Source organism: Panulirus ornatus, chromosome 50 (assembly GCF_036320965.1).
Source record: "Panulirus ornatus isolate Po-2019 chromosome 50, ASM3632096v1, whole genome shotgun sequence".
In the NCBI taxonomy this organism is placed as follows: domain Eukaryota; kingdom Metazoa; phylum Arthropoda; class Malacostraca; order Decapoda; family Palinuridae; genus Panulirus; species Panulirus ornatus.
In genome coordinates, this window is record NC_092273.1 from 1,350,507 (window position 1) to 1,828,424 (window position 477,918).

At 43.3% G+C, this 477,918-nt stretch overlaps 1 protein-coding gene across 5 annotated transcripts; it reads right to left on the reverse strand.

The window, feature by feature from the left end:
• Nucleotides 1–101,227: 101,227 nt before the first annotated feature.
• On the reverse strand, nt 101,228–437,567 carry shep (alan shepard). Of its 5 annotated transcripts, XM_071691040.1 has the most exons (11): nt 437,400–437,567; nt 389,133–389,302; nt 253,722–254,267; nt 231,039–231,352; nt 195,661–195,719; nt 160,087–160,336; nt 135,518–135,677; nt 121,823–121,993; nt 113,177–113,275; nt 111,206–111,374; nt 101,228–103,451 (listed from the first exon to the last, which is right to left on the reverse strand). In XM_071691040.1, exons 2-10 carry the CDS (start codon nt 389,259–389,261, stop codon nt 111,210–111,212), a joined length of 1,893 nt encoding a protein of 630 aa, XP_071547141.1. In that variant the 5' UTR covers nt 389,262–389,302; nt 437,400–437,567; the 3' UTR covers nt 101,228–103,451; nt 111,206–111,209. The 5 variants fall into 5 exon arrangements, with proteins under 5 accessions (XP_071547141.1, XP_071547144.1, XP_071547145.1 ...); XM_071691043.1 differs by lacking the exon at nt 389,133–389,302; XM_071691044.1 differs by lacking the exon at nt 253,722–254,267 and having other exon boundaries at nt 437,400–437,565.
• Nucleotides 437,568–477,918: the final 40,351 nt, after the last annotated feature.

Here is a 477,918-nt window from a genome sequence, read left to right on the forward strand (position 1 = left end):
CATTACGCTTCACCAACATGATATATTAAGACATTACGCTTCACCAACATGATATATTAAGACATTACGCTTCACCAACATGATATATTAAGACATTACGCTTCACCAACATGATATATTAAGACATTACGCTTCACCAACATGATATATTAAGACATTACGCTTCACCAACATGATATATTAAGACATTACGCTTCACCAACATGATATATTAAGACATTACGCTTCACTAACATGATATATTAAGACATTACGCTTCACCAACATGATATATTAAGACATTACGCTTCACCAACATGATATATTAAGACATTACGCTTCACTAACATGATATATTAAGACATTACGCTTCACCAACATGATATATTAAGACATTACGCTTCACCAACATGATATATTAAGACATTACGCTTCACCAACATGATATATTAAGACATTACGCTTCACCAACATGATATATTAAAACATTACGCTTCACCAACATGATATATTAAGACATTACGCTTCACCAACATGATATATTAAGACATTACGCTTCACCAACATGATATATTAAGACATTACGCTTCACCAACATGATATATTAAGACATTACGCTTCACCAACATGATACATTAAGACATTACGCTTCACCAACATGATATATTAAGACATTACGCTTCACCAACATGATATATTAAGACTACGCTTCACCAACATGATATATTAAGACATTACGCTTCACCAACATGATATATTAATACATTACGCTTCACCAACATGATATATCAAGACATTACGCTTCACTAACATGATATATTAAGATATTACGCTTCACCAACATGATATATTAAGACATTACGCTTCACCAACATGATATATTAAGACATTACGGTTCACTAACATGATATATTAAGACTACAGTTTACCAACATGATATATTAAGACATTACGCTTCACCAACATGATATATTAAGACATTACGGTTCACCAACATGATATATTAAGACATTACGGTTCACTAACATGATATATTAAGACTACAGTTTACCAACATGATATATTAAGACATTACGCTTCACCAACATGATATATTAAGACATTACGCTTCACCAACATGATATATTGAGACATTGCAGTTCACTAACATATCAAGACATTACGGTTTACCAACATGATATATTAAGACATTACGGTTCACCAACATGATATATTAAGACATTACGGTTCACCAACATGATATATTAAGACATTATGGTTCACCAACATGATATATTAAGACATTACGGTTCACTAACATGATATATTAAGACATTACGCTTCACCAACATGATATATTAAGACATTACGCTTCACCAACATGATATATTAAGACTACAGTTTACCACCATGATATATTAAGACATTACGCTTCACCAACATGATATATTAAGACATTACGGTTCACCAACATGATATATTAAGACTACAGTTCACCAACATGATATATTAAGACATTACGGTTCACCAACATGATATATTAAGACATTACGCTTCACCAACATGATATATTGAGACATTACAGTTCACTAACATATCAAGACATTACGGTTTACCAACATGATATATTAAGACATTACGCTTCACAAACATGATATATTAAGACATTGCGGTTCACTAACATGATATATTAAGACATTACGGTTCACCAACTTGATATATTAAGACTACAGTTCACCAACATGATATATTAAGACATTACACTTCACCAACATGATATATTAAGACATTACGCTTCAACATGATATATTAAGACATTACGGTTCACCAACATGATATATTAAGACATTACGCTTCACCAACATGATATATTAAGACATTACGCTTCACCAACATGATATATTAAGACATTACGGTTTACCAACATGATATATTAAGACATTATGCTTCACCAACATGATATTTTAAGACATTACACTTCACCAACATGATATATTAAGACATTACGGTTCACCAACATGATATATTAACACATTACGGTTCACCAACATGATATATTAAGACTACAGTTCACCAACATGATATATTAAGACATTATGCTTCTCCAACATGATATATTAAGACATTACGCTTCACCAACATGATATATTAAGACATTACGGTTTACCAATATGATATATTAAGACATTACGCTTCACCAACATGATATATTAAGACATTATGCTTCACCAACATGATATATTAAGACATTATGGTTCACCAACATGATATATTAACACATTATGGTTCACCAACATGATATATTAAGACTACAGTTCACCAACATGATATATTAAGACATTACGCTTCACCAACATGATATATTAAGACATTACGCTTCACCAACATGATATATTAAGACATTACGGTTCACCAACATGATATATTAAGACTACAGTTCACCAACATGATATATTAAGAATTACGGTTCACCAGCATGATATATCAGAGTTGACCAACATGATATATTAAGATATTATGGTTGACCAACATGATATTTTAAGACATTATGGTTGACCAACATGATATATTGACAGTATGGTTGACCAACATATATTCATTGAGACATACTGTGGTTAACTAACATGATATATCCATTGAGACATTATGGATGACTAACATGATATATCTATTAAGACATTATGGATGACCAACATGTATTCATTGAGACATACTGTGGTTGACATGATATACCATTAAGACACCTTATGGTTGACCAACATGATAAATATGAAGACTATGGTTGACAAATAATGTATTGACATTATAGTTGACCAACATGATATATCAATATATGGTTGACCAACATACCCATTAAGACATTATGGTTGACTATGATATATTCATTAAGACTTTATGGTTGACCAACAAATATTCATTAAGACATTCTGGTTGACCAACATAATATATTCATTAAGACATAGCATGGTTAACCAACATGATATATAAAAACATTGACCAACAAGATATATTCATTAAGACATAAACATCAAGAAATATTATTGTTGAGCAACATGATATATCAACATATGGTTGACCAACATGATATATACATCAAAACATAGTATGGTTGACCAACATAATATATCCATCAAGATATATTATGAGTGACAAACATATATTCATTGATGTTATGGTTGACCAACATGATAAATTCAAGACATTATGGTTGACCAACATGATATATTAATTAAGACATTATGGTTGACCAACATGATATATACATCAAAACATAGTATGGTTGACCAACATAATATATCCATCAAGATATATTATGGGTGACAAACATATATTCATTGATGTTATGGTTGACCAACATGATAAATTCAAGACATTATGGTTGACCAACATGATATATTAATTAAGACATTATGGTTGACCAACATGATATATACATCAAAACATATTATGGTTGGCCTACATAATATATCCATCAAGATATATTATGGTTGCCCAACATATATTCATTGACATTATGGTTGACCAGCATGATAAATTCATTAAAACACTATGGTTGACCAACATCATATATTGACATTATGGTTGACCAATACATCCATTAAGACATTATAGTTGACCAACATAATACATTCGTTAGGACATTATGGTTGACCAACATGATACAGTAAGACATGGTTGACCAACATGATATATTCATGAAGACATCATGGTTGACCAACATGATATATAAAGACATTGTTTGACCAAGATATATTTATTGACATTGTGGTTGACGAACATGATATATCCATTTGACATATTATGGTTGACTAGTGATATATTCATTAAGATGTTACATTGGATCAACATGATATATTCATTGACATATTATGGTTGACCACCATGATATATTCATTGTCATTATGCTTGACCAACATGATATATTCATTAAGACAATATGGTTGGCCACCATGATATATTCATTAAGATATAGATGACCAACATGATATATCCATTGAGACATTATGGTTGACCAATATGATACATCCATTAAGACATAGCATGGTTGACCAACATAATACATCCATTAAGATATGTTTTGGTTGACCAACATGATACATCCATTAAGACATATGTGGTTGACCAACATAATATATTAAGAAATATGGTTGACCAACATATATTCATTAAGACATGTTATGGTTGACCAACATGATATATTAAGAAATATGGTTGACCAATATGATATATTCATTCAGACATGTTATGGTTGACCAACATGATATATCCATAACATATTATGGTTGACCAATATGATATATCTGTTAAGACATGGTTGACCAAGATGATGTATGCATTAAAAGACATATTGTGGTTGAACAACATGATATAGTAAGACACTATGATTGACCAGCATGATGTATTAAGACAGATGTTCTGGTTGACCAACATGATATATCCATTAAGAGATGTTATGGTTGACCAACATGATATATCCATTAAGAGATGTTATGGTTGACCAACATGATATATCCATTAAGAGATGTAATAGATGACCAACATGATATATCCATTGAGAGATGTTATTGTTGACTAACATGATATATCCATTAAGAGATGTTATGGTTGACCAACATGATATATTCATTAAGACATGTTATGGTTGACAAACATGACATATCCATTAAGACATTTTATGGTTGACCAACATAACATATCCATTAAAACATGTTATGGTTGACCAACATGATATATTTATCAACACATGTTATGGTTGAGCAACATGATATATCCATAAAAACATGTTATGGTCAAGCAAAGTGATCTGTTATTTAACACAAATGTTATGGTTGACCAATATGGTATATCCATTAAGACATGTTATGTTCGACCAACATGATATATCCATTAAAACAATGTGGTTGACCAACATGATATATTAAGACATGTGGTTGACCAACATGATATATTCATTAAGACATATTCTGGTTGACCAACATGATATATACATTATGGCAGATGTTATGGTTAACCGATATAATATATCCATTAAGACATGTTATGGTTGACCACCATGATATATCCATTCATATGGTTGTTATGATTGACCAACATGACATATCCCTTAAGAAATGTCATGGTTGACCAACATGATATATCCATAACGACAGATGTTAATGTTGACCAACATGATATATCCGTTAAGACATGTTATGGTTGACCAACATGATATATCCATTAAAACATGTTATGGTTGACCAACATGATATATCCATTAAGACAGATGTTATGGTTGACTAACATGATAATCCATTAAAACATGTTATGGTTGACCAACATGATATATCCATTAAGACATGTTATGGTTGATCAACATAACATCCATTAAGACAGATGTTATGGTTGACCAATATAACATATACATTAAAACATGTTATAGTTGACCAACATGATATATCTATCAACAAAGATGTTATGGTTGAGCAACATGATATATCCATAAAAACGTTATGGTTGAGCATCATGATCTGTTCATTAACACAGAGTTATGGTTGAACAATGTGGTATATCCATAAAAACATGTTATGGTTGATCAACAGATATCCATAGAAAAACATGATATGGTTGAGCAACATTATATATCCATGAAAACAGTTGTTATCGTTGAGCAACATATATCCATTAACACAGATTTCATGGTTGACCAATATGGTATATCCATGAAACGGATGTTATGGTTGAGCAACATATATCCATAAAAACATGTTATGGTTGAGCAACATGTTATATTCATTAACACAGATGTTTTGGTTGAGCAACTTGATATATCCATAAAAACAGATGTTGTTGAGCAACATGGTATAACCATTAACACAGATGTTATGGTCGACTAACATGGTATATCCATTCACTGCTATCAACATAACTCTTCAACTCGCATTAAATCAATTTATTTTCATTTAACAACTCATGATCAATCTTATGTCCATACTTGTTGTGTCATCAGTTAAGGCCAAACTCTTTTCATATAATTAAGTTGGTTGAGAAAGGAAGAACTTTCATCCTAATTAGCTGGTAATGCTCATAACATATTAACAATATCTTCTTCCCAGTAATGATCGATCCATTCATAAACAAAGTAATGATAACTCACACTAACTAAATTAATATTACAAACACCTGCATACTGTTGAGTGACAGAAAGGATACTGAAAGAAGTGAAATTGAGTGAAACAAATTGAATTGTTGAATGATGCAAGTGATATTGTTAACACAAGTGATATTACTGAGTGGCACAAGTAGTACTGTTGAATGATACAAGTGATACTGAGTGACATAAATAGTACTACTTAGTGGCACCAGTGATGTCACTGAGTGACATAAATAGTACTACTTAGTGGCACCAGTGATGTCACTGAGTGACATAAATAGTACTACTTAGTGGCACCAGTGATGTCACTGAGTGACATAAATAGTACTACTTAGTGGCACCAGTGATGTCACTGAGTGACATAAATAGTACTACTGAGTGGCACCAGTGATGTCACTGAGTGACATAAATGGTACTACTGAGTGACACCAGTGATGTCACTGAGTGACATAAATAGTACTACTTAGTGGCACCAGTGATGTCAATGAGTGACATAAATAGTACTACTGAGTGGCACCAGTGATGTCACTGAGTGACATAAATAGTACTACTGAGTGACACCAGTGATGTCACTGAGTGACATAAATAGTACTACTCAGTGACACCAGTAATATCATTGAGTGAAACAAGTGATATTACCAACACGTGTTACTGCTGAGTGACAAAAGTAATATAATTTACTGGGACAATCAATATCAGTGAGTGAGACAGGCAATATTTAGTGAGACATTTAATATTATCAAGTGAGACAAGCAATATTTAGTGAGACATTTAATATTATTGAGTGAGAGAAACAGTATTAAGTGAAACATTTAATATCATTGAGTCAGACAAGCAATATTTAGTGAAACATTAAATATTACTGAGTGAGACAAGCAATATCTAGTGAGACATTTAATATTATTGAGACAAGCTATATCTAGTGAGACATTTAATATTATTGAGAGACAAGCATTATCTAGTGAGACATTTAATATTATTGAGAGACAAGCAATATCTAGTGAGACATTTAATACTATTGAGAGACAAGCAATATCTAGTGAGACATTTAATATTATTGAGTGAGACAAGCCTTATCTAGTGAGACATTTGATATTATTGAGTGAGACAAGTAACATCTAGTGAGACATTTAATACTATTGAGTGAGACAAGTATTATCTAGTGAGGCATTTAATATTATTGAGTGAGACAAGTAACATCTAGTGAGACATTTAATACTATTGAGTGAGACAAGCATTATCTAGTGAGGCATTTAATATTATTGAGACAAGCAATATCTAGTGAGACATTTAATATTATTGAGTGAGACAAGCATTATCTAGAGAGACATTTAATATTATTGAGACAAGCAATATCTAGTGAGACATTTAATATTATTGAGTGACAAGCATTATCTAGTGAGACATTTAATATTATTGAGACAAGCAATATCTAGTGAGACATTTAATATTATTGAGTGAGACAAGCATTATCTAGTGAGACATTTAATATTATTGAGACAAGCAATATTTAGTATTATTGAGACAAGCAATATCTAGTGAGACATTTAATATTATTGAGTGAGACAAGCATTATCTAGTGAGACATTTAATATTATTGAGTGAGACAAGCATTATCTAGAGAGACATTTAATATTATTGAGACAAGCAATATCTAGTGAGACATTTAATATTATTGAGTGAGACAAGCATTATCTAGTGAGACATTTAATAGTATTGAGACAAGCAATATCTAGTATTATTGAGACAAGCAATATCTAGTGAGACATTTAATATTATTGAGTGAGACAAGCATTATCTAGTGAGACATTTACTATTATTGAGACAAGCAATATCTAGTATTATTGAGACAAGCAGTATCTAGTGAGACATTTAATATTATTGAGTGAGACAAGCATTATCTAGTGAGACATTTAATATTATTGAGTGTGACAAGCAACATCTAGTGAATCAATTGATATCATTGAGTGAGACATGGAACATCTAGTGAGACATTTAATATTACTGAGTGAGACAAGCAATATTTAGTGAGACATTTAATATTACTGGATGAGACAAGCAATATGCTAACCCCATAGCAGAGGTTATTCTTGCAAGAATAGAAGTATTTATCCCCTCACCTTCCAAGACTACTTCCAATCCATGGTTCAACCATTTCTGTTCTGAGGCCATTCAGACAATGGATCAGGCTTATTGGGCTTAGAAAAACTCTCCTTCCTCTGGCTCCCATTCAGCTTTTATCACTGCCTGTAATCTCTGCAAGCATGTTATCTATCAGGCAAAGTGTTTCTTTATTCAAAGGAAGTGTGATTACCTCTCCTCATCATCCACTAATTGGTCTTTCTGGTATTTAGCTAAGGGCATCTCTAACAACTTTTGTTACTCTACCTCTCCTTCACTTTTCTGTTTTAACAGTACCATATCTGTCTCTCCTGCTGACAACACTATTCTCTTTGACTCTCATTTCTCTACCTCCACCTTTGATGACTCTAATGTTCCTTCATCCCCTGATGTTCCTCTTACTAACCCCATGCCTCTTCCCATAATGTCTTTTTGGACTGTCCAAAAAGCACTTCTTTCTCTGGACACAAGCAAGGCGTATGGTTCTGATGGCATCAATCCCCATATACTGAGAGAGTGCCTCTGAACTTTCACCTGTGGTTGCTCATCTATTGGGTTTCTGTTTAAAAATCAAAATTTTTCTTCTCCTTGGAGGCATGCATTGATACATCCCATCCCTAAGAAGGGTGACCATTCTGACCCCTCTAACTATCGTCTTATTGGTTTGACATCTATCTTTTCCAAAGTCTTTGAATTCCTCCTCAGCTCCCATATTCTTAAGCACCTCAAAAATCACAGTCTTCTCTGATCACCAGTATGGCTTCCATAAGGCAAGATCTACTGGTAATATTCTTTGCTATCTTACTAATGTAGGTTATCATCGCTGAGAGATTTGGGGGAATCAAGTATAGTCGCCCTTGACATGTCTATGGCTTTTGATGGGGTGTAGCGTTGGGTCTCATCTCTAGGCTCTCCTCTTTTGGCTTCCCTCCCTCACTTTGGTCCTCCACATTTAGCTTCCTCTCTGGCTGATCTATCTCTGTGGTTGTTCATGGATCAGCCTCACCACTTTTCTCCATCAACAACATTGTCCCTCACAGTTTTGTCCCACACCCTATACCTTTCTTTTTTGCATTGATTTCCTCTCCTCCACAAATAATCCATTGTACTCATATGCTGACGACTCAACACTACATTCATCCACATCCTTCAATTCTGCTCCCTCTTCTCTCACTTGATCTGCATCTCGTCTTGACACAACTTTCTCAATAAACTCAGGCTTGGAGAGGATATCTCAGTTGGATACACAAATTTTGGTTAAATTTTATGCCTGCAAGACACAGTTTCTACCCCTCTCTCCATTGAAAACTCACAACTCTCATCTCTCCTTTAATGGTTCTGTAATTCCTCCTCTTGACTCAATGAACATACTTGGCATTACTGTAACATCCACTCTTTCTTGGAAACCCCACATTACAGGAATAGCTAAGTCTGTCTCTAAGAAACTGGGTGTCTGTTTAGATGTTGAAAGTTTTCTGAACAATTGTTCCATTTATACAAGGGAGTGATTTGTCCTTGTATGGAGTACTGCTCTCACATCTGGGGTGGTTCTAGCTCTGCATCCTTACTTGACAGAGTTGACTCAAAAATGGTCCCCCTTATAAACTCTCCCAGGATAACTTTAAAACTTGACCCACTTGACCTATGCTACAATGTTGGTTCACTTACTCTTTTCTATACATATTACTTTGGTTTTTCCTCCTGAGAGCTGGCTGCTTCTATGCCCCCACCACTAGCTAGACCACTCAATACTCAGCAACCTGCTGCATCACACGATTGTTGTTTGGCCATCAACAACTCCAGGTTCGGCTGTTTTGATATCTGCTTCTTTCCCTACACATCGAGGCTCTGGAACTCTACACTCTCATGTCTTTCCCAATAACTATGATCAGCCACAAAATTCAAAAGACAAGGTTTTCTCTTTCTCAATAATTCATATATTCTTTTCCTTGTCTTTTCTTTTCCTTGTAAATATTTTCCCTCATCTTTTCTTTTTCCATTTCATAATTCTCTATATTTCAATTAAGGCTTGGCCTTGATGTGGACATTTGTCCGTGACTGGAGCCTTCAACGTAAAAAAAAAATGTTTAATACTAATGAGTGATACATCTAATATTATTGAGTGAGACAAGCAATATCTAGTGAGACATTCAATAATATTGAGTGAGACAAGCAATATCTAGTGAGGCAATTAATATTCTTGAGTGAGACAAGCAATATCTAGTGAGACATTCAATATTATTGAGTGAGACAAGCAATATCTAGTGAGACATTCAATATCATTGAGTGAGAGAAGCAACATTCAGTGAGACATTCAATATTATTGAGTGAGACATTCAAAATCATTGGGTGAGACAAGCAATATCTAGTGAGACATTCAATATTATTGAAAGAGACGCAATATCTAGTGAGATTGAAAGAGACAAGCAATATCTAGTGAGACATTCAATATTACTGAGTGAGATAAGCAATATCTAGTGAGACATTCAATACTACTAAGTGAGATAAGCAATATTTAGTGAGACAAGTAATATCATCAAAACTTACCAAAACAAGAGATATTCTAATTCAGTAGTGAGCACAAGATTAAAGGGTGGCAGGTAAGGCATGCACCCTAAGCTAAGACAAACCATTTCATCCCAACCTTTGCTGCCATCTTTACTCTTTTTCAACTTTGTTATATAGGAAGCCAAGATCCTACAAAGGCAAGAATACCATATTAAGAGAGGAACCAGTTCATAAGAAAGCAAAATGAATGAAGAATTTTTTTTTATGAAAATGATGAAGGGAGGACGAGGCTTTTGGCTGTTGATGAAGTGAGGACGAGGCTTTTGGCTGTTGATGAAGTGAGGACGAGGATTTTGGCTGTTGATGAAGTGAGGACGAGGATTTTGGCTGTTGATGAAGTGAGGACGAGGATTTTGGCTGTTGATGAGGCAAGGATGAGGATTTTGGCTGTTGATGAAGTGAGGATGAGGATTTTGGCTGTTGATGAAGTGAAGACGAGGATTTTGGCTGTTGATGAAGCGAGGAAGAGGATTTTGGCTGTTGATGAAGTGAGGACAAGGATTTTGGCTGTTGATGAGTGAGGACGAGGCTTTTGGCTGTGCATTGGAATGAATAGTAATGCCCAGAAGCCACCACTCCTGTCCCAGACCTGCTGGTGGATGACAGGAACACCAAGGGGCCACAATACTGGACCACAGGAACACCACAACAATGGACCACAGGGTCACCACAAGGGTGTGGGACTGCACACTGGACCATAGGGTCATCACAAGGGCATGGGACTACAACACTGGACTACAGGGTCACCACAAGGGCGTGGGACCATAACACTGGACCACAGGATCACCACAAGGGCATGGGACCACGACACTGGACCACATGGTCACCACAAGAGCATGGGACCACAACACTGGACAACAGGATCACCACAAGGGAGTGGGTCTGCTACACTGGACCATAGGGTCACCACAAGGGTGTGGGACCATAACACTGGACCACAGGATCACCACAAGGGCGTGGGACCACAACACTGTACCACAGGATCACCACAAGGGCATGGGACCACAACACTGGACCACAGGATCACCACAAGGGCATGGGACCACAACACTGGACCACAGGGTCACCACAAGGGCATGGGACCACAACACTGGACTACAGGGTCACCACAAGGGCATGGGACCACAACACTGGACCACAGGGTCATCACAAGGGCATGGGACCACAACACTGGACCACAGGGTCACCACAAGGGCATGGGACCAGAACACTGGACCACAGGATCACCACAAGGGCATGGGACCACAACACTGGACCACAGGGTCACCACAAGGGCATGGGACCACAACACTGGACTATAGGATCACCACAAGGGCATGGGACCACAACACTGTACCACAGGGTCATCACAAGGGCATGGGACCACAACACTGTACCACAGGGTCACCACAAGGAGGTGGGACCACAACACTGGAACATAGGGTCACCACAAGGGCGTGGGACCACACCACTGGACCACAGGTTCACCACAAGGGCGTGGAACCACAACACTGGACCACAGGGTCACCCCAAAGGCATGGAATCACAACACTGGACCACAGGGTCACCACAAGGGCATGGGACCACAACACTGGACCATAGGGTCACCACAAGGGGGTGGGACTGCAACACTGGACCACAGGATCACCGCAAGGGCATGGGACTGCAACATTGAACCACAGGGTCACCACAAGGGCATGGGACCACAACACTGGACCACAGGGTCACCACAAGGGCATGGGACCACAACACTGTACCACAGGGTCACCACAAGGAGGTGGGACCACAACACTGGACCATAGGGTCATCACAAGGGCATGGGACTACAACACTGGACCACAGGGTCACCACAAGGGCGTGGAACCACAACACAGGGTCATCACAAGGGGTGGACACAACACAGTCACACAAGGGCTGGACCACAACAACATGGACCACAGGGTCATCACAAGGGCGTGGAACCACAACACAGGGTCATCACAAGGGCGTGGAACCACAACACACTGTACCACAGGGTCACCACAAGGGCGTGGAACCACAACACTGTACCACAGGGTCATCACAAGGGCGTGGAACCACAACACTGTACCACAGGGTCACCACAAGGGCGTGGAACCACAACACAGGATCACCACAAGGGCGTGGAACCACAACACGTGGTCATCACAAGGCGGGCCAAACACGTACACAGGGAGGCGTGGAAACCACACACAACGTGTACCACAGGGTCACCACAAGGGCGTGGAACCACAACACATGGTACACACACAGGACACAAACAACAAGGGCGTGAACCACAACACTGACCACAGGTACATACAAGGGTCGGACCACACGACACAGGGTCACACAACAGGGGTACGGACCACAACACTGGACCACAGGAACACCACAGGGTACCGGACCACAACACTGCAACCACAGCGGACAACACCACACAGGGCGTCGGAACCACAACACTGGACCACAGGAACACCAGTGGGGTACCGGACCACAACACTGGACCACAGGAACACCACAGGGAGCCGGACCACAACACTGGGACCACAGGAACACCAAGGGGGTACCGACCACAACACTGGACCACAGGAACACACAGGGGTGGACCGGACCACAACACTGGACCACAGACACAGGGGGGGACCACAACACAGGTCACACAAGGGGGACCACAACACTGGACCACAGGAACACCATGGGGTACGGAACCACAACACTGGACCACAGGACACCAGGGGGTACCGACCACACACACTGGACACAGACACCAGGGGTACCGGACCACAACACGGACCCCAGGAACACCACAGGGTACCGGACCACAACACTGACCACAGGCACCAAAGGGTACCGGACCACAACACTGGACCACAGAACACCAGGGTACCGGACCACAACACTGGACCACAGAACACCAGGGTACGGACCACAACACTGGACCACAGGAACACCGGGTACGGACCACAACACTGGACCACAGGAACACCAAGGGTACCGGACACAACACTGGACCACAGAACACAGTGGGGTACCGGACCACAACACTGGACCACAGGAACAACAGGGTACCGGACCACAACACTGGACCACAGGAACACCAACAGGGTACCGGACCACAACACTGGACCACAGGAACACCATGGGGTACCGGACCACAACACTGGACCACAGGAACACCACAGTGGGGACCGGACCACAACACTGGACCACAGGAACACCAGTGGGGTACCGGACCACAACACTGGACCACAGGAACACCATGGGGTACCGGACCACAACACTGGACCACAGGAACACCAGTGGGGTACCGGACCACAACACTGGACCACAGGAACACCAGTGGGGTACCGGACCACAACACTGGACCACAGGAACACCAGTGGGGTACCGGACCACAACACTGGACCACAGGAGCACCAGTGGGGTACCGGACCACAACACTGGACCACAGGAACACCAACAGGGTACCGGACCACAACACTGGACCACAGGAACACCACAGGGTACCGGACCACAACACTGGACCACAGGAGCACCAGTGGGGTACCGGACCACAACACTGGACCACAGGAACACCAGTGGGGTACCGGACCACAACACTGGACCACAGGAACACCAACAGGGTACCGGACCACAACACTGGACCACAGGAACACCAACAGGGTACCGGACCACAACACTGGACCACAGGAACACCAGTGGGGTACCGGACCACAACACTGGACCACAGGAACACCAACATGGGTACCGGACCACAACACTGGACCACAGGAACACCAGTGGGGTACCGGACCACAACACTGGACCACAGGAACACCAACAGGGTACCGGACCACAACACTGGACCACAGGAACACCAACAGGGTACCGGACCACAACACTGGACCACAGGAACACCAACAGGGTACCGGACCACAACACTGGACCACAGGAACACCAACAGGGTACCGGACCACAACACTGGACCACAGGACACCACAGCGGGTACCGGACCACAACACTGGACCACAGGAACACCAACAGGGTACCGGACCACAACACTGGACCACAGGAACACCAGTGGGGTACCGGACCACAACACTGGACCACAGGAACACCAGTGGGTACCGGACCACAACACTGGACCACAGGAACACCAACAGGGTACCGGACCACAACACTGGACCACAGGAACACCACAGGGGTACCGGACCACAACACTGGACCACAGGAACACCAGTGGGTACCGGACCACAACACTGGACCACAGGAACACCAGTGGGGTACCGGACCACAACACTGGACCACAGGAACACCAACAGGGTACCGGACCACAACACTGGACCACAGGAACACCAACAGGGTACCGGACCACAACACTGGACCACAGGAACACCAGTGGGGTACCGGACCACAACACTGGACCACAGGAACACCAACAGGGTACCGGACCACAACACTGGACCACAGGAACACCAGTGGGGTACCGGACCACAACACTGGACCACAGGAACACCAACAGGGTACCGGACCACAACACTGGACCACAGGAACACCAACAGGGTACCGGACCACAACACTGGACCACAGGAACACCAGTGGGGTACCGGACCACAACACTGGACCACAGGAACACCAGTGGGGTACCGGACCACAACACTGGACCACAGGAACACCAGTGGGGTACCGGACCACAACACTGGACCACAGGAACACCAGTGGGGTACCGGACCACAACACTGGACACAGGAACACCAGTGGGGTACCGGACCACAACACTGGACCACAGGAACACCAGTGGGGTACCGGACCACAACACTGGACCACAGGAACACCAGTAGGGTACCGGACCACAACACTGGACCACAGGAACACCAACAGGGTACCGGACCACAACACTGGACCACAGGAACACCAACAGGGGTACCGGACCACAACACTGGACCACAGGAACACCAGTGGGGTACCGGACCACAACACTGGACCACAGGAACACCAGTGGGGTACCGGACCACAACACTGGACCACAGGAACACCAACAGGGTACCGGACCACAACACTGGACCACAGGAACACCAGTGGGGTACCGGACCACAACACTGGACCACAGGAACACAACAGTGGTACCGGACCACAACACTGGACCACAGGAACACCACAGTGGGGTACCGGACCACAACACTGGACCACAGGAACACCACAGGGGTACCGGACCACAACACTGGACCACAGGAACACCAACAGGGTACCGGACCACAACACTGGACCACAGGAACACCAGCTGGGGTACCGGACCACAACACTGGACCACAGGAACACCAGTGGGGTACCGGACCACAACACTGGACCACAGGAAACACCAGTGGGGTACCGGACCACAACACTGGACCACAGGAACACCAGGGGGTACCGGACCACAACACTGGACCACAGGGAACACCAGTGGGTACCGGACCACAACACTGGACCACAGGAACACCACAGGGGTACCGGACCACAACACTGGACCACAGGAACACCAGTGGGGTACCGGACCACAACACTGGACCACAGGAACACCAGTGGGGTACCGGACCACAACACTGGACCACAGGAACACCAACAGGGTACCGGACCACAACACTGGACCACAGGACCACCAACAGGGTACCGGACCACAACACTGGACCACAGGAACACCAGTGGGGTACCGGACCACAACACTGGACCACAGGAACACCAACAGGGTACCGGACCACAACACTGGACCACAGGAACACCAACAGGGTACCGGACCACAACACTGGACCACAGGAACACCAACAGGGTACCGGACCACAACACTGGACCACAGGAACACCAGAGGGGTACCGGACCACAACACTGGACCACAGGAACACCAACAGGGTACCGGACCACAACACTGGACCACAGGAACACCAACAGGGGTACCGGACCACAACACTGGACCACAGGAACACCAGTGGGTACCGGACCACAACACTGGACCACAGGAACACCAACAGGGTACCGGACCACAACACTGGACCACAGGAACACACAGTGGGTACCGGACCACAACACTGGACCACAGGAAGCACCAACAGGGTACCGGGACCACAACACTGGACCACAGGAACACCAACAGGGTACCGGACCACAACACTGGACCACAGGAACACCAGTGGGTACCGGACCACAACACTGGACCACAGGAACACAACAGGGTACCGGAACCACAACACTGGACCACAGGAACACCAGTGGGGTACCGGACCACAACACTGGACCACAGGAACACCAACAGGGTACCGGACCACAACACTGGACCACAGGAACACCAACTAGGGTACCGGACCACAACACTGGACCACAGGAACACCAACAGGGTACCGGACCACAACACTGGACCACAGGAACACCAACAGGGTACCGGACCACAACACTGGACCACAGGAACACCAACAGGGTACCGGACCACAACACTGGACCACAGGAACACCAGTGGGGTACCGGACCACAACACTGGACCACAGGAACACCAGTGGGGTACCGGACCACAACACTGGACCACAGGAACACCAGTGGGGTACCGGACCACAACACTGGACCACAGGAACACCAACAGGGTACCGGACCACAACACTGGACCACAGGAACACCAGTGGGGTACCGGACCACAACACTGGACCACAGGAACACCAGTGGGGTACCGGACCACAACACTGGACCACAGGAACACCAACAGGGTACCGGACCACAACACTGGACCACAGGAACACCAACAGGGGTACCGGACCACAACACTGGACCACAGGAACACCAACAGGGTACCGGACCACAACACTGGACCACAGGAACACCAGTGGGTACCGGACCACAACACTGGACCACAGGAACACCAACAGGGGTACCGGACCACAACACTGGACACAGGAACACCAACAGGGTACCGGACCACAACACTGGACCACAGGAACACCAACAGGGTACCGGACCACAACACTGGACCACAGGAACACCAGTGGGGTACCGGACCACAACACTGGACCACAGGAACACCAACAGGGTACCGGACCACAACACTGGACCACAGGAACACCAACAGGGTACCGGACCACAACACTGGACCACAGGAACACCAACAGGGTACCGGACCACAACACTGGACCACAGGAACACCACAGGGGTACCGGACCACAACACTGGACCACAGGAACACCACAGGGGTACCGGACCACAACACTGGACCACAGGAACACCACAGGGTACCGGACCACAACACTGGACCACAGGAACACCAACAGGGTACCGGACCACAACACTGGACCACAGGAACACCAACAGGGTACCGGACCACAACACTGGACCACAGGAACACCAACAGGGTACCGGACCACAACACTGGACCACAGGAACACCAACAGGGTACCGGACCACAACACTGGACCACAGGACACCACAGGGGTACCGGACCACAACACTGGACCACAGGAACACCAAAGGGTACCGACCACAACACTGGACCACAGGACACCAGGTACCGGACCACAACATGGACCACAGGAACACCAGGGTACGGCCACAACATGGACACAGGAACACAGTGGGGTACCGGACCACAACACTGACACAGGAACACCAACAGGGTACGGACCACAACACTGGACCACAGGACACCAACAGGTACCGACCACAACACTGGACCACAGAACACCAACAGGTACGGACCACAACACTGGACCACAGGAACACCACAGGGTACCGGACCACAACATGGACACAGGAACACACAGGTACCGGACCACAACATGGACCACAGGACACCAGGGTACCGGACCACAACATGGACCACAGGAACACCAACAGGTACGGACCACAACACTGGACCACAGGAACACACAGGTACCGGACCACAACACTGGACACAGGACACCAAGGTACCGGACCACACACTGGACCACAGGACACCAGGGACCGACACAACACTGGACCACAGGAACCAACAGGGTACGACACAAACTTTTTTTTTTTTTTTTTTTTTTTTTTTTTTTTTTTTTTTTTTTTTTTTTTTTTTTTTTTTTTTTTTTTTTTTTTTTTCCCCCCCCCCCCCCCCCCCCCCCCCCCCCCCCCCCCCCCCCCCCCCCCCCCCCCCCCCCCCCCCCCCCCCCCCCCCCCCCCCCCCCCCCCCCCCCCCCCCCCCCCCCCCCCCCCCCCCCCCCCCCCCCCCCCCCCCCCCCCCCCCCCCCCCCCCCCCCCCCCCCCCCCCCCCCCCCCCCCCCCCCCCCCCCCCCCCCCCCCCCCCCCCCCCCCCCCCCCCCCCCCCCCCCCCCCCCCCCCCCCCCCCCCCCCCCCCCCCCCCCCCCCCCCCCCCCCCCCCCCCCCCCCCCCCCCCCCCCCCCCCCCCCCCCCCCCCCCCCCCCCCCCCCCCCCCCCCCCCCCCCGGGTACGGACCACAACACTGGACCACAGGAACACCAACAGGGTACCGGACCACAACACTGGAACCACAGGGAGCACCAGTGGGTACCTTGACCACAACACTGGCCACAGGAACACCAACAGGGTCACCGACCACAACTAGCAGGACCACAGGAGCACCAACAGGTACCGGACCACAACACCTGGACCACGGGAACACCAACAGGGTTACCGACCACAAACACTGTACCTGGACCACAGGAACTACCAACAGGTACCACGGACCACAACACTGACCACTGGAACACCAACAGGGTACCGGACCACAACACTGGACCCACAGAACATCAGTGGGGTACCGGACCAACAACACTGGACCACAGGAACACCAGTGGGGTAACCGGACCACAACACGAGCCACGAGCACCAGTGGGGTACCGACCACAAACACTGGACCACAGGAACACCAACAGGGTACCAGGACCACAAACACTGGACTACAGGAGCAACCAGACAGGGGTACCACGACCGGACCACAACACTGGACCACAGGAACACAACAGGGTACCGGACCACACCACTGACCCACAGGAACAACCCAACAGGGTACCGGACCAACAACACTGGACCAACAGAACACCCGTGGGGTACCGGACCACAACACTGGACCACAGGAACACCAGTGGGGTACCGGACCACAACACTGGACCACAGGAGCACCAACAGGGTACCGGACCACAACACTGGACCACGGGAACACCAGTGGGGTACCGGACCACAACACTGGACCACAGGAACACCAGTGGGGTACCGGACCACAACACTGGACCACAGGAACAGGACTATATGATACAGGGCCAGAACACTGGATGACATCTTCACCACTGAAACTTGCATCCTGAACCAAGGGCCAAAGTCACCATTTCGAAGTTGGGTCCATCAGATTGGACCGGCCACTGGAGCAGGAGCAGGAGCAGGAGGAACAGGAGCAGGAGGAGCAGGAGCAGGAGGAGCAGGTGCAGGAGGAGCAGGAGCAGGAGGAGCAGGAGCAGGAGCAGGAGGAGCAGGAGCAGGAGCAGGAGGAGTAGGAGGAGCAGGAGCAGGAGGAGCAGGAGCAGGAGCAGCAGGAGCAGGAGCAGGAGGAGTAGGAGGAGCAGGAGGAGCAGGAGCAGGAGCAGGTGGAGCAGGAGCAGGAGGAGTAGGAGGAGCAGGAGCAGGAGGAGCAGGAGCAGGAGCAGGAGGAGCAGGAGGAGTAGGAGGAGCAGGAGCAGGAGGAGCAGGTGCAGGAGGAGCAGGAGCAGGAGCAGGAGCAGGAGGAGCAGGAGCAGGAGGAGTAGGAGGAGCAGGAGGAACAGGAGCAGGAGCAGGAGGAGCAGGAGCAGGAGCAGGAGGAGCAGGAGCAGGAGGAGTAGGAGGAGCAGGAGGAGCAGGAGCAGGAGCAGGAGGAGCAGGAGCAGGAGGAGTAGGAGGAGCAGGAGGAGCAGGAGCAGGAGGAGCAGGTGCAGGAGGAGCAGGAGCAGGAGGAGCAGGAGCAGGAAGAGTAGGAGGAGCAGGAGGAGCAGGAGCAGGAGGAGCAGGAGCAGGAGCAGGAGGAGCAGGAGCAGGAGGAGCAGGAGCAGGAGGAGCAGGAGCAGGAGGAGTAGGAGGAGCAGGAGCAGGAGGAGCAGGTGCAGGAGGAGCAGGAGCAGGAGCAGGAGCAGGAGGAGCAGGAGGAGTAGGAGGAGCAGGAGGAGCAGGAGCAGGAGGAGCAGGAGCAGGAGCAGGAGGAGCAGGAGCAGGAGGAGTAGGAGGAGCAGGAGCAGGAGGAGCAGGTGCAGGAGGAGCAGGTGCAGGAGGAGCAGGAGCAGGAGGAGCAGGAGCAGGAGGAGTAGGAGGAGGAGCAGGAGCAGGAGCAGGAGCAGGAGGAGCAGGAGCAGGAGCAGGAGGAGCAGGAGCAGTAGGAGCAGGAGCAGGAGCAGCAGGAGCAGGAGGAGCAGGAGCAGGAGGAGCAGGAGAAGGAGCAGGAGCAGGAGGAGCAGGAGCAGGATGAGCAGGAGCAGGAGCAGGAGGAGCAGGAGCAGGAGGAGCAGGAGCAGGAGGAGCAGGAGCAGGAGGAGCAGGAGCAGGAGCGGGAGGAGCAGGAGCAGGAGGAGCAGGAGCAGGAGCAGGAGGAGGAGCAGGAGCAGGAGCAGGAGGAGCAGGAGCAGGAGGAGCAGCAGCAGGAGCAAGAGGAGCAGGAGCAGGAGGAGCAGGAGCAGGAGGAGAAGCAGGAGGAGCAGGAGCAGGAGGAGCAGGAGCAGGAGCAGGAGGAGCAGGAGGAGGAGTAGCAGGAGGAGGAGTAGCAGGAGCAGGAGGAGGAGCAGGAGCAGGAGGAGCAGGAGCAGGAGGAGCAGGAGGAGCAGGAGGAGGAGGAGCAGGAGCAGGAGGAGCAGGAGGAGGAGCAGGAGGAGCAGGAGCAGGAGGAGCAGGAGCAGGAGGAGCAGGAGGAGGAGGAGCAGGAGCAGGAGGAGGAGCAGGAGGAGCAGGAGCAGGAGGAGCAGGAGCAGGAGCAGGAGGAGCAGGAGCAGGAGGAGCAAGAGCAGGAGGAGCAGGAGCAGGAGGAGGAGCAGGAGCAGGAGCAGGAGGAGCAGGAGGAGGAGGAGGAGCAGGAGCAGGAGGAGCAGGAGCAGGAGGAGCAGGAGCAGGAGCAGAAGGAGCAGGAGCAGGAGGAGCAGAAGCAGGAGGAGCAGGAGCAGGAGGAGCAGGAGCAGGTGCAGGAGGAGCAGGAGCAGGAGGAGCAGGAGCAGGAGGAGCAGGAGCAGGAGGAGCAGGAGCAGGAGCAGGAGGAGCAGGAGCAGGAGGAGCAGGAGGAGGAGCAGGAGGAGCAGGAGCAGGAGGAGGAGGAGCAGGAGGAGCAGGAGCAGGAGGAGCAGGAGCAGGAACAGGAGGAGGAGCAGGAGGAGCAGGAGCAGGAGCAGGAGGAGCAGGAGCAGGAGGAGGAGCAGGAGCAGGAGGAGGAGCAGGAGCAGGAGGAGCAGGAGCAGGAGCAGGAGGAGCAAGAGCAGGAGGAGGAGGAGCAGGAGGAGCAGGAGCAGGAGGAGCAGGAGCAGGAGCAGGAGCAGGAGGAGCAGGAGGAGCAAGAGCAGGAGGAGGAGGAGCAGGAGGAACAGGAGGAGGAGCAGGAGGAGGAGCAGGAGGAGGAGCAGGAGGAGCAGGAGCAAGAGGAGCAGGAGCAGGAGGAGCAGGAGGAGCAGGAGCAGGAGCAGGAGGAGCAGGAGCAGGAGGAGCAGGAGCAGGAGGAGCAGGAGCAGGAGCAGGAGGAGCAGGAGGAGGAGCAGGAGCAGGAGGAGCAGGAGCAGGAGGAGCAGGAGCAGGAGGAGCAGGAGCAGGAGCAGGAGGAGCAGGAGCAGGAGGAGCAGGAGCAGGAGGAGCAAGAGCAGGAGGAGGAGGAGCAGGAGCAGGAGCAGGAGGAGCAGGAGCAGGAGGAGGAGCAGGAGCCGGAGGAGCAGGAGCAGGAGGAGCAGGAGGAGGAGCAGGAGCAGGAGGAGCAGGAGCAGGAGGAGCAGGAGCAGGAGGAGCAGGAGCAGGAGCAGGAGGAGCAGGAGCAGGAGGAGGAGGAGGTACAACACTGAAGATGGTTAAGTTGTTACAATACATTTCTCTGATGTTATGTTTGATCTTTGTTTTGTTAGATTTATGTCATATTTTATGTTGTCTGGTATCAAGTGAGAAACCTTCCTAGGAAATATTCCTATAATAATAATAATAATGTACTTATGACAAAATAATAATTTGAATTTGGTGAGTCAATTGATGGCTTCCTTAGTATTTTGTACCAGTCTTTATGCCATACAAATATCATTAAACTTGTGGCATTCTCTATATATATATTATGATAAATTCTGTATTTCATTTCAATATAGATCAATATTAGAAATTGAATAAAGTAACCCTTGGGAAAGTTTCATAAAGTTTTATGAAGGTGATCTTGTGTGAAATATGTTTGGTAAGTGAGAACAAGTTACATTACAAATTTGATATCAATATTTACAATAAATATGGATTTTGTAACTATGACTTATGGACTAGCATCACTAGCTAGTGCCATTATTACTCTGCAATTTATTATGCTTTCCTGATTTCTCTGAGATATATTTAATCTGTAGCTTAAATCATATGAAAAAACCGACAAGAAAAAATGAAAGATATGTCCACTTATAATGCAAGATATCAAACTAGAAATGAAAGATATGTCCACTTATAATGCAAGATATCAAACTAGAAATGAAAGATATGTCCACTTATAATGCAAGATATCAAACCAGAAATGAAAGATATGTCCACTTATAATGCAAGATATCAAACCAGAAATGAAAGATATGTCCACTTATAATGCAAGATATCAAACTAGAAATGAAAGATATGTCCACTTATAATGCAAGATATCAAACCAGAAATGAAAGATATGTCCACTTATAATGCAAGATATCAAACCAGAAATGAAAGATATGTCCACTTATAATGCAAGATATCAAACCAGAAATGAAAGATATGTCCACTTATAATGCAAGATATCAAACCAGAAATGAAAGATATGTCCACTTATAATGCAAGATATCAAACCAGAAATGAAAGATATGTCCACTTATAATGCAAGATATCAAACCAGAAATGAAAGATATGTCCACTTATAATGCAAGATATCAAACTAGAAATGAAAGATATGTCCACTTATAATGCAAGATATCAAACCAGAAATGAAAGATATGTCCACTTATAATGCAAGATATCAAACCAGAAATGAAAGATATGTCCACTTATAATGCAAGATATCAAACCAGAAATGAAAGATATGTCCACTTATAATGCAAGATATCAAACCAGAAATGAAAGATATGTCCACTTATAATGCAAGATATCAAACTAGAAATGAAAGATATGTCCACTTATAATGCAAGATATCAGACCAGAAATGAAAGATATGTCCACTTATAATGCAAGATATCAGACCAGAAATGAAAGATATGTCCACTTATAATGCAAGATATCAAACCAGAAATGAAAGATATGTCCACTTATAATGCAAGATATCAAACCAGAAATGAAAGATATGTCCACTTATAATGCAAGATATCAAACCAGAAATGAAAGATATGTCCACTTATAATGCAAGATATCAAACTAGAAATGAAAGATATGTCCACTTATAATGCAAGATATCAGACCAGAAATGAAAGATATGTCCACTTATAATGCAAGATATCAGACCAGAAATGAAAGATATGTCCACTTATAATGCAAGATATCAAACCAGAAATGAAAGATATGTCCACTTACAATGCAAGATATCAAACCAGAAATGAAAGATATGTCCACTTATAATGCAAGATATCAAACCAGAAATGAAAGATATGTCCACTTATAATGCAAGATATCAAACCAGAAATGAAAGATATGTCCACTTATAATGCAAGGATATCAAACCAGAAATGAAAAGATATGTCCACTTATAATGCAAGATATCAAACCAGAAATGAAAGATATGTCCACTTATAATGCAAGATATCAAACCAGAAATGAAAGATATGTCCACTTATAATGCAAGATATCAAACCAGAAATGAAAGATATGTCCACTTATAATGCAAGATATCAAACCAGAATGAAAGATATGTTCACTTATAATGCAAGATATCAAACCAGAAATGAAAGATATGTCCACTTATAATGCTATAATGCAAGATATCAAACCAGAAATGAAAGATATGTCCACTTATAATGCAAGATATCAAACCATTTATAATGCAAGATATCAAACCAGAAATGAAAGACATGTCCACTTATAAGCAAGATATCAAACCAGAAATGAAAGATATGTCCACTTATATGCAAGATATCAAACAGAAATGAAAGATATGTATCACTTATATGCAAGAAATCAAACAGAAATGAGTATGTCCACTTATGATGCAAGAGTATCAAACCAGAAAATGAAAGTATGTCCCCTTTATAATGCAAGATAGTCAAGTTATGGATGATAATGGTCATTTTGTGAATGAAGATATCAATATTTGAGAATGAAGATATGTATTGTGATGAAGGAGGTATTATCGTGAGATGAAGAGTCCAGTTTATGTGGAATGAAGATATGATTTATAATGGGATAAAATCAAAAAGTTTCAAAGGATGAGAGTATGTTTATATGGCAGATATCAAGTTGTGTGGATGACAGAACATGTATTTGGGATAAGAGGTCAACTTTTTGTGGAAAAGTCATCACTTTTTATGATAGGGTCCATGTTTTGTGGGATGAAGGAGGTCATGTTTTGTGGGATGAAGGAGGTCATGTTTTGTGGGATGAAGATCATGTTTTGTGGGATGAAGGAGGTCATGTTTTGTGGGATGAAGGAGGTCATGTTTTGTGGGATGAAGATCATGTTTTGTGGGATGAAGGAGGTCATGTTTTGTGGGATGAAGGAGGTCATGTTTTGTGGGATGAAGGAGGTCATGTTTTGTGGATGAAGATCATGTTTTGTGGGATGAAGGAGGTCATGTTTTGTGGGATGAAGGAGTCATGTTTTGTGGGATAAAGGAGGTCATGTTTTGTGGGTTGAAGGAGGTCATGTTTTGTGGGATGAAGGAGGTATGTTTTGTGGGATGAAGGAGGTCATGTTTTGTGGGATGAAGGAGGTCATGTTTTGTGGGATGAAGGAGGTCATGTTTTGTGGGATGAGGAGGTCATGTTTGTGGGATGAAGGAGGTCATGTTTTGTGGGAAGGAGGTCATGTTTTGTGGGATGAAGGAGGTCATGTTTTGTGGGATGAAGGAGGTCATGTTTTGTGGGATGAAGGAGGTCATGTTTTGTGGGATGAAGGAGGTCATGTTTTGTGGATGAAGGAGGTCATGTTTTGTGAGATGAAGGAGGTCATGTTTTGTGGGATGAAGGAGTCATGTTTTGTGGGATGAAGGAGGTCATGTTTTGTGGATGAAGGAGGTCATGTTTTGTGGGATGAAGGAGGTCATGTTTTGTGGGATGAAGGAGGTCATGTTTTGTGGGATGAAGGAGGTCATGTTTTGTGGGATGAAGGAGGTCATGTTTTGTGGGATGAAGGAGGTCATGTTTTGTGGGATGAAGGAGGTCATGTTTTGTGGGATGAAGGAGGTCATGTTTTGTGGGATGAAGGAGGTCATGTTTTGTGGGATGAAGGAGGTCATGTTTTGTGGGATGAAGGAGGTCATGTTTTTGTGGGATGAAGGAGGTCATGTTTTGTGAGATGAAGGAGGTCATGTTTTGTGGGATGAAGGAGGTCATGTTTTGTGGGATGAAGGAGGTCATGTTTTGTGGGATGAAGGAGGTCATGTTTTGTGGGATGAAGGAGGTCATGTTTTGTGGGATGAAGGAGGTCATGTTTTGTGGGATGAAGGAGGTCATGTTTTGTGGGATGAAGGAGGTCATGTTTTGTGAGATGAAGGAGGTCATGTTTTGTGGGATGAAGGAGGTCATGTTTTGTGGGATGAAGGAGGTCATGTTTTGTGGGATGAAGGAGGTCATGTTTTGTGGGATGAAGGAGGTCATGTTTTGTGGGATGAAGGAGGTCATGTTTTGTGGGATGAAGGAGGTCATGTTTTGTGGGATGAAGGAGGTCATGTTTTGTGGGATGAAGGAGGTCATGTTTTGTGGGATGAAGGAGGTCATGTTTTGTGGGATGAAGGAGGTCATGTTTTGTGGGATGAAGGAGGTCATGTTTTGTGGGATGAAGGAGGTCATGTTTTGTGGATGAAGGAGGTCATGTTTTGTGGGATGAAGGAGGTCATGTTTTGTGGGATGAAGGAGGTCATGTTTTGTGGGATGAAGGAGGTCATGTTTTGTGGGATGAAGGAGGTCATGTTTTGTGGATGAAGGAGGTCATGTTTTGTGGGATGAAGGAGTCATGTTTTGTGGGATGAAGGAGGTCATGTTTTGTGGGATGAAGGAGGTCATGTTTTGTGGGATGAAGGAGGTCATGTTTTGTGAGATGAAGGAGGTCATGTTTTGTGGGATGAAGGAGGTCATGTTTTGTGGGATGAAGGAGGTCATGTTTTGTGGGATGAAGGAGGTCATGTTTTGTGGGATGAAGGAGGTCATGTTTTGTGGGATGAAGGAGGTCATGTTTTGTGGGATGAAGGAGGTCATGTTTTGTGGGATGAAGGAGGTCATGTTTTGTGGGATGAAGGAGGTCATGTTTTGTGGGATGAAGGAGGTCATGTTTTGTGGGATGAAGGAGGTCATGTTTTGTGAGATGAAGGAGGTCATGTTTTGTGGGATGAAGGAGGTCATGTTTTGTGGGATGAAGGAGATCATGTTTTGTGGGATGAAGGAGGTCATGTTTTGTGAGATGAAGGAGGTCATGTTTTGTGGGATGAAGGAGGTCATGTTTTGTGGGATGAAGGAGGTCATGTTTTGTGGGATGAAGGAGGTCATGTTTTGTGGGATGAAGGAGGTCATGTTTTGTGGGATGAAGGAGTCATGTTTTGTGGGATGAAGGTCATGTTTTGTGGGATGAAGGAGGTCATGTTTTGTGGGATGAAGATCATGTTTTGTGGGATGAAGGAGGTCATGTTTTGTGGGATGAAGGAGGTCATGTTTTGTGGGATGAAGGAGGTCATGTTTTGTGAGATGAAGGAGGTCATGTTTTGTGGGATGAAGGAGGTCATGTTTTGTGGGATGAAGGAGGTCATGTTTTGTGGGATGAAGGAGGTCATGTTTTGTGGGATGAAGGAGGTCATGTTTTGTGGATGAAGGAGGTCATGTTTTGTGGGATGAAGGAGTCATGTTTTGTGGGATGAAGGAGGTCATGTTTTGTGGGATGAAGGAGGTCATGTTTTGTGGGATGAAGGAGGTCATGTTTTGTGGGATGAAGGAGGTCATGTTTTGTGGGATGAAGGAGGTCATGTTTTGTGGGATGAAGGAGGTCATGTTTTGTGGGATGAAGGAGGTCATGTTTTGTGGGATGAAGGAGGTCATGTTTTGTGGGATGAAGGAGGTCATGTTTTGTGGGATGAAGGAGGTCATGTTTTGTGGGATGAAGGAGGTCATGTTTTGTGGGATGAAGGAGGTCATGTTTTGTGGGATGAAGGAGGTCATGTTTTGTGGGATGAAGGAGGTCATGTTTTGTGGGATGAAGGAGGTCATGTTTTGTGGGATGAAGGAGGTCATGTTTTGTGGGATGAAGGAGGTCATGTTTTGTGGGATGAAGGAGGTCATGTTTTGTGGGATGAAGGAGGTCATGTTTTGTGGGATGAAGGAGGTCATGTTTTGTGGGATGAAGGAGGTCATGTTTTGTGGGATGAAGGAGGTCATGTTTTGTGGGATGAAGGAGGTCATGTTTTGTGGGATGAAGGAGGTCATGTTTTGTGGGATGAAGGAGGTCATGTTTTGTGGGATGAAGGAGGTCATGTTTTGTGGGATGAAGGAGGTCATGTTTTGTGGGATGAAGGAGGTCATGTTTTGTGGGATGAAGGAGGTCATGTTTTGTGGGATGAAGGAGGTCATGTTTTGTGGGATGAAGGAGGTCATGTTTTGTGGGATGAAGGAGGTCATGTTTTGTGGGATGAAGGAGGTCATGTTTTGTGGGATGAAGGAGGTCATGTTTTGTGGGATGAAGGAGGTCATGTTTTGTGGGATGAAGGAGGTCATGTTTTGTGGGATGAAGGAGGTCATGTTTTGTGGGATGAAGGAGGTCATGTTTTGTGGGATGAAGGAGGTCATGTTTTGTGGGATGAAGGAGGTCATGTTTTGTGGGATGAAGGAGGTCATGTTTTGTGGGATGAAGGAGGTCATGTTTTGTGGGATGAAGGAGGTCATGTTTTGTGGGATGAAGGAGGTCATGTTTTGTGGGATGAAGGAGGTCATGTTTTGTGGGATGAAGGAGGTCATGTTTTGTGGGATGAAGGAGGTCATGTTTTGTGGGATGAAGGAGGTCATGTTTTGTGGGATGAAGGAGGTCATGTTTTGTGGGATGAAGGAGGTCATGTTTTGTGGGATGAAGGAGGTCATGTTTTGTGGGATGAAGGAGGTCATGTTTTGTGGGATGAAGGAGGTCATGTTTTGTGGGATGAAGGAGGTCATGTTTTGTGGGATGAAGGAGGTCATGTTTTGTGGGATGAAGGAGGTCATGTTTTGTGGGATGAAGGAGGTCATGTTTTGTGGGATGAAGGAGGTCATGTTTTGTGGGATGAAGGAGGTCATGTTTTGTGGGATGAAGGAGGTCATGTTTTGTGGGATGAAGGAGGTCATGTTTTGTGGGATGAAGGAGGTCATGTTTTGTGGGATGAAGGAGGTCATGTTTTGTGGGATGAAGGAGGTCATGTTTTGTGGGATGAAGGAGGTCATGTTTTGTGGGATGAAGGAGGTCATGTTTTGTGGGATGAAGGAGGTCATGTTTTGTGGGATGAAGGAGGTCATGTTTTGTGGATGAAGGAGGTCATGTTTTGTGGGATGAAGGAGGTCATGTTTTGTGGGATGAAGGAGGTCATGTTTTGTGGGATGAAGGAGGTCATGTTTTGTGGGATGAAGGAGGTCATGTTTTGTGGGATGAAGGAGGTCATGTTTTGTGGGATGAAGGAGGTCATGTTTTGTGGGATGAAGGAGGTCATGTTTTGTGGGATGAAGGAGGTCATGTTTTGTGGGATGAAGGAGGTCATGTTTTGTGGATGAAGGAGGTCATGTTTTGTGGGATGAAGGAGGTCATGTTTTGTGGGATGAAGGAGGTCATGTTTTGTGGGATGAAGGAGGTCATGTTTTGTGGGATGAAGGAGGTCATGTTTTGTGGGATGAAGGAGGTCATGTTTTGTGGATGAAGGAGGTCATGTTTTGTGGGATGAAGGAGGTCATGTTTTGTGGGATGAAGGAGGTCATGTTTTGTGGGATGAAGGAGGTCATGTTTTGTGGGATGAAGGAGGTCATGTTTTGTGGGATGAAGGAGGTCATGTTTTGTGGGATGAAGGAGGTCATGTTTTGTGGGATGAAGGAGGTCATGTTTTGTGGGATGAAGGAGGTCATGTTTTGTGGGATGAAGGAGGTCATGTTTTGTGGGATGAAGGAGGTCATGTTTTGTGGGTATGAAGGAGGTCATGTTTTGTGGGATGAAGGAGGTCATGTTTTGTGGGATGAAGGAGGTCATGTTTTGTGGGATGAAGGAGGTCATGTTTTGTGGGATGAAGGAGGTCATGTTTTGTGGGATGAAGGAGGTCATGTTTTGTGAGATGAAGGAGGTCATGTTTTGTGGGATGAAGGAGGTCATGTTTTGTGGGATGAAGGAGGTCATGTTTTGTGGGATGAAGGAGGTCATGTTTTGTGGGATGAAGGAGGTCATGTTTTGTGGGATGAAGGAGGTCATGTTTTGTGGGATGAAGGAGGTCATGTTTTGTGGGATGAAGGAGGTCATGTTTTGTGGGATGAAGGAGGTCATGTTTTGTGGGATGAAGGAGGTCATGTTTTGTGGGATGAAGGAGGTCATGTTTTGTGGGATGAAGGAGGTCATGTTTTGTGGGATGAAGGAGGTCATGTTTTGTGGGATGAAGGAGGTCATGTTTTGTGGGATGAAGGAGGTCATGTTTTGTGGGATGAAGGAGGTCATGTTTTGTGGATGAAGGAGGTCATGTTTTGTGGGATGAAGGAGGTCATGTTTTGTGGGATGAAGGAGGTCATGTTTTGTGGGATGAAGGAGGTCATGTTTTGTGGGATGAAGGAGGTCATGTTTTGTGGGATGAAGGAGGTCATGTTTTGTGGGATGAAGGAGGTCATGTTTTGTGGGATGAAGGAGGTCATGTTTTGTGGGATGAAGGAGGTCATGTTTTGTGGGATGAAGGAGGTCATGTTTTGTGGGATGAAGGAGGTCATGTTTTGTGGATGAAGGAGTCATGTTTTGTGGGATGAAGGAGGTCATGTTTTGTGGGATGAAGGAGGTCATGTTTTGTGGGATGAAGGAGGTCATGTTTTGTGGGATGAAGGAGGTCATGTTTTGTGGGATGAAGGAGGTCATGTTTTGTGGGATGAAGGAGGTCATGTTTTGTGGGATGAAGGAGGTCATGTTTTGTGGGATGAAGGAGGTCATGTTTTGTGGGATGAAGGAGGTCATGTTTTGTGGGATGAAGGAGGTCATGTTTTGTGGGATGAAGGAGGTCATGTTTTGTGGGATGAAGGAGGTCATGTTTTGTGGATGAAGGAGGTCATGTTTTGTGGGATGAAGGAGGTCATGTTTTGTGGGATGAAGGAGGTCATGTTTTGTGGGATGAAGGAGGTCATGTTTTGTGGGATGAAGGAGGTCATGTTTTGTGGGATGAAGGAGGTCATGTTTTGTGGGATGAAGGAGGTCATGTTTTGTGGGATGAAGGAGGTCATGTTTTGTGGGATGAAGGAGGTCATGTTTTGTGGGATGAAGGAGGTCATGTTTTGTGGGATGAGGAGGTCATGTTTTGTGGGATGAAGGAGGTCATGTTTTGTGGGATGAAGGAGGTCATGTTTTGTGGGATGAAGGAGGTCATGTTTTGTGGGATGAAGGAGGTCATGTTTTGTGGGATGAAGGAGGTCATGTTTTGTGGGATGAAGGAGGTCATGTTTTGTGGGATGAAGGAGGTCATGTTTTGTGGGATGAAGGAGGTCATGTTTTGTGGGATGAAGGAGGTCATGTTTTGTGGGATGAAGGAGGTCATGTTTTGTGGATGAAGGAGGTCATGTTTTGTGGGATGAAGGAGGTCATGTTTTGTGGGATGAAGGAGGTCATGTTTTGTGGGATGAAGGAGGTCATGTTTTGTGGGATGAAGGAGGTCATGTTTTGTGGGATGAAGGAGGTCATGTTTTGTGGATGAAGGAGGTCATGTTTTGTGGGATGAAGGAGGTCATGTTTTGTGGGATGAAGGAGGTCATGTTTTGTGGGATGAAGGAGGTCATGTTTTGTGGGATGAAGGAGGTCATGTTTTGTGGGATGAAGGAGGTCATGTTTTGTGGGATGAAGGAGGTCATGTTTTGTGGGATGAAGGAGGTCATGTTTTGTGGGATGAAGGAGGTCATGTTTTGTGGGATGAAGGAGGTCATGTTTTGTGGGATGAAGGAGGTCATGTTTTGTGGGATGAAGGAGGTCATGTTTTGTGGGATGAAGGAGGTCATGTTTTGTGGGATGAAGGAGGTCATGTTTTGTGGGATGAAGGAGGTCATGTTTTGTGGGATGAGGAGGTCATGTTTTGTGGGATGAAGGAGGTCATGTTTTGTGGGATGAAGGAGGTCATGTTTTGTGGGTTGAAGGAGGTCATGTTTTGTGGGATGAAGGAGGTCATGTTTTGTGAGATGAAGGAGGTCATGTTTTGTGGGATGAAGGAGGTCATGTTTTGTGGGATGAAGGAGGTCATGTTTTGTGGGATGAAGGAGGTCATGTTTTGTGGGATGAAGGAGGTCATGTTTTGTGGGATGAAGGAGGTCATGTTTTGTGGGATGAAGGAGGTCATGTTTTGTGGGATGAAGGAGGTCATGTTTTGTGGATGAAGGAGTCATGTTTTGTGAGATGAAGGAGGTCATGTTTTGTGGGATGAAGGAGGTCATGTTTTGTGGGATGAAGGAGGTCATGTTTTGTGGGATGAAGGAGGTCATGTTTTGTGGGATGAAGGAGGTCATGTTTTGTGGGATGAAGGAGGTCATGTTTTGTGGGATGAAGGAGGTCATGTTTTGTGGGATGAAGGAGGTCATGTTTTGTGGGATGAAGGAGGTCATGTTTTGTGGGATGAAGGAGGTCATGTTTTGTGGGATGAAGGAGGTCATGTTTTGTGGGATGAAGGAGGTCATGTTTTGTGGGATGAAGGAGGTCATGTTTTGTGGGATGAAGGAGGTCATGTTTTGTGGGATGAAGGAGGTCATGTTTTGTGGGATGAAGGAGGTCATGTTTTGTGGATGAAGGAGGTCATGTTTTGTGGGATGAAGGAGGTCATGTTTTGTGGGATGAAGGAGGTCATGTTTTGTGGGATGAAGGAGGTCATGTTTTGTGGGATGAAGGAGGTCATGTTTTGTGGATGAAGGAGGTCATGTTTTGTGGGATGAAGGAGGTCATGTTTTGTGGGATGAAGGAGGTCATGTTTTGTGGGATGAAGGAGGTCATGTTTTGTGGGATGAAGGAGGTCATGTTTTGTGGGATGAAGGAGGTCATGTTTTGTGGGATGAAGGAGGTCATGTTTTGTGGGATGAAGGTCATGTTTTGTGGGTTGAAGGAGGTCATGTTTTGTGGGATGAAGGAGGTCATGTTTTGTGGGATGAAGGAGGTCATGTTTTGTGGGATGAAGGAGGTCATGTTTTGTGGGATGAAGGAGGTCATGTTTTGTGGGATGAAGGAGGTCATGTTTTGTGGGATGAAGGAGGTCATGTTTTGTGGATGAAGGAGGTCATGTTTTGTGGGATGAAGGAGGTCATGTTTTGTGGGATGAAGGAGGTCATGTTTTGTGGATGAAGGAGGTCATGTTTTGTGGGATGAAGGAGGTCATGTTTTGTGGGATGAAGGAGGTCATGTTTTGTGGGATGAAGGAGGTCATGTTTTGTGGGATGAAGGAGGTCATGTTTTGTGGGATGAAGGAGGTCATGTTTTGTGGGATGAAGGAGGTCATGTTTTGTGGGATGAAGGAGGTCATGTTTTGTGGGATGAAGGAGGTCATGTTTTGTGGGATGAAGGAGGTCATGTTTTGTGGGATGAAGGAGGTCATGTTTTGTGGGATGAAGGAGGTCATGTTTTGTGGGATGAAGGAGTCATGTTTGTGGTGAAGGATATGTTTTGTGGGATGAAGGAGGTCATGTTTTGTGGGATGAAGGAGTCATGTTTTGTGGGATGAAGGAGGTCATGTATTGTGAGATGAAGAGGTCATGTTTTGTGGGATGAGGAGGTCATGTTTTGTGGGATAAGGAGGGCAGTTTTGAGGGATGAGGAGGTCATGTTTTGTGGGATGAAGGAGGTCATGTTTTGTGGATGAAGGAGGTCATGTTTTGTGGATGAAGGAGGTCATGTTTTGTGAGATGAAGGAGGTCATGTTTTGTGAGATGAAGGAGGTCATGTTTTGTGGGATGAAGGTCATGTTTTGTGAGATGAAGGAGGTCATGTTTTGTGGGATGAAGGAGGTCATGTTTTGTGGATGAAGGAGGTCTTGTTTTGTGAGATGAAGGAGGTCATGTTTTGTGAGATGAAGGAGGTCATGTTTTGTGGATGAAGGAGGTCTTGTTTTGTTGAGAGGTCCTGTTGGGATGAAGGAGGTCATGTTTTGTGGATGAAGGAGGTCATGTTTTGTGGGATGAGGAGGTCATGTTTTGTGGGATGAAGGAGGTCATGTTTGTGGGATGAAGGAGGTCATGTTTTGTGGGATGAAGGAGGTCATGTTTTGTGGGATGAAGGAGGTCATGTTTTGTGGGATGAAGGAGGTCATGTTTTGTGGGATGAAGGAGGTCATGTTTTGTGGGATGAAGGAGGTCATGTTTTGTGGATGAAGGAGGTCATGTTTTGTGGGATGAAGGAGGTCATGTTTTGTGGGATGAAGGAGGTCATGTTTTGTGGGATGAAGGAGGTCATGTTTTGTGGGATGAAGGAGGTCATGTTTTGTGGGATGAAGGAGGTCATGTTTTGTGGGATGAAGGAGGTCATGTTTTGTGGGATGAAGGAGGTCATGTTTTGTGGGATGAAGGAGGTCATGTTTTGTGGGATGAAGGAGGTCATGTTTTGTGGGATGAAGGAGGTCATGTTTTGTGGGATGAAGGAGGTCATGTTTTGTGGGATGAAGGAGGTCATGTTTTGTGGGATGAAGGAGGTCATGTTTTGTGGGATGAAGGAGGTCATGTTTTGTGGGATGAAGGAGGTCATGTTTTGTGGGATGAAGGAGGTCATGTTTTGTGGGATGAAGGAGGTCATGTTTTGTGGGATGAAGGAGGTCATGTTTTGTGGGATGAAGGAGGTCATGTTTTGTGAGATGAAGGAGGTCATGTTTTGTGGGATGAAGGAGGTCATGTTTTGTGGGATGAAGGAGGTCATGTTTTGTGAGATGAAGGAGGTCATGTTTTGTGAGATGAAGGAGGTCATGTTTTGTGGGATGAAGGAGGTCATGTTTTGTGGGATGAAGGAGGTCATGTTTTGTGGGATGAAGGAGGTCATGTTTTGTGGGATGAAGGAGGTCATGTTTTGTGGGATGAAGGAGGTCATGTTTTGTGGGATGAAGGAGGTCATGTTTTGTGGATGAAGGAGGTCATGTTTTGTGGGATGAAGGAGGTCATGTTTTGTGGGATGAAGGAGTCATGTTTTGTGGGATGAAGGAGGTCATGTTTTGTGGGATGAAGGAGGTCATGTTTTGTGGGATGAAGGAGGTCATGTTTTGTGGGATGAAGGAGGTCATGTTTTGTGGGATGAAGGAGGTCATGTTTTGTGGGATGAAGGAGGTCATGTTTTGTGGGATGAAGGAGGTCATGTTTTGTGGGATGAAGGAGGTCATGTTTTGTGAGATGAAGGTCATGTTTTGTGGGATGAAGGAGGTCATGTTTTGTGGGATGAAGGAGGTCATGTTTTGTGGGATGAAGGAGGTCATGTTTTGTGGATGAAGGAGGTCATGTTTTGTGGGATGAAGGAGGTCATGTTTTGTGGGATGAAGGAGGTCATGTTTTGTGGGATGAAGGAGGTCATGTTTTGTGGGATGAAGGAGGTCATGTTTTGTGGGATGAAGGAGGTCATGTTTTGTGGGATGAAGGAGGTCATGTTTTGTGGGATGAAGGAGGTCATGTTTTGTGGATGAAGGAGGTCATGTTTTGTGGATGAAGGAGGTCATGTTTTGTGGGATGAAGGAGGTCATGTTTTGTGGGATGAAGGAGGTCATGTTTTGTGGGATGAAGGAGGTCATGTTTTGTGGGATGAAGGAGGTCATGTTTTGTGGGATGAAGGAGGTCATGTTTTGTGGGATGAAGGAGGTCATGTTTTGTGGGATGAAGGAGTCATGTTTTGTGGATGAAGGAGGTCATGTTTTGTGGATGAAGGAGGTCATGTTTTGTGGGATGAAGGAGGTCATGTTTTGTGGGATGAAGGAGGTCATGTTTTGTGGGATGAAGGAGGTCATGTTTTGTGGGATGAAGGAGGTCATGTTTTGTGGGATGAAGGAGGTCATGTTTTGTGGGATGAAGGAGGTCATGTTTTGTGGGATGAAGGAGGTCATGTTTTGTGGGATGAAGGAGGTCATGTTTTGTGGGATGAAGGAGGTCATGTTTTGTGGGATGAAGGAGGTCATGTTTTGTGGGATGAAGGAGGTCATGTTTTGTGGGATGAAGGAGGTCATGTTTTGTGGGATGAAGGAGGTCATGTTTTGTGGGATGAAGGAGGTCATGTTTTGTGGGATGAAGGAGGTCATGTTTTGTGGGATGAAGGAGGTCATGTTTTGTGGGATGAAGGAGGTCATGTTTTGTGGGATGAAGGAGGTCATGTTTTGTGGGATGAAGGAGGTCATGTTTTGTGGGATGAAGGAGGTCATGTTTTGTGGGATGAAGGAGGTCATGTTTTGTGGGATGAAGGAGGTCATGTTTTGTGGGATGAAGGAGGTCATGTTTTGTGGGATGAAGGAGGTCATGTTTTGTGGGATGAAGATCATGTTTGTGGATGAAGTCATGTTTGTGGATGAAGGAGGTCATGTTTTGTGGGATGAAGGAGGTCATTGTTTGTGAGATGAAGGTCATGTTTTGTGGGATGAAGGAGGTCATGTTTTGTGGGATGAAGGTCATGTTTTGTGGGATGAAGGAGGTCATGTTTTGTGGGATGAAGGATGTCATGTTTAGTGGGATGAAGGAGGTCATGTTTTGTGAGAAGAAGGAGGTCATGTTTTGTGGGATGAAGGAGGTCATGTTTTGTGGGATGATCATGTTTTGTGGGATGAAGGAGGTCATGTTTTGTGGGATGAAGGAGGTCATGTTTTGTGGGATGAAGGAGGTCATGTTTTGTGAGATGAAGGAGGTCATGTTTTGTAGGATGAAGGAGGTCATGTTTTGTGGGTTGAAGGAGGTCATGTTTTGTGGGATGAAGGAGGTCATGTTTTGTGAGATGCAGGAGGTCATGTTTTGTAGGATGAAGGAGGTCATGTTTTGTGGGTTGAAGGAGTTCATGTTTTGTGTAAAAGTGTTGAATATTATGGTGCATGGTGTAGAGGTGTTGAATACTATGGTACATGGCGTAGAGGTGTTGAATATTATGGTGCATGGTGTAGAGGTGATGAATATTATGGTGGATGGTGAAGAGGTGTTGAATATTATGGTACATGGTCTAGAGGTGTTGAATATTATGGTACATGGTGTACTGGTGTTGAATATTATGGTGCATGGTGTACAGGTGTTGAATATTAATGGTACATGGTGTAGAGGTGTTGAATATTATGGTGCATGGTGTAGAGGTGTTGAATATTATGGTGCATCATGTAGAGGTGATGAATATTATGGTGGATGGTGAAGAGGTGTTGAATATTATGGTACATGGTATAGAGGTGTTGAATATTATGGTGCATGGTGTAGAGGTGTTGAAATATTAATGGTACATGGTGTAGAGGTGTTGAATATTATGGTGCATGGTGTAGAGGTGTTGAATTTATGGTGCATGGTGTAGAGGTGTTGAATATTAATGGTACATGGTGTAGAGGTGTTGAACATTATGGTGCATGGTGTAAACGTGTTGAATATTAATGGTACATGGTGTAGAGGTGTTGAATATTATGGTGCATGGTGTAGAGGTGTTGAATATTATGGTGCATGGTGAAGAGATGTTGAATGTCTATGGTGCATGGTGTAGAGGCGTTGAATATTAATGGTACATGGTGTAAAGGAGTTGAATATTAATGATGCATGGTGTAGAGGTGTTGAATATTATGGTACATGGTGTAAAGGTGTTGAATATTATGGTGCATGGTGTAGAGGTGTTGAATATTATGGTGCATGGTGTAGAGGTGTTGAATATTATAGTGTATGGTGTAGAGGTGTTGAATATTAATGGTACATGGTGTAGAGGTGTTCAATATTATGGTGCATGGTGTAGAGGTGTTGAATATTATGGTACATGGTGTTCAATATTATGGTGCATGGTGGAGTGGTGTTGAATATATGGTACATGGTGTACAGAGGTTGATATTAATGGTACATGGTGTAGAGGTGTTGATATATGGTACATGGTGTTCAGGTGTTGTATATTAATGGTACATGGTGTAGAGGTGTTGAATATTATGGTACATGGTGTGAGGTGGTTCAAATGTTATGGTGCATGGTCTGTAGTGTAGTAGTGTGTTGAATATTATGGTACATGGCTGTACAGTGTTGAATATTAATGGTACATGGTGTAGAGGGTGAATATTATGGTACATGGTGTTGAGGTGTTCAATGTTATGGTGCATGGTGTGAGGTGTTTTGAATATTATGGTACATGGTTGTACAGGTGTGAATATTAAAGGTTTACATGGTTGTAGAGGTGTTAATATTTGGTACTTGGTGTAGAGTGTGTTCAATGTTATGGTGCATGGTGTAGAGGTGTTGAATTATTTTTATTGGTACATGGTTGTAGGGGTGTTGAATATTTATGGTGCATGGTGTAGAGGGGTTGAATATTTATAATGCATGGAGTAGAGGTGTTGAATATTCATGGTGCATGGTGTAGAGATTTTGAATATTCATGGTGCATGGTGTAGAGGTGTTTCATATTCATTTATCATGGTACAGAGCTGTTATTATTATAAATAATGTAATTCAAAGTATCTTTACTTTCAGGTTGTGTTCAATTGATGAGTTTGTATTGGCATGATTGATATTGGTGACCAAGATAAACTTCTATTCCCAGCCTAAAGAGCAGTGATGCTCCCATATGTAGAGGATTGTGCTCCAACTCCAAAGGCCTCCTTCGTACTCATATAGGATTTTGCTGAAGGAACAGTTATGCTCCAACTCCAAAGGCCTCCTTCCTACTTAGAGGATTGTACTGAAGGAACTGTCATGCTCCAACTCCAAAGGCCTCCTTCCCACTTGAAGAGGATTCCACTGAAGGAAAAGTTATGCTCCAAGTCAGATGGTATATTTCCTTCTTGAAGATGATTTTGCCAAAGGAACAGTTATGCTCCAACTCCATAGGCCTCCCTCCTACAAGAAGAGGATTCTGCTAAGGGAGCAGTCATGCTCCAACTCTAATGGCTTCCTTTCTACTTGTAGAGGATTCTGTTGAAGGAAAGGTTATGTTCCAGCTCCAAAGGAGCTGTGCTAAAGGAACAGTCATGCTCTACTTCTAATGGCCTCCTTCCCTCTTGTAGAGGATTCTGCTGAGGGAACAGTTGTGCTCCAACTCTAACAATTTCCTTCCTATATGTAATGGATTGTGGTGAAGGAACGGTCATACCCCAACTTTAACACCCCTTTCCTACTCGTAGGGGATTGTGCTGAAGGAATAGTCATGCTCCAACTACAACGGCCTCCTTCCTACTTATAAAGGTATGTACTGAAGGAACGGTCATGCTCCAACTCCATTGGTCTCCTTTTTACTCTTAGAGAATTATGCTGAAGGAACAGTCATGCTCCAACTCCAATGGCCTCCTTCCTACTTGTAGAGGATTATGCTGAAGAAAAATCAGCAGCAGCAACACTTTTGTTGAACATATTGCCAGACAGTGTCTGTTATTTCCCAAGTCCATTGAATATTCTTTTTTTGAAAAGTAACATTTTTGTTTTTATTTATCTTTATTCATAATTTCTTCCCACATGTTAATATGGTAGCATTTGGCCATCTTGCAGAATGTATTGAAATGTCCAGAATCCTACCATCCACAGCCAGACACTACTTTACTCTATAAGTCCTGGTTGTGACTGGGGGTCTCTGGCTTCAGTGTGTTATACATGAGAGGTAGAGGATGGATGTGAGTGAATAGGGCTATTTCTTAATCCATTCTGGTAGCATGAAGAATGGCGAACATGTATAATTCATAAGAATCTTAGTGGTTCTGCAGTTAGCATTGCTGATTGTAATGCACTCATGAGCTGCCTGGGGTCTTGTCCACATAGGTTAAATCCTGGCCATGACAGCCAGTCTAAGGTTACCCCATTGTTCATTCTTCCCTAATGAGGAATCGAGTCACACAAAGCTAAAGGGGTAGGGATAAGAATTGTTTACTAAAGTCAGGGGTTAGTGTGAAGGCAATTGTCAAGAAAGATATAGCATTTCTACTGAAGCAGGAGTTGTGGGAATGTGTGAAAGAGTGTAAGGAAATGAGACCCAGATTGATGTGGGTATAAATGAAAGTGGAGTACAAGAAGTGTAGTAATTAGTGCTTCTGGCCATGAAAAGAATGTCGACAAAAGGAAAGAGTTTTTGAAACAGTTGACTGTGTTAGCAGTTTTGATGTGAGAGACTGGATATTAGTGATGGTTAATTTGAATGTGAAGTGGGTAATATGACAGTTGAGGGTACAGTTGGGGGCCATGTGGTATTCAGTAAGGTAAGTGGAAGTGGTGAAAGCCTGTGGAGCTGTGCTAAGAAAGGACTGGTTTAAAAAGAGGAACATAAGAAATTAAATAGTTTGGATATGCTGGAGATTGGGGAAACCCATATCCTTGGCCAGGGTGTATGAACTGAAAATGGTATTGATGAATGTAAATTATGGGAGGGTATGGCAGGAGGAAAGGTATGGATGGATATGAATGAAAATTATTGGGAATAAGGAAGCTCTGACGTATAATACTGATATCACCAAAAGTACGGTAGGGTGTTACGGAGTATGAATGAAATGGGTCAAGAATAGTGTGGGAAAAAGACAAGATTGGAATTGTGAAGTATAAATGGGTATGTGTATGTGCCCCTTGAATATGAAGACTGTGCTAGGTAAGAATGAAATCAAGCATTTCTGGAAAAATTTGAATGACTGTATAAAACGGTTTTGAGAATGAGAGAAAGGTGGTTGTAATGGATGATATGAATGCAAAGGTGGGATGTGAAGAAACTGGTGAGATGGTAAATGGGGAGTGCCTTAAGTATGTGAGAATGGAAGTTATCTTTTGAATGTCTGTGCTGAAACGGGTTTATTCCTAGCAAATTGTAAGCACAAGATGATCCACAGGAATACATGGATGAGAAATGGAGGAAGAGGAAAGCAATAGATGAAAGATTGAGAAAGGCTGTGCTAGATGCCGGTGTTGTGACAAGATTCTTTGGAAGCTCTGACCACTTTGCATTTCTTCTGGGGTTGGTGATCTGGGAGAAGTGGGAGTATGGTGTAAGGAAGAATGGAGGGGGAAAACGTTTGGTAAGTGAGAATATAAATCAGAGAGAATACAGGGATGAGTATGAAAGGAGCATGATTATAAGTCCAGATGGAAGTGCAGTAAACAGAAATGCAGTTAAGTGCAAATGAGGTGTTTTAAATGTTTAGAGAAAGACTATTAAGGGTTGTAGGATTAGACGTTACATACAAGGTTGTGAGATATAGGAATAAAAAGAGAACTCCAAGGTGGAAGGAAGAGATTAGAAATGCTGTGGAAGAGAAGAAACTGACATATAGTATATTGCTCAAAATGAGTGCACCAGTAAAAGTTCGGCAAAGAAAGAATATAAAACGTGTAAGCGGAATGTTAAGAAGCTGACAGAGAAAAGCAAAGAAAGAGTAGATGAAGATTTTGGAAGAAAGATGAGTGAAAAGTTTAGGGAAAATAAGAAATTGTACTGGAAGGAGGTAGAAAAGGAAAGAGGTGGATGTAAGAGTGGAAACATTAGTGTGAGAATTAAGGAAATGGAGTTGCTAAATCAAAAGGAAGTGAAAGTAAGATGGAAAGAGCATTTAGAAGAATTGATTAATGAGAGTCAGCTGCTCTTTCATGCATGGGAATGGGCAATAGTAGGAAGGGTAAAAGTACAAGTCCCTACTGCAAAAAGGGCAGAAGAATGGTAACAGTGAAGTTCAAGGTAGGAATGGCATCGTCCTAATGCCACCTCTTCTTAGTATAGAAGCTGACCGTTCTAAGTCTTCTATCTCATTCTTGTATCTCTTCAGATGATGTAATCATTACACGACAGTGCACTTGGGATGTGTGGATCAGGTGTTTGCTTTGAAGAATGTGTGAGAAATATTTAGAAAATAGACAGACTTTTATGTAGCATTCATAGATCTGGAGAAGGCATATGATGAGGTTAATAGGGATGCTTTGTGGAATGTCTTAAGAGTATATGGTGTAGGAGGTAAGCTACTAAAAGCATTGAAAAGTTTTTATCAAGGGTGTAAGGCATGTGTACAAGAAGAAGAGAGAAGAATAATTGGTTCTCAGTGAAGGCTGGGCTGTGGAAGGGGTGTGTGATGTCCCCATGGTTATTTAATTTGTTCATGGATGGGGTGGTTAGGGAGCTAAATGCACGAGTTTTGGAGAGAGGGGTGAGTATGCAGTCTGTTGGGGATAAGAGGGTGTGAGAAATGAGGCAGTAATTGTTTACTGATGATACAGAACTGGTGGTTGATTTGAGTGAGAAACTGCAAAAGTTGGTAACTGAGTTCGGAAAAGTTTGTGAAAGGAGAAAGTTGAGAGTAAATGTGAATAAGAGCAAGGTTATCAGGTATAGCAGGGTTGAGGGACAAGTTGGTTGGGATATAAATTTGAATGGAGAAGAATTGGAGGAAGTGAAGTGTGTTAGATATCTAGGAGTGGACTTAGCAGTGAATGGAAACATGGAAGCGGAAGCGAGTCACATGGTGGAGGAGGGGCCGAAGGTTCTGGGAACGATGAAAAATGTGTGGAAAGAGAGAATGTTATCTCAGAGAGCAAAAATGGGTATGTTTGAAGAAATGATAGTTCCAACAATATCATATGGTTGTGAGGCATTGGCTATAGATAAGATTGTACGGAGGAGGGTGGATATGTTGAAAATGAAATGTTTGAGGACAATATGTGGTGTGAGGTGCTTTGATCAAGTAAGTAATGAAAGAGTAAGAGAGATGCGTAGTAATAAAAAGTGTGGTTGAGAGAACAGAAGAAGGTGGATTGAAATGGTTTGAACATATGGAGAAAATGAGTGAGGAAAGGTTGACAAAGAGGATATATGTGTCAGAGGTGGAGGGAACCAGTGGGAGACCAAACAGGAGGGGAAAGGAAGGGGTGAAAAAGATTTTGAGCAATCGGGGCCTGAACATACAGGAGAGTGAGAGGAATGCATGGAATAGAGTAAACTGGAATAATGTGGTATACTGCCTACAGTAGCATATCTAGGGTATTGCAGGTACCCTGGGCACCACATAACAGGTTTGTTTTTTGACATATGCTACCCAATTGACATTTTTTTAACGGTTTGGTTTAGTAAGTTAGAAAAGAAATTCACTTACTTTTTAACTATAGTAATATTTTGCTACTAGCAGTTACATTACCACTTCTGTGTTTAAATTTTATCAAATAAGTCTTTAACTTTAACTCTTTTAAGAGTTTATATAAATTTAAGTTTGGTCTAACTCTTCATCAGTTTATAATTACACTGTATATATTTTTATATACATCCACTGTATGTACATTTTTAATCAAGGCAGGAGTGCAATTTCTGTGCTTGCCAAAGGCGCTATTTCCCCTAGATACGCCCCTGAATGGTTAGAGGTATTTCTTAGCCCAAAAGAATTTTTGTTTCAAAATTGAAAGGTAAGATATTCAAACATTTCTATACTTGAAATAATCATGGAAAATATAATGCTCTCAGTAACCGAAGCATACCCAGTAAATACGATGCAAAGGAGCAGAAAATATTTTGAAATTGACTTCATTTAACAGCTGAACTGAATGTCATAAAGATGACTAAACAATAGTTTAGCACCAGATTTGTATTCAGCATGAAAAATACTTCTTATAATGAGTTTTTAAAGGAAATCTATTTTTCTGAGACAAATACCAAAAACCTAAGGTAATAGTTCAGAGGATTTTTTTAGCTCAAAAAACTTTTTCTTTCAAAATTGAAAGATAAGATATTCAAAAACTTCTATACTTGACATAAACATGGAAAATATCTCACAATGCTCTTAGTTACCGATACATACCCAGTAAATATGATGCAAAGGAGCTGAAAATATTTTGAAATTGACTTCATTTAATATTTTAACTGAATGGCATAAAGACAAATAAATATTTTAACACCATATTTGTATTCAGCATGCAAAATACTTCTTATAATGAGTTTTTAAAGGAAATCTATTTTCCTGGGAAGAATATAAAAAATTGAATGGATTTTTAGCTGAAAAAACTTTTTGTTTTAAAATAGAAAGATAAGATATTCAAACATTTCTATACTTGAAATAATCAGGGAAAATATATCATAATGCTCTTAGTCACCGATACATACCCAGTAAATACGATGCAAAGGATCATAAAAATTTAAAACTGAATTCATTTACCAGCTTAATTGAAAGTCATAAAGAAAACTAAATAATATTCTAACACCAGATTTGTATTCAGCAGGAAAAAACTTCTTATATAATGAGTCTTTCAAGGAAATCTATTTTTCTGAGAAAAATACTAAAAACCTAAGGTAATAGTTAAGGGGATTTTTTAGCTCAAAAAAATTTTTCTTTCAAAATAGAAAGATAAGATATTCAAACATTTCTATACTTGAAATAATCATGGAAAATATATCATAATGCTCTTAGTCACTGATATGTACCCAGTAAATACGATGCAAAGGATCAGAAAATACTTAAAACTGAATTCATTTAACAGCTTAATTGAATGTCATAAAGATGACTAAATGATATTTTAACACCAGATTTGTATTCAGCAGGAAAAATATTTCTTATAATGAGTTTTTAAAGAAAATCTATTTTTCTGAGAAAGATTGAAAGATAAGATATTCAAACACTTCTGTACTTGAAATAATGATGGAAAATATTCAAACAACTTCTATGCATCAAATAATCATGGAAAATATATAATAATGCTCTTAGTCACTAATACATACCCAATAAATACGATGCAAAAGGTTAGAAAGGATTTTGAAATTGAATTCATTTAACAGCTTTGATTTAATGTCATAAAGATGAATAAATGGTATTCTAACACCAGATTTGTATTCAGCAAGAAAAATATTTCTTATGATGAGTCTTTAAAGGAAATCTATTTTTCTGAGAAAAATGCCAAAAATTGAAGGTAATAGTTCAAGGGATTATTTTAGTTCAAAAAACTTTTTCTTTCAAAATTGAATGATAAGATATTCAAACATTTCTATACTTGAAATAATCATGGAAAGTATATCATAATGCTCTAAGTTACTGATACATACCCAGTAAATACGATGCAAAGGAGCAGAAAATGTTTTGAAACTGACGTCATTTAACAGTTTAATTGAATGGCATCAAGACAACTAAATAATATTTTAACACCAGATTTACATTCAGCATGAAAAATACTTCTTATAATGAGTTTTAAAAGGAAATCTATTTTTCTGAGACAAATACCAAAAATTGATGGGTATTCTTTTTAGCTCAAAAAAACTTTTTCTTTCAAAATTGAAAGATAAGATATTCAAACACTTCTATACTTGAAATAAACATGGGAAATATATCATAATGCTCTCAGTTACTGATATATATCCAGTAAATACGATGCAAATAAGCAGAAAATATTTTGAAATTGACTTCATTCAAAAGTTTAATTGAATGTCATAATGACAACTAAACAATATTTTAACACCAGATTTATATTCAGCATAAATAATACTTCCTATAATGAGTTTTTAAAGTAAATCTATTTTTCTGAGACAAATGCCAAAAATTGAAGGTAATAGCTAGAGGGATTTATTAGCTTAAAAAACTTTTGTTTGAAAATTGAAAGATAAGATATTCAAACACTTCTATACTTGAAATATTCATGGAAAATATATCATAATGCTCTTAGTCACTCATACATACCCAGTAATTACGATACAAATGATCAGAAAGGATTTTGAAACTGAATTCATTTAACACCTTAACTGAATGTCATAAAGATGACTAAATGATATTCTAACACCAGATTTGTATTCAACAGAAAAAAATGCTTCTTATAATGAGTCTTTAAAGGAAATCTATTTTTCTGAGACAAAGACTGAAAATTGAAGGTAATAGTTCAGGATTTTTTTAGCTCAAAATACATTTTCTTTCAAAATTGAAAGATAAAATATTCAAACACTTCTATACTTGAAAAAAACATGGTACATATATCATAATGCTCTCAGTTAATGATGCACACCCAGTAAATACAATGCAAAAGGCGCTATTTCCCCTAGATACGCCCCTGAATGGTTAGAGGTATTTCTTAGCCCAAAAGAATTTTTGTTTCAAAATTGAAAGATAAGATATTCAAACATTTCTATACTTGAAATAATCATGGAAAATATAATGCTCTCAGTAACCGAAGCATACCCAGTAAATACGATGCAAAGGAGCAGAAAATATTTTGAAATTGACTTCATTTAACAGCTTAATTGAATGTCCTAAAGACTACTAGATGATATTTTAGCACCAAATTTGTATTCAGCATGAAAAATGCTTCTTATGATGAGTTTTTAAAGAAAATTTCAGGTTATTTCATAACTCGATAAACTTTTTGTTTTAAAATTGAAAGATAAGATATTCAACCACTTCTATACTTCAAATATTCATGGAAAATATATCAAAATGATATTCACCGATACATACCCAGTAACTACAATGCAAAGGATTAGAAAATATTCAAAACTGAATTCATTTAACAGCTTAATTGAATGTTATAAAGATAACTAAATGATATTCTAACACCAGATTTGTATTCAGCAGGAAAAATACTTCTTATGATGAGTTTTTATAGGAAATAAATTTTTCTGAGAAAAGTGCCAAAAATTGAAGGTTCAGCAGATTTTTTAGCTCAAAAACTTTTTGTTCAAAATTGAAAGATAAGATATTCACACATTTCTATACTTGAAATAATCATGGAAAATATATCATAATGCTCTTAGTCACCAATACTTACCCAGTAAATACGATGCAAAGGATCAGATAATACTTAAAACTGAATTCATTTAACAGCTTAATTGAATGTCATAAAGATGACTAAACAATATTCTAACACCAGATTTGTATTCAGCAGGAAAAATACTTCTTATAATGAGTTTTTTAAAGGAAATCTATTTTTCTGAATCATATACCAAAAATTGAAGGTAGTAGTATAGGGGATTTTTTAGCTGAAAAAGCTTTTTCTTTCAAAATTGAAAGATAAGATTTTTAAACACTTCTGTACTTGAAATAATCTTGGAAAATATATCACAATGCTCTTAGTTACCGAAACATACCCAGTAAATATGATGCAAAGGATCAGAAAATATTCAAAATTGAATTCATTTAACAGCGTAATTGAATGTCATAAAGACAACTAAAAGATATTCTAACACCAGATTTGTACTCAGCAGGAAAAATACTTCTTATAATGAGTTTTTAAAGGAAATCTATTTTTCTGAGAAAAATACTAAAAATCAGGGGATTTTTTAGCTCAAAAAACTTTTTGTTTCAAAATTGAAAGATAAGATATTCAAACACTTCTATACTTGATATAAACATGGAAACTACATCATAATGCCCTCAGTTACTGATACATACACAGCAAATACAATACAAAAGATCAGAAAGGATTTAAATTAAATTAGTTTTAGTTCTTAATTGAATATCATAAAGACGACTAAACGATATTCTAACACCAGATTGAATTCAGCATGAAAAATACATCTTATAATCAGTCTTTCAAGGAAATCCATTTTTCTGAAACAAATACCAAGAATTGAAGGTAATAGTTATGGGAATTCCTTTGCTCAAAATACTTTTTCTTTCAAAATTGAAAGATGAAATATTAAAAACCTTCTATACTTGAAATAATCATGGAAAACATATCATACTGCTTTCAGTTACTGATATATACCCAGGAAATATGATGCAAATGATCAGAATATATTTTGAAATTGACTTCATTTAACAGCTTAACTGAATGACATAAAGACAACTAAATGATATTTTAAGATCATATCTGTATTCAGCATGAAAAATACTTATAATGACCTTTTAAAGGAAATCTATTTTTGCGAGAGAAATGCCAAAAAATTGAGGTTAATAGTTCAGGACATTCTTTTAGCTCAAAAATCTTTTGTTTTAAAATCGAAAGATATGATATTCAAACACTTCTACACTTGAAATAATCAGGGAAAATATATCCTACAGCTCTTAGTCACTGATACATATCCAGTAAATAGGATGCAAAGGAGCAGAAAATATCTAAAATTGAATTCACTTTGCAGCTTACTTGAATGTCACAAAGATGACTAAATGATATTCTAACACCAGATTTATATTCAGCATGAAAAATACTTCTCTTAATGAGTTTTTAAAGGAAATCTATTTTCTGAGACAAATACCAAAAATTGAAGGTAGCTAGGGGATTTTTCAGCTCAAAAACTTTTTCTTTCAAAATTGAAATATACGATTTTCAAACACTTCTATACTTGAAATAATCATGGAAAATATATCGTAATGCTCTTAGTCACCAATATATACCCAGTAAATACAATGCAAATGATCAAAAAATATTTATAATTATATTCATTTAACAGCATAAATGAATGTTGTAAAGACGAATATAAGATTTTCTACCAAGTTTTGTATTCAGCATGAAATACACTTATGTTGAATTTTTAAAGGAAATCTAATTTTCTGAGGAAAATGCCAAAAATTGAATGTAATAGTTCAGGGTATTTTTTTGCACAAAAACGTTTTGTTTTAAAATTGAAAGATAAGATATTCAAGCACTTCTATTACTTGAAATAAACATGGAAAATATATCATAATTCTATAAGTCACTGATGCATACTCAGTATACGATGCAAAGGATCAGAAAGGATACTTCCCATGCATCCCTCATGTGTTGTAGAATGCGACTAAAGGGGATGGGAGTGGGGGGCTGGAAACCCTCCCCTCCTTGTATTTTAACTTTCTAAAAGGGGAAACAGAAGAAGGAGTCATGCGGGGAGTGTTCATCCTCCTCGAAGTCTCAGATTGGGGTGTCTAAATGTGTGTGGATGTAACCAGGTTGAGAAAAAAGGAGAGATAGGTAGTATGTTTGAGGAAAGGAACCTGGATGTTTTGGCTCTGAGTGAAACGAAGCTCAAGGGTAAAGGGGAAGAGTGGTTTGGGAATGTCTTGGGAGTAAAGTCAGGGGTTAGTGAGAGGACAAAGAGAAAAGGAAGGTGGAGCACTACTCCTGAAACAGGAGTGGTGGGAGTACGTGATAGAGTGTAAGAAAGTAAACTCTAGATTGATATGGGTAAAACTGAAAGTGGATGGAGAGAGATGGGTGATTATTGGTGCATATGCACCTGGGCATGAGAAGAAAGATCATGAGAAGCAAGTGTTTTGGGAGCAGCTGAGTGAGTGTGTTAGCAGATTTGATGAACGAGACGGGTTATAGTGATGGGTGATTTGAATGCAAAGGTGAGTAATGTGGCAGCTGAGTGAATAATTGGTGTAAATGGGGTGTTCAATGTTGTAAATGGAAATGAAGAAGAGCTTGTAGATTTATATGGTGAAAAAGGAATGGTGATTGGGAATACCTGGTTTAAAAAGACACAAATACATAAGTATACGTATGTAAGTAAGAGAGATGGCCAGAGAGCGTTATTGGATGACGTGTTAATTGATAGGCACACGAAAGAGAGACTTTTGGATGTAAATGTGCTGAGAGGTGCAACTGGAGGGATGTCTGATCATTATCTTGTGGAGGTGAAGGTGAAGATTTGTAGAGGTTTTCAGAAAAGAAGAGAGAATGTTGGGGTGAAGAGAGTGGTGAGAGTAAGTGAGCTTGGAAAAGAGACTTGTGAGAGGAAGTACCAGGAGAGACTGAGTATAGAATGGAAAAAAGTGAGAACAAAGGAGGTAAGGGGAGTGGGGGAGGAATGGAATGTATTTAGGGAATCAGTGATGGATTGCGCAAAAGATGCTTGTGGCATGAGAAGCATGGGAGGTGGGCAGATTAGAAAGGGTAGCGAGTAGTGAGATGAAGAAGTTAGATTATTAGTGAAAGAGAAGAGAGAGGCATTTGGATGATTTTTGTAGGGAAATAATGCAAATGACTGGGAGATATATAAAAGAAAGAGGCAGGAGGTCAAGAGAAAGGTGCAAGAGGTGAAAAAGAGGGCAAATGAGAGTTGGGGTGAGAGAGTATCATTAAATTTTAGGGAGAACAAAAAGATGTTTAGGAAGGAGGTAAATAAAGTGCATAAGACAAGGGAACAAATGAGAACTTCAGTGAAGGGGGCTAATGGGGTGATAAGTAGAGGTGATGTGAGAAGGAGATGGAGCGAGTATTTTGAAGGTTTGTTGAATGTGTTTGATGATAAGAGTGGCAGATATAGGGTGTTTTGGTTGAGGTGGTGTGCAAAGTGAGAGCGTTAGGGAAAATGATTTGGTAAACAGAGAAGAGGTAGTAAAAGCTTTGCGGGACAGCGGGTTTGGATGGTATTGCGGTGGAATTTATTAAAAAAGGGATGACTGTATTGTTGACTGGTTGGTAAGATTATTTAATGTATTTATGACTCATCGTGAGGTGCCTGAGGATTGGCGGAATGCTTGCATAGTGCCATTGTACAAAGGCAAAGGGGACAAAAGTGAGTGCTCAAATTATAGAGGTATAAGTTTGTTGAGTATTCCTGGGAAATCATATGGGAGGGTATTAATTGAGAGGGTGAAGGCATGTACAGAGCATCAGATTGGGGAAGAGCAGTGTGGTTTCAGAAGTGGTAGAGGATGTGTGGATCAGGGGTTTGCTTTGAAGAATGTGTGTGAGAAATACTTAGAAAAGCAAATGGATTTGTATGTAGCATTTATGGATCTGGAGAAGGTATATGATAGAGTTGAGAGAGATGCTCTGTGGAAGGTATTAAGAATATATGGTGTGGGAGGCAAGTTGTTAGAAGCAGTGAAAAGTTTTTATCAAGGATGTAAGGCATGTGTACGTGTAGGAAAAGAGGAAAGTGACTGGTTCTCAGTGAAAGTAGGTTTGCAGCAGGGGTGTGTGATGTTTCCATGGTTGTTTAATTTGTTTATGGATGGGGTTGTTAGGGAGGTGAATGCAAGAGTTTTGGAAAGAGGGGCAAGTATGCAGACTGTTGTGGATGAGAGAGCTTGGGAAGTGAGTCAGTTGTTGTTCGCTGATGATACAGCGCTGGTGGCTGATTTGGGTGAGAAACTGCAGAAGTGGTGACTGAGTTTGGTAAAGTGTGTGAAAAAAGAAAGCTGAGAGTAAATGTGAATAAGAGCAAGGTTATTAGGTACAGTAGGGTTGAGGGTCAAGTCAATTGGGAGGTAAGTTTGAATGGAGAAAAACTGGAGGAAGTGAAGTGTTTTAGATATCTGGGAGTGGATTTGGCAGCAGATGGAACCATGGAAGCGGAAATGAATCATAGGGTGGGGGAGAGGGTGAAAGTTCTGGGAGCGTTGAAGAATGTGTGGAAGTCGAGAACATTATCTCGGAGAGCAAAAATGAGTATGTTTGAAGGAATAGTGGTTCCAACAATGTTATATGGTTGCGAGGCATGGGCTATGGATAGAGTTGTGCGAAGGAGGGTGGATGTGCTGGAAATGAGATGTTTGAGGACAGTATGTGGTGTGAGGTGGCTTGATTGAGTAAGTAAAAATAGGGTGAGAGAGATGTGTGGTAATAAAAAGAGTGTGGTTGACAGTGCAGAACAGGGTGTTTTGAAATGGTTTGTTCACATGGAGAGAATGAGTGAGGAAAGATTGACCAAGAGGATATATGTGTCAGAGGTGGAGGGAACAAGGAGAAGTGGGAGACCAAATTGGAGGTGGAAAGATGGAGTGAAAAAGATTTTGAGTGATTGGGGCCTAAAAATGCAGGAGGGTGAAAGGTGTGCAAGGAATAGAGTGAATTGGAACGATGTGGTATACCGGGGTCAATGTGCTGTCAATGGATTGAACCAGGGCATGTGAAGCGTCTGGGGTAAACCATGGAAATTTCTATGGGGCCTGGATGTGGAAAAGGAGCTGTGGTTTCAGTGCATCATTACATGACAGCTAGAGACTGAGTGTGAAAGAATGTGGCCTTTGTTGTCTTTTCCTAGCACTACCTTGCACACATGATGGGGGAGGGGGTTGTTATTTCATGTGTGGCAGGGTGGCGATGGAAATGAATAAAGGCAGACAGTGTGAATTATGTACATGCGTATATATGTATATGTCTGTGTGTGTATATATGTATACGTTGAGATGTATAGGTATGTATATTTGTGCGTGTGGACGTGTATGTATATATATATGTGTATGTGGGTTAGTTGGGCCATTCTTTCATCTGTTTCCTTGCACTACCTTGCTAATGCAGGAGAGAGCAACAAAACAAAATAAAATAAATAAATAAAAAGCTTATTGAATGTCATAAAGATGACTAAATGATATTTTACCACCAGATTTGTATTCAGGAAGAAAAATATTTCTCATAGTTTTCAATGGAAATCTATTTTTCTGAGAAAAATGCCAAAAATTAAAGGTAATAGGTGGGCAGATTAGAAAGGGTAGTGAGTGGTGGGATAAAGAAGTAAGATTGTTAGTGAAAGAGAAGAGAGAGGCATTTGGACGATTTTTGCAGGGAAATAATGCAAATGACTGGCAGATATATAAAAGAAAGAGGCAGGAGGTCAAGAGAAAGGTGCAAAAGGCAAAAAAGAGGGCAAATGAGAGTTGGGGTGAGAGAGTATCATTAGATTTTAGGGAGAATAAAAAGATGCTTTGGAAGGAGGTTAATAAAGTGCATAAGAAGAGGGAACAAATGGGAACATCAGTGAAGGGGGCTAATGGGGAGGTGATAACAAGTAGTGGTGATGTGAGAAGGAGCCTTGAAGAATGTGTGGAAGTCGAGAACATTATCTCGGAAAGCAGAAATGGGTATGTTTGAAGGAATAGTGGTTCCAACAATGTTGTATGGTTGCGAGGCGTGGGCTATGGCTAGAGTTGTGCGGAGGAGGGTGGATGTGCTGGAAATAAGATGTTTGAGGACTATATGTGATGTGAGGTGGTTTGATCGAGTAAGTAATAATAGGGTAAGAGAGATGTGTGGTAATAAAAAGAGTGTGGTTGAAAGAGCAGAAGAGGGTGTTTTGAAATGGTTTGTTCACATGGAGAGAATGAGTGAGGAAAGATTGACAAAGAGGATATATGTGTCAGAGGTTGAGGGAACGAGAAGTGGGAGACCTTGTGAGGTAGCAGAAGGAAACAGACGAAAGAATGGCCCAACCCACCCACATACACATGTATATACATACACGTCCACACACGCACATACACATACCTATACATCTCAACATATACATATATATACACACAGACATATACATATATACACATGTACATAATTCATACTATCTGCCTTTATTCATTCCCGTCGCCTCCCCACCACACATGAAATAACAATCCCCTCCCACTGCATGTGTGCGAGGTAGCGCTAGGAAAAGACAACAAAGGCCACATTTGTCCGCACTCAGTCTCTAGCTGTCATGTATAATGCGCCGAAACCACAGCTCCCTTTCCACATCCAGCCCCCACAGAACTTTCCATAGCTTACCCCAGGCACTTCACATGCCCTGGTTCAATTCATTGACAGCACGTCGACCCCGGTATACCACATCGTTCCAATTCACTCTATTCCTTGCACGCCTTTCACCCTCCTGCATGGTTCAGGTCCTGATCACTCAAAATCTTTTTCACTTCATCTTTCCACCTCTAGTTTGGTCTCCCACTTCTCCTCGTTCCCTCCACCTCTGGCACATATATCCTCTAGGTCAATCTTTCCTCACTCATTCTCTCCATGTGCCCAAACCATTTCAAAACATCCTCTTCTGCTCTCTCAACCACACTCTTTTTATTACCACACATCTCTCTTACCCTTTCATTACTTGCTCAATCAAACCACTTCACACCACACATTGTCCTCAAACACCTCATTTCCAGCACATCCACTCTCCGCACAACTCTATCTATAGCCCACGTCTCGCAACCATATAACATTGTTGGAACCGCTATTCCTTCAAACATATCCATTTTTGCTTTCCAAGATAACGCTCTTGACTTCCACAAATTTTTCAATGCTCCCAGAACTTTCGCCATCTCCCCCACCCTATGATTAACTTCTGCTTCCATGGTTCCATCCGCTGCCAAATCCTCTCCCAGATATTCAAAACACTTCACTTCCTCCAGTTTTCCTACATTCAAACTTATCTCCCAATTATCTTGTCCCTCAACCCTACTGTAGCTTATAACCTTGCTCTTATTCACATTTACTCTCAGCTTTCTTCTTTCACACACTTTACCAAACTCAGTCACCAAATTCTGCAGTTTCTCACCCAAATCAGTCACCAGCGCTGTATCATCAGCAAACAACTGACTCACTTCCCAAGCTCTCTCAACCACAACAGACTGCATACCTGCCCCTCTTTCCAAAACTCTTGCATTCACCTCCCTAACAACCCCAACAAATTAAATAACCATGGAGACATCACACACCTCTGCCGCAAACATACTTTCACTGAGAACCAATCACTTTCCTCTCTTCCTACACGTGCACATGCCTTACATCCTTGATAAAAACTTTTTGCTGCTTCTGACAACTTGCCTCCCACACCATATATTCTTAATACCTTCCACAGAGCATCTCTATCCCACACCATATATTCTTAATACCTTCCACAGAGTATCTCTATCAACTCTATCATATGCCTTCTCCAGATCCATAAATGCTACATATAAATCCATTTGCTTTTCTAAGTATTTCCCACATACATTTTTCAAAGCAAACACCTGATCCACACATCCTCAACCACTTCTGAAACCACACTGCTCTTCACCAATCTGATGCTCTGTACATCCCTTCACCCTCTCAATCAATACCATCCCATATAATTTGCCAGGAATACTCAACAAGCTTATACCTCTGTAATTTGAGCACTCACCTTTGTCCCCTTTGCCTTTGTACAATGGCACTATGCAAGCATTCCGCCAACCCTCAGTCAGGCACCTCACCATGAATCATCCATACATTAAATAACCTTACCAACCAGTCAACAATACAGTCACCCCCTTTTTAATAAATTCCACTGCAATACCATCCAAACCCGCCGCCTTGCCGGCTTTCATCTTCCGCAAAGCTTTTACTACCTCTTCTCTGTTTACCAAATCATTCTCCCTAACCCTCTCACTTTGCACACCACCTTGACCAAAACACCCTATATCTGCCACTTTATCATCAAACACATTCAACAAACCTTCAAAATACTCACTCCATCTCCTTTTCACATCACCACTACTTGTTATCACCTCCCCATTAGCCCCCTTCACTAAAGTTCCCATTTGTTCCCTTGTCTTACGCACTTTATTTACCTCCTTCCAAAACATCTTTTTATTCTCCCTAAAATTTAATGATACTCTCTCACCCCAACTCTCATTTTCCCTCTTTTTCACCTCTTGCACCTTTCTTTTGACCTCCTGTCTCTTTCTTTTATACATCTCCCACTCATTTGCATTATTTCCCTACAAAAATTGTCCAAATGCCTCTCTCTTCTCTTTCACTAATATTCTTACTTCTTCATCCCACCACTCACTACCCTTTCTAATCTGCCCACCTCCTATGCTTCTCATGCCACAAGCATCTTTTGTGCAAGCCATCATTGCTTCCCTAAATAACATCCCATTGCTCCCCCACTCCCCTTACCTCCTTTGTTCTCACCTCTTTCCATTCTGTACTCAGTCTCTCCTGGTACTTCCTCACACAAGTCTCCTTCCCAAGCTCACTTACTCTCACCATCCTCTTCACCCCAACATTCTCTCTTCTCCTTTGAAAACCTCTACAAATCTTCACCTTTGCCTCCACAAGATAATGATCAGACATCCCTCCAGTTGAAACTCTTAGCACGTTAACATCCAAAAGTCTCTCTTTCACGTGCCTATCAATTAACACGTAATCCAATAACACTCTCTGGCCATCTCTCCTACTTACATACGTATACTTATGTAAATCTCTCTTTTTAAACCAGGTATTTCCAATCACCAGCCCTTTTTCAGCACATAAATCTACAAGCTCTTCACCATTTCCATTTACAACAATGAACACCCCATGTATACCAATTATTCCCTCAACTGCCACATTACTCACCTTTGCATTCAAATCATCCATCACTATAACCCGGTCTCATGCATCAAAACCACTAACACACTCATTCAGTTGCTCCCAAAACACTTGCTTCTCATGATCTTTCTTCTCATGCCCAGGTGCATATGCACCAATAATCACCCATCTCTCTCCATCAACTTTCAGTTTTACCCATATCAATCTAGAGTTTACATATATATATATATATATATATATATATATATATATATATATATATATATATATATATATATATATATATATTTTTTATATATATATATTTTTTTTTTTGCTGTCGCTGTCTCCCGCGTTTGCGGGGTAGCGCAAGGAAACAGAAGAAAGAAATGTCCCAACCCACCCCCATACACAATGTACACACACACACACCCACACACGCAAATATACATACCTATACATCTCAATGTACACATATATATACACACAGAGACACATACATATATACCCATGCACACAATTCACACTGTCTGCCCCTATTCATTCCCATCGCCACCTTGCCACACATGGAATACCATCCCCCTCCCCCCTCAAGTGTGCGAGGTAGCACTAGGAAAAGACAACAAAGGCCCCATTCGTTCACACTCAGTCTCCAGCTGTCACGCAATAATGCCCGAAACCACAGCTCCCTTTCCACATCCAGGCCTCACACAACTTTCCATGGTTTACCTCAGACGCTTCACATGCCCTGATTCAATCCACTGACAGCACGTCAACCCCGGTATACCACATCGATCCAATTCACTCTATTCCTTGCCCGCCTTTCACCCTCCTGCATGTTCAGGCCCCGATCATACAAAATCTTTTTCACTCCATCTTTCCACCTCCAATTTGGTCTCCCACTTCTCCTCGTTCCCTCCACCTCCGACACATACATCCTCTTGGTCAATCTTTCCTCACTCATTCTCTCCATGTGCCCAAACCATTTCAAAACACCCTCTTCTGCTCTCTCAAACACGCTCTTTTTATTTCCACACATCTCTCTTACCCTTACGTTACTTACTCGATCAAACCACCTCACACCACACATTGTCCTCAAACATCTCATTTCCAGCACATCCACCCTCCTGCGCACAACTCTATCCATAGCCCACGCCTTGCAACCATACAACATTGTTGGAACCACTATTCCTTCAAACATACCCATTTTTGCTTTCCGAGATAATGTTCTCGACTTCCACACATTCTTCAAGGCTCCCAGGATTTTTGCCCCCTCCCCCACCCTATGATTCACTTCCGCTTCCATGGTTCCATCTGCTGCCAGATCCACTCCCAGATATCTAAAACACTTTACTTCCTCCAGTTTTTCTCCATTCAAACTTACCTCCCAATTGACTTGACCCTCAACCCTACTGTACCTAATAACCTTGCTCTTATTCACATTTACTCTTAACTTTCTTCTTTCACACACTTTACCAAACTCAGTCACCAGCTTCTGCAGTTTCTCATATGAATCAGCCACCAGTGCTGTATCATCAGCAAACAACAACTGACTCACTTCCCAAGCTCTCTCATCCCCAACAGACTTCATACTTGCCCCTCTTTCCAAAACTCGTGCATTCACCTCCCTAACAAACCCATCCATAAACATATTAAACAACCATGGAGACATCACACACCCCTGCCGCAAACCTACATTCACTGAGAACCAATCACTTTCCTCTCTTCCTACACGTACACATGCCTTACATCCTCGATAAAAACTTTTCACTGCTTCTAACAACTTGCCTCCCACACCATATATTCTTAATACCTTCCACAGAGCATCTCTATCAACTCTATCATATGCCTTCTCCAGATCCATAAGTGGTACATACAAATCCATTTGCTTTTCTAAGTATTTCTCACATACATTCTTCAAAGCAAACCCCTGATCCACACATCCTCTACCACTTCTGAAACCACACTGCTCTTCCCCAATCTGATGCTCTGTACATGCCTTCACCCTCTCAATCAATACCCTCCCATATAATTTACCAGGAATACTCAACAAACTTATACCTCTGTAATTTGAGCATCCACTCTTATCCTCTTTGCCTTTGTACAATGGCACTATGCACGCATTCCGCCAATCCTCAGGCACCTCACCATGAGTCATACATACATTAACTAACCTTACCAACCAGTCAACAATACAGTCACCCCCTTTTTTAATAAACTCCACTGCAATACCATCTAAACCTGCTGCCTTGCCGGCTTTCATCTTCCGCAAAGCTTTTACTACCTCTTCTCTGTTTACCAAATCATTTTCCCTAACCCTCTCACTTTGCACACCACCTTGACCAAAACACCCTATATCTGCCACTCTATCATCAAACACATTCAACAAACCTTCAAAATACTCACTCCATCTCCTTCTCACATCACCACTACTTGTTATCACCTCCCCATTTGCGCCCTTCACTGAAGTTCCCATTTGCTCCCTTGTCTTACGCACTTAATTTACCTCCTTCCAGAACATCTTTTTATTCTCCCTAAAATTTAATGAAACTCTCTTACCCCAACTCTCATTTGCCCTCTTTTTCACGTCTTGCACCTTTCTCTTGACCTCCTGTCTCTTTCTTTTATACATCTCCCACTCAATTGCACTTTTTCCCTACAAAAATCATCCAAATGCCTCTCTCTTCTCTTTCACTAATAATCTTACTTCTTCATCCCACCACTCACTACCCTTTCTAATCAACTCACCTCCCACTCTTCTCATGCCACAAGCATCTTTTGCGCAATCCATCACTGATTCCCTAAATACATCCCATTCCTCCCCCACTCCCCTTACTTCCATTGTTCTCACCTTTTTCCATTCTGTACTCAGTTTCTCCTGGTACTTCCTCACACAAGTCTCCTTCCCAAGCTCACTTACTCTCACCATCCTCTTCACCCCAACATTCACTCTTCTTTTCTGAAAACCCATACAAATCTTCACCTTAGCCTCCACAAGATAATGATCAGACATCCCTCCAGTTGCACCTCTCAGCACATTAACATCCAAAAGTCTCTCTTTCGCGCGCCTGTCAATTAACACGTAATCTAATAACGCTCTCTGGCCATCTCTCCTACTTGCATACGTATACTTATGTATATCTCGCTTTTTAAACCAGGTATTCCCAATCACCAGTCCTTTTTCAGCACATAAATCTACAAGCTCTTCACCATTTCCATTTACAACACTGAACACCCCATGTATACCAATTATTCCCTCAACTGCCACATTACTCACCTTTGCATTCTAATCACCCATCACTATAAGCCAGTCTCGTGCATCGAAACCACTAACACACTCATTCAGCTGCTCCCAAAACACTTGCCTCTCATGATATTTCTTCTCATGTCCAGGTGCACATGCGCCAATAATCACCCATCTCTCTCCATCAACTTTCAGTTTTACCCATATTAATCGAGAATTTACTTTCTTACATTCTATCACATACTCCCACAACTCCTGTTTCAGGAGTACTGCTACTCCTTCCCTTGCTCTTGTCCTCTCACTAACCCCTGACTTTACTCCCAAGACATTCCCAAACCACTCTTCCCCTTTACCCTTGAGCTTCGTTTCACTCAGAGCCAAAACATCCAGGTTCCTTTTGTCAAACACACTACCTAACTCTCCTTTTTTCACATCTTGGTTACATCCACACGCATTTAGACACCCCAGTCTGAGCCTTCGAGGAGGATGAGCACCCCCCGCGTGACTCCTTCTTCTGTTTCCCATTTTAGAAAGTTAAAAATACAAGGAGGGGAGGATTTCTGGCCCCCTGCTCCCGTCCCCTTTAGTCACCTTCTACGACACGCGAGGAATGTGTGGGAAGTATTCTTTCACCCCATCCCCAGGGATAATATACATATATATATATATATATATATATATATATATATATATATATATATATATGTATATGTATATGTATATTATATGGGAGGGTATTGATTGAGAGGGTGAAGGCATGTACAGAGCATCAGATTGGGAAAGAGCAGTGTAGTTTCAGAAGTGGTAGAGGATGTGTGGATCAGGTGTTTGCTTTGAAGAATGTATGTGAGAAATACTTAGAAAAGCAAATGGATTTGTATGTACCATTTATGGATCTGGAGAAGGCATATGATAGAGTTGATAGAGATGCTCTGTGGAAGGTATTAAGAATATATGGTGTGGGAGGCAAGTTGTTAGAAGCAGTGAAAAGTTTTCATCGAGGATGTAAGGCATGTGTACGTGTAGGAAGAGAGGAAAGTGATTGGTTCTCAGTGAATGTAGGTTTGCGGCAGGGGTGTGTGATGTCTCCATGGTTGTTTAATTTGTTTATGGATGGGGTTGTTAGGGAGGTGAATGCAAGAGTTTTGGAAAGAGGGGCAAGTATGAAGTCTGTTGGGGATGAGACAGCTTAGGAAGTGAGTCAGTTGTTGTTTGCTGATGATACAGCGCTGGTGGCTGATTCATGTGGGAAACTGCAGAAGCTGGTGACTGAGTTTGGTAAAGTGTGTGAAAGAAGAAAGTTAAGAGTAAATGTGAATAAGAGCAAGGTTATTAGGTACAGTAGGGTTGAAGGTCAAGTCAACTGGGAGGTAAGTTTGAATGGAGAAAAACTGGAGGAAGTAAAGTGTTTTAGATATCTGGGAGTGGATCTGGCAGCGGATGGAACCATGGAAGCGGAAGTGGATCATAGGGTGGGGGAGGGGGCGAAAATTCTGGGAGCCTTGAAGAATGTGTGGAAGTTGAGAACATTATCTCGGAAAGCAAAAATGGGTATGTTTGAAGGAATAGTGGTTCCAACAATGTTGTATGGTTGCGAGGCATGGGCTATAGATAGAGTTGTTGCAGGAGGATGGATGTGCTAGAAATGAGATGTTTGAGGACAATGTGTGGTGTGAGGTGGTTTGATCGAGTAAGTAACGTAAGGGTAAGAGAGATGTGTGGAAATAAAAAGAGCTTGGTTGAGAGAGCAAAAGAGGGTGTTTTGAAATGTTTTGGGCACATGGAGAGAATGAGTGAGGAAAGATTGACCAAGAGGATATATGTGTCGGAGGTGGAGGGAACGAGGTGAAGTGGGAGACCAAATTGGAGGTGGAAAGATGGAGTGAAAAAGATTTTGTGTGATCGGGGTCTGAACATGCAGGAGGGTGAAAGGAGAGCAAGGAATAGAGTGAATTGGATCGATGTGGTATACCGGGGTTGACGTGCTGTCAGTGGATTGAATCAGGGCATGTGAAGCGTCTGGGGTAAACCATGGAAAGCTTGTGTAGGTATGTATATTTGCGTGTGTGGACGTACGTATATACATGTGTATGGGGGTGGTTTGGGCCATATATATATATATTCTTATTTGATCCCTGGAGATAGGGGAGAAAGAATATTTCCCACGTATTCCCTGCGTGTCATAGAAGGCGACTAAAAGGGGAGGGAGCGGGTGGCTGGAAATCCTTCCCTCTCTTTTTTTTAATTTTCCAAAAGAGGGAACAGAGAAGAGGGTCAGGTGAAAATATTCCCTCAAAGGCCCAGTTCTCTGTTCTTAACGCTACCTCGCTAACGCAGGAAATAGCAAATAGTATGAAAAAAAAAAAAATTCTTATTCATTTATTTCGCTTTGTCGCTGTCTCCCGCGTTAGCGAGGTTGCGCCAGGAAACAGACGAAAGAATTGCCCAACCCACCCACATACACATGTATATACATAGACGTCCACAAACGCAAATATACATACCTATACATCTCAATGTACACATATATATACACACACAGACATATACATATATACACATGTACATAATTCATACTGTCTGCCTTTATTTATACCCATCACCACCTCGCCACACATGGAATAACAACCCCCTCCCCCCTCATGTGTGTGAGGTAGCGCTAGGAAAAGACAACAAAGGCCCCTTTTGTTCACACTCAGTCTCTAGCTGTCATGTAACAATGCACCGAAACCACAGCTCCCTTTCCACATCCAGGCCCCACAGAACTTTCCATGGTTTACCCCAGACGCTTCACATGCCTTGGTTCAATCCATTGACAGCATGTCGACCTCGGTATACCACATCGTTCCAATTCACTCTATTCCTTGCACGCCTTTCACCCTCCTGCCTGTTCAGGCCCCGATCACTCAAAATCTTCTTCACTCTATCTTTCCATCTCCAATTTGGTCTCCCACTTCTCCTCGTTCCCTCCACCTCTGACACATGTATCCTCTTGGTCAATCTTTCCTCACTCATTCTCTCCATGTGACCAAACCATTTCAAAACACCCTCTTCTGCTCTCTCAACCACACTCTTTTTATTTCCACACATCTCTCTTACCCTTACATTACTTGCTCGATCAAACCACCTCACACACACACACATATATATATAACGCGGGAGACAGCGACAAAGTATAAAAAAAAAAAAAAATATATATACATGTATCATATATATATATATATATATATATATATATATATATATATATATATATATATATATATATATATATATATGGAATTTATTAAGAAAGGGGGTGACTGTATTGTTGACTGGTTGGTAAGGTTATTTAATGTATGTATGACTCATGGTGAGGTGCCTGAGGATTGGCGGAATGCGTGCATAGTGCCATTGTACAAAGGCAAAGGGGATAAGAGTGAGTGCTCAAATTACAGAGGTATAAGTTTGTTGAGTATTCCTGGTAAATTATATGGGAGGGTATTGATTGAGAGGGTGAAGGCATGTACAGAGCATCAGATTGGGGAAGAGCAGTGCGGTTTCAGAAGTGGTAGAGGATGTGTGGATCAGGTGTTTGCTTTGAAGAATGTATGTGAGAAATACTTAGAAAAGCAAAGGGATTTGTATGTAGCATTTATGGATCTGGAGAAGGCATATGATAGAGTTGATAGAGATGCTCTGTGGAAGGTATTAAGAATATATGGTGTGGGAGGCAAGTTGTTAGAAGCAGTGAAAAGTTTTTATCGAGGATGTAAGGCATGTGTACGTGTAGGAAGAGAGGAAAGTGATTGGTTCTCAGTGAATGTAGGTTTGCGGCAGGGGTGTGTGATGTCTCCATGGTTGTTTAATTTGTTTATGGATGGGGTTGTAAAGGAGGTAAATGCAAGAGTCCTGGAAAGAGGGGCAAGTATGAAGTCTGTTGGGGATGAGAGAGCTTGGGAAGTGAGTCAATTGTTGTTCGCTGATGATACAGCGCTGGTGGCTGATTCATGTGAGAAACTGCAGAAGCTGGTGACTGAGTTTGGTAAAGTGTGTGAAAGAAGAAAGTTGAGAGTAAATGTGAATAAGAGCAAGGTTATTAGGTACAGTAGGGGTGAGGGTCAAGTCAATTGGGAGGTGAGTTTGAATGGAGAAAAACTGGAGGAAGTGAAGTGTTTTAGATATCTGGGAGTGGATCTGTCAGCGGATGGAACCATGGAAGCGGAAGTGGATCATAGGGTGGGGGAGGGGGCGAAAATTTTGGGAGCCTTGAAAAATGTGTGGAAGACGAGAACATTATCTCGGAAAGCAAAAATGGGTATGTTTGAGGGAATAGTGGTTCCAACAATGCTGTATGGTTGCGAGGCGTGGGCTATGGATAGAGATGTGCGCAGGAGGATGGATGTGCTGGAAATGAGATGTTTGAGGACAATGTGTGGTGTGAGGTGGTTTGAGCGAGTAAGTAACGTAAGGGTAAGAGAGATGTGTGGAAATAAAAAGAGCGTGGTTGAGAGAGCAGAAGAGGGTGTTTTGAAATGGTTTGGGCACATGGAGAGAATGAGTGAGGAGAGATTGACCAAGAGGATATATGTGTCGGAGGTGGAGGGAACGAGGAGAAGAGGGAGACCAAATTGGAGGTGGAAAGATGGAGTGAAAAAGATTTTGTGTGATCGGGGCCTGAACATGCAGGAGGGTGAAAGGAGGGCAAGAAATAGAGTGAATTGGAGTCATGTGGTATACAGGGGTTGACGTGCTGTCAGTGGATTGAAGCAAGGCATGTGAAGCGTCTGGGGTAAACCATGGAAAGCTGTGTAGGTATGTATATTTGCGTGTGTGGACGTGTGTATGTACATGTGTATGGGGGGGGGGTTGGGCCATTTCTTTCGTCTGTTTCCTTGCGCTACCTCGCAAACGCGGGAGACAGCGACAAAGTATAAAAAAAAAAAAAAAATATATATATATATATATATATATATATATATATATATATATATATATATATATGTGTGTGTATGGGGGTGGGTTGGGACATTTCTTTCGTCTGTTTCCTTGCGCTACCTCGCAAACGCGGGAGAAAAAAAAAATGTATCATCCCCGGGGATAGGGGAGAAAGAATACTTCCCACATATTTCCTGCGTGCTGTAGAAGGCGACTAAAAGGGGAGGGAGCGGGTGGCTGGAAATCCTCCCCTCTTGTTTCTTTCAATTTTCCAAAAGAAGGAACAGAGAAGGGGGCCAGGTGAGGATATTCCCTCAAAGGCCCAGTCCTCTGTTCTTAACGCTACCTCGCTATCGCGGGAAATGGCGAATAGTACGAAAAGAAAAAAAAAATATATATGTATTTATATATTTACCCATATCAATCTAGAGTGTACATATATATACACAGACATATCTATATATACACATGTACATATTTATACTTGCTGCCTTTATCCATTCCCGTCGCCATCCCGCCACAAATGAAATAGCATCCCTTCTCCAGCGAGGTAGCACTAGGAAAAGACAATAAAATGCCACATTTGTTTACATTCAGTCTCTAGCTGTCATGTGCAATGCACTGAAACCACAGCTCCCTTTCCACATCCAGGCCCGACAGACCTTTCCATGGTTTACCCCAGACACTTCACATGCCCTAGTTCAATCCACTGACAGCACGTTGACCCTCGTATACCATATCAGTCCAATTCACTATTCTTTGCATGTCTTTCACCCTCCTGTATCTTTATATCTATCTATTATATATAATCGCTGTTTCCTGCATCAGCAAGGTAGCACCAGGAAACAGACGAAGAATGGCCCATCCACTTATATACACATATATATATCTTTCTTTCATACTATTCGCCATCTCCCGCGTTAGCAAGGTAGCGTTAAGAATAGAGGACTGGGCCTCTGAGGGAATATCCTCACCTGGCCTCGTTCTCTGTTCCTTCTTTTGGAAAATTAAAAAAAAATGAGAGGGGAGGATTTCCAGCCCCCCGCTCCCTCCCCTTTTAGTCGCCTTCTACGACACGCAGGGAATACGTGGGAAATATTCTTTCTCCCCTATCCCCAGGGATAACATATATCTGGGAGTGGATCTGTCAGCGGATGGAACCATGGAAGCGGAAGTGGATCATAGGGTGGGGGAGGGGGCGAAAATTTTGGGAGCCTTGAAAAATGTGTGGAAGTCGAGAACATTATCTCGGAAAGCAAAAATGGGTATGTTTGAAGGAATAGTGGTTCCAACAATGTTGTATGGTTGCGAGGCGTGGGCTATGGATAGAGTTGTGCGCAGGAGGATGGATGTGCTGGAAATGAGATGTTTGAGGACAATGTGTGGTGTGAGGTGGTTTGATCGAGTAAGTAATGTAAGGGTAAGAGAGATGTGTGGAAATAAAAAGAGCGTGGTTGAGAGAGCAGAAGAGGGTGTTTTGAAATGGTTTGGGCACATGGAGAGAATGAGTGAGGAAAGATTGACCAAGAGGATATATGTGTCGGAGGTGGAGGGAACGAGGAGAAGAGGGAGACCAAATTGGAGGTGGAAAGATGGAGTGAAAAAGATTTTGTGTGATCGGGGCCTGAACATGCAGGAGGGTGAAAGGAGGGCAAGGAATAGAGTGAATTGGAGCGATGTGATATACAGGGGTTGACGTGCTGTCAGTGGATTGAATCAAGGCATGTGAAGCGTCTGGGGTAAACCATGGAAAGCTGTGTAGGTATGTATATTTGCGTGTGTGGACGTGTGTATGTACATGTGTATGGGGGGGGGTTGGGCCATTTCTTTCGTCTGTTTCCTTGCGCTACCTCGCAAACGCGGGAGACAGCGACAAAGTATAAAAAAAAAAAATAAAAAAAAATATATATATATATATATATATATATATATATATATATATATATGTATATATATATATGTATATATATATATATATATATATATATATATATATATATATATATATATATATATATATATATACTTAGAAAAGCAAATGGATTTGTATGTAGCATTTATGGATCTGGAGAAGGCATATGATAGAGTTGATAGAGATGCTCTGTGGAAGGTATTAAGAATATATGGTGTGGGAGGAAAGTTGTTAGAAGCACTGAAAAGTTTTTATCGAGGATGTAAGGCATGTGTACGTGTAGGAAGAGAGGAAAGTGATTGGTTCTCAGTGAATGTAGGTTTGCGGCAGGGGTGTGTGATGTCTCCATGGTTGTTTAATTTGTTTATGGATGGGGTTGTTAGGGAGGTAAATGCAAGAGTTTTGGAAAGAGGGGCAAGTATGAAGTCTGTTAGGGATGAGAGAGCTTGGGAAGTGAGTCAGTTGTTGTTCGCTGATGATACAGCGCTGGTGGCTGATTCATGTGAGAAACTGCAGAAGCTGGTGACTGAGTTTGGTAAAGTGTGTGGAAGAAGAAAGTTAAGAGTAAATGTGAATAAGAGCAAGGTTATTAGGTACAGTAGGGTTGAGGGTCAAGTCAATTGGGAGGTGAGTTTGAATGGAGAAAAACTGGAGGAAGTGAAGTGTTTTAGATATCTGGGAGTGGATCTGGCAGCGGATGGAACCATGGAAGCGGAAGTGGATCATAGGGTGGGGGAGGGGGCGAAAATTCTGGGGGCCTTGAAGAATGTGTGGAAGTCGAGAACATTATCTCGGAAAGCAAAAATGGGTATGTTTGAAGGAATAGTGGTTCCAACAATGTTGTATGGTTGCGAGGCGTGGGCTATGGATAGAGTTGTGCGCAGGAGGATGGATGTGCTGGAAATGAGATGTTTGAGGACAATGTGTGGTGTGAGGTGGTTTGATCGAGTGAGTAACGTAAGGGTAAGAGAGATGTGTGGAAATAAAAAGAGCGTGGTTGAGAGAGCAGAAGAGGGTGTTTTGAAGTGGTTTGGGCACATGGAGAGAATGAGTGAGGAAAGATTGACCAAGAGGATATATGTGTTGGAGGTGGAGGGAACGAGGAGAAGAGGGAGACCAAATTGGAGGTGGAAAGATGGAGTGAAAAAGATTTTGTGTGATCGGGGCCTGAACATGCAGGAAGGTGAAAGGAGGGCAAGGAATAGAGTGAATTGGATCGATGTGGTATACCGGGGTTGACGTGCTGTCAGTGGATTGAATCAAGGCATGTGAAGCGTCTGGGGTAAACCATGGAAAGCTGTGTAGGTATGTATATTTGCGTGTGTGGACGTATGTATATACATGTGTATGGGGGGGGGTTGGGCCATTTCTTTCGTCTGTTTCCTTGCGCTACCTCGCAAACGCACGAGACAGCGACAAAGTAAAAAAAAAAAAAAAAAAAAAAAATAATATATATATATATATATATATATATATATATATATATATATATATATATGTATATATATATATATATATACATAAATGCACACATATACATACATATACACATCAACATATACATACATACACACCTATGCAGACATTACATACATACAAAAGTGCATATTCATACTTGCTTGCCTTCATCCATTCTTATTGCCAACGCCCCATAGGAAAACAGCATCACTATCCCCTGCTTCAGCAAGGTAGTGCCAGGAATACAAACAGAAAGGCCACATCCATTCACCTCAGTCTCTAGCTGTCATGTGCAATGCACCAAAATCACAGCTCCCAATCCACATCCCGGCTCCATACCTTTCCATGGTTTACCCTGGATGCTTCACATGCCCTGGTTCAGTTCCTGGGGATAGGGGATAAAGAATACTTCCCATGTATTCCCTGCATGTCGTAGAAGGCGACTAAAAGGGGAGGGAGTAGGGGCTGGAAATCCTCCCTATTTTCTATTTTTCCAAAAGAAGGAACAGAGAAGGGGGCCAAGGGAGGATTTTCTGTCTTAGACTTAGTCCTTTGTTCTTGATGCTACCTCACTGATGCAGGAAGTCCTTGTCACTACCCTGCCCCACAGGAAAACAGCATTGCTATCCCCTGCTTCAGCAAGGTAGTGCCAGGAATATAGACAGAAAGGCCACATTTGTTCACACTCGTCTCTGGCTGTCATGTTTAATCCACCAAAACCACAGCTCCCTATCCACCTCTAGACCCACAGACCTTTCCATGGTTTACCCCGGATGTTTCACATGCCCTGGTTCAGTTTCTATATATCTATTTCACTTCAGGACTTCTTTCACAATATCACATTTTCTTGTCATTTCTCTTAATCATAAATTTACCCTTGCAAATCATCAGCCACTGTCTGTACAGTAATATGCTTTAACATCCAGTCTCAAGGGCCCATTTTACTATGTACATTACTTCAGTCTCCATCGTTCCTTTCAAGGAACCTTGCCAAACAGGGTAGAGGAGAGTTTGATTTCTGTTTTTGGAGCTCTCCTTCTCAAACCTCTTCCTGAAATTTCAACAAAAGTGCATCACTGCTGAACATACCCATCAGATTATCAAAAACTCACAACATATCCTTTCACGTGCAACTCACATTCCCAAAAAAATGCTTGAAATTAGTTTTTATATGCAGTATCTTGTGGACTTCAAAAAGTGTATAATAAGCATCTTGTGGGCTTCAATCATTGTAAAATTTGCATTTTGTCGGATCTAAACATTTCAAAATTAACATCTTGTGGACTCCATATCTAAACTTTCATAATCAATAAATTTCCAAGAAGTTGCTTCTTCCTTAAACAATACAAGGTGAAGTATACCAACTCCAAACATAAAATCTTTATTTAGTCCTTTCATCTGTCAACAATATTAACTTCACATAGAAGAATCACTATTTATATTCCATGCCATTCCACTCATCCGTGACAGAATATAAGAAGTGTGTCCTGTTTCACATGTTCTTGCATAAGTGACCGGCGATTTCATAAGCCATTCACAAACTTCGCCCCTTAACAACTACTCCAGTCATTCATAAGTCAGGAAAATTAAAATGTTCATAAATTAAAGGACAGAAAATAAGAGGGTCATGTCAATTCTATATACAGGGTCAGCAAGTGTTGATAAATACTTTTCTATTCTCTGATGAGGCTTTGGTGTCATATGCAAGCAAGTGAACAGATGAGACTATACATTGATACACAGGCAAAGTCTGTACTATAATGATTAGTGAATTACAAGTCCATATATACTACAGGTTTGTATGTACTACAGGTCTGTACATACTACAGGTCTGTACATACTACAGGTCTATACTTACTACAAGTCTGTACATACTACATGTTGTCTGTACTTACTACAGGCTTGTATGTATTACAGGTCTGTATGTACTTAAAGCTTGTATATACTACAGGTCTGTACCTACTTCAAGTCTGTACATACTACAGGCCTGTTCATGCTACAGGCTTGTACGGACTACAGGCCTGAATGTCCCGCAAGCTTGTATGTACTACAGGTCTGTACACACTACAGGTCTGTAAATACTACAGGCCTGTACATACAACAGATTTGTATGTACTACAGGTCTGAACATATTACAGGACTGTAAATACTACAGGTCTATACATATTAGAGATCTGTACATACTACAAGTCAGTACATATACTGTTTCCTGTACAAGAGATGAACATTAGAATAAAGGTGATCTATTTATCTTAAATAAAAAACTGCTAACTGAATTCCATTAGACCTACTGATAAGTAAACCATCAAAAGAAATGTAAGGCTTAACTTATATCTACTCCGTCAACATTACAGCCTGAGAAATGTTTCCCATAATTCACTCAGCAAAAAAGTACAGACTAAAAGACTGCTAAGCCTTTACAAGGGATGTTTCAAGGTCTTAATGCAGCTGACCTATGATCTGCAGTCATAATGTTGCTAACATATATGTTCTGAAGAAAAATGTTGCTGACATTTACATTCTGCAGTCATAATGTTGCTGACATATATGTTCTGTAGACATAATGTTGCTGACATAAATGTTCTGTAGTCTTAATATTGCTGAAATATATGTTCTGCAGTCATACTGTTGCTCACATATATGTTCTGCAGTCATCCTGCTACTGATGTATGAGTTCTGCAGTTAAAATGTTGCTGATATACATGTTCTGCAGCCATAATGATGTTGACACATATGTTCTGCATTCATAATGATGCTGACATACATGTTCTGCAGTCATAATGATGCTGACATACATGTTCTGCAGTCATAATGTTGCTGACACATATGTTCTACAGTCATAATGTTGCTGACATACATGTTCTGCAGTCATAATGATGCTGACTTACATGTTCTGCAGTCATAATGATGCTGACATACATGTTCTGCAGTCATAATGTTGCTGACACATATGTTCTGCAGTCATAATGTTGCTGACATACATGTTCTGCAGTCATAATGTTGCTGACACATATGTTCTACAGTCATAATGTTGCTGACATACATGTTCTGCAGTCATAATGATGCTGACATACATGTTCTGCAGTCATAATGATGCTGAAATACATGTTCTGCAGTCATAATGTTGCTGACATACATGTTCTGCAGTCATAATGTTGCTGACACATATGTTCTACAGTCATAATGTTGCTGACATACATGTTCTGCAGTCATAATGATGCTGACATACATGTTCTGCAGTCATAATGATGCTGACATACATGTTCTGCAGTCATAATGTTGCTGACATACATGTTCTGCAGTCATAATGATGCTGACATACATGTTCTGCAGTCATAATGTTGCTGACACATATGTTCTGCAGTCATAATGATGCTGACATACATGTTCTGCAGTCATAATGATGCTGACATACATGTTCTGCAGTCATAATGATGCTGAAATACATGTTCTGTAGTCATAATGTTGCTGACATATAAGTTCTGCAGTTATACTGTTGTTGACACATATGTTCTGTAGTCATAATGTTGCTGATACATATGATCTGCAGTCATACTGTTGTTGACATATATGTTCTGTAGTCATACTGTTGTTGACATATATGTTCTGCAGTTATAATGTTGTTGACATATATGTTCTGCAGTCATACTGTTGTTGACATATATGTTCTGTAGTCATACTGTTGTTGACATATATGTTCTGCAGTCATACTGTTGTTGACATATATGTTCTGCAGTCATAATGTTGCTGACATATATGTTCTGCAGTTATACTGTTGTTGACACATTTTCTGTAGTCATAATGGTGCTGACATATATGTTCTGCAGTTATACTGTTGTTGACACATTTTCTGTAATCATAATGTTGCTGACATATATGTTCTGCAGTTATACTGTTGTTGACATATATGTTCTGCAGTCATACTGTTGTTGACATATATGTTCTGCAGTTATACTGTTGTTGACATATATGTTCTGCAGTCATACTGTTGTTGACATATATGTTCTGCAGTTATACTGTTGTTGACATATATGTTCTGCAGTTATACTGTTGTTGACATATATGTTCTGCAGTCATACTGTTGTTGACATATATGTTCTGCAGTCATACTGTTGTTGACATATATGTTCTGCAGTTATACTGTTGTTGACATATATGTTCTGCAGTTATACTGTTGTTGACATATATGTTCTGCAGTCATACTGTTGTTGACATATATGTTCTGCAGTTATACTGTTGTTGACATATATGTTCTGCAGTCATACTGTTGTTGACATATATGTTCTGCAGTCATACTGTTGTTGACATATATGTTCTGCAGTTATACTGTTGTTGACATATATGTTCTGCAGTTATACTGTTGTTGACATATATGTTCTGCAGTCATACTGTTGTTGACATATATGTTCTGCAGTTATACTGTTGTTGACATATATGTTCTGCAGTCATACTGTTGTTGACATATATGTTCTGCAGTCATACTGTTGTTGACATATATGTTCTGCAGTTATACTGTTGTTGACACATTTTCTGTAGTCATAATGTTGCTGACATATATGTTCTGTTGTCATATTGCTATTGACATATGTTCTGCAGTCATACTGTTGCTGAAATATATGTCCTGCAGTCATACAGCTGTTGACACATATTTAGTCATACTATGAGAAAAGAAAGTTGGTAACCATCTTAAAATATCAAATTTAGAAGGATCAGTCAAGATGTCTCACTTCTACACAATACAAACCTTTCTGTAAAATGATGGATATTGATATCAAATAATTTTCTAGATGCTTATGATGAATATTTGTTGTTTCTGTCATCCATGCCATAAATGGTTTTAATACTATTAATCAAGACACAATTTTAAAGCAAGTAGATCAGCATCACTCTGGATAGTACATGCAAATTAAACACATACAGTGTGCTGACCCTGGACTGGTAAGCATACAATGTTGCTTCTTGTTGGGAAGTTAAGTGACATCTATTCACTTGCTGCTAGGCTGGCAGGGAAGCCTAGCCAACAGGTACCCAAGGGTGACTATGACATCTGGCCGGCAAGTCTGGAGTCTGTATGGAGGGATATGAGATCTAAGTAAGCTGGAAGAGAGACAGAGAGAGAAAAGCTTGTATGATTTTGAAGGCCTTTCAGAAGGTAAGAAGTATGTGCTCATCAAAGCATTGGTACAAGTAAGGGAAGACTGTTCTTTTGTGGGAAATATTTTCAAAGAAAACTGAGTAAAATTATGTTGTAAATTTAAGAGTTATTTCATGAGATTTAGGATGCTGGAACGGTCTGTTTTTTCTTTTTTTTTTTACTGTTGATAGGCAATAACAACACAGCACCAGTCAAGCATATAAAGTAGGCTGAAAGATCTACAATGATCCTGAGCACATGGCTGAAACATGTTAACATGGCTGATACATATTAGTTATTCAGTTGAAGACCAAAGTAAGTTGAACTTTCAGACACTCACTGGCAGGATCAAAAGAGAATGCCAGTCAGCTGTAAGTCAAATGTCTTAGCTCAGACCCAATGATAAGACAGAAAGATACACATATAACAAATTCTGCTTATTAGGATTAAGAGATGTGGTGTACTGAAGATACACATCCATATGCCAGATGAAATTTCTGTATAATATGCTGAAAGATAACAAGTGTATTATGGATGAATGTATGCAATGATGTATATGAAATAATGTTTACAGGCATTGAAACATGATCATCTGCCACGGCAAAAGCTGGGTCCAGGCAGTTATACCACAAGATTATCTGCCAAAGCAGAAGCATGGCTCAGCCACTTACACCCAATGACTATCTGCTGAGGAAAAAGAATGTTCCATCCTCTTATATCACATGACTATCTGCTGAGGAAGAAACATGCTCTACACTCTTATACCACATGACTATCTGCTGAAGAAGAAACATGCTCTACACTCTTATACCACATGACTATCAGCTGAGGAAAAAACATGCTCCATCCTCTTATACCACATGACTACCTGCTGAGGAAAAAGCATGCTTCATCCTCTTATACCACATGACTACCTGCAGAGGAAAAAGCATGCTTCATCCTCTTATTATACCACAAGACTATCTGCGGATGAAGCATGCTCCATCCTCTTATACCATGTGACTATCTGCCAAGATAGAAGCATGTTCTAGCCTGTTGTACCACAAAACTGTCTGCCACAGCAGAAGCATGGTCTAGCCTGTTATATCACATGACTATATTCTGAGGTAGAAGCATATTCCATCCTGCTATACCACAGAGCTATCTTATGAAGCAAAAGCATAGTCCAACCTATCATACCACATGACTATCTGCCGAGGTAGAAACAGTCCAGCCTGTTATATCACATGACTATATGCCAAGGTAGAAGCACAGTCCAGCCTATTATACCATATGACAATCTGCCGAGGTAGAAGCATGGTCCAGCCTGATATATATATATATATATATATATATATATATATATATATATATATATATTTTTTTTTTTCATACTATTCGCCATTTCCCGCGATAGCGAGGTAGCGTTAAGAACAGAGGACTGGGCCTTGGAAGGAATATCCTCACCTGGCCCCCTTCTCTGTTCCTTCTTTTGGAAATATATATATATATATATATATATATATATATATATATATATATATATATATATATATATATATATATATATACAAAGTTTATTAATGACAATGTTGAGCCTGTTTATATGTGTGATTGGTTTAATCAAGCTGAAGTAATAATAACAAAGAAGAGTTTTGCTAGAAAAACAAAGAAAAATGCTTAACATAAGAAAGACATGAATAGAAATGTAATTGGCAGTACAGAATGTGACAAATAACAATGAAGGAAGAATTAAAACAAATAGAAATGATAAATATAATTGCATAAAGAGAAATACTTCCTTTCTAATGAATTATATTCACATGACGAATGGTGGATTGTGTGAGGAGGTGAGCAAAGAATGGGGTAGGTACACGAGATAAAGGGAGAGAAGAATAAGAAGATATGTAAAATAAGAAAGGACAGTACAAACAATCATTCATTGGGAAGGTAGAATGATAAGGTGTGAGGGACAACTGTTACAGTATAGGAAGGAGCACACTTAATATGTTGGGTAAAGAATCTATTCAGAGAGACGGGCTGAGGCAATGACACAAGAAGAGGCTAAGTAAAGCAGCAGGTCCAGAGTAAGAAGATGAGGAGAGGGCAGTCATAGCCAGATTCAGGGAGTGGGAAGGTACAGTCAGGAGGGTGAACTGTCAAGGAGGGGATGCAGTCGAGTGGGGGGCAAGGGGGTGCAGGTAAAGCGCCACCACACAGCCGGGGCATAAGGCGATGAATCTTACACTAGTCACCTGAGTTAGACATGTGTGTCCCAGTGTGAGACATGTCAAGTCCTACTAGTCCCACTCAGTTGTGCAGCAATGTCATGCTGCGTATAACCTGTCCCTTGCCCGTCTATTATCTACGGGGCCCTGATTGGTGGTAGCGCCTTGCAAGCCCACCCGTCACCCCCTGCCACCACTTGCCACCCTTGGCCCACCATCTTAGCTCAGCCTTCCACCCATCCCATGCTCTGTGAGTTAATCATGCACACATCTAAGTTCCACTCATAAGGAAGGAGGACTAACCCAGGGTAGAGAGATCCATACTGTTCATGATGAGGAAATGACTCAATTGCTAGAGCACCTCATGACCCGTTATTCCATCCCTTATCTTGATTTATAATATTTCCTGGCCACTGATCCTCACATTCAGACTATTTGAGTTAAGAGAAATTTTCACATGGCTAAATATTGCTTGAAAAAACTTTCTCTACAGGTGGGGGTATACTGATACAAAAATAGCTCTTAGTGGACTTCGTTCCCAGGCTCAACCCTGCATATTCTGTTACATGGTTATTCTAGTACCTATAATATTAAGATATAATTTCTTATTTGGTGATCAAGTGATCAGGAATGGATGAAGTATCTTACTGAACTTTTACTAATAGCTAATGCATGCATCTTCAGCACTGCTTACAAGGAGTTCCAACTGGACAGTATCAAAATACCCAGCCATGTATCACCAGTCTTCACATGATCAGCACATGTCTGATTATCTATAACTTTCAAAGTGTATTTCATAGCCAAATCTAAATATTCATTCTACTAGCTATTCACCTTACAAACCTATAAAACAATACTAAAACCAGCTGCCAGCATTCCCTGTTCCAACTACCATACATCACCAAGACTGGGGTATGAGTGGTATTCTGATAAACACTATACACAGTGAAGCTATGTTAAATATGAAGGAGGATATTGACCTATGAATTAAACTTGTTAAAATAAATATTCACCTGGTAATGCTTGTGAATGAGCATATTCTACTGACCCAGTGAAGGGTTTGTACTGATGGTGTTTGGCGCTGGCTGTAGATGTGGGCATGGAAGGTTGACCTGTGGGCCGCTCTACCCCATTAACCTGACTTATAGCAACTAATGATTTATCATATTAGACATATGTGAGTTTTAAAATTGCAATAAAATACGATTTTTGTGATAACAGCGACACTTTTGGACAACAAACATGTCAGATTAACAGAACTTAAGAAATCTACCCATCAAACCCCAACACATCACCCCTGCCCTTCCCCAACACATGTACACACACATACAAACACATGCACCCACTCAGAATCTTAAAACCAACACCCTGAACCTAATTCAGTTAAACAACAAAAACCAATCATAACAAATACACTATGTAAATGTCCAATATAGTTACATTTATATCACATACTTAGTCAGTCGCTTGATTAACTTGAGCCACGGTAACAGAATAAAACTAAGGACATGTGTGTTAGCATTAAGTTTCAATTTTGAACCTTTACGACATTATGAGAGAGCCTGGGTGACATGGTGGCGGGTGTGGTGCAGGAGGACGGGGGGAGGGGGAAGGCTGCAGGGGCATCAAGGGAGGTGGGGACTCCAGGATGCTACACCACAACAGGGACGCATGTCTACTGAAGTCTCCCTACTCGTCCCCTCCGGAGCACAGGGAAGACGTTTGGAATGGGCACATTCACTGCTACAACTGTTTTTATTTCTTACATAATTTGCAAAAAATCACATTTTGAAAGATTAACCTTATTCAATAGCCCTGGGAGATGTGCCTGAGCAGCCATTTCAGGTCTAAGAGGTCACCATACAAGAGATGAGCCATTTGCTACCACCATCAACACTACCACCAACACTATGACTTCTCATGCGTTACCACCAGCACAAGACCACCTCCTGGTGGCAACTACAATCATCAGTTTCATATAGTGTGGGGTAAAAGAAGGGAAATAGCTTCAATGTTCTGTCTGTTGAACCTCCACTTGACGAAGCTGCTCAGTAATAGGTCTATTGTTTACACTTACAACTAAGGCTTGCCTTATAACTACATCTTTTCCCTACAATTTCTTAAATCTAGATTCGTTTGCACAAATTCACAGTGAAGAAAGTGTAATGAAAGAAAATAAAGGAAGAGAAATTTTCACAAAACACAACGCCACAGATTTGAATAACACATCTTTTTGTATTTTCTTAGCTTTGGAAGTGTCTTAACTCTAGATAAGAGTGTTGCAGCCACAGCAGACAATAATAACAAAAGTCACTGCTGGTACTGCTGTGGCTGCTACACCAACTTCAGGGCCTAAACTAAGCAAGTGAGTCAATTCCCTCACATTTTGAGACTTGGGTGGATGTGGTAGCATTATGAGCTTTGCCATCACACCACAGACTGGTCTTGGGGTGGTGCTACTGGCACAGCCACCAAGATACAGCATCCACACCATTCACTGTTTGCCTTTGGCAGTGCCACCACGCCATCAGCCACAACACACATGGAAATGGCCAGCAGGGGCTATGCTTCCAGGCTTGTTCTTTTGTCTCCTTGCCTTAACACATTTCACTTTGGAGTCCTGATGCATGTTGATGTTTATTCTCAACTCACACAGGAAGAAGTTGCTATTTACAACTGTGCCTTTCTATTTGCATTACTTGATGACACATAGAAAAATCTAGTACTCATTTTAAATGTACATATTTGTTTCAATACACACTGTTATGTACACACTGGTATGTCAGGTATACGTAGTCCTTATTAAAATAAGCCTTGTTATCAAAATAAACCTATATTCTTTCAACAGTCTCAATAGGTTATTTATAACATCATCTAGCTGTACAGTACACTATTCACTCACCCCATTACTTTATAACACTAGCAAGAATCCTCATGAAACTGATTAGACTAAAACACTAATCATTAGAACAGATCCTTTTCTGTCCCTTTCCTCCCACCACTTAAAGCTTTCACAGAACTCACTTCTTCCTTGTCACAGATGCCTTCGCCTGGAAAAAGAACTAAGCAGCCAGTAGGCACTAGTGCTGACTGCATGGGTTGCCAACACTGCCTGCTGTGAGCATGGCTGCATCATTGTAAGCACAGACATTAGGAACATCTCAACACTCCACCATTCCAGCTGCCTGGCACAGCCATCAGTGCACTGATCAGACCTTTTATGGGGTATCTATGTGACTGGCTGAGCCTCAGCTTCTGCTACAACTTAAAATGTTTACCCATAGATTTCTTCAACCTATCCCCATTCAGTGCCATTACATTCAACTTTATTACAAAATTAAGACCAGTTGTGGTTTTGTGTTATCACTGAGAAATTTATAATGAAGAGGAAGCAAACATTTTTTGTGAAACACTACTCAGGTCACTGTGACAGACAGAGATGGATAGTAGTCAGTCTCTAATTATCCTTTCACTGGAATTTAATAATAATTTACAAAGGTAATGAAATAGTGTTTCATGTGGCTACCTACATACAATGCATGACCTTATCAACAAATAGACTGGACCACAAACTTCACATGACATAAATCTGTCAAACAGTTACAAATCATTATATCTTCTTAATATGTAAGCAAAGATACATGTCGTAACCACTCACTTGTCTTAATTTTACAGCTTCCCACAAAAGCATCACAAGTAATAGATCAAGACCACTTGGATTCCTTTCATATGCAGCATGCATTTATCTTCATACATATTATCATGATATAAATATTCATGTAAATTACCTAGCCTCAATGACTGCTAAGAGAGCTTTAACAAAATGTTTTTCTGTACATCTGGTTGATTCAATAAATACAATTTTATCCAAAATCATAAACAAAACTGTCAGATGCACAGGTCCCCTTATGAATGTCAAGTGTACAGGTCCACCTGTGAATGTCAAGAGTACAGGTCCACCTGTGAATGTCAAGTGTACAGGTTCACCTGTGAATGTCAAGTGTACAGGTCCACCTGTGAATGTCAAGTGTACAGGTCCACCTATGAATGTCAAGTGTACTGGTCCACCTGTGAATGTCAAGTGTACAGGTCCACCTATGAATGTCAGGTGTACAGGTCCATCTGTGAGTGTCAAGTGTACAGGTCCACCTGTGAATGTCACGTGTACAGGTCCACCTGTGAATGTCAAGTGTACAGGTCCACCTGTGAATGTCAAGTGTACAGGTCTTCCTGTGAATGTCAAGCGTACAGGTCCACCTGTGAATGTCAAGCGTACAGGTCCACCCGTGAACGTCAAGTGTACAGGTCCACCTGTGAATGTCAAGTGCACAGGTCTTCCTGTGAATGTCATGTGTACTGGTCCAACTGAAAATATCAAGTGTACAGGTCCACCTGTGAATGTTAGTGTACAGATCCACCTGTGAATGTCAAGTGTACTGGTCCATCTGTGAATGCCTTATGAGCAGATTCACGTGTGAATGTCAAGTATGCAGGTCTTCACATGAATGTCATGTATTTTGGTTTACTTGTGAATGTCAAGATTACAGGTCCACTCGTGAATCTCACGTGTACTGTCTACTTGTCAATATCATATGTACAGGTCTACCTGTGAATGAATAATAAAAATACAATTTCTTAGTCCAACAACTGCACAAGCTATGATTATGCAACTAAATCTTTCTCTTATACATGATCATTATGCATTTTTTCACCATAAAAAGTAATTAATATTCCATCAAAATTAAGGAAAACAATCATGCTTATAAACCATTAAGAATTAAAGGCCTTCATTGTATATCAAGAGAACTTTAGTTATTTCACAAGGAATCTAATGCCTACAAGGAGATAATATTCACATGAAATTCATTTTGAAAAAATGCACCTGTATTCCTTTTTTTAATCAATGTCATTAAAAACAGAATTCACATAGTATTCACTTTGAATCACCAGCTTCTCCAGATGTGCAGAGAAGATGCAGTTAATCAACCAACAACTCCAATGTGCATAATGTGGGCATTCACCATCATATACTGATGTCCTTCAACTAGAGCAAGATACACCTAGCAAGCTGTGCCTAGGCCCTGGATGGGTTAGTTTACTATTTACAGTCAAATGTTCTATAAGTATCACAATTGCATTTTGTTTGATATTCATCTTCTCCCTACTTAAAATAAAAATAAATCTCTATTCATACATATCTTCCCTAAATTAAAATAAATCAGTTTAACAGGCACTCAACAACATTCTTCTGCAGAATTTCAAATCAATAGAGGTTTCTCAGCTTGACATCTACTTCCACACAATAAAACCACAGGGCTGCCAGCCAGAAGGGTGGTGCACTACTGTGTCAACCCACTCCATCTGTGGCAGAGGCAGTGCACCGATGTGCCATCCCACACCATTAATGGGGATAAGGGGAGGCCGATGTCACAGACTAACACCCATCCACTGGACATGGGATAACCACCCACGATCTGTCTTACCCATAATAAAATTCCTTTGGAATCCACTAGAAGATTTTGGCATGGATTTCAACTACTGGAGTCCCTGTATGAATTTATGTCTCTGAAGAAAGGCACATATCTAAAAATGGGAAAATGTTTTTCCTTCAAACACTTTAAAAATAAACTCTCATTCCATTCTATTGAATATTTCCTTTGGATATTGGGAACGAAAACTACATTTGTAAGATTCTGCACTAAATGACAGTTGAAAGTTTAAAAATAAATTGTGAAGCAAGACTGAATGAAGTAGGAAATATGCAGTGGAATGTAAGTAACATTAGGAACAGCCCTGTGACTGCATCAACAGACCTGCTCAAGACCCGTACTCAGGAGCCGTGCCAGTCCCATCTATCTATCAGCCATACCACCCAACGATAATATCACACTTACTCTAGTGTTGCTCATATGATATTTTCAGTGACTTACTGAACACACTTTGGAAAGTTAAGGTGTCAACATATTCACTGATAACTCTATTGTAATTAAAAAACTACAAGTGGCACCAGAATACAAGTGCAGTAGTGTGTGTAGGTTTATGTGATTACAATTTGTGTCACTGGGAGAGTTTTACACTTTTGTTACACCATCTCTTTCCCTTGTATAAATGTATTATGTTTTTATTCCAATGAGTGTACACTCACACATCCATCCAGCCTAAGCCAGGTACCCATTTACTGAACAGCCCCAAGGGTAGGGTGGACATCTGGGTTGTGGATGGGTCAAGTACTGCACCAAGGATTCAAACCCACGCAGGCCTATGTAGAATCACGGTTAGTAATGCTAACCACCTCAACACAAAGGCCCATTCGTGTGTGTGTATTTACATATTTGTACACTATGGGGTGCTGAAGTTCACCAGTTTTGGAGGCTCTTTCCATGGTCACCCTCTTGAAGTTGAAGGGAATCCCAAAGGGGACAGATTTCAGAGATATAGAAAGACTGACATTAAGGGGTGAGAGTTTTATACTCGTGGGGCCCCAACTCTTGTGCTTTCTGTATCATCAAGAATACTGTTAAATTTTTATAAGCTGCCAGTGTTCTCCATCTACTTGCTTAGATCATTCCAACCATCTACCTTCAATACACTACAACAGTATTACATTACATCCTTTCTAAATGGCTTCTGATTGTAACTTCTGGTAACTCTAGTACTGTGTCTCACAGAGAAGTCTTCACTGTCAATGTCATCCAGCTGAATGAGGAACTTAACCCTATGGCTGTGTATTCTTTTTTCACAGGCAGTTCCCAGTGATGCCATTTCTACATGAAAAAAGAAGGAAAATGAAATTTTGAATTTACTTTTCTAAATTGAAAAAACATGAAATTTCCACATATAACACTAAATCCCATGGATATAGCATCAAATGCTGAAAAATGTATCTTTTCCAAATATATTGTGAAATTATCACACCTGATTATCATCAAATGGTATGAAAATATAAAGCATCCCAAGAGCATAATCATATTATTACAGACAATGTATTTTCATGAAATAGCATAAGTACTGTAAATTTTAGTTTCCTATTAGATTAACAATCTGCCAGAAATGTGTATTTTGACAACGCTGATGAAAATTACACCAGATGTTGAGTGGAAAAAACACTGTCTCAACTGAGGTCAAGCCACACAGCAACAGGGTTACAAGCTATCATCAGGTCAACCCTCACTCTTCTCTTCCCTAAAGTGAACAGTTTTATAGACCTCAGCCCTTCATTGTAACTTAACTGGATTAATTCAGGTACCTTCTTGGATGCACTTCTTTAGAACCTCTCAATCATAACTTTAAGCTTCTTTAAGTATGGTAATCAGATTTGGGAGGTGTAATCCAGCTTTGGTCTAGGTTGAGGACAGTTTACTTAGTAAATACTTCCTTATCCACTGATCTGAACCTAATTCTAATATTTGCTAGCAGACAGTTTATCTCTTTCATTATTCTTTGGATACAGAGCTCTGGTAACAGATTAGGCATAATACTAATACCTAGAACTCTTCCACATATCATTCCCTGCAACTTATTTCCCTCTAGGTCCTATTTGCAACAAGGCCTTTTTTCACTAAGACCCATTCTCATTACCTTGTACTTGGACTAAATCTTATCATCCATTCATCATACCAACTTTGAAGTTTGCCCAGATCCCACTGTAACCTTATGCAATTGTTGATATATCTATAGCAAGAACAATGCATTTACACCACTACTTGGATTCAAACCCTAGGAGGGAATCCGATCCAGGGTGTATACATATTTGTCTTTCTATAGATAAGTGACACCAATAGTGCCATGGTAAATCAAAGTCCATGTTACCCCCCCCCCCCCCCCCCCCCCCCCCCCCCCCCCCCCCCCCCCCCCCCCCACTGAGCTGGGGTCAGGACATCGCACAATATCACTGGGTGACAGATGGCTTTAACCCTTTGACCTCTACATAGTTAATGTAGCTGATTGCCCCTCCCACAGTTTAATTGGAACAGTGGTGTACATACAATTGCTATCATCCCTTATTTCTTTCAGGACCTTTGCATAGTCCACAAACATGTTTAGGCATGAGTCTAGTTCATTAGGTAAATCATTCACATACACCAAGAATAATAGTGGGCCCAAGGCCAAGTCCTGTAGCACACCACTGGCAACCTCTGCCCATTTTGAGAATGCACCTCTTACCTGTGTCCTTTGTTCACTTCCTTAAAAGTTATCTTCTATCAAGTGAAGGCACCAATCCTTTATTCCCCTCTATAGCTCTAGCTACTTATTCCTTACATTGTTCTGGACCTCACATGGGGAGTTAACGGTTCCTGCCCTCATTTGAATAAGTAGCAGATGTTTGATTCCACCACTTACCCAGATGTCACTAGCAGCCTTATACCACTTATGGACAAAATATCACACTTCTGTCACCGACAGATTGTCAAAGACAGTGCACATACATCATCTTGGTGTAATACCAGACATACTTTTTTATTTGAGTACACATTTTGAACAAAAATAAGATTATCATTCCATCTATTTGATTTCATAAACTTCTGCCTATATATGTATATATGCCTAATATATGTATATATGTAAAATATATAAAAAATGTATATATAAAGATATGTAAATGATACATATGAAAAGTGAGACTTCACAACAGGAAAAAACCAAAAGGTAAGTAAGGTGATTGGGTTTATGTAAAATAAAATCACGCCTGAAGAAAAACCATAATCACTCTATGCTTATGCAGATACAAAGTATCCTTGCCAGCAGTTCAGGCCCTTTCCCATCCTCTCAACACCCTCTTGCACCAACAGAGAAGAGAGTATACTAGTTTTTTTATTTCTTCAATAATATATGGGATAGACATTCTGTAAGGGAAAACTTTGTAAACTGTATGTATGTGTCTCTGTGTGCATGTGTGTGTTTGTGTGTGTGTGTGTGTGTGTGTGTGTGTGTGTGTTTGTGTGTGTGTGTGTGTGTGTGTGTGTACAAGGACTGGGGTAAGGATAGCTGTACAGTTTAATCAACATCTGATATGGTGACAGTGGCCTTCTGGCAGTCTAATGCACAATCTACCTATCCAACTCTGTGATCTAAGATGGAGCTCACCCTGTTATACAAGTCTAAAAAGATTTATTACGCAAGACCCCTTTCCCTGAAACCCTGTTTTCTCCCAATCAATAGCTTTTCATTTGCAGGTGGTTGGTCATTTGTTCTCCCACTATCTTTTACAGTAATGTGTAAATCACACTTGTCAACAAGGATAGTCTGTAGTTAGTTTGACTTCCTGACCTTTCTTAAAACATATGTAAGACATTTGCCCTTTTCCACACCTTTGAAACTGCTCCTTCCTCCAGTGTCCAACTTCATTGGGATTGTGAGTTTTCTATAGGAAAGCTACTTCAATAGGTTTCATATAAAATTTCTAATAATCTCTATACTTTCTGTGATTTTCCTCCCCTTTCCACTTTTCTGATGCTGGTGTAGGATTATCCTCCACTATGAAAACACCTACATTTATCATTCAGCTCCCTCCATATTTCTTCGTCTCCTTCAAGAGTTCTTCCCTCGGAGTCCCTTACCCTGATCAACGACTCTTTAACCAACAATCTGCCCTTGAGGAACTTATGAAGGAGGTTGTCTTTTGCCTTGTCCACAATTCTCTTTTTAAGACTCTTCGCTCATCTCTCCTTACCTTGAGGTACTCAAATTTTCTTGCATCTTTCCAATGCCATCTGGATTCAGTGATATTTGTACTGCCTTAACAGTATATCCCTGAGCTCTCTTGCTTTTTGGCATTTTGAACTTAACCAAGTCTCTCACCATTTCATTCCTCCTCTTTCTTTCAGCGTCTCAAGTTATCCACATTCTAACTCCTTCAGAGTAAATTTCACAGAATCTTCTACAGCAGTGATCCATACTCTTGTTATGGAACTCCTTTTGCCAGTCTAATATCTTAAAGAACTTGATCAGCTTTATGTACCTGCCTCAACAGTGTCTCCACGTTAGGTTCTCTACCTCTACTGATCCCCCTCTTAAGTCCTCCTCCACCACAAGTACTACATGAATACATCTTCCTACAAGAGCTTCATATTTCACATTTTCCATTTCTATGTTACTTTGCAAAAAGACGAGGTCAAGCAGAGATGTTGTATCATATCCCTAAGGTCTTGTTTGTTCCAAGATGTACTGATGCAGGAAATTCTCCAGTATACATTCAAGGAACTTTATTTCCATGTGTGTGTGTGTTTATGTGTGCTTGCATGTGCACCTATTTATACTGAAAAGGGAGTGAGTTTTATACTCATGGGGCCCCATCTCTTAAATGTTTTCTATCATCATACAACTTTTAAAATCTACGTACGCTGTCTGAATTAACCACATACTCACTCATTCTATTCAATTCAGCAATCAATCTTATACTACTTAAGTCCTCTATATCTTTTGTAACAAATTTCTTGCTCCATTTCATGCTATGTCCTCTGGCTGCTTTAACCCTATATCTTCCAAAGAACTGTTCACTCTCCACATCTATTCTAAAGGCTTAAAGGTCTTAATCAGGTTGCCCCTCACTCTTCTCACCCCCAATGATGGCAAATCTAAAGCCTCTAGCATTTCCCTGTTACTCAGCTCTCTTAATTCTGGAACCATCCTTATTGTATACATCTTTAATGAATACACTAATTTCAAACATTTCCATCAGCAAAGCTGGCAGGTTCTTCCTTCCTCTTGCCTCATTTTGCACCTCCCATTTTTTGCCAGCTGACTGTATTCTATGCTTTTTTCTCTTCCCTTGTTTTCAAATTTTCTTGTCCACCTAAGTACCTTTCAGCTAGTCAATTCATAATTGGACATCCTCTTATGTCTTTATCATAACTAGCAATTCTCCATTTTTCCTTTATCACTGAAATTGCACTTGGTAATTTCAAAGTCTTCTGTAATCTTTTAATGAGCATTTCTCCTTTCTTTCCCATTTTCTCTCTAAATGGTTGAAACAATCTTCATCTACAGCAAAATCAATTAATATCTCTATTTGTCTTCTTTTTTGTGTGTGCACCTATTTGTACAGTATTGAGAAGGAGTTCTCCACCTGTTGGGCCCTGCCTTTTACCATCAATTTGTCATCTAAACCTCTGTAAACTGCCAGTATTCACTGCCTCACTGGTCACCTGGCTTTTTACTATGCCCTCTGGTTACCCCTGGTGCTACATATCCTGAAGAACTATTCCCTATCAATATCATCCACCTGGTTTAGAATCTTGAAGGCTGTTATCAGATTCCCCCATCTCTCTCTGCTCTTCCATGGTGAACAGCTTTGACATCCTCAACCTCCTATTGTAGCTCAATTCTCTGAATTCAGGTACCATCTTAATTGCTCTTCTCTACACCTTCTCAATCCAATCCTTATGCTTCTTTAGGTGTGGTGACCAGACTTGTGGGGTATGGACCTGCTTTAGTTTGATGTAAGTAGTGAAGAATCTGAAGAACGTCTCCTCTATATTCTAAATGTAATTTATATATTAATCCTTATATCTGCTTGCAGACAGATTGCCTCTTTCACACTTCTCCTAATGTGTAACTCTAGCAAAAAATCAAAAACATTGTTGACCCCTTGATCTCTTTCACATGCAGATTCCTGTGACTTATTTCCTTCTCCATAATAATCACAATGAATAATGTCTCATCTTCACAATGCACTTATTTGGACTGAATATCATCATCCACTTATCTGACCAACTTTGGAGTTTGTCTGGTCCTCCAGCAGGCTGATGCAATCATAATCATTGTTTCTTTCTTAACATATACCTAAGACAGAGCCCAGCAAAATGCCACTTTTAACCCTTGCCTACATCATCCCTATCTTTGATGTACGATGGAGCTCACCATCACAGAAGTCTAAAGATTGGTTATGCATGACCCCCCTTGTCATAAAATTAAGTTGTCTACCAGTTAGACAGTTTGTCCTTTGCAAGCAGCCATTCATTTGCTTTCTGATTACCTTTACTACTGTTTTACAAACCACAGTTGTCAGTAAAACTGGCCTACAGTTCAGTGGAGTGTCCTGATCTTTCTTAAACAGAGACACATTAACCTCTTCCACTAATGACTTATCAACATTTCTAGTGCTCTAGCAAGTCACTCCATGCATTCTCTCAGCATACTTGAGAAAACTTCATCAGAACCATGTGTTTTATGAGTCGTTTTAATACCCTGAATATGTCATTCTGTTAATCAAGATATGTACCAAGGGTGTGTGTGTGTGTAATTATCTATCTGTCTTGTATGAAAGAGATTTTACAATTGGGGGGCCCTATCTTGAACATGTTAAACTGTTTTACAACTTCAAAAATTTGTGTGATGTCTGCAGTAACCACATTCTCAGTCATTCTACTCCATTCATCTACCACTCTATACAATAAAAGTACCTTTTTACATGTTTTTTAACTAGTTTTTTATTTTCATGTTACGTCCTCACTTTCTCTATTCCTTCAATTCTAAAAGAACAGTTCACTGAACATGTCAGCAGTCTGTTTTAGAAAACTAGAAAGTTTGGATCAGGTCTCCCCTTACTCTTCTTTGCTCCAACATGGGGAAATCTTAAACATTCAGTCTTTCTCTGTAACTCCCTTCTCTTGATTCTGGTATAATCTTTATTGCTCTCCTCTGAACCTTCTATGTTAGCTCTTTCTTGTTGTTAGGTGTGGTGACCAGACATATGTAAAACATGAGCAGCTTACTAAATATTTCCTCAACCACATACATAAAAGTCATTCTATTACTTACCACCCGACATTTTCTCTCTTTAACTAATCTCTTAATATGGAACTCTGACAACAGGATAAGGATGAAAACTCCCAAGGCCTTTGCATGCACAAAATTCTGAAACTTATTTCCCACTAGATAATAATCATACTGAGGTCTTTTTTCACTCTGTTGCATCCTCATAACTATGTATATTTTTTCAGGCTGAACAACAATACACCAAACTACATTTGAAATCTATTTACATCCACTTGTAGGAAGAGGTAAATATCCTCGTTTTTCGCTTCATGAAATTTGTATCTTCTGTAAACATATTCAGGAAGGATTCCATACCTTCAGAAAAGTCATTTTACATTGGTCAACCCATTTGGAGAAGGCTCCTCTAATATTGTTCCCTTACAATGAAATAATCTGTCCACTGAAAGAGTTTCCTCCTTATTCATATCTGGCAATCCAACTTCTTAATTAGTCTCACATGCAGCATACTGTCAGATTCCTTCTGGTATTCCAAATACAAACAATCCACAGTCTTCCCAGAATGTAGTCTATGACAGTGCTCACTCTCGTAGAAATCTATGAGGTTTGTTACATGACCTCCTTTCTCGAAAACAGTGCTATCTCTCACATAGGTAGTCTCTCCTCTACAGAAAGCTGTCCATTTGCTTTATAATTATCTTCATAACCTTACAGATGACACACATCAGTGACACTGGTCTGTAGTTCAGCTCCTCTTCCATGTCTTGTTTCTTATAGAAAGGTATGACATATGCCCTTTTCCATTCCCTTGGCACTGTGCCTCTCTCCAGTGATATATTGTGTATCTGCACACATCTTCAGCACACAAAGTGAAATTTCAAGAGCTTTGTATGGGTTAAGACCTTGAAGTATTTTGTTCATGTCTGTTTTAGATATCTCACTGCTTTCGAAAACCTCCTCCCTCTTTCACCTCACTGGTGTTGGGGCTATAGTATCTTCCAATGTGAGAACACTTTTGAACTTGTTATTCAGATACTCATATATTCTTATATCATCCACTAAAATTCTTCCCTCTGCCTGGTTAATGGCTCATTAACTGACAACTGGCTCCTGAAGAATTTAAGGAAAACTTTCGGATTTTCAAACACTTTGTCCATTCTCCCTAAAATTTCTTTGTTCCTCCTTTCTTATCCTGGTATACTCATTCCTTGCTCTCTTATATGTGGCAAATGCTGACTGAATGGAGTACATATACATATTTGCTACTGCAAATCTCAAAGCTCCTTTAGTTTTTGGCATCTTTTATTAAACCATTCTTTCCACTTTCTCTTCTGTTTTTGAAGCTTGAGGTACCAATGTTCCTATTATTTCACTGTAAATTTCACAGAAACTCTCATCATAAAGCCCTGGTTCCTAACTTCCAATTCCCAATCTATGTAACGATAAAAACTGTTGACGTTTGTATGATTTCCACAAGTATATCTCTTTATATCTTTTCAACTAGGCTCTTTTAATTATCTCAGTTACCATATAATCAAACTTAAGCATTACATGATCACTTTCTCCAATTGGTGCATCATAAAAAAAATTCTCAATATCTATGCTAACGTGTGAAGATAAGAACTATCAATAATGGAGATCAGTTTCTTTCATCTAGTAATGATAGTGTTAGTCCCTTTCATCCTAGTATATTCAGTGACATGCTTGTATAGCAAAGTTTCCTGTATACTCTCTAAAAACTTGTACCCTCAATATATGTATGTGCATTTAATTACCTATTTGATTTGTACAGGGAGGGAGTTTTACTCTCATTGGGTTCCCATCTCTCAAAAATTCTCTAAGACCACACAGCTTCATAAATTTATAACCTATGTCTGCATTCACCATGTCCTCAGTCATCCTAATCCCTCCATACACAAATCTCATAATACAAAAAAGCTTCTTTATATCTTTTTGGACAAGTTTCATGCTTAATTTCATGTCATGTTGTCTGATCCCTCTATACTTACATCTCTTGAAAAAAACCGTTCACCGTATTCATCGTTGATGTGGACCACATGACAGGAATGAGGGAAAACTCCTATGATGGACAGTGGACTACATCAGTGGGAAGCAACAAAGAAAGCATGTTAGAGGACCAGCAGAGTGCCATAAGGTTCTAGGACCATCACTTTTCTTGATCTAGATCAACAACTTGCCTGAAGGTATGGAATCCTGTCTATGTTTGTAGATGATGCAAAGGTCAGGAGGAAAGCAAAAGGTGAGGAGGATTGGATCAGTTAAAAAGAAAACATAAAGAGACTAAAAATTGGTCTGAAAAAGATTGAAATAATTCAACCTAGGCAAATATGAAGTAATGAGGATGGAATGAAGCAAAAGATGGCCTCAATATGAATATTACCAAGCAAGAAATAAGCTCCAGATATCTTTGAATAAGAAGGATTTGTGAGTTGACATCATCCCTAACCTGTCACCTGAGTCCCATATTAGGGAAATTATTAAGAGACAAGCTGTTTATTGACAAATATCAGAACAGCTTTCAAGAAAATGGATAAGGAATTATTTAGCAAGCTATTCATATCCCACATTAAGCCAAAACTAGAATATGCTTCTCAGGTTTGGTCACTGCACCTAAAGAAGAACAAAGAGCTCAGAGAAGTTCCAGGGGAGGGTAACAAAGATGGTATCAAAATTAAGAGAGCTAAACTAAAGGAAAATGCTGGAGGCTTTAAGTCTACCAATCTTGGAAAAGAGAAGAGTGAGGGATGACCTGATCACAAACTCTAAATTTTTAAAAGAAATCAATTATGTGAGCATTTCTTCAAGTGATGTGGGGATAGAGCAACCAAATGACATAACATGAAATTACTAAATCTTTTTCAACAAGGATGTAAAGAAATACTATCACATTACAGGGACCTCTTAATTCAAATTTAAATGTGAATAATGGATATCAGGTATTTTCTAATAAATAAGACAGAACCAAATATCATACTAGTAAAAACCTACAGTATACACATACCAGGAAATGTAAATCACTACAACATACATACATACTGTACAATGAATTCCATTAACAAAAACAGAAAATAACAAACCTTAAATCCTGGTGTGGTCTTCTCTTCATGGAAAATGTACGTTCTCGAAGACATTCTCTCGCTATAAAATCTGGTCTTGTCCACATTAAAAATCTACTTAGGAGAATAGCTGCATTCCTTAATAATGGTTTTGAGGGTTCCTGGGAAAATTTTGGCAGCAACGACATCACCAGAGGTAATCTCACCAGTTATCTTGAGATAATTGCAGCATTTCCTAAAATTCATGAACCAACCAGGTCTTGCTTGAAATATCTTTGCTGTTCCTTCTTCTGCTGCCTAGTCATTATATATACTTTGGGCCTCTGCTTGTATCACATGCATGTTAACAGGAATATTTTCATGAGTTTGGTGTTCAATCCAACTGCTCAACATTTGTTTCACTCTCTCCATAATCTTAGTTCTGGAATACAAGATCTTAGATGCAATGATTTTGTTGCACTCTTGGCACTCTTGTTGATTTTCTCTGTACTAACATGAATAGTCTGTAAAGTTGATTCACAAAGTCCAAGGGCACGCTTAATACTATCTGTTCGTTCATCTCCCCCATAACTTTTGAGCACAACCATCTTAATGTCAGTGATGACGGCCTTACACTTTTTAGTATCCATGGTACCAGGATAACTTCAAAGATGCTTGTTGGTGTGATGTAATGGGCAAAACACATGCAATATATAGTATACTGCAGCACAAAATACTAGTAACACTCTGTGACTATAGACTGTATCTACACATGTACATGTGCTTCTTGCATGGTGCTGGTAACACCTCACCACCATTCTGGCAGCCCATTGATAATCATGTTAGACCAAACTTAAGTCCATGTAAAGTAAAATAAGGTGTAAATGATCAATGTACATTAATGTGAAAATGGTATAAATCAAATACATGTAAACTGAGAGTACCTGCATAAGAGAGGTGGATGAATGGAACAGAATGGTCAATGCAGACAGTACGCATAAATATACGAGTTTGTGTGATAGCAGAGAATGTTTGAGGGATGGTGTCCAGTGAGTGTAAATACAATATGTAATTACACACACCTCTTATATTTCTACAAGAGAGTGAAGCTGGGTGGACTGTTTACACCTGGACTGCCAAAAAGCACTCGACATTGTACCATTTAGAAGGCTGAGTAAGAAGCAAGATCATCAAAAAGGAATAAAGGGGAATCTCCTTTGATGGACAGATTATCTCAGTGGGAGGGAACAAAGGGCACTTGTCAGAGGAGCCTTCTCCACATAAGGGCCACATGGTTCTCTTCTAGAATCATTGCTCTTGATCTATGTTAATGCCTTGCCAGGAGGTATGGATGATATAAAAGTCATTAGGGTAGTGAAAAGCAAGGACTGCATCAACTTACAAGAGGACCTAAACAGACTTTAAAATTGGTCTGATGCATGGTTGATGAAATTCAGCCTAAGCAAATGTCAAGTAAAGCAGATGGGAAAGAGCAAAAGAAGGCCTCGGTATGATTATCATTAAGCAAAAAGTAACCAATCACTCTCATAAATGTATCTATTCTAATGGCACCTCCCCCTTCAGCAGCCCCTTCTAAGTGTATATACTGGCACCTGAACAAAGCTGACTGGAATAGCTTATGTAACTTCTTTTCTGACTTTCCTTAGGTGAATTACTGTCTCTAATATGCTGATGCCAAATGTTTATCAGAGGTTATTCTAGTGGGAATGGGAGCATTTATCCCCTCTTCCTACAAGGCCATTCAGACAAGGGATCAAGTATTTTGGGCTTGGAAAAACTCTCCTTCCTCTGGCTCTCATTCAGATTATATACTGCCTGTAATCACTGCAAGCACGTTATCCATGGAGGGAAGTGCTTCTTTATTCAAAGGAAGTGCAATAACCTCACCTTATCATCCACTGACAGGTCTTTCTGGTCTTTAGCTAAGGGCACCTCCAACAAATTCTGTCACTATTCCTTTCCCTCACTTTTCCATTCTGACGGTACTAGAGCTGTCTCTCTCATTGACAAAGCAACTCTCTTTGGTTCCCGTACCTCTTATAACTCAACTTTGGATGACTCTTAACATTCCTTCACCCCCGATGCTCCTCTTACTAATCCAATGCTTCTTCCCTAAATCTCTTTTCAGACTGTCCAAAAAGTGCTTCTTTCTCTGGACACAAGCAAGGCTTATGGTCTTGATCGCATCCATCCCTGTGTACTGAAAGAGAGTGCCTCTGAACTTGCACCTGTGCTTGTGCATCTGCTCTGTTTCTGTTTGAAAACCAAAACTTTTTCTTCTCCCAGGAAACATGCTTCGATACATCCCATCCCTAAGAAGGGTGACCATTCTAACCCCTCTAAATATTGTCCTGTTGCTTTCACATCTACCATTTCCTAAGTCTTTGGATCCATCCTCAACTCCCATATCCTTAAACACCTCAAAAATCACAGTATTCTCTCTCATCACCAGTATGGCTTCCATTAGGCAAGTTCCACTTTTGATATTCTTTCCTATCTAACTAATGTCTGGCCATCATCCCTGAAAGATTCTGAGGAGCCATATGTAGTTACCCTTGACATATCTGAGGCTTTTGACAGGGTGTGGCATCAGGGTCTCATATCTAAACTCCCCTCTTTTGACTTCCCACCCTCACTTTGGTCCTTCACATCTAGCTTCCTCTCTAACCGATCTATCTTTGTGGTTTTTATGGATCAACCTTCCCCCTTTTCTCTATCAACAGCAGTGTCCCTCAAGGTTCTGCCCTATCATATACTGACGACTCAACACTGGATTCATCCATATCCTTCAAATCTGCTCTCTCTTCTCTCACTCGATCTGCATCTCATCTTGACAGCTTCCTCACTAAAATCAGACTTGGACAAGATATCTCAGTGGGGTACACAAATTCTTGTTAAATTTAATGCCTCCATGACCCAATTCCTACCCATCTCTCTATTGAAAACTCCTTAATACTCTTGTCCCTCCTTTGACAGTTCTCTTATTCCACCTCTTGACTCAATGAACATACTGGTATTACTGCAACATCCACTCTCTCTTGGAAAATCTACATTATGCAAATAGCTAAGTCTGCTTCAAAGAAACTGGGTGTCCTGTTTAGATGTTGAAACTTCTTTTCTTCTGAAGAGCTGCTCCATCATATAAGAGACTGATTCATCCTTGTATGGAGTACTGCTCTTCCCTTTGGGTTGGTTCTACCTCTGTATCCTTAGTTGTGAGAGTACTGCTCTTACATTTGGGTTGGTTCACGGTCTGTATCCTTACTTATGAGGCAAATTGAAAGTGGTCCACCTTATAAACTGTTCCAGGGTAACTTCCAAACTTGAACCCCTTGCCCTATCCATCAATGTTGGTTCACTTTCCCCCTACTATAGGAATAATGTTGGTTTTTACTCCCAAGAGCTGGCTGCTTGTGTGCCCTCTCACCACTAGCTAGACTATGCAATTCTTGTCAAGCTGCTGCACCACATGATTATCAAGTGACAATTAGTGTCTCAAGGGTGGGCTGTTTTGATACCTGCTTCTTTCCCTACAAATTGATGCTTTGGAACTTTTTACCTTCTCATGTCTTTCCCAGTAACTATGACCTGGCACATCTCAAAAGACGTCTTTCACTTTCTCAAAATTTCGTACATACTTTCCCTTGTCTTTCCTTTTCCCATTTCATAAGTGTCTCCTTCTTTCAATTAAGGCCCGACCCTTTCTTTTTATGTTGAAGGCTCCAGTTATGAACATAAAAAAAAAAGTCCCACATCAGGAGAATGGTTAAGACAAATTGTTTGCTGGCAAATATCATAGTAGCTTTCAAGAGTAAGTTTAAGGAAATACTTAGCAAGCTGTTCATATCCTACAAGAGGCCAAAACTAGAAACTACTTCTCAAGTTTGGTCAATGCACCTGAAGCACATAGAGATAATAGAGAAGGGCCAGAGTAGGGCAACAAAAATGATACCACAATTGAGAAAGCGTGATTACACGGAAAGCTTAAAGGCTTTAAAGTTGTCCCCTTTGGAGATTCTGCTCAAAACCTTCATGTGGTTTATTTAGTGTATCTACACATATCTTTAGCACGCATGACAGAGTTATATCAGGATCATAAGCCTTGTATGGGTCAACTTCTTTTAGTATTCTGTTATATCTCTTCTAGATATCACAATGATTTTCAAAACCTCCTCCCCATTCCATCTCAATGGTTTTGGGTTTATAGCATCTTCCGATGTGAAAACACTTTTAAAATTGTTTTTCTGTTCCTCACAATCTTTACAACATCCTCAACAATTTTTCTCTCTTAACCCCTTTACCTGATAAGCTGCGCATTGACTAACAACTGACTCTTGTTGAACTTATAAAGAAGTTTTGGATCTTCTCTTGCACTGTCCACAATATTCTCTTCCAAGGTTTCTTTGTTCCTCTTTTCTTATCCTTCTATATGTGTCTTGGGCTCTCTTATACCTAACAGATGCTGGCTGGGTAGAGTGCTGTCTATATCTTTACCATTGCACATCTTGAAGTATCTTTGCTTTACGACATCTTTTATTAAACCATTCCCTCCTCTTTCTTACCATTCCCTCTCTACTTGTAGCTTGAGGTATCCATGCCTTTACTTCTTCATAAAGAATTTCACAGAACTTCTCATCACTGAACTCAATAACTCAGTTTGCATAACCATAAAAATTGTTATGCTTGTGTAATTTCTGCTATCATATCCCCTCTTTATGTCTGTCTCACCTCTGCTATTTTAACGTACTCTTTTACCACATACTCAAACTGAACATTACATAGTCACTTCTAACAATTTTTTTAGTATATACAATGCCTGTGGTTTCGGTGCGTTATTACACAACCGCTAGAGACTGAGTGTGTTGTCTTTTCCTAGCGCTACCTCGCACACATGAGGGGGGAGGGGGTTGTTATTCCATGTGTGGCAAGGTGGCGATGGGAATAAATAAAGGCAGACAGTATGAATTATGTACATTTGTATATATGTACATGTCTGTGTGTGTATATATATGTGTACATTGAGATGTATAGGTATGTATATTTGTGTGTGTGGACGTGTATGTATATACATGTGTATGTGGGTGGGTCGGACCTTCTTTCGTCTGTTTCCTTGCGCTACCTCGCTATCGCGGGAGACAGCGACAAAGCAAAATAAAAATAATAAAAACAATGTTCTAAAACTCCATGCAATTAAGTACTGAGATAAGATCTTGCAATGATGGGGTATCAGTCTCTGTCATCCTTCAGTCCCCTGTGACATGGTGCAGAAAATTTTCCAGTATGCACTCTAAATACTTATGTCTTCATGACTTCCTCTCACTATGATAAACTAAAGTCCCCCACTCAATTCCCTCTATAATTGAGATCCCCCATTACTGGTACCCTCCCATCTCTAAGATGTTAGTGTTTCACTGCTTCATGTAGCATCCTAATTGTTCCTTCATTGTTATGATTGTATATTTATTCCAGATCACTGCAATTCTATGGAGGATTATAAAATAATAACATCATCATATTCTTTTCCCTATGGTTATTGTTTATATTAGGTATTGTCTGAATGAGCCATCTTCAACTGTCTTTTGAAACTTCAAGGTATCTTTCGTTAAGAAGGCTAATCCTCCCCACTCCTTCGCCTGCCCTCTCCTTTCATGCTATCATGTACTCCTTTGGAAAGATCAGGTAAGCTTAGTTTGTAAGACTTCAATAATGTCAGGTACACTCTTCCCTATATGATCCTTGAATTCCAGCTCTTTACGACTAATTGTTAATCCATCAATATATGAATACATTATTTACAACTAATTGTTAATCCATCAATATATGAATACATTATTTTCAGTCTGATATTACTCCTACTCTCTTTCTGCAGTTCTAGCGGGGTTTCCCCATCCTCTTGCCATCTGTGGAGTTTCCAGTTATTTGCTTGCAGATTGTACTCTTTGCTTTTCTCCCTCTATTCTTCTGTCAAATTTGATGAATATTCCACTAAGTTCCACCATGCCCTTAAGATTCTCAGCTTTTCTGTGTAACTCTATGAGTGGTGACTCACAAGTTAAATGTTAGTGTAACTAGCCATCCCCTGATATGGTTATAACCACCAATTCTTCTCCTTTCCTCTATCACAGAAATCACATCTGGCAGTCCCATAGCCTCCAGCAATCTTTTAATGAGCATTTCCTCTGTTTTTCTTTCTTCCTCATCTGGCATATGACTTTCTTCACAAAAAAAGAAAAAATTTATCTATATCTTTAACGTCTGTTCCCTTCTGGAACTCCCTCAAAGGGGTGGTCACAACAACAGAATCTTCATAACTAGTGAACTCCAGTGCCACTTCTCAGCCTTTAATGTCTCATCCTTAACAGGTCACTGTAAGTTTCCTCTCCCAAATCATGCTGACACCCATTGGCTGAACCTGGCAAGTTTCCTCTCCCACGCCATACTGACATCCACCACTTGAACCCAGCAAGTTTTCTCTTCCAAACCATATTGACACCCATCCGCTGAACCTGAGAAGCTTCCTCTCTCAAATTCATAAAATATCAAAAAATTTGGCACACTGAAACTAAACATACAATGCATATACTACTCAAGAGACCCCTTCATATTCTGCTCTCCCTCCATCTCCACCATCACCACTTGTATATAACAGGCTACTTGAGCTGTAAGTGGACACCCTAAAATCTTGGGAGAAACAGGAATCACTGCCTGGACCTCTTCCCTACTGTGTGTGTGTGTGTGTGTGTGTGTGTGTGCAGTCATTACCTAATGTAATCATCTATCTGTACTGTACAGGGAAAGGGAGTCTTACACTTGTGGGGCCTCATCTCCTGAACACTCTCTACTATGATATGACCTCTTAAATCTATATATGCTGTTTGCATTAACTATGTCTTTAGTCAATCTGTTCCATCCATCACATTAACAGTATAAAGGTATGATAATATGTTCATTACTTAATTTCATGTTATGTCCTTCGGTTGCTCTATCTCTACATCTCTCAAAGAACTGTCTACTTTTCACATCATCAATCTCTTAAAAACTAAAAGGTTGTGATCAGGTCACCCCTCACTCTTCTATCTTCCAAGATGGGTAGATTCAAAGCCTCCAAGCTTTCCCTGTAACTCAGCTCTCCTAACTCTGGTACCATTTTTGTTGCTCTCTTCTGGACATTCTCTCAGAGTTCTTTGTTTTTCTTTAGGTGTGGAGACCAAATCTGAGAAACATTTTCTAGTTTAAGCCTTATGAAGGATATGAATAGCTTGCTAAATATTTCTGCATCCACATACTTGAAAGCTATTTTGATACTTGCCAGCAGACAGTTCGTCTCCTAACTATTCTCCTAAAGTTCACGTGACTCTGGTAACAGGTCATGGATGATATCTACAAAATCCTGAAGCCTATTTTCTATTACATAATAAGCATACTAAAGTGATCTATCACTTTGTTCCATCCTCGCTTCTTTACATTTGCTAGGGTTACGCTTCATCAACTATGCTTCAAACCAATTTGGAGTCCTTTTACGTCCCCTTGTAAGCTGATGCAATCCTCTTCACTTTCACTTCCCTTATTACCTCTGCATCACCTGCAAACATATTCAAGTATGATATTCAAGCAAGTCATTAGCACAGATCTAGGAGAGTAATGGTCCCAGAACTGAACCTCATGGCACTCCACTGGTCATCTTAATCCATGTGGAAAAGGCACCACTAACATGTGTCCTTTGTTCCCTCTAAATATGAGGTAATCTTTCTATCCATCGTACAGTTTTATCCCTTATTCCTGTCTGATGAAAAGTCTCTACAAACATGTGTCCTTTGTTCCCTCCCATTTAGGTAATCTTCTATCCATCATAGAGTTTTCTCCCATGCAGTATAGTGCTAAATGCCATCAGGCAGTCAAACAGAGATAATTTACTCACCCTTTTCTTTTTCCAAGATTGAACTCACTCTCTCGTAGAACTCTAAGAGGTTAGTTACACACGACCTTTCCCTAAACCCCTGCTGTCTTTCATTTAGGAAATTTCTCCTCTGTAGAAAGTCATCCATTTGCTTTCACTTAATCTTTTCCTGAACCTTACATGCCATGCTTGTTAGTGACACCTGCCTCTAGTTCAGTGCCTGTTCCTAGTCTCCTATAATACATAAAGGAAAGATGTTTGCCCTTTTCCGATACCTTGGCACTGAGCCTCTCTCTGGTGACATCTTGAACAGAAGTTCAAATGGTTTATCCAGCATAACTGTACACATCTTTAGCACACATGGTGAACTTTCATCAGGACCATGAACCTTCTACTTCTACTTTTAGTACTCTTTTAATATTTTTCAAGATCTTTCAATTTCCAAAACCTTCTCTCCATTCTATTTCAACTGTGCTGGGGCTATAGTGTATTCCAGTGTAATAACACTTTTAAACTTGTTATTCAGTTCCTCACATATCCTTACATTATCCACTTCAATTCAGACAAATTAAAGATAAAGTTTTGGATTTTCAGTTACTTTGTCTAAATCATTCTTAGTAAAGTTTCTTAGTTCCTCCTTTATCTTGCTATACTTGTTCTGTGCTCCCTTATACTTTGCAAATGCAGACTGGTACATGTCACATGAACATGTCCCTGTCCATACATCTGAATGTGATTCTTATATTTGCCAGAAGACAGATTGTGTCTCAATTCTCTTAATGTGTAGCTCAGGTAATCAGTTAAGCATAATGTTGACCCCTGTAACTCTCATTTGCAGATTCCTGGAACTGATTGCCTGCTCAGCAATAACCACACCACAGCCTTCCTTTTTTTTCCCCTATTCTCATCACCTTGCACTTAACTGGATTGAAACTCACCATCCATTTACCTGACCAACTTTGGATGTTGTTCAGGCTCCCCTGTAGGATGATGCATTTATCACCATTCTTTACTTCCTTTATGATCTTGGCATCATCCACAAACATGTTTAGATATGATTCCAGTCCACTAAGCAAGTCATTTACACACACTAACAATGGCAATGGGCCCAAGACCAAGCCCTGTGTCACTATCTATAATCTATATCTCTGATACCTGTTCCACTTGAAACTCCCTCAAAGGGGGGTCACACCACTTGTAATCCCATCCCATTTTGAGGAGAACCTTTTATCTGTGATCTTTGCTTCCTTCCAACAAAGGAGCCTAGCCCTTATTCATCCCATAGATCTAGCTTTCTTAGTCAATCTCCAATGAAGAATCACATCGCAGGCTTTCTGGTAGCTCAAGAGCACAGTTTAAGATAGAGCTCACTCTGTCATTGAAGACTAGAGGATTAATTATGCATGACCTCTTCCCCTAAAATCATGCTGTCTCCGAGCAGGAAAGTTTCTCTTTTGCAACTGTGTCATTCATTTACTTTCTGATTATCTTTCCCAATGTTTTGCAAACTACACTTGTTAATGAGACTGGCTTGTAGTGCAGTGCAGTTTCTAGATTTCTTTTCTTAAATACTAGCACAACATTTGCCTACTTCCGCATCTTTGGAAGTACACCATCCAAGAATGAATTACCGAACATTGTTGCTAGTAGTCTAATATGTGCCTCTCCACATTCTTTCTGCATGTATGGGCAGACTTCATTAGGAGCATGTGCTATATATGAGTCAAGTTGTTTTAATAGCCTGATTTATGTCACTTCTGTTCACTATTATATTTTCAAAGGCTTCATCCCCCTCCAAACTTGGTAATGCTAGTGTATTATTGTCCTCTACAGTGTTAACACTTTTAAACTTATCGTTCAATTCCTCACATATTTCCTCATCATCCTCGAGAATTCTTCCCTCAGAGTCCCTCAGCCTGATTAGTTACTCTTTCACCAAGTTTGTTCCTAATAACCCAAATGCAAAAATTTTGGTCAGTCCTTTGCTTTTTCCAAAAGGCTTTTTCTTAAAATCTCTTTACTCCTCCCTCCTTACTTTGCAATACTCTTTCCTTGCTCTCCTGTATCTTTCATATGCTGGCTGCATGAAGTGTGTGTGTGTGTGTGTGTGTGTGTGTGTGTGTGTGTGTGTTGTTCAACCAATAAGTACAAATAAACAGATACATGTATTTTTTGGTGTAATACATGTAAATAAATATTTCAGAGACACACATACACATACATAGTCTTTTTACTGAGCAGCACAACTTGTGAATACGACTCTTGGGCTCATGAAGGAAATTTGAGCCAATAAGCTGATTAACATTAAATACCACTTTACCAATATTTCTCTTAGCTATCTCACAGGAAAAAAGAGGGATATCAATTAAGTGGAATCTAAGGACTCAGGCAGCAAATCTTGTTAAAGGCATAATTAGAATGGAGTCTAATTTATATTTTGAAGCTCTTAAATCCTTTTTTAAATGGCAAGTACAAGAAAATGTTACTAATTATTATTGAGGTGTAATGCTTTCTATTTCAGTAATACAGTATATCAGAAAATAAGTTATTTGTTTCTCATTCACATAGTGGGAAATAATATTTACAAGTGCTTTCAGCGTAAAAAAACTGTGGAACAAGAGATTTATTCATCACTGTTTACCAACTGAATTAATAATCCTTATATCTTATGTATATCTTGCAAAATACTTGCAATGAACATGAGTGTATGGAAGTCAACTTTTCAGAGTCTACTTAACTATGCTGGGTGAATTGTGGTTGACAGTAGCCACGAGGATCAGTAGGGCTGTGTTCGACAATGAACTTCCTATATATTACCTACCCTCTGTCTGAAAGGTACAGGTTCATTAAGAGAGCTCATTGCTCTTTGCCAATCTGTAAGATTTCTATCAACTTTCTTCTACTACTGTAGATGTCGAACACAGCTAAAGACTGCAATGAGAGTGGCCACACTGACTCAATTGTGTGAAAATAGGTTTTGGGAAGGATAGGTAACTACAGAGAAAAGTAAAGAATTATGATAAATCAATAGAGGCAGATTTGTATACACTGCTGAGGAGCAAATGTTGGCAATTGTTGTCAAGATAAGAAACAAGAGCAAATGTATAATGTTAGCAGTTGTCAAGATAAGAAACAAAAGTAAATATATAATGTTGGCAGTGGTCAAGATCAGAAACAAGAGTAAATGTATAATGTTGGCAGCTGTTGTCAAAATCAGAAACAGCAGTAAATGTATAATGTTGGCAGCTGTTGTTAAAAAGCAAAAGTAAATGTATAAGGTTGGCAGTTGCTGTCAAGATAAGAAACAAGAGTAAATGTATAATGTCGGCAGTCAAGATAAAAAACAAAAGTGAATTTATAATGTTGACAGTTGTTGTCAAGAAACAAGAATAAATATATAATGTTGGCAGTTGCTGTCAAGATAAGAAACGAATAAATGTATAATGTTGGCAATTATCAAGATAAGACATGAGCTAATGCATAATGTTGGCAGTTGTCATGATAAAAACAAGAGTAATTGTATAAAGCTGGCAATTGCTGTCAAGAAACATGAATAAACGTATAATGTTGGCAGTTGTCAAGATTAGAAAGAAGAATAATTGCACAACTTTGGCAGATTTTGTCAACATAAGAAACAAGAATAAGTGTATAATGTTGGCAGTCATCTCAATAAAAAACAAGAGTAAATGTTTTATATTGGCAGTTGCTGTTTAGATAAGAAACAAGAGAAGAAACAGCCTGTCTTCATTCTCTATACCTTAGAACTCATTTCTACAAGCAGGCTCCTGTAAATAACACATAAAAAAGTAAATAAATAATGTAAATATTCACATTCAGACACTTCCCGAAATGAAAAATAATTTAGAGCACTAATCGTGATGATGCAGAAGTAGATCACAAGATTCAAAAATTTTTCTATCATGTGTCATTTACCTTATATTGAAAATTTTCATCATCATTTCTAAGGTTTCTCACAATGTAGTTCAAGTAACAAAACATGAAATACATTTCATTTCTAATAAGTATCCCAAGAAGTTGCACTTGCTTTACACGAAATAACTTTCTACACTAGTCATTCTAACTTCTTTCTAAGTGAATCACAGGTCTTACATCACGGCCCAAACTCCTAATCACACCACCTGGCCACTACACACTGATACCTGATTTGGGGTGGAAAATCAATTCCCATTTGCAGCTGGCTGGCAAAGGATAGTAACAATGCTCAAGCAGTGGCTTCAGGAACATGGGCCATAATGCTTACTATCCTGGCAGCGTGAACTCAAGTAATGCTGGAGGTGCACTGACTCAAGTATTGCTGGCACTCATTATGGAATTCATTGTTAGCTCTCTTTTCACGCTTTTCTGGGAATGAACCCATTTCCCACATGATTTTTCTAACCATGGAATTCCACAACAGAGACAGGTGAATGATGGATCACATGATTTGCCTAGTTCATACTAGTTAATCATGTCTGTACAGAGTTGTTTTGTTGGCAAACAACTACTTGAAATGTGTTTAACTGAAATAATGAGATGGGAGTTTGGCCCATAGAGTGTGGACAACGTGATTCTTCTTGAATTCCTCCCATTCTTCAGAAGGACAATGCAGTCATTAACAAGAATTCCTAACTCCAGGCCTGAAAAGGTAAAAATTATATAAATCTTACAAGACAAAGATAAAAGTGAAACAACAATAAACAAGCACATGTCATATGAAAATGAACATAAGTAGATTAAGATATATCTTAATTGATTATCACTGGGATCACAAACACTGCTGCATAACCAAAAATATAACCAATAAGTTTTAAAATATCTTCCGTTTTCTCTAGGATCACAAACACTGCTGCATAACCAATAATATAAGTTTTAATATATCTTCAATTTTCCCTAAGATCACAAACACTGCTGCATAATAAAAAATATAATCAATAACATATTTTCAGGAGGATCCAAACAGTGTAGCATAACCAAAAATATAAATAATACTATTTGCATAAAAAAATAAATATTCTTTTTTTTTTTTTGCTTTGTCGCTGTCTCCCGCGTTTGCGAGGTAGCGCAAGGAAACAGACGAAAGAAATGGCCCAACCCACCCCCATACACATGTATATACATACGTCCACACACGCAATATACATACCTACACAGCTTTCCATGGTTTACCCCAGACGCTTCACATGCCTTGATTCAATCCACTGACAGCACGTCAACCCCGGTATACCACATCGCTCCAATTCACTCTATTCCTTGCCCTTCTTTCACCCTCCTGCATGTTCAGGCCCCGATCACACAAAATCTTTTTCACTCCATCTTTCCACCTCCAATTTGGTCTCCCTCTTCTCCTCGTTCCCTCCACCTCCGACACATATATCCTCTTGGTCAATCTTTCCTCACTCATTCTCTCCATGTGACCAAACCATTTCAAAACACCCTCTTCTGCTCTCTCAACCACGCTCTTTTTATTTCCACACATCTCTCTTACCCTTACGTTACTTACTCAATCAAACCAACTCACACCACACATTGTCCTCAAACATCTCATTTCCAGCACATCCATCCTCCTGCGCACAACTCTATCCATAGTCCACGCCTCGCAACCATACAACATTGTTGGAACCACTATTCCTTCAAACATACCCATTTTTGCTTTCCGAGATAATGTTCTCGACTTCCACACATTCTTCAAGGCTCCCAGAATTTTCGCCCCCTCCCCCACCCTATGATCCACTTCCACTTCCATGTTTCCATCCGCTGACAGATCCACTCCCAGATATCTAAAACACTTCACTTCCTCCAGTTTTCCTCCATTCAAACTCACCTCCCAATTGACTTGACCCTCAACACTACTGTACCTAATAACCTTGCTCTTATTCACATTTACTCTTAACTTTCTTCTTTCACACACTTTACCAAACTCAGTCACCAGCTTCTGCAGTTTCTCACATGAATCAGCCACCAGCGCTGTATCATCAGCGAACAACAACTGACTCTCTTCCCAAGCTCTCTCATCCCCAACAGACTTCATACTTGCCCCTCTTTCCAAAACTCTTGCATTCACCTCCCTAACAACCCCATCCATAAACAAATTAAACAACCATGGAGACATCACACACCCCTGCCGCAAACCTACATTCACTGAGAACCAATCACTTTCCTCTCTTCCTACACGTACACATGCCTTACATCCTCGATAAAAACTTTTCACTGCTTCTAACAACTTTCCTCCCACACCATATATTCTTAATACCTTCCACAGAGCATCTCTATCAACTCTATCATATGCCTTCTCCAGATCCATAAATGCTACATACAAATCCATTTGCTTTTCTAAGTATTTCTCACATACATTCTTCAAAGCAAACACCTGATCCACACATCCTCTACCACTTCTGAAACCACACTGCTCTTCCCCAATCTGATGCTCTGTACATGCCTAAATAAATATATCCAAAAATAAATATATCCAATTATATAAGTTTGAAAGCATGAAAAACTCTTTCTTTTTGGGGTAGTGTCCCTTGAACTTTGATAGAATCTCTAAGTTCCCTTGAGGTTAGAAACCTATGAACCCCTGCCTTCTGGTGAATAAAATGCCTTTCTCCCCTTCCCAATCACACTCATTCAATGCTGATGGCCTACTGACTTGGCTTGGGTTCACTTATCAATCTTTATGGGACACTAACCTGGAGAGAAGTTTTTCATAATTCAAAAGTCAGATTTCTCTTCAGAGTCAAACTGTCACTCAAACTTTGAGGACATGGAAAATGAGGATTACAGAAGCACTTTTTTAAAAAGAGGATAAAGTAAGGTAGAAGACACATTGCCTTAAAAGTCATCTTATAGCACACCAAGGTTCATGTGACCCAAAGGTGGCAACCCCAGGGCTACCCAAACTTGATCATACCACCTAAAATAAATTACTATTAAGTGATATGTTGGAGGAATACCAGGGGTCAATGCAGTTGATCTCCATGAAAAGGTTTCTCAGTAAGGCCACAAACAAGGATACCTCCCAAAAATCATGATATATCCAGACCCACCTTGATCTTAAAGCCCTTTTACAAAATTAGTTACCTAATCACTATCATGACATCCCAGTTCTGTTATATTAGTGATATCTCAACTGTGTATTTTCATTCGAGAGGCTGCCTAAATTCAATAAAATTTTCTTTATTCTATCAATTTACAAGGTTCCCTAAGGCAGAACAGGTAGAACAGACTGAACCAGAAAAAGCTTGTTTCCATAAGCCCCAAGTCAATCAGTATGTGATAGGTATGTAGGCTGAGGGCAAACTGAAGAACAAAAATATCAAATTCAAGGGAAATTTAAACAATATGGGAGTAGATAGGAAGATGAAATGATTGACTTTGATTCTGAGGGTATCCCAAGGGAGAATGATAACACCATGGGTGCAATGGAGTACTCACACTTTTTTGATAATGTGGTAGTGAAGAAGTTTCTTTTATGAGTAAACCACTTGAAAGACAAAGAAAAAACATTAAGGGCACTGCCAGGGACCATGAAAAATGCAAAAAGGTATCATAAGGGGATCCACTGAGCAAAATGAGGAAGCTAGAGGTCTGTGCTAGGAACGGTAAGAAATGCCGGAAAGAAATAAAAGTATGCAACATGACAGTGTAGTAAATTTCAAAATCTGGAAGATGCACTCAGCAGAATACACAGGCAGAAAATGAAAAAACTAAAAAAGGTCTTCAGAATGAAAGATGACTGCTCAGCCAAAAAAGTTTAAATAACTGACAAACATAAACCTAGAAATCTTGGAGCATTGAGGCAAAATGATATATTATACAGGGTCATTGAGGAGGCAGCAGATGCAGTCAGAGACAGGTCATTTAAGAAAGCAAGTCGCATATTAGAAGATTTAAAAATGCAAGTTTTGTCAACAACAGCTGTGCAACGACAAAAGTACAGAATCTGATAAAGGAAAAGATAAGGAGGAGGGTATAGCAAGACTGTAAGAGATAGCAAAAAATAAGTTGGGTCACTAACCAGATAAGGGAGGTCATGCAGGGTGTGGCACACAAGTAAAAGTCAATAACAGTCTGGGGCTGGAGGATGATTGCCCACCAGACTATGAGGAAAGAGTAACCAAAGAAGGACAGAAGGTCCAGGAATTGCTCTAGACAATGGATTTAATAGAAGCAACCAAAAAAATTAAAAAAGGAGAATGGGGGAACAGAGATGAGACACTGGTGGAAGGCTATTTAGGGCAAGATCTGACATGGAAATGTGTCTATGAGGTACTTAAACAGGAAAGTAAACTTACCAGAAAGGGAGAGTTCAAAAGTGTCTCTAAGGAATGACAGGCCAAGGGATGCGAGAGAGACATCCAAGAACCGGCAAAAAGCAAAAAATAGGAGGCGTCAGATCTGGTCAGAGGGAGGAACTACACCCTAACCTCTAGTACACAGAGGCAAGAACTAGCTATGCTTTTTTCTTTTCTATCAAGGTGAAGATGCACTCGACAGGATGGTGATAATAGGCTGAACTCAACATGTCTGAATAACATTGTTGTACTTCAAATAATTACCAGATAATGTGAATCCAACCTTATTTACTAACTTAAATACTCCGAAGAACTATAACAATGTATACCAGATGTACATGGAAAAAAATGAAGAACAATACAGGTGGTGAAGGAAGCAACAAGACGCTCCCTTCTAGGACATAGTAAAATATTGATTATGGGGGATTTCAATTTCTGGGAGATGTAGAGTCATGGAGACAAAAAATTTCTTGAAAGTATAAAGGGGAACTTCCTGTGTCAACCTGTAAAAAAAGTATACAAGAACTAGGGAAGATAATATGCTACCTCTACTAGACCTTGTATTTGCTCACTGTAGCATGGAAAAAGAATACATGAAGTATGATGCTCCTATTGGAAAGAGTGATCATGTAGTGCCTGTTTTTTAATGTACAAAGATGAAGGATGCAAAAGAAGGATTAAAGAGGACACATGAACCACAGGTAATACAGTGAAGTAAGAGCAACATGGAACTGATCGAGTTCTATGAGAATACTGATTGTAGGAGAGGGCTCTATAATAAAAGTATGGGACAGTGTTGCAGATGATTTTGTAAAATATTCATTGGATGGGTCAGAACATGGGTACCTCTGATGACCAATAGGGGAGGAGGATCAAAATGAAGAAAGAGATATGGTTCAATGAGAAATGTCATAAAATGAGAGGGAGCTCAAGGATGTAATATGGAGAGGATATATAAAAGGCAATGAAGCCAGACAATATATGAAAGATACATGAGAGTAGGGTATAAGTATTGCAAAGTAAGGAGGGAGGAGCAAAGACTTTGAAAGCAGCATTGTGGGAAAAGCAAAAGACAATCCAAACCTTTTACATAAGTTCATCAGCAACAAACTCCTGTTGAAAGAGCAACTAATCAAGGCGACTAAAAGGGGAGGGGGCGGGGGGCTGGAAACCCTCCCCTCTCGTTTTTTTTAATTTTCCAAAAGAAGGAACAGAGAAGGGGGCCAGGTGAGGATGTTCCCTCAAAGGCCCCAGTCCTTTGTTCTTAACGCTACCTTGCTAACACGGGAAATGGCGAATAGTTTGAGAGAACAATGAAATAGGTGGGTTGAATGATCAGTTTAAGAATGTCTGCATGGTGCAGGACAACAATTCAACAGCATTACCATGGTGGATGGGGGATAAAGTTTTGGAACATAAAAGTAATCAACAGAAATGACATAACCAGGATATCAAAATAACATGACCCATATAAGCCCATGGTCCTGATAAAGTCTCCCCACACATGCAGTAAGAATGTGCACTTGCCAGACCACTTGAAATGTTCATTAAGTCATCAGTGATAGGTGCAGTTCCAAAGATGTGAAAGAGGTCAAATATTGTGCTTATTGTAGAAAGGGAATTGGGGAAACAGCACTGAGTGAAAGGCCAGTCTTAAGAACAAGTGTGGTTTGTCAACATTGAAAAAGATAATCAAATAGCAAATGAATGACTACTTGCAAAAGAAGAAGCCTTTCTACTGGCAAACATCTTAGTTTTATGGAAACAAGGTCATATATAACAGTCTTCTATATTTCTATGAAGAGCAACTCCATCTTACAGGAGAGCAAAGTGGCCAGCCTTCACACAGCACATGGATACAAAGCTCCAAACTTCAGTACAGATAATTTCCCATTCCTAAATAATGTTTTTTTCTCACTTCATCATCTCCAACTAAGCCAGCAAAAAGTACATACCATAGGGACATAGAATGAAATATAACTAAACCTAACCCACATGTTACACACCTCATGAAAAAAGAAACCAGCTTTGAAAGAACTCCCTCACAATCAGAAGAAACCAAAAAAGTGATCTAAACTCTTAATAACATCAATACCCTAATCACTGAAAGACAAATTGAAAACCGGCATTCCTTCTTCCACAAAATGGACCACAAGACCCAGAGCAACCAACTCTGGTGCAAAATAATGAATATCCACACTGACTGCACCAATCTGGCCTCCACATATAAAGCAATCCTGACCCATTTCAATGACATCCCTTCTCCCAAATAACACAAACATACTAATGAGACACTACTGAAAAATCAGCCACAAACAAACTACAGCCCTATACAAGAAAGTATGGAAAACCTAAACAAAATCTATCTAGAAACAAATGCCCAATCACCCTTCACCCCCATTAATACAAATCACTTCATTAAAGAAATTTAAAGAAGTCTCGTGTTACAGGTCCTGACACCATGTAAAAATCCCAAACTTGCCAACTTCATACCATTACGAAGCCTCCAAAGCACCTAACTCCCCCACCTCCTACAACTCTACATCACTGCTATCCTTAGCATCTAAACTCTGTGAAAAACCATTCCACAACAGAAACAAACAAAACATCCCACTCTCACCCACATAGCATGACTTCAGACTCAAATAATACTGACAAGATTTTCGTACTCATCCATGTGCCATCTGCAAACAATGGCATGAGAACGTGATTTGTTTTTGCATTTCTGTCATGTAAAGAATGAGGGACAGGAAAGGTGCAAGTACAGTTCCTCAGGGGAATGAACTTTGTATCACAGGGGAACTGAAATAGTCTAGTTTACATTTTAGTTAAAATGTTGCAGATCCATTTTCCAGTTTTACTGGTTATTCTTATCTTCCACATTTTAAGTGCTATGTTGCCATGGCAAAAATGCTCTAGCAAAGTCTCAGTATACCACATTAGCATCTTGTTTGTTTTCCAAAGCCCATGCAATCTTATCAAAGTGAAGCAACTGAAAAAGGTAAGATCTTCCTACCATGAATTCACGTTATCACAGGGTTAAGAAGACTGTTCAGTTCCACAATGTCGGTCAATATGGCTATAAGGAATCTCCCAAAGATTTTCATAACATGCACTGTCAGTGCTATTGGTTGGTATTCTTTTGGAATTGCATTGCTTCCCCCCTTTATTGAGAGGAGTGGTGAGTTCCAATTTCATGTTTTTTGGTCACTGAATACCAATTAATATTGCATTTTTACAGTCTCAACCATCTCCAATTAGTCAGTTGTAAAAGTGCACTCTCATCTATTCTTAAGGGGCACAATTAAGTCTTGCACTTTATCAAAAGTAGTCTGGGTTATTTCTTATCTCATCAATGGTTCTTTCCTCTTCTTCCTTGTCCTATGATTCATCGGTTCATCTGACAAGTTTTCTTTCCTTTGCTGGGTGGGATATGGCTTCTTTAAAAGGTATGCAACTCTTTTTAGCCTCTTATATAATAAAGGTGATTAGAGTCACTGAGAAAAATATTGAAAAGGGACCACCCAAAGACAACTTGCCAAGTTTAGTTAAAATCAACCTTCTTAAATATAAATATACATAGGAAGACCTTCCAACACAAGCTAACTTCTTGAATACAAATATAGTACAGTAGGCCTTCCAACACAAGCTAACTTCTAGAATATAGATATACAGAGGTAGGTTTACCAACACAAGCTAACAGTAACTGTTTCATTTGTATCTCATCATAGTAACTAACACGATTCTATGCACATGTTTTAATTTGTTGACTTTTTTTTCCAGTACAATGTGAAATGTACAAAGATGGGCAGTCAAGGTAAGCCTCTACATGTACACATAATTCCAAAGAACTTCAAGACATCTGATAACTGTAACACTGTACATAATAAAGGTTGAAACTTCTACCTAGTGTAGCCAGATCACCTATGCATTTAAGTTGAAAACACTTCTGTCTGATACCACTGTAAACAACAATCTCTTACAGTCACTTTCAGTCTAATCCATGAATTTCATCAAAATCTTACAGACAGTTTATGTCTGATATGTGGATTCTGCAAAAGAGAAGTTCTCTGATACTAACATGCAATTCAAGTACTCACAATGTTACTTAGGCTGCGGCTGGCACTGGACTGGGCCAGGGGTGGCTGGATAAGGTTGATATTCATCTGGGGAATGCGCAGTGGAGTCTTCTATCATGGCCATGTGCTGCATCATTGGGGTGTAGGGTGAGGCTGGGTATCCTCCACTGGTCGTCAAGTATCCTCCTTGCTGCAAATATTCACACACATTTTAAAAAAGTTAAACCACAGTTATACCTTCAATAAATACATATGTACATATATACTTAGTAAATAGTCTCAAAATGTTACATACTCATTTCAAGATACCTTTTTCACATGTAATTGATGGAAAATAAAATTAATGACTTTATCCACAAAATTGCATTTCTTTTTTGAGGCTCTGAACTTATTCAAAATATAGGCATCTGTATATAACCATAATCCATTGTTTCTCTTAATGGAAAACTTAAACAAATGAAAGAAATCAAAACCTGTACTCCCTTACTCTTACATAAAACACATCTCCCACACAAATCACTGACATTACATAATCAAGAATAATTGCCAAAATATTTATCAAACTTCAGTTCCAAAAAATCTAATACTATAATCTTATCTATTTAAAACTGCCATTATCACCAAGAATGTGTATAACACCAAAATAAATCATATCACTTTCCTCTAAGTCTATGTCTATCCACATCTCTGTCATTCACTGGGAACTCCTTGTGAAGCTGTATTCCCCTTAAGCCTTCCTGGGTCCTCTTATCATTATACTCACTCAGTTTGCCTTCCCACAACGTCAGTTGTCCTTCCCTTAATCACTGGTCTTTTCTCACTCTCCAATAATTTTTCATTATGAACCTATTATCATGAATCCTCTTCAAAAGACCAAAGCCCTTCAAGATATTTTGCTTGACCCACTCAGCAACAACACAATTTGACCCACTCTGCAACAATGCTTGGGACAGTCTGTGATGCCATTGCTTGACCTACACAAAACACCACTGTTTGATCCACTCTAAAAAACCAAAGTTGGCCCAATCTGCAACACCAATGCTTGACCCACTCTGTGATACCACTGCTCGACCCACTCTGAGACATCAATGCTTGACCCACTCTGGGACATCAATGCTTGACCCACTCTGAGACAACAATGGTTGACCCACTCTGAGACATCAATGCTTGACCCACTCTGAGACATCAATGCCTGACCCACTCTGAGACACCAATGCTTGACCCACTCTGAGACACTAATGGTTGACCCACTCTGAGACATCAATGCTTGACTCACTCTGAGACATCAATGCTTGACTCACTCTGAGACATCAATGCCTGACCCACTCTGCAACACTAATGCTTGACCCACACTAGGACAACACATTCCAGGTCTTTCCCTCTGCCTGACATGCACCATCTATTACACATTTCAACATTACTTACTCCATTGCATATGCTAATATCACAACCATCCTTTACATATTTCATTTCAACATCACGAATACTACAACTGCCTGTTATATTTCAGCTGAGACCATGTTTTACACTAAAGGTTAATGATGGGAGGCTTAAACTATCCCTCTTTCTTTTTTCTTTCCATCTCAACATTCTTTCATTAACATTTTCCCTAAGGTTCCACTTACTTCCTCCCTTAAACAGCTCTCTCCTTCATTTATCCTTCCATTGTACTGTGGTACAATGGAAGGATACAAACTTGTCACTGGCAGTCATAGGTAGGTGGCCCTTCCAAAAACTGACCACCTCTCGTAACCTCGCACTTCAGCTCACTTTCTATCTACTGTGTCTGGTACTGCAGAGTTTTATTACTTCACTGTTCTCCTTTCACAAACCATCATGTTGCATCAATTACTTCTACCTTCCTTTTTAACACATCATGTAAACCTTATCTAACATCTGCAATTTCTTAAGTCTGCTTGCAGCACCATATAACCTGCAAATAAGCTAATTACAAATGATCATGCTATTCAAAATCCAAATTTATGTACTTACAGAACCAGGTGTAAGATGAAGTTGCTGCATGTGTGTCGTCAGTGCAGGTATGACAGGGGAATATGGCATCTGACTTGTATCCATAGGTGTCTGCATCATCTACCAAATAATTTTGACCACTAAGTTGTTACATGAAACTAGCATAAGAGATGAATCCCTACATCATAAAACACAACACAACATAATTCATGTGCATCTTATTAGATCTTCTAACCTTAATGACTTGTTTGGTTCCCTATGCTTAATGACTTGTACAGTGATGAAGCTGATAACAGAGTGCTGCCTACAAGCTAATATCAACCACATAAATAACAGTCATCCTTTTGTGTTTCAGTTCTGATGGAATCATCTGAGACTAAGTAAGTAAGTATTGGGCATTTCATCTAAAATCATGGACACATGCCCACTTCCCTAACAGTCAAGACACATTACAAACCATGCCTCTGTCATCACATGCTTATTAGGGAAGGCAGCACCTCCACTAAGTTATTTAATAAATACCAAAGGATGAGTATATAACATGTTGAGAGCTTTTTTCTATATGAGATAACCTTAATATACACTTTACATGAACAAAATAATTGAAAATGACTCCCAATGAATGCTGATTTCAATCACACCTCCACACCAAGTGAAGATGTATCAAATCTACACTGAATATGATAAGAAACTGACACAGCAAAGAATTATACTTATGAACTCTGTGGTCACAATGCAATACAGGTACGACAGGTTAAACCTTAACTTTGCCTGACTTGCATGGGTCCAAACTGAGCACTTCACCTCACACATTACATCTTTGGACCAGATATGTTCAGTGGGTTTCACTCAGGGACAGTGAGCTCCAGAGAAGGTGAGTGAGACTACGGCCTGGGTTAGCATGGGCTACATCCATACCTCTAACATACAGGCCTAATTCCCCATCATCATGGCCCACATCAATCACATAGCCCTACAGCCAACAACCTGTTTGATATCCCATCATCTTGTCCTACATCCCATCACTTAGCCTAAGGGCCCATCAACTAACCCCACAACTCTAGTCTGCAGCCCCCCACAACTTATCTCTTAATGCAGCATCCCAATCAATAAGCCCATACCTAAATCACCTCTCTTACACTCCCATCACCCGATCCCATATCCCTACTCCCTAGCCCATGCTCTCTCACTTAGTCACACACTGCTATCACCTATCCAACACCCCTACTTCCTACCCCACAGTCCCTAAATTAGTCCCACATTTTTATCATCTATCCTGAAACCTCTACTCCCTACCCCACACTCTCTAAATCAGTCCCACATTCCTACCATCTATCCCCACACACCTACGCCCTAGCCTCACACCCTATTCATCTATCCTCACATCCCCATGACCTGGCTGCACACACCCAGCATGACCTGGCTGCACATCCCCAGCATGGCCTGGCTGCACACACCCAGCATGACCTGACTGCACACACCCAGCATGACCTGGCTGCACACACCCAGCATGGCCTGGCTCCCCATCCCCAGCATGACCTGGCTGGACACACCCAGTATGACCTGGCTGCGCACACCCTGCATGACCTGGCTCCACATCCCCAGCATGACCTGCTGGCTGCACATCCCCAGCATGACCTGGCTGCAAACACCCAGCATGGCCTGGTTGCACACACCCAGCATGACCTGGCTGCACATCCCCAACATGACCTGGCTGCAAACACCCAGCATGACCTGGCTGCACACACCCAGCATGACCTGGCTGCACACACCCAGCATGACCTGGCTGCACATACCTAGCATGACCTGGCTGCACAACCCCAGCATGACCTGGCTGCACATCCCCAGCATGACCTGGCTGCAAACACCCAGCATGACCTGGCTGCACATCCCCAGCATGACCTGCTGGCTGCACATCCCCAGCATGACCTGGCTGCACACACCCAGCATGACCTGGCTGCAAACATCCAGCATGACCTGGCTGCACACACCCAGCATGACCTGGCTGCACATCCCCAGCATGACCTGGCTGCAAACACCCAGCATGACCTGGCTGCACACACCCAGCATGACCTGGCTGCACACATTCAGCATGACCTGGCTCCACATCCCCAGCATGACCTGGCTGCACACACCCAGCATGACCTGTCTACACACCCCCAGCAAGACCTGGCTGCACACCCCCAGCATGACCTGGCTGCACACCCCAGAATGACCTGGCTGCACACCCCAGCATGACCTGGCACCACATCCCCAGCATGGCCTGGCTGCACACACCCAGCATGACCTGGCTGCACATCCCCAGCATGACCTGGCTGCAAACACCCAGCATGACCTGGCTGCACACACCCAGCATGACCTGGCTGCACATCCCCAGCATGACCTAGCTACAAACACCCACATTACTTGGCTGCACACACCCAGCATGACCTGGCTGCACATCCCCACCATGACCTGGCTGGACACACCCAGCATGACCTGGCTGCACACACCCAGCATGACCTGGCTGCACACACCCAGCATGACCTGGCTGCACATCCCCAGCATGACCTAGCTGCACATCCCCAGCATGACCTGGCTGCACATCCCCTGCATGGCCTGGCTGCACACACCCAGCATGACCTGGCTTCACACACCCACATGACCTGGCTGCACATCCCCAGCATGACCTGGCTGCACATCCCCAGCATGACCTGGCTGCACATCCCCAGCATGACCTGGCTGCACATCCCCAGCATGACCTGGCTGCACATCCCCAGCATGACCTAGCTGCACATCCCCAACATGACCTGGCTGCAAACATCCAGCATGACCTGGCTGCACACACCCAGCATGACCTGGCTGCACACACCCAGCATGACCTGGCTGCACATCCCCAGCATGACCTGGCTGCACATCCCCAGCATGACCTGGCTGCACACACCCAGCATGAACTGGCTGCACACAACCAGCATGACCTGGCTGCACATCCCCAACATGACCTGGCTGCACACACCCACCATGACCTGGCTACACACCCCCAGCATGACATGGCTCCACATCCCCAGCACGACCTGGCTGCACACCCCAGCACGACCTGGCTGCACACCCCAGCTCCACATCCCCAGCATGACCTGGCTGCACACACCCACCATGACCTGGCTGCACACACCCAGCATGACCTGGCTGCACACACCCAGCATGACCTGGCTGCACATCCCCAGCATGACCTGGCTGCACATCCCCAGCATGACCTGACTGCACATCCCCAGCATGACCTGGCTGCACATCCCCAGCATGACCTGGCTGCACACACCCAGCATGACCTGGCTGCACACACCCAGCATGAACTGGCTGCACACAACCAGCATGACCTGGCTGCACACACCTAGCATGACCTGGCTGCACATCCCCAGCATGACCTGGCTGCACACACCCAGCATGACCTGGCTCCACATCCCCAGCATGACCTGGCTGCACATCCCCAGCATGACCAGGCTGCACACACCCAGAATGACCTGGCTGCACACACCCAGCATGAACTGGCTGCACACAACGAGCATGACCCGGCTGCACATCCCCAACATGACCTGGCTGCACACACCCAGCATGACCTGGCTGCACACACCCAGCATGACCTGGCTGCACATCCCCAGCATGACCTGGCTGCACATCCCCAGCATGACCTGGCTGCACACACCCAGCATGACCTGGCTGCACACCCCAGCATGACCTGGCTGCACATCCCCAGCATGACCTGGCTGGACACACCCAGCATGACCTGGCTGCACATCCCCAGCATGACCTGCTGGCTGCACATCCCCAGCATGACCTGGCTGGACACACCCAGCATGACCTGGCTGCACATCCCCAGCATGACCTGCTGGCTGCACATCCCCAGCATGACCTGGCTGGACACACCCAGCATGACCTGGCTGCACATCCCCAGCATGACCTGGCTGCACATCCCCAGCATGACCTGGCTGCACACACCCAGCATGACCTGGCTGCACACACCCAGCATGACCTGGCTGCACATCCCCAGCATGACCTGGGTGCACACACCCAGCATGACCTGGCTGCACATCCCCAGCATGACCTGGCTGCACATCCCCAGCATGACCTGGCTGCACACACCCAGCATGACCTGGCTGCACACACCCAGCATGACCTGGCTCCACATCCCCAGCATGACCTGGCTGGACACACCCAGCATGGCCTGGCTGCACACACCCAGCATGACCTGGCTGCACATCCCCAGCATAACCTGGCTGCACATCCCCAGCATGACCTGGCTGGACACACCCAGCATGACCTGGCTGCACACACCCAGCATGACCTGGCTGCACATCCCCAGCATGACCTGGCTGCACACACCCAGTATGACCTGGCTGCACACACCCAGCATGACCTGGCTGCACATCCCCAGCATGACCTGGCTGGACACACCCAGCATGACCTGGCTGCACACACCCAGCATGACCTGGCTGCACATCCCCAGCATGACCTGGCTGCACATACCCAGCATGACCTGGCTGCACATCCCCAGCATGACCTGGCTGGACACACCCAGCATGACCTGGCTGCACACACCAGCATGACCTGGCTGCACATCCCCAGCATGACCTGGCTGCACACACCCAGTATGACCTGGCTGCACACACCCAGCATGACCTGGCTGCACATCCCCAGCATGACCTGGCTGGACACACCCAGCATGACTTGGCTGCACACAACCAGCATGACCTGGCTGCACATCCCCAGCATGACCTGGCTGCACACACCCAGTATGACCTGGCTGCACACACCCAGCATGACTTGGCTGCACAACCCCAGCATGACCTGGCAGCACACACCCATCATGACTTGGCTGCACATCCCAGCATGACCTGGCTGCACATCCCCAGCATGACCTGGCTGCACACACCCAGCATGACCTGGCTCCACATCCCCAGCACGACCTGGCTGGACACACCCAGCATGACCTAGCTGCACATCCCCAGCATGACCTGGCTGCACATCCCCAGCATGACCTGGCTGCACATCCCCAGCATGACCTGGCTGCACATCCCCAGCATGACCTGGCTGGACATCCCCAGCATGACCTGGCTGCACACACCCAGCATGACCTGGCTGCACATCCCCAGCATGACTTGGCTGCACATCCCCAGCATGACCTGGCTGCACATCCACAGCATGACCTGGCTGCACACCCCAGCATGACCTAGCTGCACACCCCCAGCATGACCTGGCTCCACATCCCCAGCATGACCTGGCTGCACACACCCAGCATGACCTGGCTGCACACACCCAGCATGACCTAGCTGCACACCCCCAGCATGACCTGGCTCCACATCCCCAGCATGACCTGGCTGCACATCCCCAGCATGACCTGGCTGCACACACCCAGCATGACCCGGCTGCACATCCACAGCATGACCTGGCTGCACACCCCCAGCATGACCTGGCTGCACATCCCCAGCATGACCTGGCTGCACATCCCCAGCATGACCTGGCTGCACATCCCCAGCATGACCTGGCTGCACATCCCCAGCATGACCTGGCTGCACACACCCAGCATGACCCGGCTGCACACACCCAGCATGACCCGGCTGCACACACCCAGCATGACCTGGCTGCACATACCCAGCATGACCTGGCTGCACACCCCAGCATACCTCATCATCTAGTCCCAAACCCCTAGCAGCATACCCCATCATCTAGCCCCAACCCCCTAGCAGCATGCCCCATCATCTCATCCCAAATTCCTAGCAACATATCCCATCATCTAGTCCCAAACTCCTAGCAGCATACCTCATAACCTTGTACCAAGTCCCCATGATCTAGTCCCACATCCTATAACCCAGACCCAAACTCCATCTTCCTCCAACAATGCATCACCTCAACCCACACTCAACCACTTATTCCCTCACCCCAACAGCTAGCCCTACATCCTAACACCTAGTTTCACACCCCATTATTTAGCTCCACATCCCATCACCTACCCAGCTATCTCCCTCACCTATCCCCATAACCTTGTCCTACACCTTACCACCAAATTTCATACACACACTGCCTAACTCAAGCCTTATCACTTATCCCCATACTCTCTTCACCTGGCACAACACCCTAATCTAGCCTTTACCAAAGTACCACAAACCCATCAACCAATCCCATGACTCAATACCTGTACCACTACACTTAGCCCAAGGGTTGGCAAAGTACAGTTCAAGAAGAGCTGAAGACGAAGTCAGTGTCTCTGGCTGTAGTGTATGTCTGTCTCTAGCTGCAGTGTATGTCATTGTCTCTTGAGCTGCAGTGTATGTCAGTGTCTCTGGCTAATGTGTATGTCAGTGTCTCTGGCTAATGTGTATGTCAGTGTTTGTGGAGTTTTAGCATATGTCAGTGTCTCTGTTGCTACAGTGTATCTAATTATTTGTACTGTATGGCCCAATCTCTTTAAGTCTTAACAATCATTTCACTTCTTAAATCTATGTATGCTGTCTGCATTAAATATGTCCTCAGCCAATTTGTTCCATTCCTCCACCACTCCTATGATAAAGAGTATTTCTTTATATGCTTATTTACTTAATTTCATGTCATGTCCTCTGGTTGCTCTATCCCTACATCTCTCTAAGAACAGCCCAATGTCTACTTCTTTTGATTTCTTTTATAAACTAAAAGTCTGTGATTAGGTCACCCATCAGTCTTCTTCCAAGATGGGTAAATTTAAAGCTTCTTTGCCTTTTCCTGTAACTCAGCTCTCTTAATTCTGGTATCATCTTTACTGCCCTCTTCTGGACCTTCTTTATGAGCTCTTTGTTTTTCTTTGAGTGTGGTGACCAAAACTGAGAAGCATATTCTACTTTTGGCTTTAAGAAGAATATGAACAGCTTGCTAAATATTTTCTTATACTTGAAAGCTATTCTAAAATTTGCCAGCAAACAGTTTGTCTCCTTAACTTTTCTCCTAATATGGGACTCTGGTGACAGGTAGGGACAATGTCAACTCCCAAGTAATTCTCACACACAGAATCCTGAAGATTATATTCTGCTGGGTATTACTTATACTAAAGCCATTTTTCATTTTGTTTCACCCTAAACACTTTACATTTGCTTGACCTGAATTTCACTGACCACATTTCAGACCAACTTTAGATTCTGTTTAGGTCTCCTTGTAAGCTGATGCAATCTTCCTCTCTTTTCATTTCCCTCAGGACTCTGCATCATCAGCAAAGATATTCAAGAAAGATCCTATCTATACCTTTAAGCAAGTCTCAGAACCAAACCCTGTGGCACTCTGCTGGTCAACTTAACACTTTTGGAAAAGGCTCCTCTGACATGTATCCTTTGTTCCCTAGCAGTGAGATGATCTATCAATCATAGGACTTTCCCCCTTATTCCTGCTTAGTGATCCAGCTTCTCAGTCAGGCACTTATGTGGTACAATATCAACTGCCTTCTTGAAATCCAGATACACAGTCTATCTAGCCCTCCCTTTTGTCTAGGACTGAGCTTAATCTCTTGAAAATCTCTATAAGGTTAGTCACACATGAATCTCCCTTAACCTTGCTCTTTCTCACTTAAGAAATTCATCCTCCACAGAAAGTCATCTACTTGCTTTCTAATAATCTTTTCCAGAACCTTACACACCATGTTCTGTGGGGCATGGTTGTAAACAGGGAGCTTTGGTTTTGGTGCATTACACATGACAGCTAGAGTATGGATGTAAACAAATGAGGCCTTTTCTTCATCTATTCCTGGCATTACCGTGTTAATATGAAAAACAGCTAACAAGTATGAAAGAGAGAAAGATAATATAAAGGGAAGGACAATATGATACAACTGAATAACCTTACTGCAGAGGGTGCTGCACCCTGGGGGTCAGTAAAAGATCACCATGGGTTAACCATAACTCACAGAAATTCATTTAAGTTAACATATTTAGTCTTACATTGTTATATCTTCTGTTTTCATAGTTTCTTTTATTCATATGTGGTGCCTATACCTTGCTTTTTCAGAGCTCCACTCCTTAAACAAGTCCTTGTTGTCTAGTAAATCAAAATAGATAAAGTTGCAGTCATTACAGGAACCCCCCAAAATTTTCATTATCACACACTAAATTTAATCATCACTTTTGCCTGATGAACAGTCAATGGGCGTTTTCATCACCAGAGCAATATTTTCTTGTTTTTCAAGCTACACCTCCTAACACCACATTTCACTGTGATAGACTGAGGCATGTTGTGATATATCCCATCTGGATATAGTACAAATTATCCCATCTGATGACAGCACCTCCTGGAAAGACAATAAGTTATAGGGGGGGAGGGGGTATTTGCTACAAAAGTGTCATGAAACAGCAATAACTGCAACAATATATTCAGTCTAAGAATGCATAGCTGACCACCATACTAGACTGATGTGATGTGCCAAAAAGACACCATCTGTAGGAGAAAGACAATCATGATGAAGAAATAAACTTCCTTCTACAAACTCTATGTTTAACCCACATTTGAAATCTACTGATACTTTTGCAAATAATATCAAGTATGCTCCTTCTACAGCTATTATAAAGAATGCAACACCTTTGTCTTAAAAGTTTAACTTAATAGCTTTAAAAATAGTTCGAGACAATGGAAAAAATCCAGTAAGATGATTTGTACAGTAATGAATAGTGAAATCCTTACTGGAGGCACATCTATATGTTGCAGTGTCTGAGGTGGCATGATGTAGAATGGTTGAAGGTGATATGGTGGCACCTGGGATGGGGGATACTGCCGGAATGTACCAGGGGCCACCGAAGGCATGAGCGTCCCATTTTGGGGAAGCAGAGATGGCTGGTCATACACTGGAATTTGCTGTGGGAAGAAAATTCATTCTTCAATATCAGTTAACTAAAAGTCACTTCCTATCGAATAAGTGATACCTTGAACACTCTACTTGTATTCAACCTCTGATTACAACCAATTATGCTATAAACAATGAAAACTATTTTAACAAAGAATTTACAGTAATCTTTCTTTTTCTAAAAGTAACCTTTGTAGTCTCGGGACAAACATACCTCTTACAATTTCTGATCAATTTTTCCTTTTCTTTATGGCACCAACATTATTCTAACTTTCTCCATGCCAGTAAAGCCACTCCTGTTGGTTCTATTTTTCCCTCTGATACCATTTAGAAAAATTCCAATACTTCATCCCTGATACATCTCCTTCTGATACAATGCCCATCCCTTTACATTTTTTTTGTACACCCTTTTCCCACTTTGCATAAGCAAAGAATGTGCAGTTTCACCCATGCATGTTTCATTTTTTACATCAGTTTCAAGAAATGCTAGGTGGGAATTCCAGTTAGGAATAAATGTCAGAGATAGATAGATATGCAGATATCTGCGAAAGGAGATGGTCTCAGGGAGAGCAACAAAGATAATAGAATAATGTTACAATATTGCACGACTTGATACATATCTACCATGACAGTGCAAGGGCAACTAAATCATTCCCATTTTTCATTAAGATGAGTTGTCATGATATAATGCAAGACCAGCTGGCTGTGCACCTACCACGTCAGGTACCTGCTATCATTCAGAGTAAGGATACATCATTTACCACTCATTTATTTCTTTACTTCTGCCCACATGAACCAGTCATCATTATAATTAATCTTACAGCCACACTCTGACACTCATGTTGCACAGCTGCCAACTGAGATGTTATGCCCTGGGCCATAAGACTATGTAAATACCTAAGTGTATCTTCATAACTCACAGGAAAAGTAAAAGAACAACTTCTCCAGCTTTTATTTATTTTCCATGACCTCTTCAGGTAAAATAGCAAAACATTACATGAAGGTATAAAAACAAATCTCCTAGCCCAACCCAACACTACTTGAGGAATGGCACCTGAGGAACATGGTGCCCAACCCAAATTCACATGAATTCAGTCCAAGCTATTTATCTATCCATCTATTTTGAAGAACATTGGGCTGTAAGTCTGAAATGAGAAAAATTGGAGAAAGTGAAGTGTTTAAGATATCTGGGAGTGGACTTAGCAGTGAATGGAACCAAGGAAGCAGAAGTGAGTCACAAAGATGGGGGAGGGGGTGAAGGTTCCAGGAGTGATGAAGAATGTGTGGAAAGAAAGAACATTATCTTGGAGAGCAAAAATGGGTATGTTTGAAGGAATAGTAATTCCAACAATATCATATCGTTGTGAGGCATGGGCTATAGACAGGGTTATATGGAGGAGGGTGGATGTGACGGAAATGATATGTTTGAGGACAATATGTTGTGTGAGGTGTTTGATTAAGTAATGAAAGGGTAAGAGAGATGTGTGGAAATAAAATGAGTGCGGCTGAAAGCGCAGAAGAGGGTGTGCTGAAATGGTTTGGACATACGGAGAGAATAAGTGAGGAAAGGTTGACAAAGAGGATGTATAAGCCAGAGGTGGAGGGAACAAGGAGAAGTGAGAGACTAAACTGGAGGTGGAAGGAGGGAGCAAAAGTGATTTTAAGTGACTGTGGCCTGAACATACAGGAGAGTGAGAGACATGCAAGGAATGAAGTGAATTGGAATGGTGTGGTATACTGGGGTCGACATGCTGTCAATGGACTGAGCCAGGGCATGTGAAAAGGGAGATGTGTTTTTCTGTGCACTACACATGACAGCTAGAGACTGAGTGTGAATGAATGTGGCCTTTTTTGTCTGTTTTCCTGGCACTACCTCACTGAAGCAAGGGGTAGCAATGTTGTCTCCTGTGGGATGGGGTAGCATCGGGAATGGATGAAGGCAAGCCAGTATGAATATGTATAAGCCAGAGGTGGAGGGAACAAGGAGAAGTGAGAGACTAAACTGGAGGTGGAAGGAGGGAGCAAAAGTGATTTTAAGTGACTGTGGCCTGAACATACAGGAGAGTGAGAGACATGCAAGGAATGAAGTGAATTGGAATGGTGTGGTATACTGGGGTCGACATGCTGTCAATGGACTGAGCCAGGGCATGTGAAAAGGGAGATGTGTTTTTCTGTGCACTACACATGACAGCTAGAGACTGAGTGCGAATGAATGTGGCCTTTTTTGTCTGTTTTCCTGGCACTACCTCACTGAAGCAAGGGGTAGCAATGTTGTCTCCTGTGGGATGGGGTAGCATCGGGAATGGATGAAGGCAAGCCAGTATGAATATATACATTTGTATATATGTACATGTCTGTGTATGCATATGTGTGTACATATATGTTCGTGTATGGGTGTTTATATATATTTTATTTATTACTTTTTTTATCTATTTTGCTTTGTCGCTGTCTCCCACGTTAGCGAGGTAGTGCAAGGAAAGAGACGAAAGACTGGCCCAACCCACCCACATACACATGTATATACATACACGCCCACACATGCAATTATACATACCTATACATCTCAATGTATACATATATACACACACAGACATATACATATATACACATGTACATAATTCGTAGTCTGCCTTTATTCATTCCCATCGTCATCTCGCCACACATGGAATAACAACCCCCTCCCCCTTCATGTGTGCGAGGTACTGCTAGGAAAAGACAACAAAAGCCAAATTCATCTACACTCAGTCTCTAGCTGTCATGTAATAAAGCACCGAAACCACAGCTCCTTTTCCATATCCAGGCCCCACACAACTTTCCATGGTTTACCCCAGACGCTTCACATGCCCTGGTTCAATCCATTGACAGCACGTCAACCCCGATATACCACATCGTTCCAATTCACTCTATTCCTTGCACGCCTTTCACCCTCCTGCATGTTCAGGCCCCGATCACACAAAATCTTTTTCACTCCATCCTTCCACCTCCAATTTGGTCTCCCACTTCTCATCGTTCCCTCCACCTCTGACACATATATCCTCTTGGTCAATCCTTCCTCACTCATTCTCTCCAAGTGACCAAACCATTTCAAAACACCCTCTTCTGCTCTCTCAACCACACTCTTTTTATTACCACACATCTCTCTTACACTTTCGTTACTTACTTGATCAAACCACCTCACACCACATATTGTCCTCAAACATCTCATTTCCAGCACATCCACCCTCCTCCACACAACTCTATCTATAGCCCACGCCTCACAACCATATAACATTGTTGGAACCACTATTCCTTCAAACATACCCATTTTTGCTTTCCAAGATAACGTTCTCGACTTCCACACACCCATTTTTGCTTTCCAAGATAACGTTCTCGACTTCCACACATTTTTCAATGCTCCCAGAACTTTCGCCCCCTCCCCGACCCTATGATTCACTTCCGCTCCCATGGTTCCATCCGCTGCCAAATCCACTCCCAGATATCTAAAACACTTCACTTCCTCCAATTTTTCTCTATTCAAACTTACCTCCCAATTGCCTTGTCCTTCAATCCTACTGTACTTAATAACCTTGCTCTTATTGACATTTACTCTCAGCTTTCTTCTTTCACACACTTTACCAAACTCAGTCACCAGCTTCTGCAGTTTCTCACACGAATCAGCCACCAGCACTGTATCATCAACAAACACGAACTGACTCACTTCCCAAGCTCTCTCATCCACAACAGACTGCATACTTGCCCCTCTTTCCAAAACTCCTGCATTCACCTCCCTAACAACCCCCATCCATAAACAAATTGAACAACCATGGAGACATCACACAAACCTACATTCACTGAGAATAAATCACTTTCTTCTCTTCCTATATGTACACATGCCATACATCCTCAATAAAAACTTTTCACTGCTTCTAACAACTTGCCTCCCACACCATATAATCTTAATACCTTCCACAGAGCATCTTCATCAACTCTATCATAGGTCTTCTCCAGATCCATAAATGCTACATACAAATCCATTTGTTTTTCTAAGTATTTCTCACATACATTCTTCAAAGCAAACACCTGATCCAAACATCCTCTACCACTTCTGAAACCACACTGCTCTTCCCTAATCTGATGCTCTGTACATGCCTTCACCCTCTCAATCAATACCCTCCCATATAATTTACCAGGAATACTCAACAAACTTATACCTCTGTAATTTGAGCACTCACTTTAATCCCCTTTGCGTTGGTACAATGGCACTACGCAAGCATTCTGCCAATCCTCAGGCACCTCACCACGAGTCATACATACATTAAATAACCTTACCAACCAGTCAACAATACAGTCACCCCCTTTTTTAATAAATTCCACTGCATTACCATCCAAACCCGCTGCCTTTGCGGCTTTTATCTTCCGCAAAGCTTTTATTACCTCTTCTCTGTTTACCAAATCATTCTCCCCAACCCTCTCACTTTGCACACCACCTCGACCAAAACACCCTATATCTGCCACTCTATCATCAAACACATTCAACAGACCTTCAAAATACTCACTCCATCTCCTTCTCACATCACCACTACTTGTTATCTCCTCCCCATTAGCCCCCTTCACTGATGTTCCCATTTGTTCCTTTGTCTTATGCACTGTATTTACCTCCTTCCAAAACATCTTTTTATTCTCCCTAAAATTTAATGATACTCTCTCACCCCAACTCTCATTTGCCCTCTTTTTCACCTCTTGCACCTTTCTCTTGACCTCCTGCCTCGTTCTTTTATACATCTCCCAGTCATATGCATTATTTCCCTGCAAAAATTGTCCAAATGCCTCTCTCTTCTCTTTCACTAATAATCTTACTTCTTCATCCCACCACTCACTACCCTTTCTAATCTGCCCACCTCCAACACTTCTCATGCCACAAGCATCTTTTGCACAAGCCATCACTGCTTCCCTAAATACATCCCATTCCTACCCCACTCCCCTTTCGTCCTTTGTTCTCAACTTTTTCCATTCTGTACTCAGTATCTCCTGGTACTTCCTCACACAAGTCTCCTTCCCAAGCTCACTACTCTCACCACTCTCTTCACCCCAACATTCTCTCTTCTTTTCATTATTATTTCTATCTTATCTATTATACTTTGTCGCTGTCACCCACGTTAGAGAGGTAGCACAAGGAAACAGATGAAAGAATGGCCCAACCTACCCACATACACATGTATATGCATACATGCCCACACACGCACATATACATACCTATACATTTCAATGTATACATACATATACATACACAGACAAATACATACATACACATGTACATATTCATACTTGCTGCCCTCAGCCATTCCTGTCGCTACTCAGCCACACGTGAAACGGCACCCCCCTCCCCCCGCACATGCGCAAGGTAGTGCTAGGAAAAGACAACAAAGGCCACATTCGTTCACACTCAGTCTCTAGCTATCATGTGTAAAGCACCGAAACCACAGCTCCCTTTCCACATCCAGGCCCCACAAAGCTTTCCATGGTTTACCCCTGGTTCAATACACTGACAGCACGTCGACTCAGGTATACCACATCGTTCTGATTCATTCTATTTTTTGCATGCCTTTCACCCTCCTGCATGTTCTGGCCCCGATCACACAAAATCTTTTTCACTCCATCTTTCCACCTCCAATTTGGTCTCCCAGTTCTCCTCATTCCCTCCACCTCTGATGCACATATCCTCATTGTAATCTTTCCTCACTCATTCTCTCCATGTGACCAAACCATTTCAATACACCTTCTTCTACTCTCTCAACCACATTCTTTTTACTACCACACATATCTCTTACTCTTTCATTACTTACTTGATCAAACCACCTCACACCACATATTGTTCTCAAACATCTCATTTCCTACACCCTCCTCCACACAACCCTATCTATAGCCCATGCCTCGCAACCATATAACATTGTTGGAACCACTATTCCTTCAAACACCCATTTTTGCTTTCCAAGATAATGTTCTCGCCTTCCAAACATTCTTCAACGCTCCCAGAACCTTCGCCCCTCCCCAACCCTGTGACTCACTTCTGCTTCCATGGTTCCATCTGCTGCCAAATCCTCTCCTAGGTATCTAAAACACTTTACTTCCTCCAGTTTTTCTCCATTCAAACTTACCTCCCAATTGACTCGTCCCTCAACCCTACTGAACCTAATAACCTTTCTCCTATTCACGTTTACTCTCAGCTTTCTTCTTTCACACACTTTATCAAACTCAGTCACTAGCTTCTGCAGTTTCTCACCCAAATCAGCCACCAGTGCTGTATCATCAGTGAACAACAACTCACTCACTTCCCAAGCCCTTTCATCCGCAACAGACTGCATACTTGCCCCTCTCTCCAAAACTCTTGCATTCACCTCGCTAACAACCCCATCCATAAAGAAATCAAACAACCATGGAGACATCACGCACCCCTACCGCAAACTGACATTCACTGGGAACCAATCACCTTCCTCTCTTCCTACTCATACACATGCCTTACATCCTCGAAAAAAATTTTCACTGCTTCTAGCAACTTGCCTCACACACCATATACTCTTAATACCTTCCACAGAGCATCTCTATCAACTCTATCTTATGCCTTCTCCAGATCCATAAATGCTACATACAAATCCATTTGTTTTTCTAAGTATTTCTCACATATATTCTTCAAAGCAAACACTGATCCACACATCCTCTACCACTTCTGAAACCACACTGCTCTTCCCCAATCTGATGCTCTGTACATAATTTCCCAGGAATACTCAACAAACTTATACCTATGTAATTTGAACACTCACCTTTATCCCCTTTGCCTTTGTACAATGGCACTATGCATGCATTCTGCCAATCATCAGGTACTTCACCATGAGCCATACATACATTGAATATCCTCACCAACCAGTCAACAACACAGTCACCCCCTTTTTTTAATAAATTTCAATGCAATACCATTATCATTATTATAATTACATTTGGATCGCTGCTTCTCACATTAGCGAGGTAGCGCCAGGAAACGGACGACGAATGGCCCATCCACACATATTCACATATATATATCTATATGCCCATACACACACATATACAAACATATACATAACATATACATATATATACATGCACATACACAGACATATACATACATACATATGTACAAATTCATACTCGCTTGCCTTCATCCATTTCTGGCACTACCCCGCCCCACAGGAAACAACATCACCACCCCTTGCTTCAGCAAGGTAGTGCCAGGAAAACAGACAAAAAAGGCCACATTCATTCACACTGTCTCTAGCTGTCATGTGTAATGAACTGAAACTAAAGCTCCCTATCCACATCCAGGACTAACAGACCTTTCCATAGTTTACCCCAAACACTTTTCATGCCCTGACAGCACATCGACCCCACCAGACCACATCATTCCAATTCACTCTATTCCTTGCATGCCTCTCACCCTCCTGAATATTCAAGCCCCAATCGCTCAAAATCATTTTCACTCCATCCTTCCACCTCCAATTTGGTCTCCCGCTTCTCCCTGTTCCCTCCACCTCTGAAAATGATATTTGTATAAACATTAATGTCTGATATATGTATGTGGAATGTGTTATATGTTAGTTAAAAAGTTGTAAATCCATCTACTAATTTTCCCAGTTATTCCCATCCAATGTATTTCATTAGCTGTGAAAACCATGGTCACATTTGCCAAATGTATTTGTAAAGTTAGTGTAAATGACACCAGCGATTTCTTTGTTCTCAAATGACTTAGCAATCTTATCAACATGGGAAAGCAACTAGGAGAGGCAAGATCTTCCTGTCCTGAAACCATGCTGTCCTGGGTTATGCACTGTTCAGTTTCATAAATTCAATCAGTCTGCCTCTTAGGACTATCTTGAAGATTTAATAATGCGCAATGTTAGTGCTACTATTTGATATTTCTTTCTGGATAGTTTTGCTTCCACTTTTGTGGAGTGGGGCAGCATGGGTCAGCTTTAGACTCATGAGCATAATGCCAGTATCTACTCTATAGGATATTTAGAGGATCTACTCTATAGGATATTTAGAGGTTGTGCACAAGACATTTTGCATTCTTTTATATCAAGTTCTGGAAGTGCATTCCAGGGTCAGAAGGCATGGGCATGCTCTCAGGGGCATGTAAGCACACACAAAAAAAATATGCTAGGATGGACATAAGGAAGGAAAAAAATCAATACATGACCCATCATCTATAAACAAATTTGGACTGTATGGGCCCTTCACATATATCAGTGCATTTGCTAATCTGTGTAACATAAATGTCATTCACTAAAGAAAATCTGTCACCCAGTAAACAAAATTTGAAGGTACTGGGCAATGTCAGGCTTTCAAGATTTAGTTTAAAAAATAAACAAGAAAGATAAAGAGCAAGGTCTCTTTGTAGTAGTTGGTGGCACCCACTTCTGCCGCTATTCTGTATTAGCAGTAGTTATGGGTGACAGGCAACCAATGACTGGGGAGATGCTGCTGCCTGGGCTTTCGAAGGGATAGCAGCTGTGGGCATAATGACCTAGCACTTTTTTTTCATTACCTGAACCATGTGTGGGTTGCTGGCATCCAATCCCAATCCCACAAACACTTTTTCTCATACACAACACTTGACAACATATAACTCATGCACATCTTAAACTTTAATTCATTTTCTTACTTTGCAAACAATAGGTTTTGGCAGTACAATCATCACTGAACTCTTTAGTGCCAATTCAGAGAAGTGCCTTGGGTGAAGAGTAGTTGGGAAGATCCTAGAGCCCACATGACCAGCATCATGCAACTGGGATTCATCCCACTTCCATAATGACAGCTACTAGACCTGGCTCTTTCTATAACTATTTCTAAACATTTGCAGTCATAATTCTAAATTTCCCCTCTGTTGAACACTATCTGATTAACTCCTATCCTGATCCTTTACTTCCTTCTGAAATCCAACTGTCCAAGGGCACTCCTTTGCACAACCAAATCTCCAACTATAATCTCTATCATTATCTCCACTCCAAGAGTGGTCTGTGTCCACTGTAATAAAAGAACACCTGCTCACTTGATGGATTTTGAGTCTCCAAACTTTGAAGCCATCTGGTTCAAAATCTCTCTACCTTCCATTACCTTGCTTTTATTTTTCATCTTTCACCCCCATCCCACACACACAATTCTTCCATCTGTGTACAACTCTTTAAATGTTTAACTTCGGCTATTAAGCTCTGCTCTCTTCTCATCCATTCACTGAGATCATCTATGGAGTGGATTTTGATGTACACCACATGGATTAGTAGGCCTAAACTTAGATGATCCTGGTGTAGCCAAGGCAATTTCTTTTTCCATTCCTTAATGATCTAGAACAAACCAACCTACCTGAGTTCTCGACTGTCATGACCACTCTTCTAACAAATGATCTCTTTTTACCTATGAATCCTCCCACTACACATACACCATTTCTGCCCCCTTATATCTATCACTTCTTGTTTGGCATGCCCATCCTCTATCCCTGCCTCAAAATACTACCACTGACTCTTTGGAAGAGCTCACTGTTAACCTTACACAGTTTCTTTACTGACTTTCCCTGGGATGGGTGATGCTTCTTTGGTTGGAATGCCTCATGTTGTGCTGTGCATACAGCAGGCATTATCTTGGCTGGGATGGAGGCCTACTAAGGATCTTCTAAATCTATTTCTCCCTAATTTCTCCTCAACTGTAGTTTGATCACTCCTGCTCTGATGCCTGATATACCACAGATGGGGTGTACTGAACCATGAAACTCTTCCCTACACACCCACTCTGCTTTCATTTCTGTTCGAAATCACACTGCCGACATTTGCAGCTTGTATGTTGTTGTTTCTCTACCTCCTTGATGTATGAAAACATAAATGGCACCTCCTTCTTGAGGCAAAGGGGTCAGCAAAATGACTTTCTAGTACTCGTAGGGATGTACTCCAACATGACCATTGGCCTGGTGTCACATATGACAATATTTGTCAATAATTCAATGAACAATGGTTTTACAAAAGTTTAAAGGGAGCTGAGTACTGCCATTTTTCACCTGATGCAAACAGTAGCTGTTTGGTAGCAACATATCTATCATATGGAAAGAGAATTTTACATACTACTTTACGTCCTTTCTTATGTACTCAACACCACTGAGCAACGTGTCACTTTTGTCAACCACACTCATTTTCTTATACGGAAGCACAGCAGCAAGCTTCCTCATAATGTGTTCTTGTTGATCTTTCTTATCCCTATCACACATGTCACCATTGTGTACTAAACAAATCATGTGCACCACCCTCTTATCACACCACTTTATGAAGAGAATGTCATTACCATTCTACGTCACACAATCTCCAATCTCCATGTCTCACTCCAGGAAATTTTGCTATGTGTATTCTGTTACTTTTGACAGTTCCACAACTACCAACATTTTCATCAAGGAAGTAATGGAAGAGATTTGGGCTCACATACCAGTTATCAACATAGAAAACTTGACCTTTCTGCACAAGAGAAGCCAATGTTTTTAAAAATGAACCAGAAAAGCTTAGACTTTCATCATGCACTATATATGTCTCCTTTCCTGTGTACACAATGTCAGATACAAATCCAGTATCAAAACTGCGGAATACAAAATGTTTTACTCCAAAATGATGACTTCTCCACAGCACTAAACTCTCATCTATGCATAAATCTTGAAAAGATAAGAACTTTTTCCTGGATTTTGGATATGTGTGTTCAGGAACAGACCGGATTCTCTAAACTTATCACTTCCTTGTACGATTTGCATATTGTCAACAAAATCAATGATTTGCATGAGATGAAGAAAATGATCATGAAGCATTAGCTTTCCAAAAATCTTTCTCTTGTACACATCATTTGTTGTTCAGTAATCTTCATTTTCTTTTTATATGAGACATAAGGTGCATCACACAGTGAAAAAGATACATCTCATCCTCCGTTTTCATTTCACTTAGCCAGTCTACAATGAGGTGAAAATGTTCAAGTTCCTTTATCAGTCACTGTCCAAATGTTTTTTATTCCTGAATTTGAGGAATCAAACATGAAGTCTTTGGCACAAATGGTGAAAACTGTGAGACCCAACCCTGCCTCCCACTCTATCACCATCACCCTCACCACAAACTCGCAAAATTCATTTTGATGGTAGTGTGTGTGAATCATGTGCATCTTCACTGTCTCCCCCAGTGACTATGCCTTTCATCTTCACTTATCAATTCAGTGAGTTCAAGTGAGTCATATCCAGTAAGACTTTCAGCATAAAGAATGGGGTCAGGGGATAGTGTGGCTAGCATGACAGTAGCCAGCTGTTTTTGTACCATCCTCTTTGCCATGATCAAGCATACTGACTCATACAGTTTGAACATGCTCATATCTCATAGCAATATTAGGAATGTTGTCAATTAGTCCTTCTAGCACCAACACTTGCCCACGAAACTCCCACCCAGGCGTTTTGAGTACAGAAACCATATATGTACATACCAGCTGCAGTGAACCCTCTGTCATCCAGAGAAACCACATATGTACCAGCTGCAGTGAATGGGTTAAGCTATAAATCAATCTAATCAGTCTGTGATCAGGACAGGAATATATCATGATTTACGTAACTTTTATCATAATTGTTTTATTCATGAAAATGAATTCTATCTAAAATCTTGTATCACAAACCAGCAAAAACATGCATTTTTTTTCACCTAATGTTAACAAATTTTGGATATACAATATCACTTGTGCAAACTTTTCTACAGTTAAAAATAAATAAATAACTTATGATGAGTTTCATTCTTGCAAGTACTGGTGTAAATACAACTTATTTACAGACAGTGATCCACAACTTATGAAGGGAGGCCCAGATTAAGAAAGGAAGGGGTATCCAGATGACACGACCTCACATGCCTATGGTGCTTGAGCCAAATAGACACAATGCATATGGAAATATGCCAGATCTAGAGCTGTGCATTCTAAACATACATTTTTTTTTTTTCCAAACTATTCGCCATTTCCCGCATTAGCGAGGTAGCGTTAAGAACAGAGGACTGGGCCTTTGAGGGAATATCCTCACTTGGCCCCCTTCTCTGTTCCTTCTTTTGGAAAATAAAAAAAAAAACGAGAGGGGAGGATTTCCAGCCCCCTGCTCCCTCCCCTTTTAGTAGCCTTCTACGACAAGCAGGGAATACGTGGGAAGTATTCTTTCTCCCTTATCCCCATGGCTATTACAGATTGTATTTCTCTAATCCGGCACTCCGTGTTCCAGCACATTTTTTAATCTGCTGCCATTAGTTATTAGTTTGTGAATCTGCCACCAAGGCAGTGCTGTCAGCAGCACTAAAGTGCCAAAATCTGTTTACACTGCAGCCGAGCTAATTAACAGTTTATTTTAGCCCTTCGGGATGTCATTCAAGATACCAAAAGGTGCAGAAGATGGTGCTAGCATTAATAAGCATACCATAAATCATTATCTATACTTGAAAAGGTGGAATCACTGAAAAAATTATATAAAGAAACTCTGTAAAGACTTTGTGTGAGTACTATGAGATCGGATCATCACCTGTGTATGACTTAGGGCTCAATTTCTGTTTTCTAGCATTTTCTGTGGTATGGCAACTGCCAGGCCCCAATGTTGCCAGATTAAAGAGGTACAACCTGTAATACAACGATTATCCTAGATGGAGAGGTTGGCCTGATGAAAGGGGAATCCAGATCCACTGCACCTTTAACCTCCCCTCCTGATAATGGACTGATCAGCCTCTGCCGTTGTTGCCAAGTGAAAAATATTTACATAATGCTCTGATGAATATGCAATACAGTTGGAGGGATCAACCAGTCCACTCATCCCTCCCAGTAAGATAGAGCACTGAAAAAGGGATATCTTCTACACCTGATTCCCTACTTATGACCTATGCAACTCATGACCATCAGTATGCATGGCCAAAAAAATAAATAAGAAAATAAAAATGAAATATGAAGTAAAGAATCTTAAATAAAAGGTAAAAAGAAACTACAGAATCATATAATAAAGCTGGTTAATAAAAGAAAATGAGATAATCATACTAGAAATTGAGTAGGATAAAAGAATGCAATACAGGTAAAGAAATTCTACCTGCCATAATGACATACGTCCAATCTACATCCATTTCAAAATCCGACGAGTTGGTCAGAATGGAACTTGGACATAAGTAGGGGAGGGGGGGGTGTATATTCAAGGCAAGGTTAAACAAAAGTTATAAAAAAAAAAGCGCTAAACAAAATCCCAAAGCTGATGCTGAAGTGAGTGCAGAGTAAAGAATGGGTAGACTGGAATTGCTTCATGTGATATAAGCCATATTCCTTTGGAAAAGACAGTGGAAAGCAGTGATTCATGCAAGGTGATCCTGTCCCTTGAGATGGATGGTGAGACTACCTACTACTTATTTCTGTTATCTTGCCTATTACTCCTAAAGGGCATGAAACACTCTCATTTCCCTTGCTCACTTGCTAACTCCTCTTTGAAAGAAAAACTGAGAACATCAACTCACTTCTGATCGTTCCCAACTAGTTTGTTCCTTGGCCTTATACTGGTTGCGTTTCTTATTGCCTGAGTCAGCAAACTTGACAAGAAGTGCTTCTTTTGCCCCTCGCAATACCTTTTTATTAAAGATTTGGATTATCAGCTCACATTTTTCACGAGATTCCATCCTGTAATCAGTAAAGAACCATTATAAGTAGTCAGAAAGGACACATAACAATGAGCAAACATCAGAATACATACAATCAAAAAAGAATATCTAGCAAAGAAAAGCACTCTGAGGGATATTACTAATCATACATGAGCATCCATGTACAATCTGAAACAGCAATCCACAAAGCAAGAGGCACCTGCCAATCAGAAACACCATTCATGCAGCTATACTAAACCCTAAGTGCAGGTGGCACCTTTCACCCTCCTAAGCTTGCTCAATAGAGATTTGTTGCTCCTAAATGTTGTCCAAACTTATTAGATAACAGTAGAGTAAGAGGTATGCCTTAGCCGTTCTTTCTGAACATACTGTTATGATATATAGCTTAACCTCTACTCATCAGTAAGATACTATTCAGAGTGCTCTTGGGAGCCTCAAGACCCATCAAGGAGTTCCAGCATCAATGAAACTTGACTCTTCTGTGGTGCACTAGAGCTTTGTTAATTACTTATAACTCAGACTTATCACGCAGTGGTAATTATACAGCAACCTAAGCTAATACCCATTTATCTGTCCATCCAACAGAGGAATGAACAGCCTGTTCAGGTACATGCTTACAGAACTTGCAGGAAGTCACACTCATAAGAGAAACTTTGTTGTTACCTATGATAACTACTGCACAGCCAGGGTATCTATCAAGTTACTCTTCAGTACCACAATGAGGTACTGGACTGTGCAAGCTAGATGTGTAGTTCCTCATTACTCAACAGCAAGCTTGACTCAAGATATGGTGTTACTTACAGTAGTGTCCCTCCTAGTAACTTTTTTCTTTTTGTGGGAGGAAGGGGAATCCAAGACCCTCTTGAGAGAAGGAGGAGGAGGATGATAATAATGTGTAAGTACCTGAAGAGCATCTGATTGGGGAGGAAAAGGGTGATGTAAGAAGTGGCAGAGGATGCGTGGATGAAATGTTTGCTTTAAAGAATGTGTGTGAATGGAGAAACATTGAAGAAAGAGAAGTATTTTAGATAAATGAAAGTGAACATGGCAAAGGAACCATGAAAGCAGAAATAAGTCAGAGGGTGATGGATGGGCCAAAGCTTCTGTGAGCAGTGAAAAATGTGTGGAAAGAAAAAATGTTATCTTTGGGTGTGTGTGTGTGTGTGTGAGTGTGTGTTGGGGGATACGTTTAAAGGAATAGTAATCCCAACAATATTAAGTAAAGGAATGGTAATCCCAACAATATTAAGTATGTGGAAGCGAGGCATAGGCAACAGACTGGGTTGTGCAGAGGAGTGAGGATGTGTTGGAAATGAAATACTTGGGAGATTTATAAAAAAAAAAAAAAAAAAAAAAAAAAAAAAGGTGGTAAGAGGTCAAGAGAAAGGTGCAAGAGGTGAAGAAGAGGGCAAATGAGAGTTGGGGTAAGAGAGTATCATTAAATCTTAGAGAGAATAAAAAGATGCTTTGGAAGGAGGTAAATAAAGTTTGTAAGACAAAAGAACAAATGGGAACATCGGTGAAGGGTGCAAATGGGGAGGTAATAACAAGCAGTGATGAAGTGATGATAGAGTGGCAGATATAGGGTGCTTTGGTCGAGGTGGTGTGCAAAGTAAGAGGTTTATGGAGATTGGTTTGGTAAACAGAGAAGAGATAGTGAAAGCTTTGCAGAAGATGAAAGCTGGCAAGGTGGTGGGTTTGGATGGTACTGCAGTGGAATCTATTAAAACAGGGGGTGACTGTGTTGGTGATTGGTTGGTAAGGATATCTAATGTATGTAAGGATCATGGTGAAGTGCCTGAGGATTGGCGGAATGCATGCATAGTGCCATTGTACAAAGGCAAAAGGGATAAGGGTGAGTGCTTAAATTACAGAGGCATAAGTTTGTTGAGTATTCCTAAGAAATTATAAGGGAGGTTATTGATTCACAGGGTAAAGGCATGTATAGAGCATCAGACTGGGGAGGAGCAGTGTGGTTTCATAAGTGATAAAGGATGTATGGATCAGGTGTTTGCTGTGAAGAGTGTACGTGAGAAATACTTAGGAAAACAGATGGATTTGTATGTAGCATTTATGGATCTGGAGAAGGCACAAGATAGGGTTGATAAAGATACTTTGTGGAAGGTTTTAAGAGTATATGGTGTGGGAGGTAGGTTGCTAGAAGCAGTGAAAAGTTTTTACCAAGGATATAAGACATGTGTATGAGTAGGAAGAGAGGAAAGTGATTGGTTCCCAGTGAATGTCAGTATGCGGAAGGGGTGCGTGATGTCTCCATGGTTGTTTAATTTGTTTATGGATGGGGTGGTTAGGGAGGCGAATGCAAGTTTTTTTGATGCAGGGGCAAGTATGCAGTCTGTTTTGGATGAGAGGGCTTGGGAAGTGAGTCAGTTGTTATTCGCTGATGATACAGCGCTGGTGGATGATTCAGGCGAGAAACCACAGAAGTTGGTGACTGAGTTTGGTTAAGTGTGTGAAAGAAGAAAATTTGAGGGTAAATGCAAATAAGAGGAAGATTATTAGGTTCAGTATGGTTGAGGGACAAGATATTTAGCAGATAAGTTTGAAAGGAGAAAAACTGGAGGAAGTGAAGTGTTTTACATATCTGGGAGTGGACTTGGCAGCGGATGAAACCATGGAAGCGGAGGTGAGTCACAGGGTGGGAAAGGGAGCGAAGGTTCTGGGAGTGTTGAAGAATGTGTGGAAGGCGAGAACATTATCTCGGAGAGCAAAAGTGGGTATGTTTGAAGGAATAGTGGTTCCAACAATGTTATGTGGTTGCAAGGCATGTGCTATGGATAGGGTTATGTGGAGGATGGTAGATGTGTTGGAAATGAAATGTTTGAGGACAATATGTGGTGTGAGGTGGTTTGATCAAGTAAGTAATGAAAGGGTAAAAGAGATGTGTGGTAATAAAAAGAGTGTGTTTGGGAGAGCAGAAGACAGTGCGTTGAAATGGTTTGGTCATACGGAGAGAATGAGTGAGGAAAGATTGACAAAGAGGATATATGTGTCAAAGATAGAGGGAAGAAGAAGTGGTCTCGTGAATCAAAGCTGCTAACACACTCACTCAGCTGCTCCCAAAATACTTGCCTCTCATGATCTTTCTTCTCATGACAGGTGCTTTGGCACCAATAATCACCCATCTCTCTCCATCCACTTTCAGTTTTCACCATATCTTTCTAGAATTTACTTTCTTACACTCTATCACATATTCCCACAACTCCTGCTTCAGGAGGAGTGCTTCTAGTTCCTTTGCTCTTGTCCTCTGACCAACCCTTGACTTTACTCTGAAGACATTCCCAAACCATTCTTCCCCATTTAGTCGCCTTTTACAACATGCAGGGAATATGTGGGAAGTATTCTTTCCCCCCTATCCCCAGGGATATATATATATATATCTTTTTATTATTACATGTAGGATATATATATATATCTTTTTTATTATTACATGTAATTGCAGTTTCCTGCATCAGCGAGGTAGCACCAGAAAACAAATGAAGAATGGCTCATCCACTCATATATATATATATATATATATATATATATATATATATATATTTTTTTTATTTTTTTATTTTTTTTTTTTTTTTATACTTTGTCGCTGTCTCCCGCGTTTGCGAGGTAGCGCAAGGAAACAGACGAAAGAAATGGCCCAACCCCCCCCATACACATGTACATACACACGTCCACACACGCAAATATACATACCTACAAAGCTTTCCATGGTTTACCCCAGACGCTTCACATGCCTTGATTTAATCCACTGACAGCACGTCAACCCCTGTATACCACATCGCTCCAATTCACTCTATTCCTTGCCCTCCTTTCACCCTCCTGCATGTTCAGGCCCCGATCACACAAAATCTTTTTCACTCCATCTTTCCACCTCCAATTTGGTCTCCCTCTTCTCCTCGTTCCCTCCACCTCCGACACATATATCCTCTTGGTCAATCTTTCCTCACTCATTCTCTCCATGTGCCCAAACCATTTCAAAACACCCTCTTCTGCTCTCTCAACCACGCTCTTTTTATTTCCACACATCTCTCTTACCCTTACGTTACTTACTCGATCAAACCACCTCACACCACACATTGTCCTCAAACATCTCATTTCCAGCACATCCATCCTCCTGCGCACAACTCTATCCATAGCCCACGCCTCGCAACCATACAACATTGTTGGAACCACTATTCCTTCAAACATACCCATTTTTGCTTTCCGAGATAATGTTCTCGACTTCCACACATTTTTCAAGGCTCCCAAAATTTTCGCCCCCTCCCCCACCCTATGATCCACTTCCGCTTCCATGGTTCCATCCGCTGACAGATCCACTCCCAGATATCTAAAACACTTCACTTCCTCCAGTTTTTCTCCATTCAAACTCACCTCCCAATTGACTTGACCCTCAACCCTACTGTACCTAATAACCTTGCTCTTATTCACATTTACTCTTAACTTTCTTCTTCCACACACTTTACCAAACTCAGTCACCAGCTTCTGCAGTTTCTCACATGAATCAGCCACCAGCGCTGTATCATCAGCGAACAACAATATATATATATATATATATATATATATATATATCAGTGAATGTAGGTTTGCGGCAGGGGTGTGTGATGTCTCCATGGTTGTTTAATTTGTTTATGGATGGGGTTTTTAGGGAGGTAAATGCAAGAGTCTTGGAAAGAGGGGCAAGTATGAAGTCTGTTGGGGATGAGAGAGCTTGGGAAGTGAGTCAGTTGTTGTTCGCTGATGATACAGCGCTGGTGGCTGATTCATGTGAGAAACTGCAGAAGCTGGTGACTGAGTTTGGTAAAGTGTGTGGAAGAAGAAAGTTAAGAGTAAATGTGAATAAGAGCAAGGTTATTAGGTACAGTAGGGTTGAGGGTCAAGTCAATTGGGAGGTGAGTTTGAATGGTGAAAAACTGGAGGAAGTGAAGTGTTTTAGATATCTGGGAGTGGATCTGTCAGCGGATGGAACCATGGAAGCGGAAGTGGATCATAGGGTGGGGGAGGGGGCGAAAATTTTGGGAGCCTTGAAAAATGTGTGGAAGTCGAGAACATTATCCCGGAAAGCAAAAATGGGTATGTTTGAAGGAATAGTAGTTCCAACAATGTTGTATGGTTGCGAGGCATGGGCTATGGATAGAGTTGTGCGCAGGAGGATGGATGTGCTGGAAATGAGATGTTTGAGGACAATGTGTGGTGTTAGGTGGTTTGATCGAGTAAGTAACGTAAGGGTAAGAGAGATGTGTGGAAATAAAAAGAGCGTGGTTGAGAGAGCAGAAGAGGGTGTTTTAAAATGGTTTGGGCACATGGAGAGAATGAGTGAGGAAAGATTGACCAAGAGGATATATGTGTCGGAGGTGGAGGGAACGAGGAGAAGAGGGAGACCAAATTGGAGGTGGATAGATGGAGTGAAAAAGATTTTGTGTGATCGGGGCCTGAACATGCAGGAGGGTGAAAGGAGGGCAAGGAATAGAGTGAATTGGAGCGATGTGGTATACAGGGGTTGACGTGCTGTCAGTGGATTGAATCAAGGCATGTGAAGCGTCCGGGGTAAACCATGGAAAGCTGTGTAGGTATGTATATTTGTGTGTGTGGACGTGTGTATGTACATGTGTATGGGGGGGGTTGGGCCATTTCTTTCGTCTGTTTCCTTGCGCTACCTCGCAAACGCGGGAGACAGCGACAAAGTATAAAAAAAAAAAAAAAAAAAAAAAAAAAAATATATATCCCTGGGGATAGGGGAGAAAGAATACTTCCCACGTATTCCCTGCGTGTCGCAGAAGGCGACTAAAAGGGGAGGGAGCGGGTGGCTGGAAATCCTCCCCTCTCGTTTTTTTCAATTTTCCAAAAGAAGGAACAGAGAAGGGGGCCAGGTGAGGATGTTCCCTCAAAGGCCCATTCCTCTGTTCTTAACGCTACCTCGCTGATGCGGGAAATGGCGAATAGTACGAGAGAAAGAAAGATATATATATATATATATATATATATATATATATATATATATATATATATATATATATATATATATATATATTTTTTTTTTTTTTTTTTTTTTATACTTTGTCGCTGTCTCCCGCGTTTGCGAGGTAGCGCAAGGAAACAGACGAAAGAAATGGCCCAACCCCCCCCATACACATGTACATACACACGTCCACACACGCAAATATACATACCTACACAGCTTTCCTTGGTTTACCCCGGACGCTTCACATGCCTTGATTCAATCCACTGACAGCAAGTCAACCCCTGTATACCACATCGCTCCAATTCACTCTATTCCTTGCCCTCCTTTCACCCTCCTGCATGTTCAGGCCCTGATCACACAAAATCTTTTTCACTCCATCTTTCCACCTCCAATTTGGTCTCCCTCTTCTCCTTGTTCCCTCCACCTCCGACACATATATCCTCTTGGTCAATCTTTCCTCACTCATCCTCTCCATGTGCCCAAACCACTTCAAAACACCCTCTTCTGCTCGCTCAACCACGCTCTTTTTATTTCCACACATCTCTCTTACCCTTACGTTACTCACTTGATCAAACCACCTCACACCACACATTGTCCTCAAACATCTCATTTCCAGCACATCCATCCTCCTGCGCACAACTCTATCCATAGCCCACGCCTCGCAACCATACAACATATATATATATATATATATCTTTTTCTTTCAAACTATTCGCCATTTCCCGCATTAGCGAGGTAGCGTTAAGAACAGATGACTGGGCCTTTGAGGGACTACCCTCACCTGGCCCAATTCTCTGTTCCTTCTTTTGGAAAAAAAAAAAAAGAGAGGGGAGGATTTCCAGCCCCCCCGCTCCCTCCCCTTTTAGTCGCCTTCTACGACACGCAGGGAATACGTGGGAAGTATTCTTACTCCCCTATCCCCAGGGATAATATATATATATATATATATATATATATATATATATATATATATATATATATATATATATATATTTTTTTTTTTTTTTTGCTTTGTCGCTGTCTCCCGCGTTTGCGAGGTAGCGCAAGGAAACAGACAAAAGAAATGGCCCAACCCACCCCCATACACATGTATATACATACACGTCCACACAAGCAAATATACATACCTATACATCTCAATGTACACATATATATACACATACAGACATATACATATATACACATGTACATAATTCATACTGTCTGCCTTTATTTATTCCCATCGCCACCTCACCACACATGGAATAACATCCCCTCCCCCCTCATGTGTGCGAGATAGCACTAGGAAAAGACAACAAAGGCCCCATTCGTTCAAACTCAGTCTCTAGCTGTCATGTAATAATGCCCGAAACCACAGCTCCCTTTCCACATCCAGGCCCCACACAACTTTCTATGGTTTACCCCAGACGCTTCACATGCCCTGATTCAATCCACTGACAGCACATCGACCCCGGTATACCACATCAATCCAATTCACTCTATTCCTTGCCCACATTTCACCCTCCTGCATGTTCAGGCCTCGATCACTCAAAATCTTTTTCACTCCATCTTTCCACCTCCAATTTGGTCTCCCACTTCTCCTCGTTCCCTCCACCTCCAACAGATATATCCTCTTGGTCAATCTTTCCTCACTCATTCTCTCCATTTGCCCAAACCATTTCAAAACACCCTCTTCTGCTCTCTCAACCACGCTCTTTTCATTTCCACACATCTCTCTTACCCTTACATTACTTACTCGATCAAACCACCTCACACCACATATTGTCCTCCAACATCTCATTTCCAGCACATCCACCCTCCTGCACACAACTCTAACCATAGCCCACGCCTCACAACCATACAACATTGTTGGAACCACTACTCCTTCAAACATACCCATTTTTGCTTTCCGAGATAATGTTCTCGACTTCCACACATTCTTCAAGGCTCCCAGGATTTTCGCCCCCACCCTATGATTCACTTCCGCTTCCATGGTTCCATCCGCTGCCAGATCCACTCCCAGATATCTTTACTTCCTACAGTTTTTCTCCATTCAAACTTACCTCCCAATTGACTTGACCCTCAACCCTACTGTACCTAATAACCTTGCTCTTATTCACATTTACTCTTAACTCTCTTCTTTCACACACTTTACCAAACTCAGTCACCAGCTTCTGCAGTTTCTCACATGAATCAGCCACCAGAGCTGTATGTATCATCAGCGAACAACAACTGACTCACTTCCCAACCTCTCTCATCCACAACAGACTTCATACTTGCCCCTCTTTCCAAAACTCTTGCATTCACCTCCCTAACAACCCCATCCATAAACAAATTAAACAACCATGGAGACATCACACACCCCTGCCACAAACCTACATTCACTGAGAACCAATCACTTTCCTCTCTTCCTACACATACACATGCCTTACATCCTCGATAAAAACTTTTCACTGCTTCTAACAACTTGCCTCCCACACCATATATTCTTAGTACCTTCCACAGAGCATCTCTATCAACTCCATCATATGCCTTCTCCAGATCCATAAATGCTACATACAAATCCATTTGCTTTTCTAAGTATTTCTCATATACATTCTTCAAAGCAAACACCTGATCCACACATCCTCTACCACTTCTGAAACCACACTGCTCTTCACCAATCTGATGCTCTGTACATGCCTTCACCCTCTCAATCAATACCCTCCCATATAATTTACCAGGAATACTCAACAAACTTATACCTCTGTAATTTGAGCACTCACTCTTATCCCCTTTGCCTTTGTACAATGGCACTATGCAAGCATTTCGCCAATCCTCAGGCACCTCATCATGAATCATACATACATTAAATAACCTTACCAACCAGTCAATAATACAGTCACCCCCTTTTTTAATAAATTCCACTGCAATACCATCCAAACCTGCTGCCTTGCTGGCTTTCATCTTCAGCAAAGCTTTTACTACCTCTTCTCTGTTTACCAAATCATTTTCCCTAACCCTCTCACTTTGCACACCACCTCGATCAAAACATCCTATATCTGCCACTCTATCATCAAACACATTCAACAAACCTTCAAAATACTCACTCCATCTCCTTCTCACATCACCACTACTTGTTATCACCTCCCCATTAGCCCCCTTCACTGAAGGTCCCATTTGCTCCCTTGTCTTACGCACTTTATTTACCTCCTTCCAGAACATCTTTTTATTCTCCCTAAAATTCAATGATACTCTCTCACCCCAACTCTCATTTGCCCTCTTTTCACCTCTTGCACCTTTCTCTTGATCTCCTGCCTCCTTCTTTTATACATCCTCCTCGAAGGCTCAGATTGGGGCGTCTAAATGTGTGTGGATGTAACCAAGATGTGAAAAAAGGAGAGATAGGTAGTATGTTTGAGGAAAGGAACCTGGATGTTTTGGCTCTGAATGAAACGAAGCTCAAGGGTAAAGGGAAAGAGTGGTTTGGGAATGTCTTGGGAGTATAGTCAGGGGTTAGTGAGAGACAAGAGCAAGGGAAGGAGTAGCACTACTCCTGAAACAGGAGTTGTGGGAGTATGTGATAGAATGTAAGAAAGTAAATTCTAGATTAATGATAGAATGTAAGAAAGTAAATTCTAGATTAATATGGGTAAAACTGAAAGTTGATGGAGAGAGATGGGTGATTATTGGTGCATATGCACCTGAGCATGAGAAGAAATATCATGAGAGGCAAGTGTTTTGGGAGCAGCTGAATGAGTGTGTTAGTGGTTTTGATGCACAAGACCAGGTTATAGTGATGGGTGATTTAAATGCAAAGGTGAGTAATGTGGCAGTTGAGGGAATAATTGGTATACATGGGGTGTTCAGTGTTGTAAATGGAAATGGTGAAGAGCTTGTAGATTTATGTGCTGAGAAAGGACTGATGATTGGGAATACCTGGTTTTAAAAGCAAGATATACATAAGTATACGTATGTAAGTAGGAGAGATGGCCAGAGAGCGTTATTGGATTACGTGTTAATTGACAGGCGTGCAAAACAGAGACTTTTGGATGTTAATGTGCTGAGAGGTGCAACTGGAGGGATGTCTGATCATTATCTTGTGGAGGCGAAGGTGAAGATTTGTATGGGTTTTCAGAAAAGAAGAGAGAAAGTTGGGGTGAAGAGGGTGGTGAGAGTAAGTGAGCTTGGGAAGGAGACTTGTGTGAGGAAGTACCAGAAGAGACTGAGTACAGAATGGAAAAAGGTGGGAACAAAGGAGGTAAGGGGAGTGGAGGAGGAATGGAATGTATTTAGGGAAGCAGTGATGATTTGCGCAAAAGATGCTTGTGGCATGAAAAGCGTGGGAGGTGGGTTGATTAGAAAAGGTAGTGAGTGGTGGGATGAAGAAGTAAGATTATTAGTGAAAGAGAAGAGAGAGGCATTTGGATAATTTTTGCAGGGAAAAAATGCAAATGATTAGATGTATATATATATATATATATATATATATATATATATTTTTTTTTTTTTTTGCTTTGTCGCTGTCTCCCGCGTTTGCGAGGTAGCGCAAGGAAACAGACGAAAGAAATGACCCAACCCCCCCCCATACACATGTATATGCATACATCCACACACGCAAATATACATACCTACACAGCTTTCCATGGTTTACCCCAGACGCTTCACATGCCTTGATTCAATCCACTGACAGCACATCAACCCCGGTATACCACATCGCTCCAATTCACTCTATTCCTTGCCCTCCTTTCACCCTCTTGCATGTTCAGGCCCCAATCACACAAAATCTTTTTCACTCCATCTTTCCACCTCCAATTTGGTCTCCCTCTTCTCCTCGTTCCCTCCACCTCCGACACATATATCCTCTTGGTCAATCTTTCCTCACTCATTCTCTCCATGTGCCCAAACCATTTCAAAACACCCTCTTCTGCTCTCTCAACCACGCTCTTTTTATTTCCACACATCTCTCTTACACTTACGTTACTTACTCGATCAAACCACCTCACACCACACATTGTCCTCAAACATCTCATTTCCAGCACATCCATCCTCCTGCGCACAACTCTATCCATAGCCCACGCCTCGCAACCATACAACATTGTTGGAACCACTATTCCTTCAAACATACCCATTTTTGCTTTCCGAGATAATGTTCTCGACTTCCACACATTCTTCAAGGCTCCCAGAATCTTCGCCCCCTCCCCCACCCTATGATCCACTTCCGCTTCCATGGTTCCATCCGCTGCCAGATCCACTCCCAGATATCTAAAACACTTCACTTCCTCCAGTTTTTCTCCATTCAAACTCACCTCCCAATTGACTTGACCCTCAACCACCCTACTGTACCTAATAACCTTGCTCTTATTCACATTTACTCTTAACTTTCTTCTTCCACACACTTTACCAAACTCAGTCACCAGCTTCTGCAGTTTCTCACATGAATCAGCCACCAGCGCTGTATCATCAGCGAACAACAACTGACTCACTTCCCAACCTCTCTCATCCCGAACAGACTTCATACTTGCCCCTCTTTCCAAAACTCTTGCATTCACCTCCCTAACAACCCCATCCATAAACAAATTAAACAACCATGGAGACATCACACACCCCTGCCGCAAACCTACATTCACTGAGAACCAATCACTTTCCTCTCTTCCTACACGTACACATGCCTTACATCCTCGATAAAAACTTTTCACTGCTTCTAACAACTTGCCTCCCACACCATATATTCTTAATACCTTCCACAGAGCATCTCTATCAACTCTATCATATGCCTTCTCCAGATCCATAAATTTTTTTTTTTTTTTTTTTTTTTTTTTTATACTTTGTCGCTGTCTCCCGCGTTTGCGAGGTAGCGCAAGGAAACAGACGAAAGAAATGGCCCCCCCCCCCCATACACATGTACATACACACGTCCACACACGCAAATATACATACCTACACAGCTTTCCATGGTTTACCCCAGACGCTTCACATGCCTTGCTTCAATCCACTGACAGCACGTCAACCCCTGTATACCACATGACTCCAATTCACTCTATTTCTTGCCCTCCTTTCACCCTCCTGCATGTTCAGGCCCCGATCACACAAAATCTTTTTCACTCCATCTTTCCACCTCCAATTTTGTCTCCCTCTTCTCCTCGTTCCCTCCACCTCCGACACATATATCCTCTTGGTCAATCTCTCCTCACTCATTCTCTCCATGTGCCCAAACCATTTCAAAACACCCTCTTCTGCTCTCTCAACCACGCTCTTTTTATTTCCACACATCTCTCTTACCCTTACGTTACTTACTCGATCAAACCACCTCACACCACACATTGTCCTCAAACATCTCATTTCCAGCACATCCATCCTCCTGCGCACATCTCTATCCATAGCCCACGCCTCGCAACCATACAACATTGTTGGAACCACTATTCCCTCAAACATACCCATTTTTGCTTTCCGAGATAGTGTTCTCGACTTCCACACATTTTTCAAGGCTCCCAAAATTTTCGCCCCCTCCCCCACCCTATGATCCACTTCCGCTTCCATGGTTCCATCCGCTGACAGATCCACTCCCAGATATCTAAAACACTTCACTTCCTCCAGTTTTTCTCCATTCAAACTCACCTCCCAATTGACTTGACCCTCACCCCTACTGTACCTAATAACCTTGCTCTTATTCACATTTACTCTCAACTTTCTTCTTCCACACACTTTACCAAACTCAGTCACCAGCTTCTGCAGTTTCTCACATGAATCAGCCACCAGCGCTGTATCATCAGCGAACAACAACTGACTCACTTCCCAAGCTCTCTCATCCCCAACAGACTTCATACTTGCCCCTCTTTCCAGGACTCTTGCATTTACCTCCCTTACAACCCCATCCATAAACAAATTAAACAACCATAAATGCTACATACAAATCCATTTGCTTTTCTAAGTATTTCTCACATACATTCTTCAAAGCAAACACCTGATCCACACATCCTCTACCACTTCTGAAACCACACTGCTCTTCCCCAATCTGATGCTCTGTACATGCCTTCACCCTCTCAATCAATACCCTCCCATATAATTTACCAGGAATACTCAACAAACTTATACCTCTGTAATTTGAGCACTCACTCCTATCCCCTTTGCCTTTGTACAATGGCACTATGCACGCATTCCGCCAATCCTCAGGCACCTCACCATGAGTCATACATACATTAAATAACCTTACCAACCAGTCAACAATACAGTCACCCCCTTTTTTAATAAATTCCACTGCAATACCATCCAAACCTGCTGCCTTGCCGGCTTTCATCTTCCGCAAAGCTTTTACTACCTCTTCTCGGTTTACCAAATCATTTTCCCTAACCCTCTCACTTTGCACACCACCTCGACCAAAACACCCTATATCTGCCACTCTATCATCAAACACATTCAACAAACCTTCAAAATACTCACTCCATCTCCTTCTCACATCACCACTACTTGTTATCACCTCCCCATTTGCGCCCTTCACTGAAGTTCCCATTTGCTCCCTTGTCTTACGCACTTTATTTACCTCGTTCCAGAACATCTTTTTATTCTCCCTAAAATTTAATGATACTCTCTCACCCCAACTCTCATTTGCCCTTTTTTTCACCTCTTGCACCTTTCTCTTGACCTCCTGTCTCTTTCTTTTATACATCTCCCACTCAATTGCATTTTTTCCCTGCAAAAATCATCCAAATGCCTCTCTCTTCTCTTTCACTAATACTCTTACTTCTTCATCCCACCACTCACTACCCTTTCTAATCAACCCACCTCCCACTCTTCTCATGCCACAAGCATCTTTTGCGCAATCCATCACTGATTCCCTAAATACATCCCATTCCTCCCCCACTCCCCTTACTTCCATTGTTCTCACCTTTTTCCATTCTGTACTCAGTCTCTCCTGGTACTTCCTCACACAAGTCTCCTTCCCAAGCTCACTTACTCTCACCACCCTCTTCACCCCAACATTCACTCTTCTTATCTGAAAACCCATACAAATCTTCACCTTAGCCTCCACAAGATAATGATCAGACATCCCTTCAGTTGCACCTCTCAGCACATTAACATCCAAAAGTCTCTCTTTCGCACGCCTGTCAATTAACACGTAATCCAATAACGCTCTCTGGCCATCTCTCTTACTTACATAAGTATACTTATGTATATCTCGCTTTTTAAACCAGGTATTCCCAATCATCAGTCCTTTTTCAGCACATAAATCTACAAGCTCTTCACCATTTCCATTTACAACACTGAACACCCCATGTACACCAATTATTCCCTCAACTGCCACATTACTCACCTTTGCATTCAAATCACCCATCACTATAACCCGGTCTCGTTCATCAAAACCACTAACACACTCATTCAGCTGCTCCCAAAACACTTGCCTCTCATGATCTTTCTTCTCATGCCCAGGTGCATATGCACCAATAATCACCCACCTCTCTCCATCAACTTTCAGTTTTACCCATATTAATCGAGAATTTACTTTCTTACATTCTATCACATACTCCCACAACTCCTGTTTCAGGAGTATTGCTACTCCTTCCCTTGCTCTTGTCCTCTCACTAACCCCTGACTTTACTCCCCAGACATTCCCAAACCACTCTTCCCCTTTACCCTTGAGCTTCGTTTCACTCAGAGCCAAAACATCCAGGTTCCTTTCCTCAAACATACTACCTATCTCTCCTTTTTTCACATCTTGGTTACATCCACACACATCTAGGCACCCCAATCTGAGCCTTCGAGGAGGATGAGCACTCCCCGCGTGACTCCTTCTTCTGTTTCCCATTTTAGAAAGTTAAAAAATACAAGGAGGGGAGGATTTCTGGCCCCCCGCTCCCATCCCCTCTAGTCGCTTTCTACGACACGCGAGGAATACGTGGGAAGTATTCTTTCACCCCTATCCCCAGGGATAATATACATATATATACACATATAAACATACACACACATACACATACATACGCACATATACACACACACACACACATACATATATATACATATGAAAAATGTAAGAAACAATTTAGAAAACTGAAACTTCTAGCTTGAAATGAATGAAAAAATGAATGTCACATAATGGTTCAACCTCTGGCTATGGAAAAAGGAAATGTATAATTTATTTACACAAACGTCAATAGCAGTTCTCATCAATTCAACCACTGTATCAATAAGCTTCAATGTCTAAGCTACATTTTTTTCCAATTTCACTATTTTCTTGTCAAAACACCATGTATGAAAACTATCACTCCAGTAACACAACTATAAACATTTACTTCCCTTTTAAAAAAGTTCTGGGGAAGTCTGTCTCGATACACTGCGGGAAACTCTATATATATATATATATATATATATATATATATATATATATATATATATATATATATATTTTTTTTTTTTTTTTAATTTTCCAAAAGAAGGAACAGAGGGGGCCAGGTGAGGATATTCCAAAAAAGGCCCAGTCCTCTGTTCCTAACGCTACATCGCTAACGCGGGAAATGGCGAATAGTTAAAAATATATATATATATATATATATATATATATATATATATATATATATATATATATATATATATATATATTTTTTTTTTTTTGCTTTGTCGCTGTCTCCCGCGTTTGCGAGGTAGCGCAAGGAAACAGACGAAAGAAATGGCCCAACCCACCCCCATACACATGTATATACATACGTCCACACACGCAAATATACATACCTACGCAGCTTTCCATGGTTTACCCCAGATGCTTCACATGCCTTGATTCAATCCACTGACAACATGTCAACCCCGGTATACCACATCGCTCCAAGTCACTCTATTCCTTGCCCTCCTTTCACCCTCCTGCATGTTCAGGCCCCGATCACACAAAATCTTTTTCACTCAATCTTTCCACCTCCAATTTGGTCTCCCTCTTCTCCTCGTTCCCTCCACCACCGACACATATATCCTCTTGGTCAATCTTTCCTCACTCATTCTCTCCATGTGACCAAACCATTTCAAAACACCCTCTTCTGCTCTCTCAACCACGCTCTTTTTATTTCCACACATCTCTCTTACCCTTACGTTACTTACTCGATCAAACCAACTCACACCACACATTGTCCTCAAACATCTCATTTCCAGCACATCCATCCTCCTGCGCACAACTCTATCCATAGTCCACGCCTCGCAACCATACAACATTGTTGGAACCACTATTCCTTCAAACATACCCATTTTTACTCTCCGAGATAATGTTCTCGACTTCCACACATTCTTCAAGGCTCCCAGAATTTTCGCCCCCTCCCCCACCCAATGATCCACTTCCGCTTCCATGGTTCCATCCGCTGCCAGATCCACTCCCAGATATCTAAAACACTATACTTCCTCCAGTTTTTCTCCATTCAAACTCACCTCCCAATTGACTTGACCCTCAACCCTACTGTACCTAATAACCTTGCTCTTATTCACATTTACTCTTAACTTTCTTCTTTCACACACTTTACCAAACTCAGTCACCAGCTTCTGTAGTTTCTCACATGAATCAGCCACCAGCACTGTATCATCAGCGAACAACAACTGACTCACTTCCCAAGCTCTCTCATCCCCAACAGACTTCATACTTGCCCCTCTTTCCAAAACTCTTGCATTCACCTCCCTAACAACCCCATCCATAAATATATATATACATGCATGTATATACATATATATATACATATATATATATATATATATATATATATATATATATATATATATATATATATATATATATATACACATATATACACACATATATATATATATATATATATATATATATATATATATATATTTTTTATGCTTTGTCGCTGTCTCTCGCGTTTACGAGGTAGCGCAAGGAAACAGACGAAAGAAATGGCCCAACCCACCCCCATACACATGTATATACATACATCCACACACGCAAATATACATACCTACGCAGCTTTCCATGGTTTACCCCAGATGCTTCACATGCCTTGATTCAATCCACTGACATGTCAACCCCGGTATATCACATCGATCCAATTCACTCTATTCCTTGCCCTCCTTTCACCCTCCTGCATGTTCAGGCCCCGATCACACAAAATCTTTTTCACTCCATCTTTCCACCTCCAATTTGGTCTCCCACTTCTCCTCGTTCCCTCCACCTCCGACACATATATCCTCTTGGTCAATCTTTCCTCACTCATTCTCTCCATGTGCCCAAACCATTTCAAAACACCCTCTTCTGCTCTCTCAACCACGCTCTTTTTATTTCCACACATCTCTCTTACCCTTATGTTACTTACTCGATCAAACCACCTCACACCACACATTGTCTTCAAACATCTAATTTCCAGCACATCCATCCTCCTGCGCACAACTCTATCCATAGCCCACGCCTCGCAACCATACAACATTGTTGGAACCACTATTCCTTCAAACATACCCATTTTTGCTTTCCGAGATAATGTTCTCGACTTCCACACATTCTTCAAGGCTCCCAGAATTTTCGCCCCCTCCCCCACCCTATGATCCACTTCCGCTTCCATGGTTCCATCCGCTGCCAGATCCACTCCCAGATATCTAAAACACTATACTTCCTCCAGTTTTTCTCCATTCAAACTCACCTCCCAATTGACTTGACCCTCAACCCTACTGTACCTAATAACCTTGCTCTTATTCACATTTACTCTTAACTTTCTTCTTTCACACACTTTACCAAACTCAGTCACCAGCTTCTGCAGTTTCTCACATGAATCAGCCACCAGCGCTGTATCATCAGCGAACAACAACTGACTCACTTCCCAACCTCTCTCATCCCCTTCAGACTTCATACTTGCCCCTCTTTCCAAAACTCTTGCATTCACCTCCCTAACCACCCCATCCATAAACAAATTAAACAACCATGGAGACATCACACACCCCTGCCGCAAACCTACATTCACTGAGAACCAATCACTTTCCTCTCTTCCTACACGTACACATGCCTTACATCCTCGATAAAAACTTTTCACTACTTCTAACAACTTGCCTCCCACACCATATAGTCTTAATACCTTCCACAGAGCATCTCTATCAACTCTACCATATGCCTTCTCCAGATCCATAAATGCTACATACAAATCCATTTGCTTTTCTAAGTATTTCTCACATACATTCTTAAAAGCAAACACCTGATCCACACATCCTCTACCACTTCTGAAACCACACTGCTCTTCCCCAATCTGATGCTCTGTACATGCCTTCACCCTCTCAATCAATACCCTCCCATATAATTTACCAGGAATACTCAACAAACTTATACCTCTGTAATTTGAGCACTCACTCTTATCCCCTTTGCCTTGTACAATGGCACTATGCACGCATTCCGCCAATCCTCAGGCACCTCACCATGAATCATATATACATTAAATAACCTTACCAACCAGTCAATAATACAGTCACCCCCTTTCTTAATAAATTCCACTGCAATATCATCCAAACCTGCTGCCTTGCCAGCTTTCATCTTCCGCAAAGCTTTTACTACCTCTTCTCTGTTTAACAAATCATTTTCCCTAACCCTCTCACTTTGCACACCACCTCGACCAAAACACCCTATATCTGCTACTCTATCATCAAACACATTCAACAAACCTTCAAAATACTCACTCCATCTCCTTCTCACATCACCACTACTTGTTATCACCTCCCCATTTACGCCCTTCACTGAAGTTCCTATTTGCTCCCTTGTCTTATGCACTTTATTTACCTCCTTCCTGAACATCTTTTTATTCTCCCTAAAATTTAATGATACTCTCTCACCCCAACTCTCATTTGCCCTCTTTTTCACCTCTTGCTCCTTTCTCTTGACCTCCTGTCTCTTTCTTTTATACATCTCCCAATCAATTGCATTTTTTCCCTGCAAAAATCGTCCAAATATATATACATATATATATCATTTTTTTTTTTATTATACTTTGTCGCTGTCTCCCGCGTTTGCGAGGTAGCGCAAGGAAACAGACGAAAGAAATGGCCCCCCCCCCCATACACATGTATATACATACGTCCACACACGCAAATATACATACCTATACAGCTTTCCATGGTTTACCCCAGACGCTTCACATGCCTTGATTCAATCCACTGACAGCAAGTCAACCCCGGTATACCACATCGCTCCAATTCACTCTATTCCTTGCCCTCCTTTCACCCTCCTGCATGTTCAGGCCCCGATCACACAGAATCTTTTTCACTCCATCTTTCCACCTCCAATTTGGTCTCCCTCTTCTCCTCATTCCCTCCACCTCCGACACATATATCCTCTTGGTCAATCTTTCCTCACTCATTCTCTCCATGTGACCAAACCACTTCAAAACACCCTCTTCTGCTCTCTCAACCACGCTCTTTTTATTTCCACACATCTCTCTTACCCTTACGTTACTCACTCGATCAAACCACCTCACACCACACATTGTCCTCAAACATCTCATTTCCAGCACATCCATCCTCCTGCGCACAACTCTATCCATAGCCCACGCCTCGCAACCATACAACATTGTTGGAACCACTATTCCTTCAAACATACCCATTTTTGCTTTCCGAGATAATGTTCTCGACTTCCACACATTCTTCAAGGCCCCCAGAATTTTCGCCCCCTCCCCCACCCTATGATCCACTTCCGCTTCCATGTTTCCATCCGCTGCCAGATCCACTCCCAGATATCTAAAACACTTCACTTCCTCCAGTTTTTCTCCATTCAAACTCACCTCCCAATTGACTTGACCCTCAACCCTACTGTACCTAATAACCTTGCTCTTATTCACATTTACTCTTAACTTTCTTCTTCCACACACTTTACCAAACTCAGTCACCAGCTTCTGCAGTTTCTCACATGAATCAGCCACCAGCGCTGTATCATCAGCGAACAACAACTGACTCACTTCCCAAGCTCTCTCATCCCCAACAGACTTCATACTTGCCCCTCTTTCCAAAACTCTTGCATTTACCTCCCTAACAACCCCATCCATAAACAAATTAAACAACCATGGAGACATCACACACCCCTGCCGCAAACCTATATTCACTGAGAACCAATCACTTTCCTCTCTTCCTACACGTACACATGCCTTACATCCTCGATAAAAACTTTTCACTGTTTCTAACAACTTTCCTCTTACACCATATATTCTTAATACCTTCCACAGAGCATCTCTATCAACTCTATCATATGCCTTCTCCAGATCCATAAATGCTACATACAAATCCATTTGCTTTTCTAAGTATTTCTCACATACATTCTTCAAAGCAAGCACCTGATCCACACATCCTCTACCACTTCTGAAACCACACTGCTCTTCCCCAATCTGATGCTCTGTACATGCCTTCACCCTCTCAATCAATACCCTCCCATATAATTTACCAGGAAGATGCGGGAGACAGCGACAAAGCAAAATAAAAATAAAAAATATAATAATATATACATACATGAATGCCTACACACGCAAAGATACATACATATACATATCAACAGATACATTTTTTTTTTTTTTGCTTTGTCGCTGTCTCCCGCATTTGCGAGGTAGCGCAAGGAAACAGACGAAAGAAATGGCCCAACCCACCACCATACACATGTATATACATACGTCCACATACGCAAATATACATACCTACACAGCTTTCCATGGTTTACCCCAGACGCTTCACATGCCCTGATTCAATCCATTGACAGTACGTCAACCCCGGTATACCACATCGATCCAATTCACTCTATTCCTTGCCCTCCTTTCACCCTCCTGCATGTTCAGGCCCCGATCACACAAAATCTTTTTCACTCCATCTTTCCACCTCCAATTTGGTCTCCCACTTCTCCTCGTTCCCTCCACCTCCGACACATATATCCTCTTGGTCAATCTTTCCTCACTCATTCTCTCCATGTGCCCAAACCATTTCAAAACACCCTCTTCTGCTCTCTCAACCACGCTCTTTTTATTTCCACACATCTCTCTTACCCTTACGTTACTTACTCGATCAAACCACCTCACACCACACATTGTCCTCAAACATCTCATTTCTAGCACATCCATCCTCCTGCGCACAACTCTATCCATAGCCCACGCCTTGCAACCATACAACATTGTTGGAACCTCTATTCCTTCAAACATACCCATTTTTGCTTTCCGAGATAATGTTCTCGACTTCCACACATTCTTCAAGGCTCCCAGGATTTTCGCCCCCTCCCCCACCCTATGATCCACTTCCGCTTCCATGGTTCCATCCGCTGCCAGATCCACTCCCAGATATCTAAAACACTTTACTTCCTCCAGTTTTTCTCCATTCAAACTTACCTCCCAATTGACTTGACCCTCAACCCTAATGTACCTAATTACCTTGCTCTTATTCACATTTACTCTTAACTTTCTTCTTTCACACACTTTACCAAACTCAGTCACCAGCTTCTGCAGTTTCTCACATGAATCAGCCACCAGCGCTGTATCATCAGCGAACAGCAACTGACTCACTTCCCAAGCTCTCTCATCCCCAACAGACATCATACTTGCCCCTCTTTCCAAAACTCTTGCATTCACCAACCCCATCCATAAACAAATTAAACAACCATGGATACATACATATACATATACATATGCAGACATCACATACATAAACATGTATATATTTATACTTGCTTGCCTTCATCCATTCCTGTTGCTACCCCACCCCACAGGAAAATAGCATCACTATCCCCTGCTTCAGCGAAGTAGCACCAGGAATACAGACAAAAAGGCCACATTCATTCATACTCAGTCTCTAGTTATGATGAGTAATGGACTAAAAACACAGCTCCCTATCTACATCCAGGCCCCACTGACCTTTCCATGATTTACCCAAGATGCTTCACATGCCCTGGTTCAGTCCAATGACAGCACATCAACCCCTGCATACTACATTGTTCCAATTCACTATATTCCTTGCATGCCTCTTACTCTCCTGTATGTTCAGGCCCTGATCACTCGAAATCATTTTCACGCCAGACTTCTACCTCCAATTTGGTCTCCCGCTCCTCCCTGTTCCCTCTACCTCTGACACATAAATTCTCTTAGTCAATCTTTCCTCACTCATTCTCTCCATATGTCCAAATCATTTCAGCACACCCTCTTCTGCTCTCTCAACCATATTCTTCTTATTTCCACACATCTCTCTTACCCTTACAATACTTATTCGATCAAACCACCTGACACCACATATTGTCCTCAAACATTTCATTTCCAACACATCCACCCTCCTCCATACAACCCTATTTATAGCCTATGCCTCACAACCATAGAACATTATTGAAATTACTATTCCTTCACACATACCCATTTTTGCTTTCCGAGATAACGTTCTCTCCTTGCACACATTCTTCATCGCTCCCAGAACCTTCTGCTTCCATGGTTCCCTCCACTGCTCAGTCCACTCCCAGATATCCAAAACACCACTTCCTCCATTTTTTCTCCATTCAAACTTACATCCCAATTAACTTGTCCCTCAACCTTACTGAACCCAATGACATTGCTCTTATTCACATTTTCTCTCAATTTTCTCCTTTCACACACTTTTCCAAACTCACACACCAACCTCTGCAGATTCTCAATTGAATCAGCCACTAGAGCTGTATCATCGGTGAACAACAACCAACTCACTTCCCAGGCCCTCTTATCCCCAACAGACTGCATACTTGCCCCTCTCTCCAAAACTCTTGCATTTACCTCCCTAGCCACCCCAACCATAAACAAATTAAACAACCATGGGGACATCACACACCCCTGCTGTAGACCGGACTTCACTGGAAACAAATCACTTTCCTCTCTTCCTACTCATACACAAGCCTTACATCCTTGATAAAAACATTTCACTGCTTCTAACAGCTTACCTTCCACACCATATACTTCTATCAACCCTATCATATGCCTTCTCCAGATCCATAAATGCAAAATACAAATCCATTTGTTTTTCTATCAAAGCAAACACCTGATCCATACATCCTCCACCACTTCTGAAAACACACTGCTCCTCCCTAATCTGATGCTCTGTATATGCCTTCACTCTCTCAATCAATACCCTTCCATACAATTTCCGAGGAATACTCAACAAACTTATGCCTTTGTAGTTTGAACACTCACCATTATCCCCTTTGCCCCTGTACAATGGCACTATGCATGCATTCCACCAATCCTCAGGCACCTTACCATGATCTATACATCCACTGAATATCCTTACCAACCAATCAACAACACATCACCCCTTTCTTAATAAATTCAACTGCAATATCATCCAAACCTGTCACCTTGCCAGATTTCATCTTCCGTAAAGCTTTCACCCTCTTCTCTCTTAACCAAACCATTCTCCCTGACCCTCTCACTTCACACAATACCCTGACCAAAACATCCTACATCTGCGACTCTATCATCAAACACATTCAACAAACCTTCAAAATATTCACTCAATCTCCTTCTCACTTCAACAATACCTGTTATCAATTCCCCCATGCCCCCTTCACCAATATTCCCATTTTTTCTCCTCTTACGTATGTTATTTACCTCCTCCCAAAACATCTTTTTATTCTTCCTAAAGTTCATGCAAAATCATTTTCTCCAAATGAGAAAGACATGTATGAAATATATAAAAAACTATTTTTTTGCAAAAATTAACATATCTTCTCAGCACAAAAAAACACACTATACACTAGATTAACCAGCCCCACATGCACAATTACATCAACTTATTTTTGTAATTATTTTTTCATTTATATAATCAAATTCATACAAACTATCCAAACTACTTTTATTTAGTAATTAAGAGTTAAGCTTTTACACTTCAGGAAAACATCATTTACCAGACAGGTCAATCTTAAGTACATACACCATCAGTGTGGCTGTGAGAAGGGTGGGTGGCTACACATAGCAAAAGGTAGCAAGCTCTTAGAAAGGCTCACAATGACCCAACATGGTTACTAGCAGGCTACTGAGGTCTCCAGGCTCCTCTAATAACTTATCCTATGTTTGGATTGCTATCTATGGCCAGCCAAGAGGGCATGCAAAATTCAACCTGTGGCAGGAAAGTATGTATGTCAATCAAAGGCAACAGCAACCTACTATGTTTGCCTCAATTCAGGACAATAGCACTGAATGTGTAAAAGTTACTGAGCAACACTGTAGTCACTGTCAGATACAAGAACCAAATTTCCCATGAATCTGCAATGAAAATCTTGTCCAATGTGTAATTTGTTTCAATCCTAATTTCAGAAATGTTTACCTAATATGCCATTTCTACCTGAAAAGCTGGAAATCTTAAAAAAAATACATATATGTAAAGGACATGAAATCTACCAATTCGTTACCACAAACAAAATCCCTTGACCAAAATTCTTGTCTCAGTGACAATAACACATAGCCTAAAATGGAATACCATAAAAGAAAGAGAACTTGATATTGTATAAAATGCTTGAAAATGACACAGACCATTTGTCAATATCTATTCTCACCTTGCAAATCCAACACCTCGAGATTGAACATTGTTGTCCCTTAATATGCGAGTGGATATAACCTGACCATGCTGAGCAAGTAGTTGTTCTAGTTCTGCTTCATTCATATGTGGCGGGAGGTTAGCGATGTACAGGTTGGTGGGATCCTGCTCCTGCTGCTTAGCCATCTGGGCCTGGATGTTGGAAGCCTGCAGGCCCTTCACAGCCTTGTCTGCAGCTGCTGGAGACTCAAAGTCTACAAACCCATAACCTGAAGAGAGGAAAATATACATTGCACAACATTACTGCAAAAGAGTAATACTAGAGAGGCACACAAAGAAATAATGCACTATCCAGTATTGCAAAATCATTAAAATATAGCTGTATAAGCCCTCATTAGAAAAAAAATATCACTGCACCTATACCACATTGTAATGTACAGCACTTTACATGTGAAATCAACTTTCTTATGAAAGATTAATGCTGATAGGGGATCCTGAAAGCCATAAACACCAGCATTTTTCCAAAAACAATTATAAAAACTTTTTCAAGAATAATTTAAAATTCTAAAATTTTAATTCAACAGAGCAATGAGGAGAGCAGATTGGGAATTAGCAACATGCAAAAATGGGGTGAAAAAGAAATGGATTAAGTATCTTAAAAGGACTAACAAATATTAGAAGAAAGGGTGCCACATGAAGTGTGTTTGGGATGAGGTGACATCTGGAGTGAGAGAGTCCTGCTGAATGGTTAAGAGAAAACATCTTAATAGCTCTGTATATGAAGATGCCTAGGTATGCAACGGAATTGAAGTTGAGTTAGTCAAAAGAGGGGGGTGATCAGTGCTACTGACTGGATAATAAGGGTACACAATGTTTGTTTAGCCCAAAGTGAGGCACCTGAGGACTGACAGGATGCATGTACCATACCTTTATATACAGACTATCATGGACACTGAGAATATCATACATGATACAACACCTGGAAAAACCGATCATGTAATGGTGAAATTTGATTATGTTGTAAATAAGAAAGTTAAAAGAGGAGAGGTGAGACATGATCTGAGGAGGAGGTATAATTAACTACATAGTACTTAATGATTTCTACAGTAACATAAATTGGGAAATAAAGTTTCCTAGCCAGGAACCAGGGTATTCCAGTGAAATTTTCTTTGAAATCTACAATGAAAGAGTAGGAACACTGAGTGCACATGTACAAATGTGAAAGACAAAAGTTGTGAACACAAGTGATGTGACCCCATGTGCTAGGTAAGGCTTTTTCCAATAAGTTTTCTAATTGTGTATATGACTATTTATTCAAGCCTTAGATAAAAACATACTGAAGAAAGCTGTGTCAGTTTGCAGCAGGGGTGCATGATGTCCCCATGGTTGTTTAATTTGTTCATGAATGGGGTAGTTGGGGAGGAAAATGCAAGAGTTATGGTGAGAGGAGCAAGTATGCAGTCTGTTGTGGATGAGCCTGAGCGTGGTAAGTGAGTCAATTGTTGTTCGCTGATGATACAGTGCTGGTGGCTGATAAATTGCAGAGGTTGGTGACTGAGTTTGGTAAAGTGTGTGAAAGGAAAAAGTTGAGAGTAAATATGAATAAAGGCAAGGTTATTAAGATCAGTGGGTTTGAGGGAAAAGTTAATTGGGAGGTAACTTTGAATGGAGAAAAGCTGGAGGAAGTGAAGTGTTTTAGATATATGGGAGTGGACTTAGCAGAGAATGGAACCAAGGAAATGGAAGCGAGTTACAGGGCAGGGAAGGGGGCAAAGGTTCTGGGAGCACTGAAGAATGTGTGGGAGGTGAGAACATTATCTCAGAGAGCAGAAATGGGTGTGTTTGAAGATATAGTGGCTCCAACAATGTTATATGGTTGCAAGGCATGGGCTATAGATAGGGTTGTATGGAGGAGGGTGGATGTGTTGGAAATGAGATATGAGGACAATATATGGTGCGAGATGGTTTGATCGAGTAAGAAATGAAAGGGTGAGAGAGATGTGTGGTAATAAAAAGAGTGTGGTTGAGAGAGCAGAAGAGGATGTGTTGAAATGGTTTAGACAGATGGAGAGAATGAGTGAAGAAAAATTGACAAAGAGGATATATGCATCAGAGGTGGAGGGAAGAAGAAGCGGGAGACCAAACTGGAGGTGGAAAGATGGAGTGAGAAAGATTTTAAGTGATCAGGGCCTGAACATACATGAGGGTGAAAGGTGTGCAAGGAATAGAGTGAATTGGAACGATGTGGTATACCGGGGTAGACACGCTTTCAATGGACTGAACCAGGGCACATGAAGTGTCTGGGGTAAACTATGGAAAGGTCCGCAGGGCCTGGATGTGGAAAGGGAGCTAATGGTTTTAGTGCATTACACAAGACAGCTAGAGATTGAGTGTGAGCGAATGCAACCTTTTTTGTCTTTTCCTGATGCTACCTCACTGTATGGGGTAGGGGGCTATTTATTGTGCAGCAGGGTATAAACAAGAATATATGAAGGTGAAAAAGAGGGCAAATGAGAGTTGGGGTGAGAGAGTATCGTAAAATTTTAGGGAGAATAAAAAGATGTTTTGGAAGGAAATAAATATAGTGTATAAGACGAGAGAACAAATGGGAACATCAGTGAAGGGGGCTAATGGTGAGGTAGTAACAAGTAATGGTGAAGTGAGAAGGAGATAGAGTGAGTATTTTGAAGGTTTGTTGAATGTGTTTGATGATAGAGTGGCCGATATAGGGTATTTTGGTCGAAGTGGTGTGCAAAGTGAGAGGGTCAGGGAGACTGGTTTGGTCATTGGAGAAGAGGTAGTGAAAGTTTTGTGGAAGATGAAAGCCAGCATGGTGGCAGTTTTGGACTGTATTGCGGTGGAATTTATTAAAAAAGGGGGTGACTGTGTTGTTGACTGGTTGGTGAAAATATTCAATATACATATGGTTCATGGTGAAGTGCCTGAGGATTGGCGAAATGCATGCATAGTGCCATTGTGTAAAGGCAAATGGGATAAAGGTGAGTGTTCAAATTACAGAGGTATAAGTTGTTGAGTATTCCTGGGAAATTATATGGAAGGGTATTGATTGAGAGGGTAAAGGCATGTACAGAGCATCAGATTGGGGTAGAGCAGTGTGGTTTCAGAAGCGGTAGAGGATGTATGGATCAGGTGTTTGTTTTGAAGAGTGTATGATCGAAAAACTTAGAAAAACAGATGGATTTGTATGTGGCATTTATGGATCTGGAGAAGGCATATGATAGAGTTGACAGAGATGCTCTGTGGAAGGTATTAAGAGTATATGGTGTGGGAGGTAAGTTGCTAGAAGCAATGAAAAGCTTTTATCAAGGACGTAAGGCACAAGTAGGAAGAGAGGAAAGTGATTGGTTCTCAGTGAATGTTGGTTTGTGGCAGTGGTGCGTGATGTCTCCATGGTTGTTTAATTTGTTTATGGATGGGGTGGTCAGGGAGGAGAATGCAAGAGTTTTGGAGAGAGGGGCAAGTATGCAGTCTGTAGTGGATGAGAGGGCTTGGGAAGTGAGTCAGTTGTTGTTTGCTGATGATACAGTGCTGGTGGCTGATTTGGGTGAGAAACTGCAGAAGCTGGTGACTGAGTTTGGTTAAGTGTGTGAAAGAAGAAAGTTGAGAGTAAATGTCAATAAGAGCAAGGTTATTAGGTTCATTAGGGTTGAGGGACAAGTCAATTGGGAGATAAGTTTGAATGGAGAAAAACTGGAGGAAGTGAAGTGTTTTAGATATCTGGGAGTGGAGTTAGCAGTGGATGGAACAATGGAAGCGGAAGTGAGTCACAGAGTATGGGAAGGGGCAAAGGTTCTGGGAGTGTTGAAGAATGTGTGGAAGGTGAGAACATGATCTTGGAGCAAAAATGGGTATGTTTAAAGAAATAGTGGTTCCAACAATGTCATATGGTTGCGAGGCATGGGCTATAGGTAGGGTTGTGCGGAGGAGGGTGGATGTGTTGGAAATGAGATGTTTGAGGACAATATATGGTGTGAGGTGGTTTGATCGAGTAAGTAATGAAAGGGTGAGAGAGATGTGTGGTAATAAAAAGAGTGGTTGAGAGAGCAGAAGAGGGTGTATTGAAATGGCTTAGTCACATGGAGAGAATGAGTGAGGAAAGATTGGCAAAGAGGATGCATGTATCAGAGGTGGAGGGAACGAGGAGAAGTGTGAGACCAAACTGGAGGTGGAAGGATGGAATGAAAAATATTTTGAGTGATCTGGGCCTGAACATACAGGAGGGTGAAAGGTGTGCAAGGAATAGAGTGAATTGGAATGATTTGGTATACCGGAGTCGATGTGCTGTCAATGGATTGAACCAGGGCATGTGAAGTGTCTGGGGTAAACCATGGAAAGTTTTATGGGGCCTGGATGTGGAAAGGGAGCTGTGGTTTCCGTCCATTACACATGACAGCTAGAGACCGAGTGTGAACGAATGCGGCCTTTGTTGTCTTTTCCTAGTGCTACCTCACATGTGCGCGGGGAGAGGAGATGCCATTTCATGTGTGGATTCCGGGGTAGCGACGGGAATGGATGAAGGCAGTAAGTATGAATATGTATATGTGCATATATGTATATGTCTGTGTATGTATATGTATGTATACATTGAAATGTAGAGGTATATGTGTGTGTGTGTGGGCATCTATGTATGTATATGTGTATGTGGGTGGGTTGGGCCATTCTTTCGTCTGTTTCCTTGCGCTACCTCGCTAACACGGGAGATAGCGACAAAGTATAATAAAAATATAAACAATCTTATTTTTATTATACATAATCACTATTTCATAAACAAATTTATCTTTATTATACATAATCACTCTTTCCGGCATCAGTGAGGTAGCACCAGGAAACAAACAAAGAATGGGCTACCCACTCATAAACACATACATGTACATATGAGTTCACATTTGCACATACACATTCACATACATATCAACATATACATACATATACATACACATATGCACGTACATATTCATATTTGCTTGCCTTCATCCATTCCTTTCACTACCCCACTCCACAGAAAAAGAGCGTTGCTGTCCCCTGCTTCAGCAAGACATTGCCAGGAATACAGAAAAAAATGCTTCAGCGAGACATTGCCAGGAATACAGAAAAAAACAAAAAACCATTCATTCACACTCAGTCTCTAGCTGTCATGTGTAGTGCACTGAATCCACAGCTCCCTTTCCACATCTAGGCCCCACAGACCTTTCCATGGTTTACCCCAGAAGCTTCAAAAGCCCTGGTTCCATCCATTGACAGCATGCCAAACCCGGCATACCACATTGTTCCAATGCACTCTATTCCTTGCACCCTCTCACCCTCCTGCGTGTTCAGGCACCCAATTGCTCAAAATCATTTTCACTCCATCCTTCCACCTCCAACTTATTCTCCTGCTTCTCCTCGTTCCCTCCACCTTTTACACAAATATCCTCTTTCTCAATCTTTCCGCACCCATTCTCTCCATATGTCCAAACCATTTTAACACACCATCTTCTGCTATCTCAACCATATTCTTTTTATTTCCACACATCCCTCTTACCCTTACATTCCTTACTCGATCAAACCACCTCACACCACATACTGTCCTCAATCATTTCATTTCCAACACATTCACCCTCCTCCGTACAACCCTATCTAAAGCCCATGCCTCGCAACCATATAACATTGTTGGAACCACTATTCCTTCAAAGATACTCATTTTTGCTCTCTGAGGTAACGTTCTCTCCTTCCACACATTCTTCATCGCTCCCAGAATCTTCGCCCCTTCCCTCACCCTGTGACTCGCTTCTCCTTCCGTGTTCCATCTGCTGCTAAGTCCACTCCCAGATATCTAAAATACTTTACTTCCTCCATTTTTTCTCCCTTCACATTTACATCCCAATTAACTTGTTTCTCTACCCTACTGACCCTAGTAACCTTGGTCTTATTCACATAAACTCTCAACTTTCTCCTTTCACACACTTTCCCAAATTCAGTCACCAACCTCTGTAGTTTCTCACACGAATCAGCCACTAAAGCTGTATCATTGGGAAACAACAACCAACTCACTTCCAAAGCCCTCTCATCCACAACAGACTGCATACTTGCACCTCTCTCCAAAACTCTTGCATTTACCTCCCTATCCACCCCATCTATAAACAAATCAAACAACCATGGGGACATCACACATCCCTGCCTCAGACCAACATTCACTGGGAAGCAGTCACCCTCCTCTCTTCCTACTCATACACATGCCTTACATCCTTGGTAAAAACTTTTCACTGCTTCTAGCAACTTACCTCCCACACCATATACTCATAAAACCTTCCACAAAGCATCTCTATCAACCCTATCATATGCCTTCTCCAGGTCCATATATGCTACATACACCTTCATCTGTTTTTTAAGTATTTTTCACATTCTTCAAAGCAAACACCTGATCCACACATCCTCTACCACTTCTGAAACCACATGTCTTCACCCTCTCAATCAATGCCCTCCTCCATAATTTCCCAGGAACATTCACAAACTTATACCTCTGTAGTTTGAACACTCACCTTTTCCCCTTTGCCTTTGTACAATGGCAATATGCATGCATTCTGCCAATCCTCAGGCACTTCCCCATGGTCCATACATACACTGAATATCCTTACCAACCAATCAACAACACAGTCAACCGTTTTTTGAATAAATTACACTGCATTACCATCCAAACCCAGATTTCATCTTCCGCAAAGCCTTCAATACCTCTTCTCTCTTCACCAAATCAATCTCCCTGACCCTCTCAGTACACCACCTTAACCAAAACACCCTGTATCTGCCACTATCATCAAACACATTTAACAAACCTTCAAAATACACATTCCATCTCCTCCCTCCATCACAATCTGTTATCACTTCCCCACTTGCTCCTTTCGCAGATGTTCCCATTTGTTCTCTTATACATGTTATTTACCTCTTTCCAAAACATCTTTTCATTCTCCCTAAAATTTATCGATACTCTCTCACTCCAACTCTCATTTGCCCTCTTTTTCAACTCTTGCACCTTTCTCTTGACCTATTGCCACTTTCTTTTAAACATCTCCCAGTCATTTGCACAACTTCCCTGCATATATCATCCATAAGCCTCTCTTTTCTCTTTCACTAACAATCTTACTTTTTCATCAATCACTCACTACAATTTCAAATCTGTCCACTTCCCATCTTTCTCATACCATATGCATCTTTTGCACAACTCATCACTTCTTCCCTAAATACATCCCATTCCTCACCCACTCCCCTCATGTCATTTGCTCTTACCTTCTGCCATTCTACACTCAATCTCTCCTGATACTTCCTCACACAAGTCTCCAAGCTCACTTACTTTCACCACTCTCTTCTCCTAAACATTATCTCTTCTTTTCTGAAAGCCTCTACAAATCTTCACCTTCACCTCCACAAAACAGCAATCAGACATCCCTCCAGATGCCCCTCTCAGCACATTAACATCCAAAAGTCTCTCTTCTAAACTCCTATCAAATTAACACGTAGTCCAATAATGCCCTCTGACCATCTTTCAGTTTTACCCACATCAATCTAGAATTTACTTTCTTACACTCTATCACATACTCCCACAACTCCTGCTTCAGAAGAAATTACTGCTCCTTCCTTAGCTCTTGTCCTCTCACCAAATCCCTGACTTTACTCCCAAGACTTTCCCAAACCACTCTTCCCTTTTTACCCTTGAGCTTCCTTCCACTCAGAGCCAGAACATCCAAGTTTCTTTCCTCATTCCTTTTCTTCTCATCTTGGTTACATTCACAAACATTCAGACAATCCAATCTGAGCCTTCGAGGAGGATGAGCACTCCCCACTTGACTCCTTCTTCTGTTTCCCCTTTTAGAAATTTGATTACCAGGAAAGAGGGGTTTCCAGTCCCCCAACTTCTGCCCCCTTTAGTTGCCTTCCATGACACACAGGAAATACGTGGGTAGCATTCTTTCTCCCCTTTCCCTATTCCCCTTAGGAATACAGTTAACTGTATCACTCACCAAGTGAGATGTATCTTCAAAAATGAGACATTCATTTCCCTTCATGAACTGGAAACACTCTAAACTGTACACTGCTGTACAGCCCACATTTCTGATACAGGACTTTCCTTTATTTATTTTATTGAATATTGTACTGCATGCAATTCGTTTTAGTGTATGAATTAGTCAAAAACCTAATAAGGGGAACACTGTGAAAAAAAAATATAAAATATATGTTGATAGAGATGCTCTGTGGAAAGTATTAAGAATATATGGTGTGGGAGGCAAGTTGTTAGAAGCAGTGAAAAGTTTTTATCGAGGATGTAAGGCATGTGTACGTGTAGGAAGAGAGGAAAGTGATTGGTTCTCAGTGAATGTAGGTTTGCGGCAGGGGTGTGTGATGTCTCCATGGTTGTTTAATTTGTTTATGGATGGGGTTGTTGGGAGGTAAATGCAAGAGTTTTGGAAAGAGGGGCAAGTATGAAGTCTGTTGTGGATGAGAGAGCTTGGGAAGTGAGTCAGTTGTTGTTCGCTGATGATACAGCGCTGGTGGCTGATTCATGTGAGAAACTGCAGAAGCTGGTGACTGAGTTTGGTAAAGTGTGTGAAAGAAGAAAGTTAAGAGTAAATGTGAATAAGAGCAAGGTTATTAGGTACAGTAGGGTTGAGGGTCAAGTCAATTGGGAGGTAAGTTTGAATGGAGAAAAACTGGAGGAAGTAAAGTGTTTTAGATATCTGGGAGTGGATCTGGAAGCGGAAGTGGATCATAGGGTGGGGGAGGGGGCGAAAATCCTGGGAGCCTTGAAGAATGTGTGGAAGTCGAGAACATTATCTCGGAAAGCAAAAATGGGTATGTTTGAAGGAATAGTGGTTCCAACAATGTTGTATGGTTGTGAGGTGTGGGCTATGGATAGAGTTGTGTGCAGGAGGGTGGATGTGCTGGAAATGAGATGTTTGAGGACAATGTGTGGTGTGAGGTGGTTTGATTAAGTAATGTAAGGGTAAGAGGGATGTGTGGAAATAAAAAGAGCGTGGTTGAGAGAGCAGAAGAGGGTGTTTTGAAATGGTTTGGGCACATGGAGTGAATGAGTGAGGAAAGATTGACCAAGAGGATATATGTGTCGGAGTTGGAGGGAACGAGGAGAAGTGGGAGACCAAATTGGAGGTGGAAAGATGGAGTGAAAAAGATTTTGTGTGATCGGGGCCTGAACATGCAGGAGGGTGAAAGGAGGGCAAGGAATAGAGTGAATTGGATCGATGTGGTATACCGGGGTTGACGTGCTGTCAGTGGATTGAATCAGGGCATGTGAAGCGTCTGGGGTAAACCATGGAAAGTTGTGTGGGGCCTGGATGTGGAAAGGGAGCTGTGGTTTCGGGCATTATTGCATGACAGCTAGAGACTGAGTGTGAACGAATGGGCCTTTGTTGTCTTTTCCTAGTGCTACCTCGCACACATGAGGGGGGAGGGGGATGGTATTCCATGTGTGGCGAGGTGGCGGTGGGAATGAATAAAGGCAGACAGTGTGAATTGTGTGCATGGGTATATATGTATGTGTCTGTGTGTGTATATATATGTGTACATTGAGATGTATAGGTATGTATATTTGTGTGTGTGGACGTGTGTGTATATACATTGTGTATGGGGGTGGGTTGGGCCATTTCTTTCGTCTGTTTCCTTGCGCTACCTCGCAAATGCAGGAGACAGCGACAAAGCAAAATAAATATAAATAAATGTATGTTGTACTATATAGGGGTTTAGAATGAAGTCCAAAAGAACACAAAATAATTCTCAAAACTTTCTGTAAACAATGGATATAATATACAGTACTTTACCAAATAATACACTAAACATCCCTTAAACAAAAAAAATAATCTATGACACAGTGCATACAGAAATAATAAGACAGCAACTATATCTGACCCCTAATCTTGAGCCAACACATCACTTGATACAGACTTAGCCAATGATGACACACAGCTGCCAACAATGATGTCATACGCCAGATCATCAGACTATGTAAGCAATTATGTACATGCCTTTCCTTCCTTTTTATGCAAGAATTCTTACTTATCATTTCTGTTCATTTGCACATCCCTTGAGACATGTCCACTTTTTTCATACTTGTTTGCTATTTCACACATTAGCAAAGTAGCACCATGAACAGATGAAAAAATGCTGCATTCACTGACATCCATTCTCCAGCTGTCATGCACTGACACCCCATGTAATGTCCAAGCATATACTTAATTCACTGTAGGTTTCCTTTCTTTTCTTTCTTTCTTTTTCTTTTAAACTATTTGCCATTTCCCGCGTTGGCGAGGTAGCGTTAAGAACAGAGGACTGGGCCTTTTTTGGAATATCCTCACCTGGCCCCCTCTGTTCCTTCTTTTGGAGAAAAAAAACGAGAGGGGAGGATTTCCAGCCCCCCGCTCCCTCCCCTTTTAGTCGCCTTCTACGACACGCAGGGAATACGTGGGAAGTATTCTTAATCCCCTATCCCCAGGGATAGGTTTCCTTTCTAGAAATATGTAATCTTTTCTACTAGTTACTTATCCCTAAATACATATTTGTCAAATGCATGCCATGTTTGTTATCCTTTTTGTTCTTTACATTATATATCATTGAAAATTTAATAATATAAATATTAGAAAAAACTGACATATACCTTTATACCTCAACAGATAATAATACATCTTACTGAAAACTTCTGTTGCATCCCTGTAGACTTCTGGCTTGTTACAAATTGGCAATTTTCAAACCCTGTCTTTGCTTGTCTTAAATCCTCCTGCCTTTGTCTCAGCTTTCATCAGGTATTTTTTTTTGCCTCTTTATTCCGTAAAGGTCAGTCTCGTCACAGTTCCATACCTCATCTGGTATACAGCCTTTTTCTAATTTTCTGGAATTCCACTTTTGCATACACTAAAAAATCTATGTCAATGTTGCAGCCTTATCTGATGAGACTCAAGTTTCCAAGGCTGCTACACCCGTAAAAATATGAAGCCAACTCTTACTAGAGGTACATTTACTTTCCCTAACAGACTTACCTTCTTTCTTTATCAACTCAAATTTTGAAGACTATATTTCTAATTATTTGCCCAGTCACAGTTAACTGCTGCAACTGTATTTCTTGCATCCAGATTCAGGGCAGAAGAGGGTGTATTGAAATGGTTTGGTGACATGGAGAGAATGAGTGAGGAAAGACAGATAAAGAGGATATATGTGTCAGAGGTGGAGGGAATGAGGAGGAGTGGGAGACCAAATTGGAGATGGAAAGATGAAGTGAAAAAGATTTTGAGTGATCGGGGCCTGAACATGCAGGAGGGTGAAAGGTGTGCAAGGAATAGAGTGAATTGGAACGATGGGGTATACCGGGGTCGACGTGCTGTCAATGGATTGAACGAGGGCATGTGAAGCATCTGGGGTAAACCATGGAAAGTTCTGCAGGGCCTGGATGTGGAAAGGAGCTGTGGTTTTGGTGCATTATTACATGACAGCTAGAGACTGAGTGTGAACGAATGTGGCCTTTGTTGTCTTTTCCTAGCGCTACCTCGTACACATGAGGGGGGAGGGGGTTGTTATTCCATGTGTGGCGAGGTGGCGATGGGAATAAATAAAGGCAGACAGTACGAATTATGTACATGTGTATATATGTATATGTCTGTGTGTGTATATATATATGTGTACATTGAGATGTATAGGTATGTATATTTGCATGTGTGGACGTGTATGTGGGTGGGTTGGGCCATTCTTTCGTCTGTTTCCTTGCACTACCTCGCTAACGCGGGAGACAGCAACAAAGCAAAATAAATAAATAAAATAGTAAGATTTTATCATATCCTCCAGCAAGCCACACTCTGCACCAATGCGGACAGGAATTGAGACATGAAGGAAGAATCTTCCCTTAACTCCATCCTTTGATCCTTCTTTTAGATAATAATGACACTGGAGGAGAGGATTACCAGGCCCACATCTACATATTCCTGCCCTGTATGTCATGAAGGTGATTCCACAATCTACTGGGAGCTGACTTAACTATTTCAGTGATAATTAGTTACCAAGAATGATTAGAGGTTAAATGAAACCAAAATGTACTCATAAGCAGAACTGAACAAAAGAATCTTCAAAAAAAAAAAAAATTACTCAAGACGAATCTTATACAGGTAAAAACAAAATGAGTTTCAAAACAATAAATCTTACTGGACTATGCCTATCTCATGAAGATGATGTCCAGGTCTAAAAAGATGAAAACAGCAACCATAAAGGATATCTCACATGATGCAGCAGCAATGTCTGTAAATCTATCTATATCTCTGATGCCCATTCCCTTCAGGAACTCCAATCAAGTGGGTGGTCACAGAGAAAATGTCTGCACTTGTCCCTACCTTTAGAAGCCTCCCCAGCATACACCATTCCAAGCATTCTTTCACTATTTCTCTCCTTCCAGTACTCTTGCACTCTAATTCCCAATATCACATCAATCCCTTTAATCTTACTATCATATACTCTTCTTGTACACTCCCAGTCTTGCATTCTTACCACATGCCCAAACCACTAAGTACTACTTTTCACCTATTCTACCACTCAACAATTCATTCCCTTTGCATTCCCTACCATACCATACCTCTCATACATCCCCTCACTTCTTTCTTCATTCCATCTAGTCACACGTTCCTCTCAAACAGCTCATTTCCACGGCCTGGATTTTTGACCTCTGTGACTCATTCCAAGTTCATTTTTCAGATGCATACGTCAGGGTTGGTCGTATCATGATGTTCCTTAATCCTTTCTTAACTTTCAAAGATGCTTACATCTCTAACCTTCATTATGACTCTTATCATGTAGTGCTATCTCCCTTATCTCTCCTTACATATCATCAAAATTACCCAAGATAGCTCCCAAATACTTAAATACTCTTATCCCTTCCACATCCATAGCATTTTTTGCAAAATCTATTCTTTCACTCTGTTTCCTCTCAAAACAGCATTATTTTACTTTTACTCATATTTACCTTCAATTTCCTATGCTCACATATATCATGAAACACACAGCCATCTGCAACTCCTCTTCACTCTCAGCAAACAATGCAGTATCATCCACAAATGCCTGTCACTAGCCAACACATCTCACCATCACACTCCCTCTCTGCACCCACTTTCACAAGTTTTGTTTTCATCTCTTATCACTCCATCTAAATATGTTAAAACCCATGATGCCATCACATCATATCGGCCTCACACCCACATGTATACAGATACCCGCTCCATTGTTACACAAGCATATTCTCCTCTATAGAAGGCTTTCATGTGTAGTGAATGCATTCTATAAGCAAGTACAAGACTTTAAACTGAGAAGTATGTCTATTCTGATAATTCCAATCAACTGGAATTGCAATAAATCAAAACCTCTCGGCCAGAAAATCTCATAATTTTGTTACAATATATCTAATTTAAGGTATCACATTGTACAGAGGATGAGGACACATTTCGATAAGGCTTTGCACACCTAATACTTTTAAGGATAGACTGAGGATAATAAATCAATTCAAAACCCTAAAAACAAAGGGAAATCCAAATCTCAGGTTGCAAACTATCAGCCCATGCTTCTTACATTTCACCTTATGAAAATATCTGAGCAAGTCCTAAGGACATGCTCATCATCTTGCTGTAACGAGGGCTCCCTAAATGAAAACCAAAATGGATTTAGCTGAAGTGGTTCATGCTTGCCTGGCTGAGAAATCTATGGCCAGAGCATGAATCTGATGTTAATTACCTGGGTTTCTGAAAAGTTTTAAAGATTCATGAGATGGGTGGCTGCTGGATCCACTCGTTCTTAGCAACTGGGCACTACTGGTTGTGGTAAAGGGGCTTCTTCTGGATATATTCTAGTTTTGAGCAGTGGTCTGTAAGGCTCAGTTCCTGGACCACTTTTTTCCCCTCTCAGCAGTTAAAGAACTTCCATGCGAACCCTACGGTCACTGGTTTGAGTGCAACTCCTGGTTTGATCAACTGGGATTCCCCCATTCAACTCTGTTGTGAATGGGTATCATGAGCTGGGGAGTCAAAGGGAGCCACATGAGATAATGACCACACCACTCCCTTGTGTTCTGAGAGTAAGGGAAAAATATGGGGTACTTATTACTTATCAACCAATTTTCATTTAAATGACAAGTTTACACCTACACATGACAAGCTTACATTCACACAGACTGAGTTACAGCCAAACAAGAGAGTACACCCATGAACACAGTCTCATGTAAAGTAAGTAAAAAGTTCCGAGAATCTGGGGATTTTTAAGGAAAACTAACAAGATTTAAATACACCTAACTCTGATTTTGTGCATTACATGTGTCCCCTGCCAAAAAAAAGTTTGAAAAAACTATAAATGAAATCTAACTTCCCAAACGAATACATACCATATTGGAGGGATGTGTTTCCGATCCAAAACTTTTCCAGACAAAGAAACTTTCATAAAAATGTTTTAAGGTAACGATTCGATAATAAATATATAAATAATTAAACCTGAAAATAACAGCATACATGGATCATAAATTAAACTTTAAATGAGCACTCACCAATGGCAAGGCAAACTTGCACAGCAATGCTGACATTTACAATGGATTGATGGGGGTGGGGGGGGGGGGGGGGGGGGGGGGGGGGGTTTGGAGGAGAGAAAGAAAGGCATGTCTGTAAATGCATCTTCATTATCATCACTGGATGCATGAAATACATTAGTGGCTTCAGCTGGAACAGGATGTAGGGATTTCTTTTTTTTTCCCCGAATGAAGTTTGCATGACAAACTTCAGCCTCTCCTTGTAAAGTGTCAAGAAACAATCAACAAAACAATACAAACTCCAGTTTACCATACGATCAACCTTTTGAATAGCTGACTGCAACATCAATTAAGTTGTGCATCCACCTTAATTTTTCCATTGCTTACTGATGAGTGATTGGCTCTTCAGTACTTTTTTCCCACTCTGCTACTTTGATGCTCTCCAACTCGAACTGTTCTTCATTTAAAAGAAGTTTACTGTGGAAGTCTAACAACTATCCCGTTCCCCAACCTCATCAAAATCCACGTCAAGCATAAGTTTCAAAATTTACTTGAGTTCAGGTCCTGGGGCAACAAATGTGTGCAGTCTCATGGCTGATAAGGGTGTTACCCTAACCACTGGACTTTTTATTTCTATATTTCCTGATGGCATGAACTGCACATTCAATCAAGTCCATCTAGCTGTCTATCTGTCTATCTATATCTCTGATGCCTGTTCCAACTGGAACTCCCTCAAAGAGGTGACCATGGCAAAAGAGTCTCCATAACTAAAGAAATCCAATGCCACTTCTTAGCCTTTAGTGCCTCGTCCTTAACAGGGCACTGGCAGAGGGCAAGTCTAGCACAGTGTTTGCAGAGGCTCCTACTGCTATTACTTACTACTTCTACCTAATGCTTCTACTAATGCTCCTGCCTAAATTTTCCTGCCTATTACTTCTATCTACTGCTTCTACCATTTTGCCAGAAGGTAGTGCCAGTCCACAGTGCTCAACGTCAGAAAATTTTTTTTTTTTTTTTTTTTTTTTTTTTATACTTTGTCGCTGTCTCCCGCGTTTGCGAGGTAGCGCGAGGAAACAGACGAAAGAAATGGCCTAACCCCCATACACACGTACATACACACGTCCACACACGCAAATATACATACCTACACAGCTTTCCATGGTTTACCCCAGACGCTTCACATGCCTTGATTCAATCCACTGCCAGCACGTCAACCCCTGTATACCACATCGCTCCAATTCACTCTATTCCTTGCCCTCCTTTCACCCTCCTGCATGTTCAGGCCCCGATCACACAAAATCTTTTTCACTCCATCTTTCCACCTCCAATTTGGTCTCCCTCTTCTCCTCGTTCCCTCCACCTCCGACACATATATCCTCTTGGTCAATCTTTCCTCACTCATTCTCTCCATGTGCCCAAACCATTTCAAAACACCCTCTTCTGCTCTCTCAACCACGCTCTTTTTATTTCCACACATCTCTCTTACCCTTACGTTACTTACTCGATCAAACCACCTCACACCACACATTGTCCTCAAACATCTCATTTCCAGCACATCCATCCTCCTGCGCACAACTCTATCCATAGCCCACGCCTCGCAACCATACAACATTGTTGGAACCACTATTCCTTCAAACATACCCATTTTTGCTTTCCGAGATAATGTTCTCGACTTCCACACATTTTTCAAGGCTCCCAAAATTTTCGCCCCCTCCCCCACCCTATGATCCACTTCCGCTTCCATGGTTCCATCCGCTGACAGATCCACTCCCAGATATCTAAAACACTTCACTTCCTCCAGTTTTTCTCCATTCAAACTCACCTCCCAATTGACTTGACCCTCAACCCTACTGTACCTAATAACCTTGCTCTTATTCACATTTACTCTTAACTTTCTTCTTCCACACACTTTACCAAACTCAGTCACCAGCTTCTGCAGTTTCTCACATGAATCAGCCACCAGCGCTGTATCATCAGCGAACAACAACTGACTCACTTCCCAAGCTCTCTCATCCCCAACAGACTTCATACTTGCCCCTCTTTCCAGGACTCTTGCATTTACCTCCCTAACAACCCCATCCATAAACAAATTAAACAACCATGGAGACATCACACACCCCTGCCGCAAACCTACATTCACTGAGAACCAATCACTTTCCTCTCTTCCTACACGTACACATGCCTTACATCCTCGATAAAAACTTTTCACTGCTTCTAACAACTTGCCTCCCACACCATATATTCTTAATACCTCCCACAGAGCATCTCTATCAACTCTATCATATGCCTTCTCCAGATCCATAAATGCTACATACAAATCCATTTGCTTTTCTAAGTATTTCTCACATACATTCTTCAAAGCAAACACCTGATCCACACATCCTCTACCACTTCTGAAACCGCACTGCTCTTCCCCAATCTGATGCTCTGTACATGCCTTCACCCTCTCAATCAATACCCTCCCATATAGTTTACCAGGAATACTCAACAAACTTATACCTCTGTAATTTGAGCACTCACTCTTATCCCCTTTGCCTTTGTACAATGGCACTATGCAGAAAATCTATAGTTATGAAAAATTAACTGCATGAGGTAAGCATTGCCAAGTGTTACATATGCCAAAGAGAGAATGTATATTTACATATAGAATGTCAATAGTCCACATGTTAGTGAGGCAGAAAGAAAAGACAGCTATCTGGGTCAGAGGAGTGCAACCTAACAACCACTAAAGTGCTGGCTCACTCAGCAGATGTCACTAACCTTCCCAATAACTAGGTGGGTAGTACTTGTAATATACCTCCTTGGTTGCTGGCTGCCTGCCAACTACTACCTATCAAGTCCAGTGAATTGGAAATATCAGACACAATCACCTTGCTCAAAATACCAAAGCAAAGTTAATTTTACTTTTAAATTAATATACCCTTCCTCTTAGTATCAATCACAATTAAACCCTTAATGTCTCACAATGTTTTCCTTTCCAACCTACAAAATTCACATTTTTCCAGTTGTTTAAAAGTATTCTACCATGCAGTTTCATAAATATCTAAGTGGCAGTGAAAAAAATCCAATATTTTCACTGTAGTAACATACAAAAGTTTTGTATATTTCAACATAAAGCACAAAAAATGCGAGAGCAAGGCCTGAGCATCTTGAGAGTTGCCATGTGCACGTTTTATTGTTTACCTTATCTACAACAAACTACTTATAACTAATATTTGTTGTTTTTCTTATATAATAAGCCATTTATTCCTATTATTAGTGTAATTCAATGATGATCATAAAATCATAATATCCTGTAAAACCACCAGGTGCATCACTTAGACAGTGTCATCAAGGTCAGGTGCATGCTGGCAATAATGCCTACATTTTTGCTAGAAAAACTTCCTGCCTCATCTTCAATAACTTTCAATGCAGAAAGAGGTAAATGTCCATAAAATCACTATTCACATGATCAGAAGACATATCATCACCATCACCCTGATCCTTTAAATCTAACTAAAAGCTCCTTCATTTTCTTTCTAGAATACTAACTGGCATGGCTGCAGGATGACTGGGGAGAAATTATTGTGCACTGCCACCACCTCAGCCATCACCCAGACTTGGCATGCAGCCTCAATATTGAGACATAAAACTTGACAAGTAAATATCTGTTTACATGTATTGATCTCTTATTAAGGGTTTAATTTGCAGTATACCTTGAGTACATACCTCAGAAGCAGGTAGCGACTTATTCATAATGAATAGTGCTTTAAATATACAGTATACTGCAAACATAGTACAATTTCCTGTCAAATAATGAATGATGCTTTAAATATTCTTTATTTATTTCATTCATTATACTTTGTCGCTGTCTCCCGTGTCAGCAAGGTAATGCAAGGAAACAAACGAAAGAATGGCTCAACACACCCACATACACATGTATATACATACACGTCCACACACGCACATATACATACCTATACATCTCAATGTATACATATATATACACACACAGACATATACATATATACACATGTACATAATTCATACTGTCTGCCCTTATTCATTCCCGTCGCCATCCCCTATCCCAATAGGGAAGAAAGAATACTTCCCATGCATTCCTCATGTGTCGTAGAAGGCAACTAAAGGGGACAGAAGTGGGGGGCTAGAAACCCTCCCCTCCTTGTATTTTAACTTTCTAAAAGGGGAAACAGAAGCTTTAAATATATACTACACAATATATAATACAAATTCACTGAAAACTGAAAAAATCAATTCACAACAGTGCAGTATTTACAAAGAATAATGCTACCACAAGGTGACCATAAGATAAACTAAGTATCCTACTTTGGATGCTACTTTCCTAATGCAACATAATACATGTAAATCACAACAAAAACTAAGAACATGTGAGATTGTGGTATTTCCTAAGTGTTAATCATGAGTATTTGCAAAATCATTTTGGTATATGTTTACCATGATCTATATAAGAATTCAAATTATTTGTCAGATTCACTGGCAGATTCTGCATATGTCTCAAGGTATCTAAAAGACATCAATATATGAAAATTCCTATATCTAGCTACAAAATTCATTATTTGGCAACTACTGTCTTACTGTAGCTACACAGGACAAAGATGGATGGAAGCCTGTTTCCTATATGGGCCTCTAAACAAGAGTATGTTATTTTCACTGCACATCCTTTTCAAAGGTATATGTAGGTAGTAGTTGATAGGCAGCCAATAACCAAGGAGGTACTTTACCATTAATACCCACCTGGGTATCAGAAGAGTTAGTGACATCTGCTTAGTGAGCCAGCTCTTCAGTGGTTGTAAAGCTGCACTCCTCTAAGCCAGGTACCTGTATTTTCTTTCAGTCTCACTAACACGTGGACTACTGGCATTCTATCAACAACATACAATCTCTCCTTATCAGATATAACACTTGACAACACAACCCACACAGCTCATTCTTCATAACTCTAGATTTTCCTATGGTGAGCAATATGTGCTAGCCCAGCCTTTTGACAAAATGATTGGAACAGTAGATAGAGGTAGCAAGTAGGAACAATTAGGCTAGACCATTAGGTAAAAATTCTAGGAAGAAGTAGTTGGAAAGAGCATTAGATAAAAGTAGTCATTAGGAACATTAGGTAGGAGGCTCAGCAAACATTGTGCTAGAGTAACCCTTTGCCAGTGGCCTATTAAAGGCGAGGCACTAAAGGCTAAGAAGCGGCACTGAAGTTCACTAGTTATGGATACTAACAATGTGGCCACTCTGTGGTCCGGCAATTCTTGTGGTCTGGCGTCATTAGTTTGTGGATGTGCCACCAGGGTGGCACTGTTAGCAGTGCTAAGATGCTGAAATCTGTTTACAATGCAACAAAGCTAATTAACAGTCCTGCTATTTTCTTATACATAGTTTTTTGCTGAAAATGAAAGCCATAAAAGTTTAGAGTTTCAGAAAATTTTGAATGGTGCAAGGAGTACAGAATCTGACAGTGCACTTGTAAAGTGGTTTAAGCTATAATGAAGGAGCAAGCATTTCTGGGAAGATGCTTATCGAGCAGGCCAAAGTTTTTCATAGAGAACTAAAGCTAGACTATGACTGAACCAACCCTTGCCCAAGACATTGAGGTATCTCCATCTGGAGATACTTCTGATGTAAACTGATGTAACAATAAAAACCATGTTTGAAAGATTTAATGGTTGTATCATTTCCTATTCTAGGCTTTGTTCTACTTTGGATAACACAGCAATATGTATGCAGAATGAGCTAGCAAGATTAGGGATCAGGAATATGTTAACATAGGGGGTTCCCTTAGATGTCAATTTCTGTTTTCCGGCATTTTCTGTGGTCTGGAAACAGCCAGGTCCCAAAGTGGCCGGATTAAAGAGGTTCAACCTGTATTGAAATTGTATTGAAACTGAAATGTTTGAGGACAATGTGTGGTATGAGGTGGTTTGATCACGAAAGTAATGAAAGGGTAAGAGAGAGGTGTGATAAAAAAAAAGTGTGTGGTTGAGAAAGCTGAATAGGGTGTGCTGAAATTATTTGGACATTCACACAGAATGAGTATGGAAAGGATAACAATGAGAACATATGTGTCAAAAGTCCCCTGGGGGAACAAGTGGGGGACCAAATTGGACATGGAAGGATGGAGTGAAAAAGATTTTGAGTGATCGGGGCCTGAACATGCAGGAGGGTTAAAGATGTGCAAGGGATAGGGTGAACTGGAAAGATATGGTATAATAATGGGGTTGACATACTGTCAATGGACTGACCTTGGACATATGAAGCATCTAGAGTACACATTGAAAAGGTCTGTGGGGTCTGGTTGTAGATATGGAGCTGTGATTTTGGTGCATTACACATGACAGCTAGAGAATGAATGTGAGTAGAAGCGGCCTTTTATCTTTTATGTCTGCTTTTGGCACTAACTTGCTAACACAGAAACAGCAATCAAGTATGAAAAAAGTAATAATTCCGATGCCATAAATACTGTAACGGCAAATCAAGATTCCTTGAATATCCAATCAAATGTGGGATAATTAATTGCAAAGTTCTGTTAACTTAAAGCATGAAAAATGTATAAAAGGTTATTTTTGTCTATATGTGCATACTAATGATAGTAACTTCTATAGTATGGTAAGCAATGTCATGTAATAGCTACTACAACAATTACTTTACATTCGGTCAATATCAATTCAATCAAAGTTACATACAATATCTTCTTACTTACCATAAATGATTAACACCCTTGTGCACCACAACATGAATGTTGGGTCAATTTCCAATCCTGTCTAATTTGGGGGAAAAAACTTAAAAACTGAGTAACTGCAGTTGACATGAGAATTGGCATGTTATTCCTCTCATGGTAATGCAACTCTTTTGAGGCAGAGGGACTTCTTGATTTATGCATATTTGATTTACACTATTTCTAGAAAAATATGCTCAGTCCAGTTACACCTTTTTTTAATTTGTGTGGGCTTAAGTTTGCAATAACACTAACATCACAGGGCAGGTAGTGTGGTGGTGTGGTATTGCCAATGCTAAGTAAGATGCATAAGTACATATGGTGTGGATACAGTCTACAGTCATGGAGTGCTACAGTATACTGTATACAGCATGTACTTTGCTCCTTGTATCACCCCATCTTTGCTTATTTTACATTTTCATAGTACCAGTGGTGCTAAGAGGCATAAGAACATCACCACTGAAATTAAGTTGGATGTGCTTAAACATTATAAAAAAGGTGAACAAACAGCTGATATCAAGCATGCCTTTGGACTCGGCGAATCTTCTTTACGGATTATTTGTGATATTGAAAAGAAGACCAAGGAGAGCAACAAGAGTGGAACATTAATCAGAGCACCTAAGATCTCATATTTCTGAAGTTCAACAATGGAGAGAATGGAATGAATGTTAGGCACATGGATCGAACATCAAACTTATGAAAATGTTCCCATCAGCATGCTTGTGATAAATGTAAAGGCCTGTATATATGATGAGCAGAAGATCCATTTCAAGCAAGTCCTAGTTGGTTCATGAATTCTGGGAAACGCTACAATTACCACATCATCAAGACGAATGGTAAGGCTGCTTCTGCTGCTGATGTTGCTCCTCAAAATTTCCTAGGAACCCTCAAGACCATTACTGAGGAAGGCAGTTATTCTAAGAAGATCCTTAACATGGAAGGGAATAAACTATTTTGGAAGAGAATGCCTTCAAGGTTGTACATTTCCATGGAGAAAACTGCACCAGGATTCAATCTTTTTTTTTACAGAATTCACTGTACAGCATTAATGTTACAGAATTTTATATTTCCTGGTATGTGCATACTGTAGTTTTTCACTGGTACAATACTCATTAGTCTTATCAATAATGATCTCCATTAATTACGTTGATATACACAAGAACATATCAATCACATGAAGTGAGAGGTGTCTGTGCATGACAAACCTACATAGCATGCATCATAAAAACATCAGTTATCTCCCAGCAGCCATGCCGGAAGGTACTGTGTGCTAACCCTCTCTTGTCCCTCTCACACACTCCTACCTTCCACTGTGTAGGAATATTCACCTGTAAAACTGTTTGTAATGTATTTAAAAGTGTTTATTGGTGTATTTTAATATTTCACTTGTTCAAATGTGTAACCCTCGTTTGTATGTGAACCAATGTTGTCTCTTGCAATAAATGCCCCTCTGTACATATGATAAACATCTTATCCCTATTTTAATGTGATGAAAGATAAAGAATTGTCACAAAAGAATGTGTTGTTACATTTCAGGATATTTAGGGTCTTACAACATAACACACCACATTTATTCAACCCAGTTACAGTGCCCCAGTACATTTGTGCATAAGGCCAGTGTCTGGTAGTTGTTAATAATGATGTGATGAGCTAGAGAATGCCTTAGTGCAGTGTGAATCCAACTCCAAGTACGAAACTGATGATCCTAAATCTGATGACAGTGAATAACCGCAATTGTATTTCGCAGGCTTCTGCAATATGACCTTCCCCCTGCAGCCACTTCTATCTAGCCAGGGTCATGAGGTGCACAGCAATTACCACAGGTGTAACCATCTACTCCTCCCCATGCCATCACTGCTGCCAACCCTACTGCACACCATGCAACTCTCACAAGTGTTTAGCATTGCATTGAAAGGTACGGCTGTTATAAAATATAGTTTTAAGTAATCAGTATAATACTTCAAAGACTATATTACTATATAATTTGTTACACTCCAGTATGTCGCATTAACAGTACACTGCTACGTAAAAAAGGATTTTTCAAAAATTGCTTACAGCCAATTCTTACATGATAGTATAATTCAGAAACCAACATAACATACCTAGACATGTATACTTGCCGATGAAATAAAAAAAAGAAAAAATGTAAAAGCAATGGCAAAACTTAGAGGGACCAGTTTGGGAAAATTTCTCAATATTCCATTTTTTCAGTCTAATATCCTTAGTATTACTTATATCTAATTTCTAATTTCACCAATGTAAAACATCTTTATATTGTATAACACTAATTGTGCTTACTCAGACTTCTGTTGACAAAAAACCTGAGTTGATTGTACTGAAAACTAAAACAGTTTCACAGTCAAAAATATTTCTCCTTTTCTTTTTCTTTTCCTGGTTTTATGTGAAAAAGCAACGAATTCTACATAGAATGTAGCTGACTTCACTTGAAAGAATTAATCAGATCCCAAAGTATCTATCCGAAGAAAAGAAATGCAATGTCACTTTCCATGCCAGAAGGTCACAATTAATATGATACCTGCAAGAAGATAATGTTATCAGTACGGTGGTGTGCGAGGGTGTTAAACACTGATTAGCATTTGTTATTGGTATAGGTAGCAGTGAAACATGATACTGCTTCACAGGCAGTATACAACCGGTGCAGCTGCAAAGACAGTATACCTGTGGTGCAGCTTCACAGGCAGTATACTGCTGGTGTAGCTTCAAACAAAGTATAAGGCTATACATTGCTGATGCTGCTTTACATGCAGTATACTGCTGTTGCAGCTTCACAAGCAGTATATTGCTGGAGCAGCTTTTCAAGCAGTATGCTGCTGCTCAACAGCTGGTAATGTTTAACAGCCATTATCCTGCTGGTGAGGCTTCTCAAGCAGTATATTGCTGATCACTGTTATTATTATAAGCACATCAATGACCATTGTGTCAGCGTCGCGTCGCCTCGCCGCAGTGTATCGAGACAGACTTCCCCAGAACTTTTAAAGGGGAAGTAAATGTTTATAGTTGTGTTAATGGAGTGATAGTTTTCATGCATGGTGTTTTTGACAAGAAAATAGTGAAGTTGGAGAAAAATGTAGCTTAGACATTGAAGCTTATTGATACAGAGGTGAAATTGATGAGAACTGCTATTGACATTTGTGTGAATAAATTGTACATTTCCTTTTCCATAGCCAGAGGTTGAACCATTATGTGACATTCTTTTTTTTCATTCATTTCAATCTAAAAGTTTGTTTTCTAAATTGTTTCTTACATTTTTCATATGTATATATATGTATGTGTGTGTGTGTGTGTGTATGTGCGTATGTGTGTGTATGTGTGTGTGTGTGTATATGTATATATATATGTATATTATCCCTGGGGATAGGGGTGAAAGAATACTTCCCACGTATTCCTCGCGTGTCGTAGAAAGCGACTAGAGGGGACGGGAGCGGGGGGCCGGAAATCCTCCCCTCCTTGTATTAACTTTCTAAAATGAGAAACAGAAGAAGGAGTCACGCGGGGAGTGATCATCCTCCTCGAAGGCTCAGAGTGGGGTGCCTAAATGTGTGTGGATGTAACCAAGATGTGAAAAAAGGAGAGATAGGTAGTATGTTTGAGGAAAGGAACCTGGATGTTTTGGCTCTGAGTGAAACGAAGCTCAAGGGTAAAGGGGAAGAGTGGTTTGGAAATGTCTGGGGAGTGAAGTCAGGGGTTAGTGAGAGGACAAGAGCAAGGGAAGGAGTAGCAATACTCCTGAAACAGGAGTTGTGGGAGTATGTGATAGAATGTAAGAAAGTAAATTCTCGATTAATATGGGTAAAATTGAAAGTTGATGGAGAGAGGTGGGTGATTATTGGTGCATATGCACCTGGGCACGAGAAGAAAGATCATGAGAGGCAAGTGTTTTGGGAGCAGCTGAATGAGTCTGTTAGCGGTTTTGATGCACGAGACCGGGTTATAGTGATGGGTGATTTGAATGCAAAGGTGAGTAATGTGGCAGTTGAGGGAATAATTGGTATGCATGGGGTGTTCAGTGTTGTAAATGGAAATGGTGAAGAGCTTGTAGATTTATGTGCTGAAAAAGGACTGATGATTGGGAATACCTGGTTTAAAAAGCAAGATATACATAAGTATACTTATGTAAGTAGGAGAGATGGCCAGAGAGCGTTATTGGATTACGTGTTAATTGACAGGCGTGCGAAAGAGAGACTTTTGGATGTTAATGTGCTGAGAGGTGCAACTGGAGGGATGTCTGATCATTATCTTGTGGAGGCTAAGGTGAAGATTAGTATGGGTTTTCAGAAAAGAGGAGTGAATGTTGGGGTGAAGAAGGTGGTGAGAGTGAGTGAGCTTGGGAAGGAGACCTGTGTGGGGAAGTACCAGGAGAGACTGTGTACAGAATGGAAAAAGGTGAGAACAATGGAAGTAAGGGGAGTGGGGGAGGAATGGGATGTATTTAGGGAATCAGTGATGGATTGCGCAAAAGATGCTTGTGGCATGAGAAGAGTGGGAGGTGGGCTGTTTAGAAAGGGTAGTGAGTGGTGGGATGAAGAAGTAAGAGTATTAGTGAAAGAGAAGAGAGAGGCATTTGGACGATTTTTGCAGGGAAAAAATGCAATTGAGTGGGAGAAGTATAAAAGAAAGAGACAGGAGGTCAAGAGAAAGGTGCAAGAGGTGAAAAAAAGGGCAAATGAGAGTTGGAGTGAGAGACTATCAGTAAATTTTAGGGAGAATAAAAAGATGTTCTGGAAGGAGGTAAATAGGGTGCGTAAGACAAGGGAGCAAATGGGAACTTCAGTGAAGGGCGTAAATGGGGAGGTGATAACAAGTAGCGGTGATGTGAGAAGGAGATGGAATGAGTATTTTGAAGGTTTGTTGAATGTGTCTGATGACAGAGTGGCAGATATAAGGTGTTTTGGTCGAGGTGGTGTGCAAAGTGAGAGGGTTAGGGAAAATGATTTGGTAAACAGAGAAGAGGTAGTAAAAGCTTTGCGGAAGATGAAAGCCGGCAAGGCAGCAGGTTTGGATGGTATTGCGGTGGAATTTATTAAAAAAGGGGGTGACTGTATTGTTGACTGGTTGGTAAGGTTATTTAATGTATGTATGACTCATGGTGAGGTGCCTGAGGATTGGCGGAATGCGTGCATAGTGCCATTGTACAAAGGCAAAGGGGATAAGAGTGAGTGCTCAAATTACAGAGGTATAAGTTTGTTGAGTATTCCTGGTAAATTATATGGGAGGGTATTGATTGAGAGGGTGAAGGCATGTACAGAGCATCAGATTGGAGAAGAGCAGTGCGGTTTCAGAAGTGGTAGAGGATGTGTGGATCAGGTGTTTGCTTTGAAGAATGTATGTGAGAAATACTTAGAAAAGCAAATGGATTTGTATGTAGCATTTATGGATCTGGAGAAGGCATATGATAGAGTTGATAGAGATGCTCTGTGGAAGGTATTAAGAATATATGGTGTGGGAGGCAAGTTGTTAGAAGCAGTGAAAAGTTTTTATCGAGGATGTAAGGCATGTGTACGTGTAGGAAGAGAGGAAAGTGATTGGTTCTCAGTGAATGTAGGTTTGCGGCAGGGGTGTGTGATGTCTCCATGGTTGTTTAATTTGTTTATGGATGGGGTTGTTAGGGAGGTAAATGCAAGAGTTTTGGAAAGAGGGGCAAGTATGAAGTCTGTTGGGGATGAGAGAGCTTGGGAAGTGAGTCAGTTGTTGTTCGCTGATGATACAGCGCTGGTGGCTGATTCATGTGAGAAACTGCAGAAGCTGGTGACTGAGTTTGGCAAAGTGTGTGGAAGAAGAAAGTTAAGAGTAAATGTGAATAAGAGCAAGGTTATTAGGTACAGTAGGGGTGAGGGTCAAGTCAATTGGGAGGTGAGTTTGAATGGAGAAAAACTGGAGGAAGTGAAGTGTTTTAGATATCTGGGAGTGGATCTGTCAGCGGATGGAACCATGGAAGCGGAAGTGGATCATAGGGTGGGGGAGGGGGCGAAAATTTTGGGAGCCTTGAAAAATGTGTGGAAGTCGAGAACATTATCTCGGAAAGCAAAAATGGGTATGTTTGAAGGAATAGTGGTTCCAACAATGTTGTATGGTTGCGAGGCGTGGGCTATGGATAGAGATGTGCGCAGGAGGATGGATGTGCTGGAAATGAGATGTTTGAGGACAATGTGTGGTGTGAGGTGGTTTGATCGAGTAAGTAACGTAAGGGTAAGAGAGATGTGTGGAAATAAAAAGAGCGTGGTTGAGAGAGCAGAAGAGGGTGTTTTGAAATGGTTTGGGCACATGGAGAGAATGAGTGAGGAAAGATTGACCAAGAGGATATATGTGTCGGAGGTGGAGGGAACGAGGAGAAGAGGGAGACCAAATTGGAGGTGGAAAGATGGAGTGAAAAAGATTTTGTGTGATCGGGGCCTGAACATGCAGGAGGGTGAAAGGAGGGCAAGAAATAGAGTGAATTGGAGCGATGTGGTATACAGGGGTTGACGTGCTGTCAGTGGATTGAATCAAGGCATGTGAAGCGTCTGGGGTAAACCATGGAAAGCTGTGTAGGTATGTATATTTGCGTGTGTGGACGTATGTACATGTGTATGGGGGGGTTGGGCCATTTCTTTCTTTCGTCTGTTTCCTTGCGCTACCTCGCAAACGCGGGAGACAGCGACAAAGTATAAAAAAAAAAAAAAAAAAAAAAAAAAAAACAATGACCATTCATACTCTCAAGCCATTAGGTGTTTCTCTGGACTATAGTATGTAATTACCTATTTGTACAGTATGGGAAGGGGGTTTTACATTCTCTATTATCATACAACCTCTTAAATTTATGTATGCTGTCTGTATTAACCAAAACCTCAGTCAATCTGCTTCATTCCTCCCCCACTCTTACACCATGCCTCATGCCTCGTAACCATATAACATTGTAGGATGTATTTAGGGAATCAGTGATGGCTTGAGAAGTGTGGGAGGTGGGCAGATTAGAAAGGGTACTGAGTGGTGGAATCAAGAAGTAAGATTATTAGTGAAAGAGAAGAGAAAGGCATTTAGACAATGTTTGCAGGGAAACAGCGCAAATGACTGGGAGATGTATAAAAGTAAGAGGCAGGAGGTGCAAGAGGTGAAAAAGAGGGCAAATGAGAGTTGGGGTGAGAGATTATCCTTAAATTTTGGGGAGAACAAAAAGATGTTTTGGAAGGAGGTAAATACAGTGTGTAAGACAAGAGAACAAATGGGAACATCAGTGAAGGGGGCTAATGGGGAGGTAATAACAAGAAGTGGTGATGTGAGAAGGAGATGGAGTGAGTATTTTGAAGGTTTGTTGAATATGTTATATGATAATGTGGCAGATATAGGATGTTTTGGTCAAGGTGGTGTGCAAAGCGAGAGGGTCAGGGAGAATGGTTTGGTAAACAGAGAAGAGGTAGTGAAAGCTTTGTGGAAGATGAAAGCCAGCAAGCCGGCGGGTTTGGATGGTATTGCATTGGAATTCATAAAAGAAAGGGGTGACTGTGTTGTTGACTGGTTGGTGAGGATATTCCATGTATGTATGGCTCATGGTGAGGTGCCTGAAGATTGGCAGAATGCATGCATAAGGCCATCGTACACAGGCAAAGGGGATAAAGGTGAGTGTTCAAATTACAGAGGTATAAGTTTGTTGAGTATTCCTGGGAAATTATATAGGAGGGTATTGATTAAAAGGGTGAAGGCATGTACAGAGCATCAGACTGGGGAAGGGCAGTGTAGTTTCAGAAGTAGTAGAGGATGTGTGGATCAGGTGTTTGCTTTGAAGAACGTATGTGAGAAATACTTAGAAAACAAATGGATTTGTACATAGCATTTATGGATCTGGAGAAGGCATATGATAGAGTTCATAGAGATGCTCTGTGGAAGGTATTAAGAGTATATGGTGTGGGAGATAAGTTGCTAGAAGCAGTGAAAAGTTTTTATCGAGGATGTAAGGTACGTGTACAAGTAGGAAGAGAGGAAAGTGATTGGTTCCCAGTGAATGTTGGGTGGTGGCAGGGTTGCATGATGTCTCCATGGTTGTTTAATATCTTTATGGATGGGGTTGTTAGGGAGGTGAATGCAAGAGTTTTGGAGAGAGGGGCAAGTATGCAGTCTGTTGTGGAAGAGGGCTTGGGAAGTGAGTCAGTTGTTGTTCGCTGATGATATAGGCTGGTGGCTGATTCATGTGAGAAACTGCCGAAGCTGGTGACTGAGTTCGGTAAAAAGTTCAAAAGAAAGAAAGCTGAGAGTAAATGTGAATAAGAGCAAGGTTATTAGGTACAGTAGGGATGAGGGACAAGTCAACGGGGAGGTAAGTTTGAATGGAGAAAAACTGGAGGAAATGAAGTGTTTTAGATATCTGGGAGTGGATTTGGCAGCGGATGGAACCACGGAAGTGGAAGTGAGTCACAGGGTGGGGAGCGTGCGCGCGAGGTAGCGCTAGAAAGAGACAACAAAGGCCACATTCGTTCACACTCAGTCTCTAGCTGTCATGTATAATGCAACGAAACCACAGCTCCCTTTCCACATCCAGGCCCCACAAAACTTGCCATGGTTTACCTCAGACGCTTCACATGCCCTGGTTCAACCCATTTACAGCACATCGACCCCGGTATACCACATCGTACCAATTCACTCCACTCCTTGCATGCCTTTCACCCTCCTGCATGTTCAGGCCCCAATCACTCAAAATCCTTTTCACTCCATCCTTCCACCTAAAATCTGGTCTCCCACTTCTCCTCATTCCCTCCACCTCTGAAACATATATCCTCTTCGTCAATCTTTCCTCACTCATTCTTTCCGTGTGACCAAACCATTTCAGTACACCATCTCCTCTCTCAACCACACTCTTTTTATTACCACACATCTCTCTTACCCTTTCATTACTTACTCGATCAAACCACCTCACACCACACATTGTCCTCAAACATCTCATTTCCAACACATCCACCCTCCTCTGCACAACCCTATCTTTAGCCCGTGCCTCGCAACCACTGTTCCTTCAAACACACCCATTTTTGCTTTCCAAGATAATGTTCTCGCCTTCCACATATTCTTCAACGCAACCAGAACCTTCATCCCCTCCCCTACCCTGTGACTCACTTCTGCTTCCATGGTTCCATCCACTGCTAAATCCACTCCCAGATATCTAAAACATTTCACTTCCTCCAGTTTTTCTCCATTCAAACATACCTCCCAATTGACTTGTCCCTCAACCCTACTGAACCTAATAAACACGCTCTAATTCACATTTACTCTCTGCCTTCTTCTTTCACACACTTTACCAAACTCAGTCACCATGGAGACTTCATGCACCCCTGCCGCAAATCGACATTCACTGGGAACCAATCACTTTCCTCTTCCCACTCATACACATGCCTTACATCCTTGATGAAAACTTTTCATTGCTTCTAGCAACTTGCCTCCAACACCATATACTCTTAATATCTTCCACAGAGCATCTCTATCAACTGCATCATATGCCTTCTCCAGATCCATAAATGCTACATACAAATCCATTTGTTTTTCTAAGTATTTGTCACATACATTCTTCAAAGCAAACACCTGATCCACACATCCTCTACCAATTCTGAAACCAAACTGCTCTTCCCCAATCTGATGCTCTGTACATGCCTTCACCCTCTCAATCAATACCCTCCCATATAATTTCCCAGGAATACTCAACAAACGTATACCTCTGTAATTTGAACACTTACCTTTATCCCCTTTGCCTTTGTACAATGGCACTATGCATGCATTCCACCAATCCTCAGGCACTTCACCATGAGCCATGCAAACACTGAATATCCTCACCAACCAGTCAACAATACAGTCACCCCCTTTTTTAATAAATTCCACTGCCATACCATCCAAACCTGCCACCTTGCAGTTTTTCATCTTCTGCTAAGCTTTCGTTACCTCTTCTCTGTTTAACAAACCATTCTCCCTGACCCTCTCACTTCGCACACCACCTTGACCAAAACACCCTATATCTGCCACTCTAACATCTAACACATTCAACAAACCTTGGAAATACTCACTCCATCTCCTTCTCACATCACCACTACTTGTTATTACCTCCCCATTAACCCCCTTTACCCATGTTCCCATTTGTTCTCCTGTCTTACGCACTTTATTTACCTCCTTCTAAAATATCTTTTTGTTCTCCCTACAAGTTATTGATACTCTCTCACCCCAACTCTCGTTTGCCTTCTTTTTCACCTCTTGCACCTTTCTCTTGACATCCTGCCTCTTTCTTTTATACATCTCCCATTCATTTGCACTATTTCCCTGCAAACATTGTCTAAATGCCTTTCTCTTCTCTTTCACCAGTAATCTTAATTTTTCATCCTACCACTCACTACCCTTTCTAATCTGCCAACTTCCCATGCTTCTCATGCCACAAGCATCTTTTGCACAAGCCATCACTGCTTCCCTAAATACATCCCATTCCTCCCCCACTCCCCTTATGTCCTTTGCTCTCACCTTTTTCCATTCTGCACTCAGTGTCTCCTGCTACTTCCTCACACAAGTCTCCTTCCCAAGCTCACTTACTCTCACCACTCTCTTCACCCTAACATTTTCTCTTCTTTTCTGAAAACCTCTACAAATCTTCATCCTCGCCTCTACAAGATAATGATCAGACATCCCTCCAGTTGCCCCTCTCAGCACATCAACATCCAAAAGTCTCTCTTTCATGCACTTATCAATTAACACATAATCCAATAATGCTTTCTGGCCATCTCTCCTGCGTATACTTATGTACATATATTCCTGCGAGTCCACAGGGAAAATGAAACACAATAAGTTCCTAAGTGCACTTTCATGTAATAATCACATCGGGGAGATACAAAAAAGAAATATAAGTTGATATACAACAAAGAGACATAGCTAGGATGCCCTCTGGTAAACAAGACTCATAGGAATATACTTGATCACGCGCAAAATTGTGATCCTTTCCAATATATATTATCTCGGAAAGCAAAAATGGGTATGTTTGAAGGAATAGTGGTTCCAACAATGTTGTATGGTTGCGAGGCATGGGCTATGGATAGAGTTGTGTGCAGGAGGGTGGATGTGCTAGAAATGAGATGTTTGAGGACAATATGTGGTGTGAGGTGGTTTGATCGAGTAAGTAATGTAAGGGTTAGAGAGATGTGTGGTAATAAAAAGAGTGTGGTTGAGAGAGCAGAAGAAGGTGTTTTGAAATGGTTTGGTCACATGGAGTGAATGAGTGAGAAAAGATTGACAAAGAGGATATATGTGTCAAAGGTGGAGGGAACGAGGAGAAGTGGGAGACCAAATTGGAGGTGGAAAGATGGAGTGAAAAAGATTTTGAGTGATCGGGGCCTGAACATGCAGGAGGGTGAAAGGCGTGCAAGGAATAGAGTGAATTGAACGATGTGGTATACCGGGGTCGACGAGCTGTCAATGGATTGAACCAGGGCATGTGAAGCGTCTGGGGTAAACCATGGAAAGTTCTGTGGGGCCTGGATGTGGAAAGGGAGCTGTGGTTTTGGTGCATTATTACATGACAGCTAGAGACTGAGTGTAAACGAATGTGGCCTTTGTTGTCATTTCCTAGCACTACCTCGCACACATGAGGGGGGAGGGGGTTGTTATTCCATGTGTAGCGAGGTGGCGAGGGGAATAAATAAAGGCAGACAGTATGAATTATGTACATGTGTATATATGTATATGTCTGTGTGTGTATATATATGTATACATTGAGATGTATAGGTATGTATATTTGCGTGTGTGGATTTGTATGTATATACATGTGCATGTGGGTGGGTTGGGCCATTCTTTCGTCTGTTTCCTTGCGCTACCTTGCTAACGCGGGAGACAGCGACAAAGCAGAATAAAGAATAAATATCTATTTATTTATTCATTTTGCTTTGTCGCTGTCTCCCGTGTTTGCGAGGTAGCACAAGGAAACAGACGAAAGAAAGGCCCAACCCACCCACATACACATGTATATACATACACATCCACACACAAATATACATACCTATATATCTCAAGGTATACATATATATACACACACAGACATATACATATATACACATGTACATAATTCATACTGTCTGCCTTTATTCATTCCCATCGCCATCCCGCCACACATGAAATAACAACCCCCTCCCCCCTCATGTGTGCAAGGTAGCGCTAGGAAAAGACAACAAAGGCCACATTCGTTCACACTCAGTCTCTAGCTGTCATGGATAATGCACTTTGTCGCTGTCTCCTGCGTTAGCGAGGTAGCACAAAGAAAAAACAGACAAAAGAATGGCCCAACTCACCCACATGCACATGTATATACATACAAGCTCACATATGCACATATACATACCCATACATTTCAATGTATACATACATATACATACACAGACAAATACATATATACACATGTACATGTTGCTGCCCTCAGCCATTCCTGTCACCACCCCACCCCATATGAAATGGCACCCCCCCCTCCCCCTGGACACACATGAGGTAGCACTAAGAAAAGACAAGAAAGGCCACATTCATCCACACTCAGTCTCTAGCTGTGATGTGTAATGCAGTGACACCACAGCTCCCTTTCCACATCTAGGCCCCACAAAACTTTCCATGGTTTACCCCAGATGCTTCACATGCCCTGGTTTAATCCACTGACAGCACATCAATCCTGGTATACCACATCGTTCCAATTCACTGTATTCCTTGCATGCCTTTCGCCCACCTGCATGTTAAGGTGGCGTTCAAAATCATTTCCACTCCATCCTTCCATCTCCAATTTGGTCTCCCAGTTCTTGTTCCCTCCACCTCAAACACATATATCTTCTTTGTCAATATTTCCTCACTCATTCTCTCCATGTGACCAAACCATTTCAATACACCCTCTTCTGCTCTCTCAACCACACTTTTTATTACCACCATCACTCTCACCCTTTCATTACTTACTGAGGTAGGGGAGAAAGAATTCTACCTCTGTATTCCTCACATAATAGAAGGTGACTATAGGGGGTAGGAGCAGGGGGCTGGAAACCCTTCCCTTCTTGTATTCAAATTTCTAAAAGAGGAAACAGAAAGTAAAGTTGTCTTCATTTAAAGTAGTTTCACCCAGGGTAACACTTCAGGAATGCATTCAGTAAGTTTATCAAGGAGTTCTGGTACAATTTTGAGCAAACCAATTATCAATTTTCTTGTTTTATTGAAAATACAACACATCAAAAAATTTTGTTTTTTCCAAAACTCATTTTTTTTTGCTTTCCTACATCCAGAAAATGTTTTTTAAACAGCACCACAAAGGTCCCACAGGTACCATTTCATGGGAGTCTAGTGTATTAGAGATAAAGAAAAAAACTGCTTTTCAGTTAAATGAGTATGTACACTATCATTACAAATGAAATGATAATTCACAATACTCAGAATTCCAACAAGACAAACTCCTGCCTTTAAAGTCAGGCTAAATCAGGGATTCTGATTTCATAATCACCAACAGTGAAATCCTTTCTGTTGCTATGTTTTATGTGTTAACTAACTCTATGAGACAAATATTCCACATACTCTGACATACTGTTTCCAATAGTATGAACAGCTTGCTTGCCTTTTGGAAAGTTTATCATTCTCACTGAAAAAGAAGGCTCTTGAATATGAACTGAGATAGCACTACTGAATTACAGCTCTGGGGTCTCCAGTTCTTGAATCTTAACTCCCTCAAAAGACACTAATTGAGGTATGCCTTTACGTACACCGGAGGATGCTGGAGATTCCTGATGTTTGTGCTTTCATCTCCAGAAACACAAAGGCCAATCATATTCCCAGGTTGGGCCATAAGTGTAAGATCTTAAAAACATGAAAGAATTCATTTGCAATGACCAAGTATGAAATAACGTCTGTGGGCACCAGATTATTTAACATTTTCATCAATAACCTAAGGGACAAAATAAGCGTTAAACCTTTAGCCTGGTCTCTACAGCCAATAACCCAATTCTTACAAATTTGTATAGTGGCTGCCTATCCACCATCTGTCCTAAACCATTATGGAATACTCTAACAGCCCAGTGCCTGCCTTGCAATACACAAGTATGCTCTGGAACAAGATAATGGAATTATACGAAGATCAGTGCATGTACAATTGCATTCCAATATGGATGAATATGTGGAACAGGAAGGTTACTTTAAAAACTAGATTTGTTATCTATGTCTTCATAAACCTGTTGCCTATGAGAGATCCAGCAAGCCATCAGTATAAATGTATAACTACATGTATGACAATTTCCCAACAAGGAAGACATCAACTGTCTCACAATGTAAGGTTGAGAGATAAAACTCACCTTTGCACTTATTGGTGTTTTTATCAAGTATAGCTTTTGTTGATATGATGGTGCCATACCTGAAAAATAATGATGGCTCTGATTCAATAAATGTTGTGTCAGTTCACATAGAAAATTTAAATAACTTTCGAAGCACATTACTGAAAATAAATTTGACAATAACTCATAATTCATTTACACACATTTAAGACTGATAAAACTTTTACATGATAACGGAATACCCACACTAAAAATAATGAATATAGGCACAATACTAAGAGTCCATAATCCTAAGGACCAAGAAATGTGTGGCATTTTCATTTTCACGTATTTTAGAAATATGAACTACACTTTGGTCTGTAACTAACAGAGTTTTGTATGCCTAATACACATTCTAAATGATATTTGTTTGTCATGTAAATATATATTGCACAAAAAAGTTCCTGAAATATTTGCCTTACATAAATAAAACTCTTCTCTATTTCCATTCACTTAGTCAGGTAATCCAATGAAGCATTCTACCCTAACTTCTGTAAGACTCATTCTTTCTGCATAATGGGGAAGTGCAATAAGCTTCCTCTTCACAATTCTACTGACAGCACTATCAATCAGATGCTGTTTGGATGCCATTACAAGTATATAATCTATGAAAATATACACAAATAAGTGAAAAACCATGGAGACATCACACACACCTGCCGCAAACCTACATTCACTGAGAACCAATCACTTTCCACTCTTCCTACATGTACACATGCCTTACATCCTCGATAAAAACTTTTCACTGCTTCTAACAACTTGCCTCCCACACCATATATTCTTAGTACCTTCCACAGAGCATCTCTATCAACTCTATCATATGCCTTCTCCAGATCCATAAATGCTACATACAAATCCATTTGCTTTTCTAAGTATTTCTCACATACATTCTTCAAAGCAAACACCTGATCCACACATCCTCTACCACTTCTGAAACCACACTGCTCTTCTCCAATCTGATGCTCTGTACATGCCTTCACCCTCTCAATCAATACCCTCCCATTTAATTTACCAGGAATACTCAACAAACTTATACCTCTGTAATTTGAGCACTCACTCTTATCCCCTTTGCCTTTGTACAATGGCACTATGCAAGCATTCCATCAATCCTAAGGCACCTAACCATGAATCATACATACATTAAATAACCTTACCAAATCAGTCAACAATACAGTCACCCCCTTTTTTAATAAATTCCACTGCAATACCATCCAAACCTGCTGCCTTGCCAGCTTTCATCTTCCGCAAAGCTTTTACTACCTCTTCTCTGTTTACCAAATCATTTTCCCTAACCCTCTCACTTTGCACACCACCTTGACCAAAACACCCTATATCTGCCACTCTATCATCAAACACATTCAACAAACCTTCAAAATACTCACTTCATCTTCTTCTCACATCACCACTACTAGTTATCACCTCCCTCACTGAAGTTCCCATTTGCTTCCTTGTCTTACGCACTTTATTTACCTCCTTCCAGAACATCTTTTTATTCTCCCTAAAATTTAATGATACTCTCTCACCCCAACTCTCATTTGCCCTCTTTTTCACCTCTTGCACCTTTCTCTTGACCTCCTGTCTCTTTCTTTTATACATCTCCCACTCATTTGCATTTTTTCCCTGCAAAAATCGTCCAAATGCCTCTCTCTTCTCTTTCACTAATAATCTTACTTCTTCATCCCACCACTCACTACCCTTTTTATCAACCCACCTCCCACACTTCTCATGCCACAAGAATCTTTTGCGCAAGCCATCACTGCTTCCCTAAATACATCCCATTCCTCCCCTACTCCATGTCTCCATGGTTGTTTAATTTGTTTATGGATGGGGTTGTTAAGGAGGTGAATGCAAGAGTTTTGGAAAGAGGGGCAAGTATGCAGTCTGTTGGGGATGAGAGAGCTTGGGAAGTGAGTCTGTTGTTGTTCACTGATGATACAGCGCTGGTGGCTGATTCATGTGAGAAACTGCAGAAGCTGGTGACTGAGTTTGGTAAAGTGTGTGAAAGAAGAAAGTTAACAGTAAATGTGAATAAGAGCAAGGTTATTAGGTACAGTAGGGTTGAGGGTCAAGTCAACTGGGAGGTAAGTTTGAATGGAGAAAAACTGGAGGAAGTAAAGTGGTTTAGATATCTGGGAGTGGATCTGGCAACGGATGGAACCATGGAAGCGGAAGTGAATCATAGGGTGGGGAAGGGGGCGAAAATCCTGGGAGCCTTGAAGAATGTTTAGAAGTCGAGAACATTAACTCCGAAAGCAAAAATGACTATGTTTGAAGGAATAGTGGTTCCAACAATGTTGTATGGTTGCGAGGCGTGGGCTATGGGTAGAGTTGTGCACAGGAGGGTGGATGTGCTGGAAATGAGATGTTTGAGGACAATAAGTGGTGTGAGGTGGTTTGATCGAGTAAGTAATGTAAGGGTAAGAGAGATGTGTGGAAATAAAAAGAGCATGGTTGAGAGAGCAGAAGACGGTGTTTTGAAATGGTTTGGGCACATGGAGAGAATGAGTAAAGATTGACCAAGAGGATATATGTGTCGGAGGTGGAGGGAACGAGGAGAAGTGGGAGACCAAATTGGAGGTGGAAAGATGGAGTGAAAAAGATTTTGAGTGATCGGGGCCTGAACATGCAGGAGGGTGAAAGGCGGGCAAGGAATAGAGTGAATTGGATCGATGTGGTATACCGGGGTCGACGTGCTGTCAATGGATTGAATCAGGGCATGTGAAGCGTCTGGGGTAAACCATGGAAAGTTCTGTGGGGCCTGGATGTGGAAAGGGAGCTGTGGTTTTGGGCATTATTACATGACAGCTAGAGACTGAGTGTGAACGAATGGGGCCTTTGTTGTCTTTTCCTAGCGCTACCTCGCACACATGAGGGTGAGAGGGATGTTATTCCATGTGTGGCGAGGGGAATAAATAAAGGCAGACAGTATGAAGTATGTACATGTGTATATATGTATATGTCTGTGTGTGTATATATACGTGTACAATGAGATGTATAGGTATGTATATGTGCTGTGTGTGGACGTGTATGTATATACGTGTGTATGGGGGTGGGTTGGGCCATTTCTTTCGTCTGTTTCCTTGCATTGCCTCGCAAACGCGGGAGACAGCAACAAAGCAAAATAAAATAAAAAAATAAATAAATAAAAAAGTGAAAAACATGAAGCTTTACCACAATATATTCAAATGGTGGGAGCAATGACTAAGTGGTAGTAAGTGCTATGGCATTGGACAGTAAACAGAGCAGTCAACTTTAGAAACTCATGTCTATTGTAGGCAGTTATCTTGAATATGTTGGATCACACATTTCTGCAGTATAAGACGTTTGGAACGCACATTTACAATATTCTACCACTACTATGAAGTTTCTGTCTCAAAAATATAATTCAAAAGATCTTGAGAGAACATAATGCAAAACATACAATTAACTTCTGATCTAAAATCCCTAAATGGAGAAGGAGGGGGATGGGGAGGAGTGCTACTCACTCATTATCTAGAATAATGATGAAAAACCTAAATGTGAATAAGAGCAAAGTTATTAGGTTTCGTAGGGTTGAGGGACAAGTTAGTTGGGATGTGAGTTTGAATGGAGAAAAATTGGAGGAAGTGAAGTGCTTTACGTATCCGGGAGTGGACTCAGCAGCAAATGGAACCATGGAAGTGAAAGTGAGTTATAGGGTGGGGGAGGGGGCAAAGGTTCTGAGAGCAATGAAGAATGTGTGAAAAGAGAGAATGTTATTTCAGAAAGCAAAAATGGGCATGTTTGAAGGAACAGTGGTTCCAACAATATCATATGTTTGTGAGGCATGGGCTATAGATAGGGTTGTACAACAGAGGGTGGATGTGTTGGAAATGAATTGCTTGACAACAATATGTGGTGTGAGGTGATCTAATCAAGTAAGTAATAAATGGGTAAGAAAGATGTACAGTTACATAAAGAGTGTGGTTGAGAGAGCAGAAGAGGGTGTGTTGAAATGGTTTGGACATATGGAGAGAATGTGTGAGAAATGACTGAAAGAGAGGATATTTGTGTCAGAGGTGCAAGGAACAAGGAGAAGCGAAAAGAGATATTAAACTGGAGGTGGAAGGATGGAGTGAAAAAGATTTTAAATGATAACGGGTCTGAACATGCAGGAGGGTGAAAGGCATTCAAGGAATAGAGTGAATTAGAATGATGTGGTATACCAGGGTCAACATACTGTCACGGGACTGAACCAGGGTATGTGAAACATCTGGGGTACAGCATAGAAAGGTTTTGTGGGGCCTGGATGTGGATAAGGAGCTGTGGTTTTGATGCATTACACATGACAGCAAGAGACTGAGTGTGAATAAATATGGCCTGTTTTTGTCTGTTTTCCTGTGAGGTGGGGTGGCACCAAGAATGGATAAAGGCGATAAAGTATGAATATGTATTTATCTTTTCTTTTTTATCATACTTTGTCGCTGTCTCCTACGTTAGCGAGGTAGCGCAAGGAAACAGACAAAAGAATGGGCCAACCCACCCATATACACATGTATATACATACACATCCACCCACACACATATACATACCTATACATCTGAATGTTAATTATTCATTTATTTTACTTCGTCACTGTCTCCTGCGCTAGCATGGTAGCGCAAGAAAACAGACGAAAGAATGGCCTAACCCACCCACACACACATGCATATACATACACGTCCACACACGCATATATACATACCTATACATCTCAACGTATACATATATATACACACACAGACATATCCATATATACACATGCATATAATTCATACAGTCTGCCCTTATTCATTCCCATCGCCAGCCCGCCACACATGAAATAACAACCCCCTCCCCACGCATGAGCACAAGGTAGCGCTAGGAAAAGACAACAAAGGCCACATTCGTTCACATTTGCGAGGTAGCGCAAGGAAACAGACGAAAGAATGGCCCAACCCACCCACATACACATGTATATACATACACATCCACACACGCAAATACACATACGTATACATCTCAACGTATACAAATTTATACACACAGAGACATATACATATATACACATGTACATAATTCATAGTCTGCACTTATTCTTTCCCATCGCCATTCCGCCACACATGAAATGACAACCCCCTCCCCCTGCATGTGTGCAAGATAGCACTAGGAAAAGACAGCAAGGGCCACATTCGTTCACACTCAGTCTCTAGCTGTCATGTATAATGCACCAAAACCACAGCTCCCTTTCCACATCCAGGCCCCACAGAACTTTCCATGATTTACCCCAGACGCTTCCCATGCCCTGGTTCAATCCATTGACAGCATGACGACCCCGGTATACCACATCATTCCAATTCACTCTATTCCTTTCACGCCTTTCACCCTCCTGCATACTCACCGCTTCTCCTCGTTCCCTCCACCTCTGACACATATATCCTCTTAATCAATCTTTCCTCACTCATTCTCTCCATATGACAAAACCATTTCAAATTACCCTCTTCTGCTCTCTCAACCACACTCTTTTTATTACCACACATCTCTCTTACCTTTTCATTACTTACTCGATCAAACCACCTTACACCACATACTGTCCTCAAACATCTCATTTCCAACACATCCACCATCCTCTGCACAACCCTATCTATAGCCCACGCCTCACAACCATATAACATTGTCGGAAACACTATTCCTTCAAACATACCCATTTTTGCTTTCCGAGATAACGTTCTTGCCTTCCACACATTTTCCAACGCTCCCAGAACTTTTGCCCCCTCCCCCACCTTATGACTCACTTCTGCTTCCATGGTTCCATCCACTGCCAAATCCACCCTCAGATATCTAAAACACTTTACTTCCTCCAGTTTTTCTCCATTCAAACGTACCTCCCAATTGACTTGTCCCTCAACCCTACTGTACCTAATAACCTTGCTCTTATTCACATTTACTCTCAACTTTCTTCTTTCACACACTTTACCAAACTCAATCACCAGTTTCTGCAGTTCCTCACCCGAATCAGCCAACAGAGCTGTATCATCAGCGACCAACTGACTCAATTCCCAAGCTCTGTCATCCAAAACAGACTGCATACTTGCCCCTCTCTCCAAAACTCTTGCATTCACCTCCCTAACAACCCCATCCATAAAAAAATTAAACAACCATGGAGACATCACACACCCCTGCCGCAAACCTAAATTTACTGAGAACCAATCACTTTCCTTTCTTCCTACTCGTAAGCATGCCTTACATCTTCGATAAAAACTCTTCACTGCTTCTAACAACCTGCCTCCCACACCAAATATTCTTAACACCTTCCACAGAGTATCTCTATCAACTCTATCATATGCCTTCTCCAGATCCATAAATGCTACATACAAATCCATTTGCTTTTCTAAGTATTTCTCACATATATTCTTCAAAGCAAATATCTGATTCACACATCTTCTACCAATTCTGAAACCACACTGCTCTTCCCCAATCTGATGCTCTGTATATGCCTTCATCCTCTCAATCAATACCCTCCCATGTAATTTCCCAGGAATACTCAACAAACTTATACCTCTGTAATTTGAGTGCTCACTTTTATCCCCTTTGCGTTTGTACAATGGCAATATGCAAGCATTCCGCCAATCCTCAGGCACCTCACCATGAGTCATACATACATTAAATAACCTTACCAACCAGTCAACAACACAGTCAACCCCTCTTTTAATAGATTCCACTGCAATACCATCCAAAAGTAAAAGCTTTGCGAAAGATAAAAGCCTTGCTGGCTTTCATCTTTCGCAAAGCTTTTACTACCTCTTCTCTGTTTACCAAATTATTCTCCCTAAACCTACCACTTTGCACACCACCTCGACCAAAACACCCCATATCTGCTACTCTTATCATCAAACACTTTCAACAAACCTTCAAAATACTCACTCCATCTTCTCACATCACCACTACTTGTTATCACCTCCCCAGTAGCTCCCCTCCACTGATGTTCCCATTTGTTCCCTTGTTTTCCATGCTTTATTTACCTCCTTCCAAAACATCTTTTTATTCTCCCTAAAATTTAATGATACTCTCTCACTCCAACGCTCATTTGCCCACTTTTTCACTTCCTGCACCTTTCTCTTGACCTCCTGCCTCTTTCTTTTATACATCTCCCACTCATTTGCATTTCTTCGCTGCAAAAATCGTCCAAATGCCTTTCTCTTCTCTTTCACTAATAATCTTACTTCTTCATCCCACCACACACTACCCTTTCTTATCTGCCCACCTCCCACGCTTCTCAAGCCACAAGCATCTTTTGTGCAATCCATCACTACTTCCCTAAATACATCCCATTCCTCCCCCACTCTCCTTACCTCCTTTGTTCTCACCTTTTTCCATTCTGTACTCAGTCTCTCCTGGTACTTCCTTACACAAGTCTCCTTCCCAAGCTCACTTACTCTCACCACTCTCTTCACCCTAACATTCTCTCTTCTTTTCTGACAACCTCTACAAATCTTCACCTTCGCCTCCACAAGATAATGATCAGACATCCCTCCAGTTGCACCTCTCAGCACATTAACATCCAAAAGTCTCTCTTTCACGCGCCTATCAATTAACACATAATCCAATAATGCTCTCTGGCCATCTCTCCTACTTACATACGTATACTTATGTATATCTCTCTTTTTAAACCAGGTATTCCTAATCATCAGTCCTTTTTCAGCACATAAATCTACAAGCTCTTCACCATTTCCATTTACAACACTGAACACCCTATGTACACCAATCATTCCCTCAACTGCCACATTACTCACCTTTGCATTCAAATCACCCATCACTATAACCTGGCACGTGCATCAAAACTACTAACACACTCACTCAGCTGCTCCCAAAACACTTGCCTCTCATGATATTTCTTCTCACGCCCAGGTGCATATACACCAATAATCACCCATCCCTCTCCATCCACTTTCAATTTCACCCATATCAATCTAGAGTTTACTTTCTTACACTCTACCACATACTCCCACCACTCCTGTTTCAGGAGTAGTGCTACTCCTTCCCTTCTCACCAACCCCTGACTTTACTCCCCAAGACATTCCCAAACCACTCTTCCCCTTTACCCTTTAGCTTCGTTTCACTCAGAGCCAGAACATACAGGTTCCTTTCCTCAATCATACTACGTATCTCTCCTTTTTTCTCATCTTGGTTACATCCACACACAGTTAGACATCCCAATCTGAGCCTTCAAGGAGGATGAGCACTCCCCACATGACTCCTCCTTCTGTTTCCCCTTTTAGAAAGTTAAAATACAAGGAGGGGAGGGTTTCCAGCTCCCCACTCCCGTCCCCTTTAGTCGCCTTCTATGACACGTGAGGAATGCATGGGAAGTATTCTTTTTCCCTTATCCCCAGGGATATTGGTATCATTTATTATCTATTTATTATACTTTGTCGCTGTCTCCCACGTTAGTGAGGTAGCGCAAGAAAACAGACGAAAGAATGGCCCAACCCACCCACATACACATGTATATACATACATGTCCACACATGCATATATACATACCAATACATTTTAACGTATACATATTTTTTTTTTTTTTGCTTTGTCGCTGTTTCCCGCGTTTGCGAGGTAGCGCAAGGAAACAGACGAAAGAAATGGCCCAACCCACCCCCATACACATGTATGTACATATGTCCACACACGCAAAAATACATACCTACACAGCTTTCCATGGTTTACCCCAGTTGCTTCACATGCCCTGATTCAATCCACTGACAGCACGTCAACCCCGGTATACCACATCCATCCAATGCACTCTATTCCTTGCCCGCCTTTCACCCTCCTGCATGTTCAGGCCCCGATCACACAAAATCTTTTTCACTCCATCTTTCCACCTCCAATTTGGTCTCCCTCTTCTCCTCGTTCCCTCCACCTCTGACACATATATCCTCTTGGTCAATCTTTCCTCACTCATTCTCTCCATGTGCCCATACCATTTCAAAACACCCTCTTCTGCTCTCTCAACCACGCTCTTTTTATTTCCACACATCTCTCTTACCCTTACGTTACTTACTCGATAAAACCACCTCACACCACACAATGTCCTCAAACATCTCATTTCCAACACATCCATCCTCCTGTGCACAACTCTTTCCATAGCCCACGCCTCGCAACCATACAACATTGTTGGAACCACTATTCCTTCAAACATACCCATTTTTGCTTTCCGAGATAATGTTCTCGACTTCCACACATTCTTCAAGGCTCCCAGGATTTTCGCCCCCTCCCCCACCCTATGATTCACTTCCGCTTCCATGGTTCCATCCGCTGCCAGATCCACTCCCAGATATCTAAAACACTTTACTTCCTCCAGTTTTTCTCCATTCAAACTTACCTCCCAACTGACTTGACCCTCAACCCTACTGTACCTAATAACCTTGCTCTTATTCACATTTACTCTTAACTTTCTTCTTTCACACACTTTACCAAACTCAGTCACCAGCTTCTGCAGTTTCTCACATGAATCAGCCACCAGCGCTGTATCATCAGCGAACAACAACTGACTCACTTCCCAAGCTCTCTCATCCCGAACAGACTTCATACTTGCCCCTCTTTCCAAAACTCTTGCATTCACCTCCCTAACAACCCCATCCATAAACAAATTAAACAACCATGGAGACATCACACATCCCTGCCACAAACCTACATTCACTGAGAACCAATCACTTTCCTCTCTTCCTACACGTACACATGCCTTACATCCTCGATAAAAACTTTTCACTGCTTCTAACAACTTGCCTCCCACACCATATATTCTTAATACCTTCCACAGAGCATCTCTATCAACTCTATCATATGCCTTCTCCAGATCCATAAATGCTACATACAAACCCATTTGCTTTTCTAAGTATTTCTCACATACATTCTTCAAAGCAAACACCTGATCCACACATCCTCTACCACTTCTGAAACCACACTGCTCTTCCCCAATCTGATGCTCTGTACATGCCTTCACCCTCTCAATCAATACCCTCCCATATAATTTACCAGGAATACTCAACAAACTCATACCTATGTAATTTGAGCACTCACTCTTATCCCCTTTGTCTTTGTACAATGGCACTATGCATGCATTCCACTAATCCTCTGGCACTTCATCATGAGCTATACATACATTGCATAACCTCACCAACCAGTCAACAACATAGTCACCACCTTTTTTAATAAATTCAACTGCAATACCATCCAAATCTGCCGCCTTGCCGGCTTTCATCCTCTGTAAAGCTTTCACTACCTCTTCTCGGTTTACCAAATCATTCTCCCTGACCCTCTCACTTCGCACACCACCTCGACCAAAGCACCCTATATCTGCCACTCTATCATCAAACACATTTAACAAACTTTCAAAATACTCACTCCATCTCCTTATCACATCACCACTACTTGTTATTACCTCCCCATTAGCCCCCTTCACCGATGTTCCCATTTGTTCTCTTGTCTTACGCACTTTATTTACCTCCTTCCAAAACATCTTTTTATTCTCATTTGCCCTTTTTTTCACTTGCACGTTTCTCTTGACCTCCTGCCTCTTTCTTTTATACATCTCCCAGTTATTTGCACTATTTCCATGCAAAACTCGTCCAAAAGCCTCTCTCTTCTCTTTCACTAATAATCTTACTTCTTTCTCCCACTACTCATTACCTTTCTAATCTGCCCACCTCACACCTTTCTCATGCCACAAGCATCTATTGCAAAAGCCATCACTGCTTCCAAAAATACATCCCATTCCTCCCCCACTCCCCTTACGTCCTTTGCTCTCAGCTTTTTCCATTCTCCACTCAGTCTCTCCTGATACTTCCTCACACAAGTCTTCCCATGCTCACTTACTCTCACTACTCTCTTCATCCCAACATTCTCTCTTCTTTTAAGAAAACCTCTACAAATCTTCACCTTCGCCTCCACAAGATAATGAGCAGACATCCCTGCAGTTGCCCCTCTCAGCACATTAACATCCAAGTATCTCTTTCGCATGCCTATCAATTAACACGTAATCCAATAATGATCTCTGGCCATCTCTCCTACTTACATGCATATACTTCTATATATATATATATATATATTTTTTTTTTTTTTTTTTTTTACTTTGTCGCTGTCTCCCGCGTTTGCGAGGTAGCGCAAGGAAACAGACGAAAGAAATGGCCCAACCCCCCCCATACACATGTATATACATACGTCCACACACGCAAATATACATACCTACACAGCTTTCCATGGTTTACCCCAGACGCTTCACATGCCTTGATTCAATCCACTGACAGCACGTCAACCCCGGTATACCACATCGCTCCAATTCACTCTATTCCTTGCCCTCCTTTCACCCTCCTGCATGTTCAGGCCCCGATCACACAAAATCTTTTTCACTCCATCTTTCCACCTCCAATTTGGTCTCCCTCTTCTCCTCGTTCCCTCCACCTCCGACACATATATCCTCTTGGTCAATCTTTCCTCACTCATTCTCTCCATGTGCCCAAACCACTTCAAAACACCCTCTTCTGCTCTCTCAACCACGCTCTTTTTATTTCCACACATCTCTCTTACCCTTGCGTTACTCACTCGATCAAACCACCTCACACCACACATTGTCCTCAAACATCTCATTTCCAGCACATCCATCCTCCTGCGCACAACTCTATCCATAGCCCACGCCTCGCAACCATACAACATTGTTGGAACCACTATTCCTTCAAACATACCCATTTTTGCTTTCCGAGATAATGTTCTCGACTTCCACACATTCTTCAAGGCCCCCAGCATTTTCGCCCCCTCCCCCACCCTATGATCCACTTCCGCTTCCATGGTTCCATCCGCTGCCAGATCCACTCCCAGATATCTAAAACACTTCACTTCCTCCAGTTTTTCTCCATTCAAACTCACCTCCCAACTGACTTGACCCTCAACCCTACTGTACCTAATAACCTTGCTCTTATTCACATTTACTCTTAACTTTCTTCTTCCACACACTTTACCAAACTCAGTCACCAGCTTCTGCAGTTTCTCACATGAATCAGCCACCAGCGCTGTATCATCAGCGAACAACAACTGACTCACTTCCCAACCTCTCTCATCCCCAACAGACTTCATACTTGCCCCTCTTTCCAAAACTCTTGCATTTACCTCCCTAACAACCCCATCCATAAACAAATTAAACAACCATGGAGACATCACACACCCCTGCCGCAAACCTACATTCACTGAGAACCAATCACTTTCCTCTCTTCCTACACGTACACATGCCTTACATCCTCGATAAAAACTTTTCACTGCTTCTAACAACTTTCCTCCCACACCATATATTCTTAATACCTTCCACAGAGCATCTCTATCAACTCTATCATATGCCTTCTCCAGATCCATAAATGCTACATACAAATCCATTTGCTTTTCTAAGTATTTCTCACATACATTCTTCAAAGCAAACACCTGATCCACACATCCTCTACCACTTCTGAAACCACACTGCTCTTCCCCAATCTGATGCTTATATATATATATATATATATATATATATATATATATATATATATATATATATATATATATATATATATATATTTATTTTGCTTTGTCGCTATCTCCCGCGTTAGCGAGGTAGCGCAAGGAAACAGACAAAAGAAAGGCCCAACTCACGCACATACACATGTATATACATACACGTCCACAAACAGCACATATACATACCTATACATCTCAATGTTTACATATATATACCCACACAGACATATACATATATACCCATGTACATAATTCATACTGTCTGCCTTTATTCATTCCCATCGCCACCCCGCCACACATGGAATAACATCCCCCTCCCCCTCATGTGTGCGAGGTAGCACTAGAAGACAACAAAGGCCCCATTCGTTCACACTCAGTCTCAAGCTGTCATGTAATAATGCACCGAAACCACAGCTCCCTTTCCACATCCGGGCCCCACAGAACTTTCCATGGTTTACCCCAGACGCTACACATGCCCTGGTTCAATCCACTGACAGCATGTCGACCCCAGTATACCACATCGTTAGAATTCACTCTATTCCTTGCACGCCTTTCACTCTCCTGCATGTTCAGGCCCCGATCACTCAAAATCATTTTCACTCCATCTTTCCACCTCCAATTTGGTCTCCCACTTCTCGTTCCCTCCACCTCTGACACATATATCCTCTTGGTTAATCTTTCCTCACTCATTCTCTCCATGTGACCAAACCATTTCAAAACACCCTCCTCTGCTCTCCCAACCACACTCTTCCTACTAACACAAATCTCTCTTACCCTACTATTACTTACTCATTCAAACCACCTCACACCACATATTGTCCTCAAACATCTCATTTCCAGCACATCCACCCTCCTGCGCACAACTCTATCCATAGCCCACGCCTTGCAACCATACAACATTGTTGGAACCACTATTCCTTCAAACATACCCATTTTTGCTTTCCGAGATAATGTTTTCGACTTCCACACATTCTTCAAGGCTCCCAGAATTTTCGCCCCCTCCCCCACCCTATGATTTACTCCGCTTCCATGGTTCCATCCGCTGCCAAATCCACTCCCAGATATCTAAAATACTTCACTTCCTCCAGTTTTTCTCCATTCAAATTCACCTCCTAATTTACTTGACCCTCAACCCTACTGTACCTAATAACCTTACTCTTATTCACATTTACTCTCAACTTTCTTCTTTCACACACTTTACCAAACTCAGTTACTAACTTCTGCAGTTTCTCACATGAATCAGCCACCAGCGCTGTATCATCAGCGAACAACAACTGACTCACTTCCCAACCTCTCTCATCCACAACAGACTGCATACTTGCCCCTCTTTCCAAAAACTCTTGCATTCACCTCCCTAACAAGCCCATCCATAAACAAATCAAACAACCATGGAGACATCACACACCCCTGCCGAAAACCTACATTCACTGAGAACCAATCACTTTCCTATCTTCCTACACGTACACATGCCTTACATCCTCGGTAAAAACTTTTCACTGCTTCTAACAACTTGCCTCCCACACCATATATTCTTAGTACCTTCCACAGAGCATCTCTATCAACTCTATCATATGCCTTCTCCAGATCCATAAATGCTACATACAAATCCATTTGCTTTTCTAAGTATTTCTCACATACATTCTTCAAAGCAAACACCTGATCTACACATCCTCTACCACTTCTGAAACTACACTGCTCTTCCCCAATCTGATGCTCTGTACATGCCTTCACCCTCTCAATCAATTCCCTCCCATATAATTTACCAGGAATACTCAAGAAAATTATACCTCTGTAATTTGAGCAATCACTTTTATCCCCTTTGCTTTTGTACAATGGCACTATGCAAGCATTCCGCCAATCCTCAGGCACCTCACCATGAGTCATACATACATTAAATAACCTTACCAACCAGTCAACAATACAGTCATCCCCTCTTTTAATAAATTCCACTGCAATGCCATCCAAACCCGCTGCCTTGCTGGCTTTCATTTTCTGCAAAGCTTTTACTACCTCTTCTCTGTTTACCAAATCATTTTTCCTATCCCTATCACTTTGCACACCACCTCGACCAAAACACCCTATATCTGCCACTCTATCATCCAACACATTCAACAAACCTTCAAAATACTAACTCCATCTCCTAACATCACCACTACTTATCACCTCCCCATTTACCCCCTTCACTGAAGTTCCCATTTATTCCCTTGTCTTACACACTTTATTTACCTCCTTCCTAAACATCTTTTTATTCTCCCTAAAAGTTAAAGATACTCTCTCACCCCAACTCTCATTTGCCCTTTTTTTCACCTCTTGCACCTATCTCTTGACCTCCTGCCTCTTTCTTTTATACATCTCCCACTCATTTGCATTATTTCCCTGCAAAAATCGTCCAAATGCCTCTCTCTTCTCTTTCACTAATAATCTTATTTCTTCATCCCACCACTCACTACCCTTTCTAATCTGCCCACCTCCCATGCTTCTCATGCCACAAGCATCTTTTGCGCAAGCCATCACTGCTTCCCTAAATACATCCCATTCCTCCCCCACTCCCCTTACCTCCTTTGTTCTCACCTTTTCCCATTCTGTACTCAGTCTCTCCTGGTACTTTCTCACACGAGTCTCCTTCCCAAGCTCACTTACTCTCACCACTCTTGTCGCCCAAACATTCTTCTTTTCTGAAAATTTCAACAAATCTTCACCTTCGCCTCCACAAGATAATGATCAGACATCCCTCTAGTTGCACCTCTCAGCACATTAACATCCAAAGTCTCTCTTTCGTGCATGTATCAATTAATACATAATCCAATAATGCTCTCTGGCCATCTCTCCTATTTACATACGTATACTTATGTATATCTCCCTTTTTAAACCATGTATTCTCAATCACCAGTCCTTTTTGAGCACATAAATCTACAGGCTCTTCACCATTTCCATTTACAACACTGAACACCCTATGTACACCAATTATTCCCTCAACTGCCACAGTACTCACCTTTGCATTCAAATCACCCATCACTATAACCCGGTCTCGTGTATCAAAACTACTAACACACTCACTCAGCTGCTCCCAAAACACTAGCCTCTCATGATCTTTCTTCTCATGCCCAGGTGCATATGCACCAATGATCACCCATCTCTCTCCATCCACTTTCAGTTTTACCCACATCAATCTAGTTTACTTTCTTGCACTCTATCACGTACTCCCACCACTCCTGTTTCAGGAGTAGAGCTACTCCTTCCCTTGCTCTTGTCCTCTCACTAACCCCTGACTTACTCCCAAGACATTCCCACACCACTCTTCCCCTTTACCCTTGAGCTACGTTTACTCAGGGCCAAAACATGCAGGTTCCTTTCCTCAAACATACTACCTATCTCTCGTTTTTTCTCATCTTGGTTACATCCACACACATTTAGGCACCCCAATCTGAGCCTTCGAGGAGGATGAGCACTCCCCGCCTGACTCCTTCTGTTTCCCCATTTAGAAAGTCAAAATACAAGGAGGGGAGGGTTTCCTGACCCGACTCCCATCCCCTTTAGTCGCCTTCTACGATACGTGAGGAATGCATGGGAAGTATTCTTTCTCCCCAATCCCCAGGGATATATATATATATATATCTATATTTTTTTTTTTTTTTTATACTTTGTCGCTGTCTCCCGCGTTTGCGAGGTAGCGCAAGGAAACAGACGAAAGAAATGGCCCAACCCACCCCCATACACATGTATATACATACGTCCACACACGCAAATAAACATACCTACACAGCTTTCCATGGTTTACCCCAGACGCTTCACATGCCTTGATTCAATCCACTGACAGCACGTCAACCCCGGTATACCACATCGCTCCAATTCACTCTATTCCTTGCCCTCCTTTCACCCTCCTGCATGTTCAGGCCCCGATCACACAAAATCTTTTTCACTCCATCTTTCCACCTCCAATTTGGTCTCCCTCTTCTCCTCGTTCCCTCCACCTCCGACACATATATCCTCTTGGTCAATCTTTCCTCACTCATTCTCTCCATGTGCCCAAACCACTTCAAAACACCCTCTTCTGCTCTCTCAACCACGCTCTTTTTATTTCCACACATCTCTCTTACCCTTATGTCACTAACTCGATCAAACCACCTCACACCACACATTGTCCTCAAACATCTCATTTCCAGCACATCCATCCTCCTGCGCACAACTCTATCCATAGCCCACGCCTCGCAACCATACAACATTGTTGGAACCACTATTCCTTCAAACATACCCATTTTTGCTTTCCGAGATAATGTTCTCGACTTCCACACATTCTTCAAGGCCCCCAGCATTTTCGCCCCCTCCCCCACCCTATGATCCACTTCCGCTTCCATGGTTCCATCCGCTGCCAGATCCACTCCCAGATATCTAAAACACTTCACTTCCTCCAGTTTTTCTCCATTCAAACTCACCTCCCGATTGACTTGACCCTCAACCCTACTGTACCTAATAACCTTGCTCTTATTCACATTTACTCTTAACTTTCTTCTTCCACACACTTTACCAAACTCAGTCACCAGCTTCTGCAGTTTCTCACATGAATCAGCCACCAGCGCTGTATCATCAGCGAACAACAACTGACTCACTTCCCAACCTCTCTCATCCCGAACAGACTTCATACTTGCCCCTCTTTCCAAAACTCTTGCATTCACCTCCCTAACAACCCCATCCATAAACAAATTAAACAACCATGGAGACATCACACACCCCTGCCGCAAACCTACATTCACTGAGAACCAATCACTTTCCTATCTTCCTACACGTACACATGCCTTACATCCTCGATAAAAACTTTTCACTGCTTCTAACAACTTGCCTCCCACACCATATATTCTTAATACCTTCCACAGAGCATCTCTATCAACTCTATCATATGCCTTCTCCAGATCCATAAATGCTACATACAAATCCATTTGCTTTTCTAAGTATTTCTCACATACATTCTTCAAAGCAAACACCTGATCCACACATCCTCTACCACTTCTGAAACCACACCGCTCTTCCCCAATCTGATGCTCTGTACATGCCTTTACCCTCTCAATCAATACCCTCCCATATAATTTACCAGGAATACTCAACAAACTTATACCTCTGTAATTTGAGCACTCACTCTTATCCCCTTTGCCTTTGTACAATGGCACTATGCACGCATTCCGCCAATCATCAGGCACCTCACCATGAGTCATACATACATTAAATAACCTTACCAACCAGTCAACAATACAGTCACCCCCTTTTTTAATAAATTCCACTGCAATACCATCCAAACCTGCTGCCTTGCCGGCTTTCATCTTCCGCAAAGCTTTTACTACCTCTTCTCTGTTCACCAAATCATTTTCCCTAACCCTCTCACTTTGCACACCACCTCGACCAAAACACCATATATCTGCCACTCTATCATCAAACACATTCAACAAACCTTCAAAATACTCACTCCATCTCCTTCTCACATCACCACTACTTGTTATCACCTCCCCATTTGCGCCCTTCACTGAAGTTCCCATTTGCTCCCTTGTCTTACGCACTTTATTTACCTCCTTCCAGAACATCTTTTTATTCTCCCTAAAATTTAATGATACTCTTTCACCCCAACTCTCATTTGCCCTTTTTTTCACCTCTTGCACCTTTCTCTTGACCTCCTGTCTCTTTCTTTTATACATCTCCCACTCAATTGCATTTTTTCCCTGCAGAAATCGTCCAAATGCCTCTCTCTTCTCTTTCACTAATACTCTTACTTCTTCATCCCACCACTCACTACCCTTTCTAAACAACCCACCTCCCACTCTTCTCATGCCACAAGCATCTTTTGCGCAATCCATCACTGATTCCCTAAATATATCCCATTCCTCCCCCACTCCCCTTACTTCCATTGTTCTCACCTTTTTCCATTCTGTACTCAGTCTATCCTGGTACTTCCTCACACAAGTCTCCTTCCCAAGCTCACTTACTCTCACCACCCTCTTCACCCCAACATTCACTCTTCTTTTCTGAAAACCCATACAAATCTTCACCTTAGCCTCCACAAGATAATGATCAGACATCCCTCCAGTTGCACCTCTCAGCACATTAACATCCAAAAGTCTCTCTTTCGCGCGCCTGTCAATTAACACGTAATCCAATAACGCTCTCTGGCCATCTCTCCTACTTACATAAGTATACTTATGTATATCTTGCTTTTTAAACCAGGTATTCCCAATCATCAGTCCTTTTTCAGCACATAAATCTACAAGCTCTTCACCATTTCCATTTACAACACTGAACACCCCATGTATACCAATTATTCCCTCAACTGCCACATTACTCACCTTTGCATTCAAATCACCCATCACTATAACCCGGTCTCGTGCATCAAAACCACTAACACACTCATTCAGCTGCTCCCAAAACACTTGCCTCTCATGATCTTTCTTCTCATGCCCGGGTGCATATGCACCAATAATCACCCATCTCTCTCCATCAACTTTCAGTTTTACCCATATTAATCGAGAATTTACTTTCTTACATTCTATCACATACTCCCACAACTCCTGTTTCAGGAGTACTGCTACTCCTTCCCTTGCTCTTGTCCTCTCACTATATATATATATATACATATATATATATATATATATATATATATATATATATATATATATATATATATATATATATATATATTTTTTTTTTTTTTTTTCAAACTATTCGCCATTTCCTGCATTAGCAAGGTAGCGTTAAGAACAGAGGACTGGGCCTCTGAGGGAATATCCTCACCTGGCCCCCTTCTCTGTTCCTTCTTTTGGAAAAAAGAAAAAAAAAAAGAACAAGAGGGGAGGATTTTCAGCCCCCCGCTCCCTCTCCTTTTAGTCGCCTTCTACGACACGCAGGGAATACGTGGGAAGTATTCTTTCTCCCCTATCCCCAGGGACATATATATATATATATATATATATATTGGAAAGGATCACAATTTTGCACGTGATCAAGATATTCCTATGAGTCAATGGGGAAAATGAAACACGAAAAGTTTCCAAGTGCACTTTCGTGTAATAATCACATCATCAGGGGAGACACGAGAGGAATATAACAGTCAGCTTCGTCTCTTCGATGTATATATATACATACATATATATATTATATTTTTTTTTTTTTTTTTGCTTTGTCGCTGTCTCCCACGTTTGCGAGGTAGCGCAAGGAAACAGACGAAAGAAATGGCCCAACCCACCCCCATACACATGCCTTGATTCAATCCACTGACAGCACGTCAACCCCGGTATACCACATCGCTCCAATTCACTCTATTCTTTGCCCTCCTTTCACCCTCCTGCATGTTCAGGCCCCGATCACACAAAATCTTTTTCACTCCAATTTGGTCTCCCTCTTCTCCTCGTTCCCTCCACCTCCGACACATATATCCTCTTGGTCAATCTTTCCTCACTCATTCTCTCCATGTGCCCAAACCACTTCAAAACACCCTCTTCTGCTCTCTCAACCACGCTCTTTTTATTTCCACACATCTCTCTTACCCTTACGTTACTCACTTGATCAAACCACCTCACACCACATATTGTCCTCAAACATCTCATTTCCAGCACATCCATCCTCCTGCGCACAACTCTATCCATAGCCCACGCCTCGCAACCATACAACATTGTTGGAACCACTATTCCTTCAAACATACCCATTTTTGCTTTCCGAGATAATGTTCTCGACTTCCACACATTCTTCAAGGCCCCCAGAATTTTCGCCCCCTCCCCCACCCTATGATCCACTTCCGCTTCCATGGTTCCATCCGCTGCCAGATCCACTCCCAGATATCTAAAACACTTCACTTCCTCCAGTTTTTCTCCATTCAAACTCACCTCCCAATTGACTTGACCCTCAACCCTACTGTACCTAATAACCTTGCTCTTATTCACATTTACTCTTAACTTTCTTCTTCCACACACTTTACCAAACTCAGTCACCAGCTTCTGCAGTTTCTCACATGAATCAACCACCAGCGCTGTATCATCAGCGAACAACAACTGACTCACTTCCCAAGCTCTCTCATCCCGAACAGACTTCATACTTGCCCCTCTTTCCAAAACTCTTGCATTTACCTCCCTAACAACCCCATCCATAAACAAATTAAACAACCATGGAGACATCACACACCCCTGCCGCAAACCTACATTCACTGAGAACCAATCACTTTCCTCTCTTCCTACACGTACACATGCCTTACATCCTCGATAAAAACTTTTCACTGCTTCTAACAACTTTCCTCCTACACCATATATTCTTAATACCTTCCACAGAGCATCTCTATCAACTCTATCATATGCCTTCTCCAGATCCATAAATGCTACATACAAATCCATTTGCTTTTCTAAGTATTTCTCACATACATTCTTCAAAGCAAACACCTGATCCACACATCCTCTACCACTTCTGAAACCACACTGCTCTTCCCCAATCTGATGCTCTGTACATGCCTTCACCCTCTCAATCAATACCCTCCCATATAATTTACCAGGAATACTCAACAAACTTATACCTCTGTAATTTGAGCACTCACTCTTATCCCCTTTGCCTTTGTACAATGGCACTATGCACGCATTCCGCCAATCCTCAGGCACCTCACCATGAGTCATACATACATTAAATAACCTTACCATATATATATATATATATATATATATATATATATATATATTCCTATGAGTTCACGGGGAAAATGAAACACGAAAAGTTCCCAAGTACACTTTCGTGTAATAATCACATCATCAGGGGAGACACAAGAGAGGAATATAACAGTCAGTTGATATTTGATATTTTTGAATGGAGAAAAACTGGAGGAAGTAAAGTGTTTTAGATATCTGGGAGTGGATCTGGCAGTGGATGGAATCATGGAAGCAGAAGTGAATCATAGGGTGGGGGAGGGGGCGAAAATCCTGGGAGCCTTGAAGAATGTGTGAAAGTCGAGAACATTATCTACGAAAGCAAAAATGGCTATGTTTGAAGGAGTAGTGGTTCCAACAATGTTGTATGGTTGCGAGGCATGGGCTATGGATAGAGTTGTGCGCAGGAGGGTGGATGTGCTGGAAATGAGATGTCTGAGGACAATATGTGGTGTGAGGTGGTTTGATCGAGTAAGTAATGTAAGGGTACGAGAGATGTGTGGAAACAAAAAGAGCTTGGTTGAGAGAGCAGAAGAGGGTGTTTTGAAATGGTTTGGGCACATGGAGAGAATGAGTGAGGAAAGATTGACCAAGAGGATATATGTGTCAGAGGTGGAGGGAACGAGAAGTGGGAGACCAACTTGGAGGTGGAAAGATGGAGTGAAAAAGATTTTGAGTGATCGGGGCCTGAACATGCAGGAGGGTGAAAGGCGGGCAAGGAATAGAGTGAATTGGATCGATGTGGTATACCGGGGTCGACGTGCTGTCAATGGATTGAATCAGGGCATGTGAAGCATCTGGGGTAAACCATGGAAAGTTCTGTGGGGCCTGGATGTGGAAAGGGAGCTGTGGTTTCGGGCATTATTGCAGGACAGCTAGAGACTGAGTGTGAACAAATGGGGCCTTTGTTGTCTTTTCCTAGCGCTGCCTCGCACACATGATGGGGGAGGGGGATGTTATTCCATGTGTGGCGAGGTGGCGATGGGAATGAATAAAGGCAGGCAGTGTGAATTGTGTGCATGTGTATATATGTATGTGTCTGTGTGTGTATATATATGTGTACATTGAGATGTATGGGTATGTATATTTGCTTGTGTGGACGTGTATGTATATGCATGTGTATGGGGGTGGGTTGGGCCATTTCTTTCGTCTGTTTCCTTGCGCTACCTTGCAAACGCGGGAGACAGTGACAAAGCAAAATAAATAAAATAAAATAAATATATATATATATATATATAGGGAGTGGGGGGCTGGAAATCCTCCACTCATTTTTTTTTAATTTTCCAAAAGAAAGAACAGAGAAGGGGGCCAGGTGAGGATATTTCCTCAAAGGCCCAGTCCTCTCTTCTTAACGCTACCTCGCTAATGCGGGAAGTGGCAAATAGTATGAAAGAAAAAGAAAAAAAATGGGTATGTCTGAAGGAATAGTGGTTCCAACAATGTTATATGGTTGCAAGGCGTGGGCTACGGATAGAGTTGTGCGCAGGAGGGTGGATGTGCTGGAAGTGAGATGTCTGAGGACAATGTGTGGTGTGAGGTGGTTTGATCGAGTAAGTAATAATAGGGTAAAAGAGATGTGTGGTAATAAAAAGAGTGAGGTTGAGAGAGCAGAAGAGGGTGTTTTGAAATGTTTTAGTCACATGGAGAGAATGAGTGAGGAAAGATTGACCAAGAGGATATATGTGTCAGAGGTGGAGGGAATGAGGAGAAGTGGGAGACCAAACTGGAGGTGGAAAGATGGAGTGAATAAGATTTTGAGTGATTGGGGCCTGAACATGCAGGAGGGTGAAAGGCATGCAAGGAATAGAGTGAATTGGAACGATGTGGTATACCGGGGTCAATGGGCTGTCAATGGATTGAACGAGGGCACGTGAAGAGTCTGGGATAAACCATGGAAAGTTTTGTGGGGCCTGGATGTGGAAAGGGAGCTGTGGTTTTGGTGCATTATTACATGACAGCTAGACACTGAGTGTGAACGAATGTGGCCTTTGTTGTCTTTTCCTAGCGCTACCTCGCACACATGAGGGGGGAGGGGGTTGTTATTTCATGTATGGCGGGGTGGCGATGGGAATTAATAAAGGCAGACAGTATGAATTATGTACATGTGTATATATGTACATGTCTGTGTATGTATATATATGTATACATTGAGATGTATAGGTATGTATAAGGTATAAGTTTGTTGAGTATTCCTGGTAAATTATATGGGAGGGTATTGATTGAGAGGGTGAAGGCATGTACAGAGCATCAGATTGGGGAAGAGCAGTGTGGTTTCAGAAGTGGTAGAGGATGTGTGGATCAGGTGTTTGCTTTGAAGAATGTATGTGAGAAATACTTCGAAAAGCAAATGGATTTGTATGTAGCATTTATGGATCTGGAGAAGGCATATGATAGAGTTGATAGAGATGCTCTGTGGAAGGTATTAAGAATATATGGTGTGGGAGGAAAGTTGTTAGAAGCAGTGAAAAGTTTTTATCGAGGATGTAAGGCATGTGTACGTGTAGGAAGAGAGGAAAGTGATTGGTTCTCAGTGAATGTAGGTTTGTGGCAGGGGTGTGTGATGTCTCCATGGTTGTTTAATTTGTTTATGGATGGGGTTGTTAGGGAGGTAAATGCAAGAGTTTTGGAAAGAGGGGCAAGTATGAAGTCTGTTGGGGATGAGAGAGCTTGGGAAGTGAGTCAGTTGTTGTTCGCTGATGATACAGCGCTGGTGGCTGATTCATGTGAGAAACTGCAGAAGCTGGTGACTGAGTTTGGTAAAGTGTGTGGAAGAAGAAAGTTAAGAGTAAATGTGAATAAGAGCAAGGTTATTAGGTACAGTAGGGTTGAGGGTCAAGTCAATTGGGAGGTGAGTTTGAATGGAGAAAAACTGGAGGAAGTGAAGTGTTTTAGATATCTGGGAGTGGATCTGGCAGCGGATGGAACCATGGAAGTGGAAGTAGATCATAGGGTGGGGGAGGGGGCGAAAATTCTGGGGGCCTTGAAGAATGTGTGGAAGTCGAGAACATTATCTCGGAAAGCAAAAATGGGTATGTATGAAGGAATAGTGGTTCCAACAATGTTGTATGGTTGCGAGGCATGGGCTATGGATAGAGTTGTGCGCAGGAGGATGGATGTGCTGGAAATGAGATGTTTGAGGACAATGTGTGGTGTGAGGTGGTTTGATCGAGTGAGTAACGTAAGGGTAAAAGAGATGTGTGGAAATAAAAAGAACGTGGTTGAGAGAGCAGAAGAGGGTGTTTTGAAGTGGTTTGGGCACATGGAGAGGATGAGTGAGGAAAGATTGACCAAGAGGATATATGTGTCGGAGGTGGAGGGAACAAGGAGAAGAGGGAGACCAAATTGGAGGTGGAAAGATGGAGTGAAAAAGATTTTGTGTGATCGGGGCCTGAACATGCAGGAGGGTGAAAGGAGGGCAAGGAATAGAGTGAATTGGAGCGATGTGGTATACCGGGGTTGACGTGCTGTCAGTGGATTGAATCAAGGCATGTGAAGCGTCTGGGGTAAGCCATGGAAAGCTGTGTAGGTATGTATATTTGCGTGTGTGGACGTATGTATATACATGTGTATGGGGGGGGTTGGGCCATTTCTTTCGTCTGTTTCCTTGCACTACCTCGCAAACGCGGGAGACAGCGACAAAGTATAATAATAAAAAAAAAAAATATTTGCCTGTGTGGACGTGTATGTATATACATGTGTATGTGGGTGGGTTGGGCCATTCTTTCGTCTGTTTCCTTGCGCTAACTCCCTGATGTGGGAGACAGTGACATAGTATAATAAATATAAATAAAACATATATGTCTGAGGAAAGGAACCTGAAGCTTTGGCTCTGGGTGAAATGAAGCTCAGGGGTAAAGGGGAAGAGTGGTTTGGGAATGTTTTGGGAGGAAAGTCAGGGGTTAGTGAGAGGACAAGAGCAAGGGAAGGAGTAGCTCTACTCCAGAAACAGGAGTGGTAAGAGTATGTGATAGAATGTAAGAAAGTAAACTCTAGATTGATAAGGGTAAAACTGAAAGTGGATGGAGAGAGATGGGTGATTATCAGTGCATATGCACCTGCGCATGAGAAGAAAGATCATGAGAGGCAAGCGTTTTGGGAGCAGCTGAGTGAGTGTGTTAGTAGTTTTGATGCACAAGACCAGGTTATAGTGATGGGTGATTTGAATGCAAAGGTGAGTAATGGGGCAGTTGAGGGAATAATTGGTGTACATAAGGAGTTCTATGTTGTAAATGGAAATGGTGAAGTTGAATGCAAAGGTGAGTAATGTGGCAGTTAGGGGAATAGTTGGTGTACACAGGGTGTTGAGTGTTGTAAATGGAAATGGTGACGAGCTTGTAGATTTATTTGCTGAAAAAGGACTGGTGATTGGGAATACCTGGTTTAAAAAGAGAGATATACATAAGTATATGTATGTAAGTAGGAGAGATAGCCAGAGACTGTTATTGGAGTATTTGTTATTGATAGGCATGCGAAAGAGAGACTTTTGGATGTTAATGTGCTGAGAGATGTAACTGGAGAGATGTCTGATCATTATCTTGTGGAAGCGAAGGTGAAGATTTGTAGAGGTTTTCAGAAAAGAAGAGAGAATGTTAGGGTGAAGAGAGTGGTGAGAGTAAGTGAGCTTGGGAAGGAGACATGTGAGGAAGTACTAGGAGACTCCTAGACTGAGTACAGAATGGAAAAAGGTGAGAACAAAGGCCGTAAGGGGAGTGGGGGAGGAAAAGGATACATTTAGGGAAGCAGTGATGGCTTGCGCAAGGGATGCTTGTGGCATGAGAAGCGTGGGAGGTGGGCAGATTAGAAAGAGAAGTGAGTGGTGAGATGAAGAAGTAAGATTATTGGCGAAAGAGAAGAGAGAGACATTTGGACGCTTTTTGCAGGGAAAAAATGCAAATGACTGGGAGACGTATAAAAGAAAGAGGCAGGAGGTCAAGAGAAGGGTGCAAGAGGTGAAAAAGAGGGCAAATGAGAGTTGGGGTGAGAGAGTATCATTAAATTTTAGGGAGAATAAAAAGATAAAAGTAAGCTGCTAGAAGCAGTGAAAAGTTTTTATTGAGGATGTAAGGCATGTGTACGAGTAAAGAGAGGAAAGTGATTGGTTCCCAGTGAATGTTGGTTTGCGGTAGGGGTGCATGATGTCTCCATGGTTGTTTAACTTGTTTATGGATGGGGTTGCTAGTGAGGTGAATGCAAGAATTTTGGAGAGGGGCAAGTATGCAGTCTGTTAAGGATGAGTGGGCTTGGAAACTGAGTCAGTTGTTGTTCGCTGGTGATAAAGCACTGATGGCTGATTCAGGTGAGAAACTGCAGAAGCTGGAGACTGAGTTTGGTAAAGTGTGTGAAAAAAGAAAGCTGAGAGTTAATGTGAATAAGAGCAAGGTTATTAGGTTCAGTACGGTTGAGGGACAAGTAAATTGGGAGGTAAGTTTGAATGGAGAAAAACTGGCAGAAGTTAAGTGTTTTAGGTATCTGGGAGTGAATTTAGCACCAGATGGAACCATGGAAGCAGAAGTGAGTCACGGTGGGGGAGGGGGCAAAGGTTCTGGAAGCGTTGGAGAATGTGTGGAAGGCACGAATGTTATCTCGGAGCAAAAATGGGTATGTTTGACGGAATAGCGGGTCTAACAATGTTATACGGTTGTGATGCATGGGCTATAGATAGGGTTGTGCAGAGGAGGGTGGATGTGTTGGAAATGAGATGTTTGAGGACAATATGTGGTGTAAGGTGAAGAGGATCAGGAGGTAGTAGAGAGTGGAAGTTGGAGGGAGAGAGTGTCAGGAGGTAGTAGAGAGAAGAAATTGGAGAGAAGGAGAGTCCAGAGAAAGTTGGAGGGAGGGTGAGTCAGGAAAGAGAGTGGTGAGAGAGTAAAGGTAAGGAGAGAGTAAGAGTCGGGAGACAGTAAGGGTCAAGAGACAGCAAGGGTCAGGTGACAGTAAGAGTCAGGAGACAGTAAGGGTCAAGAGACAGCAAGGGTCAGATGACAGTTTAGTGAGAGAGTAAGGGTCAGGAGACAGTATGGGTCAGATGACAGTTTGTATCAGGAGACAGTATGGGTCAGGAGACACTATGGGTCAGGTGAGAGTATGGGTATGGGGACAGTATGGGTCAGATGACAGTATGTATCAGGAGACAGTATAGGTCAGGAAACACTATGGGTCAAGTGAGAGTATGGGTCAGGGGACAGTATGGGTCAGGAGACAGTATGGGTCAAGGTGACACTATGGGTAAGGAGACAGTATGGGTCAGGAGACAGTATGGGTCAGGTGACACTATGGGCCAGGAGACAGTATGGGTCAGGTGACAGTATGGGTCAGGAGACAGGAAGGGTCAGGTGACAGTATGGGTCAGGAGACAGTATGGGTCAGGAGACAGGAAGGGTCAGGTGACAGGATGGGTCAGGTGACAATATGGGTCAGGAGACAGGAAGGGTCAGGTGACAGTATGGGTCAGGAGACAGTATGGGTCAGGAGACACTATGGGCCAGGAGACAGTATGGGTCAGGTGACAGTATGGGTCATATGACAGTATGGGTCAGGTGACAGTATGGGTCAGGTGACAATATGGGTCAGGTGACATTATGGGTGAGGAGAAATTATGGGTCTGGTGACAGTATGGGTCAGGTGACAGTATGGGTCAGGTGACAGTATGGGTCAGGTGACAGTATGGGTCAGGAGACAGAATGGGTCAGGTGACAGTATGGGTCAAAAGACAGCATGGGTTAGATGACATTGTGTTAGGTAACATCATGGGTCAGGTGACAGTATGGATCAGGTGATAGCATAGGTCAGGAGACAGTAAGGGTTATAAAAGTTTGGGTCAGGTGACATTGTAGGTCAGATGACAGTATGGGTCAGGAGACAGTATGGGTCAGGTGACAGTATGGGTAAGGAGACAGTATGGGTCAAGAGACAGTATGGGTCAAGAGACAGTATGGGTCAGGTGACAGTATGGGTCAGGTGACAGTATGGGTCAGGAGACAGTATGGGTCAGGTGACAGTATGGGTCAGGAGACATTATGGGCAAGGAGACAGTATGGGTCAGGAGACATTATGGGCAAGGAGACAGTATGGTTCAAGAGACAGTATGGGTCAAGAGACAGTATGGGTCAAGAGACAGTATGGGTCAGGTGACAGTATGGGTCAGGAAACAGTATGGTTTAGGTGAAAGTATGGGTCAGGTGACAGTATGGGTCAGGTGACAGTATGGGTCAGATGACAGTATGGGTCAGGAGACAGTATGGGTCAGGTGACAGTATGGGTCAGGAGACATTATGAGCAAGGAGACAGTATGGGTCAAGAGACAGTATGGGTCAAGTGACAGTATGGGTCAAGAGACAGTATGGGTCAGGTGACAGTATGGGTCAGGTGACAGTATGGGTCAGATGACAGTATGGGTCAGGAGACAGTATGGGTCAGGCGACAGTATGGGTCAGGAGACATTATGAGCAAGGAGACAGTATGGGTCAAGAGACAGTATGGGTCAAGTGACAGTATGGGTCAAGAGACAGTATGGGTCAGGTGACAGTATGGGTCAGGTGACAGTATGGGTCAGGTGACAGTATGGGTCAGGAAACAGTATGGTTTAGGTGAAAGTATGGGTCAGGTGACAGTATGGGTCAGATGACTGAATACGTCATGTGACAGAGTGTGTCAGGTGACAATATGAGTAAGGAGAGAGTATGGGTCAGATGACAGTTTGGGTAAGATGACAGTATGGGTCAGGTGACAGTATGGGTCACGAAACAGTATGGGTCAGGTGGCAGTACGGGTCAGGAGACAGTAAGGGTCACGTGGCAATATGTGCCAGGAGAAAGTATGGGACATCTGACAATATAGGTCAGGTGACATTATGGGTCAGGTGACAGTATGGGTCAGATGACTGAATACGTCATGTGACTATGTGTCAGGTGACAATATGAGTAAGGAGACAGTATGGGTCAGGTGACAGTATGAGTAAGGAGACAGTATGGGTCAGGTGACAGTATGGTTTAGGATATAGTATGGGTCAGGTGACAGTATAGGTCAGGTGACTGTATGGGTCAGGTGACAATATGGGTAAGGAGACAGTATGGGTCATGTGACAGTATAGGTCAGGTGACAGAATGGGTCAGGTGACAGTATGGGTCAGGAGACAGTATGGGTCAGGTGACAGTATGGGTCAGGAGACAGTATGGGCCAGGTGACAGTATGGTTTAGGATACAGTATGGGTCAGGTGACACTATAGGTCAGGTGACTGTATGGGTCAGGTGACAATATGGGTCATGTGACAGTATAGGTTAGGTGACTGTATGGGTCAGGTGACAGTATGGGTCAGGAGACAGTATGGGTCAGGTGACAGTATGGGTCAGATGACAGTATGGGTCAGGTGACAGTGTGGGTCAGGTGACAATATGAGTCAGGTGACACTATGGGTCAGGAGACTTGAGTCAGGTGACAGTATGGGTCATATGACAGTATGGGTCAGGTGACAGTATGGGTCAGATGACATGTCAGGTCAGTATGGGTCAGGCGAGAGTATGGGTCAGGTGACAGTATGGGTCAGGTGACAGTGCGGTCAGGAGACAGTATGGGTCAGGTGACAGTATGGGTCAGGTGACAGTATGGGTAAGGTGAGTATGGGTCAGGTGACAGTATGGGTCAGGAGACATTATGGGTCAGGAGACAGTATGGTCAGGAGACAGTATGTGTCAGGTGACATTATGGGTCAGGTGACAGTATGGGTCAGGAGACAGTATGGGTCAGGAAAGTATGGGTCAGGTGACAGTATGGGTCAGGTGGCAGTATGGATCAGGTGGCAGTATGGGTCAGGTGACAGTATGGGTCAGGTGACAGTATGGTCAGGAGACAGTATGGGTCAGGTGACATTATGGGCCAGGTGACAGTATGGTTCAGGTGACAATATGGGTCAGGTGACAGTATGGGTCAGGTGACATTATGGGTCAGGTGACAGTATGGGTCAGGTGACAGTATGGGTCAGGAGACAGTATGGGTCAGGAAAGTATGGGTCAGGTGACAGTATGGGTCAGGTGGCAGTATGGATCAGGTGGCAGTATGGATCAGGTGGCAGTATGGGTCAGGTGACAGTATGGGTCAGGTGACAGTATGGTCAGGAGACAGTATGGGTCAGGTAACATTATGGGTCAGGTGACAGTATGGGTCTAGTGACAGTATGGGTCAGGTGACAGTATGGGTCAGGAGACAGTATGGGTCAGGTGACATTATGGGTCAGGTGACAGTATGGGTCAAGTGACATTATGGGTCAGGTGACAGTATGGGTCAGGTGACAGTATGGGTCAGGTGACAGTATGGATCAGGTGACAATATGGGTCAGGTGACAGTATGGGTCAGGTGACAGTATGGGTCAGGTGACAGTATGGGTCAAGAGACAGTATGGGTCAGGTGACAATATGGGTCAGGTGACAGTATGGGTCAGGTGACTGCATGGGTTAGGTGACAATGTGGGTCATGTGACAGTATAGGTTAGGTGACTGTGTGTCAGGTGACAGTATGGGTCAGGTGACAGTATGGTCAGGAGACAGTATGGGTCAGGTGACAATATGGGTCAGGTGACAGTATAGGTTAGGTGACTGTATGGGTCAGGTGACAGTATGGGTCAGGAGACATTATGGGTCTGGTGTCAGTACTGGTCAGGTGACAGTATGGGTAAGGTTATAGTATGGTTCAGGAGACAGTATGGGTTAGGTGACAGTATGGGTCAGATGACAGTATGGGTCAAAATGACTATGGGTCAGGTGACCGTATGGGTCAGAAGACAGTATGGGTCAGGACAGTATGGGTTAGGTAACAGTATGGGTCAGGACAGTATGGGTTACGTAACAGTATGGGTCAGGTGACAGTATGGGTCAGGAGACAGTATTGGATCAGGTGACAGTATGGGTCGAGAGAGTATGGGTCACGATACAGTATGGGTCAGGAGACAGTATGGGTCAGATGACTGTATGGGTCAGGAGACAGTATGAGTCAGGAGACAATATGGGTCAGAAGAGTATGGGTCAGGTGACAGCATAGGTCAGATGACAGTATGAGTCAGGAGACAGTATGGGTCAGGTGACAATATGGGTCAGGAGACAGTATGGTTCAGGTGACAGTATGGGTCAGGAGACAGTATGGGTCAGGTGACAATATGGGTCAGGAGACAGTATGGTTCAGGTGACAGTATGGGTCAGGAGACAGTATGGTTCAGGTGACAGTATGGGTCAGGAGACAGTATGGTTCAGGTGACAGTATGGGTCAGGAGACCGAGTCAGGTGACAGTATGGGTCAGATGACAGTATGTCAGGTCACAGTATGGGTCAGGCGAGAGTATGGGTCAGGTGACAGTATGGGTCAGATGACAGTATGAGTCAGGTGACAGTATGAGTCAGGTGACAGTATGAGTCAGGTGACAGTATGGGTCAGGCGACATTATGGGTCAGGAGACAGCATGCGTCAGATAAGAGTATGGGTCACATGACTATGGGTCAGGTGACATTATGGGTCGGATGACTATGGGTCAGGAGACAGTATGGGTCTGGTGACAGTACTAGTCAGGTACCTGACAGTATGGGTCGGGTGACAGGATGGTTCAGGAGACAATATGGGTCAGGTGACAGTATGGGTCAGGTGGCAGTATGGGTCAGGAGACAGTATGGGTCAGGTGACAATATGGGTCAGGTGAGATTATAGGTCAGCTGAAAATATGGGTCAGGAGACAGTATGGGTCAGGTAACAGTATGGGTCAGATGACTGTATGTGACAGGAGACAGTGTGGGTCAGAAGACAGTATGGGTCAGGTGACAGCATGGGTAAGGAGACAAAAGGTCAGGTGACAGTATGGGTCAAAAGACAGTATGGGTCTGGTGACAGTATGGGTAAGGAGACAAAAGGTCAGGTGACAGTATGGGTCAGGAGACAGTATGGGTCTGGTGACAGTATGGGTCAGCTGGCAGTATGGGTCAGGAGACAGCACGGGTTAGGTAACTATATGTGTCAGGTGACAATATGGGTCAGTTGACAGTATATGTCAGGTGACAGTAAAGGTCAGGAGACAATATGCGTCAGGTGACAGTATGAGTCAGGAGACAGTATGGGTCAGGTGACAGTATGGGTCAGGTGACAATATGGGTAAGGAGGCAGTATGGGTCAGGTGACATTATGGGTCAGGAGACAGTATGGGTCAGATGACAGTATGGGCCAGGTGACAGTATGGGTCAGATGGCAGTATGGTTCAGGTGACAGTATGGGTCAGGTGACAGTATGGGTCAGGTGACAGCATGGGTCAGGTGACAGAGGTCAGAAGACAGAGTGAGTCAGGTGACAGCATGGGTCAGGAGACAGTATGGGTCAGGTGACAGTATGGGTCAGATGACAGTATGGGTTAGGAGACAGTATGGGTCAGGTCAGAGTATGGGTCAGGAGATAGCATAGGTCAGGTGACAGTATGGGCCAGGAGAAAGGATGGGTCAGGTGATAGTATGGGTCAGGTGACAGTATGGGTCAGGATACAGTACTGGTCAGATGATAGTACGGTCGGGTGACAGTATGGGTCAGGAGACAGTAAGGGTCAGGTGAGAGTATGGGTCAGGAGAGAGTATGGGTTAGGTGACAGTATGGGTCAGGAAACTTAATGGATCAGATGACGGTATGGGTGTTGACAGTATGGGTGTTGACAGTATGGGTCAGGAGACAGTAAGGATCAGGTGACAGTAAGGGTCAGGAGACTATGGATCAGGAGACAGTATGGGTTAGGTGACAGTTATGGTCGAGAAAGTATGGGTCAGGTGACAGTATGGGTCACAAGACAGTATGGGTAAGGTGACAGTATGGGTCACAAGACAGTATGGGTCACAAGACAGTATGGGTCAGGTGACAGTATGGGCAAGGTGACAGTATGGGTCAAGTGACAGTATGGGTAAGGTGACAGTATGGGTCACAAGACAGTGTGGGTAAGGTGACAGTATGGGTCACAAGACAGTATGGGCAAGGTGACAGTATGGGTAAGCAGACAGTATGGGTCAGGTGACAGTATTGGTCAGGAGACAGTATGGGTCAGATGACTATGGGTCAAGTGACAGTGAGTCAGACACTATGGGTCAGGTGACAGTATGGGTCAGGAGACAGTATGGGTCAGGAGACAGTATGGGTCAGGTGACAGTATGGGTCAGATGACCGTGTGGGTCAGGTGACAGTACGAGTCAGAACAATATGGGTCAGGACAGTAAGGATCAGTGACAGTATGCGTCAGAAGACAGTATGGGTCAGGTGACAGTATGGGTCATAAGACAATATGGGTTAGATGACAATATAGGTCAGGAGATAATATGGGTTAGGTGACAATATGGGTCAGATGACAGTATGGGTCAGGTGACATCATGGGTCAGAAGACAGTATGGGTCAGATGACAGTATGGGTAAGACGGCAGTATGAGTCAGGTGACTATGGGTCAGGTGACAGTATGGGTCAAGAGACAGGATGGGTCAGGTGACATTATGGGTTAGATGACAGTATGGGTCAGGTGACAGTATGGGTCAGATGACAGTATGGGTCAGGTGACAGTATGGGTCAGATGACAGTATGGGGCAGCTAACAATATGGATCAGGTGACAAGAATGGATCAGGTGACAGTTTGGGTCAGGTCACAGTATGGGTCAAGTGACATTATGGGTCAGGTGACAGTATGGGTCAGGTGACAGTATGGGTCAGGTGACAGTATGGATCAGGTGACAATATGGGTCAGGTGACAGTATGGGTCAGGTGACAGTATGGGTCAGGTGACAGTATGGGTCAAGAGACAGTATGGGTCAGGTGACAATATGGGTCAGGTGACAGTATGGGTCAGGAGACAGTATGGGTCAGGTGACAGTATGGGTCAGGAGATAGTAAGGGTCAGGAGACAGTATGGGTCAGGTGACAGTATGGGTTAGGAGACAGTATGGGTCAGGTGACAGTATGGGTCAGGAGACAGTATGGGTCAGGTGACAGTATGGGTTAGGAGACACTATGGGTCAGGTGACAGTATGGGTCAGGTGACAGTATGCGTCAGGAGACAGTATGGGTCAGGTGACAGTATGGGTCAGGAGACAGTATGGGTCAGGTGTCAGTATGGGTCAGGAGACAGTATGGGTCAGGTGACAGTATGGGTCGAGACAGTATGGGTCAGGAGACAGTATGGGTCAGGTGACAGTATGGGTCAGGAGACAGTATGGGTCAGGAGACAGTATGGGTCAGGTGACAGTATGGGTCAGGAGACAGTATGGGTCAGGTGTCAGTATGGGTCAGAGACTATGGGTTAGGTGACAGTATGGGTCGAGACAGTATAGGTCAGGAGACAGTATGGGTCAGGTGACAGTATGGGTCAGGTGACAGTATGGGTCAGGTGACAGTATGGGTTAGGTAAGAGGATGGGTCAGAAGAGAGTTTATTAAGAGAGTATGGGTCAGGTGACAGTATGGGTCAGGTGACAGTATGGGTCAGGTGACAGTATGGGTCAGGAGACAGTATGGGTCAGGAGACAGTATGGGTCAGGTGACAGTATGGGTCAGGTGACAGTATGGGTTAGGTAAGAGGATGGGTCAGAAGAGAGTTTATTAAGAGAGTATGGGTCAGGTGACAGTATGGGTCAGGAGACAGTATGGGTCAGGTGACAGTATGGGTTAGGTAAGAGGATGGGTCAGAAGAGAGTTTATTAAGAGAGTATGGGTCAGGTGACAGTATGGGTCAGGTGACAGTATGGGTCAGGTGACAGTATGGGTCAGGAGACAGTATGGGTCAGGAGACAGTATGGGTCAGGTGACAGTATGGGTCAGGTGACAGTATGGGTTAGGTAAGAGGATGGGTCAGAAGAGAGTTTATTAAGAGAGTATGGGTCAGGTGACAGTATGGGTCAGGAGACAGTATGGGTCAGGTGACAGTATGGGTCAGGAGACAGTATGGGTCAGGAGACAGTATGGGTCAGGTGACAGTATGGGTTAGGTAAGAGGATGGGTCAGAAGAGAGTAAGAGTCAGTGAGGGTCAGGAGGCAGACTACACATTATAATAATAACAATACCTACTTGTTACACATCATAATAATAATAATAACAATACCTACTTGTTACACATCATAATAATATAATAACAATACCTACTTGTTACACATCATAATAATATAATAATAATAATAATAATAATAATAATAATAATACCTACTTCTTACACATATCGACGAGGTCCTTGTCTGTGGTGTCTGGGGTAAGGCCACGTATGTACAGGTTGGTTCTGGAGAGTTGTTCACCATAGCTGGAGTGTGAGGAAGGCGAGGCTGCAGAATATCCTCCTGCACCACTACTACCACCACCACTACCACCACCCACACTACCACCACCACCACCACCACCACCACCACCTCCACCACCACCACCACCTCCACCACCACCACCACCACCACTACCCCCGCCACCGCCGCCATGGGGTCCACCCGTCGAGGCTGGCGTTGTGATGGGCGAAACTCCGGCACCATAGCTCTGTGGGGGAGACAAACAGGGAACACTATTAATGATAATGATGATGATGATGATGATGACCTCATCATCATCTCTTAATGATGATGATGACCTCATCATCATCTCTTAATGATGATGATCTCATTATTATCATCTCTTAATGATGATGATCTCATTATTATCATCTCTTAATGATGATGATCTCATTATTATCATCATCTCTTAATGATGATGATGATCTCATTATTATCATCATCTCTTAATGATGATGATGATCTCATTATTATCATCATCTCTTAATGATGATGATGATCTCATTATTATCATCATCTCTTAATGATGATAATGATCTCATTATTATCATCATCTCTTAATGATGATGATGACTTCATTATTATCATCATCTCTTAATGATGATGATGATCTCATTATTATCATCTCTTAATGATGATGATGATCTCATTATTATCATCATCTCTTAATGATGATGACCTCATTATTATCATCATCTCTTAATGATGATGATGATCTCATTATTATCATCATCTCTTAATGATGATGATGACTTCATTATTATCATCATCTCTTAATGATGATGATAATCTCATTATCATCATCATCTCTTAATGATGATGATGACTTCATTATTATCATCATCTCTTAATGATGATGATGACCTCATTATTATCATCATCTCTTAATGATGATGATCTCATTATTATCATCATCTCTTAATGATGATGATGACTTCATTATTATCATCATCTCTTAATGATGATGATGACCTCATTATTATCATCATCTCTTAATGATGATGATGATCTCATTATTATCATCATCTCTTAATGATGATGATGACTTCATTATTATCATCATCTCTTAATGATGATGATGATGACCTCATTATTATCATCTCTTAATGATGATGATGACCTCATTATCATCATCATCTCTTAATGATGATGATGACTTCATTATTATCATCATCTCTTAATGATGATGATGACTTCATTATTATCATCATCTCTTAATGATGATGATGATCTCATTATTATCATCATCTCTTAATGATGATGATGACTTCATTATTATCATCATCTCTTAATGATGATGATGACCTCATTATTATCATCATCTCTTAATGATGATGATGATCTCATTATTATCATCTCTTAATGATGATGATTTCATTATTATCATCTCTTAATGATGATGATGACCTCATTATTATCATCTCTTAATGATGATGATGACCTCATTATTATCATCATCTCTTAATGATGATGATGACTTCATTATTATCATCATCTCTTAATGATGATGATGACCTCATTATTATCATCATCTCTTAATGATGATGATGATCTCATTATTATCATCATCTCTTAATGATGATGATGACTTCATTATTATCATCATCTCTTAATGATGATGATGATGACCTCATTATTATCATCTCTTAATGATGATGATGACCTCATTATTATCATCATCTCTTAATGATGATGATGACTTCATTATTATCATCTCTTAATTATGATGATGATCTCATCATCATCTCTTAATGATGATAATGACCTCATTATCATCATCATCTCTTAATGATGATGATGACCTCATCATCATCTCTTAATGATGATGATGATGACCTCATTATTATCATCATCTCTTAATGATGATGATGACCTCATTATTATCATCATCTCTTAATGATGATGATGATGATGTCATCATCTCTTAATGATGATGATGATGATGACCTCATTATTATCATCTCTTAATGCTGATGATGATCTCATTTTTATCATCATCTCAATGATGATGACCTCATTATTATCATCATCTCTTAATGATGATGATGACTTCATTATTATCATCATCTCTTAATGATGATGATGATCTCATTATTATCATCATCTCTTAATGATGATGACCTCATTATTATCATCATCTCTTAATGATGATGATCTCATTATCATCATCATCTCTTAATGATGATGATGATCTCATTATTATCATCATCTCTTAATGATGATGATGATCTCATTATTATCATCATCTCTTAATGATGATGATGTCATCATCTCTTAATGATGATGATGATGATGACCTCATTATTATCATCATCTCTTAATGATGATGATGATCTCATTATTATCATCTCTTAATGATGATGACCTCATTATTATCATCATCTCTTAATGATGATGATGATCTCACTATCATCATCATCTCTTAATGATGATGATGACTTCATTATTATCATCTCTTAATGATGATGATGACCTCATTATTATCATCATCTCTTAATGATGATGACCTCATTATTATCATCATCTCTTAATGATGATGATGACCTCATTATTATCATCTCTTAATGATGATTTCATTATTATCATCATCTCTTAATGATGATGATGATCTCATCATCATCTCTTAATGATGATGATAATGACCTCATTATCATCATCATCTCTTAATGATGATGACCTCATTATCATCATCATCTCTTAATGAAGATGATGACCTCATTATTATCATCATCTCTTAATGATGATGATGACCTCATTATTATTATCATCTCTTAACGATGATGATCTCATTATCATCATCTATTAATGATGATAATGATGACCTCATCACCATCTCTTAATGATGATGATGACCTCATTACAATCTCTCAATGATGATAATGACCTCCTCACTACCACAACCTGTCATCTCTTAATGATGACATCACTACCAACACCTACCACACCTGACCATTTTACCAAACCCTTACCATGATCATAATGACGGCACTTGGCCACCTACCATAGCCGTCACAATAACCATACCAGGATACCTGGCCACCTACCATGGCCATCACAATAACCATACCAGGATACCTGGCCACCTACCATGGCCATCACAATAACCATACCAGGATACCTGGCCACCTACCATGGCCATCACAATAACCATACCAAAATACCTGGCCACCTACCGTGGCCATCACAATAACCATACCAGGATACCTGGCCTAGTACCATGGCCACCAAAATAACCATATCAGGATAAATGGGCACCTACTATGGCCATCACAATAACTATACCAGGATACCTGGCCACCTACCATGGCCACCACAATAAGAATATCAGGATACCTGGCCACCTACCAAGGCCATCACAATAACCATGTGAAAATACCTAGCCACCTACCTTGGCCATCACAATAACCATACCAGGATGCCTAGCCACCTACCATGGCATCACAATAACCATACCAGGATACCTGGCCACCTACGATGGCCATCACAATAACCATACTAGGATGCCTAGCCACCTACCATGGCCATCACAATAACCATACCAGGATAACTGGGACCTACCATGGCCATCACAATAACCATACCAGGATAACTGGGACCTACCATGGCCATCACAATAACCATACCAGGATACCTGGCCACCTACCATGGCTACAAAAATAACCAAACCAGGATACCGGGCCACCTACCATGCCATCACAATAACCATACCAGGATAACTGGGACCTACCATAGTCATCACAATAACCATACCAGGATACCTGGCCACCTACCATGGCCATCACAATAACCATACCAGGATACCTGGCCACCTACCATGGCCATCATAATAACCATACCAGGATACCTGGCCACCTACCATGGCCATCACAATAACCATACCAGGATACCTGGCCACCTACCATGGCCATCACAATAACCATACTAAGATACCTGGCCACCTACCATGGCCATCACAATAACCATACTAGGATACCTGACCACCTACCGTGGCCATCACAATAACCATACCAGGATACCTGGCCAACTACCATGGCCACCAAAATAACCATATCAGGATAAATGGCCACCTACTATGGCCATCACAATAACCATACCAGGATACCTGGCCAACTACCATGGCCATCAAAACAACCATATCAGGATACCTGGCCACCTACCATGGCCATCACAACAACCATACCAGGATACCTAGCACACCTACCATAACCATCACAATAACCATACCAGGATACCTGGACACCTACCATGGCCATCACAATAACCATACCAGGATACCTGGCCACCTACCATGGCTACAAAAATAACCAAACCAGGATACCGGGCCACATACCATGGCCATCACAATAACCATACCAGGATACATGGCCACCTACCATGGCCATTACAATACCCATACCAGGATACCTGGCCACCTACCATGGCCATCACAATAACCATACCAGGATAACTGGCCACCTACCATGGCCATCACAATAACCATACCAGGATAACTGGCCACCTACCATGGCCACAATAATCATACCAGGATACCTGGCCACTTACAACGGCCATCACAATAACTATACTAGGATACTTGGCCACCTACCATGGCCATCACAATAACCATACCAGGATACCTGGCCACCTACCATGGCCATCACAATAACCATACCAGGATACCTGGCCACCTACCATGGCCACAATAATCATACCAGGATACCTGGCCACCTACCATGGCCATCACAATAACCATACCAGGATACCTGGCCACCTACCATGGCCACACAATAACCATACCAGGATACCTGGCCACTTACAACGGCCATCACAATAACTATACTAGGATACTTGGCCACCTACCATGCCATCACAATAACCATACCAGGATACCTGGCCACCTACCATGGCCATCACAATAACCATACTAGGATACCTGGCCACCTACCATGGCCATCACAATAACCATACCAAGATAACTGGCCACCTACCATGGCCATCACAATAACCATACCAGGATACCTGGCCACCTACCATGGCTACAATAATCATACCAGGATACCTGGCCACTTACAACAGCCATCACAATAACTATACTAGGATACTTGGCCACCTACCATGGCCATCACAATAACCATACCGGGATACCTGGCCACCTACCATGGTCATCACAATAACCATACCAGGATACTTGCCACCTACCATGGCCATCACAATAAACATACCAGAATACCTAGCACCTATCATGGCCATCACAATAACCATACATGGCACAAACCATGGCTATCACAATAACCATACCAGGATACCTGGCCACCTACCATGGCCATCACAATAACCATACCAGGATACCTGGCCACCTACTATGGCCATCACAATAACCATTCTAGGATAGCTGGCCACCTACCATGGCCATCAAAATAACCATACCAGGATACCTGGCCACCTACCATGGCCATCACAATAACCATACTAAGATACCTGGCCACCTACCATGGCCATCACAATAACCATACCAGGATACCTGGCCACCTACTATTGCCACCACAATAACCATACCTGGATACCTGGCCACCACAATAACCATACCAGGATACCTGGCACGTACCATGGCCATCACAATTACTATACTAGGATACATGGCCACCTACCATGGCCATCACAATAACCATACCAGGATACCTGGCACGTACCATGGCCATCACAATTACTATACTAGGATACCTGGCCACCTACCATGGCCATCACAATAACCATACCAGGATACCTGGCCACCTACCATTGCCACCACAATAACCATACCTGGATACCTGGCCATCACAATAACCATACCAGGATACCTGGCACGTACCATGGCCATCACAATTACTATACTAGGATACATGGCCACCTACCATAGCCACCACAATAACCATACCAGGATACCTGGCCACAATCACCAAATGTATGGCGTCACACCACCACCTCCATGCCTGGCTCAGTGTAGGGCGTCAAACCACCACCATGCCTAGCTCAGTGTAGGGCGTCAAACTGCCAACATGCCTGGCTCAGTGTAGGGCGTTACACCACCACCATGCCTGGCTCAGTATAGGGAATCACACCACCACCATGCCTGGCTCAGTATAGGGAGTCACCACCAACATGCCTGGCTCAGTGTAGGGCGTCACACCACCAACATGCCTGGCTGTGTAGGGCGTTACACCAACAACATGCCTGCCTCAGTGCAGGGCGTCACACCATCAACATGCCTGGCTAAGTGCAGGGCGTCACACCATCAACATGCCTGGCTCAGTGTAGGGCGTCACACCAACAACATGCCTGTCTGTGAAGGGCGTCACACCACCAACATGCCTGGCTCAGTGCAGGGCGTCACACCACCAACATGCCTGCCTCAGTGCAGGGCGTCACACCAACATGCCTGTCTGTGAAGGGCGTCACACCACCAACATGCCTGGCTCAGTGTAGGGCGTCACACCACCAACATGCCTGCCTCAGTGCAGGGCGTCACACCAACAACATGCCTGTCTGTGAAGGGCATCACACCACCAACATGCCTGGCTCAGTGTAAGGCGTCACCTCACCAACATATCTGGCTCAGTGTAGGGCGTCACAACACCAACATACCTGGCTCAGTGTAGGGCGTCACACTACCAACATGCCTGGCTCAGTGCAGGGCGTCACCTCACCAACATGTCTGGCTCAGTGTAGGGCGTCACACCACCAACATGCCTGGCTCAGTGTAAGGCGTCACCTCACCAACATATCTGACTCAGTGTAGGGCGTTACAATACCAACACGCCTGGCTCAGTGTAGGGCGTCACACCACCAACATGCCTGGCTCAGTGTAGGGCGTCACCTCACCATGTCTGGCTCAGTGTAGGGCGTCACACCAACATGTCTGGCTCAGTGTAAGGCGTCACCTCACCAACATATCTGACTCAGTGTAGGGCGTCACAATACCAACATGACTGGCTCAGTGTAGGGCGTCACACCACCAACATGCCTGGCTCAGTGTAGGCGTCACCTCACCAACATGTCTGGCTCAGTGTAGGGCGTCACACCACCAACATGCCTGGCTCAGTGTAAGGCGTCACCTCACCAACATATCTGACTCAGTGTAAGGCGTCACAATACCAACATGCCTGGCTCAGTGTAGGGCGTCACACCACCAACATGCCTGGCTCATTGTAGGGCCTCACACCACCAACATGATTGGCTCAGTGTAGGGCGTCACACCACCAACATGCCTGGTTGTGTAGGGCGTCACACCACGAACATGCCTGGTCAGTGTAGGGCGTCATACCAGCATGCCTAGGTGTGTAGGGCGTCACACCACCAACATGTCTGGCTCAGCGTAGTGCGTCACACCACCAAAATGCCTGGCTCAGCGTAGGGCGTCACACCACCAACATGCCTGGTTCAGTGTAGGGCGTCACACCACCAACATGCCTGGTTCAGTGTAGGGCGTCACACCAACATGCCTGGTTCAGTGTAGGACGTCACATCACCAACATGCCTGGCTCAGCGTTTGGCGTCACACCACCAACATGCCTGGCTCAGCGTAGGACGTCACACCACCAACATGCCTGGCTCAGTGTAGGGCGTCACACCAACATGCCTGGCTTAGTGTAGGGCGTCACACCACCAACATGCCTGGTTCAGTGTAGGGCGTCACACCAACATGCCTGGCTCAGCGTAGGGCGTCACACCACCAACATGCCTGGCTCAGTGTAGGGCGTCACACCAACATGCTTGGCTTAGTGTAGGGCATCACACCACCAACATGCCTGGTTCAGTGTAGGGCGTCACACCAACATGCCTGGCTCAGTGTAGGGCGTCACACCACCAACATGCCTGGCTCAGCGTAGGGCGTCACACCACCAACATGCCTGTTTCAGTGTAGGGCGTCACACCACCAACATGCCTGGTTCAGTGTAGGGCGTCACACCAACATGCCTGGCTTAGTGTAGGGCGTCACACCACCAACATGCCTGGTTCAGTGTAGGGCGTCACACCAACATGCCTGGCTTAGTGTAGGGCGTCACACCACCAACATGCCTGTTTCAGTGTAGGGCGTCACACCACCAACATGCCTGGTTCAGTGTAGGGCGTCACACCAACATGCCTGGCTTAGTGTAGGGCGTCACACCACCAACATGCCTGGCTCAGTGTAGGGCATCACACCACCAACATGCCTGGCTCAGCGTAGGGCGTCACACCACCAACATGCCTGGTTCAGTGTAGGGCGTCACACCAACATGCCTGGCTTAGTGTAGGGCGTCACACCACCAACATGCCTGGTTCAGTGTAGGGCGTCACACCAACATGCGTGGCTCAGTGTAGGGCGTCACACCACCAACATGCCTGGTTCAGTGTAGGGCGTCACACCAACATGCCTGGCTTAGTGTAGGGCGTCACACCACCAACATGCCTGGTGTTGTAGGGCGTCACACCAACATGCGTGGCTCAGTGTAGGGCGTAAAACATGCATGCCTCTGTTTAAGGGATCATAACACCAACATGGCTTGGTCAGTGCAGGCCGTCTCCACCAACATCCCATACCAGACAGTACATCATACACTGGCCATGCCACTCCAGTACACCCAACACTGCCCATATCAAACCAGAACACTAACACTGCCCATAACAGACCAGTACACCCAACACTGCCCATATCAAACCAGAACACTAACACTGCCCATAACAGATCAGTACACCCAACACTGCCCATATCAAACCAGAACACTAACACTGCCCATAACAGACCAGTACACCCAACACTGCCCATATCAAACCAGAACACTAACACTGCCCATAACAGATCAGTACACCCAACACTGCCCATATCAAACCAGAACACTAACACTGCCCATAACAGATCAGTACACCCAACACTGCCCATATCAAACCAGAACACTAACACTGCCCATAACAGATCAGTACACCCAACACTGGCCATATCAGCCAATACATCCAAAACTGCCCATACTAAATCAAAACACCCAACACTACCCATACCAGACCAGTACACCCAACACTGCCCACACCAGACTAGTACACCCAACACTGCCCACACCAGACTAGTGCACCCAACACTGACCATACAAGACCAGTACACCCAACACTGACCATACAAGACCAGTACACCCAACACTACCCACACCAGACCAGTACATCCAACCCTGCCTATACCAGACTAGTCCACCTAACACTGGCCATACCAGACCAGTACACCCAACACTGCCCACACCAGACTAGTACACCCAACACTGACCATAAGACCAGTACACCCAACATTTCCCATAAGACCAGTACACCCAACACTGCCAACACCAGACTAGTACAAACAACACTAGCCATACAAGACCAGTACACCCAACACTGCCCACGCCATACTAGTACACCCAACACTGCCCATACCAGACCAGTACACCCAACACTACCCACACCAGACTAGTACACCCAACACTGCCCATAACAGACCAGTACACCCAACACTGCCCACACCAGACTAGTACAAACAACTCTGGCCATACAAGACCAGTACACCCAACACTGCTCTCACCAGACTAGTACACCCAACACTGCCCATAACAGACCAGTACATCCAACACTGCCCACGCCATACCAGTACACCCAACACTGCCCATACCAGACCAGTACACCCAACACTACCCACACCAGACCAGTACACCCAACACTGCCCATAACAGACCAGTACACCCAACACTGCCCACGCCATACCAGTACACCCAACACTGCCCATACCAGACCAGTACACCCAACACTGCTCACACCAGACTAGTACACCCAACACTGCCCATACAAGACTACACCCAACACTGCCAACACCAGACTAGTCCACCCAACACTGGCCATACAAGACTACACCCAACACTGCTCACACCAGACTAGTACACCCAACACTGGCCATACAAGACTACACCCAACACTGCCCACACCAGACTAGTACACCCAGAACTGCCCACACCAGACTAGTACACCCAAAACTGCCCACACCAGACTAGTACACCCAACACTGCCCATACCAGACCAGTACACCCAAAACTGCCCACACCAGACTAGTACACCCAACACTGCCCACACCAGACTAGTACACCCAACACTGCCCACACCAGACTAGTACATCCAACCCTGCCCATACCAGAGTAGTACACCCAACACTGCCTGTACCAGACCATTAAACCCAACACTGCCCACACCAGACTAGTGCACCCAACACTAGCCATACAAGTACACCCAACACTGCCCAGACCAAACACTGGCCATACCAGACCAGTACACCAAACACTGCCCACACCAGATAAGTACACCCGACACTGCCCACACCAGACCAGTACACCTAACACTGGCCATACCAGACCAATACACCCAACACTACCCACACCAGATCAGTACCCAACACTACCCACACCAGACCAGCACACCCAACACTGGCCATACCAGACCAGTACACCCAACATTACCCACACCAAACCAGTACACCCAACACTGCCCATACCAGACCAGTAAACCCACTACTGCCCTTACCAGACTAGTACACCCAACACTGGCCATATAAGACCAGTACACCCAACACTGCCCACAGACCAGTACAACCAACACTGCCAATACCAGACTAGTACATTCAACACTGCCCACACCAGACCAGTACACCCAACACTACCCACACCTGACTAGTACAACCAACACTGGCCATACAAGACCAGTACACCCAACACTGCCCACACCAGATCAGTACACCCAACACTGGCCATACAACACCAGTACACCCAACACTTCCCACACCAAACCAGTACACCCAACACTGCCCATACCAGATCAGTACACCCAACACTAGCCATATCAGAATAGTACACACAACACTGGCCATACCAGACCAGTGCGCCCAGCACTGATCATACAAGACCATTACACCTAGCACTGGTCATAACAGCCCAGTACACCAAACACTGCCCACACCAGACCAGTACACCCAACACTTCCCATACCAGACCAGTACTTCCAACATGGGCCATATGAGAGCAGTACACCAGAGTACATCCAACACTGCCAATTCCAGACAAGTACACCCAACACTGTCCATACCAGACCAGTACTTCCAACACGGGCCATATCAGAGAAGTACACCAGAGAAGTACACCCAACACTGGTCATACCAGACCAGTACACCCAACACTGCCCACACCAGACCAGTACACCCAACACTGTCCATACCAGACCAGTACTTCCAACACGGGCCATACCAGACCAGTACACCCAACACTATCCACACCAGAGAAGTTCACCCAACACTGGCCATACCAGGCCAGTACACCTAACACTGCTGATACCACACCAGTTCACCCAACACAGCCAATACCAAACCAGTACAGCCAACACTAACCATTCCCGACCAGTACAGCCAACACTGGTCATACCAGACCAGTACTTCTAACATGTCCCATACTAGACCAGTACACCCGAAATTACCCACACCAAATCAGTACACCCAACACTGGCCATACCAGACCAGTACACCCAACACTGCCCATATCAGAACAGTATACCAAAAATGCCCATACCAGACCAGTACACCCAACACTGCCCATACCAGACCAGTACAACCAAAAATGCCCATACCAGACCAGTACACCCAACACTGGCCATTCCATACCAGTACATCTAACACTGCCCATACCAGACCAGTACACCCAACAATGGCCATTCCAGACCAGTACATCTAACACTGCCCATACAAGACCAGTACACCCAACACTGCTCACACCAAACCAGTACACCCAACACGGGCCATATCTGACCAGTATACCAAACAGCAGATATGACCATGTGAAACACTATACTCCAATAATCATAAAGTTCATTCAAGTAAACATAAACATGCATGTGGCATTCACCATGCATGTGTAGCGAACCATGTTTGTTTCAACAGTAAACACATCAAATGACAATATGAATGAGACATATGCAACTTATGGTAATAGACAAATGGTTAACTGTAAGACCAGAAAACCCTCCACATACCCAGCACCGGACTACATACATACACCAGATTACATACATACACACCAGACTACATACATACACCAGATTACATACATACACCAGACTATACAAATACACCAGACTACATACACACACCAGATTACATACATACACCAGACTATACAAATACACCAGACTACATACATACACCAGACTACATACATACACTAGACTACATACATACACCAGACTACATATATACACCAGACTACATACATACACCAGACTATACAAATACACCAGACTACATACATACACCAGACTACATACATACACCAGACTACATACATACACCAGATTACATACATACACCAGACTATACAAATGCACCAGACTACATACATACACCAGACTACATACATACACCAGATTACATACATACACCAGACTATACAAATACACCAGACTACATACATACACCAGATTACATACATACACCAGACTATACAAATACACCAGACTACATACATACACCAGACTACATACATACACTAGACTACATACATACACCAGACTACATATACACACCAGACTACATACATACACCAGACTATACAAATACACCGACTACATACATACACCAGACTACATACATACACCAGACTACATATATACACCAGACTACATACATACACCAGACTATACAAATACACCAGACTACATACATACACCAGACTACATACATACACTAGACTACATACATACACCAGACTACATATATACACCAGACTACATACATACACCAGACTATACAAATACACCAGACTACATACATACACCAGACTACATACATACACCAGACTACATATATACACCAGACTACATACATACACCAGACTATAAAAATACACCAGACTACATACATACACCAGACTACATACATACACCAGACTATACAAATGCACCAGACTATACAAATGCACCAGACTACATACATACACCAGACAATACAAATGCACCAGACTACATACATACACCAGGCACATATCAATGAAAGATGTACAAAGTCTAATTAAAAATGAGTAGTAAAGTAATTCTGATGCAGGTCAAGATTATGAACTTCGTACTAGTAGTAAAAAATCCTAATAAAAGTCAAGATAATGAACTTCAAACTAGTAGTAATGTAATCCTTATAAAGGTCATGATAACAAACTTCAAACTGGTAGAAATGTAATCCTTATACAGTTCATGATAATGAACTGTAAACAAGTGGTAAAATAATCTTTATAAAGGTCGAGATAATGAGCTGCAAACTAGTAGAAAAGTAATCCTTACAAAGGTCAATATAATGAACTTCAAACTAGTAAAACAATCTTTATAAAGGTCAAAATAAAGTTCAAACTAGTAGTATAGTGATTCTTAAAAAGGTCAAGGTAATAAACTTCAAACTAATAGGAAAGTAATCCATATACATGTCAAGGTAATGAACTGCAAGGTAGTAGTACAGTAATTCTTATAAAGGTCATGATGATGAACTGCGATCTAACAGTAAAGTAATCTTTATAAAGGTTAAGATAATGAGCTGCATCAATAGTTGTAAAATAATACTTAAAAAGGTCCTAATAATGAACTGCAAACTAGTAGTAAAGTAATCCTTTTAAAGGTCAAGATAACTGCAAACTAACAGTACAGTAATCCTTATAAAGGTCAAGATAACTGCAAACTAACAGTACAGTAATCCTTATAAAGGTCAAGATATCAAAATGCAAACTAGTAGTAAAGTAATCCTTATAAAGGTCAAGATAACTGCAAACTAACAGTACAGTAATCCTTATAAAGGTCAAGATAACTGCAAACAGTACAGTAATCCTTATAAAGGTCAAGATAACTGCAAACTAACAGTACAGTAATCCTTATAAAGGTCAAGATATCAAAATGCAAACTAGTAGTAAAGTAATCCTTATAAAGGTCAAGATAACTGCAAACTAACAGTACAGTAATCCTTATAAAGGTCAAGATAACTGCAAACAGTACAGTAATCCTTATAAAGGTCAAGATAACTGCAAACTAACAGTACAGTAATCCTTATAAAGGTCAAGATATCAAAATGCAAACTAGTAGTAAAGTAATCCTTATAAAGGTCGTGACAATTCAGTACAAACTAGCAGTAAAGTAATCCTTGTAAAGATCAAGATAATGAAATGCCACCTAGTAGTAAAGTAGCCATAATAAAGGTCAAGATACTGAAGTGGGAAGTAGTAGTTAAGTAATGTCATCATAATGGAGTGCACATCTTCAAGTGAGGGAGAACTAGAAATGTGTATCAGGAAATATAAGAACTTGTATGACACTTACTACTACAACATCAATATGGCTGACATAAGAAACATCATATAAACCAGTGATAAGATATTGACTGATGTACACATGATAATACATATCCTGCACACTACACATGATAATACATATCCTGCACACTACACATGATAATACATATCCTGCACACTACACATGATAATACATATCCTGCACACTACACATGACAATACATATCCTGCACACTACACATGACAATACATATCCTGCACACTACACATGACAATACATATCCTGCACACTACACATGACAATACATATCCTGCACACTACACATGACAATACATATCCTGCACACTACACATGACAATACATATCCTGCACACTACACATGACAATACATATCCTGCACACTACACATGACAATCATTTCTGTGGTAAAGTAAATTGGAAGATGGAATTACGGTATTGGCCTAATGATGTACAATGAAGTAACTGATTACGTCAGAAGACGGGGGGGGGGGGGGGGGGGGGGCAGCAGCCATTACCGCACCAAAACATCAAACATTTCTAATCAATGTCATGGACAACATGATAATGATAATTATAATGATGATGATAATGATGATGATAATTATTATAATGATGATAATGATAATGATGATGATAATGATTATTATGATAGTGATGATAATGATGATGATATTGATGATAATGATAATAGTGATGACAATGATGATTATAATGATAGTGATGATGATTATAATGATGACAGTAATGATAATGATAATGATGATAGTGATGATAATGATAATGATGATAAAGATGATAATGATGATAATAATGATTATAATGATGATAGTGATGATGATGATAATGAGGATGATAATGATGATTGATGACAATGATGATAATGATAGTGATGATAATGATGATAATCAAGATGATAATGATGATAAAGATGATGATAATGATAATGATAATAATGATAGAAATGATAATGGTGATAATGATAGTGATGATGATGATAATGAAGATGATAATGATAATGATGACAATGATGATAGTGATGATAATGCTTTTCAAGATGACAATGATGATGATAATGATGATCATAATGATAGAGATGATAATGATAATGATGATAATGATTATAATGATAGTGATGATAATGATGATAATGAGGATAATGATATAATGATAGTGATGATAATGATGATAATGATAATGATGATAAAAGATGACGATAATGATGATAATGATGAAGATGATAATGATAATCATTATCATTATCAGTATCATTATCATCATCATTATTGATATCATTATCAACATTATCATCATCATTATCATCTTTATCATTAATATTATTATCATTATCATTATCACCATTATCCTTATCTATCATTACCTGTATTACCATTATCATCATAATCATTATCATCATGATCATCATTGTCATCGTTATCATTATCATTATCATTATCCTCATTATCATTATCATCATTATCATAATGATAATGAGGATAATGATAATGATAATGATATTAATGATGATGATACTTATGATAATGATGATGGTAATGATAATAATGATAATGATAATGATGATAATAATGATGATTATGATGCTAATGATTATGATAAGGATGCCAATGATGATAAGAAGATATTGATGATGATGATAAAGATAATCATAAGATGATAATGATGATGATAAGTTGATATTGATGATGATGATAATAAGATGATCATGATGATAATGATAAAATGATGATAGTGATGATGATGATAGTGATGTAGATGTTGTTAGTGATGATGATGATAATAAGGATGATGATGCAACACTTACATAAAGTCTATAGAAGTCCATTATGAGTTCAGGAGAAGAAATTAGAGAGACTCAAAAGGAAGACATGTACATGACAATATTATATGTGGTAATATATATCCAGCATGTGAGAGGCAGTTTTACGAGGTCACCAAGATATTAAGAAAATAATAAAGAAACAAATATTACAGTGTGTGGTAAAGATAGTGTGCACATACCCCACTTGTTATATTACAGTGTGTGGTAAAGATAGTGTGCACATACCCCACTTGTTATATTACAGTGTGTGGTAACGATAGTGTGCACATACCCCACTTGTTATATTACAGTGTGTGGTAAATATAGTGTGCACATACTCCACTTGTTATATTACAGTGTGTGGTAAAGATAGTGTGCACATACCCCACTTGTTATATTACAGTGTGTGGTAAAGATAGTGTGCACATACCCCACTTGTTATATTACAGTGTGTGGTAAAGATAGTGTGCACATACTCCACTTGTTATATTACAGTGTGTGGTAAAGATAGTGTGCACATACCCCACTTGTTATATTACAGTGTGTGGTAAAGATAGTGTGCACATACCCCACTTGTTATATTACAGTGTGTGGTAACGATAGTGTGCACATACCCCACTTGTTATATTACAGTGTGTGGTAAAGATAGTGTGCACATACTCCACTTGTTATATTACAGTGTGTGGTAAAGATAGTGTGCACATAACCCACTTGTATTACAGCATGTGGTGAAGATAGTGTGCACATATCCCACTGTTATATTACAATATGTGGTAAAGATAGTGTGCACATACCCCACTAGTTATATTACAGTATGTGGTAAAGATAGTGTGCACATACCCCACTGTTATATTACAGTGTGTGGTAAAGATAGTGTGCACATACCCCACTTGTTATATTACAGTATGTGGTGAAGAGAGTGTGCACATAGCCCACTTGTTATATCACAGTGTGTGGAAAAGATAGTGTGCACATACCCCAATTGTTATATTACAGTGTATGGTGAAGATAGTGTGCACATACCCCACTGTTATATTACAGTATGTGGTAAAGATAGTGTGCACATACCCCAATTGTTATATTACAGTATGTAGTGAAGATAGTGTGCACATACTCCACTGTTATATTACAGTATGCGGTGAAGATAGTGTGCACATATCCCACTGTTATATTACAGTATGTGGTGAAGATAGTGTGCACATACCCCAATTGTTATATTACAGTATGTGGTGAAGATAGTGTGCACATATCCCACTGTTATATTACAGTATATGGTGAAGATAGTGTGCACATAGCCCACTGTTATATTACAGTATGTGGTGAAGATATTGTGCACATACCCCACTTGTTATATTACAGTGTGTGGTAAAGATAGTGTGCACATACCCCACTTGTTATATTACAGTATGTGAAGATAGTGTGCATATATCCCACTGTTATATTACAGTATGTGGTAAAGATAGTGTGCACATACCCCAATTGTTATATTACAGTATGTGGTGAAGATAGTGTGCACATATCCCACTGTTATATTACAGTATGTGAAGATACTGTGCACACAGCCCAGTTATATTACAGTATGTGGTGAAGATAGTGTGCACATACCCCACTGTTATATTACAGTATGTGGTGAAGATAGTGTGCACATACCCCACTTGTTATATTACAGTATGTGGTGAAGATAGTGTGCACATACCCCAATTGTTATATTGCAGTATGTGGTGAAGATAGTGTGCACATACCCACTTGTTATATTACAGTATGTGGTAAACATAGTGTGCACATCCCACTGTTATATTACAGTATGTGGTGAAGATAGTGTGCACATACCCACTTGTTATATTACAGTGTGTGGTGAAGATAGCATGCACATACCCCACTGTTATATTACAGTATGTGGTGAAGATAGTGTGCACATACCCCACTTGTTATATTACAGTGTGTGAAGATAGTGTGCACATATCCCACTGTTATATTAAAGTATGTGGTGAAGATAGCGTGCACATACCCCACTTGTTATATTACAGTGTGTGGTGAAGATAGTGTGCACATATTCCACTTGTTATATCACAGTGTGTGGCGAAGATAGTGTGCACATATCCCACTTGTTATATTACAGTGTGTGGTGAAGATAGTGTGCACATACCCCACTTGTTATATTAGTGTGAATATAGTGTGCACATACCCCACTGTTATATTTAAGTATGTGGTGAAGATAGGGTGTACATACCCCACTTGTTATATTATAGTATGTGGTGAAGATAGTGTGCACGTACCTCACTGTTATATTACAGTATGTGGTGAAGATAGTGTGCACATACTCTTGTTATATTACAGTGTGTGGTGAATAGTGTGCACATACCCTACTTGTTATATTACAGTGTGTGGTGAAGATAGTGTGCACATACCCCACTTGTTACATTACAGTATGTGGTGAAGATAGTGTGCACATACCCGACTGTTATATTACAGTATGTAGTGAAGATAGTGTGCACATACCCCACTTGTTATATTACAATGAGTGAAGATAGTGTGCACATATCCCACTTGTTATATTACAGTGTGGTGAAGATAGTGTGCACATACCCCACTTGTTATATTACAGTGTGTGGTGAAGATAGTGTGCACATATCCCACTTGTTATATTACAGTGTGCGGTGAAGACAGTGTGCACATACCCAACTTGTTATATTAGTGTGTGGTGAAGATAGTGTGCCCATACCCCACTTGTTATATTACAGTGTGTGGTGAAGATAGTGTGCACATTCCCCACTTGTTATATTACAGTATGTGGTGAACATAGTGTGCACATACCCCACTTGTTATATTACAGTGTGTGGAAGATAGTGAGCACATACTCCACTTGTTATATTACAGTGTGTGGTGAGGATAGTTGCATATATCCCACTTGTTATATTACAGTGTGTGGTGAAGATAGTGTGCACATTCCCCCACTTGTTATATTACAGTGTGTGGTGAAGATAGTGTGCGCATACCCCATTTGTTATATTACAGTGTGTGGTGAAGATAGTGTGTAAATATCCCACTTGTTATATTACAGTGTGTGGTGAAGATAGTGTGCACATATCCCACTTATATTACAGTGTGTGGTGAAGATAGTGTGCACATATCCCACTGTTATATTACAGTATGTGGTGAAGATAGTGTGCACATTCCCCCACTTGTTATATTACAGTGTGTGGTGAAGATAGTGTGCACATACCCCACTTGTTATATTACAGTGTGTGGTGAAGATAGTGTACACATACCCCACTTGTTATATTACAGTATGTGGTGAAGATAGTGTGCACATACCCCACTTGTTATATTACAGTATGTAGTGAAGGTAGTGTGCACATACCCCACTTGTTATATTACAGTGTGTGGTGAGGATAGTGTGCACATACCCCACTTGTTATATTACAGTGTGTGGTGAAGATAGTGTGCACATACCCCACTTGTTATATTACAGTGTGTGGTGAAGATAGTGTGCACATACCCCACTGTTATATTACAGTGTGGTGAAGATAGTGTGCACATACCCCACTGTTATATTACAGTGTGTGGTGAAGATAGTGTGCACATACCCCACTTGTTATATTACAGTGTGTGGTGAAGATAGTGTGCACATACCCCACTTGTTATATTACAGTGTGTGGTGAAGATAGTGTGCACATACCCCACTTGTTATATTACAGTGTGTGGTGAAGATAGTGTGCACATACCCCACTTGTTATATTACAGTGTGTGGTGAAGATAGTGTGCACATACCCCACTTGTTATATTACAGTGTGTGGTGAAGATAGTGTGCACATACCCCACTTGTTATATTACAGTGTGTGGTGAAGATAGTGTGCACATACCCCACTTGTTATATTACTCCTCATTATGTTACTTTGAGAGAAGCATAATGTCACACTTATACAATGGAGGAATATACACTCATGCAAGAAGACACCTTACCTAAGTGATGAACATGACGGTCTAACTCAGAGATCATAGTGGTCATGTGAGTACAGGGGAGGGGAGGGACTAGTGGTCATGTGAGTACAAGGAAGGGGGGGACTAGTGGTCATGTGAGTACAGGGGAGGGGGGGACTAGTGGTCATGTGAGTACAGGGGAGGGGGGGACTAGTGGTCATGTGAGTACAAGGAAGGGAGGGACTAGTGGTCATGTGAGTACAGGGGAGGGGGGGGACTAGTGGTCATGTGAGTACAAGGAAGGGAGGGACTAGTGGTCATGTGAGTACAGGGGAGGGGGGGGACTAGTGGTCATGTGAGTACAAGGAAGGGAGGGACTAGTGGTCATGTGAGTACAGGGGAGGGAGGGACTAGTGGTCATGTGAGTACAGGGGAGGGGGGGACTAGTGGTCATGTGAGTACAGGGGAGGGGGGGACTAGTGGTCATGTGAGTACAGGGGAGGGGGGGACTAGTGGTCATGTGAGTACAGGGGAGGGGGGGACTAGTGGTCATGTGAGTACAGGGGAGGGGGGAACTGGTGGTCATGTGAGTACAGGGAAGGGAGGGACTAGTGGTCATGTGAGTACAGGGGAGGGGGGGACTAGTGGTCATGTGAGTACAAGGAAGGGAGGGACTAGTGGTCATGTGAGTATAGGGGAGGGGGGGACTAGTGGTCATATGAGTACAGGGGAGGGGGGGGACTAGTGGTCATGTGAGTACAAGGAAGGGAGGGACTAGTGGTCATGTGAGTACAGGGGAGGGGGGGACTAGTGGTCATGTGAGTACAAGGAAGGGAGGGACTAGTGGTCATGTGAGTACAGGGGAGGGAGGGACTAGTGGTCATGTGAGTACAGGGGAGGGGGGGACTAGTGGTCATGTGAGTACAGGGGAGGGGGGGGACTAGTGGTCATGTGAGTACAGGGGAGGGGGGGACTAGTGGTCATGTGAGTACAGGGGAGGTGGGGGACTAGTGGTCATGTGAGTACAGGGGAGGGGGGGACTAGTGGTCATGTGAGTACAGGGGAGGGAGGGACTAGTGGTCATGTGAGTACAGGGGAGGGAGGGACTAGTGGTCATGTGAGTACAAGGGAGGGAGGGACTAGTGGTCATGTGAGTACAGGGGAGGGAGGGACTATTGGTCACGTGAGTACAGGGGAGGGAGGATCTTTTTGGTCATCTTAGGACAATGGAGGGAGGGTCTAGTCATCATGTGAGTACAGTGAAGGGAGGGTCTAGTGGTTATGTGAGTACAGGGAAGGAGGGTTTAATAGTCATGTGAGTACAGGGAAGAAGGGTCTAGTGGTCATGTGCGAGTACAGGTGAGGGATGGAGTAGTGGTCGTGTAAGGGTACAGAGCAGGGAGGGAACAGTAGTCATGTGAGTGTAAATGGAAGGGAGGGGCACATCGTTGTGTGGGTATACAGGAGAGGGAGAGAAGGACACGTTGTCACAGTGAGAACCACTGATGGTAAACATTAATCTACTCCTTCCTGTCCCACAATAACAACATCCCCGCTTCACGTGTCAGACATGTTGGGGAACCACAGCACTAATGGCAAGCCCACAAAGAGGTTAAGGCCAGTGGCAGGGGATTACGAACCCCACCACCAGGTCAGTTCCAGTGGCAATGGATGACTAATCCCAACACCAGGTCAGGGCCAGTGGCAGGGGATTACGAACCCTACCACCAGGTCAGGTCCAGTGGCAAAGGATGGCTAACCCCCAACACCAGGTCAGGGTCAGTGGCAGGGGATTACGAACCCCATCAGGAGATGAGGTCCAATGGCAGGGGATTACGAACCCCACCAGCAGGTCAGAGCCAGTGGCAATGGATGACTAATCCCAACACCAGGTCAAGTCCAGTGGCAGGGGAATACGAACCCTACCACAAGGTCAGGTCCAATGGCAGAGGATTACGAACCCCTACCACTAGGTCAGGTCCAGTGACAGCGGATTACGAACCCCTATCACCTGGTCATGTCCAGAAACAGGTCCAGTGGCAGCGGACTACGAACCCCTTCCACCAGGTCAGGTCCACTGGCAGGGGATTATGAACCCAACCCCACCACTAGGTCAGGTCCAGTGGCAGCGGATTACAAACCCCTATCACCAGGTCTGGTCCAGTGGCAGATGATTACGAACCCCTACCATCAAGTCAGGTTCAGTGGCAGGGGATGGCTAACCCCATCGGCAGGTCAGGGCCAGTGGCAGGGGATTACGAACCCCATCAGGAGATGAGGTCCAATGGCAGGGGATTACGAACCCCACCAGCAGGTCAGAGCCAGGGGCAAAGGATCACGAACCCTTCCATCAAGTCAGGTCCAGTGGCAGGGGATTACGAACCCTACCTACCTCCAGGTCAGGTCCAGTGGCAAGGGATTACGAAGCGTACCAGCAGGTCAGGAGGAGCGGCAGATGGCTAAGCCCACCACCAGTGGCTAGGAAGGAGGCCAGGGGAGTGCTACATACCTGGGTGTGGTAGGTTGATGGTAGCGGGTAGGAGGCTGGTGGCTGTGACACCCCTTGGTGTTGTTGTCCTGAGTGTGGCCCGGAGTGTGGCCCAGGATACCTCACCCCACTGTACTGTGGGCCACCACCACCCACCCCACTGCCCCCACTTGGCTGTGGCCCCTGCTGTTGCTGTGGTCCACCTGACTGCTGCTGTGGTTGCTGCGGTTGCGAGTGCTGTGCCTTCTGCTGTGGGCTGGGACCCACCCACTGTGCTGTGCTTGCCTGCTGCTGCTGAGGCTGCTGCTGCTGCGGTCCCTGCTGCTGCTGCTGCTGCTGGTGGTGGTGGTGGTGGTGGTGGTGTGGCCCAGGGGGGGCCTGCTGGGGTGGCCCTGTGGGTGGTTGATGTTGTTGGGGCGGTGGGGCGTGGGATGTGTGGGGGGCGTGTCTATACTGTACAGCAGCAGGACCTGACCCTGGGTTGGACGGGGGGGGCCGCCCTCCCTTGCCAGGTGGGCCGCCCCCCACGTGGCCCTGGGGATAGCCAGGTCGCGGACCATTACTTGCCTGCAACCAAAACAAACCATTAACATTACTACTACAAACTAAAACTAAAATACAATTATGACAGGGTACATTAAGTGAGGTTGATCACGGTTACAAGTGATGGTGGCCACTATAACCCGAGGTAGATCATGGTTACAACATTTGGTGGAAGCAACCTAAGGTTGATCATGATTACAAATCATGTTGGCCACAACCTGAGGTAGATCATGGTTACCAATGATGGTGGCCACAACCTGAGGTAGATCATGGTTACCAATGATGGTGGCCACAACCTGAGGAAGATCATGGTTACCAATGATGGTGGCCACAACCTGAGGTAGATCATGGTTACCAATGATGGTGGCCACAACCTGAGGAAGATCATGGTTACCAATGATGGTGGCCACAACCTGAGGTAGATCATGGTTACCAATGATGGTGGCCACAACCTGAGGTAGATCATGGTTACCAATGATGGTGGCCACAACCTGAGGTAGATCATGGTTACCAATGATGGTGGCCACAACCTGAGGAAGATCATGGTTACCAATGATGGTGGCCACAACCTGAGGTAGATCATGGTTACCAATGATGGTGGCCAAAACCTGAGGTAGATCATGGTTACCAATGATGGTGGCCACAACCTGAGGTAGATCATGGTTACCAATGATGGTGGCCACAACCTGAGGAAGATCATGGTTACCAATGATGGTGGCCACAACCTGAGGTAGATCATGGTTACCAATGATGGTGGCCACAACCTGAGGTAGATCATGGTTACCAATGATGGTGGCCACAACCTGAGGTAGATCATGGTTACCAATGATGGTGGCCACAACCTGAGGAAGATCATGGTTACCAATGATGGTGGCCACAACCTGAGGTAGATCATGGTTACCAATGATGGTGGCCAAAACCTGAGGTAGATCATGGTTACCAATGATGGTGGCCACAACCTGAGGTAGATCATGGTTACCAATGATGGTGGCCACAACCTGAGGTAGATCATGGTTACCAATGATGGTGGCCACAACCTGAGGTAGATCATGGTTACCAATGATGGTGGCCACAACCTGAGGAAGATCATGGTTACCAATGATGGTGGCCACAACCTGAGGTAGATCATGGTTACCAATGATGGTGGCCACAACCTGAGGTAGATCATGGTTACCAATGATGGTGGCCACAACCTGAGGTAGATCATGGTTACCATTAATGGTGGCCACAACATGAGGTTGATCATGGTTATAAATTGTTGGCCACAACCTGAGGTAGATCATGGTTATCAATGATGGTGGCCACAACCTGAGGAAGATCATGGTTACCAATGATGGTGGCCACAACCTGAGGAAGATCATGGTTACCAATGATGGTGGCCACAACCTGAGGTAGATCATGGTCACCAATGATGGTGGCCACAACCTGAGGTAGATCATGGTTACCAATGATGGTGGCCACAACCTGAGGAAGATCATGATTACAACTTATGGTGCCCACAACAACCTAAGGTGGATCATGGTTACCATTAATGGTGGCCACAACATGAGGTTGATCATAGTTATAAATTGTTGGCCACAACCTGAGGTAGATCATGGTTACCAATGATGGTGGCCACAACCTGAGGAAGATCATGATTGCAACTTATGGTGCCCACAACTACCTAAGGTGGATCATGGTTACCATTAATGGTGGCCACAACATGAGGTTGATCATGGTTATAAATTGTTGGCCACAACCTGAGGTAGATCATGGTTACCAATGATGGTGGCCACAACCTGAGGTTGATCATGGTTACCACTGATGGTAATGATGGCCACAACCTGAACTAGATCATGGTTGCCACTGACGGTGGCCACAACCTGAGGTAGATCATAGTTACAAGTGATGGTGGCCACAACAGCATGAGGTTGATCATGATTATAACTTATGGTGACCACAACAGCCTGAGGTACATCATGGTTACCACTGATGGTGGCCACAACCTGAGGTTGATCATGGTTACCAATGATGGTGGCCACAACCTGAGGTAGATCATGGTTACCAATGATGGTGGCCACAACCTGAGGTAGATCATGGTTACCAATGATGGTGGCCACAACCTGAAGAAGATCATGGTTACCAATGATGGTGGCCACAACCTGAGGTAGATCATGGTTACCACTGATGGTGGCCACAACCTGAGGTTGATCATGGTTACCAATGATGGTGGCCACAACCTGAGGTAGATCATAGTTACCAATGTTGGTGGCCACAACCTGAGGTAGATCATGGTTACCAATGATGGTGGCCACAACCTGAGGAAGATCATGGTTACCAATGATGGTGGCCACAACCTGAGGAAGATCATGGTTACCACTGATGGTGGCCACAACCTGAGGTTGATCATGGTTACCAATGATGGTGGCCACAACCTGAGGTAGATCATAGTTACCAATGTTGGTGGCCACAACCTGAGGTTGATCATGGTTACCACTGATGGTAATGATGACCACAACCTGAGGTAGCTCATGGTTGCCACTGATGGTGGCCACAACCTGAGGTAGATCATGGTTACAACTGATGGTGGCCACAACCTGAGGTTGATCAAGGTTACAAATCATGGTGGCCACAACAACCTTAGATCATGGTTACCACAGATAGTGGCCACAACCTGAGGTTGATCATGGTTACAACTATGGTGGTCACAACCTGAGGTAGATCATGGTTACCAATGATGGTGGCCACAACCTGAGGTAGATCATGGTTACAACTGATGGTAATGGTGGCCACAACCTGAGGTTGATCACAGTTACAACTATGGTGGCCATAACCTGAGGTAGATCATGGTTACCACTGATGGTTGCCACAACCTGAGGTTGATCATGGTCACAAATTACGTTGGCTGCAACCTGAGGTAGATCATGGTTACAACTGGTGGCCACCACCTGAGGTTGATCATGGTTACAACTTAGGGTGGTCACAACAACCTGAGGTAGATCATTGTTACCACTGATTGTGGCCACAACTTGGGGTTGATAATGGTTACCACTGATGGTAATGGTGGCCACAACCGGAGGTTGATCATGGTTACAACTTATGGTGGTCACAACCTGAGGCAGATCATGGTTAACACAGATGGTGGCCACAATCTGAGGTAGATCATAGTTACCACTGATGGTGGCCACAACCTGAGGTTGATCATGGTTACAACTACGGTAGCCACAACCTGAGGTAGATCATGGTTACCAAGGATGGTGACCAAAACCTGAGGTTGATCATGATTACAACTATGATGGCCACAACCTGACGTGGATCATGGTTACCAATGATGGTGGCTACAACCTGACGTGGATCATGGTTACCACTGATGGTGGCCACAACAATCTGAGGTCGATCATTGTTACCACTGATGGTGGCCACAACAATCTGAGGGTGGTCATTGTTACCAATGATGGTAATGGTGGCCACAACAACATGAGGTTGATCACTATTACCACTGATGGTAATGGTGGTCAAAACAAACTGAGGTTGATCATGGTTACAACTTATGGTGGCCACAACAACATGAAGTAGATCATGGTAACGTTACCGCGGATGGTAGCCACAACCTGAGGTAGAAAAAGGTTACAACTGATGGTAATGGTGGCCATAACCTGGGGATATCATGGTTACCACTGATGGTAATGGTGGCCACAACCTGAGGTTGATCATGGTTACCACAACCTGAGGCTGATCATGGTTACAACTTATGGCGGCCGCCACAATCTGACGGTGATCATTGTTACCACTGATGGTAATTGTGGCCACAACAACCTGAGGCTGGTCATTGTTACCAATAAAGTTAATGGTGGCCCCCAACCTTAGGTTGGTTAATGTTACCAATGATGGTAATGGTGGCCATAGCAACCTGAGGTTGATCATTGTTACCAAAGACGGTTGCCACAACCTGAGGTTGATCATGGTTACCACTGATGGTGGCCACAACAACTTGAGGTTGATCATGGTTACCACTGATGGTAGGCATAACATGAGGTTGATCATTGCTAACAATGATAGTGGCTACAACAACCTGAGGTTGATCATTGTTACCAAAGACGGTTGCCACAACCTGAGGTTGATCATGGGTGGCCACAACAACTTGAGGTTGATCATGGTTACCACTGATGGTAGGCATAACATGAGGTTGATCATTGCTAACAATGATAGTGGCTACAACAACCTGAGGTTGATCATGGTTACCACTGATGGTAGGCATAACATGAGGTTGATCATTGTTACCAAAGACGGTTGCCACAACCTGAGGTTGATCATGGTTACCACTGATGGTGGCCACAACAACCTGAGGTTGATCACTGCTACCAATTATGGTAATGGTGGCCACAACAACCTGAGGTTGATCGTTGTTACCACTGATGGTGGCCACAACCTGAGGTTAATCAATTACCACTGATGGAAATTGTGGCCACAACAACCTGAGGTTTATCAGTTACTATTGATGGTGGCCACAACAACCTGAGGTGATTTATTGTTTCCACTGATGGTAATGGTGGCCATCACAACGTGAGGTTGATCATCACTGATGGTAATGGTGGCTACAACCACCTGAGGTTGATCACTGTTACGACTGAAGGTGGACATAACAACCTGTTGATAATTGTTACCACTGATGGTAATTGTTGCCACAACCTGAGGTTATCAATGTTACCTCTAATGGTAATTGTGGCCACAACAACCTGAGGTTGATCATAGTTACCACTGATGGTGGCGATAACATCCTGAGGTTGATCACTGTTACCACCGATGGTAATGGTGGCCACAACAACCTGAGGTTGATAATTTCTACCACTGACGGTAATGTTGGCCAGAGCAACCTGAGGTTGATCATTGCCACAACTGATGGTAATGGTGGCTAGAACATGAGATTGATCATTGTTACCACTGTTGGTAATGGTGGCCACAACCTTAGGTTGATCATCACCACTGGTGGTAACAGTGACCACAAACTGGTTATCAATGTTACCACTAATGGTAATTGTGGCCACCACAACATGGGGTTGATCATTGTTAATGCTGATGGTAATGGTGGCCACAACAACCTGATGTTGATCAATGTTACCACTTATGGCGGCCACAACCTCGTTAGTCATATGTGTGTATCTAGTATATCAAGCTTAAGTAAACAAGATGGGACTTCAAATGTGCTGCATACAATGTTGACATCCCTTGTGGTTCAGCTACAAGTAGGACCACAAAAATTTCCATCTTCAATTATGATTTACTATCACTACAATGTTGTCTTTAATTATGATTTACTATCACTAAAATACTGTCTTCAATTATGATTAACTACCACTACAATATTGTCTAATATACCAAGTATATCACCTCCTTAATTCTGTATGATATTAAACAAAACAGAACATTCATGTTTTGCATAACCTTGCTGATCTTGATGAAATTTGTCATACACTTCAGTATGTACAAAAATCTTAACCTGTGAGTTTTATCTATCAAAGTAGGTCACCAAGTTCTGACTTGAACTTGCTTATATTCCCACATCCAGCAAAAAACAATCAACCTTACAATATATCCTTATTCTATGACATTTTCTCAAATAAAAAAAAATAATGTAGAATGTGTTTTTATTACAGTAGCATTTATTTTAGTACAGGAGCAAGTATTTTACTAAAGTAGCAAGTATTTTATGACAGTATCAAGTATTTCACTACTGTAGCATATATTTTACAAAAGTGGCAAGTATTTTACTACTGAAGCAAGTATTTTACTACAGCAGCGAGTATTTACTACTATAGCAAGTATTTCACTACAGCAGCATGTATTTCACTACAGCAGCATGTATTTCACTACAGCAGCATGTATTTCACTACTGCAGCATGTATTTCACCACAACAGCATGTATTTTACTATTAAAGCATGTATTTTACTACTGAAGCATGTATTTTACTACAGTAGCAAATATTTTACTACTGTAGCATATATTTTACTACAGTAGCATGTATTTTATTAAAATAGCAAGTATTTTACTACAGTAGCAAGAATTTTACTACAGCAGGATGTATTTTACTGCTGAGGCATGTATTTTACTACTGTATCAAGAAATCTACAACTGTATCAGGTATTTTACTACAGTATCATGTATTTCACTAAAGTATCAAGTATTTTACTACTATAGCATGTATTTTACTACTGCAGCATGTATTTTATACTGTATCATGTATTCTACTACTGCAGCAAGTATTTTACTACAGTAGCAAGTATCTTACTACAGCAGGATGCATTTTACTACTGAGGCATGTATTTTACTACAGTATCAAGTAATTTAAAACTGTATCATGTATTTTACTACTGTATCATGTACTTCACTACTGTATCATGTATTTCACTAAAGTATCAAGTATTTTACTACAGTAGCAAGTACTTTACTACAGTTTCAAGTACTTTACTACAGTATCAAGTACTTTTACTACAGTAGCAAGTATTTTACTACTGTGGCATGCATTTTACTACTGCAGCATGTATTTTATACTGTATCATGTATTTTACTACTGTACAAGTATTCTACTTCAGCAGCAAGTATTTTACTACTGTAGCATATATTTTACTACAGTATCAAATATCTTACTACTGTAGCATTTATTTTACTACAGTATCAAATATTTTATTACTGTAGCATATATTTTACTACTGTAGCATGTACTTTACTACAGTAGCAAGAGTTTTACTACTGAAGCAAGAATTTTACTACTGCAGCAAGTATTTTACTACTGAAGCATGTACTTTACAACAATATCAAGTATTTTACTAATGTAGCATGAACTGTACTACAGTAACAAGTACTTTACTACAGTAATAAGTATTTTACTACTGTTGCATGTATCTTACTAGAGTAGCAAAAATTTTACTATTGTATTATGTATCTTACTACTGTAGCATGTACTTTACTTGTTACAGTAGCAAGTATTTTAATACTACAGCATGTATTTTACTACAGTAGCATGTATTTTACTATTGCAGCATGTACTTTACTGCTGTAGCATGTATCTTACGACAGTAGCATGTATTTTATTATTGCAGCATGTACTTTACTGCTGTAGCATGTATTTTACTACCGTAGCATGTATTCTACTAAAGTATCAAGTATTTTACTACAGTAACAAGAATTGTATTACTGCAGCATGTATTTTATTTGTATCTTTACTACTGTAGCATTTATTTTACCACTGTAGCATATACTTTTATTACTATATGACATTTTAATACTACAGCATGTATTTTTATTACTGTAACTTGTATTTTACTACTGTAGCATGTAATCTTACTACTGTTGCATGTAATTTTAACACTACGGCATGTTTTTACTACTGTAACTTGTATTTTACTACTGTAGCATGTATTTCTACTACTGCTGTATGTACTTTCACCACTGCAGCATGTATTTCTACTAAAAAGACATGAATTTTTGCTTAGTGCCTTGCACTTTAATACAGTATCATGTATGTTTACTTCTATAGCTTGAGAATTTACAACTGCAGCATGTATTTTTACAACTAACTTTTATTTTACTAATATAGCATGTATTTCTATGATTTTTGCAGGGAAGTAGTGCAAATGACTGGGAGATGTATAAAAGAAGAGGAAGCAGGTCAAGAGAAAGGTGCCAGAGGTGAAAAAGAGGGCAAATGAGAGTTGGGGTAAGAGGGCATCATTGAATTTTAGGGAGAATAAAAAGATGTTTTGGAAAGAGGTAAATAACGTGCGTAAGACAAGAGAACAAATGAGAATATCAGTGAAGGGGGCAAATGGGGAGGTAATAACAAGTAGTGATGTAGTGAGAAGATAGAGAGAGTATTTTGAAGGTTAGATGAATGTGTTTGATGACAGAGTGGCAGATATAGGGTGTTTTGGTTGGGGTGGTGTGCAAAGTGAGAGGGGTCAGGGAGAATGGTTAGGTAAACAGAAAGGAGGTAGTGAATGCTCTGCGGAAGATGACAGCTGGCAGGATGGCGGGTTTGAATGGTATTGCAGTGGAATGGTGACCGTGTTGATTGGTTGGTAAGGATATTCACTGTATGTATGGATCATGGTGAAGTGCCTGAGGATTGGCAGAAAGCATGCATAGTGTCATTGTACAAAGGCAAAGGGGACAAAAGTGAGTGTTCAAATTACAGAGACATAAGTTTGTTGAGTATTCCTGGGAAATCATATGGGAGGGCATTGATTGAGAGGGTAAAGGCATGTACAGAGCATCTGACTGGAAAAGAGCGTGTGGTTTCAGAAGTGGCAGAGGATGTATGGATCAGGTGTTTGCTTTGAAGAATGTATGCAAGAAATACTTAAAAAACATATGGATTTGTATGTAGCATTTATGGATCTGGAGAAGGCACATGATAGGGTTGATAGGGATGCTTTGTGGAAGGTTTTAAGAGTATATATGGTGTGGGAGGTAAGTTGCTAGAAGCAGTGAAAAGTTTTTACAAAGGATGTAAGGCATGTGTACGAGTAGGAAGAGAGGAGAGTGATTGGTTCCCAGTGAATATTGGTGCGCAGTAGGGATGCATAATATCTCTGTAGTTGTTAAATTTGTTTATGGATGGGGTGTTTATGGAGGTGAATGCAAGAGTTTTGGAGAGAGGGACAAGTATGCACTCTGTTGTGGATGAGAGGCCTTGGGAAGTAAGTCAATTGTTGTTCCCTGATGATACAGCACTGGTGGCTGATTTGGGTGAAAAACTGCTGAAGTTGGTCACTGAGTTTGGTAAAGTGTGTGAAAGAAGAAAGCTCAGAATAAAAGTGAATAAGAGTAAGGCCATTAGGTTCAGTAGGGTTGAGGGACAATTTAACTGGGAGGTAAGTTTGAATGGAGAAAAAGTGGAGGAAGTGAAGTGTTTTAGATATCTGGAAGTGGACTCAGCAGCAGATGGAACTATGGAAGGGGAAGTGAGTCACAGGGTGAGGGAGGGGGTGAAGGTTCTGGGAGTGAAGAAGAATGTGTGGAAGACGAGAACATTATCTCAGAGAGAAAAATGGGTATGTTTGAAGGAACAGTGGTTCCAACAATGTTATATGGTTGAGAGGCAGGGGCTGTAGATGGGGTTGTGTGAAGGAGGGGGGGATGTGTTGGAAATTAAATGTTTGAGGACAATATGTAGTGTGAGGTGGTTTAATCGAGTGAGTAATGAAAGGGTAAGAGAGATGTGTGGTAACAAAAAGAGTGGGGTTGAGAGAGCAGAAGAGGGTGTGTTGAAAGGGATTGGACATACTGAGAGAATGTGTGAGGAAAGATTGACAAAGAGGATATATGTGTCAGAGGTGGAGGGAACAAGGAAAAGCAGGAGAACAAATTGGAGGTGGAAGGATGGAGTGAAAAAGATTTTGGGCAATCTGGTCCTGAACAGACAGGAGGGTGAAAGGCATGCAAGGAATAGAGTGAACTGGAACGATGTGGTATACCAGGGTCGACGTGTTGTTAATGGATTGAACCAGGGCATGTGAAGTGTCTACGGTAAACTATGGAAACCTTTATGGGGCCTGGATGCATATATATATATATATATATATGCATTACACATGACAGCTAGAGAATGAGTGAACGAATGTGGCCTTTTGTCTTTTCCTAGTGCTACCTCGCTAGGGGAGGGGGATGCTACTTCATGTGTGGCAGGGTTGCGACGGGAAAGAATAAAGGCAGCAAGTATGAATATGTACATGTGTATATATGTACATGTCTGTGTATGCATATGCAGGTTTACCTTGAAATGTATAGGTATGTATATGTGCATGTGTGGGCATGTATGTATATACATGTGTATGTGGGTGGGTTGGGCCATTCTTTTGTCTGTCTCCCTGCGCTACCTCACTAACGTAGGAGATGGCGATTAAGCATAGGAATATTTATACATATACATATTCTTACTTGCCGCCTTCATCCATTCCCATCGTCACCCCACCACACATGAAATGGCAGCCCCCCCTTCCCTCGCATGCGTGAGGTAGCACTAGGAAAAGACAACAAAGGCCACATTTGTTCACATTCAGTTGTCATGTGTAATGCACCAAAACCACAGCTCCCTTTCCACATCTAGGCCCCACAAAACTTTCCATGATTTACCCTAGACGCTTCACATGCCCTGGTTCAATCCATTGACAATATGTTGACCCCGGTATACCACATCGTTCCAATTCACTCTATTCCTTGCACACCTTTCACCCTCCTGTATGTTCAGGTCCCAATCACTCAAAATCATTTTCACTCCATCCTTCCACCTCCAATTTGGTCTCCCACTTCTTGTTCCTTCCACCTCTGACACATATATCCTCTTTGTAAATCTTTCCTCACTCATTCTCTCCAAGAGACCAAACCATTTCAATACACCTGCTCTCTCAACCACACTCTTTTTATTACCACATATCTCTCTTGCCCTTTCATTACTTACTCAAACCACCTCACAACACATACTGTCCTCAAGCATCTCATTTCCAACACATCTACCCTCCTCCGCACAACCCTATCTATAGCCTACGCCTTGCAACCATATATAACATTGTCAGAACCACTGTTTCTTCAAATATACCCATTTTTGCTCTCCGAGATACTGTTCTCTCCTTCCACACATTCTTCACTGCTCCAAGAACCTTCACCCCCTTCCCCACCCTGTGACTCACCTCCGCTTCCATGATTCCATTCGTTTCTAAGTCAACTCCCATATATCTAAAACACTTCACTTCCTCCAGTTTTTCTCCATTCAAACTTACATTCCAATCAACTTGTCCCTAAATTCTACTGAACCTAATAACCTTGCTCTTATTCACAACTACTTTCAACTTTCTTTCACACATTTTCCAAACTCAGTCATCAACATGCAGTTTCTCACAGGAATCAGCCACTAGAGCTGCATAATCGGCAAAGTGGTTGAGGATGTGTGGATCGGGTGTTTGCTTTGAAGAATGGATGTGAGAAATACTTAAAAAAACAAATGGATTTGTATGTAGCATTTACGGATCTGGAGAAGGTATATGATAGAGTTGACAGAGATGCTTTGTGGAAGGTTTTAAGAGTATATGGTGTGTGAGGTAAGTTGCTAGAAGCAGTGAAAAGTTTTTACCAAGGAGGTAAGGCATGTATATGAGTAGGAAGAGAGGATACTGATTGGTTCCCAGTGAATGTTGGTCTGCGACAGGGGTGTGTGATGTCCTCAAGCTTGTTTAATTTGTTTATGGATGGGGTGGTTAGGGAGGTACATGCAAGAGTTTTGGAGAGAAGGACAAGTATGTAGTCCTTGTATTTCAACTTTCTAAAAGGGGAAACAAGGAGTCATGCGAGGAGTGCTCATTCTCCTCAAAGGCTCAGATTGGGGTGTCTGAATGTGGATGGATGTAACCAAGATGAGAAAAAAGGAGAGATAGGTAGTATGTTCAAGGAAAGGAATCTGGATGTTTTGGCTCTGAGTGAAACGAAGCTTAAGGGTAAAGGGGAAGAGTGGTTTGGGAATGTCTTAGGAGCAAAGTCAGGGTTGGTGAGAGGACAAGAGCAAAGGAAGAAGTAGCACTGCTCCTGAAGCAGGAGTTTTGGTGGTATATGATATGAGTGTAAGAAAGTAAACTCTAGATTGATATGGGTAAATCTGAAAGTGGATGGAGAGAGATGGGTGATTATTGGTGCCTATGCACCTGGTCATAAGAAGAAAGATCATGAGGCAAGTGTTTTTGGAGCAGCCAAGTGAGTGTGTTAGCAGCTCTGATGCACGAGACCAGGTTATAGTGATGGGTTGAATGCAAAGGTTGGTAATGTGGCAGTTGAGGGTATAACTGGTGTACATAGGGTGTTCAGTGTTGGAAACGGTGAAGAACTTGTAGATCTGTGAGCTGAAGAAGGACTGGTGATTGGGAATACCTGGTTTCAAAAGAGAGACATACATAAGTATATGTATGTAAGTTGGAGAGATGGCCAGAGAGCGTTATTGGATTACGTGTTAATTGACAGTGTCTCTCCTCATTATCATGACCATACTACTACAACAGTGAGTGTCTCGCCTCATTATCATGACCCTACTACTGCAACAGTGAGTGTCTCTCCTCATTATCATGATCCTACTACTACAACAGTGTCTCTCTCCTCATTATCATTACCCTACACGGATCTATAATACTTCAGCAACCATGCCAATTTTATGCCTAAATATCTACAGATATTTGTAAATAATCAAGGCCAAAGCAGAGATGACAACATACTAAAATGTAAGTGTGACATCGCCTTTGAAAATGTATGGTGGAATAGATATTTCTGCAGCCAGTGTACCATGTGTTAAGGAAATAATGACTGAACACTGACCCAAAGTTTCAAGTTACTTACATTAACTGAAGTACATATAAGCGACACATATCATCTATCTATCTATCTATCTACCTAAAAATCCCAAAATACTACTACGAATACTACCTTTACAATGAAATGTTGGGATATGCACAAATATTTGCCTTAAACGTGCGAGGCCCACGAATCTTCCGCACATTGCCTGTTATCAGAGAACCAACGGTAGCATGTACAATACCTGACATGTTCAGTCAGGCTACAATACCACCTAATAGTTTACTTGACCAACATTCCAACCCAACTACATATATGGCCCAGCCTGGGTGGTAGGAGAACAAAATGCTGAAGACCAGATATTCACAATATCTTAACAACAACAACAACAAGAAACAATCAGAGCAGTTTAGGAGTGGATGTGACGCAAGAGGCAACACTGTCGGCAGTTTGGGTGTGCAGGGTGAGCAGGAGGCAACATGTCGGTAGTGTGGGTGAGCAGGAGGCAACACTGTCGGTAGTGTGGGTGCGCAGAGTGGGCAGGAGGCAACACTGTCGGCAGTGTAAGTGTGCAGGGTGGGCAGGAGGCACACCGTTGGTAGCGAGGGTGGGCAGAAGGCAACACTGTCAGTAGTGTGGGTGTGCAGGGAAGGAAGGAGGCAACACTGTCGGCAGTTTGGGTGTGCAGGAGGCAACATGTCGGTAGTGTGGGTGAGCAGGAGGCAACACTGTCGGTAGTGTGAGTGCGCAGAGTGGGCAGGAGGCAACACTGTCGGCAGTGTAAGTGTGCAGGGTGGGCAGGAGGCAATACTGTTGGTAGCGAGGGTGGGCAGAAGGCAACACTGTCAGTAGTGTGGGTGTGCAGGGAAGGAAGGAGGCAACACTGTCGGCAGTTTGCGTAGGAGGCAACACTGTCGGCAGTGTGGATGTGCAGGGTAGGCAGGAGGCAACACTGTCGGCAGTGCGGGTGTGCAGGGTGGGCAGGAGGCAACAATGTCAACAGTGAAGGTGTGTAGAGTGTGCAGGAGGCAAACACTGTCGGTAGCGTGGGTGTGCATGGTGGGCAGGAGGCACCACTGTCGGTGGTGTGGGTGTGCAGGGTGGGCAGGAGGCAACACTGTCGGCAGTGTGGGTGTGCAGGGTAGGCAGGAGGCAAACACTGTCGGCAGTGTGGGTGTGCAGGGTGGGCAGGGGGGTAACACTGTCGGAAGTGTGGGTGTGCAGGGTGGGCAGGAGGCAACACTGTCGGCAGTGTGGGTGTGCAGGGTAGGCAGGAGGCAAACACTGTCGGCAGTGCCCTGGGTGTGTAGTGTTGGAAGGAGGCAACACTGTCGGCAGTGTGGGTGTGCAGGGTGGGCAGGAGGCAAACACTGTCGGTAGTGTGGGTGTGCAGGGTGGGCAGGGGGGTAACACTGTCGGAAGTGTGGGTGTGCAGGGTGGGCAGGAGGCAACACTGTCGGCAGTGAAGGTGTGCAGGAGGCGCCACTCATCAGTGTGGGTGTGCAGGGTGGGCAGGAGGCAACACTGTCGGCAGTGTGGGTGTGCAGGAGTCACCACCGTCGGCAGTGTTGGTGTGCAGGAGGCAACACTGTCGGCAGTGTGGGTGTGCAGGGTGGACAGGAGGCAACACTGTCGGCAGTGTGGGTGTGCAGGTTGGGCAGGAGGCAAACACTGTCGGCAGTGAGGGTGGGCAGGAGGCAACACTGTCGGTAGTGTAGGTGTGCAGGGTGGGCAGGAGGCAACACTGTCGGCAGTGTGGGTGTGCAGGTTGGGCAGGAGGCAAACACTGTCGGCAGTGTGGGTGTGCAGGGTGGGCAGGAAGCAACACTGTCGGCAGTGTGGGTGTGCAGGGTGGGCAGGAGGCAACAGTGTCAGCAGTGTGGGTGTCCAGGGTGGGCAGGAGGCAACAGTGTCAGCAGTGTGGGTGTCCAGGGTGGGCAGGAGGCAACACTGTCGGCAGTGTGGGTGTGCAGGGTGGGCAGGAGGCAACACTGTCGGTAGTGTGGGTAAGCAGGGCGGGCAGGAGGCAAGTGTAGACAGTGTGGGTGTGTGGGGTGGGCAGGAGGCAACACTGTCGGTACTGTGGGGGTGCAGAGTAGGCAGAAGGCAACTGTCGGTAGTGTGCGTGTGTAGGGTGGGCAGAAGGCAACACTGTCGGCAGTGTGGGTGTGCAGGGTGGGCAGGAGGCAGCACTGTCGTTAGTGTGGGTATGCAGGGTAGGCAGGAGGCAACACTGTCGGCAGTGTGGGTGTGCAGGGTGGGCAGGAGACACCACTGTCGGTAGTGTCTGTGTGCAGGGTGGGCAGGAGGCAACACGGTCGGCAGTGTGGGTGTGCAGGGTGGGCAGGAGGCAACACTGTCGGTAGTGTCTGTGTGCAGGGTGGGCAGGAGGCAACACTGTCGGCAGTGTGGGTGTGTTGGGTGGGCAGGAGGCAAACAATGTCGGTAGTGTGGGTGTGCAGGGGGGGTAGGGGGCAACACTGTCGGCAGTGTGGGTGTGCAGGGTGGGCAGGAGGCAACACTGTCGGCAGTGTGGGTGTGTTGGGTGGGCAGGAGGCAACACTGTCGGTAGTGTCTGTGTGCAGGGTGGGCAGGAGGCAACACTGTCGGCAGTGTCGGTGTGCAGGGTGGGCAGGAGGCAACACTTTCGGCAGTGTGGGTGTGCAGGGTGGGCAGGAGGCTCCACTCATCAGTGTGGGTGTGCAAGATGGGCAGGGGGCAACACTGTCGGCAGTGTGGGTGGGCTGGATAGGCACGAAACAACACTGTCGGCAGTGTGGGTGTGCAGGGTAGGCAGGAAATAACACTGTCGGTAGTGTGGGTAGGCAGGAGGCAACACTGTCGGCAGTGTGGGTGTGCAGGGTAGGCAGGAGTTAACACTCGGCAGTGTGGGTAGGCAGGAGGCAACACTGTCGGCAGTGTGGGTGTGCAGGGTAGGCAGGAGTTAACACTGTCGGCAGTGTGGGTGTGCAGGGTGGGCAGGAGGCACCACTTTGGGCAGTGTGGGTGTGCAGGGTGGGCAGGAATAACTACTGTAGGCAATGTGGGCGTGCGGGTGGGCAGGAGGCACTAATGTCGGTAGTATGGGTGTGCAGGGTGGACAGGGGGCAGTGTGGGCCGGAGGCAGTGTGGATGCGCAGAGTGGGCAGGAGGCACCACTATTGGTAGTATGGGTGTGCAGGATGGGCAGGAGGCAACACCGTCTGCAGTGTGGGTGTGCAGGGTGGGCAGGAGGCACCACTGTTAGTAGTGTGGGTGTGTAGGGTGGGCAAGAGGCACCACTGTCGGAAGTGTGGGTGTACGGTGTGGGCAGGAGGCATTGTGGGTGTGTGGTGTGGGCAGGAGGCAGTGTGGGTGTTCAGGGTGGGCAGGAAGCACCACTATAGGAAGTCTGGGTATGCAGGGTAGGCAGGAGGCAGTGTGGGCGTGAAGGCTGGGCAGGAGGCACCACTGATGGTAGTGTGGGTGTGCAGAAGGCACCACTGTTGGTAGTGTAGGTGAGAAGGGTGGGCAGAAAGAAGTGTGGGTATGAAGGGTGGGCAGGAGGCAGTGTGTGTGCAGGGTGGGCAGAAGGCACCAATGTCGGCAATGTGGGTGTGCAGGGTGAGAAGAATGCACCACTGTCGGCAGTGTGGGTAGGAGGCACCATTGTCGGCAGTTTGGGTGTACAGTGTTGGCAAGAGGCACCACTGATGGTAGTGTGGGTGTGCAGGGTGGGCAGGAGGCACCACTGTTGATAGTATGGGTGTGAAGGGCGGGCAGGAGGCAGTGTGGGTGTGCAGGAGGCAAACACTGTCGGCAGTGTGGGTGTGCAGGGTGGGCAGGAGGCACCAATGTCGGCAGTGTGGGTGTGCAGGGTGGGCAGGAGGCACCACTGTTGATAGTGTGGGTGTGTAGGGTCGGAAGAAGGCAGTGTGGGTTAAAGGGTGGGTAGGAAACACCAATGTCGGCAGTGTGGGAGCGCAGGGTGGGCAGAAGGCACCTATGTCGGCAGTGTGGGTGTGCATGGTGGGCAGGATGCGCCACTGTCGGCAGTGTGAGTGTGCAGGGTCCGCAGGAGGCAACACTGTCGGCAGTGTGGGTGTGTAGGGTGGGCAGGAGGCACCAATGACGGCAGTGTGTGTGCAGGGTGGGCAGGAGCCACCAATGTCGGCAGTGTGGGTGTGCAGGGTGGGCAGGAGGCACCACTGTTGGTAGTGTGAGTGTGCAGGGTCCGCAGCAGGCAACACTGTCGGCAGTGTGGGTGTGTAGGGTGGGCAGGAGGCACCAATGACGGCAGTGTGTGTGCAGGGTGGGCAGGAGCCACCAATGTCTGCAGTGTGGGTAGGAGGCACCACTGTTGGTAGTGTGGGTGTGCAGGGTGGGCAGGAGGCACCATCGTTGATAGTATGGGTGTGAAGGGTGGGCAGGAGGCAGTGTGGGTGTGCAGGAAGCAAACACTGTCGGCAGTGTGTGTGTGCAGGGTGGGCAGGAGGCACCAATGTCGGCAGTGTGGGTGTGCAGGGTGGGCAGGAGGCACCACTGTTGGTAGTGTGGGTGTGCAGGGTAGGAAGGAGGCAGTGTGGGTGTGAAGGGTGGGCAGGAGGTAGTGTGGGTGTGCAGGGTGGGCAGGAGGCAACACTGTCACCAGTGTGGGTGTGCAGGGGGGGCAGGAGGCACCACAGTTGGTAGTGTGGGTGTGCAGGGTAAGCAGGAGGCACCTCTGTCGGCAGTGTGGGTGTGAAGGATGGGCAAGAGGCACCGATGTCGGCAGTGTGGGTGTGCAGGGAGGGCAGAAGGCACCAATGTAGGCAGTGTGGGTGTGCAGGGTGGGCAGAAGGAACCAATGTCGGCAGTGTGGGTTAGCAGGGTGGGCAGGAGGCACCACTGTCGGCAGTGTGGGTGTGCAGGGTGGGCAGGAGGCAGTGTGGGTGTCCAAGAGGCAGTGTGGGAGTGCAGGAGGCATTGTGGGTATGCATGGTGGAAAGGAATCACCAAAGTCGGCAGTGTGGGTGTGCAGGGTAGTCAGGAGGCAACACTGTTGGTAGTGTGGGTGTGCAGGGTAGGCAGGAGGCAACACTGTTGGTAGTGTAGGTGTGCAGGGTGGGCAGGAGGCAGTGTGGGTGTGTAGGGTGTGCAGGAGGCACCAATGTCGGCAGTGTGGGTGTGCAGGGTAGGCAGGAGGCAACACTGTTGGTAGTGTGGGTGTGCAGGGTAGGCAGGAGGCAACACTGTTGGTAGTGTGGGTGTGCAGGGTAGGCAGGATGCAGTGTGGTTGTGCAGAAGGCACCAATGTCGGGAGTGTGGGTGTGCAGGATGGGCAGGAAGTAGTGCGAGCAGGATGCAGTGTGGGTGTGTAGGGTAGGCAGGACGAAGTGTGGGTGTGCAGGGTGGGTGGAAGGCACCAATGTCGCAGTATGGGTGTGCAGTGTGGTGAGCAGAAGGCACCAATGTCGGCAGTGTGGGTGTGCAGGGTTGGCAGGAAGCAGTGTGGGTGTGCCCACAATGCTTCCTGCCAACCCTGTCCACAGGGTCGCCAGGAGACAGTGTGGGCGTAGAGGGTTGGCAGGAGGCAGTATGGGTGTGCAGGAAAGGGAGGAGGCAGTGTGGGTGTGCAGGGAGGGGGGAGGCAGTGTGAGTGTGCAGGGAGGGGAGGAGGCAGTGTGGGTGTGCAGGGTTGGCAGGAGGCAGTGTGGGTGTGCAGTGTGGGCAGGAGGCTGTGTGAGTGTGCAGGAGGCAGTATGGGTGTGCAAGGAGGGGAGGAGGCAGTGTGGGTGTGCAGGGTGGACAGGAGGCAGTGTGGGTGTGCAGAGAGGGCTGGAAGCAGTGAGGGTGTGCAGATTGGGTGGACAGGAGGCAGTGGGTGTGCAGGGTGGACAGGAGGCAGTGTGAGTGTGCAGAGAGGGCAGGAAGCAGTGGGGGTGTGCAGATTGGGTGGACAGGAGGCAGTATGGGTGTGCAGGGTGGACAGGATGCAGTGTGGGTGTGCAGGGTAGGTAGGAGGCAGTGTGGGTGTGCAGGGTGGGCAGGATGCAGTGTGGGTGTGCAGGGTAGGCAGGAAGCAGTGTGGGTGTACAGTGTGGGCAGGAGGCAGTGTGGGTGTGCAGTGTGGGCAGGAGGCAGTGTGGGTGTGCAGTGTGGGCAGGAGGCAGTGTGGGTGTACAGTGTGGGCAGGATGGTAGAGTACTGTTAGATCAGCAGGTATTCCTGGATACCAGCAAGCAGGAGGAGGTAGGGACTGGAGGCGAGGGAGGGGGGGAGGGGGGACCATCGATCTAAGGGTCGTCGGGAGGAGTGTGGTGGCTGGCTGGCTGGCTGGCTGGCTGGCCTGGTAGCTAGGCTCACTCACTAGGCCAGGCCAGCCACTGGTTCAAGGTCAGCCCTCCACTGCTGCTCGGGAACAGCACACCGCTCGCTACTGTTCCTGGGCTCTCCATGCCCGCCCACCCACCCTACCTACTGACCTCCTGCATAAGGGCTTCCTGCCCTGGTGCCTGCTGACGTACTGCTGCAGTAGGTGATGATGATGATGATGTACTGCCCTGGTGCCTGCTGACGTACTGCTGCAGTAGGTGATGATGATGATGTACTGCTCTGGTGCCTGCTGACGTACTGCTGCAGTAGGTGGTGATGATGATGATGTACTGCCCTGGTGCCTGCTGACGTACTGCTGCAGTAGGTGATGATGATGATGATGTACTGCCCTGGTGCCTGCTGACGTACTGCTGCAGTAGGTGATGATGATGATGATGTACTGCTCTGGTGCCTGCTGACGTACTGCTGCAGTAGGTGGTGATGATGTACTGCCCTGGTGCCTGCTGACGTACTGCTGCAGTAGGTGGTGATGATGTACTGCCCTGGTGCCTGCTGACGTACTGCTGCAGTAGGTGATGATGATGATGTACTGCTCTGGTGCCTGCTGACGTACTGCTGCAGTAGGTGATGATGATGTACTGCCCTGGTGCCTGCTGACGTACTGCTGCAGTAGGTGATGATGATGATGATGTACTGCCCTGGTGCCTGCTGACGTACTGCTGCAGTAGGTGATGATGATGTACTGCCCTGGTGCCTGCTGACGTACTGCTGCAGTAGGTGGTGATGATGATGATGTACTGCCCTGGTGCCTGCTGACGTACTGCTGCAGTAGGTGATGATGATGATGATGTACTGCCCTGGTGCCTGCTGACGTACTGCTGCAGTAGGTGATGATGATGTACTGCCCTGGTGCCTGCTGACGTACTGCTGCAGTAGGTGATGATGATGTACTGCCCTGGTGCCTGCTGACGTACTGCTGCAGTAGGTGGTGATGATGATGATGTACTGCCCTGGTGCCTGCTGACGTACTGCTGCAGTAGGTGATGATGATGATGTACTGCTCTGGTGCCTGCTGACGTACTGCTGCAGTAGGTGATGATGATGTACTGCCCTGGTGCCTGCTGACGTACTGCTGCAGTAGGTGGTAATGATGTCCTGCCCTGGTGCCTGCTGACGTACTGCTGCAGTAGGTGGTGATGATGATGATGTACTGCCCTGGTGCCTGCTGACGTACTGCTGCAGTAGGTGGTGGTGATGATGATGTACTGCCCTGGTGCCTGCTGACGTACTGCTGCAGTAGGTGATGATGATGATGTACTGCTCTGGTGCCTGCTGACGTACTGCTGCAGTAGGTGATGATGATGATGTACTGCCCTGGTGCCTGCTGACGTACTGCTGCAGTAGGTGGTGATGATGATGATGTACTGCCCTGGTGCCTGCTGACGTACTGCTGCAGTAGGTGATGATGATGATGTACTGCTCTGGTGCCTGCTGACGTACTGCTGCAGTAGGTGGTGATGATGATGATGTACTGCCCTGGTGCCTGCTGACGTACTGCTGCAGTAGGTGATGATGATGTACTGCCCTGGTGCCTGCTGACGTACTGCTGCAGTAGGTGGTGATGATGATGATGTACTGCCCTGGTGCCTGCTGACGTACTGCTGCAGTAGGTGGTGATGATGATGATGTACTGCTCTGGTGCCTGCTGACGTACTGCTGTAGTAGGTGATGATGATGTACTGCCCTGGTGCCTGCTGACGTACTGCCGCAGTAGGTGATGATGATGTACTGCCCTGGTGCCTGCTGACGTACTGCTGCAGTAGGTGATGATGATGATGTACTGCCCTGGTGCCTGCTGACGTACTGCTGCAGTAGGTGGTGATGATGATGATGTACTGCCCTGGTGCCTGCTGACGTACTGCTGCAGTAAGTGATGATGATGTACTGCCCTGGTGCCTGCTGACGTACTGCTGCAGTAGGTGATGATGATGTACTGCCCTGGTGCCTGCTGACGTACTGCTGCAGTAGGTGGTGATGATGTACTGCCCTGGTGCCTGCTGACGTACTGCTGCAGTAGGTGGTGATGATGATGATGTACTGCCCTGGTGCCTGCTGACGTACTGCTGCAGTAGGTGATGATGATGATGATGTACTGCCCTGGTGCCTGCTGACGTACTGCTGCAGTAGGTGATGATGATGTACTGCCCTGGTGCCTGCTGACGTACTGCTGCAGTAGGTGATGATGATGATGATGTACTGCCCTGGTGCCTGCTGACGTACTGCTGCAGTAGGTGATGATGATGATGTACTGCCCTGGTGCCTGCTGACGTACTGCTGCAGTAGGTGATGATGATGTACTGCTCTGGTGCCTGCTGACGTACTGCTGCAGTAGGTGATGATGATGATGATGTACTGCCCTGGTGCCTGTTGACGTACTGCTGCAGTAGGTGATGATGATGTACTGCCCTGGTGCCTGCTGACGTACTGCTGCAGTAGGTGGTGATGATGTACTGCCCTGGTGCCTGCTGACGTACTGCTGCAGTAGGTGGTGATGATGTACTGCCCTGGTGCCTGCTGACGTACTGCTGCAGTAGGTGATGATGATGATGATGTACTGCTCTGGTGCCTGCTGACGTACTGCTGCAGTAGGTGATGATGATGTTGATGTACTGCCCTGGTGTCTGCTGACGTACTGCTGCAGTAAGTGATGATGATGTACTGCCCTGGTGCCTGCTGACGTACTGCTGCAGTAGGTGATGATGATGATGATGTACTGCCCTGGTGCCTGCGGTAGTTGGTGAACTACTGTGGTAGCTGGTGATGAACTGCTGTGGTAGTTGGTGCTCAACTGCTGTGGTAGTTGGAGATAAGCTGCTGTGGTAGTTGGAGATGAGCTGCTGTGGTAGATGGGTTAGACTGCTGTGGTAGTTGGTGTTCAACTGCTGTGGTAGTTGGAGATGAGCTGCTGTGGTAGCTGGTGTTCAACTGCTGTGGTAGTTGGTGTTCAACTGCTGTGGTAGTTGGAGATGAGCTGCTGTGGTAGCTGGTGTTCAACTGCTGTGGTAGTTGGTGTTCAACTGCTGTGGTAGTTGGAGATGAGCTGCTGTGGTAGCTGGTGTTCAACTGCTGTGGTAGTTGGTGTTCAACTGCTGTGGTAGTTGGAGATGAGCTGCTGTGGTAGCTGGTGTTCAACTGCTGTGGTAGTTGGTGCTCAACTGCTGTGGTAGTTGGAGATGAGCTGCTGTGGTAGCTGGTGTTCAACTGCTGTGGTAGTTGGTGTTCAACTGCTGTGGTAGTTGGAGATGAGCTGCTGTGGTAGCTGGTGTTCAACTGCTGTGGTAGTTGGTGTTCAACTGCTGTGGTAGTTGGAGATGAGCTGCTGTGGTAGCTGGTGTTCAACTGCTGTGGTAGTTGGTGCTCAACTGCTGTGGTAGTTGGAGATGAGCTGCTGTGGTAGCTGGTGTTCAACTGCTGTGGTAGTTGGTGCTCAACTGCTGTGGTAGTTGGAGATGAGCTGCTGTGGTAGCTGGTGTTCAACTGCTGTGGTAGTTGGTGTTCAACTGCTGTGGTAGTTGGAGATGAGCTGCTGTGGTAGCTGGTGTTCAACTGCTGTGGTATTTGGTGCTCAACTGCTGTGGTAGTTGGAGATGAACTGCTGTGGTAGCTGGTGTTCAACTGCTGTGGTAGTTGGTGCTCAACTGCTGTGGTAGTTGGTAAGGAACTCTGTGATAGTTAGTGATAAACTGCTGAGGAAGTTAGTGCTCAACTGCTGTGGTAGTTGGTGCTCAACTGCTGTGGTAGTTGGTGCTCAACTGCTGTGGTAGTTGGTAAGGAACTCTGTGATAGTTAGTGATAAACTGCTGAGGAAGTTAGTGCTCAACTGCTGTGGTAGTGAAAGGCTCCTGTCCTGGGGAGATTACACTGTGCCCCTGCTGCAGGCGTGATAACACTGTTATGGTAAGAAAAAAAAAAAAAAGGATACTTGTGGTGTACTGGTAGGTGGGGGTGTACTAGGGAGGTTGGTGTGGCGTATTGGCGAGGTTGGTGTGGTGTACTAGGGAGGCTGGTGTGGTGTACTAGGGAGGTTGGTGTGGTGTACTAGGGAGGTTGGTGTGGCGTATTGGCGAGGTTGGTGTGGTGTACTAGGGAGGCTGGTGTGGTGTACTAGGGAGGTTGGTGTGGCGTATTGGCGAGGTTGGTGTGGTGTACTAGGGAGGTTGGTGTGGTGTACTAGGGAGGTTGGTGTGGTGTACTAGGGAGGTTGGTGTGGTGTACTAGGGAGGTTGGTGTGGTGTACTGGGGAGGTTGGTGTGGTGTACAATGGAGGCTGGTGTGGTGTATTGGGGAGGGGAATTGGTGTGGTGAACTAGGGAGGCTGGTATTGAGGCAGTTAGTGTGGGTTACTGGGGCGGTTGGTGTATACTGAGGCAGTTAGTGTGGGTTACTGGGCGGTTGGTGAATACTGAGGCAGTTAGTGTGGGTTACTGCCAAGGGCGGTTGGTGTATACTGAGGCAGTTAGTGTGGGTTACTGGGGCGGTTGGTGTATACTGAGGCAGTTAGTGTGGGTTACTGGGGCGGTTGGTGTATACTGAGGCAGTTAGTGTGGGTTACTGGGACGGTTGGTGTATACTGAGGCAGTTAGTGTGGGTTACTGGGGTGGTTGGTGTATACTGAGGCAGTTAGTGTGGGTTACTGGGGTGGTTGGTGTATACTGAGGCAGTTAGTGTGGGTTACTGGGGCGGTTGGTGTATACTGAGGCAGTTAGTGTGGGTTACTGGGGCGGTTGGTGTATACTGAGGCAGTTAGTGTGGGTTACTGGGGTGGTTGGTGTATACTGAGGCAGTTAGTGTGGGTTACTGGGTGGTTGGTGAATATTGAGGCAGTTAGTGCGGGTTACTGCCAGGGGCGGTTGGTGTATACTGAGGCAGTTAGTGTGGGTTACTGCCAGGAGCGGTTGGTGTATACTGAGGCAGTTAAGGTGGGTTACTGGGGTGGTTATGGTGGGTTACTGCCAGGGGCGGTTGGTGTATACTGGGGCAGTTAAGGTGGGTTACTGGGGTGGTTGGTGTATACTGGGGCAGTTAGTGTGGGTTACTGGGGTGGTTGGTGTATACTGGGGCAGTTAGTGTGGGTTACTGGGGTGGTTGGTGTATACTGGGGCAGTTAAGGTGGGTTACTGGGGTGGTTGGTGTATACTGGGGCAGTTAGTGTGGGTTACTGGGGCGGTTGGTGTATACTGAGGCAGTTAGTGTGGGTTACTGGGGCGGTTGGTGTATACTGAGGCAGTTAGTGTGGGTTACTGGGGCGGTTGGTGTATACTGAGGCAGTTAGTGTGGGTTACTGGGTGGTTGGTGAATATTGAGGCAGTTAGTGCGGGTTACTGCCAGGGGCGGTTGGTGTATACTGAGGCAGTTAGTGTGGGTTACTGCCAGGAGCGGTTGGTGTATACTGAGGCAGTTAAGGTGGGTTACTGGGGTGGTTATGGTGGGTTACTGCCAGGCGCGGTTGGTGTATACTGGGGCAGTTAAGGTGGGTTACTGGGGTGGTTGGTGTATACTGGGGCAGTTAGTGTGGGTTACTGGGGTGGTTGGTGTATACTGGGGCAGTTAGTGTGGGTTACTGGGGTGGTTGGTGTATACTGGGGCAGTTAGTGTGGGTTACTGGGGTGGTTGGTGTATACTGGGGCAGTTAAGGTGGGTTACTGGGGTGGTTGGTGTACACTGGGGCAGTTAGTGTGGGTTACTGGGGTGGTTGGTGTATACTGGGGCAGTTAGTGTGGGTTACTGGGGTGGTTGGTGTATACAGGGGCAGTTAGTGTGGGTTACTGGGGTGGTTGGTGTACACTGGGGCAGTTAGTGTGGGTTACTGGGGTGGTTGGTGTATACTGGGGCAGTTAGTGTGGGTTACTGGGGTGGCTGGTGTATACTGGGGCGGTTAAGGTGGGTTACTGGGGTGGTTGGTGTATACTGGGGCAGTTAGTGTGGATTACTGGGGTGGTTGGTGTATACTGGGGCAGTTAGTGTGGGTTACTGGGGTGGCTGGTGTATACTGGGGCGGTTAAGGTGGGTTACTGGGGTGGTTGGTGTATACTGGGGCAGTTAGTGTGGATTACTGGGGTGGTTGGTGTATACTGGGGCAGTTAGTGTGGGTTACTGGGGTGGTTGGTGTATACTGGGGCAGTTAGTGTGGATTACTGGGGTGGTTGGTGTATACTGGGGCAGTTAGTGGGGAGGATTCTGTGCACTGAGGCGGTTGGAATATATTGAAGCAGCTGATGTTTACTGGGGCGGTTGGTGAGGTGTATTGGGTGGTTTGTGTAGTGTACTGGGGAGGTTGGTGTAGAGTACTGGGGAGGTTGGTGGAGAATACTGGGAGGTTGGTGGTTTACTGGGAAGGTTAGTGTTGTGTACTGGGGAGGTTAGTGTAGTGTACTTGGAAGGTTGATGGTGTACTATGGAGGTTGGTGCTGTTCTAGGGAGGTTGGTGTGGTGTACTGGGGAGGTTGGAGTAGTGTACTAGGAGGTTGGGGCAATGTACAGGGAGGTTGGTGGTGTACTGGGAGGCTGGTGTAGTATACTGGGGAGGATAGTGTAGTGTGCTGAAGGTTGGTACAGTGTATTGGGGAGTTTGGTGGTGTACTGGGGAGGTTGGTGCAGTGTACTGGGGAGGTTGGTGTGGTGTACTGAGGAGGTTGGTGTAGTGTACTGGGGAAGTTGGTGCAATGTACTGGGAGGTTGGTGTAGTGTACTTAGAGGTTGGTGGTTACTGGAGAGGTTGGTGTAGCGTACTAGGAGGTTGGTGCAGTGTTCTGAGGGGATTGGTGTAGTGTGCTAGGGAGGGTGGCGTGGTGCACTGGGAAGGTTGGCGGTTTATTGGGAGGTTGGTGTAGTGTACTGGGAGTTTGGTGCGTGTACTGGGGAGGTTGTAATGAGCTGGGAGGTAAGTGCAGCTACTGGAGAGTTTGGTGTAATGTACTGGGAGGTTTGTGCAATGTACTCCAATGGTTGGTGTAGTGTACGGAGGAAGTTGGTGCAGTGTACTGAGATGGTTTGTATAGTGTACTGGAGAGGTTGGTGCTGTGTACTGGGAGGTTGGTGCAGTGTACTAGGAGGCTGGTGTAGTGCACTGGGAGGTTGGTGTAGTGAACTGGGAGGTTGGTTTAGTGTATTGGGGAGGTTGGTGGTGTACTGGGGAGGTTGGTGTAGTGTACTGGGAGGTTGGTGCAGTATACTGGATGGTTGGTGGTGTACTGGGGAAGTTAGTGTAATGTACTGGTAAATTGGTGCAGTGTACTGGGGAGGTTAGTGCAATGTACGGGGAAGGTTGGCGCAGAATACTGGGATGTTGGTGTAGTGTACTGAGGAAGTTGGTGCAATGTACCGAGATGGTTTGTATAGTGTACTGGAAAGGTTGGTGCTGTGTACTGTGAGGTTGGTGCAGTATACTAGGAGGCTAGCTAGTGTAGTGCACTGGGAGGTTGGTGTAGTGAACTGGGAGGTTGGTTTAGTGTATTGGGGAGGTTGGTGGTGTACTGGGGAGGTTGGTGCCAATAGAATGAGAAGGTTGGGGTAGTGTAATGGATGCGACAGGGTGGTAGTAGATGCAACATGAAAGTAGCAGATACGACTTGGTAGTAGTGGGTGCAACAGGGTGGTAGTGGATGCGACAGGGTGGTAGTGGATGCGACAAGGTGGTAGTGGGTGCGATAGGGTGGTAGTGGATGCGACAGGGTAGAAGTGGAAGTGACAGGGTGGTAATGGATGTGAAAGGGTAATAGTGGATGCGACAGGGTGGTAGAGGTTGCGACAGGGTAGTAGTGGGTGAGACAGGGTGGTAGTGGTTGCGACAGGGTGGTAGTGGATGTGACAGGGCGATAGTGGATGCGACAGGATGGTAGTGGATGCGACAGGGAGGTAGTGGATGTGACAGGGCAATAGTGGATGCAAAAGGGTGGTAGTGGGTGAGACAGGGTGGTAGGGGTTACGACAGGATGGTAGTGGATGCGATAAGGTGATAGCGAGTGCGACAGGGTTGTAGTGGGTGCGACAGGGTGGTAGTGGGTGCGACAGGGTAGTAGAGTACGACAGCGTGCTAGTGGGTGCGACAGGGTGGTAGTGGATGCGACAAGATAGTAGTGAGAGCGACAGGGTAACAGTGAGGGCGACAGGGTGGTAGTGGGTGCGAGAGGGTAGCAGTTTATGCGACAGGGTAGTAATGAATGCCACACGGTAGCAGTGGATGTGACAGGGTAGTAATGGATGCCACAGGGTATTAGTGGATGCCATTGGGTAGTAGTTGGTGCGAAAGAGTAGTAGTGGGTGCGACAGGGTGGTAGTGGATGTGACAAGGTGGTAGTGGATGCCACAGGGTAGTAGTGGATGTGACAGGGTATTAATGGATGCCACAGGGTATTAGTGGATGCCACTGGGTAGTAGTGGGTGCGACAGAGTAATAGTGGATGCGACAGAGTGGCAGTGAATGCGACAGGGTAGTAGCGGATGCGATATTGTGGGAGTGGATGCGACAGGGTGGTAGTGGATGCGCCACGGCAGTAAGGGATGCGACAAGGTGAGACAGGGTAGCGGTGGGTGTGACAGGGTAGTAGTGGTGCGATAGGGTGGTAGTGGGTGCGACATGGTAGTAGTGGGTGCGATAGGGTGGTAGTGGGTGCGACAGGGTAGTAGTGGTTGCGACAGGGAGGTGGTGGATGTCACAGGGTGGCAGTGGATGCCACAGGGTGGTAGGGGATGCTACAGGGTAGTAATGGGTACGATATGGTCGTAGTGGATGCGACAGGGTAATACTGGGTGCGACAAGGTGGTAGTGGTTGCGACTGGGTGTTAGTGGATACGAGAGGGTAGCAGTGGGTGCGACTGGGTGGTAGATGGTGCGACAGGGTCGTAGTGAGTGCGACAGAGTGGTGGTGGGTGCGATAGGGTAGTAGAGAGTGCGCAAGGTGGTAGTGGGTGCGGCAGGGAGGTAGTGGGTGCGAGAAGATGGTAATGGATGCAACAAGGCAGTAGTGGGTGTGACAGGGTGGCAGTGGGTGCGAGGTTGGTAGTCAATGCGACAGGGTAGTAGTGGGTGCGACAAGGTGATAGTGGGTGCGACAGGGTGATAGTATGTGCGACAGGGTGATAGTAGGTGCGACAGGGTGATAGTGAGTGCGACAGGGTGGTATTGGGTGCAAGGTGGTAGTGGATTCGACAGGGTAGTAGTGGGGCGCTGGATGGTAGTGGGTGCGACAGGGTGGTAGTGGGTGCGACAGTGTAGTAATGGATGCGACAGGGTAGTATTGGGTGCAACAGGGCAGTAGTGGGTGCGACAGGGCAGTAGTGGATGCGAAAGGGTGGTAGTGGATGCGACAGGGTTGTAGTGGATGCATCAGGGCAGTAGGGGATGCGTCAGGGTAGCAGTGGGCGTGACAGGGTAGTAGTGGATGCGATAGGGTGGTAGTAGATGCGACGGGGTAGTACTGGATGCAACAATGTGGTAGTAAAGGCGACAGGGTGGTAGTGGATGCGACAGGACGGTAGTGGATGCGTCAGGGCAGTAGGAGATGCGACAGGGTAGTAGTGGATTCGACAGGGTGGTAGTGGGTGCGACAGGGTAGTAGTGGATGCGATAGGGTGGTAGTGGATGCGACAGGGTAGTAGTGGATGCAACATGTGGTAGTGGATGCGACAGGGTGGTAGTGGATGCGCCAGGGCAGCAGGGGATGCGACAGGGTAGTAGTGGATGCGACAGGGTGGTAGTGGGTGGGACAGGATAGTAGTGGATGTGGTAGGGTAGTAATGGATGCCACAGGGTATTAGTGGATGCCACAGGGTAGTAGTGGGTGCGACAGGGTAGTAGTGAATGCGACAGGGTAGTAGTGGGTGCGACTGGGTGGTAGTGGGTGCGACAGGGTGGTAGTGGGTGCGACAGGGTAGTACTTAGTGCGACAGGGTAGTAGTTAGTGCGACAGGGTGGTAGTGGGTGCGACAGGATGGTAGTGGGTGAGACAGTGTGGTAACGGATGCGACAGGGTAGTATTGGGTGCGACAGGGTGGTAGTGGATACGACAGGGCAGTAGTGGGTGCGACAGGGCGGTAGTGGATGCGAAAGGGTGGTAGTGGATGCGACAGCGTGGTATTGGATGCGTCAGGGCAGTAGGGGATGCGACAGGGTAGCAGTGGGCGTGACAGGGTAGTAGTGGATGCGATAGGGTGGTAGTAGATGAGACAGGGTAGTAGTGGATGCAACATTGTGACAGTGGATGCGACAGGGTGGTAGCGGATGCGACAGGACGGTAGTGAATGCGTCAGGGTAGTAGGAGATGCGACAGGGTAGTAGAGGATTCGACAGGGTGGTAGTGGGTGCGACAGGGTAGTAGTGGATGCGATAGGGTGGTAGTGGATGCGACAGGGTAGTAGTGGATGCAACACTGTGGTAGTGGATGCGACAGGGTGGTAGTGGATGCGCCAGGGCATCAGGGGATGCGACAGGGTAGTAGTGGATGCGACAGGGTGGTAGTGGGTGCGATAGGTTAGTAGTGATTGTGACAGGGTAGTAATGGATGCCACAGGGTATTAGTGGATGCCACTGGGTAGTAGTGGATGCCACTGGGTAGTAGTGGATGCCACTGGGTAGTAGTGGGTGCGACAAGGTAGTAGTGGACGCGTCAGGGTGGCAGTAGATGCGACAGGGTAGTAGTGGATGCGACATTGTGGTAGTGGATGCCACAGCTTGGTAGTGGATGCGCCAGGACAGTAGGGGATGCGACAGGGAAGTAGTGGGTGAGACAGGGTAGCGGTGGGTGCGACAGGGTAGCAGTGGATGCGATAGGGTGGTAGTGGATGCGACAGGGTAGTAGTGGATGCAACATTGTGGTAGTGGATGCGACAGGGTGGTAGGGGATGCGCCAGGGTAGTAGTGGGTGCGACAGGAAGGTGGTGGATGTTGCAGGGTGGTAGTGGATGCCACAGGGTGGTAGGGGATGCAACAGGGTAGTAGTGGGAACGATATGGTCGTAGTGGATGCGACAGGGTAGTACTGGGTGCGACAAGGTGGTAGTGGATGCGACTGGGTGGTAGTGGATGCGACAGATTAGCAGTGGGTGCGACAGGGTGGTAGTGTGTGCGACAGGGTGGTAGTGTGTGCGACAGGGTAGTAGGAGTGCGACAGAATGGTAGTGAGTGCGACAGGGTAGCAGTGCGACAAGGTGGTAGTGGGTGCGGCAGGGAGGTAGTGGGTGAGATGGTAATGGATGCCACAGGGCAGTAGTGGGTGCAACAGGGTGGCAGTGGGTGGTAGTGGATGCTACAGGGTAGTAGTGCGTGCGACAGGGGGATAGTTGATGCGGACAGGGTGATAGTGGGTGCGACAGGGTGGTAGTGAGTGCAACAGGATGGCAGTAGGTGCGACAAGGTGGTAGTGGATGAGACAGGGTAGTTGTTAAGTGCGACAAGGTGGTAGTGGGTGCGGCAATGTGGTAGTGGGTGCGACAGGGTAGTAGTTACCTGCGACAGGGTGGTAGTGGGTGCGAGTGTGGTAATGGATGCGACAGGGTAGTATTGGGTGCGACAGGGTGGTAGTGGATGCGACAGGGTAGTAGTGGGTGCGACAGGGTGGTAGTGGATACGACAGGGCAGTAGTTGGTGCGACAGGGTAGTAGTGGATGCAACCGGGTAGTACTGGGTGCGACAATGTGGTAGTGGGTGCGACAGGGTAGTGGTTAGTGCGACAGGGTGGTAGTGGGGGCGACAGGATGGTAGTAGGTGCAAGTGTGGTAATGGACGCGACAGGGTAGTATTGGGTACGACAGGGTGGTAGTGGATGCGATAGTGTAGTAGTGGGTGCGACAGGGTAGTAGTGGGTGCGACAGGATGGTAGTGGATGTGACAGGGTAGTAGTGTACGCGACATGGTGGTAGTGGGTGCGACAGGGTGGCAGTGGATGCGACAGGGTAGTAGTGGGTACAACAGGGTAGTAGTAGGTGCGACGGTAGTAGTGGGTGCGACAGGATGGTAGTGGATGTGACAGGGTAGTAGTGTACGCGACATGGTGGTAGTGGGTGCGACAGGGTGGCAGTGGAGCGACAGGGTAGTAGTGGGTACAACAGGGTAGTAGTAGGTGCGACGGTAGTAGTGGGTGCGACACGGTAGCAGTGGATTCGAGATGATTGTCATGAGTGTGACAGGGAGGGAGGTGACAGTGTTTACAAAACGCTAGTGACAAGGAAAAAGAGTTATCACACACGTGACAGGTTCCTCATGAGTGCGACACGGTGGTAGGACAAGGTTGTCATGGATGTAACAGGGTTGTGGTGGGTGCGACAGGGTTATCGCGGATGTTAGTGGAAGAACCTGAGTTGTGATGGAAGGTGACATGGTGATAGTGGGTGCAACAGAGTTGTAGGAGGTGAAACAGAGCTGTGTTGAAGTGTAACTGGGTGGCAGTGGGTGCGACGGGGTAATTGTGGATGCGAGGATGGCACTGAGCGCGAAAGGACTGTAGTGGTGAGAGAAGTTTCTCATGGGGACGATAGTGTTGTAATAAGTACGACAGGGTTGCGGTGGGTGTGACAAGGTTGTAGTGAGTAGGAAAGGATTGTAGAGTGCGATATGATTGTAATGGAAGCGAGAGAGGGGTGGCGGGTGTGAGGATGGCAGGGTGTGCGGGTAGCAGTGGCAGGGTTGTGCTGGGTGCGACAGGGTGGTAGTGAGTGCATAAAGGATGTACTGGGTGCGACAGGGTGATGCTGCATGCAAGTTATGTAAAGAATACATCTGGGTGGCGGTGGGTGTGACATGGTGGTAGATGGTCAGGGAAGGTGGCAGTGGGTGAGACAGGATTGTAGAGGATGCCACTAGGGGGTGGTTGGTGCGACAAGGTTGTGGTGGATGCGAAAAGTTGGCTGTTACTGCGACAGAGTTGCAGAGCATGTGATAGTGGTTACAACGGGGTAGTAGTGATGCGAGAGTGGTAAAGGGTGCGATAGGACGTTGGAGGGTAGTGGTGGAGGGCAGGAATAGAGGTAGTGGTTATATGGAGGGAAAACGTGCGAGACATACTGACCGACGCTCTGGTGAAGGGCTTCCTGTGATGGGCTGGCGGTTCGTGACGAGTAGCCATCCTGGCAGCTAGGGTCTTGGCCCCACCACACTATATACCACAGTACACCCACTCCAGCTGACCATCATTGCCGGACACAGGCCACCCTCCCTCCAGCCAACACTGCAGGCTGCTGCTGGGACCGACCCTAGCTAGGGAAGCCAGTAATGACTGAGACACATAACTGAGGATGGAGTGGCCGGGGTGGGGCTGGGGCATGCCCCGCCGCGGTATAATGCCCCGCCCCGCCACTCACAACACTGCTCCTGCTGTTACAGGCCACTCCCACACCCGCCACACCTGCCACTCACACATCTACCATGTGGCTCGCGTGGCCGCCACCCAAGCACTGAGGGCGGCGCCGATGTGGGACTCCCGCGCACTGACGTCATAGTCACGTGGCCTTTCTGAACCGCCCACCACACCCACCACCACCCGCAACACTACGTGATGCCACCCACCCTACCTCTTCTGCACGTGACAAGCTACTGCCAGTACCTGATGCCACTGCCCACCAAATGACCTCCCAACACCGCACCTGATTCCACTACCCACCACTGATGACCTTCCACCACCACACCTGATACCACTACCAACCCTTTGTTGATCTCCAACCACTACACCTGCTGCAACTACCCACCCACTGTTGACCTGCCACCAACACACCTGCTACCACTACCCACCCACTGTTGGCCTCCCACCAACACACCTGCTCCCACTACCCACCCACTGTTGACCTCCCACCACCACACCTGCTCCCACTACCCACCCACTGTTGACCTCCCACCACCACACCTGCTCCCACTACCCACCCACTGTTGACCTGCCACCAACACACCTGCTCCCACTACCCACACACTGTTGACCTCCCACCACCACACCTGCTCCCACTACCCACCCACTGTTGACCTCCCACCAACACACCTGCTCCCACTACCCACCCACTGTTGACCTCCCACCAACACACCTGCTCCCACTACCCACCCACTGTTGACCTCCCACCAACACACCTGCTCCCACTACCCACCCACTGTTGACCTCCCACCACCACACCTGCTCCCACTACCCACCCACTGTTGACCTCCCACCACCACACCTGCTCCCACTACCCACCCACTGTTGACCTCCCACCACCACACCTGCTCCCACTACCCACCCACTGTTGACCTCCCACCACCACACCTGCTCCCACTACCCACCCACTGTTGACCTCCCACCATCACACCTGATGCCACTAACTACCCACTGCTGACCTCCCACCACCACACTTGATGCCACTACCCAACCACCGCTGATCCCACCATCACACCTGATGCCACTACCCACCCACTGTTGACCCACCACCACACCTGATGCCACTACCCACCTAACGTTGACCTCCTACCATCACACTTGACGTCACTACCCACCCACCGCTGACCTCCCACCACCATACCTGATGCCACTACCCACCCAAGGTTGACTTCCCACCACCACACCTGATGCCACTACCCGCCCACTCGACCTCCCACCACCACAACTGCTGCCACTACCCCTCCACTACCATACCTGCTGTAACTAACCACCCACTGTTGACCTCCACCACTACAACTGATGCCACTAACAACCCATTGTGACCTCCGACAACCACAATTGATGCCACTACTCACGCACTATTGACCTCCAAACACCACACCTGAAGCCACTGCCCACCCACTGTTGACCTCCCACTAACACACTTGATGCCACTACCCACCCACGGTTGACTTCCCACCACCACACCTGATGCCACTACCCATCCACTGTTGACCTCCCAACACCACACCTGATGCCAATACCCACCCACTGTTGACCTCCCACACAGCACTTCATGCCACTACCCACCCACTGTTGACCTCCAACCACCACACCTTATGCCACTCCCCACCCACTGTTGACCTCTCACCACTACACCTGATGCCACTACCCACCCACTGTTGACCTCCCACACAGCACTTCATGCCACTACCCACCCACTGTTGACCTCACCGCCACACCTGATGCCACTACCCACCCACTGTTGACCTCCCAACACCACACCTGATGCCACTACCCACCCACTGTTGACCTCCCACACAGCACTTCACGCCACTACCCACCCACTGTTGACCTCCAACCACCACACCTGATGCACCTCCCCACCCACTGTTGACCTCTCACCACTACACCTGATACCACTAACAACCCACTGTTGACCTCCCACCACCACAATTGATGCCACTACCCACCTACTGTTGACCTTCCACCACCACACTTGCTGCCACTACCCACCCACTGTTGACCTCCCACCGCCAATACCCACTCCATCACCACACCTGCTGTCACTACCAACCAAATGCTAACCTCCCACTGATGCCACTAACCACCCACTGTTGACCTCCCACCACCACACCTGCTGCTACTACTCCTCCACTACCACACCTGTGTCATTAACCATCCACTATCGACTTCCCACCAATACATCTGATGTCACTACCCACCCACTGTTGACCTCCCACCAAATTTGATGCCACTACCCACACACTGCTGACCTCCCACCACCACATCTGATGCCACTACCCACCAACTGTTGACCTTCCACCACCACACCTCATGCCACTATCCACCCACTGTTGACCTACCACCACATCTGATGCCACTTCCCACCAATGCTGACCTCCCATCACACCTAATGAATCTACCCACTCACAGTTGACCTCCCACTACGACGCCTGATGCCACTACCCATACACTGTTGACCCACCATCACCACATTTGCTGCCACTACCCACCCACTGTTGACCTCAAATCACCACATCTGATGCCACTACCCACCCAATGTTGACCTCCCACCACCACACCTGATGCCACTACCTACCCACTGTTGGCCTCCCACCACCACATATGATGCCACTAACCACCCACTGCTCACCTCCCACCACCAAACCTAATGCCACTACCCACTCACAGTTGACCTTCCACCACGACAACTGGTACCACTACCCACCCACTGATGATCCGCCACCAACACACCTGCTGCCACTACCCACCCACTATTGACCTCTCAATACCACACCTGCTGAAACTACTCACCCACTGTTGACCCACCACCACCACACCTGATGCCACTACCCACCAACTGTTGACCTCCCATCACCACACCTGCCCCCACTACCCACCCACTGTTGACCTCCCACCATCACACCTGCTGCCACTACCCATCCACTGTTGACCTCCCACCACCACACCTGCTACCACTACCCACCCACTGATGACCTCCCACCATCACACCTGCTGCCACTTACCCACCCACTGTTGACCTCCCACCACCACACCTGATTCCACTACCCATCCACTGTTGACCTCCCACCACCACACCTACTGCCACTACCCATCCACTGTTGACCTCGCACCACCACATTTGATGCCACTAACCAACCACTGTTGACCTCTCACCACAACGCCTGATGCTACTACCCATCCACTACTACCATCCACTCACATCTACCCTCCCACCACCACACCTGCTGCCATTACCTGCCAATGTTCACCACAGCACAGTCATCACACACTCAGTAGAGAAGTACAGTCACCACACACTCATTAGAGCAGTAGTCATCACACACATTCAGTACAGCAGTACAGTCATCACACACACTCAGTAGAGCAGTAGAGTCACCACACACACTCAGTAGAGCAGTAGAGTCACCAAACATACTCAGTAGAGCAGCACAGTCACCACATACACTCAGTAGAGCAGTACAGTCATCACATACACTCAGCAGAGCAATACAGTCATCACACACTCAGAAGAGCAGTACAGTCATCACACACTCAGTAGAGCAGTTCAGTTACCACACACATTCAGTAGAGCAGTACAGTCACCACAAAACTCAGTAGAGCAGTACAGGCATCACACACACTCAACAGAGCAGTACAGTCATCAAACACACTCAGTAGAGCAGTGCAGTCACCATACACACACAAACTCAGTAAAGCAGTACAGTCACCACACACTCAGTAGAGCAGTAGTCACCACACACTCAGTAGAGCAGTACAGTCACCACATACACTCAGTAGAGCAGTACAGTCACCACACACACTCAGTACAGCAGTACAGTCACCACACACTAGAGCAGTACAGTCCCCACACACACTCAGTAGAGCAGTACAGTCATCACACACTCAGTAGACCAGTACAGTCACCACACACACTAGAGCAGTAAAGTTATCACACACACTAGAGCAGTACAGTCATCACACACTCAGTAGAGCAGTACAGTCACCACATACCCTCAGTAGAGCAGTACAGTCACCACATACCCTCAGTAGAGCAGTACAGTCACCACACACACTCAGTATAGCAGTACAGTCACCACACCAACAGTAGAGCAGTACAGTCACCACACACACTCAGTAGAGCAGTACAGTCACCACACACACTCAGTATAGCAGTAGAGTCACCACACCAACAGTAGAGCAGTACAGTCACCACACACACTCAGTAGAGCAGTACAGTCACCACACACACTCAGTATAGCAGTACAGTTACCACACCAACAGTAGAGCAGTACACTCACCACACACTCAGTAGAGCAGTACAGTCACCACACACACTCAGTATAGCAGTACAGTCACCACACCAACAGTAGAGCAGTACAGTCACCACACACACTCAGTAGAGCAGTACAGTCATCACACACACACACTACAGCAGTACAGTCATCACACACTCAGTAGAGCAGCACAGTCATCACACACACACACACTCAGAAGAGTAGTACAGTCACCAAACACACAGTAGAGAAGTACAGTCATCACAAACACTCAGTAGAGCAGTACAGTCATCACACACTCACTAGAGAAGTACAGTCACCAAACACACAGTAGAGCAGTACAGTCATCACAAACACTCAGTAGAGCAGTACAGTCATAACACACACTCAGTAGAGCAGTACAGTCACCACACACACACACACACACACACACACACACACACAGAGTAGAGCAGTACAGTCACCACACACACTCAGTATAGCAGTACAGTCACCACACCAACAGTAGAGCAGTACAGTCACTACACACACTCAGTAGAGCATGACAGTCATCACACACACACACTACAGCAGTACAGTCATCACACACTCAGTAGAGCAGCACAGTCATCACACACACACACTCAGAAGAGTAGTACAGTCACCAAACACACAGTAGAGAAGTACAGTCATCACAAACACTCAGTAGAGCAGTACAGTCATCACACACTCACTAGAGAAGTACAGTCACCAAACACACAGTAGAGCAGTACAGTCATCACAAATACTCAGTAGAGCAGTACAGTCATAACACACACTCAGTAGAGCAGTACAGTCACCACACACACACACGCACACACACACACACACACACACACACACACACACAGTAGAGCAGTACAGTCACCACACACAGTAGAGCAGTACAGTCACCGCACGCAGTAGAGCAGTACAGTCACCACACACAGTAGAGTAGTACAGTCACCACACACACTCAATAGAGCAGTGCAGTCATCACACACTTAGTAGAGCAGTACAGTCACCACACACAGTAGAGTAGTACAGTCACCACACACACTCAATAGAGCAGTACAGTCACCACACACACTCATAGAGAAGTACATTCACCATACACACTCACTTGAGCAGTAGTCACCACACCCACAGTAGAGCAGTACAGTCACCACTCACACTCAGTAGAGCAGTAGTCATCACACACACTCAGTAGAGCAGTAAAGTCACCAAACACACTAGAGCAGTATAGTCATCACACACTCACTAGAGCAGTACAATCATCACACACACTCAATAGAGCAGTACAGTCACCAAACACACTCAGTAGAGCTGCACAGTCATCACACACACTCACTAGAGCAGTACAGTCATCACACTCAGTAGAGCAGTACATGCATCACACATACTCAGAAGAGCAGTACAGTCACCACACACACTCAGTAGAGCAGTACATGCATCACACATACTCAGAAGAGCAGTACAGTCACCACACACACTCAGTAGAGCAGTACAGTCATCAAATACAAACACACACATACACACACACACACACACACACACAGTAGAGCAGTACAGGCATCACACATACTCAATAGAGCAGTACAGTCACCACACACACTAAGTAGAGCAGTACAGTCATCAAATACAAACACACACACACACACACACACAGTAGAGCAGTACAGGCATCACACATACTCAATAGAGCAGTACAGTCACCACACACACTAAGTAGAGCAGTACAGTTATCACTCACACTCAGTACAGTAGTACAATCATCACACACCCTCAGTACAGTAGTACAATCATCACACACCCTCAGTACAGTAGTACAATCATCACACACCCTCAGTACAGTAGTACAATCATCACACACCCTCAGTACAGTAGTACAATCATCACACACCCTCAGTACAGCAGTACAGTCATCACACACCCTCAGTACAGCAGTACAGTCATCACACACAAACACTGGGATCAAAAGATGCAGGGAGACCTCCTGGGGCCACAGATAGGGGTAAGGCCCTTGAAGAGATATCCAGGAGTCAGGGGTAGGGAGAAAGGCCTGTGTAGACATTTTTGCCATGGGTAGGGAGGGGTTACACTGGGAGGAAACCTGAGACCAGGAGTGAGAATATGGGGGTGAGAGGAAGCCTGGGGCCTGGGGTGGGAGGAAGCCTAGGGCCAAGAGTGGGAATGTGGGGGTTGGAGCCCTTGGGTCAGAGGTGGGGGTGGATATGGGTGGGGATGTGGGGGTTGGAGGAAGCCTTGGGCCAAGGGTGGGAGGAAGTCTGAGGCCTGGAGTGGGTACGGTTGGGGTGGGAGGAAGCCTAGGGGCCACGGGTGGTGGTTGGGGTGGGAGGAAGCATGCGGCCAGGGGTGGGGATGGTTGGGGTGGGAGGAGGTCTAGGGCCAGGGGTGGGGATGGTTGGGGTTGGGGGAAGCCTGGGGCCAGGGGTGGGGATGGTTGGGGTGGGAGGAAGCCTGGGGCCAGGGGTGGGGATGGTTGGGGTTGGGGGAAGCCTGGGGCCAGGGGTGGGGATGGTTGGGGTGTGGGAAGCCTGGGGCCAGGGGTGGGGATGGTTGGGGTGGGAGGAAGCCTGGGGCCAGGGGTGGGGATGGTTGGGGTTGGGGGAAGTCTGGGGCCAGGGGTGGGGATGGTTGGGGTGGGAGGAAGTCTGGGGCCAGGGGTGGGGATGGTTGGGGTGGGAGGAAGTCTGGGGCCAGGGGTGGGGATGGTTGGGGTGGGAGGAAGTCTGGGGCCAGGGGTGGGGATGGTTGGGGTGGGAGGAAGTCTGGGGCCAGGGGTGGGGATGGTTGGGGTGGGAGGAAGTCTGGGGCCAGGGGTAGGGATGGTTGGGGTGGGAGGAAGCCTGGGGCCAGGGGTGGGGATGGTTGGGGTGGGAGGAAGCCTGAGGCCAGGGGTGGGGATGGTTGGGGTGGGAGGAAGCCTGGGGCCAGGGGTAGGGATGGTTGGGGTGGGAGGAAGCCTGGGGCCAGGGGTAGGGATGGTTGGGGTGGGGGAAGCCTGGGACCAGGGGTGGGGATGGTTGGGGTGGGAGGAAGCCTGGGACCATGGGTGGGGATGGTTGGGGTGGGAGGAAGTCTGGGGCCAGGGGTGGGGATGGTTGGGGTGGGAGGAAGCCTGGAGCCAGGGGTGGGGATGGTTGGGGTGGGGGAAGCCTGGGGCCAGGGGTGGGGATGGTTGGGGTGGGAGGAAGTCTGGAGCCAGGGGTGGGGATGGTTGGGGTGGGGGAAGCCTGGGGCCAGGGGTGGGGATGGTTGGGGTTGGGGGAAGCCTGGGGCCAGGGGTGGGGATGGTTGGGGAGGAGACACCTGGGGCCAGGGGTGGGGATGGTGGGGTGGGAGGAGTCCTGGGGCCAGGGGTGGGGATGGTTGGGGTGGGGGAAGCCTGGGGCCAGGGGTGGGGATGGTTGGGGTGGGAGGAAGCCTGGGGCCAGGGGTGGGGATGGTTGGGGTGGGAGGAATCTGGGGCCAGGGGTGGGGATGGTTGGGGTGGGAGGAAGCCTGGGGCCAGGGGTGGGGATGGTTGGGGTGGGAGGAAGCCTGGGGCCAGGGGTGGGGATGGTTGGGGTGGGAGGAAGCCTGGGGCCAGGGGTGGGATGGTTGGGGTGGGGGAAGCCTGGGGCCAGGGGTGGGGATGGTTGGGGTGGGAGGAAGCCTGGGGCCAGGGGTGGGGATGGTTGGGGTGGGAGGAAGCCTGGGGCCAGGGGTGGGGATGGTTGGGGTGGGAGGAAGCCTGGGGCCAGGGGTGGGGATGGTTGGGGTGGGAGGAAGCCTGGGGCCAGGGGTGGGGATGGTTGGGGTGGGAGGAAGCCTGGGGCCAGGGGTGGGGATGGTTGGGGTGGGAGGAAGCCTGGGGCCAGGGGTGGGGATGGTTGGGGTGGGAGGAAGCCTGGGGCCAGGGGTGGGGATGGTTGGGGTGGGAGGAAGTCTGGGGCCAGGGGGTGGGGATGGTTGGGGTGGGAGGAAGCCTGGGGTCAGGGGTGGGGATGGTTGGGGTGGGAGGAAGCCTTGGGCCAGGGGTGGGGATGGTTGGGGTGGGAGGACGTCTGGGGCCAGGGGTGGGGATGGTTCGGGTGGGAGGAAGTCTGGGGCCAGGGGTGGGGATGGTTGGGGTGGGAGGAAGTCTGGGGCCAGAGGGTGAGGAAGGTTGGGGTGGGAGGAAGCCTGGGGCCAGGGGTGGGGATGGTTGGGGTGGGAGGAAGCCTGGGGCCAGGGGTGGGGATGGTTGGGGTGGGAGGAAGCCTGGGGCCAGGGGCGAGGATGGTTGGGGTTGGGGGAAGCCTGGGGCCAGGGGTGGGGATGGTTGGGGTGGGAGGAAGCCTGGGGCCAGGGGTGGGGATGGTTGGGGTTGGGGGAAGCCTGGGGCCAGGGGTGGGGATGGTTGGGGTGGGAGGAAGCCTGGGGCCAGGGGTGGGGATGGTTGGGGTGGGAGGAAGCCTGGGGCCAGGGGTGGGAATGGTTGGGGTGGGAGGAAGTCTGGGACCAGGAGTGGGGATGGTTGGGGTGGGAGGAAGCCTGGGGCCAGGGGTGGGGATGGTTGGGGTGGGAGGAAGTCTGGGGCCAGGGGTGGGGATGGTTGGGGTCGGAGGAAGCCTGGGGCCAGGGGTGGGGATGGTTGGGGTCGGAGGAAGCCTGAGGCCAGGGGTGGGAGGAGGTCTAGAGCCAGGGGTGGGGATGGTTGGGGCGGGAGGAAGCCTGGGGCCAGGGGTGGGGATAGGTTTGGTGGGAGGAAGCCTGGGGCTAGGAGTGGGGAAGGTTGGGTTTGGGAGGAAGCCTGGGGCCAGGGGTGGGGATGGTTGGGGTGGGGGAAGCCTGGGGCCAGGGGTGGGGATGGTTGGGGTGGGAGGAAGTCTGGGGCCAGGGGTGGGGATGGTTGGGGTGGGAGGAAGCATGCGGCCAGGGGTGGGGATGGTTGGGGTGGGAGGAAGCATGCGGCCAGGGGTGGGGATGGTTGGGGTGGGAGGAAGTCTGGGGCCAGGGGTGGGGATGGTTGGGGTGGGAGGAAGTCTGGGGCCAGGGGTGGGGATGGTTGGGGTAGGAGGAAGTCTGGGGCCAGGGGTGGGGATGGTTGGGGTGGGAGGAAGTCTGGGGCCAGGAGTGGGGATGGTTGAGGTGGGAGGAAGTCTGGTGCCAGGGGTGGGGATGGTTTGGGTGGGAGGAAGTCTGGGGCCAGGGGTGGGGATGGTTGGGGTGGGAGGAAGTCTGGGGCCAGGGGTAGGGATGGTTGGGGTGGGAGGAAGCCTGGGGCCAGGGGTGGGGATGGTTGGGGTGGGAGGAAGCATGAGGCCAGGGGTGGGGATGGTTGGGGTGGGAGGAAGCCTGGGGCCAGGGGTAGGGATGGTTGGGGTGGGAGGAAGCCTGGGGCCAGGGGTGGGGATGGTTGGGGTGGGAGGAAGTCTGGGGCCAGGGGTGGGGATGGGTGGGGTGGGAGGAAGCCTGGGGCCAGGGGTGGGGATGGGTGGGGTGGGAGGAAGCCTGGGGCCAGGGGTGGGGATGGTTGGGGTGGGAGGAAGTCTGGGGCCAGGGGTGGGGATGGTTGGGGTGGGAGGAAGCCTGGGGCCAGGGGTGGGGATGGGTGGGGTGGGAGGAAGCCTGGGGCCAGGGGTGGGGATGGTTGGGGTGGGAGGAAGCCTGGGGCCAGGGGTGGGGATGGTTGGGGTGGGAGGAAGCCTGGGGCCAGGGGTGGGGATGGTTGGGGTGGGAGGAAGCCTGGGGCCAGGGGTGGGGATGGGTGGGAGGAAGCCTGGGGCCAGGGGTGGGGATGGTTGGGGTGGGAGGAAGCCTGGGGCCAGGGGTGGGGATGGGTGGGGTGGGAGGAAGCCTGGGGCCAAGGGTGGGGATGGGTGGGAGGAAGCCTGGGGCCAGGGGTGGGGATGGTTGGGGTGGGAGGAAGCCTGGGGCCAGGGGTGGGGATGGGTGGGGTGGGAGGAAGCCTGGGGCCAGGGGTGGGGATGGGTGGGAGGAAGCCTGGGGCCAGGGGTGGGGATGGTTGGGGTGGGAGGAAGTCTGGGGCCAGGTGGTGGGGATGGTTGGGGTGGGAGGAAGCCTGGGGCCAAGGGTGGGGATGGGTGGGGTGGGAGGAAGCCTGGGGCCAGGGGTAGGGATGGTTGGGGTGGGAGGAAGTCTGGGGCCAGGGGTGGGGATGGTTGGGGTGGGAGGAGGTCTAGGGCCAGGGGTGGGGATGGTTGGGGTGGGAGGAAGCTGGGGCCAAGGGTGGGGATGGGTGGGGTGGGAGGAAGCCTGGGGCCAGGGGTAGGGATGGTTGGGGTGGGAGGAAGTCTGGGTCCAGGGGTGGGGATGGTTGGGGTGGGAGGAGGTCTAGGGCCAGGGGTGGGGATGGTTGGGGTGGGAGGAAGCCTGGGCCAGGTTTGGGGATGGTTGGGGTGGGAGGAAGCCTGGGGCCAGGGGTGGGGATGGTTGGGGTGGGAGGAAGCCTGGGGCCAGGGGTGGGGAAGGTTGGGGTGGGAAGAGGTCTAGGGCCAGGGGTGGGGATTGTTGGGGTGGGAGGAAGTCTGGGGCCAGGGGTGGGGATGGTTGGGGTGGGAGGAAGCCTGGGGCCAGGGGTGGGGATGGTTGGGGTGGGAGGAAGCCTGGGGCCAGGGGTGGGGATGGTTGGGGTGGGAGGAAGCCTGGGGCCAGGGGTGGGATGGTTGGGGTGGGAGGAAGCCTGGGGCCAGGGGTGGGGATGGTTGGGGTGGGAGGAAGCCTGGGGCCAGGGGTGGGGATGGTTGGGGTGGGAGGAAGCCTGGGGCCAGGGGTGGGGATGGTTGGGGTGGGAGGAAGCCTGGGGCCAGGGGTGGGGATGGTTGGGGTGGGAGGAAGCCTGGGGCCAGGGGTGGGGATGGTTGGGGTGGGAGGAAGCCTGGGGCCAGGGGTGGGGATGGTTGGGGTGGGAGGAAGCTGGGGCCAGGGGTGGGGATGGTTGGGGTGGGAGGAAGCCTGGGGCCAGGGGTGGGGATGGTTGGGGTGGGAGGAAGTCTGGGGCCAGGGGTGGGGATGGTTGGGGTGGGAGGAAGCCTGGGGCCAGGGGTGGGGATGGTTGGGGTGGGAGGAAGTCTGGGGCCAGGGGTGGGGATGGTTGGGGTGGGAGGAAGCCTAGGGCCAGGGGCGAGGATGGTTGGGGTGGGAGGAAGCCTGGGGCCAGGGGTGGGGATGGTTGGGGTGGGAGGAAGCCTGGGGCCAGGGGTGGGGATGGTTGGGGTGGGAGGAAGCCTGGGGCCAGGGGTGGGGGATGGTTGGGGTGGGAGGAAGCCTGAGGCCAGGTGTGGGGATGGTTGGGGTGGGGGAAGCCTGGGGCCAGGGGTGGGGATGGTTGGGGTGGGAGGAAGCCTGGGGCCAGGGGTGGGGATGGTTGGGGTGGGAGGAAGCCTGGGGCCAGGGGTGGGGATGGTTGGGGTGGGAGGAAGCTTGGGGCCAGGGATGGGGATGGTTGGGGTGGGAGGAAGCATGCGGCCAGGGGTGGGGATGGTTGGGGTGGGAGGAAGTCTGGGGCCAGGGGTGGGGATGGTTGGGGTGGGAGGAAGCATGCGGCCAGGGGTGGGGATGGTTGGGGTGGGAGGAAGTCTGGGGCCAGGGGTGGGGATGGTTGGGGTGGGAGGAAGTCTGGGGCCAGGGGTGGGGATGGTTGGGGTGGGAGGAAGTCTGGGGCCAGGGGTGGGGATGGTTGGGGTGGGAGGAAGTCTGGCGCTGGGGGAGGGGATGAAGGGGGACCTAAGGATCCCAAGTGGTCAGCTGATCTCGCTTGAAAATCAGCTGATCTCCAACCGGCGAGAGAACCCTTCGTTATGTCACCTTTATGTTCCACTACCCGCGCCCCGCCCGCGCCTTCATCACACGCCTCCCAGCCTCTAACCCATGCCCTAACCTCCACCCCACACCTCCCGGGTCTCTACAAACCTTCACCTCTCGCTGCTAGACACAACTTACCCATGAGGTTGGCTGGTGGTCTGGCTAGCTAAGGGGTTGGCTGGTGGCCTGGCTAGCTAAGGGGTTGGCTGGTGGTCTGGCTAGCTAAGGGGTTGGCTGGTGGCCTGGCTAGCTAAGGGGTTGGCTGGTGGTCTGGCTAGCTAAGGGGTTGGCTGGTGGCCTGGCTAGCTAAGGGGTTGGCTGGTGGCCTGGCTAGCTAAGGGGTTGGCTGGTGGCCTGGCTAGCTAAGGGGTTGGCTGGTGGCCTGGCTAGCTAAGGGGTTGGCTGGTGGTCTGGCTAGCTAAGGGGTTGGCTGGTGGCCTGGCTAGCTAAGGGGTTGGCTGGTGGCCTGGCTAGCTAAGGGGTTGGCTGGTGGCCTGGCTAGCTAAGGGGTTGGCTGGTGGCCTGGCTAGCTAAGGGGTTGGCTGGTGGCCTGGCTAGCTAGGGGTTGGCTGGTGGCCTGGCTAGCTAAGGGGTTGGCTGGTGGCCTGGCTAGCTAAGGGGTTGGCTGGTGGCCTGGCTAGCTAGGGGTTGGCTGGTGGCCTGGCTAGCTAAGGGGTTGGCTGGTGGCCTGGCTAGCTAAGGGGTTGGCTGGTGGTCTGGCTAGCTAAGGGGTTGGCTGGTGGCCTAGCTAGCTAGGGGTTGGCTGGTGGCCTGGCTAGCTAGGGGTTGGCTGGTGGCCTGGCTAGCTAAGGGGTTGGCTGGTGGCCTGGCTAGCTAAGGGGTTTCCTGGTGGCCTAGCTAGCTAGGGGTTGGCTGGTGGTCTGGCTAGCTAGGGGTTGGCTGGTGGTCTGGCTAGCTAAGGGGTTGGCTGGTGGTCTGGCTAGCTAAGGGGTTGGTTGGTGGCCTGGCTAGCTAAGGGGCTGGCTGGTGGCCTGGCTAGCTAAGGGGTTTCCTGGTGGCCTAGCTAGCTAAGGGGTTGGCTGGTGGCCTGGCTAGCTAAGGGGTTGGCTGGTGGTCTGGCTAGCTAAGGGGTTGGCTGGTGGCCTAGCTAGCTAAGGGGTTGGCTGGTGGCCTGGCTAGCTAAGGGGTTGGTTGATGGTCTGGCTACTAAAGGGTTGGCTGGTGGCCTGGCTAGCTAAGGGGTTGGCTGGTGGCCTGGCTAGCTAAGGGGTTGGCTGGTGGCCTGGCTAGCTAAGGGGTTGGCTGGTGGCCTGGCTAGCTAAGAGGTTGGCTGGTAGCCTGGTTAGCTAAGGGGTTGGTTGATGGTCTGGCTACTAAAGGGTTGGCAGGTGGCCTGGCTAGCTAAGGGCTGGTTGGTGGCCTGGCTAACTAAGGGGCTGGCTAGTGGCCTAGCTAGCTAGGGGTTGGCTGGTGACCTGGCTAGCTAAGGGGTTGACTGGTGGCCTGGCTAGCTCAAGTGTGGCTGGTGGCCTGGTTAGCTAAGTGGGTGGCTGGAAGCCTGGCTAGCAAAGTGGGTGGCTGGTGGCCTGGCTAAGTAAGAGGTTAGCTCTAGCTATGGGGTTGGCTGGTGACCTGGCGAGCTAATGGGTTGGCTAATGGCCCGGCTAGCTAAGAGGTTGGCTCCAGGTAAGGGGATGGCTGTTGGCCTGGCTAGCTAAGTGGTTGGTTGGTGGTCTGGCTAGCAAAGGGGCTGGCTGGTGGCCCTGTTAGCTGTGGGGCAGGGTGGTGGCCTGGCTAGCTAAGGGGTGGCTGGTGGCCTGGCTAGCTTAGAGGTTGGCTGGTGGCCTGACGAGCTAAGGGATTAGCTGGTGGCCTTTTCTAGCTAAGGGGCAGCCTGGCTAGCTGGTAGAAGCCTGGCTAACACAGAAGGCTGGCTGCCTGGTAGTATGGCTAGCTAAGATGCTAGATGTGGCCAGGCTAGCTAATGACTAGCTGTTGGCATGGTTAGCTTAGAAGCTTGCTGGTTAGTGGCATGACTAGCTTGGGAAGCTTGGTGGTTGGTGGTTTCGTTAGCAAAGAAAGTGGGTGGCTGACTGGTGGCCTGAATAGCTAGGGGATTGGATGGCTTGTGACCTGGCTAGCCAGGGTGCTGGATGGCTTGTGTCGTGGCTTGCTAGGGGATCGGATGGCTTGTGGCCTGGCTAGCCAGGGTGCTGGATGGCTTGTGTCGTGGCTTGCTAGGGGATCGGATGGCTTGTGGCCTGGCTAGCTTATTACCTGGCTTGCTGATTTATGTGTTAGTTGGCACGTTAACTGGCTTAAGGACTGGCTGGCTGTTGTGTGGGCTAGTTGACTGGCTGATTGGTTTGTGGGCTAGTTAACTGGCTGGCTGGTTTGTGGGCTAGTTAGCTGGCTGGCTGGTTTGTGGGCTAGCTAGCTGGCTGACTGATTTGTGTGCTACTTAAATGGCTAGCTGGTTTGAGGGCTACATAATTGGCTGGCTAGTTTGTGTGCTAGTTAACTGGCTGGCTAGTTTGTGGGCTAGTTATCTGGCTGGTTGGTTTGTGGGGTAGTTATCTGGCTGGCTAGTTTGTGGGCGAGTTATCTGGCTGTTTGGTTTAAGGGCTAGTTATCTGGCTGGCTAGTATGTGGGCTGGTTAACTGGCTGGCTAGTTTGTGGGCTAGTTATCTGGCTGGCTAGTATGTGGGCTGGTTAACTGGCTGGTTGACATGTAAGCTAGTTATCTGGCTGGTTAGGTTGTGTGCTAGTTAAATATGGCTGGTTGGTTTGTAAGCAAGTTATTTGGCTGGCTGGTTTGTGAGCTAGTTATCTGGCTGGTTGACATGTAAGCTAGTTATCTGGCTGGTTGACATGTAAGCTAGTTATCTGGCTGGTTGACATGTAAGCTAGTTATCTGGCTGGTTAGTTTGTGTGCTAGTTATCTGGCTGGTTGACATGTAAGCTAGTTATCTGGCTGGTTAGTTTGTGTGCTAGGTATATGGCTGGTTGGTTTGTAAGCAAGTTATTTGGCTGGCTGGTTTGTGAGCTAGTTATCTGGCTGGTTGACATGTAAGCTAGTTATCTGGCTGGTTGACATGTAAGCTAGTTATCTGGCTGGTTGACATGTAAGCTAGTTATCTGGCTGGTTGACATGTAAGCTAGTTATCTGGCTGGTTGACATGTAAGCTAGTTATCTGGCTGGTTGACATGTAAGCTAGTTATATGGCTGGTTGACATGTAAGCTAGTTATCTGGCTGACTGGTTTGTGGGCTGGTTCTCTGACTGGCTGGTTTGTGGGCTGGTTCTCTGACTGGCTGGTTTGTGGGCTGGTTCTCTGACTGGCTGGTTTGTGGACTAGTTCTCTGACTGGCTGGTTTGTGGGCTGGTTCTCTGACTGGCTGGTTTGTGGACTAGTTCTCTGACTGGCTGGTTTGTGGGCTGGTTCTCTGACTGGCTGGTTTGTGGGCTGGTTCTCTGACTGGCTGGTTTGTGGGCTGGTTCTCTGACTGGCTGGTTTGTGGGCTGGTTCTCTGACTGGCTGGTTTGTGGGCTGGTTTTCTGACTGGCTGGTTTGCGGACTAGTTCTCTGACTGGCTGGTTTGTGGGCTGGTTCTCTGACTGGCTGGTTTGTGGGCTGGTTCTCTGACTGGCTGGTTTGTGGGCTAGTTATCTGGCTGGCTGGTTTGTAGGCTAGTTATCTGGCTGGCTAGTTTGTGGGCGAGTTATCTGGCTGTTTGGTTTAAGGGCTAGTTATCTGGCTGGCTAGTATGTGGGCTGGTTAACTGACTGGCTAGTTTGTGGACTGGTTCTCTGACTGGCTGGTTTGTTAGCTACTTAGCTGGCTGCTTGGCTTGTGGGCTGATTAGCTGGCTGGGTGGATCATGTGGGCTGGTAAACTGGCTGATTTGTTTGTAGGGGAACAAGCTGGTTGACTGGTCTGTGGGTTAAGAAAATGGTTTATGGGCTAACTAACGAAAGGGCTGGCGGCCTGGTAGACTCGCTAATCAACTTACCGAATCTTAAACTGGTTTCGAGAGGTACGTAACTAGCAGAGGCAAGTTAGCAAGCTGGCTGGCTTCTGGGCTAACAACATACCAAGGTGGCTGACTTTCTGGCTACCTAAGTGATTAGCTAATTATACGAATAGCTAGTCTGCATGTGGACTAACTAGTTAACTGGTTGTCTTGTAAGTAAGCTGACTAACTAGCATGCTGACTGTTGGTCTCTTAACTCCCTATCAAGGCGGTCGGCTGGCTAGATGGCTGACTTGAGGAGCAATCAAACTAGAAATTAGTTGACTGCCTAGGCGGCTGTGGCAAGTTTTGACAAGGTGGTAACACTGGGTGGAGGCGGCAGCCAGGATCTGGTTACTTGGCTCGGGTCCCACCATGGATGGCTCTCTCACACAGCTGATGTTTGTTTACCTTCTGAGGCAATCAATACCGGGCGGGCCACCCGAGCCAACCCATCCCCACCCATGGATACACCTCCTTCCATCCACTACATACTCACGAAACAACACTACCCTCCTCTCTCACTTCTACACTACGTCACACCTGTAGCCAACACCCTGAAGCCCCCAAACCCCATAGTGGTGAAGACTGGGACAGACCCCTACACCACCACAGTGGTGGAGGCTGGGACAGACCCCTGCACCACCACAGTGATGGAGGCTGGGACAGACCCCTGCACCACCACAGTGATGGAGGCTGGGACAGACCCCTACACCACCACAGTGATGGAGGCTGGGACAGACCCCTACACCACCACAGTGGTGGAGGCTGGAACAGACCCCTACACCACCACAGTGGTGGAGGCTGAGACAGACCCCTACATCAACCTGGTGATGGAGGCTGGGACCTGCCCACCCACCGGAACACCATACCGGCAAAGGCTGGGAGAGCCAACTGCCAGAGGCCGGGATGGCTCACCATACCACCATACAGGCAGAGGCTGCAACTGCCCCCTAAACCACCACAGTACACGTGAGAGCAGGGATGGTTCGCTATCTGACCATAGTGATGGGGGCTGGGATGTTCCCACTGGATGTCCATAGTGGTGCAGGTTGTGATGCCCTATTTGACCACCACTGTGGTGCAGGTTGTGATGGCCTCCTGGACCACGGCAGAAATTTTGGACAATCGTCTGGAACACCATAGTGAACAAGGATGGGACAGCCCACTAGTGGTAAAAGCTGGGATGGTCCCTTGGATAACCACAGTGGTGAAGGCTGGGATGGTCCCTTGGATAACCACAGTGGTGAAGGCTGGGATGGTCCCTTGGATAACCACAGTGGTGAAGGCTGGGATGGTCCCTTGGATAACCACAGTGGTGAAGGCTGGGATGGTCCCTTGGATAACCATAGTGGTGAAGGCTGGGATGGTCCCTTGGATAACCACAGTGGTGAAGGCTGGGATGGTCCCTTGGATAACCACAGTGGTGAAGGCTGGGATGGTCCCTTGGATAACCACAGTGGTGAAAGCTGGGATGGTCCCTTGGATAACCATAGTGGTGAAGGCTGGGATGGTCCCTTGGATAACCATAGTGGTGAAGGCTGGGATGGTCCCTTGGATAACCACAGTGGTGAAGGCTGGGATGGTCCCTTGGATAACCACAGTGGTGAAGGCTGGGATGGTCCCTTGGATAACCACAGTGGTGAAAGCTGGGATGGTCCCTTGGATAACCACAGTGGTGAAGGCTGGGATGGTCCCTTGGATAACCATAGTGGTGAAGGCTGGGATGGTCCCTTGGATAACCATAGTGGTGAAAGCTGGGATGGTCCCTTGGATAACCACAGTGGTGAAGGCTGGGATGGTCCCTTGGATAACCACAGTGGTGAAGGCTGGGATGGTCCCTTGGATAACCATAGTGGTGAAGGCTGGGATGGTCCCTTGGATAACCACAGTGGTGAAGGCTGGGATGGTCCCTTGGATAACCATAGTGGTGAAAGCTGGGATGGTCCCTTGGATAACCATAGTGGTGAAAGCTGGGATGGTCCCTTGGATAACCACAGTGGTGAAGGCTGGGATGGTCCCTTGGATAACCACAGTGGTGAAGGCTGGGATGGTCCCTTGGATAACCATAGTGGTGAAGGCTGGGATGGTCCCTTGGATAACCATAGTGGTGAAAGCTGGGATGTTCCCTTGGATAACCACAGTGGTGAAGGCTGGGATGGTCCCTTGGATAACCATAGTGGTGAAGGCTGGGATGACTCCCATGGATGACCAGTGTGTTGGAGGCTGGGATATCCCATTGGAACATCACAGAGGTACACAGAAGCCTAATAATTCATAGCGATTGAAAAGACAACACAAAGTTTTTGATAAAAAAAAAAAAAGGGAGACCATCTCTATGAAGGGTAAAATGGGAGGAAGTGGATTATCCCACAGATGGACTGGGGCTCCACTAAAAAGGCATGCTTCATCTACTGCCTCCCACTAATAATGTTACAAGTTAAACAAATGTACATTTTTTACAGTGAAGACAGTGATCATCACCAATCAGACATACAATCGAAGAGATTCAAGAAATGTGTTCTTAATATGAAAGAAAACTCAATCAACCAACCGTCTGTAAAATCCAGAATTCAGTTAATAAACTATTAAATGAAAATAGTGATTATATTTTCCTATACATAATCAGTACATTGCTGTTCTACTGTTTTATGCGTCCAAACACATAAATAAGACAGGAAATCATATTTTGAAACAGGTACAAATTACACTAATTGAATGTTTCAATTATCTGGTTTACATGCCATGTATGATGAAGCAAAATATAGCACTATACATCATACTCATCAAGATTTTAAGCCATTCTTACAATATGGATGGTAGCTTTACATGGTCATCCAATGGAGTAATCATTTCCTACATTCAACTTTTGTGTTGTATGACAATAACCTATACTGCATTCATATTTCTTCCCAAGGACAACACCCACATCTTTGCACAAACTAAATTTACATTCAAAACAATGAGGATCATTTTTAATGAGTTTATCTATTTTTTTTCTTTCTAAACATCATCTGAAACCCCAAATACCCAAAAGGTATAAAAAGAACACTGCATATCATTTGAAGCTGTACTTACTGATGGTATGCAAAAACTTCTAAATATGCATCACATAACAGTTTCAACTCAATAAACATATAACACACCTCACTATGAACAAATCATAACAGTGGATTTATGACTACTTACCATTCTAGTCAGCATTACAAAAATGTGGTGAACACTGCTAAAGCTTAAGCTTTTTAGTTCCATGACATCTGCAGACAACAGTCATTAGACTATGTCATAATGTTCTAAGTGGATTCATTAATCATATCTTCCAAAGTTAGGAACTGTAATCCTTAGAGTGGATGTGTTCAATAAAAGTACGCGGACAGTAAGTTTATGTGCACACAGCACACAATCAATATGAAAACTAGCAATTCTCATTAACACATAAAAAAAAAAAAATAATCCCGTCTAGAATAAATATAACAACTTGCACAAAAAATAATCAAGACAAGACTTTCAGCCGTGTATTAAGTAAATTTTTAGCCACTAGAAACTACTGCAAGTCAACTAATATGGAAAAAAGACATTATATATAACATGCATACACATACATGCATGTCGTGGAAGGTGACAGGGGGGGTGGGGGCGGGCAGGTAGTGGCTGCAAATCCTCCCTTCCTGATTTACTTTCCAGAAGTTGCAAAGAGGGGGGCCGGGTGAGACTTTTTCCCCTCTTGGGCTCTGTCATCTGTTCTTGATGCTACCTTGCTCACGTGGGATATGGTGAATATTTTTTTGGGAAGGATATATATGTATATATATATATATGTATATATATATATATATATATATATATATATATATATATATATATATATATATATATATATATGTGTATGTATATATATGTATATATATCCCTGGGGATAGGGGATTAAGAATACTTCCCACGTATTCCCTGCGTGTCGTAGAAGGCGACTAAAAGGGGAGGGAGCGGGGGGGCTGGAAATCCTCCCCTCTCGTTTTTTTTTTTTTTTTTTTTTTTTCCAAAAGAAGGAACAGAGAATTGGGCCAGGTGAGGGTATTCCCTCAAAGGCCCAGTCCTCTGCTCTTAACGCTACCTCGCTAATGCGGGAAATGGCGAATAGTTTGAAAAAAAAGAAAAAAAGAATACACATACCATTCCTATTCAACTCCATATAAAACTGATCTAATTATACAAGCTCAAGACCTCTTTCATGGGACTCCTGCAGCTTCAAGGTTGCACTGCAATCAGAAGCAGAGAATACAAGGACTCCTTTCCAATAGGATGTTCCTTGATGAGACTGCACTCCTTTATGTTCAGAGATAATGATACAACATGACTGAAGGTGACTTTTCACCTGTGGTGCAATGGCAAAACAGGTGGAGGTGGAATCCCATAACACCAACCTATATGTGTGTGTGTGTGTGTGTGTGTGTGTGTGTGTGTATATTACTATCATTATCATCTTATTATACTTGATCGCCATTTCCCACTTCAGTGAGGTAGCACCAGGAAACATATAAAGAATGGCACATCTACTCATATACACACATATAAACACAAACCCTCATACACACACATATACATTTACTTAACAACATATACACAAACACATACATATAAACACATGTACATATTCATACTTGCTTGCCTTCATCCATTTCCAGTGCTACCCTTCCCCACAGAAAACAGCATTGCTACCACCTGCTTCAGTGAGGTAGCACCAGGAAAACAGACAAAAAAGGCCACACTCAGCCTCTAACTGTCATGTGTAAATGCCCCAAAACCACAGCTCCCTATCCACATCCAAACCCCACAGACCTTTCCATGGTTTACCCTAGGCATTTCACATGCCCTAGTTCAGTCCATTGACAGCAAGTCGACCCTGGTACACCAGATAATTCCAATTCACTCTATTCCTTGGATGCCTTTCACCTTCCTGTATGTTCAGGCCCCAATCCCTCAAATCATTTTCACTCCATTCTTCCATCTCCAATTTGGTCTCCTGTTTCTCCTTCTATAGCCCTTGCAAGAATTTTGGAGAGAAGGGCGGGTATGAAGTCTGTTGGGATGAGAGGGCCCGGAAAGTGAATCAGTTGTTCGCCAATGATACACCTCTCACAACTGATTCGAGTGAGAAACTGCAGAAGTTGGTGACTGAATTCGGAAAAGTTGTTGAAAGGAGAGAGTTGAGAGTAAATGTGAATAAGAGCAAGGTTCAGGAGGGTAGAGGGACAAGTCAATTAGGATATAAATTTGAATGGAGAAAAACTGGAGGAAGTAAAGTGTTTCTGATAACTGGGAGAGGACTAAGCAGTGAATGGAACCATGCAATCGGAAGTGAGTCACAGGGTAGGGGAGGGGGCAATGAAGAATGTGTGGAAGGAGAGAACATTATCTCACAGACCAAAAATGGGTACATTTGAAGGAATAGTAGCTCCAACAGTGTTATATGGTTGCGAGGCATGGGCTAAAGAAAGGGTTGTACGGAGGGTGGTGGTTGTGATGGAAATGAAATGTCTGAGGAAACTGTGTGGTGTGAGGTGGTTTGATTAAGTAATGAAAGGGTAGAAGAGATGTGTGGTAATAAAAAGAGTGTGGCTGAGAAAGAAGAGGGTGTGTTGAAATGGTTCAGATATGTGGAGAGAATGAGTGAAGAAAGGTTGACAAAGAGGATATATGTGTCAGAGGTGGAGGGAACAAGAAGTGGAAGACCAAATTGGAGGTGGAAGGATGCAATGAAAAAGATTTTGAGCAATCAGGGCCTGAACATACAGGAGGGTGAAAGACGTGCAAGGAATAGAGTGAATTCGAACGATGTGGTATCCTAGGATCAATGTGCTGTCAATGGACTGAACCAGGGCATGTGAAGCATCTGGGGTAAACCATGAAAAGGCCTGTGGGGCCTGGATGTAGATAGGGACCTGTGGTTTTGGTGCATTACACATGACAGCTAGAGACTGAGTTTGAAAGAATGTGGCCTTTTTGTCTGTTTTCCTGGCACTACCTCACTGGAGCAGGGGGTAGCAATACTGTTTCCTGTTGGGCAGGGCAGGGACAGGAATGGATGAAGGTAAGCAAGTATGAATAAGTACATGAGTATATATGTACATGTCTGTGTATGTGCATGTATAAATTGATATGTTTATGTATGTGTATGTGCATATATGGGCGTTTATGTATGTATATGTGTATATTTGTAGATGGGCCATTTCTCGTCTGTTTCCTGGCAATAACTCACTCATGCGGGAAACAGTAATTAAGCATAATAAACATTTTATTATTCATTATACTTTGTTGCTGTCTCCCACGTTAGCGAGGTAGCACAAGAGACAAAAGAATGGCCCAACCCACCCACATACACAAGTATATAAATACATGTCCACACACGCACATATACATACCTATACATCTCAACGTATATATATATATACACACACAGACATATACATATATACACATATACATAATTCATACTCGCTGCCTTTATTCATTCCCGTCGCCACCCCGCCACACATGAAATGAAAACCCCCTCCCCCTGCAATAATAAACAAGTATGCAGTCTGTTGGGGATGAGAGAGCTTGGGAAGTGAGTCAGTTGTTGTTTGCTGATGATACAGCACTGGTGACTGATTCATGTGAGAAACTGCAGAAGCTGGAGATTGAGTTTGGTAAAGTGTGTGAAAGAAGAAAGTTAAGAGTAAATGTGAATAAGAGCAAGGTTATTAGGTACAGTGGGGTTGAGGGTCAAGTCAATTGGGAGGTAAGTTTGAATGGAGAAAAACTGGAGGAAGTAAAGTGTTTTAGATATCTGGGAGTGGATCTGGCAACGGATGGAACCATGGAAGCGGAAGTAAATGATAGGGTGGGGGAGGGGGCAAAAATCCTGGGAGCCTTGAAGAATGTGTGGAAGTCAAGAACATTATCTCGGAAAGCAAAAATGGCTATGTTTGAAGGAATAGTGGTTTCAACAATGTTGTATGGTTGCAAGGCGTGGGCTATGGATCGAGTTGTGAGCAGGAGGGTGGATGTGCTGGAAATGAGATGTTTAAGGACAATATGTGGTGTGAGGTGGTTTGATCAAGTAAGTAATGTAAGGGTAAGAGATATGTGTGGAAATAAAAAGAGCATGGTTGAGAGAGCAAAAGAGGGTGTTTTGAAATGGTTTGGACACATGGAGAGAATGAGTGAGGAAAGATTGACCAAGAGGATATATGTGTCAGAGGTGGAGGGAACAAGGAGAAGTGGGAGACCAAATTGGAGGTGGAAAGATGAGTGAAAAAGATTTTGAGTGATTGGGGCCTGAACATGCAGCAGGGTGAAAGGCAGGCAAGGAATAGAGTAAATTGGATCAATGTGGTATACTGGGGTCGACGTGCTGTCAACGGATTGAATCAGGGCATGTGAAGCATCTGGGGTAAACCATGGAAAGTTCTGTGGGGCCTGGATGTGGAAAGGGAGCTGTGGTTTCGGGCATTATTACATGACAGCTAGATATTGAGTGTGAACAAATGGGGCCTTTGTTGTCTTTTCCTAGCGCTACCTCGCACACATGGGGGGGAGGGGGATGTTATTCCATGTGTGGCGAGGTGAGGATGGAAATAAATACAGGAAGACAGTATGAATTATGTACATGTGTATATATGTATATGTCTGTGTGTGTGTATATATGTGTACATTGAGATGTACAGGTATGTATATTTGCGTGTGTGGACGTGTATGTATATACATGTGTATGGGGGTGGAACCACTATTCCTTCAAACATACTCATTTTTGCTTTCCGAGATAATGTTCTCGACTTCCACATATTCTTCAAGGCTCCCAAGATTTTTGCCCCCTCCCCCACCCTATGATCCACTTCCGCTTCCATGGTTCCATCCGTTGCCAGACCCACTCCCAGATATCTAAAACACTTCACTTCCTCCAGTTTTTCTCCATTCAAACTTACCTCCCAATTGTCTTGACCCTCAACCCTACTGTACCTAATAACCTTGCTCTTATTTACATTTACTCTTAACTTTCTTCTTTCACACACTTTACCAAACTCAGTCACCAGCTTCTGCAGTTTCTCACATGAATCAGCCACCAGCGCTGTATCATCAGCGAACAACAACTGACTCACTTCCCAAGCTCTCTCATCCCCAACAGACTTCATTCTTGCCCCTCTTTCCAAAATTCTTGCATTCATCTCCCTAACAACCCCATCCATACACAAATTAAACAACCATGGAGGCATCACACACCCCTGCTGCAAACCTACATTCACTGAGAACCAATCACTTTCTTCCTACACGTACACATGCCTTACATCCTCGATAAAAACTTTTCACTGCTTCCAACAACTTACCACCCACACCATATATTCTTAATACCTTCCACAGAGCATCTCTATCAACTCTATCATATATATATATATATTACAGAGGTATAAGTTTGTTGAGTATTCCTGGTAAATTATATGGGAGGGTATTGATTGAGAGGGTGAAGGCATGTACAGAGCATCAGATTGGGGAAGAGCAGTGTGGTTTCAGAAGTGGTAGAGGATGTGTGGATCAGGTGTTTGCTTTGAAGAATGTATGTGAGAAATACTTAGAAAAGCAAATGGATTTGTATGTAGCATTTATGGATCTGGAGAAGGCATATGATAGAGTTGATAGAGATGCTCTGTGGAAGGTATTAAGAATATATGGTGTGGGAGGAAAGTTGTTAGAAGCAGTGAAAAGTTTTTATCGAGGATGTAAGGCATGTGTACGTGTAGGAAGAGAGGAAAGTGATTGGTTCTCAGTGAATGTAGGTTTGCGGCAGGGGTGTGTGATGTCTCCATGGTTGTTTAATTTGTTTATGGATGGGGTTGTTAGGGAGGTAAATGCAAGAATTTTGGAAAGAGGGGCAAGTATGAAGTCTGTTGGGGATGAGAGAGCTTGGGAAGCAAGTCAGTTGTTGTTCGCTGATGATACAGCACTGGTGGCTGATTCATGTGAGAAACTGCAGAAGCTGGTGACTGAGTTTGGTAAAGTGTGTGGAAGAAGAGAGTTAAGAGTAAATGTGAATAAGAGCAAGGTTATTAGGTACAGTAGGGTTGAGGGTCAAGTCAATTGGGAGGTGAGTTTGAATGGAGAAAAACTGGAGGAAGTGAAGTGTTTTAGATATCTGGGAGTGGATCTGGCAGCGGATGGAACCATGGAAGCGGAAGTGGATCATAGGGTGGGGGAGGGGCGAAAATTCTGGGGGCCTTGAAGAATGTGTGGAAGTCAAGAACATTATCTCGGAAAGCAAAAATGGGTATGTTTGAAGGAATAGTGGTTCCAACAATGTTGTATGGTTGCGAGGCTTGGGCTATGGAAAGAGTTGTGCGCAGGAGGATGGATGTGCTGGAAATGAGATGTTTGAGGACAATGTGTGGTGTGAGGTGGTTTGATCGAGCGAGTAACGTAAGGGTAAGAGAGATGTGTGGAAATAAAAAGAGCGTGGTTGAGAGAGCAGAAGAGGGTGTTTTGAAGTGGTTTGGGCACATGGAGAGGATGAGTGAGGAAAGATTGACCAAGAGGATATATGTGTCGGAGGTGGAGGGAGCAAGGAGAAGAGGGAGACCAAATTGGAGGTGGAAAGATGGAGTGAAAAAGATTTTGTGTGATCAGGGCCTGAACATGCAGGAGGGTGAAAGGAGGGCAAGGAATAGAGTGAATTGGAGCGATGTGGTATACCGGGGTTGACGTGCTGTCAGTGGATTGAATCAAGGCATGTGAAGCGTCTGGGGTAAACCATGGAAAGCTGTGTAGGTATGTATATTTGCGTGTGTGGACGTATGTATATACATGTATATGGGGGGGGGTTGGGCCATTTCTTTTGTCTGTTTCCTTGCGCTACCTCGCAAACGCGGGAGACAGCGACAAAGTATAAAAAAAAAAAAAAAAAAAAATACATAAGTATACTTATGTAAGTAGGAGAGATGGCCAGAGAGCGTTATTGGATTACGTGTTAATTCACAGGCGTGCGAAAGAGAGACTTTTGGATGTTAATGTGCTGAGAGGTGCAACTGGAGGGATGTCTGATCATTATCTTGTGGAGGCTAAGGTGAAGATTTGTATGGGTTTTCAGAAAAGAAGAGTGAATGTTGGGGTGAAGAGGGTGGTGAGAGTAAGTGAGCTTGGGAAGGAGACCTGTGTGAGGAAGTACCAGGAGAGACTGAGTACAGAATGGAAAAAGGTGAGAACAATGGAAGTAAGGGGAGTGGGGGAGGAATGGGATGTATTTAGGGAATCAGTGATGGATTGCGCAAAAGATGCTTGTGGTATGAGAAGAGTGGGAGGTGGGTTGATTAGAAAGGGTAGTGAGTGGTGGGATGAAGAAGTAAGAGTATTAGTGAAAGAGAAGAGAGAGGCATTTGGACGATTTTTGCAGGGAAAAAATGCAATTGAGTGGGAGATGTATAAAAGAAAGAGACAGGAGGTCAAGAGAAAGGTGCAAGAGGTGAAAAAAAGGGCAAATGAAAGTTGGGGTGAGAGAATATCATTAAATTTTAGGGAGAATAAAAAGAAGTTCTGGAAGGAGGTAAATAAAGTGCGTAAGACAAGGGAGCAAATGGGAACTTCAGTGAAGGGCGCAAATGGGGAGGTGAAAACAAGTAGTGGTGATGTGAGAAGGAGATGGAGTGAGTATTTTGAAGGTTTGTTGAATGTGTTTGATGATAGAGTGGCAGATATAGGGTGTTTTGGTCGAGGTGGTGTGCAAAGTGAGAGGGTTAGGGAAAATGATTTGGTAAACAGAGAAGAGGTAGTGAAAGCTTTGTGGAAGATGAAAGCCGGCAAGGCAGCAGGTTTGGATGGTATTGCAGTGGAATTTATTAAAAAAGGGGGTGACTGTATTGTTGACTGGTTGGTAAGGTTATTTAATGTATGTATGACTCATGGTGAGGTGCCTGAGGATTGGCGGAATGCGTGCATAGTGCCATTGTACAAAGGCAAAGGGGATAAGAGTGAGTGCTTAAATTACAGAGGTATAAGTTTGTTGAGTATTCCTGGTAAATTATATGGGAGGGTATTGATTGAGAGGGTGAAGGCATGTACAGAGCATCAGATTGGGGAAGAGCAGTGTGGTTTCAGAAGTGGTAGAGGATGTGTGGATCAGGTGTTTGCTTTGAAGAATGTATGTGAGAAATACTTAGAAAAGCAAATGGATTTGTATGTAGCATTTATGGATCTGGAGAAGGCATATGATAGAGTTGATAGAGATGCTCTGTGGAAGGTATTAAGAATATATGGTGTGGGAGGAAAGTTGTTAGAAGCAGTGAAAAGTTTTTATCGAGGATGTAAGGCATGTGTACGTGTAGGAAGAGAGGAAAGTGATTGGTTCTCAGTGAATGTAGGTTTGCGGCAGGGGTGTGTGATGTCTCCATGGTTGTTTAATTTGTTTATGGATGGGGTTGTTAGGGAGGTAAATGCAAGAGTTTTGGAAAGAGGGGCAAGTATGAAGTCTGTTGGGGATGAGAGAGCTTGGGAAGTGAGTCAGTTGTTGTTCGCTGATGATACAGCGCTGGTGGCTGATTCATGTGAGAAACTGCAGAAGCTGGTGACTGAGTTTGGTAAAGTGTGTGGAAGAAGAAAGTTAAGAGTAAATGTGAATAAGAGCAAGGTTATTAGGTACAGTAGGGTTGAGGGTCAAGTCAATTGGGAGGTGAGTTTGAATGGAGAAAAAATGGAGGAAGTGAAGTGTTTTAGATATCTGGGAGTGGATCTGGCAGCGGATGGAACCATGGAAGCGGAAGTGGATCATAGGGTGGGGGAGGGGGCGAAAATTCTGGGGGCCTTGAAAAATGTGTGGAAGTCAAGAACATTATCTCGGAAAGCAAAAATGGGTATGTTTGAAGGAATAGTGGTTCCAACAATGTTGTATGGTTGCGAGGCATGGGCTATGGATAGAGTTGTGCGCAGGAGGATGGATGTGCTGGAAATGAGATGTTTGAGGACAATGTGTGGTGTGAGGTGGTTTGATCGAGTGAGTAACGTAAGGGTAAGAGAGATGTGTGGAAATAAAAAGAGCGTGGTTGAGAGAGCAGCAGAGGGTGTTTTGAAGTGGTTTGGGCACATGGAGAGAATGAGTGAGGAAAGATCGACCAAGAGGATATATGTGTCGGAGGTGGAGGGAACGAGGAGAAGAGGGAGACCAAATTGGAGGTGGAAAGATGGAGTGAAAAAGATTTTGTGTGATCGGGGCCTGAACATGCAGGAGGGTGAAAGGAGGGCGAGGAATAGAGTGAATTGGAGCGATGTGGTATACCAGGGTTGACGTGCTGTCAGTGGATTGAATCAAGGCATGTGAAGTGTCTGGGGTAAACCATGGAAAGCTGTGTAGGTATGTATATTTGCGTGTGTGGACGTATGTATATACATGTGTATGGGGGGGGGGTTGGGCCATTTCTTTCGTCTGTTTCCTTGCGCTACCTCGCAAACGTGGGAGACAGCGACAAAGTATACTAAATATATATATATATATATAGAGTTGATAGAGATGCTCTGTGGAAGGTATTAAGAATATATGGTGCGGGAGGCAAGTTGTTAGAAGCAGTGAAAAGTTTTTATCGAGGATGTAAGGCATGTGTACGTGTAGGAAGAGAGGAAAGTGATTGGTTCTCACTGAATGTAGGTTTGCGGCAGGGGTGTGTGATGTCTCCATGGTTGTTTAATTTGTTTATGGATGGGGTTGTTAGGGAGGTGAATGCAAGAGTTTTGGAAAGAGGGGCAAGTATGAAGTCTGTTGGGGATGAGAGAACTTGGGAAGTGAGTCAGTTGTTGTTCGCTGATGATACAGCGCTGGTGGCTGATTCATGTGAGAAACTGCAGAAGCTGGTGACTGAGTTTGGTAAAGTGTGTGAAAGAAGAAAGTTAAGAGTAAATGTGAATAAGAGCAAGGTTATTAGGTACAGTAGGGTTGAGGGTCAAGTCAATTGGGAGGTGAGTTTGAATGGAGAAAAACTGGAGGAAGTAAAGTGTTTTAGATATCTGGGAGTGGATCTGGCAGCGGATGGAAACATGGAAGCGGAAGTGGATCATAGGGTGGGGGAGGGGGCGAAAATTCTGGGAGCCTTGAAGAATGTGTGGAAGTCGAGAACATTATCTCGGAAAGCAAAAATGGGTATGTTTGAAGGAATAGTGGTTCCAACAATGTTGTATGGTTGCGAGGCGTGGACTATGGATAGAGTTGTGCGCAGGAGGATGGATGTGCTGGAAATGAGATGTTTGAGGACAATGTGTGGTGTGAGGTGGTTTGATCGAGTAAGTAACGTAAGGGTAAGAGAGATGTGTGGAAATAAAAAGAGCGTGGTTGAGAGAGCAGAAGAGGGTGTTTTGAAATGGTTTGGTCACATGGAGAGAATGAGTGAGGAAAGATTGACCAAGAGGATATATGTGTCGGAGGTGGAGGGAACGAGGAGAAGAGGGAGACCAAATTGTAGGTGGAAAGATGGAGTGAAAAAGATTTTGTGTGATCGGGGCCTGAACATGCAGGAGGGTGAAAGGAGGGCAAGGAATAGAGTGAATTGGAGCGATGTGGTATATCAGGGTTGACGTGCTGTCAGTGGATTGAATCAAGGCATGTGAAGCGTCTGGGGTAAACCATGGAAAGCTGTGTAGGTATGTATATTTGCGTGTGTGGACGTATGTATATACATGTGTATGGGGGTGGGTTGGGCCATTTCTTTCGTCTGTTTCCTTGCGCTACCTCGCAAATGCGGGAGACAGCGACAAAGCAAAAAAAAAAAAAAAAAATATACACACACAGACATATACATATGTATACACATGTACATAATTCATACTTGCTGCCTTCTTCATCCCACCACTCACTACCCTTTCTAATCTGCCTAACTCCCATGCTTCTCATGCCACAAGCATCTTTTGCATAAGCCATCACTGCTTCCCTATATAAATCCCATTCCTCCCCCACTCCCCTGAAGTCCTTTGGTCTCATCTTTTTCCATTCTGCACTCAGTCTCTCTTGGTACTTCCTCACACAAGTCTCCTTCCCAAGCTCACTTACTCTCACCACTCTCTTCACCCCAACATTCTCTCTTCTTTTATGAAAATCTCTACAAATCTTCACCTTCGCCTCCAGAAGATAATGATCAGACATCCTTCCACTTGCACCTCTCAGCACATTTACATCCAAAAGTCTCTCTTTTGTGCACTTATCAATTAACACATAATCCAATAACACTCTCTGGCCATCTCTCCTACTTACATATGTATACTTATGTATATCTCTCTTTTCAAACCAGGTATTCCCAATCACCAGTCCTTTTTTAGCACACAAATCTACAAGCTCTTCACCATTTCCATTTACAACACTGACACCCCCTGAACACCTATTATTCCCTCAACTGCTACATTACTCACCTTTGCATTGAAAGCACCCAAAAGAAAAGTTTTTATCTAGGATGTAAGGCCTGTGTATGAGTAGGAACAGAGGAAAGTGATTGGTTCTCAGTGAATGTCGGTTTGCAGCAGGGGTGAGTGATGTCTCTATGTTTGTATAATTTGTTTATGGATGGGGTTGTTAGGGAGGTGAATGCAAGACTTTTGGAGAGGGGGAAAGTATGCAGTCTGTTGTGGATGAGAGAGCTTGGAGTGAGTCAGTTGTTTACTGATGATGCAGTTCTGGTGGCTGGTTCGGTTGAGAAACTGTAGAAGCTGGTGATTGAGTCTGGTAAAGTGTGTGAAAGAAGAAAGCTGAGAGTAAATGAGAATAAGAGTAAGGTTATTACGTACAGTAGGGGTGAGGGACAAATAAATTGGGAGGCAAGTCTGAATGGAGAAAAACTGGAGGAAGTGAAGTGTTAGTTATGTGGGAGTGGATTTGGCAGTGGATGGAACCATGGAAGTGGAAGTGAGTCACAAGGTGGTGGGGGAGGGGGCGAAAGTTCTGGGAGCATTGAAAAATATGTGGAAGGTGAGAACATTTTTCCGAAAAGCAAAAATGGGTATGTTTGAAGGAATAGTGATTCAGCAATGTTATATGGTTGCAAGGCATGGGCTATAGATAAGGTTGTGCGGAGGAGGGTGAATGTGTTGGAAATGAAATGTTTGAGGACAATATGTGGTGTGAGATGGTTTGATCGAGTAAGTAATGAAAGGGTAAGAGAAAGGCGTGGTAATAAGAAGTATCTGGATGAGAGAGCAGAAGAGGGTGTATTGAAATGGTTTGGTCACATGGAGAGAATGAGTGAGGAAAGATTGACCAAGAGGGTATATGTGTCAGAGGTGGAGGGAATGAGGAGAAGTGGGAGGCCAAAATGAAGGTGGAAGGATGGAGTGAAAAAGATTTTTGAGCGATCGGCGCCTGAACATGCAAGAGGGTGAAATGCATGCAAGGAACAGAATGAATTGGAATGATGTGGTATACCGGGATCAACATGCTGTCAATGGATTGAACCTGGGCATGTGAAGTGTCTGGGATAAACCATGGAAAGTTTTGTGGGGCCTGGATGTGGAAAGGGAGCTTTGGTTTCGATGCGTTATACATGACAGATAGAGACTGAGTGTGAACGAATGTGGCCTTTGTTGGCTTTTCCTAGCACTACCTCGCACATGTGCGGGGGGGGAGGGGGTTGTCATTTCATGTGTGGCGGGGTGGCGAAGGGTCCAAGTATGAATTATGAACATGTGTATATATGTATATGTCTGTGAGTGTATATATGTATACTTTGAGATGTATAGGTATGTATATGTGTGCGTGTGTGGATGTGTATGTGAGTGGGTTGGGCCATTTTTTCGTCTGTTTCCTTGCGCTACCTCACTAATGCAGGAATTGCCGACAAAGTATAATAAGAAAATATGATATATATAAATATATATATATATATATATATATATATATATATATATATATATATATTTTTTTTTTTTTTTTTTTTTTTTTTATACTTTGTCGCTGTCTCCCGCGTTTGCGAGGTAGCGCAAGGAAACAGACGAAAGAAATGGCCCAACCCCCCCCCCATACACATGTACATACACACGTCCACACACGCAAATATACATACCTACACAGCTTTCCATGGTTTACCCCAGACGCTTCACATGCCTTGATTCAATCCACTGACAGCACGTCAACCCCTGTATACCACATCGCTCCAATTCACTCTATTCCTTGCCCTCCTTTCACCCTCCTGCATGTTCAGGCCCCGATCACACAAAATCTTTTTCACTCCATCTTTCCACCTCCAATTTGGTCTCCCTCTTCTCCTCGTTCCCTCCACCTCCGACACATATATCCTCTTGGTCAATCTTTCCTCACTCATTCTCTCCATGTGCCCAAACCATTTCAAAACACCCTCTTCTGCTCTCTCAACCACGCTCTTTTTATTTCCACACATCTCTCTTACCCTTACGTTACTTACTCGATCAAACCACCTCACACCACACATTTTCCTCAAACATCTCATTTCCAGCACATCCATCCTCCTGCGCACATCTCTATCCATAGCCCACGCCTCGCAACCATACAACATTGTTGGTACCACTATTCCTTCAAACATACCCATTTTTGCTTTCCGAGATAATGTTCTCGACTTCCACACATTTTTCAAGGCTCCCAAAATTTTCGCCCCCTCCCCCACCCTATGATCCACTTCCGCTTCCATGGTTCCATCCGCTGACAGATCCACTCCCAGATATCTAAAACACTTCACTTCCTCCAGTTTTTCTCCATTCAAACTCACCTCCCAATTGACTTGACCCTCACCCCTACTGTACCTAATAACCTTGCTCTTATTCACATTTACTCTTAACTTTCTTCTTCCACACACTTTACCAAACTCAGTCACCAGCTTCTGCAGTTTCTCACATGAATCAGCCACCAGCTCTGTATCATCAGCGAACAACAACTGACTCACTTCCCAAGCTCTCTCATCCCCAACAGACTTCATACTTGCCCCTCTTTCCAGGACTCTTGCATTTACCTCCCTAACAACCCCATCCATAAACAAATTAAACAACCATGGAGACATCACACACCCCTGCCGCAAACCTACATTCACTGAGAACCAATCACTTTCCTCTCTTCCTACACGTACACATGCCTTACATCCTCGATAAAAACTTTTCACTGCTTCTAACAACTTGCCTCCCACACCATATATTCTTAATACCTTCCACAGAGCATCTCTATCAACTCTATCATATGCCTTCTCCAGATCCATAAATGCTACATACAAATCCATTTGCTTTTCTAAGTATTTCTCACATACATTCTTCAAAGCAAACACCTGATCCACACATCCTCTACCACTTCTGAAACCGCACTGCTCTTCCCCAATCTGATGCTCTGTACATGCCTTCACCCTCTCAATCAATACCCTCCCATATAATTTACCAGGAATACTCAACAAACTTATACCTCTGTAATTTGAGCACTCACTCTTATCCCCTTTGCCTTTGTACAATGGCACTATGCACGCATTCCGCCAATCCTCAGGCACCTCACCATGAGTCATACATACATTAAATAACCTTACCAACCAGTCAACAATACAGTCACCCCCTTTTTTAATAAATTCCACTGCAATACCATCCAAACCTGCTGCCTTGCCGGCTTTCATCTTCCGCAAAGCTTTTACTACCTCTTCTCTGTTTACCAAATCATTTTCCCTAACCCTCTCACTTTGCACACCACCTCGACCCTATATCTGCCACTCTGTCATCAGACACATTCAACAAACCTTCAAAATACTCATTCCATCTCCTTCTCACATCACATATATCATGAGAGAGCTTGGGAAGTGAGTCAGTTGTTGTTCGCTGATGATACAGCGCTGGTGGCTGATTCATGTGAGAAACTGCAGAAGCTGGTGACTGAGTTTGGTAAAGTGTGTGAAAGAAGAAAGTTAAGAGTAAATGTGAATAAGAGCAAGGTTATTAGGTACAGTAGGGTTGAGGGTCAAGTCAATTGGGAGGTAAGTTTGAATGGAGAAAAACTGGAGGAAGTAAAGTGTTTTAGATATCTGGGAGTGGATCTGGCAGCGGATGGAACCATGGAAGCGGAAGTGGATCATAGGGTGGGGGAGGGGGCAAAAATTCTGGGAGCCTTGAAAAATGTGTGGAAGTCAAGAACATTATCTCGGAAAGCAAAAATGGGTATGTTTGAAGGAATAGTGGTTCCAACAATGTTGTATGGTTGCGAGGCGTGGGCTATGGATAGAGTTGTGCGCAGGAGGATGGATGTGCTGGAAATGAGATGTTTCAGGACAATGTGTGGTGTGAGGTGGTTTGATCGAGTAAGTAACGTAAGGGTAAGAGAGATGTGTGGAAATAAAAAGAGCGTGGTTGAGAGAGCAGAAGAGGGTGTTTTGAAATGGTTTGGGCACATGGAGAGAATGAGTGAGGAAAGATTGACCAAGAGGATATATGTGTCGGAGGTGTGTATATATATGTATATGTCTGTGTATGTATATATATGTGTACACTGAGATGTATGGGTATGTATATTTGCGTGTGTGGACGTGTATGTATATACATGTGTATGGGGGTGGGTTGGGCCATTTATTTCGTCTGTTTCCTTGCGCTACCTCGCAAATGCGGGAGACAGCGACAAAGCAAAATAGAAATAAAATAATATATTTTATTTTTTATTCATATTTATATATTTTGCTTTGTCGTTGTCTCCCGCGTTTGCGAGGTAGCGAAAGGAAACAGACGAAAGAAATGGCACAACCCACCCCCATACACAATGTACACACGCACACGCCCACACACGCAAATATACATACCTATACATCTCAATGTACACATATATATACACACACAGACACATACATATATACCCATGCACACAATTCACACTGCCTGCCCCTATTCATTCAAATCGCCACCTCGCCACACATGGAATACCATCCCCCTCCCCCCTCATGTGTGCGAGGTAGCACTAGGAAAAGACAACAAAGCCCCCATTCATTCACACTCAGTCTCCAGCTGTCACGCAATAATGCCCGAAACCACAGCTCCCTTTCCACATTGAGTGGGAGATGTATAAAAGAGAGAGACAGGAGGTCAAGAGAAAGGTGCAAGAGGTGAAAAAGAGGGCAAATGAGAGTTGGGGTGAGAGAGTATCATTAAATTTTAGGGAGAATAAAAAGATGTTTTGGAAGGAGGTAAATAAAGTGCGTAAGACAAGGGAGCAAATGGGAACTTCAGTGAAGGGCGCAAATGGGGAGGTGATAACAAGTAGTGGTGATGTGAGAAGGAGATGGAGTGAGTATTTTGAAGGTTTGTTGAATGTGTTTGATGATAGAGTGGCAGATATAGGGTGTTTTGGTCGAGGTGGTGTGCAAAGTGAGAGGGTTAGGGAAAATGATTTGGTAAACAGAGAAGAGGTAGTAAAAGCTTTGCGGAAGATGAAAGCCGGCAAGGCAGCAGGTTTGGATGGTATTGCAGTGGAATTTATTAAAAAAGGGGGTGACTGTATTGTTGACTGGTTGGTAAGGTTATTTAATGTATGTATGACTCATGGTGAGGTGCCTGAGGATTGGTGGAATGCATGCATAGTGCCATTGTACAAAGGTAAAGGGGATAAGAGTGAGTGCTCAAATTACAGAGGTATAAGTTTGTTGAGTATTCCTGGTAAATTATATGGGAGGGTATTGATTGAGAGGGTGAAGGCATGTACAGAGCATCAGATTGGGGAAGAGCAGTGTGGTTTCAGAAGTGGTAGAGGATGTGTGGATCAGGTGTTTGCTTTGAAGAATGTATGTGAGAAATACTTAGAAAAGCAAATGGATTTGTATGTAGCATTCATGGATCTGGAGAAGGCATATGATAGAGTTGATAGAGATGCTCTGTGGAAGGTATTAAGAATATATGGTGTGGGAGGCAAGTTGTTAGAAGCAGTGAAAAGTTTTTATCGAGGATGTAAGGCATGTGTACGTGTAGGAAGAGAGGAAAGTGATTGGTTCTCAGTGAATGTAGGTTTGCGGCAGGGGTGTGTGATGTCTCCATGGTTGTTTAATTTGTTTATGAATGTGGTTGTTAGGGAGGTGAATGCAAGAGTTTTGGAAAGAGGGGCAAGTATGAAGTCTGTTGTGGATGAGAGAGCTTGGGAAGTGAGTCAGTTGTTGTTCACTGATGATACAGCGCTGGTGGCTGATTCATGTGAGAAACTACAGAAGCTGGTGACTGAGTTTGGTAAAGTGTGTGAAAGAAGAAAGTTAAGAGTAAATGTGAATAAGAGCAAGGTTATTAGGTACAGTAGGGTGAGGGTCAAGTCAATTGGGAGGTAAGTTTGAATGGAGAAAAACTGGAGGAAGTAAAGTGTTTTAGATATCTGGGAGTGGATCTGGCAGCAGATGGAACCATGGAAGCGGAAGTGAATCATAGGGTGGGGGAGGGGGCAAAAATCCTGGGAGCCTTGAAGAATGTGTGGAAGTCGAGAACATTATCTCGGAAAGCAAAAATGGGTATGTTTGAAGGAATAGTGGTTCCAACAGTGTTGTATGGTTGCGAGGCGTGGGCTATGGATAGAGTTGTGCGCAGGAGGGTGGATGTGCTGGAAATGAGATGTTTGAGGACAATGTGTGGTGTGAGGTGGTTTGATCGAGTAAGTAATGTAAAGGTAAGAGAGATGTGTGGAAATAAAAAGAGCGTGGTTGAGAGAGCAGAAGAGGGTGCTTTGAAATGGTTTGGGCACATGGAGAGAATGAGTGAGGAAAGATTGACCAAGAGGATATATGTGTCGGAGGTGGAGGGAACGAGGAAAAGTGGGAGACCAAATTGGAGGTGGAAAGATGGAGTGAAAAAGATTTTGTGTGATCGGGGCCTGAACATGCAGGAGGGTGAAAGGCGGGCAAGGAATAGAGTGAATTGGATCGATGTGGTATACCGGGGTTGACGTGCTGTCAGTGGATTGAATCAGGGCATGTGAAGCGTCTGGGGTAAACCATGGAAAGCTGTGTAGGTATGTATATTTGCGTGTGTGGACGTGTATGTATATACATGTGTATGGGGGTGGGTTGAGTCATTTCTTTTGTCTGTTTCCTTGCGCTACCTTGCAAACGCGGGAGACAGCGACAAAGCAAAAAAAAAAAATATATATATATATATATATATATATATATATATATATATATATATATATATATATATATATATATATATATGTGTGGGAGGGTATTGATTGAGAGGGTGAAGGCATGTACAGAGCATCAGATGGGGAAGAGCAGTGTGGTTTCAGAAGTGGTAGAGGATGTGTGGATCAGGTGTTTGCTTTGAAGAATGTATGTGAGAAATACTTAGAAAAGCAAATGGATTTGTATGTAGCATTTATGGATCTGGAGAAGGCATATGATAGAGTTGATAGAGATGCTCTGTGGAAGGTATTGAGAATATATGGTGTGGGAGGAAAGTTGTTAGAAGCAGTGAAAAGTTTTTATCGAGGATGTAAGGCATGTGTACGTGTAGGAAGAGAGGAAAGTGATTGGTTCTCACTGAATGTAGGTTTGCGGCAGGGGTGTGTGATGTCTCCATGGTTGTTTAATTTGTTAATGGATGGGGTTGTTAGGGAGGTGAATGCAAGAGTTTTGGAAAGAGGGGCAAGTCTGAAGTCTGTTGGGGATGAGAGAGCTTGGGAAGTGAGTCAGTTGTTGTTCGCTGATGATACAGCGCTGGTGGCTGATTCATGTGAGAAACTGCAGAAGCTGGTGACTGAGTTTGGTAAAGTGTGTGAAAGAAGAAAGTTAAGAGTAAATGTGAATAAGAGCAAGGTTATTAGGTACAGTAGGGTTGAGGGTCAAGTCAATTGGGAGGTGAGTTTGAATGGAGAAAAACTGGAGGAAGTGAAGTGTTTTAGATATATGGGAGTGGATCTGGCAGCGGATGGAACCATGGAAGCAGAAGTAGATCATAGGGTGGGAGAGGGGGCGAAAATTCTGGGAGCCTTGAAGAATGTGTGGAAGTCGAGAACATTATCTCGGAAAGCAAAAATGGGTATGTTTGAAGGAATAGTGGTTCCAACAATGTTGTATGGTTGCGAGGCGTGGGCTATGGATAGAGTTGTGCACAGGAGGGTGGATGTGCTGGAAATGAGATGTTTGAGGACAATGTGTGGTGTGAGGTGGTTTGATCGAGTAAGTAACGTAAGGGTAAGAGAGATGTGTGGAAATAAAAAGAGCATGGTTGAGAGAGCAGAAGAGGGTGTTTTGAAATGGTTTGGGCACATGGAGAGAATGAGTGAGGAAAGATTGACCAAGAGGATATATGTGTCGGAGGTGGAGGGAACGAGAAGAGGGAGACCAAATTGGAGGTGGAAAGATGGAGTGAAAAAGATTTTGTGTGATCGGGGCCTGAACATGCAGGAGGGTGAAAGGAGGGCAAGGAATAGAGTGACTTGGAGCGATGTGGTATACCGGGGTTGACGTGCTGTCAGTGGATTGAATCGGGGCATGTGAAGCGTCTGGGGTAAACCATGGAAAGCTGTGTAGGTATGTATATTTTGCGTGTGTGGACGTATGCATATACATGTGTATGGGGGTGGATTGGGCCATTTCTTTCGTCTGTTTCCTTGCGCTACCTCGCAAACGCGGGAGACAGCGGCAAAAAAAAGAAAAAAAAAAAATATAATATAATATATATATATATATATATATATATATATTTGAAGGAACAGTGGTTCCAACAATGTTGTATGGTTGCGAGGTGTGGGCTATGGATAGAGTTGTGCGCAGGAGGGTGGATGTGCTGGAAATGAGATGTTTGAGGACAATATGTGGCGTGAGGTGGTTTGATCAAGTAAGTAATGTAAGGGTAAGTGAGATGTGTGGAAATAAAAAGAGCACGGTTGAGAGAGCAGAAGAGGGTGTTTTGAAATTGTTTGGGCACATAGAGAGAATGAGTAAGTTGAGATTGACCAAGAGGATATATGTGTCAGAGGTGGAGGGAACGAGGAGAAATGGGAGACCAAATTGGAGGTGGAAAGATGAAGTGAAAAAGATTTTTAGTGATTGGGGCCTGAACATGCAGGAGGGTGAAAGGCGGGCAAGGAATAGAGTGAATTGGATCGATGTGGTATACTGGGGTCAACGTGCTGTCAATGGATTGAATCAAGGCATGTGAAGCGTCTAGGGTAAACCATGGAAAGCTGTGTAGGTATGTATATTTGCGTGTGTGGACGTATGTATATACATGTGTATGGGGGTGGGTTGGGCCATTTCTTTCGTCTGTTTCCTTGCGCTACCTCGCAAACACGGGAGACAGCAGCAAAAAAAAAAAAAAAAAAAAAAAAAATTATATATATATATATATATATATATATATATATATATATATATATATATATATATATATATAGATTCCTATGAGTCCACAGGGAAAATGAAACACGATAAGTTCCCAAGTGCACTTTCGTGTAATAATTCTTTGTGAATCTAAAAATACCCTGTTTAATCACATTAAAAACTATGATCACTGTATTGACTGGAGTAATGCCATCTCAGATGTTAACTCTAACTCCAGTACCACAAGAAATATCAATGAATCTTCTGTCATTAAATACACAAAGAATTATAATCTTAATATTAGTGAAGGTCTATAGAAATTGAATAACCTATTGTTCATAAAATTTGTAAACAATTCACCTTATTGTCCACATAATAAGTTTATGATGCACGCATTGTCTGTCTTGGACAATCACATGTTTACCACATGGTTTCCTAGCTATGTCTCTTTGTTGTATATCAACCGACTTATATTTCTCTCTTGTGTTCCCCTGATGATGTGATTATCACACATAAGTGCACTTGGGAACTTATCATGCTTCATTTTCCCCATGGACTCATAAGAATATACTTTTCTATCTATATTTATTATACTTTGACACTGTCTCCCATGTCAGCAAGGCAGCACAAGGAAACAGATCAAAGAATGGCCCAACCCATCCACATACAAATGTATATACATAAATGCCCAGACATGAACATACACATACCTATACATTTCAACATATATATACTTATACATACATAGACATACAAGTAGTGGTGATGTGAGAAGGAGATGGAGTGAGTATTTTGAAGGTTTGTTGAATGTGTTTGATGATAGAGTGGCAGATATAGGGTGTTTTGGTCGAGGTGGTGTGCAAAGTGAGAGGGTTAGGGAAAATGATTTGGTAAACAGAAAAGAGGTAGTGAAAGCTTTGCGGAAGATGAAAGCCGGCAAGGCAGCAGGTTTGGATGGTATTGCAGTGGAATTTATTAAAAAAGGGGGTGACTGTATTGTTGACTGGTTGGTAAGGTTATTTAATGTATGTATGACTCATGGTGAGGTGCCTGAGGATTGGCGGAATGCGTGCATAGTGCCATTGTACAAAGGCAAAGGGGATAAGAGTGCGTGCTCAAATTACAGAGGTATAAGTTTGTTGAGTATTCCTGGTAAATTATATGGGAGGGTATTGATTGAGAGGGTGAAGGCATGTACAGAGCATCAGATTGGGGAAGAGCAGTGTGGTTTCAGAAGTGGTAGAGGATGTGTGGATCAGGTGTTTGCTTTGAAGAATGTATGTGAGAAATACTTAGAAAAGCAAATGGATTTGTATGTAGCATTTATGGATCTGGAGAAGGCATATGATAGAGTTGATAGAGATGCTCTGTGGAAGGTATTAAGAATATATGGTGTGGGAGGAAAGTTGTTAGAAGCAGTGAAAAGTTTTTATCGAGGATGTAAGGCATGTGTACGTGTAGGAAGAGAGGAAAGTGATTGGTTCTCAGTGAATGTAGGTTTGCGGCAGGGGTGTGTGATGTCTCCATGGTTGTTTAATTTGTTTATGGATGGGGTTGTTAGGGAGGTAAATGCAAGAGTTTTGGAAAGAGGGGCAAGTATGAAGTCTGTTGGGGATGAGAGAGCTTGGGAAGTGAGTCAGTTGTTGTTCGCTGATGATACAGCGCTGGTGGCTGATTCATGTGAGAAACTGCAGAAGCTGGTGACTGAGTTTGGTAAAGTGTGTGGAAGAAGAAAGTTAAGAGTAAATGTGAATAAGAGCAAGGTTATTAGGTACAGTAGGGTTGAGGGTCAAGTCAATTGGGAGGTGAGTTTGAAGGAGAAAAACTGGAGGAAGTGAAGTGTTTTAGATATCTGGGAGTGGATCTGGCAGCGGATGGAACCATGGAAGCGGAAGTGGATCATAGGGTGGGGGAGGGGGCGAAAATTCTGGGGGCCTTGAAAAATGTGTGGAAGTCGAGAACATTATCTCGGAAAGCAAAAATGGGTATGTTTGAAGGAATAGTGGTTCCAACAATGTTGTATGGTTGCGAGGCGTGGGCTATGGATAGAGTTGTGTGCAGGAGGATGGATGTGCTGGAAATGAGATGTTTGAGGACAATGTGTGGTGTGAGGTGGTTTGATCAAGTGAGTAACGTAAGGGTAAGAGAGATGTGTGGAAATAAAAAGAGCGTGGTTGAGAGAGCAGAAGAGGGTGTTTTGAAGTGGTCTGGGCACATGGAGAGAATGAGTGAGGAAAGATTGACCAAGAGGATATATGTGTCGGAGGTGGAGGGAACGAGGAGAAGAGGGAGACCAAATTGGAGGTGGAAAGATGGAGTGAAAAAGATTTTGTGTGATCGGGGCCTGAACATGCAGGAGGGTGAAAGGAGGGCAAGGAATAGAGTGAATTGGAGCGATGTGGTATACCGGGGTTGACGTGCTGTCAGTGGATTGAATCAAGGCATGTGAAGCGTCTGGGGTAAACCATGGAAAGCTGTGTAGGTATGTATATTTGCGTGTGTGGACGTATGTATATACATGTGTATGGTGGGGGGTTGGGCCATTTCTTTCGTCTGTTTCCTTGCGCTACCTCGCAAACGCGGGAGACAGCGACAAAGTATAATAAAATAAAATACATACATAGACATAAATATATATACACATGTACACATTCATACATGCTGCCTTCATCCATTCCCACCACCACCCTGCCACATGAAATGACACCCCCCCCTCTCCCCACGTGTGCACAAGGAAGTGCCAGGAAACGACAACAAAGGCCACATTCATTCACACTCAGTCTCTAGTTGTCTTATGTAATGCACCGAAAACACAGCTCCCTTTCCACATCCAGGTCTCACAAAACTTTCCATGTTTTACCCCAGACGCTTCAAATGCACTGGTTCAGTCCATTGACAGCAAGTCAACCCCCGTATACCACATCGTTCCCATTCACTCTATTCCTCGCATGCCTTTCACCCTCCTGTATGTTCAAGCCCTGATCACTCAAAATCTTTTTCACACCATCCTTCCACCTCCAATTTGGTCTCCCACTTCTCGTTCCCTCCACCTCTGACACATATATCCTCTTTGTCAATCTTTCCTCACTCATTCTCTCCATGTGACCAAACCATTTCAAAACACCCTCTTCTGCTCTCTCAACCACACTCTTTTTATTGCCACACATCTCTCTTACCCTTTCATTACTTACTCAATCAAACCACATCACATCACATATTGTCCTCAAACATCTCATTTCCAACAAATCCACCCTCCTCCGCATAACCGTATCTATCGCCCATACCTCACAACCATATAACACTGTTGGAACCACTTTTGCTTCAAACATACCCATTTTTTTCTTTCCGACATAACATTCTCACCTTCCACACATTCTAAAACAATCCCAGAACCTTTGCCCCCTCCCCCACCCTGTGACTCACTTCTGCTTCCATGGTTCCATCCACTGCCAAATCCACTCCCAGATATCTAAAACACAACTTCTTCCAGTTTTTCTCCATTCAAACTTACCTCCCAATTTACTTGTCCCTCAATCCTACTGCACCTAATAACCTTGCTCTTATTCACATTTACTCTCAGCTTTCTTCTTTCACACACTTTACCAAACTCAGTCACCAACTTCTGCAGTTTCTCAACCAAATCAGCCACCAGTGCTGTATCATCAGTGAACAACAACTGACTCACTTCCTAAACCCTCTCATCCACAACAGACTGCATACTTGCCCCTCTCTCCAAAACTCTTGCATTCACCTCCCTAACAAACCCATCCATAGACAAAGTAAACAACCATGGAGACATCACACACCCCTACTGCAAACCGACTTTCACTAGGAACCAATCACTTTCCTCTCTTCCTACTCGCCTTACATCCTCGATAATAACTTTTCACTGCTTCTAGCAACTTATCTCCCACACCAAATATTCTTAATACCTTCCACAGAGCATCTCTATCAACCCTATCATATGCCTTCTCCAGATTCATAAATGCTACATAAAAATCCATCTATTTTCTAAGAATTTCTCACATACATTCTTCAAAGCATACACCCTATCCATACATCCTCCACCACTTCTGAAACCACACTACTCCTCCCCAATCTGGTGCTCTGTACATGCCTTGACACTCTCGATCAATACTCTCCCATATAATTTCCCACGAATACTCAAACTTATACCTCTGTAATTTGAACACTCACCTTTATCCCCTTTGCCTTTGTACAATGGCACTATACATGCATTCTGCCAATCCTCAGGCACTTCACCATGAACCATACATACAATGAATATCCTCACCAACCAGTCAACAACACAGTCATCCCCTTTTTTAATAAATCCCACAGCAATACCATCTAAACCCGCCGCCTTGCCAGCTTTCATCTTCTGCAAAGCTTTCACTACTACTTCTCTGTTTACCAAATCATTCTCATCGACCCTCTCACTTCGCACACCACCTCCACCAAAACACGATATATCTGCCACTCTATCATCAAACACATTCAAGAAGCCTTCAAAATACTCCATCTCCCTCTTACTTCACTACTACTTGTAATTGCCTCCCCATTTGCCCCTTTCACTGATGTGAGTGGCAGATATAGCGTGTTGTGTTCAAGGTGGTGTGTGAAGTGAAAGTCAGGGAGAATGATTTGGTTAACAGAGAAGAGGTAGTAAAAGCTTTGCGAAGGATGAAAGCCGGCAAGGCAGCGGGTTTCGATGGTATTGCTGTGGAATTTATTAAAAAAGGGGGTGACTGTGTTGTTGACTGGTTGGTGAGGATATTCACTGTGTTGATGGTGAAGTGCCTGAGGTTGGCGGAATGCATGCATAGTGCCATTGTACAAAGGAAAAAGGGGATAAAGGTGAGTGTTCAAATTACAGAGGTAAAACTTTGTTGAGTATTCCTGGGAAATTATATGGGAAGGTACTGACTGAGAGGGTAAAGGTATGTACAGAGCATCAGACTGGGGAAGAGCAGTGTGATTTCAGAAGTGGTAGAGGATGTGTGGATCAAGTGTTTCCTTTGAAGAATGTATGTGAGAAATACTTAGAAAAACAGATGGATTTGTATGTAGCATTTATAGATCTGCAGAAGGCATACGATAAGAGTTATTAGAGATGCTTTATGGAAGGTATTAAGAGTATATGGTGTGGGAGGTAAGTTGCTGGAAGCAGTGAAAAGTTTTTATCAAAGATGTAAGGAATGTGTATGAGCAGGAAGAGAGAAAAGTGACTGGTTCTCAGTGAATGTCAGTTTGTGGCAGGGGTGTGTGATGTCCCCAAAGTAGTTTAACTTGTTTATGGATGGAGCTGTTAGGGAGTTAAAAGCAAGACTTTGGAGAGAGGGGCAAGTATGCAGTCTGTTGTGGATGAGAGGGCTTGGGGAAGTGAGTCAGTTGTTGTTCGTGGATGATACAGTGTTGATGGCTGATTAGGGGGAGAAACTGCAGAAGTTGGTGACTGAGTTTGGTAAAGTGAGTGAAAGAAGAAAGCTAAGAGTAAATGTGAATATGAGCAAGGTTATTAGGTGCAGTAGAGTTGAGGGACAAGTAAATTGGGAGGTAAGTTTGAATGGAGAAAAACTGGAGGAAGTGAAGTGTTTTAGATATCTGGGAGAGGATCAAGCAGCGGATGGAACCATGGAAGCGGGAGTGAGTCATGGGGTGGGGGAGGGGGTGAAGGTCCTGGGAGCGTTGAAGAATGTGTGGAAGGCAAGAACGTTGCCTCGAAGAAAAAATGGGTATGTTTGAAGGAACAGTGGTTTCAACAATGTTAAATGGTTGCAAGGCATGGGCTATAGATAGGGTTGTGCGGAGGAGGGTGGATGTGTTGGAAATGAGATGTTTGAGGACAATATGTGATGTGATGTGGTTTGATTAAGTAATGAAAGGGTAAGAGAGATGTGTTGAAATAAAAAGAGTGTGGTTGAGAGAGCAGAAGAGGGTATATTGAAATGGTATGGTCATGTGGATAGAATGAGTGAGGAAATGAGTGAGGAAAGATTGACTACGAGAACATATGTGTCAGAGATGGAGGGAACAAGAAGTGGGGGACCAAGTTGAAGGTGGAAGGATGGTGTGAAAAAGATTTTGAGCAATTGGGGCCTGAACATACAGGAGGGTGAAAGGCACGCAAGGAATAGAGTGAATTGGAATGATGCAGTATACCATGGTCGACGTGCTGTCAATGGATTTAAACAGGGCATACGAAGCATCTGGGGTAAACCATGGAAAGTTTTGTGGGGCTTGGATGCGGAAAGGGAGCTGTGGCTTTGGTGCATTACACAAGACAGCTAGAGACTGAGTGTGAACAAATGTGGCCTTTGTTGTCTTTTCCTAGCACTACCTTGTGTGCGCACAGGGAGAGGGGGATGCTGTTTCATGTGTGGAGGGGTGGTGGTAGGAATGGATGAAGGCAGCAAGTATGAATATGTATGTTCATGTGTATATATGTATATGTATGTATACGTTGAAATGTATAGGTTTGTATATATGTGTGTGCGGGCGTTTATGTCTATGCATGTACATGTGGGTGAGATGGGCCATTCTTTCATCTGTTTCCTTGCGCTACCTCACTGACGCAGGAAACAGCAACTAAGTATAATTATAACAATAAAAATAAATATATCATTATCTATTTAAGTACTAAAATTAATCGCCGTCTCCCGTGTTAGCGAGATAGTGCAAGGGAACACATGAAACAATGGCCCAACCCACCCACATACACATATATATATATATAAATTCCCACACATGCACATATACATACATACACACGTACATATTCATACTTGCTGCCTTCATCCGTTCACATAGTACCCTGCCACACATGAAATAGCACACACACACACACCCCACCGCATGAGGTAGCACTAGGAAAAGACAAAAAAAAGGCCATGTTCATTCACACTTAGTCTCTAGCTGTCACACGTAATGTACCAAAACCACAGCCCCCTTTCCACATCCAGGCCCCACAAAACTTTCCATGGTTTACCTCAGACACTTCACATGCACTGGTTCAATCCATTGACGGCATGGTGTCCCTGGTATACCACATCGTTCCAATTCACTTTATTCCTTGCATGCCTTTCACTCTCCTGTATGTTCAGGCCCCAATCGCTCAAAATCTTTTTCTCTCAATCTTTCTACCTCCAATTAGGTTTCCCGCTTCTCCTTGTTCCCTCTACCTCTGACACATATATCCTCTTTGTCAATCTTTCCTCACTCATCCTCTCCATGTAGCCACACCATTTCAAAACACCCTCTTCTGCTCTCTCAACCACACTCTTTTTATTACCACACATCTCTCTTACCCTTTCATTATTTACCTGATCAAACCACTTACACCACATATTGCCCTCAAACATTTCATTTCCAACACATCCGCCCTCCTCCGCACAACCCTATCTATAGCCCATGCCCCACAACCTTATAACATTGTTGGAACCACTATTCCTTCAAACATACCCATTTTTGCTTTCCAAGATAATGTTCTCGCCTTCCACACATTTTTCAACACTCGCAGAACCTTCGCCCCCTCCCCCACCCTGTGACTCACTTCTACTTCCATGGTTCCATCCACTACTAAGTCCACTCCCAGATATCTAAAACACTTCACTTCCTCCACTTTTTCTCCATTCAAACCCATCTCCCAACTAACTTGTCCCTCAATCCTACAGAACCCAATAATCCTGCTCTTATTCACATTTATTCTCAGTTTTCCTCCTTCACACACTTTACCAAATTCAATCACCAACCTCTGCAGTTTCTCACCCGAACAAGCCACCAGCGCTGCATCACCAGCGAACAACAAATGACTCACTTCCCATATAAATTCTCTTTTAGAAAATGAAATACATTACATATGAAAGCTAAAGAATGAGTGTAAGCAGATATTTTGTTGATGTCTAATGCCACTAAGTGGAATGGGGGTTGCAATTTGTTGGATCCATGTTGGATATGCTGTGTGAGGTCAGTGTGTACTGTGGTGGTAGACTGATTGGGTCTGAAGACATTCTGTGCGGGTGACGGTGGAATATTCTGTTTGATTCGGTTGTGGATCAGTTTTTCACAGAGTTAGGATGCTTAGAATAAAACTGGTACAGGACAGCAGAAGTGGAAGTTTTGTGGTTAGGGAGTTTAGGACTGGTATCATATTGACAAGTTTCAGATGTTAGGGATTTTGTTGTGTAACTAGGATTAGTTGAGGATTATCTGTTAGGTCTTGGACTACAAATGGGCCAAAGAGTATTATGTAAAAGTTTGATATGCTGTCAAGGCCTGTAACAGGAGAGTTTAAAGTTTTAGGTGCACTGCTTTTATCAGTGGGAGTGTAGGATGAGTTGGTTGTTGTTTCTGGATGGATTTTGCAAAGGTTTTTCATGATTTCATGGTTGGAGATAGGGGGTAAAGTTGTTTTGTGGTTGATATCTTACTAGAGTCTCATGAGTATGTCTATTTGTTCTTGAGAGAAGGGATTTCATTGGAATGGGTCATGATTGTTTCAGGAGTGGGATCAGACTGGAGTAATGAGAGTGGATCTTCTTTAACATGAGCATGAGTTGGTTGCTATGGATTTTGCAGTTTATTGTGTTGAGGAAAGAATGCTAGTTTTCAGTTTCTTTCGGTGATTAGGTCAGTGATAATGTTATTTCAGTTTGGAGTTGTTCTTTGACTTCTACTAATGGTGAGTAGTCTTATCTGAGCTGGTCTCTTGTTTTATGAGGTGTACTGCTTGTGTGGTAAAGTTTGGGTTATACTTCTTTCTACATCCTAGTGGTATGTGCTGTTTGTAGCCTTGGCTGAGATCTTGATGAGGTGTTAGACAGCATGATTTTGGGAAGGAAAATTATCTTTAGTTCTGAAGCTTTGCTTCTATTTACAATGTGAAGGTTGGCAAGTTTGCTTTCCACTAGTTTGAAAATCTTTTTGATGGTTGTATGGATTGAGTGGGGCCAGAGGAAATCTTTTTTGATGGCTGTATGGATTGGGGGGCCACGCAAAGTGTTACCAAGATGGAAAGGTGATCAGAGGACACCTAATGCAGCAAATGGTACAAAGTGGTGTTACTGGAATCTGCCCACAAGTGATTACACCATGAGAAAGAAGTCACCATAAGCAAGGTTGTGTCACTGCTAAAGGATGGAAAGGAGTATGATCTTGTTGACGACTCTCATGCTCCAAAGGAGTCTATCACTTATCTGATCCTATGTGGAATGCAGTCTCAAAGCTATAAGAGTCCTATAAAAGAGGTCTTGTGTTGTATACCTATAATCATATACTGCACCTGAACTGATGTATTCTCCATCATCACTCTTACCTGGAAAGAAACAAAAATACTTTATAAAATTTGTAAGCACAAAACTTTTATCTTTTAAAAAATTAAGGAACATTGCAAGATATGATACTTTGGTGAGTGGTATACATTTTTTTTTTTTTTTGCTTTGTCGCTGTCTCCCGCGTTTGCGAGGTAGCGCAAGGAAAAAAACGAAAGAAATGGCCCAACCCACCCCCATACACATGCATATACATACGTCCACACACGCAAATATGCATACCTACACAGCTTTCCATGGTTTACCCCAGACGCTTCACATGCCCTGGTTCAATCCACTGACAGCACGTCAACCCCGGTATACCACATCGATCCAATTCACTCTATTCCTTGCCCTCCTTTCACCCTCCTGCATGTTCAGGCCCCAATCACACAAAATCTTTTTCACTCCATCTTTCCACCTCCAATTTGGTCTCCCACTTCTCCTCATTCCCTCCACCTCCGACACATATATCCTCTTGGTCAATCTTTCCTCACTCATTCTCTCCATGTGCCCAAACCATTTCAAAACACCCTCTTCTGCTCTCTCAACCACGCTCTTTTTATTTCCACACATCTCTCTTACCTTTATGTTACTTACTCGATCAAACCACCTCACACCACACATTGTCCTCAAACATCTCATTTCCAGCACATCCATCCTCCTGCGCACAACTCTATCCATAGCCCACACCTCCCAACCATACAACATTGTTGGAACCACTATTCCTTCAAACATACCCATTTTTGCTTTCCGAGATAATGTTCTCGACTTCCACACATTCTTCAAGGCTCCCAGGATTTTCGCCCCCTCCCCCACCCTATGATCCACTTCCGCTTCCATGGTTCCATCCGCTGCCAGATCCACTCCCAGATATCTAAAACACTTTACTTCCTCCAGTTTTGCTCCATTCAAACTTACCTCCCAATTGACTTGACCCTCAACCCTACTGTACCTAATAACATTGCTCTTATTCACATTTACTCTTAACTTTCTTCTTTCACACACTTTACCAAACTCAGTCACCAGCTTCTGCAGTTTCTCACATGAATCAGCCACCAGCGCTGTATCATCAGCGAACAACAACTGACTCACTTCCCAAGCTCTCTCATCCACAACAGACTTCATACTTGCCCCTCTTTCCAAAACTCTTGCATTTACCTCCCAAACAACCCCATCCATAAACAAATTAAACAACCATGGAGACATCACACACCCCTGCCGCAAACCTACATTCACTGAGAACCAATCACTTTCCTCTCTTCCTACACGTACACATGCCTTACATCCTCGATAAAAACTTTTCACTGCTTCTAACAACTTGCCTCCCACACCATATATTCTTAATACCTTCCACAGAGCATCTTTATCAACTCTATCATATGCCTTCTCCAGATCCATAAATGCTACATACAAATCCATTTGCTTTTCTAAGTATTTCTCACATACATTCTTCAAAGCAAACATCTGATCCACACATCCTCTACCACTTCTGAAACCACACTGCTCTTCCCCAATCTGATGCTCTGTAAATGCCTTCACCCTCTCAATCAATACCCTCCCATATAATTTACCAGGAATACTCAACAAACTTATACCTCTGTAATTTGAGCACTCACTCTTATCCCCTTTGCCTTTGTACAATGGCACTATGCAAGCATTCCGCCAATCCTCAGGCACCTCACCATGAGTCATACATACATTAAATAACCTTACCAACCAGTCAATAATACAGTCACCCCATTTTTTAATAAATTCCACCGCAATACCATCCAAACCTGCTGCCTTGCCGGCTTTCATCTTCCGCAAAGCTTTTACTACCTCTTCTCTGTTTACCAAATCATTTTCCCTAACCCTCTCACTTTGCACACCACCTCGACCAAAACACACTATATCTGCCACTCTATCATCAAACACATTTAACAAACCTTCAAAATACTCACTCCATCTCCTTCTCACATCACCGCTACTTGTTATCACCTCCCCATTTGCGCCCTTCACTGAAGTTCTCATTTGCTCCCTTGTCTTACGCATTTTATTTACCTCCTTCCAGAACATCTTTTTATTCTCCCTAAAATTTAATGATACTCTCTCACCCCAACTCTCATTTGCCCTCTTTTTCACTTCATGCACCTTTCTCTTGACCTCCTGTCTCTTTCTTTTATACATCTCCCACTCAATTGCATTTTTTCCCTGCAGAAATCGTCCAAATGCCTCTCTCTTCTCTTTCACTAATAATCTTACTTCTTCATCCCACCACTCACTACCCTTTCTAATCAACCCACCTCCCACTCTTCTCATGCCACAAGCATCTTTTGCGCAAGCCATCACTGATTCCCTAAATACATCCCATTCCTCCCCCACTCCCCTTACTTCCATTGTTCTCACCTTTTTCCATTCTGTACTCAGTCTCTCCTGGTACTTCCTCACACAAGTCTCCTTCCCAAGCTCACTTACTCTCACCACCCTCTTCATCCCAACATTCACTCTTCTTTTCTGACAACCCATACAAATCTTCACCTTAGCCTCCACAAGATAATGATCAGACATCCCTCCAGTTGCACCTCTCAGCACATTAACATCCAAAAGTCTCTCTTTCGCGCGCCTGTCAATTAACACGTAATCCAATAACGCTCTCTGGCCATCTCTCCTACTTACATACATATACTTATGTATATCTCGCTTTTTAAACCAGGTATTCCCAATCACCAGTCCTTTTTCAGCACATAAATCTACAAGCTCTTCACCATTTCCATTTACAACACTGAACACCCCATGTATATACATATAAAGATAAATACCTTGGTACAGATCATAAAACTAAGATCTATAATTTTCAACTCTTCTGGTTAAAAATACATAGGAGGGATGAAATACAAAACTACTGCCTCTCCCTTAACTCGCTCACATCTTTCCCCAAAAAATAATGATCAGCATACCTCTGTGAATCATAATACTACTAAACTTCTTATGTGAACATGAGATTCCACACTACAACTGCACATCTTATATAAACATGAGATTTCATACTACTACTGCACTTTTTATGAGAATATGAGATTTCACGCTACTACTGCACCTCTGTGAACATGACATACCACACTATTACTGCACTTCTTGGATAATAGATATTAGTGATGAAAACCCAATGTAATCAAATTTGTTTCAGACAGAAAAACCCTTTCAAAGTACTACACATTATGTATGTCTAAGAATGTTGAGGTGTATGTCAATTTATCTAAATAATCATGATAAATTCAAATGTAATAACATTTTTTTTTTTTATTTTCAAACATCCCATACAATGTGTACAGTGGATTTCACACTGCCAAGGTGAAAGGGTTAAACTCTCCATTCTCCCAATTCCAACTACACTATATAAGTTACCAACTAGTCCATTTTAGACCTATGTAGATGCAGGGCACCTTATGTTTCACAATCAAGTACTTGAATTAAGACACATTTCATGTCGCAGACTCCTAATCCTTGCACACTACGTATGTAAATTCTTTCCATTCATGAGCACATCAGCTTTCCAAAAACCATCTTCAATACTCCTAAATACTCAAGTCATCAACTATTATAACTTACTAATAACTAACTCTTCATTTAAAGTGTTTCTGAAATATGGCTCATTATCTCTAAAAAAAAAGCCCCTCACTCTTTCTCTTATCTACTTTCAAAATAGTCTTTAATCCACATCAAAGTGACCCATAATTTCATTTAAGTCATCTCTGATTCAATTAAAGAATAGCATCATCTGCATAAATTAACTATGGTCCAAATTTGAATATACTACACAAGTTTTAACAAATGAGGTTGTAGATTCATTGTTACCCATATCATAACAATGCCAAAGTTTAAGACATCAAATACAGCACAATATGTGGTGTGAGGTGGTTTAATTGAGTAAGTAATGAAAGGGTAAGAGAGATGTGTGGAAATAAAAAGAGTGTGGTTGAGAGAGCAGAAGAGGGTGTTTTGAAATGGTTTGGTCACATGGAGAGAATGAGTGAGGAAAGATTGACAGAGGATATATGTGTCAGAGGTGGAGGGAACGAGGAGAAGTGGGAGACCAAATTGGAGGTGGAAGGATGGAGTGAAAAAGATTTTGAGTGATCGGGGCCTGAACATGCAGGAGGGTGAAAGGCATGCAAGGAATAGAGTGAAATGGAACAATGTGGTATCCCAGGGTTGACATGCTGTCAATGGATTGAACCAGGGCATGTGAAGCGTCTGGGGTAAACCATGGAAAGTTTTGTGGGGCCTGGATGTATACGTTGAAATGTATAGATATGTATATGTGTGTGTGTAGATGTGTATGTATATGCATGTGTATGTGGGTGGGTTGGGCCATTCTTTCGTCTGTTTCCTTGCGCTACCTCGCTACCGCGGGAGACAGCGAAAAAGCACAATGAAATAAATAATGATGATTGTAAATAAGGTTGTACATTCAAGCACCTCATATATCAAAGTATGTCATAAAAGAAACTATCATTTATGAATCAAGCAAAGCTGTAATGCAAAAATGTAAATATTGTAAGATTTTCAGTCTCAAAATAATCCACTTTAATTCATCATTTTACAATTAAAAATGGAGATATTATCTGTCCATCTACCTGTTTTTCAACCACTCTGTAGAAGAAGTTACAAGCCAGATTTGTACTAAAAGCAACTAGCACCATATCTATAACAACTGGCACCTTGGGCAGAATGGCCAGCACCATACCTAGAACAACTGACACCAAGACTAGAATAGCCAGCAGTTCCTAGTGCTACCTTGCTAATGCAGCAAACAGCAATCAAATATGAAAAAGAGAAAAAAGTCTTGGACACATTAGAGTTTAAACAGAGTTATCAACATACATACTAATTATCGCCTATAACAAATAAACCTATTACCTAATGAGACAGCACAGTTGATATAATCTATAAGCTCATTCAATAATCAGCTGATACACCTTCCCTTCCCTGAAAATATTTCATAATCCTCTAAGTCTATATCAATCACAGTTTCTGGCAATAAAATCCTCCCCATCTTTCCCATCTATAATTCATGTCAGAACACTCTCATATAGATACAAGTCATAGGCAAGGTATGATGAATTCCTATACCTCACTAATAAACCATAACTGTACATTATTTTTATTCTATCATTCAAAATAATCAATAAGGTATTCCATTAAAGGGTAATGAAGGCTGACCCTTAAACTGAACAACTCATCTGAAATGATGCTCCTACAATAGGGACAAAAATAATTTTTTCCCTATAGAATCTCTCTACATATGCTACTATATAACAACAAAGAAGTAGACTTTTCTCTACAGTGATGTAGAAGGGTGGTGAATAAATAGAGAAGACCTATGGCTAGCTGTATGGATGCTTCTTATTTATGCAAGTACAGTACAGAGTAAAACTTCTGCTGTCCAAAATGCCTAGGAAATCAGCCATTTTGTTTAACAACAATAATGGCTATTTGAGTTTTATCTAATACATTAAATAATTCAGAAACTGCCCATCCTTGCTTTATCCATGGGTTATATCTTTTGAAAACCTTGCACAAAGAGAAACTGTATATAGTACTAGCAGATTCTCCTGTTAACTTTGTAGCTTCTAACATTGAATAAACTTCCCTAGCAAATCCTTTACTGCTTAAAATGGCCCTGGTTCAGCTACATTGTCTTCTTTACATACACACTCACATGTGAGATTTAAATCTCAGCTAAAGGTTGCTAAGGCAAATGCTTTTCTTCTTCGTCTCATGCTCTATATAAAACGAGCATTTTCTCCATCTTCAACGTATGTGGATTTCTAAATCTTGTGGTTACCTCAGCTGATAACAGAGTAGAATGGACCATAGCACTTCAAATTTTCTCTGCATTCTTCTCCATGTTATGGAGTGTGTGCACACTCAAGCACTGATGCTCCCTCATGAGCATCAGTGTCATAAGATTTCCAGCTTTGTTTCTAAAATCAGAGAGATTCTCTTCCATTTAACTGCCAATTCTGGGGTAGGAGATGTTGTTGGAGGTTTGGGTGCCATAGTTACAAACACAAACACAGCAGGATGCAGGAAAGTCATATCATCATGTATACCTAAAATGCACAAGTAGTACAGATCCACACAAAATGGTGGTAACTGCAAGACTGACCCTTAAAAGAAATGTGGCACACTCCATCCACAACTCACACTTACTCCACCTGTCAACTCTCACTGAAGTTTCGGCACATGTTCTACCATGCTAATACGGCCTCTCCAGCATTGGCGCGCCCGCTGTAAGACTCTTTAATACATTTCTAAGGTCAGAGAAGTTTTTTTCCATTCAACTACTAGTTCTAGGGTAGGAGATGATGCTGGACATTTAGATACCACATTTACAAACACATCAGCTTGAAAGAAAATCAGAGTAGGAGATATACCCAAATCTTAAGCTTCATAAAAGACGTAGCTGGCTTCGAGGGACAGTCAGGCAATGGCTGATAACACCATCGTCCACAATAGTAATCAAGGGTGCACAAAATACACAAGTGTGCAAGAACAGCACACAACATCATGCCAGAAAGCAAATGGGAGGCAGTAAACAATCACCAACATTAAAACCACCAGATGGTGAGTATATTAATAGTTGTAGCACAGTTCGGTTTGAATGATAAATATATGTTGGCTTGAATATTTTGTGGTCTTGAATTATGGATAACAGAGGTTTTACTGTCCAATGATCACTTTATTCCAGGTGTGATTTTACACATTCTACATGGATAATCTACATATGTTTTACATATTCGTACTTTTATACATATGAATTATTTACACATCTATGTATCATTTACACAAACAGAACATTATTCTATCTATCTATCCATCTATCTATATCTCTAATGCCCATTCCCTCCAGGAACTTGCATTGAGGGGTGGCCACACTTGCCTCCCTCGCATACACCATTCCACGCATTCTTCCACTATTTCTCTCCCTCCAGTATTTCTCCACCCTATTTGCCCATGTCACAGGTGGTCTTCCACTCACACCAACCACCTTTAATTGTCCTATCATACACTCTCCTTGTAAACTCCATCTTGCATTCTTTCCACATGCCTAAACCACCTTAAAGTATTATGTTTCACCTATTCTACCACTCCACAATTAATTCCCTTTGCATTCACTGCCATACCACATCTCTCATACACCCCTTCATTTCTTTCTTCATTCCATCTAGTCACACCAAATGCTCTTCTCAAACAGCTCATTTCCACAGCCTGGATTCTTGACATCTGTGACTCATTCCATGTCCATGTTTTGGCTGCATAGGTCAGGGTTGGGAAGACTATGCTGTCCCTTAATCCTCTCTTCACTTCTATACTTACACCTCTACCCTTCACTATTCTATTAAGGAACCCAATGACTCTTCTAACCTGTACTGCTCTCTCCCTAATCTCTCCATCCATATCACCACACTTACCCAAGAAAACTCCTATATACTTAAATTCTCTCAATTCTTCTGGTCTTTCTTCCCCCATATCCAAAGCACAATTTAGCACACATTCTTCTTTCACTCTATGTGATTTTACAAAATCTATACTTTCACTCTGCTTCCTTTCAAACACCATTACTTTACTGTTACTTGCATTTACCTTCAAATCACCTTTGTTAACACAAATCATAAAACACAACCTTCTGCAACTCCTCTTCACACTCAGCAAACAACACAGTATCATCTGCAAACAGGCTGGCCACTAGCCACCACATCTCACTACCACACTCCATCTCTACAATCCTTTTCCCAAGTTTTGCTTCATCTCTCTTATAACTCTATCCATATGTATATTATAAAGCCACAGTGACATAACACAGCCCTGCCTCACACCTACATGCATCCTAAAACTTTTGCTCAACTCTTCATCCACTCTTAGACATGCATTTGTTACTCTATAGAAGGCTTTCACACCATCCACTAGCTGTCCCCTATACAATATATCCTTAGCACAGCCCATAAAGCATTCCACTCGACTGTCATATGCTTCCTCCAGATCCATAAAAAATGCATACAACTTCTTACTTTTTGCTAAGTACTTTTCCACGGTCACCTTTGCAAAAATCTGATCCACACATCCCCAACCTTTCCTAAAACCCCCTTGCTCTTTACTTATTCTGCATTCAGTCACTTCCATCACTCTATCAATTAATATTCTTGCATAAACCTTTCCTTGTGTACTGAACAGACTAATTCCTCTACAACTGCTACATACATGACCTTAGTACCTTTTCCTTTGAATGAAGGAACAATAATAGCTTCCACCCAATCCTCAAGAACAACCTTCTGTTTCCATGCTAAATTACATACCAGATACATCCACTCTATCACACTTTCTCCTCCATACTTCAGCATTTCAGCCATAATCCCATCCACTCCAAGTGCCTTTCCTAACTTCAGTCTCATTATTCCCCTTCTTATTTCCCTTTATGCTATATGACCTTGCACTTGTTTTCTCTTCCTTCCATTCTCCATACCCATGCATGCATGGGTATGGAACATTATTTACAAGAATAAACAAAAAATAACTATTTACATGAAAGATTTAAAAACACTAATACAACATAGGCAGTGTTTTCTTCTATCTTATTCTAAAAGTGGCAACACTCATGGTGTTAATATGTTATCCAGCAATGATGTTATATTCTCCTTGACAATTTATGAGACTGTGATATCTGATTTTTATTCTAGCTAAGCTATGGGGTTGCTAGTGACATCTGTTGATAAGTAATGGAATCATACATCAGCCAGAAATTTATATGTGGGAACCATAAAACCTCATATGAGGCACAGAGTGGTGTAGTGGTTGATATTCAACCGTGTCATTACACAACAGTTCTCTTCTGTGTATTCCCATGAGGAGGATCCAAACATTTTTCTTATACAAACTAAGTCTATCATATATCATTGGCTAAAATACTTCCCCTTAAATACTATTTGTATGGGAGGGGGGAGGTGGCATGGATCCACATTATCTATACAAGAAAATGATGATTAAGTTTGTTTTTGCAGCCTTATTATCTACATACACCTAAACATATTAAACACTATGGTTTTACCAAGCATGATTTCACACATACCTTACATATCACTTACATATTTTTGACATATATATTCTTCACAGGGTTGTGGGGATGAGGTTGGATGTATTGGAAATAAACAGCTTGAGGACAATATATGTGTGAGGTGGTTTTATTGACTGAGTAATGAGAGGGTAAGAGAGATGTATGGTAATAAAAAGAGTCACTGAGAGAGCAGAAAAGGCTGTGTTGAAATGGTTTGGACATATTGAGAGAATGAGTGAAGACAGGTTGACAAAGAGGATATAAGTACATGTCAAAGGTGGAGGGAACAAGGAGAAAAAGGAGACCAAATGGGAGGTGGAAGGATGGAATAAAAAGATTTTGAGCAATCGGGAACTGAATATGCAGAAGGGTGAAAAGCGTGCAAGGAACAGAGTGAATTGGAATAATGTGGTATACTGGGGTTGTGGGCTATGAATGGACCGAACCAGGGCATGTGAAACGTCTGTGTTAAACCATGGAAAGATCTGCAGGGCCTGGATGTGGATAGGGAGCTGTGGTTTTGGTGCATTACACATGACAGCTACAGAATGAGTGTGAGTGGATGTCTTTTTTTTTCATCTATTTCCTGGTGCTACCTTACTGACATGGGGTGGTGATGCTGTTTCCTGTGGGGCAGGGTGTCGCTGGGAATGGATGAAGGCAAGCAAGTATGTATATGTATGAGTATGTGCATGTATGTACATATGTGTGTATATGTGTGAATGGGTTTTTCTTTGTTTCCTGGTGCTGCTTTACTAATGCGGGCAATGGTGATCAGTCCCAGCCAGGCAGCTGGCTTGTACACTCTCTCTCGCCCTGTACATGCTGCTGTTGGATCTTTAATATAGAATTGGAGTTTTCATCTATTCCTTTAAAATGACCTTACACTACAAGATTCTGTGTCAGCACTACACTTTTCACTGCACACACTATGTACTGAAATTCCATGTCTCCACTTAAACTTGTATAACCATCTTTGCGAATATTCAGTCATAATCTAGCTTTAGTTCCCTACGAAAAACTTGACCTGCTCGATAAGCATCTTCCCAGAAATGCTTACATCTTCATTATGAGGGAGCTTAAACCACTTTATAAGTGCACTGTCTAATTCTGTACTCCTGGCTCCTTTCAAAGTTTTCTGAACCTTTAAACTTTTCTGGCTTTCATTTTCATTATAAAACTGAATATAAGAAATTAACAGTACTGTTAATCAGCTCGGCTGCAGTATGAACAGATTTTCGTACCTTAGAACTGCTAACAATGACACCATGGTAGCAGATCAACAAACTAATGATGGCAAATTCAAATTGTGCCACACCATTGGAGTTACTGAACCACAGAGTGCCAGATCAAGGAAGTACAACCTGGATGTCTAAAAAGTATAGAAAATAGATATCATTTCCTTGAAACTTTCTTTTGTGATCAGGACAGTGATATTTTGAAGTCTACCTATTTTTCAGAACATTCCACTTATATTTTATGCTGAGTAGCTGATACAGAACTTTCTAGAAGTTCCAGTACTATAAATAGTAACATAAACATAAGAAGTGGTAGAGGATGTGTGGATCAGGTGTTTGCTTTGAAGAATGTATGTGAGAAATACTTAGAAAAGTAAATGAATTTATATGCAGCATTTATGGATCTGGAGAAGGCATACGATAGAGTTGATAGAGATGCTCTGTGGAAGGTATTAAGAATATATGGTGTGGGAGGTAAGTTGATAGAAGTGAAAAGCTTTTATCGAGGATGTAAGGCATGTGTCCGTGTAGGAAGAGAGGAAAGCGATTGGTTCTCAGTTAATGTTGGTTTGTGGCAGGGGTGTGTGATGTCTCCATGGTTGTTTAATTTGTTTATGGATGGGGTTGTTAGGGAGATGAATGCAAGAGTTTTCAAAAGAGGGGCTAGTATGCAGTCTGTTGTGGATGAGAGAGCTTGGGAAGTCAGTCAGTTGTTGTTCGCTGATGATACAGCACTGGTGGCTGATCAGGGTGAAAAACTGCAGATACTGGTGACTGAGTTTGGTAAAGTGTGTGAAAGAAGAAAGTTGAGAGTAAATGTGAATAAGAGCAAGGTTATTAGGTACAGTAGGGTTGAGGGACAAGTCAATTGGGAGGTAAGTTTGAATGGAGAAAAACTGGAGGAAGTGAAGTGTTTTAGACATCTGGGAGTGGATTTGGCAGAGGGTGGAACCATGGAAGCGGAAGTAAATCATACGGTGGGGGAGGGGGCAAAAGTTCTGGGAGCGTTGAAAAATGTGTGGAAGTCGAGAACATTATCTCTGAAAGCAAAAATGGGCATGTTTGAAGGAATAGTGGTTCCAATAATGTTATATGGTTGCGAGGTGTGGGCTATAGATAGAGTGGTGTGGAGGAGGGTAGATGTGCTGGAAATGAGATGTTTGAGGACAATATGTGGTGTGAGGTGGTTTGATCGAGTAAGTAATGAAAGGGTAAGAGAGATGTAAGGTATTAAATAAAAAGAGTGTGGCTGAGAAAGCAGAAGAGGGTGTTTTGAAATGGTTTGGTCACTTGGAGAGAATGAGAGGAAAGATTGACAAGAGGATATATGTGTCAGAGCTGGAGGGAACAAGAAGTGGGAGACCAAATTGGAGGTGGAAAGATGGAGTAAAAAAGATTTTGAGTGATCAGGGCATGAACATGCAGAAGGGTGAAAGGCGTGCAAGGAATAGAGTGAATTGGAACGATGTGGTATACCAGGGTCGATGTGCTGTCAATGGATTGAACTAGGGCATGTGAAGCGTCTGGTGTAAACCATGGAAAGTTCTGTGGGGCCTGGATGTGGAAAGGGAGCTGTGGTTTCGGTGCATTATACATGACAGCTAGAGACTGAGTGTGAACGAATGTGGCCTTTGATGTCTTTTCCTAGTGCTACCTCGCACACATGCGGGGGGAGGGGGGTTGTCATTTCATGTGAGGCGGGGTGGCGACGGGAATGAATAGACAGTATGAATTATGTACATGTGTATATATGTATATGTCTGTGCGTGTATATATATGTGTACGTTGAGATGTATAAGTATGTATATGTGCGTGTGTGGACATGTATGTATATATGTGTGTATGTGGATGGGTTGGGCCATTCTTTTGTCTGTTTCCTTGCACTACCTCGCTAACGCGGGAGACAGCAACAAAGTATAATAAATAAAATAACATCCAGTTTCCTGATAAGTACAGAAATGCATATTTCATTGTCTCAATGTCACATACTATCATCATTATGTAGCAGTGCTTGCATAACATAGGCTGAACATTATCAATGTGGGTTTCTTGGAAATTTCTTCATCATCGGTGGTACATGAAAGATGCAGAAGTGGTATATAGTCTAATGGTTCCGTCAAAAGTGAAACACTACAATACTGCATTTTACTTTGTAATTCAGATTTTTCACTCAGTGGTGTACCATAAAGGAAATATCATGGTTGCTTGACTCAAAGAAATATCTGATAATATTTTATAAGGGTTTAGACAGAAAGTTAAGTCAGTAATGAGAGTCTGAGCATCAAGTGTGAGGCTGTCTGACTCAATAAAACTGTGAGTGACCAGGAAGTGTAGGCTAATGCAAAAAGCAGTAGGTCATGTGTCTGGTCTATGATTGGTTAACCCTGTCACAACAGGGAATAAACAATGTGAGAGTGTATATGGTTTTAGAACAATCCAACATACGAAAGAGGTGTTAAAGGTTTTTAGGTCATGGCTACAACCTGACAATTAAAGTCTTAATTACCCTTGCAGTTGACAGGCCTAAATTCTGATCAAGTAACCCAAACCAACCTACCACAAAAATAAATAATTATAGCCATCTTCTCCAAACTCTTGATTCATCTTCATGATAAACATGATTGTTTTGAGAGAGAGAGAGAGAGAGAGAGAGAGAGAGAGAGAGAGAGAGAGAGAGAGAGAGAGAGAGAGAGAGAGAGAGAGAGAGAGAGACAGAGAAGAGAGAGAGACAGAGAAGAGAGAGAGACAGAGAAGAGAGAGAGACAGAGAGGAGAAAGAGACAGAGAGGAGAGAGAGACAGAGAGGAGAGAGAGCCAGAGAGGAGAGAGAGACAGAGAGGAGAGAGAGACAGAGAGGAGAGAGAGAGAGAGAGAGAGAGAGAGAGAGAGAGAGAGAGAGAGAGAGAGAGAGAGAGAGAGAGAGAATGTCTATACTCCACTGACAGCTGAAATCCCATATAGGGAATGTTCTACTTCTGGGAGATGACTCCAAGTATTCCATATATAGGATCTAATTTCCAAAAAGTAAGTACATGACTGTAAGGGTGATAATTATTAAGAATTCACTTACTGAAATCTCAGAGGGAATTCCGTTCATAAGTCCATGTTTTTTCTACTCAAATAGCAAATACCCATCGCAATGCCGAAGCATATAGAGTAACAAGTTCGCCATGCAAGAGCCATATAAGAAAATCCAAAATCATTACAGGAGTATATCTGATATACTTGATCCAAACATTACAGAGAAGAGTGAGAGCAAAGCAAGTGGACGTAGTTTTCACAATGATGTCCAAATCAAATGCAAGGAGAAAAAGAGCATGAAACTGTCATCAGTAAGGGTGAAGATACTCTCGGTCACAGTGTGGGGAGAGGAGGTACTCTGTCATGTCTGCCATTAGCCTTATAGCCATGGACAGACATTGCCCACTTTACTCTAACACAATTTGTTTTTGATTGAAGTAATTCAAGTATAACACATTTGTTCTGTCAGTGAGAATTCTGAGGTGCTGGATAATATCTTTTGGGTATTCTAACAGTCATATGATGAACATGATGGTGACTGAAAAATGGGTATTATGGTTTTATGAATGAAACAGCCAGCATCTCTACGTCCAAGTTCAATGACACGACCTGAGATGAAATTTTTGTGATTTTTCATGTCGAAAGTGACTATATACATGATTTTAAAACATATACAGAAGAAGAGACTAAAATCAATTATGGTGAGGAATTAGGTGTCTCGAAATCCATGTTTAAGGTGTACCATACAAAAGGCAACTGCAGAAAACCAAAGGGTATGCAAAGCAAAATATGTAAATATATGTAGATATATGGTAAATGCAAGAGTTTTGGAGAGAGGGGTGAGTATGTAGTCTGTTGTAGAAGAGAGGGCCTGGGAAGTGACTCTTGTTATTTGCCAATGATACAGCTCTAGTGGCTGATTCGGGTGAGGAACTGCAGAGGTTGGTGACTAAGTTTGAAGTGTGTGAAATGAGAAAGTTGAGAGTAAATGTGAATAAGAGCAAGGTTATTAGGTTCAGTAGGCTTGATGGACAAGTTAACTGAGATGTAAGTCTGAATGGATAAAAATTGGAGGAAGTGTTTTAGATATCTGGGAGATGATTAAGCAGTGGATGGATCAAATGAAGTGGAAGAGCACGGTGGGGGAGGGGGCAAAGGTTCTGGGAACAACGAAGAATGTGCAGAAGGAGAGAATGTTATCTTGAGGAGCAAAAATGGGTGTCTGAAGGAACAGTGGTTCCAACAATGTTATATGGCTGCCAGGCATGGGCTATAGGTAGGATTGCACAGAGGAGGGTGGATGTGCTGAAAATGAAATGTTTGAGGACAATGTGTGGTGTGAGGTAGTTTGATCGAGTAAGTAATGAAAGGATAAGAGAGATGTGTGGGAATAAAAAGAGTGTGGTTGAGAGAGCAGAAGAGGATGTGCTGAAATGGTTTGGACATACGGAGAGAATGAATGAGGAAAGATTAACAAAGAGGATATATGTGCCAGAGGTGAAGGGAACAAGGAGAAGCAGAAGACCAAATTGGAGAAGGAAAGATGAAATGAAAAAGATTTTGAGTGATCGGGGCCTGAACATACAGGAGGGTGAGGCATGCAAGGAAAAGAGTGAACTGGAATAATGTGGTATAACGGGGTCGACATGCTGTCAATGGACTGAACCAGGGCATGTAAACCACGGAAAGTTCAGTAGGGCCTGGATGTGGACTGGGAGCTGTGGTTTCGGTGCATTACACATGACAGCTAGAGATTGAGTGTGAACAAACGTGGCCTTTTTGTTTGTTTTTCCTGATGCTGCCTCGATGGGGGTAGCAATGCTATTTCCTGTGAGGCAGGGTGGTGACAAGAATGGATAAAGGCAAGCAAGCATAAATATGTACATGTGTATATATGTATATGTCTGTGTATGTGCACATATGTTGATATGTATATGTATGTATATGTACTTGAATGGGCATTTATGTATATATATATGTGTATTTGAGTGGATGGGCCATTCTTTTTCTGTATCCTGGCAGTATCTCACTGATGCGGGAACCAGCACTTAAGTATATAATAATAATAATATACAGTACACAGTAAATGATAAAACATTGATCATTTGCAACAAGGGAAACACTGTTGTTATGTACAGAAACTGCACATACATATGACTGTAAGGAAACTACAACAATGGTGTAGTAGAGTAAGTGCATACATATTAAATCATATGGTTAAGGATTTATCATATGGCTGCCAAGAATGCTTTGACTCATCTGAAAATGAAACTCATTTGAGAGCCTCATCAAATATGAGTATGGATCTACCATATTATCTTACATATTATGTGTCAAAAGATATATCTTTAATATGGCAAGGAAAAATAAAACAAAGATATCATTTTTATTTTACGAAAAGTCCCATAGTGGGAGGTATACATTATATATGGAGCTGCTAGTCACAGTGTTAAACAAGTACTAGGTGTATGTATTTACCTCATTGTATTGTTATTCTGATATTTGCTAACAAACAGTTTGCCTCTTTAGCTATTCTCCTTATATGGAACTCTGGCAACAGGTTAGGGATGATGTATACTCCTAAGTCCTTTTCATACACAAAATCTTGAAGCTTACTTCCAGCTAGGTAATAATCATACTGAGGACATTTTTTGCTATGTCCCATCCTCATTACTTTGCATTTGCAACAGCTGAATTTCATCAACCACATTTCAGACCCCCTCTGGAGTCAGTTTAGGTCTCCATGTAAGTAAATGCAATCTTTTTCACTTTTCACTTCCATTGTGACTCTCTTGCATCATCTGCACACACATTCAGGTAGGATTCAATACCTTCAAGAAAGTCATCAACATAGATCAAGAAGAGTAATGATCCCAGAACCAACCCCTGTGGGGCTCCACTCTACTTTAACCCAATTGGAAAAGGCTCCTCTAACATACATCCTTTGTTCCCTCCCACTGAGATAATCTACTAATCAATGAATGAGTTTCCTCTCTAATTCCTGCTTGATGATTTATCTTCAAAATTAGCCTTCTTTGTGGTACAAATGCCTTCTGGCAGTACAGATACAAAAAGTCCACCCAGCCTTCCCTTTCATTCAGGACTGAGTTCACTCCCCCATAAAACTCCTTCCCCTAAACCCAAGCTGTCTCTCATTTAGAAATTTCAGCTCTGCAGAAAGTCATCCACTCGTTTTCAAATAACTTTTTTGAGAACCTTACACACCACACCCATTAGCGAGACCAGGCTGTCACTCAGTGCCTGTTTCTGTTCTCCTTTCTTACATAAAGATATAATGTTTGACCTTTACCATTCCCCTGGTACCATTCCTCTCTTCAGTGACATCTTGAACAGTAATTCAATGGTCAATCAAGCTTATCTGCATACCTCTTTAGCACATAACATGAAATTTCACCAGGGCCATGAGCCTTGTATGGGTCAAGTGCTTTTAACATTCTCTTTATATCTTTTATATCCCTGAGGTGGAGAAAAAATTCTACCCTTGTATTTCTCGCTTCTTGTAAAAGGTGATTAAAGGGGGCAGGAGGGGGTTTGTAGCCCTCACCTTGTATTTCAATTTCTAAAAGAAGAAACAGAAAAAGAAGTCAAGCGAGGAGTGCTTATCCTCCTTGAAGGCTCAGATTGGGTCGTCTGAATGTGTGTGGATCTAAAAAAGATAAGAAGAAAGGAGACATATGCAGCATGTTTGACAAACAAAACCTGGATGCTCTGGCTCTAAGTGAAATGGAGCTCAAGGGTAAAGGGTAAGAATGGTTTGGAAACGTCCTGGGAGTAATGTCAAGGGTTGTTGAGAGGACAAGAGATAAGGAAGCAGTAGCACCATTCCTGAGGCAGGAGTTGTGGGAGTGTGTGATACAGTGTACGGATGCAAATTCTAGACCAATGCGGGTCAAACTGAAAGTGGATGGTGAGGTGGGTGATTATTGATGCTTATCCAACTGGTCATGAGAAGAAAGATCATGAGAGGCAAGTGTTTTGGGAGTAGCCGAGAGTGTCACCAGTTTTGGTGCATGAGATCGGGTATTGGTGATGGGTGATTCAATGTGAGTAATGTGGCAGTTGAGGGTATAGTTGGTGAACATGGGATATCCAGTGTTGTGAATGGAAATGTTGAAGAGCTTATGGATTTGAGTGCTGAAAAAAGATTAGTGAATGGGAATACCTGATTTAAAGAGACATACACAAGCATACGGAGGTGAGTAGGAGAGATGGTCGAAGGACATTATTAGATTACATATTCATTAATAGGTGTGTAAAAGAGAGACTTCTGAATGCAAATGTGCTGAGAGGGGCAGCTGGTGATATGTCTGATTGCAATCTTGTGGAGGTGAAGTTGAAGATTTGTAGAGGTTTCCAAAAAAGAGACAAGGTCAGGAAGAAGAGAGTGGTGAGAATAAATGAGCTTGGAAACAAAACTTGTGTCAAGAAATACCTGGAGAGATTGCATGCAGAATGGCAAAAGGTGAGAGCAAATGAAGTGAGGGGAATGGGTGAGGAATGGGAGGTATTTAGGGAAGCAGTGATGACATGTGCAAGGGATGCATGTAGCATGAGAAAGGTGCGAGGTGGCCAGATTAAAAAGGGTAGTGAGTGGTGGGATGAAGAAGTAAAGCTGCGAGCAAAAGAGAAAAAAAGTCAATTGGACATTATTTACAAGGAAGGAGTGTGAATGACTGGGAGATGTAAAACAGAAAGTGGCAGGTGGTCAAGAGGAGGGTGCAAGAGTTGAAAAAGAGGGCAAATGAGAGTTGGGGTGAGAGAGTATCATAAATTTCATGGAGAATAAAAAGATGTTTTGGAAGGAGGTAAATAATGTGCAAACAACAATAGAACAAAAGGGAACATCAGCGAGGGTGGCAAAGGGGGGAGCGATAATGAGTAGTGATGGAGAGATGATGGAGTGAGTATTTTGAAGGATTGGTGAATGTGTTTGATGATAAGAGTGGTATACATAGGGTGTTTTGGTCAGGGTAGAGTGCAAAGTGAAAGTCAGCAAGAGTGGTTTGGTGAAGAGATATGAGGTGGTGAAAGCCTTGTAGAAGACGAAATCCAGCAAAGCGGCATGATTGGATTATACTGCAGTTGAAATCTATTAAGAAAGGAGGTGACTGTGTTGTTGATTGGTTGGAAAGGATAATTACTGTTTGCATGGATCATGGTGAAATGCTGGAGGATTGTTGGAATGCATGTAAAGTACCACTGTAAAAAGGCAAAGGGGATAAAGCTGAGTGTTCAAACTACAGAGGCATAAGTTTGTTGAGTATACCAGGAAAATTATGAGAGGGTACTGATTGAGAGGTTGAAGGCATGTACAGAGCATCAGATTGGGGAGGAGCAGCGTGGTTTCAGAAGTGGTAGAAGATGTGAGGATCAGGTATTTGCTTTGAAGAATGTGTACAAGGAATACTTACAAAAACAGATAGATTTGTATGGGGCATTTATGGATCCGGAGAAGGCATATGATAGGCTTGATAAAGATGCTTTGTGGAAGGTATTAAGAATAAATGGTGTGAGAAGTAAGTTGCTAGAAGCAGTGAGGTCTTTTTATCAAGGTGTGTAAGGCATGTGTATCAGTAGGAAGAGAGGAGAGTAATTGGTTCCCAGAGAAGGTCAGTCCAGGCAGAGATATATGATGCCACCATGGTTGTTTAGTTTGTTCTTGGATGGGATGGTTAGGGGGTAAATGCAAGAGTTTTCAAGAGATGGGCGAGTATGCAGTCTGTTGGGGATGAGAGGGCCTGGGAAGTGAGTCAGTTGTTGTTTGCTGATAATACAGCACTGGAGGATGATTCGAATGACAACCTGCAGAAGTTGGTGAACTGAGTTTTGAAAAAGTGTGTGAAAGGAGAAAGTTGAAAGTAAATGTGAATAACTGCAAGGTTATTAGGTTCAGCAGGGTTGAGGAACAAGTTAGTTGGGATATAAGTTTGGAGAAAGGAAAATTATAGGAAGAGAAGTGTTTTAGATATATGGGAGTGGACTTGACAGCAAATGGAACCATGGAAACAAGTGAGTCACAGTGGGGGAGGGGGCAAAGGTTCTGAGAGGGATGAAGAATATGTGGAAAGAGAATGTTATCTTAGAGAGCAAAAGTGGGTATGTTTGAAGAAACAGTAGTTCCAACAATATCATATGGTTGTGGGGCATGGGCTATAGACAGGGTGTTGAGAAGGACGGTGGATATGTTGGAAATGAAATGTTTGAGGACAATGTATGGTGTGAGGTGGTTTGATCGAGTAAGTAATGAAAGGGTAAGAGACGTGTGGTACTAGAAAGAGTGTGGCTGAGACAGCAGAAGAGCAGGTGTTGAAACAGTTTGGACATTTGGACAAAAATGAGTGTGGAAAAATTGACAAAGATGATATGTGTCACAGGTGGAGGGAACATGGAGAAGCAAGAGACCAAATTGGAGGTGGAAGGATGAAGCAAAAAAGATTTTGAGCAATTGGGTTCTGAACATGCAGGAGGATGACATGCGTGCACAGAATAAGAGTGAATTGGAACGATGTGGTATAGTAAGTTTGACTTAATGCCAATGGACTGAACCAGGACATGTAAAATGTTTGGTGTAAATCATGGAAAGGTCTGTGGGGCCTGAATGTGGATAGGGAGCTGTCATTTTGGTCATTACACATGACAACTAAAGAACGAGTGTGAGCAGATGAGGCCTTTCTTCATCTGTTTCCTAGTGAGCAAGTATGAATATGTACATGTGTATATATGTATGTGCATGTGACGGGGAGAAAGAATACTTCCCATGTATTCCCTGCATGTCGTAAACGGCAACTAAATGGGGAGGGAGCGAGGGGCTGGAAATCCTCCTCTCCCGTTTAAAAATTTTCCAAAAGAAGGAACAGAGACTGGGGCCAAGTGATGATATTCCCTCTAAGGCTCAGTCCTCTGTTCTTAACGCTACCTCGCTAACAGAGGAAATGGCAAATATGTATGAAAAAAAAGTGTGTACATGTATGTATATGTAGGTGTATTTATTTATTTATTTTTATTTTGCTTTGTCGCTGTCTCCCGCGTTAGCGAGGTAGCGCAAGGAAACAGACAAAAGAATGGCCCAACCTTCCCACATACACATGTATATACATACACATCCACACACGCAAATATACATACCTATACATCTCAATGTACACATATATATACACACACAGACATATACATATATACACATGTACATAATTCATACTGTCTGCCTTTATTTGTTCTCATTGCCACCCCGCCACACATGGAATAACATCCCCCTCCCCCCTCATGTGTGCGAGGTAGTGCTAGGAAAAGACATCAAAGGCCCCATTAGTTTACACTCAGTCTCTAGCTGTCATGTACTAATGCACCGAAACCACAGCTCCCTTTCCACATCCAGGCCCCACACAACTTTCCATGGTTTACTCCAGACGCTTCACATGCCCTGGTTCAATCCAATGACAGCATGTCGACCCCGGTATACCACATCGTTCCAATTCACTCTATTCCTTGCAAGCCTTTCACCCTCCTGCATGTTCAGGCCCCGATCACTCAAAATCTTTTTCACTCCATCTTTCCACCTCCAATTTAGTCTCCCACTTCTCCTTCCCTCCACCTCTGACACATATATCCTCTTGGTCAATCTTTCCTCACTCATTCTCTCCATGTGACCAAACCATTTCAAAACACCCTCTTCTGCTCTCTCAACCACACTCTTTTTATTTCCACACATCTCTCTTACCCTTACATTACTTACTCGATCAAACCACCTCACACCACATATTGTCCTCAAACATCTCATTTCCAGCACATCCACCCTCCTGCGCACAACTCTATACATAGCCCACGCCTCGCAACCATACAACATTGTTGGAACCACTATTCCTTCAAACATACCCATTTTTGCTTTCCGAGATAATGTTCTTGACTTCCAAACATTCTTCAAGGCTCCCAGAATTTTCGCCCCCTCCCCCACCCTATGATTCACTTCCGCTTCCATGGTTCCATCCGCTGCCAGATCCACTCCCGGATATCTAAAACACTTTACTTCCTCCAGTTTTTCTCCATTCAAACTTACCTCCCAATTGACTTGACCTTCAACCCTACTGTACCTAATAACCTTGCTCTTATTCACATTTACTCTTAACTTTCTTCTTTCACACACTTTACCAAACTCAGTCTCCAGCTTCTGCAGTTTCTCACACGAATCAGCCACCAGCGCTGTATCATCACCGAACAACAACTGACTCACTTCCCAAGCTCTCTCATCCACAACAGACTGCATACTTGCCCCTCTTTCCAAAACTCTTGCATTCACCTCCCTAACAATCCCATCCATACACAAATTAAACAACCATGGCGACATCACACACCCCTGCCGCAAACCTACATTCACTGAGAACCAATCACTTTCCTCTCTTCCTACACGTACACATGCCTTACATCCTCGATAAAAACTTTTCACTGCTTCTAACAACTTGCCTCCCACACCATATATTCTTAAAACCTTCCACAGAGCATCTCTATCAACTCTATCATATGCCTTCTCCAGATCCATAAATGCTACATACAAATCCATTTGTTTTTCTAAGTATTTCTCACATACATTCTTCAAAGCAAACACCTGATCCACACATCCTCTACCACTTCTGAAACCACACTGCTCTTCCCCAATCTGTTGCTCTGTACATGCCTTCACCCTCTCAATCAATACCCTCCCATATGATTTACCAGAAATACTCAACAAACTTATACCTCTGTAATTTGAGCACTCACTCTTATCCCCTTTGCCTTTGTACAATGGCACTATGCAAGCATTCCGCCAATCCTCAGGCACCTCACCATGAATCATACATACATTAAATAACCTTACCAACCAGTCAACAATACAGTCATCCCCTTTTTTAATAAATTCCACTGCAATACCATCCAAACCTGCTGCCTTGCCGGCTTTCATCTTCCGCAAAGCTTTTACTACCTCTTCTCTATTTACCAAATCATTTTCCCTAACCCTCTCACTTTGCACACCACCTCGACCAAAACACCCTATATCTGCCACTCTATCATCAAACACACTCAACAAACCTTCAAAATACTCACTCCATCTCCTTCTCACATCACCACTACTTGTTATAATCTCCCCATTAGCCCCCTTCACTAAAGTTCCCATTTGCTCCCTTGTCTTACGCACTTTATTTACCTCCTTCCAAAACATCTTTTTATTCTCCCTGAAATTTAATGATACTCTCTCACCCCAGCTCTCATTTGCCCTCTTTTTCACCTCTTGCACCTTTCTATTGACCTCCTGCCTCTTTCTTTTATACCTCTCCCACTCATTTGCATTTTTTCCTGCAAAAATCGTCCAAATGCCTCTCTCTTCTCTTTCACTAATAATCTTACTTCTTCATCCCACCACTCACCACCTTTTCTAATCAACCCACCTCCTACGCTTCTCATGTCACAAGCATCTTTTGCACAAGCCATCACTGCTTCCCTAAATACATCCCATTCCTCCCCCACTCCCCTTACCTCCTTTGTTCTCACCTTTTTCCATTCTGTACTCAGTCTTTCCTGGTACTTCCTCACACAAGTCTTCTTCCCAAGCTCACTTACTCTCACCACTCTCTTCACCCCAACATTCTCTCTTCTTTTCTGAAAACCCCCACAAATCTTCACCTTCGCCTCCACAAGATAATGATCAGACATCCCTCCAGTTGCACCTCTCAGCACATTAACATCCAAAAGTCTCTCTTTCGTGCGTCTATCAACTGACACGTAATCCAATAACGCTCTCTTGCCATCTCTCCTGCTTACAAACGTATACTTATGTATATCTCGCTTTTTAAACCAGGTATTCCCAATCACCAGTCCTTTTTCAGAACATAAATCTACAAGCTCTTCACCATTTCCATTTACAACACTGAACACTCCATGTATACCAATTATTCCCTCAACTGCCACATTACTCACCTTTGCATTCAAATCATCCATCACTATAACCCGGTCTTGTGCATCAAAACCACTAACACACTCATTCAGCTGCTCCCAAAACACTTGCCTCTCATGATCTTTCTTCTCATGCCCAGGTGCATATGCACCAATAATCACCAATAATCACTCCACCAACTTTCAGTTTTACCCATATCAATCTAGAATTTACTTTCTTACACTCTATCACACACTCCCACAACTCCTGATTCAGGAGTAGTGCTACTCCTTCCCTTGCTCTTGTCCTCTCACTAACCCCTGACTTTACTCCCAAGACAATCCCAAACCAATCTTCCCCTTTACCCTTGAGCTTCGTTTCACTCAGACCCAAAACATCCAGGTTCCTTTCCTCAAACATACTACCTATCTCTCCTTTTTTCTCATCTTGGTTACATCCACACACATTTAGACACCCCAATCTGAGCCTTCGAGGAGGATGAGCACTCCTCGCGTGATGCCTTCTTCTGTTTCCCCTTTTAGAAAGTTAAAATACAAGGAGGGGAGGGTTTCTGGCCCCCCGCTCCCGTCCCCTTTAGTCGCCTTCTATGACACGTGGGAAGTATTCTTTCTCCCCTATCCCCTGGGGATAGTGTATGTGTGTGTATGTATACATGTGTGTATATGAGTGGATGGGAAAATGATGATCAATTATAATCAAATAAAAAAATAGTATCTTTTCTAGATATCTCAACAATTTCTAAAAGCACCTCCCCATTCCATGCCATTTGTGTTGGGGCTATATAGTCTTCCACTGTGAAAACACTTTTGAACTTGCTAACCAGTTCCTCAAATATCCTTTTATCATCCTTTACAATGTTTTCCTCTGAATCATTCAGTTTGATTAGCTGCTCCTTAATTGAAAACTGGCTCATAACAAATTCATCGAATACTTTTGGATTTTCAGCTGCTTTGTCCACAATATTCCTTTCTAAGTTACTTTGTTCCTCTTTTCTTATCCAGCTATTCATGTTCTGTGCTCCCTTGTACCTTGTTAATGCTAGCTGGCTAGAGGGCTTTCTATATCTTTGCCACTGGACCTCTCGATACTCCTTTGCTTTATGACATCTTTTATTGAACCATTCCTTCTTCTTTCTTATCATTCCCTCTAAGTTTGAGGGTTTGAATACCTATGCCTAAACTCCCTTACTTTAATTTTCACAATGCCTCTCAATACAATACCTGGCTATGGAATTCCATTTCATAGTCTATGGTACCATAGAAATTATAGAGATTTAAGGAGTTTCCATGATAACTCCTTTATATTTTCTGTCTCACCTCTGTTCTTCTGATGTTCTCTTTTATCACAAATTCTAACTTGAGCATCACATGATCACATCTTCCAACTGGCACATCATATATCCATGCTGGTATGAGTGAAAATATGGCATAGTAATGATGTGTCAGTCCCTCTCAACCTAGTGCGCTCCAAGATGTGATGGTGCAGCCAATTTTCATGTAAACCCTCTAAAAACTTGTCTCCATAACTCCCTTTCACTATAAGAATCCAAATTCCCTTTGTCTGTCTTTTTGAAATTGAAATCCCCATCATCAGTGGTTTACCATCTCTAAGAAGTGAGTGCTTCACTACTCATGTACCATCCTGATTGTTCCTTCATTGTTATACTTGTGTATTTATTCTGAGTTCCTTGCAATTCTTTGGAGGATTATATACAAATAATACCAAAATTATCTTTTTCCCTGCATTTACTATTATGTATTGTCTGAATGGGCCATCCCCTCCTATTTCTTTAAATTTAAGGCTATTTTTTATCAAGAGGGATAATCCTCCCCCACTTTACCCGCCAATTCCTTTCCTGCTAGGAAGAACAGGTGAGAGGTTATCTACTTGGTAACCTTACTTTCTGACTCCAATAATATCAGGTGCACTTTCTCTTATATGATCCATCCTGAGGTCCTCAAAGGCTCAGATTCAGGTGTCTGAAGGTGTGTGAATGTAACCAAGATGAAAAGAAAGAAGAGATAGGTAGTATGTTTGAGGAGAGAAACCTGGATGTTCTGGCTCTGAGTGATATAAAGCTTAAAGGGTAAAGGGGAAGAATGGTGTGGAAAAGTCCTGGGAGTAAAGTCGGGGCTGGTGAGAAAACAAAGAGCTAAGGAAGGAGTAGCACTACTCCCAAAGCAGATATAGTGGTAGTATGTGATAGAGGTGAGGAAGCAAATTCTTGAGTGATATGGGTAAAACTTTAAGTGGATGGTGAGAGGTGGGTGATTATTGATGCTTATGCACCTGGTCTTGAGAAGAAAGATCAAGACAGGCAAGTGTTTTGGGAGCAGCTGAGTGTGTCAACAGTTCTGGTGTACGAGACTGAGTATTGGTGTTGGGTGATCTGAATACAAAGGTGAGTAATGTAGCAGTTGAGGATATAACTGGTGCTCATGAGGTACTAAGTGCTGTTAATGGAAATGGTGAAGAGCCTGTAGATATGTGTGCTGAAAAAAGACAGGTGAATGGGAATACCTGGTTTAAAAAGAAAGTTATCCACAAGTATATGTATGTGAGCAGGAGAGATGGTCAAAAGGCATTAACAGATTGTGTATCAATTGATAGGTGTGTAAAAGAAAGACTTTTGGATGTAAATGTTCTGAGAGGGACAGCTGACTGGATATCTGATCACTATCTTCTGGAGGTGAAGCTGAAGAATTGTTGAGGTTTTCAAAAAAGAGGAGACAATGCAGGGAAGAGAGTTGAGAGAGTATGTAAGCGTGGAAAGGAGACTGGTGTGAAGAAATACCAGGAAAGATTGAGTGTAGAATGGCAAAAGGCAAGAGCAAATGAAGAGAGGGGAGTGGGTTAGGAATGGGATGTATTTAGAGAAGCAGCAATGACATAAGGAAGGGATATATGTGACATGAGAAAGGTGGGAGAGGGGCAAATTAGAAAGGACAGTGAGTGGTGGGATGAAGGAGTAAAGTTGTTAGTATAAGAGACAAAAGAGGCATTTGGATGGTACTTACAAGGAAGGAGTGGAAATGACTAGATGTATAAGAAAAAGTGGCAGGAGGTCAAGAGGAAGGTGCAAGGTTGAAAAAGAGAGCAAATGAGAGTTGGGGTGAGAGAGTGTCATTAAGCTTTAGAAGGAATTAAAAGGTGGTTTGGAAAGAGGTAAATAATGTGTGAAACAAGAGAACAAATGGAAACATTAATGAAGGGGGTAAGAGGGGAAGTGATAACAGGTAGTAATGGCGTACGAAAGAAATGGAATATTTTGAAAGACTGTTGAATGTGTTTGATGATAGAGGGGCAGATGTAGGGTATTTTGGTCAAGATAGTGTGTGAAGTGAGAGTGTGTGTGAGAGCGGTTTTGTGAAAGCCTTGTGGAAGATGAAATCTGGCAAGGCCGCAGGAGTGGATGGTACGGCAGTTGAATGTATTAAGAAAGGGAGCGACTGTTGTTGATTTGCTGGTAAGGATATTCAATACATGTATGGGTCATTGTTGAAGTTCCTGAGGCTTGGCAGAATGCATGTACATGGGTAAAGGGGAATAAAAGTGAGTTTTCAAACTAGAGGCATACGTCTGTTGAGTATACTTGGAAAATTGTATGGAAGGGTACCAATTAAGAGGGTGAACGCATGTATAGAGCACCAGATTGGGGAGGAGTAGCATGGTTTCAGAAGTGGTAGAGGATGTGTGGATCAGGTGTTTACTTTGAAAAATGTACGTGAGAAATACTTAGAAAAACATGGATTCGTATGAGGCATTCATGGATCTGGAGAAAGGCATATGATAGGGTTGTTAGAGATGCTTTGTGGAAGTCTTAAGAATATATGGTGTGGGAGGTAAGCTACTTCAAGCAGTAAGAAATTTTCATCAAGGGTGTAAGGCACGTGTATATGTAGGAAAAGAGGAAAGTGATTGGGTCCCAGCAAAGGTCGGTCTGTGGCAGGGATGTGTGATGTCACCATTACTGTTTAATTTGTTTATGGATGGGGTAGATACAGAGGTAGATGCAAGTTGTGGAGAGAGAGGAATAAGCAGGAGGTGTGATGGAGATAAGAGGGCCTGGGAAGTGAGTCAGTGCTGTCGCCGATGAAATAGTTGGTGACTGAGTTTGGAAAAGTGTGCGAAAGGAGAATGCGGAAAGTAAATGTGAATAACCGCAAGGTTACGAGATTCTGCAGGGTTGAAGGACAAGTTAATTGCAATGTAAGTTTAAACAGAGAAAATTGGATGAAGTGAAGAGTTTTAGATATGTAGGGAAAGGACTTGGCAGTGGATGGAACCATGGAATGGGAGGTGAGTCATAGGGCAAGGCAGGGGGCAAAGGTTCTGGGAGCAATGAGGAATGTGTAGAAAGAGAATACGTTATCTCAGAGAGCAAAAATGTGTATGTTTGAAGGAATAGTGGTTCCAACAATATCATATGGTTGTGAGGCATGGGCTATTGATAGGGTTATGCAGAGGAGGGTGGATATGTTGGAAATGAAATGTTTGAGGACAATACATGAAGTAAAGTGGTTTGACTAAGTAGGTAATGAAAGGGTAAGAGAGATGTGTGGTATTAAAAAAGAGTGAGGTTGAGAGAGCAAAAGAGTGTTTAAATGGTTTGGACATATGGAAAGAATAAGTGAGGAAAGGTTGACAAAGATGATAAATGTTTCAGAGGTGGAGGGAACAAAGAGAAGTGGGAGACCAAAGTGGAGGTAGAAGGATGGAGTGAAAAAGGATTTTAAGCAATCGAGCCTTGAACATGCAAGAGGGTAAAAGGCATGCACAGAATAGTGAATTGGAACGATGCAGTATGTTGGGGTCAATGTGCTGTCAATGGACTGAACCAGGGCATGTGAAATGTCTGAGGTAAACCATGTGAGGCCAGGATGTGGTACAGCATCAAATGCTTTCTAGCAGTCCTGTTACAGGTAGTCCACTCAACCTTCTCTTCTGTCCAGGAATGAGCTCACTTGCTTGTAAAACTCTAAAATGTTATTTCACACATGACCTTTCCCCAAAATTACACAGTCTCTCACTTAGGATATTGTTTCTCTGTAAAAAGTTATCCAATTGCTTTCTACTAATCTTTTTCAGAACCTTAAACACCACACTTGTTAAAGAGACTGGTCTGTGGTTCAGTGCCTGTTCCTGGTCCCCATTCTCATATATAGGTGTGACATTCACTCTTTTCCATTTCCCTTGGCACCATGCCTCTTTCCAGTGACATCTTGAAAAGTAATTCAAATGGTCTATCAAATGTATCTTCATACCTCTTTAGCACAATGATGAAATTTCACGAGGTTCATGAGCCTCACACGGGTCAAGTCCTTTCAATATTATATTTTTCTAGATTTCTTAATTCCAAAACCTCCTACCCATTCCATATCATTGGTGTTGGGGCTACATTGTCTCCCACCATGAAAACACTTGAATTTGCTATTCAGTTCCTCACACATCTTCATATTATTGTTAACATCATATACATTAACCACAGTACAGATGCTCCTTGACTTATGACCAATGCAACTTATGACCATCCCTACATATAACTGGGAAAAAATATCAATTAAAGAATATACATGAAGTCCAAGTATAATAAAAAAAATATATAAAACAATAAAAATTAAGCTTGGTCTTATGTCTGTCAGTGCTAAGAGCTGTGTGCATACAATAGTGAATATCAGACAATCCTGGCATTGTGTACATCACAGCATTTCTCTCAGTTATCGCTCTCAGTTACCATTCAGTAAGAGTGCGTTATTTAAGTGAATCTAACAAATTTTCATGCTGAATTAAACCAATTTTGTATTAAATCCCAAAGAAGATGACAAGTGAGAGGGAAAACCCATCACATGTTGATATATCTGGCAAGAAGCCAAGGAAGACGCTCGATTTGGAATTGAAAATGAAGGTAATCACCCAATATGGAGGAAATAAGTTAATGTGATTGCATGGTCTCCACAATTTTAAAGGACAAAGAAAATATACGTGAAGCAGTGAAAGATTTGGCAAGCATGAGTCTACGATAATAACAAAGCAATGACAGGAGCACATACACAAAAATGGAAAAGTTGTTGATGCTTTGGATGGAATATCAAATTCTAAAATGTGTACCACAAAACTGACTAACAATTCAGGCGAAGGCTAAGTCTTTTGAGACTTTGAAGGAGTGAGTAGGAGAGGATACATCAGGAACTACACAGCAAGTCATGGTTCAATAGATTCAAAAGATATAGCTTGAACAATATTCAAGTCACAAGTGAAGCAGCAATTGCTGACGATGGAGCTTCCGAAAAGTTCGTTGAAAGTTTGAATGAATCAATCTGTGAACTGAAGAACCTTCAACAAAAGGTAAAAAGAAACTATATAATCATATAATAAAGCTGGTTAATAAAAAGTGAGATAATTATGATAAAAATTGAGTAGGATAAAAGAATGCTGTAAAGGCACACAAATTCTACATGCCATGCTGACATATGTCCAAATTACATCCATTTCAAGATATGACCAGTCAGTCGGAATGGAACTCGGATATATGTCAGGGAGCATCTATATACAATCTCTAAATTCCACTTTATATCATTCTCTACTTCCCTCTGACTCCCTTAGCCTAATTTGCTACTCCTTAACTAACAACTAGCTCCTGATAAATCTATGGAATAATTTTGGATTTTCAGCTGCCTCATCCACAATATCTTTTCAAAGTTTCCTTCTTCCACTTATCTTATTCTGCTATAATACCATCCATATTTTCAACATTGCACATCTCAAAGCTTTACTTTATGACATCTTTTATTGAACCATTCTTCCTCTAGCTTACCATTCCCTCAGTATTTGAGGCTTGAGGTTACCAAGCCTACAATACCTCACTGTAAATTTCACTGAACCAGTCAAAACTATGCCTTGGTTCCCAGCTACTAAATTCCATTTCCCAATCTACATTACCAGAGAAATTTTTGAGTGTTGTATAGTTTCCATGATTGGATCTCCTCCCTACTTTCTGTCTCACCTCTGCTCTTCTAATATCCTCTTTTACCATATTTTCAAACCTGAGCATTACTTGATCACTTCCTCCAACTGGTGGAGAGTAAATAATATTCTCAACATTCAAAGAGTAATAATGATGAGGCTTTGTAATGATGGCACATCAGTCTCTCACATCCTAATGAGCTCCATGACATGCTAATGCAGTAAATGTTCCTGTATACACTCTAAAATCTAGCGTCTCCAAGACTCCCTATCACCTTAGGAGTCAAAAACATCCCTAGTCTATCTCTTTATAATTGAAGTCCCCCATAATCAGTAGTTTGCAACATCTAAGAAAAGAGTGTTTCACTGCTTCATGGACCATCCTAATTGTTCTTTCAGCAACCTAGACCTTCCTGATTGTTTTTTATTGCTATCAATGTGTAACTGTTCTGGTTTATTGCATTTCTTTGGAGCATCATATACTACTAACACCACAATGCTCTTCTTCCTGCAGTTACTATTCCCATCAAGCAATGTCTGAAGAGGCCATCCTCCATTATTTCTTGGAACCACAGGCTCTCTTTTACTGGTTGTTCCATCGTCTTGCCTCATTTGCTGTCTTCCAACTTCTGTCATTCAGCTGTATTCTATGCTTTTCTCCATCTTACTTCAATACAGTGCTGGTGGGTGATTCGGGTGACAAAGTGCAGAAGTTGGTGACTGAGTATGGTAAAGTGCGTAAAAGAAGAAAGTTGAGAGAAATGTGAATAAGAGCAAGGTTATTAGGTTCAGTAGGGTTGAGGGATAAGTTAATTGGGAGGTAAGGGACAAGTTAATTGGGAGGTAAGTGTGAATGGAGAAATACTGGAGGAAGTGAAGTGTTATACATATCTGGGAGTGGATTTAGCAGCAGATGGAAACATGGAAGCGGAAGTGAGTCACATGTGCGTGTTGGACGTTTATGTATATGCATGTGTATGTGGGTGGGTTGGGCCATTCTTTCATCTGTTTCTGGGCCAGTCAGTTGTCCGCAGCCGGGTCCCATAAGCTTTTCTCTGATTTCCCCGATCACTTTGTGGGCACTGGTTCAGCCTAGTGACAGCAAATAGGCTATCCTGCCCCCACAGGAAACACCATTGCTACCCCCTACTTCAGCGAGGTAGCACCAGGAAAACAGACAAGGGGGGCTAAATTTGTTCACACTTGATCTCTGGCTGTCATGTGCAGTGCGCCAGGGTCACAACTCCCTATCCACATAAACGCCCTGTGGACTTTTCCATGGTTTGTCCCAGACGCTTCACATGCCCTAGCTCAATCCGCTGACAGAACGTTGACTCCAGCATACCACATTCTTCCAATTCATTCTATTCCTTGCACACCTCTCACCCTCCTGTATGTTCAAGCCCGGACCAACCAAATTTTGTTTGTTTATTATACTTTGTCGCTGTCTCCCGACTTAGTGCTGGTAGCACAAGGAAACAGACGAAAGAATGGCCCAACCCAGCTACATACACATGTATATATATATATATATATATATATATATATATATATATATATATATATATATATATATACATATATATATATATATATATATATACATATATATACCTGAGTCTTAATCATCTAGATACCTAGTGTGTGATTTTAGGTTTTCCAGGTATTGCCTTTTCCAGGCCCTTTTTCAACTGTGCCCATTTTCACGTAAGTATGAGAGTATCTCACCTTCCCTTGTGTATTTCTTTTCTCTTTCCTTTACTCACCATTCTCCAATGAGGTACTGTGATTTTGAAATCTGAAGACTTTTTTCTTTCTGCAGGAAAATCCAGCAAACAATTGTCCAGTTTCCTTGATCTTCCACCTTTCCTTCTTTCTCCCTTTGTCTTTAAGGCTAACTATATTCTTCATTGTGAGTATATGGTGGATGACTTACAAATCCAGAACTGCTCAGGGCAACAGGCATACATTGTCGCTGTATCCCGCATTGGCGGGGTGGCGCGGGGAAACGGACGAAGGGGTGGCCCGGCCCACCCACATACACATGTGTATACATACATGTCCACACACATATACATACCTATACTCTTATCGTGTTTCATTTTCCCCGTGGACTCATAGAAATATATATATATATATATATATATATATATATATATATGTGAATGAATGTGGCCTTTTTTTGTTTTCCTGGCACTACCTTGCTGAAGCAGGGGATAATGATGCTGTTTTCCTGTGGGGCAGGGTAGCGACAGGAATAGATGAAGGCAAGCAAGTATGAATACGCACGTGTGTATTTATGTTATGTCTGGGTATGTGTATGTATATGTATATATGTTGATGTGGATATGTATGTATATGTGTGTATGTGGGTGTTTATGCATATATATGTGTTTGTGAGTGGATGGGCCATTTTTTGTTTGTTTTCTGGCACTACCTAGCTGATGTGGGAAGCCATTCTTTCGTCTGTTTCCTTGCACTGCCTCGCTGGCGCGGGAGACGGCGACAAGGCTAAGTGAATAAATAGATAAATATATATAGGGGAGAAAGAATACTTCCCTCGTATTCCCTGCATGTCGTAGAAGGCGACTAAAAGGGAAGGGAGCGGGGGGCTGGAAATCCTCCCCTCTCATTTTTTTTATAAATTTTCCAAAAGAAGGAACAGAGAAGGGGGCCATATGAGGATATTCCCTCAAAGGCCCAGTCCTCTGTTCTTAACGCTACCTCGCTAATGCGGGAAATGGCGAATAGTATGAAAAAAAAAAAAAAAATATATATACATGTCCAACATGCACATATACATACATTTCAATGTATACATACATATCCATACACAGAATGTTCATGTGTATATATGTATATGTCTGTGTATGTTTTTTTTTTTTTTTTTTTATACTTTGTCGCTGTCTCCCGCGTTTGCGAGGTAGCGCAAGGAAACAGACGAAAGAAATGGCCCAACCCCCCCCATACACATGTACATACACACGTCCACACACGCAAATATACATACCTACACAGCTTTCCATGGTTTACCCCGGACGCTTCACATGCCTTGATTCAATCCACTGACAGCACGTCAACCCCTGTATACCACATCGCTCCAATTCACTCTATTCCTTGCCCTCCTTTCACTCTCCTGCATGTTCAGGCCCCGATCACACAAAATCCTTTTCACTCCATCTTTCCACCTCCAATTTGGTCTCCCTCTTCTCCTCGTTCCCTCCACCTCCGACACATATATCCTCTTGGTCAATCTTTCCTCACTCATTCTCTCCATGTGCCCAAACCATTTCAAAACACCCTCTTCTGCTCTCTCAACCACGCTCTTTTTATTTCCACACATCTCTCTTACCCTTACGTTACTTTCTCGATCAAACCACCTCACACCACACATTGTCCTCAAACATCTCATTTCCAGCACATCCATCCTCCTGCGCACAACTCTATCCATAGCCCACGCCTCGCAACCATACAACATTGTTGGAACTACTATTCCTTCAAACATACCCATTTTTGCTTTCCGGGATAATGTTCTCGACTTCCACACATTTTTCAAGGCTCCCAAAATTTTCGCCCCCTCCCCCACCCTATGATCCACTTCCGCTTCCATGGTTCCATCCGCTGACAGATCCACTCCCAGATATCTAAAACACTTCACTTCCTCCAGTTTTTCTCCATTCAAACTCACCTCCCAATTGACTTGACCCTCAACCCTACTGTACCTAATAACCTTGCTCTTATTCACATTTACTCTTAACTTTCTTCTTCCACACACTTTACCAAACTCCGTCACCAGCTTCTGCAGTTTCTCACATGAATCTGCCACCAGCGCTGTATCATCAGCGAACAACAACTGACTCACTTCCCAAGCTCTCTCATCCCCAACAGACTTCATACTTGCCCCTCTTTCCAAGACTCTTGCATTCACCTCCCTAACAACCCCATCCATAAACAAATTAAACAACCATGGAGACATCACACACCCCTGCCGCAAACCTACATTCACTGAGAACCAATCACTTTCCTCTCTTCCTACATGTACACATGCCTTACATCCTCGATAAAAACTTTTCACTGCTTCTAACAACTTGCCTCCCACACCATATATTCTTAATACCTTCCACAGAGCATCTCTATCAACTCTATCATATGCCTTCTCCAGATCCATAAATGCTACATACAAATCCATTTGCTTTTCTAAGTATTTCTCGCATACATTCTTCAAAGCAAACACCTGATCCACACATCCTCTACCACTTCTGAAACCACACTGCTCTTCCCCAATCTGATGCTCTGTACATGCCTTCACCCTGTGTATGTATACACATGTATACGTTGAAATGTGCAGGTTTGTATATGTGCGTGTGTGGATGTGTATGTATATGCATGTGTATGTGGGTGGGTTTGGCCATTTTTTCGTCTGTTTCCTTGTGCTACCTCGCTAACACAGGAGACAGCAACAAAGTATAATGAATAAAATAAATAAATGAATAAATATAACATTTTTTTTTTTTTTTTTTTTTGTCGCTGTCTCCTGCGTTTGCGAGGTAGCGCAAGGAAACAGACGAAAGAAATGGCCCAACCCACCCCCATACACATGCCTTGATTCAATCCAATGACAGCACGTCAACCCCGGTATACCACATCGCTCCAATTCACTCTATTCCTTGCAAGCCTTTCACCCTCCTGCATGTTCAGGCCCCGATCACACAAAATCTTTTTCACTCCATCTTTCCACCTCCAATTTGGTCTCCCTCTTCTCCTCGTTCCCTCCACCTCCGACACATATATCCTCTTGGTCAATCTTTCCTCACTCATTCTCTCCATGTGACCAAACCATTTCAAAACACCCTCTTCTGCTCTCTCAACCACGCTCTTTTTATTTCCACACATTTCTCTTACCCTTACGTTACTTACTCGATCAAACCACCTCACACCACACATTGTCCTCAAACATCTCATTTCCAGCACATCCATCCTCCTGCGCACAACTCTATCCATAGTCCACGCCTCGCAACCAAACAACATTGTTGGAACCACTATTCCTTCAAACATACCCATTTTTGCTTTCCGAGATAATGTTCTCGACTTCCACACATTCTTCAAGGCTCCCAGAATTTTCGCCCCCTCCCCCACCCAATAACATACACAGACATATACATATATACATATGTACATAATTCAAACTTGCTGCCTATATTCATTCCTGTCGCAACCCCGCCACACATGAAATGACAACCCCCTCCCCCCCTCAAGCGCACAAGGTAGCACAATGAAAAGACAACAAAGGCCATATTCGTTCACACTCAGTCTCTAGCTGTCATGTATAATGCACAGAAACCACAGTTCCCTTTCCACATCCAGGCCCCACAAAACTTTCCATGGTTTACCCCAGATGCTTCACATGCCCTGGTTCAATCCATTGACAGCACATCGACCCCGGTATACCACATCGTTCTAATTCACTCTATTCCTTGCATGCCTTTCACCCTACTGCATGTTCGGGCCCCGATCGCTCAAAATCTTTTTCATTCCATCCTTCCACCTCCAATTTGGACTCTGTACTCCCACTTCTCATTCCCTCCACTTCTGACACATATATCCTCTTTGTCAATCTTCCTCACTCACTCTCTCCATGTGACCAAACCATTTCAAAACACCCTCTTCTGCTCTCTCAACCACACTTGTTATAATACGACACATCTCTCTTACCCTTTCATCACTTACTCAATCAAACCACCTCACACCACATATTGTCCTCAAACATCTCACTTCCATCACATCCACCCTCCTTTGCACAACCCTATCTATAGCCCATGCCTTGCAACCACATCTACATCGTTGGAACCACTATTCCTTCAAACTTACCCATTTTTGGTTTCCGAGATGTTCTCGCCTTCAACCCATTTTTCAATGCTCCCAGAACCTTCGCCCCCTCCCCCACCCTGTGACTCACTTCTGCTTCCATGGTTCCATCTGCTGCCAAATCAACTCCCAGATATCTAAAACACTTCACTTCCTCAAGTTTTTCTCAATTCAAACTTACCTCCTAATTGACTTGCCCCTCAACTTTACTGTACCTAATAACCTTGCTCTTATTCACATCTACTCTCACCTTTCTTCTTTCACACACTTTACCAAACTCAGTCACCAGCCTCTGCAGTTTCTCACCCAAATCAGCCACCAGTGCTGTATCATCAGCTAACAACAGCTGACTCACTTCCCAAGCCCTCTCATCCACAACAGACTGCATACTTGCCCCTCTCTCCAAAGCTCTTGCATTCACCTCCCTAACAACCCCATCCATAAACAAATTAAACAACCATGGAGACATCATGCACCCCTGCCACAAACTGACATTCACTGGAAAACAGTCACTTTCCTCTCTTCCTACTTGTACACATCCCTTACATCCTTAATAAAAACTTTTCACTGCTTCTAACAACTTGCCTCCCACACCATATATTCTTAATACCTTCCACAGAGCATCTCTATCAACTCTATCATATGCCTTCTCCAGATCTATAAATGCTACATACAAATCCATTTGCTTTTCTAAGTATTTCTCAAATACATTCTTCAAAGCAAACACCTGATCCACACATCCTCTACCACTTCTGAAACCACACTGCTCTTCTCCAATCTGATGCTCTGTACATGCCCTGACCCTCTCACTCAATACCCTCCCATATAATTTCCCAGGAACACTCAACAAACTTTTACCTCTCTAATTTCAACAATCATCCTTTATCCCCTTTGTACAATGGAACTATGCATGCATTCCACCAATCCTTAGGCACTTCACCATGAGACATATATACATTAAATATCCTTGCCAACCAGTCAACAACACAGTCACCCCCTTTTTTAATAAATTCCACTGCAATACCATCCAAACCTGCCGCCTTTCATCTTCCGCAAAGCTTTCACTACCTCTTCTCTGTTTACCAAATCATTCTCCCTAACCCTCTCACTTCGCACACCACCTCGACCAAAACACCCTATATCTGCCACTCCATCATCTAACACATTCAACAAACCTTCAAAATACTCACTCCATCTCCTTCTCACATCACCACTACTTGTTATTACCTCCCCATTAGCCCCCTAATATATATATATATATATATATATATATATATATATATATATATATATATATATATATATATATATATATTTTCTTAAACTATTCGCCATTTCCCACGTTAGCGAGGTAGCGTTAAGAACAGAGGACTGGGCCTTTGTGGAATATCCTCACCTGGCCCAACTCTGTTCCTTCTTTTGGAAAATTAAAAAAAAACGAGAGGGGAGGATTTCCAGCCTCCCGCTCCCTCCCCTTTTAGTCGCCTTCTACCACACGCAGGGAATACGTGGGAAGTACTCTTAATCCCCTATCCCCAGGGATAACACACATATATATATATATATAGGTAGTGAAAGCTTTGCCGAAGATGAAAGCCGGCAAGGCAGCAGGTTTGGATGGTATTGCAGTGGAATTTATTAAAAAAGGGGGTGATTGTATTGTTGACTGGTTGGTAAGGTTATTTAATGTATGTATGACTCATGGTGAGGTGCCTGAGGATTGGCGGAATGCGTGCATAGTGCCATTGTACAAAGGCAAAGGGGATAAGAGTGAGTGCTCAAATTACAGAGCTATAAGTTTGTTGAGTATTCCTGGTAAATTATATGGGAGGGTATTGATTGAGAGGGTGAAGGCATGTACAGAGTATCAGATTGGGGAAGAGCAGTGTGGTTTCAGAAGTGGTAGAGGATGTGTGGATCAGGTGTTTCCTTTGAAGAATGTATGTGAGAAATACTTAGAAAAGCAAATGGATTTGTATGTAGCATTTATGGATCTGGAGAAGGCATAAGATAGAGTTGATAGAGATGCTCTGTGGAAGGTATTAAGAATATATGGTGTGGGAAACAAGTTGTTAGAAGCAGTGAAAAGTTTTTATCGAGGATGTAATGCATGTGTACGTGTAGGAAGAGAGGAAAGTGATTGGTTCTCAGTGAATGTAGGTTTGCGGCAGGGGTGTGTGATGTCTCCATGGTTGTTTAATTTGTTTATGGATGGGGTTGTTAGGGAGGTGAATGCAAGAGTTTTGGAAAGAGGGGCAAGTATGAAGTCTGTTCGGGATGAGAGAGCTTGGGAAGTGAGGTGTTGTTCGCTGATGATACAGCGCTGGTGGCTGATTCATGTGAGAAACTGCAGAAGCTGGTGACTGAGTTTGGTAAAGTGTGTGAAAGAAGAAAGTTAAGAGTAAATGTGAATAAGAGCAAGGTTATTAGGTACAGTAGGGTTGAGGGTCAAGTCAATTGGGAGGTGAGTTTGAATGGAGAAAAACTGGAGGAAGTGAAGTGTTTTAGATATCTGGGAGTGGATCTGGCAGCGGATGGAACCATGGAAGCGGAAGTGGATCATAGGGTGGGGGAGGGGGCGAAAATTCTGGGAGCCTTGAAGAATGTGTGGAAGTCGAGAACATCATCTCGGAAAGCAAAAATGGGTATGTTTGAAGGAATAGTAGTTCCAACAATGTTGTATGGTTGCGAGGCGTGGGCTATGCATAGAGTTGTGCGCAGGAGGATGGATGTGCTGGAAATGAGATGTTTGAGGACAATGTGTGGTGTGAGGTGGTTCGATCTAGTAAGTAACGTAAGGGTAAGAGAGATGTGTGGAAATAAAAAGAGCATGGTTGAGAGAGAAGAAGAGGGTGTTTTGAAATGGTTTGGGCACATGGAGAGAATGAGTGAGGAAAGATTGACCAAGAGGATATATGTGTCGGAGGTGGAGGGAACGAGGAGAAGAAGGAGACCAAATTGGAGGTGGAAAGATGGAGTGAAAAAGATTTTGTGTGATCGGGGCCTGAACATGCAGGAGGGTGAAAGGAGGGCAAGGAATAGAGTGAATTGGAGCGATGTGGTATACAGGAGTTGACGTGCTGTCAGTGGATTGAATCGGGGCATGTGAAGCGTCTGGGGTAAACCATGGAAAGCTGTGTAGGTATGTATATTTGCGTGTGTGGACGTATGTATATACATGTGTATGGGGGTGAGTTGGGCCATTTCTTCGTCTGTTTCCTTGCGCTACCTCGCAAACGCGGGAGACAGTGACAAAGCAAAAAAAAAAAAAAAAATATATATATATATATATATATATATATATATATATATATATATATATATATATATATATATATATATACGTATATATATAAGAGTAAATGTGAATAAGAGCAAGGTTATTAGGTACAGTAGGGTTGAGGGTCAAGTCAATTGGGAGGTGAGTTTGAATGGAGAAAAACTGGAGGAAGTGAAGTGTTTTAGATATCTGGGAGTGGATCTGTCAGCGGATGGAACCATGGAAGCGGAAGTGGATCATAGGGTGGGGGAGGGGGCGAAAATTTTGGGAGCCTTGAAAAATGTGTGGAAGTCGAGAACATTATCTCGGAAAGCAAAAATGGGTATGTTTGAAGGAATAGTGGTTCCAACAATGTTGTATGGTTGCGAGGCGTGGGCTATGGATAGAGTTGTGCGCAGGAGGATGGATGTGCTGGAAATGAGATGTTTGAGGACAATGTGTGGTGTGAGGTGGTTTGATCGAGTAAGTAACGTAAGGGTAAGAGAGATGTGTGGAAATAAAAAGAGCGTGGTTGAGAGAGCAGAAGAGGGTGTTTTGAAATGGTTTGGGCACATGGAGAGAATGAGTGAGGAAAGATTGACCAAGAGGATATATGTGTCGGAGGTGGAGGGAATGAGGAGAAGAGGGAGACCAAATTGGAGGTGGAAAGATGGAGTGAAAAAGATTTTGTGTGATCGGGGCCTGAACATGCAGGAGGGTGAAAGGAGGGCAAGGAATAGAGTGAATTGGAGCGATGTGGTATACAGGGGTTGACGTGCTGTCAGTGGATTTGAATCAAGGCATGTGAAGCGTCTGGGGTAAACCATGGAAAGCTGTGTAGGTATGTATATTTGCGTGTGTGGACGTGTGTATGTACATGTGTATGGGGGGGGGTTGGGCCATTTCTTTCGTCTGTTTCCTTGCACTACCTCGCAAACGCGGGAGACAGTGACAAAGTATAAAAAAAAAAAAAAAAATATATATATATATACGTCCACATACGTCCACACACGCAAATATACATACCTACACAGCTTTCCATGGTTTACCCCAGACGCTTCACATGCCCCGATTCAATCCACTGACAGCACGTCAACCCCGGTATACCACATCGATCCAATTCACTCTATTCCCTGCCCTCCTTTCACCCTCCTGCATGTTCAGGCCCCGATCACACAAAATCTTTTTCACTCCATCTTTCCACCTCCAATTTGGTCTCCCACTTCTCCTCCTTCCCTCCACCTCCGACACACATATCCTCTTGGTCAATCTTTCCTCACTCACTCTCTCCATGTGTCCAAACCACTTCAAAACACCCTCCTCCACTCTCTCAACCACGCACCCCTTATTTCCACACATCTCCCCCACCCCCATGTCACTTACTCGACCAAACCACCCCACACCACACATTGTCCCCAAACACCTCACCTCCAGCACACCCATCCTCCTGCGCACAACTCTATCCACAGCCCACGCCTCGTAACCACACAACATTGTTGGAACCACTATTTCTTCAAACATACCCATTTTTGCTTTCCAAGATAATGCTCTCGACTTCCACACATTCTTCAAGGCTCCCAGAATTTTCGCCCCCTCCCCCACCCTATGATCCACTTCCACTTCCATGGTTCCACCCGCTGCCACATCCACTCCCAAACATCCAAAACACTCCACTTCCTCCAGTTTCTCTCCATTCAAACCCACCTCCCAATTGACTTGACCCTCAACCCCACAGTACCCAACAACCTTGCTCTTATTCACATTTACTCCCAACTCTCTTCCTTCACACACTCCACCAAACTCAGTCACCAGCCTCTGCAGCTTCTCACATGAATCAGCCACCAGCGCTGTATCATCAGCGAACAACAACTGACTCACTTCCCAAGCTCTCTCATCCCCAACAGACTTCATACTTGCCCCTCTTTCCAAAACTCTTGCATTCACCTCCCTAACAACCCCATCCATAAACAAATTAAACAACCATGGAGACATCACACACCCCTGCCGCAAACCTACATTCACTGAGAACCAATCACTTTCCTCTCTTCCTACATGTACACATGCCTTACATCCTCGATAAAAACTTTTCACTGCTTCTAACAACTTGCCTCCCACACCATATATTCTTAATACCTTCCACAGAGCATCTCTATCAACTCTATCATATGCCTTCTCCAGATCCATAAATGCTACATACAAATCCATTTGCTTTTCTAAGTATTTCTCACATACATTCTTCATAGCAAACACCTGATCCACACATCCTCTATATATATATATATATGTTTGGTTCTCAGTGAATGTAGGTTTGCGGCAGGGGTGTGTGATGTCTCCATGGTTGTTTAATTTGTTTATGGATGGGGTTGTTAGGGAGGTAAAGGCAAGAGTTTTGGAAAGAGGGGCAAGTATGAAGTCTGTTGGGGATGAGAGAGCTTGGGAAGTGAGTCAGTTGTTGTTCACTGATGATACAGTGCTGGTGGCTGATTCATGTGAGAAACTGCAGAAGCTGGTGACGGAGTTTGGTAAAGTGTGTGGAAGAAGAAAGTTAAGAGTAAATGTGAATAAGAGCAAGGTCATTAGGTACAGTAGGGTTGAGGGTCAAGTCAATTGGGAGGTGAGTTTGAATGGAGAAAAACTGGAGGAAGTGAAGTGTTTTAGATATCTGGGAGTGGATCTGGCAGCGGATGGAACCATGGAAGCAGAATTGGACCATAGGGTGGGGGAGGGGGCGAAAATTCTGGGAGCCTTGAAGAATGTGTGGAAGTCGAGAACATTATCTCGGAAAGCAAAAATGGGTATGTTTGAAGGAATAGTGGTTCCAACAATGTTGTATGGTTGCGAGGCGTGGGCTATGGATAGAGTTGTGCGCAGGAGGATGGATGTGCTGGAAATGAGATGTCTGAGGACAATGTGTGGTGTGAGGTGGTTTGATCGAGTAAGTAACGTAAGGGTGAGAGAGATGTGTGGAAATAAAAAGAGCGTGGTTGAGAGAGCAGAAGAGGGTGTTTTTTTTTTTTTTTTTTTATACTTTGTCGCTGTCTCCCGCGTTTGCGAGGCAGCACAAGGAAACAGACGAAAGAAATGGCCCAACCCCCCCCATACACATGTGTATACATACGTCCACACACGCAAATATACATACCTACACAGCTTTCCATGGTTTACCCCAGACGCTTCACATGCCTTGATTCAATCCACTGACAGCACGTCAACCCCGGTATACCACATCGCTCCAATTCTCTCTATTCCTTGCCCTCCTTTCACCCTCCTGCATGTTCAGGCCCCGATCACACAAAATCTTTTTCACTCCATCTTTCCACCTCCAATTTGGTCTCCCTCTTCTCCTCGTTCCCTCCACCTCCGACACATATATCCTCTTGGTCAATCTTTCCTCACTCATTCTCTCCATGTGCCCAAACCACTTCAAAACACCCTCTGCTGCTCTCTCAACCACGCTCTTTTTATTTCCACACATCTCTCTTACCCTTACGTTGCTCACTCGATCAAACCACCTCACACCACACATTGTCCTCAAACATCTCATTTCCAGCACATCCATCCTCCTGCGCACAACTCTATCCATAGCCCACGCCTCGCAACCATACAACATTGTTGGAACCACTATTCCTTCAAACATACCCATTTTTGCTTTCCGAGATAATGTTCTCGACTTCCACACATTCTTCAGGGCCCCCAGAATTTTCGCCCCCTCCCCCACCCTATGATCCACTTCCGCTTCCATGGTTCCATCCGCTGCCAGATACACTCCCAGATATCTAAAACACTTCACTTCCTCCAGTTTTTCTCCATTCAAACTCACCTCCCAATTGACTTGACCCTCAACCCTACTGTACCTAATAACCTTGCTCTTATTCACATTTACTCTTAACTTTCTTCTTCCACACACTTTACCAAACTCAGTCACCAGCTTCTGCAGTTTCTCACATGAATCAGCCACCAGCACTGTATCATCAGCGAACAACAACTGACTCACTTCCCAAGCTCTCTCATCCCCAACAGACTTCATACTTGCCCCTCTTTCCAAAACTCTTGCATTTACCTCCCTAACAACCCCATCCATAAACAAATTAAACAACCATGGAGACATCACACACCCCTGCCGCAAACCTACATTCACTGAGAACCAATCACTTTCCTCTCTTCCTACACGTACACATGCCTTACATCCTCGATAAAAACTTTTCACTGCTTCTAACAACTTTCCTCCCACACCATATATTCTTAATAACTTCCACAGAGCATCTCTATCAACTCTATCATATGCCTTCTCCAGATCCATAAATGCTACATACAAATCCATTTGCTTTTCTAAGTATTTCTCACATACATTCTTCAAAGCAAACACCTGATCCACACATCCTCTACCACTTCTGAAACCACACTGCTCTTCCCCAATCTGATGCTCTGTACATGCCTTCACCCTCTCAATCAATACCCTCCCATATAATTTACCAGGAATACTCAACAAACTTATACCTCTGTACTTTGAGCACTCACTCTTATCCCCTTTGCCTTTGTACAATGGAACTATGCATGCATTCCACCAATCCTTAGGCACTTCACCATGAGCCATATATACATTAAATATCCTTGCCAACCAGTCAACAACACAGTCACCCCCTTTTTTAATAAATTCCACTGCAATACCATCCAAACCTGCCGCCTTTCATCTTCCGCAAAGCTTTCACTACCTCTTCTCTGTTTACCAAATCATTTTCCCTAACCCTCTCACTTTGCACACCACCTCGACCAAAACACCCTATATCTGCCACTCTATCATCAAACACATTCAACAAACCTTCAAAATACTCACTCCATCTCCTTCTCACATCACCACTACTTGTTATCACCTCCCCATTTGCGCCCTTCACTGAAGTTCCCATTTGCTCCCTTGTCTTACGCACTTTATTTACCTCCTTCCAGAACATCTTTTTATTCTCCCTAAAATTTAATGATACTCTCTCACCCCAACTCTCATTTGCCCTTTTTTTCACCTCTTGCACCTTTCTCTTGACCTCCTGTCTCTTTCTTTTATACATCTCCCACTCAATTGCATTTTTTCCCTGCAAAAATCGTCCAAATGCCTCTCTCTTCTCTTTCACTAATACTCTTACTTCTTCATCCCACCACTCACTACCCTTTCTAATCAACCCACCTCCCACTCTTCTCATGCCACAAGCATCTTTTGCGCAATCCATCACTGATCCCCTAAATACATCCCATTCCTCCCCCACTCCCCTTGCTTCCATTGTTCTCACCTTTTTCCATTCTGTACTCAGTCTCTCCTGGTACTTCCTCACACAGGTCTCCTTCTCAAGCTCACTTACTCTCACCACCCTCTTCACCCCAACATTCACTCTTCTTTTCTGAAAACCCATACAGATCTTCACCTTAGCCTCCACAAGATAATGATCAGACATCCCTCCAGTTGCACCTCTCAGCACATTAACATCCAAAAGTCTCTCTTTCGCACGCCTGTCAATTAACACGTAATCCAATAACGCTCTCTGGCCATCTCTCCTACTTACATAAGTATACTTATGTATATCTCGCTTTTTAAACCAGGTATTCCCAATCATCTGTCCTTTTTCAGCACATAAATCTACAAGCTCTTCACCATTTCCATTTACAACACTGAACACCCCATGTATACCAATTATTCCCTCAACTGCCACATTACTCACCTTTGCATTCAAATCACCCATCACTATAACCCGGTCTCGTGCATCAAAACCACTAACACACTCATTCAGCTGCTCCCAAAACACTTGCCTCTCTTGATCTTTCTTCTCATGCCCAGGTGCATATGCACCAATAATCACCCACCTCTCTCCATCAACTTTCAGTTTTACCCATATTAATCGAGAATTTACTTTCTTACACTCTATCACATACTCCCACAACTCCTGTTTCAGGAGTATTGCTACTCCTTCCCTTGCTCTTGTCCTCTCACTAACCCCTGACTTTACTCCCCAGACATTCCCAAACCACTCTTCCCCTTTACCCTTGAGCTTCGTTTCACTCAGAGCCAAAACATCCAGGTTCCTTTCCTCAAACATACTACCTATCTCTCCTTTTTTCACAGCTTGGTTACATCCACACACATTTAGGCACCCCACTCTGAGCCTTCGAGGAGGATGAGCACTCCCCGCGTGACTCCTTCTTCTGTTTCCCATTTCCCGCGTTAGCAAGGTAGCGTTAAGAACAGAGGACTGGGCCTGAGAGGGAATATCCTCACCTGGCCCCCTTCTCTGTTCCTTCTTTTGGAAAATTAAAAAAAAAAAAACGAGAGGGGAGGATTTCCAGCCACCCGCTCCCTCCCCTTTTAGTCGCCTTCTACGACACGCAGGGAATATGTGGGAAGTATTCTTTCTCCCCTATCCCCAGGGATATATATATATATATATATGTACATATATTATCCCTGGGGATAGGGGAGAAAGAATACTTCCCACGTAGTCCTTGCCTGTTGTAGAAGGCGACTAAAAGGGGAGGGAGTAGGGGGCTGGAAATCCTCCCCTCCTTTTTTTTTCTTTTTTTTTTTCCCCAAAAGAAGGAACAGAGAAGGGGGCCAGGTGAGGATATTCCCTCAGAGGCCCAGTCCTCTGTTCTTAACACTACCTTGCTAATGCGGGAAATGGCGAATAGTTTGAAAGAAAAGAAAGATGTACATATATATATGTGATACAGCGCTGGTAGCTGATTTGGGTGAGAAACTACATAAGTTGGTGACTGAGTTTGGTAAAGTGTAAGAAATAAGAAAGTTGAGAGTAAATGTGAATAAGAGCAAGGTTATTAGGTTCAGTAGGGTTGAGGGACAAGTTAATTGGGAGGTAAGTTTGAATTGAGAAAAACTGGAGGAAGTGAAATGTTTTAGATATCTGGGAGTGGATTTAGCAGTGGATGGAACCGTGGAAGCAGAAGTGAGTCACAGTGTGGGGGAGGGGGTAAAGGTACTGGAAGCGTTGAAGAATGTGTATAAGGTGAGAACATTATCTCGGAGAGCAAAAATGGGTATGTTTGAAGGAATAGTGGTTCCAACAATGTTATGTAGTTGTGAGGCATGGGCTATAGATAGAGTAGTGTTGAGGAGGATGGATGTGTTGGAAATGAAATGTTTGAGGACAATATGTGGTGTGAGGTGGTTTGATCGAGTAAGTAATGAAAGGGTAAGAGAGATGTGTGGTAATAAAAAGAGTGTGGTTGAGAGAGCTGAAGAGGGTGTATTGAAATGGTTTGGCCACATGGAGAGCATGTGTGGGAATAGATTGACAAAGATGATATATGTGTCAGAGGTGGAGGGAACAAGGAGAGGTGCGAGACCAAAATGGAGGTGGAAGGATGGAGTGAAAAAGATTTTGAGTGATTGGGACCTGAACATACAGGAGGGTGAAAGGCATGCAAGGAATAGAGTGAATTGGAACGACGTGGTATACCGGAGTTGACGTGCTATCAATGGATTGAACTAGGGCATGTGAAGAGTCTAGGGTAAACCAAGGAAAGTGTTATGGGGCCTGGATATGGAGAGGGATCTATGGTTTCGGTGCATTACATGACAGCTAGAGACTGAATACGAACGAATGTGGCCTTTGTTGTCTTTTCCTGGCACCATTTCATATGTGGCGGGATGGTGACGGGAATGGTTGGGGGCAGCAAGTATAAGTGTGTACATGTGTATATACATATGTATATGTCTGTGTATGTATATGTATGTATATGTTGTAAGGCATGTGTACGTGTAGGAAGAGAGGAAAGTGATTGGTTCTCAGTGAATGTAGGTTTGCGGCAGGGGTGTGTGATGTCTCCATGGTTGTTTAATTTGTTTATGGATGGGGTTGTTAGGGAGGTAAATGCAAGAGTTTTGGAAAGAGGGGCAAGTATGAAGTCTGTTGGGGATGAGAGAGCTTGGGAAGTGAGTCAGTTGTTGTTCGCTGATGATACAGCACTGGTGGCTGATTCATGTGAGAAACTGCAGAAGCTGGTGACTGAGTTTGGTAAAGTGTGTGGAAGAAGAAAGTTAAGAGTAAATGTGAATAAGAGCAAGGTTATTAGGTACAGTAGGGTTGAGGGTCAAGTCAATTGGGAGGTGAGTTTGAATGGAGAAAAACTGGAGGAAGTGAAGTGTTTTAGATATCTGGGAGTGGATCTGGCAGCGGATGGAACCATGGAAGCGGAAGTGGATCATAGGGTGGGGGAGGGGGCGAAAATTCTGGGGGCCTTGAAGAATGTGTGGAAGTCGAGAACATTATCTCGGAAAGCAAAAATGGGTATGTTTGAAGGAATAGTGGTTCCAACAATGTTGTATGGTTGCGAGGCGTGGGCTATGGATAGAGTTGTGCGCAGGAGGATGGATGTGCTGGAAATGAGATGTTTGAGGACAATGTGTGGTGTGAGGTGGTTTGATCGAGTGAGTAACGTAAGGGTAAGAGAGATGTGTGGAAATAAAAAGAGCGTGGTTGAGAGAGCAGAAGAGGGTGTTTTGAAGTGGTTTGGGCACATGGAGAGAATGAGTGAGGAAAGATTGACCAAGAGGATATATGTGTCGGAGGTGGAGGGAACGAGGAGAAGAGGGAGACCAAATTGGAGGTGGAAAGATGGAGTGAAAAAGATTTTGTGTGATCGGGGCCTGAACATGCAGGAGGGTGAAAGGAGGGCAAGGAATAGAGTGAATTGGAGCGATGTGGTATACCGGGGTTGACGTGCTGTCAGTGGATTGAATCAAGGCATGTGAAGCGTCTGGGGTAAACCATGGAAAGCTGTGTAGGTATGTATATTTGCGTGTGTGGACGTATGTATATACGTGTGTATGGGGGGGGTTGGGCCATTTCTTTCGTCTGTTTCCTTGCGCTACCTCGCAAACGCGGGAGACAGCGACAAAGTATAAAAAAAAAAAAAAAAAATGTTGAAATACATTGGTATGTATATGTAAGTGTGTGGGCGTTTATGAATATACCTGTGTATGTGGGTGGGTTGGGCCATACATGCAGGAGACAGCGAATAGGTACAATAAAAAAAACATTTTTTCATTTATTATACTTATTCACTGTCTCCCGCATTAGCGAGGTAGCACAAGAAAACAAACAAAAGAATGGCCAAACCCACCCACATACACATGCATGTACATAAATGCTCACACTCGCATATATACATACCTATACAATTCAACGTATACATACATACACATACACAGACAAATACATATATTCACATATACATTCTCATGCCTGCTGCCTTCATCCATTCCTGTCGCCACCCAGCCATACATGAAATGACACACCCCTTCCCCTGTGCACGTGCGAGGTAGCACTAGGAAAAGACAACAAAGGCTGCATTCGTTCACACTGTCTCTAGCTGTTATGTGTAATGCACCAAAACCACAGTTCCCTTTCCACATCCAGGCCCCATAAACTTTCCATGGTTCACCTCAGATGCTTCACATGCTCGAGTTCAATCCACTGACAGTACATCCACCCTGGTATATTACAACGTTTCAATTCACTACTTTCTTGCAAGCCTTTCACACTCCTTTATGTTCAGGCCCCGACTGCTCAAAATCTTTTTCACTACATCCTTTCACCTCCAACTTGGTCTCCCACTTCTCGTTCCCTCCACCTCTGACACATGTATCCTCTTTGTCAACCTTTCCTCCCTAATACTCTTCATAGGTCAAAACCATTTCAACACACTCTTTTCTGCTCTCTCAACCACACACTTTTTATTACAACACATTTCTCTTACCCTTACATTTCTTGCTCGATCAAACCACCTTATACCATATGTCCTCAAACATTTCATTTCCAACACATACACTCTCCTCTACACAACCATATCTACAGCCCATGCCTCGCAACCATATAACATTGTTGGAACCACTATTCCTTCAAACATACCCATCTTTACTCTCCGAGGTAACAATCTCGCCTTCCACACATTTTTCAACGCTCCCAGAACCTCCACCCCTCCCCCACCCTGTGACTCACTACCACTTCCATGGTTCCATCTGCTTAAACCCACTCCCAGATATTTAAAACACTTCACTTCCTCCAGTTTTTCTCCATTCAAACTTACCTCCCAACTGACATGTCCTTCAACCCTACTGAACCTAATAACTTTGCTCTTAATCACATTTACTCTCAGCTTTCTTCTTTCACACACTTTACCAAACTCAGTCACGAACTTCTGCAGTTTCTCACATGAATCAGCCACCAGCGCTGTATCATCAGCGAACAACAACTGACTCACTTCCCAAGCTCTCTCATCCCCAACAGACTGCATACTTGCCCCTCTTTCCAAAACTCTTGCATTCACCTCCCTAACAACCCCATCCATATACAAATTAAACAACCATGGAGACATCACACACCCCTGCCGCAAACCTACATTCACTGAGAACCAATCACTTTCCTCTCTTCCTACACGTACACATGCCTTACATCCTCGATAAAAACTTTTCACTGCTTCAAACAACTTGCCTCCCACACCATATATTATATTCTTGGTACCTTCCACAGACCATCTCTATCAACTCCATCATATGCCTTCTTCAGATCCATAAATGCTACATACAAATCCATTTGCTTTTCTAAGTATTTCTCACATACATTCTTCAAAGCAAACACCTGATCCACACATCCTCTACCACTTCTGAAACCACACTGCTCTTCCCTAATCTGATGCTCTGTACATGCCTTCACCCTCTCAATCAATACCCTCCCATATAATTTACCAGGAATAATCAACAAACTTATACCTATGTAATTTGAGCACTCACTCTTATCCCCATGATCAGACATCCCTCCAGTTGCACCTCTCAGCACATTTACATCCAAAAGTCTCTCTTTCACGCGCCTATCAATTAACACGTAATCCAATAACGCTCTCTGGCCATCTCTCCTACTTACATACCTATACTTATGTATATCTCTCTTTTTAAATCAGGTATTCCCAATCACCAGTCCTTTTCCAGCACATAAATCTACAAGCTCTTCACCATTTCCATTTACAACACTGAACACCCCATGTATACCAATTATTCCCTCAACTGCCACATTACTAACCTTTGCATTCAAATCACCCATCACTATAACCCGGTCTCGTGCATCAAAACTACTAACACACTCACTCAGCTGCTCCCAAAACACTTGCCTCTCATGATCTTTCTTCTCATGCCCAGGTGCATATGCACCAATAATAACCCATCTCTCTCCATCAACTTTCAGTTTTACCCATATCAATCTAGAGTTCACTTTCTCACACTCTATCACATACTCCCACCACTCCTGTTTCAGGAGTAGAGCTACTCCTTCCCTTGCTCTTGTCCTCTCACTAACCCCTGACTTTACTCCCAAGACATTCCCAAACCACTCTTCCCCTTTACCCTTGAGCTTCGTTTCACTCAGAGCCAAAACATCCATGTTCCTTTCCCCAAACATACTACCTATCTCTCTGCGTAAGACAAGGGAACAAATGGGAACTTCAGTGAAGGGGACTAATGAGGAGGTGATAACAAGTAGTGGTGATGTGAGAAGGCGATGGAGTGAGTATTTTGAAGGTTTATTGAATGTGTGTGATGATAGAGTGGCAGATATAGGGTGTTTTGGTCGAGGTGGTGTGCAAAGTGAAAGGGATAGGGAAAATGATTTGGTAAACAGAGAAGAGGTAGTAAAAGCTGTGAGGAAGATGAAAGCCGGCAAGGCAGCGGGTTTGGATGGTACTGCAGTGGAATTTATTAAAAAAGGGGGTGACTGTATTGTTAACTGGTTGGTAAGGTTATTTCATGTATGTATGATTCATGGTGAGGTGCCTGAGGATTGGCGGAATGCTTGCATAGTGCCAATGTACAAAGTCAAAGGGGACAAAGGTGAGTGCTCAAATTACAGAGGTATAAGTTTGTTGAGTATTCCTGGTAAATTATATGGGAGGGTATTGATTGAGAGGGTGAAGGCATGTACAGAGCATCAGATTGGGGAAGAGCAGTGTGGCTTCAGAAATGGTAGAGGATGTGTGGATCAGGTGTTTGCTTTGAAGAATATTTGTGAGAAATACTTAGAAAAGGAAATGGATTTATATGTAGCATTTATGGATCTGGAGAAGGCATATGATAGAGTTGATAGAGATGCTCTGTGGAAGGTATTAAGAATATATGGTGTGGGAGGCAAGTTGTTAGAAGCAGTGAAAAGTTTTTATCGACGATGTAAGGTATGTGTATGTGTAGGAAGAGAGGAGAGTGATTGGTTCTCAGTGAATGTAGGTTTGCGGCAGGGGTGTGTGATGTCTCCATGGTTGTTTAATTCGTATATGGATGGGGTTGTTAGGGAGGTGAATGCAAGAGTTTTGGAACGGGGGGCAAGTATGCAGTCTGTTGTGGATTAGAGAGCTTGGGAAGTGAGTCAGTTGTTGTTCGCTGATGATACAGCGCTGGTGGCTGATTCATGTGAGAAACTGCAGAAGCTGGTGACTGAGTTTGGTAAAGTGTGTGAAAGAAGAAAGCTAAGAGTAAATGTGAATAAGAGCAAGGTTATTAAGTACAGTAGGGTTGAAGGTCAAGTCAATTGGGAGGTAAGTTTGAATGGAGAAAAACTGGAGGAAGTGAAGTGTTTTAGATATCTGGGAGTGGATTTGGCAGCGGATGGAACAATGGAAGCGGAAGTGAGTCATAGGGTGGGGGAGGGGGCAAAAATTCTGGGAGCCTTGAAGAATGTGTAGAAGTCGAGAACTTAATCTTGGAAAGCAAAAATGGGTATATTTAAAGGAATAGTGGTTCCAACAATGTTGTATGGTTGCGAGGCGTGGGCTATAGATAGAGTTGTGCGCAGGAGGAAGGATGTGCTGGAAATGAGATCTTTGAGGACAATATGTGGTGTGAGGTGGTTTGATCGAGTAAGTAATAATAGGGTAAGAGAGATGTGTGGTAATAAAAAGAGTGTGGTTGAGAGAGCTGAGGAGGGTATTTTGAAATGGTTTGGTCACATGGAGAGAATGAGGAGAGATTGACAAAAAGGATATATATGTCAGAGGTGGAGGGAACGAGGAGAAGTGGGAGACCAAATTGGAGGTGGAAGGATGTAGTGAAAAAGATTTTGAGTGATCGGGACCTGAACATACAGGACTGTGAAAGGCATGCAAGGAAGTGAAATGGAACAATGTGGTATACCACGGTCAATGTGCAGTCAATGGATTGAACCAGGGCATGTGAAGCATCTGGGGTAAACCATGGAAAGGTGTGTGGGGCCTGGATGTGGAAAGGGAACTGTAGTTTCGGTGCATTACACATGATAGCTAGAGACTGAGCGTGAATGAATGTGGCCTTTTTTGTCTGCTCCTGGCACTACCTCACTGAACGGAGGGGGGATACTATTCCATGTGTGGCTGGGTGGCGAGGGTAATGGATGAAGGCAGCAAGTATGAATATGTACATGTGTATATATGTATATGTCTGTGTATATATATGTATGTATATGGTGAAATTTATATGTATGTGTATATGTGTGTGTGGTCATTTAAGTATATACATGTGTATGTGGGTGGGTTGGGCCATTACTTGTCTGTTTTCTTGCGCTACCTCGCAAACATGGGAGGCAGCGGTTAAGTATAATAAATAAATAAACACATTACATTTATGTATCACATTACTGAGGAATGTGTGGAAAGAAAGTTCATTACCTGGGAAAATGGGTATGTGCGAAGATATAGTAGTCTCTGGGATGTTGTACAGAAGTGAAGCATGAGCTATGGATGGATGAGGATACATATGTGGTGTGAGGTAGTCTGACTGGGTAAGTATTAAAAAGGGTAAGAGAGAGGTGTGGTAATAAGAGAAGCATGGTTGAGAGAGATGAACAGGGTATGCTGATATGGTTTGAACATATGGAGAGAATGGGCAGAGAGTAGCTGGTAGGCAATGACCTGGGAGGTATATTGCCAATGCTAATCCACCTAGGTATTGGGAGGGTTAGTGATGGCTGCCTAGTGAGCCAGTACTTCAGTGGTTGTCAAGCTGCACTCTTTTGATCCAGGTGGCTGTCTTTTCTTTCTGCCTCAACTTCATGAGGACTGCTGACATTATGGCCACAGACATAATTTCTCATCATACATAATGCTCAACAACACTTTACTTACAAAACTCAATCTCCTTTACTCTAGATTTTTCCTATGGAGAGTGCTATGCACTATCCCTGTCTTTTGGCAAAATGGTGGGAGCAGTAAACAAAAGTAGCAGGAAGGAACATTAAGACAGGAGCATTAAGTGTAAGCAGTGGGTGAGAACTTTAAGTCGGAGAATTAAGTAAAAGCAATAGGTTGAAAAATTAGGTAGACACAATAGGCAGTAGTAGTCCATACGAACATCAGGTAGAAGTGTCTAAAAACACTGTACTAGAGTTGTCCTCTGCCAGTGACTTGTTACAGGTGAGGCACTAAAGGGTAAAAGCAGCACTAGAGTTAACCAAATAAATAATTAAGACAAATCATAAACGTGTGAAGATTCTATCTATTTCAAGGAAACAGAAATATGTGTCAAAGTGAGAGTGAACTAAGATGCTGTATTCAATTGATCCAAACAATATAAACAAGAGCAGAGGCATATGCAACTGGTACATACTGATACACTACCAATATATATCATCGTAAACACATCTATTTAAAAAATAGAGTGCCCTTAGTATATAAATGTGGCACAGGATGTGGCATCCTTCCTTGGTTACTTCATGTTCAGTTAACCATAAATCTGGTAAAAAAAAAAAAGACCAATCTCACAGTTCAAAAAAATCACATATCACTAAATATAACTTGAAAATACAGGGTTCACACAAACGATCCAGGATTATCAGATATACAATCAAACCAGTCTGGACTGGACCTAAGTACCATACATACCTTGACCTTCTTATCCCTAGGTGTGTGGGAAGCATCACCATTCATCTTAGGTCGTTGGTGAGGTCTGGCTGATGGTTCGTTGCTGCGCTGCGGGGCTGAGTCGTGATGACCTCCCGCCACACCATTCATTGTGACACTTGCCTCCCTCACCTCCACAACACTCACATTACCTGATGACAAGAGACTCTTATTCTAAAATAGGCACATAGGTAATCATTTCAGCAACATTGCAATAGAGTAAACCCTCAATTTAATGGACTAATTAGGGGGAAGGGGGTGTCAGTTAATGCCGAAAGTCCATTAAATCAAATGTAACCTAAAGTCCATTTCATTTATATATTTTATTTTGCTCTGTCGCTGTCTCCCGCGTTAGCGAGGTAGAGCAAGGAAACAGAAGAAAGAATGGCGCAACCCACCCACATACACATGTATATACATACATGTCCACACACGCAAATATACATACTTATACATCTCAACGTATACGTATATACACACACACAGACATATACATATATACACATGTACATAATTCATACTGTCTGCCTTTATTCATTCCCATCGCCACCTTGCCACACATGAAATAACAACCCCCTCCTGTGAGGTAGCGCTAGGAAAAGACACCAAAGGCCCCATTTGTTCACACTCAGTCTGTAGCTGTCATGTAATAATGCACTGAAACCACAGCTCCCTTTCCACATCCAGGCCCCACACAACTTTCCATGGTTTACCCCAGACGCTTCATATGCCCTGGTTCAATCCATTGACAGCACGTCGACCCCGGTATACCACATCGTTCCAATTCACTCTATTACTTGCACGCCTTTCACCCTCCTGCATGTTCAGGCCCCGATCACTCAAAATCTTTTTCACTCCATCTTTCCACCTCCAATTTGGTCTCCCTCTTCTCCTCGTTCCCTCCAACTCTGACACATATATCCTCTTGGTCAATCTTTCCTCACTCATTCTCTCCATGTGACCAAACCATTTCAAAACACCCTCTTCTGCTCTCTTATCACACTCTTTTTATTACCACACATCTCTCTTACTCTATTATTACTTACTCGATCAAACCATCTCACACCGCATATTGTCCTCAAACATCTCCTTTCCAGCACATCCACCCTTCTCCGCACAACTCTATCCAGAGCCCACACCTCGTAACCATACAACATTGTTGGAACCACTATTCCTTCAAACACACCCAATTTTGCTTTCCGAGATAATGTTCTTGACTTTCACACATTCTTCAAGGCTCCCAGGATTTTCGCCCCCTCCCCCACCCTACAATTCACTTCCACTTCCATGGTTCCATCCGCTGCCAGATCCACTCCCAGATATCTAAACCACTTCACTTCCTCCAGTTTTTCTCCATTCAAACTTACCTCCCAGTTGACTTGACCCTCAACCCTACTGTACCTAATAACCTTGCTCTTATTCACATTTACTCTCAGCTTTCTTCTTTCACACACTTTACCAAACTCAGTCACCAGCTTCTGCAGTTTCTCACATGAATCAGCCACCAGCGCTGTATCATCAGCGAACAACAACTGACTCACTTCCCAAGCTCTCTCACCCACAACAGACTGCATACTTGCCCCTCTTTCCAAAACTCTTGCATTCACCTCCCTAACAACCCCATCCATAAACAAATTCAACAACCATGGAGACATCACACACCCCAGCCACAAACCTACATTCACTGAGAACCAATCACTTTCCTCTCTTCCTACACGTACACATGCCTTACATCCTCAATAAAAACTTTTCACTGCTTCTAACAACTTGCCTCCCACACCATTTATTAATACAATATACAATTCATACGGTTTCTTTAAACTCCTCTATCACCTGATGCCCTTTTGAATCATAAGGATTGTAAAACTATTCTATAAATAAAGTTATAATTCTCTGTATACGACCAGACTGCACGATAGCTTGAGGTAGAATGGGACTGAAACAAAGTGAGTATACCCAATGCTACCAAGAGCAGGTGCAATATGAAATGTGCCTGGCGCAGAGTTTGAGATTTTTAATTTTCTTTTAGATCATTATCAATAAATGTGTTATTAACAGCCAGGTCCATTAAATCTGAAATCCATTAAATCGGGGTCAGTTATATTAAGGGTTTACTGTGCTGGACTTAATCCTTTCAGTCCTGGCCACAGTTGAAAAAATTTTCCCAAGCCTAATAACAATCATCAATATCAACAAACCACACTCTACAACTATCCTTCAACCCCCAAGTAGAAACAAAAAGCTTATCCCTGCCACACACTTTTGTAACATCTACTCATATATCCCTCACCTCCAACAAATCTAAAAATGACAAAACATGGAGACACTGAAATAACTCAACAAGCACTAAACAATCTACCTCCTAACAGAATCTTAAACTCCAACCCACCAGATATTTGCCCATCAGAAACTACACTCCTCTGACAAACATAAGTCACACTCTCCCCTTACACTCTGGACATTAACCATCACTACAACACTACAAGAACAATCTTAACATATTCCGAGACCCTTCATCCCAACGACGCAACTACCATCACAATAATTTATGACCTGTGATCCTGACTAGCGGACATGGCCAGCTTCCTGAGTGCTACAAGGGCCTAATAAAGACAGACAGGACTCTGGTAGCAAGAAATTAAGGTAAGACGGGTGTGTGTATCTATCTATGTATCTCTGATGCCTGCTCCCCCTGGGAATTCCCATTAAGAGGGTGGCCACAGCAAAAGAGTCTCAACTTATCCCTGTCATTGCATGCATCATTCGTGTGTACACAGACTTCCACAATTTCTCCCCCCCACCCCAGTACTTATCTGCTCTAATTACCCATGTCATAGGTGGTCTTCCCCTCATGCCAACCCTTTTAATTGCACTATGACACTCTCCTCAAAGTGTAATGTGTCACCCAGTCTACAATTCATTCCCTTTGCACCTCTATCCTTCATTATTAAGGGACCTAATGACTTTTCTACCCTATACTGCTCTCCCTTACCTCTCTATCCATATTGCCAAACTTACAAAAGATAGCTCAAAAATACTTCAATTCTCTCACCTCTTCCAGTCTTCCTCCCCCAATATCTATAACATGGTTTAGTACACTTTCCTCTTTCACTCTATAGGGCTTTGCAAAGTCTATACTTTTGCTCTGTGTCCTTTCAAACACCATTACTTTACTTTCACTAACATTTACCTTCAATTTACTAGGCTTACACACATCATAAAACATACATACAACCTTCTTCAACCCCTCTTCACTCTCAACAAAAAACACAGTATAATCCACAAATAAACTTGTCACTAGCCAACATACCTCACCACCAAATTCTACCTCTGTACCCACATTTCCCAGTTTAACTTTAATGTCTCTCATCACTCCATCTGTTTTTATGTTAAAAAGACACAGTGATATTACAAAGCCCTGCCTCACACATACATGTACAAAGAAACTTTTGCTCAACTTTCCATCCACTCTTACAAATGAAGTTGCTCTTCTATAGGTGTTCACACCATTCGATAGTTGTTTCCATGCCCCATATATCCTTAACACATGCCACTAAGCATTCACTCAGCACTGCTATATGCTTTCTCCAGATCCATAAAAGGTGCATTTAGCTTCTTACCTTTCACTACATACTTTTCCATATTCATTCTCAATGCAAAAATCTGATCCATAGATCCACAGATTTTCCTAAAATCCCTTTACTTCTCACTTATTTAGCAGTCACTTCCATTACTCTATCAGTAAACACTCTTGCATACATTTTTCCTGGTATAATTGTACCCCTATAACTGCTACATACATCCTTAGCATCTTTCCTATGAATATACGAATAATGATAGCTTCCACCCAAACCTCAGACACAACTTTCTGCTTCCATGCTAAATCACATATCAAATGCATCCACCCTATCACACTTTCACCTCCAACTTCAACATTTCAGCTGTAATCCCATATATTTCAGGTACCTTTCCTACCTTCAACATCATTATTGATCTTTTTATCTTCCTTATTGCTATAGGCCCCTGCATTTGTATATTCTTCCTTCCAGCCTCTATACCAATAAATGTAACAACTGCTACTTCACCTTCTCCAACATTTATCAGTTCTTGAGAGTACTTTTTCCATCTTCCTTTCACTTCCTCCTTTTGATTCCATAACTTTCCTTCCTTACTTCTCACATTTACACATCCACTCTTCACATCCATTTCTTTCCCTTTTCTTAAAAATACGTTCCCAGAATAGAGGTTAACCTGAGTGAGTTTGTAACTTGAGAGCGGTTACGTTATCAAAGGTGACCTATACTCTAATCATGTCAAGTGTTTCTTAATTCATCCTCTGGCCCCGCCAAGTGTCAGCTGCTATATCATATTCTGGTTCGCTTTATCTGTACACAGTCCCAAAAAAGGTAATGATATGAAAGCATTTGACACTTTTTCTATTTCATTGTGGTTTTACCTGCAACTTATGTATACTCACTACTTATGCACTTTTTGCATACATATACAGTTTTTATTATCATTATTGTACTTTATCGCTGTCTCCCGCATCAGCAAGGTAGCACAAGGAAACAGACGAGGAATGGCCCAACCCACCCACATACACATGTACATACATAAATGCCCACATACACACAAACACATATATATATACATTATAACATATACATACATACATACATATACATACACAGACACATACATATATACACATGTGCATGTTCATACTTGCTGCCTTCATTCATTCCCATCACCACCCCACCACACATGAAATACCAACTCCCCACCATCCAGCAAGGTAGTGCCAGGAAAAGACAAAAAAGGCCACATTCGGTCGCATTGTCTCTTGCTGTCATGTGTAATTCACCAAAACCACAGCTCCCTTTCCGCATCCAGGCCCCATAAAACTTTCCATGGTTTACACCAGATGTTTCATATGCCCTGGCTCAATCCAGTGATAGCACGTCGACCCCAATATACCACATCGTTCCAATTCACTCTACTCCTTGCACACCTTTCACCCCCCTGTAGGTTCAGGCCCCAATCGCTCAAAATCTTTTTCACTCCATCCTTCCACCTTCAGTTTGGTCTCCCGCTTCTCCTTCTTCCCTCCACGTCTTGACACATATATCCTCTTTGTCAATCTTTCCTCACTCATTCTCTCCATGTGTCCAAACCATTTCAACACACCCTCTTCTGCTCTCTCAATCACATTCTTTTTACTTCCACAGATCTCTCTTACCCGTTCATTCCTTACTCAATCAAACCACCACACACCACATATTGTCCTCAAACATTTCATTTCTAACACATCCACCCTCCTCCACACAACACTATCTACAGCCCATGCCTCGCAACCATATAACATTGTTGGAATCACTATTCCTTCAAACATACCCATTTTTGCTCTTCAAGATAACACTCTTGCCTTCCACACATTCTTCAATGCTCCCAGAACCTTGGCCCCCTCCCCCACCCTGTGACTCACTTCTGCTTCCAGGGTTCCATCCACTGCTAAGTCCACTCCCATATATCTAAAACACTTCACTTCCTCTAGATTTTTTTCTCCATTCAAACTTACCTCCCAATTAACAAATGGGAACATTGGTGAAGGGGGCTAATGGGGAGGTAATAACAAGTAGTGAAGTGAGAAGATGGAGTGAGTATTTTGAAGGCTTGTTGAATGTGTTTGATGATAGAGTGGCAGATATAGGGTGCTTTGGTCAAGGTGGTCTGCGAAGTGAGAGGGTCAGGGAAAATGGTTTGGTAAACAGAGAAGATGTAGTGAAAGCTCTGCAAAAGATGAAAGCCTACAAGGTGGCAGGTTTGGATGGTACTACAGTGGAATTTATTAAAAAAGGCATTGACTGTGCTCTTAATTGGTTGATAAGGATATTCAATGTATGTATGGATCATGAAGTGCCTGGGGATTGGTAGAATGCATGCATAGTGTCATTGTATAAAGGCAAAGGGGATAAAAGTAAGTGTTCAAATTACAGATGTATAAGTTTGTTGAGTATTCCTGGGAAATCATATGGGAGGGTATTGATTGAGAGGGTGAAGGAATGCACAGAGCATCAGACTGGGGAAGAGCAGTGTGGTTTCAGAAGTGGTAGAGGATGTGTGGATCAGGTGTTTGCTCTGAAGAATGTATGTGAGAAATACTTAGAAAAACACATGGATTTGTATGTAGCATTTATGGATCAGGAGAAGGCAAATGATAGGGTGGATAGAGATGCTCTGTGAGAGGTATTAAGAGTATATGGTGTGGGAGGTAAGTTCCTAGAAGCAGTGAAAAGCTCTTATCAAGGATGTAAGGCATGTGTTCGAGTAGGAAAAGAGGAGAGTGACTGGTTCCCAGTAAATGTCGGTCTGTGGCAGGTGAGTGATGTCTCCATGGTTGTTTAATAATCTTACTTCTTCATCCCACCACTCACTACCCTTTCTAATCTGCCCAACTCCCACACTTCTCATGCCAAGGGAATCTTATGCACAAGCCATCAGAGCTTCCCTAAATACATTTCATTCCTCCCCCACTCCCCTTACCTCCTTTGTTCTCACCTTTTTCCATTCTGTACTCAGTCTCTCCTGGTACTTCCTCATGCAAGTCTCCTTCCCAAGCTCACTTACTCTCACCACTCTCTTCACCCCAACATTCTCTCTTCTTTTCTGAAAACCTCTACAAATCTTCACCTTTGCCTCCACAAGATAATGATCAGACATCCCTCTAAATGCACCTCTCAGCACATTAACATCCAAAAGTCTCTCTTTTGCATACCTATCAATTAACACATAATCCATTACACTCTCTGGCCATATCTCTTACATACGTATACTTATGTATATCTCTCTGTTTTAAACCAGGTATTCCCAGTCACCAGTCCTTTTTCAGCACAAAAATCTACAAGCTCTTCACCATTCCCATTTACAACACTGAACATCCCATGTACACCAATTATTCCCTCAACTACCACATTACTCACCTTTGCATTCAAATCACCCGTCACTATAACCCGGTCTTGTGCATCAAAACTACTAATGCACTCACTCAGCTGCTCCCAAAACACTTGCCTCTCATGATCTTTCTTTTCATGCCCAGGTGCATATGCACCAATAATCACCCATCTCTCTCCATCCACTTTCAGTTTTACCCTTATCAATCTAGAGTTTACTCTCTTACACTCTATTACATATTCCCACCACTCCTATTTCTGAAGTAGTGCTACTCCTTCCCTTGCCCTTGTCCTCTAACTAACTGCTGACTTTACTCCCAAGACATTTCCAATCAACTCTTCCCCTTTACCCTTGAGCTTCATTTCACTCAGAGCCAAAACATCCAGGTTCCTTTCCTCAAACATACTACCTATCTCTCCTTTTCTCTCATCTTGGTTACATCCACATACATTTAGACACACCAATCTGAGCCTTCGAGGAGGACGAGAAACTCCCCATGTGACTTCTTATTGTTTCCCCTTTTAGAGAAAGTTAAAATACAAGGAGGGGAGGGTTTCTAGCCCCCTGCTCCATCTCCTTTAGTCGCTGTCTTGTATAATGCATCAAAACCACAGCCCCCTTTCCACATCCAGGCCCCACAAAACTTTCCATGGTTTACCCCAGACGCTTCACATGCCTTGGTTAAATCCATTGACAGGACGTCTAACCCGATATACCACATCATTCCAATTCACTCTATTCCTTGCATGACTTTCACCCTCCTGCATATTCAGTACCCGATCGCTCAAAATCTTTTTCACTCCATCCTTCCACCACCAATTTGGTCTCCCACTTCTCATTCCCTCCACCTCTGACACATATATCCTTTTTGTCAATCTTTCCTCACTTATTCTCTCCAGTGACCAAACCATTTCAACAGACCCTCTTCTGCTCTCTCAACCACACTCTTTTTACTAACACACATCTCTCTTACCCTTTCATTACTTAATCAAACCAACTCACACCACATATTGTCTTCAAACATCTCATTTCCAACACATCTACCCTCATCTGAACAACCCTATCTACAGCCCATGCCTCGCAACCATATAACATTGTTGGAACCACTATCCCTTCAAACATACCCATTTTTGCTTACCGAGATAATGTTCTCGCCTTTCACACATACCTGGTTTAAAAAGAGAGATATAAATAAGTGTATGTACGTAAGTAGGAGAGATGGCCAAAGAACGTTATTGGATTACGTGTTAATTGACAGGCACACGAAAAAGAGACTTTTGGATGTTAATGTGCTGAGAGGTGCAACTGGAGGGATGTCTGATTATTATCTTGTGGAGGCAAATGTGGAGCTTAGTAGAGGTTTTCAGAAAAGGAGACAGTCTTGGGGTGAAGAGAGTGGTGAGAGTAAGTGAGTTTGGTAGGGAGACTTGTGTGAGAAAGTACCAAGACAGACTAAGTGCAGAATGGAAAAAGGTGAGAGCAAAGGACATAAGGGGAGTGGGGGAGGAATGGGATGTATTTAGGGATACAGTGATGGCTTGCGCAAAAGATGCTTGTGGCATGAGAAGTGTGGGAGGTGGGCAGATTGAAAAGGGTAGTGAGTGTGGGATAAAGAAGTAAGATTATTAGTGAAAGAGAAGAGAGAGGTATTTGGGCAATTTTTGCAGGGAAAAAGTGCAAATAACTGGGAGATGAATAAAAGAAAGAGGCAGGAGGTCAAGAGAAAGGTGCAAGAGGTGAAAAAGAGAGCAAATGAGAGTTGGGGTGAGAAAGTATCATTAAATTTTAGGGATAATAAAAAGATATTTTGAAAGGAGGTAAATAATGTGCGTAAAACAAGAGAACAAACGGGAACATCAGTGAAGGGGTTAAATGGGGATGATAGAGTGGCAGATATAGGGCGTTTTGGTCGAGGTGGTGTGCGAAGTGAGAGGATTAGGGAGAATGATGTAGTTAACAAAGAAGAGGTAGTGAAAGCTTTGCAGATTATGAAACCTGTTGACTGGATGGTGAGGATATTTACTGTATGTATGACTCATGGTGAGTTGCCTGAGGATTGGCAGAATGCATGCATAGTGCCATTGTACAAAGGCAAAGGGGATACACGTGAGTGCTCATATTACAGTGGCATAAGTTTGTTATGTATTCCTTGGAAATTATATGGGAGGGTATTGATAGAGAGGGTGAAGGCATGTACAGAGCATCAGATTGGGGAAGAACATTGTGGTTTCAGAAGTGGTACAGGATGTGTGGATCAGGTGTTTGCTTTGAAGAATGTATGTGAGAAATACTTAGAAAGGCAAATGGATTTGTATGTGGCATTTATGGATGTGGAGAAGGCATATGATAGAGTTGATAGAGATGCTCTGTGGAAGGTATTACGAATATATGGTGTGGGAGGCAAGTTGTTAGAAGCAGTAAAAAGTTTTTTATTGAGGATGTAAAGCATGTGTAAGAGGAGGAAGAGAGGAAAGTGATTGGTTCTCAGTGAATGTCGGTTCGCGGCCGGGGTGCGTGATGTCTCTACAGTCGTTTAATTTGTTTATGGATGGGGTTGTTAGGGAGGTGAATGCAAGAGTTTTGGAGAGAGGGGCAAGTATGCAGTCTGTTGTGGATGAAAGAGTTTGGGAAGTGAGTTTGATGTTCTTTCCTGATGATACAGCGCTGGTGGTTGATTTAGGTGAGAAACTGCAGAAGCTGGTGACTGAGTTTGGTAAAGCGTGTGAAAGAAGAAAGCTAGGGGTAAATGTGAACAAGAGCAAGGTTATCAGGGACCGTAAAGTTGAGGGACAAGTCAATTGGGAGGTAGGTTTGAACGGAGAAGAACTGTCGGAAGTGAAGTGTTATAGATATCTGGGAATGGATTTGGCAACAAATGGAACCATGGAAGCAGAAGTGAGTCGCAGGGTGGGAGAGGGGGTGAAAGTTCTGGGAGCATTGAAAAAGGTGTGGAAGGCGAGAACATTATCTCAGAAAGCAAGAATGGGTATGTTTCAAGGAATAGTGGTTTCAACGATGTTATATGGTTGCAAGGTGTGGGCTATAGGTAGAGTAGTGCGGAAGAGGGTGGATGTGTTGGAAATGAGATATTTGAGGACAATATGTGGTGTGAGGTGGTTTGATTAAGTAATGAAAGGGTAAGAGAGATGTGTGCTAATAAAAAGAGTGTGGTTGAGAGAGCAGAAGAGAGTGTTTTGAAATGGTTTGGTCACATGGAGAGAATGAGTGAGGAAAGATTGACTAAGAGGATATATGTGTCAGAGGTGGAGGGAACAAGAAGTGGAAGACCAAATTGGAGGTGGAAAGATGGAGTGAAAAAGATTCTGGGCAATTGGGCCCTGAACATGCAGGAGGGTGAAAGGTGTGCAAGGAATAGAGTGAATTCGAACGATGTGGTATACCGGGGTCGACGTGCTGTCAATGGATTGAACCATGGCATGCGAAGCGTCTGGGGTAAACCATGGAAAGTTCTGTGGGGCCTGGATGTGGAAAAGGAGCTGTGGTTTTGGTGCATTATACAAGACAGCTAGAGACTGAGTGTGAACAAATGTGGCCTTTGTTGTCTTTTCCGAGCACTACCTTGTGCACATGCGAGGGGAGGGGGTTGTCATTTCACGTGTAGCGGGGTGGGAACGGGAATGAGTGAAGGCAGCATGTATAAATTAGGTACATGTGTATATGTCTGTGTATGTATATATATATATATTTTTTTTCATACTATTCGCTATTTCCCACGTTAGTGAGGTAGCGTTAAAAACAGAGGACTGAGCCTTTGGGGAAAAATCCTCACTTGGCCCCCTTCTCTGTTCCTTCTTTTGGAAAACTAAAAACGAGAGGGGAGGATTTCCAACCCCCCGCTCCCTTCCCTTTTACTCGCCGTCTACGACACGCAGGGAATACGTGGGAAGTATTCTTTCTCCCCTATCCCCAGGGATAATATATATATATATATATATATATATATATATATATATATATATATATATATATATATATATATATATATATTTTTTTTTTATACTTTGTCGCTGTCTCCCGCGTTTGCGAGGTAGCGCAAGGAAACAGACGAAAGAAATGGCCCAACCCCCCCCCATACACATGTATATACATACGTCCACACATGCAAATATACATACCTACACAGCTTTCCATGGTTTACCCCAGACGCTTCACATGCCTTGATTCAATCCACTGACAGCACGTCAGCCCCGGTATACCACATCGCTCCAATTCACTCTGTTCCTTGCCCTCCTTTCACCCTCCTGCATGTTCAGGCCCCGATCACACAAAATCTTTCTCACTCCATCTTTCCACCTCCAATTTGGTCTCCCTCTTCTCCTTGTTCCCTCCACCTCCGACACATATATCCTCTTGGTCAATCTTTCCTCACTCATTCTCTCCATGTGCCCAAACCACTTCAAAACACCCTCTTCTGCTCTCTCAACCACGCTCTTTTTATTTCCACACATCTCTCTTACCCTTACGTTACTCACTCGATCAAACCACCTCACACCACACATTGTCCTCAAACATCTCATTTCCAGCACATCCATCCTCCTGCGCACAACTCTATCCATAGCCCACGCCTCGCAACCATACAACATTGTTGGAACCACTATTCCTTCAAACATACCCATTTTTGCTTTCCGAGATAATGTTCTCGACTTCCACACATTCTTCAAGGCCCCCAGAATTTTCGCCCCCTCCCCCACCCTATGATCCACTTCCGCTTCCATGGTTCCATCCGCTGCCAGATCCACTCCCAGATATCTAAAACGCTTCACTTCCTCCAGTTTTTCTCCATTCAAACTCACCTCCCAATTGACTTGACTCTCAACCCTACTGTACCTAATAACCTTGCTCTTATTCACATTTACTCTTAACTTTCTTCTTCCACACACTTTACCAAACTCAGTCACCAGCTTCTGCAGTTTCACACATGAATCAGCCACCAGCGCTGTGTCGTCAGCGAACAACAACTGACTCACTTCCCAAGCTCTCTCATCCCCAACAGACTTCATACTTGCCCCTCTTTCCAAAACTCTTGCATTTACCTCCCTAACAACCCCATCCATAAACAAATTAAACAACCATGGAGACATCACACACCCCTGCCGCAAACCTACATTCACTGAAAACCAATCACTTTCCTCTCTTCCTACACGTACACATGCCTTACATCCTCGATAAAAACTTTTCACTGCTTCTAACAACTTTCCTCCCACACCATATATTCTTAATACCTTCCACAGAGCATCTCTCTCTCTCTCTCTCTCTCTCTCTCTCTCTCTCTCTCTCTCTCTCTATATATATATATATATATATATATATATATATATTTTAATTTTCCAAAAGAAGGAACAGAGAATGAGGCCAGGTGAGGATATTCCCTCAGACGCCCAGTCCTCTGTTCTTAACGCTACCTTGCTAACGCGGGAAATGGCGAATAGTATGAAAGAAAGAAATATATATATATATATATATATATATATATATATATATATATATATATATATATATATATATATAGATTTTTTTTGCTTTGTCGCTGTCTCCCGTGTTTGCGAGGTAGCGCAAGGAAACAGACGAAAGAAATGGCCCAACCCACCCCCATACACATGTATATACATACATCCACACACGCAAATATACATACCTACACAGCTTTCCATGGTTTACCCCAGATGCTTCACATGCCCTGATTCAATCCACTGACAGCACGTCAACCCCGGTATACCACATCGTTCCAATTCACTCTATTCCTTGCCCTCCTTTCACCCTCCTGCATGTTCAGGCCCCGATCACACAAAATCACCTTCACTCCATCTTTCCACCTCCAATTTGGTCTCCCACTTCTCGTTTCCTCCACCTCCGACACATATATCCTCTTGGTCAATCTTTCCTCACTCATTCTCTCCATGTGACCAAACCATTTCAAAACACCCTCTTCTGCTCTCTCAACCACACTCTTTTTTATTTCCACACATCTCTCTTACCCTTACGTTACTTACTCAATCAAACCACCTCACACCACATATTGCCCTCAAACATCTCATTTCCAGCACATCCACCCTCCTGTGCACAACTCTATCCACAGCCCACGCCTCGCAGCCATACAACATTGTTGGAACCACTATTCCTTCAAACATACCCATTTTTGCTTTCCGAGATAATGTTCTCGACTTCCAAACATTCTTCAAGGCTCCCAGAATTTTCACCCCCTCCCCCACCCTATGATTCACTTCCACTTCCATGGTTCCATCCGCTGCCAGATCCACTCCCAGATATCTAAAACACTTTACTTCCTCCAGTTTTTCTATATTCAAACTTACCTCCCAATTGACTTGACCCTCAACCCTACTGTACCTAATAACCTTGCTGTTATTCACATTTACTCTCAGCTTTCTTCTTTCACACACTATACCAAACTCAGTCACCAGCTTCTGCAGTTTCTCACACGAATCAGCCACCAGCGCTGTATCATCACCGAACAACAACTGACTCACTTCCCAAGCTCTCTCATCCACAACAGACTGCATACTTGCCCCTCTTTCCAAAACTCTTCCCTAACAACCCCATCCATACACAAATTAAACAACCATGGAGACATCACACACCCCTGCCACAAACCTACATTCACTGAGAACCAACCACTTTCCTCTCTTCCAACATGTACACATGCCTTACATCCTCGATAAAAACTTTTCACTGCTTCTAACAACTTGCCTCCCACCCCATATATTCTTAATACCTTCCACAGAGCATCTGTATCAACTCTATCATATGCCCTCTCCAGATCCATAAATGCTACATACAAATCTATTTGCCTTTCTAAGTATTTCTCACATACATTCTTCAAAGCAAACACCTGATCCACACATCCTCTACCACTTCTGAAACCACACTGCTCTTCCCCAATCTGATGCTCTGTACATGCCTTCACCCTCTCAATCAATACCCTCCCATATAATTTACCAGGAATACTCAACAAACTTATACCTCTGTAATTTCCCTTTATACAATGGCACAATGCAAGCATTCCGCCAATCCTCAGGCACCTTACCATGAGTCATACATACATCAAATAACCTTACCAACTAGTCAACAATACAGTGTCAACAATCAGTCACCCCCTTTTTAATATATTCCTCTGCAATACCATCCAAACCTGCTGCCTTGCCGGCTTTCATCTTCTGCAAAGCTTTTACTACCTCTTCTCTGTTTACTAAATCATTTTCCCTAACCTTCTCACTTTGCACACCACATCGACCAAAACACCCTATATCTCCCACTCTATCATCAAACTCATTCAACAAACCTTCAAAATATTCACTCCATCTCCTTCTCATTATCACCACTACTTGTTATCACCTCCCCATTAGCCCCCTTCACTGAAGTCTCCATTTGTTCCCTTGTCTTACGCACTTTATTTACCTCCTTCCAAAACATCTTTTTATTCTCCCTAAAATCTAATGATACTCTCTCAACCCAACTCTCATTTGCCCTCTTTTTCACATCTTGCACCTTTCTCTTGATGTCCTGCCTCTTTCTTTTATACATCTGCCACTCATTTGCATTATTCCCCTGCAAAAATCGTCCAAATGCCTCTCTCTTCTCTTTTACTAATAATATTACTTCTTCATCCCACCACTCACTACCCTTTCTAATCTGTCCACCTCCCAAACTTCTCATGCCACAAGCATCTTTTGCACAAGCCATCACTGATTCCCTAAATACATCCTATTCCTCCCCCCACTCCCCTTACGTCCTTTGTTCTCACCTTTTTCCATTCTGTACTCATTCTCTCCTGGTACTTCCTAACACAATTCTCCTTCCCAAGCTCACTTACTCTCACCACTCTCTTCACCCCAACATTCGCTCTTCTTTTCTGAAAACCTCTACAAATCTTCACCCTCACCTCCACAAGATAATGATCAGACATCTCTCCAGTTCCAACTCTCAGCACATTAACATCCAAAAGTCTCTCTTTCACGTGCCTTTCAATGAACACGTAATTCAATAACACTCTCTGGCCATCTCTCCTACTTACATACGTATACTTATGTATATCTCATTTTCTAAACCAGGCATTCCCAATCACCAGTCCTTTTTCAGCACAAAAATCTACAAGCTTTTCACCATTTCCATTTACAACACTGAACACCCCATCAACACCAATTATTCCCTCAACTGCCACATTACTCACCATTACATTCAAATCATTCATCACTATAACCTGGTCTCGAGCATCAAAACTACTAACACACTCATTCAGATGCTCCCAAAACACTTGCTTCTCATGCCCAGGTGCATATGCACCAATAATCACCCATCTCTCTCCATCCACTTTCAGTTTTACCCATATCAATCTAGTTTACTTTCTCACACTCTAACACATTCTCCCACCACTCCTGTTTCAGTAGTAGTGCTACTCCTTCCCTTGCTCTTGTCCTCTCACTAACCCCTGACTTTACTTCCAAGGCATTCCTAAACCACTCTTCCCCTTTACCCTTAAGCTTCGTTTCACTCAGAATCAAAACATCCAGGCTACAATTCTCAAACATACTACCTGTCTCTCCTTTTTTCTCATCTTGGTTACATCCACACACATTTAGACACCCCAATCTGAGCCTTCGCGTGACTCCCTCTTCTGTTTCCCCTTTTAGAAAGTTAAAACACAAGGAGGGGAGGGTTTCCAGCCCTCCACTCCCATCCCCTTTAGCCGCCTTCTATGACACGTGAGGAATGCGTGGGAAGTATTCCTTCTCTCCTCCAACCATGGAGACATCACGCACCCCTGCCGCAAACCGACATTCACTGAGAACCAATCACTTTCCTCTCTTCCTACTCGTACACATACCTTACATCCTAGATAAAAACTTTTCAATGCTTCAAACAACTTGCCTCCCACACCATATATTCTTTACACCTTCCACAGAGCATCTCTATCAACTCTATCACATACCTTCTCCAGATCCATAAATGCTACATACAAATACATTTGCTTTTCTAAGTATTTCTCACATACATTCTTCAAAGCAAACACCTGATCCACACATCCTCTACCACTTCTGAAACCACACTGCTCTTCCCCAGTCTACTGTTCGGTACATGCCTTCACCCTCTAAATCAATACCCTCCCATAAAATCTCCCAGGAATACTCAACAAACTTATACCTCTGTAATTTGGGCACTCACTTTTATCCCCTTTCCCTTTGTACATTGGCACTATGCAAGCATTCCGTCAATCCTCTGGCACTTCACCATAAGTCATACATACATTAAATAACCTTACCAACCAGTTAACAACACAGTCACCCCCTTTTTTAATAAATTCCACAGCAATACCATCTAAACCTGCCGCCTTGCCGGCTTTCATCTTTCGCAAAGCTTTTACTAGTTCTTCTCTGTTTACCAAATCATTCTCCCTAACCCTCTCACTTTGTACATCACCTCGACCAAAGTACCCTATATTTGCCACTCTATCATCAAACACATTCAACAAACCTTCAAAATACTCACTTCATCTCCTCACATCAACACTACTTGTTAACACCTCCCCATTTGCCCCTACACTTATGTTCCCATTTGTTCCCTTGTCTTACACACTTGATTTAACTCCTTCCAAAACATCTTTTTATTCTTCTTAAAATTTAATGATACTCTCTCACCCCAACTCTCATTAGCCCTCTTTTTCACATCATGCACCTTTCTCTTAACCACTTGCCTCTTTCTTTTATACATTTCCCAGTCAAATGCATTATTTCCCAGCAAAAATTGTCCAAATGCCTCTCTCTTCTCTTTCACTAAAAATCCTACCTCCTCATACCACCACTCACTACCCTTTCTAGTCTGCCCACCTCCCATGCTTCTCATGCCACAAGTATCTTTTGCGCAAGCCATCACTGCTTCCCTAAATACATCCCATCCCTCCCCCACTCCCCTTATGTCCTTTGTTCTCACCTTTTTCCATTCTGTACTCAGTCTCTCCTAGTACTTACTCACACAAGTCTCCTTACCTAGCTCACTTACTCTCATCACTCTCTTCATCCCGACATTCTCTCTTCTTTTCTGATAACCTCTACAAATCTTCACCTTCCCCTCCACAAGATAATGATCAGATATCCCTCCAGTTGCACCTCTCATCTCATTAACATCCAAAAGTCTCTCTTTCACACACCTAGCAATTAACACATAATCCAATAACACTGTCTGGCCATATCTCCTACTTACATACATATACTTCTGTGCTTTGCTTTGCTTTGTCGCTGTCTCCTGAGTCAGCGAGGTAGAGCAAGAAAACAGATGAAAGAAATGGCCCAACCCAGCCACATACACATGTATATACATACACATCCACACACACATATATACATACCTATACATCTCAACGTATACATATAAGAGTAAATGTGAATAAGAGCAAGGTTATTAGGTACAGTAGGGGTGAGGGTCAAGTCAATTGGGAGGTGAGTTTGAATGGAGAAAAACTGGAGGAAGTGAAGTGTTTTAGATATCTGGGAGTGGATCTGTCAGCGGATGGAACCATGGAAGCGGAAGTGGATCATAGGGTGGGGGAGGGGGCGAAAATTTTGGGAGCCTTGAAAAATGTGTGGAAGTCGAGAACATTATCCCGGAAAGCAAAAATGGGTATGTTTGAAGGAATAGTGGTTCCAACAATGTTGTATGGTTGCGAGGCGTGGGCTATGGATAGAGATGTGCGCAGGAGGATGGATGTGCTGGAAATGAGATGTTTGAGGACAATGTGTGGTGTGAGGTGGTTTGATCGAGTAAGTAACGTAAGGGTAAGAGAGATGTGTGGAAATAAAAAGAGCGTGGTTGAGAGAGCAGAAGAGGGTGTTTTGAAATGGTTTGGGCACATGGAGAGAATGAGTGAGGAAAGATTGACCAAGAGGATATATGTGTCGGAGGTGGAGGGAACGAGGAGATGAGGGAGACCAAATTGGAGGTGGAAAGATGGAGTGAAAAAGATTTTGTGTGATCGGGGCCTGAACATGCAGGAGGGTGAAAGGAGGGCAAGGAATAGAGTGAATTGGAGCGATGTGGTATACAGGGGTTGACGTGCTGTCAGTGGATTGAATCAAGGCATGTGAAGCGTCTGGGGTAAACCATGGAAAGCTGTGTAGGTATGTATATTTGCGTGTGTGGACGTGTGTATGTACATGTGTATGGGGGGGGGTTGGGCCATTTCTTTCGTCTGTTTCCTTGCGCTACCTCGCAAACGCGGGAGACAGCGACAAAGTATAAAAAAAAAAAAAAAAAAAATTATATATATATATATATATATATATATATATATATATATACACACACAGAAATATACATATATACACATGTACATAATATATACTGACTGCCTTTATTCATTCCTATCGCCACCCCGCCACAAATGAAATAACAACCCCCTCCCCCAAATGTGCCTGAGGTAGTGCTAGGAAAAGACAACAAATGCCACATTTATTTACACTCAGTCTCTAGCTGTCATGTAATAATGCACCAAAAACACAGCTCCCTTTTCACATCCAGGCCCCACAGAACTTTCCATGGTTTACCTGAACCGATTTACATGCCCTGGTTCAATCCATTGACAGCACGTCGACCCCAGTATACCACATCATTCCAATTCATTCTATTCTTTGCCCGCCTTTCGCCCTCCTGCATGTTCAGGCCCCGATCACTCAAAATCTTTTTCACTCCATCTTTCCACCTCCAATTTGGTCTCCCACTTCTCCTTGTTCCCTCTACCTCTGACACATATATCCTCTTGGTCAATCTTTCCTCACTCATTCTCTCCATCTGCCCAAACCATTTCAAAACACCCTCTTCTGCTCTCTCAACCACACTCATTTTATTACCACACATCTCTCTTACCCTATCATTACTTACTCAATCAAACCACCTCACACAAATTATTGTCCTCAAAAATCTCATTTCCAGCACATCCACCCTCCTCCACAAAACTCTATCCTTAGCCCATGACACGCAACCATATAACATTGTTGGAACCACTATTCCTTCAAACATACCCATTTTTGCTTTCTGAGATAATGTTCTCGACTTCCACACATTCTTCAACGCTCCCAGAACATTCACCCCCTCCCCCACCCTATGATTCACTTCCGCTTCCATGGTTCCATCCAATGCCAAATCCACTTCCAGATAATCAAAATACTTCACTTCCTTTAATTTTTCTCCATTCAAAATTACCTCCCAATTGACTTGTCCCTCAACATTACTGTACCTAATAACCTTGCTCTTATTCACATTTACTCTCAGCTTTCTTCTTTCACACTTTACCAAACTCAGTCACCAGCTTCTGCAGTTTCTCACACGAATCAGGCACCAGCGCTGTATCATCACCGAACAACAACTGCCTCACTTCCCAAGCTCTCTCATCCACAACAGACTGCATACTTGCCCCTCTCTCCAAAACTCTTGCATTCACCTCCCTAACAACCCCATCCATAAACAAATTAAACAACCATGGAGACATCACACACCCCTGCCACAAACCTACATTCAGTGAGAACCAATCACTTTCCTCTCTTCCTACACGTACACATGCCTTACATCCTCGATAAAAACTTTTCACTCCTTCTAACATCTTGCCTCCCACACCATATATTCTTAACACCTTCCACAGAGCATCACTCTCTCCTCTCTCTCTCCTCACATCCTCTCTCACTCTCTCTCTCTCTTCCTATATATAATATATATAAATAGATATATATATTTTAATTTTCCCAAAAGAAGGAACAAGAAGAGGCAGGGTGAGGATATTCCCTCAGCACGCCCAGTCCTCTGTTCTTAACGCTACTAGCTAACGCGGTAAATGGCGAATAGTAATGAAAGAAGAAAATATATATATATATATATATATAAATATATATATATATATATAAATATATATATATATAATAGAATTTATTTTGCTTTGTCGCTGTCTTCCGTGTTTGCTAGTAGCGCAGGAAAACAGACGAAAGAAATGGCCCAACCCACCCCCATACACATGTATATACATACAATCCACACAACGCAACTATACATACCTACTCAGCTTTCCATGGTTAACCCCAGATGCTTCACATGCCCTGATCAATCCACTGACAGCACGTCAACCCCGTATATACACATCGTTAATTCCAATTCACTCTATTCCTTGCCCGACTTTTCACCCTCCTGCATGTTCAGGCCCCGATCACACAAAATCTTTTCACTCCATCTTTCCACCTCCAATTTGGTCTCCCTCTTCTCCTTGTTCCCTCCACCTCCGACACATATATCCTCTTGGTCAATCTTTCCTCACTCATTCTCTCCATGTGCCCAAACCATTTCAAAACACCCTCTTCTGCTCTCTCAACCACGCTCTTTTTATTTCCACACATCTCTCTTACCCTTACGTTACTCACTCGATCAAACCACCTCACACCACACATTGTCCTCAAACATCTCATTTCCAGCACATCCATCCTCCTGCGCACAACTCTATCCATAGCCCACGCCTCGCAACCATACAACATTGTTGGAACCACTATTCCTTCAAACATACCCATTTTTGCTTTCCGAGATAATGTTCTCGACTTCCACACATTCTTCAAGGCCCCCAGAATTTTCGCCCCCTCCCCCACCCTATGATCCACTTCCGCTTCCATGGTTCCATCCGCTGCCAGATCCACTCCCAGATATCTAAAACACTTCACTTCCTCCAGTTTTTCTCCATTCAAACTCACCTCCCAATTGACTTGACCCTCAACCCTACTGTACCTAATAACCTTGCTCTTATTCACATTTACTCTTAACTTTCTTCTTCCACACACTTTACCAAACTCAGTCACCAGCTTCTGCAGTTTCTCACATGAATCAGCCACCAGCGCTGTGTCAGTCAGCGAACAACAACTGACTCACTTCCCAAGCTCTCTCATCCCCAACAGACTTCATACTTGCCCCTCTTTCCAAAACTCTTGCATTTACCTCCCTAACAACCCCATCCATAAACAAATTAAACAACCATGGAGACATCACACACCCCTGCCGCAAACCTACATTCACTGAAAACCAATCACTTTCCTCTCTTCCTACACGTACACATGCCTTACATCCTCGATAAAAACTTTTCACTGCTTCTAACAACTTTCCTCCCACACCATATATTCTTAATACCTTCCACAGAGCATCTCTCTCTCTCTCTCTCTCTCTCTCTCTCTCTATATATATATATATATATATATATATATATATATATATAATATATATATATATTTTAATTTTCCAAAAGAAGGAACAGAGAATGAGGCCAGGTGAGGATATTCCCTCAGACGCCCAGTCCTCTGTTCTTAACGCTACCTTGCTAACGCGGGAAATGGCGAATAGTATGAAAGAAAGAAATATATATATATATATATATATATATATATATATATATATATATATATATATATATATATATATAGATTTTTTTTGCTTTGTCGCTGTCTCCCGTGTTTGCGAGGTAGCGCAAGGAAACAGACGAAAGAAATGGCCCAACCCACCCCCATACACATGTATATACATACATCCACACACGCAAATATACATACCTACACAGCTTTCCATGGTTTACCCCAGATGCTTCACATGCCCTGATTCAATCCACTGACAGCACGTCAACCCCGGTATACCACATCGTTCCAATTCACTCTATTCCTTGCCCTCCTTTCACCCTCCTGCATGTTCAGGCCCCGATCACACAAAATCACCTTCACTCCATCTTTCCACCTCCAATTTGGTCTCCCACTTCTCGTTTCCTCCACCTCCGACACATATATCCTCTTGGTCAATCTTTCCTCACTCATTCTCTCCATGTGACCAAACCATTTCAAAACACCCTCTTCTGCTCTCTCAACCACACTCTTTTTTATTTCCACACATCTCTCTTACCCTTACGTTACTTACTCAATCAAACCACCTCACACCACATATTGCCCTCAAACATCTCATTTCCAGCACATCCACCCTCCTGTGCACAACTCTATCCACAGCCCACGCCTCGCAGCCATACAACATTGTTGGAACCACTATTCCTTCAAACATACCCATTTTTGCTTTCCGAGATAATGTTCTCGACTTCCAAACATTCTTCAAGGCTCCCAGAATTTTCACCCCCTCCCCCACCCTATGATTCACTTCCACTTCCATGGTTCCATCCGCTGCCAGATCCACTCCCAGATATCTAAAACACTTTACTTCCTCCAGTTTTTCTATATTCAAACTTACCTCCCAATTGACTTGACCCTCAACCCTACTGTACCTAATAACCTTGCTGTTATTCACATTTACTCTCAGCTTTCTTCTTTCACACACTATACCAAACTCAGTCACCAGCTTCTGCAGTTTCTCACACGAATCAGCCACCAGCGCTGTATCATCACCGAACAACAACTGACTCACTTCCCAAGCTCTCTCATCCACAACAGACTGCATACTTGCCCCTCTTTCCAAAACTCTTCCCTAACAACCCCATCCATACACAAATTAAACAACCATGGAGACATCACACACCCCTGCCACAAACCTACATTCACTGAGAACCAACCACTTTCCTCTCTTCCAACATGTACACATGCCTTACATCCTCGATAAAAACTTTTCACTGCTTCTAACAACTTGCCTCCCACCCCATATATTCTTAATACCTTCCACAGAGCATCTGTATCAACTCTATCATATGCCCTCTCCAGATCCATAAATGCTACATACAAATCTATTTGCCTTTCTAAGTATTTCTCACATACATTCTTCAAAGCAAACACCTGATCCACACATCCTCTACCACTTCTGAAACCACACTGCTCTTCCCCAATCTGATGCTCTGTACATGCCTTCACCCTCTCAATCAATACCCTCCCATATAATTTACCAGGAATACTCAACAAACTTATACCTCTGTAATTTCCCTTTATACAATGGCACAATGCAAGCATTCCGCCAATCCTCAGGCACCTTACCATGAGTCATACATACATCAAATAACCTTACCAACTAGTCAACAATACAGTGTCAACAATCAGTCACCCCCTTTTTAATATATTCCTCTGCAATACCATCCAAACCTGCTGCCTTGCCGGCTTTCATCTTCTGCAAAGCTTTTACTACCTCTTCTCTGTTTACTAAATCATTTTCCCTAACCTTCTCACTTTGCACACCACATCGACCAAAACACCCTATATCTCCCACTCTATCATCAAACTCATTCAACAAACCTTCAAAATATTCACTCCATCTCCTTCTCATTATCACCACTACTTGTTATCACCTCCCCATTAGCCCCCTTCACTGAAGTCTCCATTTGTTCCCTTGTCTTACGCACTTTATTTACCTCCTTCCAAAACATCTTTTTATTCTCCCTAAAATCTAATGATACTCTCTCAACCCAACTCTCATTTGCCCTCTTTTTCACATCTTGCACCTTTCTCTTGATGTCCTGCCTCTTTCTTTTATACATCTGCCACTCATTTGCATTATTCCCCTGCAAAAATCGTCCAAATGCCTCTCTCTTCTCTTTTACTAATAATATTACTTCTTCATCCCACCACTCACTACCCTTTCTAATCTGTCCACCTCCCAAACTTCTCATGCCACAAGCATCTTTTGCACAAGCCATCACTGATTCCCTAAATACATCCTATTCCTCCCCCCACTCCCCTTACGTCCTTTGTTCTCACCTTTTTCCATTCTGTACTCATTCTCTCCTGGTACTTCCTAACACAATTCTCCTTCCCAAGCTCACTTACTCTCACCACTCTCTTCACCCCAACATTCGCTCTTCTTTTCTGAAAACCTCTACAAATCTTCACCCTCACCTCCACAAGATAATGATCAGACATCTCTCCAGTTCCAACTCTCAGCACATTAACATCCAAAAGTCTCTCTTTCACGTGCCTTTCAATGAACACGTAATTCAATAACACTCTCTGGCCATCTCTCCTACTTACATACGTATACTTATGTATATCTCATTTTCTAAACCAGGCATTCCCAATCACCAGTCCTTTTTCAGCACAAAAATCTACAAGCTTTTCACCATTTCCATTTACAACACTGAACACCCCATCAACACCAATTATTCCCTCAACTGCCACATTACTCACCATTACATTCAAATCATTCATCACTATAACCTGGTCTCGAGCATCAAAACTACTAACACACTCATTCAGATGCTCCCAAAACACTTGCTTCTCATGCCCAGGTGCATATGCACCAATAATCACCCATCTCTCTCCATCCACTTTCAGTTTTACCCATATCAATCTAGTTTACTTTCTCACACTCTAACACATTCTCCCACCACTCCTGTTTCAGTAGTAGTGCTACTCCTTCCCTTGCTCTTGTCCTCTCACTAACCCCTGACTTTACTTCCAAGGCATTCCTAAACCACTCTTCCCCTTTACCCTTAAGCTTCGTTTCACTCAGAATCAAAACATCCAGGCTACAATTCTCAAACATACTACCTGTCTCTCCTTTTTTCTCATCTTGGTTACATCCACACACATTTAGACACCCCAATCTGAGCCTTCGCGTGACTCCCTCTTCTGTTTCCCCTTTTAGAAAGTTAAAACACAAGGAGGGGAGGGTTTCCAGCCCTCCACTCCCATCCCCTTTAGCCGCCTTCTATGACACGTGAGGAATGCGTGGGAAGTATTCCTTCTCTCCTCCAACCATGGAGACATCACGCACCCCTGCCGCAAACCGACATTCACTGAGAACCAATCACTTTCCTCTCTTCCTACTCGTACACATACCTTACATCCTAGATAAAAACTTTTCAATGCTTCAAACAACTTGCCTCCCACACCATATATTCTTTACACCTTCCACAGAGCATCTCTATCAACTCTATCACATACCTTCTCCAGATCCATAAATGCTACATACAAATACATTTGCTTTTCTAAGTATTTCTCACATACATTCTTCAAAGCAAACACCTGATCCACACATCCTCTACCACTTCTGAAACCACACTGCTCTTCCCCAGTCTACTGTTCGGTACATGCCTTCACCCTCTAAATCAATACCCTCCCATAAAATCTCCCAGGAATACTCAACAAACTTATACCTCTGTAATTTGGGCACTCACTTTTATCCCCTTTCCCTTTGTACATTGGCACTATGCAAGCATTCCGTCAATCCTCTGGCACTTCACCATAAGTCATACATACATTAAATAACCTTACCAACCAGTTAACAACACAGTCACCCCCTTTTTTAATAAATTCCACAGCAATACCATCTAAACCTGCCGCCTTGCCGGCTTTCATCTTTCGCAAAGCTTTTACTAGTTCTTCTCTGTTTACCAAATCATTCTCCCTAACCCTCTCACTTTGTACATCACCTCGACCAAAGTACCCTATATTTGCCACTCTATCATCAAACACATTCAACAAACCTTCAAAATACTCACTTCATCTCCTCACATCAACACTACTTGTTAACACCTCCCCATTTGCCCCTACACTTATGTTCCCATTTGTTCCCTTGTCTTACACACTTGATTTAACTCCTTCCAAAACATCTTTTTATTCTTCTTAAAATTTAATGATACTCTCTCACCCCAACTCTCATTAGCCCTCTTTTTCACATCATGCACCTTTCTCTTAACCACTTGCCTCTTTCTTTTATACATTTCCCAGTCAAATGCATTATTTCCCAGCAAAAATTGTCCAAATGCCTCTCTCTTCTCTTTCACTAAAAATCCTACCTCCTCATACCACCACTCACTACCCTTTCTAGTCTGCCCACCTCCCATGCTTCTCATGCCACAAGTATCTTTTGCGCAAGCCATCACTGCTTCCCTAAATACATCCCATCCCTCCCCCACTCCCCTTATGTCCTTTGTTCTCACCTTTTTCCATTCTGTACTCAGTCTCTCCTAGTACTTACTCACACAAGTCTCCTTACCTAGCTCACTTACTCTCATCACTCTCTTCATCCCGACATTCTCTCTTCTTTTCTGATAACCTCTACAAATCTTCACCTTCCCCTCCACAAGATAATGATCAGATATCCCTCCAGTTGCACCTCTCATCTCATTAACATCCAAAAGTCTCTCTTTCACACACCTAGCAATTAACACATAATCCAATAACACTGTCTGGCCATATCTCCTACTTACATACATATACTTCTGTGCTTTGCTTTGCTTTGTCGCTGTCTCCTGAGTCAGCGAGGTAGAGCAAGAAAACAGATGAAAGAAATGGCCCAACCCAGCCACATACACATGTATATACATACACATCCACACACACATATATACATACCTATACATCTCAACGTATACATATAAGAGTAAATGTGAATAAGAGCAAGGTTATTAGGTACAGTAGGGGTGAGGGTCAAGTCAATTGGGAGGTGAGTTTGAATGGAGAAAAACTGGAGGAAGTGAAGTGTTTTAGATATCTGGGAGTGGATCTGTCAGCGGATGGAACCATGGAAGCGGAAGTGGATCATAGGGTGGGGGAGGGGGCGAAAATTTTGGGAGCCTTGAAAAATGTGTGGAAGTCGAGAACATTATCCCGGAAAGCAAAAATGGGTATGTTTGAAGGAATAGTGGTTCCAACAATGTTGTATGGTTGCGAGGCGTGGGCTATGGATAGAGATGTGCGCAGGAGGATGGATGTGCTGGAAATGAGATGTTTGAGGACAATGTGTGGTGTGAGGTGGTTTGATCGAGTAAGTAACGTAAGGGTAAGAGAGATGTGTGGAAATAAAAAGAGCGTGGTTGAGAGAGCAGAAGAGGGTGTTTTGAAATGGTTTGGGCACATGGAGAGAATGAGTGAGGAAAGATTGACCAAGAGGATATATGTGTCGGAGGTGGAGGGAACGAGGAGATGAGGGAGACCAAATTGGAGGTGGAAAGATGGAGTGAAAAAGATTTTGTGTGATCGGGGCCTGAACATGCAGGAGGGTGAAAGGAGGGCAAGGAATAGAGTGAATTGGAGCGATGTGGTATACAGGGGTTGACGTGCTGTCAGTGGATTGAATCAAGGCATGTGAAGCGTCTGGGGTAAACCATGGAAAGCTGTGTAGGTATGTATATTTGCGTGTGTGGACGTGTGTATGTACATGTGTATGGGGGGGGGTTGGGCCATTTCTTTCGTCTGTTTCCTTGCGCTACCTCGCAAACGCGGGAGACAGCGACAAAGTATAAAAAAAAAAAAAAAAAAAATTATATATATATATATATATATATATATATATATATATATATATACACACACAGAAATATACATATATACACATGTACATAATATATACTGACTGCCTTTATTCATTCCTATCGCCACCCCGCCACAAATGAAATAACAACCCCCTCCCCCAAATGTGCCTGAGGTAGTGCTAGGAAAAGACAACAAATGCCACATTTATTTACACTCAGTCTCTAGCTGTCATGTAATAATGCACCAAAAACACAGCTCCCTTTTCACATCCAGGCCCCACAGAACTTTCCATGGTTTACCTGAACCGATTTACATGCCCTGGTTCAATCCATTGACAGCACGTCGACCCCAGTATACCACATCATTCCAATTCATTCTATTCTTTGCCCGCCTTTCGCCCTCCTGCATGTTCAGGCCCCGATCACTCAAAATCTTTTTCACTCCATCTTTCCACCTCCAATTTGGTCTCCCACTTCTCCTTGTTCCCTCTACCTCTGACACATATATCCTCTTGGTCAATCTTTCCTCACTCATTCTCTCCATCTGCCCAAACCATTTCAAAACACCCTCTTCTGCTCTCTCAACCACACTCATTTTATTACCACACATCTCTCTTACCCTATCATTACTTACTCAATCAAACCACCTCACACAAATTATTGTCCTCAAAAATCTCATTTCCAGCACATCCACCCTCCTCCACAAAACTCTATCCTTAGCCCATGACACGCAACCATATAACATTGTTGGAACCACTATTCCTTCAAACATACCCATTTTTGCTTTCTGAGATAATGTTCTCGACTTCCACACATTCTTCAACGCTCCCAGAACATTCACCCCCTCCCCCACCCTATGATTCACTTCCGCTTCCATGGTTCCATCCAATGCCAAATCCACTTCCAGATAATCAAAATACTTCACTTCCTTTAATTTTTCTCCATTCAAAATTACCTCCCAATTGACTTGTCCCTCAACATTACTGTACCTAATAACCTTGCTCTTATTCACATTTACTCTCAGCTTTCTTCTTTCACACTTTACCAAACTCAGTCACCAGCTTCTGCAGTTTCTCACACGAATCAGGCACCAGCGCTGTATCATCACCGAACAACAACTGCCTCACTTCCCAAGCTCTCTCATCCACAACAGACTGCATACTTGCCCCTCTCTCCAAAACTCTTGCATTCACCTCCCTAACAACCCCATCCATAAACAAATTAAACAACCATGGAGACATCACACACCCCTGCCACAAACCTACATTCAGTGAGAACCAATCACTTTCCTCTCTTCCTACACGTACACATGCCTTACATCCTCGATAAAAACTTTTCACTCCTTCTAACATCTTGCCTCCCACACCATATATTCTTAACACCTTCCACAGAGCATCTCTATCAACTCTATCATATGCCTTCTCCAGATCCATAAATGTGCTGGAAATGAGATATTTGAGGACAATATGTGGTGTGTGTTGGTGTGATCAAGTAAGTAATGAAAGGGTAAGAGAGATATGTGGTAATAAAAAGAGTGTGATTGAGAGAGGAGGAGAGGGTGTTTTGAAATGGTTTGGTCACATGGAGAGAATGAGAGAGGAAAGATTGACAGAGTATATATGTGTCAGAGGTGGAGGGAACGAGGAGAAGTGGGAGACCAAATTGGAAGTGGAAAGATGGAGTGAAAAAGATTTTAAGTGATCGAGGCCTGAACATGCAGGAGGGTGAAAGGCGTGCAAGGAATAGAGTTAATTGGAACGATGTGGTATACCGGGGTCAACGTGCTGTCAATGGATTGAACCAAGGCATGTGAAGCATATGGGGTAAACCATGGAAAGTTCTGTGGGGCCTGGATGTGGAAAGGGAGCTGTGGTTTCGGTGCAAAATAAATAAATAAATAAATAAATAAAAATATATATATTTTTCTTTTCTTTCAAACTATTCGCCATTTCCTGCATTAGCAAGGCAGCGTTTAGAACAGAGGACTGGGCCTCTGAGGGAATATCCTCACCTGGCCCCCTTCTCTGTTCCTTCTTTTGGAAAATTAAAAAAAAAACAAGAGGGGAGGATTTCCAGCTCCCCACTCCCTCCCCTTTTAGTCGCCTTCTACGACACGCAGGGAATACGTGGGAAGTATTCTTTCTCCCCTATCCCCACGGATATATATATATATATATATATATATTTTTTTTTTTTTTTTTTTTTTTTTGCTTTGTCGCTGTCTCCCGCGTTTGCAAGGTAGCGCAAGGAAACAGACGAAAGAAATGGCCCAACCCACCCCCATACACATGTATATACATATGTCCACACACGCAAATATACATACCTACACAGCTTTCCATGGTTTACCCCAGACGCTTCACATGCCCTGATTCAATCCACTGACAGCACATCAACCCCGGTATACCACATCGCTCCAATTCACTCTATTCCTTGCCCTCCTTTCACCCTCCTGCATGTTCAGGCCCCGATCACACAAAATCTTTTTCACTCCATCTTTCCACCTCCAATTTGGTCTCCCTCTTCTCCTCGTTCCCTCCACCTCCGACACATATATCCTCTTGGTCAATCTTTCCTCACTCATTCTCTCCATGTGCCCAAACCATTTCAAAACACCCTCTTCTGCTCTCTCAACCACGCTCTTTTTATTTCCACACATCTCTCTTACCCTTACATTACTTACTCGATCAAACCACCTCACACCACACATTGTCCTCAAACATCTCATTTCCAGCACATCCATCCTCCTGCGCACAACTCTATCCATAGCCCACGCCTCGCAACCATACAACATTGTTGGAACCACTATTCCTTCAAACATACCCATTTTTGCTTTCCGAGATAATGTTCTCGACTTCCACACATTCTTCAAGGCTCCCAGAATTTTCGCCCCCTCCCCCACCCTATGATCCACTTCCGCTTCCATGGTTCCATCCGCTGCCAGATACACTCCCAGATATCTAAAACACTTCACTTCCTCCAGTTTTTCTCCATTCAAACTCACCTCCCAATTGACTTGACCCTCAACCCTACTGTACCTAATAACCTTGCTCTTATTCACATTTACTCTTAACTTTCTTCTTTCACACACTTTACCAAACTCAGTCACCAGCTTCTGCAGTTTCTCACATGAATCAGCCACCAGCGCTGTATCATCAGCGAACAACAACTGACTCACTTCCCAAGCTCTCTCATCCCCAACAGACTTCATACTTGCCCCTCTTTCCAAAACTCTTGCATTCACCTCCCTAACAACCCCAACTATAAACAAATTAAACAACCATGGAGACATCACACACCCCTGCCGCAAACCTACATTCACTGAGAACCAATCACTTTCCTCTCTTCCTACACGTACACATGCCTTACATCCTCGATAAAAACTTTTCACTGCTTCTAACAACTTGCCTCCCACACCATATATTCTTAATACCTTCCACAGAGCATCTCTATCAACTCTATCATATGCCTTCTCCAGATCCATAAATGCTACATACAAATCCATTTGCTTTTCTAAGTATTTCTCACATACATTCTTCAAAGGAAACACCTGATCCACACATCCTCTACCACTTCTGAAACCACACTGCTCTTCCCCAATCTGATGCTCTGTACATGCAAATGGGGAGGTGATAACAAGTAGTGATGATGTGAGAAGGAGATGGAGTGAGTATTTTGAAGGTTTGTTGAATGTGTTTGATGACAGAGTGGCAGATATAGGGTGTTTTGCTCGAGGTGGTGTGCAAAGTGAGAGGGTTAGGGAAAATGAGTTGGTAAACAGAGAAGAGGTAGTAAAAGCTTTGCGGAAGATGAAAGCCGGCAAGGCAGCAGGTTTGGATGGTATTGCAGTGGAATTTATTAAAAAAGGGGGTGACTGTATTGTTGACTGGTTGGTAAGGTTATTTAATGTATGTATGACTCATGGTGAGGTGCCTGAGGATTGGCGGAATGCGTGCATAGTGCCATTGTACAAAGGCAAAGGGGATAAGAGTGAGTGCTCAAATTACAGAGGTATAAGTTTTTGAGTATTCCTGGGAGGGTATTGTTTGAGAGGGTTACGGCATGTACAGAGCATCAGATTGGGGAAGAGCAGTGTGGTTTCAAAAGTGGTATAGGATGTGTGGACCAGGTGTTTACTTTGAAAAATATATGTGAGAAATACTTAAAAAGGCAAATGGATTTGTATGTAGCATTTAGGATCTGGAGAAGGCAAATGATAGAGTTGATAGAGATGCTCTGTGGAAGGAATTAAGAATATATGGTGTGGGAGGCAAGTTGTTAGAAGCAGTGAAAAGTTTTTATCGAGAATGTAAAGCATGTGTATGTGTAGGAAGAGATGAAAGTGATTGGTTCTCAGTGAATGTTGGTTTGCAGTAGGGGTGCGTGATATCTCCATGGTTGTTAAATTTGTTTATGGATGGGGTTGTTAGGGAGGTGAATGCAAGAGTTTTGGAAAGAGGGGCAAGTATGCAGACTGTTGTGGATGAGAGAGCTTGGGAAGTGAGTTGTTCGGTGATGATACAGCGCTGGTGTCTGATTCGGGTGAGAAACTGCAGAAGCTGGTGACTGAGTTTGGTAAGGTGTGCGAAAAAAGAAAGCTGAGAGTAAAAATGTGAACAAGAGCAACAAAGGTCACATTCGTTCACACTCAGTCTCTAGCTGTCATGTATAATGCAACGAAACCACAGCTCCCTTTTCACATCCAGGCCCCACACAACTTCTGTGGTTTACCCCAGACACTTCACATGCCCTGGGCCAATCCAATGACAACATGTTGATCCCGGTATACCACATCGTTCCAATTCACTCTATTCCTTGCACGCCTTTCACCCTCCTGCATGTTCAGGCCCCGATCACTCGAATTCTTTTTTACTCCATCTTTCCACCTCCAATTTGGTCTCCCCCTTCTCATTCCCTCCACCACGGACACATATATCTTCTTTGTCAATCTTTCCTTACTCATTCTCTCCATGTGACCAAACCACTTGAAAACACCCTCTTCTGCTCTCTCGACCACACTCTTTTTATTAGCACACATCTCTCTTACCCTTTCACTACTTACTCGATCAAACCACCTCACACCACATATTGTCCTCAAACATCTCATTTCCAGTATATCCACCCTCGTCTGCACAACACTATCTACAGCCCACGCCTCGCAATCATATAACATTGTTGGATCCACTGTTCCTTCAAACATGCCTATTTTTGCTTTTTCCCACGTTAGGGAGGTAGCGCAAAGAAACAGACAAGAGAATGGCCCAACCCACCCAAGTACACATGTATGTACATACACATCCACACACGCGCATATACATACCTACACATTTCAACGAACACATATATATATATATATACATACACAGACATACACATACATACACATGTACATAATCCATACTTGCTGCCTTTATTCATTCCTGTTGCCACCCAACCACACATGAAATGACAATCCCCTCCCCCGCATGCGAGCGAGGTGGTGCTAGGAAAAGACAACAAAGGCCACATTCGTTCACACTCAGTCTCTAGCTGTCATGTATAATGCACCGAAACCATAGCTCCCTTTCCACATCCAGGCCCCACACAACTTTCCATGGTTTACCCCAGACGCTTCACATGCCCTGGTTCAATCCATTGACAGCACGTCGACCCCGGTATACCACATCGATCCAATTCACTCTATTCCTTGCCCGCCTTTCACCCTCCTGCATGTTCAGGCCCCGATCACTCAAAATCTTTTTCACTCCATCTTTCCACCTCCAATTTGGTCTCCCACTTCTCCTTGTTCCCTCCACCTCTGACACACATATCCTCTTGGTCAATCTTTCCTCACTAATTCTTTCCATGTGAACAAACCATTTCAAAACACCCTCCTCTGCTCTCTCAACTACACTCTTTCTATTACCACACATCTCTCTTACCCTATCATTACTCACTCAATCAAACCACCTCACACCACATATTGTCCTCAAGCATCTCACTTCCAACACATCCACCCTCCTCTGCACTACTCTATCTATAGCCTATGCCTCACAACCATAAAACATTGTTAGAACCGCTAACCCTTCAAATATACCAATTTTTGCTTTCTGAAATAATGTTCTCGCCTTCCACACATTTTACAATGCTCCCAGAACTTTCGTCCCCTCCCCCACCCTGTGACTCACTTCGGCTTCCATGGTTCCATCAGCTGCCAAATCCACTCCAAGATATCTAAAACACTTCACTTCCTCCAGTATTCTCCATTCAAACTTATCTCCAATTCACTTCCTCCAGTTTTTCTCCATTCAAACTTATATCCAATTCACTTCCTCCAGTTTTTCTCCATTCAAACCTATCTCCTAAATGACAAGTCCCTCAACTCTACTGTTCCTGATAACCTTGCTCTTATTCACATTACTCTCAGCTTTCTTCTTTCACACACTTTACCAAACTCAGTCACCAGCTTCTGCAGTTTCTCACATGAATCAACAACCAGCGCTGTATCCTCAGCAAACAATAACTGACTCACTTCCCAAGCCCTCTCATCCACAACAGACTGCATACTTACCCCTTTCTCCAAAACTCTTGCATTCACCTCCCTAACAACCCCATCCATAAACAAATTTAACAACCATGGAGACATCACACACCCCTGCCGCAAACTAACATTCACTGAGAACCAGTCACTTTCCTCTCTTCCTACCTGTACACATGCCTTACTTCCTCAATAAAAACTTTTCACTTTTCACTGCTTCTAGCAACTTGCCTCTCACACCATATATTCTTAATACCTTCCACAGAGCATCTCTATCAACTCTATCATATGCCTTCTTCAGATCCATAAATGCTACATACAAATCCATTTGCTTTTCTAAGTATTTCTCATATACATTCTTTAAAGCAAACACCTGATTCACACATCCTCTACCACTTCTGAAACCACACTGCTTTTCCCCAATCTGATGCTCTGCACATGCTTACACCCTTTCAATCAATACCTTCCCACATAATTTCCCATTAATACTCAACAAACTTATACCTCTGTAATTTGAGCACTCACCTTTATCCCCTTTCCCTTTGTACAATGGAACTATGCATGCATTCCGCCTATCCTCAGGCACCTCACCAGTCATACATACTTTAGATATCCTTACCAACCAGTCAGTGAAGAGAGTGGTGAGTGGTGAGAGTAAATGAGCTTGGGAAGGAGACTTGTGTGTGGAAGTACAAGGAGAGACTGAGTGCAGAAGGGTGAAAGGTGAGAGCAAAGGACATAAGGGGAGTGGGGAGAAATGGGATGTATTTAGGGAAGCAATGATGGCTTGTGCAAAAGATACTTGTGGCATGAGAAACGTGGGAGAAGGGCAGATTAGAAAGGGCAGTGAGTGTTGGGATGAAGAAGTAAGATTATCAGTGAAAGACACGAGAGAGGCATTTAGAAGGTTTTTGCGGGGAAATAATGCAAATGACTGGGAGATGTATAAAAGAAAGAGGCAGGAGGTGAAGAGTAAGGTGCAAGAGGTGAAGAAGAGGGCAAATGAGAGTTGGGGTGAGATTTATTTATTTATTTTGCTTTGTTGCTGTCTCCCTCATTTGCAAGGTAGCGCAAGGAAACAGACGAAAGAAATGGCCCAACCCACCCTCATACACATGTATATACATACATGTCCACACATGCAAATATACATACCTATACATCTCAATGTACACATATATATACACACACAGACACATACATATATACCCATGCACACAATTCACACTGTCTGCCTTTATTTATTCCCATCGCCACCTTGCCACACATGGAATACCATCCCCCTCCCCACTCATGTGTGTGAGGTAGCGCTAGGAAAAGACAACAAAGGCCACATTCGTTCACACTCAGTCTCTAGCTGTCATGCAATAATGCCCGAAACCACAGCTCCCTTTCCACATCTAGGCCCCACACAACTTTCCATGGTTTACCCCAGACGCTTCACATGCCCTGATTCAATCCACTGACAGCACGTCAACCCCAGTATACCACATCAATCCAATTCACTCTATTCCTTGCCCACCTTTCACCCTCCTGCATGTTCAGGCCCCGATCACACAAAATCTTTTTCACTCCATCTTTCCACCTCCAATTTGGTCTCCCTCTTCTCCTCATTCCCTCCACCTCCGACACATATATCCTCTTGGTCAATCTTTCCTCACTCATTCTCTCCATGTGCCCAAACCATTTCAAAACACCCTCTTCTGCTCACTCAACCACGCTCTTTTTATTTCCACACATCTCTCTTACCCTTACATTACTTACTCGATCAAACCACCTTACACCACACATTGTCCTCAAACATCTCATTTCCAGCACATCCACCCTCCTGCGCACAACTCTATCCATAGCCCACGCCTCGCAACCATACATTAAATTTTAGGGAGAATGAAAAGATGTTTTGTAAGGAGGTAAATAAAGTGCATATGACAAGAGAACAAATGGGAACATCGGTGAAGGGCGCTAATGGAGAGGTAATAACAAGGAGTGGTGATGTAAGAAGATGGAAGTGAGTATTTTGAAGGTTTGTTGAGTGTATTATATGACAGAGTGGCAGATATAGGGTGTTTTGGTCAGGGTGGTGTGCGAACTTAGAGGGTCAGGAAGAATGATTCGGTAAACAGAGAGGAGGTAGTGAAAGCTTTGCAAAAAATGAAAGCTGGCAAAGCGGCAGGTTTGGATGGTATTGCAGTGGAATTTATTAGAAAAGGGGGTGACAGTGTTGTTGACTGGTTGGTGAGGACATTTAATGTATGTATGGCTTATGGTGAAATGCCTAGATTGGCGGAATGCATGCATAGTGCCATTGTACAAAGGCAAAGGGGATAAAGGTTAGTGTTCAAATTACAGAGGTATAAGTTTGTTGAGTATTCCTGGTAAATCAAATGGGAGGGTATTGATTGAGAGGGTGAAGGCATGTACAGAGCATCAGATTGGGGAAGAGCAGTATGGTTTCAGAAGTGGAAGAGGATGTGTGGATCAGGTGGTTGCTTTGAAGAATGAAAGTGAGAAATACTTAGAAAAGCAAATGGATTTGTATGTAGCATTTATGGATCTGGAGAAGGCATATGATTAGAGTTGATAGAGATGCTCAGTGGAAGATACTAAGAGTATATGGTGTGGGAGGCAAGTTGCTAGAAGCAGTGAAAAGCTTTTATCGAGGATGTAAGGCACATGTACAAGCAGCAGGGGTGCATGATGTCTCCATGGTTTTTTTGGATGGGATTGTTAGGGAGGTGAATGCAAGAGTTTTGGAAAGAGGGGCAAGTATGCAGTCTGTTGTGGATGAGAGGGCTTGGGAAGTGAGTCAATTGTTCGCTGATGACACAGTGCTGGTAGCTGATTCGGGTGAGAAACTGCAGAAGCTGGTGACTGAGTTTGGTAAAGTGTGTGAGAGAAAAAAAGCTGAGAGTAAATGTGAATAAGAGCAAGGTTATTAAGTACAGTAGGGTTGAGGGACAAGTCAATTGGGAGATAAGTTTGAATGGAAAAAAACTGAAGGAAGTGAAGTGTTTTAGATATCTTGGAGTGGATTTGGCAGTGGATGTAACCATGGAAGCGGAAGTGAGTCACTGGGTAGGGAGGGGGCAAAAGTTCTAGGAGCGTTGAAAAATGTGTGGAAGGTGAGAACATTATCTTGGAAAGCAAAAATGGGTATGTTTGAAGGAATAATGTTCCAATAATGTTATATGGTTGCGAGGCGTAGGCTATAGATAGGGATAAGGGTCGAAGTGTTAGAAATGAGGTGTTTGAGAACAATATGTGGTGTGAGGTGGTTTGATTACTGAGTAAGTAATGAAAGGGTACAAGAGATGTGTGGTTACAAAAAAAGTGTGGTTGAGAGAGCAGAAGAGGGTGTATTGAAATGGTTTGGTCACATGGAGAGAATGAGTGAAGAAAGATTGACAAAGAGGTTATATGTGTCACAGATGGAGGGAACAAGAAGTGGGAGACCAAATTGGAGGTGGAAGGATGGAGTGAAGAAGATTTTGAGCGATTGGGACCTGAACATACAGGAGGGTGATAGGCGTGCAAGGAATAGAGTGAATTGAAATAATGTGGCATACCTGGGTTGACGTGCTGTCAGTGGATCGAACCAGGGCATGTGAAGCATTTGGGGTAAACAATGGAAAGTTTTGTGGGGCCTGGATGTGGAAAGGGGGCTGTGGTTTCGGTGCATTATACATGACAGCTAGAGACTAAGGACGAACGAATGTGGCCTTTGTTGTCCTTTCCTAGCACTATCTTGTGTGCTTGCGGGGGGAGAGGGGTGTCATTTCATGTGTGGCGGGATGGCGATGGGAATGAATAAAGGCAGCAAGTATGAATTATGTATATGTGTATAACATGTATATGTCTGTGTACATATAAATATGTATCCCTGGGGATAGGGGAAAAATAATACTTCCCACACATTCCTCACGTGTCGTAGAAGGCGACTAAATGGGACGGGAGCGGGGGGGGGGGGGCTAGAAACCCTCCCCTCCTTGTATTTTACCTTTCTAAAAGGGGAGACAGAAGGAGTCAAGTGGGTAGTGCTCATCCTCCTCGAAGGCTCAGATTGGGGTGTCTAAATGTGTTTGGATGTAACCAAGATGAGAAAAAGGAGAGACAGGTAGTATGTTTGAGGAAAGAAACCTTGATGTTTTGGCTCTGAGTGAAAAGAAGCTCCAGGGTAAAGAGGAAGAAATATTTGGGAATGTCTTGGGAGTATAGTCAGGGGTTGGTGAGAGGACAAGAGCAAGGGAAGGAGTAGCACTACTGAAACAGGAGTGGTGGGAGTATGAGATAAGAGTGTAAGAAAGTAAACTCTAGATTGATATGGGTAAAACTGAAAGTGGATGGAGAGAGATGGGTGATTATTGGTGCATATGCACCTGGGCATGAGAAGAAAGATCATGAGAGGCAAGTGTTTTGGGAGGAGCTGAGTGAGTGTGTTAGTAGTTTTGATGCACGAGACCAGGTTATAGTAATGGGTGATTTGAATGCAAAGGTGAGTAATGTGGCAGTTGAGGGAATAATTGGTGTACATAGGGTGTTCGTGTTGTAAATGGAAATGGTGAAGAGCTTGTGGATTTGTGTGCTGAAAAAGGACTGGTGATTGGGAATACCTGGTTTAAAAAGAAGTATATACATAAGTATACGTATATAATTAGGAGAGATGTCCAGAGAGCGTTATTGGATTATGTGTTAATTGATAGGCGTGTGAAAGAGAGACTTTTAGAGGTTAATGTGCTGAGAGGTGCAACTGGAGGGATGTCTGATCATTATCTTGTGGAGGCGAAGGTGAAGATTGTAGAGGTTTTCAGAAAAGAAGAGAGAATGTTGGGGTGAAAAGAGTGGTGAGAGTACATAAGCTTGGGAAGGAGACTTGTGTGAGGAAGTACCAGGAGAGACTGAGTGCAGAATGGAAAAAGGTGAGAACAAAGGACATAAAGGGAGTGGGGGAGGAATGGGATGTATTTTGGGAAGCAGTGATGGCTTGCGCAAAAGATGCTTGTGGCATGAGAAGCGTGGGAGGTGGGCAGATTAGGAAGGGTAATGAGTGGTGGGATGAAAAAGTAAGGTTATTAGTGAAAGAGAAGAGAGACGCATTTAGAAAATTTTTGCAGGGAAATAGTGCAAATCACTAGGAGAGGTATAAAACAAAGAGGTGCAAAGAGTGTAAATCAAGAGAGAGGGGCAAGAGGTGAAAAAGAGGGCAAATGAGAGTTGAGGTGAGAGAGTATCATTAAATTTTAGGGAGAATAAAAAGATGTTTTGGAAGGAGGTAAATAAAGTGCGGAAGACAAGAGAACAAATGGGAACATTGGTGAAGGGGCTAATGGGAAGGTGATAACTTATATGTATACATTGAGATGTATAGGTATGTATATGTGCGTGTGTGGATGTGTATGTATATACATGTGTATGTGGGTGGGTTGGGCTATTCTTTCTTCCGTTTCCTTGCGCTACCTCGCTAACACGGGAGAAAGCAACAAAGTATAATAAACAAATAATGAATATAAATAATTTTTTTTTTCTTTTTTTTTTTTTGCCGGTCTCCCGCGTTTGCGAGGAAGCGCAAGGAAACAGACGAAAGAAATGGCCCAACCGACCCCCATACACATGCCTTGATTCAATCCACTGACAGCACGTCAACCCCGGTATACCACATCGCTCCAATTCACTCTATTCTTTGCCCTCCTTTCACCCTCCTGCATGTTCAGGCCCCGATCACACAAAATCTTTTTCACTCCATCTTTCCACCTCCAATTTGGTCTCCCTCTTCTCCTCGTTCCCTCCACCTCCGACACATATATCCTCTTGGTCAATCTTTCCTCACTCATTCTCTCCATGTGACCAAACCATTTCAAAACACCCTCTTCTGCTCTCTCAACCACGCTCTTTTTATTTCCACACATCTCTCTTACCCTTACGTTACTTACTCGATCAAACCACCTCACACCACACATTGTCCTCAAACATCTCATTTCCAGCACATCCATCCTACTGCGCACAACTCTATCCATAGTCCACGCCTCGCAACCATACAACATTGTTGGAACCACTATTCCTTCAAACATACCCATTTTTGCTTTCCGAGATAATGTTCTCGACTTCCACACATTCTTCAAGGCTCCCAGAATTTTCGCCCCCTCCCCCACCCTATGATCCACTTCCGCTTCCATGGTTCCATCCGCTGCCAGATCCACTCCCAGATATCTAAAACACTTCACTTCCTCCAGTTTTTCTCCATTCAAACTCACCTCCCAATTGAATTGACCCTCAACCCTACTGTACCTAATAACCTTGCTCTTATTCACATTTACTCTTAACATTCTTCTTTCACACACTTTACCAAACTCAGTCACCAGCTTCTGCAGTTTCTCACATGAATCAGCCACCAGCACTGTATCATCAGCGAACAACAACTGACTCACTTCCCAAGCTCTCTCATCCCCAACAGACTTCATACTTGCCCCTCTTTCCAAAACTCTTGCATTCACCTCCCTAACAACCCCATCCATAAACAAATTAAACAACCATGGAGACATCACACACCCCTGCCGCAAACCTACATTCACTGAGAACCAATCACTTTCCTCTCTTCCTACACGTACACATGCCTTACATCCTCGATAAAAACTTTTCACTGCTTCTAACAACTTGCCTCCCACACCATATATTCTTAATACCTTCCACAGAGCATCTCTATCAACTCTATCATATGCCTTCTCCAGATCCATAAACGCTACATACAAATCTATTTGCTTTTCTAAGTATTTCACACATACATTCTTCAAAGCAAACACCTGATCCACACATCCTCTACCACTTCTGAAACCACACTGCTCTTCCCCAATCTGATGCTCTGTACATGCCTTCACCCTCTCAATCAACACCCTCCCATATAATTTGCCAGGAATACTCAACAAACTTATACCTCTGTAATTTGAGCACTCACTCTTATCCCCTTTGCCTTTGTACAATGGCACTATGCACGCATTCCGCCAATCCTCAGGCACCTCACCATGAGTCATACATACATTAAATAACCTTACCAACCAGTCAACAATACAGTCACCCCCTTTTTTAATAAATTCCACTGCAATACCATGCAAACCTGCTGCCTTGCCGGCTTTCATCTTCCGCAAAGCTTTTACTACCTCTTCTCTGTTTACCAACTCATTTTCCCTAACCCTCACACTTTGCACACCACCTCGACCAAAACACCCTATATCTGCCACTCTATCATCAAACATCAAATAATATATATATCATATATAACTGGTTTCCCGCAGCAGTGAGGCAGTGCCAGGAAACAGATGAAGAATGGCCCATCCACTCATTTACACATATGTATACATAAATGCCCATATACACACATAAACATACACATACATATCAATATATACATACATACATAGACATACAGACATATACATATATACACATGTACATATTCATATTTGCTTGCCTTCATCCATTCGTGTTGCCACCCCGCCCCTCAGGAAATAATATCACTACCCCCTGCTTCAGTGAAGTAGTGCCAGGAAAGCAGACAAAAATGGCTACATTCATTCACACTCAGTCTCTAGCTGTCATGCATAATGAACCAAAACACATTTCCCTATCCACATCCAGGGCCCACGAACCTTTCCATGGTTAGCCCCAAACACTTTACATGACCTGGTCCGGTCCAATGACAGCATGTCGCCCCCGGTATACTACATTGTTCCAATTCACTCTATTCCTTGCACGCCTTTCACCCCACTGCATGTTCAGGTCCCGATCGCTCAAAATCTTTTTCACACCATTCTTCCACCTCCAATTCGGTCTCCCACTTCTTGTTTCCTCCACCTCTGATGCATGTATCCTCATTGTCAATCTTTCCTCATTTATCCTCTCCATATGTCAAAACCATTTCAACTCATGCTCTTCAGCTCTATCAACCACAATCTTTTTATTTCCACACCTCTCTCTTATCCTTTCATTACTTACTCGATTAAACCACCTCACACCACATATTGTCCTTAAACATATCATTTCCAACACATCCACCCTCCTCCATACTACCCTATCTATAGCCCATGCCTCGCAACCATATAACATTGTTGGAACTACTATTCCTTCAAACATAACCATTTTGCTCTCTGAAATAACATTCTCTACTTCTATACATTTTTTATCGCTCAGAAATTTTGCCCTTCCCCCACCTTGTGACTCACCTCTACTTCCATGGTTCCATCTGCTGCAAAGTCCACTCCCAGATATCTAAAATATTTCACTTCCTCCAATTTTTCCCCATTCTAACTTACATCCCAATTAATTTGTCCCTCAACCGGACTGAACCTAATAAGCTTGCTCTTATTCACATTTCTTCTCAACTTTCTCCTTACACACATTTTTCCAAACTCAGTCACCAACTTCTGCAGTTTCTCACACAAATCAGCCACTAAGGATGTATCATCGGCGAACAACAACTGACTCACTTCACAGGCCCTCTCTTCCCCAACAGACAGCATACTTGCCCCTCTCCAAAACTCTTACATTTACCTCCCTAACCATCCCATCCAGAAACAAATTCAACAACCATGGGGACATCACACACCCCTGCCACAAACCACCATTCACTGGGAACCAATCACACTCTTCTCTTCCTACTCATGCACAAGCCTTACATCCATGGTAAAAACTTTTCATTGCTTGTGGCAACTTACCTCCCATACCAATATACTCTTAAAACCTTCAAGAAAGCATCTCTATCAACCCTATCATATGCCTTCTCCAGATCCATAAATGCTACATACAAATCCATCTGTTTTTCCAAGTATTTCTCACATACAGTCTTCAAAGCAAACACCTGATCCACACTTCCTCTACCACTTCTGATACCACACTGTTCTTCCCCAATCTGATGCTCTGTACATGCCTTCACCTTCTGAATGTATACCCTCCCATATAATTTCCCAAGAATACTCAACAAACTCATGCCTGTGTAGTTTGAACACTCATCTCTATCCCATCTGCCTTTGTACAATGGCACTATGCATGCATTCTGCCAATCCTCAGGCACTTTACCATTGTCCATACATGTATTGAATATCCTTACCAACTAATCAACAACACAGTCACCCCATTTCTCAGTAAATTCAACTGCAATAGTATCCAAACCTGTCACTTTTGCTGGATTTCATTTTCTGGAAAGCTTTAACTACCTCTTCTCTCTTTACCAAACCATTCGCCCTGGCCATTCCACTTTGCACACAATCCTGACAAAAAAACCCTGTGTCTGTCACTCTATCATCAAAAACATTCAACAAACCTTCAAAATACTCACTTCCATCTTCTCACATCACCACTCCTTGTTATTACCTCTCCATTTGCCCCCTTCACCGATGTTCCCATTTTTTCCCTTGTCTTATGCACGTCACTTACCTCCTTCCAAAATATCTTTTCATTCTCCCTAAAGTTTAACGATACTCTCTCATCCCAACTCTCATTTGCCCTCTTTTTCAACTCTTGCACCTTTCTCTTGACCTCTTGCTGCTTTCTTTTATACATCTCCCAGTCATTTACACTACTTCCCTGAAAATATCGTCCAAATGCCTCTCTTTTCTCTTTCACTAACAATCTTACTTCTTTGTCCCACCACTCACTACCCTTTATAATCTGCCCATCTCTCACCTTTCTTATAACATGTGCATCTTTTGTGCAAGCCATCACGGCTTCCCGAAATACATCCCATTCACCCCTCTAATGTCAATTGCTTTCACCTTTTGCTATTCTACACTCAATCTCTCCTGATACTACCCCCACAGAAGTCTCCTTTCCAAGCTCACTTATTCTCACCACGCTCTTCTTCCCAACATTGTCTTCTTTTTTGAAAACCTCCACAAGTCTTCACCTTCGCCTCTGCAAAATTTCTATTTTATGCTTGATCTTTGTTTCTAGCTTTCATGGGGTAGTGCCAGGATCAGACAAGAAAAGGTTGCATCCACTTATATCCATTCTCTAGCTCCCTATCCACAAGCAAGCCCAACAGACCTTTCTATGGATTACCTCAGGCACTTTACATGCCTTGGTTCAGTCCACTGACAGCACCTTGATCCCTGGATACTACATCATTCCAATTCCTTATCTATAGCCCATGCCTCACGTCCACATAAGATTGTTGGGATATTCAAACATACCCCCTATGACCTCCCTTCACACATTCTTCAGCACTTAAAAAACTCAAACCATGATTCAGTTCTGCATCCATGGTTCTATTCATGGCCATGTACACTCCCAAGTATCTAAAACATTTCACTTTCTCCAATTTTTCTCTAATCAAACCCATACCCCAACTAACCTTCCCTTAACCCTGCTAAATCTAATAACCTTGTTTTTATCAACATTTACTCTCAACTTCCTTGTTTCACATACTTTTCCAAACTCAGCCACCAACTTCAGCAGTTTCTCACTTGAATCTACAACAAGTGCTATATCATCAGCAAAGAACACTTGACTCACTTCCTAGGCCCTCTCATCCCCTACAACATGGCTATTCAATTACTTTAGGAGTAGGGCCAGATTATGAAACTTAAATTGATGGAAGCACCATACATTTATTTCACATCCATTTTTTTTCTTTAAACACTTCTACAAAGAAATAAAAAATTACAATTTGTTGCTAGTTTCATTCAGCTATTTAATACATTTGGTCATGACAAAAATTTATGTAAAATTTTGTAAGTAAATAAATAAGTAAATTTCATTAATTCATTTTAATTCTTCTGAATCTGTCAAAGCGCCAATGAAAAACCACTCTAGGGCTGGATTTGGCCCGCGGGCCAACAATTGAATAGTCCTGCCCTTCAGACTGCATACTCGTCCTTCTCTCCAAGACTCTCATATTTACCTCCCTCAGCATCTCATCCATAAACAAATTAAACATTGGTAATATCACACTCCCCATTCACATCCATTACACTGCAAATTTTGTCATGTAAAGTATGGGATATAATGCTAGTTCCCAGATGGCAATCAGAACATAAGACAGCATATGCACCTCAATGTATCTTTGTTTATTTCATTAACTTACAAAATTCTCCATGCCTACATACACGTAGCTTTGCACTGATTTTACAACAGTTCAATAGTGATATACTTTTTTGTAACTTTACACCTATACTGATAATCTGATCGGCAATTCTATGAAGAAACAAGACCAAGCTTGATCTCTATCCTCCACATAGAAAAAACACACACTTGGTCAACACATATACAACCTCAGTGCCCATGATCTCAGGCAAATATTGTGTTTGTGGTACAAAGGTCTGTTCTTACGTCATGGCAGTTAAGATTGCAATCAGTGGTGCACATGTGAATAACAGGAATCACCTAAGCATTGCTGAGAAGATGAATATGAATGAGAATCATATGTGCTGGGTGAGTAACTTGTGTTTCATGCATGCAAAATTCTGACCTGGAGTTGAATTAAGAAACATTCTCGAAGCTATTTCCTTCTGATTTTGAGAAATCCTTGCTACTCACCAGCATGTCTCCAACTTGGCTGATTACCTACACACCGAATCATTATTGTTTGACCAAGACAGTTATGGTACACAGAACAAACACTGCAGGCCAGGGCGAGTTGATGGGACAAGACAAACCACTGCCCCACCATGACAGGCTGGGGTGAGATGACAGGATAAAACAGCCACAGCCCCACCATTAAAGTTGGGGTGAGCTGATGAGACATGACAGTTACAGCCCCACCACTTCAGGCTGGGGTAACGTGATGAAACATGACGACCACAGTACAGGTGGTGCAGGCCACAGCCCCACCACTACAGGCTGGGGTAACGTGATGAGACATGACCACAGTACAGGCAGTGCAGGCCACAGCCCCATCACTACAGGCTGGGGTAACATGATGAGACATGACAGCCACAGTACAAGTGGTGCAGGCCACAGACCCACCACTACAGGCTGAGGTAACATGATGAGACATGACCACAGTACAGGTGGTGCAGGCCACAGCTCCACCACTACAGGCTGGGGTAACGTGATGAGACATGACGAACACAGTACAGGTGGTGCAGGCCACAGCTCACCAATACAGGCTGGGGTAACGTGATGAGACATGATGACCACAGTACAGGTGGTGCAGGCCACAGCTCCACCACCACAGGCTGGGGTGAGGTGATGAGACATGATGACCACAGTACAGGTGGTGCAGGCCACAGCTCCACCACTACAGGCTGGAGCGAGGTAATGAGACAAGATGGCCACAGTACAGGTGGTGCAGGCCACAGCCCTACCACTACAGGCTGGGGTAAAATGATGAGACATGATGGCCACAGTACAGGTGGTGCAGGCCACAGCCCCACCACTACAGGCTGGGGTAACGTGATGAGACATGACAACCATGGTACAGGTGGTGCAGGCCACAGACCCACCACTACAGGCAGGGGTAACGTGATGAGATATGACCACAGTACAGGTGGTGCAGGCCACAGCTCCACCACTGCAGGCTGGGGTAATGTGATGAGACATGACGACCACAGTACAGGTGGTGCAGGCCACAGCCCCACCACTACAGGCTGGGGTAACGTGATGAGACATGATGGCCACAGTATAGGTGATGCAGGCCACAGCCCCACCACTACAGGCTGGGGTAATGTGATGAGACATGACCACAGTATACGTGGTGTAGACCACCACAGCTCCACCACTACAGGCTGGGGTAACGTGATGAGACATGACGACCACAACGACCACAGTACAGGTGGTGCAGACCACAGTTACATCACTACAGGCTGCGGTAACATGATGAGACATGACGACCACAGTACAGGTGGTGCAGGCCACAGCCCCACCACTACAGGCTGGAGTGAGGTGATGAGACATGACCACAGTACAGGTGGTGCAGGCCACAGATCCACCACTACAGGCTGGGGTAACATGATGAGACATGACCACAGTACAGGTGGTGCAGGCCATAGCCCCACCACTACAAGCTGGAGTGAGGTGATGAGACATGACCACAGTACAGGTGGTGCAGGCCACAGATCCACCACTACAGGCTGGGGTAACATGAGACATGACCACAGTAAAGGTGATGCAGGCCACAGCCCCACCACTACAGCCTGGGGTAACGTGATGAGACATGACGACCACAGTGCAGGTGGAGCAGGCCACAGATCCACCACTACAGGCTGGGGTAACATGAGACATGACCACAGTACAGGTGGTGCAGGCCACAGCTCCACCACTACAGGTTGGAGTGAGGTGATGAGGCATGACCACAGTATAGGTGAAGCAGGCCACAGCTTCACCACTACAGGCTGGGGTGAGGTGATGAGACATGATTGCCATAGTACAGGTGGTGCAGGCCACAGCTCCATCACTACAGGCTGCGGTAACGTGGAGAAATGACCACAGTATAGGTGGTGCAGGCCACAGCTCCACCACTACAGGCTGGGGTAACGTGATGAGACATGATGGCCACAGTACAGGTGGTGCAGGGTACAGCTCCACCACTACAGGCTGGAGTGAGGTGGAGACATGACCACAGTACAGGTGTTGCAGGCCACAGCCCCATCACTACAGGCTGGGGTAACGTGATGAGACGACCACAGTACAGGTGGTGCAGGCCACAGCCCCACCACTACAGGCTGGGGTAACGTGATGTGACATGACCACAGTACAGGTGGTGCAGGCCACAGCTCCACTACAGGCTGGGTGAGGTGATGAGACATGATGGCCACAGTACAGGTGGTGCAGGTCACAGCTCCACTACTACAGGCTGGAGTGAGGTGATGAGACATGATGGTCACAGTACAGGTGGTGCAGGCCACAACCCCACCACTACAGGCTGGGGTAACGTGATGAGAGATGATGGCCACAGTATAGGTGATACAGGCCACAGCTCCACCACTACAGGCTGGAGTGAGGTGATGAGACATGATGGTCACAGCACAGGTGGTGCAGGCCATAGCCCCATCATTACAGGCTGAGGTAACGTGATGAGACATGACGACAGTACAGGTGGTGTAGGTCAAAGCCCAACCACTACAGGCTGGGGTGAAGTGATGAGACATGATGGCCACAGTACAGGTGGTGCAGGCCACAGCCCCCACTACAGGCTGGAGTGAGGTGGAGACATGACGGCCACAGTACAGGTGGTGCAGGCCACAGCCCCACCACTACAGGCTGGGGTAACGTGATGAAACATGATGGCCACAGTACAGGTGGTGCAGGCCACAGCCCCACCACTACAGGCTGGGGGGTGGCATACTCCTGCACCAGCTGATATCACCCCCAGTCCTCCCTCATTTCCTCCCCTCCCTAAACCTACCACCCCAGGAAAACCCGTGCCATTGTGCTGGTTATTCCCCAGGTTTTGCCTGATGGTGGAGCCCTAAGTGCAGTAGGAGAGGGTAAGGGGAATCATTAGACAGAATTACAAGGCCATGTAGACAGATGAGTTGCCAACTGGCGGCCGAGGCGGCCTCCAACAGCTGGTCACGACCCTAACTTCACAACACATTTACTCTTCCTCTCCATTAATTACACTTTATATAACACTCACCTTTCGAAACGTGTAAGCTTTGGTGTTCATAACGCACAGTTGTTTCGGTAAATCAACCGCAAAAACATCTAGTATAGGGTTAATCCTTAAAGTAATATCCTAAGCTAGAAAACATATATGGAACGTCAAGTGACGGCTAGCGCACCCCAGGCAAAATAACAAACCACTCCTCACCGTAAAATAAACTCTTGTGAACACACCTAATACAACACTTCAACCATATAATTTTACACAGATACATCAAGAAAACGGATAAATTTAAAAATCTTATGATTAAATTGTCGAGATGATATCTTCCTCGATTTGTTGTTGAAATTATGTTTGAGATTAATGACAGGAGAGAGAGTATTGGAACGTGCCGCAAGTGGGCTGGGCAGGCAGGGTCTCCCGGCTGAGATGTCTCTCTTACTCCCTCACTAAAACTTTACAACAAATCAACGCTATGACAAATATTGCTCATTTTTTCTAAAAAGTTCATCAATTTAAAGAAACAAAGGAAACGGATCCAGTATAATTTTGTGTAGAGAAAGTGTTGAGCACACCATGACTAAACCTTCATCATCGTTTACTAAGAAACAAGTTCATATCATCATGATGATCTGGCCGCATTAATTATAACACATAACCCGTCAACATCTTACACGCACTAGTCAATGTTCTTTTATCCCGAGTAAGTCATAATAGCATTATGGTCAGTGAAGCCATAACTTAAAATGACTACTAAAAGTGAGTGTGTGGCGGGAGGTTTGGAATCGCCGCCACACAAGGAAACTTTTTCCTTCTGTAAGTGGAACCTTTCAACTTGTACTGACATACCTCCTCAAAAGACGTTCGTCCAATATAACATATATGATAGTACGCTACTTCAACCATTCTGCTTTCAATATATTTTCCTGGATAATGTCATGAGGTCTCAGAGAAGTGAGGCCAGATCAAGAGCCTCCAAGTGGCTGATACACGTCAGAATAAATCATATCTTAACATGACCAAAACTAATCATTGACCATATCTATTACAACCACTAACGTCATCCAACTCCAGAACCATAATGAAATAATCTTACAACTCTCCAAAATATCAAGACTCAAAATCAAAAGTACAAAATGGGAAGCTTCAAATGAACCAGTTCTTGTTGAAAGATTACTTCTCCATATGCAAGAACAATCAATGATTAATATTAGTCTTACCTACCCATGATAACCGCAGCTGCTGTGGGGCTGTCACTTGGCTGCCGTCCAGGTAGTGTGGGGCTGTCACCAGCTCTGGCTGGGGGGGGGGGGGGGGGCTGCCGTCCAGGTAGTGTGGGGCTGTCACCAGCTCTGGCTGGGGGGGGGGGGCTGCCGTCCAGGTAGTGTGGGGCTGTCACCAGCTCTGGCTGGGGGGGGGGGCTGCCGACCAGGTAGTGTGGGGCTGTCACCAGCTCTGGCTGGGGGGGGGGGCTGCCGTCCAGGTAGTGTGGGGCTGTCACCAGCTCTGGCTGGGGGGGGGGGCTGCCGTCCAGGTAGTGTGGGGCTGTCACCAGCTCTGGCTGGGGGGGGGGGGGCTGCCGTCCAGGTAGTGTGGGGCTGTCACCAGCTCTGGCTGGGGGGGGGGCTGCCGTCCAGGTAGTGTGGGGCTGTCACCAGCTCTGGCTGGGGGGGGGCTGCCGTCCAGGTAGGGTGGGGCTGTCACCAGCTCTGGCTGTGGGGGGGGGGCTGCCGTCCAGGTAGTGTGGGGCTGTCACCAGCTCTGGCTGGGGGGGGGGGCTGCCGTCCAGGTAGTGTGGGGCTGTCACCAGCTCTGGCTGGGGGGGGGGCTGCCGTCCAGGTAGTGTGGGGCTGTCACCATCTCTGGCTGGGGGGGGGGCTGCCGTCCAGGTAGTGTGGGGCTGTCACCAGCTCTGGCTGGGGGGGGGGCTGCCGTCCAGGTAGTGTGGGGCTGTCACCAGCTCTGGCTGGGGGGGGGGCTGCCGTCCAGGTAGTGTGGGGCTGTCACCAGCTCTGGCTGGGGGGGGGCTGCCGTCCAGGTAGTGTGGGGCTGTCACCAGCTCTGGCTGGGGGGGGGGGGCTGCCGTCCAGGTAGTGTGGGGCTGTCACCAGCTCTGGCTGGGGGGGGGGGGGGCTGCCGTCCAGGTAGTGTGGGCTATCACCAGCTCTGGCTGGGGGGGGGCTGCCGTCCAGGTAGTGTGGGGCTGTCACCAGCTCTGGCTGGGGGGGGGGCTGCCGTCCAGGTAGTGTGGGGCTGTCACCAGCTCTGGCTTGGGGGGGCTGCCGTCCAGGTAGTGTGGGGCTGTTACCTGCTCTGGCTCGGGAGGGGGGCTGCCGTCCAGGTAGTGTGGGGCTGTCACCAGCTCTGGCTGGGGGGAGGGCTGCCGTCCAGGTAGTGTGGGGCTGTTACCTGCTCTGGCTCGGGGGGGGGGCTGCCGTCCAGGTAGTATGGGGCTGTCACCAGCTCTGGCTGGGGGGGGCTGCCATCCTGGTAGTGCAGGCTGTCACCATCTCTGGCTGGGGGGGGGGCTGTCGTCCAGGTAGTGTGGGGCTGTCACGAGCTCTGGCTTGGGGGGGCTGCCGTCCAGGTAGTGTGGGGCTGTTACCTGCTCTGGCTGGGGGGGGACTGCCGTCCAGGTAGTGTGGGGCTGTCACCAGCTCTGGCTGGGGGGGGCTGCCGTCCAGGTAGTGTGGGGCTGTTAGCTGCTCTGGCTCGGGGGGGGGGCTGCCGTCCAGGTAGTGTGGGGCTGTCACCAGCTCTGGCTGGGGGGGGGGGGGCTGCCATCCTGGTAGTGCAGGCTGTCACCAGCTCTGGCTGGGGGGGGCTGCCATCCAGGTAGTGTGGGGCTGTCACCAGCTCTGGCTGGGGGGGGGGGGGGGCTGCCGTCCAGGTAGTGTGGGGCTGTTAGCTGCTCTGGCTGGGGGGGGGGGGCTGCCGTCCAGGTAGTGTGGGCTGTCACCAGCTCTGGCTGGGGGGGGGGGTTGCCGTCCAGGTAGAGTGGGGCTGTCACCAGCTCTGGCGGGGGGGGGGGGGGGGCTGCCGTCCGGGTAGTGTCGGGTTGTCCCCAGCTCTGGTGGGGGGGGGGCTACTATCCTGGTAGTGTGGGGCTGTCACTAGCTCTGGCTGGGGGGGCTGCCGTCCAGGTACAGTGTGGCTGTCACCAGCTCTGGCTGGGGGGCCTGCCATCTAGGTAGAGTGGGCCTTTCACCAGCTCTGGCTGGGGGGGGGGGCTGCCATCCAGGTAGTATGGGGCTGTCACCAGCTCTGGCTAGGGGGGTTGCCGTCCAGGTGCAGTGGGGCTGCCACCAGCTCTGGCTGGGGGGGTGGGGGGACTGCCATCCAGGTAGTGTGGGGTTGTCACTAGCTCTGGCTAGGAGGGGGGAGCTCCTGTCCAGGTAGTGTGGGGCTGTCACCAGCTCTGGCTGGGGGTGAGGCTGCCTTCCAGGTAGTGTGGGGCTGTCTGTCATCAGCTCAGGCTGGGGGGGGGGGCTGCCGTTGTCTGCTAACAACACCCATCATCATCATCATCATCATCATGAGGGAAGTCAGGGGTAGTATGAGATGTTCGTGCATCATATCTGATCAGTTTATACTATAATGAAAATAGGCCTTGTTAACCTGAAAAAAGTGACTATGGTAGTGGTAGTCATGGCTTGTACTGCCCCCTCCTGAGGTACTTCTGGTCATGGCTTATACTGCCCCTCTTGAGGTACTGCTGGTCATGGCTTGTACTGCCCCTCCTGAGGTAGTAGTGGTCATGAATGAGCCAAGAGGCTAGGCAAGGTGCCTAGGGCTGCAGGAATCAACATGACCACCACAGACTCAAGATCCTTCAACAGAAAAATTCACACCATCACAGAACATTTCAAACAGTAGTCATCAGTTCACCCATGACCCCTCCCACAACACAACCAACCAGCAAACCCCTACCACCTCACCTGACCAAGATAAACTATAAAAACACTATTGCAGATTTGTAATAAATCTTAGGTTAACAGGGTATTGTTACAAAAATTGTTTAATAAACCTCAAAACCAAAAATCCTAAACCTCCAAAACACTATATCTAAATTTCTAGTCACAACTCGAGAAAAATATTTGAAACAAACATGAATAATTCTCATGAATAAGATAAATCCATAATCAGTAAGTCATGAACATTCTGAAATATGTTTTTCACTTTCTCAAAAATTCGTAAATACTTTACCTTGACTCTTCTTTTTCCCTTTCATAATCCTCTCTATACATCACTTTAGGTTTGCCCTTGATGTGAACTAGAACAAAAAAAATTCCTAATGGCTTTTGGTCTTTCATGAGATGAGGCCACCAATCTTAGTACACTGCAAAGGGCAAGGCCGCCTTTCTCGGTCCATAGCCTATATGGAGCCACTCCTAGTACACACATGGGAAAGGACTGTCACTCCTGGTCCATAACATGTAATAGCTTCTGCTCAGTTACATAAGGAGTGCCGCTGCTGCTTCACATGTCCCACATCTGCTCCATTACGTGTGCCTCCTCTAAACCCCAGTCACAGTCCATATCCCAGATGCCTTCACTCTTGGTTCATAATCCAGGTGCCACCACTCTTGGTCCATAGTCATGACTCATTAGTGGCTGATGATGTTCCCTGCAGACTTTCATTTGTAGTATATTGTTCACAGCAGACTGTCATTAGTAGCCTGTTGCTTTCTGCAGGTGTTCATTAGCTGCATGTTGCTGTTGTTGTCTAGCAGACTGTCATAAGAGCAAAGTTTTTCTGTGCAGACTGTCAACAGTGACGTTCCCCATTAGACTCTCAGTAATGGCATGTTGTTCCCTGCAGACTGTCATTAGTAGCATATTCTCAGCAGACTGTCATGAGTGGTATATTCTCAGCAGACTATCACGAGTGGCATATTCCCAGCAGACTGTTATTAGTGGCATGGTCTTCCCTGCCGACTCTGATTTGAGGCATGTTGTTCCTGCTGACTGTTGTAAGTGGCAAGTTGTTCTCGGTAGACTGTCATTAGTGGTCTTTTGTTCCCATCAGACTATCATTAGTGGCAAGTTCACCAGCAGACAGTCATTAGTAGCATGTTGCTCCTCAGATGGCAAGCTATTCCCATAACAGACTGTCATTGTTGGCATGTTACCCACAGACTGTCATTAATGGCATATTCCCCAGCAGACTGTCATTTATAGTATGTTGTTCTCTGTACACTATCATTTGTGGCAAGTTATTCCTTGCAGACTATTATTAGTGGCATGTTCCCTGTAGACTGTCATTAATGGCATGTTTCCAGCAGCCTGTCATTAGTGGTGTGTAGTCCCCTGCAGATTGTCATCAGGGACATATAGCCCCCTGCAGACTAACAGTGGCATGTTGTTCCCCAGCAGGCTGTCGTTAGGGGTACGGTGTTCCCTGCAGATTACCATTAATGGTATGTTATTCCCAGCAGACTCATTTGTTGCACAGTCATTAGTGGCGTTTTCTTTCCTGCAGACTGTCATCAGTGGCATGCTCCCAAGCAAACTGTCATTAGTGGCATGCTGCCCCCTAGCAGTCTGTCATGTTGTTCCCTGCAGCTTGTGAAGTGGCATTTTGTTCCTTGTAGACTGTAATTCATGACATGTTATTCCCTGCAGACAGTCTTTAGTGGCATGTTCCCAAAAGACCATCATTTGTGGCATGTCATTTTCTTGCAGACTGTCATTAGAGACAAGGTCTTCCCTTCAGACTGTCATTAGTTATACATTGTTCTTTGCAGAGTCAATAATGGTATGTTGTCATTAGTGTCAGTTGACAAAAACTAAGAGACAATCAACCCATTTGCTTGCTTAGCTATGCATTGTTTATGATGTTCATAATAGTAGGTATAGGACTATGAACTCTGATTGGTACAAGTCCATAGTGGTGACGAACAATGGTCCATGGGGATGGGGCAATGGAAGGAGAATGTGTCGGTGATAGGAGGCTCTTAGCAGTTTATTGCTAAACTGTTGTGTGAGCTGCCGATGCTGGTCTGAGTGGATGGACAGTTTGAGCAGGTTGATGGGCAGTGTAAGATGGGCCTAGAATGATTCTGCACTCCTTCCAACCAGTTCCTCTGTGCATCTGTTAGGGACGACCAGGATGGGGAGGTGGAGGTGAGCTTAGGTCTAATGAAGATGGTAAAGGTATTCCTGATCTCAGGTGATGGAATGCCTAGGGATCCCAATCTGGAGAAGGTATGAAGAAAAGTTGATGATAGTGTTGTCATGACTTACAGTTTAAACTGCTGTCTGTAATGACATCAAAAAGTTAAATTTTTCTGACTACCTGGAGGATGTCAGGGTCTAGTTTGATCTCAGAGGCAGGATTTTAGTCTGCACCCATTTTAATGAGCATCAACACAATTTTGGTGAGGTTGATGGTGATGTTGTTTGCTGAAATTCAATACTGAAGACTGTTGATAGCCTGAATAGCACAAAAATCAGGAGAGTTGTTAGTGATACCAAAAATGGAGTCGTATACATACTTCTAATAGTGATTTGTGTTCCTCAAGGTGTTACTATAAGAAATGGGAAGCAGAGCAACTATATCTTGGTGTCCTAAGGGTCATTACAAATAACGGGTAGAAAGACAGAGGTGGCTCCCCTAAAGCAGATGGCTTAGTGTTGGCCAGTCCAGAAGTCTGCCAGCCACAAGGAAAGACCCCCTGTAGTCCAAGGTTAATGGCTTTCTTTATTTCACATTTATCCAAAAAGTGCCAACACGGAAATATAGCAAACACCAATCAAGAGCCACTTGAATGAAAGAAAAAAGTTGAACAGAAAGAAAGTACAAATTAATCAGGGTCCAACAAATGTTTGTAGGCCTGACTTTCTAAGGAAAAAAGGTTACATGATGAAGGAAAGACAATAATGTTATGGCTGACCATTTCAAAGCCTTACTGAAGTCTGTGAAATCTATGAAGTTGAGTGCCACAGAGATTTTGAGCTTCTCCAAGTTGTGATAAATGAAGTCTAGGTCTACTGAATTAGTAAAGTCAGCATAAGGCCAGTCAAACTCAAATCTTTCACAAACTAGACTGGGGATTGGAGTGATCACAATAGGGAATAAGATAGTAAGACTATGGGTTGGTGGATTTGGGTAGTGGATAACATATGCTGTCTTACAAGCTGTGGGGCATTAAGACTGAATGAAACTTCAATCATGGCCAAAAGCGGTGTTGTTGGTTCCTGGGAGATCTCCGTCCCACTGTTGTAAGCAACGTGTTCCCAAGCAGTCTGTCATCAGTTGTGTGGTATTCCCTGCAAATTGTCATAAGTGGCATGGCCTTCCCCAGCAGACTGTGATGAGTGGGATGTTCCCTTAAGACAATCATTAGTGGTATGTTGTTCCACAGCAAACTTGTCATTAATGAAATGTTGTTCCCTGCAGACTGTCATTAATGGCATCTAGTTCCTTGCAGATTGTCATTACTGGCATGTTCTTCCCCATCAGAATATCATAAGTGGCAAGTTTTTTCCTCTGAACATCAAGACTGAGGGACTGTTGCCTTTCCCAATTCCAATAACTTTTCTACCTTTATAAGCCAGGTCTACAAAGATTTTCATCTGAGATAGCTTCTGAATGGGGGTAGGTCTTCCCATGACACTGATATAGACATATTTTTCCTGTAGTGTGTTACAGGTTACCGCTTGCCTATGGTTGTCTTGTACAGACAGCGACTGCCTCTGGATGTCTTGTTTGACGAGCACCTGCCAGTAATTGTCTAGTACAGATAATGCCTGCCTGTGATTGTCTTGTATGGCTAGTACTTGCATGTGCTTGTCTTATATGGCTGGTGCCTACCTGTCTTGTAAGGGTAGTGCTTTCCTGAGGTTAATTTGTACAGCTAGTGCCTGTCTGTGGTTGTCTTTTACCACTAGTGCCTCCCTGTGGTCATTCTGTATGGCTATTGCCTCCTTGTGGTTATCTTTTTGTCCATTGACCCATGTGGCCGTATATTTCTGTGAAAATTTCCTGCAAGTCTCTCCCAGCTGACTTCTCTTAACAACATTCAAAAATCTATATTCAAAATATTTTTGTCATATTTAAAGATGATGTGTATTAACTATTCCATACATTCAGCTCTGGTCCAATGGAACACTTTGACCAATTGAAAAGCTGATAAAAGATGTACATCAGGTTTGGTGTATTTTTATCTTCCTGGTTGTGATGACAGTGTCAATAGGTACACAAAGCTTGTAACACATGACCACTTTATTCCCTGAAAATTCCAATTACTAACAATATTTCATTTTAATAGCTACTTCAAAGGCAAAGGTTTCTATCAAGAACACATGCTTTAGATTTCCAGTACAACTGTTGACTGATAGTTTGTATCATGAGGTGCTGGTCTTACCTGCAAATAATGCTCTCCGCCCTTCTCTTTCCTTTTAACTATGGTTGTTTCTGTAGGGAAGCAAGTATGAATGTGTACATATTTTTTATTTATTATTTTTATTTTGCTTTGTTGCTGTCTCCCGCGTTTGCGAGGTAGCGCAAGGAAACAGACGAAAGAAATGGCCCAACCCACCCCCATACACAATGAATACACACACACACAAATATACATACCTATACATCTCAATGTACACATATATATACATACACAGACACATACATATATACCCATGAACACAATTCACACTGTCTGCCCCCATTCACTCCCATCGCCACCTCGCCACACATGAATACCTTCCCCCTCCCCCCTCATGTGTGCGAGGTAGCACTAGGAAAAGATAACAAAGGCCCCATTCGTTCACACTCAGACTCTAGCTGCCACGCAATAATTCCCAAAACCACAGCTCCCTTTCCACATCCAGGCCCCACACAACTTTCCATGGTTTACCCCAGACGCTTCACATGCCCTGATTCAATCCACTGACAGCACGTCAACCCCGGTATACCACATCGATCCAATTCACTCTATTCCTTGCCCTCCTTTCACCCTCCTGCATGTTCAGGCCCCGATCACACAAAATCTTTTTCACTCCATCTTTCCACCTCCAATTTGGTCTCCCACTTCTCCTCGTTCCCTCCACCTCCGACACATATATCCTCTTGGTCAGTCTTTCCTCACTCATTCTCTCCATGTGCCCAAACCATTTCAAAACACCCTCTTCTGCTCTCTCAACCATGCTCTTTTTATTTCCACACATCTCTCTTACCCTTACATTACTTACTCGATCAAACCACCTCACACCACACATTGTCCTCAAACATCTCATTTCCAGCACATCCACCCTCCTGCGCACAACTCTATCCATAGCCCACGCCTCGCAACCATACAACATTGTTGGAACCACTATTCCTTCAAACATATGTATGAAGTCTGTTGTGGATGAGAGAGCTTGGGAAGTGAGTCAGTTGTTGTTCGCTGATGATACAGCGCTGGTGGCTGATTCATGTGAGAAACTGCAGAAGCTGGTGACTGAGTTTGGTAAAGTGTGTGAAAGATGAAAGTTAAGAGTAAATGTGAATAAGAGCAAGGTTATTAGGTACAGTAGGGTTGAGGGTCAAGTCAATTGGGAGGTAAGTTTGAATGGAGAAAAACTGGAGGAAGTAAAGTGTTTTAGATATCTGGGAGTGGATCTGGCAGCGGATGGAACCATGGAAGCGGAAGTGAATCATAGGGTGGGGGAGGGGGCGAAAATCCTGGTTGCCTTGAAGAATGTGTGTACATATGTATGTATGTAATGTCTGTGTGTGTGTATGTATATGTTGATATGTATACATGCGTATGTGGGCGTTTATGTACATATATGGTTATGAGTAGATGCGCCATTCTTCATATGCTTCCTGGCACTCACTCTGATGCAGGAAACAGTGATTTCTACAATATATTTCTGAATTCATATTTTCATGCCAACTCACAGTATTCTCTTTCCTATAAGCACCTATTTCAAATTAAAATTTTTATTTACTAATTTTCTATATAACTTAAAATGATATCACCCTGAGTATTAACAACTTTTCCCAACTTGTATTGTTAATCTAATCTAATCATCTTTTCTTTTTTCATAACTTTCTTCTATTCACTTGTCACTCCTTGTTCCTAATCTAGAAGTGACTGATGTTGAAACTTACTTTTTAATAAGATAAATGGAAAGCTTCTGAATATGGAATAGGAAACATTTGAGAGTTGTTTCCTATGAACTGATGGTAATTATTACAAGCAATTACAAAAATACAGTATGGGGAATGCCTAAATAACATGCAAACACAATGGTAGAATAGTGGTCAATCAGTAATTGAACAATGCATTATCAAAATGGTGAATGAAGTAATAGTGAGAACACAGTAAGTTTAAATATATAAGGTTATGTGATATCAATTGTGTTGGCATGTCCTTCCCCAGCAGACTGTGATGAGGGGCATGTTCCCATAAGATGATCATTAGTGGCATGTTGTTCCCAGCAGACTGTCATTAGTGGTGTGTTGTTCCACAGCAAACTTGTCATTAATGAAATGTTGTTCCCTGCAGACTGTCATTAATGGCATGTAGTTCCTAGCAGATTATTATTACCGGCATGTTCTTCCCCATCAGACTATTATAAATGGCAAGTTTTTTCCTCTGAACATCAAGACTGAGGGACTGTTGCCTTTCCCAATTCCAATAACTTTTCTACCTTTATAAGCCAGGTCTACAAAGATTTTCATCTGAGATAGCTTCTGAATGGGGGTAGGTCTTCCCATGACACTGATATAAAGAGGATATATTTTTCTTGTAGTGTGTTACAGGTTACTGCTTGCCTATGGTTGTCTTGTACAGATAGCAACTGCCTCTGGATGTCTTGTTTTACGAGCACCTGCCAGTAATTGTCTAGTACAGATAATGCCTGCCTGTGATTGTCTTGTCCAGCAAGTACCTGCCTGTGATTGTCTTGTATGGCTAGTGCTTGCATTTGCTTGTCTTATATGGCTGGTGCCTGCCTGTCTTGTAAGGGTAGTGCTTTCCTGAGATTAATTTGAACAGCTAGTGCCTGTCTGGGGTTGTCTTTTACTACTAGTGCCTCCCTGTGGTCATTTTGTATGGCTATTGCCTCCTTGTAGTTATCTTTTTGTCCATTGATCCCTGTGGTCGTATATTTCTGTGAAGATTTCCTGCAGATGTAACACATCTTGATTATATTCACAAATAGATTTTCTAGTCTACAGTTTTGCTTTCTTTACATCATGGAAGCATTTTACCCTACACTATGTCACTCCCTACCACAGCCTCAGCCACCTCTCTCATTAAAAACTTAGTTCCTCCAGCTTCTTTTTTTTTCTTTTTCCAAACTCCAGCAACCAAATTATTTGGTGCTTGAGAATGTTTGTTGAAGAGGTTTATATTTCCTCCCATCTAATCCTTAAGAACATACCATCTTTCTGTGTGGACATATTACTTTTCCCCATTTTTACCCCAAGTGATTTTTATTCATAGAAAGTAATATCCTCTATTCTTTATACATTTAGTGTATATGATAATAGAAAGATGACCTGCTCCTCTGTTACTACTTGCCTTGTCCCCTAGAAGGGTAAGGCTCTCCCAGCTGACTTCTGTAAACAATATTTAAAAATCTATATTCAAAATATTTTTATGTCATATTTAAAAATGATGTGTATCAACTATTTCATACATTCAGCTCTGGTCCAATGGAACACTTTGACCAATTGAAAAGCTGATAAAAGATGTACATCAGGTTTGGTGTTTTTATCTTCCTGATTGTGATGATGGTGTCAGTAGGTACACAAAGCTTGTAACACATGACCACTTTGTTCCCTGAAAATTCCAATTACTGACAATATTTCACTTCAATAGCTGTTTCAAAGGCAAAAGCTTTTATTAACAACACATGCTTTAGATTTCCAATACAACTGTTGACTGATGGTTTGTATCATGAGGTGCTGGTCTTACCTGCAGTAATGCTCTCCGTCCTTCTCTTTCCTTTTGACTATGGTTATTTCTGTGGGGAAGCAAGTATGAACATGTACATGTGTATGTATGTAATGTCTGTGTATGTATGTATATATTGATATGTATATGTGCATATGTGGGTGTTTATGTACATATATGTTTATGAGTGGATGTGCCATTCTTCGTCTGTTTCCTAACACTACCTCACTGATGCGGGAATCAGCTATTAAGAATATAATATATTTCTGTATTCATATTTTCATGCTAACTCACAGTATTCTCTTTCCTATTAGCACCTATTTCATTTTAGAATTTCTATTTTCTAATTTTCTATATAACCACCCTGAGTATTAACTACTTTTTCCCAACTTGTATTGTTAATCTAATCTAATCTAATCATCTTTTCTTTTTTCGTAACTTTCTTCTCTCCAATTGTTCCTAATCTAGAAGTGACTGATGTTGAAACTTACTTCTTAATAAGATAAATGGAAAGCTTCTGAATATGGAATAGGAAACATTTGAGAGTTGTTTCCTATGAACTGATGGTAATTATTACAAGCAATTACAAAAATACAGTATGGGGAATGCCTAAATAGCATGCAAACGCAATGGTTGAGTAGTGGTCAATCAGTAATTGAACAGCACATTATCAAAACAGTGAATGAAGTAATAGTGAGAACACAGTAAGTTTAGAAATATAAGGTTATGTAATATCAATAGTCTTGTCTTGTTAAAAGTTATGGGTTATTGCTGTGGTCCCAGCTAGAAGTGTAGGTGATAAATGCAAGTGTCATAAAAGTAATGGGTTGATGCTGTGGCCCCAAGCTGAAAGTGTAGATAATAAATACAAGCATCATAAAAATTATGGGTTATTACTGTGACCTCAGCTGGAGGTGTAGTTGATAAATGCAAGTGTTAAAGTTATGGTTTGTTGCTGTGGCCCTAGCTCAAAGAGTAAGTGATGAATACAAGTGTCATAAATGCTATGAGTTATTGTTATTGCCTCAGCTGGAAGTGTAGGTAATAAATGCAAACAAGTGATAAAAGTGAAGATAAGTTGACCTTAAATGCAGTGTTATAACACAATCGGCACAATCACTTCACTGACATTGGACATTATAGTTAAAGATAACTAATCAGCAAAAATGTAAGTGAAAGGTCAAGATATCTGATTAAAGTATATGTCATTGAAGTATTGAATTCAACAAGGGAATACTTTCTATTCTATCTCTCATTTTTTCCATTTACGTGAGATGATCAAATGGGGAAGGGTGATCCATCAACAACCACAGATATAAATCAGCCAAAAAGGTTGCTAGATATGAAGGGGCAAAGAGAGGGAGGGAAGCCAAATAAGGTGAGCTTAATGATGAGACCGCAATGCCATACCTTTGAATACGTTATGGGCAACTACACAAGACTCCCCAAGATCTTTCAGGGATGATGACCAGATATTGGTAAGGCAGGGAAGAACGTAACCAGTGAATCTCTCCTTACAGAGGCCATATTGGTGATCAGTGAGAGAATGCTACGAGACTCAAGGTTTTAAAGGATATGGGAGTTGAAGAGGGTTTCAAAGACTTTGGAAATGATAATGACAAAGCAACAGGATACAGTTAGAGGAGTCAATGGTCACCCTTCTTAGGGATGGGATGTATCAATGCAGCTTCCAAGAAGAACGAAAAGTTTAGTTTTCCAAACAGAAACAACAGACAAGCAAGCACAAGTTCAAGTTCAGAGGCACATTTTCTCAGTACACTGGGATGGATGCAATCACGACCATAAGCCTTCCTCGTGTCTACAGAAAGAAGCACTTTTCAGACAGTATGAAAAAGAGATTATTTGGAGGGACATGGGGTTAGTACGAGGATCATCAAGGGGTGAAGGAATGTTAGAGTCATCCAAGGTTGAGTCAAAAGAGAAACTGGAACCAAAGAGTTGGTGTGTCTACAGGAGAGACAGCTATAGTACTATTAGAAAGGAAAAGTGAAGGAAAGTGAGAGCAACAAATGTTGTTAGAGAGGCTCTTAGCTAAAGATCGGAAAGACCTATCAGTGGATGATGAGGAGAGGTTATCACACTTCCTTTGAATAAAGGAACGCTTTGCCTCAGACAATGTACTTGTGATGTTTATGGGTAGCGATGAAAGCAGAATGGGAGTCAGAAAAGGAAAGTTTTCCAAGCCCAATATGCCTAATCCTTTTCCTAAATGGCCTCAAAACTGGAAAGACTGAACTATGGATTGGAACAAGAAGTTGTCTTGGAGGAAGAGGGAATAAAGGCTTCCATTCCCGCTCCAATTCCGTTTATCCCTTGCCTCACACCCTCAGGCATATTCACACCCCTAACACTTAAAGCATCTTTCACTGCAACTCTCTTCCTGCGAGGTTCCCCCTTTTCTTTGTTCCCTCAATTTCTGATATTATATACTCTGTCAAGCTCTCCTCACTCATCTGGAAATCCTCCCCTCTTGTTTTCAATTTTCCAAAAGAAGGAACAGAGAAGGGGGCCTAGTGAGGATATTCCCCCAAAGGATCAGTCCTCTGTTCTTAATGCTACCTCGCTCACATGGAAAATGGCGAAAAGTATGAAAAAAATATATTCATTATTTATATTTATTTTGCTTTGTCGCTGTCTCCCACATTAGCGAGGTAGCGCAAGGAAACAGACGAAAGAATGGCTCAACCCACCCACATAACCACGTATATACATACACGTCCACACATGCAAATATACATACCTATGCATCTCAACGTATACATATATATACACACACAGACATATACATATATACACATGTACATAATTCATAGTCTGCCTTTATTCATTCCCATCGCCACCTCACCACACATGAAATAACAACCCCCTTCCCCCTCATGTGCGTGAGGTAGCGCTAGGAAAGGACAACAAAGGCCACGTTCATTCACACTCAGTCTCTTGCTGTCATGTATAATGCACCGAAACCATAGCTCCCTTTCCACATCCAGGCCCCACAGAACTTTCCATGGTTTACCCCAGACACTTCACATGCCCTGGTTCAATCCATTGACAGCACGTCGACCCAATATACCACATCGTTCCAATTCACTCTATTCCTTGCACACCTTTCATCCTCCTGCATGTTCAGGCCCAGCTTTCTCAAAATCTTTCTCACTCCATCCTTCCACCTCCAATTTGGTCTCCCACTTCTCGTTCCCTCCACCTCTGACACATATATCTTCTTTGTCAATCTTTCCTCACACATTCTCTCCATGTGACCAAACCATTTCAAAACACCCTCTTCCGCTCTCTCAACCACACATCTCTCTTAACCTTTCCTTACTTACACGATCAAACCACCTCACACCACATATTGTCCTCAAACATCTCATTTCCAACACATCCACCCTCCTCCGCACAACTCTATCCATAGACCATGCCTCGCAACCATATAACATTGTTGGAACCACTATTCCTTCAAAAAATACCCATTTTTGCTTTCCAAGATAATGTTCTCATCTTCAACACATTTTCCATCGCTCCCGGAACTTTTGCCCCCTCCCCCAACGTGTGACTTACTTCCACTTCCGTGGTTCCATCTGCTGCCAAATCTGCCAAATCCACTCTCAGATATCTAAAACACTCACATACTTTACCAAACTTAGTCACCAGCTTCTGCAGTTTCTTATCCAAATCAGCCACCAGTGCTGTATCAACAGCGAACAACAACTGACTCACTTCCCAAGCTCTCTCATCCACAACAGACTGCATACTTGCCCCTCTTTCCAAAACTCTTGCATTCACCTCCCTAACAACCCCATCCATAAACAAATTATACAACCATTGAGACATCACACACCCCTGCCGCAAACCGACATTCACTGAGAACCAATCACTTTCTTCTCTTCCTTCTCGTACACATGCCTTACATCCTCGATAGAAACCTTTCACTGCTTCTAACAACTTGCCTCCCACAACATATATTCTTAATACCTTCCACAGAGCATCTCTATCAACTTCATCAAATGCTTTCTCCAGATCCATAAATGCTACAAACAAATTTATTTGTTTTTCTAAGTATTTCTCATACATTCTTCAAAGCAAACACCTGATCCACACATCCTCTACGACTTCTGAAACCACATTGCTCTTCCCTAAATGTTTTGTATAAGAGGTCTTACTGTATTTACATAGAATTATATATTTTGGCATCTTTTAAAAGATACCCAAAAACCTTGAACTAATTATTAAGCATTATATATCTCAGCTTCCTTCAAAAGAACTGTCTATTCATAAACACATTCTGAAAAATGTCTTGCTTTAATTCCACTGTTGTCATAAAATTCATATTTGACTCTGAGACTCTTATGCAGTTGTATTTCCATTAACATATACTTCACGGTGACAAGTTGTAGGTGTCACATATTGGGGCAGATTTCTTCTCCTTTATGCGACTATGGCTCAACAAAGGATAACCAAACTCGTATATACTGCTTGATATATGCTAACTGCCTTTGGTACTTCAGCATATGGTATTTCATTACCATCATGTCTATGACACCAGCAGAATTCTACTCTTATGCTTTGAGTGGATTCTTAAAATCTAATCTTGGACTCTGTCGACAAAAAATTTCTCAAAATTGCAATTACTGATGATGGGGGAATGTCATACTTCAACACCCTTCTTATCCTTTGTAACTACCATTTTTTTTGGATTAGAAGTTCCCACTTCCTCGCCATTTACATCTAAAAATCAATTACATTGCTCTCAAAATCACAGAGGTAAAACTCATATATACTGCTTGAAATATACTCGCTGCTTTAGGTACCTCAACATATTGTATTTCATTACCATCATGTGTAGGACACCAGCAGAATTCTACTCTTATGCTTTGAAAGGATTCTTAAAGTCTAATCTGGGTCTTTTTGAACTGCACTAAAGCAGTGTGACATAGCTTGGATCACACAGTAGGAAAAGGAGGATTTTTTTTTATGTGACTGCTCAAATAATTTAAAGAGCAACTTCAATACCACAGAGTTCTGCAGTAATGTTGGAAGATTCTCTTGTTTTACAATTACAGATTCTTCTTCAAGAACTACAGGAAAGCCTACATCTTGTTCACATTTTGAGTGAAAAGTAAACATCTTTAATCTGTCTGCATAATATCATGATGAAATTCATTTTTTGTTATCAAAGAAGCTATGTTGCTTAGGAACCTTCCAGAAAAGGAACCAAGCAAAACCTACATTTCAAATTATGTCCAAACCAAACTCACTGTTGACATTTTTCTATCTTCAAATGGAAAGAAGAGAGAACTCTGGATATTGATCAAGTGCCCCAGTCCTCTCAGCAACAAAAACATATGGCATATGTGCTGGAAATGAGATGTCTGAGGACAATATGTGGTGTGAGGTGGTTTGATTAAGTAATAATACGGTAAGAGAGATGTGTGGTAATAAAAAAAGTGTGGTTGAGAGAGCAGAAGAGGGTGTTTTCAAATGGTTTGGTCACATGGACAGAATGAGTGAGGAAAGACTGACCAAGAGGTTATATGTGTCAGAGGTGGAGGGAACGAGAAGTGGGAGACCAAATTGGAGGTGGTAAGATGGAGTGAAAAAGATTTTGAGTGATCGGGGCCTGAACATGCAGGAGGGTGAAAGGCGTGCAAGGAATAGAGTGAACTGGAATGATGTGGCATACTGGGGTCGATGTGCTGTCAATGGATTGAACCAGGGCATGTGAAGCATCTGGGGTAAACCATGGAAAGTTATGTGGGGCCTGGACGTGGAAAGGGAGCTGTAGTTTTGATGCATTATACATGACAGCTAGAGGCTGAGTGTGAACGAATGTGGCCTTTGTTGTCTTTTCCTAGTGTTACCTTGCACACATGCGGGGGAGGGGGTTGTTATTTTATGTGTGGCGGGGTGGCAATGGGAATGAATAAAGGCAGACAGTATGAATCATGTACATGTGTGTATATATATATATATATATATATATATATATATATATTTTTTTTTTTTTTTATACTTTGTCGCTGTCTCCCGCGTTTGCGAGGTAGCGCAAGGAAACAGACGAAAGAAATGGCCCAACCCCCCCCCCATACACATGTATATACATACGTCCACACACGCAAATATACATACCTACACAGCTTTCCATGGTTTACCCCAAACGCTTCACATGCCCTGCCTCAATCCACTGACAGCACGTCAACCCCGGTATACCACATCGCTCCAATTCACTCTATTCCTTGCCCTCCTTTCACCCTCCTGCATGTTCAGGCCCCGATCACACAGAATCTTTTTCACTCCATCTTTCCACCTCCAATTTGGTCTCCCTCTTCTCCTTGTTCCCTCCACCTCCGACACATATATCCTCTTGGTCAATCTTTCCTCGCTCATCCTCTCCATGTGCCCAAACCACTTCAAAACACCCTCTTCTGCTCTCTCAAACACGCTCTTTTTATTTCCACACATCTCTCTTACCCTTACGTTACTTACTCGATCAAACCACCTCACACCACACATTGTCCTCAAACATCTCATTTCTAGCACATCCATCCTCCTGCGCACAACTCTATCCATAGCCCATGCCTCGCAACCATACAACATTGTTGGAAACACTATTCCTTCAAACATACCCATTTTTGCTTTCCGAGATAATGTTCTCGACTTCCACACATTCGTCAAGGCTCCCAGGATTTTCGCCCCCTCCCCCACCCTATGATCCACTTCCGCTTCCATGGTTCCATCCGCTGCCAAATTGGAGGTGGAAAGATGGAGTGAAAAAGATTTTGTGTGATCGGGGCCTGAACATGCAGGAGGGTGAAAGGAGGGCAAGGAATAGAGTGAATTGGAGCGATGTGGTATACCGGGGTTGACGTGCTGTCAATGGATTGAATCAAGGCATGTGAAGCGTCTGGGGTAAACCATGGAAAGCTGTGTAGGTATGTATATTTGCGTGTGTGGACGTATGTATATACATGTGTATGGGGGGGGGGGTTGGGCCATTTCTTTCGTCTGTTTCCTTGCGCTACCTCGCAAACGCGGGAGACAGCGACAAAGTAAAAAAAAAAAAAAAAAAAAAAAAAAAAAAAATATATATATATATATATATATATATATATATATATATATATATATATGTCTGTGTGTATATATATGTATACGTTGAGATGTATAGGTATGTATATTTGCGTGTGTGTACGTGTATGCATATACATGTGTATGTTGGTGGGTTGGGTCATTCTTTTGTCTGTTTCCTTGCGCTACCTCGCTAACACGGGAGACAGCGACAAAGCAAAATATATAAAATAAATAAATAAATAAGATACTTTAAGCCAACTTCTTTGTATCTTACATTCTTAAAGGACTAAACAAAATCTGCATATTTTTTACTTTAGAGTATCAGAATGCTTCTGTGCTTATTCTAATACCAAGATAACCATTTTCAGGATGTCATTAATGGCCGATGAATATATCTTGCATCTACAGTTCAATTCAGATCTACATAATGAACCATATAATCTCAGCATGGTTTTCATACTATGGCATTACTTTCAAAATGTTTAGCAACTTTGTCAGTTTACTATTATTCTTTTTTCTTTATATGAGGAACCCATGTTGCTCTTTTATATAAAAAAATAATAATGCCTAAACATTTTGCCTCCTCATATAGAATGAGAATGACTTTCAATGGTACACATGGCACTGTTGATCCTGTAAAATATAATCATATAGCAGGTTTTCTGATCAGAAAAATCAAACCATGATCATCTGCCCAATTGGTAATTCTATTAAAAGCTGCTTAGAAGTATCTTACAACTACTTCAGGAGATGATGTACAATGGAGAGCCATGTCAGCAACAATCATAAAACAGTGTCTACACTATCAATGGCAGCAATGAAGCCAGTAACAGTCACCATGCTCCCATGTGGCACACCTCATGGTAATTATCATGATCAATCTCACCTAATTTTGTCTCCCCAAGACTGAAGAAACCTAATAGACTGTTTCAAAGACCCATTTTGTTGAACTGTCTTGATACTTAATCCCCAAATAGTAACATAGGCTTTCACAAAATCAAAGAAAACTGCTAAAGTATGATGATCAGAAAATCCTTTCTAAATATCACATAATATTTGCTTTTGGGATTCCATGGTAAGTTGAAATTTTTCAAACCAATTGGAGAGATACAATTATTTCTTTAAAAGTAACAATTTTTTTTTTTATTATACTTTGTCGCTGTCTCCCGCATTTGCGAGGTAGCGCAAGGAAACAGACGAAAGAAATGGCCCAACCCACCCCCCATACACATGTATATACATACGTCCACACACGCAAATATACATACCTACACAGCTTTCCATGGTTTACCCCAGACGCTTCACATGCCTTGATTCAATCCACTGACAGCACGTCAACCCCGGTATACCACATCGCTCCAATTCACTCTATTCCTTGCCCTCCTTTCACCCTCCTGCATGTTCAGGCCCCGATCACACAAAATCTTTTTCACTCCATCTTTCCACCTCCAATTTGGTCTCCCTCTTCTCCTCGTTCCCTCCACCTCCGACACATATATCCTCTTGGTCAATCTTTCCTCACTCATTCTCTCCATGTGCCCAAACCACTTCAAAACACCCTCTTCTGCTCTCTCAACCACGCTCTTTTTATTTCCACACATCTCTCTTACCCTTACGTTACTCACTCGATCAAACCACCGCACACCACACATTGTCCTCAAACATCTCATTTCCAGCACATCCATCCTCCTGCGCACAACTCTATCCATAGTCCACGCCTCGCAACCATACAACATTGTTGGAACCACTATTCCTTCAAACATATCCATTTTTGCTTTCCGAGATAATGTTCTCGACTTCCACACATTCTTCAAGGCCCCCAGAATTTTCGCCCCCTCCCCCACCCTATGATCCACTTCCGCTTCCATGGTTCCATCCGCTGCCAGATCCACTCCCAGATATCTAAAACACTTCACTTCCTCCAGTTTTTCTCCATTCAAACTCACCTCCCAATTGACTTGACCCTCAACAAACTTATCTTTATTTTTTTATCATACTTAACTGCTGTCTCCCGCGTTAGCAAGGTAGCGCAAGGAAACAGATGAGGAATAGCCTAACCCATCCACATGTATATACATAAACCTATCTATTTGTAATTATTTGTCCACAAGTTAAGAAATCTAGTCAGTGTGTGAGGTCTACTGCTTGTTGCAACTGTTGAACTTCTATCGGCTTCCACTAGATAAAGGTTTCTGCATTTTACTTAACAGTACACAAGCCATTAATCCTCACATGATGAAATCAATTTAGTTGCAGATGATGGTATGTCATGCAGAAAGTAAAAAAAGTATGCCTAGATTATTACTGCATGAATTAAGTATACTGTGGTGCAGGTAACTTTTGCAAATTAACCAAATGAAAACTATCACCATAAATCAACTTGTACTGCACAACTGAAGTCTTGCTTTGGCTACCATCATGGGCACATAAACAGCAATGCTGTCAACTGCTTCCTACATATATAAAGAGAAGCAACAAGCAACGAACACTTGACTTACAAGGGTTTTCATTAGTATAAAAGCCTTAATTTGTCTATATTTGTACAGAGTTTGTAAATATCATCTTGCTGCTTGTGATATTACATAATTTCCCCCCAATATGTCACCATATCTTTTAAGTGGGTATGAAGAATTTCAGCATTTGAAAGATTTACAAATGAGAACTATATTCTACTTAAACATTTCAATAACCTGCTAAATAAGCACATTTTGCTGTGCTCATTGTTTATAAACTAATTATTCACCACAAAGGGAAAAGATAAAACTTTTACAAAAAATGAAAGTGTATTTGCAACTTGCTTTCTACATTATTTATTAAAACAACCTCCCAGGAACACAGTTGTATGATCACCTCCCAGAGTAGAATCAGTAATAAAGAGTTCACAGTATCAATGAGCATTGTACTCAAATCCAATTCAGTGTAGTAAAGTACAAAAATACTTTTTTGGTTAATCACATGATATTGCAGGTAAAAATTACACTATTGGAAAAGTGCCAAGAGCTTCCAATCCACAAAAATACTGAACAGTCACTTATCAAAACAACAGCATGAAGTACATTAAATAAAAACTCATAAGTGATTACTGGAAGAAGAGCTTTTAAGGCTACGCTACCACTTAACCAAGCTAGGTCAACTAATAACTTCAAGTTACAGTACTTGTACATCAAGGAAAAATTCTCTTTGACCACAGTGGAGAAAACCAATACTTTTACATGCCTGAAAGCCCAGGTTTTCTTTTTAATTGGTGAGGTTCAGTGCTGAAAGGTAAAAAACACTGAAAATGCAATAATGACACTAAAAGCATCAAAAGTTTATGATATGGACAACAAAGGCAAGATAAAATCAAAGTTTTGTTAATACTCTGTAAAACATATAGGAAGGTACTCAGTGGTATGAAGGATGATATTTTCTTCTTGCAGACTGATGGTCACTCTTTTATGACATAATCTAAAACTCACTGAGTACATACGAATAACGTTGTAGTGAAACAGGAAAACACCCTCATCCTATTCTATCTAACATGATGAAAACTGTTCACCTAACAGTACTAATATAAACCAATTTTGCAAATTTATTAAACAAATTTGATACTCGATCCACAAAACTGCAAGCACCAGACAACTTTTGTTGCAGGACCAGACTCTGCACAATGAAATTAAACTCATGCTAAAGCAGACCGATTCCCCACCAATCACTGCTTATATCACTAATCAAGCTCTTCAATAATGCTCATCAAAGCACTGATAAACTGAAGATTGATATATGACTAGGAATTATCCTTTACTGTGCTTTTCCTGAATTCACCTGATACTTTGAATGCTATGAGTGTTATCTTTACCTGACTGAAGGGGCACTGTGATATACATGAAAGGCTCACTGACACTACACGTACATAAGAAGTCTACTTTTAATACTGTATGTTCACTCACTCAACAGAAAGTTACTTGTTAGGACCAAATCCTAAAGTGGTGGTCAACCAGTGTCAAAATAAAGATCTCAATACTTTCTCCAGTTATGGCACAACCTTGTCATATTATACCACTATATCCACATTCCTGCAGTTTTAATTTTGATGCTAGAGCTAAGAACCCAATCTATACTATAAAACTATAAAGATATATCCTGGAAAATCTGATGGTGCAAGGGTTCATGGGTCTGGATCATATCATAAATTGACTGTAGGACTGCAGAATTCATTACAAAACCCCTTCTGTTCGTTCACTCATACAGTAATTATATTGACACTAGTTACCTTCCTTAAGTCTTTAACTTATTCAACAAGTTTTTTATAATCTTCCAGAAACCAGAGAAGCATACCATGTACATATTAGCTGACTTTGCACTTGTTTCATCAAGGCTGAAGACAACAAACAAACATTTAAAGAGATGCTCACAATGCTCCATACATAATAAGGTACTGAGGGAAAAAATGCAAGGTAAACATGGACAAATTAATAAAACAAGTGAGGTGAAAATTATGAAGGCTGCTAAATTTTGGCATACGAAAAAACAAATATGTGAAAGGTCCATCCAGAGTCAAGATGTAGCCTTAAAAACAGGCCAAATTTAGTGAACCAAAAACATTTTGTTGAGATATTTTAAATAATAAAGGTTCAAATAAAAGTAGCAGCAGCAGCAGTAGTAGTAAAAGCAAGAACTGTAACTATAGTGATAGCAGTTGCAAGGGTGTTAGGTGGTAGTAGTAGTAGTAGTAGTAGTAGTAGTAGTAGTAGTAGTAGTAGTAGTAGTAGTAGTAGTAGTAGTAGCAGCAGCAGCAGCAGCAGCAGCAGCAGTAGCAGAAGCATTATTATTATTATCATAATTATCATCATAATTATTATACGTAGCAGCAGAAGTAAGTTTATTCTTTGGAGTAGGGTTAAGGTTTAAATAAAAGAAATTAACAAATGATATATGACAAAAGTTGTATTTTGAAAGTCTTAAATAAATCCACAAAAGACACTATAATTGTTAAGGACCCTTCAAGCCCTAAAACTCCTTGGAAGAGCTTAAAGTACCAGATTTGCCAAGGTACTGAGGCACTATGGAAAATTCATTTCATCTATCCTCCTTTGTAAAGTTCTTTCCTCACAATCTTATGAGATGTAACAATTGTGCTTCAGTCACTTATTACACTTAATGAACTTGTGCTGAACAATGCAACAAAACCGAGTACTGTTCAATTAATCAATCAAAATTTAAAGCTTTTTTATGCTTCTACCATAAACAATGTCAGTACCTTGCCTTTTTTTCTTATGCATACTTGCAAAACACATATGTAAGAGTTTGAATGGAAACTGTCCAGCCAGGAAAACAGTCGCTGGGAGAATGCTATGGTGTACTACACTTCCTGAGTGCATCTTTTGCCAAAGCCTAAAAGTTTCATGCAGAAAAAAAAGATTTTCTGAGATATGTCACTTGTGTGAAAAAAGGACATAATGCAAGCTATGCTATATACTCTTAATGCAATCCTTCAAGCTCCTAAACCTCATTTTAAGTAAACAAAAAGAAAAAAAAAAAATTTTCAAAAATAATATATATAAATCTTCAATTTTTCTAAGCAGTACACAAGCAAGTTTCAAACAAAACAGAACTGGGTGACGTGAACTGTAAACTTTGACAACTCATTATTTTGTCAATTATATTAGATTAATTCTCATAAAAAAATCTCAACTTGAAATACGATCCCATCCACAAAACCAATATGAAGAAAATTATGAGTGAAGTCTTCTGTTCAAGTAGTGTTCCTTTGTTTCCTAATCTGTATTTCTAATATATAATGAGTTTTTCAACAAGCAATAAGAAAACAGGAAAAAATTACATAAACTTACAAAGAATACATCTATGATTAACTCAAAGTAAATAACATATATCAAGTTTTCAAAACTTTATAGAGTAGTCCCATTTCCAACCAGCAAACATTTCAGAATATAAAAAGTAAAAGGAACATTTTACAGGAAATTATATTAAATATAACTAAACATGTAAAGATCTGTGGGGCCTGGATGTCGACAGGGAGCTGTGGTTGCAGTGCATTACATGATAGCTAGAGACCGAGTTTGAACGAATGTGGCCTTTTTTGTCTGTTTTCCTGGTGCTATCTCACTGAAGCAGGAGGTAACAATGCTATTTCTTGTGTGGCAGGTGAGTGACAGGAGTGGATAAAGGCAAGCAAGTATAAATATGCACATTTGTGTATATGTATATGTTGATATGTATAAGTATGTATATGTGCACTTATGTATATAAATGTGCATATGAACGGATAGTTCATTCTTCGTCTACTTCCTGGCCCTTCCTCGCTGATGCGGGAAACAGCAATTAAGTATAAAAAATAAAAAATAACTAAACAATTTTGCTGAGAAGCAATATTTCATAAGTCCCCAAGGTCCTGAGTAGGAAGAATCATTACATTTTGCAATCATCATATACACTGCTGATATCAAGACGCATACCGTGAGTATTACCATTATACTTGGTTGTCATTTTCCATGTCAGCAAGGTAGCACCAGGAAAGAGATGAAGAAAGACCCATCCACTCCTATGCACACATATATACATAAATGCAAATACACATGTATTTATGTATATATATCAACATACAGATGATCCCCGGCTTATAATTTTTCAACTTTACAGTGGTGTGATTTTGATACCCATTCAGTACAAAACATACTTTGAATTTTGATCTTTTCCTGGTCTAGCAATATGCTGTGCAGCAGCAGCAAACCACAACTTCCTGCCAGCCAAGTGATCACAAGTGTAAACAACCATGTTAAATGTATTTTCAATATATGATGGATTTATCAGAACACAACCCCATCATAAGTCAGGGATAATCTGTATACATACATACATGTACATACACAAATATACACATGAACTTCACACTTGCTCACCTTCGTCCATTCCCTGTGCCACCCCAGTGAATTTTTTTTTTGAGGAAAAGTTTTGAATTACCCTCTGCCTTCTCTACAATACTGTACTCTTTGCAAAGTTTCTCTGTTTCTTCTTTTTTTATCCTGTCAAACTTGTTTCTTCCTCTCTTATACATGATACATGCTGGCTGGCTGGAGTTCTGCTTACATCTTCACAGCACACTACAAAGCTTTTTTGCTTTTTGACATATTTTACCAAAACAATCCTCCCTCTTGCTCAATCTTCCCTCAGTATTTGAGGCAAAGGTATTTGCGTCCCAATTCCTTCACTGTGAATCTCATGGTACATTCCATCGCCATGTCCTCATTCCTGGCTTCTGAACTCTATTTTCAAATTTATGTTATCACTGGAATTGCCAAGTTTTGTATAGTTTCCATGATCACACCTGCTTTTCCAATCTAGTCTCGTCTTTACTCTTTTTACTTCCTAATATACCATATAATCAAACCGAAGTATTATATGAGTACTCTTCCAAGTGGTGAATCTTAAAAGATATTTTCAATTTCATGCCACTGTTTGTATTTGAAGAAAAAAATCTAGTAATGATAGTGTATCTGTCCATCCCATCCATGCATATTCATCAACATGCTGGCACCCAAAATTTTCCTGGTCTTCTTCAAGTCCAAAAAATTATAAGTGATCTACGTCTACAATTAACATCAGTTTCACCAATGTACCTAATTTCAGTGCCATCCACTTAACTATATCCATCAATACCAATATCCATCAATATGTTGATAGAGGCACTGTACAAAAGTAAAGGGGATAAGGTGAGTGTTCAAACTACACACGCTTAAGTTTGTTGAGTATTCCTGGAAAATTGCATAGGAGGGTGTTGACTGAGAGGGTAAAGGCAAATACGGAGTATCATATTGGGAAAGAGCAGTGTGGTTTCAGAAATGGTAGAGGATGTGTGGATCAGGTGTTTACTTGGAAGAATGTGAGAAATGCTTAGAAAAACAGATGGATTTGTATGCAGCATTTATGGATCTGAAGGCATTAGATAAGCTTGATAGAGATGCTTTGTGAAAGGTCTCAAGAATATATGGTGTGGAAGATAAGCTGCTAGATGCATACAAGTTTTAATCAAGATTGCGAGGCTTGTGTACGAGCAGGAAGAGAGGAGAGTGACTGGTTCCCAGTGAAGATTGGTCTACAGCAGGGGTGTGTGATGCCCCCCGTGGTTGTTCGATTTGTTCATGGATGGAGTGGTTAGGGAGGAAAATACAAGAGGTTTGGAGAGAGGGGTAAATATGCAGTCTGTTGGGGATGAGAGGGCCTGGGAAGTGAGTTAACTGTTTGCAGATGATACAGCACCGGTGGGTGATTTGAGTGAGAAACTTCAGAAGTTGGAGGCTGAATTTGGAAAAGTGTGTGAAAAGAGAAAGTAGAGAGTAAATGTGAATAAGAGCAAGGTTGTTAGGTTCAGCAGAGTTGAGGGACAAGTCAGTTGGGATGTAAGTTTGAAGAGAAAAATTGGAGGAAGAAGGGTTTTAGATACCTTAATTGCGGTCTCCTGAGTTAGCGAGGAAGTGCAAGGAAACAGACGAGGAATGGCCAAACCCACCCATATAAACATGTATGTACATAAATGGCTCACATATCCACAAATACACATATACATAATTCATACTTGCTGCCTTCATACATTCCTGTCGCCACCCTGTCACACATGAAATAGCATCCCCCCAATCCAGCAAGGTAGAGCCAGGAACAAACAAAAAAGGCCACACACGTTCACACTCAGTCTCTAGCTGTCATGTGTAATGCATCAACACCACAGCTCCCTTTCCACATCCAGGCCCCACAGACCTTTTTATGGTTTACCCCAGACACTTCACATGCCCTCGGTCAATCCACTGACAGCAAGTTGACCCCAGTATACCACATAGTTCCAATTCACTCTATTCCTTGCACGCCTTTCACCCTCCTGCATGTTTAGGCCCCGATCATTCAAAATCTTTTTCACTCCATCCTTCCATCTCCAATTTGGTCTCTCACTTCTCCTCGTTCCCTCCACCTCTGACACATATATCCTCTTGGTCAACCTTTCCTCACTCATTCTCTCCATCTGCCCAAACCATTTCAAAACACCCTCTTCTGCTCTCTCAACCATACTCTTTTTATTACCACACATCTCTCTTACCCTTTCATTACTTACTCGATCAAACCACCTCACACCACACATTGTCCTTAAACATCTCATTTCCAGCACATCCACCCTCCTCCGCACAACTCTATCTATAGCCCACGTCTTGCAACCATATAACATTGTTGGAACCACTTTTCCTTCAAACATACCCATTTTTGCTTTCCAAAATAACGTTCTCGACTTCCACCCAATTTTCAACTCTGCCAGAACTTTCGCCCCCTCCCCACCCTATGATTCACTTCCGCTTCCATGCTTCCATCTGCTGCCAAATCCACTCCCAGATGTCTAAAACACTTCACATCCTCCAGTTTTTCTCCATTCAAACTTACCTCACAATTGACTTGTCCCTCAACCCTACTGTACATAATAACTTTGCTCTTATTCACATTTACTCTCAGCTTTCTTCTTTCACACACTTTACCAAACTCAGTCACCAGCTTCTGCAGCTTCTCATCCGAATCAGCCATCAGCGCTGTATCATCAGCGAACAACAACTGACTCACTTCCCAAGCTCTCTCATCCACAACAAACTGCATACTTGCCCCTCTTTCCAAAACAGTTGCATTCATATATATATATATATATATATATATATATATATATATATATATATATATTTTTGCTTTGTCGCTGTCTCCCGCGTTTGCAAGGTAGCGCAAGGAAACAGACGAAACAAATGGCCCAACCCACCCCCTTACACATGTATATACATACGTCCACACACGCAAATATACATACCTACACATCTTTCCATGGTTTACCCCAGACGCAGCACATGCCCTGATTCAATCCACTGACAGCACGTCAACCCCGGTATACCACATCGATCCAATTCACTATTCCTTGCCCTCCTTTCACCCTCCTGCATGTTCAGGTCACGATCACACAAAATCTTTTTCACTTCATCTTTCCACCTCCAATTTGGTCTTCCACTTCTCCTCGTTCCCTCCACCTCTGACACATATATCCTCTTGGTCAATCTTTCCTCACTCATTCTCTCCATGTGCCCAAACCATTTCAAAACTCCATCTTCTGCTCTCTCAACCACGCTCTTTTTATTTCCACACCTCTCTCTTACCCTTACGTTACTTACTCGATCAAACCACCTCACACCACACATTGTCCTCAAACATCTCATTTCCAGCACATCCACCCTCCTGTGCACAACTCTATCCATAGCCCACGCCTCGCAACCATACAACATTGTTGGAACCACTATTCCTTCAAACATACCCATTTTTGCTTTCCGAGATAATGTTCTCGACTTCCACACATTCTTCAAGGCTCCCAGGATTTTCGCCCCCTCCCCCACCCTATGATCCACACACACACACACACATATATATATATGTTTAATTTGTTTATGGATGGGGTTGTAAGGGAGGTAAATGCAAGAGTCCTGGAAAGAGGGGCAAGTATGAAGTCTGTTGGGGATGAGAGAGCTTGGGAAGTGAGTCAGTTGTTGTTCGCTGATGATACAGCGCTGGTGGCTGATTCATGTGAGAAACTGCAGAAGCTGGTGACTGAGTTTGGTAAAGTGTGTGGAAGAAGAAAGTTGAGAGTAAATGTGAATAAGAGCAAGGTTATTAGGTACAGTAGGGGTGAGGGTCAAGTCAATTGGGAGGTGAGTTTGAATGGAGAAAAACTGGAGGAAGTGAAGTGTTTTAGATATCTGGGAGTGGATCTGTCAGCGGATGGAACCATGGAAGCGGAAGTGGATCATAGGGTGGGGGAGGGGGCGAAAATTTTGGGAGCCTTGAAAAATGTGTGGAAGTCGAGAACATTATCTCGGAAAGCAAAAATGGGTATGTTTGAGGGAATAGTGGTTCCAACAATGTTGTATGGTTGCGAGGCGTGGGCTATGGATAGAGATGTGCGCAGGAGGATGGATGTGCTGGAAATGAGATGTTTGAGGACAATGTGTGGTGTGAGGTGGTTTGATCGAGTAAGTAACGTAAGGGTAAGAGAGATGTGTGGAAATAAAAAGAGCGTGGTTGAGAGAGCAGAAGAGGGTGTTTTGAAATGGTTTGGGCACATGGAGAGAATGAGTGAGGAGAGATTGACCAAGAGGATATATGTGTCGGAGGTGGAGGGAACGAGGAGAAGAGGGAGGCCAAATTGGAGGTGGAAAGATGGAGTGAAAAAGATTTTGTGTGATCGGGGCCTGAACATGCAGGAGGGTGAAAGGAGGGCAAGAAATAGAGTGAATTGGAGTCATGTGGTATACAGGGGTTGACGTGCTGTCAGTGGATTGAAGCAAGGCATGTGAAGCGTCTGGGGTAAACCATGGAAAGCTGTGTAGGTATGTATATTTGCGTGTGTGGACGTGTGTATGTACATGTGTATGCGGGGGGGGGGGGGGGGGGGGGGGGGGGGGGGGGGGGGGGGGGGGGTGGGCCCATTTCTTTCGTCTGTTTCCTTGCGCTACCTCGCAAACGCGGGAGACAGCGACAAAGTATAAAAAAAAAAAAAAAAAAAATATATATATATATATATATATATATATATATATATATATTTTTTTTTTTTAACTATTCGCCATTTCCCGCGTTAACGAGGTAGCGTTAAGAACAGAGGACTGGGCCTTTTTTGGAATATCCTCACCTGGCCCCCTCTGTTCCTTCTTTTGGAAAATTAAAAAAAAAAAAAAAACGAGAGGGGAGGATTTCCAGCCCCCCGCTCCCTCCCCTTTTAGTCGCCTTCTACGACACGCAGGGAATACGTGGGAAGTATTCTTAATCCCCTATCCCCAGGGATAATATATATATATATATATATATATATATATATATGCTGTGGGGTGGGGTAGCGGCAGGAATGGGTGAAAGCAAGCAAGTATGAACATATACATGTGTACGTAATGTCTGCATATGAGTATGTATATGTTGATATGTATATGTATGTATATGTGCATATGTGGGTGTTTATGTAAATATATGTTTATATGAGTAGATGGGCCATTCTTCATCTGTTTCCTGGCACTACCTCGCTGACGTGGGAAACAGTGATTATGTATAATAAATATAAGTAAAATATATTTTTGTTATATCATTCATCATATTTAGTCGCTGTCTCCTGTGTTAGCGAGGGAGTGCAAGGGAACAGACGAAACAATGGCCCAACCCACCCACATACACATGTATATATATATAAATGCCAACACATGCACATATAAATATCTATACAGAAGTTATCACATGCATGATTGGTTCTCAGTGAATGTAGGTTTGTGGCAGGGGTGTGTGATGTCTCCATGGTTGTTTAATTTGTTTACGGATGGGGTTGTTAGGGAGGTGAATGCAAGTTTTGGAAAGAGGGGCAAGTATGAAGTCTGTTGGGGATGAGAGAGCTTGGGAAGTGAGTCAGTTGTTGTTCGCTGATGATACAGCGCTGGTGGCTGATTCATGTGAGAAACTGCAGAAGCTGGTGACTGAGTTTGGTAAAGTGTGTGAAAGAAGAAAGTTAAGAGTAAATGTGAATAAGAGCAAAGGTTATTAGGTACAGTAGGGTTGAGGGTCAAGTCAATTGGGAGGTAAGTTTGAATGGAGAAAAACTGGAGGAAGTAAAGTGTTTTAGATATCTCGGAGTGGATCTGGCAATGGAAGTGAATCATAGGGTGGGGGAGGGGGCAAAAATCTTGGGAGCCTTGAAGAATGTGTGGAAGTCGAGAACATTATCTCCAAATGCAAAAATGGCTATGTTTGAAGGAATAGTGGTTCCAACAATGTTGTATGGTTGCGAGGCGTGGGCTATGGATAGAGCTGTGCGCAGGAGGGTGGATGTGCTGGAAATGAGATGTTTGAGGGCAATATATGGTGTGAGGTGGTTTGATCGAGTAAGTAATGTAAGGGTAAGAGAGATGTGTGGAAATAAAAAGAGAGTGGTTGAGAGAGCAGAAGAGGGTGTTTTGAAATGGTTTGGGCACATGGAGAGAATGAGTGAGGAAAGATTGACCAAGAGGATATATGTGTTGGAGGTGGAGGGAACGAGGAGAAGTGGAAGACCAAATTGGAGGTGGAAAGATGGAGTGAAAAAGATTTTGAGTGATCGGGGCCTGAACATGCAGGAGGGTGAAAGGCGGGCAAGGAATAGAGTGAATTGGATCGATGTGGTATATCGGGGTCGACGCGCTGTCAATGGATTGAACCAGGGCATGTGAAGCGTCTGGGGTAAACCATGGAAAGTTCTGTGGGGCCTGGATGTGGAAAGGGAGCTGTGGTTTCGGTGCATTATTACATGACAGCTAGAGACTGAGTGTGAACGAATGGGCCCTTTGTTGTCTTTTCCTAGCGCTACCTCGAACACATGGGGGGAGGGGGGTTGTTATTCCATGTGTGGCGAGGTGGCGATGGGAATGAATAAAGGCAGACAGTATGAATTATTTACATGTGTATATATGTATATGTCTGTGTGTGTATATATATGTGTACATTGAGATGTATAGGTATGTATATTTGCGTGGGTGGACGTGTATGTACATACATGTGTATGTGGGTGGGTTGGGCCATTTCTTTCGTCTGTTTCCTTGTGCTACCTCGCTGACACGGGAGAGTGAAAAAAAAAAAATATTTTTTTTCGTACTATTCACCATTTCCTGCGTTAGCGAGGTAGCATTAAGAACAGAGGACTGGGCCTTTGAGGAAATATCCTCACCTGGCCCCCTTCTCTGTTCCTTCTTTTGGAAAATTTACACTGTACAGGAAGATGCTACTGGACTCCTCTCAAAAATGCATCGCAAGCAAAGTCTCTTTTGGTGAGAATGTATCAATGACAGTTCAATCTTGTCAAAGAACTCAAAAGAAATTCACTCTCCCTGTTAATGGAGGAAGCACAGCCTTGGGTTGCTGGAGCCTTTAAAAAGAGGCCCTTGATAAAATTCATACCCTCTCTTAGAAAAAGGTACTGTGGTAATTATATATAAATCATAATGTGTGAGAATGGAATTTTCTATAATTGAGAGGCCTCATCTCTTAAACTTTCTCCACTATCTTACAACTTTCTAGACTTTTGTATGCTGTTACATTAATGAAATCCTCATTCAATTTATTCCAATCATCCACCACTCTTATACTATAAAAGTACTTCCTCATATCTTTTTAACAAATCTGTTACTTAATTTCATACTAAGTCCTCCGATTGTTCTCTCTCTATATCTTTCATGGAGCTGTTTACAGTATACATCAACAATCTGGTTTAAAAATCAAAAGGTTGTGATAAGGTCACCTTCAGCTCTTCTGTTCCATGGTAGGCAAATGTAAGGTCTTAAAACCTTTACCTATACCTTGGCTCTGTTAATTCCAGTTAATCCTCTGTTGCTCCCTAATGGACTTTCTGTCAGCTCTTTGCACTTCTTTAGGTATGGTGACCAAACTTGAGAGGCATACTCTAGTTCTGACCCTATGTAAGATGTGAATAGCTTGCTGAATATTGACTGTCTTTCTAATATCTGCTAGCATACAGTTAGTATTCTCAATTATTCTCCTGAGATGGGATCCTAGCCACAAGTTAGGGAAGATGTTGACTTCCAATCCTATCTCCTACACAGATTTCTGCTAGAGGATATTCATATCAAGGCCTCCTGTCACTGTAACCTATCCTCAACACTTTACATACATTCCAGTTGAACTTCACCAACTATGTATCAGACCAACTTTGGGGTCTGACCATGACCTTTGCATCATCTGCAGATACGTCAGAGTACATAACTTCTGGCAGTTATTCACACAGATCAAGAATCATAAGGTCCCATAACAGAATTCTAAAGTACTCCACTGGTAACTTTAATACAATACAGGAACACTTCTCTGACATGCATTTTTTTTTTTCTCCAACAATGGTTCCAACAATGTTGTACGGGTACAAGGCGTGAGCTATATATAGAGTTGTGCGGAGGAGGGTGGATCTGCTGGAAATGAGATGTTTGAGGACAATATGTGGTGTGAGATGGTTTGATCCAGTAAGTAATGAAAGGGCAAAAGAGATGTGTGGTTATAAAAAGAGTGTGGTTGAGAGAGCAGAAGAGGGTGTTTTGAAATGGTTTGGTCACATGGAGAGAATGAGTGAGGAAAGACTGACAAAGAGGATATATGTGTCAGAGGTGGAGGGAATGAGAAGTGGGAGACCAAATTAGAGGTGGAAGATTGGAGTGAAAAAGATTCTGAGTGATCGGGGCCTGAACATGCAGGAGGGTGAAAGGCGTGCAAGGAAGAGAGTGAATTGGAACGATGTGTTATACTAGGGTTGACGTGCTGTCAATGGATTGAACCAGGGTATGTGAAGCGTCTGAGGTAAACCATGGAAAGTTTTGTGGGGCCTGGATGTGGAAAGGGAGCTGTAGTTTCGGTGCGTTATACATGACGGCTAGAGACTGAGTGTGAACAAATATGGCCCTTGTTGTCTTTTCCTAGTGCTACCTTGCACACATGTGGGGGGAGGGGGTTGTCATTTCATGTGTGGCGGGGTGGCGACGGGAATGAATAAGGGCAGACAGTATGAATTATGTACACGTGTATATATGTATGTCTGGGTGTGTATATATATGTATACGTTGAGAGGTATAGGTATGTATATGTGCGTGTATGGACGTGTATGTATATACATGTGTATGTGGGTGGGTTGGGCCATTCTTTCGTCTGTTTCCTTGCACTACCTCACTAACGCAGGAGACAGTGACAAAGTATAATAAAATAAAATAAACAATAATTTTCTATCCACTGGAGTCTCCCCCTTACTCCTGCCAGGAAATCCAGCTTCTTAATGTCTCCCATGCAGTAGTGTCAAAAACTTTGTGGCAGTGACCAAACCTGAGAAGCATATTCTAGTTCTGACCTTTTGTTTTGTATGAATAGCTTACTGAGCATTTCCTTATCTATGAATGTGAAATTTAACAGTTGCTCTTCTCACCTATATGCCTTAGGTGGGACTCTACTGACAGGTGAGAGATGATGTTGACTATCAAGCCCCTCACACACAGTTTCCTGGACTTATTTTCTATGACATGATAATCATACTGATATTTTCTTTTGCTGTGAACCATCCTTATTACTTTTCATTTAACTCAACATAAACTTCATCAGCCTCATACCACATTCAGAGTCTGCCACAGGCCATTTGTAAGGTGATGCAGTCCCTCTTACTTCTGGCAAATCATTCATATAGATCAAAAACAGCAATGGTCCCATAGCAGAATACTCCACTACTCTGACGGTGATTTCAACCCATTCTGGGAAGGTTCCTCTGCCATGTGTTCTTTGTTCCTTTCCATTAAGATAATCTATTCCCTGAAGGATTCCCCACATCTTCCTGCCTAGTGATCTAGCTTCTTTTAATCTTCATCTAACGTGGCACAGTGTCAAATGCAGTCTGACAGTGTGTGTGTGTGTGTGTGTGTGTGTGTGTGTGTGTGTGTGTGTGTGTGTGTGTGTGTGTGTGTGTGTGTGTGTGTGTGTGTGTGTGTGTGTGATATTACACACACCTCAACAGTTAATGTTTTCTTGGGCATAATGGATCCAGACAAACTTTAAGACAATGGCCATTTTGCGAGACTCTGGGTATACAATTAACACTAAATATTTAAATAAACATCAAAATTATTTAACAAATAGTCATTAAATACTCAAGAAATGAAGGAAACCCTTGGACCACTTCATTCCTTAAGGAGACTACTTCTTTTCACACTTACTTGCCTTCATCCATTTCTGGTGCTAACCCGCCCCACAGGAAACAGCATCACTATCCCATGCTTCACTGAGGTAGCAACAGGAAAACAGACAGGGTGCAAAGGTTGAAAAAGAGGGCATGTGAGAATTGAGGTGAGAGAGTATCATTAAACTTTAGGGAGAACACAAAGACGTTCTGGAAGGTTAATAATGTGCATAAGACATGAGAAAAATGGGAACATTGGTGAAGGGGCAAAGGGGAAAGTAATAAAAGGTAGTGATGAAGCGAGTATTCTGAAGATTTGTTGAATGTGTTTGATGACAGAGTAGCAGATGTAGGGTGTTTTGGTCGGACTGGAGTGCGAAATGAGAGGGTCAGGAAGAGTGGTTGGGTTAAGAGAGAAGAGGTAGTGAAAGCTTTGCAGAAGATGAAATCCAGCAAAGCAATGGTTTTGAATGGTATTGCAGTGGAATTTATTACGAAAGGGGGTGACGGTGTTGTTGATTGGTTGGTGAGGAATTCAAAACATGTATAGATCATGGTGAGGTGTCTGAGGATTGGAGGAATGCATGCATTGTTACAAAGGATGTAAGGCATGTGTGCGAGTAGGAAGAGAGGAGAGTGACTGGTTCCCAGTGAAGGTTGGTCTGCTACGGAGCTGTGTGATGTCCCCATGGTTGTTTAATTTGTTTATGGATTGGGTGGTTAGAGAGGTAAATGCAAGTGTTGGAGAGAGGGGCAAGTATGCAGTCTGTTGAGGATGACAGGTCCTGTGAAGTAAGTCAGTTGTTGTTTGCCAATGATACAGCTCTGGTGGCTGATTTGAGTGAGAAACTGAAGGAGTTGGAGACCGAGTTTGGAAAAGTGTGTGATAGGAGAAAGTTGAGAGTAAATGTGAATAAGAGGAAGGTTATTAAGTTCAGTAGGGTTGAGGGACAAGTTAACTGGGATGTAATTTTGAATGCTGAAAAACTGAAGGAAGTGAATTGTCTTAGATATCTGGAAGTGGACTTAGCAGCGAATGGAACCATGGAAGTGAGGTGAGAACATTATCTCGGAAAGCAAAAATGGGTATGTTTGAAGGAAGAGTAGTTCCAACAATATCATATAGTTGCGAGGAGAAGGTTGGATGTGTTGGAAATCAAATGTTTGAGGACAATATGTTTTTTGAGGTGGTTTGATCGAGTAAGTAATGAAAGGGTGAGAGAGATGTGTGGAAATAAAGAAGAGTGTGGTTGAGAGAGTAGAATAGAGTGTGCTGAAATGGTCTGGACATATGGAAAGAATAAATGAGGAAAGAATGACAAAGAGGATATATGTGTCAGAGGTGGAGGGAACAAGGAGAAACGGAAGACCAAACTGGGTGGGAGGAAGGATGGAAAGAAAAAGATTTTGAGCGATTTGAGCCTGAACATAAGGAGGGTGAAAGGCGTGCAAGGAATAGAGTGAATTGGAATGACGTGGTATACCGGGGTTGATGTGCAGTCAATGGACTGAACAAGGGCATGTGAAACATCTGGGGTAAACCATGGAAAGGTCTTTGATAAAGGTCTTGATAAAAACATCTCACAGCTTCTAGTAGCTTTTCTCCCACTTTCATATATTCACAAGACCTTCTATACGACATCTCTATCAACCATATCATCTGCTTTCCCAAAATCCATAAATACCACTTACAAATCCTACTGTGTCTCTAAAGAGAGAGAGAGAGAGAGAGAGAATATATATATATATATTCTTTATTTTTTTTTTTTTGCTTTGTCGCTGTCTCCCGCGTTAGTGAGGTAGTGCAGGGAAACAGACGAAAGAATGGCCCAACCCACTCACATACACGTGTATATACATACACATCCACACACGCAAATATACATACCTATACATCTCAACGTATTTATTTATTTATTTTGCTTTGTCGGTCTCCCGCGTCTGCGAGGTAGCCCAAGGAAACAGACGAAAGAAATGGCCCAACCCACCCCCATACACATGTATATACATACACGTCCACAAACGCAAATACACATACCTATACATCTCAATGTACACATATATATACACACACAGACACATACATACATACCCATGCACACAATTCACACTGTCTGCCTTTATTCATTCCCATCGCCACCCCGCTGCACATGGAATACCATCCCCCTCTCCCCTCATGTGTGCGAGGTAGCGCTAGGAAAAGACAACAAAGGCCCCATTCGTTCACACTCAGTCTCTAGCTGTCATGCAATAATGCCCGAAACCACAGCTCCCTTTCCACATCCAGGCCCCACACAACTTTCCATGGTTTACCCCAGACGCTTCACATGCCCTGATTCAATCCACTGACAGCACGTCAACCCCGGTATACCACATCGATCCAATTCACTCTATTCCTTGCCCGCCTTTCACCCTCCTGCATGTTCAGGACCCAATCACTCAAAATCTTTTTCACTCCATCTTTCCACCTCCAATTTGGTCTCCCACTTCTCGTTCCCTCCACCTCCGACACATATATCCTCTTGGTCAATCTTTCCTCACTCATTATCTCCATGTGCCCAAACCATTTCAAAACACCCTCTTCTGCTCTCTCAACCACGCTCTTTTTATTTCCACACATCTCTCTTACCCTTACATTACTTACTCGATCAAACCACCTCACACCACACATTGTCCTCAAACATCTCATTTCCAGCACATCCACCCTCCTGTGCACAACTCTATCCATAGCCCACGCCTCGCAACCATACAACATTGTTGGAACCACTATTCCTTCAAACATACCCATTTTTGCTTTCGGAGATAATGTTCTCGACTTCCACACACTCTTCAAGGCTCCCAGGATTTTCGCCCCCTCCCCCACCCTATGATTCACTTCCGCTTCCATGGTTCCATCCGCTGCCAGATCCACTCCCAGATATCTAAAACACTTTACTTCCTCCAGTTTTTCTCCATTCAAACTTACCTCCCAATTGACTTGACCCTCAACCCTACTGTACCTAATAACCTTGCTCTTATTCACATTTACTCTTAACTTTCTTCTTTCACACACTTTACCAAATTCAGTCACCAGCTTCTGCAGTTTCTCACATGAATTAGCCACCAGCGCTGTATCATCAGCGAACAACAACTGACTCACTTCCCAAGCTCTCTCATCCACAACAGACTTCATACTTGCCCCTCTTTCCAAAACTCTTGCATTCACCTCCCTAACATATCCCTAATATATATGTATCTCAACGTATACATATATATATACACACACACAGACATATACATATATACAAATGTACATAATTCACGGTCTGCCTTTATTCATTCCCATTGCCACCGTGCCACATGAAATAACAACTCCCTCCCCCCTCGTGTGCGAGGTAGCGCTAGGAAAAGACAACAAAGGCCACGTTCGTTCACACTCAGACTCTAGCTGTCTTGTAATAATGCACCGAAACCACAGCTCCCTTTCCACATCCAGGCCCCACAGAACTTTCCATGGTTTATTTATGGTTTATCTATGTTATCTACTATACTTAATCGCCGTCTCCCGCGTTAGTGAGGTAGCGCATAGAAACAGAAGAAAGAATGGCCCAACCTATCCACATACACATACATAAATGCCCACAAACGCACATGTACATACCTATACATCTTAACATACAACACACAGACATATACATATATACACATGTACATATTCATACATGCTACCTTCATCCATTCCCATCACCACCCTGCCACACATGAAATAGCATCCCCCACCCAAGGAAGCACTAGGAAAAGACAAAAAAGGCCACATTTGTTCACACTCAGTCTCTACCTGTCGTGTGTAATGCACCGAAACCACAGCTCCCTTTCCACCCTGGTTCAGTCCACTGACAGCACGTTGACCCCGGTATACCTCATCATTCCAAGCCACTCTATTCCTTGTGTATATATTCATATATACATACACACAGACATGTTTACATTACTTAAAACAAAATTACAAATACAGTTTTAATTAACCTTGACAATTATTAACAGCATGAATGTAACACAATAGAAAGAATAAGACTACAGCAGTGCAAAATTTGTCCAAAGTAACATACCGATTACATGGGAAAACTCCTACATTTAAGAGCAGTGAGATGACAACATAAACTTATGACCAACTGCTATGAAATTCCACTATAGCTATATTCAAAATATGAACCAAGTTTATTGGCACTCTCAAAAGATACTTCAGTGTAAGGGATGATGGAACCGAGCCCTAAGGTGCAGTAGTTTCCTTGACATTAAGACAGTACAGTATTACACGATCATATCTGGGAGCGAAAAACATTTAAATAACTTTATCATCACAACTGTGAAAATTAAAGGATATATGGAAGAGAATAGCTGTTGTACATGTGCCAGAACTGCCTCCACAGTACATACATATACTGCAGCCTTGAAAATCAAACACATAATAGCTGAAATTTTCAAGCAATAAACTCAAAAGCAGCAAATGCTTATAACGTCTATATGAGCTGCAGACATTCAAAAAAGTGCCTGGAATTTACAACTACTGACCTTAAACAGAACATGGAAATTATCATGAATGGCTAAAACAAAGCAGATTACATGAGCCACAAACTTGGGGCATGAATTAAGACAGAATGGGCCTCTGATGGGATCAATGAGGGGTGGGAGGCCATGTGGCACCCCTCAGGGAAGGCACCTCTCTCTGCATGGGGTCTATGGGTCTACTACAGTATGAGGAAGCACTTAGGGACATAACACTCCCTTACATATTCTCTGAGATTTCTCTAAGGAAATTTGTACATTTTAACTCATTACCAAAGCAGATCTTCTGAATTTT

Bases quoted from the DNA above. Each gene is read 5' to 3' on its own strand.
- shep (XM_071691040.1), bottom strand. From the start codon at position 389,261: ATGAATGGTGTGGCGGGAGGTCATCACGACTCAGCCCCGCAGCGCAGC. The intron at 195,720-231,038 runs GTAGGTATTATT...ATTATTTTTCAG, and splicing joins CTCGTCGATATGTGTAAGAA to GTATGGCACCATCATATCAA. The intron at 135,678-160,086 runs GTGAGAATAGAT...TACTGATTACAG, and splicing joins CGAGGTGTTGGATTTGCAAG to GATGGAATCTCGTGAAAAAT.